The sequence below is a fragment of the Myxocyprinus asiaticus genome, chromosome 12 (assembly GCF_019703515.2).
Source record: "Myxocyprinus asiaticus isolate MX2 ecotype Aquarium Trade chromosome 12, UBuf_Myxa_2, whole genome shotgun sequence".
Classification (NCBI taxonomy): Eukaryota; Metazoa; Chordata; class Actinopteri; order Cypriniformes; family Catostomidae; genus Myxocyprinus; species Myxocyprinus asiaticus.
Window position 1 is genome coordinate 26,320,255 of NC_059355.1, and position 576,716 is coordinate 26,896,970.

General features: G+C 38.6%; 11 protein-coding genes and 2 pseudogenes across 27 annotated transcripts; 7 read left to right on the top strand and 6 right to left on the bottom strand.

Annotated features, from left to right (window-relative positions):
• Positions 1–25,039: 25,039 nt before the first annotated feature.
• Positions 25,040–40,278, bottom strand: LOC127449192 (dermatopontin-like; annotated as a pseudogene).
• A 25,961-nt stretch (positions 40,279–66,239) lies between these two features.
• On the top strand, positions 66,240–74,727 carry LOC127448767 (sodium/potassium-transporting ATPase subunit beta-233-like). Of its 2 annotated transcripts, XM_051711616.1 has the most exons (7): positions 66,304–66,451; positions 68,341–68,524; positions 69,711–69,839; positions 72,170–72,325; positions 72,848–73,032; positions 73,135–73,218; positions 73,323–74,727. In XM_051711616.1, exons 3-7 carry the CDS (start codon positions 69,782–69,784, stop codon positions 73,578–73,580), a joined length of 741 nt encoding a protein of 246 aa, XP_051567576.1. In that variant the 5' UTR covers positions 66,304–66,451; positions 68,341–68,524; positions 69,711–69,781; the 3' UTR covers positions 73,581–74,727. The 2 variants fall into 2 exon arrangements, with proteins under 2 accessions (XP_051567575.1, XP_051567576.1); XM_051711615.1 differs by lacking the exon at positions 68,341–68,524 and having other exon boundaries at positions 66,240–66,451.
• Positions 74,728–74,729: 2 nt separating this feature from the next.
• Positions 74,730–121,151, bottom strand: LOC127448776 (nucleoside diphosphate kinase 7-like; annotated as a pseudogene).
• Positions 121,152–129,365: 8,214 nt separating this feature from the next.
• Positions 129,366–135,038, top strand: LOC127448768 (uncharacterized). Of its 7 annotated transcripts, none has more exons than XR_007898586.1 (6): positions 129,369–130,594; positions 130,798–130,970; positions 131,159–131,265; positions 131,348–131,507; positions 131,638–131,820; positions 131,971–132,141. XR_007898586.1 is itself a non-coding variant. In XM_051711617.1 (3 exons), exons 1-3 carry the CDS (start codon positions 130,592–130,594, stop codon positions 131,399–131,401), a joined length of 540 nt encoding a protein of 179 aa, XP_051567577.1. In that variant the 5' UTR covers positions 129,366–130,591; the 3' UTR covers positions 131,402–131,519. The 7 variants fall into 7 exon arrangements, 1 of the variants encoding a protein (XP_051567577.1); XR_007898587.1 differs by having other exon boundaries at positions 129,369–130,353; XR_007898588.1 differs by having other exon boundaries at positions 129,370–130,277.
• Positions 132,293–140,724, bottom strand: LOC127448766 (basic immunoglobulin-like variable motif-containing protein). 2 transcript variants are annotated; one of them, XM_051711614.1, is made up of 11 exons: positions 140,431–140,724; positions 138,555–138,763; positions 137,805–138,384; positions 136,918–137,047; positions 136,708–136,803; positions 136,291–136,395; positions 136,109–136,203; positions 135,716–135,848; positions 135,442–135,525; positions 135,266–135,362; positions 132,293–135,156 (listed from the first exon to the last, which is right to left on the bottom strand). In XM_051711614.1, the coding sequence occupies exons 3-11, from the start codon at positions 138,277–138,279 to the stop codon at positions 134,866–134,868; spliced, it is 1,506 nt and encodes a 501-aa protein (XP_051567574.1). In that variant the 5' UTR covers positions 138,280–138,384; positions 138,555–138,763; positions 140,431–140,724; the 3' UTR covers positions 132,293–134,865. The 2 variants fall into 2 exon arrangements, with proteins under 2 accessions (XP_051567574.1, XP_051567573.1); XM_051711613.1 differs by lacking the exon at positions 138,555–138,763.
• A 2,721-nt stretch (positions 140,725–143,445) lies between these two features.
• LOC127448726 (transmembrane protein 131-like) lies at positions 143,446–238,741 on the bottom strand. 3 transcript variants are annotated; one of them, XM_051711486.1, is made up of 42 exons: positions 238,608–238,741; positions 206,806–206,867; positions 202,916–202,956; positions 195,915–195,983; positions 190,063–190,183; positions 186,496–186,612; positions 186,273–186,395; positions 186,057–186,137; positions 184,830–184,980; positions 184,674–184,730; positions 184,494–184,555; positions 184,289–184,397; positions 183,814–183,922; positions 183,540–183,693; positions 183,280–183,450; positions 174,996–175,106; positions 174,676–174,708; positions 174,408–174,542; positions 173,227–173,331; positions 173,023–173,109; positions 166,245–166,397; positions 165,999–166,074; positions 165,780–165,894; positions 165,541–165,679; positions 163,803–163,912; positions 163,558–163,630; positions 163,253–163,404; positions 163,027–163,169; positions 159,731–159,914; positions 159,370–159,555; positions 158,309–158,464; positions 156,447–156,895; positions 156,152–156,333; positions 155,925–156,052; positions 154,652–154,773; positions 154,401–154,550; positions 151,767–151,923; positions 151,451–151,566; positions 149,323–149,407; positions 149,134–149,237; positions 148,865–149,007; positions 143,446–144,462 (listed from the first exon to the last, which is right to left on the bottom strand). In XM_051711486.1, exons 1-42 carry the CDS (start codon positions 238,726–238,728, stop codon positions 144,202–144,204), a joined length of 5,403 nt encoding a protein of 1,800 aa, XP_051567446.1. In that variant the 5' UTR covers positions 238,729–238,741; the 3' UTR covers positions 143,446–144,201. The 3 variants fall into 3 exon arrangements, with proteins under 3 accessions (XP_051567446.1, XP_051567448.1, XP_051567447.1); XM_051711488.1 differs by lacking the exon at positions 186,496–186,612; XM_051711487.1 differs by lacking the exon at positions 174,676–174,708.
• A 3,786-nt stretch (positions 238,742–242,527) lies between these two features.
• actl6a (actin-like 6A) lies at positions 242,528–246,997 on the top strand. The gene is made up of 14 exons (XM_051711495.1): positions 242,528–242,700; positions 243,357–243,433; positions 243,523–243,697; positions 243,839–243,939; positions 244,040–244,137; positions 244,317–244,411; positions 244,959–245,065; positions 245,237–245,326; positions 245,429–245,490; positions 245,634–245,748; positions 245,847–245,927; positions 246,030–246,125; positions 246,236–246,322; positions 246,475–246,997. Exons 1-14 carry the CDS (start codon positions 242,676–242,678, stop codon positions 246,553–246,555), a joined length of 1,290 nt encoding a protein of 429 aa, XP_051567455.1. The 5' UTR covers positions 242,528–242,675; the 3' UTR covers positions 246,556–246,997.
• Positions 246,998–247,235: 238 nt separating this feature from the next.
• Positions 247,236–251,967, bottom strand: LOC127448730 (39S ribosomal protein L47, mitochondrial-like). The gene is made up of 7 exons (XM_051711496.1): positions 251,806–251,967; positions 251,519–251,649; positions 251,247–251,307; positions 251,064–251,160; positions 248,625–248,755; positions 248,397–248,492; positions 247,236–247,486 (listed from the first exon to the last, which is right to left on the bottom strand). The coding sequence occupies exons 1-7, from the start codon at positions 251,931–251,933 to the stop codon at positions 247,378–247,380; spliced, it is 753 nt and encodes a 250-aa protein (XP_051567456.1). The 5' UTR covers positions 251,934–251,967; the 3' UTR covers positions 247,236–247,377.
• Positions 251,968–253,489: 1,522 nt separating this feature from the next.
• On the top strand, positions 253,490–258,508 carry LOC127448731 (NADH dehydrogenase [ubiquinone] 1 beta subcomplex subunit 5, mitochondrial-like). Its single transcript, XM_051711497.1, has 6 exons — positions 253,490–253,656; positions 254,226–254,311; positions 254,442–254,508; positions 254,594–254,655; positions 255,802–255,908; positions 258,239–258,508. Exons 1-6 carry the CDS (start codon positions 253,539–253,541, stop codon positions 258,357–258,359), a joined length of 561 nt encoding a protein of 186 aa, XP_051567457.1. The 5' UTR covers positions 253,490–253,538; the 3' UTR covers positions 258,360–258,508.
• A 2,775-nt stretch (positions 258,509–261,283) lies between these two features.
• On the top strand, positions 261,284–297,169 carry LOC127448727 (ubiquitin carboxyl-terminal hydrolase 13). Of its 2 annotated transcripts, none has more exons than XM_051711489.1 (21): positions 261,284–261,562; positions 263,431–263,556; positions 266,510–266,570; positions 270,368–270,489; positions 271,362–271,504; positions 272,537–272,721; positions 272,920–273,014; positions 273,610–273,800; positions 275,042–275,113; positions 275,329–275,422; positions 276,599–276,724; positions 279,452–279,605; positions 279,850–280,024; positions 280,931–281,019; positions 282,547–282,669; positions 282,919–282,945; positions 285,352–285,495; positions 289,751–289,920; positions 293,347–293,539; positions 293,667–293,751; positions 294,833–297,169. In XM_051711489.1, exons 1-21 carry the CDS (start codon positions 261,452–261,454, stop codon positions 294,927–294,929), a joined length of 2,583 nt encoding a protein of 860 aa, XP_051567449.1. In that variant the 5' UTR covers positions 261,284–261,451; the 3' UTR covers positions 294,930–297,169. The 2 variants fall into 2 exon arrangements, with proteins under 2 accessions (XP_051567449.1, XP_051567451.1); XM_051711491.1 differs by having other exon boundaries at positions 276,602–276,724.
• An 85-nt stretch (positions 297,170–297,254) lies between these two features.
• Positions 297,255–435,109, bottom strand: LOC127448728 (PEX5-related protein-like). Of its 3 annotated transcripts, XM_051711493.1 has the most exons (16): positions 434,666–435,109; positions 433,730–433,766; positions 360,593–360,697; positions 344,525–344,636; positions 333,688–333,882; positions 332,494–332,614; positions 332,262–332,352; positions 331,987–332,016; positions 328,691–328,786; positions 318,155–318,271; positions 317,091–317,234; positions 308,279–308,349; positions 304,734–304,940; positions 303,685–303,850; positions 301,921–302,078; positions 297,255–300,789 (listed from the first exon to the last, which is right to left on the bottom strand). In XM_051711493.1, the coding sequence occupies exons 2-16, from the start codon at positions 433,733–433,735 to the stop codon at positions 300,588–300,590; spliced, it is 1,821 nt and encodes a 606-aa protein (XP_051567453.1). In that variant the 5' UTR covers positions 433,736–433,766; positions 434,666–435,109; the 3' UTR covers positions 297,255–300,587. The 3 variants fall into 3 exon arrangements, with proteins under 3 accessions (XP_051567453.1, XP_051567452.1, XP_051567454.1); XM_051711492.1 differs by lacking the exon at positions 433,730–433,766; XM_051711494.1 differs by lacking the exons at positions 360,593–360,697; positions 433,730–433,766.
• A 76,906-nt stretch (positions 435,110–512,015) lies between these two features.
• LOC127449383 (retinal rod rhodopsin-sensitive cGMP 3',5'-cyclic phosphodiesterase subunit delta) lies at positions 512,016–526,527 on the top strand. Of its 3 annotated transcripts, none has more exons than XM_051712750.1 (6): positions 512,283–513,117; positions 517,837–517,873; positions 519,475–519,563; positions 522,376–522,501; positions 525,771–525,876; positions 526,003–526,527. In XM_051712750.1, the coding sequence occupies exons 3-6, from the start codon at positions 519,482–519,484 to the stop codon at positions 526,082–526,084; spliced, it is 396 nt and encodes a 131-aa protein (XP_051568710.1). In that variant the 5' UTR covers positions 512,283–513,117; positions 517,837–517,873; positions 519,475–519,481; the 3' UTR covers positions 526,085–526,527. The 3 variants fall into 3 exon arrangements, with proteins under 3 accessions (XP_051568708.1, XP_051568710.1, XP_051568709.1); XM_051712749.1 differs by lacking the exon at positions 512,283–513,117 and adding an exon at positions 514,816–516,888; XM_051712748.1 differs by lacking the exons at positions 512,283–513,117; positions 517,837–517,873 and adding an exon at positions 512,016–512,264 and having other exon boundaries at positions 526,003–526,526.
• A 581-nt stretch (positions 526,528–527,108) lies between these two features.
• LOC127449659 (prohibitin-2-like) lies at positions 527,109–534,939 on the top strand. Of its 2 annotated transcripts, XM_051713207.1 has the most exons (11): positions 527,173–527,188; positions 527,986–528,115; positions 528,540–528,616; positions 532,510–532,594; positions 532,742–532,821; positions 533,056–533,240; positions 533,389–533,518; positions 533,599–533,702; positions 533,926–534,003; positions 534,277–534,353; positions 534,531–534,939. In XM_051713207.1, exons 3-11 carry the CDS (start codon positions 528,589–528,591, stop codon positions 534,550–534,552), a joined length of 789 nt encoding a protein of 262 aa, XP_051569167.1. In that variant the 5' UTR covers positions 527,173–527,188; positions 527,986–528,115; positions 528,540–528,588; the 3' UTR covers positions 534,553–534,939. The 2 variants fall into 2 exon arrangements, with proteins under 2 accessions (XP_051569166.1, XP_051569167.1); XM_051713206.1 differs by lacking the exon at positions 528,540–528,616 and having other exon boundaries at positions 527,109–527,188.
• Positions 534,940–576,716: the final 41,777 nt, after the last annotated feature.

Consider the following 576,716-nt stretch of genomic DNA (forward strand, 5'->3'; position numbering starts at 1 on the left):
TATACACATTTTACAATCATATTTAATCAAACTCCACAATGATCACTGTAAGACATTATAGATATTACAGTTTAATTTAATTTAATTTTTTTGTTAATGCATGATTTCCTGTAAAGCTGCTTTGAAACAATGTGTGTTGTGAAAAGCACTATACAAATAAAAATGACTTGACTTGAAGCGAGAATGTTCAGGTTCCTTTGGGGGAGACCACTCAAGGTGAAGCTCTTTGAATGCGGAGCATCTCCCTGTCAGTGGTGCATGCACATTCCTCGTCCTCGATGGGGGGATGGGCGGCAGCATCATCCACTGACCAATCACCTGATGCAGTGTGAGACATGACATCGTCATTATTATCCCCAGCATCAGAACCGCTGAATGAGATGAGGCCGCCCGCTCTTTCAGAAGGCCGGAACTCGTCTCACACATAGCGTATCGGAAAGCATGCACTTCATAGAGATTGAGGGGCTTGCGGGGTGTGTGCCACCACAAGGACCACCTCAAAGTCATCCTGCTCGACCTCGCTGCCCCACCGTGCCTCCTCGTGTGAATCCTCGGGTATCACAGAAGAGGCGGGTGAGAGGCGCGTGAGGCTGAATCGTCCCTCAGAACGAGAGTGATTCACAAGCGAAGTGTCTTGAGACTCATGCCCTCACAATGAGGATAGTCTGTCTTCATGAGAGCTGACTGCGTGGGCGCAGTCCAGACAGTAAACACAGCTCTCATGCTGACCTGATGGCGGGATGTGCCTCTCGCACAAGGAACACTTACGGAGCGACATCTTTAGAAAGACACGAACACGTAAGTGACTCTTTTAGATATATAAATAAATATATATTTATATATATTTATATCACACAATATACATACAATTGCTTTGTAAGGATACACAAACCCTGCCGAAGCGCTGCGTGGAATCAGGATGCTGAGGCCCATTCACCAGCAAAGTGTCAAAGAGCGAGGCAGTGTGATGTTCGCCGGAGCACTGCAGGGAAGCGGAAAGACTTCCCGGAAAAATTCCGCCCGTTGACTCGTGTATATTGACGGCGAAGGTAGAGGGCTTCTAGACAAGAGATGACCGCTGTCTTGAAGGAAGAAATTCTGAGGAAATGGTGTTTGTGCACCTGTTTTTATAGACAGTTTCGCGCCAAAACAGGTGGGGCTCAAACACCATAGCCAATATTAGAATACTGGCATTACTGTAGAGAGTTTTCAACTACGTCGTGTAAGAAGGCACTCCCCATATGCGTTAATAAACGCAATGTCAAGTGCACTGAGTCGTAAGGTAACACTACACTACTGCTTGGGAGTCGTGACAGATGCAGGCCATTGCACAAGCACTGTCTCTCTCTCCCTCTCTCGATTCAATTCAATTTACATTAGCTTTATTGGCATGGCCATATACAACATACAATGTTGCCAAAACATTCATTAACAAAAAAACAAAACAAACAGAAAAAAACGAAGAAAAAAATGAATTACATAAATAAAAAAGTCATAAAATATGAATAATAATAATAACAATAATAATAAGTATACAGGTAAGTTAAGTGCACAAAATGCGCAATGAGTAACAGTAAACTAAACGGACACTTTCAGTCTTTAGTGAAGGGTCACCCTCTCTCCCTCAGATCATGAATAGAAGAACACATATTCTGCTGCTAAATCTATACATTCAGCCTTCTCCCCTAGAACATATGAAAGTTTCTCCGCATTGCTCAGTCTGCTGAATTCAGGCAGTATCTGTCCTATGAGTTTAAAATATGTGTGTCTGATGGTCTTATTTTTATTGCACTCAGCAGGGAAGTGTAGTTCATCCTCTATGACTCCTTGAGTGCAGTGTGAACACAGTCTGTTCTCTCTGGGTCTCCAACTCTGCCGGTGCCGACCCGTCTCTACAGCCAGACTGTGCTCACTCACACGATACTTTTTCAGAAGCTTCCTGTGACGGTTGTCTTTAATTTTGGTCAGATATGATGGCAATTTACTTCTTTACTTTTATGTCTTACTTTTTTTGGTAATAGGTTAATTTGTTTATTTCTTTGAGTTTTCTTTGCCAATAATGAATATATTCTTCTTGAGTCATGTTTTGTATTTGATTTAATTTGCTGGCCTGAAATGAATTGATACATTTAGCTGATGTTTGTCCACTAAATACTGTGAAGGGTCACTCTCTGGGTGTGCTGCTCTGTGTATAAATGCACTGTGATGGTGATTTTCTGGGGAAGAGTCTGATAGGCGGAACCAGAATTTGCTGGCTCTCTTTTGAATGTCAGTCAAGAGAGGGAATCTGCCCTACAGCCCAGGTTAGAAGCTCTTCTTTGAACTCCCAGGATATTTTTACAAAATTCAAGGTGGAATGTTTCAGCTGAACTTTTTTCCCAGGATTTATAATTTAGTTTATATTTGGGTCCCCAGATTTCACTGCCATACAGAATCTCTCTCTCTCTCTCTCTGTGTGTGTGCGAGTGCGCATGTGCGAGAACAGCGAAGTTGGTGTGAGTGTCTGAGTGAGTTTTTACTTCCTTATTTTTTTTCTTTAGTAGTATTGAGTTGGATAAAAGTTGTAGTTTTGGAGTGGGGTTGTTGTGCGTTTTTGCCTGACTTTGGTCAGCGTGCTCTGAACAATGGAGACAAACACGGGAGATTTCCAGGGGATGACAATCAGGCATGGTTGTAAAGTTATGACTGATGACTCTGTCTTGGAGGAAGATTATTTATTAGCGATGAGCTCTGTAATCGGTGGAGTAAATATTACATCTGCATCACACATGAACAAGGCCATCGTGTTTTTTCTGAATGAAATTCAGATGGTAGATATTTTGATTGAGAATGGGTTAACAATCAAAGACACATTTGTGCCTGTTTTGCCTTTGTCAAGTCCAACAAAGAAAATTGTTCTTTCAAATGTTCCACCGTTTGTTAGAAGTGAAAAATTAGAGGAAATACTTCGGAGGTATGGAAGGCTAATGAGCCCTATTAAGATGATTCCGCTTGGTTGTAAGAATTCTGAACTGAAACATGTAATGTCATTTAGACACCAAGCGATTATGATTTTGAATTCTCAGAATGAAGCTCTGAATTTGTCTGTAAAGCTGAACATTGATGGTAAAGATTATACGATTTTTATCAGTTCAGAGACGATGAAATGCTTTGTGTGTGGAGGTTTTGGTCATGTTAGGCAGACCTGCCCTAACAGGGATGGAATGAATCCAAATAATACAGCTACCGCTGTTAATGTAGAAAATAGCAGCCAAGCAAGTGGTAGTGAATTAAATGCGGCAGGTATAACATCGGAGTTGTCATCAACTGTTGAGAGCTTAACACAGAGTACCTCGAATGAGGTGAGTGTGGGGTCAGACAACTCAAAAGATGCTTCTATAGAAGCAATCCAGGTGACTGGTGTAAGCAGTGAAAAGAATATCTTACAAGTGGAATCGGGCCTCTGTGAAGTGGATGTAGAGAATGGCTGCGATTCACATAGTGAAGTAAATCAGATGCAACCTACTAAGACCACAGTAAATACACAGGATATGAGTAGTCAAAGTGTAGAAGATGAAAATTCTCAAGATTTGAGTACATATGTGCAAAGTGAAGATTCTGACAATGACTACGAAGATATGGGGAGTAATTTGGATGAGAATAATTTGACTGTTTCAAGTGCACAGACACTGTTTACTGTTGAGGGTAGGCACAAACTTTATTCAGTTAAGTAAATTATTGACTTTCTTGATTGTTCTAAAGGACTTCGTAAGCCTAAGACTGAGACTTTCTTTCCTGATTTGAGTTTGTTTTTGGCATCTGGCACAGCAGCAATGAGAAAAGCTTCTTTTGATGAGCTTGATAAGCCTAAAAGATATCGTCTCAAGAAGATTCTGTGCAATGTGAGAAGTTCTTTGAATGTATATGGTAAAAAATGAATAGTATAGTCATGAAAGTAGTTATGCTTTTTTTTATTATTATTTCCTTTTTTTCATTTAGCATCATGGCACCTTGAAGTTTCGGCTCTTTAAATATTAATGGGTGCCATGATGCTGTGAAAAGATTGTCTCTTTTTGATTATATTATTATGAAGAATGGTAGTGTAGTCTTCTTACAAGAAACTCACACAGATTTGAGTAATCAGACACAATGGCAGAGTGAATGGAATGGAAAGGTTGTTTTGAGTCATGGTTCCAGTAGCAGCGCAGGAGTGGCTATTCTTTTTGGATCTGAATTTAAAGAACAACATATGAGTGTTTTTGATCTCCTTCCGGGAAGAATGCAAAGAGTAGATGTTACTTTACATGGACTTAATTTCTCACTCTTTAATGTATATGCCCCTAATATTGGGACAAAATGTACCCTCTTCTTTGAAAAACTTAACACAGCATTAATCAGTGTCCCACAGGGTCAGATTATTGTATTGGCTGGAGATTTTAACTGTACTTTAGATCACAAATTAGATAAGAATCATGAAGAACCCCACAGCCACTCAGCAGAGGCTTTTAGAAATGTAATAATTTATTATGATTTTGTTGATGTTTGGAGAGAAGCATTTCCTAATATAAAACAATATACATGGTTAAAAGTACATTCTAATATGGTTTCTGCAGCAAGGCTTGACAGAATTTATGTACAAAGAAGAAAAAAAATTTAATAGTTGCATTACCAGACCATTATTATATGTCTGTCACTGTCACTTCAGCACAGAGCACTTTTAAATGTCCCTACTGACGTTTCAGTAATAGGCTGTTACAGGATCACAATTTTGTGCACGCTTTTACACTTTTCTGGGAGGAATGGAGAGAGAGAAAAACTCAGTATAAGTCCTTGAGCCAATGGTGGGACATTGGCAAAGTTGAAGTAAAACTTTTTTGTCAGAAGTATTCTGCATATAACAGGATTATTCTTGAAAACAAAATGAGACAACTTGAACAAAATATTTTGCAGTTGAACATCGAAGAGTATGATGAAAGTACTGCTGAAGTTTTGGAAACAAGGAAAATTATTCTCCGGAACCTTCTAGAAGAAAAAGCCAAAGAGACTCTGATTCATGCAAGGTTTATGTCTTTTAATTGTATGAATTCTTCAACATCCTTCTTTTTTAATTTAGAGAAGAAAAGTGCAGATAGGAAAACTTTTAGTCGTATGAAACTTCCAGAAGAGGAGGAAACAACTGAAGAACATGAAATAATTGCTTATGCATTGCAGTTTTATGAAAATCTCTATGGAGCAGAACCATGTGATGGAGAAATAACAGACACACTTCTCCGGGATCTACCACATCTGATGGCAGAAGATAATTCTAAACTTGATCAACCGTTGCATATGAACCAATTGACTGCAGCCATTAAAGATCTGTCTTCAGGCAAGGCTCCGGGTTTGGATTGATTAATTGCAGAATTCTATAAGCAATTTTGGTCAGTCATTGGAAAAGACTTGTTCTCAGTTTTTTTTAGAGTGTTTTGATAGAGGCTCTTTATCGGTGAGTCTACGGAGAGCAGTCATTACCTTGTTACCAAAGAAAGGTGATCTTGGGGATATAAGAAACTGGTGGCCAGTGTCTCTGCTTGGAATTGACTATAAGATACTGTCCAAAGCATTAACCAACAGATTAAAACTTTACATATCTAAATTAATTCACGCTGAGCAGTCATATCGTATTCCTAAATGCACAATATTTGATCATTTGTTTTTAATGCGTGATCTGATTTTATTAGCCAGAGACAATAATCTTAATGTAGGATTTTTATCTTTGGACCAAGAAAAAGCTTTTGATCGTGCTGATCATGGGTTTGTTTTTAAGTGTTTTGAAGCTTTTGGATTTGGTTCTTCATTTATTTCCTATGTTAAGTTATTGTATACTGATATATATAGTATCTTAAAAATTAATGGTTCGCTCACAAGACCTTTCCCAGTCAACAGGGGCATATGGCAAGGATGTAGAATGTCAGGCATTTTATATGCTATTGCCATTGAACCATTGCTAACTGTTCTGAGACGTCAACTTAATGGAATCTCAACAGTAGGGCCTTCTACTTCAGAGATGGTAACAGTTAAACTCAGTGCTTATGCAGACGATGTCACCATAATAATTAGATCAAATGAGGATGTGTGCAACATGGAAACGGCCCTTGAGATCTATCAAAAAGCCTCCTCGGCTCGAATTAACTGGCAAAAAAGTACCTCTTTGTTATTAGGCAATGGGAGGAAAGAGCCTTTCCAAAACTTCCCCAGTACTGCTCTTGGAGTTTAGAGGGTTTAAAGTGCTGGGGATTTTTCTCGGAACAGAACAATATATGCGGAAAAATTTGGAAGGTCTCTATGAAAAAGTAGCTGGTCGCTTGCAGAAGTGGAGATGGATTCTTCCTCAATTGTCTTATAGAGGGAGGGTTCTTGTTGTTAATAATTTAGCAGCATCCATGATGTGGCATTGTTTAACTGTTATTGACCCCCCCCCCCAAAGGAATTACTACAAAATCTACAGAAAGTTTTTGCTGATTTTTTCTGGGATGGTTTCCACTGGCTTCCTTCTGGGATTTTATATCTGCCAGTAAAAGAAGGAGGACAAGGACTGATCGAACTATCTGCTAAGGTCAAAGCTATGAGACTAAAATCTGCCCAGAGACTACTTTTCTCTACAGAATTTATTCCTTGGGTGTCATTTGGGTTAGCTTTACTAAAATGTATTTGTGGTGTTGAGCTTGATAAGCAATTGTTTTTGATGTCACCTTTTAATGAAAACGTTTCATCTGAAGTTAATTTTTATGCATCTGTTTTAAAATCTTGGAATGTGTTTAAGTTGTATAGGTCTGAAAATGATCATTATGGCTTGGATGAACCATTGATTTTTAATCCTTTTCTGGGAAATATTTGTATGTCTAATAGAGTAGTTAGGTCATGTATGGAGAAAGGATTCACTAAAGTGGGACATCTGATTGACTTAATCTCCAAAAATCAGCAGAGATCAGAGATCAGCAGAAGATATTGCTAGACAGGTTGATTTGAAATCTGTGAGGATAGTGGAGCAGCTGATTTCAGGCTTGAAAGCCGCCTTTCCTCCTCCCCTTTTTCAGTTTTTAATTTGTGTTTTACAGTTAGCTTTTCCTAAGTTAAGCGTATCACCTGAGGTTTGTCATGAAACCAATCAGGTTGGAAAGCTGTTAAAATTTGAGAGATTAAAAGGGCTGAATTTTCAAACAGCGGGGAAAAAAGACATATATCAGGTCTGTGTAAAAACTATTTATTTTAATGATCTTCATGATAGATGTGATACAAAATGGAGAGAAAAACTCATAGCTGTAGATGATATTTTCCCCTCCTGGAGAATTTTTATAAAAGTCCCCTTCCAAAACGTTCAGGAGATTTACAATGGAGAATATTATACTGTGTGTTAGCAACTAATGTTTTTGTTTCCAGATTTAACCTGAATGTTCTGCCTTCTTGTAATTTTTGTAATATGCATGAAACAGTCTTTCATGTTTTTATTGAATGTCCAAGGTTAGGGTCGCTTTTTGCATTGCTGGAAAAGATTCTCGAATGGTTGGGCTTTGATTTTAACAATATAATTTTTATTTATGGGTGTAGGTATTCTAAAGTGAAGAAGGAACAATGTAATATTGCCAATTTTATAATTGGACAAGCAAAATTAGCAATTTGGAAGACTTGCAGACTTGCACTTGAAGGGCGAATTATTAATGTTATAAATCTTTTTAAAGCATTAGTGGAATCAAGAATAATGGTAGAATATGTTTTTTATAGAACTACAGGAAACATGGCTGAATTTGTGCATAAATGGTGTGTAAATACTGGTTTGCTTGTACTTTGTGAAGATGAGTCTTTATTATTCAATTGGTAATTATTGTTGTTTTTTTTTGTTTTTTGTTTTTTGTTTTTTTAAATATAGTGTGAAGTGTGTGATTATTGATTGATTAAAGACATTTTAAACCCCCCCCCCCCCCCCCCTCTCTCTCTCTCTCTCTCTAGGCGTTCTCACAGTGTTGTCATTGCAGTCTTAATGCCATATTCTGATTTATAATTTGTAAGCTGAGGGCGCTATTTCGCTACAGCTGTGTTTGACAACCGTGGGAACATGCTTGTGTCGGTTTCAAAGGTATTGGTGCGTTGTTTTGGAAAGAGGGGGCATGGCTAAATCTCTCTCGCACACTCTCTCTCTCTCAAACACACACACACACACACACACACACACACACACACACACACACACACACCCACCCTTGTTTCTCCAATCTCCAATAACTTGTTAGAAACAGCTCAAACCGTCGTTTCTGACTCAAACTAGTTCTGAAGTGACCATTTTTAATTAGTAACGGAGACTTCTGATCCGTGGTGTAAGAAAGTAGTTTCATGCACATATGCAATTTTTTTTTTTTTTTTTTTTGTGACTAATTAGTTTTTCCTAATTTTTTTATTTACTGTACTTGTTCTTTGAACTGATGTATAAAAGCAATATAACACTTGCAATCGTGCTGTATGGCCCTAAATCAGCATGGCTGTGATTACCTCCAATCGGATAAAAATGAGTGTTTTTGATATTTCTTTTGTTGGTAGACAGATAAAGGCATCTTATGAATAAAAAAATGCATGTTTATTCTGGTCAGTATTTGTGCGGTATAGCAAAAAGCAATAAGTGTTACAGCTGTACTCGGTCAACCCTAGCTAAATACATCCCTTGATACATTGTGTGAGGTGTCTTTTGTCCCCCACTCTCTCTCTGTCTAGGTATGCTGCCATCTGACAGAGATAACTCACAACCAACACCTCTGTGGAGAGTTGTCAGCCAACCAAAATGACTCATAGCCTACTCAGTGATGGTTTGTTAGCAGCAACACTTTGTCCACAACTCATACGTCCTCTCTTATCATTGATACATTCCTTCCATTGAGAAGCCCCGTTTAGTTCCTTGCACACTTCTGACCTGCTGAACTGATAGTCATACTCTGTAATGACTGAAATAAATATGCACACATGCTTACACACGCAGAAGTTATTTGGCACAGTAATCATATTGAAATGTCTTATGTGTATCTTTCCATGGAACAGCTGTATACATAAGGTTTCCAGATAAATTACCATTTGATAGGGACAAGAATAGACCACTTCATGCCAAGGTAATGTCCCATGACTCAATGTCTCTCTCTGAACTCTGCGGCCCAATTCTGTGTCCCTTTATCATTACGAAAGAAACTTTAACCAGACTCGCAGAGCATCAGCTGTAAGATGTGTATTTCAGACAAATTATTTAATCAGAATGAGAACAGAATGTATTATAGTTCCTAAATAAATCTGAAGTTAAAATTATACAGTAATGTTACTGTGAATTTATGGGATGTGTGGTCTTTTGTAATCATATGACATCTTTAACCCCTTTAAAAGTTCTCTTGACATCTGTACAATGAATTGCAGTAAAATATAGGGCCTTTAATATGTGTGACCGCTGTGTCATTAAAACTGAGAACAGAGAAAGAGAGAAAGAGAGCCAGTGTGTGGTTGTGTGTGTGTGTGTGTGTGTGTGTGTGTGAGAGAGAGAGAGAGAGAGAGAGAGAGAGAGAGAGAGAGTTGACCTCTCCCCTCTTGACTGACTGATGTCTGCCGAGAGGGGGCGCTGTAAGTCGCTGTTAATTGTGTCCTCATGTCAGAGCACATGGCAACATGTCGGCACACTGTTGAGTATTTTAGCACGACTGTGGAAGAAGTGCCGGGATAATTGGCACAGCGCCTTTCATTTATTTGTAATTATTTGCCAATTTATAAAAAATTAAAACAGTTATTGTTTCAGTGCGTTAAAGTGAATTGAAAAAAATTGATTGCTCAAGTACACTGATATTTTGGAGGGTCAAATCTACCTTTTCTAGCACTAATGAACTGAATAGTATGAATAGCTATTATTGTAAAAGCTGACAGTGGATGATAAAAGCATTTAGAGTCTGCATTGCATATGCATTAACATGCCGTTCTACAAAACTGGATTATTCTTCTAATAAATGTTAATGTGGTTGAGTGCTCTGTTGAGACAGCACATATTCAACTGATGTAGCTAAAAATAAAGTGGTTTTTTTTTTCTTTTCTTTTTTCTCACACATTAAGTCTTGCTTTTATAATGCATTACGTTCTGTGGATGAAATATTGCCTTGGCACTGCAAAATGTATCAAGACTCATCTTTCCACAACAGCCTCCAGTACACCTTTATGAAATATGCATTTTCTAGAATCTTTATTACAGCTCATTTCAAAGAATTGTGGAAAACACTGACTTTATGGACCTCGGAAGGTAAATAACAGTAATATACTATAGGATTGCGAAATATACCCCAGCATCAATGCTCTGGTCTTATTGTAGCCTACTTCTGCATTTATATAACACAGAACAAAGAGAACCCTAAAGGAAGAGAGCAGAAGTATGTGACAAATGACTGGACTCTCTCAGTATCATCTCAAACATGAGAGAGGAGAGGTAGAGAAAGGAGGACAGCAGATTGCGAGAAGCAATGGCTCATTTGTGCCAGCACCTGTCATGCCATGACGGCACCTGGAAGTCTCAGGGAAGACACTAAGATGTATCAGGTAAATGTGCAATATCCTCTGGCCCATATGAATAGACCTTCAGGTTTCTGAGATCCATGACTGTTTATGCCAGCCTTTCCTTATTAGAATTAGTAAATATGTGGACAAAAACAGTGACAAAAACTTTTCACAGCATTTAAGTGTGGTGGAAAATCCTTTGTGTTCTTGGGAATAACAGAGTCTTCTTTGTCTTACTGGCCCTAAGTGAACAATAATAGGCTATAATTAAGCTGGGAAAGTATTAAACTTCCTTTCTCAAACACACAAACATAAGTTGTGGGATCTATAGAGAGAGATTCTGGAGATACACTCTTCCCCATTTTCTTAAATAAAACAATGTAATATATTGATCAGTGAATACATATATTTATAGAGTATTAGAATATATATAGTATATATTGTATATATAGTTAGCCAATTAGTGTTAATGATATACTCTATATATAGATATGTAAATTATCTGTAATTGTTTTTGTGGTGAAATTGTTATGTTGTAATGTAATGCTTTGTTTACTTATGTATGGGGCACAATCATTTTCTTTTACAGTTATTTACGTATCACATGCCACTGATCCAATTAGCAGAAACCACAGCACTGTTTATTTGTTTGTACTACAGTCATATGAGGCAGCTAGAAATAAATAGATATGTGACTAGCACTTCCTTTCACTGGAATAAACTGGTTTCATCAGATCAGACTCAGTCTTTTATATTTCCTCAGTGTCAACAAAGTAGCACAGCATTAGTTAAATACAGGTGGCAAGACGCCAAAGAAGAGCTGCAATAAACACAAATTAGAGACTGAGCATTGACACAGTGATGAATGAATGGCTTTAGAAATGGGAAGGTGAGGAGATAAAGAGACCAGGTTCATTTATGTTTCTGGAGTTATCTTAGGAAGCTACAGTTTCACTGTAATAATGAAATACCTGTATACCTTGATGAAGGACAAAGACATAAAGAAAGGGAAGTAGAGGAAAACAGACAGGGACACACCATCTTTGGAAAATGTTATTGCTCAGAAGTTGCTCTGTCATAACTCGGGAGACTAAATGGAGTTGTTGGTTATATTTCATGTATGAACTTTAACTCAGATGTTTCTTTTGAAATTCCTTGGAGAGATAAAAATTTACATAAATCAAACAAAAGTTGACTTAAAGTAAGTGCTATGAAATAAGTGTGGATAGCATAGGCTAGATTGTTTGGTTTTTGGAAGAATTTACAGTAATGAGAAATTCTTACTAAATTCTCTTGACTTTACTGTAAATTTGGTATTTTGGCAAAAATGACCACATTGTGAGACTGTCTCAATTTGCTCTCCATTTAATATCCTTTCTAGGAGCAACGGTTGAGATATATCAGAGATCTTATTGTGATTTTTCTTTCCTATGGGACCACACAAGGCTGAGTATGTCTGTATGTTGAGGGGCAGATCTAGTTTTCCATCGGAAGTCACCTGGGAGAGAGTGAGTGCATCTGTCTCTTTCCTCTTTCTCCTCCCTTCCTCTCTCTGCAGTCAGAGAGCCTATTTATACAGGGTTCGTATAAGGTGCTTGAAGTGCTTGAAGTACTTGAATTTGGCTTTTTCAAATTTAAGTCCTGGAAAACCCTTGAAAATAGACATTTTTACCAAGAGGTGCTTAAAAAGTTCTTGAATTATAGAAAATCTTAAAATACGTTGCTTAAATTATTTAATAAATGAAATGTATTTATTTATTTTCGGAAAAACACGACGACAAACCACTAGACCACTGCTGAAGCAGGCAGCGCATAGATGGCGCTGTCACGTGGCACCTGTTACTTTTGGCAGCGCTGTTCAGAATGGGCCAATCACAATCAGTTGTTACTGGAGGACTTAAAAATATATAGATTTTATAGATACTGCTGTGGTGAATTTAACAAGTAGGAATCCTTGCAACTATCAGTTTTAATTACAATTTACTCTCCAGAGTGAAAAAATTATATGAGATGTAAAACGTTTTGAATGATTTGAATGCAGATCAATGGAGGATTCATTTTTGTGAGCCATCGAGCGTCCCCTTGTGTAAAGAAAGCTTTGTGTCTCACAAAATAGGTTATTTCTGACAACATTTGGGTCAATATCAAAATATGTTGACAAAGTCATGTCCCTTGACTTTAAAAAAAAAAAAAAAAAAATTATAATTTTATAACCTAACCTTTAGTGATATGAAATGGCTTGACTCTGTTTTGCAAATTTTTTTGAAATATATTTGAAATTGTTAATTGCCTGAAAAAAAATCCTTATCCCCTTCATCTGGTACACCACTTCTATGACATGTAAAGTTATTTGTGTATATATTTTGTACTTATTTTTAATAAAAGCATTAGTGCAAGTCCGAACAAGTGTGCAAAAAAATTATTATTAATAATTTAAATAATTTAAAAAGAGTGTTTGATTTCATGGCATTGGTGTTATCAATGTTAAAACCTTTTTTTTTTTTTTTTTTATGTTTAAAAAAAAAACAATTAATACAAAACGTTCAGAGGCTGCTTAAATATGCATATAGTGATTTGTCCCAGCATGTTAAAAAGTTATTAATTCATATTTTAACTAATATTTTCACACAAAAATATTTGGACCCAGTTATTCACTTTTGTTGGAAAGCGAAATGCATTTTAAGGGAGCACACTAAACTGAACATCAATTTCGTCATGAATGAACCAAGAATGTTACTGTGAGAATATGTAGTTAAAGATGCTCATTGTTGTACTTGTAATAAGTGATGTTTATAAAAAATAAATTAACTGAATGGTTAAAATATTTTTATTTAAAATTAACAAAAATAATTTGTTTTAATGACATCTCGAGCATAGTCCTTGAAAACAAATAAAAATGTGCTTGCAAAGTCCTTGAAACTCCTTGTATTTAACTTTGAAGCATCTATACGAACCCTGTTTATAAGACAAGCGTTTATTCTTACTGGGCAGACAGGTCACTGGGTGTCTCAGAGCAGGATAGAATGTGGAGTAGTACTACTACAAGGATGATTATGCCAAACAGGGACTCAGAGACAAATGTAGGTAGTAGTTCAGAGTTTGTTTGAATTTGTGTCTGTGCTTGCTTTATGTTCAGAAAATTATAGATGCCATTAGGTTAAATGCTGCAGACAGACAACTCTCAGTGCATACAGTTTTGGTGTAGAACTTTGACAAAAAATGTTCACAGATGCATACAGCATCAGTGCAATTAACAGTGTTTGTTTCATAAAATGCATGTGCATATTCAAGCATCAAACACAAACATATTTGAAAATATCCACTTTCAGACATGCCATTTGATATAATATAAGGCACAATATATGATAATTTGGTGTCTGTTTTCTGTTTTCCTGTGAGCAAAGGATATGGGGTTCTATTAGGTCACACAGGAAAATAAACTCTTTTAACAGCTTCAGAGGAAGTACAGACAACATTTGGGTTCACCAGAAATTCACGATAATGTGGGCCCAGCTTATAAAAGATAAGCTCTTTCAGGCATACCATACAGCCGGAAATGTCCAATAAGAAGTGTGAGTCCTTAACAAGTAAGAAAGCATCCCCACAGAGTATTTGCACAGCATTAATGCTGACAATGAAAAAAAAAAAAAAACTGGTCCACTCCAACTAATTAGAAAGTTACATAAGTGTTAAAAGGTCAGGTGAGGAGGTTTTGAAATGTGTGTGGGATGTTCCAATTAATGTGGGAATTAAAAAGAAAGGAATGTCCAACTCAAGGACAAATGCCCTGTTCAAATTGTGTCCATGCAGGAAAGGACAATGTATGCTACAAGGTGACTTTTTGTATTGCTAGAAAAAAAATCCCAGAGGCGCTAGGAGTTTACGAGCCTCTAAGTAACCTTGAAACACGAGCAAGACCTCCAGAGAGCTTGTCTATGATATTTAACCAATACAAGTCACTAATTAAAAACTAATTATTAACACCAATAGGCTAACTAGTTTTTGATCTTTGTGCAGATAATTTTCCATAACCGGTTTTGTGTTGAAATACAAACAGAGATAGATACAGTAGATAGGGGCGGGCGGGCGGGCAGGTAGGCAGATAGAGTGAGTGAGAGGGATGAGTTTAGTCTAAAACCATGCTGGGAAAATGGAGATGCTGTCTTTCCATGGGCCCATAGCCAAAGCATAGGATTAGTAACACCCTAAAATCCCACCTCCTCACTCCATTACGCAAGCCAGTCATGGACTCTCAGGCCATGAGTGTGGAGTTTAAATAAAGTGCTGCAGGATCAAAGTACTGCCACTGTTTCCATTGACTTCACTATGAGGTCTCTCCCACCTAACACATAATGTAGATCTATCAAAGCACCAGGACCTTATTCATGTCTAAGAATCAAGGACTTACAAATATTTTTTAAACCGTGAACAAAGGTTATGCAATTGGAACTATACATTTTATAATAGAACATTGCAATCAACTGATCACACTTTGGAATACTATTTAAAATCTTAAAGCATCACATCAATGAAATGAACATTATTCAGGAGGGAGGGTATCACCGTATTTTCTTGTAATTCTGAAAAGTGGTGAAACTGGGGTGATAGAGATTAGTTAGGGGCCTGTCACTGCATTGCATTTGCTTATGCCATCACAGGCTATAAAACTGTGATTCACATACTTCAATCTAGCAGCCATGCAGTCACCACTACACAATACGGTCCCTTATAATAAGCCCTTTGTCAGCTGACTCTCAAATCATACTGAGAGCGAACAGGCGGTTCTGGTTCATCTTATAACTAGGGGCCTCTCTGTTTCCCAGAATGCACCAACAGGCTGCTTCCCGAATAACCACAATAGATGTGACCTAATGCTGACTTTGCTTAGTAAGATGTGATGGTGAAATAAACATTCTCAAAATCACTCATTTGGAAACAGCCTATTGATATGCAAAGCTCTATCAGAGGCTGAAATCAACATACTTTATGCGTTCTTGTCCACAGCATTTGTTCCCTGTAAAGGCCTGAAAATAGACCGCAATAAAATTCTAATACACTGTTCACAGAAAGTAACCTTGAATTCAAGGAGAACGCAATTCCTAGAGGCATAGAGTAATATACGTTTTCCCAGTGTATCCAAGTATTACCTCTGGTAATGATGTAAAGTATTCTGTACAAAATTCTTAGAAATGGTTTATTCACCTGTAGCCCTGCCTACTCTTGTGAACATGCACCTTGCAGTGCAGAACTTTTCTTAAAGTCAATTAACTCCTTAGATCTGTCAAGGTCTAAAAGAGACAGTTCACCCCAAAATGAAAATTCTATCATTATTTACTCACCCTAATGTTGCACCAAACCCGTGTAACATAAAAGATGAATTTATTAAAAGGCTTCACAGGGTTTATTTGGCATAATGTAAGTGAAAAGTGACTCCACTCTGTCAAGCTTGAAAAGTGACAAAAAACTAAAATGATTCAAAACATGATTTAAACTATACAAATCAGTTAAAAAGGGACTACAAACAGAAACATTATGGGTGTACATTATATAAAATATGCATTTCTTTTCACTCTATTACTGCCTGTACAGCTGAAAACAACTGGGAACATTTTACATTAAGGTTCCCTTTGTAAAGGGTTTGTAAAGGGGTTTATTAATGACTAATAACTCTACAAATGTTTGTAGAGGGCCTTATCTTTTTTTGTTTGTCTTTTAATTTCACTTTGGATATCTCTTTTAGCTAATTCATCATTTTGGATACAAGCCAGTTTCTTTTTATTTAAAAGATATTTAAGTTTCTTGGATACCCATGGCTTGTTATTTGGTAAAAATGTGTATACGTTTTTGTAGGTAAAACGAAATCCATACAAAACTTTATATAATCTGAAACCACAGTAGTTTGTGTGTCTAAATTTGAGGATTCGAAGGTTTCCCATAAAGTACAATCAAAGCATCCCTGCAGACGCAGGATACTGTATCTGTCCCAGATCGTAACAGTCTTGACCACAGGTTTCTCTCTTTCTAAAAGTCTTTGGTATATTGGTCGGAGGTTGACCACACTGTGGTCCGACGCTCCTAACGGAGGTAAAGCCCGTTGGCTCCACTTTGCTCGACGGAATGCTCCCGTCCAGCGACGTTTCTGATATGACCAGCCAGCAGGCATTCCTATATTTCTGCAGGTAGCATAGATTTGCTGTCAATTCTTCCATTTTCCCCCTCAGAGAATGGGCATTGATCAGTAAAATCGCAGGTAAGGGTAATTTATTTTTAAAATTTTCCAGTCTCAGTCTGATCCCTCCTTTCCTTCCTCATTTTCTTTTTTGTTTACTTTGAGTAGCCTTATAGTAAGAGGACCACAAAAAGCTTGGTATGCGATGTGCTATAGCACCGTCTGAGGATTTAAAGTTGCACTGGAGTAAAAACACCCGGTAATATCTGATAACGCTGCCAGCGGTATTAACTTCACTTAATCCGTGGATAAAGTTAACAATTAAAATCCATTCAATAAGTCCAGCGACCCATTTATGTGGGGCCATACTGACAACAGTTTTAAAATGCCAAGGTCTGTAATGTGCACATTAAAAAAAAGAGCAACAAACAAACAAAACAAAGACAGACATAAGCGAACGCCATATGTGAAACGCACTGCAGTTTGACACAGAGCAGCACCCAGAGAATTATTAGTCACTAATGAATCCCTTTATAAACCCTTAACAAAGGGAACCTTAATGTAAAGTGTTACCAAACAACTTGCTTCACAGCTTGCTTTTGGAGCCCCTCCATGGACATTTCACCTAGAAAATGGAGCTCACACATGCCCATACACCCAACAACAGTTACCACTTTGGCCACTGGGGGCAGTGTTTTGAATTTCGTTTAGCACAGAACGCTATTAGCCAAAGGAAAGTCAACTTACTGTTTCTGAGATCAGCCTTGCCATGACATTGATTCTTTTTGTATCAATTTCAGTTTGATCTTGAAATAGATGTCACTGTCCCCATGGCTGTATTCTTTTGTACTCAGCATGTACCCTTGTGTCGTTATACAGGTATGAGTGTAAGGCAAATGAAAACTTGATGACAGCTTGAAAATGAAACATTATCTGACAGGATTCTGGCTTTCACCTTTCCTGTACCACTGACTTTTCTTGTGACTGGACACAAAGAACAATGGAGTAAGGAGGTGAGCAGAGGAAGGAGGAAGGACAGAAAGGAGGAAAGAGGGGGGAATGGAGGCTTGGAGTTTGTAAGGTCAGCAGAATCAGGATTCCTGTATGGGGTTATTATCATTAAAGTGAGACTCAAAATATGCTCTATAAACATTAACACAATTGACTCAGATGTCCAGCTTGCTCCCACTATTAACCACAGAGGTTATCGAAGAGGTCACAAAGGTTTCAAAAGGTTGATTCCCAGGGCCTAGATTATTCAAATTATGCTATATTTGTTATTTTGAGTGAAACATTATCATTAGAGGTTTTTGTCAAAGCTTTGGGGTGGAAGCCACTTACATTTCAGCAGTCTCCATTGTTTGTTTAAGTGTTAACACATTGAGGTGGTTAAGGGTGTAGTATTTGTAAAAGGTAACCTAGCCCCTCCTAGTTGTAAGAGGAGATATACTCCTAGAGAAAGAAGGGAATGGAGGTATTTACACTGACCTATACCACAGTTGGAACCTGGAAAAGGTCCTGTTTTCTCTTCAGCAATTTAGATGTTCTTTTTTGTCCTGCTGAACAACAGTGAGAGAAGAGAGGCATGATCAGCCTGTGCTCGGCTGACTGTTGAGGTTAACACACACAGGTTAGGAATAGTTCACCCAAAAATGAAAATTCTGTAATAATTTACTCACCCTCATGCAATTTCAAACCTGTATGACTTTCTTTCTTATGTCGAACACACACACACACACACACACACACAAAAAAAACTTTAAAGCTTTAAAAAGCACCCAACGTTTCATAAAAGTAGTTTACATAGCTTTTGAGATTCTGAAAATAAGACTTAGGGCCTGTTCCAACACTCCAGAGGCAGCACTTGAAGACATCATAAGCACGCTCCCGACGCAAAGGCTGTTCCAAAAAAGTAGGTATCTTTAATATACTGCCTCCTTAGATATCTCGTTTTGGCCAAATTCTAAGCTTTCATCATATGTATCCTTACCCGGGTAGGCAATCCCAAGATTCACCCTAATGAGCTTGGTGTAAAAATAAATACAAGATGGCAAACGAAGCAAGATACATTTTTATACTAGGACTGGGAAATTTAACACGTTACTTCCTGCGTTTCATATTTTTTAATGCGTAATTTGTTTTTTACGCAATTAATGCAGAATCCAGTTTTTTTTTTTTACTTTCTGAAACTTCATGTGTTAGGAGAAAGGTGTCTTGAGTTGTTCCTGATAGGCTACTCAGCCTCACAGGCTCCAGTTAGGGTGGGGGCGGGATTTGGTCATCTGCTGCCTGCCAGAAACAAACCCAGGCACCTTTTTACAATGGGTGAAACACCACTAATGTTTTTCCCCACTTTCTGTGGTTAAAATGGGCATATATACATTTTCAGGAGGTACATGCACAACTCCTTGCACAGAAACTGGTTGTGTGGAGAAGAGCACGCTTGTTATGTGCGATGCATGTCCCAGGCATAATAAACATGGGAGTGGATTAACAGCCGGGCATGTGAGAGATACGGGCAAGCTGCTGTATCTCTTTGCATCGCGTGCAAACTACTGTTGTCTGAACCACTGTCAAAAGTGAAACCGCGAAAGAGAAACCCAGCGTGTGCACGGTAGAGACTGAGAAGGACCTTGCCATTTAACAAGTTGCAGCCAGGTATATTTCGGCAGCCAGAGAAAATAATAGTTTTGAGATTTTAAACTTCAGCAAATTAAACTTCAGCATTCAATATGTATAGTATCTAATAATGCATTGGCAATGTACACGTGTTTCTCTTGCTAATAAAGTTTGATATGAATTGAATCAAAAGTCAGCTAGAAAATGGCAGAAGATTTTGCCCTAACTGTAATTGCAACATGTCCACTGATTTTATGACATGTATACATGTACTTGTATCAACAATTAATACCTGTAAAAATGTGTTTAATTAACTCTATCCAAAAAGAAACACACACACACACACACACACACAAAAAACAAAAAACAAAAAACAAAAAAACAAACACATTTAAACATGTATAGTACATATTTAAATAATAAAAATAAATGATGACTAACCAATTTCTTGCAAGTTCTTTGAGACAAAGTATAAAGTAAATATATTTATGATGCTTTTTAATGCTTGTTGTAATATATCATGTACCATAATTTAATTATGAGTAATCATTCAATTATGAGAACTGTGCGATTAATTCATTAAAATGTATTAATCGATTCACAGCCCTAAAATATATTTACAGTCCATTCAATAATAAAAAGTACTGATTATTTTTTTTCATATGATAGAAAATTTACTATTTTGGCCAAGATATGTGTGTGCTGTGTATATTTATGCTCATTAGAGTATCGCATTGTTCCTCTCGCGTCACCCTTGCACGTGAGGAGCGCTATTTGAATGACGCGTGACAAGTTGCTACCAATGAAGAGCTTTTCAAATCGTTCTTTTATGAGGCTCCATTTTAGTTCGGATGCTGCCATAGAAGACAGCTGCCTATGTAGGCAGGAGACATTGAGGCAGCTTACTAAGTTTTAGAACAGACCCTTACATTTTTTATTATTGATGATCTTATGAAGTTTATGGCATGATAAAAAGATGGACTTACAAACGTTTTCGTTGTTTTTGTTTTTTTAAAAATTTAATCCAGTTCTTGCACAGTTCAATTTACAGTATACAAACAGAGAATACTCTAAATGTTAGCCTAACCTCTTTTGAAAAATCCAATTGGCTAAATCTGTTTCTGTAGGCTAAACCATCACTGTCGCCATTTTTCAAAGCTTTCGTCAGATTTAGCATTTGTTTATTTTCCCCTGCTTTTTGTGGCGTCTCATCGTATTTATCCCATAATTATAGTTGAGCTCAGGTTCCAAAATCCATCACAGTTAGAAAATAAAGATTTATTCTCGTTTTTGCAAACAACCATAATTACAACATTGCCATTCAAATAGAATTTGGCTATTGATAATGCATATGTGTAACCCAACATAATTAAAACTCACAAAAAAAGAAGGCTGAATGCAGACTGAATGAAAGTGTGGTCTGACCTTCTGAACCCTCTGCATTGGTCCTGAAGTGCATAATAAGACTCAGGCAGCTGACAGAGTGTCGGCTGTTTCCAGAGAGAAAATCTGACTTGGGGACAACCATATCATTTTGCGATTCTTGGCTCCATGCCTCAAGTTGGCAGCTGCCATAAATAAACAGTGTTGAGAGTAACTGGCTTACTCCCAATCACATCTACACTGACAGTGGGGCAGAGGGACTGCTGGACAGAGTCTGGCTCAGTACTGGCCGCAGTGACCCAACCCCAAACACATAAATGCTTATCTAAAATGGCTGAGTAATGCTCAGTGGAGAAGAAAAACATATATGAGTAATGGAATGGAATGGATCAATCCCAAAAATAATTTGTCTATTCTACTTGGTAGCATTTGCTAACCCTGCTGAAAAGACCAGCTTAACCAGTATGCAATTTCCATGCTGGACAAGGCTGGTTTATGCTGGTTAATGTTGGTTTGGTGCTGGCTTAGCTGGTGGACCAGCATAGCCATGTTGTTCACCAGCAAAATATTGCTGATTAAGCTGGTTGACAAGTACTGCATTTTTTATTTTATTTGGTAACGGTGGTTAACCAAGGGAGTGGCTGGATGCATATGTGACTTAACACCCATAGAATGCATATGTGGGTCAAAAATTACATGAATGAAAATTTGTAGCATACTCTTTATAAAACTACTTATTTTTAATTGGTTGATAACTTTTATTTAATTCTGAGGCGTTTCACATATTTAAAATGGAGAAGGAGTTTGGGTGATATTATTCAGAAAGCTGTATTATTATGGGCCATTTCCATGTCTGATCATACCAGATGGAACGTCTCAGCAACCGTACCCACACAAACATACACATATAAGTATAAAGCACTAGGATCACATGTGTCTTACTAATAATGTAGTTAGAAACTAGTACAGCTGTTTAACTTGTAACTAAATTACAGCCTTATTTACTCAAATATGAAAGCGAATAGCTTTAGTTGTAGTTGGGATTGGTGAGGCTTAATTTAAAAGAACAATTTGTATTAGAAAATCACTTGCCATTATATTTAACACAGTTGAAAATTGTTTGGTTCATTAAATGAAGCTTAACATTGTCTTTGTATTTGTTTGTTTTTGAGTTGCCACAGTTGTTTTGAGGAATGAAGGCTATACAATGCTTGAAATTGACAAAAAAAACTGAAGATTTCATACAAAGGTGTACACTACAGTCTTCAAAGACAAAGGACAACTGGCTCTAACAAGGACAGAAAGAGATGTGGAAGGCCAGATGTACAACTAAACAAAAGGATAAGTACATCAGAGTCTCTAGTTTGAGAAATAGACGCCTAACATGTCCTCAGCTGACAGCTTCATTGAATTCTACCCGCTCAACACCAGTTTCATGTACAACAGTAAAGAGAAGACTCAGGTGTACATGCCTTATGGGAAGAATTGCAAAGAAAAAGCCACTTTTGAAACGCAGACATTGGACAGCAGATAATTGGAAAAGAGTGTTATGGATCTTAAACCCATTGAGCTTTTGTGGGATCAGCTAGACTGTAAGGTGCGTGAGAAGTGGCCGACAAGACAGCCACATCTATGGCAAGTGCTACAGGAAGCGTGGGGTAAAATGTCACCTGAGTATCTGGACAAACTGACAGCTTGAATGCCAAGGATCTGCAAAGTTGTCATTGATGCACGTGGAGGACTTTTTTGATGAGAACTCTTTGAAGTAGTTTAAGTAGTTACATTTTTTTCAGATTGTAATTGTAATTTTTCATGTTATTAATGTCCTGATTATACATTGTGATCAGTTAAATGCCACTTTGGTAAATAAAAGTACCAATTTCTTTCCATAAGAGCAAAATCTGTACATTATTCCAAACTTTTGGCCACCAGTGTAAATGTAAAATATATTTTACAGAACAGATGGAAAATTACCTTGACCAGTAAAGACAGCGCCACACTAACCATTTTTTCCAGTGATTTTCAGGTGTGAGCTTTGTTTGCATAATCACTGAGCAGGCGAAGGGAGCATATCATCACAAACATTGATTGTAATCCATAGTGATTCTGTCACCAAGTGTTTTTCCTGTATTTTTCTCCTATACTAAAATGACTAATAAAATCAGAAAGCAGAGACACAACAATCTGTTTTTTATTCAACGTAATTTCTTTACTCACTAAAAGCTGCATATGGACATCTGGTTCTACAGCATGCATTGAGGGGGCTGGAGTAGGTTTTGCACAGGGCACCATACAAGCTAGAACCACTACTGATCCACATGACTGGTATGTTTGTCACCCCTCCACCATTGTTAATTGGCAAGTGTGTCATACCTTCGGCTGAAGAGAGCGAGATCTTATCAAAACAGACTGCATGTGTGACACTCTCAGCCAAAATCGAGTTGTTTTGAGTCTGCTAGTGTGATGCTGGCTAAAGCAAACACCCCAGCAACCATATAGAAATGTGCTAAAAACCACTCAGAAAAGTAATAGAGACTTGGGGGTAGGCTCTTTTGACTTCGGCCAACAAGCAACCACCTAGCAACCCACCAGAACATCCCAGCAACCGCCTAGCAATGACCTTGCACCCAAGCAATCATATAGCATTATGCTAAAAACACTCTGAAAACCTTCTCAACTTCTTTTCAAAGTCCTGGCAGTGGCAACCACACATAACCCCTTCGCAACCGTGTGGCAATGTGCTAAAAACCTCTCAGACAACCTTAACAACCGTATATCAATGCCTTGGCAACCAAGCTGCAACACTGTAATGTAATGGCACTGACTTTTGCTAGACTCACATTTTCTTCAGAAAATGTAGGCCTGAAAATCTGGTTATAATGTAAGAATTAAAAAAGGCCAAGTTACTGAGAAAACATAAAGATGCAGGGCAAAGCATAAAGGGTACAACAGGGCTAAGGGCTCCACGGGGTAAAAGGCTCCTTTGATTTGAATATATCCTAAAACACTAAAGAGCATCAAAAACTACCATAGTACTTTCCTAAACACCTGTTTGACATTATGAACTGCAAAAGTTTCCTCTTCCACGAGATCATTTTGTGTAATGTCTAAAGGTTGATTTTAAGGCAATTTGATCTCATTTTTAACTATTTTTAAAATATTGCAAATTTATGTAGCTAATGAATATCCTGGAAATGATCACATTTATATTGAAAAAAAAATACACCTTTGTCATTTACAGTTTTGTTCAAGGTGTCAACTTTCAATAACTGTCCAATAAGTGAAAGGATAGCATTTTGGGGTAAAAAGCCCCCCATTGCTGGGGCTGAAGGCCCCTATAAAACACATTGTTTTTCTTAAGTGGGGGGAATAGATTTGTAATGAACAGTGTTCAGTGGGATCACATTGACTGATCCAGTCACAATGGAGATTCATTTGTTTATAGAATACTTCAGATTTTATGAAATGCCAAATGTGATTGAAATAAGAAATGTTGCACCATTTTCTGAAGTGGTTATTTTAAATGAGCATTAGAAATCTTAATTTGTTACTACAAAAAACATCTTGTTTTCTCAAAAGTATTTGCATAAGTTGACAAATTGTGCCCTATAACTATATAACCACCCTGGGGGCCTTTTACCCCAAGTGAAGGAGCCTGTTACCCCAGGTGTGGGGTAAAAGGCTCCCTCGCCACCTTTTTTTTATAAAAATAAATTGTATTTAAAACTGCCTTCTGTTGTTATTTCTTTTAACACAATTTATGTTGCTTCATAAATATTCAATAAAAAATACATCTATTTCTTGAATCTTGAGACACTTTGTGACCAGAAACAAAGCTAATTTTCCTTTAGGTGTGCCTTTAGCCCATTGTACCTTAATCTGCATTTACAATCTACATGTCCAGACAGATCTGTGTGAATAGACAACCTCTTGTTTTACATGCTTATTCCACATAAAGAAGAATGTGTTGCTGTTCTATATAAACCGTTGCAAGCTCAATCTCAAAACTCAACCACCCTTATCCAACCTATAATTGTCTCACTCATTGAGAAAGACACACCCTGGCACAAACATACTTGTTTTCTCATAGACACTCATGTTCACTCTCTTTTAGCCCAGAACTGCATAGATGATGTTTTCAATATTTATACACACTCAAACAAACATCTGTGCACATTTGCACACAGAAAGCAGATCAGATGTAAACTGGCTACAACCACTGCAGAAATACGCCACTATTTCACGCAAAGCAGAAAACAGATGGAGAAGGATGAAGAGCTAGCAGCCTGCCCTCAGTGTTGCACAACTCAGAAAAAGACATGCCGACTATAGGAGAAAAGAGTGCTTTATTAGTTCTATCCTTTTCCCCAAATAATTCAGAACTGTCTTGATTTGAAAATAAAAACAAATATTATTTTATGCCATCAAAACTTTTTTCATGGTAGTAATACAAACTGTTAAACTGCTATCTTATATACTCAAACTATAGTGTTCAAACTATTTTTAACATCATGCATTTTTTATTACATGTTCGTATAACATATTTGTGCAACTTATTCATGACAAACAAAAAACATATTCTTAATATTTTTTGTTGTTTTTGGTTGATTATTGTACTTTTCAAAAGTAGTTAAATGATGTAAATTCGAGCTAAATATGAGAACAGAGCAATTCATGCCAGCTTATACAGAGCAAAAGAATTACAAAAAACATATGTGCAAAAAAGAAGAAGAAAAAAAATAGGCAAAGTTCTCAGGGTGCGGCATATATTTTCAATTTGTGGAATTGTAAGTGCTCTTGTGGTTGTGTGTTTGCTCATTTTGCATAGACATGTAAATAAGCATATTAACTGATAAAAGTAGTCTAGAAGTTCTCAAATTAACAATCAAATTCGGTCATTCAGCACAAGATGTACCTCCACTGCTGATCCCTGCAAGGCATGGAAAAACAGGCTGGTCACTACCCACCAAGGGAATACCGTTTTGATGCATTTACAGCCATTGAAACAATTCCTGTAAAATTACATCAAATTCTAATAAAATGTATGTTATTGGCATACAAATACATCAGGGGCAGAACCTTCCAAGGAAGATGAAGTGTTTATACAGACCGCACTTCACCACTGAATGTAGTTTGAGCTCCCCTGATGAAGTAGCCATAAGTGGGGATCACCATATCCCCCTCTTTCCTGTGGTACTCCGGGACATGAGATGTCTTCCTGTGCATTAATCATGAAAATCCAATTAAAGACAAAGGTTATCAATTATTTGAAGAGCATCCTCATAAAACAAAGGCTAAAGAAAATATCCTCTTTAAATCTAATAACCAGAAGACACCCAGAGCAATCAATAATGTGTACATGTGTACAAAATGTCATCATTTTCTCACCCTCCTGTTGTTTCAAATGCATGACTTCCTTTCTTCTGTGGATCAGGATGAATTTTAGACTCAGCACCATTCACTTTCATGTATGGAATAAGATGCAATGAAAGTGTATGGTGACTGAGACTAGCATGCTGGTTAAGATATTCTTTTGAATTTCATGGAAGAAAGAAAGCCATACTGTTTTGGAACAACATGAGGAGGATAAATAGAGACAGAATTTTCATTTTTAGGGTGAACAAACCCTTTAAATAATACTAGATCCTCGGGATGTGTATGGCTGTTGTTTAGTAACTTTGTGAATTTATTAGATCATCATGTTGTTTCTCCGGGACTTCTTAAATAGCTGGTCAATGCTGATGGACTCACCAGCAGGAATACGATCTTCTGCGACCGTATCGACAGCAGTTGAACTGTCATTACCGATCCAGAACTGCATCGATGTACTGACTTTGCACGCCAGCAACCAGCCCATTATTAGTGCAAACTGAGGACCTGTAGACAGTACAAATATGGCTTTCATATGGAGAAAATAGGCTGAACACTAAACATTTGGTATTTGTTCAAAACGTGGCTTTGGAATAATTTGTGTATTCAGAATAGTAAGAGGAACAGTCTTAAAACTGACATGTGCTTGTGTGATGTGTTTGTCTCAGCTACTGACCTTGTATTGTGTGCATCTTCCTGTTTATATGAAAGGCCTGACTAAAACAGTGAGAGGAACATGTGCCTGACAATCTTTTTCTTTATTTAATTTTTCTGGAACACTACATTTGTTCTGTTCATTTTGTCTAAATATATTGGCTCAATTTTGCCATTACACTCAACAGGCTCTTGGATGTGGCAATATTTTCTGTGTTCATACACTGCAACAAGTCTTAATCAGTATTATTGTCTAGTTTTCCAGCAAAAAAAAAAAAAAATGTCTAAACAACATTACTCAATTCTGTTTGATGGAAATTCGTCATGAAACTGAAATGCGTATAGGCTGAAATATTTTAATTCAAGTCTCAGAAATCCTTGACAATATTGCTATCAATAGCAATTTTGATTCTTTAGTAAATTTTAAGCTAAATCTTGTTTTAAGGATGTTTAAATATTTTTACAAGGTAAAAATACTGGTTAAAAACTGTTTTTAACAGTGTACTAAAGAGTATCCATACATTAAGATAAATTTTAGCCATTTACATATCCTTCATGCATCACCCATAATTGATTTCAACACATTTAATCATTGTAATCAAACTTTAGCGAGACAAACTCCATGAATAGCAGAATTTTCATTTTTATAAAAAGTTTTAATTTATTTTTTTAATCTGGCATGACTAGTGTATTTAAGTTATATATATATATGTATATATATATATATATATATATATATATATATATACATTATTGCAAACAATTCTAAATAGATTGTTTTTTATTTAGAAGACAGCAAAGTGGGTTTCTGTCATTAAATACTTCACATAGGTTGATACATAATGTGTACGCTATTTAAAGATTACTCAGTTCAATTTAATGAACATTTTTAAACAATTCAAATGTGTAATTCTTAAAAATAGACTGAAATATTTGTCTGAGTGTATATAGTTATAGAGTCAGCAAAATGTCACCCCTGACGTGTTGGCGAGACTGGTAGTTTTTACGTTTTAAATACAGGTTTGTTTAGAATTGTTGCTTGTTTATGGCGCATATGAACTGTTGTCATCACAACAGAGACACGATCCTCAGAAGATCCCCCAGCTGTGCCAGACTTTTGTCATAGCAACACTAACGCCAGGGACAACAATTCTCACCAACTGGAAGTAGGACAGGGCCAACTCCCAATGGAATGTCATCTACATTGTAGTGCATATCAAGTGACTGCTCATGGAATGTGAAGAGGGAGAGAGGAAGAAAGGAAGATCCTCTTCAAAGATTTCTAAGGTGGAGCATATAGACTATTCACACTAAGCAATCATGTAAACAATTCATTCTCCAGTCATGGCTCAACTCGCTGTCTAAAGGATACATCTGTTTACAGAGATATGAGATACACACTCTATATGTCAGTGAAAACACTTCAGTCTAAAAATTGTGGTTGCCTTTCAATTCTTGTAACACTTAAGTGTGCCACCGTTTTTTCTTTCAACAAAATTCTGAATGCACATGGAATAATTATGCATCCGCACACTAGAACTGCACACATAGAACTGAGTGAATATCTGACTTTTGTCTAAAGTCATGGTCCAGATATGGCTTTTTGATGTTCAGTTCTTTTTCCATTAACAATTTTACAAGGAGGCTCCTTGTAGAGCACAGTTAATGTTTCATGTAAAGGAAAAAAAAAAAAAAGAAAGAAAAAAGCACATAATAATGGATAGCATATATTGCATAGCCTCTGTGCTAGCTAAATATTTTTTTTGTACTAACACTTGAGTTAAGACAGCATGATATGATGTTTAATTGTACAGTTGAATTCAGAAGTTTAAATACACTTAGATTGAAGTCATTAAAACTCATTTTTTAACCACTCCACAAATTTAATATTTGCAAACAATAGTTTTGGCAAGTCGTTTAGGACATCTACTTTGTGCATGACACAAATAATTTTTCCAGCAGTTGTTTACAGACAGATTGTTTCACTTTTAATTGACTATATCACAATTCCAGTGGGTCAGAAGTTTACATACACTAAGTTAACTGTGCCTTTAATTAGCTTGAAAAATTCCAGAAAACTATGTCATGCCTTTAGAAAATTAGCCAATTAGCTTCTGTTAGGAGGTGTACTGAACTGGAGGTGTACCTGTGGATGTATTTTAAGGCCTACCTTCAAACTCCATGCCTCTTTGCTTGACATCATGGGAAAATCAAAAGAAATCAGCCTCAAGATTTCTAATTATGAAAATCCAAGACCTCAGAAAAAAACAAATGTGGACCTCTACAAGTCTGATTCATCCTTGGGAACAATTTCCAAACACCTGACGGTACCACGTTCATCTGTACAAACAATAGTACGCAAATATAAACACCATGGGATCACGCAGCCATCATAACGCTCAGGAAGGAGATGCATTCTGTCTCCTAGAGATGAATGTAATTTGGTGCACATCAATCCCAGAACAACAGCAAAGGACCTTGTGAAGATGCTGGAGGAAACAGATAGACAAGTATCTATATCCATAGTAAAAACAAGTCCTATATCGACATAACCTGAAAAGTGGCTCAGCAAGGAAGAAGCCACCTGCTCCAAAACCGCCATAAAAATCCAGACTACAGTTTGCAAGTGCACATGGGGACAAAGATCTTTCTTTTCAGAGAAATGTCCTCTTTGGAGGAAAAAGGGTGAGGCTTGGAAGCTGAAGAACACCATCCCAACCGTGAAGCATGCGGGTAGCAGCATCATGTTGTGTGCTTTGCTGCAGGAGGGACTGGTGCACTTCACAAAATAGATGGCATCATGAGGAAGGGAAATTATGTGGATATATTGAAACAAATTCTCAAGACATCAGCCAGGAAGTTAAAGCTTGGCCACAAATGGGTCTTCCAAATGGACAATGACCCCAAGCATACCTTCAAAGTTGTGGGGACAACAAAGTCAAGGTATTGGAGTGGCAATCACAAAGCCCTGACCTCAGTCTGATACAACATTTGTGGGCAGAACTGAAAAAGCATATGCGAGCAAGGAGGCCTACAAACCTGACTCAGTTACACCAGTTCCATCTGGAGAAATGGGCCAAAATCCAACTATATATCCACAGCACACCGTAAGACTGATATAGTACCCCTTCACAAAGCACTGACACTCAATAGCAGACAGTAGGGAGCTGAGGTCTCCCCCTCCTCTAAGGAAATCTCCCATAGTGGGCAGTAGATCAGGGAAAACTATGCTGAGTCCAATTAATCCAGTGGAAAATCTCTCACAGTTTTGTTGGAGTAGGGGAGAGAGCTTGATGGAACAATGAATGGGCCTTGGCACCATTGCTTATGCCCTCAGGGACTGTTTTCAGCAACCAGACTTTTCCTGTTCTACCAAGCTGGTGAATTGGTCAAAAAAGGTCACTTTCATCAGGAGAGTCACAAAGAAGTGATCTTACGGGTTTTGCATGAAGAAATGTCTTTCTGGACCTGACATGAAGAGTGTGACATAAACATACTGGCCAAAAACACAGGAAAGAACTGTGACATTTCACATAAATTTGGAAGTTTTTAGAAGTCCATTTAATTTGTATAGCACTTTTAAAAGGAGCTTTACAGAAATTAGTGCCTCATCACCCCCAGTGGGTAAGCCAAAGGCGATAGTGGCAAGGAAAAAACAGTCAGTATGATGTTTCAACTAATGCACTTGAGCTTTTGCTTATTTTTCACTGGTTTTTACTCTCTGTTTACACTTTATTTCACCAAGAGAACAGCTAAAGGAGTAGTTCACTTAAAATTAATAAGCTTATCTCATAGTGCTCATGAAAGCACAAGATTTTGACTGAAAAATGACTTACATTTTGACTTAAAAATTGCTTCTCACCAAATTCTATTGGATGCCTTCAGAAGACTTGGAATGTGACGCACAAGCTGCATTCCTTTTATGACACATTTGGGTCCTTTTTTAAGCTTTGAAGTAAGGCACTAATCATGCCCATGTATTGAAAAGACAGACTGCAATATTCATTAAAACATCTCCTTATTTAAGTTCTTCAGAACAAAGAAAATATGAGTATGGAACAACATTTGTGAGGCAAAATTGTGCATTCCGATGGCAAAGTTGTCGTGGGGGCTCGTGGGCGTTCATGGACTTTTTGAGTTTAGAGGGACCGTCGATGGTTGGCGCGGTTGTGCGTGGGGTTAATGCGCACATTTTTCTTTTTTCTGTTTGTTTTGTTCGGGGGGAAGTTCGGGGTTTGATTGTTTCACTAATGGGGAATGTGGTCTGTATTATTTTATTTTTGACACACAATTTATTTTTTCTACTATATCAAAATGTCAGTTGTTAAAATGAGTGGATTGTCTCTCTCCACATGGAATGTGAATGGGCTTGATGATCAGGGGTTTTTTTTAGATCTTGAAGGGATGTTGCAAGCCGCTGGCACCCCTCATGATATAATATTGGGAGGAGACTTTAATCTATTGATGGACTCAGTCCTTGATCATAGTGAAGCAAAAGTGTGTAAGCCCCCAGAGCAACAATGACGCTTCACAGGATGTGTAAATATCTTGGTCTTACAGATATTTGGAGACTTTTGAACCCATCTGGTAGGGACTATACAATTTTTTCATCAGTCCATAAGATTTATTCTAGAATGGATTTTTTTTTATATCTAAGTCCCTCATTTCATCTGTTGTTGATTGCTCAATTGGAAACATCTTAGTCTCAGATCATGCCCCGGTGAGTTTAGAGGTGTTGCCACATATAGAGAAAAAGAAATCATATAGTTGGCGCTTTAATGTATCCCTTTTGCAAAAATCCTGATTTCCAACAAATGTTAAAGACTGAAATCAATGTTTATATGGAGACCAACTGGTCCTCAGTATCCTCTGTGGGCGTGGCTTGGGAGGCACTTAAGGCGGTTCTTAGGGGTCGGATCATATAGTATGCCTCATTCATCAAAAAATCCAAAGCACGAGAATTCGTGGAGTTGGAAGGAAATATTAAAAGTGCAGAGGCAGAGCTGAAGCGCCGTTTGTCGTCTGATGGCCTCAGAGAATTGACCCGATTGAAATATAGATATAATACTATTTTGTCGCAGAAAGTGGAGTTTTGGTTATTTAGGGCAAGACGGTCATACTTTGAGTCAGGGAACAAAGCAGGAAAACTTTTGGCTAGATATTTAAAGCAGAGAGAGTCTTTTTCTACCATTCGTTCAGTGAAATCTGCTGGTGGTGAAATATTTACCTCGGCCATTGATATTAATAATGCTTTTAAAGTATTCTACTTTGATCTCTATAGTTCCATGTCTTCATCTGCTGATGAAGATATTAGAAACTTTGTGGAACTATTAGAACTCCCTAAATTGACGACTGAGCAAAAAAAAATTATCTTGATTCTGATATAGACTTGGAGGAGCTTGATGAGGTAATTAAGGCCCTGCCTACAGGCAAGGGTCCGGGGCCTGACGGCTTTGCTGCTGCATTTTTCAAAGCTTATGCTACAGAACTGGCTCCACTTTTGTTAGAAGTTTATACAGAATCATTAAAGAATGGAAAGCTCCCGCCAACCATGACACAAGCCCGGATCAGCCTGATTCTTAAAAAGGACAAAGATCCAAGCGAGTGTAAAAGTTACAGTCCAACTTCCCTGATCCAGTTAGATGTAAAAATGTTGTCAAAAATTCTGGCTAACCAATTAAGTAAAGTTATGACATCACTTATACATATAGATCAGGTGGGGTTTATTCGGGGCCTAACTCTTCTGATAACATTAGTCGTTTCATCAATATCATGTGGTCAGTAGCGAATGATCAATCTCCGGTCGCTGCCATCTCACTTGATGGTAGAATGGGATTATCTTTTTAAGATTTTGGAAATTTATGGGTTTGGGAGTACTTTTATTGGTTGGATTAAGTTACTTTATAGACACCCTGTAGCAGCGGTACTAACAAATGGACTAATTTCAGATTATTTTACTCTGAATAGGGGCACCCGGCAGGGTTGCCCTCTTTCCCCATTATTGTTCTGTCTTGCCATGGAACCATTAGCAGCCGAGATAAGAAAGGAGGATGATTTTCCAGGGGTGATTGCGGGAGGTGTGGCGCATAAGCTTCTGCTTTACGCAGATGATATTTTATTATTCATCCGACCCCACTAGATCTATGCCTTGCCTCAACAGAATTATTCATTCCTTTTCCAAGTTCTCAAGATACAAAGTCAATTGGTCTAAATCCAAAGCTTTGGCTTTGACAGCGTACTGTCCAGTAATGGCCTTCTAGCCGGGCCCTTCCAGTGGCCCAAACAGGGCATTAAGTATTTGGGAATTTTATTCCCAGCAAATTTGTCTGATTTAGTCAGAGTTAATTTTGATCCCTTAATAAAAAGGTTTTCGAATGATGTGGACAGGTGGGCTTCATTACACTTATCGATGATTGGGAAGGTTAATGTAATTAAAATGAATTGTATTCCAAAATTTAACTACCTGTTACAATTTCTCCCTATAGATGTCCCCCTCTCTTATTTCAGGCAATTTGATAGCATAGCGAAGTCCTTCATTTGGAATGGTAAGCGTGCCAGGTTAAATTTTAATAAGTTACATCGGCCGATGGACAAAGGTGGGCTAGGCCTATGCAAGATTTTGTTTTATTATTATGCATTCAGTCTCAGACATTTGGCTCATTGGTCGCTTCCACCTGAAAAAACAAGAATTTCTTGCCCCTATTTTGCCATTGCAAAGCCTTTCCATCAAACTAACCAGAGAAGTTAAATTACACCCCGTTATTTCACATTTGCACTCAGTATGGACAAAAGTGTCCAGAGTGTTTAATTCAGAAATTTATCTAAATGTTGCCTCGAATCTATGGCTAAACCCCAAACTATGCATTAATAAGTCCCCTTTTTGTTGGTTTGAGTGGATTGCGAGGGGGTTAATACACTCTGTGATCTTTATGAGAGTGGTGTGATGAGATCCTTTGAAAATTTGGTTCAATATTTTGGGATCCCCAGATCTCCATTTTTGAGGTATCTTCAGCTATGACACTTGCTCTGTACTATTTTTGGGAATAGCATACACCCCCCTAGAGTGGCAGATACTCTGGGAGAGGTGATTTCTGCTTTTGGAAAAGGCCATGAGGCATCAGTGTTTTACTCCTTATTAATTCAGAGTCTGGGGGATGGAGTCTCAACCACTCTCAAAAGATTATGGGAGAGAGATTTAGACTTGGAATTGGAGGAGGGAGAATGGGCTAGGATTTTAAAAAACATAAAAACTGCATCTAAAGATGCAAGGGTGCACCTTATACAATTCAAGATTTTACATCGGTTCTATTGGACCCCCTCTAAATTGTATAGGCTTGGTCTTAAAGGCACACCCACCTGCTGGAGTTGCCAATCAGAGTATGGAGATTTAACCCATGTCTTTTGGGGGGGTGTTGAAATTCAAAGGTTTTGGTTAAAGGTGCATAGTCCGGTATGCGAGGTGTTAGGTATTCAGGTATTATTCTGCCCCAGACTCTGTATCTTGGGTGATGGGGCGGTCATTGACATTGTAAGTAGACACATAAAGAACTGGGTCTTAACCAGTGTTATGATCGCCAGGCAGATCATTTTGAGGGGCTGGAGGTTGGCTGGAGCACCCATCTTTTCAGGAGTGGTGCTCGGAGATGGGAAGGGTGGCAGCCTTTGAGGAAGTTACATTCAGAGGAACGGGGAGGTATAAAGAGTTCGTGGAGAAATGGGGCGGGTATTTGTCATTTGTGGATGTGTAATTATTGTTGTTGTGTTTTTGTTTTTTATTATTATTTTTTTTAATGTTTTTTTTTGTTTTTGTTTTTTTTTGTGTGTGTGCATGTGTGTCTTTGTCATTTAAGGCCACTGTTATGTTGCTGGGGTTATGGTGGGATTGGGAGGGGGAGGAGTAATAGTTGGGGTTAAGTTTGATTCTATGTATATATGTTTTGTTCTATAAGGTAAATTTATGTGAATCAATAAAAATTCTTAATCAGAAAATCCTGAATGTATTCGAATCAACAAAGCTTATACTGTTCAGTGCTGTTAACACTAGTCTCATAAGCCTTTAATTTGTCTGTTTCCCTCCAAGAAGTTAGTCACTGTTTCTCTGTGTAAACCCAGGAAAAATGAGATAATAGTGCATGCATTTTGTTGACTTGATTTAGTTGTAATCCAAAGTCAGAACAAAATGTGCTATGAGGGACAGTGATGTAATTGTTATGTTGTGTTCTTATTCACTAAAAAGCTTTTTGAGAGATATATTATGAATGTGACAGCACACTGAATCTTCATAAATGTGAAGTCCTGTTTACACAACAAGAAAATGAAAATGAGTGTTTATCATCACACTGAATGTTAATAATGGCTGTGTTCTTTACAATAAACCATTTAGTATCATTTCATCACTGCTAAAGTCATGATGAGTGGCAGATGGCTGACAGAGGCTTCACATCTAGCAAGTTAAATGACACATCAGCATTCACAAAATCAAACTCACATCCTTGGGCTGCCTATTGTCTGAGTGTTTTTGCGTGTGTGCTGGGTAGTATTCATCCTTTATATACCATATGAACATCAAATACGTTCCTGTCACAGAAGTTCTATACTGCAAAACTATATATATATATATATATATATATATATATATATATATATATATATACACACACACATACTGTATATACACTGATCAGCCACAACATTAAAACCACTGGCAGGTGACGTGAATAAAATGTATTATCTCGTTACAATGGCACCTGTCAAGGGGTGGGATATATTAGGCAGCAAGTGAACAGTCAGTTCTTGAATTTCATGTGTTGGAAGCAGGAAAAATGGGCAAGCATAAGGATCCGAGTGACTTTGACAAGGGCCAGATTGTGATGGCTAGACGAGTGGGTCAGAGCATCTTCAAAACGGCAGGTCTTGTGGGGTGTTTCCGGTATGCAGTGTTTAGTACCTACCAAAAGTGGTCCAAGGAAGGACAACTGGTGAACCGGTGACAGGGTAATGGGTGCCCAAGGCTCACTGATGTGCGTGGGGAGCGAAGGCTAGCCTGTCTGGTCCGATCCCACAGAAGAGCTACTGTAGCACAAATTGCTGAAAAACGTAATGCTGGCCATGATAGAAAGGTGTCAGAACACACAGTGCATCACAGCTTGCTGCGTATGGGGCTGCGTAGCCGCAGACTGGTCAGAATGCCCATGCTGACCCCTGTCCACCGCCGAAAGTGCCTACAATGGGCACGTGAGTGTCAGAACTAGACCATGGAGCAATGGAAGAAGGTGGCCTGGTCTGATGAATCACGTTTTCTTTTAGATCATGTGGATGGCTGGGTGCGTGTGTGTCGTTTACCTGGGGAAGAGATGGCAGCAGTGTGTTGCTCTGGACAATGTTCTGCTGGGACACCTTGGGTCCTGGCACTCATGTTACTTTGACATGTACCACCTACCTAAAAATTGTTGCAGACCATGTACACCCCTTCATGGCAATGGTATTCCCTGATGGCAGTGGACTCTTTCAGCAGGATAATGTGCCCTGCCACACTGCAAAAAAAAAATAATGTGCCCTGCCACATTGAGTTCAAGGTGTTGACTTGGCCTCTGAATTCCCCAGATCTCAATCCGATTGAGCATCTATGGGATGTGCTGAACCAACAAATCCGATCCATGTAGGCCCCACCTCACAACTTACAGGACTTAAAGGATCCAGACACCACAGGACACCTTCAGAGGTCTTGTGGAGCCCATGTCTCGACAGGTCAGAGCTGATATGTATATATACACATGCTGTACATACATATATAAATATACATATATACAACATTTAGTTCTGGTCCTCAAATCTGTTTGGATGAGAGACGTTCCATGAGTACTGATGTCTCACACCATCAGCACTCGGATGCTTCACTGCGTGTATCATTCCGCTTGTGTTCGTGCCATTCTAAACTAAAGTATAAGAGCAGTGCAGATGTGTTAAGAGTTCTGTCTCTTTCAGAGTATGTGAGTGGAGTGGAGCGGCAACAATTTCCCCTCCGCGCTCAAAGCATTCTTTAATCACTCTGCTCCAGCTCCACTCCGGGCTGTCCATTTCCCGCTCCTCGCTCGCTCCGCACTCCTGGATTAGAGAAACCCCGCTCCGTGTTCGCTCCATGGCTAAATTAGCGCCTAACTACCTCTCCACTGTAAAGTTATTTCAGTATGCTTTTTAATATCACAACCTTCCATGCAGAAGGTGTATTAAATGAAAAATAAATACACAATACTAGAAGCTACAACACTAACATTAGCCCAAGACTAAATTAAATAATTTTTATAGCTTACTTTTGAAACATATCGGCAGCATTCTCTGGGTTTGATCAATTAAATAAATTGCTAGATGGAAAAAAAAAAAAAAAAAAACATTAAATTAAAAATATAAATTACCAATTTTTTTTTTTTTTTTATAAATTACCAGAACAAAAACAAAACATTAAATTAAATCAAATTTAAACTATAAAATAAATATTAGGCCTATGTATTATTGCCTAATTATTTTCTAATAAATTATTTTCTATTATTGCACTTCTTTTAATTAACCTTGCCCTATAATTCTGTGAACGAAAACAAATACATTCTCAGAATGTTCTACACTTTTTTTTTAATCAAAACTAGATAAGACTGTCAAAACTCTAAGTCTAATGCAGAGTTCACTTTCAAAAATACTAGCGTTTAAATTTTTTAAGATTTTAAATCTTCCTCTATTTGCATTTGTTTAGCTTCTTCATCTGCAAATGTATAACACATAAATTAGCCTACAGCACTAAAACAAATTTAGATGGCAATCGATTAAAGTCAAACTACACAATATTAACATGTTGATTAGTTCAGTTGATGTTTTACATCGTTAAAAGTTCAGTTCTATTTAATGCGGGACATAATAGCCTACAGTTAAGATTGAGATGCATTAGATTAGAATGTTGATATGAAATATTTAATAGGGAATATATGTATTACTGACCTTTAGATTTTCTCTCCACATGTGAACGGATTATCATCTTGTTTTTTGGACACATCTTTTAGGATTTCACAACAAACCTTTGATCTTGGCAATCACCTCCCCACTCGTGTTCTCCTTCGCTATCCCATCATTAATTTTCACTATATGCCAGTTGACGTAAGAATAAAGAGAGGTGACACAAGCATGTAGTTAAGTCAAGCTTTAATAAGTCAAGCTGCAATAATAGGGAGCGTAAAAACAGAAATCGAAAGTAACCTTCGCGCTGGAGGTCGAACATTACCAAGCGCCACTAGATTTTAAATTAGTATTTTTTTGTTATCACATTCTTTCTGGTCATATCAGAAATTCCATCTTTCCTTCATGCCAATAGTGTTTAACACAGCTTAACACATGGTGAATTATTGTATTAAGGTCTGTTAACAGGTGTTTTGCCCGTGATGGAGCATTAGTGGAGCGCTCTTGGAGCGAGAGAAAACAATGACACTCTGATTTTTTAAAAACCCGCTCCTCGCTCCAGGCAAAATCATGCCGCTCCACTCCTCGCTCCGCTCACATACTCTAGTCTCTTTACATTTTATTTTGTGACATTACATATTTTAGCCAGCAGGTGGCAGCAAAAGACAATTTTTGTGTGTAATATGAGCTAGTTGGTGACTTGAAGTCAGTGTCAGTCAGTGTTTATATTCAACAGCACTCCATGATCGCTCCTATTAATACTACACTACTAAAGCTAGGAAGTAGCTTTAAATGGCTTTAAACTAACAACTTCAGCATTAAGGTTCATCACAGCTGAGAGACACAATAGACTGATTAATTACATAAACTCAAGGCGCTTACCTCTTACCGGAGAGAAAATACTGTTCAAAATGGCGGAGGAAATTGCGGTTTCCATAGTGAATGATTCTTGCACACCGGCTACCACGAAATAGGGAGCAATACCCCCGCTTGGACGGCTATTTTTTCACTGAGAAAATAGGATGAATTTCACCAAAATGACATTATCTTCAGAAAGCTGACTAACAGACTACAGCATCATCATTAGGTGACCGCACACGCTCCATCTCTCTCTCTCTCTCTCTCTCTCTCTCTCTCTCACACACACACACACATCCTTGTTTCTTCTATAACGTGTTAGAAACAGCCCAAGCCTTGATACTAGTAGTTCTAAAGTTATGTTTTTGAGAGGCTTGGGCACATCATTTGTTTTGAACCAGCAACGGCAGATTCTGATCCATGGCGTAAGAAAGTAGTTCCATGCACAAATGTGTTTTTTATGACCGTAGTCAGTTTTTCCTAATTTTCCTAAATCAGCACTACTGTGATTGCCTATGGCACTCAGCCTGCGGCCGAATCACAGCAGTGCTAATGTAGGGCCATATCGCACTCTTGCTCATTTGATATTGCTTAAATATATATATATATTAACTTAGGAAGTGTTCATAAATAAATATTTGGTGGAATAACCCTGATTTTCAATCACAGCTTTCATGCGTCTTGGCATGCTCTCCACCAGTCTTTCACATTTCTTTTGGGTGACTTTTGCCACTACTGGTGCAAAAATTCAAGCAGCTCGGTTTTGTTTGATGGCTTGTGGCCATCCATCTTCCTCTTGATCACGTTCCAGAGGTTTTCAATGGGGTTCAGGTCTGGAGATTGGGCTGGCCATGACAGGGTCTTGATCCGGTGGTCCTCCATCCACACCTTGATTGACCTGGCTGTGTGGCATGGAGCATTGTCCTGCTGGAAAAAACAATCCTCAGAGTTGGGGAACATTGTCAGAGCAGAAGGAAGCAAGTTTTCTTCCATTATAACCTTAAATGTGGCTGGATTCATGCGTCCTTCAAAAAGACAAATCTGCCCAATTCCAGCCTTGCTGAAGCACCCCCAGATCATCACCAATCCTCCACCAAATTTCACAGTGCGTGCGAGACACTGTGGCTTGAAGGCCTCTCCAGGTCTCCGTCAAACCATTAGACAACCAGATGGAGGATCGGTGATGATCTTGGGGTGCTTCAGCAAGTTTTATTGAAGACAAAATTATGATTTATTATGACTGAATCAACCTGACTACATTAGGTTGCAAAAAGCAATACTCATTTTTATGGATCAGATCTGGTAGAAATGGCTCGTTAAATTAAGAATTACAGATTACCACTTTAAACAGTGTAGTCGGTTAAGCTACAGTAAATATCATCACACAAAACACTCACAAACATGCATAAACCTACATGTACTGTATGACTTGTGTACATCAGCACACTGGCACCCACATGCATACAGACATACCATTCCATCCCAGCTCTGTTGATATCATCCCACCAGCATTCACTGGGCTCTCCCCAGCCAAAGGGAATCTTCTGGCACTCAAAGTTCCACAGACAATCAGACCCTTCCTTCTCACTAAAGTAACTCCTGATAGCCACCAAGACCTCACCATGGGGACACTGGAAGTTGAAGCCCTGGTGCCACATATTCACCCAATCTTCACCTGTATCATGCACATAGCCCGGCTGAGCATTGTTTCTGGAGAAAAGCATCAACATGAACAAAGCCAGAAGAACATGTACCGAGTTCATCCTGAATCTCTGTGAAACCTCACAGTGCTTCCTCTGTCTTAAAGCCTCTCTGAGATGTTCTGTGTCTGGATTCAGGGGTGATAATTCGCAACACAAGCAATCATTTATGGTCAGGGAATGAATTTTTTTTGTATTGTTAAGGAGGATGTATCCAACCTCCTCCCAGACTGGAGACCCTGAAATTAATGTCTTAAAGAGGAATTTCTCTTTATTTTAAATTTATCATTAACAGTTTGATGGATGTAAGGGGGTTCAGTGGAAAGGAGGATGCGAGAACCGGCTTGACAACTTAAAAAATAATTTAATGAACAATTTAACAAAACACACAACCAAACACACAGCACAGCTGTCTGTAATTCTCTCTCTCTCGAACTGTCGTCCCCGGCCGCCTTTATCCCTCGCGCGCCCCATCAGGCTGATTGGGGACTGGGTGTGTCTCATTCTAGCCCGGCCCCGCCCTCCTCGGCTCTACAATGGAATTAGGAACTTTTGGATGAAATAGCATTTGTGAGTGAAAACATGAGTTCCAAGCATGGCTTCTTTGTATGAATTATAATAACTCTTTTCAAAATGTACAGTATATCACACTGTGATCATACTGAGTGTGAGATCAGAAAATAATCATTATGAGAAATATTAAAGAATTCTTTTCCTGCCTGTTTGCCAGTTAACTTTGTGCTTAAACTTTTGCTTCAGGACCCAGATTTGACATTGGACATCAAGTGGCGACCCAACATGTGCACCATACCAGCAACCCGTATTTAACGTAGTCAGAGTCGTATTTTCTTTTGCCTTAAATAGTTTCGTTTATGGTTTTTGTGGAGGAAGTCATGCCATCCAATCTGTCCCTGATGGCATCTGCCTAAATTGGTTAGCTTCTATGAAGACAAATAAATTAAAATCAAATTATAGCTGAGTTTGACTAGATGCACAGTCTTTGATTTCAACAACAATAGAGATGGTAATCGTTGTCTCCTCCTTTTTAATCAGCAATGCTAAACTCAGTCTAGCTGGATCATAATAACAAATCCTCATTACAGAACTCGCTCTTCTTTTCACTTGCTTTTCCGCTTAAAACACATTCTTAACACACTTTCAAGACTATTTGATGCAGCTCTATGATGGATTTGGGATACCCTCTAGAATATTTGTGCAAAAGAGGAGAAAAATCTATCATTAGGTTAATAGGAAATAGCAATAACCTTTAAGAATGACGAATACTGGTAGTGACCTTTGACTCAAGTTCACTTATACCAGAGGACTGGTGCATTTTATGTTATGCATGAGTCTGTACTGATTACACTGTTTTCTTCACCTAAACCTGCAGCTGGATCAGCACTTGTTGTATTCCAGTTCAGTCCTACAAAGCACCCCAGTTTATTTTCAAAGGAAATCCTCTCCTTTAGTATTTGTTTGGGGGTTGTCCAAATATGGAAGAAAGCAAAGGTATTAAATATTGTCTTCAATATTTACTGACAACCAACACTGATAATATGTAAGGTCGGATCTGATGCTTTAAGCCTTTGATCCCCTAAAAATGTATCTCGGAGATAAGTCTAAGTCACGATCTTGTAAAACACAAACATTTATCTGAGGAGCTCAGATCACGATCGGTAGGTATGGCTTCTGCAGAGTTCTTTAAGTTATCATCGTGTTCTGTTTAAACATTAACTTATCTTATCAATGATTGGATGCAAAGCAAACTTTGTACTAGCATAGCAACTAACAGAGCTACAAAGCCACATAATGGAAAGCTTGCTGATCGAACCTAAGTCAAAGTCAAAGTTGATATATGTACATTGTACCGGAAGAAACTAAATGTAGTTTTTTGCAGAAGCCACTCTGCAAACATTTAACACTGTTCCTAAAGCAGACATTTAACAGAAAACAGTGCAGGAGTATTTTACAAGTTATTACAATAGATATTGACAGTAAATACAATGTAACAACACTGCATAAAATATATAAATAATTTTAGATACATTTTTGTCTGGGTGGGGGAGAGGCAATCAAGCTGAGCAGTTTTACCCTGATACCCAGTTCACTAAAAATGTGCTTCATGTGGTAACATCTAAATGAACTGGTTTTAAGACAAAAATAATATTTAACATAATTGAATCAACCTGAATACATTAAGTTACACCAACAAAACTAATTTTAAAATAATAATTCTGACATAATTTACTTTACCTCATGTCATTCCAAACCCATGACTTTCTTTCTTACGATGGCAAAATGGTGCCATGGGGGAAAACATTTAATCTAAGATTTCGAGAATAAAGTCTTAATATTTTGAGAATAAAGTCGTAGCATTATGAGATTAAAGTCGTAATATTTTGATTGAGCAATTCATTCTCCCTCTTCTTCCTCCTCCTCTTCTTCCTCCCTCCGATGGATGATTCAAGTAGTCCTAGTCTGTTTACATGGCAGTCACAAATTGTATGCTGCATATTGGCACAAGTGCATACAAGTGCACAGTAGGGCTGGGCGATATGAAAGAAATATTTACAAGTACATTCATTACATGCATTTTTTGCGTCAATTTCATTAATCTCTATGAAGTTGAGAATTAATATTAATTCTCAACTTCATAGAGATTAATGAAATTGACACAAAAAAAATGCATGTAATGAATGTACGTGATGTGCATCATAAGGGACTCATACATAGCCTAAAGTTTTGTTTCTTTGGCTGAGACCTGAACAGATGCACAAATAACAGGATCAAAATGGCAGACATTAGTAGACTGAACTATAGATACAAAGACACAAGCTTGAAGAAACACACTTTATTATATTTTGAAGAACAGACGACAGAAAAGCCGTCGATGCGCGTCGCTGTTTGTTCAGAGGAGTGCAGCGGGAGTGTGTCTCGTGGAACACACCCTGGCAGGTTCACTTTATATAGCAGATGTGTATACAACCTAAATGAGTTCACCTTAAACCTAAAATATATTTTTTATTTGAATTATTATCATTATTATGTTTACATTTATAATTGTTTTCAGATCTTAATTTGTATTAGTAATTTTCTACCTGTAGGAGACGGATACTTGCATGATGGCAAAAGGAAGGGTGCCGATGCAATCGGATATGGCGATATTTTTTTTCCGAAAAATATCATGAATATATTTCTTTCATATCGCCCAGCCCTACTGTGCACGTGTAGCCTTACTGCCATTATGCAGCATGCAATTTGTGACTGCCATGTAAATAGACTAGGACTATCTGAATCATCCATTGGAGGGAGGAAGAAGAGGAGGAGCAAGAGAGAGAATGAATCGCTCATTGCACACTCTCACCCTAATCTCCTTTGTTAACCATATTTTAATTATTTATTTTGGCCTATTTAAGTTTTAAACTGCATGGTCACATTACTCACATATGTCTTCTCAGCAAATCTGTTCAATAAGAACATATCTCTCTGAAGCCCAATAAAATGTTATACTGTATTATGTGTCATGCAAATTTAGATCTATCTTTAGACCTAATTTACACCTATCACGTCACATGCACAAATGTGGAGACTGCCTATTGACTTCATAGTGATTTTTTCAGCACTTTTTCTTATCCTCTGAAACCGTGTACAATGGCTTTCCATTGATCAAAATATATTAATATAATTTATTAAATGTCCCTTTGTATCTGATAATCTGTGAAAAATGCGAGAACAATACGTGTAGTAATTTATGGACTTAAGAGCGGTTCATAGCTCTAGTTAATTTACAAGCATTTTTACGTGATGCTTTTGGGAAACGTGCTGTAGTAAGTACAATTTAAGTGCTACTAACGTTCAACTTAGAGCTTCGGGAAACCCACACCAAGCATCACCCACGCCCAAGCGGTACTGTGCGAATGTCTGTCTGGCTCTTTCTCCTGAATAAATTCAATTCTTACATAACCACTGCAGTGTCCAGATCCCAAAAATAACTTTGTGTTGATGTGCCAAAAGATGACAAAGGATTTCTTTGTTGCTAAATCCTAAACTAAAGTATGATTTAACTAAATCATCCACATCCATTTCTTGCAGTGATGAAACTGCTGGCTCTGCGTTTTATCGTTGTGATAATGACGTGCTGTTTCTGGTCATTTTGGCTTTATTCTCAACATATTCCGTCTTTAATCTCATAATGCTACGACTTTATTCCCGGAATTTTGACTTTATTCTCTAAATAATACAACTCTAATCTCATAATTCTATAACTTTATTCTCAAAATTTTACAACTTTATTCTCAAAATATTATGACTTCATTATCGAAATCTGAGAATTTTTTTTTTCCTCATGGCACTAAAATGCTATTGTATTTTCGTATGTAGAACTCTTAAAGAAAAAATTTCATAAAAATTGTGGTCTGTGTTGTCAATTCAATAGTAGTTAAAAAGGTCACACTTTAAAGCTTAAAAAAGGACCCAAAAGTATCATAAAAGAAGTCCATGCGACTGGTGCGTCTTATTCAGAGTCTTCTGAAGGCATACGTTTTGGTGAGAAATACCACACAATTTAAGTCATTTTCCAGTGAAAATCTTGATGTCTGTTGTGCGTTCATGAACACTATGGGAGAAGCTTGTTCTCAGTGGCTTGCACAATCATGAAAAAACAACATGAGTGTGAGTAAATTATAATAGAATTTACAGTTTTTACAACTGCAAGTTACCACTTTTAGTGTATACACCGCTTGGTGTAAATACCAATGATGGACGAAAGTACCAGTATCGGTATCTGTTCCGATACCACACTCATGTACTGGTACTCGTACTCCTAAAAATGCTCCGATACCAAAAACCGATACCATCTGACCTACGAATGTCATTACATAAACATTCAGTCCACAAATTAAAATCATGTTATGTCCTAGTGAGATTATTTAACCGCAAAAGCTGCCATTTAATTAGATAAATATATAGTTTGCACGTAATTCAAATGTGAGCCCTTGTGAATGTGTGGAGACAGTGATGTGCTGACACCGGCTGCTCATACCTTTTAAAGCTCCTCCGTGGCTCATACAAGGAAAACACCGTCATGAGCATCACGTGCTCTGTTTGTAGCAGATGACAGTGCAGATTTACGTTGTAGCGCAAGGCACACACAGAGTACAGTTAAATAGCAGCCTTTTGCGGTTTAATGATCACTCTGAGTCATGTAGCAACCGGCTTTTCCAGAGTGGGAAATTTACGTCATAACATCAGAGCTCCTTGGTCAAAACAACACAGAAACACTTCAAAATAAAAGCTCCGTCAGAATTTAAGGTACATTTATAAGAAAAAAGTAAGACAGAAATATATCAAAGAGGGGGAAAGGAGGGTGTGTTCCAACTATCGAGGGATCACACTTCTCAGCCCAACTGGGAAAGCTTAAAGCCGACGTGTGGAGTGTGTCCAGTTTGGGGGCCTCAGGATTACATCCCTGCCGTTTGCAGATGATGTGGTCCTGTTGGCATCATCATGCTGTGACCTCCAGCGCGCACTTGGGAGGTTTGCGGCCGAGTGTGAAGCGGTTGGGATGAGGCCATGGTTCTCTGCCGGAAAAGGGTGGATTGCTCTCTTCAGGTAATCTGAAAGCATGATGATATGTTTTGACACAAACATATCATATCAACATATCAGTGATGATGAAAATTTTGAATGGGACAACAGCCAGTGGAAGCCAAGTGTTGAATAAATCTGTAACGGTATAAGTCACTTGGGTGAAGAATTTCTAGCAAAAAATGACTTAAATATTGATCTGTTTCTCACCCACACCTATCATATCAGTTGTATGGATTACTTTTATGATGTCTTTATGATCTTTTTGGAGCATCAAAATTTTGGCACCCATTCACTTGCATTGTATGGACCTACAGAGCTGAAATATTCTTCTAAAAATCATAATTTGTGTTCTGCAGAAGAAAGAAATTTACACATCTGGGATGGCATGAGGGTGAGTAAATGATGAGAGATTTTTCATTTTTGAGTGAACTCTCCCTTTAAGGAGCTAAAGTTAGTTTAGTTTTTTTAAGAACTAAAAAGTTTTTTTGTGTGTGTGTGTAAAATCTAATGTATTCAGGTTGATTCAGTGATGTTAAATAATATTTTTTGACTTTAATAAAACCAGATAATTTAGATTTATGTTACCACATGAAGCACCTTTTTTAGGCTAATGTTCTCTCTCTCTCTCTCTCTCTCTCTCTCTCTATCTTTATATTGTTCACTAGACCTCTACATTATCCACGTGCTGGTGTATCCAGTGACCGATAATAAATAATAATTGAATAAATAATAAATACAATTAAAGAGTCTTATAAGGCAGAAAACTGTCAAAAGTCATTGGATGTGTCTATCATCCTACTGTATTCATTGAAACTATCTCCATATGTTTCCAGGTTTCTGGTATATAACTTTAGCAAAGAAAATCTGTTTAAACTGGCTGGCATCCTGGATGGACATATTCCCCATTATTTGTGGGTATCAGCTATACTGTATAACTTGATCAGCTAAAAACTTTGTGCTAAATGACTGTACACAAAAGATGCAACTCAGTGGTACAGTGCTTGCTTTGCATGTATACGGTGCTGGGTTCTGTCCTAAAATCATCAAGAGGAACTCCAAGGTCCCTAGTTGCTCCAGTAGCTCCAGTCTTTGAAACAACTCATAATCCTTTGAAGTAAGAGTATCTTCAAACACAAGAAAACAACAGGATTTTTTTTAGTAACATAGCAACTAAAGCCATTTTATTACTTTCCCTGATTGCATTGAATATCCCCAAATGTTTTCAGGCAATGTAAGATGAGTAATAAGCAGCTGCACAGTTAGCAGATATTAAACAGGTAAGTGACATAAAATTAAGAAATGTCATATGACAAAGATGTCATAACAATATCATAATTTATCTTGGCAGTTTGGTCTGTGTTTGGGTTTAAATGCTTAAAAAACATGTTATAGATATGAATTCTTTAATCTGATTTGAGAACCACAATCCTCAAAAACTACAAAAATAAATAACAGTTCAAAACAGTAGGTGAGTCACATCTTGTGGAGTTTCAATTCAGTTAAAATGGAGCAGATCACAGAGACATGTATTTTTAGATCGATCATTCCATAAAAAACACTTTTATTTGGGGCAAGCGGCATGAAAATTTGTGAGCATCAGAATCAGAATGAGCTTTATTGCCAAGTGTTCTCATGTACACAAGGAATTTATTTTGGTGATAGGAGAAACAAGTGCACACAGAACATTACAGTGAGACACAGAATACAAAACAAGGTAAGAGTATATACAGACATACAAATAATAGGACATATAACAGAATGCCGTATGTACATGTGCAAGTGGTTATGTATGTGAAGGTAGGGGTATGTACAGTTATTAAATTGAATATGTGAATTTACTTATGTACATGAGATATGTATTTACATTATTGCACTATGGGGGAGTCCTGAGGCAGTTTAATTGTTCATGAGGAAAATGGCCTGAGGGTAAAAACTGTTCTTGTGCCTGGATGTCCTGGCGGGGCAACATTTCAAAGAGGGAGTGGGCAGGGTGTGTGGGGACCAGAGTAATTCTACCTGCACGTTTCCTCACTCTGGAGACGTACAGGTCTTGGAGGGTGAGGGGGGCACCAATAATCCTCTCAGCAGTCCAGACTGTCCATTGTGATTTCTTTCTGTCTGATTTTGTGGCTGAACCAAACCAGACAGTTATAGATGTACACAGGACAGACTCAATGACGGCCGAGTAGAACTGTGTCAGCAGCTCCTGTGGCAAGTTGAACTTCCTCAGCTGGCAAAGGAAGTACAACCTCTGCTGAGCCTTCTTCACAATGGAGTCTATGTGGGAGTCCCACTTCAGGTCCTGAGAGATGGTAGAGTCCAGGAACCTGAATGACTCCACTGCTGCCACAGTGCTATCATCTCCAATATTTTGAGTGTGTTCAGCTCAAGGTTGTTGTGACTGCACCAGACAGCCAGCTGATCAACCTCCCATCTGTATGCAGACGCGTCACCGCCATGGATGAGGCAGCTGACCGTGGTGTCGTCTGCAAACTTCAGGAGATTGACAGTGGGGTCTTTTGCAGTGCAGTCACCCGTGTACAGGGAGAAGAGCAGTGAAGAGAGAACGCATCCCTGAGGAGCACCAGTGCTCATAGTGAGTGTCCCGGATGTGAGTTTCCCCAGTCTCACTAGCTGCTGCCTATCTGTCAGAAAGCTGGTGATCCATCGACAGATTGGGGTGGGCATGGAAAGCTGGGTCAGTTTGGTTGAGAGACATGATGGTATTGCTTCAGAACTGAAGTCCACAAATAGGATCCTTGCATAAGTCCCATGTCTGTCGAGGTGTTGCAGGATATAATGCAGTCTCATATTGACAGCATCATCCACAGACCTGTTTGCTCGGTAAGCAAACTGAAGGGGGTCCAGCAGGGGTCTAGTGATGTCCTTCAGGTAGGCCAAAACCAGTCTCTCAAACGACTTCATGACCACAGACGTGAGAGCGACAGGTCTGTAGTCATTAAGTCCTGTGATTTTGGGTTTTTTGGGGACCAGAATGATGGTGGAGAGTTTGAAGCAGCAGGGAACTTCACACTGCTCCAGTGATCTATTGAAGATCTGTGTGAAGATGGTGGCCAGTTGGTCAGCGCAGACTTTCAGACAGGCAGGTGAAACACCGTCTGGGCCTGAAGCTTTCCTAGTCTTTTGCTTCTGAAAGACCCGGCACACATCCTCCTCACAGATCATAAGTGCAGATTGAGTAGCGGGGGGGGGATTCCAGGAGGTGTTGGTGTGTGTGTGTGAAGTGAAGATCAGAGCGGGGGAGGGGTGTGAGACTGGACTTTTCAAACCTGCAGTAAAACACATTCAGTTCATCAGCCATTAGTTGACTCTCTACAGAGTGAGGGGGAGGTGTCTGGTCATGCTTTTTAGGCCTTTCCACACAGATGCAGGATTGTTGGCTGAAAACTGTTTCAGCTTTTCATAGTAGCTTCATTTAGCCACTCTGATTTCCTTAGTAAGTGTGTTCCTGGCCTGGTTGTACAATGTTTTATCCCCACTTCTGTAAACATCCTCTTTGGCATGACGAAGCTGTCTGAATTTTCCTGTAAACCATGGTGTAAGGAGGAGGCGAGAAGCAGCTTTCCTGGTTCAGGTAAGGATTTATTTTCTCTCTCTGCAGCACAAATTACAGTCTCACAGTCTTTGCGTTATGCACTAAGTTAATCTACAATCACACACCGCTTCACAAGATAAACTCTCATCATTTGTAATAAAAACTCTTTGCTTCTTGTTCGGGTCTGTGGTGCCCAGGCTCTCTCTCCCTTCTATTTGCGGTGTGTCTCTATTTATGCCGCTCTCCCCGTGCTCACTGAAATTAGAGACAGGTGTTAGACATAATTTAGCTCAGGTGTAAGCGCCCTTACTGCTTTCTCTCTCTCCAGAGAGATGCTTGACCACGCCCCCACTGCCACATATCCCCACCGCCCGACTCAGGCCGGGGCGGCATCTGGCCTGCCTACCACTCCCCCCCATTCCTGGAAAGGAAGTCGGCGACAGCCATCTGCGCCGCCGGTCTGTGGACCACCTTGAACTTAAACGGCTGAAGAGCCAGGTACTAACGGGTGATCCGGGCATTGGTATCTTTCATGCGGTGGAGCCACTGGAGTGGGGCGTGATCGGAACAGAGGGTGAAGGCCCGCCCCAACAGGTAGTATTGGAGAGTGAGGACTGCCCACTTGATGGCGAGACACTCCTTTTCTACAGTGCTGTACTTAGTTTCCCTCAACGAGAGCTTACGGCTAATGTACAGCACCGGGCGCTCCTCCCCCTCCACCACCTGCGAGAGTACGGCCCCCGGCCCCCTGTCTGAAGCATCTGTCTGTAAAACAAAAGGGAGAGAGAAGTCAGGTGAATGTAAAAGCGGCCCCCCACAAAGTGTGGCTTTAACTTGCGTGAACGCCTGTTGACAATGCTCCGTCCACTGGACCGGGTCTGGAGCTCCCTTTTTAGTGAGATCAGTCAGCGGGCTGGTGACATCTGAATAATTAGGTACGAAACTTCTATAATAGCCAGCCAGCCCCAGGAACTGTCTCACCCCCTTTTTGGTCTTGGGTCTCGGGCAGGTCGCAATCGCCGCTGTCTTGTCAATTTGGGGACGCACCTGCCCGTGGCCCAAGTGGAACCCCAGATACCGTACCTCCACCCGTCCAATTGCGCACTTCTTCGGGTTTGCTGTGAGTCCCGCTCGGCGCAGCGATCTCAGAACCGCCCTCAGATGTTGCATGTGCCGCTGCCAATCATTGCTGTAAATGATGATGTCATCTAAATAGGCAGCGGCGTAAGCTGAATGCGGTCTGAGGATTCGGTCCATGAGACACTGAAATGTAGCCGGGGCCCCAAACAAACCGAACGGATGTGTCACAAATTGGTGTAATCCAAACGGTGTGGAGAAGGCGGTTTTCTCACGGGAAATTGGTCTCAAGAGGATCTGCCAATAACCCTTCATCAAATCCAATGTCGAATAAAAACGAGCAGTGCCCAACCGATCGAGCAACTCATCAACGCGAGGCATTGGATACGCATCAGATTTAGACACCGTGTTGACTTTTCTATAATCCACACAGAATCACACAGACCCATCGCTCTTAGGCACTAGAACAACTGGGCTGGACCAATCGCTGTGGGATTCTTCTATTACTCCCATATCAAGCACCGCATCCAATTCTTCCCAAACGATTTTCTTCTTGTGATCGGGTAATCGATAGGGGCAGCTACGTACCACGACCCCCGGCTCGGTCTCGATGTGGTGATGGATGAGGTTTGTATGTCCCGGTAGAGGGGAGAACACATCCGCAAACTCCTGTTGCAACCTAGCAACCTCCGCGAGTTGACTCGATGAGAGGTGGTCTCCACAAATGACCGGGGTGAACTGTTTATGTTTTGAACTCACCTCCGGTCCGAGCTCCACCTTCTCGGGAACTACCATAGCCAACGTCACGGGAACTGCCTCCCTACACAATTTCAGGAGATTGAGGTGGTATATTTGACGTGCGCCCCCTCTATCGGTTCGTTTAACCTCATAATCAAGATCTCCCACTCGTCGTGTGACCACAAAGGGTCCTTGCCACTTGGCGAGTAATTTAGAGCTCGATGTGGGAAGCAATACAAGCACTTTATCTCCCAGTGCAAATTCCCTTAGCTGAGTTCCCCTGTCATACAGTCGGCGCTGTCGTTCTTGAGCTTGGAGCAAATTCTCCTGTGTTAGCTGCCCCAAAGTGTGGAGTTTTGCTCTAAGATCAAGAATGTACTGAATTTCATTTTTACTGTTTGAAGGTCCCTCCTCCCAGGCCTCTCGCAATACATCAAGCACACCGCGTGGGCGTCGCCCATACAGCAGCTCGAATGGGGAGAAGCCAGTGGAGGCTTGCGGGACCTCTCGTACTGCAAATAACAGGGGGTCGAGCCATTTATCCCAATTTCTAGCATCATCGTGTACAAACTTACGAATCATATTTTTGTGGGTTTTATTAAATCGTTCCACCAGGCCATCCGTTTGAGGATGGTACACGCTGGTGTGAATCGATTTAGTGCTCAACAATTCGTACAGCTCGCGTAGTGTCCGTGACATAAACGTATTATCCCCGGATAATAGTGGGCTCAGTCGGGCCGCCCATTGGCCGAGCGGCCAGCCCCAGATCTCAGTGGTCCACTCAAACAAATCCAGGAAGGCCTCGGGGTCGTCCGCCGCCCCCATTTTCTGTAATGCGGGCGGGGGTAACGGCGCGGGAGTGTCCAGGGTCGCGGCTGAGGATGCCTCCTGGCTGAGAAGGCTCCGGATCGCCTGCCGGTCTTCGGCTTGAGCGTGCAGGAGCTCGACAAACCGGCGATCTTGATCTTGTCGGAGCTCAAGCAGTGTCTGCTGGTGGCTCTGATGTATGCCAGTGAGGGCTTGGAGGATCTCCGCCAACTGGGAGGACTCTACGGGACGACTTCCATCCATCTTCAACCCAAACTTCAATTCCCGGGTTTCGGCACCAGTGTAAGGAGGAGGCGAGAAGCAGCTTTCCTGGTTCAGGTAAGGATTTATTTTCTCTCTCTGCAGCACAAATTACAGTCTCACAGTCTTTGCGTTATGCACTAAGTTAATCTACAATCACACACCGCTTCACAAGATAAACTCTCATCATTTGTAATAAAAACTCTTTGCTTCTTGTTCGGGTCTGTGGTGCCCAGGCTCTCTCTCCCTTCTATTTGCGGTGTGTCTCTATTTATGCCCCTCTCCCCGTGCTCACTGAAATTAGAGACAGGTGTTAGACATAATTTAGCTCAGGTGTAAGTGCCCTTACCGCTTTCTCTCTCTCCGGAGAGATGCTTGACCATGCCCCCGCTGCCACACATGGTTTATCCTTATTGAAAGATAAAAATGTCCTAGTAGGGATGCACATATCCTCACAGAAACTGATATATGATGTCACAGTATCTGTGAGTTCATCCAGGTCTGTGGCTGCAGCCTCAAAAACACTCCAGTCAGCGCAGTCAAAGCAGGCTTGTAGTTCCAGTTCTGCTTCATTGGTCCATCACTTTACAGTCCTTACTATAGGCTTAGATGATTTTAGTTTCTGCTTGTAGGTCGGGAGAAGATGAACCAGACAGTGATCAGAGAGTCCTAAAGCTGCACGTGGGACAGAGCGATATGCATCCTTTACAGTGGTGTAGCAGTGGTCCAATGTATTTCTTTCTCTGGTGGGGTATGTGATGTATTGTTTGTATTTTGGCAGTTCACGGGTGAGGTTAGCTTTATTAAAATCTCCCAGAATAATAATAAGAGTGTCCGGGTGTTGTTGCTCCATGTCTGTGATGTGATCAGCCAGCTGTTGCAACGCTACATTCACGCATTCTTGTAGCGGGATAAAACACTCACCAGAATAAACTAGGAAATCTCCTACGGCAAGTAGAAAGGCTTACAATTGATGAAGAGCATCTCTAAATTAGGACAGCACATCTTCTTCAACACTGTTACATCTGTACACCAACTTTCGTTGACGTAAAAGCATGTTCCACCGCCTCTTGTTTTCCCCAATAACTCTGCGATGCAATGCAATCCGCTCTGAATAGCTGAAAGCCCGGCAGATGTAACACACTGTCCAGGATGGCTTCACTCAGCCAGGTTTCCATGAAACACAGAGCATTCATTCATTCTCACCTACTCTTTTCTTTTTTTTACCACCAGAATCTATTCCTAGCGTTATAGCATATACGATACTGCACAAAGTTAAATGGAAGAATGACATAGAATCCGAGCTCAATAATAACAATCAACCATTTTTCCTGGTACACTAATGTAATGAGTGCCATATAGTTAACATCTGCTTTTCATTTGGACATCACTGAAACAACATGGCTATGGGATGGTCTGGCTTAGTTTATATAAGCACAAAATAAACACTTTTAAAGCATTTATTTTGTGTCAGGAAGTAAAATGTTTTTGAGAGCTGTATGTCTCTTATGTGATCTCATAATCTCTTGTATTTTACTATTGTGCAGGTGAGTGGAAAAGAGTGGTTTCTTTGCTTTAAGATAAAATAATACAATTAGCTGATATTGTTCTGTTCTGTGTAAGCAAAATCCATTCTTCTGACACATCATAATTTGTAGAGTATGGAAAAGACAGAGCAAAGGTGTGCATAGACATGAATGCAATCTAACAAGCTGCTAATGGTCCAAGGTTCCTCTAATTCTCACCCCCACAACTGAACACTTGCTATCACATTTGCACACCATAGCATCAAGGCTTCCTTTGCAATTGAAAAGAGCTGAAAAGGCTAGAGAAGTATAATAAAAGAGGAAGAGAGGATGATACTGGTATCATGGTTCCTATGATTTCGGACTGGTCAAGGGGATGTAAGTTGTCAAACTCATAAAGAGTTTAAAATAAAATTAAAAAGTGTTTTAGGAACCTGCCAAATTGATTATGTTTTTTACCCATAATACAGTTGCAAATGAGGCACAACATGTGGCTGCAGACATGTTCACATTATTCATTTTGCATGTGTGAGTGAGTGTTTGTGGTTATTGCACATTACATGACTGCCTCTAAAGTGGCACTCTTTCAGGAAGAGAAAACGACAGTCTTTCCCCTGTTGTGTGGCTGCACACCATTTTGCCTCTGTCCCCACACCTTTGACACAAATACGTACCAACACTACTTCAGCTTACATGCTGTATACGTTTTTTTCCTCCTGATTTTTCAATACATTTGTTATTAAAATGTCTGGTTATCTGAACGAGGAAACATGTTAAATGTCAACATCTAAATGTTACTGCTATTTTTTTGCAGAGCAGAATAACCATCTCACACCAATTTGCTTTATCTTAGAACTTTCTCCTAGCCTTTTCAAAACAAATATTATTTGAACAGACAACCAAAGCTTACAATTCTGTTACATTACACAATCGCTTTGTGGAAAGATTAACATCCAGATATCACAATGTTGTAATATCTGCCAAATCTGAAAGTGGCACAATTACCCGAACAAATTTGCTTTTATTTGACACTAACTCTTTCGCTGTGATGTCAATTTGTGGGTCTATGTACGTATTTTCCTGTAGGTTTTTAGAAGGGCAGTGTTGTTCTATATAAATTATGCACAGTCATACCTCAAACAAGAATTTTGTAGATGCTTTGTTTTTTTAAAAGTGCCTTGCTAACAAGTTGCTAAATAAGGACTACAACAGTTGACTGTTTCGTCTGGCACATAAACTCAAATGCTAGTGGTAGTTGTAGTTCTTATTTAGCAACTTGTAAACAAGTGGACATTACACCCGGAAAATGGAGCTCAAACGAGCCCATTTGCCCAACAATACTTACTACTTTGGCCACTGAGGCAGTGTTTAAAATTTCATTTAGCACAGACTGATTTTTACTAAAACAATTTTTCTTAAAAGTCAACCCACTGTTCCCGAGATCAGTCTGTCAAAAACACAGCTGCTACAAAAAAAGTCTGAGGTATGACTAGGTGACTTTATGTTGTAGAACAAATCCTGAAAGTCTCTTCAAGTATTTTTTTTTAACCACAGATATTATTTTTGTCATAAATCCAAAACTTTTGGATTAAAATTCCAGAGGGAACCCATGGCTTGACAATGCAAATTGTCTTCTGGTTTAAGGACTACAATCTGAAGAGATCTACATACTTCTTTATATAATACAGGAAGTGAGTGACTTTATCTAAGAGAAGTGTAATGTGTTAATATGCATTGGAATATGTTCAATTCCCATATACAAAAACCTTCATGCTGAAATGTTAAAATGAAAAAATAAGCATAATGGTCTTAACTATGCCCAACTATGCCCATGCTATTGTGTCTAAAACATGTCATAAAGGTAAGGAGATAATGTGCATCTATCATGTGATGTAGATTAATTTTTTTGTGATGTTTATAATATTTTGGATGCAGCAGGAATATTCAAGTAAAGAGTATTCCATGTATTTGAAATCCATTGTAAAGACTGTGCTATGCATACTGTAAGTGGAGTTTTCTAGAATAAGGGCTTGTTTTTCTTCAAGACCTGTTTTGTTTAATTGAGCTTCAATGATGTGTTTCAAGAAATGAGTCAAAAAGCCACAATGCACAAGAGGTCCTCCATAAAAGCACTTGCTATGCTGCAGGGCACCTACCTCATTAGAGCAATGCATCATGGTTTCTTGGAAGAGGTGTCGAGGGCAATTGTGAAGGCAGTGGGCATTTTGCTGTAAGCCGCCTTGACAGGGGAATAATGGGAGAGAAGAACGTGATGGGTGAGCATGAAACTAATCACGCCACGAAGAGTCTCAGAACACACTTAGAAGGCTATAACACCATTTCTCTCTCTCTTCCTCTCTCCCGCACCCTCTTTCCATTAAAATACAGATTATTTGCAAAGCAAAGAACCATTAACTTCCTCATAGTTTCAGCCACATTAACTCGTAACATGCAAGCTACTAATAGGTCTTTTAAGAGCTGTGATATCATGCTGCAACTGCTCTTATTTACTTTTTGACATTTTGACAGTACAACCCTTCTGCTCAATCTGCACAGTAAAGGGATAATGCACCCAAGCTTAAAACAAGCACCCAAAAGTGTCATAAAAGTAGTCCATGCGACTTGTGCGTCATATTAAAAGTCGTCTGAAATCATACGATCAGTTTGTATGACGGATGGATGAACAGACCAAAATGTCGTTATTCACTATCAAATATAGTGACATGTCAATAACATAAAAACTCATTGGTTCTTGTGTGTCTCATGACTAAATGCCAATAAGGTCTGATGTTACTGACTGTTGCCATATTACATTTGTGGAGTTTATTATTAATGATTTGATTTGATAGTGAATAACAGCTTACATTTCAGTCTGTTCATCACGCAAAGTGATTATATCCCTTCAGTAGACTTGTATCGTGACGTGTTTCTGAATGGAACGGAATACTGAATGAGAAAAAACAGAGGGTGGGCTTGATTTTATCCACTGGGAATTGATTGGCTATAGAAAAGTAGGCATTCCATACAGAAATGGAGGCAGATCTGAACTCAAGGTTACAATCAGTTGTGGAGGACTACACGCCACCTGACACACCGCGTGCAATCGCTTTCGATGGGGAAGAAGTTTGTTTTCAGCAGGAGGAGGAGGACGAGGAGCACACAGAGGATCATTTTATCACGGGAATCAAGCCTTATCTGTTTGAGCCATTACCTGCTGAGAGTACTAACGGTGACCTGGACTTGGAGGCTCAGGAGCAAGTTCACCCTCAGGAGCATCTCAATGTCTCCCAATGATATTGCTAATTTTTCGAAACTAATTGTTATTTGCTATTACTGCTGCAAACTTTATTACTTTAACTGGTGTTTAATTATTGCATTTTGGCAAGGTTTTAAATAGGGTGCATTGCTTAGAACAGTAGCCTAAAACTGTGTCTAAATATATAGCTGGCAGATAACGCAGCTAGCGACGAAAACCATTTCTGACGAGCTTGCTAGCTAGTTTCACTTACCGTCAAACTTTGTGAGGTACCAACGGTGTACACTGATGGGACAGCCGTATCCGTTAAGGACAGATATTTCACAAACCCCATTTTGTGTTCTGTCCTATTTTTGAAGCGTTCGCGGGTGAAATGCTTCGAACACAACCGCGACCTCTCTGATATCCCTCCTTCTTCGAAATGCAAAAAATCAAGCCATCGGACCCGCAACCTGGGTATTTAGGGGATTAGGAAAAGGGTTTTGGGAGAGCCACAACCTAAAATGCACCTCCTCGCCATCTCTGTTTGTTATGCGTCTTTTTTACTCACTGTCGGAGCTCAAAGCAGACTGGCAGTTGTAGAGGAGTGGTTAAAGGATGTTCTGTCCAAGCTGTCTAACTGACGTCATCAGAGAATGAATGTCATTCCAGAGGCATAGCTAATTTTCAGATTTTGATTGAAGATTACGAAGACAACATTTTTTTTCTGTCAAGACTAGCAATATGTGCTAACAAAGTAAATAGGGTCAATTTTGATTACATGCGGACTTTAAAAAAAGCACCAAATGTAAGGCACTTATTGTATGTACTGCTATAGGAAAATGAGTGATTGCGACATTCTTTAGGAATATTTCACCCAAAAATGAAAACCTTCTCATTATTTACTCTCACCCTCATGATCTCCCAGGTGTATATGACTTTCTTTCTTCACCAGAACACATTTGAAGAAAATTAGAAAAATATCTAGCTTTGTAGGTCCTTAAAATGCAAGTGGATGGTGATCCGATATTTGAAGCTCCAAAAATCACAGATAGTCAGCATAAATGTCATCGATTCGAATCCAGCGGTTAAATTAACGTCTTCTAAAGCGATACGATTGCTTTTTAACTCTAAATCATCGCTTCCGGTAGGCTTCACGAGAGAGTGGAGATCAAACGGTCTCTCGAGTGACGTATTACCGTTGCCATGATATGGATGTAATCTCACGTTCTCCTCTCGGTTGAGACATCCAGGATAAGCACACAAACGCACCATTGTGAGTAAAGAAACAGATAAAAACAAATCTAAACCAAAACCAACTAAGCTTTTGTACAGTGTTCCTCCGTCTCACTCATAAACAGCGCTGCTCTTCCGGCTGTGACGCACTTGCCTCAGTTCTCGCATGTTTCCAATGCCAATGCAATTACGTCACACGCATATCGCGGCTGACTGGAAGCGATAATTTAGAGTTAAAAAAGTACTTAAATATTTATCTTTTTTGCACCAAAAGCGATCGTGTCGCTTTAGAAGACATAAACAACTGGAGGCGTATGGATGACGTGTATGCTGACTGTCTGTGATTTTTGGAGCTTCAAAAATCAGATCACCATTCACTTGCATTTTAAGGATCTACTGAGCTGAAATATTTTTCTATTTTTCTTCAAATGTGTTCTGGTGTAGAAAGAAAGTAATACGCCCCTGGGATATCATGAGGGTGAGTAAATAATGAGAGAATTTTCATTTTTGTGTAAACTATCCCTTTAAAATATCTCCTTTCATGTTCCGTGGAAGAAAGTCATATGAGATTGTAAGGACATGAGGGTGAGTAAATAATGTCAGAAATTTTATTTTTGGGTGAACTTTTACTTTAAATGCACCAACCTACAATGAGTGCATCAAGCATACTGCATTTAGTGTATATATGGTATATTGGAAATGTCTCTGAAATATGACAAACCAGAATCATTTACATGCATTCATTTGGCTGGCATTTTTATCCAAAGCGACTGACTTGAGTGCATTCAATGTATACATTTTATCAGTATGTGTGTTCCTGGAAAATATAACCTGTGACTTTGGCTGGTACAGGAACACTTTAATAGTGATTGCCAGTAACTGATCAACAGATACAAAGACTGACTCGACGTTTCCTCTATGACAAAATACTTGACAGCGGTCTCTCAGATGCGCACATTCATTCACTCCTCTCCATTGATTATTTTAACCTTGTGACATCCTCTGTCTCACTGACCTTTAGTGAGCATATCACTACTTCACACGGTTGAGTGGCTAAAGCACTACATTAAAACAACCACCACTCAAAGGCGGAGTCTACGTGATCTCCACCTATCAGTGACTTGCAACATGGATGGGTGTGGGTTACCTCCACATCAAGACCAATCGCTTTACTTGCTCTCTGCAAAGCACAATATTGACCTTTGCTTCTCTCACATGTCACTGTGGAGCAGCCAGTGAGCCTGAGAAGTTAAGTGAGTCTATCAGCCAGAGGAGACGGTTTTTGTTTTAATCTCAAATTATGTTTATGTTCTACTTTCGGATTCAATCTCATCATCATCACTGACATGTTTGCCAAAAAAATAAAAAAATAAAAAAATAAAACACATGCACACAATTATATTTTAAGTTATGAATACAATATAATATAATATGGGATGATAGATGGCAGATTATTATAATATAAGTGCTTATAAAAAGTATAGCACAGCGCGTACAGCAAATAGCATGCCATTTTTAGGGGCAGGAGGGGTATTGATTATTACAGTCAGATACAGACTCGTCAGGCACACACTTCCCTCTGGCTTTGTCCCACTCTGGGAGTCCTGCACTGGGTTGGTTGTCTATTTACCACTTCCTAGATTACTCCTCTAATTGTGTATGGGGAGCTGAGGTCAGGCCTCCTGCTGACCTGCTGGCTCCAGTAGTAAGACCTAACAGAAACGGGAGAACTGAGTGCAGAATACATGTACATAACAGAAACTGCTCTCAGCAGCACCAGCACTCTGTTCAGAGATGCTGGGAAGGACAACAAGTACAACTTGCATAGCATCTGAGTTAGTCATATTGTTTTACCACCAGAGGGAATACTGATATACATATATTTTACATATAAACTGAAAAAAGTGGTAAACTTCAAATGTTACCTCAAGGTTCTTTTACTTTCGTTGTTGTAACCTAATTTGTCAGGTTTATTTTGTCAAATTAAAAACATTTTGATTAACATTTTACAACAGATTATTTTTATTTATTTTTTTTTTACAGTGAATAGGCCTACATGCAGTATCAACTTCGGTGCAGTGTAAGCACAAATAAAGCAGTCACTATTAGTTTAAAAAGAAGATCAGTATTCAGTGAGACTGGCATCCAGTGCACGTTATAAGGCACATTTCTTCTCTCTATATGACAAATGTTACTCATTACAGAGGCCATCCACTGGGCTGCACCCATGCTGTGTCTTAATGTAGCTACAGAGAAACTCAGAGCATCAAATAAAGCAGTCCATGATAAAATATGACTTCATTAAGCAAGTTAGTAATTTAAGACATTAGGTTACACATATATTTTTTGGTGGTTCACATGAAAACTTGCGGTGTGGCATGCTATACTCCATCTAAAACTTTTAAACAGCTTTTAGCCGATTCTCTCATTATTAGGCATGTAGCTTTAATAACTTTGAATGAATTGAGAGACTTTATGAAATATTTGTACTAAAAAAAAAATCATTAGTCATCCAACAGGATTATTTAAAATGAAATTGTGAGGGCAATAAATTAATTAAAAATGAAAACCTTTTTTTCACCCCGTTTTTTTTTTTTATTAAAGGAGGGACAAGAAATATTCAGGAATATTCCTTTAAGGACACATATAGATTTTGAAAGTCTGCTAATGTTGGCCTGCTTTAAAGTCAGAATGATTCCATTCCATAGAGATGGTGGGAATCTAGCTGAACTGATGTTGTAATAGAGTTTATTTTGATACAGCCATTCTCACATTGTGAGTATTGCATGTGCTCTAGTTTACATTAGAATCACTTTACAAAATGAGAAGTGCAATTTTCAAGTGTACAATAAATCTTTAGGTACTATGTGACGAGGAGGAGGGCATGGCCGGGCCGTGATGACGTACACTTGGTGCTGAGTTGACTAATCAGCGGGAGAGAGATAAGGAGCGGCCGGGACACCAGTTTGAGAGAGAGAGAGAGACGCACGTGTTGTGTTTGCGTCTTGTTTTGTTTATATTGGAAAGTAGTTTATGTTATGTTTAAGATCCTTTCTGTCATTAAAGTTTACGTTGACTCTTCAGCCGGTTCCTGCCTCCTCCTTGCCCATCCTTTACCTGTTACAGTGGTGTCGAAACCCGGGAAGGAGGAGGGATGCGCTGTCGGAGAGCCCTCGCCGCTGTTGGAGGGTCGCGACACTGAGGAGGTATGGTAAGGTGGTACTGGAGTGGTTCGCCAGGAGGATGAGGAGTCTGCTGCCATTCGCCAGGAGACGGAGATGCCGCTGCTGTTTGCCAGGGGGTGGAGGAGCTCGCTGTTTGTAACAATTAACAAAAATGATTGAGAATAAACCTAACATGTTAAAAAAATAAATGAAGACAATATTGCACTCTCTGTTTCTTGCATGTGATCACTTTGGTAAATCCTACTCAATGGAGGTCTCAACACTCCATATGTGTCACTCTATTGAAACTGAGAGGATTTTGCCATTCATCATCATCACAATATCCAAAATGGTGCACCGTGCAGCCTGGTGTGTTTTCGTTTATTTGTGCAGGGTTGCATTCCAGAGCAAAGGCTCTATGTAAATATGACATAGAGGTGGTATAAGAAGTCCACAGGTCTAACCAAAACACTATAAGGATGCATCTCTTTAACCAAAGAAGTAAAGAAGTTCTTCAAAATATCATCTCATTGCATCCTATTCAGATCTTTCTAAATTAACTGATTAATTGGTTTAATAACTGTTTATCTCTGAGCAGACCTCACAGCCCAAGTAATCTTGGGAGGTTTCTATATGAGGCCACAGTTACCTTGGAAACCAAGGATACACCATAAGCACACACACACACACACACACACACACACACACACAAAAACTCTTTCATTTCACCTAGCAATGTTCTGTCACCATATCTGTTGTCATTTACTGTAACCCCTCTACACGGTCTGCAAAGCTGAATTTTGACACTGCTGTCACTGTTGTGTGCAACGCTGTCAGCTGAGGTAGAGATATATCCATCCCAGGCACATTAGAGGCCAGGGGAAAAACCCTTATCACCATCCATTCTCTCTTCTGGCAATGTGACCCAGTGTCATTACCGAGATAAACACAAAAGAGGCCGCAAACGTTTTGCTTTTTAAAACTTCTACCGCTTCAGCCAGCCTTTGAGAATACCAAGCAACATATCTTTAATTGGATCATGACTGTGCTCCATACACATCAAGAAAACACTGCTAATACTAGACAATGCACTGGCTGTAAGAGAGAGGGCATTGAAAAAAAGCTACAAAAAGAATAGTTCAGGCATCAAAGGGCTCAACACACTATCTTCAACGCAGCTTGTCAGCTAGAAGAGAGAGTTGTTTTGAAGTTGAAAGTAATGGCAGAGTTTACTTAGTGTCAAAGGGAGGGGGAACAGACAAGGGTGTCTGGGGCATTCTGTTCATGAAGATGCCATCTTTCCATGCCGTTGCACAGGTATGACATTGTTGATGAACTGGGGTCCGGCAGTACAAGCGCATGCCACATTCAATCAGCAACCTATGCTGGAATGCAGCACATCCCAGAGGACTTGCCAATAGACTGATCTATGTAAACACAGAGCCTTTGCATTCTTACTGGCCAGTAAGCATCAGCGGAATTTCAGAAATGTGTTGATGTTTATGTCAAGTAAATTTGCTTAACGTTAAAAAATATTGGTCTGTATGGGAATAAGGATCTTACATTGATCAAGCAACACTATTAAAGGAATAGTTCCCACTAATAAGAAAATGATCTCATTATTTACTCACCCTCATGCCATCCCAGATGTGTATGACTTTCTTTCTTCTGCAGAACACAAATTAAGATTTTTAGAAGAATATTTCAGCTCTGTAGGTCCATACATTGCCAGTGAATGCCGACCAAAATTTTGATGCTCCAAAAAAGTAATCCATACGACACCAGTGATTAAATCCATGTCTTCTGAAGTGATCTAATTGGTTTTGGGTGAGAACAGAATCTTGACATCATCAGCAGTCTCCTTGGTGATCATGATTTTAAGCTCAATTGCACTTCCTTGCGCCATCAAGCACTCTGCACATGTCAAGCACAAGTAAGTGTAATCAAATTTGAAATCATGATCGTGCAAAGAGACTGCAATGGCAAGATGTACAGTTAAAAAAAGAGTTATACTTTGAGTCTTATGGATTACTTCTATGCTGCCTTTATGTGCTTTTTGTAGCTTAAAAGTTATTGCACATTAGAGGCCAGGAGAAAAACCCTTATCACCATCCATACTCTCTTCTGGCAATGTGACCCAGTGTCATTATCGAGATAAACACAAAAGGGGCCGCAACGTTTTTGCTTGTTAAAATTTCTACCACTTCAGGCAGCCTTTGAGAATACCAAGCTACATATCTTTATCATTATTTGGATCATATTTTTAATTGGATCACAACTATATATGCATGACATGTATTTAACACTTCCTCAGCTGACATCCTTCCTTCAAATACTCAGTTACGCATTGTGTCATATATATTTGGACAGGTAGGTGAAGACTGTATCTATCTATGTATCTATCTATCTATCTATCTATCTATCTATATATATATATATATATATATATATATATATATATATATATATATATATATATATATATACACAACAGTTAGTTCCAGTCCTCAAATCTGATTGGACGAGAGACGTTCCATGAGTACTGATGGTCTCACACCATCAGTACGCTTCACTGTGTGTATCACTCCGCTTGTGTTCGTGCCGTTCTAAACTAAAGTGTAAGAGCAGTGCAGATGTGTTAAGAGCCATCTGTCTCTTTACAGTTAATTTTGTGACATTACATATTTTAGCCAGCAGGTGGAAGCAAAAGACCATTTTTGTTTGTAATATGAGCCAGTTGGTGACATGAAGCGAGTCAGCGTCACTCTGTTTTTATATTCAACAGCACTCCGTGATCGCTCGTATTACTACTACACTACTAAAGCTAGGAAATAACTTTAAATGGCTTTAAACTAACAACTTCAGCATTAAGGCTCATCACAGCTGAGAGACACAACAGACTGATTAATTACACAAACTCAAGGCGCTTACCTCTTACCGGACTTTCCACATTGGAGAGGACAAAATGGCAGAGGACAAAACTGTTCTATAGTGAAAGACTCTTGCGCACCGGCAACCACGAAATAGGGAGCAATACCCCCGCTTGGAAGGCTATTTTTCCACTGAGAAAATAGGATGCATTTCACCAAAATGACATTATCTTCAGAAAGCTGACTAACAGACTACAGTATCATCATTAGGTGATCGCACATGCTCCATCTCTCTCTCTCTCTCTCATTCACACACACACACACACACACACACATATCCTTGTTTCTTCTATAACATGTTAGAAACAGCCCAAGCTGTGATACTAGTAGTTGTAAAGTGATGTTTCTGAGAGGTTTGGACACATCATTTGTTTTGAACCAGCAACGGCAGATTCTGATCTGTCACGTAAGAAAGTAGTTCCATGCACAAATGTGTTTTATGTGAACATACTCAGTTTTTCCTAATTTTTTTTATTTTTATTTACTTGTTCATTGAACTGTTGTATATAAGCAATATCACACGAGCAAGAGTGCTATATGGCCCTAAATCAGCACTGCTGTGATTCGGGTGCAGGCCGAGTACTGTAGGCAATCGCAGCAGTACTGATGTAGGGCCATATAGCACTCTTGCTCATATGATATTGCTTATATATATATATATATATATATATATATATATATATATATATATATATATATATATATACACACACACACACACACACACACACACACACAAACACACACACACACACAATGTATATACTGTATATATTTACGTTTAGCAGGGAAATGAATTTACAGTGCAAATTCTGGTTACTCCAGAGATGCTTGTGCATCAGCATTAGATGCTGGAAATGTTTCGCCCCTTACTGAAACGGAAGATATGATTGGTTAGCAAATATCCAATCGTGTCTGAAATGAACGTTCTGATTGGTGGATCAGCTTAATCGGACTGTTTGTCTTGCTAGTGCCATCGGTTGCGCTCCCGCCTCCCGCAGCTCCGTGCGCGTTTAGAGAGAATCTCTGTACACTTTCGAAAAAAATAAAAATAAAAACACTATTCACTCCATGGTGCTGCGACGTCGCGTTATTAGAAAATGTTCCGGGTCAAAAGCCTACTCGTTGTATTGGCAGCCATATCATCACTTATTTTAGATGGGCATATGCAAAATCCTAAGAAAGATAGCTGGGCATACGGCGTATGCCTGTGTATGCCCTAGCCTACACTACTGCTACAGAGACTGTAACTGTTTTACTCTGTGCATGTGTTCAGGCTTGGTGGAGGTGGGTTCACCTCTCATTTCCTGTTACCTCCCACAAATGACCTTGAATGGAGCATAGATCACATTCTTGAACTTGACTGTTCCACAAAAGGTCAAAAGAAAAATGATCCTCCCTCAACCAAATACAAAATAAAAGTAGGATTTACAGATGTTGCACACATTAATTGTGCAAACCACTTTATTTCAAGATGCACAGTACTCCAAGATTGAAAATGTGCTTTGTATCACAGCGCCATCTGGAATTTTATGACTACCACGAGAGTTAATGCTTTTTAAGTATATTTCATTTGATCACTCAAATTGTGTTCTTCTCAGCATCTCGAGATACAGTATATCGTTCAAACACTCACAAAGCAGGGAGAACCTGTGGCATTGCATTATAGTAGGATCAAGACACGAGATCAACTATCATTCTCAGGTAAAGAACACAGTTCAGAGTTTGAAAGAAACAATACAGAACTGTGCTCAAGCAAGCATAAGTCCACCCCCATTTACGAGTTGTTACGCAAATGCGAAGCGGCCTGTTATTGGTCAGAATGTGCCCTCCCTCGTTTGAAGGTAACTTATTAAAACAGCCGTTGGGCGGAGTCGACATCCCGACTATATATTGAGTCACTACAAGCAAAGGGACCGGGTACGACTTTGTCATTTTTTAAATCATAAGGTAGGGGACAACATCGCCGTGAAGTTCATAAGGTCCGCTCAAACATCGCCAAAAAGGGAACTAATTACCGAAAATGTCTGCGAATAAAGATGGTGATGGTGGATGGAAGACCTTTATCTGGAATTCGGATAAGAAGGAATTTTTAGGACGCACAGGCGGCAGTTGGTGTAAGTGTTGTAAAGATTTGCCGTCGTCAGCGCCTCTTCTCTTGGATTAAACTAGTTTTTTCTTCCATATTAGATATTAATATTGATACGGAATAACGTTAAAGACAGGAGAAACAGCTACATTGTGTCTCGTGACTTTGGAAAGTCTTCACACCTGTTTGATGAGACCTCACGCGCCGCTGTGTGAATCGTGACTTTCGTTTTCAAACGGGGAAAAAACGCCTCGCGCTGTCTTAATCAGATTATCCTAACAAGAGAATTAAAAACATCAAGTACACGAATAAACATTTTATAGTTTGTAAATGTGGCGAAATAACTGAGTCATACATGTGTAATAAATTATCAGGGAATAATACTTGTAATGAGCCAGAAGGGGGTGCAAATGGAAATTACTGAATGGAACATGAAAACTGACAACAGAAAGTGTTTTTATTTGATGAATCGTTTACTGAGATGTTGACGTTTAGGTCCCGTCCTGGGGCTTTTTGAACAACAACAAAAAAGAAAGAAAAAATAAATGTCGTGATAGCGGTGTTCTGTTATTGTTCAGTCAGACAGCTGTATCTTTATTGGTTAAAATGACGACTGATTGAACAGTATAGTTGTCCACAAATGATAGTTTGGTCATAATTTCCAAGAGTCAGAGTACACAAAAGTTGTTTGCAGAAGCAAATGACATGAACATGTTTGTACAGGCTACAAAGTTTGTATTTTCTTTCCTCAAAGTGATTTGGCCTGTGTAGTTCACTCATGACCTACAATTACCGTAGTCATAATGGAATAGTTACAGTAATATTTGGTCAAATATAAATCACACGAGTCGCCTGGTTTGTCATTTTAATTTAGGCTTTTAAAGTGGGAAACCGTCTGTGGCTGATAATTTTATCAGTCCTCAACATTTGTTTCTATCTCAGCATTCCTGCTCATTTGAGATTGACCTCTGTGGACACTTGCTTCAATTGCAAAGGCCTGCATTGTTCAGTAACCACGCTTTATAAATCATCATTTCGTCTTTAATCTGACTCGATATGTTGGGTTTTGTTTAAAAACAGGCAGCTAAGCAATTAAATGGAGGGAAATGTCATGAAACACACACACACACAGCTGAGTTTAGTCTGACAGATGTGGAGTGTCATGAGTGTCGCAGTCACATGTAGTTTAGCTCACTGTGTTCACTTTGAAAATAACTTTATACCTGCAAAAACTAAATTCGTATTTTTTAATTCATAAGTCTTAATAAAGTAATTACAGGTTGGGTGAATTTAGACCAAGTTAACATTACACAAACACTATTTTGTGAACTGTATTTTTGTATGAGAGTAAAACGCTATCGGTTGAGGAACTTTTTCACTGACGATTATGATTTCATTAAAGCTCATATTATTCGTTTAAAGAGGAGTTTTTGACTTTATTGTGTCGATTTATCATCTTTCAGTCCCTGTTTCCGTGACTCGTTGATAGCCTAACTGTAAATAGAAAGTTCAGCAGTCGTCCATTTCCTTCCTGTGATCTGCAGTATTTTGTCACTTAGTTTGCGCCCAAAAAAACATTGGGACTGAAGACTACATGACATCAGAAAATGTACTATATTTACTCTCTTTGATTACGTAATGGAGGAGAGGCCTTCAGAAGTGTGAGGGACTGAAGGACAAAGTTAATTGTCAGTGGACGCTTTTGTGTTTGTGTTTTCCTCTCTGGTTGTGATTATTGCTGTTCTTCTGGAGTGAATGTGGTTTTGTAAGGAATTAAAACCATCTCAAGACTTTAAAAGCAGACATCCACAAATGTATACCCATAGGAAGACGCTTTTTTTCTCTGCCTACACTGACTACAACACATGGAACTATTGTTTGTGGCATTGTATTCAAACATAAATGTGTTTCCTGTAGATTTTAGAGCCGTCAAAGGTTTTATTGCCAGGACTGAAGGAAAGGAAGTATGACCACACACACAAACACACTGTCGGTGGAGGTCGCAATGAAGTATACAGACTGGCACTGCAACTGACAGACAGGAATGTTTATTCTGCAAAGCAGGAGCTTGTCTTCTGTTGTTGCATCACACAGGGGACATGTGAGTTCTGGGAGCTGTGAGTAATGTGTGAGCTAGACTGAAGTTGGTGTCGCTGTCACCTCAGGCCCCTGCCACAAAGTGGGGGAAAATTTCTGAATAGTTTGGGTTGTGTCGCAAGACGCTGGGCATTTAAGACAAGCTAACTTCCTCAACTTCATGAAAGGAATCAGGACATTTGGCATATTTGCAAAGGAAATCTCAGTAATTAGTATGTTATAGAGTATATTTTAGATGTAAAAAAGTCCAGTTTAGAGGTTTTTATTTTGATTATCAGTTATGCAGTAAAATTAATTGGTAATTTTCCACCTCTGATGACTTGGGTTTTATTACCTTGTATGCTCTGTAGTTTAGTGACTTCTTAGTCTGGGTTGTACCGTTCCCTTAAAGGGATAGTTCACCCAAAATTGAAAATTCTCTCATCATTTACTCATCCTCATGCCATCCCAGATATGTATGAATTTCTTTCTTCTGCAGAACAAAAAATGAAGATTTTTAGAAGTATATTTCGGCTCTGTAGGTCCGTACAGTGCAAGTGAAAGGGTGCCCCAGTGCTTTAATCCATATCTTCAGAAGTGATATGTTAGGTGTGGGTGAAAAACAGATCAGTATTTAGTCTTTTTTTGCTAGAAATTCTTCTCTCTGCCCAGTAAAGGGCGATATACATGAAAAATGTGAATCACTAAAAACACAAGAAGATTGTGAAAGTGGAGATTGACTGAGCAGGGAGGAGAATTTATAGTAAAAAAAAAAAAGGACTTAAATATTGATCTGTTTCTCACCCACCCCAATCATATCACTTCTGAAGACATTAATTTAACCGCTGAAGTCTTATGGATTACTTTTATGCTGACTTAAGTGACTTTTGTAGCTTCAGAAGTTTGGCACCCATTCACTTGCATTGTATGGACCAAAAGAGCTGAGAAATGCTACTCAAAATCTTTATGTTCATCAGAAGAAAGGCACATGTCACAGTCATACACATGTGGAATACTATAATGGTGAGTAAATGATGAGAGAATTTTCATTTTTGGGTGAACTATTCCTTTAAATGTCCAATTTTTGACTTTATATGTAGCCAATATCTGCCTATGTTTATTTTTGTGTTTTGGAAAATGAAATGTAGCCTAATTTTCCTCTTGTACATGCACTGAAATATCCTATTGATTTCATCTATTTTTCTTCACAGTCAAAATCTTCATCTTCTATGTAATCTTCTATGGCTGCTTGGCTGGAATTTTCATTGGCACTATTCAGGCCATGCTCTTGACTCTCAGCAACTACAAACCCACATACCAGGACAGGGTTGCGCCCCCAGGTAATTAAACAAATTCATTGATGTTGAAGATATTACACGCCACAGAAATACCTGCCCAAACGTTTTTAGAGGATGGGTAATATTTGTTGTACATATTTTTGAAAGTTGCCCAACGTAAGAGATACAGAATGAAGCAAATGTAATTTAATGCTAATAGCTGTTTTGACTGGTGTGGTTTGTGACAAGTACTAAATGCAGCAGTGTTGCGACATTGTTGATGGTTTTAACGTTACTCTATGGGAGCTTTCACTTTAGTGTACCCTTACACTATTTCACTACTTTTTGAAAGATTATTATTTTTTTCTTCAAATGACAGCTTTTAATGTCATTTTAAAATAGAAATCACAGATCTTAAAACCTTAACAGTGTGTTTTTGTGAAAAATACCAGAATCTAATATTATACTGACATAAATGAATGCTTTAAAGTAATGTTCGGGGCTCAATTAACAGCATTTGTGGCATAATGTTGACATGTTGATGTTCACAAAAAAATTATTTCAGCTCATATATCCAATTTTACAACTTCTGTCATGTCAACGTAACGCAGATGAACCCAGTAAATATGGAAGTGCTGTTATGTCACTAAATCCCTGATTTTATGACACTAAAATCATGTTAACACATGCAATGTTTACGTCTTGTGGCTATACTTTTGAAACAATGTGTATTTTTATGTTTATGGACTGGCCCCATTCACCTCCAATGTTAGTGTCTTTCTGTAACTGATTTTTGCTTCTTTCTTTTTAAATGAACAAGGCAATTATTTCAAAATCGAAATCGGTAATCAACATTATGCCACAAATACTGTCGATTAAGCATAACTTGTATTGAACCCAGAACATTCCTCTGAAACTCTGTGATCTGGAAAATGTTGACAAGATTCACAAGAGGCTTCTCCATCCCAGGCTATAAAAAGCAACCAAGGAGGCAGGAACATTACATATTATTATTTGGCATTGAAATGGAAAAACGGAAAGAACAAACTGTTTTCAGACAGACTCATTCAATTGAAGTTGCAAACTGTTGCAGAATACTTTAACGCAACTTTGTTTCGGTAAACCTTGTGACAGCTCGGCTTCTCTAAAGGTCTGTCTGATCTCAGAGAGAGGAGGGTGGAGGTGGGGAGATCTAAGGGAGAAGAAGGAAAGAGAGACACACAGAAAGCCATTTTGACCTTCACACTCCCTGCTGGAATGGTGAAGCTTCCTGTTTGGGCTCTGAGAGCAAAGCTGTTCCTCACAGCTACACACTTTGCATGTCTTTGAACTGGTATGTCTTGTCATTCATTCGGGACTGACACTTTCAGTGTATGTGGGCTTGAGCATACCATTAAAATTGTTTACAACAGGTTCAGGGTTTATTAAGCTTTCGATAAGCCTGATTTGCTGAAATGAATCTTGTGCAATTCAGATTTGGCTTAAAAGATGGAAAAAGAAACAGTGGAGAGCATAGTATACTGTGGTTTCCATAATCTCTATAGCAGTTTGGAAACTGTTAGGTTGCTCTACGCCAGCCATGCCAGTCTTTTGCCAATGAATGTTTGCATAGTGCATACTCCCGCTTTGACATTAAATTTAGCTGTATTCATAAAGCACTGGCTCAGACCCGAACGTAAACATGCCTGCCAAGAAGAGCCATTTCCCCTTTAAGAGAGGCAGCCCTCAAACAGTGAACTCCAGAGAAAGAGAAACAACATGAGTAGGAACGGAGCGGAGATCACCATGGTGTGCTGCTATTTGCTGTGAAGGCCTGACGTAGAAAACATGCTGCCTGTGTGTTCAAGTCCCTCTTCGGGGCTTAAAGTTTCCATTGTGTGAGAGGAGCACGTGAGGTTGTGGAGAAGAGAGGGGGGCTGGGAGACTTTCACACAAGCTCTAACTGGATAGACAGAGTGCCTGTGTGATTTTACAACTGTATTGGAACAACGCAGACAAAACTTTCTTAGGTGCAATGTTCTGAAGCTCGTCCTTATCACCAGCTTTGCTATGTTAAAGCTACAGCACGCTTATGGGAGGTCATTACTGGCCTGTTGAAAAGTATCTTCGCATTACAGACAATATAATGTTTCCGTGCGCTTGTTCTCCTCTGCTGGCTCTGCTCATACCACACCCCATTTTGGCCGTCCACTTGAGTTGGTGGAAAATTACTGCCAAGCTGAGAATCTGAATAGCAGACTTCCATGACAAATAATGGAGTTCTTGCATGTGCCTCAGTTACCTGACATTCGCCATTCCTATAGCTAGAAGGAGATTGTGTCGGGAAAAAGTCACTTCTAAATTATAATTTGATGTACATTCTGCCACATTTAACCTCTGTGCTTGCCTTACAGGGTTATCACACACCCCGCGCCCGGACAAAGCAGAGATCACCTTCTCCATGAAGGATCCGGAAAGTTATGAGGCACATGTGAAAAATATGAAAAACTTTCTGGAGGCATACAGTAGTGAAAATCAGATAGATCAAATGAAGTACGAAGACTGTGGAGGTACATCAAGTTCTAATATCTTTAAAGGAATGGTTTCACCAATCACCATTTACTCGCCCTCATGTTGTTGACAGCAGAATGACAGCTGCAGTCATCATTCGCTTTCACTGTATGGAAAACAATGCAATAAAAGTGAATGGTGACTGAGACTTACGTACTGTGTAACATCTCCGTTTGTGTTCCACAGTGGAAGAAAGAAATTAATACGAGCTCGGAACAACATGAGGGTGCGAAAATGACGAGTTTTGATTTTTAGGTGAACTATTATTCCTTTAGGATAGTTGTGTATATACAGGTATATGTGTGGTTTAAGTCTTAGAAACCCTTTCTGTATATATAAGTAGGTCAGCTAAAGATGTTTTCTAGCTCTGTCATATGATCTTCATTGAAAACTCAACAGTTAATGTTTGCTTAGGTAGACATTTGTGGCTTTATTTGACCGTCTTCTTGCATGCTCATGTACTGTTGTGGTAAACAGAGTTGCATTAGTTACTAACAGTCTTTAATGTGTTTCATGTTCAGACAAACCCACAACCTACACAGACCGTGGAGAACTGGAGGGTGAATACGGCATGAGAAAGGCCTGCCGTTTCGATAGATCCTGGCTGAAGGAGTGCTCAGGCTTAACGGATTTATCCTTTGGCTTCAAGGATGACAAACCCTGCCTCATTGTTAAACTCAATAGGATAGTCAACTTCAGGCCCCGGGTGAGTTTTAGCTTGTTACTAAAAAAAAAAAAAACTTTTGAATGCTTCAGACATATCCAAGTTTGTTTGGTTTAATATTGAGATGCCAATCTCTCTCTTTAGCCTCCAGCTTCGAATGACAGTCTCCCTGAGCCAATTCGCCCCAGCTATCAGGGCAATCTCATCCCAATCCACTGCTCAAGCAAGGTAAGAAATACTAACAAACCATCCTGGTTACAGTATATAGCATATACCATATACCATATACCAAAAAGCCAGTAGCATCTAACACTAGGTCTGCTTGTCAACAGAGAGCAGAAGAAGCAGATAAGCTCGGGCATATTGACTACTTCGGGGTGGGTGCTGGTTTCCCCCTCCAGTACTATCCTTACTATGGCAAGTTGCTACAGCCACAGTACCTCCAGCCTCTGGTGGCCATCAAGTTTCAGAACATCTCGAAGGATTTCGACATGCGCATAGAGTGCAAAGTATTCGGAGAGAACATTCACTACAGCGAGAAGGACCGTTCTCAGGGACGCTTTGACATCAAAATCCACATCAAGTCATGACCATTGCTATGAAAATAGCATTTTTACTCTGCCCCTTTCAAAACACAATAATTTAGACAAATGCAAATTCAGTTGGAAAATAACTAGTCTTGAACAAACTTTCATAACAAACGGGACCTACACTTAGTCTGTATGCTTTACACTAGCTTTCTCTGCATGTCTAGGGTTAGAATGTAAATTACAGGAAGAGTAGCAATAGCAAAGTATTTATTCTACTGTAAATGAGAATATTCCGTGAGCCATGGGACGTTCATTTATTACTGTAAATTATAATTCCACTACTGATGTAGCGAGCAGTGTTTCTGTCCCCTGAGTATTTCTGCCTAGTGTGGTCTCTATATTTTATGGAGTGTGCAGTGCATTGTAGTCGCATACAATGGTCCTTTCCAAGCCATGTTGTAATTTCTGTTGTCTTATGTGAGCGACTTGGTCCAAGGTGTGTGTGTGTGTGTGTTTTAGTGAGTGTGAGAGTCCGTGTGAGTGTTTCAGTGGGAATGTGTGTATTTGTCTACTTCAGAACTGAAAATACTGGCATGGTACGCTCTGAAATCCCCAGGTGTGTGAGTGAGTAAGTGACTGCACTCCGTTCAATTCTTCTTTTTTTCCTTTTCTTCTTGTCTTTTTTTTTCTTCGTTGATTGTGGGGAATGTTTTTACATCACCTATTGACTTTTTATTTGATTGTTTGGGAAATTGGGGCAAATGACAATTCTGTGTAAGACTTGTATTTCCTTTACTATTAAGTGTAGAACTGTGTCTAGTCTGGAGAACTGATGTGCGCCCAGTGGTCACCATGGCAACTCAGTGTTTTTAATCATTTTATTTTTTTGTTCTGGAGACATCACGTTATGTGGTGTTAATTTCGAATGAATGTTTTAGCCATTTTAATGGTGGAAGAATTTTATATTTATGCAGTTGTACAATTTATTTTCAGTAGGAGAACGTGTAATGTATGAATCCAAATACCAAAGTCTCTGGTCAGAGGTTAGAAACCTGTCAGAAGCAATGCAGTACCCCATGTTATAGAATATTTTGTGCTTAAAAGTCAATGTTGAACATCACAACACTTGTCAAGAGTTTTGTGTGCTCTTGTAATGTTATTTAAATCTGAGTAAGACCTAAAAAACAATAAATGGACAGACAACTGAGGTATTGTTAAAGTGGTCTTTATTTAAATACTGTTAGACGAATGTCTCTTAAAGTTGCTTCATCCATCCAAAATCTTAAAGAAATACTGGACCTGCAAAACAGAAATGATCACAATTTAAGCCGATCTTCCATAATGACATTGAGCATTTTTACATGCACACCAATACTCTGATAACTATCATAAATCAGCTTATTTAAAAATAAAAGTGAAAGAAAACTGTCTGCATGAGATTCGAATTAATCATCAGATTCTTCTCTACTTTTGACGACAAACCATAAACATGCACACGCACAACACTTGCACACATTGTATAAGCAGTAAGAACGCCGCAATGGTGTTTACATGCAAAGCTTAATCGAGGTCAAGGGAAAACTATACCTGTTTCGATCCGTTTTTGCTTACCCCGTTAAAAGAAAACTGTTTAAGGCGTTTGCGCATTACACGTTGTGGCTTATTAAGCATAATTGGTGTAAGACAGCATGTAAACACACTCACTAATACAATATCATCAAGAAAAAGTGTACACAATGAATTATGCATATATTAATAATTAATACTACATTTATCATTAATAATGATTAATAATGAATACTACATTAATCAATAATGCACATTTCACACTTAATTCATTTATCACATCATCAGGCCTCAGCATCAGGTCACCAGCTTGTTTTATTTTCAAACAATTGACTTTCCCTGCATTGTGCCTGTTACAGCAGCGTGCGTCTGCTTAGCATAGAAGACTTTGTGCGAGGCCTCTGTGAGGCCTGAGCTCTTGGAATGTCATGACTGAGTTGGTCAGCAGGCAAATGATTAACAAGGAGCCATTTGTGGTAGGAGGCAGGACAGATCAGGAGTTGTGCAAAACAATGACGTCCTCTGGGCCAAACCCACTCCCTGGCATAACAATGCCTCCCCCCAACCCCCCTACCAAACTGACTTTATCCGCCTGCTTCCCCCTTCTGTGATACACACTGGTCTTTAGGTCTGGATCGACCTACAATGGACAGTCATGGAATTAAGATGCCATTTTGTTCTGGGCTTCACAAGCATTTGTGGGATGCATAAAACATTCTTGAAGCATTATCAAAGCTAGTCATAAAACAACAAACTCTCTGGCCAAAGCCAAAACATGGGCGTGAGTTTGAATGAGATTTGCATGAGCAGCTCACCTCCAGAATCCTTTCCTGTGGTAGGTCTGTACAGTGAACACCATTCTGCACTTTGTTTTTGCCGTAGAGTGCTCGTAAAGTTGTAGGCAGAAGATGGCGTGCAATTTCCTGTAAGGAAACAAAACACAATAACATTATCACAGCTCTTTGATGGGGTATGGGGTACAGTTAGAACAATGGAGCATCTACTTAGAACAGTTTTTCATCTGTAGAGCAATAAGATAAAAGCATAGGTGATGATGCACGTGTTGCGATAATTACTCATGCCCAACAGTGCTGAGAGATCAGATAACATCACATTCTATCCAGGTCATCAGATTACTCACACATGCTTGTTCCCGTTACTCAAACGGATACTTTCTGTTTACTGCAAACATCTGCTTCCTATAGCCTTCTATTTCTATGAACCCTCCACAGTATATCAGAATAACCTCTTATGGATTTGTATATATCATTCGGATTTTCAAATCACTTTAAACTCTTAATTAGGGATTGTAGGCATGCTTAAAATTAACGTGACAGAGTGATTCTCACAAAACCTGTCAAGAAAATATCCTGGTCATATTAAACACCTAATTAACTAAAACAATATGAAATGTTATTCTGCAAAAAGAAAATGGAGCCTATATTTAGGACCATTATGGTTTTTTTCTATTGTGACAACTATTCCCACTGTTTCCAATGATTCTCATTACCATTATAGTTATATATATATATATATACAGGTGTATCTCAGTAAATTAGAATGTCGTGGAAAAGTTTATTTCAGTAATTTATTTATTTCAGTAATTCAACTCAAATTGTGAAACTCTTGTATTAAATAAATTCAATGCACACAGACTGAAGTAGTTTAAGTCTTTGGTTCTTTTAATTGTGATGATTTTGGCTCACATTTAACAAAAACCCACCAATTCACTATCTCAAAAAATTAGAATACATCATAAGACCAATAAAAAAACAAAATTTTTTAGTGAATTGTTGGCCTTCTTGAAAGTATGTTCATTTACTGTATATGTACTCAATACTTGGTAGGGGCTCCTTTTGCTTTAATTACTGCCTCAATTCGGCGTGGCATGGAGGTGATCAGTTTGTGGCACTGCTGAGGTGGTATGGAAGCCCAGGTTTCTTTGACAGTGGCCTTCAGCTCATCTGCATTTTTTGGTCTCTTGTTTCTCATTTTCCTCTTGACAATACCCCATAGATTCTCTATGGGGTTCAGGTCTGGTGAGTTTGCTGGCCAGTCAAGCACACCAACACCATGGTCATTTAACCAACTTTTGGTGCTTTTGGCAGTGTGGGCAGGTGCCAAATCCTGCTGGAAAATGAAATCAGCATCTTTAAAAAGCTGGTCAGCAGAAGGACTTTGGTTTTCAAAAAACACAATGGACCAACACCAGCAGATGACATTGCACCCCAAATCATCACAGACTGTGGAAACTTAACACTGGGCTATGAGCTTCTCTACCCTTCCTCCAGACTCTAGGACCTTGGTTTCCAAATGAAATTCAAAACTTGCTCTCATCTGAAAAGAGGACTTCGGACCACTGGGCAACAGTCCAGTTCTTCTTCTCCTTAGCCCAGGTAAGACGCCTCTGACGTTGTCTGTGATTCAGGAGTGGCTTAACAAGAGGAATATGACAACTGTAGCCAAATTCCTTGACACGTCTGTGTGTGGTGGCTCTTGATGCCTTGACCCCAGCCTCAGTCCATTCCTTGTGAAGTTCACCCAAATTCTTGAATCGATTTTGCTTGACAATCCTCATAAGGCTGCGGTTCTCTCGGTTGGTTGTGCATCTTTTTCTTCCACACTTTTTCCTTCCACTCAACTTTCTGTTAACATGCTTGGATACAGCACTCTGTGAACAGCCAGCTTCTTTGGCAATTAATGTTTGTGGCTTACCCTCCTTGTGAAGGGTGTCAATGATTTTCTTCTGGACAACTGTCAGATCAGCAGTCTTCCCCGTGATTGTGTAGCCTAGTGAACCAAACTGAGAGACCATTTTGAAGGCTCAGGAAACCTTTGCAGGTGTTTTGAGTTGATTAGCTGATTGGCATGTCACCATATTCTAATTTGTTGAGATAGTGAATTGGTGGGTTTTTGTTAAATGTGAGCCAAAATCATCACAATTAAAAGAATCAGAGACTTAAACTACTTCAGTCTGTGTCCATTGAATTTATTTAATACACGAGTTTCACAATTTGAGTTGAATTACTGAAATAAATGAACTTTTCCACGACATTCTAATTTATTGAGATGCACCTGTGTATATATATATATATATATATATATATATATATATATATATATATATATATATATACACACACACACACACACACACACACACACACACATTATAACATTATAGTAAAAAAATAAATAATAATAACAAATGTTTTACAGTGATTTTTACAATTAAAATCAGTGAAAATTAAAGCCATTACCAAAAGAGGACGGAATAATTACTATGATATAAATACTTTATAATTTTATTTTTTTTAATTTTTTTTAAAGTATAATTTTAATTTAAGCAGATTTATTTTTCTCATTGTGGTGTCATAATGACCATCTTTCTTTCATACTGCAGTAATGAGAATTGGGAATGTGTAATTGTCATGAAAATAACCTCACAATGAAAAAACACTTAATAGCCCCAAAAATTCTATGTGATTTATATATATATATATATATATATATATATATATATATATATATATATATATATATATATATATATATATATATATAATGGGACCAGGATGATTTCTTGACATGTTTCATGAGAATCACCCAACAGTTCTGATTAAAGTCATGACAAGCCCTACAAATAGACAATAGGTCACTGGATTTTCACACATTATTTCTATGGAAACAAGTTAGCTATTTCATGTTCTCTGGTCCAGCTCAATCCATCCTGACAGTAAAGGCCTTTGCACACCTATTATGAGAGACGAATGGCCCTTTCACAAAGAAAACGACTAGACCGCTGTTAGCACATTCATACCTTTACAATAGGTGGCGCTAATTGACAAGCAATTTTACCCGATACGGTAGGTGGCTCAACGCACTATTTAGCTGGACTGCCCATGCCCAGTCATGGATAAGGAGGAGGACTTAACAAGTTTGCAAAAGATTTTCACTTCAGGTGTGAATGGCTTGTTAGGAATCCATTGTTTCGATTCAAAATGTTGATCGTGGTGAGAAATCGTGGCGAAAATTTGTGTTTGGTGTGCAAAGACCTTAACACCAGGCTGGCGAAGAACAGGCTGTTCAACATTGTGGACTTGCTGTCATCTGGCATAAAACAGTGAAACCCACAATGGTAGCAGAGGAATATATATGATATGAAAGTCTCACAGTTAGGACTTTGGACATAATGGAACTGATAGTCCTGCAACTGATTTTGCAGTAGCATAACAGACTTGAAAATATATGATCATCTTTACATCACTTTAGAAAGGTGCACAAATGTTAACTAAACACTCCTCCCCTGCCGTTAGAGCGTGACAGAAGTTCAAGGGGTCTTGACTGAGTTTACTTTGAGTTTATATTTCACTGCCCTTTCAGCAGAATGTTGGACTAATACCAGGTCTTGACTTTAATTCGCGCTCACATGTGCTTCTCATTCAAAGCTCAGCTGGCCAACTGGCTATGGCTAAAATGGAACGTGATGAAACAAAATGTTCCCGAGGACACAAGCTGTCGGCTCTACTGTACTCTGCTAATCTCTACCAGTAGGAAATTCAACCCCCTCCATATCAGCCCATGGGGGATGGTTATCTAAATGTAAATAAATTAGGGTTTCCTCAGCCACGCCCATCTTGTCACCTCCATTTTGATCTCTGAAGTTCCATTTCAGTGGCCCAGGACCACACAATTCAAACATAGCGACCACACATGGTCTTGAGAGAATGTCAGTGCCAGAATTAGTGTTTTGGTTCAAATAAAGTCTGCACTGTAACATATAATTTACATTCTTAAGCTCTGAAGACGAATGGGATGTTTAGAGACTCTCACTGGTTAGTTATTATCTCCTTATCTCATTGGCTTGACTACCTCAAACAGACTTCGTAGAGTCACACTGAGGTAATGAAAGCCTTCCCTCAGTTTAGTTTTATCTAGATTTGCAGTCTATTCTGCGATAATTTAAAAACAAGACTGAGAATCTGGCATTGTGGTTATAAGAATATAGATAATTTTAGGTTTGCTAGTTTGTCACAATGGTGATACAGAACTGAGAGCCGAGGCATTTTCTCATTTGATCAGACAGATAAAAACGAACACACGTCCTTGAGGAATTCTTCTTTATGAACTACGAGCAGAGAGTTTGGGCAATCAACATTAGTACAGTGATAAATTGCAACAGTATTTACAATTTCAAAAATATAAAATTTCAAATGCAAAAAGGCAGTGCTATCATAACACTAATAAATGGTTCACTTCGCTAGGTGTGTACTTTTCTGATTTACTGGTTTTGTCTTTGAAATGTAAATAGCTTGTGTTTTTCAGTTGCTTTAGATAAAAGAGTCTGTTAAATAAATAACAGTAAATGTTAATGTAAAAAATGTCATGGTATTACCATGTTTTTCCTGGACATGATGATTCATGTTGTTTGGACATATGCCATGGTAATACCATGGTGAATCTCCTTGAAGTACCATGGAGCACCATGTACATGGTACATGAATAAGGTAATCATTCTGCACCAATGTATATATCGAAGTACCATGGTACCTTCTAACACCATCACTTTACCATATTAATGCTCCTGTACTATTTGTAAGGGTCATAAACTTTGTCAAAACATGTATCTTAACAGGGCAGATGTTTCATGGGAAAATACCATATATACACCAAAACACATATATAAACACAAACACACTTGAGCTGATTTTGAGTTGAAATTGAGGCTGGTATGTATAGTTCTGAGAGAATTCCTGGCAAAGCTGACTCACTTTAATTGCATTAGTTACCTGCAGCCACTGAGCTTAATGTCAATTTAATGAGCCTTGCCGAGCCCTCACACTAATGTTCACACACAGACTACAGGCTACACAGCTAGGAATAAACCAGCTAAAGGCCAAAGCGTACTTCAGTTTTCTGTGTTCCAGATCGGATCACACACAGTATGCATGAAGAAAAAGTTATCATCAGCACATTCTGCATGGACTGTCCATGTGCAGTTTTCTTCAACACACGGACAGCCCTCGGCTGTGCGCATCATCTGCGTATGGCCTGCCGTTCACTGTGCTAAAAGAGTATCACAAAGTAATACGCATGCGTCAAGCTTCTTAATTTTCACTTGTGGTAAAAGAGTATACTTTAAAAGGCTGAGTGCTTGACTGTGTGCAAGATGATCCGGCATGCAGAAAAACAAAGTACATCCAAGCCTTAAGGGGTCGTTCACACAAAACGCGTCCTTGTGCTAAAAAGAGCTAGACACAGCGAGGCGAACGCAGGTGACTCAAGGCATATTTTATGTTCTTTTTAACTTGACATGGTGTCTAAAAAAGCAGTGCTCCTGTGAGAGACGCTGGGAAAAAACCCCAGTGAGAAGTGGTGTAAAGGTCAAAGATGTCCGTCTAGAGTATGTTTACAAAACAAGTGAAAAACTGTGTGGACAGATGCAAAAATGCATTTGGTGTTAATGGCCCCCAAAGAGAGTAAAGGCCACAGTATACTTCGATTTTCCACGTTTTAGATCGCGCACAGTCATCAGCACAGTCTGCGCAGACTGTCCGCGTGTGGCCCAGTTCTTCTCGACGCACAGCAGTCCTTGTCTGTGAGCATCATCAGAACATGCAACTGCCATTGACTGTAATAAAAAGTATCACAAAGCAGTCGTAGTGCGCATGCGTCGAACACATTCATTCTTATTCGCTCGTGGCCAAAAGAGAGTACTTTGAAAGGCTGAGCACTCTACGCTGTAGGGGACGATCCTTCACATGGAAAAACGCACAGAACGCGTCCTTGTGCTAAAAACAAACTAGATGCAGCGACATGAACAGGTGTCTCGAGGCACGTTTTTACAGACACACAGCATCTAATAATGTGGTGCTCCTGCACAAGATGCTGAAAAAAAAAAAACAGCAAGAAGTGCTGCAATGGTCAAAGACGTCCATCTAGTGCACGTTTACACAGACAAAAAAAAAGAACTATTGAATAACTGCACAGATGGACGCAAATGACTTGTTCCGTGTCAACACCTCGTAAAGAGAGTTAATATTATTGAGTGCCTTTCACTGCCTCTTTATCTGTGGATATACTTTGAGAATACTGTTTAAAACAACCCAACTTTGAATAAGATATCTGTGTTGGTGATAACCATTTCTGAAGGCCACTGTTTGACTTCAATATCTATACTGTTTCTGGGAGTTTCTTAATCTAAACAGAGCCACTGCCAGACACACTGTACATATACACTAAACCAACACCCTATTCTCCCCCACACAGAACATGAATGTCAATTGAGAGAACACACTGACGTAAGAGTACCGTCTATGTAGACCGGGGCGAAAAATCGTTACTTCACTAACCCTCCTCTTTCTGTTTACTGATAAAATTGCGAGAAAACAGCATTCCAGTTTGCATGCACTGTATAAGCAGTGTACTCTTTACTCCCGTATACATGCAACTCGGACAGTAAGCAGCTTTCTCTGCAGCAACATAATATCCCCGTGAGGCATGTGTAAATAACAAATATGGGATCCGAGAAAGATTTTCTATTTTAATCTCCGTTGCTTCACTTTATTTCCAGATATTCCAGAGTTGTTGCTCTGTTTGTTTTCTTCACTTTCTTCACGTTACATGGACAGAGTCACACTAGATAGGGAAACTAGCCTTTTATTGGTCAATAGGGTGTAAGCTATTCTAGGTGTCAGATCACGCTGTTCCAACCTAAACAGTCTTCAACTTCTCACATTTAACCAAGTATGTGCATCAAGGTGTCACCAGGATTGTGATCAGTCAAATGACCTGTCCTTCACATTGGCAGCTGATCCTATTGTTGCCATTATAGTTGACGCTGAAGCTGGCCACAAAGTCAGTGAACTGAGAAACCTTTAATTTGTTGTCTACGACAATGTTATCAGTGTCTTTTACTAAATTGGCTACTTAAAGGAGACAACATTACCTCATTCACATCCTTTCCACTAAGTTTTTTTACTTCACAGCTATTAAAAGAGCCATTGTGTTAATCTGCTTTGCAGGTATGTTAATAAATGAACAATAAACTCCAGCCATTTTTATTTATGAGGGCATTGTGTAATCCCAGAACAGCCAAGATTGGTCTTTCCAGACAAATCCCCAACACCTGTACAAAGTCAAATGAATTCCTGACTCTATACAGTCATTAAACCCCCACCTTATGAATGAAACAATTTAAAATACCATACAAGTGGATTTGGTTTCAGCAAATAACAGGGTTTTGTTGTCCTCACCATGCATGGGCAGAACTTTTAATCATGTTATTTACAGTATAAAGAAGCCTAGATGGTGTAGTTCTATTTTATGTCTATTTCTGACATATCTACAGTACAAGGTGTTAGTACAGGTGTCCAAAATTCTACTGGTTTAAAAAAATCTGTCCCCCTTCCCTGAACTTCGGCACTTGGGACACAACATAGCAATTTCCCAAATATCAATAGCGTGCAACAGTGCCCGTCCACTTTGTTCCAGAAGTATTTCTCCAAAAAAAAAAAAAAATTCCATAGGGATTACATAAAATCTATCATAAAACAGTTCTAATCCATGAACCAAATCAACAAGCTCTGAGATGAATCACAACATTACAAACTTTCATATGAAGCAAAAAATTATTTGAAAATCAGACAAGACTAATGGGGCTTTTCCACTGCACGGTACAGCTCGACTCAACTTGAATCTGCTCGCTTTTTGGGGGTTTTCCACTGTGGATAGTACCTGGTACCTGATACTTTTTTAGTCGATACTAAATGTGACGTCAAAACCCTGCAGATCACTGATTGTTCAGAGAGAATCGTCACTACCAGCGTCACTGGATTTGCGACAAGGGACATCAACCCACTAGTTTTAAAGTTAGCAACAGCGATAGCAATATCATTTGTTCACGCGACTTGCGAATTGTAAAAAGAAATGGCTGTGTGCAAAACTACGCCGTGGTCAATAAACAAGGTGCAGACGTTCCTCTCGTTAGCGACGAACATAACGAAAAAGTCTTTCAGGAAGTGTCTCAGCTGTTGGCTGCAAACGGCTACCACCGGACCTACCAACAGTGTAGTGAAAGTTAAAAAAACTTAAAAGTGACTACAGAACCATCAAGTACCACAACAGCCGGAGTGGTTCAAACAGAAGAAAGTGGAAGTGGTTCGACCAAGTGGACGCCATCTATGGCAATAGACCGGCGAGCAATGGGAGAGAGAGTGCCCTGGATTCGGCGTTGTTGGAGTCCACGATGGAGGATGGTACGTTTTGTTACGTTAACTCTATATTCTGCTTGAAAGCTTCACTTTATTTAGTTGACCAGCTACTGGAAAGCTTGCTTCTAAAACAACCAGGCCAATTTAACTGTTACACTTGTGTAAAATCAACATGCAACAACTGCTTTATGCAGCACAATGAGCTAGTAGCTAACAGCTAGCGGTCGTGTTATTGTTTATGGTCAGTAATGTTTGTGTCGCGTTTAAAATGATGTCACAGCAATAGAGACAGCGCAACTATGACGATCAGCCTATAATCCCACCCACGTTGAGGCGGCACTAAACTGCAGTGGAAAAGCAAGCTCAGAAAAGTAAAGTGAGCAGAGTCGAGTCGAACCGCAATGTGCAGTGGAAAAGTGCAATTAGGTACAAGGCTGTGTGTACTGAACGTCTTTCATGCGGAATTAAACTACAATCCTAAGAAGCATTGTGAACTAACTACTTTATTTAAAGTTGTTGATTACAAGTATAGAAAAAATATCTCTTCATTTTATAGTAAAATATTCAGATATACACAATTATATAAGAAGTTTGAGAGTATATGGGGAGATCCCCATCAGACATTTTTCAGCAATTCAAACCAAATCACATTTCTATCTAGCACTATGGATAGAAAGCATGTCACATGAGCAACCATCGAGACATGTTCTGGTCCCATAGAAACCAAGAAGTAATTTTGCTCACAAAAATAACTGTAAGCGTGATTCTGAGTTTGCATTTTTGCTCTAAAATGAAATTTTTACCCCACTGATGGTGAGGTTTGGGAGTTGGGATAGGGTGTAGTGTTAATACAATATGCATTCCTGTTGATTGTGTTCCTCATCAACTTCAATTACAACTCCCTCTTGGCGCCAATCCAGCTTTGGCCACAGAGCAGTGGTTCAAATTTCGGTAATTTTGGTCTGATTTCAACAGTAGAACTTTTGACCTACTGTCGCCGAATTTACAGTGCAGTCAGCCTGGAATGGTGGATCTTTCTCTGCATAGACATGAAAGAGTAGTTCTTCACCAGAAATTTTGCCTTTAAACATTTTTTACATAATGCAGACTGACGGCTTCAGAAGCATATACCAACGATTACAAACCTTGGACCTCACAGTAGGTCTGTCTTTAAAGGTTTATAAGTTATTGTTAAAAATCAATTCCCCTATTGAGAAATGAATAGGATTATTCATTTTCAGAACCAGACTGTTTCGATCTATTTAGGTAAGAACACTTTTTACTGAACAACATGAAGGCAATAAAAGTTACAGTTAATAAAATGCTGTTTTATTTGTGCACTTACAATAGATCTGGGAGTGACAAACTGCCTAAATGAGTAGTGGAAGCCTAACTGTTAAGAATCTAGCCAATGAGAAAAAGGAAGGCTCGGTCCAAAACAGGGGTGACATAGGACCTGAAGAATTAGTGACATCACAATGCTGCTCTATCACCACTGTGCCCTTGAACAAAACACTTCACCACAGGTGGCTGCAGGGAGACTGTCCCTTTAATTACCATAATTTAAGTCATTTGAATGAAAGGCATCTGCTAAATAGTGAGTAACCAAGCAACCATTTGTATATGACATACCTTTTTGTGAAGGCAAAGGCTAAACCAGGAAAAGTCAATGTAGGACAAAGTCTGTGTGAATATAATAGACACCCTAAAATGTAAAATGAAGACGAACAAACCAAAGTAGGCTCTCCTTAAGTGTGTAAACTGTGTAAGTGGACAGAATCACATTCATTTTGAGCCAAATGACAGACAGATTGTTTGAGGGAGCTCCAGTTCAGTCCCGGTCACATGGCTCGCACACTCCCTGTTCCTGGTGCCACTCTGATGTAAGAGGGCCTTAATTAAGCAGCAATCGATGCTGTGGGAATAACCTAGTTTGTGGATGAGCAACAATTGGCTTCAAAATAAGAAATGTACATGGGAAATGTTGTTAGTGAGCAATAATTCTACTTAGGGTTCCCGCACTAGGTAATAATGAGCCATTTATGAGTTAAACAGTGGGTGTTATTGCTCTGTTAATAGTCCAACATGCTTAGAAGCATTTATAAATGAAATACATCATAGGATGAAACTTATAAATAAGAATTTCAAAAGAGCTCCTTTCTCATACCCATGTACTCAAGTAGGCCAATCCCTTATTAAAACAAACATTAAGAGATACAATCAATTTTCTTCGAAAAAAAAAATGTTCAGACTTCAGGTAGAAAAGCTTTTATAACTGCTGACAGACTTCCATTTACAAGAACCCCCAGAACTGAAAAGCTCCATAAGTCTTTTATGTACTCCCAGGAGAGGTCAGAAATAAGAGAGGTCAAAAAACAAATGAAAAACAAAATTCCTTGATCTTTTGATATAAAAAGTTAAATTGAGGAGCCGTGACACCATGCGAGGAGCAGACGTGTGAGCGACTAACTCTGCGCACTTTGCTGGTTTTTTAAATTATTTTCATGTCATAATCTGGTGAGATTCGATACACCCAGTCACACTCTTTGAGGTAAACATGGCAAAGAAGTCAAAATCCTCAGACTCTGGAGACATTAAAAGACACTTACGTGTTCAAGCTGAAACCTCTGACGGGCCTGTGGACCAGGTACTCGATTTGGACGGTACGTCGGGAGATGAAATCCAGTGTCAACTGTCCAACATCTCGATGATGCTGACAAAGGTTTTTGCTGACTTGGAAGATCTCGCTGTAATACGTCGATCGATTACGGCGATGGAAACAAAATTCTCCGAGTTGGTCACAAGAGTGTCGTATGTTGAGAAATTAATCGATCAGTCTTCGGAAAGAGAATTATCCGCTAATCCACCCGCGTCCAAAACAGACTTGGAATTTATTTTGGAAAAACTTGAATATTTTGAAAATATGAGCCGAAGAAATAACATACGAATTGTTGGAATTCCTGAGCATGAAGAGGGCAGAGATATGGTGAAATTCCTTGACGAGCTCTTCCCGAGTCTGCTTGACATAACAGGCCATAAGCTGTAAATCGAGCGAGCTCACAGAGTCCCAGCTCGTAGATCTGCTGAGGGAGACAGGCCCTGACCAATTCTGGCCAAATTTCTGAGATCACATCCGATAAAGATCTTGTGTTGCATCAGGCGAGGAGCAAAAGAAAGCTCTCTTGGAAGAATCACAATATCTTCTTGATCCCGGATTTTGCGAATTCGACAAGAGAGAAACACAATCGGTTCAAGGAATGTAAGAAACTCTTACATCAACGGAAGATCACTTTTGCACTGATGTTTCCGGCCAAACTGAGAATAGACACCAAGGATGGCAGCAAAGTATTTTTATGCCCCAAAAAGCCACTGGCCTTCATACAAACTATGGGTGAGTAAACCACTGGGCATTTCTTATGTGAGTGGACTGACTCGCTGTTCAGTGTCTCGACTTTCTGAGGAAGCTAGGCGCCATTTTTGTTTCTTTCTGTGTTGGCGCCGCCTAGCGGCTGGAGTTTGTTTTGTGGCATGACTCTCATGAAACTTTTGCATTGACAGAAGATTGCTTTTACACTGAAGTTCCCGGCCAGATTGAGAATGGACACTATAGATGACCACAAAATATCTACATGCTCACATAAAGGACATATTTTATAAATTTGACGGACTGAGTAAGTCATGGTGTATTTTTTATTTGCGTGACCTCCGAGTGAATTTGACTCTTGATCATCCGAGGAACCAGGATGACTGTTTTTTTGTTTTTTTGTGCTGGTTCCGCCTAGTGACTGGAGCTTGTTTTGTTGAATAACACTCCTTCGGGTCAGTTGTGGATGAATTTGTTCGCTCTTTGTGCTTATGCCTCCAGTTGACTGGAGTTTGTTTTTGTGGAGTATTTTTGGCGGGACATTGGAATGATTACGTCATCTGCTGTACTCATAACAGCCGGCTCACTGAACAATTGTTTGTCTGTCCGAAGAAACTGAACAGCTTTATATCAGCTGGAGTTTATTTTGTGGAGGAACACACCTTCGAGACAGTTCTGTGAATGAATCTACATGTTCTTTGTGTTTATTCTGCCTGTTGGCTGGGGTTTGTTTTACAAAGTATTTTCTGTTATGTAATTTTGCCTCACAAAATTTGTGCAGAAGCACCGGACTTGAGCAATCCAATGGCAAAGTTGTCACGGGGGCTCTCGTGGGCTCTCGTAGGTGTACATGGACTCTTTGCATTTAGAGGGATTGACGCCGGTTGACGCTGTCGTGCACGGGGTTAATGCGCACGTTTTTCTTTTTTCTGTTTGTTTTGTTTGGGGGGAAGTTCGGGGTTTGATTGTTGCACTAATGGAGAATGTGGTCTGTATAATCTTGCTTTTGACACACAATTTATTTTTTGTACTATATCAATATGTCAGTTGTTAATATGAGTGGATTATCTCTCTCCACATGGAATGTAAATGGGTTGGGGCACCCCATAAAAAGAAGGAAGGTTATTTATTTTCTTAAGCGTAAGAAATATGATATAGTGTTTCTTCAAGAAACACATCTTTCCCCGCAGGAAGCTGAAAAATTTGGGAAGATATGGGATGGACATGTTTTCTTTAGTGCTGACTCAAGTAAGAGCAGGGGAGTCATTATACTGATAAATAAACATCTACAATTCAAATTTCTCAAACAGATTAAAGATAAATTAGGAAGAGTCATTATTGTTTTAGCAGAAATTCAGGGGCAAAGGTTGATTTTGGCTAATATTTACACACCTAACGTTGATGATCAGGGCTTTTTCATAGATCTTGAAGAGATGTTGCAGGCTGCTGGCACCCCTCATGATATAATATTGGGAGGAGACTTTAATCTTTTGATGGATTCAGTCCTTGATCATAGTGAAGCAAAAGTGTGTAAGCCCCCTAGAGCAACAATGATGCTTCACAGGATGTGTAAAAATCTTGGTCTTGCAGATATTTGGTGACTTTTTAACCCATCTGGTAGGGATTATATACTTTTTTTCATCAGTCCATAAGATTTATTCTAGAATAGATTTTTTTTTATATCCAAGTCCCTCATTTCATCTGAGGTTGATTGCTCAATTGGAAATATTTTAGTCTCAGATCACGCACTGATGAGTTTAGAGGTGTTGCCACATACGGAGAAAAATAAATCATATAGTTGGCGCTTTAATGTGTCCCTTTTGCAAAATCCTGATTTCCAACAAATGTTAAAGACTGAAATCAATGTTTATATGGAGACCAACTGGACCTCAGTATCCTCTGTAGGCGTGGCTTGGGAGGCACTTAAGGCAGTTCTTAGAAGCCTAATCATACAGTATGCCTCATTTACCAAAAAAGCCAAAGCACGTGAACTCGTGGAGTTGGAAGAGAATGTTAAAAGTGCAGAGGCAGAGCTGAAGCGGCAAATGTCGTCTGATGGCCTCAGAGAATTGACCCGAATGAAATACAGATATAATACTATTTTGTCGTGGAAGGTGGAGTTTTTGCTATTCGGGGCAAGACAGTCATACTTTGAGTCGGGGGACAAAGCAGGGAAGCTTTTGGCTAGATATATAAAACAGAGAGAGTCTTTTTCTACCATTCCCTCAGTGAAATCTGCTGGTGGTGAAATTTTTACCTCTGCCATTGATATTAATAATGCTTTTAAAGAATTCTATCTTGATCTCTATAGTTCAACGTCTTCGTCTACTGATGAAGATATTAGAAATTTTGTGGAACCATTAGAACTCCCTAAACTGACGACTGAGCAAAAAAATTCTCTTGATTCTGAGATAACATTGGAGGAGATTGACGAGGTAATTAAGGCCTTGCCTACAGGCAAGGCTCCGGGGCCAGATGGCTTTGCCGCTGAATTTTTTTAATCTTATGCTACAGATCTGGCTCCACTTTTGTTAGAAGTTTATTCGGAGTCATTAAAGAATGGAAAGCTTCCGCCAACTATGACAAGCCCTTATCAGTCTGATTCTTAAAAAGAACAAAGATCCAAGCGAGTGTAAGAGTTACTGCCCAATTTCCCTGATCCAGCTAGACGTAAACATTTTGTCAAACATTTTGGCTAACCAATTAAGTAAAGTTATGACGTCTCTTATACATATAGATCAGGTGGGGTTTATTCGGGGCCGTAGCTCTTCTGATAATATTAGGCGTTTCATCAATATCATGTGGTCAGTAGCGAATGATCAGTCTCCGGTCGCTGCCATCTCACTTGACGCCGAAAAGGCGTTTGATATGGTAGAATGGGATTATCTTTTTAAGGTTTTGGAAATATACCGGTTCGGGAATACTTTTATTGAATGGATTAAGTTACTTTACAGACACCATGTAGCAGCGGTACAAACAAATGGATTAATTTCAGATTATTTTACTCTGGATAGGAGCAACCGGCAGTGTTGCCCTCTTTCCCCTTTATTGTTCTGTCTTGCCCTGGAACCATTAGCAGCCGCGATAAGGAAGGAGGATGATTTTCCAGGGGTGGTGGCAGGAGGTATGGCGCATAAGCTTCTGCTTAATGCAGATGATATTTTATTATTTGTCTCTGACCCTACCAGATCTATGCCTTGCCTCCACAGAATTATTGGTTCCTTCTCTAATTTCTCGGGATACAGAGTCAATTGGTCTAAATCCGAAGCTTTGGCTCAGACAGCGTACTGTCCAGTAATGGATTTTCAACTGGGCACCATCCAGTGGCCTTAGCAGGGCATTAAGTATTTGGGCATTTTATTCCCAGCAAATTTGTTGAGTTCATTTTGGCCCTTTTAATATAAAAGGTTTTCGAGTGATGTGGGCAGGTGGGCTTCATTACATTTATCTATGATTGGGAAGGTCAATGTTTTTAAAATGAATTGTATTCCAAAATGTAACTACCTGTTACAATCTCTCCCTATAGATGTCCCCCTCTCTTACTTTAAGCAATTTGATTGCATAGCGAAATCCTTCATTTGGAATGGTAAACATCCCAGATTACATGTCAACAAATTACATAGGCCAATTGACAAAGGTGGGCTAGGCCTATGCAAGATTTTGTTTTATTATTATGCATTCCATCTCAGACATTTGGCTTATTGGTCGCTTCCACCTGAGAGAGCCCCGCCTTGGTTTTGTATTGAACATGAAGTTCTAGCCCCTATTTCGCTATTACAAAGCCTTTCTATCAAATTAAATGGAGAAGTTAGGTTACACCCCGTTATCTCGCATTTGCACTCGGTATGGACAAAAGTGTCCAGAGTGTTTAATTCAGACATTTATTTAAATGTCGCCTCGAGCATATGGCTGAACCCAAAATTATGTATTGATAGGTCCCCTTTCTGCTGGTCAGAGTGGATTGTGAGGGGGGTTGCTACACTTGGTGACCTATATGAGAGCGGGGTGTTGAGACCGTTTGAATATATGGTTCAACATTTTGGGATTCCCAGATCTCAGTTCTATAAGTATTTACAGCTGTGTCACCTGCTCTATACTATTTTTGGGAGTAGCATACATCCACCTAAAGCGGCAGATACTCTGGAAGAGGTGATTAATGCTTTTGGGAAAGGTCATGAGGCATCAGTGTATTACTCACTGTTAATTCAGAGTCTGGGGATGGAACTTCAACTTCTCTCAAGAGGTTATGGGAGAAAGATTTGAACTTAGTATTGGAGGTGGGAGTGTGGACTAGGATCCACAAAAACATCAAGTCTACATCTAGAGATGCAAGGGTGCGCCTGATGCAATTTAAGATTTTGCATCGATTATATTGGACCCCCTCTAGATTGTATAGGCTGGTTTTAAAAAGACACACCCACCTGTTGGCGATGCCAGCTGGAGGATGGCGATTTAATACATGCCTTCTGGTATTGTTTGAGGATTCAGGAGTTTTGGTTGAGAGTCCAGAATTTTGTTTGCGAGGTCCTGGGCACTCAGGTTCTGTTCTGTCCCAGACTTTGCGTGTTGGGTGATGGGGCGGTTATTGATATAGCTGATGGGTATGTAAAGAGCTGGGTCCTCATCTGCGTGATAATCGGGAGACAGATAATTTTGAGGGGATGGAAATCTACGATCGCTCCCTCTTTTTATGAATGGTGCACCGAATTGGGCAAGGTAGCATCTTTTGAAGAGATGTCATAAGAAAATGGGGCAGGTTTGTGGCCTTTTTGGAGGGTGCTCAGTGACAGGCTGTGGAGAGAGACATTTTGTTTGGTTTGGGTATATATTTTTTAAATTTGATTTTGTTTCTTTTGTTTATATATATATATTTATTTATTCTTAAGTGTTTCCTTTGTTTTTGTTTTTTGTCTGTATATATAAGTGTGTGGTTACTTTCATTCTGTGTCAGACCACTGGATGTATATAGTGGGGGGGGGGGGTATTGTTCAGGGGAAGGGAAAAACAATTTTATAAATTGATTCAGTGTTTGTATGTTCTGTTTGTGTAATCCTGTTTTTTTGTTTTTTTGAATCAATAAAAATGTTAATATATAAAAAAAACAGTTAAATTTACTAGGTAAACCTCAATGTAAATCCTAAAAAAAATAAAAATAAAATATTTAAAAACACTCTTGTAAGCACGCATGCATGCACGCACGCACGCATGCACGCACGCACGCACGCACGCACACACACACACAGGTATTGAAACTAATCTGATAACACAAATCTGTGCTTTTGTGAAGTCACAAGGATTAATGCATTATCTTATTTATAACATAGCCACTCACATTTACACATCCAATTCAGCAACTTGGCCTGAAAGTAAGAAAGAAAATAAAGAACACCAGAAGAATAAGATGCTTTTACTAATGATAACAGTAAGATGTGGGTAAATTCCACCAAACCTATTCCAGGAAAAACATATTTGTTACTAATTGAGTGTGCTTTGTAATTGCAGGCTACAACATGTTGGCCTGTCATATCTGTCACAGAGAGATCTAACAGGATGGTATACAGAAACATGCAGAGGCCACAATGTTAACTGTGCTTTGTTCCTCTATAGCTGTTTTAGTGACACCAGACTGATCCCACAGTGAAAACGGAAAGAGTAGGTTGGCTTTTTTTTGTTTTTTTGTTCCTAAAACCAGTCTACGATTATCGAAATTCGAAACACTGCCCCCAGTGGCCAAAATGATAAGTGTTGTTGCCTTGTTGGGCATATGGGCACGTGCGAGTACCATTTTCATGGAAGGGTGCCAAAAATGATTTGTGAAGAGAGTTGTTTTCAGATGTACAGGCTGTAATACAGTGAAGAAGAATGCATGTTTTATAAACAGTACCCAAACCCAAACCCTAAACCTAACCATGAGTGGAGTAAAAAATGTATGTTAGAGGGAAAAATGCAACCTCTGAATCATGCTAGACACTGATTATGCAAATGCAAATACTTCTTGGTTTTAACACAGAATTCAATCACGGGTTTCCCACGCAGCTGACGCAACGAGCTTCTGGTCGTGCCACAAGGGAATGTAAACATGCTGAAGCCGATACAAAAACATCTGATAGGAAATGGCACTTGTCAGCAAGTCGGCATAATGTGGCCAATCCTAGGTTACTGGAACTCTCAGAAACAACATGCCGACTTCTCGTATAATCATGTTGGCGACAGGCATTGTTTTATGACAGGCAGAGCCATACTAAAGCATAGAATGTTGCAAAGATCCTAATAAAACTGGGAGAACTCTAAAAATAAATCACAAAAGACTTATAGAGTTATATTAAAAATTAACAAATTATTGTACCCTTCATAAACCATCTTAGGCATTGTTTACTTTTGATATATTTGGAGGTCATCGGAAAAGAACAAGGGTATTCAGATGTCAGACAAAGTCGTCAGTGAAAAGACCATGAGATTTATGCTCCTGTCCAAAGTAGGCATACACATACTGTAGCTCTGTCCAAACATCTAATACTTTATCTTATCTCAGTAGTCTCGGACAAATCGGGCATGGTTACATTCCCACTGTATAGGATTACCATGTTACAAGTAAGTTACCTTCGTTTCCGAGTAGAGGTTCGGTTACTGTATTTTGGCACCTGATCTCTGCCTGCATCACCTTGGTCTTATGATGGACTACACTCTTAAAGTGGAATACATAGACTATCAATTAATTGCCAACAAATGCCTTCATCAGCCAACTAACAAAGGACAACTGCATCTATGTGAACTTCTGCAGTTAATCCAGGATGAACTTCAAAGACATTAGTCATTAATCTTACAGTTCATACAAAATCTTTGTTTAAACACTGGCCCTTAACACTTACTTAGTTTACTAATTTTAAACCATGACTTGCACTGCACACAAATAACTAATATTGGCATTATATTCATGCTGTTTAGCCAGGGAGGGAACTGAACCCCACAGTGAGCCTGGTTTCTCCCAAGGTTATTTTTCTCCATTAACCAGCATTTTATGAAGTTTTGTGTTCCTTGCCACAGTCGCCTTCGGCTTGCTCACTGGGGTTCTAAATACAATTATTATTTAATTACTTATTTTTATACACAATTTACAATCATATTTAATCAAACTACACAATGAAGACTTTATAGATATTACAGTTTCATTTTCTGTATGCATGATTTTCTGTAAAGCTGCTTTGAAACGATGTGTTGTGAAAAGTGCTATACAAACAAAAATGACTTGACTTGGCACCTAGAGATGAAAGACAGTGAGTCATTGACAAGCGGTCAGTTGAACTTTGTAAGTTGATACGATCTGTCGGCACAATACATTATTCATGAACTCCAACACCACATCAGACTTAAGTACAACTAAGAGAACTGAACCTTGGTTTGTTCTCACACAGAAAACAAATGGCTAATTCCTTCTTTTTAACATTGGACAAAAGTCAGCCTTGGAGCTTATCATAAGTTGTACAAGACAAATAGAGAATGTAAATGAATGCAGCAAGGTGGAAAATATTAGTAGGTATTTACAAAGACAAAGCTTTTAAAGAGTTACTATACAAGAACTGAACAATGAATTCCTGTGTTCTATTAATACACCAAAATGTAATTCCGCATATTTTGAAACTATCTTGTAGTTTAAGGAAGTTTTATCTAGATGATGAGAATTAAAAAGACACTGTTTCCTTGCAAACACAGACATTTGAGTCAGAGAATAGGGTTACACTGTACTATTGTTAGAGTAAAAAGCAGGAATAAGAAAGTTAACTCCAAACTCTTAAGTGAATGCATGATGATGAATGTCCCCTTGTTCTTTTTCGCATGTCAACATGATAAAGAGATCTGTAACATCAAGGTACTGCAGGGGAGCACAGTGTTCCACAACCACTGATACCATTATTAAAAACTAGCAACACTGAAACACAAATAGGTCAGAAGATAGCATCAAAATATTTGTAAAATACCTTTACACAGACGTCTTTAAAAAAACATTTCCCTAAAAATTAGACGCTGTGATTGAAACAATATTCCATTAGCAGAATGAATTTACCTTTAATCCTAAAAGCAACAAAAGCGACAATGAAAATGAACATTTGTGCTTGACCAAAGATCGGTCCATAATACATTCAAGACTGCCTGATAAGGTCAGTCTAAAATAGACTGTTCACACCGTGAATTCGGTGACAGTAAGTCGAAAGATCGGTCTGTTCTTACTGAAATTTAAACCACTGCCCCCAGTGGACGATGCTGGAAATGTTGTTGAAAATATGGGCACACGTGAGCTCCAGTTTCCAGGTGAAATGTCCAGAGTGGCGCCAAAAGCAAGTTGCATTTTTAGTCGTAAATGATGTGATACAGTGAACAGGAATGTAAATTTTATTAACCATATGCCCTAAACCAAATCCCAACCCTAAACCTAACCATCAGTGGAGTAAAAATGCAATTTTACAGCGAAAAAGCAACCTTTGAGTCACATATACGAAGGTGATTACGCCTGGTTTCCATAGGATCAGAACTCTCTAAAAATATTTTAGCCTATTTTTAAGATTTACACATTTCAATTTATCACAAAATTCCATCAAAGTAAACTGTGTAATCTTTGATAAAAAATAAAATAAAATAAAAGTAAGTTTTTAATCGTATAATTTGGTGAAACAAATGCGTAAATCTTAAAAATAGGGTAAAATATATATTTTTGAGTGAACTCGTTTGTGTCTTGGAACACCAGTGGAAAAGGTGACTATACAGTATTTGAATTGATGCAAAAATGTCTGATAGGGGATGGCACTTGTCAGTAATTCCACAGAATAGGGCCAATTTCAGGGTACATGAACATTCAGAAGCAACATGTCGATTTTCCGTGTGATCATGTTGTCTAAAATCCCATAGAGTACATACTTGAAGCTGCAGGACTGGGCAGAAATTTGCATGGAAGTGCCTTATTTCCACATAAGTGGATTACATTCCTCATAATGATTGATGGCACAATATTACTGTATACTGTATATCAATGCAGTGATTCACAGATACTTCCAATTAACCATGAACCCTTGATATCCCTGATATCAGTATCAAAGAAGTTAAATTGTGGACCAAATGGTCATGATACCATTGAAATACCATGCTGTTTTGGTACCATGGGATTCTTTGAAGGACTCTGGAGTACTATGTAAATGTTGTGATTTATGAATGCTGAAATCATTCAGTACCATGGTAACACACTTGCAGGAATACTTTCCTGAGCCTTCCCACTTCACTGCCAGTTGGTAAGGCATTACACTGTACTAAAGTGCCTTCGGTAGACAGAGCGACAAGGGACAGAAAGCGAGCATTAGAAAAGCCTCAGGGGTATGGAGGTCACCAGGCAAAAGAGTGGTTAGTGAAGCATGCTGAATCTAGACTGACTAACAACCTCATCAAACACTGACCTTTCCCTCCAACCTCTACCATTCAGATCATCAAACTCTGCAAACAAAAGGTGTCATAGATGTCAAAAAGATGCTTTGTAAGATTTACGTGCACGGACACTTCTTTTAAATACTGTCAGGCTCTACAAAATTACATTCCAACTCTAATTAATGTAATCAATACAGGATTTTGAAACTTTCAACTGAAATAAAAGAAAAACATGCCTACCTTCGCGATGAGGAGTACTATCCTCACTTCATGAATTACAACTAAGCCTTCCCAAAATCGTTTTCAAACATTACACTCTCCCTTTCATTCACACAATCCATTTAAGCTGACCATAGTCCTTTCTTCTTTCAGAGGATCACTGACTCAGTGATCTAATGTTTTTTCTTTCCTTTTGCTGGACTAGCTTGTTACTCATAATTCAGATTCTAAGAACTGCAGCTATTGATCATATAACCCATGTCTTCTTAAATTTGTTCTTAAAATATACAAAATCAACACAGAAGTCAATGCAAGCTATGAGACAATTGATTTGAAAGCTTATCTGGCAAACGATGTATTGCAAGAACAACTGAAAGAAGATTAGAATGAACTTTATGTTGTAGCCACACATCAATTAGATGGCACTCATACTGTATGTAGGCGACTACAGTTCAAATCTGACTCAAGTCATATCCTGATACCATCCCCCCTCTTCTGCTCATCATTTCCTGTCCTCTGTCAACTGTACATTACATTTAATAAAGGCAACAAAATAAGGTATACACATACCTTGTTAATAGGTGTGCTACAGTTTAGCACTCCAAGAAATGACTTGGAAATTCTGCACATTACTGATACTACTACAAGGCTGTACTTTATATGGATGTAAAAGATTTCTGAGCATACAATTCTCCAGTTGCAAGAAAAAGTAAGTGAATGCTTTGTATTTACCTGAATTTCTGTTTAAATTGGTCATAAAATTAGATTTTCACCATGCACTGTAAACTTTTACAGGGTGTGTTCAAAAAGACATGAAAATGCATAATTTGTTGAAGCTGTGTTTGTCAGTTGTGACTTAGTTGAAGACCAGATTAGATTTTATGACCAAATTATGTAGAAAGCTAGTTTTTTTTCCATCTCCACCAGAAATGGGGGGTTTCAACTCACATTCATGCACAGCAACATTGTAAAATGTTTACAGTACAATATCTAGATTTTGTTTATCTCTACTAACATACTGTACACATAATAACAGTGTTCAACGTATCATACTGGCACTGTTTATAAACCACAGACACGTAATCACAGCAACAGCAAGATAGGAGGGGAAAAGCCAGGAGAACACAGTATGTCAAAAAGTGCATTTACTATAATGTGACATAAGCAAAAATATAACTGTACTGTATGTACCATTTTTGCTGTCTCTGCAGGCTGCATTCTTTTTTGTCCCCAATGAGTTATACTCTAGGTTTTCCATTTCAACAGTTCTATATAGTTCAGTTATGTTTTTATTTTATCTGTTTATTTGGTCTTATTTCTTTATTTTCCCTTTCTTTCTTTTCTCTCTGCTGTTTATGAAAACGTACTGAAATAGACACTAGTTAATACTAGTATAATAATGATACAAGTCAATAGTAATACATTTGTATGTGGTAAAAAATGCAATAAATTACTGCTTAAAAAAAGTGAATTTTAAATAGCTAACTAAAAAACTTGTGAGATATAAGACAATAAGGGTTACTATTGTGACCAGACAGTGTTGATTTACAGTCTGTCACAGAGCTACACACTCTCACGCTCTATCTTTTCCCCCATACTGTGTGTGTGTGTGAAAGAGTGGAGGGGGAGAACTGTGGACGGGGCTGTCAATTGAGAAGTGTGGAGATCTTTCCGGGGTCCATGACTGAGCAATCCAGTTTCACCTTGTAAAGGTCACAACACTGGAACCATGTTTAGCATATCAAAGCCAAAGCCAAACTGTAAATAAATTCAGTCAATAAAAACTTTTCAGGTCAAACTGTGCTTCCAAGAGCCAACATCGACGGCTCCTCTGTGGAGGTCGTCAAGAGCACCAAATTCCTTGGTGTTCACCTGGCGAAGATCCTCACCTGGTCCCTCAACACCAGCTCCATAACCAAGAAAGCCCATCAGCGTCTCTAGTTTACTTGCTGCGAAGGTTGAGAAAAGCTCCTCTCCCAACCCCCCATCCTCACCACATTCTACAGAGGGACTATCAAGAGCATCCTGAGCAGCTGCATCACTGCCAGGTTTGGAAACTGCACCGTTTCGGATCGCAAGACCCTGCAGAGGATAGTGAGGACAGCTGAGAAGATCATCGGGGTCTCTCTTCCCTCCATCATAGACATTTACACCACACGCTGCATCCACAAAGCCACCAGCATTGTGGATGACCCTACGCACCCCTCACACAAACTCTTCACCCTACTGCCGTCTAGCAAAAGGTACCGAAGCATTCGGGCCCTCACGGCCATACTGTGTAACAGTTTCTTCCCCCAAGCCATCAGACTCCTCAACACTCAGAGACTGGACTGACAACACACACACACACACACTCAACTGAACACCATCCGACTCCCTTTGCAATTTTGCACATTTCTGTATTATCTACCCAGAATTTTTTTGCTACTACTGTATTCATAAAATATTATACTTAATTTCTTGTCACTTCTACCTGGCTGCTATCCCAATAACTGCTATGTCCATATATAGTATATAGCTTATCTGTCATAGTATGTTATGTTTACATTCACAGCATTTTCTATTATACTGTAATATCTTTTTGCACTACCTGCTTTATCTAACACTTTCACACTAGAACTGTGTACTGGTCGGCTGCACGGTCTCTTACCGTGCCTACTGTCCTGTTTCGCAATTGTTCCGTCTTGTACTGTTTGCACACGTTTGCACATGCACCATGTAGAAATGTGTAGGTCTTTTAGTTCTGTGTATTCTCATGTAGTTCTGTGTTTGTTTTATGTTGTTTCATGTTGTTTATATGTAGCACCATGGTCCTGGAGGAATGTTGTTTTGTTTCACTGTGTACTGTACTAGCTGTATATGGTTGAAATGACAGTAAAAAGCCACTTGACTTGACCACAGGACTTGACCATGTCCATCTTCTACATAACAGAATAATACCAGTGAAGTGGATGTGCTTAAGAACAGGAGGTTTCAAGTTCAACACACTTTTACTCCCACTGTGACTGCTAAAAATTAAACAGAGGATCAACCTAGATCAGCACAAAAAAAAAAAAAAAAAAAAAAAGAAAATCATCATCATCATTTACTCACCCTCATGACATTCCACATGCATGTGACTTAATCTTTCTTTTGCGGAACACAAAAGATGTTAGGCACTGACAGCCTCTGTACCCGTTGACTCTCATTGTATCAATAAAAGCAGCCTGATGTCATAAAAATTACGTGAATGTGTGCAACATTTTTGCAAAATTATATTTTGTTCATGACACGTATCGCAGTTTCGATTTGAAACGTCCAGTGAGTGGCGCTAAAAGCAACTTTAGGTTTTTCAGGTTAACGGTAATGCTCTAACGAGAGTAAAAGTGTTTACATTTCATAAGACAGCAGTGTGTGAGGAACAGGTCGAAAGTAAGTTTTTATGAACTGATAATCTGCCATTTTACTCATGATTTGTGTGAAAGGTAATAAAGGTCATATGTGTTGTAGTGCCTCTAGTGTTCATTTCACCAAGAAACTGGCGTGATATGTACAACGAACCACGTAAAAATTATTTTGCAAAACTTCAGGCATCGTAACGTGATTCTATGAGACCAGGTTGGTAAAAAGAGCAGTGTCAAAATTCTTCCACATTTTTCATCTTATGTTCCACAGAAGAGAGAAAGTGTATGAGTTTGGAAAGACATGATATTATATTATAAAATATAATTTTGTTATTATTTTTTCATTCTTCGAAATCCACCCGGTGGAGATTTTTTAGTTTTTCTAATGACCCACGGTCTCTTCCCCAAAAGTACAACTTAAAACTTAAAGACTAAACTCCACAGAGCCTATAGTCCACATTTCTAGCCATACTTATCCATTGACAGAAAGCCAAATGGACCATAATGAGTTCCTCACTGAAAATGACAAAGTCCACATTATTATCAAACCTTTTAGTGCTGTAGGGAAGGCAAATAAACCCTAGTCCATAGACTCAAAAGAACAAGGATTGTAATTCTAATCTAAGGGAACATCATGACTGTAAAGCCTACCTCTGCCAATAGTGGCAGGATGGTGGCCAACAAGAACTGAAACGGTCGTCGTGCAACATGAGTGGGTAGACTAATCTTTCGTACAAGACGAAACCTTTACAACGGTGTAAATTTCGATTAGCTGATGCAGACACAAAGCACGTTTTTACCTGTGGGGTAAAGCTGATATGCCTTTAGAGTGCTTGAGAATACATGATAAATAAAATAAGAGTTCACTGAGTCTAAGCCATTAAGACATTTGGTTATAATAAACTTTCATCCCACCTTGATATGACCCTGAAATTTCACACTTTAAGGATTAGCTCTTTCTAGGAAAATTTGCCATAAAACCACAGTAAAACACCATAAAACTACAGTAAAAGTAATCTATACAACTTGTGCACTATTTTCCAAGTCTTCTGAAGCTGTACAATCACTTTTATGTGATTTTAAAGACAAAATTTAAGTTCAATTTAATTACTGATCAACTGATAGAGCAGATAGAGCCTTGTATTGAGGTTTGTCATATCGACTACTGTTACTGTGGTTTTATGGTGTTTATTTGTCCTTTATAGAGCTTGACAGTCTAGAGACAATATTCATTTTCATTATAAGCGAAAAAACATGTGAAAAATATTTTTCTTGCATTGTTCCATTTTTTTTTTTCACAGAAGAAGGTCATACGGGTTTGGAACGACATCAGAGCGAGTAAATAATGACAGAATCTTTTTATTTTTGTTTTGGGTGAACTATTTAATCAACTTTGATTCACACATTTGCACACTTGGACCTACTGTATAGAAAATATATAAGAACTTAAATCACAGTATTGTGCACATGGTCATTTCCAAATAGTATAGTTGAAGCTGTTTTGGTAAACTCAAAGAAAATAAATTATAGCAAGTGATTTAACTGCGTTGTCACTCACAGGGTCAGCTGGTCCACAGAACTCACGGAAGTTTCTGGGTGCATCAGTAGCAAGGCTCTCCAGGGCCACGCAAGGTCCAGAACAAAGTTCATCCACCATATTCTGCAACACAAGCAGTCAAGAGTTAAAGATTCTCCTCACTCTACCTGCTGTGCCTGTACCAATGAAAGAGCTTATTATTTGAACAGACCTTGGGAAGACATTGGAGCAACTGGAGGACTCGGGTTACCAGTCCAGCTCTTAATAAATATATAAATAAAAGGACGTCAAAGCTAACAATTGTTGCTATTGTTCTTGGAACAGGTTATTTGCGACAAGACTAGATTTCATCCTCTTAATCTGGCTTGATGAGTTGGCCTCTGCGTTTGGCATGTATAACTGTGTAGGATATTTTGATATCTTGGACAATGTGAAGTGCCCACCAAGTACAGGCCACTAAACTGTCCATGAGCCACTTTCATATCTCTGTTCTAGTTACAGTGTCTACTAGAGATGCACAGATTTATAAGCCAAACGTTGTTATCAGACAATAAAAGCAATTATCTGCACTATTGGACTATTTTTTTTAAAAGGGGGTGGGAAAACATGTCAGTCAATTAGCCTACAACTCATGCTGTTTGTGAAAGAAAATGTCTCTTGTGTGGAATTACTTTGAATGAAGAGTTGGAACTATCGTTAAAACTTTTAACACAACTAATTTGATAACTCAACTTAAAGCTAGACAAAGCAAGGAATATGACCCGTTTAATAATGTATTTTTTGTTTCAGTGTTTTGTTTACAATTGAGACCAGTTACTCTGTAGAGACATAGACAATGCATTTATTATTTACATTTCTTCAAAGTTGTGTAATTAATTATTAGGGATTTTAAATAAGGTAGCATAAAAACTATCGGTATTGGCAGATGTTGTTCTAAATAATCAGATATCGGTATAGGCACACAAATTATGTATCAAAACATTCCTGTTGTCCACAATAGTATTGTTGTAGTTTTATGTTTCAAAAGGAAGAATAAGTACTAAAGAAGTTGACAATTGGCAGATTTTAACACTGTTATCATTCATTTTTGGGCCTCCAAGACAAGTTCCCACATGAATCGTATCAGATACATCCACGTACTCTGTATAGGTTAATTTTTGTCACTACAGAGGAAAGAAAATATATTAATATATATATATATATATATATATATATATATATATATATATATATATATATATATATATATATATACACACGAGATCTACAAACATGAAAACAACAAAGGTTGCAGTTGCTTACGTATATACCCATTAAAGTCATCATCACTCAAGTCATCTGTTAAGTAATCATAAACTATTAGAAACCTATTAGAAATTGACTGGTGTACAGTTATCGTTATAGAATGAAGATAGAGAAGCTGATCAAAGGGCTTCCCCATTTCAGCCAAAGTCATTATCAGTGGGTATGTAATCACAACCTCTGCTACCCAAGAAGTTCTGTTATATATGCCCTTCCTTGTGTTACATGCAGTACAAGTGGAATAATGGAAATGGGGAATATACATTTAAGTTTAAGAAAATAATTCCTTTTGTATTTTTTAAAAGAAAGTTTTGCATCATGCATTCATACTGTAGGTTCCTGTCTGAAGTTGAGGTCAGATGTCAGGTTAAAATAAAATTACTACCATAAGCCTTGACATAAATTAAATAATGAGATCAGCAAGGGCATTGAGTGGTGAGACGGCAACATGGTGCTGCTAGGTACATCACACTTTATTGGGAAGTTCAATGTTCACTATAATCTAATATAATTATATAAAGATATAATTTTAATGAAAGGAGAAAAAGTATCAAGATAAGATCTGCTTGGCACTACTGAGGTGTGTTCCAGCAGCCAAATAAGACAAAAATCCTATAGAGTATTTTTGCAGAACAACATTATTGGCTCCCACTCTCTTATCAGCAAAGACATTATCAACTCCAATCATACTTTAAATACTCGCTGGTTTATGCAGACCTTTGCATTAACACTGGTATAGCTCAGAAATAGTGGCTTGCTCAGTAGAGTGTGCTATTTTGGCACCTTGCACCTGCAGAGCACAATTTGTGTTTTGGTGAATGTGAGGCAATCAATATGTTGATGAGACAGTATTCATGGCAACAGACTTGACGTTTCTGTACTCCAAAATTGCCTCTGGCCTCGATTACCCAGAACTGAAAATGGCTTCTTTTGGTCTGAAAGACTTGTGTGGATGCTATTTCAATAAGATATTGCTATTTGGCTGAAATTCAAAGGCAAGAGAGCAATTTGTCAAAGCTTAATAGTAAACAGGAATGTAACATTTTTCTCGTGAACCAAAATTCCTCGTACTGTGATGTAATCCTGTGCCCAATAAGGGGAAACTGCCTTGAAGCAAGCATTCATATATTTTTATAAGCCCTGCCTGTGACTTGGGTTTGGAAGACAGGTGCGCATGCAGTTACATCATAGCTGAATGGTTCCATCAATCAACACTCCGGTGACTACACCCTCTTCTTTTAATGAATAATTAAACACAACTGAAATCTCATCTGTGCTCCAAAAGGCACAACTGAACTCGTGTGGGAGGAACTGTGAATAGCAATTAAACAGTACATGTTTTTAGATCTTTTTTTTTTTTTTTTTTTTTTTTTAACATCATAGAGTGCAACAACCTATACTTACAGTGTACTCTGCTACAACCCCTTTATAAACTTCTAAAAATTCTTCAGCATTGGCTCGATCCATGGAAAACTCAAGTCAATATTTCAATACAGAATAAAAAAAATACACAAAAACACTATTCATTCTCCATATCTAAAAATACAAGGAAATTAGTAGGCTACTTATATGAATGAGCAAATGTAGTCAAATGAAATCATGTTTAATGTGTGAAAAAGGATGATATTATATCACCATTGCTGATTTGGTTATTGACGGACTCTATAAAAAAGTATCGATGCAGTAAAAACACATTTCTGTCAAGTCAATGCATATTTGGAGGGTTATCCAACACACAGAATTTCCAGGCCAGCTCGTTCCAACAATCCATTATCACTACCTGATATTCTTTTTATAGCACAAACGCAGTCCTCGACATACATGCTTTTTAATAGTAACAAACCCTTCATTGATCCACTCTAGACCTGGGGCATTGTGTGTACACTATTTTCAGCAGGGCCATGTGACTGAGCTGCAGCCCTGTAATTGGTCAGCAGAAGACTCATTTGTAGATGTCGGAGGCCACTGATCTAATCACTGATTGCATGGTCGAGTTACACCAAAGGGAAAAAAACATTTGTGTTTGCCCTTGGTTCATATGATTTTATTCTTGGGAAAAGAGAGATTTTGTGTTCATTTTACTGCACTACATGTTATAGGTTTGATTATTTTCTCAATTACAAATTCTCTCATTAAATATATTAACATTTATGAAATATATGTATATTTCATTCCTGATATGTTAATATCATTATTGTTTGCATCTATCTGTAACATTTTTGTAACAAGATTAAAATTCTAATGAAAATGTCACCCTGTACTGTCATGAATGCAATTTTTGGCATCTCTAGAACATTTACAGAACTGTATATGCAGGAGTCAGTCAAAATTCCAAAAAAGTCTCAATGATTTGTAATAGTCAATACGACATGGCGAAATTGTACAATAAGAACAACTTTTATTTTACATACACACCAACCAATATCATATCAATACAATACATGCATCACATTTTTGCTAATCTCCTATCCAACACTTTCTTTTAACAAAGGAAACGTCTGTGAACACAATTTATTATTCATTGTGCTATAAGAGTGATGTATGTGAATAACCAGTAATACGGGTTAAACTTACGATAAATCTTCAGAACGCTACTTCAAAACCCTACAATTTCTCTTTCTTCCGAGGTACACAACAGTAGAACTTGTACATTTTATACGAGCCAACTTGTACGATTTCTTACGATTATGCATTTCTTGATATTCTTAAGACTCGTCAGCTGTTTTCAATGTAAGGTATTAGGGAATAAGGTTTCAATATAAGCATAAGCGATTGTGAGAATCACAGTCTTCAGAGGAAAACAGTTATCAAAAACTAGACCAACAGTTTAAATAATAAATGCTCTAAATGCCTAATAAGTGATAATGAATCTCACATTTAAGGACATCAAAGTGTAGTACAGGGTAAATTTACATGCTTTTAGAAACCTAAACTGCAATTCAAAGACTAATCATTAGATGGAAGTCTAATGATTAAGGATCTGAGATGCTAACACAAAGGTTTCCTGTTCAAAACCAAGTGCTCTAGGAACTGATGTGATCCTGCCCTTTTGACTTTGTATCCTTGTGAAGGCCTTTAACCATAGACTGTTCCAGGGTGGTTGTCTTCGCAGTTAAATAATTGTAAGTTGCATTGGATTAAAAAAAAAAAAAAAAAGCATTTGTTAAGTGGCAAGTAAGACTTTTGATCTTCTGTTTAACCGATCATGCCAAACTAAAGGCCAACAAACAATTCCCAAGATCATGAAGGAGTGACTTCAAAGGAGAGACTTTGATCTCAATAACACAAGAGCAAATCTCTACCTCTGCTATTACATTAATAGAGGGCACAGAGGAGAGTGCAGCCATCAACAGAGTTTGGGTTTTGTGGTTTCAATAGCTGTATCGTCAATAGTATCAAACTACAGATTGCAGTGTGTCATGTTTTCACAGGATGTAGCTATTCGAGGTTATTAACAATCAGAGTTCACAATATGTGCAACATAATTAATTACCCCTATTGTGTAGTTGATAAGGAGTATGAACACCTCATGACAGATTGTTCGGTTTTAAATAGTGGTAACTGCACCCAGAGAATTATTCTTTGATATATACACTGATCAGCCACAACATTAAAACCACCTGCCTAATATTGTGTAGGTCCCCCTCGTGCCGCCAAAACAGCGCCAACCCGCATCTCAGAATAACATTCTGAGATACAGTTCTTCTCACCACAATTGTACAGAGTGGTTATCTGAGTTACCGTAGACTCTGTCAGTTCGAACCAGTCTGGCCATTCTCTGTTGACCACTCTCATCAACAAGGCATTTCCATCTGCATAACTGCCCCTCACTGGATGTTTTTGTTTTTGGCACCATTCTGAGTAAATTCTAGAAACCAGCCCATCTGGCACCAACAATCATCCATGCGATTATCTAATCAGCCAATCGTGTGGCAGCAGTGCAGTGCATAAAATCATGCAAATACGGGTCAGGAGCTTCAGTTAATGTTCACATCAACCATCAGAATGGGGAAAAAAATTTGATCTCAATGATTTGGACCATGGCATGATTGTTGGTGCCAGATGGGCTGGTTTGAATATTTCTGAAATAAATCAAACTTTTTTCCCGTTGGCTGCCTGAGAGGTTTCTTTCAGTTTAAAATCACTGGGATGACAAGATAATAAATAGTGAATTCCAAATACTGTATCAATTAAGTACGCTTTTAAAGTTGTTAAAGTTATCTCAGCTGACCGAACAGATTAAGACATCAATGGTTAATATCAATAGGCTGAACTTTTACAGATTCTTTCAACTACTAACTTAACTGTTATGGACTTTGGACTATGAGGCGTGAATCTCGGAATGCATTAATGAACAATGCCCAAATATTAAGCTATTTAACAGTGAAAGTAACATGACCTTGACGACCAAATTAACCATCTAGAAAACTCACTTCACACCACATACTATTTCCTGGTTAACCATTGTATTCTATTGAAAGAACATGAGCGACAGTGGGCAAGTAAAAGTGCACTACAACTCTTTGATATGACCCTAAGCCTTGACAATAGGTCTGAGTAAATGATTATCCATTTATTATGGTATGCTGCTTATTTGAGTGTAAACCAGGTACAGGCAATTCAGACAGCCATGACCTTTACACCTCACCTATAGAATGCATTGCTACTATGAATACTCAATGTATTTTTTCTTAAAAAAAAAAAAAAAAGGCCATACAGGACTTAATTTGCAATCATTTTTTAGAGTCCATGAAACATAAAATAAGTATGATTTTTGGTTGAGAAAAGGAACACTTTTTAATTTTATCTATTGTTATACTATCAGGATTCGCACACCGTTTGCCCAATGAATTTCCATGATTTTTCCAGTCACTTAGACAGGATAAGGATTTTTTTAAATAATTTTACAGAGATTGCACTCAAACTGAGCAATTTCTAGCAAATGAAATCGAAAGAGCATAACTGGAAATATTCAGATTTACCTTTTAATTTTCCACACATTTTCCATCTAACTCATTTCTGTGACTTAAAAATTATACTTTAAAACTTGTTGAAATTCACTGATATTTGATACCTAACGTTTTTTAATATTTTGACATTTCACGACTGCTGGAACCCTGCTTGTGACATTTCACAGGGTGAAAGTAATGCAAAAATTGATATCACAACATAAGACAAAATGCACCACATGGCTATCTTGCAAAATTAACAAAGCAGTTGATGCAAAACCTGTCTAATTACTGCCATGTAGCTGTTCTCTCAGTAGGGTCTTTCATTACTGGCTGTTTTTATATACTCCTTTTTTAGACCTGGTGGGCACTAGGGGTTTGGGTGGTCCCGGACCTCCCGAAAGAGTTAAGGAACCCTCCATAAGACCAAAATAATGTAACTTTGGGGGGGGGGGGGGGGGTCTAGAATACTAGAAACTTGAAACAATTGTAAAAAAAAAAAATTTTCATAAATAACCTAAACCAGATATTTTTATATCGGAAAAGTCTAAACACACCCGAATCCGCCTTGCGCTGTTTTCTGAAGGAACTTACAGATGGTGACTGAGTGACACTAGCAGAGTGGATCCTCATTTTCACCTCGCAATAATATAATTCAAAGATGCTGGAAAATATAATTCTTTTTTGATATATGATTGTTGGTACACTAAATTACTAACATTAAATCATCTTTTATATAACTAAAACGTCGCTAGAGGTTAATTAATATGCACGCACTTAATATGCACGTAAATTTGCCAGTATTTATCTAACACAACATGTTAGTTCACGATCAAACATTTATAAAGTTACACTGATGTTAGGTGGAGAAATATCTTTGTCACGAGCGACCCTCCCTCAGTATCTTTAAATACACAAGCTATGCTCATAAACTATAGTGACAACAAAGAAAACAATACAAAATAGTACAGATTACTATGGTTAGAAGAGCTACTTCTAATTTATACCTCTACTACACACTATGCATCTGAGCCATGGTGACCATTTAAATTCTAAAACGTATAGTCTATTATTAAGTGTAACATCTTACTCTTCTCTTTCAAATCATCAAAATATTAAAAATGACTAAATTGTATATCAAAAAATATATCAAATTATTCAGAGAATTTTTGGTTGGGATTCACATTTTTGGTGATTCACATTATTTGTGCATATAAAACCCCATCCTGGGTAGGGAGAAGAATTTCTAGCAAAAAATTACTTAAATATTGATCTGTTTCTCACCCACATCTATCATATTGTGTCTGAACACATGGATTTAACCATTGGAGTCATATGGATTACTTTTATGCTCCATTTATATGGAGTTTGGAGCTTCAAAAGTTTGTCAATTCAATTCACTTCCACTGTGAGGACCTACAGAGATGAAATATTCTTCTAAAAATCTTCAATTGTGTTCAGCAGAAGAAAGAAAGCCATACACATCTGGGATGCCAGGAGGGTGAGTAAATCATGAGACAATTTTCATTTTTGGATGAACTATCCCTTTAAGTCATATGTCCAAGTATCCATTAAGCTGCACACTGAAATATTTTACAATGAAAGATCAAAAATTCCTAAAATGTATGTATAAAGTGGAGAAAAACTGTGAGAAGTCTTGAAGCATGATTTTTATTTCTGTGTTTTTTGTAGTGATTGGGTATTCTATTGTTGGGGATCTGGTATATGTGCGTAACATTCCCTCCAGGTTAATCAGCCCACAGCAATGTACAAAATCAACTAGGGGCCTGCTAAGTCCACGACCACTATGTGAAATATCTACCGCAGCCCTATTGAAAGGATTTTAGATTTTACAGTTCAGTACCCTGGCGGCATGCTTCATGAACAGGGATCAGCAGACAGACTTGGACAAATCCAGAGCGAAGGCTTGGTCAAGAGTACACACTGGGTTTTTTTTACACTTTTTTACACTTTTTTACACTCAGCAACAAATAACAACAAAACAGTAGGCCAGGAGGGGATGGAGTTGTACAAGCAGAAGACAAGCACAAAAGGACCAAAATGACTCTGAAGTGACACCCTGGTTTGCAAAACTGCCCTTTAATTCATCTACAGACAATTCAACAAACGAGGCCTTCCGCAACACCACGCTTTGCTATTTAAAGTCAAGTCAAATTTGTATAGCGCTTTTCACAATAAACATCATTTCAAAGCAGCTTTACGGAAATTCATGCCTTAATGTCTTAAAGCCCCCAAAGAACAGCTTTATAGAAAGTCCCCAGTGAGCAAGCCAAAGGCTTCATAACTTCATAAGACGTTTAGTAAGTGGAAAGAAAAACCTTGAGAGGAACCAGACTCAGCTGAGGGAAACCATTCTCCTCTGGCAAAAGTGTTTTTATGATTTGTGTACTCAATTTTTTTTCTGAAAGGCCAGTTTATCAAATCTAGCCTTGGCCTAGACTAAGCCTAAAACACTGGAAAGTTCACACACATGTGGACTTTGGGTGGCCAGGTTTTGAGTCCGAATTAGAGACACTCATGAGTGGCTGCTGATTGGGCAGAGCTTGAGAACAGCATAAGTGAGTAACTTAGACAGGAGTGATGGGTTATAAGATATCTGCAGTGTAAGTTCTCTTGATGATACTGTGACCTATCACCACAAAAAAGTTTAGTATCAGGGATGGGTTAATAATAAATTACAAACAGCACAAATAGCTATATCTCATTTATAATGGCTTATATCAAAGATGCTTGGCTGGACATTATGAGCAGTGTTGGGTGTAATGTGATTACAAAGCAATTAGTTGTACTGTAATCTAATTAACTCTGAAGTCAAAAAGTAACATGTCAAGTCAATGTAAGGGAGAAATGCATGGTGCTGAGTGTATGACTTGCTTACATCAATGGATGAGAAGAAAGAGAATGTTGAGCAGAAAAACAAAACCTTTTCTGCAAAAAGTGTTAGTAGGGGTTTTAGAAAGTAACTTTAAAGTAAAGTAATTAGTAATGTGGTTACTTTTTTCATGAAGTAATCAGTGATGTAGTCTGATTGCAATTTTAGAGACATACTTTGTGGATCACTGTTTCTGAGTAACTTACCCAGCACTGATTATGAGCATATTTTGCCAGTGCTTGTTGTTGTGTTTACCTTCTGAGATGGCGTGTGGTTTGATGATACAGCGGGTGCAGTCTGAGTATTTGGCTGTGTTGGAGGGGCCGTGACCTGCAGTGGAGGGGAAGAAGAACTCCAGCTCCTAACAGACAAATATAATTAGCATTCGGTTATCAGACATGCATAACCAGCTGTGGGCTCTTTCAAATCTTCTGATATATCATTCACAGAGTGGAAACATGACCAAACATTTCTGTAGCCCGCATTGGCATATTGCTGGAATCAAATACATTAAAGGGATAGTTGCCATCAACTACTCATTTACCCTCATGTTGTTCCAACCCTTTATTACTTTTTTCTTCCGTGGAACACAAAAGGATGTTAGGCAGAATGTTAGCCTCAGTCACCATTTACTTTCACTGCATCTTTTTTCCACTGAATGAAAGTGAACCTTTTCGAGCAACACCAGAATTAGTGGGCCCAAGAACTTCTCTCCAGATTGATACTGCTTCATCTCCCATCAGCTCCATAACAATTACAGGGTTAGAGTTCACAAACTGCACCAGATTGCTGTCAGTGAAGAAGAAAAAAATGGTTTTAGCTACTGCATACTGTATACTACTTTTAAGTCTCCAAATATGATTTATTAAAAGGTTAGTTCTCCCAAAAACAAAATTCTCTCATCATTTACTCACCCTCATGCCATCCCAGATGTGTATGACTTTCTTTCTTCTGCAGAACACAACTGAAGATTTTCAGAACAATATCTCAGCTCTGTAGGTCCATATAATTTAAGTAAATGGGTGCCAAAGTTTTGAAGCTCCAAAATCCACATAAGGGCAACATAAAAGTACTCCAGATGACTCTGGTGGTTCAATCCATATATTTCTGAAGCAATATGATAGCTGTGGGTGAGAAACAGATCAATATTTAAGTTCTTTTTTCCTTCACTTTCACTTTCTCCTCCTTATGTTTTTGGTGATTCACATTATTCGTGCATTTCACCCTCTACTGAGAAGAGAGGAGAATTTATGACAAAAAATACTTAAATATTGATCTGTGTCTTACCCACACCTATCACATTGTGTCTAAACACATGGATCTAACCGCTGGAGTCATATGGATTAATTGAATTCTCCCTTTAAGTGGATTTTGGAGCTTCAAAATTTTGGCACCCATTCACTTGCATGGAATGGACCTACAGAGCAGAGATTTTCTTCTAAAAATCTTAATTTGTGTTCTGCAGAAGAAAGAAAATCATACACATCTGGGATGCCAGGAGGGTGAGTAAATTATGAGAGATTTTTCATTTTTGGGTGAACTATTCCTTTAAGCTTGGCTTTTAGTTATCTCAACTAAATAAACATAACAGGGTTTCCCCTAATATTTCCAGACTTTCCATGACCATAGGAACATTGATATTAATGCTGGTGAAAACTGTGATGTCTATTATCAGATTTGCAGTTAAAAATATGTGCAGTGCCATGCAAAGTCAATGGAAGGACATGTCAAAGTCATATCATTTCAAGACACTATGACTAAGTCAAAGGAATCTCACTGCTGGCTGTTCAGGTGTCAGAGTCTCCTTCAAAAGCAGCCATCACATACAAGACAAGTCAATCATTCACTCAGGAAACACTCACTTGATAAAAGACTTTGACTGATGTTCTGTGTAAAAGTCTGCAGCCTGCTTCCTGTAAGAAAGCCATAAAAGTACAGAGGGTTAATAAGTGTTCTCCAAACCCTTCATACCATCTCTCGACTGACTCCTATAGTGAAACTGAGAACTGGCAAATACTGGGCCTTTCATCTTGTCCTCGCCTCTTAAAAAAACAATTATTCCCAATTATAATGTCAATATTTGCAATTAAATTACTTGAATTGCTGTGCTGACTATATCATCGACTAGAAAAAATGGGAAAGTTGACTTTGTAACATTTTACATCAGTTTTCATAATCTGACAAGGACAGTCTGTCAATGAACAGCTGTTTGTTACTTTGAGGAAAGGATAAAAGCAACAAAACTGACCAGGCTAAAACAACACAGTCTGTCATAGAAACCCTCAGAGTCAGCCTTTTTTTAAAAGGAAAAGGAAAGATTAACCATCAGCATTTTCCATTCTCCAAAAACGTTTGTACTAAACCACTTGTGTAGTAACAGTCAAGCTTTATTAATGATGGGGTGTCTGCAATTATGCAAGAACCTTTGACATTGCAGACATCCAAAAGACCAAAAAATTAATTCCACATACAGTTTGGCTCCTGGAAATTAATAGAAACAAACCAGATATTACAATGTACATAGAATATCTGATTGTTCCCTGGAAAACCATCCATGGCTCATTCTGATTGGCTCACATTTGTAGTTATGGAGACACAAAGTGCCCTTTCTATTTTTGGGGGGGGGGATTTTTTCCCCTTTTTTCCCCAATTTGGAATGCCCAATTCCCAATGTGCTTTTAAGTCCTCGTGGTCGCGTAGTGATTTGCCTCAGTCTGGGTGGCGGAGGACGAATCTCAGTTGCCTCCGCATCTGAGACCGTCAATCCACGCATCTTATCACATGGCTTGTTGAGTGAGAGGAGACACAGCGCGTGTGGAGGCTTCACGCTATTCTCCGCAGCATCCACGCACAACTCACCACGCGCCCCACCGAGAACGAACCACATTATGGCGATCACGAGGAGGTTATCCCATGTGACTCTACCTTCCCTAGCAACCAGGCCAATTTGGTTGCTTAGGAGACCTGGCTGGAGTCACTCAGCACGCCCTGGGATTTGAACTAGTGAACTCCAGGAGTGGTAGCCAGCGTCTTTACCACTGAGCTACCCAGGCCCCCCTACCCAGGCACGCATCTTATCACATGGCTTGTTGAGTGATAGGAGACACAGCGCGTGTGGAGGCTTCACGCTATTCTCCGCAGCATCCACGCACAACTCACCACGCGCCCCACCGAGAACGAACCACATTATGGCGATCACGAGGAGGTTATCCCATGTGACTCTACCCTCCCTAGCAACCAGGCCAATTTGGTTGCTTAGGAGACCTGGCTGGAGTCACTCAGCACGCCCTGGGATTTGAACTAGTGAACTCCAGGAGTGGTAGCCAGCGTCTTTACCACTGAGCTACCCAGGCCCCCCTATCTTTCTAAGTCATTTTCCTCTTTTATTCCCTGAACATGTTACTCTTAACAACCCCTCTAATCTGAAGGACAATTCCACTGGAACAATCTGGACTGATTTGCTTAATTTTGATTGAGGAAAGTTATGATCTCAGTAACTCTCCAGTTCTTGGGTCACCTCTACCCGAGACTGAAAATTTGTATAAGCAGTCAAGAATTGTAACTTTTAATCTAGCACACATATTTTAACCATACACAACCCTAAACAAAACAGGACCAAGAAATCATGCCTGCAACTTTAAACACTGCATCTCTTCTCTTATGCTCTCCCCTCCCAACATAAGTTAATAATTGCTGCATTGTGCTGTGAATATAATCCATTCCTGGTACTGTGCAAAGGCAGCTACTAATGAGATGCTCTTTGAAAGTTACTCACATTGTAAAGCGTTCCAGTATATAAACCCACAAACAGAGAGTGTGCAACAATTTTCTCATTCCTGAAATAATCTGTGAGAGCTAAAAATGGTCAGGGGCTCAGACAACAAATGTAGCTCAGAGGCAAACATATAGAGCAAGTCAGTATCAAAGCAGTGCATGTCATTTGCTTTTTTCCTGAACATGTGATTCTGTCAAATCCATCCACCATCAGTTCTGAGAATTCACACTTGGATTCCATTAAACACCTGAATTTAACCTGAGCATTATTTGACTGAAATTGCTTTAAACAAGACTCCCTAAGGCCCACTTTTCTTAATTTTCTACCTATGGCTGAAATGTTGGTAAAAGGAATGCGGCTAATATGATCATTCCTACATTAAACAAAATTCATTCATTAAAACATTGTTTTTGGCTCACCATTTAAGTTTGGTCATTTTGACTTTGGTGACAATAAGGTTGGCATCATAAATTATCTGAATAATGTTTACCAACTTTGGTGACTGTATCCGGCTTAATCATAGCCAAAGTCCTGAAGAAGACATTAGACAGAAATATATTATAATATATTACAATATATAACAATACTGTAAATAAAAAATTATTATAAACTAGCATTTATGTTAGTAACAAAGTTTGCATACCCTGGCAGAAATTGTGAAATTTTGGCATTGATTTTTAAAAATATGACGGATCATGCAAAAAAACTGTCTTTTATTTAAGGATAGTGATCATATGAAGCCATTTATTGTCACAGTTGTTTGGCTCCTTTTTAAATCATAATGATAACAGAAATCACCCAAATGGCCCTGATCAAAGTTTACATACCCTTGAATGTTTGGCCTTGTTACAGACACACAAGGTGACACACACAGGTTTAAATGGTTAATTTCCCACAGCTGTGGCTTTTTAAATTGCAATTAGTGTCTGTGTATAAATAGTAATTGAGTTTGTTAGCTCTCACGTGGATGCACTGAGCAGGCTAGATACTGAGCCATGGGGAGCAGAAAAGAACTGTCAAAACACCTGCGTAACAAGGAAATGGAACATTATAAAGATGGAAAAGGATATAAAAAGATATCCTAAGCCTTGAAAATGCCAGTCAGTACTGTCCAATCACTTATTAAGAAGTGAAAAATTCGGGGATCTCTTGATACCAAGCCAAGGTCAGGCAGACCAAGAAAGATTTCAGCCACAACTGCCAGAAGAATTGTTCGGGATACAAAGAAAAACCCACAGGTAACCTCAGGAGAAATACAGGCTGCTCTGGAAAAAGACGGTGTGGTTGTTTCAAGGAGCACAATTCGACGATACTTGAACAAAAACGAGCTGCATGGTCGAGTTGCCAGAAAGAAGCCTTTACGGTGCCAATGCCACAAAAAAGCCCGGTTACAATATGCCCGACAACACATTGACGCACCTCACAGCTTCTGGCACACTAGAGTGACAAGACCAAAATAGAGCTTTAGGGTCACAACCATAAGCGCTATGTTTGGAGAGGGGTCAACAAGGCCTATAGTGAAAAGAATACCATCCCCACTGTGAAGCATGGTGGTGGTTCACTGATGTTTTGGGGGTGTGTGAGCTCTAAACGCACGGGGAATCTTGTGAAAATTGATGGCAAGAAGAATGCAGCATGTTATCAGAAAATACTGGCAGACAATTTGCATTCTTCTGCGAGAAAGCTGCGCAAGGGACGCTCTTGGACTTTCCAGCACGACAATGACCCTAAGCACAAGGCCAAGTTGATCCTCCAGTGGTTACAGCAGAAAAAGGTGAAGGTTCTGGAGTGGACATCACAGTCTCCTGACCTTAATATCATCGAGCCACTCTGGGGAGATCTCAAACATGCGGTTCATGCAAGATGACCAAAGACTTTGCATGACCTGGAGGCATTTTGCCAAGACGAATGGACAGCTATACCACCAGCAAGAATTTGCGGCCTCATAGACAACTATTACAAAAGACTGCACGCTGTCATTGATGCTAAAGGGGGCAATACACAGTATTAAGAACTAAGGGTATGCAGACTTTTGAACAGGGGTCATTTCATTTTTTTCTTTGTTGCCTTGTTTTGTTTTATGATTGTGCCATTCTGTTATAACCTACAGTTGAATATATAGTAAAATTAATAAAACACAGTAAAAAGCAAATAAAAGAAAAAAGATAACCTTATTGTAGTTAACTGTATCAGTACAAGTAAAATAGTACAATAAATACAATACATAGTAGCAACATAGCAGTAATAATTTGGAAGGTATAACTAAATTATTTCACCAAAAAGGGAACATTGGTTAGATTTGTTTAGAGCAAATAGTTAGAGCTGCTACATTCATGGCCAAAAACATTGGGACCAATAATGTAATTATGATATATTATTCAAATAATGCAACATTTATTCAAAGAAACTAAGTTTGAAAGCTGCTCCAGTCACAGTAATCGATAAGATGGTCTGACTAAACAACAGCAGTCAATTGAGTAGTCAGTTCAAGTTTACTTATAAGTACACATAGTCTCAATCTGTCCTTCTGTAATCTTTCCCAAATTGATATTCATGACACACCTTCATGAATCTCACAGAAGAGAATGAGCAGTTGGGAAACAGTGTGAATGTGACTGATACAGTTTGATAAAAAGACAGACTTGATTCAACAGAGCTGTAATCAATATTCAGTGTTCTGCTTGTGACTATGAGGTGTAATAGCAGCTCATCTCCACATCCTAAAAATAACATTAGCAGGTGCTAGAGATTTTAAAAGGGCCCTGAACAAGTTGATCAGGAGGGACCACAGAGATGAAGCTGTTAATGTCATTTTCTTGTGATATGTTCTTACTAATATTTAAGAAAATTGTCTTGTTTTCCAGTAAAAAAATAAATAAATAAAAAATAAAATTTGTTATATATATATATATATATATATATATATATATATATATATATATATATATATATATATATATACTTAAAACAAGAAGAAAACTATTTGCCAATGGCAAAACATAAACTTGTATTTTGTTATTTTTTCTCAATTTTTTTGTCAACATGTAAAAGTACACTAGCATAAAGATGACCTTAAAGCTAGCAGATATGGACTAAAACCAGCAAATGTTAAATTTTGATTTCATGGGTGTAAACTTGCTGGTGTAAAGTCATTTAAAGGAATAGTTCACCCAAAAATGAAAATTCTCATCATTTACTCACCCTTATGCCATTCCAGATGAGTATGACTTTCTTCTGTAGAACTCAAATGAAGATTTTTAGAAAAATATTTCAGCTCTGTAGGTCCTCACAATGCAAGGTAATAGTGGCCAGACATTTGAAGCTCCAAAAAGGCAACATTAAAGTAATCCATTCAACTCCAGTAGTTTAATCTACAGTGGTGTGAAAAAGTGTTTGCCCCCTTCCTGATTTCTTATTTTTTTGCATGTTTGTCACACTTAAATGTTTCAGATCATCAAACAAGTTTAAATATTAGTCAAAGATAACACAAGTAAACACAAAATGCAGTTTTTAAATGAAGGTTGTTATTATTAAGGGAAAACAAAATCCAAACCTACATGGCCCTGTGTGAAAAAGTGATTGCCCCCTAAAACTAATAACTGGTTGGGCCACCCTTAGCAGCAACAACTGCAATCAAGTGTTTGCGATAACTTGCAATGAGTCTTTTACAGTGCTGTGGAGGAATTTTGGCCCACTCATCTTTGCAGAATTGTTGTACTTCAGCCACATTGGAGGGTTTTCGAGCATGAACTGCCTTTTTAAGGTCATGCCACAGCATCTCAATAGGATTCAGGTCAGGACTTTGACTAGGCCACTCCAAAGTCTTCATTTTATTTTTATTCAGCCATTCAGAGGTGGACCTGCTGGTGTGTTTTGGATCATTGTCCTGCTGCAGAACCCAAGTTCGCTTCAGCTTGAGGTCACGAACAGATGGCCGGACATTCTCCTTCAGGATTTTTTGGTAGACAGCAGAATTCATGGTTCCATTTATCACAGCAAGTCTTCCAGGTCCTGAAGCAGCAAAACAGCCCCAGACCATCTCACTACCACCACCATATTTTACTGTTGGTATGATGTTCTTTTTCTGAAATGCGGTGTTACTTTTACGCCAGATGTAATGGGACACACACCTTCCAAAAAGTTAAACTTCTGTCTCGTCAGTCCACAGAGTATTTTCCCAAAAGTCTTGGGGATCATCAAGATGTTTTCTGGCAAAAATGAGACCAGCCTTAATGTTCTTTTTGCTCAGCAGTGGTTTTCATCTTGGAACTCTGCCATGCAGGCCATTTTTGCCCAGTCTCTTTCTTATGGTGGAGTCATGAACACTGACCTTAACTGAGGCAAGTGAGGCCTGCAGTTCTTTGGATGTTGTTGTGGGGTCTTTTGTGACCTCTTGGATGAGTCGTCGCTACGCTCTTGGGGTAATTTTGGTCAGCCGGCCACTCCTGGGAAGGTTCACCACTGTTCCATGTTTTCGCCATTTGTGGATAATGGCTCTCACTGTGGTTCTCTGGAGTCCCAAAGCTTTAGAAATGGCTTTATAACCTTTTCCAGACTGATAGATCTCAATTACTTTCTTTCTCATTTGTTCCTGAATTTCTTCGGATCTCGGCAAGATGTCTAACTTTTGAAGATCTTTTGGTCTACTTCACTTTGTCAGGCAGGTCCTATTTAAGTGATTTCTTGATTGAGAACAGGTGTGGCAGTAATCAGGCCTGGGTGTGGCTAGAGAAACTGAACTCAGGTGTGATGAACCACAGTTATGTTTTAACAGGTGGGGCAAACACTTTTTCACACAGGGCCATGTAGGTTTGGATTTTGTTTTCCCTTAATAATAACAACCTTCATTTAAAAACTGCATTTTGTGTTTACTTGTGTTATCTTTGACTAATATTTAAACTTGTTTGATGATCTGAAACATTTAAGTGTGACAAACATGCAAAAAAATAAGAAATCAGGAAGGGGGCAAACACTTTTTCACACCACTGTATGTCCTCTGAGGTGATCTAGTTGGTTTAGGATAAAAACAAACCAAAATATAACTCCTTTCTCACTGTACATCTTGCCATTGTAATTTCGAGGCAAGATCATGATTTCAAGCTCAGTTACACTTAAATCTTGATCTGTTTCTTACCCTCCTCTATCATATAGTTTAAGAAATTGATTAAACCACTGGAGTCTTATGAATTACTTTTATGCTCCCTTGATGTACTTTTTGGATCTTCAAAGATCTGGGCATTATTCACTTGCATTGTACGGACCTACAGAGCCGAGATATTCTTCTAAAAATCTTTGTTTGTGTTCAGCAGAAGAAAGAAAGTCATACACATCTTAGATGGCATGAGGGTGAGTAAACAATGAGAGAATTTTCATTTTTGGGTGAACTAGCCCTTTAAGAGACAGAATCTCAAAGCACACAGTTGCGTTCAGGGATAAAGTACTTCTCTTTCTTACTGCCCAGTTTGTTGGCTGAGTACTGGTCCCCGTAACCTATGAGGCTCAGCTGACGAGAGAAGACGTTTACTCGGTTGCCAACAAATAGATCCTCTGGATGGAGGTCATCATATATGGTCCGCCTTCGAAAGGTGCACTGGTTTTTCATATCAAACTATAACAATGAGAGAAAAAAATGCTTGTGAAGGGGACAAAGCTCAAACAGAGCTGGATGTCAGAGTCAGAAATCTGATTATCAGAATGCACCATCTCCACTGAGCCATCTTTAGGGTAGTAGAGCAGCTGGTATTGTCGCAGGAGAGCAGCGCTGGGATCATACCACTCAGCCAGAAATGCAAGCGTTCCTCCTGTGTATAACACAACAGACACAACAAATCACACAGTGAAGCCAGGCCCAGTAGGGGAATGTCACTGAGCTGACCCTCATGCTTGGACAGGGAGCCACAGCAGCCACGGGCTCTGACCCTTAACACAGACAGGCAGCTGGGCTCAGCTCTGCCGAGTTAGAGGTTCAGACCGTGCGTCTGCCTTTGATCCCCTGGGGAGCCTTGCAGTGCATGGGGAGCCATTATCAAACTGCTGGAACTTGTACGCAAACATTTAGGATGTACAAATATAGACATTCTGGTTAATGTGATTGTAAGATCATTATTTCATGCTATGGCTGATAAACGATTTGATGGCTAATAATATAAATGTATACTCTTTTGTCTGTTCTATTAACTAAAATGCATAATTACATTCAAAAATAAATAAATATAATCCTAATCTAGTGTGACTGATTGATTTTTTAATGAATTTAGAAATCAAAACATTTTAATATTTTATTAGATTGTAAATTTATTATGATAAGTGTAACAGTATAAGGACGGGCAAGGAGGAGGAGGGAACCGGCTGAACAGTAAACAAATTTTAATAAGAAACTCAACATAAAACAAACATAAACACAGACACATATGCAACGCGGCCACGTGCGTCTCGCTCTCTCTCGAACTGGCGCCTCTGTTTCCCCTTTATCTCGCTCTACCACTGATCAGCTGATTCAGCGCCGGCCATGCATCATCACGACCCGGCCATGCCCTCCTCCTCGTCACACTCCTCCCCTGCCCGATTCAGGCTGGGGCGCCTCCGGCGGACGGCAGAGAGTCCTCCTGCTCTTGGCGGACAGAACCACTCCTCCCCTTCTTCGGTGGACGGCAGCGGTTCCTCCGGCTCTCGGCGGCCAGCAGCGACCCCTCTGTCCCCAGGTAGATGGCCGCGGCTGCTCCCCTGGCGGATGGCAGCGGCGAGGACTCCGCGACAGCGCATCCCTCCTCCCGGGTTTTGGCACCACTGTAACAGTATAAGGATGGGCAAGGAGGTGGCGGGAACCGGCTGAACAGTAAACAAAGTTTAATAAGAAACTCAACATAAAACAAACAAACACAGATGCATATGCAATGCGGCCACGTGCGTCTCTCTCTCTCTCTCTCTCTCTCTCTCTCTCTCACTCTCTAGAACTGGCGCCTCCAGTTACCCTTTATCTCGCTCTGTGCATCACCACGGCCCGGCCATGGCCTCCTCCTCGTCACAATAAGTTATTCAGGCACAAAAATCTGGATCTACTTGATTGAGAAAAAAAATAGCTTAATAATGTTTTGTTTACCAATTAATGTGATTAGAGGTTTACCGATAAGATTTTTTAAATCTAGTGATCATGGTGGCTGATGTAATGCATATATATATTATGTGTGTGTACTGTATATATACACCAATCAGCCACAACATTAAAACCACCTGCCTAATATTGTGTAGGTCCCCCTAGTGCCGCCAAAACAGCGGCAACCTGCATCTCAGAATAGCATTCTGAAATTCTATTCTTCTCACCACAATTGTACAGAGCGGTTATCTGAGTTCCCGTAGACTTTGTCAGTTTGAACCAGTCTGGCCATTCTCTGTTGACCTCAGCAAGGCGTTTCCATCCACAGAACTGCCGCTCACTGGATGTTTTTTTGTTTTTGGCACCATTCGGAGTCAATTCTAGAGACTGTTGTGCGTGAAAATCCCAGGAGATCAGCAGTTACAGAAATACTCAAACCAGCCCATCTGGCACTAACAATCATGCCAAGGTCCAAATCACTGAGATCACATTTATTCCCCATTCTGATGGTTGATGTGAACATTAACTGAAGCTCCAGACCCATATCTGCATGATTTTATGCACTGCACTGCTGCCACACGACTGGCTGATTAGATAATCGCATGGATGATTGTAGGAGGCCTACAAACCTGACTCATTTACACCAGTTCTGTCTGGAGGAATGGGCCAAAGTTCCACCAACTTATTGTGAGAAGCTTATAGAAGGAATACCCAAAACATTTGACCCAAGTTAAACAATTTAAAGGCAATGCTACCAAATACTAGCAAATTGTATATAAGCTTCTGACCCACTGGGAACGTGATGAAAGAGATAAAAGCTGAAATAAATAATTCTCTACTATTATTCTGACATTTCACATTCTTAAAATAAAAGTAGTGATCCTAACTGACCTAAGACAAGGAATGTATTCTATGATTAGTGTGAAAAACTGAGTTTAAATGTATTTGGCTAAAGTGTATGTAAACTTCTGACTTCAACTATATATGTACGCATAATGCTTACATATGCATAGCACAAGTACAACTTAATGCTGATTATATCGGTATCAGTAAATGTAGTAGTGTGAAATAACAGATATGGTCAAGGACTGTGTTACACTAATCAACATCACAAAGTCCTTTAAAGTGGGACCCTCAGCATCAGAAATAATATTTCCATTAGCTTTTAATACAGAACTTAAAAGAAGAGTATGAAAAGAGTTTATTTAACAGACTTTATTGAAATCACCGCCAGTGTTACACAGTGTTTCATTACTGTGAACTGGCTGATTTCACCTTGACACCAACTCAGAGGTGCCCTTGAACAAGAACATGGAGAGTATTCTAGTGTGATCTCTGTCTCTTGCAGATTGCCTCCTTGTGGGTAAAGTCCAGCATAAATGACTCAGGGGTATGTAACTAAGAGCATGAGCAGAATACTGGCGAGAAATTACCTGCTAATTATTAAGCAACCCGTTATATCTTTTAATATTCATATATTCATAATTACTGTAAAAACTGATATTGATCACCCGAAAATTAAAACTCTGTCATCATTTAGGCTTCATGTTGTTCCAAAACCATATGATTTTAATTCTTCTGTGGAACACAAAGGAACTTGTTGGGTAGAATGTTACCCCCAGTCACCATTCACTTTCATTGCATTTTTTCATGCAATTAAAATACAAGGTAACCAAGGCATTCTGCCTCACTTCTATTGTGTTCTGCAGAACACAAAGTCGTACAGCTTTGGAATGACCTGTGGGTGAGTAAATTACAACAGAACTGACATTTTTGAGTGCACTATCCCTTTAAATGACCACATACTAAAATGAAAGTGCTTTGCTGCATTTCCAGAAACTCTCCTATCCATTCTCCAAGCCACAGACATGCTGTCTTGTTCATAGAGGCAACCTGTCAACACTGACCTAAATGGCTGACTTTATCATATTATTCTAACTAATTCACATAATAGACTTTTTTCACAGACCGTGATGACGCGTTTCCACCTTATTTATCAGCATTAATCTAGCAAACTTTTTTATATTATACATTTCTTTAAATATTGAGTGTAAATTTCTAACATTATGCTTTGTGTTATATTACCCTGGAATTCGTTTTAAAAAATGAATTACCACAGCTGCGAGGGGGTTTCTATGACAGCTGCTGAGAGAGTGTAAGTAAATTTGGCATGTTCTCCCAACTGACTCGCTTAGTCTACCGCTCTCTATTTTTTTCCTGTTCTGGAAAGTCATTCAAATGTAATAGTGGATTTTTTCTTTTGGTCTTGGAGCAAATGGATAAGTGAAAATAATATTTGCTGTGATCTCCCATTCATCGCTGTCGAAGTTTACCCTGCAATCGTGTACTTCCGCGTTCCAAAAGGTCTATTAGCGCCTCTGACTACATTCCAATGTAACATAACATGAAAACTCTCATCTATAGCTACCTACAGACTCAACACACACGATAGCATAACAAAAAGCAGCATTCTCAGCTCTTCATACAACATCGTCCAAGAAAATCCCTTTAACATAATTGATTGGTTTATCTTCAGTCTACCAGTAATGGGGCCCCTTCCCCAAGCAAGGCCTATTTTTAACCCTCAGTCAGCTGTGACAGAGATAGTATTGAAAATGAACAGCCCTCTTTTTACAAATAAGCTGAGGCATGAGTATGTCCCTCTAAGAAATGCTTTCTTTTTACATAACCAGCATCCTTAATAGACACCACTTATTTCCACACTGGGTCAATAAATTAATTTTCTAATATGTGTTGCATCAGGCACCAGACAATACAATAACAAATCACAACACATTTTGTGGAGACAGTATTGAGAGAAATATTACGGTTCTAAAGAGTTAGAGAGCTAAACAGGTGATATGTATTACAACACTAGCCTATATTTCCATGAATAAGACCACTGAGGTGTTTTGTAAAATGCATTGTGGCTTTTTGCCAGTCTGAGTAGAGAAGTTTCAGCGGGTAGTCACCCCCTACAGCACGTGACAGCCAGCTTAATGAGAACTATTATATGCCCACACAACATACTGCCTGAGCCAAAGTGAGTTACCCGAGGACACCTGTATATCTAAGAAGAAATGTAGAAGCATAAGAACAGCAGTCCTTTTCTCTAATATCAGCGCCATAGCCGGGTCTAAAGGGAGGGCTAGGGGATTCACCTCGATTCACTTCTGATGCCCCTGCCCTGGCTGACAGTGAAGTGCTCAAAGGGCCTTCTGTCCCCCAGGCTGACGACGAAAGTATCAACATTGCCCAAACCCGCCCAAAACAAAAAAGAGCCCCACCAAAGATCGCATCCTAGTACCAGCTCTGATTAGCACTATGACCAATCCATAAATTGCACCCAATACGTCATCAGTTGTTCTTCAGCAAAAGTGTCATGGAAACCTGAAGTTCTTCCGCTACATGTTTACAGCAAGAAAGAAAGCACTTTAAAGGTGCACAGGGGCTTCAAGTGAACATTCCAGCATAACAAAATCACAGACTCTTGGCTAGTGATCCTGGCCAGATCGAACTGGAAATTGCCGGGCTTATCTGCCATCTCAAACACTCTGAAAAATAGGGCTTTCCTCCCAAAGCCCTTCTTGGAAGCTAGGACTTTCTCAGACACCTGCTGTTGGCCTATGCTATTACTGCAAACATTTCATGCTGTCTGCGAGGAGATGGATCAATGTACACTACTTAAGGAGACAGAATGTGAATTGGAAAGTAAAACAGTGTAGGAGTACAACAGAGCAAGCTGATGAAGGGCAAAAGTATTCGGTTACCAACAGAATAACAAGGTTTAGATTATTGGACAAATGACACTAAAAAAGTGTATTACTCAATGTAATTGCATTATAGCCTTTGATTTAATTTAAATGAATTTTGTTTGGGATCCTTCATCTTCATTATAAACACAATCCAAGAAAGTATGGAGTTGTAAAGTCTGAGACCAGACAGCCAATCCAGTTTTCACACACAGTTGAGAAAATTTTAATAAGCTTACTGACACCTGCCTAAAGTACTGTCAGACTTTGAAAGACAGCCAGACTCTTTCTTTTGAAAACTTTGTTTTCGCAAAGGAGCTTTCTTTATAGAGGCAAATCCTGACATCTAGCGGCTATTCGGTGTCACGACAATGGTAAATATGCAACGCTGGTTTACAAATAATTTTAAATGATCTTATTTTAATTTTTACAAGAAATCTGTTAATTTTTTTTGTAAAATGTTGTTAGTATTAATTAATTGACTGCCCAGCAAATACACAACGTTTCCTTAATGTTAGTGTATGCTTCCCATTTGGTTAGTTTTTTGTGAACCAACTCGTAGGGTTTTAGGAACATTCTTTTAATTATTATTATTATTCATCAATTTATTATTTTTCATAACCGTTGTAGAGAGGTATGTAATGGACAACAATGACTGACATTAGTTTAGTGCAGCATTTCATTAAAGGGATAGTTCAACCAAAAATCTCATCATTTGCTCACCCTCATGCCATCCCAGATGTGTATGATTTCATTTCTTCTGCTGAACTCAAACAAACATTTTTAGAAAAATATCTCAGCTCTGTTGGTCCATAGAATGCAAGTAAATGGTGACCAGAACTTTAAAACTCCAAAAAGCACATAAAGGCAGTGTGAAAGTAATCCATAAGACTCCGGTGGTTTAATCAATTTCTTCTGAAATTATGTGATAGGGGAGGGTGAGAGGCAGGTCAAGATTTAAGTCCTTTTTTTATATAAATCTCCACTTTCACTTTCTTCTTCTTTGTTTAATGTTATACGCATTATTTGTGCATAAAGCCACTTACTGGGCAGGGAAGAAAAGTTATCATAAAAAAGGACTTAAATCTTGATCTGTTTCTCACCCACACCTATTATATCATTTCTGAAGGTATAGATTTAACCACATATGGATTACTTCATGCTGCCTTTATGTGCTTTTTGGACCTTCAAAGTTCTGGTCACCATTCACTTGCATTGTATGAACCAAAAGAGCTGATTTATTCTGCTAAACATCTTTGTTTGTGTTTTGCAGAAGAAAGTCAGTCACACATCTGGGATGGCATGAGGGTGAGAAAATGATAAGGGAGTTTTCATTTTGGGGTGAACTATTCCTTTAAATCTGCTGTAGACATGAGGATCACAGTGTATGGGATTTTCAGCCAAAACGCATTATTATGATCAGATGATCCTTAAAAATTATATTTTTCACAGCTGAAAATGTTAAAACCAGTGTTAAACGTAGTGGGGGAAAGCATACAGTATGTCTGGAGAATTTATATAGCCTAAGGTGCTTGTTATCACTTTCAATTGCTATCTAACTTTATTCTTATCTGCATCATAGACAAAGTTTCTATTTACATGAAACTATGGTATTTCATATTTTGATGCAGGTAGTACATTTGAGATCACTGGTTTATGTGACTAATTTGTGTTTAAACTTGGCGCACGCACACAGCAAACGATTTCCACAAAACAACAACGCATTTTTATGATAATTAGAGTAATTATCTGGGGGAAAATACTCTCCGACTTACCATGTCTGAATCGATGTATTAAAGGAATGATAAAGCTTGTTGCATGTTGTTTAACAAAAGGTTGATTGTCTTCCTGTCGCTTGGATGTTAAGTCCCATCACCATAGCAACAACATCGGCCATGTTACCGTACAACAAAATAATACAAAATATCTATTTTGAATTTGTATCTGTAGCACGCAGTGTTTCAACACTTAGCTAATTTGGATTTTAAAGTTTATTTACGAACGTTACGGAGCAAATAGTTTTTACCCGGAAGTAATAGTACCGGCATGGCGCATGGGGTTTGTTATGGTTATGGTGTGGACTTTAATAGTAGTTTCAGTTCAGTGGTTATGTGGAACCTTCCAGACAGAATTGTTAAGCGATTTGTTACAATTTAACAACCTTTGAAAATTAGATATTTCAAATGTAGCAACCCTCCATTATAAGACACAGATTTTGTTTATAATTTTCAAAAGTGAGTTTATCTTTAGTTGAGGTTTATACTGGACAGGTATCTTGTCCCTTGGAAGTATTTCTGTTCCATGGGCACACACCATTAAAGTTTAAAATGAATCGCAGCCCACTAATTATAGATGGAGGTCTAGCAACAGAACTGGCAGGAATTGGATTTCAATTACAGGTTGGTACAATGGCACCATTACCAATACTGTCGTTCCAACAATCACTAATTTAATCATGTATATATTATGGTTGCAGGGAAATCCACTGTGGAGTGCAATAATTCTGCATACAAATACAAAATACAAAATAGTTCACCCAAAAATGAAAATTTGCTGATAATTTACTCACACTCAGGCCATCCGAGATGTATCGGAGTTTATTTTTTCATCAAAACAGAATTTAAGACTTTTAGGATTTCATTTCAGGCCGCCTCCTCTAAACAGTGCAAGCAAATGTACTCCATTTTTTGACGGTCTAAAATGCATATTTAGGGTGCATCAAAATAACCCACACGAATCCAGTCGACAAATAAAGTTCTTCTGAACGAAAACGATGGATTATTTTGAGAAACAAAACAATACTTATATACTTTTTAACTACAAATGTTCGCTTCCGTACATCTCTGTGACGTGTGCTCATGAGAGGGATGAAGAAAGCTCGTTGGTAAGGTCACACGTCACGTGAAGGAGGAGCCAGGAAGCGCGTCATTGTTTACATTTTTATTTTATTATTATTATTTGGAAATGATTTTTTTTATAATGTTTTGAACTAGTTTTGGACTGTTTTGGTTTGTGAACTGCGCTTGGTCTGTGCTCTGTGCAAGTTTCTCTTGTAAACAATGACGCGCTTCCTGACTCCACGTGACGCATGACCTCACCAACGAGCTCAGGTTATCCCTCTCATGAGCGCGCGTCACAGAGGACCTGTTCCAAATGGCACTCTCCGCCCTTGTGGTCTTCCTCTGAGTGTAGACTTTGATGACGTAAGAGAGTGCAGACCGATGGGGCACTAGTCAGCAAGTCCATGAGGGGGCATGATTGGTAAAAGTGTGCATTTGGAACAGACTTAAAGACTGCAATCAGATGACGCATTTTTTACATTGTTTTTATTTACATGCAGTTTTACAAATTATTATTTAAAAAAGTCATGGCATTGATAGATAGGGTAAAGGAACACACTTTAAAGTAACTATTGAATATTTGTTTTTATTAAATAATTTCAAGCAACACACTGACAATAAAGCATTAGATAATAAAGAACCTCTGAAAAACAAAGTGCACATATGACTACAGCAAAAAAAATAAAAATAAAAATAATAAATAAATAAACATTGTTTTATATCTTTAGAGAACAAATAAACATTATTCAGACACATGGATGGTTATAACTTAGAACACAGTAAAATGTATAGAAAGAACATACCAGCATATATTCGTAAAAATAGTTATAAAATATACACAGCCACACTTCTGCAGGTATAAATAGCACTGTTAGACCGAATGTTACTATATCAATAAATATAAGCAATCTTACAAGCTACAGCCATGTGCATTAAATTATTCTTTCCTGTCTTGATATTTTAGAGACTCACAATAATTCTAAATCCTCTTTGAATCAACATTAACAATAAATTGAATAGGAGTAATTCCATATCTCTAGGAAATTAAATAAAACAAAGTTTTGAACAAGTTCTACACATCAGACTTAAAAGTGATTCTATATACCCATGATAAGCAAGCTCTTCATACAATCAGGAAAAAGCAATTATTAAAATATATTTTTAATCCGCAATTGAACATCGCCCTGTCCGCCATGTTTTTTCCTCCAGTTCAGAAACTGGAGTCCTTCTGATTGGTCTGTCGCAAGGACTGTTGGGTAGCGGACTACCGTCAGCCCGGAGCAGTGTGGGCTTTGACGAAGACCGCATCGAGGGCGCAATGGGGGATGCTAAAATCATAAATGGGACACACAACGGACTCGTAGACTTCACAAGCACGCGCAACTGAAGGCTACAAGACCGCAAGTCCACATGAAGTGCGCCATTTGGGACAGGGCCTCTACGGAAGCGAACATTTGTATTAATGTATTACTTCATTATACAGTGACATGCTATAGGCGTATCTCATCTAAAACTATAAAGCTATATACAACTTTATACAGTATGTTACATATTATACATAATATATATTTATATAATTATATGTATTTAATTATAAATTATGAAATAGATTTAACTACATCTACATTTAACAATTAAACTATAAATTTACCTAATCTAAACATATTTCTAATTCTTGTATAATTATTATATATGTGCAGTTTTTGTAGACTCACACTGACATGGAATATTTGTAATTTTAAAATTAATTCGTCTGTCAAAACAAGAAGGTGATAAAAATGGTGAGAAACTTGTACATACATTTATATTTTAACCTAAAATTTATGTTGAAAAAAAAAAAAAAAGTTAATGGATTTGTCAGTTGCTTACCTGAGACTATATTTCCCTATGTCCATGTCTATGTCAAAAACAATTTTATATTAGATGAGTTATTGATGGCACATCATTTTAAGATCCTAATACTTAAATTGTATTCTTTCATCAGAATTCTTCAAAGTGGTTCTGATGTTATAACACCAGCCACTTATCAGGCCAGCATTGAGGGATTTGCGAAACATCTTGGTCTCCAGCCTGAGGAGGAACAGCAGCAGATGATGTCTGGGATTCAACTGGGAAAAGAGATAGAGCGGGAGTTCTTGTCTCACATATTCTTATCAGGTAAGTCCAACTCCTACTAAACCAGAATATTTATCTAGCTCATTGAGTACAACTACATGTTAGGCATTTTACAAAGTGCAATAACTCATTAATTTAGGTTACCTGTATATTCAAACATAGCTAAATGAGATTAAAATGTCATAAAGGATCCAAACACAAGACATGTTTTTCTAAAATGTGTCCCCAAGAAGACAGAAGAGAGCCTTTGGTTGCAGGCTCAGTGGGTCCGTATGGAGCATTTCTACATGATAGGTCAGAGTATACGGGGGCCTATGAAGACAGGATGGCAGTGGAGGTAAGGCAAGATGACACTATCTATCCACACAGGGAGCCACTGCATTAGTGTTTCAAATACATGTTTTCCTCCCTTGTCTTAGGAGTTGAAAGACTGGCATCGCCCAGATTCAGTGTTTAGTAAAGGCTGGAATTGATCTTGTTGCCATGGAGACTATTCCAGGTCTCAAAGAGGAAGAGGATCTGGTGGAAGTACTCAAAGAATTCCCTGAAACCAAAGCCTGGCTTTCCTTTTCCTGCAAGGTGATTGATACTAATGGATGCCCCATTATTTGTTCTGATTGCGAAGACTGATTGCGTTGTGACTAAAACAATGAAAGTGTGCTAGTCTTAGTATTAATCCTAGGTCTGTTTCTGGACATATTATTTCAAGTGGGAGGAGATTTTCTGAAGCAGTTCAGGTGGCTTGTAAGTCCACACAGCTGGTTGCTGTTGGGGTGAACTGTTGTCCTCCTCATCTTGTAAAACCTCTTCTAGAGTCAGCCAAAGTACACAAAAAAGCAGATTTAAGGGTGGTCTATCCCAACAGTGGAGAGGGCTGGGATCCCCAGACAAGGTAAGGTTAATCAGTAGCTTCTGTCTCAGAATTAACACTCATTACTTTTTAATCAGTTCATTAAATTTACTTTATCATAACTGACACAGTATTATCATACAGTCTTTGTGTTCTGTTGTTGTTTACGTGGTTCTTCCTAAACAATTGCAGATGGAAAACAGAGAAAAGGACATCATTTGCAAAATTAAGTCTTGACTGGAAAGAACAAGGGGCTTTGTGGATTGGTCAGTATTTTTTTTTTTTAAAGTAAATAAGCTCTAATGTAAGTGCAAATGCAATGACTCATCGTTCTTTCCTGTAGTACTGACTCACTGAATAGATACTTTCTCTCAACATGTGGCTGCTGCCGTGTTGGTTCTGCTAATATAACTGAGCTGAAACTGCTACATGTGCAACCATGACGCATGAAATAGCATGACTTCGTTCACATCTATAGTAGTTGTCTCTGAAATAATGTACTGATATGTAAGAAGATGTATAAATACTTTTAATAAAAATACCAACACATTAGACTCATTAGTATGGGATTTGTGATGATTAGACATTGAACATCATATATTGGATGTTGCAGTGTTAAAGGGGTAGTTCACCCAAAAATGAAAATTCTCTCATCATATACTCACTCTCATGCCATCCCAGATGTGTATGACTTTCTTCTGCTGAACTTAAATGAAGATTTTTAGAAGAATTCTAAGCTCTTTTGGTTCACACAAAGTGAATGGGTGCCAAAATTTTGAAGCTCACACAAGTAAGCATAAAAGTAGTAGTAGTGGTTAAATCAATGTCTTTAAAAGCAATATCATAGGTGTGGGTGAGAAACAGATCACTTTCACATTCTTCTCCTTGTGTTTTTGGTGACTCACATTCTTCATGCATACCGCCCCCTACTGGGCAGGGAGAAGAATTTCAAGCAAAAAAGATCTTAAATATTGATCCGTTTCTCACCCACACCTATTATATCACTTCTGAAGACATGGATTAAAACACTGGAGTCGTATGGATTACTTTTATGATGCCTTTATATGCTTTTTGGAAGGTCAAAATTTTGGCACCCATTCACTTGCACTGTATGGACCTACAGAGTTAAGATATTCTTCTAAAAAGTCTTGTATTTAGCAGAAGAAAGTCATACACATCTGGGATGGTATGAGGGTGAGTAAACTATGAGAGAAATTTAAATTTTGGGTGAACTATCCCTTTAAATGAACAACAAATTGTAATGTGCATAACATGGAAGCAATCATGCAGTGTTAGCTTAGAGCATTTCACAAAGAATATGTAATCCTTGCTATTTGCAATAAGAAAGCATTGTCATATTGGACCATGTCACTTCACTATAACCTGAATTTGATTCAGCAGTGTGAAATTAAATGTTTAAATGCTCACTTAGACACTTAGCCTGATATGTTCTGCTCTAATAACTTTGACATAGTTTGTTCTGTTTCACGACTTATACTAATAAAGCCATTTTTGTTCATATAATAATAGAAGCTGTATTGATAAATAATAGTCTTCCATGTAGTGTTACGAGTGTTCTGTATGCACTCTAGGCAAATTAGTTATTCGTAGAACAGTCCATAGTTTGGTCCAATTATCTACAAAAGTCCACCAAGAAGCATGTCACTGAAATGGATTTATGCTATTGATTTTAAAATAAAATATTCACTTAATGATCTTGGTACAGTTGCAGTTAATAGACTCTTTCCACAGACTGTGATAAAGTATTTCCGCATTAATTAGCAGCGTAAAACTTTTTTTAAATATTTAACGTCAATTTATAACATTATTCTGCGTTATATTACCCTGGCATTAATTTAAAAAAAATACTTAGCACTGCTGCAATGGGGTTTCAAATAGTAAATCTGGCTTCCTTCTCTCATCTTACAATCACAATCCATCTCTCTTTATTTTTTCCCACTCTTTTGAAAAGTCGTGGAAACGTAATAGTGGAGCAGATGGGAATTCAAAAAAATTATATTGCTATGGTCTCCTATGTACCTCTATAAAAGTTTACCCCGCTATAGTTTAATTCTACTTTCCAAACCCAGAAATGTGAAAAGGGTCCATTGCACAGTTTACTTACTGATCTGTTTAACCACAATATGTTTTCCAAAGCAGCATTTTGACCAATCAGAAGTGACTTAACCTCTTCTTGAAGAGCCACTGGGTAGTAATTTTGGATTGAATAGAATGAACCTTTATCGCCACATAACTAGGGCAGATGGAATTTGTTTCCAAGACTTTTACTTAATGCTGCCCTAGAATGGCGCCATGAACTTATTACAGGGACAATACATGGGGAGCAATCAGGGGTTAAAGGAATAGTTCACCCAAAAATGAAAATTCCCTCATTATTTACACACCCTCATGTCATCCCAGATATGTATGACTTTCTTTTGCAGAACACAAATTAAGATTTTTATAAGAATATATCAGCTCTGTAGGTCTATACAAGTGAATGGGTGCCAAAAGTTTGAAGCTCCAAAAAGTAATCCATAAGACTCCTGTGGTTAAATCCATGGGTGAGAAACAGATCAATATTTAAGTCCATTTTTGCTAGAAATTCTTCCCCCTGCACAGTAGGGGGCGTATGCATGAAGAATGTGAATCACCAAAAACACAAGAAGAATAAAGTGTAAGTTAAAGTGGAGGTTTTGCTGCACATTCACTTGCATTGTATGGACCAAAAGAGCTGAGAAATTCTTTATTTGTGTTCTGCTGAAGAAAGAAAGTTACACACATCTGGGATGGCATGAGGGTGAGTATATGATAACAGAATTTTAATTTTTGGGTGAACAATTCCTTTAAGTACCTTGCTCAAGTGCACAACGGTGATGGCTCCATCCTTATGGGGATCAAGCCAGTTCCTTTGCGGCGACCAGCCCAGAGTCACCCACTATACAACATAAAAAAATTTCTGCAGTGCAATCTAATGTAACATATCTAATTATAACCTTTCACTGTTGCCAACAACCAGAAGAGGTAAATGTGCTTGTTTATAACTACTGAAAACCCAATTAGCTCTTCAAGATGAGGGTTGGATACCTAATCATTTATATCTTCATTTAGGTCACTGTCTGGAGAGCCTCTGTGCCTATACTCTGCTGTGTTGGACAAACGCTTCCAGGCATTGTCTGACTTCTGGTTCCCTGTACTGAGGGACCGGCCCAAGCGTTTCACTGCTCTCACTTCAGAACCGTCCTCTGTTGCCGCTTGACCTCTGTGTTCTGGAGCCTGATGGTGTTGATCATGCCTAAGGTTTTCCAGTGCCCATGGTCCCAGCTTTTGCCAGTTCACTCTTTGGAAGGCCATGATGCAATGCAGATTGCCCCCTACCTATAAAAATATTAGGAATTACAAAGGACATCTCAGCTGCACTCTACATATTCAGACACAAAAACCACAAATCTATGTAATACTTAAAGTTCAAGCCCAAGTCACTTACCTTCTTGGTTTTACGATACTGAATGCCTCTTTCTATATGGCGAATGTCAAAGTATTCTGGGTTTTGAGTGTTCAGATCTGTCACAATATCAGTCCACCTGAGGAAATCAGAGCCCAATAAGAATGCGTGTGACGTATTTATTAAGAAGTACTTTAATTGAATAAAATGAACCATACTTTTTACAATGGATTGCAGGGTGTTTCCTGCTTGGTTCGCCAATGAGAATCCAGTGCTCCATCTCATTAAGAGGCAATGGACCCCTGTGAAAAAAAGGTTTAGAGAAAGGGCTGGTACAAATTGGCAGAGATTAAAACATTTCTTCTATAGTATTATAACTTTTCATCATGTAATGCATTATTTTAGTTTCTCTTTAAACTTTGTCATCCAAAATAATTGGAAATGGACTAGGGTTAGGGTTACTAAATAGACATACAACTCTGTATGTTGTACCTGTATGCTTTGACTGCTTTCAGTGGTGTAGCTTCATAGCCCACAGGACAGAAGTAGTGATTTTGACAGTGGTAAATATAGGCCATAGATTCATCTTTGAGTCCCTGAGTCAACTTCAGCAAAGCCCCCTCAGCTAGAATGAAGAAACAAATGCTGTAACTATGCCGAGAAAATATTTAATGGCCTATTTATCAGGCAAAATAATATGCTTTAAAGTTCCTATAAATTAAATTGACAAGCAGTTTTTTTTAATTGACCTCAAGGAAGCACATCAGGGAACAAACTGGATGAACAATAATTATAATTTACTCAAATGACTACATCAAAAATGCATTTGTAGAGCAATATACTATTGCAGCCTCTTTTCTTATGAAAAATTTTAAATTCACACACCTGTCTCTCCTGCTGTCTTGTGCTTCCCATGAGGTTTGTAAAGAATATAAGGGCATCCTCGGACTCGAAAATGATCATTGATTTGTCTGAACCATCTGCACCAATATAAAAATAGATGTGTAATGTATTTTTAAAACAGCAACTGAGAAACTTTCCAAGAGGAAGAAATGCAGTAATCTTACCTCATCAAAGTGGCATTGCCGGTGAACGGTCCAAACTTGATATCTTCAAACGGAGGCAGGAAACCAAGTATGTGCAGTGCTTCTTCTTGAGAAATGGGTGGGAGGCTGAACAAATCAAACCTAAAGGTTACTCTTTGCTATTTCTAAAAAGACTACAAAGAATATCTTACAAATCCTAAAATAGATCAACTAAATGTGCTGTTTTTGCTCCTAAAATACACTTTGAGACACTTTCCTCATTGTGTCTTTGAATACAATGAAAGTCTGTACTGTACTGATTCTGTACAGTGAAAAAAAATGTTACTTTGTTTTTCTAAGTTTGTGGAAAGTCTCATGCACTAAATCACCACAGCCAATTCTACAGATTCCATTATTAAAACTTCAGATGAATGCAATACATGCAAGAAACACACATACCTGCCTGCCCCTAAAGTACTGTATAGAAAGTTCCAGCATGAAACAAGTGAAGACATTCCACATGAAGTTTTGTACTGCGGACGGCTGATGCAGTACCTAGAACATCGGAGAGAACATCAATTAGTTTAAAAAAAAAGTTGATGAATGTATACCCTTTGAGGCTTATTTTCTCATTCCAATGAGTACGAACGTAAAGATATGCACTTCTACCATCTACGGAGGTCCAAGACTTTTCTCTGTTTGATCTCTTCCAGAGAGGCTTGAGGTGAGAGATCTTGCAGATTTCTGCACAGCCTGTCTGATGATTTCATTTTCTTGGAGTTGAATTTCTTTAAATTACCTAAGAAAAAAAATACCAACTTTATCCTTTAATAACATTTTAAAATTGGGCTCTATTTTCATGATCCTGCTAAGCACAGCACAACGTGCGAAGACAACCATTTCCTTGCCAGTGCAAAGCGCAAGTTAAAATACTTTTGGTTTAAGTTTTTCGTGTTTCAATAAATGAATTGAATTTTTAAAGCAAAATCGACTGGTGGAAGTGAAAAAAAAGAAAACACAACATTAAACACACAGTTAATGCAAAAAAGAACATAAGTCCATATTTCTATTCTTCTAATTCATTGCATAATGCCCATTTACACAACCAACTTCTTATGAATGTGCTGTCTTTGTTTATATTGCTGGTGCTTGACAGGGAATGGACTATATAATCAGATTAAAGAACCTCAGAATTACATTCTCTCTAAAATCTGAATCTGTGATTAATTTAACAAACAAACTACAAGTAGACTTTCTCAATAGTTCAGACTGTTCAGGTTAGCACCGTGAGATGATAGCCATCAAATCTAAATGTGCCTCTGTCAGATTACTCCAAGGCACTCAGTCACCTATGTCAATGACGCCATCACTATGGAGTTACATAAACTACAGCAGATGGTATAATCTAATTTTCCTGGCATTTCTCTGTTTACCAGCTTGTAGAATAAGAATGAACCTGACATTTTCACACTTGTCTCAGTTAATAGAAAATAATGTAATCATTTTCAAAGCCTACAATGTATTTACTTGTCTGTGATCATTTCAGAGACACATACTTGTTCTAGTTTTTCTGATTAAAACAGCATCAAAATCAGAGGTGTCAATCTCCCAGGCCAGCATTGGTTTGTTGCTGGATGACACAACCTCCATATTACAATTGCTTTCTAGAGACACGCTGATTCCCCCAGAGTGACTCTGGGAAGGGGTCCCAGTGATGGGCTTGACCGATGATGTCCCACTGTCTGGTTTGGTTGAAGGTGCATCAACAGATGTAATGATGGGTCGGGCTCGGTTGAGCAGCGCGTAGTCTGAGCAGACGGTGTAAAACTTCTCCTGGGAGTGCGTTACAGGGCAAGACCAAGGAAGCTGGAGCTCTGCACTGGAGGCCCGTCGTGCCCGCAGCACATCACATGTCAAGGGGCTCAGGAAGCTGCGGTCGCGCTCATCCTCTCTGCCCAAGGCCCGTGACAGGACCTTCTGATCAGTACTAGTAGATACCTTGGCACCTTCACTTTCCACAGTGTTAGGCATTGAACGGAGAACTGGGATGGTGGTTAAGAGAATAATCTACAGGTGTACGTCCAATTGTGATGGCTTGATCCAATTTGAGCACAAAGATGGATTTTCAACCACAAGCTAGAGTTAAAAAACAAGATAAAATGGTAAATAGATAATTAAATCGCATGAGGGAAATTGCATTGCACTGCAACTGCAGTGTATACAACATACACGGAAACAACAATTCCACTAAGCAGAATATAAACTGATCTATATACACGATCAGCCACAACATTAAAACCACCTGCCTAATTTCGTGTAGGTCCCCCTCGTGCCACCAAAACAGCTCTGACCCATCGAGTCATGGACTCCACAAGACCTCTGAAGGTGTCCTGTGATATCTCGCACCAAGACGTTAGCAGCAAATCCTTTAAGTCCTGTAAGTTGCGAGGTGGGACCTCCATGGATCAGACTTGTTGGTCCAGCACATCCCATAGATGCTCAATCGGATTGAGATCTGGGGAATTTGGAGGCAAGTTAACACCTTGAACTCTTTGTCATGTTTCTCAAACCATTCCTGAACAATTTTTGCAGTGTGGCAGGGCAAATTATCCTACTCTACTGAAAGAGGCCACTGCCATCAGGGAATACCGTTCCATGAAGGGGTGTACATGGTCTGCAATAATCTTTAGGTAGGTGGTACATGTCAAAGTAACATCCACATGCTGAGACCCAGGACCCAAAGTTTCCAAGCAGAACATTGTCCAGAGCATCACACTGCCTCCACCGGCCTGCCTTCTTCCCATGGTGCATTCTGCTGCCATCTGTTCCCCATGTAAACAATGCACACGCACCCAGCCGTCCACATGATCTAAAAGAAAACGTGATTCATCAGACCGGGCCACCTTCTTCCATTGCTCCGTGGTCCAGTTCTGACGCTCACGTGCTCATTGTAGGCGCTTTCGGCGGTGGACAGGGGTCAGCATGAGCACTCTGACCGGTCTGCAGCTACGCAGCCCCATACGCAGCAAGCTGCAATGCACTGTATGTTCTAACACCTTTCTATTTTGGCCAGCATTAAGTTTTTCAGCAGTTTGTGCCACAGTAGCTCTTCTGTGGGATCAGACCAGACGGGCTAGCCTTCGCTCCCCATGCACATCAATGAGCCTTGGGCACCCATGACCCTATCGCCTGTTCACCGCTTGTCCTTTCTTGGACCATTTTTGGTAGGTAATAACCACTGCATACCGGGAATACCCCACAAGACCTGCCGTTTTGAAGATGCTCTGACCCAGTCATCTAGCCATCACAATCTGGCCCTTGTCAAAGTCGCTCAGATCCTTATGCTTGCCCATTTTTCCTGCTTTCAACACATGAAATTCAAGAACTGACTGTTCACTTGCTGCCTAATATATCCCACCCCTTGACAGGTGCCACTGTAATGAGATAATAAATGTTATTCACTTCACCTGTCAATGGTTTTAATGTTGTGGCTGATCAGTGTATATATTCTATTTAATAATAATAATAATATAAAAATTCTATCATTTAAACTCAAGTATAATATTAATAATAAATAATTGTATATATTTATAGTACATAACTAGAGGGTGGGTGTTTGGGTTGTCAGTCGATAAGCTAACAAATTTGTAACAATGTATGGTGCATTTGTGCACACTAAGGTGTGACAGTGTTGACTCCCATCACCATGATTAACATTTATATGTAAACTACGCCAGAGATTGCTATCATACTGTCATATGCTGCGGTGGTTGATGACACTGACAGTAGCTTTCAATAAGATATATTTCATGGTTTCAATGGACTAAAGCTAAATGTTACCACATGGCTGGCTGCAAAATTCAATCTACATCAACACCATCGTCAACTACCATCGTTTAGGTCTTTTAATCAATGACAGCGTATAGGCAACATTTCAGTTCAGGAATATATGAAATGATAAATGGCCTGAAACTGAGAATAAACAGTCGCAGACTCAAAACAAATAATATAGATACAAGATTGACAAATAGTAATAGCGAAGTAGTATCCCTGTAGCCATCAATCGGCTCCTCACATGAATCCACCGATAAAACGAATCGTGCGTATTTTACTTAGAGAGATAATTGGGAAATCCGTATATGATCATTATTAAAATAAGAGAAGCAGACTGTCTGCACCTACCTGGTTAATTCTGCAGGAATAACGTAAATATATACTGCGCTGCGCGACCGTTCTATGGATGGGCCGTTCACATCAAACTTGTTTTGCGCTAAAAAAATAAATAATAAAAAAGATAGACTCGCGTTTTTAACCGTTGAACTTCTTTTAAACTTCTTATAAACTAAAAAACGAGGCGCTCCTGCGCGAGATACTAAAATAAAGCGAGACGCGGAACAACGTTCAAAGATGTCCGTCTCGCGCAAAGAAAAACAATAAAAAAAAAAACCCAGCGCGGACGGACACAATGTTTCGGTGTGAACGGCCTAAGAGGGTTTCAGTGGGTTATACCAACCTGAAAATGAGGGGGAGGGGGTGGTTAGGACATATAAAATAGAACTACGAACTACTCAAACATTCATTATAACACTATAAGATACTTATAAAAATATATATATAATGATATTTGTCATGAAATACTTTGTTTTTGGTTGATACTTTTGAAAATGTTGATTGTCATAAAGATAGTTTCACCTCTATTTTTTTTTTTTTCTTTTAGGAGAAGTAGAGCTTGGGTGTGTTGAAAGTGGACTGAACCAAATTTCCTTTCTAGTCTGAACTGCAACAGAACGGAGGTAGGTGCGTGAACGGTGTAGGTGAGCGTGTGTTCGTGTTTATTAGTTCGAGTCGAATTAAAGCAAGTTTAAAAAGTATTCCTAAATAATCGTTTCTCCTCAGATTCCAGTCTTCAAAGGGTCTGCAGGCACTCTAGTTGGAGCCGTGAAGCCATATAAAGATCACTTTGGCACAGATCGATTAGATGTTGTTCTGGAGGATAGTGACTGATATTTGGGAGAGGCAGAAACAGAAAGAGCATGCTGTTCATGCCATGCTAAGACTGGTGAATGAAAAGCAGGGAGTGGTAAAAAAAAATAAATAAATAAAATAAAATGTAATGAGTAAAAGTCAAAAAATAAGAAATTAGTTTAAAATATGTTTATGTAAATTGATGTGACAAGTTCACTTGCAGAATGTTGTGATTGACAATGGAATGCACTGATCTATTTGTTTACCCATACACAGGTCTCTCTCATAGCTCTTGGTCCACTTACTAACTTGGCTCTGGCTGTTAGATTAGATCCCACCTTCCCTCAGAAACTCAAGGATCCGTATAATAATATGGAAGGTAATAAAATTACTCCATACCAATAAGGCTTCTGCTGCTGCAAAAAAAACAAACAAAAAACAGGCACTGTGCACGGCTGGGTAGATATGTACATGGCACATAATATCAAGCCTGTATAGAGAGCAACAGTCTGGAGAAAGCACAACAGCACAGATCATGCATGTAACCCAATCAGGACTTGAGGTGTATGGTTCTTCATATAGAGCTTGATCTGCCTATACTGACCACTGTTTATCTTCCAGGCAAGGGAAACATGACACCATGTGCATTGTTTAATTTTAGGGTGGTTGCTGAATCAGCTTACCTAGTTTTTACCTCCACAACATGCATTGCAACCTGGGAGTTTACTTGCAGAAACAAACTGTCTTGGGTAAGACTCGCTCTTCATGAGCAAATTGAGGGCTTTCATTTACATACTCTATAGTGCCCATATTGCAGCCGATGTTCCAAAATATTTGACATTTTTTGCTAGGAGGTTTTTGATAAGCTGCTGCTGGTCAATCAGGATACATCAGCTGCTTGATTCATGAAGAAGATAACCTCCAAGTGCTGGGCCTTCTCTAGAGAGTTTGGCATCAACTGAGATGTGCTGTTTTTGGTTCAGGATTTGTACCCTATGATGCATTTGCTGTGGCAGCTTGTGTGGACAGCAGTGTGATTATAGAGAACTTGGAGTGTGCTGTATGGGTAGAGATGCATGGGGACTTGGGACAAGGCATAATGGTTTTGAACCCAGCCAACATACTTAAGGCCATTGTGTGTTTGTGATGAGGACCTATGACCTATCAGCTCTATGCTCACAGCTTCTCTACAATTAGCATGATACTGACGGTTTTTGAATTGACCTTTCACTAAGCCCCGCCTTAAAAGCACTAATGACCAATCCTGTTTTAGCAACTGTTGCCCTCCCGCCATTACTCTGATTCGCGTTTTCTATTTTCCAATGAAGGCCTATGGAAGTAATGCGTGTTTGAGTACTTTTAAGTGGGATTGTCGAAATAATCCAGAAAATGTCAAACATGTTGCCGGGTCGTTTGTAATAGTGACACGAGTCACCCAGAGATGATACACGCAGTATATTTGTTTTTAAAAATTAAATAAATCTGGAGAAGAGCATGGATTTAAACTGTCAGTCCTCATTCCCAAATGAGCATACAACATTTGTAACGACACCTAGATTTGCTCCAGCTAATAACTGAACGTTAATTTATGTATATATTGATTCATAGTAAATAAACAGTTCACAGCATCACAACGAATACGTTATGAGACATTATAAACAGCTCTGTTCACTTACGCTAATGTTATTAGATGTGTAATCGCTTTTAAAATTACGTTTTTCTCTTTTCAACTGACTGATAATCGTATGCCTTGATTCTGATTCAGTCTCCACATTTTTTAATAAATTACTGTGTAATTTAATTTCTTATACAAAAAAGTCAGATAAATATGCATTACAATGTCACTCTTTGTACCAGCCCACGTTAAAATATTATCCATTCAGTTTATGAGAATATTTAGCCAAAAACTGCTCCATCCACGGCAATCTCCCATTCATTCGAACAGGGAGTTCTGCAGAGTTTGCCAGAGAGAGCGACCGCAACCACGGGGGGCAAAGTTTAGCGAAGGGTCAATTGATGGAAAGGGTGACTTTTATACCTGCATTCTTCAGAATACTCTGCTGATTATTAAATGTTATCCAAACACAACTGGAAATTTCAATCACTCATTGCACAAGTATTCCATTTTGGAATCTCATCTTCAAATGTAGCATCCTTTTCTATGCATATAACTGAGCTCCTGCTCTATGAAGCAGGGTTAAGATTAAGTAGAAATAAAACAAGGAGTCAATGTTCCAGACTGATATGTTTATTTCAACCAATGTAACAAATATTTCACTCTTTAAGTGACAAATGAATGATGCACAGAACAAACTTCTTTAAGCTCCCTCAAATTAAAAGCCAATTTCAGCCAATAAAGCTTTTCACTTTAAGCATAGGTCAATTAAAAAAATAAAATCTCAAATCCTGAAAGTTTTTATGATTTGGCTTTGACTTAGAGGGGGTAGACCTTATGATTAACATGAAAATAATTGTCTTACCACTTTCTGAATGTTAAATGAACCAACAAGTGTGGCCAGAAAATGCACTAAAATGAATGAAATCCTTAAACCAAAATATTAGCTCTGTAAGAGTGGGGTTTTATGCAAAGTGCTTATTTTAAAGTTGAGTAACACTGCTTTTTGCATTTTAAACAAAGTAATACTGGGCCATATACTTTAAATCCAAACAATGCAGTATTACTCAAAACAGGGAATCTCTAAAATCGCAAAGAAAAACATCCCTACAAGGGCAATAGCATTCAGCCAATGTCTTCAATCTATCATTCATTGTGTCAGTTAAAAATGTAATTTAAGGCAATTTTTATCCCCCACCAATATAAATAGATCTGAATTTTGACGGGGACTTAGAAATGCAACATTTTTACCTTTACAATTTACGACTTTCATCAATAAAATTATCTTGGCGTACAAATATTGTTTAACCAGGAAAAAACAAAAACGTTTAGAAACAACTGCATTTTCTGTTGCTCACTGGGGCTATTCGGCCTCAGATGCCATTGTTGTTGTCGGGGCTGTTTGGCCATGGCTCCGAATTCCAGCGATTTAGAGAGGGAGACCACCCCATGCTCCAGGGATTGTAAGTGCGGCCCATATCATTGGGGGCAGGTGTGGGCGGCGCAGTGTGGCTGACTAAATCAGTGAGAGTGGAGGAAGTAGGAGGGTTGAAGGGGTGCAGAGTGGAGTCACTGCCTGTAGACCAGATGGAGCTGCTGAAGGACCAGGGACTGCGTGCGTTCCCCAAAATGGACTAAAGATAGGCAGAAAGAGAAAGAATGGTGATGTCCTGACCTGCAGAGCAACATTATCTGCACTAAGGGGAAACTTTATAGAACTGAGGGGGATTCAGAGTTGAACATTGAGAGTTAATTCCTTGCCTTTTGAAAGAATTCTAATATTATATAAAACTTTATGAAATCATTTATTATCTTAATCTACTCAGAGATCTTAAAAATGAAACGTTTAATGGTAACTAGATTTTTACCCATGCAAAACTTGCCACCACAATGAGTATTGAGGGTGGTTGCCAGGGCGTTATGCAATTGCCAAGTTGTTTTGTTACTATGCGGTTAATAGGATTTTCTTGGTGGTTTCTCACTGGCCCAAGACAAAAGAACTGATATTCTGGTCCCTAGATATGGCTTGTAGGGTTGGGCGATATGTACAAAATATTTTATCGATAATCACCTTAAAAAAAAAATCACAATATACAATAATATCATCAACCCCCCTGCCGAGGGTGGGTGAATATTTCTGCTTTATTGATTTTGCTTTAAAAATGTAACTAATTTATTGAAACACGAAAAACATACAAAAGACATTTCTAAATTCAAATTGCACTTTAAATGAAAAAGCAATAAACATTTATTTTTTTCCACCCAATTCGCTTTTAAGTCCTCGTGGTCACGTAGTGATTCGCCTCAATCTGGGTGGCGGAGGACGAACCCAGCTGCCTCTGCGTCTGAGACAGTCAACCCGCGTGGCTTGTTGAGCGCGTTGCCATGGAGACATAGCACGTGTGGAGGCTTCACGCCATCCACCGTGGCATCCATGCTCAACTCACCACGCGCCCCCACTGAGAACGAACCACATTATAGCGACCCCATGTGACTCTTCCCTCCCTAGCAACTTGGTCAATTTGGTTGCTTAGGAGACCTGGCTGGAGTCACTCGGCACACCCTGGGATCGAACTAGCGAACTAGTGAACTCCAGGGGTGGTAGCCAGTGTCTTTTACCACTGAGCTACCCAGGCCCCTCAAAAAAAAATCTTTAACCATCTCCCCAAATCCAAACATTTACTGTACCATCTCCAACACATTTGCCACCACGCAAGCATCCGTCTACGACAACAGGTGGAAAATTACTAATAGCCTACAGATTAAGAACTAAAGACAATTATAAATGTAAAGATAATACTAATCATAATACACTGCCTGGCCAAAATAAAAAGTTGCCATTTAGATTTAAGGCAGTGTTATGATCTTGGGTTGCTTCAATTGGTCAGGTCTAAACTCAGCAATGTTATGCGGCAATAAAATGAAGTCAGCTGACAACCTGAATGTATTGAATGACCAGGTTATCCCATCAATGGATTTTTTTCCTTCCCTGACAGCACGGGCATATTCCAGGATGACAATGCCAAGATTCATTGGGCTCAAATTGTGAAAGAGTGGTTCAGGGAGCATGAGGAATCATATTCACACATGAATTGGCCACCACAGAGTCCTGACCTTAACCCCATTGATTAGTCTTGGAGAAAAATTTACAGAGTGGTTTGACTCTCAATATCAATACAAGATCTCAGCAAAAAATTAATGCAACTCTGGATGGAAATAAATGTTGTTTTTGCATAAGGTTGTCGAAACAATGCCACGACGAATGCGTGTCATAATCAAAGCTAAAAGGCGCGCTAACGAAATATTAGTATGCGACTTTGTTTGTTGGCCAGGCAGTGTAATAAAGCCTAATAAATTCCCTTGCGTTCCCAAAATAATGCTACCAAATGTGGGTTCTTATCGAATTTGTGTTTGCATTGCATTTTGATAATACAGATTAATGCTGCCTAAAGAAAATAAAACAGAACTCAATTTTAGGTTCAAGGTGAACGTGTCTTGTATTATTTTATGATTTAATCACTTTTGTCTTTGTTTTTTTTATACAAAGTTATACAGTGCTGTGAAAAAGAATTTTTCCCCTTCCTGATTTCTTCTATTTTTGTGTATTCCTCATACAAAATTTTTTTAGATCTTCAAATGAGATATAACATAAAACAAAAGCAACCTGAGTAAATATTTTTTTTATTGAAGCAAAAAAGTGATCAAACACCTATATCACCCATGTGAAAAATGAACTGCCCCTTAAACTTGACTGTGCCGCCTTTAGCAGCAACAACTGAAACCAAACACTTCCAATAACTGGAGATCAGTCTTTCACAATGCTGTGGTGAAATTGACACACACTTCTTTGCAGAACTGCTTTAGTTTAGCCACACTAGAGGGTTTGAGCATGAACTGCCCATTTAAGGTCCTGCCACAGCATCTCAATCGGGATCAAGTCAGGACTTTGACTAGGTCACTCCAAGACTTTAACTTTGCTTCTTTTGAGCCATTAAGAGGTGAACTTACTCCTATGCTTTGGATCATTGTCTTGCTGCACAATCCAGTTGTGCTTGAGCTTCAACTCACGGACTGATGACCGGATTTTTTCTCCTTTAGGATTTTCTGGCAGAGAGCAGAATTCATGTTTCCCTCAATTACTGCAGGTCACCCTGGCCCTGAAAGCGTCCCCACACCATCATACTACCACCACCATGCTTGACCGCAGGTATGATGTTCTTTTTGTGGAATTCTGTGTTTGATTTATGCCAGATGTAACGGGACCACTGTCTTCGAAGAAGTTTCACATTCTCCCAAAAGGTTTGAGGATCATCAAGGTGCTTTGGCAAAATTCAGATGAGCCTTAATGTTCTTCTGGGTTAACAGTGGTTTTTGCCTCACCACTCTTCCATGGATGGCACTTTTGGCCAGTATCTTTCTGATAGTGGAGTAATGAACAGTAACCTTTATTGATGCGAGAGAGGCCTGCAGTTCCATGGATGTTGTCCATGGCTTTTTTGTGACTTCCTGGATGAGGAATTTTGGAAGGTCGGCCACTTCTGGGAAGGTTCACTACTGTGCCAAGTTTTCTCCATTTTAAGATAATGGCTCTCACTGTGGTTCTTTGGAGTCCTAGAGCCTTTGAAATAGCTTTGTAACCCTTCCCAGACTGATGCATTTCAATCACCCTTTTCCTCATCATTTACGGAATTTCTTTCGACCTTGACATAGTGTGCTACTGGGTGAGACCTTTTAGCCAACTTCATGATGCTGAAAAAGTTATATATATATATATATAGGTGTTGATTTGATTGAACATGGCTGGCAGTAATCAGGCCTGGGTGTGTCTAGTCCAGCTGAACCCCATTATGAATGCCATTTCATAGATTTGGGGATTTAGTAACTAAGGGGTCAAATACTTTTTCAGACAGGCCCAGTTGGTATTGGATAATGTTATTTATTGAAGCAAAAAAGTTATTTTAAAAAAATAATTTGTGTTTACTCAGATTGCCTTTGTTTTATGTTAGATTTTGTTTGAATTTTTGAAACAATTTAGAATTGTGAGATATACAGAAAAACAGAAGAAATCAGCACTGTATATTACATAACCTGCAGAGTTGCGATCACAATGCAGGTTAACTGCAAACAGGTCAGTGGAAATAAAGCGAACTAAACTCACAGCACCTTCTGCAGCATTCTCATAGACGACATTATTCTTGCAGTTTTCAGATGAATGAAAGAGAAAAAAAAAAAAAAAAAGATAACACTTTACATCCGCCTGTTCCACAAGACAGGCTCGTCATGCTGCACGACTCTGAACAAACAGCAAATCAGACACAAGCATTGACGGCTTTTCTTTTGTCTGTTCTTAAAAATATAATAAAGTGTGTTTCTCCAAGCACATGTCTTTGTGACAAACAGCATTTCTTGTCATGTGTCACTCTGAGACATCTTACAGGTCACCGGCCTGTTGCAAGTAGATGAGTAAAATTACCCACGCATGAAATACATTTGGACAAGGAGCTGGACGGGTGGTGGTGCTAGTTTCACACCCTGGGCTACTGTTTAATATATTAGATGACTTCCCAGATCCATGGTTTTGCCATTACCTGATATTGTCATTCATCGTCTGTCAACTGAGTGTCGCAGTCGGCATTGGGATCTTTGTAAGATATCGTCGATATCCGATAAATCGTCCTATCACCCAGCCCAAATGGCTTGCTTCCCTCCTTCATTGTAAGTCCATCATAAATTTGATAATTTAGATAAGTAACAGCACTCCTTTCCTCAGCAAGCTGCATGACTTTAGGTATCATTCGTGTCCGTAGTACAAACAATGTGGAATGAGTTACTTTAAGTTTATTACTTAGGATTAGGGATCAAACAAACTGCTAAGTGTATTTTACTCCAAGGCTTTGGATTTAAATTAATCGCTTTGGGATGAAAAGTGTCTGTTTGGTTGAGAAATCCTAACAATTTGCACTGTCCACCAGTAAGATCCTTTCGATCTCTCTGCAATGTATTATTGCTTGAATATAGTGTAAAAGGATGTCTTACAGTTGTTGGAGTTGCTGGAGATCCAGTGCTGGTAGCCCAGGAATTAGAAGGCTCAGTATCCCAAATGGACGGGAACACAGGAGTGTAGTCAGGCCAACTCTGCTGGGGCTCTGAACTCTTTGGAACAGTCATGCCTCTGAAAACTAACATAGAAAATAATTGTGATATTGGATACAATGGAGATTTATAACTGGAAATATATACTATATTTAAATACAGTAATATATAAAAACGTTATTTTTAATTTGAGTTGGTTGGCTGTTGCATACCTCCAGAGAGGTTGAGCGGGTTGTTGGGTCCAAAAGCAGAGAAAGAGTTAACTGTACCAAAACTGGGGCTGTTGGTGTTTTCTATTGGGCTCCATAGTCCAGAACTAAAAGATACACAATAACACCATGAATGTCCATTTGTATAAAAGAAGAGAGAAGGTTAAATGTTTCGTTGCTAAGGCAACACACCTGTCAGATCCATCACTCTCCACTGATGTCATGTGAGACAGTGTCACCTTCCCCAGACCATCAGTCTTACCTGAGCCACTACCACCTGTGAAAACAAGCACACACACAATGACTGCATCCTGCACAACAACATTAAAGTTGACCTATCAGCAACATATTTTATAGATCAGGGGTGCTCATTAAGTCAATCGACTAGTCGATCACAAGATAACCACTGGTGATCTTGTTAACGGGTCAAACGGTAAAGGAATTAGAGAAACTACTCAAATAACAAAATTCTTAAATATCACTTTTTATCTCCTAATTTTGGCTCCCACGTGGGTGGATTTCCAAAATGTAGAATGGCAGGAAAAGACTTATTCATATGTATGAGGAAAGCTCTACCTGATTGGTTACGGTTGCTATTAGGACTAGGGCTATAGTTTCTCCGACCAATCAGGTACCGCATTTCTGATAAAAATTACAGAATCGTCCAATCAGTTATTGCTGTCCTCATGAATATAAATGACTCTTCCCCTGCCATCCTAGGTTTCGGAAACTTGCAAGATGGCTTCTTTTTGTGTGTGTGTGTGTGTGTGTGTGTGTGTGTTGTGAGCGCTCCTGGTAATGCATATACGTGCCTGTGTGATGGTCAAATATATTTCAAAATGCCTGTCTTAGCGAGGTATTGATAGAAACACAGTCAGTTATGACTGAAGTAAGCATAAACAAAGGGACAAAAAGCGGATTTGTATCAAAATATCGGATCTGTGCATTAGGACTTGCAGTGCAAATGCAGCCTGACAGACCTGCCACTGTCTATGTCATTAATATTAACAACAATAACAAGAAAAACATTCATTGCTCTTGGCTAGATAACTTTAGTAATTTTAAAATAAAATATCAATGTATTATAATTATACAGTGAAGACCTGTAATCCACAAGAATGTAAGAATGTTTTCTTAAATACTAAAAACTGCTGTTAGGCTTTTTGGGGACAGTTTTCTTTAATTTTCTTTGTTCTTACAATTTTTTTTACAGTCACTTACACACTAAAAGTGGTACTTGAGGCACACTCATTGAAACCATTAACTCATGTACCTAAATTTCAGACCAAGTTTGTGAAACTGTAAGCACATTATCTGCTTTAAACTCAGTTTGCAATTGTAAAACACACTTTTTGCAAAACACTAAAAACATTTCTCTACATTACACACATCATTTAAAACTAACAGCTCGGGTTTCATTTGGAAAACACTGCCAATCAAAATGCCACACTCATTTACCGATTACCTTCACCCAGTGCTCACGTATGAAAACACTTAAAGCTAATTTCTTCACTTAGAAATCTTTTCATCCTTAAAGTCTGGATGAAAATACAATGTTTTGAGAAAGAAATGTTATTTTTTCCAATTTCTTTTTATAGTGTAAATATATACTGAATATGCATACATAATGTGTGTGTGTATATATATATATATATATATATATATAGATAGATAGATAGATATATATAGATATATATAGATAGATATACACACACATATGTACGTGAGAGTGCTAAGACAAACTGCTGTGCACTCCACTGCACAATGAACATGCAAAAGACGCAAGACAGTAGTGTTTTACATTTGTCACATCCGTGTGTAGTTGGTGTGTATAAGAGCTAATCATTTGATGGTTTGTGTGTAGAGTTTTGATGCAAAAACTAAATTTTTAAAAGAGTTAGTTTTGAATGAAGTGTTTGCTTTTGCAATAGATGTGTGACATTTTGCATGTTGTGTGTGTGTTTTGGGGTTTTGTATGTAGAGTTCAGAGAAAATGAGCCATAGTTTCAGAAATCATATGTAAGCAATTATCAAAAACGAATTTATTAAGTAATATATTACTGAATGCTTGCTTGTCTTGAATAATTACGTGAACTTGAAACAATGTTTACCCAATTAACAAATTAGTCAGTATTATTTTTTGCATTGAGAATCAATACATTTCACTGGTATTGGTTCCGACTTCTGAAATGTTGGTGTCATGACAACACTGCCTACATTGTATATTTGAATTGTGTATGGTAGATCTTACTGTAATAGCATTACGAAAAAGTAGATCAAGCAATAAAAGTGTGAGCACCCCTGTTATAGACAGACTCACCAGGGCTTCTGTCATAGCCAGCGGCTACAGCTGCAAAAGTTGGATTTCCATTTTGACCAGGCAGAGAGGCCGACTTGGTGAGCTTATTCCCTGGTGCCTTCTTTAAATTAGACTCGCTAAAAAAATAAACAAAATAAGCAACATCACTCATGGATCTCACTTACATTTCACAAACATCTGGATAAAACCAGGAACTGCCTTGATGGCAATTCCCAAAAACCTTGGTTTCACACAAGTAAATGTAGGTTGCATGTTTTATTATTCTGTGCACATACAGATGTGTATGTTTAAAGTGAGACTTGTGTGTTTGAGTTACCTGCTGGTGTGGAGCATGCTGTTGTAGCTTCCATGAGGCACCAGGTTTGGGGAGGTCGGGGGTGGGGAACAGGTTCTGGAGATAACTGAACTGGGTCCTTTCAGGAATGAGTCTGCATGCATGGTCTGCATAGATATCTGCTGAAGACTGTCCATGTCTGATAAAAAAAAATATAAGACACATTCAGATCCTGAAATCATGACAGTACAAAATATAATAAACTGACCATGCTTTAGCAACGTATCTCAATAGACTGGAGTGATTACTTGTGTGATAGTAAATTCCAGGGCACCGTTCCTTGTACAACATTAAACGCAAGATAGAAATAATATTTCAGTCCTTGAGTACACATGTGAACTTAATTAGAAAAGTATCTGAAGTGTAATCCTCTTTGAGGTGTTGAGGTCCAGGGGAAGAGACGGGTACTTGTTACCATTATGGAGCGGCACGGCTTTGAATATTACTTTAGTATAAATACATGTTAATTTGGATTTATATGTTGTTTTTTTTCTGACTATGTGAACGATAAGACACAAATTCACCTGTTTTCTCATTGGAAATAGGTAAATTTCAAAATATCACTGTCCTGGTCACAAAAGCAAAGTTTGTGGGGAATAATAGCCATTTTCTATACTTTTGAGGTATAAGCAATTAGGAAATAACACTTACTACCCAGGAACAAAAATTGTGTTACATAGTGTAATAATTGCATAATCTTCTGTTGATTTAAAAAGGCATATATTTATTTACATCGACACATGAAATAATGTGATCAGTGCATCGAAATAAGCATGATTCTTCACACTGCCCAAATACGAACTTATAGTAGAAGCCTATGAAGAAATTCAGGACCTTTTTTTAGCTAAAGCAGTGGCAAAAACAAGAGAAAAGGGCTTAATCTTAATTGTGGATAAATTAAATATGCAAGCATTTACTTTTACACCATTTCCATTTTCATTGTGTCTTTACCCTTGCATTTCAGCAGGTTTTCTTTTATTTCAAATGTCAGAGATTGTTCTGTTAGTTTGTCATATTGTAAGCACTTCACAACTGAAAATCCTGGCCCACAAGTCAGTCCCTTATAGCTCTGTGCTTAGCCCAGCAGCGGGCAGCACTCTCAACCAAGTTCTCTGCATCTTTCCATTTGCAAAGAACCTTAGGCCAAATGCAAACTGTCCACATTGCTGTTCATGAATAGTGAGGATGAAATGTACAGCCAATGAAAGACTCCAATCAGTTTGAGGTAACATGTTCCTTCACGACTGAATTGTTACCAAGTAAAATTTTTGGCTGTATTAGGGCTGTCACGATTATTAAATTTGGCTGACGATTAATTGTCAAATAAATAATTGCATTTATGACGATTAATTGCATGTTTCAGGGCTATGGCGATTAATTGTCCCTTTAGGGCTTTCATGACTAACTGTCATATAAATTGTCATATTTCTCAAGGCGCAAGTGTGCTTTATACATTTTTACATATTTAACTTAAAATATATAAATCAAGTAATAAAATTGGGGATTAAAGGGATTAACTATATGAATGACATTAAAATATGTTTTTAGATATCAAAATATTTCTAAATACTTAAGTCTCTTTGGTCAACTTTAGTTTTGGTAAATTTTATATTTACACTGTTGTTTTTGTAACTTATTTAAACAAATAAAATGTGTGTATGTATGTATATATATATATATATATATATATATATATATATATATATATATATAAAAAATTTAAATATAATACAAAACATTTTTTTATTATATTTCTATTATATAATAGAATATTATGATACAGTAAAATATTTCTGTCCTATTCTCTTCACTTTGACAAGTTATTTTAATGCTCTTTGATGAAACCTACGAGCCATTATTTCTCATGAAACAAAACTTTTGAGATTTCGTTTCATTATTTTATCACTCCACAGAAATACAGTAAGAGTGCATCACCTACTCTGTGTCATTAACAATGTGTGAATGAACCCGCTTTGACCAGGAACATTTGCCATTGCCCAATCTTAAGAGAAACCAGAGCGCTTTGCGCTCACTATCAACGTTTACCTTTGTTCATTTATATTTTTGCGGGAGTTTGGCAACTGAATGACACAAAGGTGCCGTTCATCGCATTTATATATTAGTTTAAAATTCCCTTATTTGGGCATTAAAATGTGATTGGAATTTGAAGTGCACAATAATCACGGTCATCTGAAATAACCGCATTTAGATTAAATAGTTGTCTGATCATGGTTATTTAATAATCATGAAAGGCCTAGGCTGTATTAAAATAATCGTATTCTTGCAATGTATGTGGGACTCTGAAAACCCTTCGCAGTATATAATTAAACTTTATTATAAAAAATTATCACCGATAGCTTCCTACTTCACGAGTGTGCACTGATTGGGCCGATTATGGCTGAAACAGACTTCCTGTATCATTTCCATTTATAAAGTTGCAGTCTATTCCAGTTTGCATTAAATTAACTTGCTTGTCTTAAAAACTGTTTGAGATGAGCTCCAAAAAGCAGAAAACTCCTGGACTGTGCCAAATCATTAGCAATTTAATCCTGGTAATTCAGTAGTCTATGTAGAACGGGGCCCAGATATAATTCCAGACTCATAATTTACCATTACCAGTTTTGTTGAAGGGAACATCCCATTCTGGTGGAGGAGACTCTTTCTCCCCTTCTGATCCACTGCTATGGCCCAGCTCCTGCATGGAGTCATTGGACAGAAACTTTCCAAGTTGTGATGGACGCTCATCCCCCATCTTCCCACTGACCACTAGGGAAGACACAATAAATGTTTAAAAACAGGTTCTAGAGTTAAAAGTTTGAGATTCAAATGCTAAAAACAAATGGAAAAAGTTGAAATCTGACACTTACTTCTGCTCAGAGCCCGTTGTTTGGAGACACTGTGAAGTCCTGTATTGGCCAGGGTTTTGGTGAAGGTCATGCGCTGCTTGTCCTGTTTTTCCAGGGGGGTGATGTAAGGGAGTTCTAGAGAGCTGTAGAAAAATACAGACACTGAAGCTAGGACTCGATGATGACAATGAAGACTCATGCTTGTGACTGATGTACCGGCCACCCCTCGACAGTTTCTAGACTGTTGGATATTTGTTTAGAATTTCATCAGGCTTAATGCTAGTGTTTCGAGGGGTGGCCGGTACATCAGTCACAAGCATGAGTCTTCAACTAGCATTAAGCCTGTTGAAATTCTAAACAAATATCCAACAGTCTAGAAACTGTCTATATTCATAATCAGTATCCTAAATTGTAGACAAAAGAAGCATGTTATTACAAAAAAAAAAAAAAGACTTAAATTGAAAGGTGTAGTTATTTCTGCACCACTAGCTGCACCAAACTGAATTGGAAAATAAAAGGTTATTTTCAAACAACTTTGAAACACTCCCTGCTATCTTCCATTGCTTGGACAAACAGGTAGTCCCAGCCTTCACCCAAATTATGCCACTGGTAGGGTCAATGTTGTTATGTCCTGCCAAGTCAGGCCACTTAAAGGGATAAATTCTCTCATCATTTACTTACCCTCATGCCATCCATATGTGTATGACTTTCTTCTGCAGAACACAAATTTAGATTTTTAGAAGAATATGTTGGCCAGAACTCTGAAGGTCCAAATATCACAAAGGCATCATAAAAGTAATCCATATGACTCTTCACATATTACACTTCCTATAGCGCCATCTAGCACTCTGCGTATGCGTCAACCACTTGACATCATGATCATGTCTAGAGCCTGTAATGGCAAGATGTACAGTGAAAAGGAGTTATATTTTGGTCTGTTCTCACCCAAAACCAATTGTATCGCTTCAGAAGACATTGATTAAACCACTGGAGTCGTATGGATTACTTTTATGATTCTATGTGATATCTGGACTGTTAGTTAGTTAGTTCTGGTCACCATTCACTTGCATTGTGAGGACTACAGAGCTGAGATATTCTTCTAAACATGTTCATTTGTGTTCTGCAGAAGAAAAAAGTCATACACATCTGGGATGGCATGAGGGTGAGTAATAAGAAAAGTTTCATTTTTGGGTGAACTATCCCTTTAAAAAAAAAAAAAAAAAAAAAAAAAAGCTTAAAATTCAGTTTTATGCCGCTAGAGACAAATTATTTTAGCTTTAAAGACTGAACGAACCTGGATTTCTCCACTAGGTTCTCCTTTGTGGCTGATTGTTTCTTAGTTTTTGGTTTAGTGGGGGAGGGAGTAATTTCTTCTTTTCCACTGTCCATTGTCACTATTTTGCTTTTCACCTTTACTGGCTCCTGGTTAATATGACAGAAAATTAGACAGTCAAATAGAACATATTACAAAGCAAGTTGTTTGAATGTTTTGACAGTAGTGTGACCTATATAGGTGCATACCTCTTTAATATTGGCCTCTACGTCTGGGTTAGAGGTCTCTGTGGTTGTAGAGGAGCTGTCATCATTGTCTGCTAGTGGCTCTTTTGAATCTTCTCCTTGAGTCTTTCCCTTTGTTTTCCTTTCTTTCTCCTCTTTCTTTTTAAGAGCTTTTTTGTTCTTCAGTTTCCCTTTTGATTCAAGCACTTAAAAAACCCCAACAAAACTCACTGAATTGGTCATTTAAATTATGTAGTTGACTTAAAACTTTGAAACAAAAAGAACAATCTACATCAACCTCCCAAATCGTCTGCTTTACCTTTGTTTTGTGATGGCGGTTGTGAATTCTGTTCAGAAGACAAGTTAATGGCAGGAGTCTCAGGCCTGTCAAGATCTTTATCCATGGCTACCAGGAGTCTGTTGTAATCATGATCCTCTGTACTGTGGGACCTGTTGGACTGTGATGGTCCTGAGCTCTGGAGGTCCTCTAGGAGGCCTGAGCCCTGCTGCTGCTGCTTGGAATTCCGGGCCTTTCGGTTAGTCAGCTGGTTGAGTCCCTGGCCACTATCTTTATTAAGCAGAAAGGTGGAGGAGGATTGCATAGATCCAGAGCGGCCTGAACCAGATCTGGGCTTGCTGTCTGGCAGAATACCATTGCTGTTGGAATTGGAGTGCGGACCACTTTGCCGACCTGCAGCCCGCCCGCCACCGCCTGACCCGTACATTCCTCTTGTCGAGTTCTGGTTTGAGTCAGCAAAATCACCCAAGCTGCAACAGATTAAATACACTCTTTTAAACTATTCACATAAAATCAGGCACTAAAAATGAACTGAAAATTAACAAAAATTGTTTTGCAGACCATAACCAAAAATGGAAACAAAGTAATTTTCAATTGTTCCAGAGTGAAAACTTTATTTTTAAATGCTGGTAACAGGTTATTACCATTTAATATTGTTCTGATAATTTTTTGATGAAACCAAAAGGCCAAAAGGGTTACAGGGGCCTGGATAGCTCAGGGAGTATTGACGCTGACTCCCACCCCTGGAGTCGCGAGTTCAAATCCAGGGTGTGCTGAGTGACTCCAGCCAGGTCTCCTAAGCAACCAAATTGGCTCAGTTGCTAGGGAGGGTAAAGTCACATGGGGTAACCTCCTCGTGGTCACGATTAGTGGTTCTCACTCTCAATGGGGTGCGTGGGTCGCGGAGATTAGCATGAGCCTCCACATGCTGGGAGTCTCCGCAGTGTCATGCACAACAAGACACGTGGCACGATGCACGGATTGACAGCCTCAGAAGCAGAGGCAACTGAGACTTGTCCTCCGCCACCCGGATTGAGCCAAGTAACCGCGCCACCACGAGGACCTACTAAGTAGTGGGAATTGGGCATTCCAAATTGGGGAGAAAAGGGGATAATAAAAAAATAAATATTTTATTTTTTTTAAATCACAGTAAATATTTGGAACTACACCACTTCATGTTGCCCGAAAAAACTAAACATGTGTTTTGATCCTGAAGGAAACTGCTGCATCACACTAATTACCCGTTATGGATGTCACATTCTGTGAATAAAGAACATTTTAACAACTATGTATAATTACTACATATACTGCACATTCACTGTTAATCCAAATACAAGGAACACGTTATTAGAGGTAAAAAGTATATTTCTCAGTTGTTTCCAAGTCTTCACAGAATTACTGATAGATATGATGCATTAATACAGATTTGACTCCACCGGGTTTTGACTGTGAAGCAGATCTGTAATTAAAATTATACTTAACTGTTAATTATATGTATGCTTTTTATGATTTCTATGCTGATAAATTCACCACACAGGAAAAAAATATAGCTTATTTTGATGAGTCAAGTGTTTTATTTTGGGCTTGTTTTTCCAGACCAGGTTGCTTGTTTCTCTAGTGAGATCTGGCAACACTGCAATTGGTATTTCAACCACCCCTTAGCACAGACTACTGTCATTTTAAACATTGTTATTAACTATTATTTTTTGTTCTAATTTGGAAAGGAGGCTGCATAACTTCTGAACTGGAATGAAAAAATAAAATTTTTGCTCAGAATGAACCGAAATGAAAAACATTTTGTTTTTAGTGACTGCATAAAATTGTGGCACATACAGTAGCATAAGTCAGAGAAAGTGAAATAAATGTAAAAAACCTTCACTTACTTAGCATCACTTTGAATTCGTACAATTTCCCTGAGATCAAATGGTTTTCCAGTCTCCATGGGAGAGTTGGATTCCACAGACAGTCGTCGTTTGAAAGGCTCCCATATTCCTTGGGCCTCCAGATAGGCTGTGGCGATGACCAGCAGGAACATGGAGCTAGAGAAATATCAGATTGTTAATCAGCTATAGATTGAGAGATTTAGTGGTATACTTTTGTGTAGCCATTTGGAAAACTGGAGTGCATTAGCAGTCAGACACAATCAACAATAGAAAGACCATACATTATGAACAATATGCAATTTACACAATATACACATCTATGGCAAGAATTTCTTTAAACGCCAGGGTTTTTATGCTTTGTTCATAATCAAAGCACAAATCAATCATTTGTAAGCATATGCAACACAGATGTAGTTGTTTTTTTTTTGTTTGTAGTATGAAAAAAAAAAAAAGCATAAAATTTGACATGTGGTTTGAAATCTGATTTGAATCAGATATACTGAAATCTGTTGAAATTCTGAACAGTCATAGCCATACCTGTCAACACTTCTGATTTTATTGGGTTTCTCCCGTTATTCCACCCCTCCTCCAGCTGTACTCCCCATTAACAATTTCTACCGTCCAATTTTAGTCTAGTTTTTTTTTGTCATTGTCAATGTCATACACAATGCGATGGAATGTGTCTAGGTATAATTATGTAAAACACACTTATCAGGAGTACAACTGCCCATTTACAGAGGTGTATGCATTATCAATGTTGGTAGGGGGTGCATTATAAACGTTGGGGGGTGTCGCCCTTGAACGTTTCTGTCCAAACATTGATTTATACATTGCATACTAATGCCTCTTCAATTGCCTTATGCCTTGGAACCAAGATGGACATAAACAGATGCAAAATGTCTATTTTTTGGCATCTTTACATACTAACAGTTAGCTACTTTAAGTTGTTATAGAATAAAGTCATCTGACAAAGCTGATGCTTATGTAAAATTAAGTCCAGTGTGAACAAAGCAGGCCTCAGACATTCTTGACTAACAGTGATCAGATATGAGAAATGAGACCTCATGATGAGGGAGACGATGATGTACAGCTCAAGCTCCCAGTTGGGCCGGGGAAGCATCTCTGCACACACTGCCAGCATGTGATATGGCAATGAGGCATTCAGCACGAACACAAACACTGAGCCCCCCGCCGTCACCAACTTCAGCTCCCGGATCAATCGAGATGATGTGAAATCTGGTGTAAACCTGCATGAAATCAGGAGATAAGAGATCTGTAACACATTCAAACTTATTCATGTGTGGTCTCTCTAAATTCAGGCATGGATAGATAGGAATAAGAAAAAAGTTAACCATATATACCGGACACAAACCCCTAAGTGCTGCACTGATACTCCTTTAAAAACGTAATGAAATTACTCACAGTATGACGAGTTCTTTTGAAGTGTTTGGTTTGAGTGCAAATTCTTCACAGTTGAGAACTTTGAATCCATAGCCCTCACATACATTGCCACTGATCTCCATAGATCGGATGTGAATTGGTAGAAGCCCCGTGTTCTCCAGCCTGAAAGTCCTTCGAAGAGTAAAGTTTGGTTCCTTGGCTTTTACTTTAAGACACATTGAGAAAAACAAAAAGTTTATTTATTTATTTTTTTTTTTTTTTTATCATAATGAATATGCACACAAAAAGTTAAAGAATTTCAAATGAGTTTTTTTTTTTTTTTTTTTTTTTTACAATGAAAACGTTTGACATTCTGAATGAGAAACATTTTCTTATAGCCCTTATTGTAATATGGGGTCTGTAATAGTTTAAAATGACCATAGTCTTATGTTATCGGGATAATTTGAAGAAATGACACATATAAAAGGCCTTTATAAAGAGATTACTAAAGGAAATGGCTTTTGTGAATACGCACATGTAACGATGCATAGAAGAACTGAGGAAATTCAAGACAAGCAAGCTCATTTCACAGCCATGTTGCTTAGCAATGAGCTCATGGGTTCTAGATCGATGACTGTAGTGTGACTAAATTGAACTAGACAGGTAAAGTTTGTTAAGAAATACTTGGCTTGACAAAGTTGTTGAAGTTTGATGGATATACAGACATTACAGTTAGAGAAACAGCTAAACAGACAGAGAAAGAAAAGCAAGAAAGACGGATATGAGATGACAGACAGAGAAAGAAAAGCAAGAAAGATGGATATGAGATTACGGATGAAGAAAGGATAGCTAGATAGATAGGTAGATGATAGCTAGGTGGATAGCTAGATAGCTAGGCAGACAGACAGATAGCAGCTTAAAACAGATTAAAGACCTTGTGTGGGTTTTTGTTTACATTCAAATGTTTTGACAGTTGGCATTTGAATTAACAAGCATTCTGTTGGCCCACCTGAACATTAGCACACTATTCCAGAACAGTCTGATGGTCTGTACCGTTTGGTGGATGTAGCTTGAAAGCCCTAGGAGGAGGACTTGTACAGACTACAAAGTTTCGGGGGCGACAACTGCATTTAAAGTGAATCCACAAAATTTTCATTCCATGTGTGTCCGGAATACAGGACTGACTCCTGCAATTGCGATGATTGACAAGTGATTACCATAGCCATGCTGCAGCATCTCACGCCAGTAAAACATGAATGCCACCTGTTTAACCTCTTTTGTGTTCGCTGTTTTAGAGCAAAGAGATTATCCACCAGAGATGTATTATCATTCGACAATGTTTCATTAGCTGCAGTCGATAGAATCGCTGTGTTTTGTTTGTGTGCGTCTAAGCAGCTGTTGTTAAACAGTGTGCGCTCTTGCTAGACTGTAATGTACGGGTAATCCCGAGACCGCAGGGCTGATGAGTGAAACTACAGTGGAGAGAGAGGCTGGAATATATGAACGGGAGAAGACACAGAAGGCGGGTACATCTCATTGATAACGTCATTAACAACTAGTTGTTCAGTTCGGTTCCGAACACACTGCGTGGAATTTTTGAAAATGCGGTTGTCACTACCTGAATTTTTCAGGAGATAATTTGGTAGTAGAATGCGGTTGTCACTCCCATAAATTACTGAACTGTGTGTGTACAGAACAGGATTAAGCACTAAAAGCTGAACGGACAACCGAATTTAGCTGCAGTGTGTATGTTAGAGTTGAGGGTACTTGAGTTCGGACTTGGATTCGAGTCCGAGTCACGAGTCCAATATTAATGGACTTGGACTTGTCACGGACTTGGGTGCATTTTTACTCGGACTTGCCTCGGACTCTAGCCTTTTGGATTTGGGATTTTTATCCGAGTCCGGCCGAGTCCATGGCATTTGTGATGCAATGGAAAAAAAAAAATATATATACTGTATAAAAAAAATAAAATAACGTAACATAGGGTGACCATACGTCCTCTTTTCCCCAGACATCTCCTTTTTTTCAGATCTCAAAAAAGCATCCGGCCGGGATTTCAAAATTGCCACTAAATGGAGTCAAAGTATTTGGCTTTGTCTTCATATTGATGTGCTCTCTACAGTTAGTACTATCATACATTCTGTGTATTTGATACTGCGCATCAGTATCAGCTGTCCTTACATGTGATTATTCTGGCTGAGAGCAGCAGCGCACACTCTTTCAAAGTACCTTTTTAACTCTCTTGCCCAGAAAATACAATGAAGAACACAAGTGAGGGGAGAAGTCTCTATTCACCTATTATCCATACTAAATATAATGTGAAAAGAACGAAACGTCAGCCTAAGGTGAGTTTGATCTTGACTTTAGGGAAGTAGGCTACACCTGGACACAGGAGGACTGAAAGGTGTGAAGTGTAGTACTGTGGTATATAAAAAATTTTTTTTAAATGGTATCTGATCTTTTCTATTTTTATTTTCTGTTGTTGTATTTAATTTTATGGGGATTATTAAATGTTTTAATATTACCATTTATTAAATTTATTAAAACACATTAAATGTATTTAATTACATTAAATGTATTTCACCCATAATTTTTGATAAAACTAAACTAAATTGAAAATGCACAAATTGAAAATGAGGTAGAAATAAAAACGAAATAAAAATTTGAAATGATAACTCTGGTTATAATGACTAACGCAGATTTCACTTTCTTTGGCGTAGGTTTGAGTGGAGGGGGAAGCAACGAATAATTGAAATGTCAACAGAATGCAATAAGAAGTGTGCTAAAGGACAGTTTTGTCTTCATACACCTAAAGCCTATGCTTTCATTCTAAAACCACTTTGAAATTTGTTCAGCAGGATACTAATCATTTGTTTTTTGCATTTATATTGACGAATTGTTTTTCTTAGTTGTGAAGGTTAATATAAGCTTAAAATATTGATGTCGAGTTTATGGTTACAATTTTAATTCAGATTCTTAAACTGATTCATTCGGACTCGGTCTTGAGTCCGACTCGGCCCCTTCTGGACTCAGACTCAACTCGGACTCGATTGTTTAAAGACTCAGACTTGACTAAGGTGGACTCAAACCCAACACTAGTGTATGTGGCCTTAGTGCAAGAAATTTTGTTTTCAGGATTTTGCAAAAACTCTAAAAGTTTAGAGAATAACAGTATGTTGGCTTCATCAAGCCAACATAATAAAGATTTTGACAAGGAAGGGGAGTAAGTGGTGGAATACAGTACAGAAGTGACCGGGGGAAACCTTAACTGAAGTTAAAGTCAAGTCAACTGAAAACTATTCTCTAATTTCAGCTCAATGCTTTAGGATGCTCACCTTCTGAACAGTCTTTGAGGAATGTCTCGGTAAGTTTAAATCTCAGTGAGCTGCCAACACCTGGAGCTTTACCAGCTAGTTTCAGACTCTCTGTGGTGCCTTGACCATGGACCATGATCAAGTCTACTACTGTCAGGTTGTTCCTGTGTAAACATAAATGACAATTATAAATTGGGGATTGTCATACTATTCTACTCAGATTGTTCATTTGGCACATCAAGCTCACCTGACGACCAGCAGAGAGGAGACACTGTGATGGCTGATGGGTCTGAACTTCACACTGAAGGACTTTACCTCCCCAGGCATAAGAAGCAAGTTGTATACATAAGGCCGAATCAACCCTTCAGCAAATCCTGTGGAGCTCTTCATTACTAAAGACTAACACACAAACAAATAAAACATTATCTGCCTCATCGAGAGACACCAAAACCTGGGGATCATTACAGGAATTTTCCAAGGTCAAGTAAAATGAGCTAAGCTGTCTCAATCATCCAATAAAAATGTCATGTCAGGGTTTCAGTAAGTACTTACTTGGTTTTTCTGGACCTGAAATTCCAGTGTATTTGTGTCAATGTTGATGTTTGACAACTTTCCTAAAGGGAACCTTTAAGGGACATGGAAAAGAGACATCAGACACCTGCTTTTCAGAAATCAGTGAGTTGTCAAACAAGATACCAAACATACCAATATGAAACAAAACATTCACTCATGCTAAGGCATTTCTCAGGTTCAAGTCAATTAGAGCTGCTTTGTTTAGTTCATCAGTGGTGATTTACCTGTCAGCAAGTTTTCCTGTGAACACTGAAGGATTTGGGTACAAAGCCACGGGAAGAACCTGAACATAGACTGGGACGTCGGCAGGGTTTTCTAGAATCACTTCTTCTTCCTTTAAAAGTAGTATTACAATGTATTTGACTTGAGTGCAAGTATCGTTGTATATTTATTACAGAGCCCTCTGGAACACTTGGTTCTGATTGGTCAATAGTGGGATTCTGCTGTCAAATAATTTTGTTCAATATTGTTATACTGCTAATTTGCCAATTTATGTACAGCTTAACTGTCAAATTGATTGTTGTCATGGTCAACCGATTTCCTACACATCTGTGCTAGTTTCACATCCTATGTATAACTCTGAGGACTATTGCTTGTCTTTTATTAAATAATTTTAAACTCATTGCATATTCATTTAGGGGCCATTTACACGACAACGTTTTCAACTAAAAACGGAAAACTTTTTATGCGTTTTGTGCATGTTTATGAAAACGATGCCATTATCGTCTCTGTGTAAACATACAAAAACTTGAATTTGTGAAAACGATGACGTCATGCGCATGCGTATTACGTGTTATATAAAGAATGATGGATTGATAGGCATCAATTTGAGATGTATAATTATCAATATGAATACTGGTGTCTGTGCAAATAACAATAATCAACAATTTATTCATTTGGAGTGTTTTGTATGGAGTGTGAACATTGTACAGTAGGCAGAACCTGCTATTTGAAAATCTTGAAATTAATGTATGGATTCAGATGGGGAAAATGTATTTGTATTTTAAATGTTTTTTTATTTCCTTAATTTTATTTGATGTACCTTTACCCTGCAATTCATTCACCCACCGCTTATGTATATAGCCTATAGACAGAGATGTGATGCCATGTACAGTATTCAATGATATGCTTAGTATATGAAAACATGAGGCAGTGAAAATGCATGTTAGATTCAGTGTATGCAAGACCTCTCTCTCCATCAGAAGATATCCATATATCAGAGTTCTGTCTGATATCGAAAACCAGTCAACATCAACAGCATGTTATGTTAACTCACTCTCCTACCAGCCCAAGAGTCAGCAGGGGGAATACAGAAGAAGGCAGGAGATGAAGTGATGGTAAAAATGAGCAGAGTTTATTGAATAATCTTGAGAGTTCAGTCTATTGGCATGCGTGCGAGACATTCAAAACTACAATGGCGGACTACAGGACTGTGTTTGTGCTGCTCAAGATTTTGAGTTTATTGATGCTTCTCCAGCAAAGTAATTGTAGTAATAAAGCAACCTCATCGTCCATCCAGACAAAACTGCTCGATGCTTTCGGCATCTTCATTGTTTGTATTCACCGCTCTGTGGAAGAATGCTTATGTGCGCAGGCGCGTGGTGTTTCTTTACAAAGTGACATCGTCAACTACTGGCCTGGCATGCATTATACAGCGTTTTTAGTCATTTTCGCAGATCCGTGTAAACAGGGATCGTTTTGACAATGCTGTCGTCTGTACGTGAAACTTTTCAAAAACGCAAAAGGAAAAACGTTTCCGTTTTTAGTACATTGTTGTCATGTAAATGTACCCTTATTAAAGTGGCCATGTAATAAGTGGGACAATGTAAAGTCAGCTGATCTTACAAGTGTTGTATGAGTGTTTTTGTTTAACTGTATAAGAGAACATTATCAGTCATGTGCAAGGCATGAATTTGTCTGCTTGTGTATTGCTTGTGTATGCATGTGTGTATCTACATTTACCGAGGAGCTGTTGGTGTTTGTAAGAGGGAAATGGATCTGTTGTGATGAGTTGACCAGCGAGGGCCATGTGAGCTGTGCTGAGATTTTGGCCTGCACGTTCTTCTGCAGATCTGTGTTCACTTCAAGGAAAGCTTCAATCCTTCACAAACACAAGCATCATGTCACAGAATGATACATTACATTCACTCTATTGTTATCAAAATACATCTGATTTCAAGCTAAAAAAGTAGCAGACTAACTCAAAGCCTGATTGCTCTTTGAGCTCTTTCCATCTTTTCAGGAGCCGCTGATGTAGATCTACATCAGCGTCCCATATGTCCTCCTGCATAACCAAACCATGAGGCCTGGACTCCGCTGCAGCCAAAACACACAGGAAGAGTATTTAGTGAAAACACACACCAAACCAATTCAGAATAAAAAAGGCTTGGAGGGATAAACAGGTTAAAGGAAAAGCATACATTTCAGCACAAATGGCAATCCCACATAACAATGATCACCACACTGCAAGCTGGCATCAAAATAAATGTTTGCTATCTGGAATAGGAGAAAAACATCAAGAGTTAATTTCATAGATATCAATCGCTCAATTCAAAATTATGCTACAGATTTAAGTTCACAAATACACTGAGAAATTTGTAGGCAGGTGAATTTCAAGTCGGAGTTGGTTCAGTACAGTGTTATTGTGCTGTAATTAGGTCTGGCACCTTGGACTTTCGTCTGGGTTCCAACTCCACTTTGTTATTACGAAGTCGCTTGAAGTAAAATCGGATGTCCTCAGTGAGAGAACGAATTTGTTGAAGCCTTACTTTCTGTGAGAATGAACTCTGGATGCTGAACCCTTGGTGAACTACTTTACCCTATAAACAAAACATAGTAAAATACATAGCTGATGAAAATTCTACTTTGAATGGCTTGGAATCTAATGAATGGTCTCTTGTCATTAAAAATAACAGTGGTTTGTAAAACAGGTCAAGTTAGCACATGGCACTGGACACAGGGAGTGGTGTTCAAACAGTGCCTGGGGGTAGAAGCTGAGATGAATCATGTGTGCTCACACTGTTGCCCTCGTTTAACAGGTTTTTTTTTAGTTATTTTTCAAAAATACAACAATTACATAGAAATATGGGTCAATGATGTGACACTCATTGTTGTCCAGATCTATTACATTATTCAAAAATACATAAAAATGCAATTCATACACAACAATTACATGAATACACCTCTGCTATGATGAGCATATTTGTGTGTTTTTCTTACTAAATTGTTTTAGATCTTCAAACAAAGGCAACCCGAGTAAACACAAAATACAGTTTTCAAATATATATATATATATATATATATATATATATATATATATATATATTATTTTTTTTATTATTTTTTAATTGAAGCAAAAAAGTGATCCAACACCAATATCACCCATGTGAAAAGCTAACCGCCCACTTAAACTTAATAGCTGGTTGTGCCACCTTTAGCAACAACTGCAACCAAATGCTTCCGATAACTGGAGATCAGTCTCACACAACACTGTGGTGGAATTTTGGCCCACTCTTCTTTGCAGAACTGCTTTAGTTTAGCCACATTGGAGGGTTTTCAAGCACGAACTTCCCGTTTAAGGTCCTGCCACAGCATCTCAATCAGGTTCAAGACAGGACTTTGACTAGGCCACTCCAAAACTTTAATTTAGCCTTTGAGACATTCAGAGGGTGGACTTACTCCTATGCTTTGGATCACTGTCCAGCTTCAACTCATGGACCGATGACCGGATGTTCTCCTTTAGGATTTTCTGGTAGAGCACAGAATTCATGTTTCCCTCAATTACTGCAAGTCACCCTGGCCCTGAAGCAGCAAAGCATCCCCACACCATCACACTACCACCAACATGCTTTTTTTTGTGGAATTCTGTGTTTGATTTACGCCAGATGTAACAGGACCCCTGTCTTCCAAACAGTTCCACTTTTGACTCAAATCAAATCAAATCAAATCACTTTATTGTCACACAGCCATATACACAAGTGCAATGGTGTGTGAAATTCTTGGGTGTAGTTCCGATCAACATAGCAGTCGTGACAGTGATGAGACATATACCAATTTACAATAACATCAAATTAACACAACGCAATTTAAACATCTGTTATACATAATTAAACTCGACTTAAAACATCAAATTAACACAACACAATTTAAACATCTGTTATACATAATTACACTCAACTTAAAACATCAAATTAACACAACACAATTTAAACATCTGTTATACATAATTACACAACTTAAAACATCAAATTAACACAACACAATTTAAACATCTGTTATACACAATTACACTCAACAATATACAAATAATAACATACACTGTACAGTATACAATATGCTGTTTTTGTTTTTTGTTTTTTTTGTTTTGTTTTTTACTATATAGATACTATATAGATACACATTATTCAATAAAAATTAAAATATATATGAAAAAAGTATATATATAGAATGTACAGTATTGTACTGTATTGACATTCAGGCTGTCGGTTGATAGTCAGTTGTTAAGAGAGACAAAATATAATGACAGTAATATAATTTATGACAGTCCGGTGTGAGATAAAAGAGTAATAAAGTGCAGGGCTGATGTATTTTGATCGTGGGAGATCAAGAGTTCAGAAGTCTGATTGCTTGGGGGAAGAAGCTATCATGGAGTCGGCTGGTGCGGGTCCTGATGCTGCGATACCGCCTACCTGATGGTAGCAGTGAGAACAGCCCATGGCTCGGGTGGCTGGAGTCTCTGATGATCCTCCGAGCTTTTTTCACACACCGCCTTGTATATATTTCCTGGAGGGAGGGAAGCTCACCTCCGATGATGTGTTTGGCAGTTCGCACCACCCTTTGCAGTGCTTTGCGGTTGTGGGCAGTGCTATTGCCGTACCAGGCGGAGATACAGCCAGTCAGGATGCTCTCCACAGTGCAGGTGTAGAACCGTGTGAGGATGTGGCGGTTCATTCCAAACTTCCTCAGCCGTCTCAGGAAGAAAAGGCGCTGATGAGCCTTCTTCACAACGACTTCAGTGTGGACGGACCATGTGAGTTCCTCAGTGATGTGGACACCCAGGAACTTGAAGCTGCTGACTCTCTCCACTGGTGCTCCATTGATGGTGATTGGACTGTGTTCTCTGTCTTTTCTCCTGAAGTCCACCACAAGCTCCTTTGTCTTACTGACGTTGAGGGAGAGGTTGTGCTCCTGACACCAGTGTGTCAGAGTGTGCACCTCCTCTCTGTAGGCTGTTTCATCATTGTCAGTGATCAGACCTACCACCGTCGTGTCATCAGCAAACTTAATGATGGCATTGGAGTTATGTGTTGCCACACAGTCATGTGTGTACAGGGAATACAGTAGTGGGCTGAGAACACAGCCCTGCGGGGCTCCAGTGTTGAGGGTCAGTGATGAGGAGATGTTGCTGCCTATTCTAACCACCTGGCGTCTGCTTGACAGGAAGTCCAGGATCCAGCTGCACAGCGAGCTGTTTAAGCCCAGAGCCCGGAGTTTCTCATCTAGCTTGGAGGGCACTATGGTGTTGAATGCTGAGCTGTAGTCTACAAACAGCATTCTCACATAAGTGTTCTTTTTTTCCAGGTGGGAGAGAGCAGTGTGTATTGTAGATGCAATGGCATCATCAGTGGAGCGGTTGTTACGGTAAGCAAACTGCAGCGGGTCAAGATTGAGTGGTAATACAGAGCAGATGTAATCTCTGATTAGTCTCTCAAAACATTTGCTGATGATGGGGGTCAGAGCAACAGGACGCCAGTCATTTAAACAAGTTATTTTCGATTGTTTTGGAACAGGCACAATGGTGGATGTTTTAAAGCATGTGGGGACTACAGACAAAGAGAGGGAAAGGTTGAAAATGTCCGTAAAGACACCAGCCAGCTGGTTCGCGCACGCTCTGATGACGCGGCCCGGAATGCCATCTGGACCCGCGGCTTTGCGGATATTCACCCGTCGGAAGGATCGGGTTACATCCGCTACAGAGACGGAGAGTGAACTAACCTCTGTAGCTTCGGCCGTGAGAGCTCTCTCCGCGAGGGCGGTGTTATTTCCCTCGAAACGAGCATAAAAAGTATTTAGCTCATCCGGTAGAGGGGCAGCGGTGTTCATGGCGGAGTTTTTATTCCCTTTAAAGTCCGTGATGATGTTAATTCCCTGCCACATGCTTCTAGAGTTGGTGGTGTTAAACTGTCCTTCAATCTTACTCCTGTACTGGCGTTTTGCTGTTTTGATAGTTTTTCGGAGGGCATCAGTCCATAGAACATTCTCCCAAAAGCTTTGAGGATCATCAAGGTGTGTTTTGGCAAAATTCAGACGAGCAATTATGTTCTTCTGGGTTAGCAGTGGTTTTCGCCTTGCCACTCTTCCATGGATGCCATTTTTGCCCCGTGTCTTTCTGATAGTGGAGTCATGAACAGTGACCTTTACATTCTTCCCAGATTGATGTATTCCAATCACCTTTTTCCTCATCATTTCTGGTATTTATTTCGACCTTGAGATAATGTGCTACTGGGTGAGACCTTTTAGCCAATTTCACGCTGCTGAAAAAGTTCTATTTAGGTGTTGATTTGATTGAACAGGGCTGGCAGTAATCAAGCCTGGGTGTGTCTAGTCCAGCTGAACCCAATTATGAATGCAGTTTCATAGATTTGGGGAATTAGTAACTAAGGGCAAATACTTTTTCACACAGGCCCAGTTGGTACTGGATAACTTTTTGCTTCAATAAATAACATTATCATTTACAAATTGTATTTTGTGTTTACTCAGATTGCCTTTATGTTAGATTTTGTTTGAATTTTTGAAACAATTTAGTATGAGATATACACAAAAAAAGAAAAAATCAGGATGGGGGCAAATACTTTTCCAGAGCACTGTGTAAATATATATATATGTAAATACACACACACACACACACACACACACACACCCGGTCAAAAGTTCTGAAACACACTCATTATTATAATTTCTTTTCTTCACATTTTAGAATAAGAGTAAAGTCATCAAAACTAAGGAATAATAAATGGAACTATGGGAATTATGTTGTGACTAAACAAAATCCAAATTAAATCAAAACTGTGTTATATTTTAACATCTTCAAAGTAGTCACCCTTTGCCTAGAATTTGCAGACATGTACTCTTGACATTTTCTCAACCAACTTCTTGAGGTATCACCCTGGGATGATTTTTAAACAGTATTGAAGGAGTTCCCATCTATGTTGGGCACTTATTGGCTGCTTTTCTTTATTATTTGGTCCAAGTCATCAATTTCAAAATCTTTTTTTTTTTTTTAATAAAATGTATATATTTTATGTGTAAAATATATACACAAGTATATATATATATATATATATATATATATATATATATATATATATATATATATATATATATATACACACATATATCTATCTCAGGGGTGTGACGGTACATAGAAGAAGTCACAGTTCGCTACGTACCTTGGTTTTGGGGTCACAGTTCGATACGAGTACGGTACAACAGGAATAAGCAACAAATCCCAAATGCTAGGTTTCTTTTCATTTATTTTGAACAGACAGTAGTGCAAATTACAGTTTGTTCCACCTAGCGGCATTTAGTCCCCCCTGAGGTAGTTGGTACAGTACAGCCTCCTTTAGTGTATTAAGCACTAAGCAGTAAACAAAATGCACTCTTGCATAGGCCATATTTTTTTGTAGAGTTGATAAAAATCAGAAGGTATTTGGTCACAATAAGCTACAAAACTGAAAAGCATCTTGTGTTATAAAAGTACAAAATAAATAGAATAATGAAAAAACTTGTGCATTAGAAGCCATTCTTGTTTTGGATTGGTGCGCAGATGGTCTCTTCTTGTGCTCTTTTTCCTGTTGTGGCGGTTAGCAAACAGCGTTGCATTACCGTGCGCGCCCCTTCTGGATTGGAGTGGATCGCCAGTTACTGACTCTGATGTATTCTTCGTCTGACTGCATGCACCGAACCGTGACGTCAGTACCGTGATGGTTCGGGACGAATACATGTACCGTTACACCCCTAATATATATGCATACACACAACGATAAGCCACAACATTAATACCGCCTGCCTAATATCGTGTAGGTCCCCCTCGTGCCACCAAAACAGCTCTGACCCGTCAAGGCATGGACTTCACAAGACCTCTGAAGGTGTCCAGTGTTATCTGGCACCAAGAAGTTAGCAGCATATCCTTTAAGTCCTGTAAGCTGTGAGGTGGGGCCTCCATGGATCGGACTTGTTGGTCCAGCACAACCCTTAGATGCTCAATCGGATTGAGATCTGGGGAATTTGAAGGCCAAGTCAACACCTTGAACTCTTTGTCATGTTCCTCAAACCATTCCTGAACAATTTTTGCAGTGTGGCAGGTCGCATTATCCTGCTGAAAGAGGCCACTGCCATCAGGGAATACCGTTGCCATGAAGGAGTGTACGTGGTCTGCAACAATCTTTAGGTAGGTAGTACATGTCAAAGTAAAATCCACACGAATGCCAGGACCCAGTGTTTCCCAGCAGAACATTGCCCAGAGCATCACACTGCCTCTGCCGGCTTGCCTTCTTCCCATGGTAAACGATGCACACGCACCTGGCCGTCCACATGATCTAAAAGAAAATGTGATTCAACAGACCAGGCCACCTTCTTCCATTGCTCCATGGTCCAGTTCTGACACTCACATGCCCATTGTAGGCACTTTCAATGGTGGACAGGGGTCAGCATGGGCACTCTGACCAGTCTGCGGCTAATTCACTGTGTGTTCTGACACCTTTCTATCATGGCCAGCATTACGTTTTTCAGTAATTTGTGCTACAGTAGCTTTCTGTGGGATTGGACCAGACGGGCTAACCTTTGCTCCCCACGTGCACCAATGAGCCTTGGGCACCCATGACCCTCTCGCCAGTTCACTGATTGTCCTTCCTTGGACCACTTTTGGTAGGCACTAACCACTGCATACCGGGAACACCCCACAAGACCTGCCGTTTTGGAGCTGCTCTGACCCAGTCATCTAGCCATCACAATTTGGCCCTTGTCAAAGTTGCTCAGATCCTTATGCTTGCACATTTTTCCTGCTTCCAACACATGAAATTTAAGAACTGACCATTCACTTGCTGCCTATCCCATCCCTTGACAGGTGCCATTGTAACGACAAAGTCAATGTTCTTCACTTCACCTGTCAGTGGTTTTAATGTCGTGGCTGATCAGTGTGTGAGTGTGTGTGTGTGTGAGTGTATATATATATATAAAAATGCTATAAAGGTTTTTCAAATTTCAAACATTTATGAAACCAAATTCAACACAAAGATTACATTTCTAAGAATTAGACAAAAGTGTTTTAAACTAGACTTTTAAAAGATGTCTTATTTTTAACACCTCTGACAACCTTTTGTCATGACTCATATACTGGAATAAAATATATAAAAATACAGGACATTTTTACTGTAGCAAACTCACCGGGAAGGAAGGGGGCAGAATGATGTGCTTGGGTGAACAGCTTAAAGTTCCTACCGCTATGAGAGCCTTTACAGGGATGGTCAATATCTGCAAGAGATACCGATGAACTGAAGGTTTGGAGAGCATTGCTAACAGTTGCTATAGTGGTATTTGAGATACAGATCCACACGGACACACACAACAGGCTCTGGATGGACCACATACCTCATAGTCTGTTGTAATGTGTACGGCTCCATCATAGACTCCCTCTAAAGCTTTAGCTACCAAGGTAACTTTAAACACTGCATAAAAGCCTGAGGCTAAAATTACCTGTGAGGAAACAGACATGCAATACTATAGTTATGAACACCTACACATACAAATGAGAGAGTCCTGTAGGCATCCTGCTTTTCCTAAACAAACACACATGCATGCTGGATCACAACTGAATGAAGAAAAAAAAAAAAAAAAAAAAAAAAAAAAAAAAACACATCCCATCCCAAAGTCTCCCATTCACTTTTACAACAAAAAACATGACATGGAATATGCAGGGAAATTTCCTTCCAATAAGGTCATCTTTATAATTAATGCTAATCTAATGAGGGAGGATATGAGCATGTTTGCACCTGGCTACACTGATTTTGAAATTAACAACATTTAACAATACACTTAAGTAAACACTCTCTCCTACACATTAAACACTCACTCTCTCTCTACATGTAATGTTTTATGTAATGTGAATATGAAATTGACACAAACTGATTTTTTTTTTCTGCCCAACTCAGTTTATATACCTTGTAGTCTGGTTGTGGGCCCCTTTTACACGATAAATGAATAATGCTTGATCATAAATTCTGTGCTTGCAGGAACTCAACAACCACAAATCTTGTGACACTTCTGCAACTTTACAGCATGTACAGACATGCAAGGATTTTGCCAGAAGTCATATGACTGCCTGCATATAATCAAATCTGTATACTGGGACTTCCATGTATGCTCCTTTAAGTTGCACAATTACTGATAAAGTTATGACGTTTATTTATTTTTATTTTTTTTATTAAATAATAAGTAATATGAAAATAATAAAGAAGATCACAAAATTTGCACAGATACAATGGGCTACAATGTGCTTGACCAGTGAAGGTACATAAAGTGTTTATATTTCTGAGATACAGATATTTATCTTTGTTACAGAATATTCTGGATTAAAGCTCTATCTACAGCATCTGTGGCATTCAGTCGAATACCCCAGAAAATGACTTTGACATGTTATGACTAGCAGTTAGTATTTTAATACTGTGAAAAAGAGTAGTTTAAACCACTACAAGATATAGACGAAAAATATACATCTGCTAAATTTTAAGTTTTGGTAATGGACAGTAATTTAGTGAATACTGCACTCTTACAGTTTTGTACTGGGTGGCCGAGGTGTTTTGGAGTTCTCTGATTCTGCTCAGTGCTTCACTTTTGTTCCCTCTTTCTGTGTTAAGCAACTCCATTGATAGACTGTCTCCTGTCACCAACCATGACTTGATCTCTAACTGCAGGACCAAAAGACATTTTTTAACACAACATACAGTCATAGAGAAAAGGCCACACTGTCCTTTTTGCTCACTCCAATGCCTCTTTAAAATGATAGTTACCCAAAAATTAAAATTGTCATTTTTTGCTCACCCTCATGTCCTTCCACACCCGTATGACTTTCTTCTATCAGAAGGAGCACAAAAGGAGCTTGTCAGGTGGAATTTTAGGGATGGAGGAAAGCATCAACATTTTTCAAAATTTCTCCTCTTGCATTCCACAGAAGAAAGCAAGTCATAAGGGTTTGGAACCACATGAATTTTCAATTTTGGGTGAACTAAACCTTCAAGTTTTAAAAGAGACTATGTAAAACACAAAATTTTGGGTGGAACAGTTACTATTACTACTTTGCTTTCTCTAAATGACTAAACGTCACACAGATATGCTGAAAACGCAGTCTCTTGAGATCATACCTCTATTGGGTTACTGTTGACCACCACAAACACCAAAGTGCTGGTGTCCGTGGCACTTAAGACACCAAAGTCCAAGATGTGCTCTTGAGGACACGGAGGAAGAACAATGGGCTGTCAAAAAGAGAGAAAAGAGAAGTCTTCACAATTTTTCTGATAATTTCTCTATCCAGGGTTCGTACAGATTTTTTTAAGAGTGAAATTCAAGCACTTTTCAAGCATTTCAAGGTACCATATTCATCTTTTTCAAGCACCTCGAAGCTTTAAATATTATCCAATATTAAATGTTACCTGACAAAAATGCAATAAGAAGTATCCTTTGTGATTTCAATTGTTTTTTTTAAGAATTCCTTTAAACCCACAGAGAGCCAAGACTGGAATCCTTAATATGACTGCATCCAAAGTCTTGCATTAACACATAGATACAACACTGGTTATCTATAGGGTGTGAATTATCATTGGGGAAAACAAATCCCGGTTACTGCAGTTACTTATTTGTTTTCATGTGTAAAATGCAAAGAAATATCAAATAGGTTTGGCTACTTTTAAAGAAGGTTTGTGTGTGTGTGTTCACTTCAAATAAAAGCAAAAATTCTAAAACTGATCATTTGTCCACAGCTATCTGAATAATGGCTAAAAGACCACTTTGAAAAATACAAGCTATTCAGTGACAAGATATGAGATGCATGTGAAATCTCACTTTTTTTTCTTCTTCCAATTAACACTTTTTATTGGTTCTAATACATGAAACAGAAAAGCAAAACACATGTACAGAATCAACTTTTAACCCTGATCCTCAACAAACATCCCTGTGGTCAAAGCCAAATTACACACAAAAAACAAAATTATATATATATATATATATACACATACACACACACACACAGTATTGTGCAAAAGTTTTAGGCACTTGTGAAAATGTTGCATAGTGAGGATGTCTTCATAAATAATGCCATAAATAGTTTTCATTTATCAATTAATATCATACAAAGTCTAGTAAACATAAAAAAAAACTAAATCAATATTTGGTGTGACCACCTTTGCCTTAAAAACAGCACCAATTCTCCTAGGTACACCTGGACAGAGTTTTTCTTGGTTGTTAGCAGATAGGATATTCCAAGCTTCTTGGAGAATTCACCACAGTTCTTCTATCTATTTCGGCTGTCTCAATTGCTTCTGTCTCTTCATGTAATCCCAGACTGACTCGATGTTGCAGGGCTCCTCTTCTTATATTCTAACCTTTTCTATTTGCAAAAGAAATGTTTGGGAGTATAAAATGTATTTTTCCTACTGACACACTAAAACTGAAGATATAAATAACCATCTTAAGACAAATGCTTTTGTGAAACACCTTATGTGCCTAAAACGTTTGCACAGTACTGTAAAATTATTATTTCATATATATATATATATATATATATATATATATATATACACACACACACACACACACACACACACACACACACACACACACACACACACGTAAAAAAATAATAATAATAATAATAAATCACACACATTTAAACTATAAATCCCTCTCCACTGCCCCTTCCTGAGAGCCTTCCAAAAAGGTCAGATAGCTTCCCCACTTCAAATTAAACACCCCCAGGTTGCCAAGCCTACTATCTGACATCTCCTCAAATGCTGCTACCCTGCCCATCTCCGTGCACCACTCCCGAAATGAGGGTGCACCAGCCAACTTCCATCCCCTCAGAATGATCTGTCTACCGATCATGACACTGGCTAGGACCCAATTTCTTATGTATTTATCCCCTATACTAATGACCGCCCCACTGCCTAAAATACAGAGTCTAGGGCAAAATGAAATTTGAGTGCCCAATACGTCACGCATAAAACTCTGAACCCTCAACCAGAATTCTTGGATCTTAACACACCACCAAAAAACATGGGTTGTGTCCACATCTTCTGATTGGCATCACCAGCAGGTGGGTGTGTCTTTAAGACCAAGCCTCTACAATCTAAAGGGGGTCCAATAGAATCGATATAAAATCTTGAATTGCATAATCTCTAGATGCAGACTTGACGTCTTTTAGAATCCTAGCCCACACTCCCTCCTCCAATACCAAGTTTAAATCTTTCTCCCATGATCCCTTGAGAGAAGCTAAAGCTCCATCCCCCAGACTCTGAATTAGCAGGGAGTAATACACTGATGACTCATGGCCTTTTCCAAAAGCAGTAATCACCACTTCCAGAGTATCTGCCGCTTTAGGGGGGTGTATGCTACTCCCAAAAATAGTACAAAGCAGGTGGTGCAGCTGTAAATACCTAAAGAATTGAGACCTGGGAATCCCAAAATGTTGAACCAAATTTTCAAAGGGTCTAAACACTCCACTCTCATATAGGTCACCGTGCGTATTAACCTCCCTCACAAACCACTCTGTCCAGCAGAAAGGGTACTTATTAATACATAACTTTGGGTTCAGCTATATGCTCGAAGCGGACATTTATTTAAATGTCCGAATTAAACACTCTGGACACTTCTGCCCATACCATGTGCAAATGCAAGATAACGGGGTGTAATTTAATTTCTCCGGTTAGTTTGATAGAAAGGCTTTGCAATGGCGAAATAGGGGCAAGGACTTCCTGTTCAAAACAAAACCAGGGAGGGGCTCTCTCAGGTGGGAGCGACCAATGAGCCAAATGTTTGAGACCAAATGCATAATAATAAAACAAAATCATGGGTAGGCCTAGCCCACCTTTGTCAATCGGCCTATGCAATTTACTGAAATGTAATCTGGGACGTTTACCATTCCAAATGAAGGACTTCGCTTTTTGATCAAATTGCTTGTAATAAGAGAGGGGGACATCTATAGGGAGAGATTGTAGCAGGTAGTTGAATTTTGGAATACAATTCATTTTAATAATATTAACCTTCCCAATCACAGATAAATATAATGAAGCCCACCTGCCCACATCGCTCAAAAACCTTTTTATTAAAGGGTCAAAATTAACACCAACTAAATCACACAAATTTGCTGGGAATAAAATACCCAAATACTTGGAACTGGAAGGTGCCCGGCTGAAAAGCTGTTCCTGGGCAGTACACTGTCAGAGCCAAAGCTTTTGGATTTAGACCAATTAACTCTGTATCCTAAGAAATTAGAAAAGGAATTAATAATTCTGCGGAGGCAAGGCACAGATCTAGTAGGGTCGGAGACAAATAATAAAATATCATCTGCATGAAGCAAAAGATTATGTGCCATATGCAAATCATCCTCCTTTTTTATCGTGGCTGCTAATGGTTCCAGGGCAAGACAGAACAACAAGGGGGAAAGATTTTACCTATCCAGAGTAAAATAACCTGAAATTAATCCATTCGTTTGTACCGCCACTATCGGGTGTCTATAAAGTAACTTAATCCAACCAATACAAGTATTCTCGAACCCGTACATTTCCAAAATCTTAAAAAGATAATCCCATTCTACCACATCAAATGCCTTTTCGGCGTCAAGTGAGATGGCAGCGACCGGAGTCTGATCATTCGCCACTGACCACATGATATTGATGAAATGCCTAATGTTATCAGAAGAGCTGCGGCCCCGAATAAACCCCACCTGATCTGTATGTATAAGAGATGTCATAACTTAATCGGTTAGCCAAAATTTTTGACAATATTTTAACGTCTAACTGGATCAGGGTAATTGGATGGTAACTCTTACACTCGCTTGGATCTTTGTCCTTTTTAAGAATCAGACTGATCCGGGCTTGCGTCATGGTTGGTGGAAGCTTTCCATTCTTTAATGATTCCGTATAAACTTCTCGCAAAAGTGGAGCCAATTCTGTAGCATAAGATCTAAAAAAACTCAGTGGCAAAGCCATCTGGCCCCGGAGCCTTGCCCTGTAGGCAAGGCCTTAATTCCCTCACCAAGCTCCTACAAGGTTATCTAAGAATCAAGATAATTTTTTTTGCTCAGCCGTCAGTTTAGGAAGTTCTAATGGTTCCACAAAGTTTCTAATATCCTCATCAGTAGATGAAGACGTGGAACTATAGAGATCAAGATTAAATTCTTTAAAAGCATTATTAATATCAATGGCCGAGGTAAATATTTCACCACCAGTAGATTTTACTGAGGGAATGGTAGAAAAAGACTCCGTTTTATGTATCTAGCCAAAAGCTTCCCTGCTTTATCCCCTGACTCAAAAGTATGACTGTCTTGCTCTGAATAGCCAAAACTCAAAATAGTATTATATCTGTATTTCAATTGGGTCAATTCTCTGAGGCCATCAGACGACATTTGGCGCTTCAGCTCTGCCTTGGCACTTTTAATATTCCCTTCCAACTCCATGAGTTCTCGTGCTTTGGATTTTTTGATGAATAAGGCATACTGTATGATCCGACCCCTAAGTGCCTCCCAAGCCACCCCCACAGAGAATACTGAGGAGGTCTCCATATTAACATTGATTTCAGCCTTTAACATATGTTGGAATTCAGGATTTTGCAAAAGGGATACATTAAAGCGTCAACTATATGATTTCTTTTTCTCCATATGTGGCAACACCTCTAAACACACCAGGGCGTGATTTGAGACTAAAATGTTTCCAATTGAGCAATCAACAACAGATGAAATGAGGGACTTAGATATAAAAAAAAATCTATTCTAGAGTAAATCTTATGGACTGATGAAAAAAAATTTATAGTCCCTACCAGATGGGTTCTAAAGTCTCCAAATATCTGTAATACCAAGATTTTTACACATCCTGTGAAGCGTCAATGATGCCCTAGGAGGCTTGCACACTTTTGCTTCACTATGATCAAGGACTGTGTCCATCAAAAAGATTAAAGTCTCCCCCCAATATAATATCATGAGGGGTGCCAACAGCTTGCAACATCCCTTCAAGATCTATAAAAAAGCCCTAATCATCAACGTTAGGTGCGTAAATATTAGCCAAAATAAGACTTTGCCCCTGAATTTCTGCTAAAAAAATAATGACTCTTCCTAATTTATCTTTAATCTGTTTAAGACATTTGAATTGTAGATGTTTACCTATCAGTGTAGTGACTCCCCTGCTCTTACTTGAGCCAACACTAAAGAAAACATGTCCACCCCATATCTTCCAAATTTTTCAGCTTCCTGAGGGAAAAAGATGCATTTCTTGAAGAAACACTATCATATTTCTTGCGCATAAGAAGAGAAATAACCTTCCTTCTTTTTATGGGGTGCCCCATCCCGTTCACATTCCACTCATATTAACATTTGACATTTTGAAAAAATAGATTGTGTGTCAAAAACAAAATTATAAAAGACCACATTTCAACATTAGTGCAACAATAAAACCCCGAACTTCCCCCGAACCAAACAAACAGAAAAAAGAAAAACGTGCGCATTAACCCTGCGCACGACAGCACCAACTGGCGTCCATCCCTCTAAACTCAAACAGTTCATGTACGCCTACGAAACCCCCTGTGGCAACTTTGCCATCGGATTGCTCAAGTCCAGTGTTTCTATAAAAATTCTGAATTACACAACAAAAGATAATCTATAAAACAAAATCCAGCCAAAAGACAAAACTGTCCCGAAGGTGCGTTACTCCACAAAACAAACTCCAGCCACTAGGCACTCAGAAAAAAGGCACTCAGTTTCCTCGAACAGTCAAACGAATGTTCAGTGGGCCGGCCCACTCGGCTGTTACATGAGTGCAACAAATGACCTAATCACTCCAATGTCTTGCAAGAAATACTCCACAAAACAAACTCCAGCCAATAGAAGGCATAAGCACAAAGAGCATGTAGATTCATCCACAAAACTGTCCCGAAGGAGTGTTACTCCACAAAACAAACTCAAGCCGCTAGGCATAACCAGCACAAAAAGAAAAAAGGTGCTCAGTTTCCTCGAACAGTCAAGACTTACTCCACTGACTTTATGAAGGACATCACTTGCTGTGGGCTTGTGAAAGTTTTATGGCCATCCTTAGCATCTATTCAATCTATCAATTTGGCCGGGAATATCAGTGCAAAAGCGACCTTCCGTTGATGTAAAAGTTTCTTGCATTCCTTGAATCGATCACGTTTCTCTCGTCGAATTCGCAAAGTCTTGGAACACGAAAATGCTGTGGTTTTTCCAAGAAAGCCTTCCTTTACTTCTCGCCTCACGTAACAAGATCTTTATTGGATGATCTCAGAAATTTGGCCAGAACTGATCGGGGCCTGCCTCTGTCCCTCCACAGCTCACCAAGAAGGAACCCTGTGAGCTCGCTCGATTTCCATCTTATGGCTTGTTATGTCTAGCAGATTCGGAAAGAGCCCGTCCAGGAATTTCACCATATCCTGACCCTCTTTGTCCTCAGGAATTCCGACAATACGGACATTATTCTGCTGGCTACGGTTCTCCATGTCCTCCAACTTCTCCCAGACACACTCCAAATCCACCTTGGTAGCTAGCGGATTAGCAGATAATTCCCTCTCCGATGACACCAGATAATCAATCCATTTCTCGATATCCCCAACACTTGTAACCACCTCAGAGAATTTCATCTTCATGGCAGTGATCGATCAACATATCACAGCAGGATCCTCTAAGTCAGCAACGACCTTCGTCAGCATTGTCGACATGTTCAACATCTCTCGCCGCATTTCCCTTATCTCTCCGACCAAATCGACTCCCTGGCTCAGGGCCTACTCGGGGGTGTCAGCTTGAGCATGCAAGTGTCTTTTAATGTCTCCAGAGCCCAAGGATTTTGAATTGTTTGACATACTGTCCTCCTAGAACAGTTATGGAACAGAGTGTATCGAATCTCACCGATTCATCTCATTAAAAGTGTTAAAACTAGCAATGTGTGCAGAGCTCGCCGTTCACACGTCCGATCCTCGCATGGAGTCACGTGACTCCCGTGAAATCTCACTTTTAAATATGCACAACAGCAGCAGAAATAAATTTAGTGTGATGGGATTGTTTTTCCCCACACCAGTATAAGACATGACTGCAATAATCAGACTGATTTGAACAATATTATTTTATTATGAATATTATGAGTGATTTCAGCTGTTCTGACAGCTAAAATATGTAGGCTAAGGGATAATTGTACAACTAGGGCACGCATTCAAAAGGCCTTAGAAGATGTAACACTGCTTATCAAACAGGGTTTCTGCAGGTTTAAAATAATGTCATGTTTTCCATTTAATGAGTTCATGGAAGAAAAATATTCATCATATATATAAATCTGTGTTAATTATATTAAAACTGGTAAATGTACCAACATATCATTAAATAGCCAATGAATAAACAACAAGATTTACCTACAAATTATACTAAATTATTAAATGTAAAGCATCATGCAGGGACATCCATTTCAAAAGCAAACTGTAATATTATAGTACTGTAATGTACTATTAAATGATTATTATTTAATGTTAATTTTAACTAATATTTCTGTCATAATTTCATTACATTCACAAGGCATTGCTCCTATTAAAACCTCAAGCCTTTTTATTTTTTTTATGGTAATTTGTATGTCTTGCATGTTTAGTAAGCATATCAGGTAGTCATGCGATATTACATATTGGCTGTAAATTATTCCAAAGTAAATTAAAATAAATCTTTTTTTTTTTTTTTTTTTTTGCATACAGGCGTATGATTTCCTTGTTGTTGATTGCTTCTCTGCATAGAGATATTTTATTTCTCCTCTTCCAGCCAGCTGTCATTAAAACGGAAGCAGGAGATGCAGGTATAATTTGTTTGATGCCAATCTACCACAGTGGAGAGACACGCAGTACTTCAGTGTGTGCACAACATTAAAGCAAGAGAAAGTAAATTGCGGAGCGGTCCACGTGCGCTCCCACGCTGACGAGACACCAAACAACGAAAACTGTAAAATATTTCAATTTCATTTTAGATTGTTTATAACTGCCAACCACCTAAGAAAAAATAAAGCATTTTCAAAAACTTCATTAAAATTAAAGCATATTTCAAACCTTGAAAAGCTAACTGTGAAAATCAAGCATTTTCCAAACTTTCAAGACTCACCCAAACCCTGTCTATCTCTACACTGAAAGAAAGTTAAACAACCTCATTGTCAGATGTAGGCCCTTTCAAAATCTACTGAGCAAACTAGACAGCATTTTTGGGGATCATATGAATGTTATAACTACAAAAATTCTATCTAGGAGGGAAGATTCATGGTCTTGCCTTGCCTGAATTTTCCAACATTAAAAACAAACATAAAAAGACAAAAAGTGGAATTTATGTGGCAAGAAACGTCCAGAGGCTTTAAAAAACATTCAGACATGTTTGTGTCTGTAGCAGACATGTCTGTGTTTCTAATGTACCTCCAAGAAGCCTGTGTAGGCCCTGACTGGCAGGTGAAATTTTGATGCATTGGTGATGAGGAGGATGTTGCTGTCGATGTGGATGGAGGGTCGTACTGGTCGGAACAGAAGGGAGAAAATGTAGCGCGACTCATGCGGAGGGATAAGTACTGGCGTGCTGAAATTATGCACCTGAAGAAAAAACAAAAAACACATTAGCAACAATCATGTCTGTCACAGGTCTGAACACATTCAATTCAAAATCTGGAAGACTGAATTACATTGAACATGGTCTTGGCCTCCTCAGGCAGGGACACATTGTGGATGCGTATGGCAAAGTTGAAGGTATTGGTGAGGTAGATGGGCCTGTCAACTGGATCTACGGGGCTGTCTCTGATGTGGAACAGGGTGGCTGTGTGGTCAAAGCCCAGGTACCTGAGGGAACGTTGGAAAGCCATCCGAAAAATGGCTGATTTAAATACATTGTGAACTAGTTAGTGTAGTTATTGTAGTTGGCAACTCTAATCTACCCTGGTGAACATGAGGAATGCTTACCCTTCTAAAACCTCAGCTTGGTAAGGGATTTCAAGTTTTGAGTAGCTTTTCTCTTTTGCCTTCACTGTTATTTTCCCAGAAAACTGGTCTAAGCTTCTTGCTTTTAAAGCTGAAAGCATCAAACACAATGAACTTCTGTAAACAAATACTTTCCTCCACGTAAAACAATGAAAAATGATGTCTAAAAAAATGAGCATACACAATAATGCCTTTATGGGTAACAACAGATAATAACAGATGGTTAATCACAGATTTAAAAACACAAAAACTTCTACCTCCTAAAGCGTTATAAAATTTTGACTTGTCAAACTGAATTCCTCACTTTGTTTATTTTGCTGAGATTACCATCAAATCAATACAGTGACATGACTGATGGGTAATCTGTATTAGACAAATCTGGACTTAAAAAGGTAAAAAGTCATGCTTTCAGAGATCCTGTTCCAATACTGATACCTCTGAAAAGAAAAGTACATACCATCAAAACTTATACTTGCGACTTTGGTATATCGGCTCTCTCCAGCTTTTAGTGTGATTTGCTTGAACTCAACTGCAACAGCTTCATTAGATGGAGTTGGCCGAACACTCTGTAAAACGAGACACATTAAGAGCCCTAAAAAGCAAACTTTTTAAAATTAGTTTAACCGAAAACCTTGCCAGACCTATAAAAAAAAAAAGCTTACCATGATTGATACGTCTTTTGCTCCTGAATTTAACAGATGCAAATTCAGTTGTTTTGGTCGATCTGTAAAGATGAAAGGAAACAAAAGAATTGTTACTTTTTTTTTTTACAGTGTCTGTTTCCTGCAAACTGATTTGCCTTTCCTTTGAACCTGCAGTCAAATATATTGTAAAAAGCACACCTTGCGATCGAAGCGTACCAAAGTCCAGCATCTCTGTAGAGGAGTATATTCCAGGTGCTGGGTAGATGCATTAAACATACACAATGAGTCAGAGCTAAAATAATACTGATCATATGTTATGAGTCAGACAAGATGATCAGGGTGACTCTAACTGACCTGTGGTGACTTCAACCTCTACAGGGAGGATTATAAACTCGTCCTCGTTGGACGCATTAGTTTTAATTCTAATAAAGGCTGTGTGGTTGTCAGCATCTCGAGAGGAAAAGCTGGCTCTCATTACGCCCTTAGTCTCAAATGGAGCAATCTCCTATAAAAAAAAAATTGTGCAAAAAAATATAAATCAGAAAATGACTAATACAGAAAAGTACTTTAAAAAAAGTAAAGTATGGCCAGATGGTCATTATTGCAGCAAAAAAGTTTGAGAGATGTGTAATAAGGAATTGTGCTATGACAGTTGTTCAGAGCAATTGTGATCAAATTTAAAGGGATAGTTCACCCAAAAATGAAAATTCTCTTTTCATTTACGCACCCTCATGCCATCTCAGATGTGTATGACTTTCTAACTTCAGCAAAACACAAGAGAAGATTTTAAGAAGAATATTTCAACTCTGTAGGTCCATACAATGCAAGTGAATGGTGATCAGACCTTTGTAGGAATCACATAAAGGAAACATAAAAGTAATCCATCAGACTTCAGTGTTTAAATCCATATCTTTAGAAGTGATATAATAGGTGTCCTTTTTACTCTAAATCTCCACTTAAACTTTCACTTTCAGATGTGAAAGTGAAACTAAACAGGCACCACATGTGACTTCCACATGTAAAAGTGAAGGTGGGGATTTAGAGTAAAAAAGGATTAAATTTTGATTGGTTTCTCACCCAAACCTATTATATTGCTTCTGATGATATGGATTTAAACATTGGAGTCTTATGGATTACTTTTATGTTTCCTTTATTTGATTTTTGGAGCTACAAAAGGTCTGATCACCATTCACTTGCATTGTATGGACCGAGCTGAGATATTCTTCTAAAAAATGTTGTGTTCTGCTGAAGAAAGAAAGTCATCGACATCTGGGCTGGCATGATGGTGAGTAAATGATGAGAGAATTATCATTTTTGGGAGAACCATTCCATTAAATGTACATATAGAGCCCTAACATGTAAATATTAATTTTACTTGGCAAAAGTGGGGGAGTTTATTGAGAAAAGGGAGCAATCTAGGAACTAAACAATTACCACCATCTCTATCCTGTACTATGACCATTATGTGTCCATGTGTCCTTGAGCCAAGCACTTAACCCCAGACAACTCCAATGATCTTTACAAATGGTCTACTGTCAGTTCATCTGGATATGCAGATTTTAAGAAGATTTTGATGATTACCCATAATTGTTTGGTGCCACCCTGCTGTCCAGTAGGCAGCTCTAAATGTAGGTCTCCTCCACTGGTATACATTTCTACAACCTAAATCCAAAAAAAACACCATGTTGAAGAGAAGAAAATACTTGCATAAATATCAAAATATATACAAAATACCAATTTACCCATATATGACTAAAACAAGAAACAAAGCTACGCTTGAAGTAGAATTTTGTGTACCTGGAGTGGTTCACTGTGTGGGTTGAAGATACTTATGAGTGGCGAGAAGCTGCTATTTACTGGAACTCTAGCCCCTACAAAGGGCCTGAGTCTGTAAGGATTTGGGATACCCACACCAAACACCTAAACACAAGGCAACTCATGTTCACAACAGATCATTTCATTAAAAGAGGCAAACATGGAGTGCATGAAACCTTTGTACATGACGGTGCATATAATTTACCTGGTATGTAAACACTCCATGATGTGATGTGTTAATAAATAAGGTATTTTCTACGTTCCCTACTACTCGAGCTAGAAACACCACATCAAATGAGGTGTTACCTCCAGGTGGAATTATCTGTAAATTAACAATGGTGGACAGTGTTACATCTATGCAGGCAGATTACATTAATAATTAAAACAACCATTCATTTTGGGCTGAATGTGATACAGTATTTAAGAGTGCCAAAAAGCATTAACCAGGATTCCCACTCTTTTCAAGGCACAATTTTCCAGGACATTTTATGTGCCACACAGTGGTAATATTTAAGCAAAACACACAAGAGGTCATTAAAATTATGGTTATTGGAGGGTTATTTTTTTAAATTCCGTATTTAAATTTAATCATCGAAGTGGTGTCTAACCAAATGAATTTGTTCAGATATAAATGAAAATAGAATTATTTTAATACAATTTTTCAACATAACATTGCATTATTTTGATCAATTTTAACAATAAGTGCTTTTTTACTAAATCCTCACAGCATAATCCGAAACAACACTGGAGATATTTTTGTCAAACGAGGTTCTGCACAACAGAACATCACAAATGTGAGATATTGCTTTAGTATCGTTATTTAATTGCATTAAACATGATCTTTTTCCCCCCATTTCACACATCCATTTAATCTAGCTTATATTTTTTAATTTCTGTGCGTTTTTGACGGTAGTTTCTCACCTTTGGATAAGCAGTTTGCTACATGTCCCAGTGTGATAATTAAAGCCCAAAAAGCTATTATTTAATTAAAATAATATATTGTCTGTATGTGCTGCATGCTTCAGAGCGCTCAGCTCACTGTCCTCTACTAGACACATACACACACCCAGAGCACACGTGATGCTCATGAGGTGTTTTCAGTGTATGAGCTGCCAGCTTCACACATTCATTTTGAAGCACGCAGCACATGCAGATTATACATTTATTTTATTAAATCGCAGCCTTTCGCGGTTTATTAATCACACTTGGACATAGAGATTTTAATTTGATTAATTGTACATTCAAACATACATTTTTGTCCCAAATATGTAAAATTCCGTGACATTCCACATCTTATAGCTAATGCAATTTTTATGACAGGATTCAGTGATTCCTTCCATGTTTTCCACATCACGGAAATCATAGGGCCCTACATGTGGTAATGGCGGTGTAAGCAGACTCAGATCGTAGAATTATTGAAAATTAATTTACATACCGGGGTGTACAATTTTTTATTTGCGGTCCGACTGTCATCACAAATGTTTTTGTATACACTACAGCAGTGTTGGAACTAAAAAAAAATAACACAATATCAATACTTGTACATGTAACAAAAACCTGGTCAGCGACACAATTAAACAGTTTAATTATACTACAATATTTTCCAGGACAAATCATTATTTTCCAGGACTTTTAGGTGTTTTTCTAATGTTCCATGATTTTTTCATGACTGGAAAACTGCATTACAAAATGTGCAGGACACGTGGGAACCCTGATTAACGAAGAGTAGCCCAAATTCCATGCTGACTTGAAGCCTGGCCAGGCACAAGTCATTGGCCAGGCACAAGTCATTAGCCAGGGCAAAGTGGAGCTGATTTATGCAGATGTCAGAAACAGGTGGGACGCGTTTAATTTATAACCACTTGGAGTATGTGCACACTCTCTTCACACATACGCTAAAAGCTTTAATTAGAAGATTCAGCGAGGCCAAGGGCCTGCTGTTTCTCTGATGTGAATGTGTGTAAGGGTGACGGTCAGTGACTCCCTTCTAATTAGCGGTCGACCGATATGGGTTTTTTTTAATGGCCGATGCCGATATCCAGAGAGCAGGGTGGCTGATAGGCCGATACAATGCCGATATATCACACAATATAATATAGTAAATAAATTAAAAAAAAATAGCTAAAAATAAATAAAATAAACTTTAGCACTATATTTACTCAATTTCACAAAAAACTAAAAAATAATATTGTATTTTAAATGGTAGATAGTAGTTTCATTTGATATCTGTTTAGTCATCAAATTTTTTTAATTTATTTGCACATGAAGAAATTGTTAATATATTAGGAAGGAGGAAATAACAGTACATACAGTAGTCTAGCAACCATGGATGGCACGTCCACATAAGCAAATCACATTTTCTCAGAAAATACTGAATCAAACCAATTGTACCTTCAGTGCATAGTGAATAAGACATTTACTTATAGCACATGTGATATGCTTTTACCTTGGGCTGCATCCGAAAATGTAGGCAGCTGACTTGCTACCTTGCTGCCTAATCGGTTAATGGCTTAACTGACATCTGTTTTGAATGAATGGAACTCTTAAGGAAACTGGTCTCCTAACAGTTTGAAAAGCACCTTATTTTCATCGTACCTCCGTATACAGCCTCCGGAGGCAGCATTTTCCTGGTTTCGGATGCAGCCTTGAAGTTGCTCTCACGCGCTCGTGCGGATCCAGCGCGAGCCTCAATCTCCTGACAGTTTAAACAACCTGGATCGCCTGCTTGGACTGACACGAAGTGACCGTCATTATTTGTGAATCAGAGGAACTTTTGATCCTGAAGTTTTTGATTCTGGCCGATAGAATACTTGCTTCAGAGGAAGATATTAGATGAGCACTCGACGGGAAGAAAACGCTGATTTTCGTGAGGTTCGTGAATTACATCCGTTTAAACGCGATTTCTGCATATTTGCAAATGGTATATAATATAAGTTTTATTGATATTTGTGCTTTTATCATTAGAAAAGTTACAGGGAACTGCTGAAGAGACTGTTAGAATATGTGCATTAGAGGTAAATAAATGAGCGCTCCACAGGATGCTGGATCTGTTGAAGTTGCGTGCAGTTGGTTTATTACATCTTTTTAAACGAGATATACCGCGTGCAAATATGCGCATATTCGTTTTATTGATATTTGCCGCTTTATCATTAGACAAGGCAGTTAAAAGTCACAGGGAACTGTTGAGGAGAGAGAAGGAGAATGAAACAGGCGAGCACTTTAACATGAGCTCAAACGTGTCTGCCGCGGCTCTGATATGCGGACTGTTTAAATGACACTGTGCTGCACACTGGTCTATTATTGTAGTAACACGATGGCACATAACAACAAAACGAACCGTGACTGGACATTTACATGTCTCAGTCGCTTCACATGCAAGCAGGTGATTTTTGGCGCCCTCAAGAAACAAATCAGCCAAACTGGAATATGTATACATTTTTCGGCCACTGCGATTTATCGTTCAACCACTACTTCTAATATCAAATATATTCAAAGTAAATAGGTGCCCCTAACTAGTGTCCTAATCAGATGAGCTGTGGTGTTTATCAAAGGACTCTTTGAGGTTTAGTCATGTTCTGCACCAAACAGGAAGATGAAACATCAACCACACACATCTAGCAGCAAGGCACACAAGCTAGAACATATTTTCTGTACTTTTGTTACATTTGAACAGGAAGTACCCATGAACCAAATGGTCTCCACACATTTTAAACCATACCTTGGGCCTCTCTATGGTAAACACATGGTGCAAAACACACAACAAAATACTTACCCTATTCTGAAAAAAGGATGCATGAAAATGTGATGTTGTTGCTGATATTGATATTAAACTTATTTCTTCTGAACTTGGATTGTGCAAGTAAACTTTTTCCATTTTTGGCATTCCAACTGGCCTACAGATAAAGACAAAAGAGTATAATTAAGTAAATCATTGAATATTCAGTCCTAAACGTGACCCCTAAAAAAAACAAAAACAAATCAATGGCTTAATTTCGAAGATGACTATTTGACTTATGAAATTAATTTTTAGTCTTCGAATCACAATCAGATAAATGAAGAAAATCTATTCAGAACACAGGCAAAAGATCCTAAGTGGCTCACACCCAGTTATCCACCTGTATTTATGTGGTTACCAATCTGGGTACATACAGTGAACACTTCAAAATCAAAAGCTGTCAAAAACTTCATCTTGTCACATTCTCTATATCCAAAATACAGACTCAAAAGGCAAATAACTACACTAAGTACTGCTTGGCAGTACATGTTATCAGCAGGTGATTACAGTTCATGATTTAGGCTGAACTACTAATTTATCTGCTTGCTTCTGGGGAGACAGGCCTCACCTGCTCAAGGCTGTGCAGCGATTCCTTATGAACTAGCAGAGATAAGGGTCTGTTTAATAAGGGAGTGGGAGAAGAAGGACGGACGAAGACAATTAGATAGAGAATAATGCAAAGAGAGAAGAGAGTAGCGAGGGTTATCTGGAGGAAAGCCAGCATAAAATCTCACACGCCCAGCATGGGTGAAGACTATATACGTAGTTAGCTTGTTTTACCACACACTAATAGTGTGTTCCAAATGGCATAAATGATATCAATGCAGGTCCTTTAGAAGACAGTACAGGTCATTTAGAAGACAGTACAATAATGGCAGCCATACTGTAGTATTGGTCCAAACATAAGTGCTAAAATCATTATTTCAAAGGGCCCTACGAAACAAACATTTTGATAGGGTTCATCTGATGGACACATTGCTCCAAAGATTCTTTGCACGGCACCAGAGCCTCTCAGTCTGGACCCCAATTTTTTTTTTTACATTAAATCAATCCATAAAATTTTGCCAAGTATAACGTAAATCACAAAACCGACAGTTTCCACTCTAAATTCTGATTGGATGAGCAACGTTTGAAGCCACTGTGTAATGCATGTATTATTGTAGCATTTCAAGTTGTTACATTGCTTGTCAACCATAAACAACCTACAGTTAGGCTAATGAACTATATAATGATGGAGAAATGTTTAATGTGATTTTCGTTACTAATACATTTAACCACTTATTGAACACTGGTGTATTTCATCATATTGCTGTAGTTGCAGTTTTATAAAGACCCTACTTTTGGTTCTTTTAACTCAAAAGGAGATGTTAGCCCAAATGTTTTGCCTCAGTCACCATTCTCTTTCATCTTTCTTTGCATATTGAGTCTAACATCTTTTGTATTCCATGGAAGAACAAAAGTCAAACAGATTTGGAGCCACATTAGTGAATAATGACAGAATATTTATTCTTTGCTGAACCAGAGGAATTAGTGTCCCTGTGAGACGGACAGGGTTGGGAGGGTTACTTTTGAAATGTATTCCACTACAGATTACAGAGTACATGCTGTAAAATATAATTTGTAATGTATTCTGTTAGATTACTCAAGGTCAGTAATGTATTCTAAATACTTTGGATTACTTCTCCAGCAGTGGTAGATTTTTTCACTTGTTTTGACAAAAAAAACTCTGCCAGTACAGTAAGACAAAATACATGTTAAAAATACATTCTCTGAAAAACCTAAATATCATATACAGTGTTGTTTCTAAAACAAGATGAATCAAATTGATCTTGTTTTAAGGATTTTTAAATATTTTTACAGGAAAACAATACAAAAATTATCATCAAGAATATGATTTTTGCCCTAATATCAAACGTCTTACTAGAAAAAAGAAATTATGATCTAATGTGAATTTTCTTGATAAAAAAATATGATCGTGCCTGGTAACATGTGCATGTAAAATGGCTAGAAATAGCATTTTAGTTTAGCGTAAAGCTGACAATTTACACAAGGTTTATTTCTATTTCTTCTGCTCCAAACTTACTTCTCTGTCTTCTCGTATGAATGTAACACGTCATAAGAAAGTGTTTCACCTCTGTTCAAATGCACTTTGGATCACATCATTTATATGTATAAATGTTTTCCATCTGAAAGGACTAAATATTAAATGAAACAAATGACAATAAAATGTAAATTAATCTCTTCAGTAATCAAAATAATTTTTGAATGTAACTGTAATTTAATTACCAATAATTTAAATTGTAACTGTAGTGGAATATAGTTACTTAAATTTTGTATTTTAAATACGTATTCCGTTACATGTATTCCGTTACTCCCCAACACTGGAGACGGACACATCTTTTTCTGTGGTAAAACTCACTGAAGTGCGCAGTCTTTCAAGCTAATTGCTTTATTAAAGCAGCTGCATGCTACCCTCCAAAGTTCTGACTTGGGTGCAAAGGTGAGGCCTTTGCAGGAAATAGCACATAGTATTCTTCTGAACAGAACGCACCCTGAGTCAGAGGCTGTAGGTATCACCTGACCTGCTGGCAGCACGGGGAGTGAGCTAGGGATGGGTGAATCGATCCTAAAGTATCGATACTTCCGATACTGATGCTGCATCAAAAATATTGATCCTCACAAAAAAAAATATTGATTCTAACATTTTGGTTTTTTTTTAACTAGGGATTATTATTATTTGGTTACCATAAATAATAATCATAAGCTTCAAAGTGAAATAAAAAGGATCAGGCCATATTAGCAAATACTTGTGCAGGATGGGAACTATTTCTTCTTCCGCTTATCTTAAAATGCACACTAAAAGACACAAGTAGACAAGCGCTTACGCCGTCACAAAGCTCGTTCAAACAAGAGGGATCAGTGCCTTGTAGAGGTAATGACAGAAAATCAGAGAAATAGCTTCTGGGGTAAATTCACACTAAAATAACATCTAAAAGGTGACATTTCTTATAATTGTTGTTAATAAGCAATTAAAAAAAATTGTTAACAATGGTTTTACTGAAAGTAATATTGTGTTAACCAAGGTCTTTTTACCATGGTTAATATTTGTAGGTATAAACAAAACAGAAGTCTAATAATTTTCAGTTTAGGCTCACAAATGGGGAAAAATTAATTAATTAATTAATTAATGACTTGAATTATGACAAAAAAAATTATCCCAAAGAAATCAATTTAATAAAAGTAATCGATATAGGTATCGTATCAACGATATTGGACTTGAAATTATTGGTATCGGATCGAAAGAAAATAAGTGGTATCGCTCATCCCTAGAGTGAGCTAATAAAACTAATGCATCTAATGAGGCAGGCATGGGTGTTGGTAATCTTCTTTAAACTATATAGACAAAAGTACATACAACACCAAGTAAAACAATAGTTTATTATGCAACTAGATTGAAGTCCACAAAATATGTCACGAAGGACAAAAATTACCAACTTCTGCAAAAAAACCACACCGCATTACTTAGATTAGGTCATCTAAATGAAATGTTGTAATCTTGTCAGTGAATGGCTGTTATTGTACCAATAGCAAGCTGGGAAGATGTTATTGGAAACTTACTAAAGATAAAACTAGCTATTTTCATGAACAGGAAAAGCAGAGACATTTTTGCAGTGCTCATTCTTTTTAGGATTCTGTAGAACTTTTTTCCAGCATCAAGATTTTAAGTTAAAAATGTATAGTACATGTATAAGGTAAAATGTACATTTTAGGTGCTGGGATTGGAACGCGTCAAAAGGGGCATTTTGAAAAAAATTAAAAATAAAAAAAAAATAATAATTTGCATTTGGCTGTTCACGCACTCAGCTGCATTCATCACAGGACACAAGCGCACAGACAGCATACGCATGTGAGCGTTTGTAAGTGGCCAGATGAAATCAAACAGCAAATGGTTACCAAATTGAGTCAGAGCTTGATACTGCCAGTATTTTTTAGTATCGGTAGCTTTTGAAATATTGAATTGAGCAGAGATTTCGTGGCACCCTTTGCCAGTCGTTGCGACACACTGCAGTTTGGGAACCACTGTGCTAGACTAAAGGCCGATTTATACTTCTGCGTCGAACCTACAGCGCAGGCTACACGTAGGGCCTACGCCATAGCCTGACATGCAACTCTTCTAAAATGTAACCATGTGTCTGGTCGAAACAGACCACAACAGCTGCTGATCCACTTTAACCAGAGACTGCCCCCCAGGATAACAAGGATATCTGAGGTTGCTCAGATGCATTATATTACATTGTATTTGGACCATTAAAGCAATTATCTCAATCGAGAGCATTATTATGTTTGTGTTTCATGAAGTTACAAGCGAAAAACTACAAAATATATATGTTTACAGCTTATTCACTCTAAAAGGTTTTTTTCTCTGGGCCTTTACTTGAAATTAATATGATATGTGAGTGAAATAATATGTCTGTATTACTACTCACAAACTTTCCAATCAGCATAATGATTTGACTGTACGTTTGACAGTATGTGTACAGTAAATAATCATAAGTTATGGAAACAGAACACTTCTAATTTTTCAGCAAATTAAAAAGCACCTGGTAAGAGTTGGTTACATTGCCCATATGCATTGTAAAGTCTTAAAAATGACACCCCTTTTGTGTTATTCAAGCGAGTAGTTATTAATTAATTTGATGATTTCTTTTCCAGCACAGAACGTCAAAAGTATGTCAAAATATTTATGTAGGCTATTATTATTTAAGCGACTCAAGAGCAAGCATACATTAATTTCCTCATTTATTTTCTGCCTGCAATATAAATAATATGCCTTAAATAATACGTACCTAAATTGACATGTTCACATACTTTGAACTCATTTTTGATGCTACAATAATTTAATAAATACTTTTGGATCCAGAAATTACATTGCTTTTGTTTATTTATTATTATTATTATTATTATTATTTTTTCCCCTTTTTCACCCAATTTGGAATGCCCAATTCCCAGTGCGCTTTTAAGTCCTCGTGGTGGCGTAGTGATTCGCCTCAATCCAGGTGGCGGAGGATGAATCCCAGTTGCCTCCACGTCTGAGAACATCAACCCACGCATCTTATCACGTGGCTTGTTGAGCGCGTTGCCACGGAGACATAGCGCGTGTGGAGGCTTCACGCCTTCCACCACGGCATCCGCGCTCAACTCACCACGCGCCCCACCGAGAACGAACCACATTATAGCGACCACGAGGAGGTTATCCCATGTGACTCTACCCACCCTAGCAACCGGGCCAATTTGGTTGCTTAGGAGACCTGGCTGGAGTCACTCAGCACACCCTGGGATAGCGAACTCCAGGGGTGATAGCCAGCGTTTTTTTACCACTGAGCTACCCAGGCCCCATTCTGTACTCACAGAACGACGCAGACACACCAAAACAGAACTATAAATGCGAACCAATGCGCTAGCCACTACACGGAGCCTATGCCGTAGGTTTGATGCAGAAGCATAAATCAGCGTTAACGTCTTTGGCCATTGCATTTCCTAGTTTATTCAGCATGTCATGCAGGAGTGCTGTTTTTTTAGATGCCATATCAAGTTAACTTCACCCTTTAAAAATGTGTCTCAAAATTTGACCACCTTACAAAAGGCATAGGAAAGTTAACATACATCGCTGAACTGCTGTCATTTAGGAATAAGATTGCGTGGGTTTTAATGATTAATCCTGCAGCTCTAATGTATAATAACATTTTCTAATTCCTGTATAATCGTTTCAAACAGTTTTATGCTTAATATCATATCACACTGCTACTGCTTGAAACTTCATGTCAACAAGCCATGTACCGTTGACTTACTGTTCATGAAAGTCCAGCATTGGAGGCTCAAAGCGTATGGGTCTGCTGTTCCCCCTCTGAGAGGACGCACTGCAAGAGAAAGGGACACACAGTAAATGAAAAGACAGTAACCAGACAGACACACATCTTCTTGGATTTCAATGTGCTTTTTTTCTCTCATCCTAAAAACATTACTGCATATGATGGACTGTCGAGGATCAAATAATACCTCTATGTTTCCCCCCAGGCAAAGAGAAAGAGACATTCTACACTCACACACAGGGTTGCAAACAGGCTTTGTCTTGCATGGAAGCATCAGGTTTACACCAAACATTAAAGTTCAAGAAACCAAGTCTTTAACCTCTAAGAGATCTGGACAAATAACCAAACCACATTTATACACACATGGACAAAAGCATCTACTGTAAAATCTGGTTATACCTACACTGGCGGCCAAAAGTTTGGAATAATGTACAGATTTTGCTCTTATGGAAAGAAATTGGTACCTTTATTCACCAAAGTGACATTCAACTGATCACAATGTATAGTCAGGACATTAATAACGTGAAAAATTAATATTACAATTTGAAAAAAAACGTTCAGAACTTCTTGAACTACTTCAAGGAGTTCTCATCAAAAAATCCTCCACGTGCAGCAATGACAGCTTTGCAGATCCTTGGTATTCTAGCTGTCAGTTTGTCCAGATACTCAGGTGACATTTCACCACACGTTTCCTGTAGCACTTGCCATAGATGTGGCTGTCTTGTTGGGCATTTCTCACGCACATTACAGTCTTGCTGATCTCACAAAAGCTCAATGGGGTTAAAATCCATAACACTCTTTTCCAATTATCTGTTGTCCAATGTCTGTGTTTCTTTGCCCACTCTAACATTTTCTTTTTGTTTTTTGGTTTCAAAAGTGGCTTTTTCTTTTAAATTCTTCCCATAAGGCCTACACCCCTTAGTCTTCTCTTTACTGTTGTACATGAAACTGGTGTTGAGCAGGTAGAATTCAATGAAGCTGTCAGCTGAGGACATGCGAGGCGTCTATTTCTCAAACTAGAGACTCTGATATACTTATCCTTTTGTTTATTTGTACATCTGGCCTTCCACATCTCTTTCTGTCCTTGTTAGAGCCAGCTGTCCTTTGTCTTTGAAGACTGTAGTGTACACCTTTGTATGAAATCTTCAGTTTTTTTGGCAATTTCAAGCATTGAATAGCCTTCATTCCTCAAAACAATGATTGACTGACTAGTTTTTAGAGAAAGCGGTTTCTTTTTTGCCATTTTTGAACTAATACTGACCTTAAGACATGCCAGTCTATTGCATATTGTGGCAACTCAAAAACAAATACAATGTTCAGCTTCATTTAATGAACCAAATAGCTTTCAGCAGTGTTTGATATAATGGCAAGTGATTTTCTAATACCAAATTAGCATGATTATTCAAGCAGGGTTTCTGCAGGTTCGAAGGATTTAAATTTAAGATTTTTATTTTTCCCTCCCCAAATTGGAATGCCCAATTCCCAATGCGCTCTAAATCCTCGTATTTTAAGCTGTGAGGGATAGACTTACCATCTCTTCAATGGCATGCACAGTATAAAGCTTTAAAAATCTCCTAGATCCCATCTGATTTTCTACAACTCATGTTGTCTGGAGTTTTTTGTCTACGGAGCGTCCTTGAAAATATATTTTTCCAATGTTTTGTCTGCGGAACAATCCAAAAACACTTTAAACAGTGGTACAGCCCATTGAAGAGACTGTACGTCTATCCCTCACAGACTCGTTGTCATTCTTGTCAAAAATCAAATATGGCGCTGCTGTGAATCAGCTGAATGTGCTGAATAACTTTTTTCTTGGCAGATACCTTTTACAAATACTTTAAAAGGTAGTTAAAGGGCAGTTCATTTAAAAATGTAATTTCTGTCATCACTGCTCACCCGAGTCTGTATGAATTTTTCTCTGCCATGGAACAAAAAAGGAGATGTTAAGCAAAACATTTAGTCTTTTTCATTCAATGAAAGTGAATGGTGACTGAAACTCCCCAATATCTCCTTCTGAAATAAGAAAGTCATACAGCTTTGCACATCTCTTTCTGTCCTTGTTAGAGCCAGCTGTCCTTTGTCTTTGAAGACTGTAGTGTACACCTTTGTATGAAATCTTCAGTTTTTTTGGCAATTTCAAGCATTGAATAGCCTTCATTCCTCAAAACAATGATTGACTGACTAGTTTTTAGAGAAAGCGGTTTCTTTTTTGCCATTTTTGAGGAATTATTCCAAACATTTGGCCGCCAATGTACATCTTTTAAAATATTGGTAATCTTGACAGAATTTCAATTGTAATTTGCAAGACTGCATCATGATCCTATGCATTGTGCTGCATGAGCCAACACTGCAAGTGCATTTTCTTAGAGTTTAAAGTCTATGAGCCCCCACTCCCCACTCTACCATATTTGATTTAACAATACTCTCCTCACATATCGGCAAGGCTTGTACCTGGCAGCCTGAATAAATGGAAATAAATCTATGGCAAATGATATGGTCCTTCAGGTAAGATATCATTGATTTTAGGGTGTGACCAACTAATATGGCCCAAGGTATTATGTTTTATTAAAAGGCATAACTTTGTTTTCCTCAAGGATATGTTTTTTAGCTTTCAGTTGCGTTGTACTGTCTCACTTAAAATTTAATCAAAGCATGAAATTCTGGGTTTTGGGTTGCTAAATTGATCAAACTGAAGTAAGTGGAAAAATGTACACAGGAGTCAGTCCATCTCAAGTGGTCCAATACAGGTTGCTTGACCATTTTTAATTTTAATAGTGATTACCTCTATGTATTGGTATTACAAAAACCACCGGTTTTTTATTTTTATTTTACTTGGTTTAACCACGACGGCCATCTTTGTGTCATGACACACGATACATTTTGGTTATACAGCTGTTTATGGAAACCTCAATATCTCAGCTCAGGATGGTCCTAGCTCCAATCAAAAAACTGATTTCTAGAGCAAATTATAAGGTACATGTACATATATAAACATCTTGCACATTCTTGTTCCTTAGACTTTCTGAAATTAATTCCTAATGTAATACTCAAGATTGCTCAAAGTTCCACTTTTAGGGTCAATTTATAATGGGAAGGGTTCGAGTCTCAGTCTTAATTTTTTTAGGGGGTACCTAGGTAAGTATAGTGTGCATGCAGAACATTTCAGGTTTGAGACTTTTTTTAAAAATTCCCCTCAATTTCGGGTTGAATACCTCTGGTGGGGGACCAGATAGGAACCTGAAATTTTCACAGAAATAAGTTCTCTATAGTAGCATTCTGCTGTAAAATGTATTTTGAGTTTGAGATTCCACTGCTTACAGAGCTAGGGCTAGTAGAAATCTAAACTAAATTAAAAATCAGCACCCAGAGTTAAAGATAGGGAGATCAAAATTTTGTGAACTGAGGCCAAAATGGTGTGCTGGCAGGAGCATCTGGAACTTTCAGTGCCTGTATCTGCAAACAACATCAAAACATCAAGCTGATAGTTGAGTCAGCAAAGCTAAAAGTGGACTACATGGACCTGCTGAAACTTCTAGTCTGTGACATAAACAGTTATGACTGCATGCTTAACAAGTGTGACCAGTGTCCAGGTATAGAGGCCTTACTGCAGATGCTTGAAGAGTCAGACAAAGATGACACACTTCCTGATAACATCACCTTTAAGCAGTGGGTTATGACTGACAGAGCAGATATGATCACTGTCATTCTCCCTAGGGATGAATTCTCTGTTTCTCTGGCTGAGAAAATCAATGCATTAAAGACACCATTGGTTGAGGACATCAGCGTGGAAAACTGATGTTTTTGTAAAATTCTTCCACCCACCTGGACCAAGAATATCATTCAAAATATCTACCGAGGACAAAGTGTGGGTTCCCATGAGCAATGATCTCAGAAAACCGACACCTGTCGAATTGACAACTGTCAACAGACGCTCCCACAACATTTAAGAGAGACTGAGTGAGGAAATCTCACAGCTTCTAATAAAGCATGTACATGTAAAAATGTAAAATACTATTCATTTTTGTTATGCTTGTATTACATCTGATAATTTCTCAAAATGCATGAATAAAATAGGCTTTTCCCCAGATTTCTACTAGCCCTAGCTGTAACCAGTGGAATCTCAAACTGCTTTGCGATACTCTTTTAGTACAGTCAACGGCAGGTGCATGCTCTGTGATGCACGCAGACGAGGACGAAATTTGCGTCACTATTATGCGCGAAGCGATCACCAATGTGGACAGCCAAAGTATACTTTGGCCTTAATACTTGGTGCATCTCTAATATCTCTAAGAAATGAGTTCCACAATTGGAACTCCTAAGTCATGCCTTAAGTGTTTCTGGCCAATCCTGTCTTAGAAACTGTTGCCATCCTCCATTTCTCTGACAAGTGCATGCTTTTTCCCCAAGAGTCTACGGGAATAAATACTGAGAAGAGCATGCCATGGATTAAACAGTGTCATTCTTCATTGCCAAATGAGCATGTATAACATCAGCAACGACACCTACATTTGCTCCAATGTAAATTAAAGCAAATAATATAACTTTTTTTTTTATTCAGGTCTTAAAGGCAACAGTAAATAAAGAGATCACAGCATCATAGTGAGTGTGTTATGAGACGTTATTAGCAATTTTGTTCACTTTCGCTAATGTTCTCAGGTGTGTAATCGCCATTAAATTACGCTTCTCTTTTTATGCGACTGTGATGATCACTTGCCCTGATTCTGATTCACAGTCTCCAGAGTTTTCAATCAAAATACAGTGTAATTTAACAATTTATTTTACAAAATAAAAATCAGATAAATATGCTTTACAATGTCACTCTTCATTCCAGACAACTTAAGAATGTTGTCAATTCCATTTATGAGAATATTAAGCCAAAAAATGCACCGTTAAAAGGCAATCTCCAATTCTTTCCTATGTGAAATTCGGCAAAGCTTTTCAGAGCAAGCAACGGTAGCCAAGGGGGGCGGAGCTTAGCGAAGGGTAAATTTTGGAGCAAAAGAGGAGAAAACCCTGTCCCTCACAAAACATGAAACATGTCAGCGGGATAGCTAAAAGAACGGATTTAATGGAGCGAAGATCACATGATGGGGAATAAAGAATTAAAAGATTATGGTAGAACTTGCTGGTGAAGTGCGTTTAACTTTTATATGGGCCAGTATTGAAGTAATACAGGGACATTCTATGTGGTTATGAGGCACAGCTTCTGTTAAACTACCAAAATAAACTCTTAACGGCCCTTAAACCGTGGAATGGAAAGTGACAGACAAATTTGTTATTCCACTTGGTTGAGGACATTGTCTTCCTTGAGCAAGACTTGCAGCGTGTTTGTGGATTAACAGGGAGTGACATTTCAGGTTGCAATGCAAGGTGTTTGAGTGAAATAGTGTATCCAAATGCAGGTTGGACAAGCATAACTCAAACATTGTTTATTTGAGAGAAGCTCTGAAACCTTGCACACTTGTTCATAACAGTGTCAGCATGACCTCTGGCTACACAGCCAAGCTGAAACAACTAACAACATCACCAAACAGAGCTAAAGAGTGACTTGACCACACCAGCATCACCTTAAATTTGCCACTTCTAATGAAGTACACGTAAAATACTGCTTAATATTTTTTAATGCATGATCAGTAATTTTTCATTTACCAGTCCCATAAAGAGGGTGGCATGTACCGCAAGTCTTTTTTATTTAGAGACAGCAGACAAGCAGAGGCACAAGATCAGAGAGATATTTAATAAATATTATGCGTCATAGGGCATTAGCTGGGCTGACTGATCTGGTAGCACATACCACAGAAAGGGAAAGAGCTTTGACAAAGTCCCTAACATAGCTAAAAGAGTGCCAACCACTTCCCAACTGCAGTCTGTGTGTGAGACGGCAGGGCAGAAAGAGAGAGAGAGAAAAACACCTTGATCAGCTGCAATAAAAACAGCATTATCTGAAGACACAAAGTTCATTATTTGCTCTGAAAGCACACAAAGACACTGTCCACCTATGAGCAGAAGAGAAAACCACAATAAGGAAGCTTACTATGTCTATTAGCAACTAGCACACAGCTCTACATTTGTGTACCATAATCAGATTAAGCTTTACAGTTACAAATTGTCTGAGATACTCCAAGCAGCATACACAAAATATGCAAGATTGCATGGTCTCAGTACACACACACATGGTACAACAACAAAGCAGTGTTAGCTTGCTTCCTCATTTTCTCACTAGTGCTAGACTTGAGCCTGGTTTCCACCGTCTCTATAAGGGCATGCCCGTCGGCAACAGCTGAGGTGACGAGCCATACAACACACAATTAGCCAATGAAAACCAGCCAACGCTCATGTATACAGCTCAGCAGGTTGGCCAATCCCCTGTGCTGGAAAGCTTTGATTGGCTGAGCAAATTAATAGTCCATCTAGTACACAAAAAGATCATTTTCAAGTGGAGCCCCTATGCTTACATGTTAAAAAAAAGTGTTGGTCTTCATAAATGTTACATATCAACTGTATATGGGAGGTGTTGACTGGGATGAAAAATAATTACCTGAACTCCGTTCCAATGAGTAAAATCACAGCTGCCACAGAAAGACACATTCATTCATCCATTGATTCATTCCCTTTGCAGCCTTATAAGGTAAAACCTCCTGTGTTTTGCACTAATTTACTGCAAGTCCATGACTGCCAAGAAAGTACTAATGTGAATTTGATTAAATCATCTTAAATATGAAGGGAGTCTGATGAAGTGACATCAGAGGCAGTTTGTAGTAGTTTTTTTTTTTTTTTTTCCCCTCCTTTCTTTTTTTCCCCACAAGCACAAGAATGTCTCATAGTTTAGTGGGAAAATTCAGTTCACATGTCTTGTTAAATACAGAAAAATCTTCCCTTGGCCAGTCTAATGTAAACCACATGCCGACTCTGGCTTTGCCCCAGGATCTACAAAATGATGCATGCAGAAAACTTGAGGGTGAATAAAAATAAACCCTTACCTTTTTTGATGATATGAGCTAAGATCAATATCAGATTCTGTCTGTTAGAAGGAAAGAGAAAAAATAGTTTTGAAGAGTTACAGTACAGCCAATATGCACAACATCTAAAATCAAGACATTGCTCTCCAGTAAAAAAAAAATGAGAGAGAGAGAGAGAGAGAAGGGAAGTAAACCCAGATGTATAGTGAGAGGTTCACAAGGACTACAAGCACACAGAGCAGGTAATGACAGAAGGTCTAGGCCAAACATGTCCTACCAATGTGTGAAGGACTAACTGTTGGACAAAGTTCTCACTGTATGTATTGGTTACTGCTTTTGTACAAGTATGGCTCTGTTTCACACTCTAAAAAGACAGTCTTGGAGCAGTTCTCACTGAAGTTTACTTCTGCAGGGCTAAAATAAGTTGTTCTAGTAACAAAACTGAATGGCTGGATGGAGAGCATGACCATGGCTATTTATTAACATTTCAACAAAAGTCCAAACTTTTACATACAAAAAAATACTAAGATCGTGGGAATGTGTAAAGGACCATTAATTGGACCATTACAGTTATACTTCTAAAATGGCTCAGACATTTTATATTATTAGGGTACAATTTATGGGGCTTTTTGGCTATGTCCACATTAATCCAGATAATTTAAAAAAACGGTGTTTTCATTTTTGAAACGTTCACCGTCCACACTGCCATTTTCAAAAGCTTTGCAAAAGCTGCTCGTCCACACTGAAACGTGTGCAAATCTTCTTACTGCGCATGCGAAAACAATGCAAAAAGCGTGGTCAATTCCATGTATGGTCTGAAACACAATTGTCATCGTGTTCTGTGGCCAAACAGCAATTCCGCTTAAATGTCCTGTCGCCTTTGAAGGAATGCAATGTACAGGTTGTACATAGTGACATTATCTTTAACAACACTCTCAAATTAAATGGCAGACACAACAACACCGCTACATTGTGGACCACCAGCTTGATTATTTTGGGTTGGATGGATCACATGAATGCGACACACGACAACAAATACGTCATCGTTTTCAGACATTTCCGTTTTCCCTGTCCACACTACAACGCGAAGATGGCATTTTCAAATTTATACACTTGGGAGAGCATTTTTGAAAAGCTCAATTTTCACTGGAATAAAAGGCTGTCTCAGTGTGGCCGGAAGGTCAAAATGTAGCGAAAAAGGTGCGTTTTCAAACTAAAATGTATTAGTGTATACATAGCCTTGTATACACAATAAAAATGGCGTAAACAAACCATAATAAATAGCATTAAAAATTGTTTTTTAGAAAAACAAACAAACAAAAAAGCCTTTACAATGACTAAATGAAATCTAAAACATTGCTCCATATTATATTTACAGCGCTCAAAATTCACTTTAATTGCCGTACTCTTATCTTAAGATTTCCTTACTAAAACTTGCTCTTAGCAGTTTTGTGAATAGGTTAAGCAAAAACACCTAGCTAGGAACTCTTTGGAGAACTCCTAGTGGCAAGACAAAAATACTGAATACAGGCCCAGGTTTTAGTGGACAGAAGAGGAGATGTGAATTTCACCATATTTGGGATGAGGCACTCATTCAAAGGCTGTTGTTAACCTAACTTCACACAGAAAGATCGTCTTGCAGTTTTCCGCCAAAATAAAAGTTTGAAGATTTAACCTGACACCATAGCAATACTGCGTACAAGTAAAAAAAAATTATTATAGAAATATTACTTGTATAATAATAAATCTAATTGTAATTATAAAGGCAATTGTAATATATTTCTGTAATTTCTTAATGTATTAATACCTATTAAGCCCCGTTCACACCGCCAGCAGCATCGCACGACTAAGCGACACAATCCCATTCATTTTCAATGAGAGCACAGCAACTTCCGGTGACACGAGCTGTCATGACCATTGGCGACAGAGACCACCGTGGGGAGCTTTATGCAAATGACAAACGACATTCACGAGCAACTACCAATGAGAGTTAAGACAGAGGAACTCATGTCATCTGTCACCAGGCAGTGAATGTGATACTGGAGTCGAGTGCAGGCAAGTGCAGGCAAGATGGAGAAGTTAAAAGTTTCTGTGAGTGATTTGACTGTTCTATATCATTTGTCTGTAACCACTTAGATGGATATGGGCTAATAAAATGATGCATGGAAAACCATGTCGGCATTCCGAGTGAGTCTGATTAATATACTGATATAATTTTTAGAGGTCGACCGATATATCGGATTTATCGATTAATCGGGCCGATAGTAGCATTTCTTTTTTAACTATCTGCAAAAATCAACTCTGATAGATTCCTATAGTTATTTTTGGCTTCATTTCTCCATGGCCGGCAGTGGAGGGTACTACAATCTGAACTCCTTGGTTCAACAATATAACAGCGCCCTCTAGAGGTTAAATAAAAAAAAACAATGACTGACTCCAAGTGGAGTTTGTTGTGCAAGTGACTAGGCTATTTATAGAGGCGGTTGCTTCAAACGCGGAATTAAAACAGACAAAAGCCTAGGTATTTATACAATACACGTTATTATGATTGTCAGTTTACAATAAATCAGTCATTTAAGACAACCAAAGGTGGTTTGATAATTAGTTTGTTTATAACTAATCGCTGCACTGGAGAATTGCATTGCCAACAAGGTGAAGAGGACAGCCAAAGTGACATTGATTGTTTGAATGGTTAGAATTATGTTAAGTCAAAGATAGAAACTACTTGCCTTGCCTTTCCTCTTAATACACTGTTTTTAATTTAAAAAAAAAAAAAAAAAAAAAAAACATGAATTCACGCTGATCTGTTGAGTTTTTTTTTTTTTTTTGGGGGGTTGAGGGGCGTCCAATTTGTTCCAGTCAGAAGAGGTTTTGTTTGTAAGTAAACTTATAAGTTAATTATCAGTAGTAAATCCATCATTAGTTCAACCTTATATGAACATGCTGCCTGAGTTTCTGTTTTTGTTCTGCTGTTCGTCTGCTTCAGAAGACCAAGCACAGTACATTGTGTGAATGCATGCACACAGGAACAGTTTTATAGTTTTCCATTTGATAGTTTTACGTTTTTTGACTATAAAGTTTCCCAAACATTTCTCCCTTCTGACAAAATTAACTTCAGTACAAACTTCCTAATTTTATGACGTAGTTATGTACAAAAAAAACTTAAGAGCATAAATATAATAAATATTTTCAGAAGTGATGAAGCATACAGTCACTATTGGCTTTGTAAGGCAGTGTTTAATGTTACTGCTGAACTAAACACATTTGACCTGTAATATTTTCATTAATTTCAGATGGCAAAGGCTTTGAAGGTACCAGAGTGGGAGAAATTTATTAAAGTATCGCCATGGAGATTAATACTAAAGTTCAGCACTATTTTACATCGAGTGGAAAGTTTTCATTCATATTATACATTTTTTTAAACTATCGGCCAATTAATCGGCTATCGGTCTGTTTTCCCACCTTAATTATCGGTATCAGCAAAACCCACTATTGGTCGACCTCTAGTAACGTTTGTCTTGTTTAATGATATGATGCATTAAGCACTGCTGCAGGTTATATAAAACCCTCTCCCTTTTAGAGGCAAAAGAACTGATTCCTTGTCAAATTAGAATTAAATCTTAGTTTTATCTAGAGTATCATTTGTAATCAGCATTTCAAATGCTACTATTGCCAGTTGTGCAGTGCACCAATAAAGTTAGAGCGGCGGCAGCAGTAGGAAATCCCACCAGCGTAACAGATCACAAAGTCTAGCGACACCAAGTGACAATTCCCAGTGTGAACGGGGCTTTAGTATTAGTATTAACAACAACATGGTGGTGCCCAAAAAATGTTTTTGAAAAATGTATGGCATGGAACTGCGACGCAAGCTGCATGCTATGGTAAGTCACAAAAACTCTTGAAAGGCTTACCTGCAAGAGGCCTCCTTCCCCAAAGTGTAATACCTCCAGGATGTTGTCTGACTGTATGAAAGCTGTAGACAGACAGAGAAAATTCTCATGAGGTTTAGGTATCAGCAAACAATACCATGCAGGTTGATAATTTGAGCTCTGTGTGTGCAAGTGGCTCTTTGGGAGTGTATCAGATTTGGACATAGTTACGCATCAGGCAACACAAAGGACTGAAGAGACAGTGAATAATTAGAGTAATTTTTTGATCATTCACTGTCTGGATATGCCTCAAGTGAGTTCTTGACGAAGGACTGAACAGAACGTATGCTTTCACTGTCATATGTGGCTACTAAGAGAGGCTATAGTTGCTATGGCTTCCTGGAAACACTTTTTGATGCCAGAAAAGATCAAAATAAAAAGCAAAACGGAAATGCATGTAGCCAAAGTTTAGCCCAATCTGAATTCTGATCTTTTAAGCGAGTAGCTTCAGCACTTTCACATGAGTGTATTAGAATTTTTGTAACAGTGTCCTCAAAACAGGTAAACAACCACTGATAACACTAGGGCTGCACAGTTTCAGATTTTTTTCAATTAATTTGACACGACTTTTTTATTTATAGAGAAATCAAGATTTTGCATAAAAACACTGCAAACACTGTAGTTAGATACATTGTAAATCCAACAAAGGCTGAATAAGGAAGAGGAAAAAAAAAAAAAAAAAAAAAAAAAAAAATCACAGCGCTTATCTTAATGCCGCTCCCAATCTAATCAGCAGCATGTGTGTGGCATGCTCCAAATGAACGTGACAGGTTAACAACACGGAGACTGATATTAAAGACAGCGGTAATATTCCCAGAACGATTGTACACAGTGTGATTGTAGCTCAGCTTCGTCCATCATGCATATATAAACTCAGCAAAAAAAGACATCCCTTTTTCAGGATATTGTATTTTAAAGAATTTTGTAAAATCCAAATAAATTCTACAGATCTTTATTGGAAAGGGTTTAAACAATGTTTTCCATGAACCATAAACAATTAATGCACATGCACCTGTAGAACAGTCATTAAGACACTAACAGTTTACAGATGGTAGGCAATTAAGGTCACAGTTAAAATAACTTTGGACACTAAAGAGACCTTTCTACTGACTCAGAAAACACCAGAAGAAAGATGCCTAGGGTGCCTGCTCACCTGCGTGAACGTGCCTTAGGCATGCTGCATGGAGGCATGAGGACTGCAGATGTGGCCAGGGCAATAAACTGCATTGTCTGTAATGTGAGACACCTAAGACAGCGCTACAGGGAGACAGGAAGGACAGCTGATCGTACTCACAGTGGCAGATCACGTGTAACAACACCTGCACAGGATCGGTACATCCGAACATCACACCTGCAGGACAGATACAGGATGGCCACAACAACTGCCCGAGTTACACCAGGAACGCACAATCCCTCCATCAGTTCTCAGACTGTCCGCAACAGGCTGAGAGAGGCTGGACTGAGGGCTTGTAGGCCTGTTGTAAGGCAGGTCCTTACCAGAAATCACCGGCAACAACGTCGCCAATGGGCACAAATCCACCTTCGCTGGACCAGACAGGACTGGCGAAATGTCCTCTTCACTGACGGGTCACGGTTTTGTCTCACCAAGGGTGATGGTCGGAGGAATGAGTGTTACACCAAGGCCTGTACTCTGGAGCGGGATCGATTTGGAGGTGGAGGGTCCGTCATGGTCTGGGGCGGTGTGTCACAGCATCATTGGACTGAGCTTGTTGTCCTTGCAGGCAATCTCAATGCTGTGCGTTACAGGGAAGACATCCTCCTCCCTCATGTGGTACCCTTCTTGCAGGCTCATCCTGACATGACCCTCCAGCATGACAATGTCACCAGCCATACTTCTCATTCTGTGCGTGATTTCCTGCAAGACAGGAATGTCAGTGTTCTGCCATGGCCAGCGAAAAGCCCGGATCTCAATCCCACTGAGCACATTTGGGACCTGTTGGATCGGAGGGTGAGGGCTAGGGCCATTCCCCCCAGAAATATCCAGGAACTTGCAAGTGCCTTGGTGGAAAAGTGGGGTAACATCTTCCAGCAAGAACTAGCAAATCTTGTGCAGTCCATGAGGAGGAGATGCACTTAAGAACTTAATGCAGCTGGTGGCCACACCAGATACTGAGTGTTACTTTTGATAGTGACCCCCTCTTTGTTCAGAGATTCATTATTCCGTTTCTGTTAGTCATGTGTCTGTGAAACTTGTTCAGTTTATGTCTCAATTGTTGAATCTTTTTATGTTCATACAAATATTTACACATGTTAAGTTTGCTGTAAATAAAAGCAGCTGAAAGTGAGAGGACGTTTCTTTTTTTTGCTGTGTTTACAATGGCTTAAGACCATAACTGGCCTCAGCATGTGCATGCTGATGAATGGTCTCCTTACTTTGACCCATAAAAAAGTATCAAATACTATCAAATAATTTGGACAGGATATATTTGGGAAAATCAAACATCCACCGCTCCTTTTGCCATGATGATTCAGATAAATCACTAATCATTGCTTTGTTCTGCGATGTGTTTCAAGTGTACTGCATCTATAGTCAACATTTGGCAAGCAGTCATTTTGACAAACTCTGCGGGTTGAATTGTAATTAAATTATTTCATACTGCTGCACTGCTTGGCGTGAACCACTAGAGGGTGCGTCTTTATCTGCAGAGGTTTATGAATATACACACAAATTGTCTGATATGAGTACTTTCTAGATAAACTTGATCATTTATAGATATTGATGTCTAGATAACTTTCTAGATAGATTTGTTTTAGATCAAATGAATACCTACACTGGCTAAGTAGTATTTTGCAGTTTTCTTATTTTATTCTTTTAATTCTGAACATCTGAATTTATTAGATTTTAATTTATTTTACATTTACACTATGTTGACAACTTCCCCCTGTGGTGCACTTTGTGCATTTTTCATACACTCCTTTGTTTCCTATAATGAAATGAACTTGGATTTCTCTAACCAGGTTGCCTTGCATTTTAATAAAGAACATACAATTTGAATCATGTTGGGTACATTTAAAAGTTGAAAAAAATTTAAACGTGAATCCGTAAATTGGATAAAAATCTAGATTTTATTTTTTTGCCATATCACCCAGCCCTAGATGACACTAAGGTGGTTTTCACACTGGGCACATTTGCTGTGGTCCGAATCCGACAGCGAATGTTGCTGGCGCCCCCCGCAGCGTTGGTCTGGTTTCAGACTCGCATATGATTCGGTTGAACCTGGTGCTTTCCCATCATTAACTTGCATCATTACAAACGTGCACATGATGGAGATCACAATGAGGGTAGGTTTTTTTTTTTTTATATCTGGAGTCTTTATGCACACCAGAGTGAATGACACTTGCACCTCTGAGTCACATCCTGTAATTCAGAAGTACATGTCCTAGAGAAGGTGACTATATCTGATGCTCACAAACAATCTTTTTTGAGAACACAGCTGGTTGCATGCTCACTCACGCACAAATATAAAAAGACGCCTCACATCATCTGTGTCCCACAACGTTCCTGTGCCACTCATGGTGCACGTGTGCATGTGTAGGTGTTTTTGTGCAAATGATTGTCATCATGCTTAAATCAGCAAAAACACAGGCACAAGTTATTTTACTATCTGAACAAGTGCAGACCAGCGAACAGGTTGCTTTCTCACTCATGCAAACCACACCACACACAGGTAGTCTCGTGTTCGCTAACAGTCTGCTCCGCAGTCCGCAAAACAGCTTTCACATTACCAATTTTTCATGCGAACTGTGCTCTGTTTCAGACTAAACTGCCAGTGTGAAAACCCCCCTAACTGCACAAGCAGAATTTCTGTAACAAACACCAAGGTAAACCAATGAGCAAACATCAATACTTTCAGCTAATAAAATTCTTCTTGTGCTTATACTAAAACATAACATCAGGGGGAAGGGAAGATGGCGTCGTAGAGCGAACACGTGTTTTGGCGAGCTCCCGTGACATTAGTTCAAATATTCGGTTAATATATACTTTTCACTCAGTGAAATCATTCTACTTGGTTGGAGGGTTACTGTGCCATGTCTTTAGATCAATATTTTTTAAAAGGATCTGACAGAATGCCCTTGCGCCTAAAAGTTCTACTATCAGCGGCATCGAGCAGGATGTTAATATGGATGACGCGAGCGTGAATAGTCGTGAGGAGGAAAGCTACAACTCCAACTTTGCTCAAGCTTTGTACAAATGAACCGAAAACATTACGAAAGTAATAGATGAGAAAGTGAATACTGTCCTATCCGCGATAAACGATCAAACAGTTCAGTTCCAGGCCTTGGTCGAGCGAGTGGGCGAGGCGGAGGAGCGGATCACCGGTGTGGAGAATTTGACCGAATGCCTGCAAGCTACGGTGGCTGATCTTCAAAAAAAAGTGAGCGAAATGTCAGCGCATATCGATGATCTGGAGAATCGCGGGCGCAGGTGTAATTTGCGTCTACTCGGGTTGCCAGAGGGAACCGAAGGCAGTGATCCGGTGCATTTCTTTGAAAAGTGGCTGCCCGATTACTTGAAGATTACAACGAAAGCAGGGCGGATCAAGCTCGATCGTGCTCATCGCTCTTTGGCGCCATTGCCAGGACCTGTGCAACGACCCAGACCTGTCATCATAAAGTTTCATAATTTTACGGACAAGCAGCGAGTGTTGAACGCAGCTCGTCGTGTTGGTACGGATCCCGAGAGGAGCGCTGACGCAGGACCGAGGATTTCATTCTTCAACGATTATTCTGCGATGGTGATAAAGAAACGCAAAGCTTTCGACAATGTCAAAAAACGACTGCAGAAGATGAAGATCGAATATGCCCTGCTGTATCCTGCAACTCTGAGGCTGACCATCAACGGGACAATGAAGCGCTTCGCCTCACCGGATGACGTGACTGCGTTCATTGACAACCTGGGCTAGCGTGACAAACTTTTGCGGGTAGTTATGTGGTACATGAACAAAATAATTCACTGAGTGAAGAAGTTGTATGATGTTGCTGTGAGCTTTGTGAGGTCTGTGTTTACCCTATGTTTAAGGATGTGAGTGGTGTTTGGGGGGGTAGGCAGTTGCCTGCAGAAGAAAAGAGTAAGAATAGTCCTTCCTGCATGTTTGGCAGGTTTGTTCCCTTGTTCTCTGTGTTTTATTGGTATTTTATTTTATTTTATTTTTGTTTAAAGCTCAGATTTTTGAGGGGTACACTTACAGGAATATATTTTGTGATTATCTGTATTATATATCCCCTGATTGTCTGTACAGTATTTAATGTCTAGTGTGCTTAGGATTTGTACTTGGAATATTCGAGGTATCCATAATCATGTAAAACGAAGAAAGATACTTACTTTTTTCAAAAAAGGAAATATCGAAATTGCTCTCTTACAAGAGACTCATTTGAGTGATGTAGAACATTTAAAATTACAACAGGGTGTTTTTGTGCAGATGTATTTTTCATCTTTTACATCTAGAAGTAGAGGTGTTGGTATTCTCATTAAACGTAATTTACCATTCAAAGTTTTAAACTGTATTAAAGATAGAGACGGTCGCTATGTTATTATTGAAGGTGTGTGGCAAGGTAAAACTATTCTCATACTAAACATGTATTATCCTCCAGCTCATCCATCTGACTTTGTTACTAAAGTGTTTTTGGACATGATTGCCAGGCCAGCAGATTTAACAATTGTTGGGGGAGATTTTAATTGTGTAATGAATCCTCTTGTAGATAGGTACCCACATAGCTCTGCATCTCTAACTGCTCAGGCGAGATCTCTTCAGAATATTTGTAAAGATCTTGGTTTTGTAGATGTCTGGAGAACTCTTCACCCTGCTGATAAGGAATATAAATTTTTTTCTACTTCCTATCATTGTCAGTCAAGATTAGATTACTTTATGCCGAAAACAGATTTGCATTTAGTACTATCTTGTAATATAGAAAGTATTCTACTGTCAGATCATGCCAGTGTCACTATGGAGCTTCAATTTAGGAATACTGTGGACTATTCTATACAGTGGAGACTTAATATTGCAACCCTTAGAGACAGTGCATTTTCAGCTTACTTTTCTTCTGAATTTAAATCTTTTCTATCTATTAATTCGTTATCCACAGATAATCCATCTTTATTATGGGAAACCTGTAAAGTTTATGCAAGGGGTCTAATTATTTCATATACTTCCTCCAAAAAACGTCAAAGAATGGCGAATCAAAGGGCCTTGGAAGCTCAGTTATTGGTTAAAGAAAAAATGTATAATAGATCTCCTTCAGCAAATTTATTGAAAGAATTACAAGCAGTTAGAGCGGCTTTAGATTGTCTTCTCACTGTGGACGCAGAGAAGAAAATAAGATAATCAAAACAAAGATTTTATGAGCACGGAGACAAGCCTGGGAAATTTCTAGCATATATTGCCAAACAACGTGCAGCATCTCAGTATATTGCTACCATTGTTGACTCAGATGATAATATTTTCCATGATAATAAGAATATTAATAATACATTTAGAGATTTTTATATAAATCTATATTCTTCTGAGAAAACAGGTGACCATCTCAAACAAATGGTAGACTTTTTTTCTGAGATTAATCTTCCAACAATTTCAGTTACACAAAAATAATTTCTCAATAGCCCTATTACTAGACAGGAGGTTATTAATGCTATTAATACTCTAAAGAATGGTAAATCACCAGGGCCAGATGGGTTTTGCGGAGAGTTCTTTAAGGAGTTTCAAGAGTTACTAGCAGACCCGTTGCTTAATATGTTTAATTATTCGTTTGTGGTTAAAGAATTACCAAAGACCCTTGGAGAAGCTTATATCTCGCTTATATTAAAGAAAGGTAAAAGTCCTGATATATGTTCTTCTTACAGGCCAGTTGCATTACTGAATGTTGACCGGAAATTGCTTTCTAAAATTTTAGCAATGCGCCTTGAAAAAATTCTGCCTACGATAATTGGGACTGATCAAACAGGATTCATACAGGGTAGAAATTCATCTGATAATATTAGACGCCTTTTAAATGTTATTTACACCTTTAAAGTGAAATCCATAGATGGGCTAGTATTGTCTTTGGATGCGGAGAACGCGTTTGATCGGATTGAATGGTCCTAACTTTTCTTTGTTTTGGATAAATTTAGCCTAGGTGAAAATTTTGTACAGTGGATCAGAGTGCTGTATACAGACCCATGTTCTGCTGTATTGACGAATGGCTTTAGATCAGATTATTTTCCTATGCATAGAGGCACCAGGCAGGGTTGCCCCGTCACCTCTTTTATTTGCGATGGCTATAGAGCCTCTAGCTGAAGCAATCAGATCAGCAACATCTATTTCAGGTTTACAGATAGGACATATACATCATAAGATTGCACTGTATGCCGATGATGTATTGCTTTTTTTATCTGAGCCTGAGAAGTCAGTTTCCGCTCTAATTGTGTTGATTATAACCAGAAAAGGTTGCAAACCAGTTAAAGTTAATTTAACTAAATCTGAAGCTATGCCTTTAGGTACTCTTATTTCTAAACCTAACATTGTGCCCTGTTTTCCTTTTAAGTGGTCACCTTTAGGTTTCGTCTATTTAGGTATTTCTATCTCTACATCTCTGAAGCAGATGTATGAATCTAATTTTGTTCCTTTATTTGAGAAAATACGGCAGGATTTAGAATGTTGGAATTCCTTGCCAGTATCTTTGTTGGGCCGGATAGCACTTGTAAAGATGATTGTGTTACCCAAATTGTTATATCCTACTCGAATGGTTCCTATACTGTTCTCATATAGGGCATTAAAGGGCCTGAATAGCTGGCTGACTTCTTTTATATGGAATAAACACAAACCTAGATTAAAATTATCAGTACTTTATCTGCCAAGTTCTATGGGGGGGGCTGGATTTTCCAAATATTAAGATGTATCAGTTAAGTTCCCACCTGAGATACATTGCAGAGTGGGTTAGGAATGATTCTTCCTCTACTTGGTTAGATATTGAATCCTCCTTTTCACAGTTTCCTTTAAGAGCTCTTCTTTTTGTTAAGAGCTTTCAAAACATAAGATATATATGATAATCCAATTAGTAGTTAATAGTTAATATTCTGAAAGCATGGAGATCAGTCTGTAGGCTTGAAGGTAGATCTAAACTGGCTTCTTTCTTTACCCCAATATTAAATAATCCTGATTTCACCCCAGGAATTTTGGATGATGGTTTTAAACGTTGGTGTAATTTGGGAATTATTAGGCTTGGGGATATGTTTTCAGATAATAAATTAATGTCATTTGTGGAGTTAACTCAGAAGTACCAGTTGTTCAAACATGATTTTTTTCGATTCCTCCAATTGAGACATTATATTACTAATAACACAACACTTGTTAGAAATTGTGAGCTATCTTCTATTGAGAGGTTACTATTTTATAATCGGGAAAAATGTCTTTGGGTAGATTTTATGGTGCTATGTGTTCAATTTCTTCTGCTGATACACAGAGAATTAAAACTAAATGGGAGGAAGAGTTAGCTACTGATATTGATGATGAAACATGGGACGACATTTGGTCTTATGCTAAGAAAATATCCGTTTGTTCACGTACAAGAGAAATACAATTTAAAATCATACATAGACTCCATATTTCTCCTAACCGCAGGCATTTTTTTAACCCCTCTATATCGCCTATGTGTTTAAAATGTAAAACTGAAGTAGGTACTTTAACACATTGTCTGTGGTCATGTAACAGACTGCAAAGGTATTGGTTTTTGGTGCTGGAGGAAATGGAAAAGATCTTTAATATGCAGTTGGATTTTGACCAATCTTATTGGTACTGGGTATACCTAATAAATGCATTGTTTCATCTCCTAACAAGAAATTGTATAATATTCTCTCCTTTGCTGCCAGAAAAAAATATTTTACTTAATTGGATTAGTGATAAATCTCCATCACTTATAGGTTGGCATAACATAATTTTTGAGCTGATTCCCCTGGAGCGTCTTACCTATGTATTACATCAAAAAACAGGCCAGTTTTATAAAGTCTGGACTCCATATTTGGGCTACATGGAACCTCATCTTCGCCCTATTATACTACAAGGAATATTGTAATTGTGTTACTATCTGGACATTTAACTTTTCTGCTCTACTCATTTTTTTCCTCTCTTCCTGATCATATATGGGGTAGTCCTGTTTTATCTAAAAATCTGAGCTATTTCTTTCTTTTCTTTTTTTTTTTTTTTTCCTGTTTGTTTGGGCGATGTCTTGTTATTTTTGTATTACATTGAAAATTCAATAAAAATAATTATGAAAAAAAAAAAAATAACATCAGAAGCCTTTTGAGCAGACACACTAATTAGGGGAGAGCATACGGCATTTACAGCTTAACAGATGGTTAAAGGCAAGTCCTCCCAGAACGGCTGAGTTCTCATTTTCAGCTTCATGTCAGTCGACTCACAGTACTATTATTAGTGTGCAGTTTTGTAACTCTAGTGAAGTTTATAGTGACAGAGGCAGGTCACGCTCATGCAGCTCAAAACATTCCTCGTATACACTTTCAGAGGTCCTCGAATACACTTTCAGAGGTACACAAAACGCGCATCACTTTCCACACCACATCGTGTTACTTCATATAATTAACTTAGAGGTGTTGAGTCTACTTAATCAACAAACATTCATGAACCAAACCTTGTGTTCAGTGTCAATTGCACCAAGCAACTAATTTTTGATTTTGTCAAGAACATCATTTAAGTGATTCACTTAGTCAAAGAAAGGTTTTTGTTGATTTAAGCAAGACCTTAATTTTAAATCAAGTTTCATGTTCGCCAGTCAATTTCGTAGCTTTTCCACGATAGGGTAACACTTTACAATAATGTTGTATTTGTTAACATTAGTTAACTAAATTAGTTAACATGAACTAACAATGAGCAAGACTTTTCCAACACTTAATATTGGATGGTGTTAATTTCAACATAGTATACGGATACATTTTTTAAATTAAAAGCTGTAAAGTTACCATGAATGCATAATTAACTAACATTAATTAACAATTCGATTTTTACAAATATATTTGCAAAAAAATAATGTTCATTGTTGATTCTTGATACCTAGGTTAATGCATTTTCAATTGTTAACAAATAGAATCTTTTTGTAAAATCGTGTTACCCATGCTATGACAAAGGGATTTCAAATAGATATCGGATTCAATAACAAGATTCCACAGTGAAAGATAGTAAGGCTATGAGATGCTTGCCAGAAAGAGTTTGGCAGTTCAATGCTTGAAAGCATCATAGACATCAGAGATCCATTACCACATTTACATGTAACTGCTCTTTAAAAAAAAAACCCCAGAGTGTCAAGAGGGAGAATCAACATTTAGCGAAATGTAAAAAAAAAATAAATAAAAACAAAACCCTCCTGCAAGTGTACCAGTGGCTCAAAACGTTTCCATGATCAAACATCATTTGTTATGTTCCAGCCTTATGCTAAAATGCTTTATTTTTATTTATTTTTTTTCACATCAATTCGATTGGTTTCAAGTCCGGGCTCTGGCTGGGCCACTCAAGGACATTCACAGAGTTGTCACTTAGGGTCATTGTCCTGTTGGAATGTGAACCTTCGGCCCAGTCTGAGGTCCTGAGAGCTCTGCACCACGTTTTCATTAAGAATATCTCTGTATTTTGCTGCGTTCAGCTTTCCTTCAACCCTGACCAGTCCCCCAGTCCTTGCCACTGAAAAACATCCCCACAGCATGATGCTACCACCACCATGCCTCACTGTTGGGTTGGTATTCCGCATGTGATGAGCGGTGCCTGGTTTCCTTCAGACATGACACTTCAAATTGAGGACAAAAAGTTCAATCTTCATTTCATCAGACCAGAGAATCTTGTTTCTCACAGTCTGAGAGTCCTTTAGGTGCTTTTTTGCTAAATCCAAGCAGGCTTTTGTGTGTCTTGCGCTGAGGAGAGGCTTCCATCTGGCCACTCTGCCATAAAGCCCAGACCGGTGGAGTGTGGAGTGATGGTTGTCCTTCTGCAAGTTTCTCCCATCTCCACACATGATCTCTGGAGCTAAACCAGAGTGACCATTGGGTTTCTTAGTCACCTCTCTTATCAAGGCTCTTCTCCCCCGATTGCTCAGTTTGGCCAGGCGGCCAGCTCTAGGAAGAGTCCTGGTTGTTCCAAACTTCTTCAGTTTAAGAATTATGGAGGCCACCGTGCTCTTGGGAACCTTCAATGCAGCCAAAAAATTGTTGTAGCCTTCCCCAGATCTGTGCCCCGACACAATCTTGACTCTGAGCTCTGCAGGCAGTTCCTTTGACCTCATGGCTTGGTTTTGCTCCGATTTGCATTTTCAGCTGTGAGACCTTATATAGACATGTGTGCCTTTCCAAATCATGTCCAATCAATTGAATTTGCCACAGGAGGACTCCAATCAAAGTGTAGAAACATCTCAAAGATGATCCAGAGAAAAAGGATGCACCTGAGCTAAATTTCAAGTCTCATAACAAAGGATCTGAAGTCTTATGTCAATGTGATTTTTAGTTTTTTCTTTTGAGTAAATTTGCAAAGTTATCAAAAATCTGTTTATTGCTTTGTCATTATGGGGTATGGAGTGTAGATTGATGTGAAAAATAATAATTTAAAGCATTTTAACATAAGGCTGCAACATAACAAAATGTGAAAAAGGGGTCTGAATACTTTATGAATGCACTGTATATAATAATAATTACTGCATTCAGGGTTTGTCCTGCATGGAAAAATTTTCGGCGGCCACCAAAGCAAATTTTATGACATTCATTTTGCTTACGCATCTTTATAAGCACTAAATATGCTTCTCGTGTGTAACGCAAATGCGTGCGGGGTGATTGAACACTGGTTTTAGGTGCGTGTTGCGCCATCCAGTGAGAATAATTTGCGCAAGTGATGCGCTCTGCTCAATCCTCCTGTATCTCGAGAGCAAGCAGGTGTGCACGCATCAACCAGGCTTCCCTCGATATGCAAGCTACGGTGACAGGAAAGCAAGAGCGGATCACACACGTGATTAAACTGGGCTTCTTCAATATTGTGCTGCAGAAAACAAAAGTGACCCATTTGAATTTTACATGAGAATTGATATGGATGTAACGGTTTATTGTGGCACAATACATTACGGTGCGATGCGCATTGTGGAGATGGGGCTTTTTTTTCTAAATTATTTTAGCTTCTGTTCTATCCAACACGCGCAACATCCTTTTCCTACGTAACACAGGCATACAAATGGAAATCGTTTAATTGCACACAAGGAGCTCTAAAATACGATTGCACACAAGCAGCCACAGGTTCGGCTGAAACTGAAATCAGGAGCGGGAGAGAGACGCGACTTTTCAGCAATGATGCTATGGGGGAATATAATCCTTACGTCAAATGTCATGTCTGATTTGATTTCATCAGTAAATTATTATTATTTTACTGGATAAGCATGCACTTCAAAACAATATTCATATATAATCAGAGACAATATTATTTTAGAAACTATACAATTTTAATTTTAAATATTTTATATGTATGTAATTAGTGACAGTGTAAAAGCAGCATATGTATCTAACATAATTTCGTAATTTCGGCAAAGCAGAATTTAGCTAATATTTACCATTGCCCTGTTTTGAGCTGATTTTTAGTCCAAATACATCTCTGAAGGATCATTTAGCACCTTTAAGAACAGTAGCTACATTTTAAAGCAGGGCTGTCAGTATCGATTTTTTTGGTAATCGAGTAATCTAACAATTATTCTGACGATTAATCAAGTAATCAGAAAAATTATTTAACAACTCTGATTGCATAAGGTTGTCGAGGTGAAGTCACATTTGGCTAAAATACATTCATTAGCCTAAATTTTGATGCACTCTACAATTGAATAAACAACAACAAAACAATTGTGCAAACAATCTCTAAAGCCATCAGACACCCAAGGCATATATAAAAAAAAAAAATTATATAATTCATGCTGACAGAGATTGGCTACTTCAGGTGTGCCAACCTTTTTTTTTTTCTTTTTTTTTTTATGCAAGATCTACTTTTTCCTTAACTAGTTCAACACGATGTAGACATTTCAGTTTACAACTCAATGAGAAAACAGGCTATGGAAATAAAATATTTGATCTTTTCAGAAACAATGTCTGCTTAGCAATCTTGTTTATTGAGGATGAGTTCCATTCATGGTTAAATGTTTTATGGAGATTAAAAAGCCATTTTATTTGTTTGTCGTTTTTTTAAATAATATTTATAATAATAATTCCTTACATTTATATAGCGCTTTTCTAGGCACTCAAAGAGCTTTACATAGTATAGGGGGACTCTCCTCAACCGCCATCAGTGTGCAGCATCCACCTTAGTGATGCGACGGCAGCCATAGTGCGCCAGTACACTCGCCACACACCAGCTTTTGGTGGAGAGAGCAGAGTGATACAGCAAATTAATGGATGGGGATTATTAGGAGGCCATGACTGAGAAGGGCCTATGGGGGAAATTTGGCCAGGACACCGTGGTTACAACCCTACTCTTTACAAGAAGAGTGGGATTTTTAATGACCACAGACAGTCAGGACCTTGGTTTAACGTCTCATTCGAAAGACGGTGCCTTTTTACAGTATAGTGTCCCCATCACTATACTGGGGCATTAGGACCCACACAGACCAAAGCGTGAGCACCCCCTGCTGGCCTCCCTAATACCTCTTCCAGCAGCAACTTTAGTTTTCTCCTGGAGGTCTCCCATCCAGGTCCTGACCAGGCTCAACCCTGCTTAGCTATAGTGGGCAACCAAGCAAGAGCTGCAGGGTGATATGGCTACTTTTTAACTATCACTTACTGTACATGCAACACAGAATACAATATTAACAGTAATCACGTCATTGAGAAATGCATGTTTCCACTCATTTCTCCTCCAGGTAAGCCAAAGTTTTATATTGTGTCTGCAGGGCGCGAGACGCGCAGCTGTGTGGCTTTAATGGTTCTAGATACTCAGATTATCAAAAATAAATCATTCATTGCAAACATGAAATGCAACTAAATATCTTAAATATTAATTAAAAAAAATAAATAAATAAATAAAAAAAAAAACAAGAAAACACATGTGATGTTCTTGTTCATCAGCCACCACTGAAGACCATTTTTGACCCAGAAAAACTTGGTGCATTTGATGTTTTCACTCAGGGCTCCAGATTTGAAAAAAATGATTTAGGAGCCATTGGCTCCTTAACTGAAACATTAAGGAGCCAAATGGCTGTTTTTAGTCGCCAAATCATATAATTGCTCGATTTAGATTGTTGTTCAGAAACAAGATGGAAAGCAGAAGGAAGACAGCTGATAACCCATTAATCGGAGGTTTAATAAACAGTATATATAGTTGAGAAGATATGCAAGTTTGCATTCTCCTTTAGTCTCATCAATGTTCACACCCCTATCATAAATTATACAAATAATTTCTGTCTCAAATAAAATGACTTTATTCGTCAAATAAGAGAGACGCTGAAAGCAAAGGTTTTTTTAATTGCACTTTGGTGTTAAGGCGCTTGCTGTTCTAAGTTTTGGCGGGCAAGTGGGCCCCATGAAGGTTACGTTTGCTTCGCTTATGCTTATCTTTATCAGTTTAGTAAATTTACAACTGTGTCTTAATATAGGCAATGTATTTCTACTTTATTTCATAGTCTTGTAAAGCTGTTATACAGGTTAGAGAGAGAGAGTGTATGTGTGTGTGAGACTGTGTGTATGTGTATGAGTGTGTGTGTGGGTCTGTGTGTGTGTGTGTGTATGAGTGAGTTTTTGAAATTCCCAAATTCCCTGTAGATGTTCAGACTAAGCTGGACAGAAAAGAATGCAATATTTCTGCATCATATCAAATCAAAATCATAAGAACACTGTATGAAAGCATTGCTCAGTGTAAGATGCAAGTATTCTTAATAACAGTGCCCAAGTATTAAAGGTTTACACTAAATGTGGTATTTAAATCACATAATGCTAAACTAACTTTTAAAATATTTTTACAGGTATCCACCTAATCATTTCTGGCGATACAGTGATATGAGTTGTTCATATGATATAAGGGGAATATACACAGACCAAGCGCCGTTTACAAGCGAAAACAGTCCAAAACAGTTGTAAACAAAGATGTCGTTGGAATTTGATGTGAGAGGAGAAGAGGATGCCATGTTGGATGACATGAGTGTGAGTAAGCCATAAGAGAATTTTTATTTTTGGGTGAACTTTTCCTTTTATGTAGACGTAGCCTTAGCATTAACTTATGGGACATTGAAACTGTGTAAAATTACATAATTTGACAGGAAATTGCTTGTACTTTGTGTCTTTCTTAACTATTTGCAGCTTTATCAAGAAATTGGTTTTCTGTATAAATCTCTTAATGTGTGCTGCTGCTTTCGAGCAGGTTTTGGAAACATTGCATCTAGTGTGGCTTGCTCAAGAGAAATCTCCCTTAGCAAAGTTGCACAAGGAGACTAGAGAAGAATCTCTCACTGAAGATCATTTTGGTAATTGATACTGATTATTGATAATTGATTCCCGTAATTGGCTATTGACCTCAGTCTTTATTCTCTTAATTAATCCTAGTCTTTCTTTGGATGGATTCATACATATTTGTGTCTTATGTTTTAGTTATTGATTTCAAAGCAGCTCTCCTGCTGTTGCCATCCTTGTTCAGGGAGAAACTTGAAAATGTCATCGTGCTTGCGGAGGTGTGTATATGGTCCTCTGTTTGTTTATTAATTTTATGTATGTGATAATGAAAAAGTGAAAATAACTGAAAACTGCATTTAGAGTTGTGCCACATTTATACATGAATATTGTGAATATGAATTACTATTCAAGCATATATATTGTGTCTGTTCATAAAGTAAAAAAAAAAAAATAAAACTGACTGAGAGAAATTCTTATGTGTGCTCTGTCATTTACAATGAACCATCATCGCCATATCTAATTGTTCAGCTACCAGAGGTCACTGACTGGAAATCTGTTTACAAGAAGTGGTCAGAACTGAAGGGTTGGAGAGCTGCAGGGTTAGCGGTGTGGATGAAGGGGCTCTTGCTGCATTTTGTTCTTGCTTTGTCTTCAACCTGGCATATCCATCTCACTTAAAGAATACTCTGATATTTCTTCAGCGGTATGTTCCGAAACTTGCTGTGGATGGTGACAAGCCTCTGCCTACCCCTGTGACCAGAGTCATTAACCGCTTATATAACATCTACCAAAAATGTCTCGCCCATTCTGTTGTCCAAAATGTTCTTGGAGAACATTTCACACTTGTACATTTATCCAACACATAGGTCTCGTTCATGCACATGAAGCAAATATTTCAGTAATTTTTTTTTCATACTGTGTGAAATGTGAGGAAGACTGGACTGTCCTCTCACCAGGTGAGGAGGCTGATTACCAGGCACTAGATACATGTGTTGTTGATGACAAATTGTTTGTTAGCACTTGGTATTCCTGCTGAAGAAAAAAACTGCACTATACTGTAACCCTAAAAAGGTGCAGTACATGTATTAATGTAGCCTTTTTTTGTTTTTTGTCCCTAATTTGGAATGCCAGTGTGCTCTTAAGTCCTCGTGGTGGCGTAGTGACTCGCCTCAATCCGGGTGGCGGAGGATGAATCTCAGTTGGCTCGAGTTGTGCGTCTGAGACAGTCAATCCGTGCATCTTATCACGTGGCTTGTTGAGCGTGTTACCGCGGAGACATAGCGCATGTGGTGGCTTCACGCTATTCTCCACGGCATCCACGCACAACGCACCACGCACCCCACCGAGAGCGAGAACCATATTTTAGCGACCACGAGGAGGCTAACCCAACGTGACTACCCACCCTAGCATCCGGGCCAATTGGTTGCTTAGGAAGCCTGACTGGAGTCACTGAACACACCCTGGATTCGAACTTATGACTCCAGATGTTGTAGTCAATGTCTTTACTTGCTGAGCTACCCAGGCCCCAAATGTAGCCTTTTTAATAAGCTATATGTCAAATGACTTCTACTACAATGTCTGTGTTCTTCGCATTTCAACATAACTCTTACAATGATTTAATGTTTGTCATTTAATGCCCATTTTAAATGACTGCTTTATATTGTATTGTATTTAGTGTATTTGCTGTTTAATGTTTGTTATAATACTTATTGATCCACACCTGCTGTTGAGAGATGTGCAAAGTTATGAACTTAATGTAGTTCTTTTTGTAAAAAGAGATTTATAAATAAAATTGAATTTCTGTAAACCTGTGTCAATAAGGTACTTTTTTGCCACCTAAAGGATCAAAATGGCTCTGTCACTGGGGTGGTACCCTAAAGGTACCAAGTTGTACCTTTTAATAAGGTCCATTTTTGTACCTTCTACGTAGAGTGCACGATTGTACCTTAGGGTACAAAATTGCCTCTTAAATGGTACAAAGTTATAAGGTACAAAAAAGGTCACCTTAAAGGTACCACCCCATTGATGGGCACTTGTACCCTAAAAGGTACAGTTTTGTTCTTTTTGTTCTGAGAGTGTATATATACTGTGTGGTGGCCAAAAGTTTGGAATAATGTACAGATTTTGTTCTTATAGAAAGAAATTGGTACTTTTATTCACCAAAGTGGCATTCAACTGATCACTATGAATAGTCAGGACATTAATAACGTGAAAAATTACTATTACAATTTGAAAAAAAAAATTCAGAACTTCTTAAACTACTTCAACGAGTTCTCACGAAAAAATCCTCCACGTGCAGCAATGACAGCTTTGCAGATCCTTGGCATTCTAGCTGTCAGTTTGTCCAGACACTCAGGTGACTTTTCACCCAACGCTTCCTGTAGCACTTGCCATAGATGTGGCTGTCTTGTTGGGCACTTCTCACGCACCTTACAGTCTTGCTGATCCCACAAAAGCTCAATGGGGTTAAGATCCATAACACTCTTTTCCAATTATCTGTTGTGCAATGTCTGTTTCTTTGGCCACTCTAACATTTTCTTTTTGTTTTTCTAGTTCAAAAGTGGCTTTTTCTTTGCAATTCTTCCCATAAGGCCTGCACCCCTGAGTCTTCTCTTTACTGTTGTACATGAAACTGGTGTTGAGCAGGTAGAATTCAATGAAGCTGTCACCTTTGTATGAAACCTTCAGTTTTTTGGCAGTTTCAAGCATTGTATAGCCTTCATTCCTCAAAACATTGACTGATGGGTTTCTAGAGAAAGCTGTTTCTTTTTTGCCATTTTTTACCTAATATTGACCTTAAGACATGCCAGTCTATTGCATATTGTGGCAACTCAAAAACAAACACAAAAACAATGTTCAGCTTCATTTAATGAACCAAATAGCTTTCAACTGTGTTTGATATAATGGCAAGTGATTTTCTAGTACCAATTTAGCATGATTACTCAAGGATAAGGTGTTGGAGTGATGGCTGCTGGAAATGGGGCCTGTCTAGATTTGATCAAAAATGACTTTTCAAATAGTGATGTTGCTGTTTTTCACACCAGTAATGTCCTGACTACACTTTATGATCAGTTGAATGCCACTTTGGTGAACTAAAGTACCAATTTCCTTCTGAAACAGGAAAAAACATTATTCCAAACTTTTGGATGCCAGTGTATATATACACACAGTTGAAGTCAGAAGTTTACATACACCTTAGACAAATACATTTAAATTCAGTTTTTCACAATTCCTGACATTTAATTGTAGAAAACATTCCCTGTCTTAAGTCAGTTAGGATCACTACTTTATTGTATTATCAATAAACAATCATCCATGTGATTATCTACTCAGCAAATCATGTGGCAGCAGTGCATAAAATCATGCAGATACAGGTCAGGAGCTTCAGTTAATGTTCACATCAACCATCAGAATGGGGGAAAAAATGTGATCTCAGTGATTTGGAGCATGGCATGATTGTTGGTGCCAGATGGGCTGGTTTGAGTATTTCTGTAACTGCTGATCTCCTGGGATTTTCACACACAACAGTCTCTAGAATTTACTCCAAATGGTGCCAAAATAAAAAAAACATCCAGTGACGGCAGTTCTGCAGACGGAAACGCCTTGTTGATGAGAGAGGTCAACAGAGAATGGCCAGACTGTTCAAACTGACAAAGTCTACAGTAACTCCGATAACTGCTCTGTACAATTGTGGTGAGAAGAATAGCATCTCAGAATGCTATTCTGAGATGTGAGCTGGGGCTGTTTTGGCAGAACGAGGGGGACCTACACAATATTAGGCAGGTGGTTTTAATGTTGTGGCTGATTGGTGCAACAGACATTTGTACAGATAACTGACATGTCTGAATAAATGAACAAGTGTTTTTATCCTTGCTCTCCCCTTCATTGCTGCTTGACTTTGGCGAAATGAATCCATTTCACTTATTTATAACTTCACAGAAAGAAAAATATACCTGGCTGCAGCTTGCTGAACAGCAGGTCCATCTCAGTCTCTATGGCACACACGCTGGGTCTCAATCGGGCAGTTCAGATGAAAGTCAGTGAGCGTTTTTGTGCGATGCAAAGAGATACAGCAGCTTGCCCGTTTCACTAGCTGTCCTGTGTTTATTATGCCCGAGGCATGCGTCGCGCTCAGTGAATAAGCGTGCACTGCTTCACACAATTAGTTTCTGTGCAAGGATGTGCAGTTGAGTCAAGCAAGTACCTCCTGAAAATGTATATATGTCAATGTTAGTCAGAGAAAGTGGGAAATATCATTGAGGAAGTTTAGCCCATTGTACAAAAGGGCCTGGGTTTGATCCTGGCAGGCAACAGATGCCCTAACCTCGCCCCCACCCTAATCGGAGCATGTAAGGCTGAGTAGTCTGCCAGGAACAACTCGGGACGGGTTTCTCCTATTGCGTTAAGTTTCAGGAAGTAAAAAGAAAAACAGATACTGCACTGTTAATTTTTTTAGCATGTTAAACTAAAAATATTAATCTCAGAAATTAACATGTTACATTTCCCAGGCCTAAAATATATTTATGATGATTTTTTAAATGTTTGTTGTAACGTATCATGTACAATAATTTAAGCGCAATTAACCACAGAAAAATGTGTGATTAGTTAGTTTCACAGGCCTAAAAATAATTCATAGAAACAACAATTTCACTGGCTTTTGCCACATACCACAACGCAACACACTGAAGGTAAATACAATTTTGGTCACAAACATGGCAGCGTGGTCATATCACATCACATGAAACAGGTTAATAAAAGCACCAAACGCGAGATGAATATCATTCATTTGAAAAAAAGTTAGAAAACTTGAAAAATTTAAATGCAGGAAAAACCCTGTGTACTGTATTTAAGCGCTTACATTATATATTGGAAATCCATGGCCAAGTTCTTAAGTCGATGCTTGGTCAAACATATCATGAATGCCAAACAATTCAATGGATTCCAGACAAAAAAAGGATGTGGCTAAGGCATGTTCCTTTTAACAATGGTGTCTGAAAAAAAAAAAACACAATACCTACACAGTGCCTATTGTAAAAGACAATTATGGATGTTGTATTGTAAGGAATGTGTGTCAGACTTAGGTCTGGCCGACAGGATGATGTAATCGGATACAGACGATATCTGACAAATGCCCTGATGTCAATTGCAACAGTCACTGCAGACGATGATCAAAAATATCTATGACAAACCATGGAGCAGAAAAGTTGCAAAATATTACAATGTAGCCCAATAGTTATCATACACTTACATTTTTAGTAGTGGTGTAAATCGGATATTCCATCACGATATGATCTTGAATCGATTCTCTTGGCCTGTAATTCGATATTTGCCGATACTTCAAAGTCTGTCGCAATACGATACGATTCAGAGGCCTGCGATCGATATTCTGATATTATGTGCCTATTTTACACAATCAATTAAAAAAAAAAAGTGCCCTCAAATGCAACCAAAATATAATTTGATTATTTTATTCAGCTCTCTGTATACACATTGGGATATCCACAACAAAATTAGGTACTTCAGATGTTGAAAAATATTATACAGATAAATAATATAAAAAATAAAGTCACACACAAGTGACTTGTTTCCAACTATCTGTGCTATCTGTGGTTTTCTTGGCTACAACTTCCACAGTTGTAATGAAAAATTCTGTTACAGTAAACTGGGATAAATGTTAGTAAGGGTGTTGATGTGTAGATGTGTTAAGTCTTATAACTGATGCTGAAGCTGAGCAAGTGTTTCTCTTTCCCTTATTAGTGCTGTTCAGAATGTCAGTGTTGTCAAGATGTTTCACATGGTTGAACTTCTCCATGGTACTTTAAAAAAGCAAATTCTCATGTAAAATTCAAATGGATCACACGCACAATGATATCGATGGAAGCCCGAATTAATCGCGCATGTAAGCCGCTCTGCGTTTGTGGGGTGCCCGGTTGATGTGCTCGCACAGATCATGTCAATGGAGCTCGCATTTCGTGTGAAGCCCAGTTGAAGCGTGAGCACGCCGCACGGATAGCAGAGCACAATTTGACTTCAAAGACCCCGCATTACAGATAAGGGATGTGCAAGGCTAGTCAACTAAGCAGTACACTGCTCAGTTAATTATTTTCCCCATTAAACTTGTCAATATTTTATTTATTTTACAGGGCTCGACATTAAGCATTGTCATGTGCTTGTCCTCTGGACAAGTAAATTGGTCATTCACTTGTACGAGTAAAAAAGTTACTTGTCCGGAAAGAAAAAAAGACATTTAAGTTACATGCTCATGTCAAAGTTTATGTTGTATATTTTTCTAAAATTATGAGCAATGCCCAACCTAATAGTGTACCTATGCAATCAACTCAATTCTCTGCGACAGAAATATAACTGCACTGGGTAGGGGATGAGGCTATTGTCATTTGATAATTATTTTATGTCACGTATGGTAGTCAAATAAAGGGAAAGCCTCCATCGTCATCATTTACAGCAGGGATGCTCACACTATGGAATGAGATCTACTTTTTCATCATGTTACTGCTGCAAGATCTACCATGTACAATAACAAGGCTCCAGACTGCGACTAAAATGGTCACAAATGCGACCAAAAATAATTGATTGCGACAATTTAAAATCTAGTCGCCACGGTCAACAGTTGGGTTGTCACATGGGGTAACCTCCTCGTGGTCGCTATAATGTGGTTCGCTCTCGGTGGGGCACGTGGCGAGTTGTGCGTAGATTCCGCGGTGGATGGCGTGAAGCCTCCACACACGCTATGTCTCCGCAGTAACATGCTCAACAAGCCACATAAGATTAGGGATGTGCACAATAGTCGAATACTCGAGTATTCGTTCTGCAATAATTTTTCGAAAAGTAAAAATACTATTCGAATTTTGCAAAGCTTTTCTTTGCCGGCCACATACATACATACATATACATATATATATATATACACATACACACACACACACACACACACAGTGAGATGCATGTTAAATCCTGAATACACAAACTAAAACTGGCAGTTTTAACAGAATGAACTGGGTGGCGCTGTTGAGTGTGGACACAAGTTGATCACATTTGATGAGCAAACCGTTCTGTCAGTACGTTTAGATGGATACCAAAAAGCGGGTTATTGCGATGTGGCTTACTGCGAGAAAGCTGAGTTCCTGTTTAAATGTACTGTATAAGCAGTATACTCTTTACTCCCGTAAATGAGCAACTCGACAGAAAGCAGCGTCCCCGTAACAACCTAATCCCTGCGACGCTTCTGTAAACAACAAACATGGCATCTGAGAAAGACAATGCTAGCAGAGGTAAGGGACATTCCATCATTTAAACTGGTGTTTACAAATAAGTATAGTTTACCGAGCACATGGATATGCTTGTTTTTCTCAACAAAAACATGACGATACAATAGAAACATAACTATTTTATGTCGAGCGTTTATATTCGCCCTGTACGTTAATTGCATCAGTCTATTTAATTAGCTGTTTCTTTTTCTTCGCTTTGCGTGAGCTTAAATGCTTTCATTCTATACTTTGTTTAACAACAACAACAAAAAAAACAACACATGACATAATATAAGCTTGTTTTGGATATAATTAGAAGCTTGTTTTTTTTAGTTTTTTTTTTTTTTATAAACTGTGACTAAAAAAAATATTTTACAACGTCTCTCTCATTAATTACCTTCATTTAAATAATGGAATATTTGAGTATTCGCTTTTTATGAGCTTAAATATTAGAATACCAAACTGATGAATGCCCATCCCTACATAAGATGCGCAGGTTGACGGTCTCAGACGCGGAGGCAACTGAGATTCATCCTCCGCCACCGGATTGAGGCAAGTCACTACGCCAGCACGAGGACTTAGAGTGCATTGGGAATTGGGCATTCCAAATTGGGGAGAAAAAGGGGAGAGAAAAAAAAAAATCATCTTGAGACACTTGCTTTCTGTTAAACTGAATTTGTTGCACTGTGTCTAGCCTTTTTTAGCGCAAGAATGCAATCGATCTGAAGTCATCATCAGTGCTTGGCACAAATACACAGTTTTAGCATTCTAATGTGCATTAGGTTTCCATTCCTCATAGGCCTATTTTTTTCTATCCTAGCTATTTTTTTAACTGTTATTGGCTAACTTGTTGGTAACACTTTACAATTAGGTTCCATTTGTTAACCAAACAGCAGTCATATTTTTTAGTAAATCATAGGGTGATGCACATCGCAAAACATACACAACTTTTAAGCGCTTTTATTTCTTACAAAGACTTGGCTTACCTGTTAATAATTTTCAAAAATGTGCTGACTATTATAATACGTTGGGTAACTTTTAGGAATTACGTTTAGAACAGACTATAAATTTTGCTCTTACTGATCCTGCACTGTAAATTATTCAATTGTTCTCAATAAATATGCCTACATTGGCTAGGGGTGTAATGAGTCATTGATCTGCATAGATCATATAACCAATGATGCAATGTCATCGATGCAACGCGTAGCCTAAACGTGTATATCTTTTTAAGATGCACATTTATTTTTAACACTAATGCCAGTCACATCCGTACGCATTTCCGACACGCGATGCAGCAACCTTATGATATTCATCTCGCTATGTGAGCGCTATATATCTCATGTGGGACACGGATATGCGCAGAGTGGTTGAAGCCTGAATTGGCACTCTGGTCTATTTGTGTGTGCCCATCAACAGGGCCGCGAGCTCTGGTGACAGATAGCACCGAGCTGATCACAATCGCAATTAAATTGGGCTTCCCTCGATTTCGTGGCGCATGCAACACATTTGAATTCTGCATGAGAATTTTCTATTTTAAAGCAATATGGAGCAATTCAACCATGTCAAATGGCTAAACAGCCATGATATTCTGAACAGCGATGACGAGGGAAAGAGAAAACACCTGTCCTGCACCCACATCAATAACAAGACTTTTCACATCTTCATACCAACACACCCTTACTCACATTTATCACAGTAAACTTTAACAGAATTTTTCAAGACAACTATGGAAGTTGTAGCCAAGAAAAAACACAGATAGTACATACGCTCCTGTCATGGGTATTTTGCATTAAAATACTTGCTTGACTGTTGCAGAGATGACAAATTCGGTTGCATTTGTGAGATAAAAACAAAAAATGTAATTGTGTAAAATATGCACATCATATCACAATATCGATCGTAGGCCCCGGAATCGAAATCGTACCGTGGCAGAGTTTGAGGTATCAGCAAACATCGGATCACTGTATAAGAGTATCTATATAAGATCGTATCATGATGAAACTTGCGATTTACACCCAAATATTGGCTAATGTTGAATACTATTTATTTTTATTACTTTATACTTGGTGCAGGGGGAGTTGACTATGTAATCAGATATAGCAATATTTTGTTTATAAAAAATATCATGAAAATATATGTTTTATTTTTTTTACATATAACCCAGCCCTAGTCAGACACTTCTCTGATTCAGGCACAAGCCTTTGCAAGTGAGTGGGAGGGAGCCAGATGCTGCTGAATGCGCAAAAACACCACAAGACTCCTCAACTCCTAAACCAACTCTTGCACGTGCACACACACCTGTGATGGACTACTTTAAGCCAAACACACATAGAAATTCACTGCAATAAACTGGAAAGAAACTGAAGCTAAACAATCACAGAACCATTTGCACATAAAAAGAAGTCATGCTTAACTGTAGAGCCTCACAATGCATTGAGTGAGATCTAGGCCTTGAAAGCTAGAACACTACTGTATGTGGTCTTACATACACAACCAGACTCAAGGAATTATGCAACAGCAATCGAGCAACTCTCTATCAACCATTTCCCTTGAACAACAACTCTAAGCATCTGTTGAACAGATAAGCTAAGCTCTTGGAAGTGGGAGATGTACTTCAACATCAGATGCCAAAATCGAAACATTATGATTTCCAAACTTGTTGACCTCTGTACACAAATTCTGTCACCATCAACTGTCATAACTACAGTTTTGTGCTTTGTGAATATACTATCACTGAACTTTTGTCGAGACATAAGACATTAAAGGAATAGTTCACCCAAAAATGAAAATTCTCTCATCATTTATTCACCCTCATGCCATCCAAGGTCTTTCTTCAGCAGAACACAAATGAAGATTTTAAGAATATTTCAGCTCTGTTGGTCCTTAAAATGCAAGTGAATAGGAATTTTTGAAGCACCAAAAAGTACATATAGCCATCCATAAAAGTAATCCATATGATTCCAGTGGTTTAATGAATGTCTTCTGAAGTGAAACGCTGGGTGTGTGTAAGAAACGGATCAATAATTAAAACTTTTTTTACTACAAATTTTCACTTCCGGCCAGCTTGAGCTCGAGTTCTGTACGTTGACGAGGGTGGAGATCAAACTGCCTCTCACATGACGTAAGTGCGTAAGCCTCCTATGCATAGATATTCATATGTAGATCCCTTATTAGCGCCGTTTCTATGGACCGTGGTACTTTTTCGACACAAAATGAGTTTATGCAAAGGTCTGAGCAAGGAGCTCAGTCTGAGGCATCTCCTCCACTCACTCACTTGCATTCAAACAGCTCTCCTTGTTCTCCGTTCCAAGATGCAGCCGCAGTTGACGTTTTCAAACCAGCCAAAAATGAGGCATCTGTGTGATTCTCTATGATCCTCTGTTGTAAAAACACTGCACTTCCATTTTTATTTTTATTTTTTTGTATTTCACATCAGTTCTTGATCTTGAAATATGATTTTTGAATTGAGAATCGTTTGTGATGGTCAATAATCGTTATACACTGTTAAAAAAACTAATGATACCGATTCAGCAAATCAGTATACAATATTTTAGAGTATATAAATATTAAATTAGTTACATGTGCGATTTAAATGAGACATGCGCTGCTTCATTTTCTAGTGCATCCTGGAGTGTGCGCTCACAGCTCTCCCTTCAGACGCGCGCTGCCCTCTTCCATCACCCTTCACGAGATCACACCTGCTCTTCGTTCCATCCGTAACTCACTGAAACTTCTGAGCAGCTTTCCAAGTCTTTCAAGCACCTTATATCTGATATCTCCTCTGAATGGCCTCTATCTCATGAGCAAATGACAGCTTGCAATAGCATTCTTGTCACGAGTCAAACGTACTCAAACCTTTTGACACAGCCGCCAACTTGCTGTGTGGCTAATACATGGTCTGAAATTAAGGGGAGCTTGAGGCAAAAATGGCATTTAAAAATCATAAAAATGCTCCCAAAATGTAAAATGTGGAAGCAGAAAATGCCCTCGTAGTGAATTCTTCTGGTTTTTATTTGTAACCTCTGATATAGTTGATGTAATTTTTTGGGTAAGACATTTTCAGACTTAAGAATTTGTATTAATTAATTGATTAAATTTACATTTTGACAAAAACAGATGAGAAAGTTTGTTTTAAATTGTAAGAAAAAATGAATCCCTCATAAAAGGTAAAAAATAGTGGTCGACCAATATGGGTTTTTTTTTAATGGATGATGCCGATATCCGGAGAGCAGGATGGCCGATAGGCCGATACAATGGACAACACAATTTAATATAGAAAGTAACATAAAATTAAGCACTATATTTACTCAATTTCACACAAACCTTTAACTTTGTAAAAAAGAATCTAAAAAAATAATATTGTATTTTAAAATAGTAGATAGCGGTTTCTTCTGATTTCTGTTTAGTCACAAAATTTTTGTAATTTATTTGCACAAAGAAATTGTTAACATATTAGTAAGAAGGAAATAACAGTACGCAAGTTTTAAACCAGTGGAGCAGCAGCTCCAGCTCCACTTATTCCACAAAGAGAGTGCTTCTGCATTTACTTATTTGGTATTTTTGCATTATCATTCACTCATAATTTGAGATCTACATCACCTGAAGCTGTTTGGAAAGTTTAGAGTGCATCTGGACTGTGAGCTGTGTAATTCTTCCTCTCCTCAGTCAGGCGCGAACTGTAGTGCCGCTCTCATGCATCATTATTATAGTTTAATGTGATCTCATGTTACATAAAAAATGAGATAAAATGACTATTTGACAACGAAAATTTTTGTTGACAATTTTTTTTTTTTTTTTTTTGTCGACGTTGACTAATCGTTTCAGCCCTACAGTGGAACAGTCAAAAACACTTTAAACCACAGTAAAACCCATTGAAGAGACTGGACGTCTATCCCTCAAAGTCTTGTTGTCAGTCCTGGCAAAAATTTAAGATGGCGCTACTGGAAATTAGGTCTATTGATTCACCACTGACAGGTGTGGCAAAAAGTTCATTTTGCACCTTGCTGATATGGCACATATTTTTTACATAGCCAAATTTCTTTCAAGAAACAGGGATATAAACTTCTGTTCTGTTACAGGGCTCCAGACTAAAAAAATGACGTAGGAGCCACTGGCTCCTAAACTGAAACATTAAGGAGCCAAACGGCTGTTTTTAGTCGCCAAATCACAGAATTGTTCGATTTAGATTGCCGTTCAGAAATGATAATTACATAAAAGTTTGCATATAGTAGTTTGTCTTCTTGAGCATCAATGAATGTTTGCACCTTGTGTAACAGTTCTGTACAAGTCCCTCAATAGTCCTAAGTGTCAAAAGCTGGATCTCAATATATATATATATATATATATATATATATATATATATATATATATATATATATATATATATATATATATATATATAACACACACACACACACACACACACACACACACACACACACACTACTGTGCAGACGTCTTAGGCGTATTATATTTTTCACAAAAATAATTTTTTCACGATTTGTCTTAAAACGGTTATTTTATATATTCTGCCTTTAGTTTATCAGTAGGAAATATCAATTTTAGATTTCAACATTGCCTTTCCAAAAAGAACTGAATTGAAGAAGAACAAGAAGTCCTACAACAGATGTTATGGCCTCCACAGAGCCCGGATCCCAACATCATTGACTCAGTCTAGGATTACATGAAGAGACAGAAACAACTGAGACAGCCAAACAGATAGAAGAACTGTGGCAATTCTCCAAGACACTTGGAACACCCTATCTGCCAACAACCAAGAAAAACTGTTTCCAGGTGTACCTAGGAGAACCGGTGCTTTATTAAAGGCAAAGGTGGCCACACCAAATATTGATTTAGTTCTTTTTTATGTTGACTGGACTTTTTATGACGTTAATTGATAATGAAAAATTACTTTTGAAGACATCCTCATTATGCAAATTTTTTTTACAAGTGCCTAAAACTTTTTTGCACAGTATTCTATATATATATATATATAAAATATATAAATATTTAATTTTTTTTTTTTTAAATATTGACAGTAAAGTCTTTCTTTACCGTTACCGGATGGCCCAGAAACAGAGACTACAAGAGTGCAAAATGAAAGAAATTCCAGATGCAGTTTATTGTGATACTCCAATCCCAATCAATAATTAACAGAAGGAGAAAAAAAGTGGTAAACAATACGGGACTTTTAATTATAAAGTAGCCCAAAATACACTTGGGACTCTTATTTTGAAATGTCTGCACACCAAGATGTGAGGACATTGATGGCTGATTCGCTGAGAAAGTAAATCTGATTCAAACTGCTAACCTGAGCTCCTGAGTTCAAACCCTCAGTTCTTTTCGGGTGATTCATGAAAAAGATCCGGTTCAAAAGAGTCATTTATTCACGACTCTCTTGCGCTGGGTTTGTTGTCGTGTGTGGTGCAGCGAGCTCGTCATCACAACAGAACGGGCGAATAGCGGTGCGAGACACACTGGTGGTGCGCGCTCTAAAGATGTATTCAATAACACACAAGATAATATCTGACGAAACCTCATATGAACTAGGCAAAAACACAAGAATGTGAAAGTGAAAAAACGTGCAGTGCAGTAACTGAGACAACTTATATATGAAACATTAGCAAAACATTTGTGTAAATACACATGTAAATTGTACCATTAAACTGGATAGGACAATTTATGCAAGAATGGTTTTTAATAACGATTTAAACAAAAAAGGTTTGTTCTACTCGTCATGAATAAGGCCAATTGACTACATTTTCATTAACCTGTGTTTTTATATATATATATTAGTTTCAAACTTCAGTCTAGTAGTTTTTACTCAGAACACAATAAATGCTCCCGACAAATGATTGTATGCCATAAAATATTAAAAATCCTTACAGAATATTTCTTGACTTGATACTCTTATAAAATTTTCCACACAAACTTTACAAAATAATTTAAATTTAAAGAGCAATGCTTCAGTCTGTCTCTGCAACATTCAAGGGATTGAATGCACTGCTTCTATATTTTATGATTATAAAATTGACATTGTAATGCATTTACATTGAAATGCGTTTATATTTTTGAATGCGGCGCCGCGAGTACTGTTCGCCCAAGTCACAAAAATTGGAGTGTGCACCGCCGCACGAAGCCAAAAGCCAAAGCCGCAATGACGTAATTTTTGCCACGAACAAGCGGCAACGTCGAGTATAAACCAAGCTTATGGGAGAGTAAATGATGAGAGAATTTTCATTTTTGGGTGAACTATTCCTAAGCACACCAAATACTTGAATTGATCTGATTCATTTTTGCCACACCTGTCTTGGTGAATCAAACCTTATTCATAGTAGCACCATCTTTAATTTTTGACAAGAATGACACAGAGTCTGTGAGTGACAGACCTCTCTTCATTGGGTTTTCCTGTGGTTAAAAGTTGTTTTTTTTAATACCATGTGTTCAGTGGGTAACTTCAGTCAATATAACTGAGTTGTAACAGTAAATGAAACAGTAGGAACACTTAACTCTCACAAAAGAACCTCCCAATGAACACCAACCCATCTGCTCAAGCCTATGTGTGGTCTCTTTAAAACTATTATGTCCATTTAGGACTTTCACAGAGAAAGAAGTGAAAAATAGGTCTGTTACTCGCTGTAATTTGACTCAGACCACAAGTGTTTCTCATTGACAAACCTTATATTTTTTTATTTGTTTCTTTGTTTGCCATCTATATAAGGTGCCGATAGTTCTTCGATATGATGCGTATACATTTCTGACAACAAATAAACTATCACCATGTAACTAATGTGCATCTAAGCCATAAAAGAACCTTTACATTGCTCCACTGTCCAGGCAAAAGAGGCAGAGTAATCCAGGGATTATGGAGAAGAGAAACATGCTGGGTGTGACGGGAAAAGATCACATCCTCTCACTGATCAACGGAGCTCAAGCACTCACATACACAGATTAGACAAAACCACTGCAACCTTCACTTAACACAACACATGCTCAATATTAAGTGTGCAGATCTTTCTCTTTATGTGCTGTTAGCCCCTTAGTTGTCCATTTCCATACAAGTACAGTCACTTCAGTACAGGCAATGAACAAGTCAAGGAACAAAAACAAAATTAAAAAAGCTGGTTGCAGCTCTGGTATTTACTAGGATTTCTGCCCTGTCAAATGTGTTGATTAGTATTTCACACAAGCAAAGGTAACTATTCCTGCACTTTTCAATTTTGTACCAGTGGCATGTCTAAGCTCTAAGGATCTATATATATATACACATTTTGTTTCAAGAAGCAGAATACTTAAAAGGCACCAACAGACAGTTCATTTCAAGTAAAAGTTGTCTGCAAAAAAAAAAAAATAATAAAAAAAAAAAACAAGTAACAAACAAGTTCTCTGCATTCATCACTGTAAAATACTTGCATGAACTTGCAGTATGTTATGACCCCCTCCCTCCCTTTAGTTGACATGTCACTGACAGACTGGGCCTCAGATGTCTCTCACATTAACACTTTACTTTCAGCCTTTCATTGGTATACACAGACAACATTGTTTTAATAAAAGGTCTGAAAACTCATGATAGTCAAATTAAGGTCATTCCATACTAAATCCTCATGTAGCCAAAACAGCCTTAAGACACGAGATAGTTTTCAAAGGAGAGTGAACATACATTAAAACGGATATTATAAAGGTGGAAAGCTACCCTAAATGGTAGGGACAGGTTTGAGATCTGTAACACACTGGCTGTTGTTTTATTTTGGTTTTGAGAGTTAGAGTAATTTCAGACAGGTTGAGTGTGTTAGCTAATGTAATATGACTAAGCCTGTTAGCTTTAATACTCAAACTCAACTCATGTCTCTGAATGCCAACATTCGGCACGTTACACTTCCATGAAAATGAAAATAATAATGGCAGACACTGCTTCTATAACCTATTCAGACATGTGAATTTAACATTGTCAATGAGTCTTGACTAAATATTTATTGTGTTCTCTGAAGCGCTAAGGCTCCATGCTAACAGTTATTAGCTTGCAGTGAAGCAGCGGCGCGCGCACGCGCACACATACACACAATCCAAATACACTCAGCAAAACAGCCCTTTACCAAACATAACACGCTTTATGGGCTTACCTTGTTTGTTCGCCTGTGCTATGTTAATAAATGCAATAAATAAAAGGCGCATAATTCCGACGCACGTTGATTTTGTTCGGGTTGGACGTGAGGAACTCTGTGCTGTGTCCTTGCTCGCCATCCTGCTGCTTCTGTATCTATCTACTAGTTGACTGTGCACGCGTCGTGGGCGCGCGAATATAAACAGCGCTCGTGAGAGACACCCAGCGGATGTGAGAGGCTCTACAACATCTCCAACAGTCACTATTTCACACTTTTAAAACTATTACTAAAGATTGATTACTAAAGATTGATGAAGGAAAACCTGCGTTTCTTCATGTATTGCCTCATCGAACCGTATATGTATGTTTGTCTATGTAAATTGCACTTCCTTGCCATTCTTTTGTGAGATATGCTTCTTATTTTAAGGGTATTTGACTTTTTGAAAGTATTTCGAAGTTTGGAATGAAATGTGCAATTCAAAATTTTAGTTGACCAACAGAACTGAAATGGGCAATAAAGAGTCTTTCCACCTTTAGAATGAACATAAAAATAGCCAACCCCATCCAAGAGCATCATGCACATCAGCCTGCATGCACTGTGAAAGTACAACACATGCAAACCAGCATACAAAACCAGTTGCATTTATTCAGCCTCTTTTTCTGACCGATTTAAAGGTCGTGTGTTAGTTATTCAGATTCTAATCTAATCTCTTTAGCTTGAGCATACTTATAAAACAGTCCTACATATGCAGTGTATCCTTGCAGCTAATAATTTATTTGTTTGGAAAACTCATAATAATGTTTCATGGATGAACAGCTATTTGTTAAAGGTGCAATATGTAATATATTTACTGTACTAAAGCATACAAATATCATAATATTTTATCAGAGATTTTAAGAAACATGCTAAGTTGAAATACTGGCTTCTCCGAAATCAATGCTACAGTCAGTATATTCTACTTTTAAATGACTGTTCTGGGCCGGAATTTCTGTTTGTGTTTTGGCCTGTGTGATCCCGCCCACTGCCCATTTCCCAATAGTATTTCGACACCCCGGGTTGCCAGATATTAAACAAATTAGCGGGCAAACACAGCGAGCTGCAGCCATGGAAGCCAGCATTATATCTAGCTAACATTGACAGAGTTATAAAAAATCCACATGAGCTAGTTATAATTTTCAAACAATAAAAACATTGCAAACGTATACATTAGCTGATCAATTTACAGTGAAAGTCTCGTCGCTTGCCATTGTCAGTTTGCTCGTTCCTGTTGTGTGTCCTCAACCTGGCAACCTGCGTGAGCTTCGAGTCTGGAGGGGACGGGGGAGACAACTCTCTCCAATATTTAGAATTTGGACTGCATTACCCATTTTAAACGCTTTATGTCATTGTTACATACTGCTCCTTTAACCAACCCAGATTGCACATGTACATCTATAAGATGTCTGTTTAAGAGTTTCATCTGGAAAGCCTTGCATAATTAACATATACTAAACATCTTCAAAAGATCAGATTTACAAACACTCTAAATCATAAACGTCTCAAGGGCATCTGCTGAATGTCTTATTGACATCCGAGTGAAAATGTCTTATAGATGCATTGCAGATGAGCAAACACTTACAAAAATACGTCTTCCAGATGTAAACTACACAACACACATATCAAATTGACATCTGCAATGTATCAATCATGTGTGCTATCAGGGAAACCTTTATATTCAGACACACAGCAATGGACTGCTTTGATGTTTGTTTGTTCATTTGTTCGTTTGTTTGTTTGTTTGTTTGTTATGAACAATCTATAATCTTTCATTAAGCACATACACTGAGTAGCCAATTTACAATTATAATTACAGCAGATGTCATTATCTGTATTCTTAAAGCAGTACTGTTAAAGCAATATGTAAAGCAATACTGTGTATCAGCATTTGTTTCCTGTTTAAAATGTAAAACATAAATTTTCTCATCCCAGTATACTTGCCTACACACACACGCACACACACACATACCGGAGGTGATGATTGTGATCATGTGGCCACTATGTTTGCATTATCTAAGACAGAAAAGCTATTGTCCAGCCCCATATGGTCATCGTTATATTTTTCCCTATTAAAATATTTATTGTAGGCTTGTGAAGTTATCTGCATCGGCAAACAGGTACCAAGTCACACTTGTTGCATGTGTGATTTGATTACTGAATGTGTCGTTTTGCACTTCAACATAGTACTGTCAACAGTGGTCACCACATGTCAGCAATTAAAAAGATTTTGATCTCTATATGCAAAATCAAAGAAAAAAATAACTTGGCAGACAGGAATAATTCTTATGAGCTCAGGCAAGTCATACAAATGATCACCTCCCTTTTACTGTAATCTATTCATCATAACAGACACGTTACTAGTTACTAAGCAAATTTTTGGTCTGCCCTCATGGTCAACTCCAAATTGTGATGTTCTGCCTTTTTTATATTCTCTAGGCACACCTGTTACAAGAAATGTTTAATTTGTTTAAAGACAAACCTTGTAAAATACATATTAAATTACAGTAATACAGGCTTGAAGAGCCTTAATTTCAGTTCAACAATCTTGTTGTGTTCTAAATATGGTTCCAGATATATAAATTCCTGAAAGAATGTTTTTGTAACTTTATGAATGTTTTGAAAGGGGCTTTATTTCCAGGGTTTTTATGATACTTTTAACAATCTGGTAATTACTGTAATAACTTCTTGATAGCTTTTCCCTTGATATTTCCTAAATCAACATCTAGTACAAGTAAACTAGACAAGAAGACTATTTATTATTGTCTCAAAGAGATGCCTTTCTAATGAATTGGTATGAGATGGCACAGAGTCAGTAGTATGAAGGTAGAGAAAAGCTTATAATAAATTGATTACACTTCAATCATGAGGATTCTAGACATTCCAGTCTGTCAGAATTCAGGCCTAGATTTTTGGACAGGAATGGATGATGAGCAACAATGGTGTGCAGTACGGGATTGCTTCAAAACAGAAGATTCTAAACAACTTGAACCAGAAATGAAAAGTTTCTGCATCTAATCATAATATGATTTAATATGATCTAATTTTTATCCCCTTTTCTCCCAATTTCGAATGCCCAATTCCCATTGGGTCCTCGTGGTGGCGAGGTTACTCACCTCAATCCGGGTGGCAGAGGACAAGTCTCAGTTGCCTCCACTTCTGAGACCGGCAATCCACGCATCTTATTACGTGGCTTGTTGTGCATGACACTGCAGAGACTCTGCATGTGGAGGCTAATGCTACTCTCCACGATCCACGCACAACTTACCACGCACCCCATTGCAAGCGAGAACCCCTAATCGCGACCACGAAGAGTTACCCCATGTGACTCTACCCTCCCTAGCAACCGGGCCAATTTGGTTGCTTAGGAGACCTGGCTGGAGTCACTCAGCACACCCTGGATTCGAACTCGCAACTCCTGATGTGGTAGTCAGCGTCATTACTCGCTGTGCTTCCCAGGCCCCAATATGATCTATTTTTGATGATCTACATTTAATTATCTAATATGATATCATTTTCAATAAAAGATTGTCAAATTACAATTTACCAACAAAATTTGAGCTACTATATGCTGTGTTGAGTTGATACATTTTGTGTATTGAATAACAGTGCCATAAGAAATAAAAGAATGTTGGTTAAAAAAGCATCTGCCCACTGTATACTTATAAAAATAGGCTTAAATATAAACTATACATATAAAGTATTTATTTTTTAATATGACTGGTATGTTGGTCTACTTGTTCTACCAGATGTTGTTGCAATGCTGTATTGTTCTTGTGCTGACAATCAAAGGAAGTTCCACTGTATCTGCTGTGGTGAATCATGCGAGGTCTGCACCGAGCTGCACTTCGTCATCCTGGCCGATTGGTGTCGCTGTAAAGTGCGTCTCATCCACAGGCCACCGTAATCTACCCAAAGACAAAGATGTCTGATTCGTTTCCTTTGTTGTGATATATTCAAGAGACATACCGCACCGTTGCTGTTTTATATCAACACTTTTTAAATACAGAAATCAAGCACAATCTTGTCTGTTAGTATTGATCAGCCGTAAGAATGAGTGGCGGAGTGTATGGAGGAGGTAAGTGCGAATTTGGAGGGAGAATCAAATGAATAAGTGCGCCACGTTTATGTGCGCCGCTAGCCTTGAAAACTAGCATGACATGATCATTTCTGTTTAATACTTTTATTTATTTATTTTTTACCAAAAAAGGGCCAAATGCCAATGTTTAATATTTTATATCTAAAAAAATTCAATATACAGCAGGACATTTATGAATGCATTTTTGTCTCTAAACCTCAGAGACCCAAGCATTGGTATTTTTTTTTTTTTATCTTCCTTGAAATTGTTTTGAAAAGGCCACTGATTAAAATCATTACCCGATTTTTAACCATATTTTGTTTTGGGGTGAATTTTGTGTGACATTTAATATACAGTTTCTTTCCACATCAAAACTGTAGTTGTGATACTGCTCAGAGGGTCGGCTACTGTTATTTGTAATTTTCTTTTAACAGTTTCTTATAAAAAAAAATAGGTATCATTTGATTGCATTAAACAAACTTTGCAGTCCTGCTACAGTGGGTCTCTGAGGGTTAATTACAATAACCTTTGCAGTGTATCCAGAGTTATATTCAGTAATTGATTCACATTCTCTACCTCTTTGGCTACATCTCAGAAACTTAGTGTGCTTTGTCTTATAGCTGTATCCTCATCTGTTTCTCTTTGGTTATTTATAGATGAAGTCGGAGCTCTTGTCTTTGACATGGGCTCATACTCTGTGAGAGCTGGGTATGCTGGAGAGGATTGCCCCAAGGTGTGACTAGTAAGATTAATCCAAATATTGGTGCTTAAGTTGAAAGTTGGTTCTGAGCAGGAATTGTTAAGGTGTGTTGTGGTTTCTAGGCTGATTTTCCCACTGTGATCGGTGTGACTCTGGACCGGGACGATGGCAGTACGCCGATGGAGACAGATGGGGAGAAGGGCAAGCAGAGTGGCACCACCTACTACATCGACACCAACCAGCTCAGGGTCCCCCGAGAGAGCATGGAAGTCATGTCGCCTCTCAAAAATGGAATGAGTATGTGTGTTTTTTTCTTTCTTTTTCTTGTTTGAACCAGTGAACATAAATATGTAAACCAGCTGTAGAATAAATAATGCATCAAAATTTCATATTGTTAAATGTAATGCCTTCTTGTTTTGAAAATTTCCCCATCTGAAGTTGAGGACTGGGACAGCTTCCAAGCCATTTTAGATCACACCTACAAAATGCATTTCAAATCAGAGCCCAGTCTGCATCCAGTCTTGATGTCGGAGGCTTCGGTATGTTGGTTTTCTGACAGAGAATAAATCTAATAAATCTGCAGACACCAAACAGTACATGAGGGTTCACTCATGTCGTCTTATTTTCTTTATCTTGCAGTGGAACACCCGAGCGAAAAGAGAGAAGCTGACTGAGCTAATGTTTGAACATTACAACATTCCTGCCTTCTTCTTATGTAAATCAGCTGTCCTGTCTGCGTATCCTTTATCTTAAAATTGTCTGACTGGAAAAGATGCATGCGGAAGGCAAAGTTATGTGTGTAGTATATGCCGCAAGACATCATAGGTAGTTCATTTGTGTTAAGTGTCTGTTATAAAGGATGTTTAAAGGGTTTGAGAAGCACATGAGATGTTTAATCCTTTACTCTGAGCATCAGGTTTGCCAACGGACGATCAACAAGTTTGGTGTTGGATAGTGGTGCAACACACACAACTGCTATTCCAGTGCATGATGGTTATGTCCTACAACAAGGTAATTTAAAAATACAGTATAAAAAATAAATATTTATGTATATATATATATATATATACACACAGTATTATGCAAAAGTTTTAGGTAGTTGTGAAAATGTTGAATAGTGAGGATGTTTTAAAAAAATAATGCCGTGGATCATTTTTATTTATCAGTTAACTTTATAGAAAGTGCAGTAAACAGAAAAGAAACACGAAATCAATATTAGGTATATAATTGGCCACATTCACTTCCATTATAAGTGCCTCACTGCAACCTTGATTTTTTTTTTAAAGGAAAGGATGGATGAGTCAAAATAAATTTTTGTGGTAATCAACATTATGCAACAAATGTCGATTGAGCTTAACTTGTGTTGAACCTGGAATATTCCTTTTTAAATTCATATATTTCCTATTGACATACTTAAGCAGAAGATATAAAATAACCATCTTTAGACAAATGTCTTTGTGAAACATCAAATGGGCCTAAGACTTTTGTACAGTACTGTATATGTTTTTCAACTGCCTTTTTTGACATTTCTCTAATTATGTTCTTTATGATCTTACAGGTATCGTCAAGTCCCCTCTTGCTGGTGACTTCATGAGTATGCAGTGTAGGGAGCTGTTTCAAGAGTTAAATGTTGAAATAGTGCCTCCATATATGATTGCATCAAAGGTGAGGCCTGCTCAATTCAGTCTTTTCAGTCCATATTATCATTTCTGTATGGAAGCTGTGGTCGAAGGAATGTATTTTTGGTGTGTGTGCTGAAACAGTGGTGGGAATAGCTTAAATATTTACAGAAGAATAACAAAAAAATTTAGTTACAAATTTTGTTTTTCATTAAAGGATTCAGTTCGTGAAGGAGCCGCAGCAATTTGGAAGAAAAAAGAAAAGCTACCTCAAGTAACCCGTTCATGGCATAACTATATGTGCAATGTAAGCAAGCAAAAATCTGAGTGCAGTTCAGTAACTTTAACAGACTGAGTTACTCTAATGGAGACAGTCATATGTTATAAATATGGCTGCCTGTTGTTTCAGACTGTCATACAGGATTTTCAGGCCTCTGTGCTACAAGTATCTGACTCACCCTATGATGAACAGTAGGTCGAATTATTTTCTAATTAAAATCAAATTTTTCATACCATGTCATAATTGACTGCTTTCTCGGGGATTTTCGGTTAAAGTTTGCTTGTTTTTCTTAATGGAATAAGAAAAAAAAAATGGTGATGTTCTCTTGTTACAGAGTAGCTGCCCAGATGCCCACTGTTCACTATGAGCTGCCTAATGGATACAACTGTGATTTTGGAGCGGAAAGACTTAAAATCCCAGAGGGTCTTTTTGATCCTTCAAACGCTAAGGCAAGAACTACCATCCTTACACAGTCCAAACCTCATTGCTCATTCAGAGAGGGCTCCTGTTTTATCTAACTTTTTTTTTTTTTCCCCTCTTCTCACAGGGTCTGTCAGGAAACACCATGCTGGGAGTTGGCCATGTTGTAACCACCAGTGTTGGCATGTGTGACATTGACATCCGACCAGTAAGATTTCATGGATCGTCTCAAAACAGTGCTTTATACGTACATTTACATGCATAGTCTCCGTCGATGTTTGCCATCGTAATTCTGCTGTCTTTGTTTTAGGGTCTGTATGGAAGTGTTGTAGTTACAGGTGGAAACACTCTCATCCAGGGCTTCACAGACAGACTTAACAGAGAACTTTCTCAGAAGACACCACCGGTGAGTGCTGAGTTGCATGTGTGTTTTTTAAGGGTTTCAGTTCAATGTCCATTATGTCTTACGTGATTGTTGCATTAGTGCAATAACAAGTTTTTCTTTGCTCTCTGCAGAGTATGCGTTTGAAGTTGATAGCCAATAACACAACTGTGGAGCGCAGATTTAGTGCCTGGATTGGGGGCTCCATCCTTGCGTCACTGGTAAATTGTGTTCACCATAGCACATACCCTTCATTTCAGTCAAGCAGCATCACATCCTCATTATGTCATAAACTGTGTTGAGGCATTAAGTTTAATCACGCTGATTTGTTTAATCAAATGATTGTGGCTCAAATGTTGTTTGTCACCTTCAGGGAACTTTCCAGCAAATGTGGATTTCTAAACAGGAGTATGAAGAAGGTGGGAAGCAGTGTGTTGACCGGAAGTGTCCATAACCAGCTCCTTCAATATCTTGTTTCTTTCAGAATTTCAAGGATATTGAAGACAATAAAATAACAACAACACCTAGTTGAGAACCATTCTTAGTGGACTCAGGAACTAACAAGAATACTTGCTGTTTTTTGTGTGTTTGTTTTAGTGCAAACAAACCGTATTTTAAACCGTTTCACATTGTTGCCCTTTTTCTACTCCTCCAGACAATATTTTCATATACAATTAGGCAACAAAAACCTTCATGACAAACTGAATAATTTTAAATAAGTCACAAGTTGTAATGTCTTTTGTTATATTGAAATAGTTACAACGCATAAAACTGTATCAGTGCTTAAGACCACACCAGTATACCACTTCCTAAAAAATACACCACGGGAAACCAAATGTTTGCTATGCTTTTACCAATTGATCAGCTCTTTTGGGAATAAAATTGTTTTTGCTAAACCGGTCTAAATTAATGCCATGTTTTTTGGAGAAATCAGTGCAATTATCTCTTTTTGTTTGTATTCAAACTTTTAATCGTCACATTTTAAAATAGTTTTACAATTATAATATTTAGTCGAATAGACTAAGAAATGCATCAGTTTTGCCCCATTCAAAGGAGGAGCGGAAAATAATTTATAATCCTAATAATCCATTTATTTAGAGCAAGTTGGAAATGAAACACAACAAAGTAAAAATGTCCAACACAACAGTCTCACTGAAAAGTTTATTTGTATCACTGTACAACAAACTGCCTCCAAAACTGCTGGACAAATGAAAAAGTATTCACTTTTGAAGAGACAATATTGAATGTGAAAAGCTTCTTTGTCTTTTCAGTGGTCTCATGGTAGAGCAGTCTTTTTTGGGAATATCTCAGCAAGCCTTTTTTGGTTTCTCTTTTCTTTTCTTTCTTTCCGCAGTTTACTCTTCAAATATTTTTCAAGGCTCAACCTGAAATGTAATGAAGAGTTGAGAGTTGTAAACATGACTTGCAAACAAGACTGACCTAATTCATCAAATTAACTAGACGTAAAAGAGAAGAACTAGTCCGCTATATAAACTTGTGCTTGTGAAATTCACTGTGCATTAGCTTGAAGACTTTATAATAAATTAGCTACATGCATGGAACCTCCAGATCAACTATTCCATAAATCATCACATATTAAATAACCAGTTTCACTCAAAAAAAGAGACTATGTTAAAGGTGAACTCGGTAACTTCTTGCTTGTCGTCTTGGACTCACAGTGACACCTAGTGGTGTGGATGCAGCATCATCCAAAATAAAGTTTTCAGTTACAGATGCCATTGTAGAAATTCACTATTCACAATCAGCCATGATAATTTAATCCAAGAGTGAAAGTTTACAATAACAAGATGGTTACTGAGATCAAGCAAGTAGTATTCAGCTGGTCATGTGATTCTAAAATGGCAGCCCCCATGAGGGCACCCCTGCCCCATGTAGAATAAAACAGCTTTTATAAGGTTACTGATATGACTGGACTCATTTCACGTGAGTGCTCATGATTTTATACATATGTTTAAAAATTACAATTCATTTCTTTAGGAGTAAAAATTTTTAATGGGAAAAAAATGTAAATGTTAAAAGTTAATCCATTTTTACAGAAGGTGGTTGTGGCACCACACTCAATCTATTTCAAATTGGTATTTATTCATTGCAAGCGAACTAAACCATATGTTAAGCTACAGAACAAGAGACAGTATTCATGGGAAAGCAGGAGGAGGATCAATTTCAATATTTCTGGGTGCTTTAACAAGGATCCAATATGGAGCTTCTGCCTCTTCTACTTTTCTCCCTGATGGAGTAACACTTTTTGTAGTTTGCTCAAACACAGAGACTTACCTTGTGTAAGGGGCAACATGTGATGGTTCATAGAAACGCTTCCTTTTGTATCTTGTATTCAGATACCAGGGGATGGGGTATTCCCTATAGCTGTGCCTAAAGAACAAATATGCTCATAATTACACTTGATTTATAAAGCTGCATTCTGTTTATCACATACACAAGATAGATGTGCAGCAGAGGGAATCATAAATATTCTACAGACAATCATTTATGCGTTTGACATACCAGATTGTTTTGCCAAAGACATTTCTTCGCCATGCGCCTGGTCTGGCTCTCTCTTGTCCTGTCTGCAGTAAGCGGAGAGAATCTTCTCGCTCTTTCACAACAGTGTCGAGACGCTTCATTGACCTCTCAACCTATCAAAGGAATTCAGAATTGAACATCCATTTGCTCATGATAAATAGACATCCTGAAAATAATATGCCCAGTGATAGTTGACATTTTGATGCAACATACCCAAACTAGGGATGCACTGATACAAAATTTGTGTGCAAAATGAGATCAGATTATTCAGAACAACATCTGCCAATACCAATAGTTTGGTGTTCTGCTTTTTTTTTTTTTTTTTTTTTAATGTTACTGTAACTTGTTTTAAATCACTAATAATTAATTACACAAGTTCGATTGTGTAATTTAAATAATAAATTTATTCTTTGTCTATATATGTCTTCCATGTTTCAGAGTTACTGGTCTCAATTACAAACAAAACATTGAATCAAAAAGATCACTTAACTCACACTGACCTTCTTAACACACATTAACTGAATTCTAAATAGCCTGTTGTTAGACTCGCATCAAATTGGTATGATTTTTTTTTTCTTATTGCGTATTAATTAAATGAACTAAAATGATGAAGCTAGTCCCTTTATAGCTGGAGGCGGCTCTGCTTTAGCTTTAACAAACTCATATTCCTTGCTGTGTTTATTTGTAAGGCAAATAATCAAATTAGTTGGTTTAAAAGTTTTGACAGTAGTTCCACTTTGTGAAATTAATACATATTACTAATATAAGTAATAGAATAATAAATACAGAATAATCAGATTATTGTTTTTATTGGCCGATACCGATGTTTGGCCAATACATCGTGCATCTCTAACCCAAACACCTAAAAACATAGGCTTTGGGGGCCTGGGTAGCTCAGCGAGTATTGACGCTGACTACCATCCCTGGAGTCGTGAGTTCGAATCCAGGGCGTGCTGAGTGACTTCAACCAGGTCTCCTAAGCAACCAAATTGGTCCGGTTGCTAGGGTAGTGTCACATGGGGTAACCTCTTCGTGGTCGCTCTAATGTGTGGTTTTCGCTCTCAGTGGGGCACATGGTGAGATGTGTGTGGATGCCGTGGAGAATAACGTGGGCCTCATCAAGTGCTACGTCTCCGTGGTAACACGCTCAACAAGCCACGTGAGGCAACTGAGATTCATCCTCCACCACCCGGATTGAGGTGAGTCACTACGCCACCACGAGGACTTTGAGCGCTTTGGAAATTGGGCATTCCTCATTGGGGAGAAAAAAAACAAAACAATATATGCTTTGTAGACCCCAAATGTAAACCAACTAGCTATACTCTGAAAAGGCACCGATCCACCCAAACAGCTTAAAGGTGCTATATGTAATATTTTTACTGTACTAAATCATAAAATGACCATAATATGTCATTAGAGAATTAGGAAACATGCTAAGTTGAAATACTGGCTTCTTCGATAACAATGCAACAGCCAGTATATTCTACTTTGAAGTTTCCAATCCGGGTCGGAATTTATGTTTATGTTTTGGCGTGTGTGTGATCCCGCACACTGCCCACTCACCAGTAGTATTTAGACACCGCCGGGTTGCCAGATTTGAAGTTTTCAGGCAAACCATCCTGCGTGCTGCAGCCATGGAAGCCAGCAAACAAACTGGATCAGAGATAACAGATTCCACCCGACCTAAAAAGCCTTGCTATCTGTCTAAAAATCACCATGACCAAAGGCATAGTAAAACAAGGATAAATATTGGAGATGCCTTTGGAAGATGGAGACGGCTTAAAGCCCAGGAATCCTTTAAAACGGATGCTGAGTTGGCTAATTTGCGTGTCAACATTCTGGCTTCGAGTCTGGGGCGGGACAGACAACTCTCCAATATTTTGAATTTGGACTGCAGTACCAATTTCAAACGCTTCTTGTCAATCTTACATATAGCACCTTTAAAGGTGCATTTTTGTGTTTATGTCATCTTGGATTTAAACTGACACATAGTGGTGTGGATGCAGCATCATTTAAATTTAGTAGTTTTCAGTTACCGATGTCATTGTAGAAATTCACTATTCACAGTCAGCCATGATTAATTTAATTACTGAGTGAAAGTGTTAATTAACAGGGCAGTTACTGAGATTAAGTGAATAGTATTCTACTGGTCATGTGATCCTAATATGGCAGCCCCCATGAGGGAATAAAACAGCTTTTATAAGGTTACTAATATGGCTGGAGCTTTATCTCATCCGAGTCATCATGATTTTATACAAATGCTTCAAAATTACTATTCACTTCTTTAAGAGTAAAGCCTTTTTAATGAGAAAAAAATAATAATTATTAGACCAACAGATAGCACTTGACAGGTAAAATCACATGGGTGTGCGGTGAGAGGATAATACAATTCTGAAACAGATTTTTCTAAAGTTTTCATACCTTTTTGATGCGTTCTGGACTAGGCATTTGAACACACTGTCGTTTTGCTTCCTGTTCTGTAGTGAGTAGCATGTTCTTTTCCTTTAAGAGAACATACCTGAGAAATAAAAAACAGGGCATGAGGTTTATTATTTATTGCAACTATTCTACTAAATCTCCTAAATGTAAACACTACACAATTACCATAGTTTGTGTAAGTCTTCGTTACTTTTTGCCCTAAGCTGTTTGGCAGTCCATGGAGCACCTGTAGAGTAAAAATAAATAAATAAATACAAATAATACAATAACATTAACTGCACAAAATATTGTCAAGTGATGATAGTAGATGGGAGTTGAGATACTGTATCAGTGTCTCAAGGCCTAGTGAGCTGCTTACCTAAACAACATTTTGGCCATCATAGGTCTAGGTAGTTTTCATTCAATGCAGATAAAACATGATTTATTACATTAGCTACCTGATTTAACTGTTGTTTCACCCCAGTTCACCTGGAGGTCAAAAAATTCTTCCAGTCCTTTTATGGCACAGGATGTGTGGAGGGCTCGACTATACATGGGACTTCGAAACAACCATGTATTGTGCATTTGTCTGCATTACAAGACGTATGGAATATGGGGTTATATGTAGTAAGTACTAAGTATGTAATAGGTATTTAACATAGTTTTGGTTAAAACACAATAACACGATACACTGACATTTTAGCCTGACATATTTAGCCTCATACTGACAACAGGAAGATGTTACCTTTGTGGACATGGGTGAAATCTGGACACCGCATGAGTTGCATATTGAGGTTGTGTGTAAGAAGACACTGTGAGAACCCGTTGAAATCGTCTGCATACTGCAGTCAGGCGGCACGTTACTGCAGCCATCTTGACAAACAATGTCAAGAACGATGACGAACGCAAGGGCATAGCGCCATCTATTGGACAGTAGTATAGGACAACATTAATTTTTATAGAGTTAAAAGTTCAAATTATATTTGTCAAATGTCCAGCACAGCACAAAACAAACCTGGTTGACAATTAAATGTTATAACTAAGATAAAAAATAATTTATTTAAATAATAAAGTATAAGTAATGTATATTAGAATAGAGTGGTATGCACACTTATGGCAATTTAGAGTAAATTATAAGTGAAATCGTTAAAAACGATAAAATGATTAAATTGTTGTTGAGTGACGTACCGATAGCCGTAACATTGAAAACGAAAAGATACGAAGCTCGTGCCTAAAGTAGTTCATCTAAAAATAAAAATTCAAAGATTTTTAGAAGAATATTTCAGCTTTGTAGGTCCATACAATGCAAGTGAATGGTGACCAAAACTTTGAAGCTCCAAAAAGCATATAAAGGCAGCATAAAAGTAACCCAAACAACTCCAGTGGTTAAATCCATGTCTTCAAAAGTGATATAATAGATGCGGTCGAGAAACAGATCAATATTTAAGTAATATTTAGGTGGCGATATGCACGACATTTGTATCGCAAAAAACAAAAACAAAAGAAGAAAAACTCTTAAGAGCAAAGAGCGCTTAGGAGGGCTGTTTGAAAGTGGAGATTTATAGTAAAAAAAGACTTAAATACTGATTTGCTTGTCACCCATACCTATCATATCACTTCTGAAGACATGGATTTAACCAATGGAGTCATACTTTTATGCTGTTTTTTACATGCTTTTTGAGCTTCAATGTTTTGGACCCTGTTGACTTGCATTGCATTGAACTACAGAGCGGAGATATTCTGCTAAAAATCTTTGTTTGCGTTCAGCAGAGGAAAGAAAGTCATACACATCTGGGATGGCATGAGGGTGAGTAAATGATGAGAGAATTTTCATTTTTGTTTGAACTATCCTTTTAAATGAAAAAATCAACCCAAAGATAACGGTGAAATGAAAATGGACAAAGTGGGTGTATGTATTTATTTATTTAGTGATTTAATGATTAGTTTAATGATTTTATAGTTTTTAAAACGAATTTATAATATTTATTTAATGATTAAATTTTTAGTAATTTGGATCTCCTTAGGTAAAGTAATAAAAATAAAAAAAATCATAAATTATATAAACACATTGTAAGTTATACTATCTAGAGCCGAGTTAAATACCTATTTACAAATCCCTTTATTTTTTATTTTTTAGAGGCTTACTGCAGGGATGCTCTTAAGCAGAATTAATCATATCCATTTTAATACTAAATTTATATGAATGTTTTCAAAAGTTAAATCAAATCGAATATTCATTATTTTTTTATATTAAGTTGTATTATTAGTATTACTATTAGAATCATTTTAAGTAACATGTTAATGTAATACTATTTTATTTTATAATGCTTACTGTATTTATTATATGTATTATTTGGGTTTTAATTTACAAATTTGGAGTTGAACCTTTATTTTGCCGAAAGTATGGTGGATTTGGCTTCACTCAGTGTCAGATGAACCAATCAGTGAAGCCCGTACTCACTCAATACCTCTACAGTCATGGTGGGCATGAGCGTTCTGCGGACAGCGGCTGCTTTTACAGCCAGATTAAACCCGCTAAAACAACCTTATCTGTCAACAAATCTACTCTCTAGGACTGTTGCACGTTCAGAACAAGGTAAAGAATACGAATATATTAATAAACACAACGAAATGATCGGTTGGTGAGTATTCCTTGTAGTGACCTTGCTGGACTTGCTACACTTGTAGCATAAGTAGAGTACAAGCTTGCTTCAACTTAAATCCCTCTGTAACCTTCTTGTTGAATAGATAAATATATGGAAGAATGTGATATGTAAAAATCCAGTGATTGTGTTTCAGTATGGACATATAGTCACAATTAGTTACCATAGTTCCTGATTAAAATGCTTTTACCAGTTATTGAGAAGTATTGATGTTCAAGCAAAAGTCTTACTAAACTAGACATGTGCCCTGAACATGTATGTAAGACTTAATGTATTTCACACTGTAATAAGTAGTATTTATAATTTTGGTTTGCAGCTGTAGACAATTGTTGTATACATTTAGCTTCTGTTTTGTTGTGGATGCAATTGCCTCTACTTCCTGTGGAATAGAAAAATGAAAAAGAGCCTGATTTGCAGGTGTTAAATGCTTTGGTATAGATAGATTGGAATCAGACCTTACTTTCCACTTCACATTTGTAACCAGTTTTTTTTTTTTATACAGTTGTTGTGCGTCATGGGAGCCATGGTAAAAGGATGTTTATCATAAAGCCCACTGACTTCTATGATAGAAGATTTCTCCACCTGCTGGTAAAACCGCTCACAGTAACTTTGCCATAATTGATTTGCAGATGTTTATCAATTCAGAGTGTTTGTTCTTTTTCTTAAATATTATTCCTATCTGCCTCTGCTTTCTTTCTCTCTCCCTTCATTACACCAGAAATACTATTTTCTTCTTACTGGCATTCCTGTTGCTGCACTTGTGACTTTTGTGAATGTTTTCATTGGTAAGTTTTAGATGTCGGTCAGAGTTTTCTACATATGGCTTCTGTATCTGTCATTATAACTTGAATAATATTTACTCATAAACAGGGGAGGCTGAGTTGGCAGAAGTACCTGAAGGCTATGAACCAGAGCACTGGGAGTACTATAAGGTTTTGTGATATTTCAGTGCATGAAAAGATCTAGTATAAATTAGGGATGTACACGGATAGTCGGCATTCGTTTAACCATTCGATGCGGCACTTTCCTAATATCAAATTCACTATTCGGTTATTCAACACGTGCAATAGAGGTCTTCGACCTGATCCGAGCAAACGGGCAGGTTTGGAGTCAGTCAAATATAGGGTGAGATAGGGGCTGTTCAAACTTGCTTTTGTGTGCATGTGTGGTGTTTTTGTATTATAGATCAGTGATACTGACACGCGCTGGGCGGATGTGTTTGACTGTTGCGTTGGCTGAATCTCACTTTTTGTTCTTACAGTGCCTTGCACAGAATCGCCACATTTTTAGACACAGAGTAAAGTTAAAAAGACTTCAGTTTTTATAAATGCATCTCGAAACACCTGCATTGAGTTTCATTCATTGTGCTGCGTTCTGAAGAAGAGTACTTTATGTGACTGTTTGTTACACCATTAAACATGATTCCAGTTTACTTTTCACGAGCAACATTTCAGCACTTGATAAACAGTTTTTCCCTTTTGCTCTGGTGTGCATATTTAGTACAATAATTAGACAAGTTCAATGTACAAAATAATTTGATTTTAAACCATTTAAAAATCAAAGCACCCCAATGAGGCTATTTAACCGCAGCAGTGGGACTCCACGCACATGACAATACTTGTGTTCGCTCCTTTGTGGAAATGTGAAGCTGCCTGTGCAGAGCGTAGATATTGGCAGTGATGGTTTGATTATTTTTGTTTGACTCTAATGAGAGATTTTATCACTTGAAGATATACATTGTGCTATTTAGACTCATAGCTCACTGTGCACTTTATTTGCTGCTGTTTTGAGTAGTTTAAGGAAGTTTAAGTGTAAGGAAATTCCATTACAATAAACATCCTTTATTCCTGCATCCCATCTCCAGACGAAAAACCGATTAGCCGTTCATGAAACCTTACGGTTAACCAAATGTTAAAAATGGTAGCCGTGCACATCCCTAGAAATGTTAACGAATAATATATCCATTTTTTAATCCAATAAAAATTGTGAAACAATTGTTTGAGGAAAATTGAAATTGTGTCCCTTCTAACATAACACTTCATATCTTTTCTTTTATTGGTTCTTCTATTTAATCTTAGCATCCCATCACCCGTTGGATTGCTCGTACCTTTTATGACAGCCCTGTGAAGGACTATGAGAAAATGATGGCACTTATCCAAATTGAGGCAGAGAAGGCTGAAATGAGGTAGGGAAGGACTCGAGTACCCAAGTACTCGGAAGTGACAGCAATGATCGATCATTAAAATGCTTGACTGACTTTTGACATTCAGTGACAACTACCTGACAACTATACACTACGTATCAAAGAGGGGTCTTATTTTTAGTTTTGAGATTGATTACGGTGTCATTTTCAGCGGTACCTTGATTGTCAACAGATGTCTCATAGCAACCAAACTGATAAACGAATATGCAGTGCTAACATTTGTTCTACAGGTTTACGATAATCAAAAGAAAGTTTAATCCACCGTGTTTTGAACATCTGTCTCTGCACACATGTGCTAAACAGGTTTTATTGTCATATAATGTAGAAATTTTGACTCATTAATGAAAGTGAAGGTTTATCATTGACTGTAAACCTCCTTCGGTGCCCACATGTTTGCGTGACACCTGCATCTCAGCGAAATCAGAGCTGAAGATTTCCGCACAAGTAAGTCCAACATAAAGTTCCATTGCAGTTTTCCCAGTATGAAGTTTAAAATTCCAATTTAAATTGGAGGAAGCATGAATCATCACAGCAACAAACTCCAACAAAGCTTACTGTCAGGGGCAAAGACAGCGCTCCAAACTCTAGAGAAGCGCACGCACGCACACACACGGCAAAATCTTTCTTTCAGTCATCTAGATGGAGCACAGCTGAATATAACAGAACGCAGGGTCTTCAAAACTATTTTCAGCTTAACTCTGCCTTTTAAAAACTCGATGATTATGGCGTCACGGAAACTACGGTTTGGAGATACACGGTTCGGAAACAGTGGTGAGCACTTACAAAGTTTATTACGGTAACCTGAAGGAAGAACAGAGACGCACGTTCTGAGCATTGTTTCATTGAATTGGCCAGCGAGTCTTCACATAATGACAAAATATTATGCATTATATTTTGATTATGTCCTCTTTTGTACTTATTGTAACAGACTACATTATAACAGCCTATGTTAATGAGTAGACGTTGGACAATGAGACACAATGCAGCAGTCAAAACATATGACATATATGTGCATACTATATTTGTACATGTGCCCAAACATGAGTACTTGACGAGTACTCGACAAATTACTTCGAGTACTCGAGTAGACAAAATGACCAAAATGCCCATCCCTAAAATGAGGTAAGCGTTCTCCAGATAATTTCACTGATTTGGTCAGTGAAAAAATACATGCCTGCATAGCCTACTTATACCCAGGTTAATTTCAGAGTAGTCTCTCTCATTTAGGTATATAGGGGACTTTAACATCCTTTGTTGTGTTTAACCAGAATAAAAAAATTAAAAATGTGCACTACATATACGCTAATATATACACTACCTTTCAAAAGTTTAGGGTCACTCATTCTTTATTTTTATTTTTTTCACATTTTAGAATAATAGTAAAGTCATCAAACTATGGAATAATAAAAATGGAAATATGAGAATTATGTTGTGACTGAAAAATCCAAAATAAATCAATACTATATATTTTAGCATCTTCAAAGTGGTCACACTTTGCCTAGATTTTGCAGAAATGTACTCTTGACATTTTCTCAACCAATTTCTTGAGGTATCACCCTGGGATGCTTTTTAAACAGTATTGAAGGAGTTCCCATCTATATGTTGGGCACTTAGTGGCTGATTTTCTTAATTATTCGGTCCAAGTCATCTCTCTTTTTTTTTTATTTTTTTTTTTTATACAATTTTAGTTTTGTAATTAAATTAATATGTTGGCACAATTATAGTTTTGTCTACAAAACTAATTTCAAACATTTAAGCATACGCCTTCAGATCAAAAGATTTGTAAGATCATGAGAAACATTTCAGGCAAGTGACCCCAAACTTTTGAACGGTAGTGTACATCCTTCTGTTGTTTAATGATCACACTTGGCCATATCCAGAGGTTTTTTATTTTAGTTGTCATTAATCTCAAAATTCTCACATCTCATATCATTTTGCTAATGACAGCATACTGTAATATTGTACCGAAATGAGATAATATCGTACCGTTTGAATTTTTCTGGTATCGCGATACTTCGTTAGTACCGGTAAACTGCGCAACCCTAGTTACATTTTGTTACATAGTTACATTTTGTCTCTAAGTTAAGAATTATCCTAATGTAATTCATTGACATGTACTTGATAGACGATTAGATGAAAAGAGCTTCATGGGGTAAAAAAAAATATGAAGGAGTTGTCACACCATGGGGGTACCATGTGTACTACAGTACTACAAAAATAAATGCACTGTAAAAATGTTTTTACTGCTTATAGATTGAATCATTAATATTGTTATGTAGCCTAATTTATAATCTTACCAATTTCCTTTGTAGACAAAAACAACTTGAAGTACGCAGACACATGAGGGAAAAAGGAGATGGACCCTGGTTTCAAATTAAGACACTTGACAAGAATCTGATTGATCATAGCCCCAAGTCATCCCCTGATAACTAGATGTGGTCATGCACACCTGTCAAAAATATTCAGGCGTTATACAATGTATAATGTATTGTTATTAATGAAAATATTGTGAATTCTTGATTTTTTTTCTCTCTCTCTCTCTTCTTTGCCTCTGGCACTAATAAACTAAAGATTAAAACTTACTGGTGGTGTGTTTGTTTTTTATATTGTGGATTGTTGCTTATTCATTATTTTTCCAATTAACATTTTTTATTGATTCAAAAATACACAACAGAGAAAAACACAACACATACACATCAATTTAACATTTAACCCCCACTAATATCTCTCCCCAATCACCAACCCCACCCCAATGAACACCCCTGTGGTCACATATCATAATACACACACACACAAAGAAAACAAAAAAAAAAAAGGAAATATAATAAACATACATAGTTAAACTAAACTTCTCTCTCCACATCCCCTCCCCGAGAGTGCCCCCAAAACACTAAATAATTGCAAAGGAATTAATAATTCTATGGAGGCAAGGCATAGATCTAATGGGGTCGGAGACGAATAATAAACTATCATCTACGTAAAGCAAAAGCTTATGTGCCACACCTCCTGCCACCACCCCTGGAAAATCATCTTCCCTACTTAACGTGGCTGCTAATGGTTCCAGGGCAAGACAGAACAATAATGGGGAAAGAGGGCAACCCTACCGGGTGCCCCTATCCAGAGTAAAATAATCTGAAATTAATCCATTTGTTTGAACCGCCGCTACTGGGTGTCTATAAAGTAACTTAATCCATCCAATAAAAGTATTCCTGAAACTGTATATTTCCATAATCTTAAAAAGATAATCCCATTCTACCATATCAAATGCCTTTTCGGCATCAAGTGAGATGGCAGCGACTGGAGTCTGATCATTCACCACTGACCACATGATATTGATGAAACGCCTAATGTTATCAGATGAGCTGCGGCCCTGAATAAACCCCACCTAATCTATGTGTATAAGAGATGTCATAACTTAATCGGTTAGCCAGAATTTTTGACAATATTTTAACGTCTAGCTGGATCAGGGAAATTGGATGGTAACTCTTATGCTCGCTTGGATCTTTGTCCTTTTTTAAGAATCAGACTGAACTGGGCTTGAGTCATGGTTGGTGGAAGATTTCCATTCTTTAATGATTACGTATAAACTTCTAGTAAAAGTGGAGCCAGTTCTGTAGCATAATATCTAAGAAACTCAGCGGCAAAGCCATCTGGCCCTGGAGCCTTGCCTGTAGGCAAGGCCTTAATTACCTTGCCAAGCTCCTCCAAGGTTATCTCAGGATCAAGAGAATTTTTTGCTAAGTTGTCAGTTTAGGGAGTTCTAATGGTTCCACAAAGTTTCTAATGTTTTCATCAGTAGATGAATACGTGGAACTATAGAGATCAAGATTGAATTCGTTAAAAGCATTATTAATATCAATGGCTGAGGTAAATATTTCATCACCAGCAGATTTCACTGACAGAATGGTAGAAAAAGACTCTCTCTGCTTTATATATCTAGCCAAAAACTTCCCTGCTTTGTCCCCCGACTCAAAGTATGAGTGTCTTGCCCTGAATAGCCAAAACTCCACCTTCCATGACAAAATAGTATTATATATGTATTTCAATTGGGTCAATTCTCTGAGGCCATCAGATGACATTTGGCACTTCAGCTCTGCCTCGGCACTTTTAATATTCCCTTCCAAATCCACGAGTTGTTGTGCTTTAGATTTTATGGTGAATGAGGCATACTGTATGATCCGACCCCTAAGAACCACCTTAAGTGCCTCCCAAGCCACGCCCACAGAGTATACTGAGAACCAGTTGGTCTTCATATAGACATTGATTTCAGCCTTTAGCATTTGTTGGAATTCAGAATTTTGCAAAAGGGATATATTAAAGCACCAACTATATGATTTCCTTTTCTTCATATGTGGCAACACCAGGGTGTGATCTGAGACTAAGATGTTTCCAATTGAACAATCAACAACAGATGAAATGAGGGACTTAAATATATATAAAAACTATTCTAGAATAAATCTTATGGACTGATGACTTTTTTTATAGTCCCTACCAGATGGGTTCAAAACTCTCCAGATATCTGTAAGACCAAGATATTTACACATCCTGTGAAATGTCAGTGTTGCTCTAGGGGGTTTACACACTTGTGCTTCACTATGATCAAGGACTGAGTCCATTAAAATATGAAAGTCTCCTCCCAATATTATATCATGAGGGGTGCCAGCGGTCTATAAAGAAGCCCTGATCATCAGCGTTAGGTGCGTAAATATTAGCCAAAATCAACCTATGCCCCTGAATTTCTGCTAAAACAATAATGACTCTTCCTAATTTATCTTTAATCTGTTTGAGACATTTGAATTGTAGAAGCTTACTTATCAGTGTAATGAGTCCCCTGCTCTTACTTGAGCAAGCACTAAAGAAAACATGTCCACCTCATATCTTCCCAAATTTTTCAGCTTCCTGTGGGGAAAGATGTGTTTCTTGAAGAAACGTTGCTTATTCATTATTAAATATTATTGTGGTTGTCTCTTCATTGGACCTAGAGGGGTGTGTCAGAAAAATATAAAATTTGGGCCCACAGTGGGCCGGTACTGGCGTGAAATGTGGTGCACGTGTGGGCCCCACACTATGGGGCCCAGTTGGAGCCCCAGAGGGCCAGCCCAAAAGTGTGGGATGAGTGTGGGCTGCCCACACTATGCCCCCCCCGCAGTTTCTGCCACTGAATATAAATTAAAAACTTTTTTATAGTTCAGTAGCTGACTGATACAGTATTAGGATCCTATATGAGTACTACTAAATGGTACTGATGCAACAGTCACCATTGCCATTACTGGACCATGTACAATTTACGTCGTATGAATCTTAAAACGCTACCACTTGGCGTCGGGGTGAATATTGGCCAGTTTTTCCTGTTTCTCAAAGAGGACAAGAGATTCCCCCCCCATGCCCCAGTGTTTTCGTCGTCATATCCCTCAGTCCATGAGGAATGTCGGGTCTGTATGATATAAAAATAGCCCCATCTCATCTTCTGCTTGAAACGCTGCTCCAGTGAGTCTCATTGTGGTGCGAGCAGCAGGAATGTGAAGATGGCTACAGATCTGGGAGAACTACTGGTCCCGTACATGCCCACCATTAGAGTACCGAGGACAGGAGACAGGGTTTTCAAGAGCGAATGCGCGTTCTCCTACGACTCTCCAGTGAGTATTTTGTCAAATTCATGCTGCATGAGTGTAAAATAAAAAATCGTCGCACTGTCTTCCCACACGCGCACGTGAAAGCTGCGGATAGCGCGAGACTGGGGTTCCTCTGCCACCATTCTCCCGATGAACTTATGTGACAGCCTTCAGAAAATAAATAAATAATACATCGATGTTTACATGTTGCAGTGAGAGCAGGTTTACTTCTTTGCACTGTCGTTATTCGCGATTCAGATGTATTAGGAAATAATAAGGTGTATTGTGGAGAATTAGTGTCCTCTGTTTTTAAAGGCGTGACAAAGCAATAATAATTTCCCCCTGTTGTTATGCATTCAACATCCTTCCCTCCACTCAGCTTTAGGCTGATGCTGTTTGCGATTATGCTGTACGTTTGTATAGTTTTTCCTCTCTTTTACATCAGTATAGCATAATAACAGTTGCTCTGTAGTCGCTGAATGTGAAATGTAAAACTGGGATTTCCCAAATGTACGGTAATAAGCAGTTAGCAGCTATTTCCATGACCTATGAAAAGAATCCAGGTCAACGTGGCTTGTCATTCGTACACAAGTGTAGAACCGCTGTGCACAAATATCTCTCATGCATATCATCATGAAAATTATCCATTTTGACGAGGTGTGATGTGAACTTTAATAGTCCACAACTAGCTCCCAGCTCAAAAAGTTTTAAAGGTGACTCAGCTGTTTGAAGTTCGTCATGGCAGACTAAAAGACAGGTTATTTTTACACACTCTCTGTTCAAGCTCCTGTGTCACCAGGAGCTACTGAGAGTTTCTTTTCTGTCTGGTGGGCCCTCAACACCCAAACCCACACACATCCACCCTCTAACAATGTGTTTTGATTCAGATCAATTTAGGAGATAGCTTATTTGTTCAGATCCTCTGTCACTGATAAACTTTTTAGTATGAAAGAAAAATGGAAACTACTTCTAACCAAATCATAATGTGCCCTTATAAAAAGTACTTTGGCTGTATCATGGTAGAGTGATGATATCAGATGATAATACCTAGTTGCTTTGATATATATATATATATATATATATATATATATATATATATATATATATATATATATATATATATGTATATGATTTCCATATTCATATACTATGGTACTTTTTTACATGTTGCTGCAAGGTACTTAAACGAATACCATGGTTTTACCATGGAATGTGTCCCTGATATTACTGTGGTACCAATAAACTAGTGTATATTGTAAATTAGGGATGGGCATTTCGAGTCATTTTGTTGTTGAGTACTGTCTAACACATGAAAAAACGAGTTATTGAATTAGAATTTAAGTTCAACGTTTTAAACTTTGAACCTGTTTTTCTTATGAAAAAAAAATGAACACTATGCATAAATAACAACTAGATTTAAAAATTTTATTTAAAAAAATCACTCACACATAGAAGCATACATTCCAAGTCTTCTGAAGCGATACAGTCACTTTAAATAATGACGAAATGTTCTTTTTGGGTGAATTATTCCTTTTACAACATCATGCATCCACAGTGCCAACTGATGTATTGAGTTGAAGATTTATGTACTGATATCTGGGTGTGGGTCCTTTATACATGCATATTATGTTAATTCTTATAATGATATCATAATGATATTGATAATGCTAATGATCCTTATGACTGGGCAATAGTCTTTCTTTGAACTGCCTGCTCTAATCTTTAATAGATTTAATAGCTTATGTTAGAAACATACATTTGTGTTAGCATTTGTCCTGAAATGAGAACATGAAATCGAAGTTTACATATGGTTGTTTATAAAACTATGTTTAACATGAATCCATAAAATTTCATGATCATATTTGTCTTAACATAATTCTTGTGTTTTCAAGGAATCAGAAGGAGGTCTGTATGTATGTATGAACTCATTCCTGGGTTTCGGAAGAGAACACGTGGAGAGACATTACCGCAAAACTGGACAGAGTGTTTACATGCACTTAAAACGGCATGTGAAAGAGGTAAGAAAACTGACAAATCTTTTTTTTTTTTCTATCCAGTTCTTGGATAGACTTCAGACAATTGCTTCAAGCTGAGTAGAAAAAGTCAACTTTTAGTTTACTTTTATGTGTTACTTTAAGGAACTTGGACATTCCAACTTCTAACTTGGCATGTTTACATTGCTTTCATACTGGAATTTTTCATTCTAGTATACCAATTTGATGTTCTTGAAAGTGTTTCCAAGCAATTCTCAAACTAGAAATCTGAAACCATTCCTTTAATGTATAGAAAAAACTCAATAGCATATGTTACTGCTTTTACTGAGCAGTATCCATAACAACAACAAAGGAAGGAAAGAGGGCCGAAGTAATATTGTTACGGTCATTGGTAGCAAAAAACTTGCTTAACCCTCCTATTGTCTTAAAAAACTACACCCTTCTTTTGTCCTTCGGGTCATTTTTGACCCGTATTGAAAACCATTCAAAATTAATAAATTCTTGATTATTGTATAACAGCACTAAAGGGGGCCTGGGTAGCTTAGCGAGTATTGACGCTGACTACCACCCCTGGAGTCGCGAGTTCGAATCCAGGGTGTGCTGAGTGACTCCAGCCAGGTCTCCTAAGCAACCAAATTGGCCCGGTTGCTAGGGAGGGTAGAGTCACATGGGGTAACCTCCTCGTAGTCGCTATAATGTGTGGTTCTTGCTCTTGGCGGGGCGCATGGTGAGTTGTGCGTGGATGCCACGGAGAATAGCGTGGGCCTCCACACACGCTACATCTCCGCGGTAACGTGCTTAACAAGCCACGTGATAAGATGCGCGGATTGACGGTCTCAGACGTGGAGGCAACTGAGATTCGTCCTCCGTCACCCGGATTGAGGCGAGTCACTACGCCACCACGAGGACTTAGAGCGCATTGGGAATTGGGCATTCCAAATTGGGGGAAAAAGGGTAGGAAATAAAAAAAAATGTAATAAAAAAACAGCACTAAAGACCCTCTTAATGAAAATCTGTTTTATTGTATTCTTAAAGTTTATAATGATTTAGGAAAAAAATGATATATACTAAATATTAATGGAGTTAATTATTAAAAAATAATAATAATACAAAAAATAAAAATGAAAACACTGGCCAAGGATGTCTCAATTTATCAGTGTCTATGTCTTGTCGAAGAACTCTATCTTGTTCTGCTCACTGGAATTTTGAGTCTGTTTGATGCTTTTTGTATGCAGTAAGATGCAGTGCATCCAGTGAAGTGTTATGAACAACATAGCTTAATCATTAACTACTAGATAGAAACATTACTTGTAAATGTAATGGTTGTTATTATAAATATAATAAAAAAGCATTTATATTACAATAATATAAAATAGAACTTTTATATATGTAAATAAAAGTGAAGAATTTTTTAATGTGTAATCATTGACAGCTAAAGTTGCATGTTAATGTAACAGTTAATGTACTTTATACTCCATACTACTTGTGTAATTGCAGTGTAGGTGTTCAATTGTGAGGGAATCTGTGGTGTTAGTAAATTATTTTCATCAGTGCTATAACTATTTGGAACAGATGGGACTGCCTTAGGTGGGCTAAGCCAGTTGAGGTCGCACCCTATTGATTTGTCCTTTTTTTGTCACCCGTTATCCATTTGTTCTCCACTCCAATCCTTCCTTCTTTGCACACTTCCAGTCTGACACTCGCACTAAACCAACTCCAGATGGGACTGGAATCTATAGTCCCTGAATTAGGGGACTCTACCGTAGCCATCGTGCCAATATAATGCTCCATGCATATTTTTTGCTTTTCTGCTATCCTGTGTTCACACTTCAAGAGGATTGCACATTACCATAGTAGCAGGTCTGTTGTATTTAGAAAGCTGTTTAGAACATTGAGATGATTACTATCGCTCTTGAAACTATGATGTCTTTTAAGCACATTTGAATATGGTTTCAGTTTTTCTGCAATATATTTTATTAAAGCAAATTATAAAGTCCTAGGCTAGTCAGAGGGTGGTTTTGACGTATTGATCACTAGGTTATGTGAAGAATATGCACATTAAAGGAATGTTCCAGGTTATTTACAGTAATTACTGTATTTTCTGTTCTTTCTTATAAATTGAGGAATGAGTCAGTATTATTTTGTGATAATTGCCCACATGTTGCGCAAATGTTGTCCATAGCATTACATTGTAAAATACCAGGAATATTCCTTGAAAGCAAGTTCCTCTAAAAGGCAATTATAATAATACACAAAAGTTGACATGCAGTACTGGTAGATACATTTTCAGTGCTGGATTATTTAAAATGCCATATTCATATTGTTTGTCATGAAAATTTTTGTAAATGCAATATGATATGATTTAAGGTCTCATCAAAGTCATGAGAAGTAGATAATAAGTTGCTCTCCTTTTTTAAATATAAATGTTGTCTTTTCATAGCTCAGTCCAAGTTCACGAAGAGTCATTTGAGAGGAGCACTTCTGTTGGTTCTCATCCTACTCTAATACATTGGCCTGAAGCTGATTTGTCTGTTGGTCATTTGGAGGAACTTAATTGTTTAATAGTGTCCTCTTAGTTTCAATTAAATCTAGATGGACTGGAAACGTGCTGCTAATTAGTCTGAATCTGTCCAAAACAGCTGGCCCCATTCCTGTAGCTCTTGTGTTTGCTGTTTTTACTTAAGATGTGTCAACATTACCTATTCAGTATGTCTCTTTTTTTACACAATAAATTGATCTTTACCCATGTTTGCTTTGTACAGTGCAATTGTTTCTTTCTTTAAAGCTTTTATCTGTACATCATTTAGGTTTTTATCAAAATTTGCATGTACATGATTGTTTTTTTGACCATGATTCAGTAATATTGGTGTATACACTCCCATGTTAGTCTGTATACACGCCCATGTTAGGGGCTTCAAAAGCTTTTGTAAGTTATGTTACACTTTATTACCCTTGTTGTTTCCTGCTGTAATTACAGAAAGCCACAGGTGCTGCTGGGGGTGCCATACCAAGAAGAAGAAATGGAAAAGTTTTTTTAGGTAAGTCTGTTTTGAAGCTACAAAGAAAAAACACTTTTTTTAACCTAGTCTAAACCTCAAATTAGAGTCATATGATGGTACCTCGAATCCTTTTGAATAAGTCTCATATTATTATGTTTAGCAACCTCAATCATTCCTGGCCGGGGCTAAATTTAGCTAATTTATTTGTATATGCTGGCCTAATCTTCTGCTGTGGAGGGTTGGTTTACAGTGGGCTGCTATGCCTTTCAGCTGCTCTGCCCTATCAACCCCTCAGGCTGACATACTTGTGCCATTGGACGGGTGACGTAGGAGGTGGGGTACCAGGGATACTCTTATTCTCATGCATCTAATCAATATAAATGACTCCTCTGTCAGAAAAGATGCCAGTGATTTAGTAAACCCACAAAGTCTTGACAAATATGCCATTTAGACAGCTCTGATTATTCTATTAAAGAAAATATGTCTGCCCTAACACCAGTGGTTTGTAGCACAAACTAATGCGTTGATCAGATGTATTCTTTTAGTCTGATAATCTACTCAGATTGCTTAGTCATGTTTTCACACCACAGACAAAACCTTAAAATTGAAATGTGAAATCAAATTTAACTGGCATGTTGTCTTGAAAATAATAGCATTTTGTATCAAGGTATACCCTATATTAGGACTCTGCATTCAGTGTATAACATCGCAATAACTTAGCCCTGTGCTATCATTTTTGACTACATTTGTGAGACCATTATACTGTTTATCGCAGTCAATCTATATAGTTTATACAATCATCTGTCCAACAATACTTTATCAGCAATGAAATGAACACAGCTATGGTATTTAATCACATAAAAGTTTGAGTAGTTGACGTGGCATGTCAAGCGGTGTGTGACATGCTGTACTTCTTTCTTAAAATACTTTACACAAAAACAAAAATTTTCTAAATCTTGCATAATTAACAATCATTCATGTTGTTTTTATGATCACAATTGCATTGAGAGACTACATGAAAAAAGTCTTGTAAAAACCTGTTTGCCATTTATTATCTCACACTGTGAATTCAGCAATAGAAGGTTGAAAGTTTTGTTGCTGTAATCGGTCTCTGCTTACTGAAATTCATATCAGTGCCTTCCCACGTATGTGCTTCTGTGAGCTCCAGTTTCTGGGTGAAATGCCCACAGAGTGGCGCTAAAAGTGAGTTGTATTTTTAGTTGTAAATAATGTAATATAGTCAACAGGAATGCAAATTTTATTAACTCTACCCCCTAACACAAACCCCATCCCTAAATCTAACCATCAGTAGAGTAAAAATTTAATTTTAGAGCAAAAATGGTACCTCCGTATTATGCTCACCATTGTGTATGTGGACGTAATTACTTCCTGGTTTCCATATAGGACCAGAACAAGTCTTGGAGGTTGCTCGTGCAACACACTATCAGTAGAGCTAGAGGGAAACTGATGCAAAAGGTCTAATGGGGAATGGCGTTTGTCAGTAATTCGGCAGAATTGGGTTTATTTCAGGGTAAATTAACTTTCATAGATCATGTTGGTTATCTACATCTACACTCATTTTTTTTTTTTTTTTTTTGCTTTAAAACAGAAAGAAATGAATTGTATTTTGTAAAAATATGTTTAAAATGATGTACTGTACACTCACATGAAATGAAAAGTAGTCAGATCATAAATGAAGAAAAAGCCGTCTTATTCTACACGGGGTTGGGCGCACATTCGTGAGTGTCACCATGATGAGATCATTTGACCAGCATGTTGATTATCCCCTTGTAACAGTTAAAGAATGGGCAAGGAATAGGCGGGAACCGGCTGAACAGTCAACATAAAGGTTAAATGATATAAAAGTAATATAATAAACTTAAAACAACATAAAACATAAACAAACACACACGCATGCAGCGTGGCCGCGTGCATCTCTCTCTCTTGAACTGGTGCCTCCAGCTCGTCTTTATCCCCCTCCCGGCTGATTAGCCTGATTCAGGGTGTCCTCACAGCCCGGCCACACCCTCCTCCTCGTCACACTCCTCCATTGGCATGACGCACTCCCCTCCCCTCTCTTCCTGGAGGGGGGACGTTGCCCTTCCGGCCATGCCTGCCGGCAGGTCTTCCCTGCCTTTGTGGAGCCCTGAGAGAGTAGAGGGGAGGGAAAGGGGAGAGGGAAAGAGTGAGGCGGAGCGACAGAGAGAGAGAGGAGAGAGAGAGAGAGAGAGAAAAACTTGCCCGCCGGTTCCCGGACACGCTGTCGCACGGTCCTTAACCACTCCACCGCCCTCTGGTGGACGACAGCTCGCTCCTCCCCCGGCGGATGTCAGCAAGTCGTCTGGCCCCTGGTGGATGGAACCGCTCCTCCCCTTCTTCGGCAGATGGCAGCGGTTCCTCCGGCTCTCAGCACTTAAAATTGACACTTTAATTATTCATATACATTTTAATCTAAAATCTGTATGTTGAATAGCAGTTCAGATAGTGATTCAGTCAAGGGAGCTAAAGAAAATACACTGATCAGCCACAACATTAATACCACTGACAGGTGAAGTAAATAACATTTATTATCTCATTACAGTGGCACCTGTCAATGGGTGGGATATATTAGGCAGCAAGTGAACAGTCAGTTCTTGAATTTCATGTGTTGGAAGCAGGAAAAATGGGCAAGCGTAAGGATCTGAGCGACTTTGACAAGGGCCAAATTGTGATGGCCAGACAACTGGGTCAGAGCATCTCGAAACCGGCAGGTCTTGTGGGGTATTCCCGGTATGCAGTGGTAAGTGCCTACCAAAAGTGGTCCAAGTAACAATAACCGGTGAACCGGTGACAGGGTCATGGGCGCCCAAGGCTCATTCATGCACGTGGGGAGCAAAGGCTAGCCCATCTGGTCCGATCCCACAGAAGAGCTACTGTAGCACAAATTGCTGAAAAACTTAATGCTGGCCATGATAGAAAGGTATCAGACCACACAGTGGTGGACAGAGGTCAGCATGGGCATTGCTGAATCACGTTTTCTTTTAGATAATGTGGATGGCCGGGTGCATGTGCGTTGTTTACATAGGGAAGAGATGGCAGCAGGATGCACTATGGTAAGAAGGCAGGCCGGCGGAGGCAGTGTGATGCTCTGGGCAATGTTCTGCTGGGAAACCTTGCAAACCTTGAAATTTATGTGGATGTTACTTTGACACGTACCACCTACATAAAGATTGTTGCAGACCACGTACACCTCTTCATGGCAACGGTATTCCCTGATGGCAGTGGCCAATTTCAGTAGGATTATGTGCCCTGCCATACTGCAAAAATTGTTCTGGAATGGTTTGAGGAACATGACAAAGAGTTCAAGGTGTTGACTTGGCCTCCAAATTCCCCAGATCTCAATCCGATTGAGCATCTATGGGATGTGCTGGACCAACAATCTGATCCATGGAGGCCCCACCTCACAACTTACAGGACTTAAAGGATCTGCTGCTAACGTCTTGGTGGCAGGTACCACAGGACACCTTCAGAGGTCTTGTGGAGTCCATACCTCAATGGGTCAGAGATGTGTAGGGGAACCTACACGTTATTAGGCGGGTGGTTTTAATGTTGTGGCTAATCGGTGTATGTTACAGCCAAAGTATACCAGTGTCACAAGGATGAAACATTTGTCTTTTTCCTTCGGTTTTATAAAGTATATACTTTATATGAAAAGAAAGACCTTTTTTGAGTGTATACATTTTGTGCAGTTTCTTCAAGTGTTTATTAATAATTTTTGGGACATATTTTAAGCACTTGTTCTCGGTGCAGCCATCCCATCAACTTAAAATGAACTCTCTCTGCTTCCTTTCCTGAAGATTTAGAACTTAACCATGATTTAAATGGAGATGATTATGAGTATGAAGATGAGGCCAAGCTTGTCATATTTCCAGACCACTTTGAGATTCCTTTACCAAATATTGAGGAGTTGCCTGCACTGGTTAGTGAGAGTGTGTGTGCTCATGCTCCCTTGCGCCCTGCATGCCAAAGGTCTGATCTGCCATTTGAGTTTCAGTGCTTGCCTGTCAAACATCACTTTTATTCTGTCTACAGATGACTTTTCGAATATACTTACTGTTCTTTTCTCTCATTGTGTACACTGATGTCATGAGATGTTGAATATTTGTATTTGAGTTGTATTTTTCTCATTTCACCACCAGTAACTGATAATACTGTTATACTCTAAAACATAATTGTTTTCTTTATGTCCTTTATGAATTCTCATAATTGCAGTATTTTTTTTAATCACAATCATCAGTCATTGCTTCATTGTTACACAGCATGTTTTGTATTTTTTTTTTTAAAGAGTAATTATTTTGAATGAATTAATTTATGTATTATGAATGATTATTGATAGCAAATGAAACATACATACATACAATTTCTTATTTTACACAATATGTTTTGTTTTTCCACAAGGCTGTTGCTAGATTTCTCAAATTGCCAAACATTGTCAGGTTACACATGGTATATGAAGGTGAATTAGGCACAGTTCTGTTAAGTACTTGTTCATACAACACATATAGATGCACACAAATAAACACACAGAGACACATTGTTTGTACTTGTAGAGGCTGGTAATTGCATGGAGTGCTTACTTACCAACTGTTGCTTCCCTTTTGTTTACTACTTAGTTATCTACTGTAGTTGCACTTTCTAACCTGTGTGCTCAGGATTCATATTTGGCTTCAAAGTCCTATTAGCTGCAGACTGCACCACTTTCCAACTAGCTGTGGTTTCATAAGCACTGATTTAATAAAATTATTATTACTTATTTAATTACTAATGTTCATATGTCCCTGTAACTTTCAGGTGACAATAGCCTGTGATGCTGTCCTCAATGCTCCATCTCCATACAAAAAACAGGAGTCTGATTCATGGGAAGAGGAGATCCAAGTATCTAGACATGCCAGAAGTCTCAGGCAGCAGGAGAATGGGGTTCGGATTCCTCCCAGGTTGGTCTCACGGGAACCCAATGTCATATGGACTTCCTAGCACTCTTGAGATGACTGATTCTTACTTTAGAACACAGCTTAAATCTGATATGTCTGCCTTCCTTGCCAAGTGGAATAATATTAAAACATTCTATTGATGTTTGTTAGAGGTGGAATATTTATAGGAGATACCTTATTAACATACCCAGGAAAATGTCTTGAGATCTATGGGGCAATGCATGCTATTGGTGGTTCTTAACTGGTGTCAGGTCGTGACCCAAAATTGGGTTGGAAGTCTGTTTTGATAGGGTCGTGAACAGCAGGGGAAAACAATGCTAAATGCAAGTAATAAAATTCAACTAACCATATAATCACGCATATTTTGATAGGAAAATAAATAGGCTCTTCCTATATCTTCTGTTGTTTATCTCAAAGGCCAAGAGTCTAATCCAACTCTACTGTATTTTGGTGCAAATTCATCATTCACTTGGTAGAAGCTGGCTAGATTAGGCTGATAACAACATGTGCAGGTTGCATGACATGCCATCACCCTCGAACAAATCTATGCAATGTAAAAGAAATGACCCAGATTACATTAAATACGTGCATTGTGCGCTGGATTATTGGCTGCAGAAATTAATATTATTTTATTATTTAATGTTATATAATATTCATATTATATCTATAATTAATACTACTACATTCCAAGTTTTTTTTTTTAAGGAAATCTTTGTTTGCGATAAACAATTTTGTTACTTTTGGGTCTCCACTTGATTTCTACTTGACATTACTTGATGTAAAATCTCAGTCTTGAACAAAAGCAGTTGAGAACCACTGCTGTAGAGATGTATTTGAGAGACTGTGATCTTGGCTTAGTTTAAACTTAGTTTAAGAATCTGTTATGAAAGAAAATAAAATTGTATCATATAATCTGTGGATGATAGAGCAAGTAAACCTCGTCAATTTGAAGACAACTGCATCACCAAAAACTGAAATTTTTGGAGTTCCTCTCCTGTAGTGTTTGCATCTTCATATTGGTTTATGTCCTATTAGCGGCTGGAAGTGCGCCAAGTGTGAAATGAGGGAGAACCTGTGGCTAAACCTGACGGATGGCTCTGTCCTCTGTGGGAAATGGTTCTTTGATGGGAGTGGAGGGAACGGACATGCACTTGAGCACTACAAAGAAACCAACTTCCCCCTGGCAGTTAAACTTGACACAATCACACCAGATGGAGCAGGTTAGTGTCTCTAAATGACAGGCTTTAATGTATCACAAAGAGTCTTTCAGGAAATGTATTGATTCACATTTAGAACACAAAGATTGCAACCTTGTATGTAATTTGTACAAACAAACAGATCAATCAATAGTAATTTAGCTTTTCGTGGAACAAATGGTGTTCAAGCGTTTCGTCTGTATTCATTGCTCTCTTTCACAGATGTTTATTCTTTTGATGAAGAAGAAGCGGTGCTTGATCCTCACATATCAGAACATTTGTTACACTTCGGAATAGATATGCTGCAGATGCAAAGGGTATGTTTTTCTGTCTCTTTAGCAATGACTGATTGTAGTTGCTTCATCTGGTAAATAACATCAAAAGACCTTACAGTTTGTAAAATGTAGACTATAGCAGTGGTTCACAACTGGATCCCAAAATGGGGGGAAAAAAAAAGTGTCACAGACAACAGAGAAAAATCAATTCTGAAGGGAAATGATAAAATGAAACTCACCATATAATCGTATATGCTGTAAAGGATAGCAAAATAAATGGGCATGTAAACTTTTAAAAGGGAGAGAAAAAGACCTCTCATATCTTTTTTGTTGATGTTAAAGATTGCATGTCCAGTCACACTCTGTCACTTGATAGAAGCTTGTCAAATCATGCAAATGGCAACATAGACAGGTTGCGTGATATGCCCTCATCCTCAAAAACCTTTAACAAAACTATGCAAGATAAAAGGTTTGGTACTGTGTTGGGTCGCAACTTGATGCCCAGTGTAATATATGGGTCCTAAAGTGAAACTAGTTGAGAACCACTGTAACATGAACAGACTATAGCATACACACAAACACAGAAACACTCTTACTCCCTCTTTCATCATCAAATGTCTGTGTGCGTCTCTCACAGACAGAGAATGGCCATCACACAGACAACCACGTCCAACCACGTGTGAGTGACTGGGAAGTAATTCAGGAAGCGGGGCTAAAGCTGAAGCCTGTCTATGGCTCAGGATATACAGGCATCAAAAACCTAGGCAGCAGCTGCTACCTGAGTACCACTATGCAAGTTCTGTTTAGTATTCCAGAGTTCCAGAGAGCGTGAGTACCTTAAAGCCCTCTAATTTCCCTTAAATATTCATACCACTCTATTACATCTTTCTACCATTGTCATTGGGTGTATCTAAAAATTAAACTGACTGGGTTTGGATGCTAGGAGAGCCATCCCTCACTCTAATTGCTTTTTTATTCTGCCAGGTGGATAGGATCTTAATCAGTGAATTTATGTGCGCCAATATGAATAAATCAACGGAGTGTCTATTTGCACCCCAGTGTAAATAGCATCTGCCACACATGGCAGTTATTTGCACCCTAATAATCTACTGGAACCACGGAAATATACGACAAATTAAGACCTTATTATATAAGACCTTATTCATACTAGCGCCTTCTTTGATTTTTAATGAGAATGACAAAGAGGCTGTAACTTAGGGATCGTCTTAAATTATCTTCAATGGCACGGAGGGTATAAAGCTGTATGAAGTGCCTAGATCACATCTGATTTTCCACAACTCATGTTGTCTGGAGTTTATTGTATACTGAATGGTCTTGGACAGATATTTCATCATTGTTTTGTCCGCAGAACAATTTAAAAACACTTTAAATTGCAGTACAGCCCATTGAAGAGACTGCAAGTCTATCCCTCACAGCCTCGTTGTCATTCCCATTAAAAATCAAAGATGCCGCTAGCATTAATAAGGTCTATCGATGTACCTGCAGTGGCGTGGAGTGTAAAGACATGTGTGATTGTGAATGTGTACTGTTGTCCTAGCGACCGCAGTTCGAATCCGCATTTTGTCCCACACTTTTTCCCATCCGATTTCCTGTTTCCACTCTTAATATTTCCTTTAATACTACTTAAAATAATAGATAAAAATGAATAAATGTTGATTTCATCAGTGATTTGGTCACAGTGAATGTCGGGGAGTGCAGAGAAGTGTGAAACCATGGTTACTGTAGTAAAACCAAGGTAATTATTTTCCTAAATTAAGGCTAAGGTTAGGTTTAGGGGTTAATGTAGTTTGTCTGTGGGACTCTAAATAAATACAATAAATTCTCTGCAGTGATGCCCATACTCTATGTTAGTATTTACATATGGGTGAAAATAGTATCTGAAACTATTTGCACCATGGTGCAATTAGTATCAACCATTATTTGCACAAGGGTTGGGGTGCAAATAATATCTGACTCTATTTGCACTGGGTGCAAATTGCATCTGCCATAAATTAATGAATAATGATTGAAAATAATGATTGCTTTTTTTCCCAATCTTAATTTCTCAGGTATGTTGGAAATCTACAGAGAATATTTGACTACTCACCTCTTGATCCAACTCAGGACTTCAGCACACAGATGTAGGTGTTTTTGTCATGGAACTTCAAAATCCATGTTACAAATGTTATACATTTTTTTTGGAAACTTTTGAACTTTCATTGAATATCCTTTAGAATTGCCACAATTTCTTATGCAAGATATCTAGTGCAAACTATCAGTTGTATTGCACTGTACAAATATAATTTGTAACATTTACAGATGCCATCTAAATGGGATTTTTCTTTTTTTTTTCAAGGGCAAAACTAGGCCATGGACTTCTCTCAGGCCAGTACTCTAAACCTCCAATGAAATCAGAACTCATTGAACAGGTGATGAAAGAAGACTACAAGGTATTTGACTTGGTCTGTCTTTCTTGATATTTGGCTCGAATAGATAAACATTTAAAGATTTTGCACTTACACTTTTTTACACTTAGTACATTTACAGGATATTCTGCAATTGAATCCCATTGCATGCTGCTTTACTTGGGGTGCAAAACCCATAACTATAAGCTGTTACATCCTAGAGACTCAAGCCACCTTAAATGTGAAGTTTGGGTGTTTTTATGTTAAAATGTTTCCTCCTCTCCCAGATTAATGTGTAGAGACAACTGTAATGTCTAAGCCAACTGTTAGTCATTTGTAAGTTGATTTCCCTAAAGAGTGGATACTGTGGTGCTTTCAAAACATTGCTGTTTATTTATTTCATTTTATTTCTTATGCTGTTCACTTTTTTAATGCTTTCTTTTTATTTAATGTTTGAAAACTCTGACTTGTGTAGCAAGGTGCTATACAAATAGATTTTATTAGTAGTATTATTATTTGAGCAGTCCAACATGTTGACTTGTTGCTCAGCCAGTCACTTGAGTTTGGGGCGGGAACACCTGTTGTTGTCTAATCAATGGATCACAGGGTGATTGGTAGAAGGGGTTGTTAGAGGGTTTGGGAAACTCTTGGAAAGAGTTTTGCAATTCTATTTTTTGCTGCTAGCAGTTAAGAAATTACACACTTCAGCTTTAATGGGCATATATAGCTGTGGTGATATTTTGTTTTGTTTGCTTGCTTGTTTGAGAGGAGCCACAATATCATATATTATTTAATCTGACATCAAGAGTTTCTTTCTTTCTTTACTGGCCTTATTTTAAAAAAAAAAAATCAAGACCCATCTGATATTAAATGAATGTTCTATCTTGCTAAATGTTTTAAATGCCCTGCAGTTACAGTATTTACATAATCATACATTTCAACAAAATTGTAAATATACTTCCATAATAATATGATTTGATAATATAATAATATTCATGTCCAGTTCCAAGAATCTGTAATGATCTTTTTTGTGAATTGTCAAATAAACAGCGTGCCATTGTCTTCTAGAATAGCTAGAATATCTTGTGGCCTCTTGGCCCTCTGGCACTTTGCAAACCAGCTTTCCAAATAGGCTTTCTGATGGTCTACTGTATAAAGTGCATTTTTAAAGTTCATTTGGTGACTCTGAGCCTGGATATGTCAAGCTGTTTTCCTCTGTAGCAGCAACAAAGAGGGATTTCACCAAAGATGTTTAAAGCCCTGGTCAGTAAAGGACACCCAGAGTTCTCCTCAAACCGGCAACAAGATGCTCACGAATTCTTCCTGCACTTAATTAACCTGGTGGAGGTATGAAGGTGTTCTTCACTTACATGCTTCTGTTGTTGATTTGCAAGGCCTTGGTTAATCTGAACTTAACTTTACTGATCTGGTCTTGATGTTAAAACTTTTACCTGAATACAGTCTTAAACTGAAGATTCCTGAGGAACGAGGGTTTCTAGGGTTTGGCTGAAATTTTGTAGACTTTGAGTTTTGTCAGCAGGCTTTAGTTTTAGGAGACACTTTCGACTGCACTCTCTACCCCTCTACTGGCAGACACACTTGTTGTCTGAAGTGACTTTCTCAAATGAGTTAAAATTAGATACCCATATCAGTTACCCAGGGCAGATAATGCTTCCTGTTACTCTCCCCTGCTTGGTCCATGTCCAGAATGAAAGCCGTTGCTTTGCCTTGACACTTTTCCATGACTCAAAAACAAACAACAGTAGGTGCCACGCTCTTAGACTTTTAGATTGTGAGACACACTGTTAAAGTCAGCATTTGCAACTCATTTTACCCCGGTAATATGGCTTATTTCTGAGTAAAATAGAAAATTCAGTGAGAACAAAATATATTGTTGAACATGATTGGATCCATTGGGAATTGATTGGATCATGAAAAAGTGGTCTCAATGTGACAGGTGGTTGGAGGGAAGGAGTTTAAATATGACATCAGCCAAAAAAGAATCAATATGATGTGAGACTATATTTTTTTCTTTGGATTAACATGCACCGGTGATTATTCTCTAACAAGAACATGTATTACCGTAAGGCTTAACACATTAAATATGGCCATTTTTGATTTATATGTTGCTTTTGGTTTTGTATGTTTGGTTTCGAAATGATAAAAATCAGCAATAGCTTAATTTTGAAGACTTTTTCTGACCAGTGTTATCATTAACGAAAGCTAAAATAAAAACTAAATAAAAACATTTTCGGTGACTGAAATAAAAATAAAAGCTGAAATGACTGGAAAAAACTGAAACTAAACTAAAATACTTTTTCATCCTTCCAAAACTAACAAAAATAAAATAACAGTGATCTTGAATTAATGTTAGTTTTCGTTTTTAATACACATTAGGGTGAATATGGGCAAAGTGGAACACTTTTGGAAATGTTACTTTTCTTGGGACGTTTAATTATGACCCAAATGCCACATCGTGACATTATACCTTTTTTAGAAAGCTTAGGATGTCTCCTACCTTAGTCAAAAGCAAAATTAAGAAATACTCAACACTGGGAAGAAGAACCTTTGTAGAATCTCTTTTGACCAAATCCCAGATTTTTTTTCAGGCAGTATTGTTAAAGTGGGACAGAGGAAAAATTATTTTATAGAAAATATCTACAAATTATTTGGAATTATTATTATTTATTTTTTTACATTTTCTTACACACTTTTACATCATAAATCATCATATGTAACATTTAAATGTCAATTTTTACTATTTTATTATCTTAAAAATATTTTCCTTAAATTTCTTTACTAGCGGTGGTCATGAAATGAGTTCTGCCACCTATCCTGATGTAGAGTCATCCATTTAAAACTTAAAAAAAAGGTATTGTTTTCTTCCCAAAGATTAGTTTACTAATGATTTATAAACATTTAAGAATATACACTTGGATGCAATGGGGATCAAACTTAATCGTCCCACTTTACCCATCTTCACCCTATATTATGCAATTTGAAACATGCTGCTAGATAGAGGTCACACAAGATTGTCCTGAGAAATGTAATGACTTCAGACATTTTAAATGATATCAGTAAATGCTTTAGCTTTGGCAGCCATAAAATACTGAAACTAAAAAACTAACTAAACTGAAACTAGAAAACGAAAACTAAACTAAAACAAACAGACAAAGTGTGAAAACTAACGAAAACTAACCTAAATTGAAATGACAGTAAATTGAATATACAGTAAAATAGAAATAAAAATGAAATTAAAAATCAGAAACTATAATAACCCTGGGACAATTCACATGAAGTCAGAGTCCAAATCAAAAGTAGAGCCTCAAAAAGCCAAGACAGAACTATATTCCCTATCCAAGTTTAGTGCTTAGAAATGTGGACTGGTTTATTTATGACTGCCCTCAGCTGTGCCTTGTGTAAATTAACATAAGGTCCGTGAACAGTGAGGGGATCTTATAGTGCATTTCTACCTCCTCAGCAAGTTTTTTCTGTGCTGAGTGGTATCTGGTATCTTCGACTTGATAGAGTTGGACTGGTATATTTCTGTATGGCCTCAGAATAGCGAAACTGTTGCAGGATGACCTCATTGATCTTAAATATGGACTTACTCTGCACTGTCCCTGAAGCGGCAACTATCATCATATGAGCATTTCTGCCATTTTAAGTAGTTATTTGACTGGTTATTGTTGGTAATTTGTTAATGTCACAGTTATTTCATGACTTTTTAATGCTGTATATTTTTTGAAAGTCTGGAACCAGGGTCCAAAATTAACACCAAGTGTCAGATGAGAGTAAAAAATTGGCAGGTGTAGCAAAAAGTTGATTCTGGAACCTGACTGCAACAGATTTTTATCAAAGAATTTGCTTTTTCCTTTAATAAACAACATTAATTAGAGAGTAGACAGAGAGTAGAGAGAAAATGGGATTGGGACATGACAGGCCAGATTCTAACCTGCCACCCTGTGAGCTCAGCAGCTTTGTAATTATATAAAGCATCTGCATTATCTACTACGCAACTGTTCAGACAGATCAGAATTTTATACAGGTGCCATTGTATTTTGCCATTTCCAGAGGAACAGTGGCGGCTCAGAGAACCCCAGTGATGTGTTTCGTTTCATAGTGGAGGAACGAGTGCAGTGCTGTCAGTCACAGAAAGTGCGGTACACACAGAGAGTGGATTATCTTATGCGGCTGCCTGCACCCCTGGAGGCCGCCAGCAATAGAGGTAGTACCTTCCAAAGCAGCCTGGAACATTGATCATGTGTTATTGTTTACTATTTGTCACAGCTGTCTTTTAGTTTGACCTTATCCAGCATATTCTAATCTTACTCATGTGTTCAAGCGTTTGGAAAACAGTCACTTATTGTTGAGATCTCAGAAAGATTCAATCCCAAGTTTAAGGCCTTTCAGTGAATCTAACAAGCTGATATAATAGTGTTTTATAGATTATGGTTTTGTTGTTTGTACAGAGGAGCTTATAGCATATGAAGGTAAGAGGAAGGAAGCTGAGGAGAACATGCGACCCCCTCCTGAACCAGTGAGAGCACGAATCCCCTTCACTGCCTGTCTACAAGCCTTCACTGAGCCGGAGAATGTTCCAGACTTCTGGAGCTCTGCTCTACAAGCCAAGTCAGCCGGAGTGAAGTAAGCAAGGTTCTGCTCTAAAACCTCTGAAGGATTTTCACAAACAATACGTTTTTTAGTTGACTAAAGTTATCGTTTTCGAAAGTATGCAGTAATGGAGGGCGTTTTCGAAACACTACATTTAAAGTAAAATGGTTTTAGTGTGGATGAGAAGTGTAAATATTGTGAAATTAATGCGTTTTCAAATAAAAACAGATTAGTGTGGATGTAGCCTTAGACAGTTAATTACAAAGAATCAAGTTACAACCAGTTACAAAAAATAGTGGTTCTCAACTTGTTTAATGTGATCGAAATGAGTCAAATTTCTGTTCTGACAGGGTTCGCAGACAGCAGGGAAAAAACAATGCTAAATGCAATTAATAAAATTATTTATAGTTTAATATAACTATATAGTCATGCATAGTTACCATAGAAAAATATACATGCTTATCAACTTTTAAAAGGGAGATGAAAAAACTTCCCATATATTTTGTTGTTGACATCAAATGCTGTGTATCCAATCAAACTCTCCAGTATTTTAATGCAAATTCACTTGTCACTTGATAGTATATCTAATTCCATTACAGTATTTAGCCCAGTGTTTTTGATGTGTTAGGCTGGTAAATCACACTTCTTCTCTCGTTAATGCATCCACAAAATTTTTCCTCAACAGCCATGTTAATAATTAAAGATATTGTTGAGCCTATGCATTTTATTTAAATTGAATATTTATATATTTATATTCTAATATTAATAATATTCAAATATTATAAGATTTCTAAGTTTGATTTTAATAAAATCTTTGTTTACTTTTGTGCGATAAAAACTTTTGATACTGTTTTGTGTCTCCACTTGATGTCCAAAGTACAGTATGGGTCTTGATGCAAAAACACTTCTCAGAATGACTGTATCTTTCTCTCTCCCCAGGACATCTCGTTTTGCAACCTTCCCTGAGTACATGGTAGTACAAATAAAGAAGTTCACATTTGGGTTGGACTGGGTACCCAAAAAGTTAGGTGAGTGATCTTGATTTTGAAGTGGTCTTGATTTGATTTTTACATTGTTGTAGTTAAATTCATGCATTGCTGACTTAAAGAATGTAATATACTGTTTTTGTTTCAGCAGCCATTCTGCATGTACAAAATGCTGCATTTGTAAATTTTTCCTTCATCCTGTTAAAAGGATTTTTGATACTGTGTACTTGCCAAAGCAGATTTATTTTATGTTCTTGTTTGTCAACTGTATCTGCCCATCACAAGTTCTCTTGTGCAATTCAGACCATCACATGTCATGCATGTTGAGCAATGCATCATGACTGCTCGCCTCAAAAGACTATCAGTTTGCATGGCGCAATTTTGCTCCGCAGAAGTGTGGATTTGTCCAGCAGAGGGTACTGTAACACTGCTTTTCTGGCCATTACAGGAGAAATATTGGGATCAGGGACAGTTTGAGGAGTTTAATGTTTACTGCAGTAGAACTGCAAAAGATCATGGCATCTGCTCTTTTTTTATACTGTGAATTTGTGTCGGGTGATCTGTTTTGATTCTTATGATGATATGTTTTTATTGTGTATAGCATGTTTGATCTGTATTGGCCTAGTGTTAACACAAACCTACCCAGGGACAGCAGATAAAAATTGGCGATTTTGGCTAAATCTGGCACATTTATATCACAGTGTTATGTGAATTAATGTGTATTGCTCTGATAAATAAATAAGTACATTTTTTTTTTTTTTTTGGTCATATATTATTTGATTTCCAGGGTTGTGGAGTAACGAAATACATGTAACGGGATTACTTGTTTAAAATACATAATATAAGTGACTGTATTCCACTACAGTTACAATTAAAATCATTGGTATTTAGAATAAAGTTACATTCAAAAAGTATTTTGATTACTGAAGAGATTACTTTGCATTTTATTGTCATTTGTTTAATTTCATATTTAGTCCTTTCAGATGGAAAAATGTATACATATAAATGATGCGATCCAAAGTGCATTTGAACAGAGGTGAAACACTTTCTTATGATGTGTTACATTCATACGAGCAGACAGAGAAGTACGTTTGAAGTAAGTTTGGAGCAGAAGAAATAGAAATAAACCTTGTGTAAATTGTCAGCTTTACGCTAAACTAAAATGCTATTTCTGGCCATTTTACATGCACATGTTATCAGGCACAATCATATTTTGTTTATCAAGAAAATTCACCTTGGATCATAATTTCTTTTTTTCTAGTAAGACGTTTGATATTATGGCAAAAATCGTATTCTTGATAATAATTTTTGTATTGTTTTCCTGTAAAAATATCTAAAAATCCTTAAAACAAGATCAATTTGATTTATCTTGTTTTAGAAACAACACTGTATAAGACATTTAGGTTTTTCAGAGAATGTATTTTTAACATGTATTTTGTCTTAATGTACTGGCAGAGTTTTTATAGTCAAAACAAGTGAAAAAAATCTACCACTGCTGGAGAAGTAATCCAAAGTATTTAGAATACGTCCACATGCTTTATAACATTTCATTCATTTCTACCTTTTCAGATATTTCTGTAGATGTACCTGATTTCCTGGACTTAAATCGTCTCCGGGCCACAGGGCTGCAGGCAGGAGAAAAGGAACTGCCTGATCTTACACCTCCAATTGTCATTCCTGAAGATACCAGAGGTGAGAAATTCGTTAGAAGAATCATAACATGTATGCATAGTGAATACATGTGTCCTGGAAGTGTCTTAATATGCAGTTGCCACATGTCACCTTATTGGTTTGCTGTCTATATTTTGAGCCATTTTTCAAAATTATGTAAATGTTAATTTCATATGATATACTGTATGTTACAACCTGTTTGCAATTGCACATTTTAGACTGAATTTAGATTTTTCTGTGGACTAACTAAAATCTTAAATTTTCATTCAGGCAATTCAATGAACAACTCTTTGGAATGTAAGTGCCACTTTCATTATACACAAACACACACACATACACACACATACACACATATATACGTATATACAGTTGAAGTGAGAAGTCTACAAACACTTAGGTTGAAGTCATTAAAAATCCATAGATTTAATATTAGCAAACTATAGTTTTGGCAAGTCATTTAGGACATCTACTTTTTGAAACAATTGTTTACAGACATTGTATAATTGACTATATCACAATTCCAGTGGGTCAGAAGTTTACATACACAAAGTTAACTGTGCCTTTTAAGCAGTTTGGAAAATTCCAGAAAATGATGTCAAGCCTTTACACAATTAGCCAATTAGCTTCTGATATGAGATGTACTGAATTGGAGGTGTACCTGTGGATGTATTTTAAGGCCTACCTTCAAACTCAATGCCTCTTTACTTGACATCATGGGGAAATCAAAAGAAATCAGCCAAGACCTCAAAAAAATAAATTGTGGACCTCCACAAGTCTGGTTCATCCATGGTAGCAATTTCCAAATGCCTAAAGGAACCACGTTTATCTGTACATACAATAGTACTCAAGTATAAACACCATGGGACCACGCAGTCATCATACCACTCAGGAAGGAGACGCATTCTGTCTCCTATAAATGAACGTAGTTTGGTGCGAAAAGTGCAAATCAATCCCAGAACAACAGCAAAGGACCTTGTGAAGATGCTGGAGGAAACAGGTAGACAAGTATCTATATCCACAGTAAAACGAGTCCTATATCGACATAACCTGAAAGGCAGCTTAGCAAGGAAGAAGCCACTGCTCCAAAACTGCCATAAAAAAGCCAGACTACAGTTTGCAAGTGCACATGGGGACAAAGATCTTACTTTTTGGAGAAGTGTCCTGTGGTCTAATGAAACAAAAATGTAACTGTTTGGCCATAATGACCATCATTATTTTTGGAGGAAAAAGGGTGTGGCTTGCAAGCCGAAGAACACCATCCCAACCGTGAAGCATGGGGGTGGCAGCATCATGTTGTGGGGTGCTTTGCTGCAGGAGGGACTGGTGCACTTCACCAAATAGATGGCATCATGAGGAAGGAAAATGTTGTGGATATATTGAAGCAACATCTCAAGACATCAGCCAAGAAGTTAAAGCTCGGTCACAAATGGGTCTTCCAAATTGACCCCAAGCATACCTCCAAAGTTATGGCAAAATGGCTTAAGGACAACAAAGTCAAGGTGAGTGGCCATCACAAAGCCCTGACCTCAATCCGATAGAAAATATGTGGGCAGAACTGAAAAAGCATGTGCGAGCAAGGAGGCCTACAAACCTGACTCAGTTACACCAGTTCTGTCTGAAGGAATGGGCCAAAATTCCAGCAACTTATTGTGAGAAGCTTGTGGACGGAATACTCAAAACGTTTGACCCCAGTTAAGCAATTTAAAGACAATGCTACCAAATAATAACAAAGTGTATGTAAACTTCTGACCCACTGGGAATGTGATGTTAGAAATAAAAGCTGAAATAAATCATTCTATTATTCTAACATTTCACATTCTTAAAATAAACTAGTGATCCTATCTGACCTAAGACAGGGAATGTTGTCTATGATTAAATGTCAGGAAAAGTTGAATTGTATTTGGCTAAGGTGTATGTAAACTTCTGACTTCAACTGTGTGTATATATATATATATGCACTACCGGTCAAAAGTTTTGAAACACTTGACTGAAATGTTTCTCATGATCTTAAAAATCTTTTGATCTGAAGGCGTATGCTTAAATGTCTGAAATTAGTTTTGTAGAAAAAATATAATTGTTCTAACATATTAATTTATTTAATTATAAAACTAAAATTTAATAAAAAAAAAAAAAAAAAACATTTTTGAAATTGATGACTTGGACTAAATAATAAAGAAAAGCAGCCAATAAGTGCCCAACATAGATGGAAACTCCTTCAATACTGTTTAAAAAGCACCCCAGGGTGATACCTCAAGAAGTTGGTTGAGAAAATGTCAAGAGTATGTTTCTGCAAATTCTAGGCAAAGGGTGACTACTTTGAAGTTGCTAAAATATAACACAGTTTTTATTTATTTTGGATTTTGTTTAGTCACAACATAATTCCCATAGTTCCATTTATGTTATTCCATAGTTTTGATGACTTTACTATTATTCTAAAATGTGAAAAAAAATAAAAATTATAATAAAGAATGAGTAAGTGTTTGTATATATACAAGTGATTGTGTGTGTGTGTGTGTGTATATATATATATATATATATATATACAGTATATACAGTATATACACAATATATATATGTACAGTATATGCAGTTTCGCAAGATCACTTGTTTGATGACCAATATTAAAATATGTTATTCTATTGTTTGTCATGGACCTGCTTCAGTGCTGATTTGGAGCCATTGTTCCTTTTATCTGTTCCTTAGCTCCAGAAATAGATGAATCATCTGTGATGCAACTGGCAGAGATGGGCTTTCCCCTGGAGGCCTGTCGGAAGGCAGTGTACTACACTGGGAATATGGGGGCAGAGATGGCCTTTAACTGGATAATAGCACACATGGAAGAGCCAGGTAAGACCTCATATCTTGACTGAACCAACACATGTTTTGAACAAAGGCGTATCCTTTGCATTATGCACTCTGTTTTTGCATAAAACAATTATTATTTAAAATAATACAATGTTTTTTTTAAAATACATTTATAATTATACATTCATGTATAAGTTTAATTCTTACAACAGAGACTGCATGAAACTGCTCTTTGTTATCTGTCTTGCACCTAGGATTTTAACGATGAGACTAAATATTGATATAATATTAATTAGGCTAATTGACTTGCATGATCTTAAGTTTTAGTTATGAAACCACTGATTAAATCATTTATACCATGTTGAAACTGGCACTAGTTATTTGTCAAAACAGTTTTACAGTCTCTAGTCAAGTAATCAGTGGGAAAAGGGTCATGCTGCATTTTAGCTGCACTGGCAAAACGGCTGTAGCCATTTTGTTGGAGCTGATGTGTGAGGAAAAAGACTAATGGCACTTTTTCACTGCACGTTACAGTTCGACCCGACTCGACTCGCTTTACTTTTCTGAGCTTGCTTTTCCACTGCAGTTTAGTGCCGCCTCAACGTGGGTGGGATATAGGCTGTTTGTCATAGTTGCACCGCCTCTACTGCCGTGGCATCATCTTAAACGTGACACAAACATTACTGACCATAAACAATAACACAACCGCTAGCTGTTAGCTTCTAGCTCATTGTGCTGCATAAAGCAGTTGTTGCATGGTGATTTTACACAAGCGTAACAGTTAAATTGGCCTGGTTGTTTTAGAAGCAAGATTTCCAGTAGCTGGTCAACTAAATAAAGTGAAGCTTTCAAGCAGAATATAGAGTTAACGTTACAAAATGTACCATCCTCCATCATGGACTCCAACAACGCCGAGTCCAGGGCACTCTCCCTCCCATTGCTCGCCGGTCTATTGCCATAGATAGCGTCCATTTGGTCGAACCACTTCCACTTTCTTCTGTTTGAACCACTCCGGCTGTTGTGGTACTTGATGGTTCTGTAGTCACTTTTAAGTTTTTTTAACTTTTCCCTACACTGTTGGTAGGTCAGGTGGTAGTCGTGTGCGTCCAACAGTTGAGACACTTCCTGAAAGACTTTTTCGTTTCGCGTCATTTCGTTCGTCGCTAACAAGAGGAACGTCTGCACCTCGTTTATTGACCACGGCGTGGTTTTGCGCACAGCCATTTCTTTTTACAATTCGAAAGTCGCGTGAACAAACGATATTGCTGTCGCTGTTGCTAACTTTAAAACTAGCGGGTTGATGTCCCCTGTTGTAAATCCAGTGTCGCTGGTAGTGACGATTCTCTCTGACCAATCAGTGATCTGCAGGGTTTTGACGTCACAATTAGTATCGGCTCGGCTTGCTTAGAACCTCGATCGAGGTGGTACTAAAAAAAGTATCAGGTACCAGGTACTATCCACAGTGGAAAACCGCCAAAAAGCGAGCAGAGTCGAGTTGAGTTGAGCAGTACCGTGCAGTGGAAAAGCCCCATAATTGAGCAGAAAGCAGTGTCACCTAGTTGCATGCTGCCTTGAAAGAAACCATTTCATTGTAGACATTTTAGACATTTGACTCATTGAACACGACTGTCATTTGCATTTGCTATCCAATTGTCATTCTTTTTGAAAATCTAGCATGATTTCATCAAAACAATGTGTACTTAGGCATATTCTAAATAATATAATTTTTTTGTGTGTTTTATAATTAAAAATCATGCTTTTTCCATAGAGGAAACTTGGATTTTAATCAGGGCCAATACTAGGATGCGATCTTTGTTGGGGCTCTAGGCAAATCTAGGGGAGAAATGCCCTCCCCCCCAGCCCCCTTAGACCCGGCCATGATATTAACTTCAATCTATGTTGCCTTGAAGATAAATAAGCCACAGTGGTCTGTCTTGCTTTGTGGGGCTCATTATCTGGGTTCCAGCAAGAGGGGAATATTTCATGTTTGGATCATGCCTCTTAGCTGGGTTCTAAAATTAAAAATGTGACGTAAAGAGTTACATAATTTCATTTAGGTTGCTTTATATTATTAAAATGTGAACATTTTTTTGGCCTTAAAGGGATAGTTCGTCCAAAAATGAAAATACTGTTGTGTCGTCATTTACTGACCCTCACAATGTTCCAAACCAATATGAAATGTTAGGCAAAATATGGCCCTCAGTTAACATTCAGTTGGATTCCATCTTTTTCCATGCAATGAAAGTGAAATTTGACTGTGGCAAACATTCTGCCTGAAAGTCATACGGGTTTTGAATTATGTGAGGGTGAGTAAATGATTTTTTTTTAGTTTTGGATACGTTTTCCCTTGAAATCCAGCTAAGTTTAATCAAGTTTACACATGGTTGTATTTCAAGTCTCTTGCTAGACACCTTTGTTTATCAAAATGCTTCTAGCGAGTAAACACAGTCCTCACAGCTCAGCGTCACCTGTGAGCTGGGAATTCTGTCCTTCCACTTTCCTGCCCCAGTTAAGCAGCCACCTGAGATCACAAACAGATGCAGCCACTCATACAACCAGAGTCTCTAGTGGTCCAGAGCCCATTAGCTTCACATCACCTAGACTCGTGTGGCGTTCGTCTGCTCCACTGCTACAGCTGGGCCTGTTTCTACATAGTCGCCACTGACAGCGGTTATTAATGTAGTGTGCACTACCTTCATACACAGTTTTTTTACTCATGCATTGATGTGGAGGTAATATATGAAGGCTAGTCCACAGAAAGCAGCAATGGGATCTTGACATGTATTGTTTATATGTAAAAATATTCTGATCTTCTTTGTTTATTGCATGATTTTATAAAACAGATCTAGAACAGAATAGAACTGTTTTAATACAGCATGTGGTCAATACAGCATTCAAGCCGTGCAAAAATACACTCACCGAGCACTTTATTAGGAACACCTGTACACCTGCTTGTTCATGCGATTATCTACATATTAAACGATACATATTAAAAGTAGATTTGATAAATAGTATATTTGCCCTGTGTAAATAACACTATATAGGAGCTCTATCTAAAATAAATAAGAGGTGATAAATAAATAGTAATACAACAGGCTGGAAAAATAGACATTTATTCATTTTAATATCCTATATATTTTTTGAATGTGTTGAAACTTGACACCGGGCGACGCATCCTGAAATCTGCACCGTTAGATTTACTTTCTCGTAAATGTAAACATCATACTGTATGTTGAAAGGATTGAAGACTGTCACGCAAAACATAAGCTCATTGAGGTCATAAAATATCAGTCTGCTTTTTTGTTCTAACCGTTACTCCTGGTCGGAGGCTTCTGTAAATATTTAGTTTATACGTACGGTTACGATCTACCTAAGTTTAATGGTGCAACGCTCAAATATTTAGAAGTGCATAAATTGTGCCTTAGTGCCCATTTACGCCACAACTAGGCTAAGTTGTAACTTACGTATAGCTGGTGCAACCGGCCCCAGGTCACTTAAATGCATCTCCTGTGACCACTTGTGATCGGATTTGGAGGGGAGGGACTCTGTTTCATGATGACATATATCAATCACTATGTCAGCGTGTTACTGCATGATATTAAAGTGCAGATGCAGCTGAAATTTAATATAAGCACAAACGCAACATTTCGCGCTGAATTATCTGTTATTTTAGTGGATTACCTGTATTATAGGAGCTTAGGGTGTTCGTGCTTCTCATCTATGTTGACGCCAAACTCATTGAAGAAGATCCGTGAAGCTCTCGTGCTTGTGTAAATATCCGCTATTTAAAATTTTCAGATCACACAGTTATTTCCTTTTAAAGCCACTCGTAACCGGCAAAGTTTACACTGTTTTAGCGCAGCGGTTGATTGACAGGTGAGGGGTGGTGCTTCACTGCTGTCCGGGATTCATACAGGACAGATTAGCATTTGCACCTTAAATGCGATGTGGTCATATGAATTTTTGTCCACATTCATATGTGGTTTTTGGGATCCGATCACAAAACTTTTTAGACCCCGTTTAGACCTGTATTCTTATTCGGGATCACCCGAAACACATCTTAATACCAGGTGTAAACTGGGTCAATAAAGCAGGAAGTGTGTGTAATATTTTCATCCACTCTTCACATTTGGTGATTAAATCCTTGCCCCTGAATGCACACTATCTGAAGGTCTTCTTGAAGTACTTTTGAATCCGCTAACTGCATTGTCTGTGCTCTGGTGTTTCAAATGTAATAACACTACATACAGTATGTGTGTCACCTACACTTTTATATCTTCTGTGAAATTAACTGTAGATTTTGCTGAGCCTCTGGCAATACCCACTTATATGGAACCAGACCTGCCCAGCCCCAGCCTTCCTGCTACTAGTCCACTACTAGACAACCAACCTCCAGAAGAGAGCATCTCCATCCTCACATCCATGGGCTTCCCAAGACATCACACTATTCAGGCTCTCAAAGCCACAGTGAGTACCCTACTTGCAATAATTTCCAATCATTTCACTTTATAAAAAGGCTGAAATGCAATAGTTTGATAAAGATCTGCTTTAGATTTGTTGAGGTTTAATAAATTTAAAGCAAACTGTCTAATCTGTTACTTACTGCAAGTTAGTAGATTTGATTATTTGGTAAGAAGGGATGCTTTATTATTGTGCTGTCATGTTACTCAGACTCAAAACAAGTTCCAGCATGTCATGATAAGTTCTGCCACTGGGTGCTCATTGGACAAGCATGTGAGAGTGGAGAGGCCATTTCTTATGCTGAACTATTTGGTTGACCTTCACATTCTCTTAATGTGGTTTTGAAAGTTCATACATGTTTACAGTTGTAAGAAATGCGATTTGCATAGGTTTTGAAGTTCTTCAGAGGTCATGCTGAGTTTGTCAAATGGCTCTGGTCTGTCTTTATTCAGTTGAAATTCACCTGGCAAGCAAATAATGTTTATTGAATGTCTATTTATGGTTTTATGATGTTTTGACATACTGAAATGAAGTACACTACCAATCAAATGTTTGGACACACTTGACTGAAGTTAGTAGACAAATTTAAATTGTGTCAAATTTCTTAACAACACAAAAGTGTTATATATTAATTTTTTAAATGACAAACCCAAAAATTTAACTTCTGTGATCATTTACTCACCCTCATTTGTTTTACGTAAAACAAAAGGATATTTTAGGCAGAATGTTCATATGCTGACTGAGGATATTAGTCGCTAACATTCCGCCTAACATCTCATTTTGTGTTTCACAGAAGAATGAAAGCATACAGGTTTGGAACAACTTCAGAGTGAGTAAATGATGACATCATTTTCATTTTGGGTAAACTCTCTCTTTAATGGATGAGTTTGACCAGATATGGACCCTTTTCACAGACTGTGTCAGGGCCGGCCCGTGGCATAGGCGACATAGGCGGTTGCCTAGGGCTCTCATGACGACTGTGTGCCCCTCTACCACTGTGTTGAGCGATATGTTCCACTAACATCCTTTCAGTTCTACTGATAAATGGTTACATAGGGTGACCATGCGTCATTTTTTCCCGGACATGTCCTCTATTCCGACCTGAAAATAGCGTCCGTCCGGGATTTAAAAATTGGCTTAAAATGTCCAGGATGTGTCTTTGTCTTCATATAGATGTGCTTTCTACAGTTAGGACCATATCACGACAGAGTGCGCACTCTTTCGAAGTACTTTTTTACATCTGTCTCGCGCACCTGCCTACTCTCTTTGCGCTCACTGTACAGTTTGTGTGTGCATGCAAAAAAGATCGTCAGATTGCTCTGCAGCTACAAAAATCAATAACGCAAGTACACTTTTAAAAGTACATTCTCCAGCTCTGCAAATTATTCAATAGAACACCTGTTTTATCATACTCGCACTTGCCGCACATTGTCATTTTTAACTGAAAATGTTGGCTATATCAAGACAACATCAAATAGGCTACTACGGGTTAGGGAAATGACTAATGTGACTGATAAAAAATAGAACATGATGGAAATGTTACAACTGGGTCCATCAGATAATTGTAGTGCAACCTCTTTATATGACCTGTAAAGCTGGCACTTGTGTGTCAATGGCAAAAAAATAAATAAAAAATAAAATAAGAAAAAGCCTACTAATTGTATTAAAAGTGACAAGAAAAAATGTCAGTCAAAAGAGCATTTGTCATTAAAATTTGATCTTTAAGGAAGTACCTGGGCACCACAGGAGGACTGGAAAGATCTTCTTTTTTTTTTTAATGGCCATAATTAAGAGTATTAATGGAACTATTCATTAAATGTATGAAATAAATGACATTGATGACTTTGCCACAAAGAAGTCCAGGCATGTGCAGTTTTGAAACCACATTTTCTTAATTTTTTTTGTATAAAATTAAATTACATTTGTTATTAAATTCAAACAAGCAAATTGTATTTAATTATGTTATATATATTTTTAAAACAATCAGAAGGAAATTTGGAATAGGTTGTTTGTTATTGGTCAAATTTGTTATTTGTTATTCATTATAAATAATTTTTAGTTCATATTATATAAAATGTAAAAAAAAAAGCTTTGCATTAAATTGGAGTTCAAGTGAAAAAGGGGGCGGGGGGTTGGGGCGCCAATCTGAAATCTCACCTAGGACACCAACAGAGTCTGGGTCGGCCCTGGACTGTGATGATGCGTTTCCGCCTTATTTAGTAGCGTAAATCTAGCAAACTTTTTTTATATTTACCATTTTTTTATTATTTAGTGTAAATTTGATAAAATGAAACTTTGTATTATATTACCCTGGAATTAGCTTTAAAAATGATTTACCACAGAGGCGATGAGGTTTCTAATACAGCTGCTGAAAGTGTCAGTAAATTTGACATCTTCTCTCTTCTGACTGTAATCCATCGCTCTCTATTTTCTTCTACATTTAGAAAGTTGTGGAAACGGAATAGAAGTGTTTTTCTTTTGATGTTGAAGCAAATGGGTAAGCAAAAATTGTCAAAGTTTACCCTGCAATCGTTTACTTACGCCTTCAAAAACCCGGAAGTTTGAAAAGGGTCCACTGAAGGAAAAGCAGCCAACAAGTGCCTAGATTTCCTTCAGTATTGTTTAAAAGGCAACAATGGCTACTTGGAAAAATCTTAATCATAAAATGCTGTAATTTTGGTTAGTTAAAGATTTTATTGTCACTACATAATTTCCATACTTCCATTTGTGTTATTTCAATTTTTTTATTTTTTATTATTCCAAATGTGGAAAATAGTAATAGTAACGAATAAGTGTGTACCATAACCGTTGACTGGTAGAACGTGTAGTCTAAACTTTCAGGTCTCCCTATCAATTAATGAATGTGTTTCCTGATTAATTGTATTGCAAATACATTCCTTTATATATAGTGGGTTCAGCCTCTCCTCTAATACTCCTCTTTAGCTTTGTGTTGTAGACAACATGGTGGTGAGTACGTGTGTAAAAATAACCCCTTAAGCAGCCAATAATAGCACAGTAACAAGTGGACATCATCAGCCTACGTGTCTCACATTTGGCCAGGAAAAGATGAGGGCGACAGGCCATATTTGCTTTCAGTGTTGGCATTTGCAGTGAATCACAGAGCTATTTCAGATTATTGCCTATGTCTAAATGGACTTTTTGACCACACCAGAATGACCTTATTTAAATCAAGGACTTTCTACTGGTCTGAGCAATTGTTAATGGCTCTTTGCCCGAGGACATAATTTTGATTTTCAGTGTTTGTTTTTTTTTTTTACTTTTAGACTGCAAAATGTGATTGTGTAGTAAGAGCTTAACTGCTTGTGTGGGTAATTTTAAGTACTTTATCTTTTTGCCTGAATACAATGGCAACAATACAATACAATATTACAGTAGTAATCAGATTTGTACTCCTTGTTTGTCTGACTACAGAACAACAACTTGGAGAGAGCTCTTGACTGGATATTCACCCACCCAGAGTGTGAGGACGAGGTTGAGGCAATGTCAGACACGGCAGACACAGAGCCGAATGATAACAGCTTCTCAAACGCCAATGCCCACACCGACTCCTCACTGTCTCCAGATCAGGACCCGTCTAGTCCCCGCGTCAGAGACGGACCCGGGCGTAAGTGCTCACTAAATATTGAACTGAACAAACGGGTCAACACATATTGAGGATAATGCTGTTTGTACACATTGTTGGTTTGTTTTTTCACCCCAGATGTTATTTTTTCCCCTTTCTCAAATTGAAGGTTACGAGCTGTTTGCCTTAATCAGTCATATGGGAGCATCCACAATGTCTGGTCATTATGTCTGTCATATCAAAAAAGAGGGAAGGTATGCTGATTATAATATCTGTTATTTCTTGACACATTTTGTGGATGTGCTTGAACACAAACATCAACAATTACAGATTTATTGCAGAGAACACCAAAAGACACTTGTCAACAACAGACTGTCATGAAGGATTGGAAAAACAAATGTTATTGGACGTACAGTGGCCTCAAAAAGTATTTGAACATTTTAGTAACACTTTGTGTCAATTTCATTACATTATATAACAAAATATGTAAGGGAGAATGTACAGTCAGCCGGTTGTTATCGCACATTATTACACGGATCTCTGGAATACTAGATTCTGATTGGCTCTGTAACAACCACACATCCGGGGTGGTGTTTTCTTCGTAAAATCGATCGTCTGACTCCTCATTATTCAGCCTATTACAATACTACTTGCCAAATAAATAAATAAATGCACATGAAACATTGATTTGAGCTGAAATTATTTTATTAGCTTACTTGTAGAGATCGCACAGTGAGCCGAGAAGCAGGAGAGACAGCTCGCAGAACACAGATGAACGGTCTGATACGTCTAAATCCCTGGTGTGCGGTTGTTAAAGAGCAATATCTGACCGCTGGATGGTGCCATTGACCAATCAGAATCTAGTATTCCAGAGAGCCGTGTAATAAGTCATATGTAACAAACCAAGCAGCATTTATTTAAATGTAAGATAGCGTAAGCACACTTTTCAAGCCAGTCATTTCTCAAAAAGAAGTTTGTTGGGTTTCAAATTAGAAAACAGTAGATATACTGTCCAGAATGAAGACAAATTAATTTGATAAACTACACATGTGGTTACTCTGCTAGGACACCTGTGTGAACTTTGTACATCCACTCAATTTCACATTGAGTCTAGTTGCTTGAACTTAACTTTAAAAATGGCTCAGTAGAGTACGTTTCTCCAGAGAAAAGCTCTAGCATAATTTGTTTCCCGATTTCTACTTGATTTGATATTTTGTTTCTAATGCATTAAGATTCTGACATTTTTAAGTGTTCAAAAGGATCCAGATACTTCTTGCAGCCAGCCACTGTATATTTCTTCAAACTCAAACTTGGATTTCTTTTTTACTTCCCTAGATGGCTTATTTACAATGACCACAAAGTGTGTTTGTCAGAGAGGCCTCCTAAAGACTTAGGTTATATGTACTTTTATCGGCGCCTGTCAAGCTGCTAGATCTGGACCTTCACAACATTATGCACTACCGTTAGGCCAGAGAGGTATGGGACACCACTGACACTGCTGGAAATTAGGGAAGCATCTACATCTGTGAGGAGGAGGGAGGACCTCTCAACCCCTGCCAAGACCTGCACAGTCCCTTACACCACAGGAATGGTCAAGCAGGGAAACGATCGTGTTCTGTCTGTCTATGTTGTGTTTGTTTGTTCGTTTTGTGTTTGCTTTAAAGGTACAGTGGGGTGTGTGCAATTTTAGGTATGCAGATTATTTTCCTTATATATTCTCAAATGATTTGTTACATTTCTCTTTTAATACCTTGAGCTTCTGTGCCAGTATTTTTTAAGAAGACATACTTCTTTTGAAAATATAACGCGTGCCTGCATTTAAAAGTGTCATTACTTCCATCTCAGTAGAAAGCCATATGTAAATCAGTTTATTTCATAAACTTTGGGTTACCTAGTTGTTTTACTCAGCACTAAAACAACTTAACAATCTATTCAAACAGATTTCTGAGAGATCTACCACTGGTCTTGAGATCATTTGGACTGGCTTATGGGTGCTATGGATTCATGGCATAATGTGATTTTCTCACAGATATTTCACATGGGTATGTTTTTGAGTCATGGCCATAAAGAAATAAGTCGGGCACAGAGAGAAATTTTTCAGAAGTTTTTTGCAGGCTTGTGTATTGAAATATTTGACTGTGATTCTTGTAACTGTAGGTAGGTCTTACGTGTTGCTGTTCGATATATGCTAGATAGATAATTCTAGCATTAAGGATTGATCTTTCAGGTTTGTTCTCCCCAGCAACAGAAGTTTGTCTGGTTTACATACCTGTAGGCAGAAGAACTCCGTTTCTGATGTAACTTGCAACTTCAACTTAGAAAAATTAAAAGTTAAATCCGCCGTTGCAATTTTATGATTTATTTTTTTAAATTTTTTTTTATATTTAAGAACACTTTCATTTGTTGCTGTAGCTTTGAGGATATTTCATTTGAAAAGTATTATATTTTTTATCATTTTGGTTCATGTGGGCATGCCCTTTAGGTCTGTGATGGCTTTCAGTCAATTCGTGATTGGTGACCTGGAAATCACAATATCACATTTTCAGGCAATGTTCAAGTGCTTTGATGATCCCTAGCAGTTAAAAGACTGGGATCAGTTGTTTCGGTTCATCTCGTTCTCAGTCTAAAAGAATGTAAAACTATTTTCATCTTGTACCTAAGCAATATCTAAGGATAAATAGAACAGAATTATATGCAGTGTCATACAAAGGACTATCTCAGATATATGGATGTATTCTTTCTGGTGCTCACTGTTACCAGATTACTCTTAAGCTTTATGACATATCTGACAAACTTGGTTCCACCTATATCATCTGCACAGACTTACTGATTTGTTATTACCAAACAAAACACTAATGTATACTTGGCAAGTACCCTTCAAAGTGTTATATTACGATGTGAGCCTCAGTCTGAAGGTAAGCATCACTAAATTCAAGTTTAATATTTATTGTTTTATTACCTCTCTCAGGCTGAGGCAGGGCCTGCTCATCTCAATTGATTTTAACTAAATATTGCACATACTGATCTAGACTGCATCCTGTTTCTTTATATTGTGCACTACATGTTAAGTTGTGAGCTCAGGTGTCTTCGCAAGGTTTTTTTCCCTTTACAATTTTCATGTCCATTTGTCTTTCAGTTTTTTTTTTGTTTTTTTTTTTCATTTGCTTATCCATCCAAGGCTTCTTAAAGGGTTCCCTCTCTTTCTCCTCTTCTCTCTCACTTGATTGAATGAATATTCATACCCATCTCCAATATCTCTCCTTTCTGTCTCTCTTGTCTCTATATTGGGTGTGAAAGTGGATGCTTTTACCCCACCCTTCTCAAACGTGACTTGATATTATCAGTATGTGCACTAAAATTCATTTTGCAATATATTATTGATCTTTAGTGGGTCCTGTTTTACATGGAACTTTAGGTCAAGTGGTACATTTTTATTGTTAATCTCATTTTGCAGAAAAAAAGAAAAGAAAAAAAAAGGTGTGCCAATTCTGTAGTTACTATACAAACTTGCCCACTTCTTTATTATAAGTTGTTTTTTAATGGATTTTCCTATCCATATATTGTTTGGAACACACAATCGTGGCTAATGTGGGAATCCTCATTCTAAAATCTGTTTGAACATACTTGTGACTCATGATGTTTGAATTGTTCAATAAAGTCCACAATTGTTTATGTGTGCCATTGTTATGTTTGGTGACATCTGCATAGAGACAAATTGAAAGCTGAACAATTTGAGTTCCAGAAAAATTTTATAAAAACAAATAGGCATATGAAATCTATTACAATAATTTATTTTAAAAGATAACATTTGTATATGTTTGCTGGATCTTCTTTTGCTATGTTTAAATATTGGGCCAGAGTTAATGAAGCCTTTGTCAAACATTCAGATTCAGTTTGCATGTACAAAATCAGAAACACAGTTCTGATTGATGCATAATGTATGCATAACGGCTGTAAATCTGGCTATTCCAAGAGTAGTAATATAAGTGACTATAAAGAACGTCTTGTTCAGATTACCCACTGCATTGCAAAAAAACTGCTTGTTATTTCTATATGTTACGATTATATGCTATTCTTTAGAATTAGATCAATATATGTTTTGAAATGCAAAATATTGTGATTATAGAGAAATACAAGTAATAGAAATGAAGGGTATAGATTAAAATAGGCATGTCAAGTTCATGCATATAAATAAATCTACAGCATTCAGAAAAGTATTTTCAGCATGCAGTCTTCTCACATCAGGAGTACTTCTGGAGCATGAATTCATCTAGGTGATCACACCTGAGATTGTATGAAGTTCTAAAAAAGGGGAGTTTTGGCATGACATAATCTATAATCTAGCATTCAGCTACAAAGCACAAGCCTTTCTTAACTGTATCAATGAGCATATACTGGACTTTCCAAATATTTTGGACACAGAATACTAAAATAAATACATAGCACAGTAATGAAATAAATATATAAAATAAATAAATAACACTTGATAATGGATGTTTGAATGGCTTTACATGGTTTTTCATTAAGGTTGTTTTTAAAATGAATTCTTGCAATTTGTGTAGGAAGAATCAAAATGTAAGGTACTAAATATCAGCTGGATCACTGACTTTTTAAATCAGATACATACATCATCAATACCTAAATTAATCTTGCATGCTTTGAAGATCACATTTTGTGAACCAGTTGACAAAGCAAGTAAAACTTTCTGGTGTCTTAGTTCTTTGTCTTTTCTTCTGTTTTTGGCTGAATGAGGAAAGAAAAATCTGTCTAGGTTTTGCATAGCATTTAAAATCATTCACTTCTATGTACTATTATTGAAGCACGTATGCGACACTAAGCACTTGCGTTTTTGCAACAATGAGCAAAATTAGAACTCATGCAAGCTGGACATCAACCACAATAAGCTTATGTGAGTAACATTAAGTGCTTTTCCACCATCCGGCCGGACGGTTCCAATAGAATTTCCACTTGAGCACGGTTCGGCAAGGTATGATTGCAAACCATTCTTGGCCCGGATTACTCAGCAGGGTTAGCTATCCATGCTTAACCGTGCTTAACTGTGCTGGTGGAATGATTGTAGTATGGCGACTCACGATTGTCAATATGCCAAGGTAATTGGCAAAGTTAGCTAATATTTGGGTGAAGTTAATAAAAGTTAATAAAAATTAGTTTATGCTTTGTGTATCTTATAATTTTATAATGATGGTTTAACTAGTATAGTACAATATTTTTCTGCATGCCTTTTTCATTACTCTAGCTAGATCATTAAAACTCATATAATATATCAATATATTATTCATATAACATTTAGTAAAAAAAAAATCTTTTTTAACTATTCTGGAAACTTTTACCTCGCTACAATGTTTACCTCTCATGCAATCGCCAACTAATGTATTTCTTATGTGCATTCCTGATCCAGGGACTAAAATCGAAATATTTTTAATTTCGGTTCGTTCTGAGCAAAACAGTATAAAAAGAGATGCCTCATTTTTTTTCAGGGAACAGGCAGTGGTGTTATTCCAAAAATGTACTGTGATAAACCATTTGGTCTTTGGTTCATGAAAAAAATTCTTGGAACAAAATTAACTGGTTATTAACCGGTTACAAGCATTTAAAATAACGTTTTCACTCCAAAACAATTGAAAGGGATTTTGTTCCTGTTTTTGGTTACATTATGAAAAACAATTATTTGGTTTTTGTTACTTGAACCGTTTTTTTTAGTCCCTGTTCCTGATTTTCCAGCACCACAGTGGAAAAAAAACAGGGTCTGAAATGGAATGGTTTCGAAATGAGATCCATTCAGCCCGATGGTGGAAAAGCTGCTATTGATAATATTAGGGCATAAAACGTGATGCTGAACACTATATAAAACTCAAAAACTGGAAGGGTTTTATCTTAGATTTTGGGCAGTTTACTTTCAAATAGTGTCACTTTTTCTAGTGAAATCCAGGCAGTAAATTCAGGCAAAACGGGCAGTAAATCTGAATTCTCTGCATCATGTGTGTATCTAGTAAAATAATTAATATAACAATTTAAGAAATGGTAAGTTTCACAAAAAGATCTTGATGTAGCCGATTTTTTCCCCCCAGTTATTTCAAGAGGTCAAAGTATGGCAAGGAATGGCTTTTATCTGATAACATACTAATAAAACCTTTTTACATGCAGGATAAGTAAGGCTTTGTAATCTGGTCTGCAGGCTCCAGGAAATAAAGGGATGATGCAGCAAAGATCAGGTGGGGAGTGTTCAGGGTTTAACTAAGTGCCACCAAAAATACTTCAGTCTCTTTTAAAATAGCCCCACCATCTCAAATAAAGAGTGCAAGTGAACCAACAGATGAAGTCTATAAAGTACATTTCTAATCAAGTCATTATAGATTAAGGATGTCCTCTGAGGATTGAAACAATGCTTTTCTTGCACATGGGTTCCTCTGGTCAATTTTGGAATTGACCATTTCAGAGACTAATCGGACCTACTTTATATTAGGTGGCGTTAACTACTATGTACTTATAACCATTTGATACAATGTACTTATTATGTATTCTGTTGTTGCATTGTAATTACATTTAAAGTACTTGCATTTAATTACATTTATAGTTACACGGTTAACTTTACCCCTAACCCAACCCTTACCCCAAAACCTAACTCTAACCCTAAATCCTAACCCTACCCTAAACCTTTCCGTACCTCAACCTCAGTAGCAGCAATTGTGGGCATTTTGCAGAACAACATGTAGTTACACAGTAAATACATAGTCTTGTATGTATTTAATGTTAGTACATAGTAGTTAAGGCCACCTAATATAAAATGTGTTCGACTAATCAAATTTTCCACTGGCTTCCACTGTTTACATTGCAGGTCTAGCAGATATTTTCTCTAAGGCATACTCGTACAATCTTCGCCCGGCATTGTGCTCTTTTGGGAACTCATAAACTGCAGTGCAAATCCATTAAAATTGTACCGTCCAGCACTCACAGTTCTCAAGAACATAAAGGTGCTCTGCGGTGACAAAACGTTTTTGTCTGTACCAAATTTTGAAAGTTCTTCTCTTAAAGGACTTTGGATTTTGCCAAGGTTAAATGGTTTACTTGCTCACATATCCAGGTTAAAAGCTCTCATGAGTAAGTCAAGGTCCCCTATGTTGGCAGCCTGGAAGAGCTCAGGCTGGTCCAGCATGGACAGTGCTATCCGCAGGGCCACCCAGATGTTTCCAGACATGACCTGGTGTGAAAGTTGCCAACTCCTGCTCTTCCTCTGCAGACCTAGAGCTGTCAGGAAGTTCCTGGCTGCCTCCCTGCAGAAAAAATAAGACAGGAGTTCTTTCACGCAAAAGACACAGGTCACACATGAATGACTGAATGAATAAAACAAGAAATGAATGTTTTATTATGTTGCATTTATTCAGACAGTAACTCTGGACCATATAGGATTCATATTTGAAAGGAAAGTTTGGTATGATGTATTTACATAAGTAGTTTTCCACTGTTTTTGCTTCAGGGCTCCGATTTTAAATTGGACATAAAGTGGCAACCCAACACAATACTGTTTATCATACAAAAATAAAGAAAAATATCTGTAAAAATGAAACCTTTAAATATATCAGTCAGTAATTCACCACACAAAACTAATTGTGGTCAGCACAAATCATGTTTATCTTCTCGCAAGTGAACCCATTTTTAATGTAGTCTGGGTAATTTTTCATTTATAGTTTTTGAGGATGCTGGCATGGGACGCAACCAGTCCATGTTGGCTTCCGCTTAATTCTGCAGATGAACTGGAAATTTCTGTCATCTGTCAGCACAGAATCATCTATCATATGCCCTCTCCTGACCTCACATCGTCCGACAATTCACCGCGCATGTTTTCCTGTGGATGCGCGCTCTCTTCAGAGAAAAGAGACGCCATTTACGGCCATCGTGGGGCTACAGTGTGTACTTTATACAGCAGACGGGATGCACGCTTGTTTCATTAACACATGATGAAGAAATATTTATCAACCGAAAAAATCTATCCATCTATTCATCTATACTTCTTTCTATCTATCTATCTATCTATCTATCTATCTATCTATCTATCTATCTATCTGTCTGTCTGTCTGTCTGTCTGTCTAATCTAATATTTTATTTGTTATATATATTCCACGAGGAATTTGCTGACGAATTGCGCTTCCCTGTCTACCAGTCACTTTTGGCGATTTAAAAGAGCACGCTCATAAAATGTGACGTCATCCATAGCAACGAGGTCAACTCTGCCTTACTCTTATCTTAAGATTTCCTTTGTAAAACTTGCACTTAGCAGTTTTGTGAATAGCTTTTAAGCAAAAACTCTGAGCTAGGAACTCTTTGGAGAACTCCTAGTGGTAAGATAAAAATCTTAGATGGATAGCCCAGCTCCTTCTCTCTCTGTCACTTGCTGGCTCACAAACCTGTGAGCACCCATGTTAATGCAGCTGATGCCCAGGTTGTAACGTGACCGAATGAAGCCAGGCTGCAGCTCCAGGGCTCTGGTGTAGGCCTCTACTGCTTCCTCACTGCGATCTCCATTAGCCAGCGTTGCCCCAAGCCGATTCCACAGCAGGTAGTCCTGTACACACCGAGGGCAAAAAAATCCCCTCTGGCTCAGTGTCACAGATCAAAATAATTATTGCTCTGTGCTTTAAAGATTATGCGGTTACATGCAACTGTGCCTAATACCACTAAATTATGACCTGGGATATAAAAATAAGAATTTAACCTTTAAGTACAGTGACACTGGATAAAAAAACTGGTAGAAAAAGACATCTTAGTGCTAGGTGTTCTGAGCTGTCTCTTCACACTATTTGCCTGAAATATTTCTTATTTCTAAATATTTTACAGTTAATAAGACATTCTTCATATCAATATACAACTTGTATATTTTGATATGTAAGTCACAGAAATTAAGGTATAGATTAAAATAGGCATGTTAAAATTCATGCAAATAAAAAATCTACAGCATTCAAAAATGGTTCTAAGTTGAAACTGTAAATGGTGCAAGCTGATAGGTCCTCTGAACATGTTATCTGTTTGCAAATCATCTGGTGTACTCTCTCTTTGTCTAATATTGAAATTGTTTCAGTTGTTAGCAGGTATGCCAGTTTCACTGCTGCATGCTACGAGAGTTTTCTCTCTGAAACCCTCCTCCTCCCCAGCACCACAGTCTAGGTCTGATTCTAGGGAATTTGATATATGTCTAATTGTGCAGCAGCAACAGCATTAATTTATTTATATAATCTCACCTAAAATTTTACAAAGTTCTAGAAAAGGGAAGGTTTAGCCTCAAGCATTAATCTTAGCTACAGTATCTAGTATTCAGCTACTAAGCCCAATCCTGTCCTAACTGTGTCAATGAACATATACTTGCTTACAGTGCAAGCTTTTTTAGCATATATGCTTTCCAAATATTTTTGTATACAGAACACTATTATATATATATATATATATATATATATATATATATATATATATATATATATATATATATAATGTATATAAGACAGTAAATAAATAAATATGTCTTTGAAAGTAGTTGATTGAATGGCTTTGAATACCCGTAATTAACATAAAGTAAACAACTTTTTACACTTTTTTTATTGGGTGGAAATAATGTTATGTAATAAATGTATTAATTTCTAACGAAGTTATGACCTGTTGTCATTCTTTTAGGGATATCAAAATATGAATTTGCCCTTTACATACAGCTAGACTGGATAAAACACAGTAGTAAACGTGAAGATCTAAGTATGCTTTCTGAGCTCTGACATCAGTTCCTAATGTCACAGAAGGAGTCTAGTGTCAGATTTTCATTACCATGGCCATTATCTTTCACTGTATTTAAGCTTTGAGCCCCCCAGCAGGCAAGCAGACATTAACAAGTCAAGCAGATAGGGAGGATTTTCGATTGAGTGTAAATGTAGTCTATACATGGGGACAAAATTCGGCTTAGCAAGCATCAATCGTCGACAAGGTGACCTACTGGGTCCTGTAGTCTGCAGTCATGAATGGCAAAGAATAAAGCTCCCCTCAAGTTTCAAATGAACTCTTTCAAAGATTTGGAGACACTTTTCATGCCTCAATGACTCTTTGACACTCTTTTTCTCTCTGCCTTTGGGGAGCATTTCTGTATGATTTAGCACCAGTTTGTCAGTCGAGTGCACTGAGCAGGGATTTACCTCAGGCCGCACTGACAGTGCAGCATTGAAAGCTTCTACTGCTTTGTTGAACTCAGAGCTGAGATTATACAGCACGCCCAACCCAGTCTGCAGGTCTGGGTCAATAGTGTCTGAGTTCTGCTGGACAGCGTCCAGGTAGAGCTCCTTCACCTCAGGCAGAAGGGGGCTGGTGCAGCAGAACACAGAAAGAGAAGCAGAGATTAAAAGAGAGAGAGAGAACTGGGAGACTCACAAGAGCATTGCCCTTGAGTGATGCCCTGACCAGCAACATCAAAATATGTCATTTATTGCCTAAAAAAGAATACCAATTTAATGATACCAATAACTTTTCATTTAGAAGGGGTTGTAGCACTACAAGTATAAGGCTGATTCTTCAATTAGAAGAACTTTTCAGCCCCATAGGATGATTTAAAAGGAAAAATGCCTTTAATATCTTGTTTTTCATTCTAGATTTGAGATTTAAAAGACAGATTATAATAGCTTTCAGCTTTTTATTAAGTCTCTTTAATAATTTTTTCCTAATAATACTTTTAAGATTTTTACATTATGATCTGAGACTCGGTTGGGTGTCAAACCGGTCAGTATTTGAAAATTTTAATTCAGAAACAATCAATTTCAATTTCATGTTGGGTTAGCAAGTCTTAGGTTTTTCCAACGTTTTCACTAAAAGGTGAGATGGGAAAAATATTACTAAGATGCGGAGGGGCATTTCGATCTTTATGGTGGGAATATGGTTGTCTGGTCATTGGACTGGAAGGGGCTGTCAGAAGTTTCTGGGGGGCACAAGGAAAATCTAGGGGGGTGATGCCCCTCCATGTCCCCCCCTTAGACCCGGACATGACACCTCATACATTATACCAAACACCTTTTGAAAGTTAATCAAGGCCATGATCAGATCTTTATTCCAGAACATGTTATTATTGTTTTAACATAGATTAAACATATTTTAAAGTAGTTTCCTTTTATAAACACTTCAAGTAGTCAAAAGTGCCCCTAAATCACCTATAACAGCCTCATGTGGCACTTAATGCTTTCATTTGAACCCCTACCAGCCAGTTGAGGAGGGATATGAGAGTCTCCGTGATCCAGGTGAGCCCTGCAGGTGCGTGCGGCTCTTCAGAAGATGTTTGTATTTGGGGTTGTGCCTTATCCAGCCCAGCAGAGCCTCACACGCCTCCTGCCTCATGCCCGTGTTGGTTAGGCTCACTGCCAGTGCCATGAGGGCCTGGAGGTTATTGGGGTGAATTTCCAGACACCTGAACACATACACAAAGGAAGCATCTAAAGAACCACTGCTTTTGATGGACAATAATTAGCTCTCTGCCATCATAATGAGAGGCAGGTGCTTCCTGATTAGTGCTGGTTTTAATTCATGGGTGAATACTTGTGTCATCTCATGTGTCTGTACTGAGACCATGTAAACACGTTTCATAAAACTGAAATAAATAATTTGCTCAGTTTATGATTGATTTCATGTTTCTTGTTTTACAAGCATAAGAATTACTGTTGCAAGGGTGACATCTGGTAATTGTTTACTAATACATTGGCTGCATGAGCATTGCAAAGAATAAAAAAGGAAATTGTAATGATGCCAAAAAAAACCTTTTACTGGGTTTTCTTTATTACAGTCAGTTCTCCTAAGAGCAGTATACACTGCTAATGATTTACCTGCTGAAAACGGCATCAGATATATTCATTCTAATCTAATTTTATCTAATCTAATCTCATTTAGGGAAAATATATGTAATGCTTATCCTCCCCCCCCCCCTTGCCCTCCCTGCCTCCTTCCAGTCTAAATAAGACACTGGCTGCATCCTAATTTGTATACTTATACTTCTATACTATATACTACTACCAGTGGTGTGTGGTGGACTTTTGAAATGAGGAGGCAGAGTGCCATCTCAGCATTCGTTCAATATAAATTCCTATTTCAGTTCCAGTTGACATTTAAATAGATTTCAGGTTAAACCCATATAAATCTGAAATCTGATTTATCACAACATATGATGTAAAAAAGTAAGCCTGCATAAAAATATATCATATAAAAAAGTGACATATTTTGCTTATAAATGCAACAACATAATAACAAAATACTAAAAATGGCTGTTGTTCTATATGTAACATAAACACATAAATCAGTTTATTATCATCAAATTTGTATAGGCTATGTACATATATGCCCCCAAAAATGAATATTATATATGTTAATTGCCATATATCAGATTTCTGTACGGGAAGAGATATGATATACTTTTTAACTTACACTGTAAATGAACATGAAATACTTATATTTGTAAGTTGATATTAACACTATTTATTAAATCAAGTCAAATCAAAGACTCCTAAAGTGTCTTAAACTACAAGGTGAAAAAAATATTTACAAGCTGGTATTTGAAACACATTTCATTTAAATGTGGTGAGGCCTATGTTTAAAATTCGATGCCCTGTTCAGTTCTGTCTTTATTTTAAATGCATCGACAGATTTATTAATTATTTGGTCATATATAAGTTTATTCATTTATTATCATGATATTTTGAAACACTGACGTTCGGCCTATCGTCCAAGAGTAAGGTAGGACACCTTTTTTTAATTGCAGTTTTGATTGTTCTAATGAAGTTTATATTTGATATATTTGATGTGTCATTTTTATTTAGATATTTAGATATTTTTAAGTGTAGTGTAAATACACTGTAGCTGAAATTAGAAAGACAAACACAAACGAGTTTAGCCATTGAAATTCATTTATGAAAGAGAGGTAGGCTAAATTTGCGGCTCATTAAATTACATTACATTATTTCACGCCTATGTAAGTTTACTATTCTATACCTGTTGTTAGGGCTATATTATTAGTGCTTTCTTTTCTTGTTTTGTGCTCAGTTTATACACCCGAATGCTATCATAAATATTCATGTATATGAACGCTAATGTTACCCACACGCTGTTTTGGGCATTCTTTGTGTTATTATTAGTTCTATTGTTTTTACTTCATTTATATTCACATTTATGAATTTTATTTGTTATGTAATGAAGACACGAACAACAAAAGGTGTTGGCAAAACAAGCATTTAAGGGTGAAAAACACTGCAGAAAACAAAGCACCAATAATATTTTACTTTCGGACTTTTCAGCTCGGAGCAATGTTCCTGCTGTTTCATAAAAAATCCGTAAGTCTCTTTTTTAATGATTTTGACAGTTTTGTGCACACAAAGGTTATAGTTATTAAGTTTATTTATTTTTTGAATAGCCTATCTGTTTGAGGCGGTGTGCTTAGCATCCACAGCCTATTATTAAAAAACGCGTCTGATTGGTGTCTTGTGGAAATTACTCCAGCCTAATTATACAGGGCTTTATTGACCAACTAGTCGACTAACTGTCAGTGTAACCCACCGACTAGTTAATTTTAAAATTAGGTAATTTTGCACATTCCTACTTCAAAGTTCTGGCCACCATTCACTTGCATTTTATGGACCTACAGAGATGAGATATTTTTCTAAAAATCTTAATTTGTGTTCTACAAAAGAAAGAAGTCATACACATCTGGGATGGCACGAGGGTGAGAAAATGATGAAAGAATTTAAATTCTTGGTAGAACTATCCCTTTATTTAGGATGGATAGTATGGAAATTGGGATGAAGAGATTGCATGGAGAAATCACAGACAATACACCTTTTAAAAAATGTAATCTTAATTTTGAATAACATCAGAGATTTTACACATTATAAAACCAATTTCTCTCCATAAATGTGACAAGGATGCAGGGTATCTTGAGTGTCGCTGGTGATTAACACACATAGATTGGAGTTTTCACCCCCCCGGTTGCTCAAAGGAACGTTGTATGAGATTATGGCTGGCTGTTCCATCTGAAATGAATGTAATCTCCCAAAGGCCTCCGTGCTTATGAAACGCAATTTTAATTGGATCACTGGGTTATTACAGTAGCTCTTTATCTCGAGCAGGAGAGGGCACAGCAGAGAGCTTTGTCTCATTTGGTGTCACAGATAACCACATGGAGTTGTGTCTGATTCAAGGCCTGTGTGACACTCTTCGAGTTGAACTTCCTCTCTGTGCCACACTCGTGGAGACATCTGGAAGGGTCTTGTTTTCATTACCCATTTTAGATCTGGAAGAGCTAGGGCTGACAAATTAATCTTAAACTTGACTGGCCATTGAGGGTGATCAATTTATTTTAGTCTACAGTAGGTAAATTCCCCATTATGTACAAGAAGGCCAAGTACAAACCAGTTCAGCAGCATTCTAAGGGGTCGCCAAGACTGAACACATTCTTGCATTAACTAGCAGAGCGCAGCAACTGGAACAAAATGCCTGCGTCTCAAGATGTGTTATTAAAAGTTGAAGTACTTTTGACTTGGCTCTGAAAAACGTGGCACTCATGTGCTAAGCACTGAAAAACAGCAAGAAGTGGCACAATGGTATAAAATGTCTGTCTAGTGCCCCTTAAACTGTTTTAACTTTATTATTTTGCCTTTAAATCCTTTCACATGGTCCGTAGTGTGTTGACTTAACTACTCCAATCAGCCCTGTGCTAGCTCTGTGAATCCTATACATAGGATTTATGTAAGGATCTTTCCTTACCTCTGGAGGGAGACAATTGCTGCCTGCTCATTCTCATTCTCTGCTTGTGTGGTTCCCAACACCAGCCAAGCCTGTAAAGAAAATATGTATTGAAAAATGAGCATTGGGGTTATTACTTTGACACCAGTGAGGATGTTCTATTGTGTAGGAGCTACAGTGCTGGGGGAAATAATTCATTCTCAAAGGCCTGTGACAGAGACAGAGAACACAATGTTGGCGAAGAACTTAATGGATTTGTGTTGCCACTGCTTTGAAATTAGCTGTTGTTGACGAGACATTGGGTATGCTGTATGTTCCCAGAAACACATGAAGCCAGTACTCATTAATTCTTACCTGAAGTGTAGGATTTTGGTACAGATGCACTTAGTAATGCGCTGGTCGATATGGCAGCCATCTTGGATTTATACTACCACTCAACAGTGTGGATTCAGCATTAATCAAAAACTAATGTTTAAGCTACTGAAAAGGTGTGATCACACTAAGCCTTTGCACAGACATATTCCAAAGGCAAATAAAGTCATCTCAGTTGGATTCCACATGATCAGGAATTTCACCTGATGGATTTCCAGTGGCAAAGAAATTTCCCTACGCAAATTTCATGTGGGATTCGAGTTTGGTGAACTGTAACATGAATTCGAAGCGTTGACCAATAAGAAGTTGCTTGGTATGACAGTGACCTCTATGTGGGCAGTGCTTCGTAAATAGCCCTGAATATTCACAACCAACGAGGAAATAATTTTAGTGGTGAGTTTCTTATAACTTCACTCTACAAGAGTATAAAGTGCCTCAAAAAAAGATACTTGGCAAGTCGTTTTTGCAGGCTTTACTTGCTTAACCTATGTCCACACTTTTTTTCAGCAGGTGAATTTTGGCTTTGGTTTATTTATTCCATTAATGAAAATGTCCAATAACAGGGGGTTTACTGAGATAGAGTGAGTAGTATGGTGAGGGTCACATGATCTCAACATGGTGGCCACCATGAGGTGACCTGTTCCATGTAGAGAAAATAGCTTTAATTAAGCCACTGGAGTCTTCATCTCATTTGAGTGTACATGATATTATACATATTTTTCAACACTCAAAGGGCCATTTCACGAGGAACATGTGACGCAGTGCGAGAAGCAGACGTGTGAATCATGAGCTCTGCGCATTTTGCACAGTTTTTAAAATTATTTTCATGTTATAATCCGGTGAGATTCGATACACCCAGTTACATATTTGCTCTTTGAGGAAAACTTGGCAAAGAAGTCAAAATCCTCAGACTTTGGAGACATTAAAAGACACTTACGTGCTCAAGCTGACATCCCCGAACAAGCCGCGAGCCGGGGACTCGATTTGGAAGGCACGTTGGGAGAAGAAATTCAGCGTCAACTGTCCAACATCTCGGTGATGCTGACGAAGGTTGTTGCTGACTTGGAGGATCTCGCTGTAATACGTCGATCGATTATGGCGATGGAGACAATATTCCCAAAAAAGAGTTGGTCACGGGAGTGTCGGATGTTGAGAAACGGATCGATTATCTGGAGTCATCAGAGGGGAAATTGTCCGCTGGTCCGCCCGTGTCCAAAACAGACTTGGAACACATTTTGGAAAAACTGGAATATCTTGAAAATATGAGCCGAAGGAACAATATGCGGATTGTTGGAATTTCTGAGCATGAAGAAGGTCGAGATATGGTGGGATTCCTGGACAAGCTCTTCCCGAGTCTGCTCGACATAACAGACCATAAACTGGAGGTCGAGCGAACTCACGGAGACCCGGCTCGCGGATCTGCTGAGGGAGACAGGCACAGATAAATTCTGGCCGGGTTTCTGGGATCATCCGATGGGAATCTCGTGTTGCACCAGGCGAGGAGCGGGGGAGGGCTTTCTTGGAGGAATCACAATATTTTCTTGTTTCCGGACTTTGCGAATTTGACGGGAGAGAAGCGAGATTGGTTCAAGGAATGTAGGAAACTTTTTCATCGGTGGAGGATCGCTATTGCATTGATGTTTCTGGCCAAATTGAGAATAGAAACGAAGGATGGTCGCAAAGTATTTACATGTCCAAAACAGGCACTCACCTTCATAAATACATTGGAGTGAGTAAGCCATTTGATGTTTCTTATATTAGTGGTTTGACTCGCTGAACATACACTCGATTGTCTGAGGAAGCTGGGCGCCATTTTTTGTTTCTTTTTGCGTTGGCTCCGCCTAGCGGCTGGAGTTTGTTTTGTAGAATGACACTTCCTTCAAGAAAGTTTTGCATTGATGGAAGATCATTTTTACACTGAAATTCCCAGCTAGATTGAGAATGGACACTATGGATGGCCGCAAAATATCTACATGCTCACATAAAGGACGTCTTTTATAAAGTTGATGGACTGAGTAAGTCATGGTGTATTTTTTTTTACCTGGCCTCCGAGTGAATTTGACTCGCTCAATACTCACTTGATTGTCCGAGGAACCGGGATGCCTGTTTTGTTTCTTTTTGTGCTGGTTCTGCCTAGCGGCTGGTGTTTGTTTTGTGGAATAACACTGCTTCGGGACAGTTGTGGATGAATCTGTTCGCTCTTTGTGCTTATGCCTCCTGTTGGCTGGAGTTTGTTTTTGTGGAATATTTTTAAGGGACATTGGAATGATTACGTCATCTGCCGTACTCATGAGCAGCCGGCTCACTGAACAATTGTCAGGAAACTGAACGGCTTTATATCAGCTGGAATTTGTTTTGTGGAGGAACACACCTCGGGACAGTTCTGTGAATGAATTTACATGTTCTTTGTGTTTATTCTGCCTGTTGGCTGGGGTCTGTTTTACAACGTATTTTCTGTTATGTAATTTTGCAACAAAATTTGGCAGAAGCACCGGACTTAAACAATCCGATGGCAAAGTTGTCACAGAGACTCTCGTATGCATACATGGACCTTTTGAGTTTAGAGGGATTGACGCCGGTTGGCGCTGTCGTGCGTTGGGTTAATGTGAGTGTTGAGATCTTTTGAGAATTTGGGTCAGCATTTTGGGATTCCCAGATCTCAGCTTTATAGGTATTTACAGCTGCGCCACATGCTCTGTACTGTTTTTGGGAGTAGCACACACTCCCCTAAAATGGCAGATACTTTGGGAGAGGTGATTACTGCTTTTGGGACAGGTCATGAGGCATCAGTTTATTACTCCCTGCTGATTCAGAGTCTGGGGGATGGAGCTTTAACTTCTATTAAGAGATTATGGGAGAAAGATTTGAACTTGGTATTGGAGGATGGAGTGTGGACTAAGATTCTGAAAAATGTCAAGTCTGCATCTAGAGATGCAAGGGTTCGCCTTATGCAATTTAAGGTTTTACAAAGATTTTATTGGACCCCCTCTAGATTATATAGGCTTGGTCTTAAAGACACACCCACCTGCTGGCAATGCCAATCAGAAGTTGGAGACACAACCCATGTTTTTTGGGGATGTGTTAAGATCCAAGATTTTTGGTTAAAAGTTCAGAATAATTTGTGTGACATTCTGGGCACTCAAATTTTACTTTGCCCCAGACTTTGTATTTTGGGCAATGGGGAAGTAATACATTTGGGGGACAAATATATAAAAAATTGGGTTCTGACTGGCGTGATGATTGGCAGACAAATTATTTTAAGGGGTTGGAAGTCAGACGAAGCGCCACCATTTCCGGAGTAGTGTGCGGAGATGGGGAGGGTGGTGGCTTTTGAGAAGATGATAGATGGAAGGCTGGGGCTGGAGGACTTGTTTTTCAGGAAGTGGAGTAGGTATTTAGTGGTTTTGGGGGACTCTAGGGGAAGGGATGAGGAGGGAGACATTTAGTTTAATTATGCATGTTTATTATATATTTTATTTATTTATTTATTATTTTATTGTGTGTGTGTGTGTGTGTGTGTATTATTTTATGTGACCACAGGGGTGTTCTTTGGGGTAGGGTGGGGTTGGTGTTTGGGGAGGGATATTAATGAGGGTTAAAAGTTAAATGTTGATTCAGTATGTTGTTTTTTTCTCTGTAGTGTTATTTTCATTGAATCAATAAAAACATTTTAATTACAAAAAAAATAAAATAAACAAAAAACAACAACATATTTTTCAAACTCAGTTTGCTACTCAGTTAATTACATTTAAAACATTTAAATGAGGGAAAAATTATTCCATGCTCCTTTAAGTAAAATTCATAATGTGATTCATATATGTTACGATTCCTCTAAGCATTTGTAGGGTTATAAACACTAAGACAATTATTAAGAAATATGCTTATTAACTGTGCAAAGGAGGGAATTGCTTTTTAAAACCCTCTTGTGACATACTAGAAAATGCATTAATGAGCATTATAAATAGAATATCTTAAAATGGTTGGCTGTATCTGTGCTCTGAATTTGGCACAGTACAGTGAGTTTAGCCTACTTATGATATTTCAGAGAGAAAAATCACCATGAAATACTATTTGTTCTGTAATATTATCAAGTAATATTCATCTTTTTTTTCCATACAATGAAAATGAATGACTGAGGTTGTCATTCTGCCTAACATCTCCTTTTGTGTCCGATGAAAAACGTCATGGTTACTTGTGTAACCTACTACGTTGTGTCGATGTAGTGACACTAGGGGAGCCCGAAACACCTCTGGTCTTTGATAAAAGGCCAGTGAAAATTGGCGAGTGGTATTTGCATGCCATAAAAGGAGCTGGCATGCAACCACTCATTCAGGTTTTATGCTGAGGAGCCAAGACAAGGTCCGGCCATTTCAGTGGATAGTTCAGCATTATGACAGGAGGGACACAACGTCTTGTTCCACCCAAAAGATAGAGACAGGCTAGCCCAGTCGTGGCCTCTTATCCCCTTCTTTTTTTCCACTCCCTAAAAAAAAAGGGGAATATCCGACTGGGTCGACCAGGTCTAGTCGGGGGGTGTCCCTCCCAAGGGGAGGACACCGCGGAGACCACACCTCGCCCAGAGAGAGGGGGGATATTTAAGTGGAAAATACGTCACATGGTCTTGCCGAACTATGTCGGAAGTATGTCATGTGGAGAAGTCTCATGGTAGGTCCTACCCAACGGGGGAGGAGTTACTACAAACATAGAGACTGTGGCAGAGGGGCCTCTGCCCAAGGAAGACGCAGTTTGCCAACAGGGAAACGATTTAGCGGAAGATATACATCGCATGGGTTTACCTACAGGGAACCGCCACATGCGGAGCACCTACTCCAGAACAGGGCTTTTAGTCAGCACGTGTACTGGGCCGGAAGCAAGTCTCTCTGAAAACTCAACTGCCACAGGGCTCGGAGGATGTCAACCAGGGAAAATAGTTTGTGAACACTACTGGGAGTTAATGGCGCACGTCTTCAACTCAGAGGAGGTGAAAGGCGCTATGTGCAAGCGATACACCCGGCCGGCTATCCCGGGCTTATCCGCTTGTATTGCGTGCCACTACCCGGGACGAAGCCGGTTCCACTCGGAGGTTGTAGAACCTCGGAAAGGTGTTGGGTGTTCTGCAAATATCTGTTAGAGAGGCACCCCTGGCCAGGGCCCAGGAGGCCGCTACACCCCTGGTAGAATGGGCTCGTAGCCCAACCAGGGGCGGCACGTCCTGGGCGTGATATGCCATAGCTATGGCGCCAATGAGCCAGTGGGCGATCCTCTGCTTGGAGACAGTGCTTCCTTTCCGCTGTGCACCAAAGCAGACAAAGAGCTGCTCAGAGATCCTAAAGCTCTGCATGCAATCCAAATAGATGCATAAATGGGCCAGCTGTGTGCCAGCGCATCTATACCGAGAGGTGCCTTGGTCAGGGCGTACCAGAGCGGGCAGTGGGAGGATGCTTGGGAGGCGAACAGGTCTACCTGTGTTGGTCTGAATCGACTCCAGATCAGCTGGACCACCTGAGGGTGGAGTCTCCACTCTCCCCTGAGGGTAACCTACCGTGACAGCGGGTCCGCTGCAGTGTTGATGTCGCCCGGGATGTGAGTGGCTCGCAGCGACTTGAGGTGCTGCTGACTCCAGAGGAGGAGACGGTGGGCACGTTGTGACATACAACGAGAGCGCAGACCGCCTTGGCGGTTGACATATGCTACCGTTGCCATGTTGTCTGTCCGAACTAACACATGCTTGCCCTGGATCAATGGCCGGAACCTCCCCAGGGTGAGCAGAATTGCCAGCAACTCGAGGAAGTTGACACAAACGGTGCCCTAGCCCATCTTGGAAGCGTCTGTCATGACCACGACGCACCTGGAGACCTGCTCTAGGGGAACGCCTGCCCGTAGAAATGTGAGGTCGGTCCAAGGGCTGAAGAGGCGGTGACAGACCGGCGTGATGACCACACGATGTATTCCGCAGCGCCATGCCCATCTCGGGACTCGCGTCTGAAGCCAGTGCTGAAGCGGTCTCATATGCATCAACCCGAGCGGGGTGGCCACCGCTGAGGATGCCATATGCCCCAGGAGTCTCTGAAAGAGTTTCAGTGGAACCCCTGTTTTCTGTTTGAATGCCTTCAAACAGGCCAGCACCGACTGTGCGTGCTCGTTCGTGAGGCGCGCTGTCAACGAAACTGAGTCCAACTCCAAACCGAGAAAAGAGATGCTCTGAACCGGGAGGAGCTTGCTCTTTTCCCAGTTGACCCAAAGCCCTAATCGGCTGAGGTGCGAGAGCAACAAGTCCCTATGTGCACACAACATGTCCCGAGAGTGAGCTAGGATTAGCTAATCTTCGAGATAGTTGAGAATGCGAAAGCCCACCTCCCTTAATGGGGCAAGAGCTGCCTCTGTGACCTTCGTGAAGATGCAAGGGGACAAGGACAGACCAAAAGGGAGGACCTTGTACTGATACGACCCTTGAATGCAAACCGCAGGAAGGGTCTGTGTCGAGGTAGAATCGAGACGTGAAAGTACGCGTCCTTCAGGTCTACCGCTGCGAACCAATCTTGATGCCGGACGCTCGCCAGAATGCGTTTTTGCGTCAGCATCTTGAACGGGAGTCTGTGTAATGCCCGGTTCAGTACTCGCAGGTCCAAGATTGGCCGCAACCCACCGCCTTTTTTCAGTACGATGAAGTAGGGGCTGTAAAACCCCTTCTTCTTCTCGGCCAGAGGGACAGGTTCTATCGCACCCTTCCGTAGGAGGGTGGCGATCTCCGTGCGCAAGGTAGCAGCGTTTTCGTCCTTCACCAAGGTGAAGTTGATACTGCTGATACTTGCCGCTAGCCCAGGAACCAATCATTGAGCCGCGAGGGTTCGGGGGAGAGCGGAGGGTCCACTCTAACCCGACGCTCGCGGCCACCCGGGAAAGCATGTCCATCATTTCCACATCAGCCTGTGACTGGGCAATCGTCCCCGAAGGGGGGAGCCCAGCTGAGGCTTCTGCGTCCGACTGGACAAGCCCGCTCTCCGATGCTGCGCTTGAGAGCATGCTGGGGAATGGGAGATCCGCGGGGGGATACCCGGCGGAGGCGGTCCCATTGGGGTCCCCAAATCACCCCCAGTGCTAGCCGTGCTGGCCTCATACCCGTAGGTAGAAGGACCGAGGCAGGGAGCCGCTGGGGTGGCTTGCTTTCTTACGAACGCAAGCCGTGACCGGAACGTTGCCACGGTCATGTTCTCGCAGTGAGTACATGAACCATCCACGAACGCTGTCTCTGCGTGTGTCGCGCCCAGACACAAATGACAGCGATCGTGACCATCTGAAGTTGAGAGATAACGACCGCAACCAGGAATAACACAAACGGAAAGGCATCTTTAAAAAGATGCGTCTTTAAAAAGACGTTCCGTGTGTGCCGCTCTTTTAGAGAAATATACTCTTTTATGAAATTATACTCTCTTTTTCCTGCTGAAGCGCCCAGGGGCATTCTCTGCAGTGCACCAGTGCAGAGGAGGGAGAAGCCGCTGAAATGCGCCGTCAGATCCAGCAGAGGTGTATGAATAGTCAGCTCAGTAAACATCGATCGTTCGGCTCCAAAGAGAAAATCTGAATGAGTGGTTGCACGCCAGCTCCTTTTATACCCGTATGTCCCGGGGAGTGGCATGCAAATACCACTCGCCAATTTTCATTGGCTTTTATCAAAGACCAGAGGTGTCTCAGGCTCCCAAGAGTGACCCCTAGTGTCACTACATCGACACAACGTCGAGTGAGTGACAGATAGGGAACTGAAAGTCTTACAGGTTGGAACAACATAAGGGTGAGTAAATGATGATAGAATTTTAATTTTTGGGCAAACTATCCCTTTAAGTAATGGAAAGTTTACAGTTCTGCTTGCAAGTTTGCAAAATCGGCAAGATGTTTTTCATTTTGTAAATTATAGAGATCATAAAAAATTGCATTCTCTATCTGTGCTCTTAATTTTGCACAGTACAGTGAGTTTAGCCTACTTATGATATTTCATAAAGAAAAATCACACTGAAATGCCATTTGCTGTGTAATACTATCTGTAACATAACCTTTTTTTGGAGACACAATCATTTAGAGGAGGGGTGATTTCAGGAGCAGAGTGATGATACTATTAGAGGTTAAGAGAATTAAGCACCATTAATTCATCTGAACTCTCAGTTTCAGGAGAGGTAATGGTTTTCCATCAGTCACTGTCAAGTGCGATGTCAAATACAGAGCTCTCAGTGAAAACTAGTGAGAACATGGAACCCCCTTCCCTAGATAATCATGCCAAGATCTGTAAAATGTTCAGTAAGGGTGAGGACTAAACTACCACTTATCACTTATATGGAGGAAAGAAGGTAGTCAGGGGACTTTGATTGGCAGAACAAGCAACTTACTGTTTTCAAGCTGTGAGGATGTTAATTTGATTTGATGAAAGCCCAGGTAGGCTTACTCTTATTTTATAACCCCACTCCCTCACCTCAGAATCCTGAGGATCCTGCAAGACAGCTGATTCCAGAAGCAGCACAGCGTTAGGCAGGTCTCCCTCCTTCGACTTCCGTGATCCCTCCTCAAAAGCATTAGGCCAGTCTTTGAAAGGGTTATCTGTATGGAAGTAGTATCCCTGAGGATGATATAATAGAAATAGTAAAGTAATGGAACAAAAATTAAAGGGACAGTACACACACACACACACACACACACACACACACACACACAAAAGAAAATTCATTATTTCTCACCCTCATGTTGTTCCAAAACCATATGACAATCTTCTGTGGAACAGAAATGGAGATGTTTGGCAGTATGTTAGTCACAATTCACTGTAATTTCATCTTCTTTCCATTCAGTGAAAGTGAATCTTGACAGAGGCTGTCATTCTACCTAACGTCTCCTTTGCACTCCACACAAAAAGGAAGTCATACAGGTTTGCAACAACATGGGTGAGCGAATGATGACAGAATTTTCATTTGTAGGTGAATATCTTGTTAAGTAATAGAAAATTCTGCACATACCCCTTGCAGAAACTGCAATCACAGATTCATCAGGGAAGTACTAATTAAATATACATTTTATTATTGTTCTTGACAAAAAGAAGTCCTGTAAGTTCTTTGGTTTCTTTGCACATTTGAGTTCTCCCCACAGAGGCTCAATAATGTTGAAATCCAGCTTTGCCACTAAGGACAATTGAGGGACTTTACACAACAATCACAAAAGGCTACAAACAGTCATTCATGAACATGGAGGCAACACACGATGTTAAGAACCAAGAGTATATACAATTTTGAACAGACCAATTTGTGTAATTTTCAGTGTCTTCTGGAATATACTTAAATATAGATTATGCAATCTCTTCTGGGCAGTCCTAAATAAACAAACAAAAAACAATTTTATAGTCTGTTAAAAACAGATTCTTCAAAGGGTATGTCAGCTCTTGAGTTCAAGGTTTTACTTACTGAAAAATAATATAAAAATATGTTTTAGGTGATATAAAATAATAAAATTTATATTTCACAATTTTAATGTTTATTGTTTCTCCTGTACCTTTTCATAAGGAGACACATTGGAGGGAATCTGTGGGCACTCATTCTCTGTTAGCCAGTTCCTCCGAGCGAGCTCTTCCCATTCCGCTTGCATCTTATCCCAAAACTCTGTGTCTGACTATGAGAAACAGTTAGCCCAGAGTTAGATTTGAGAAAGAAGACAGAACGAATAACTACTGAATGTGTTCCACAGTAGAGCACAGCTGGTGAAAATACTTCTTTTTTTTTTTTTTTTTTTAAAGTTTACTGCATCCACAACAATTAAGTTCTGTTTAAATTTCAGTCTTTAGTTGAGTCACTGCAGGTGTGCAGCATGACTGTCTCAAATCTGTATCAACAAGCCTCTGAACTCTCTGTACTCAGCAATCTGAATAATGAATCACTGTATATTAATATTGATGGCAAGAGGAGACTTACACAGCCATGCAGTCATTCAACTCACAGCCATCTAGACCATTCGAGAACCTAATTTAAAGGGATAATTCACCCAAAAGAGGAAAAATCCCTCATCATTTACTCATGCCATCCCAGATGTGCATGACTTTCTTCTGCAGAACACAAACAAAGGTTTTTAGAAGAATATCTCAGCTCTGTGGGTCCATAAAATGCAAGTGAAAGATGGCCAGGCCTTTGAAGCTCCAAAAAGGAGATCAAGGCATCATAAAAGTAATCCAAACGACTCTAGTGGATTAATCAATGTCTTCAGAAGTGATTCAGGTGGTTTTGCGTTAAAACAGACAAAAAAAAATCAAAAAAAAAAATCTTGCCATTGCAATCTCTAGGAATCATCATGATTTCAAGCTCGATTACAACCACTTCCTAGTGGTTGATGAATGCTCAGAGCACTAGATGGCGCTATGGGAAGTGTAATCGAGCTTGAAATCCTGATCGTCAAGGAGACTGCTGTCAAGATGTACAGTGAAAAGTTACATTTTGGTCTGTTCTCACCCAAAACCAACTGGATCATTTCAGAAGACAATGATTTAACCACTGGAGTTTGATGGATTATGTTTATGCTGACTTGATCTGCTTTTTGGAGCTTGAAAGGCCTAATCACTATTAACTTGATATGAATGGACAAACAGTGCTGAGAAATTCTTCTTTCTTCTTCTTCTGCAGAAGAAAGAATGTCATACACATCGTAGATGGCATGAGGGTGAGTAAATGATGAGAGAATTTTCATTTTTGGGTGAACTAACCCTTTAAGGCTTTGATTAATTAAAAATGTTCCTTTCTTGTAGCAGTAATCAGCGGACTGAGTACAGTATTTTTGTGTTGTTTTCCAGCATAAATATCTAAACATGCTTATAACAAGATAAATGCTCTTGGGAAGCAAAATAGCATAAGATATTAAAACTTGTTTTCAAAGCATCTATGACCATGTTTACATGGACACCAGAAAGCAGTTTATTGCGAGAAAGCTGCTTAAGGCTCGAAATTGGTGTATGAATTTACATGAGCTGTAAAAGTGCTGTAATCTTTACTCCCATATACATGCAGCTCCTTCAGTAAGCAGCTTTCTCCACAGCTTTCTCAACATAATTTCCCCATCATGCCACAAATAAATAACAAACATGGCATCCGAGGAAGACTTTGCAATTTTAATCTCTGTTGCTTCGCTTTATTTCGAGATATTCCAGAGTTGTTGTTTGCGCTCCGGTTGTTTAATTACATGACATTTCAGAACGCCACTTTCTGCAAGAAGCCTGGAATAAACTGTTTTCTTAAGTGCATGTAAATGTGGTCTATGTTGAAATAAGTATCTATTCTTTTCCCATTGGTACATTTATTTTTATTGTTTGAAGAATGAACCTTACTAAATGTTATTAGATTTACATGCAGAATAAGAAAAATTTGTCATTCAAGATATTTTCTCTGAGAACAAATCTAAATATCTTATGCAATCTTGTTTTGAAGATGTGTAGACAATTTTACTGGAAAATGAGCCAAAAATATTGAAAAAAAAAGATTTTATGCAGTGTTGATTATGTTGCAGAAGGACAAGATGGTTTATTTTGAAAGTTTAATAATACACTTATTCCTTATCAGTCGATAAAATTCATGAGTCCCTGTATCTCCTCATTACAGCCCTGCTGTACAAGAAGCCTTCATATCTTGAGGGTTTTCAAAGAATGATGTACGAATGGAAATTGATGAGATGTTATTTTGTTCAATGAGACATCTTTTGTTGAGGAGATAAATGCCTCTCCACGTTTTCTGGTGGGCAACAGCTTCACTAAGTGGTCAATTACAGTAATTGGATGGACCCCCCCCCCCCCCATGCACACACACACACACACACACACACACACACACACACACACACTTCCCCTCGATAGCTCGGCACAGAGAGAGTTCAACTAGTTAAAGGTCAAAGTTGAAGACTCATTATCCCTCATCCAAAGAAATACTGCCTGAGTGAACTTTTTAATCACCATCCTTTTTAAAGGACATCCTTCAATGAACACATTAGAGACATTTTTCAGGATTCAGTAGTGTTTATCATAATTGTTCTACAGTATGTGCCTAAATTGGAGAGTCACAGTAACATAAGCAACATTACACTTCCATTAACAACATTGGTAACCTACATAATGCAATTACAAAAGCACACTATTTGTAAAAATTGCACAGTTGCAGGGAAAGGTATGTGAATTTGCCTGGATTTTTTTCTTAAATTGACAAAAAGCTAAAAAAAAAAAAAGATGCTGTTTTGAAAGTTTTGTATTTTTTTCTTTGTTCAAGATGCTCTTGTTGTCTAATCCAGGCCTTGAGGGTGGCCAAAACATCATGAAGTTATTAATCTAATAAATTGAAGCTTTATTTTGTGCCTATAGTGAGTGTTGCACTGCCTCCTTCTCAAAGTATTTTTTCTTACATTGCTAATACATTTTGATCTGAAATTTATGAGCATTTTTTTAGAGTGCAGTGGGGCTTCCACCAACATCTCCAAACTCGTCTCAGTAGCCTAATTTCCATCCACTTTTCACACTATTTTTTTATCGACAAAGTGAAAATGTGTAAAAAAAAGTTTGGGAAATTTGCTGTCTTCTGCCTGTTTCCATTCAAATGGCCTTTTATTGATAAAAATGGTGTGTGTGATGATGTCATGCCTAAAAAAACACTTTGTCACATAAGTTTTGGTTTATTGCAAAAGAAATCTGCCCTTAAGCCGTTTCCATACAGAAACGTGTGTTTATCGCTAATTGTGCACCATTCACCTCCCAGATGTCCCAAATTTCTTTCCTTTGAAGTTTTTGGTAAAATAGGGAGAGTATTGTGACAATTCATTGAAATTAGACAGCTAACTGTCATTTTAATTTCACAAATAAAAGCAATCAGAAGACGGAATTGCAATCAAAAGGGAGCAGTTGCCCTTCTGATAAGACTTTAATACTGGTCCTGATGTTGCACCTATCGCAGGTTGCCACCGGTTCCGACCCGAAAGTGAATCATCATGGCCCTGTTCAAGTTGGCAACCTGCACCAAGTAGTGGGGGAAACTCTCAGGCTTAGTATAAGGCCCATCCATCGATGTATGTGTGCTGTGTGCTATTAAAGAAAAATTTATGCAGGGTTTACATATGATACATTCCTGATATTCAATAGGCTATTTTGAACAATCATCTAATCCAAAGCATTGCCATCACAACTGTATTATGTCCCGCATATTTGTCCAGCAACTTTTAACGACCAACTGAACTTGACTCTCATCTAAAATACATTTTAGTGTCATAATGCAATTTACATTTTCTGAAGAAGCTCAGCACTGGACAAAAAGTTCTGATAGTTTATAGTCTTGAAAAAAGTGTAGAACATTCTGAGAATGTCATTCGGCCGACTTTTTTTGTCTACAGAACAGGGTAAGGCTAATTTAAGTTTGTGTAAAGAAAAGGCATATATATAGGTCTAAAATACATATGTATTTTATCATATGGTAATTAATTATTTTATTTACTTTTTTACTTTAATCATTTGGTAGGCTAATTTATTAAATTTCATACAGGGAATTTTGCCAGCATTTTTTCAAAAGTAAACTAAACAATAATTTAATAGAATTGGGCTATATGTTAGTGTTCCAAAAAAGCACACTTATGCTTTTCTAGTATTGTGTACAGAAATGATATGTTTTTTGTATTGTGGGCTAATTCCATGACTGCTGTCTATTATTTTGAATTGTGTGGAAAAGCAACTTTAATAAATAAACGGATGACTACCACGATTAAATTGATCACAAACAGTGGCCATTCATTTGTTCTACGTGCACTTGTCGATGTACATGATACGAGATATTTGTGTTGGCACTCATGGAAGTGTCATGTTTACAGAACCGGATCTATATGCCGTTAAGATCAATTTATAATCACGTACAATAAATTGGCTTTCAAGGATGTATACCTTGTCGTCATGATTAACACAGGCTAACGATTGGGGTAAATTCTGTCATGTGACACTACATTTTTACGTTAATGCCAATTTTCTCGACAAGAAGTGTTTCCAAACCAGTTTTTTGAGACATTTGAAGTGTCGACATAGAGTTTATGCGCTAGAGTTAAACGGAAAAATATTATGTTGACACTTGTGAAATTTTAGCGATAATTTGCATTTCCATCAGCTTTACTTTGATGCACTAAAACTTTTTTCGCAAAAAATCCTTGGGTGGAAACGTAGTTAGTGATTGGACTTCAGATTGGACACCTACTTTGTCTCAAAGTAGCTTTTGGAGAAGTCTTTAGACTCGGGATTCACATACTTTTTCCACTCTGCACTGTGGCTGTTTACATGGTATGTTCAATGAAGACATGAAAACGTATCATTGTTTGTGTGTTATTTGTTTCATCAGAATGTGTTTGTGTATTGCTGTAACTTCGTTGAAGATCACATTAAATCTAATGATCAATTTGTACAGAGATCTAGGTAAATACAAAAGGTTAAGGTATTTTATCCTACAACTGTATCTGTGTCATTAAACTGTAAATGTCAGAAACACTGGAAAAAAAAAGTTTCATGGTGAGAATAATGAGAGCTTTGCTAAGACATCCCTTGAAGCTGTTACTGTGTAAGGACCACAGAAAAAGCATTCCTGAACACCCCTGTGATATTAGCTTTCATTCAAGAGAGCCACTCTTCCTTTACAGTTCTTTTACCTCAACAGTATTGTTGTTCCCTTGAGAGAAAGTCTGAGATACAGCTTTATATGTGCAATAAAGTCTGATATGTTGTCAGGAGCTAAGCAGGCCATGACAGAGGCCTTAACGGGCACACTAAGGGGGCCAGTGCTCTGTCTTCCTCATTTTCAACCAAGAGACTTATGATCAAGGCCATCCAGTTCCACTGGGGTGAGAGACTCTTTTCTAATTGGTTGCTGTTTCTCAAACAAAATGAGTCTTGAGCCCTATATTTCTACTTGGACAGTACACAAGTGTATAGTTGCTGAACAGCTGGTATGTGCTGTTTTCTTAACACTGTTATTTCAAAGTAACAACTTCCACTCCTCTGAGAAAGCTTTCCACACGATGTTGGAACATAGTTGGAACATAGTGTGGAATGCCACACAATTAAAAAACTTTTGGAATGATGTATAAGATTTGGCAACATGATGACAAGGGAAGTTGTTATTTCCGAATGTGCTTGTACCTTGACATATTCACCTTATTCACAGCAGCACCATCTTTGATTTTTAATAGGGATGACAACGAGGCTGTGAGGGATAAACTTACAGTCTCTTCAATGGACAGTTTAAAGTGTTTTTGGATCGTTCCGCGGACAAAACATTTAAAAATATCTTTCTAAGAATATTCAGAAGACAAAGAACTCCAGACAACATGAGTTATAGAAAATCAGATGTGATCAAGGAGCTTTTTACAGCTTTATACCATGCGTGCCATTGAAGAGATGGTAAGTCTATCCCTCACAGCCTCATTGTCATTCCCATTAAAAATCAAAGATGACTCTAGCGTGAATAAGAGTTACTGACAAGTAATCTCCCATCATAAATTGTTGCATTGGTTTAAGTGTGTTTACCTTCTCCTTTCACGTGACTTATAGTGTGTTGTGTCACCAGGAATCACGTTTGCATAATCCGAGATAAGTGCAAGGTCCAATTTTCCCTCTAAGATTCCATTTTTACTCCACTAATGGTTAGATTCAGGGTTGGGGTTTGGGGGTACAGTTACTAAAATATGCATTCCTTTTCACTGTAATACATAATTTACAACTAAATACCACTCACTTTACTTACTTTTGGCTCCCCTTTGTGGGCATTTAAACCGGAAACTTGAGCTCACACGTGCCCTTGCGCTCAAAAACAATTCCCACTTTGGAAACTGGGGACAGTGCTACTAATTTTGGTAAGCACAGACCAAATTTAGCTAAAGAAAGTCAGCCTACTGTTTCCGAATTCATTGTGAGATCAAACTGGATTATCAACTGTATATGAGACATAGTGATTATTTAAATGTGTCATAATTCTGTTTTTCATGACCATTTTCCATCTTCTCTCTGACCCTTAGAATTAAACAGGCTGTTTTTTGTTGCTGTGCTATGTAAATGCCCTTTTTGCATATGAAATAAGTAACAGCGCTTTGCTGTATTTACACATGGGCTGCAAGTTTGCTGTTGTGTCCAATTTAGCTTGCACTGCCCCATCCTTTAATAATAGTGTCTATGTTTTCATAGTACTGTACATTGAATTATTTTGGGAAAATTGGGTGTATGATTACTTGAACTCTTTAAATGATGTGTAGATCAATGCCTAGCATTAAGAGTTTGCCAGGTAATGAGCGAATCTTCATCAAACACCACTGATAGTTTATAAACTACGTTCATATAAGAGGGATGTGGATAGAGTAGACAGGTTTGACTTGCAGTCTCTAATAGAAAAAAAGGTGAAGTTGGGGTGATGGAGGAATGCAGAGGATTATTTTAACAAATCTCTCAAAGTCTAACTCTTTAAAAAATGGGCAAGTAAATATATTAATCTCATAATTATAAACTAAAAGAGGCCGAGGGTCAACTCATGCTTAGAATGATAAAAAGCCCCAAGGCAGACAATTAAAAAGCTTGATAGTACAATTTTGATAAAATAAATTCCAACGAGTTTATAAAAAACAACTTCTGACAACAGAGTTTGATATATGCATCAGAATAATAAAGGCACAATTTAACCACAGTTAGAGCCAATCCATAATATTAAATACTGACTTATATTTATTAATTAATATCCATCATAATTACTTAATTGCCAGCAAAGAATATTTGCAAGGGAGAAATAGTGCAGAACACAAGGTATCATGTAAAAGCTTTAGTTTTTAGCTGTTATGAAGTGATAATTTTTTCAGAGAAATGAGAGACTTTTTTTTTTGACAGTTTGGCTTGTTAAGCATATAAAACAGAATTGACAAGCTGCCAACTCCTGCTGTTAAAACCAATGACTGTTATTTTGCATCACCTAAAACCGACATCTTAGGAAGGATAAAAAGATGGGTTTTGAAGTTGTGAAGAAGAATGTGCAATTGCAAATCTAAAGCTTGTATCTCCAATCACTGTTTTTTAAGTTTTGCATTAATGCAGTAATTGTGTGGAAGGAATGAACCACAACAGGCTAAAAAGTGCCCTGAACATTCTAAAATTAATCCAAAATTTTATTTATAACAATTAATGCATGGAAATAAACTCTATAGAGGACACTCAAGCTCACCTAAATACCTACATCAAACACATTTCTGCTATTTTTGCCACTGAGCACCCCAGATTTGGTGCTCAGTCAGCCTATTTTCACCTCTTGCCGTCTCTGACTGTTTCTAAATACAGCAGCATAATTTCAGTTGTATTCTGTTTCCTACATCCCAAAATTATCCTCCCCTAAGACTGCTGGGCATCAAATGTACTATATTTTCCATCTTGGATCTTTATTCACTGTTCAGTAAGCAAAAGGCAGACCAGCAATTCTACATTTCAATTCATTTTAGGTTCCAAGATATATCTCCATTGTGGACATCAGCAATCATGAAAATGATTGGAAACTAGCCACACTGTCCCAGACAGTAGCTTTCTGAACAATTTAGATCCCCATTCAGCTAATAATCAGATTAAATATATGCAGTTGGGAGGCCTGGGGGGGCGCTTGAGACAGAAGGGCAGCTCTCAGCATGTAGGCCAGTGTTCCTGTAATGATCGAAACCCAAGGATGGTGATATTGATCAATCTTCCATTTGTTCCCGTTGCAGCTCTGAGAATGACTACTTACTGTATTATAAGTCCTGCCCCCTCTCCACCCCCTACCAAACTGGACATCATCTCAGTCATATAGCTATAATGGGCATTGACTTGAGGGCAACAAAAAGGCATAAGATCTCATCCTACTGTAAGGATTCCTCTCACTTTTAGATGTCCTTCACTTCCTCTCTCTCCTCTGTTATTCATCTGTTCTTAAAGATCCCCCATGTTTTTTGCCCTTAGCACTCTGCCTCTGCAACACATGTAATATAATAGTTGCTTCTTAAAAGTGCAACAGCAGACACTCATCAGAACAACCCATAAAGTATTAAGCAATGTGAACTCTTAACAGTACTAAGCACTCTTATCACATTGTGGTGAAATACAAGGCCTTATTCTTTGATTTGCAGGTTTTAGTTACTAGTTTGTGAATTGGAGACAGAAAATGCTAAACAAAATTCAACACCGCAGGACTTCCCATTACAAGATGGTCTCTTCCCCATGCAAGACTGCTCAAAATATGAATATAAATGTAGCGTGTGTCAGAAAAATTGATTCCTGTATGAATGTTAGATATTGCGGCTAGACGTTTTGTTTTTCCTGAGTGACAGGCCTTGGATCAGTTTCTTCCAATGCTTTAGTAGTTATGATCACTGAAGCAAAGGAGCTGACATTGGATAGCAGGGTCTCCAGCTTAATTAGCCCATATCTAGTTTCTGTAAGCACAACACCTTCTCGTCTGCCACCTGACTGGCTTATTCTCTCTTTTCATTGGGCAATAGAAAGTTATTATATGGTTGAACTTATTCCATGAACAACATTGTTGACATTATAATCAATCAATAATGCGTAGGGCTAATTAGTGTCACATTGTACTCGTGATAGCACAAGGCTTCTACTAAACTCTTCCAATGTCAGACAGGTGAGGCATTGTTAAAAAAGAGATTATTTTAACATTAAAGTGCATACTTACATAAATATAACTTCAATCAAGGTGAAGTGATTTTTTTGATGATATCTATCCCACAGTTTGGCAACAACTAAAAGTAAGCCATTCATAAGTTGACCCAAGTGTAAACACTGTAATTCTAGGGCACTTTCCATGTTTTGTTTGTATGAGTGGTCTGATGTCAACTTTTGGCTTATCCAGTGGATAAAGCTTGAGGCAGGACCACCTGTTTGCTAAAACAATGGCAGACGAGGGGCGTTAAGGAAGGATTTTGTTGGGATGCCTGTTTGGAACAATCGTTATTGCAATTCCATTTGGTAGCATGAAATTATACACTGTTTTGTGATATGTTTAAAAACCCCATGAAATCAAAATTGGCTTTTGTGTTAGTTTTGTGAATATTTATAATATATTTATAAATATTTATGACTCATCTTGAATGACACTTATTTTTGTCAATCAAATGATCTCTAGAATGAAATTGTTATTCCCCCTAAATACATTTTAAAATGATAAATGATTAAAAATAATTTAGAGCTAATTATTTACAATTTTTAATCAAATTAATTACATGAGATGCCAATTAATTAAATAATAATTAAATATTAATCAAATTAATCACAATCACATATTAAAATATAATATATATGATAAATATAATAATTCATATATAAATCAATGATTAGACAATACAAAAGTGGCTTTTGAAGTAATTTATTTCCATATCATCGACTATAAGCCTATCATTGGCCCACAGTCCAAAGCAATTCATTTTGCTATTGAATTTGTCAGTCTGTCCGAGGGCTTTTTTAAAGATGCATCTATGTACACATGCATACACATGCATCAGATGGACACTTTTGGAGCATTTCACTTTGGTTGCGTTACGTCATGAGCACAGCATTGTTAGGACACTGTGTCAAGTTAAACCTAGATTTAAACTTAGAAAAAACAAGTCTCGAGACCCCTGCATTTGGAGTTGTGCTCCATCCAGTTGTGTTTGAATGCAAGAACGCGTCCTCATCTTGTACTGTCTGCTGTCAGTAAGTGTGATTTGTTGCCTATATAACTGCGCATTGCCTATACGGCTGCAACTGTGCTTACTACCCCCTACTGACTGGGAATTGTGAATGTTGTACTTCAAATTTGAATTGCTCAGTTGGTAGGAATATTCCTTATGACGGTCTAGGGCCATGATTAATTTCATAAAACATTTTTTACGCATTATTTTTCATATAATTAATCGCACTGGGTTAATGTGTTAAATTAACAGCTATAAAAATTCATTAAATAATCATAATAATATGTTTAAAATAATGCAAGAGGAAACAATGAGACAGTGGTTGAGTGATGACACAGAGACGATGTTTACCTCTACTGCTGCTTTGGCTCTCTCAAACTCTTCCTCCAGAGACTGGTTTCTGGACAGTAGTGTGCTACCCCACCTTTGGTCTTTGCTCAAACGGCCCTGTCAGACACACGCACAGAGAGTCAGTGAGAGTGCAGTCAGACATCTCTCAGTCTCTCTGACAAGAGAAAAGGCCCTGCCCTTGCCAACCCTAATGCCAGAGGCAAGGAGAAATGCCAGCATAGCAGCACAGGCTCTTCTAGTTTTCTTTCTTTCTCCCTCCCTCTCTCTCTGTCTGTCTTTGTGTCTCTTTCACACACACTTTCTTTCACACTCTTTCGAGGTCCTGCTGTCCACACCTAACATTCTCACACACATATAATGGCCCTGGACTGGCTTGTCATACACAGCGATTTGCCCTTTCAAATTTTTTTCTCTGTATGCAAATCTGAAAATAGCATGGCAGGAGACTTTTGCTCAGCATAAATTGTGATATGCATCACTTCTCAGCAATATACACCTGAAGACATGCTTCACATGCGGAAAGGCCATTTATTTTGATTGCATTGCTGTATGTGTACACAACCCAGCAACAGAAATCAAGCTTACTGTAAAATAAAACACAACAGCATGATCCCAATGGTTTTGTTTTCTCAAAGTAATAAAATCATAATCTGGAGAAGTTCTATTCCAATTTAAAGTGCGACATATGGGCATACCATAAAGAATCTGGGCCTTCTGTTTACATTTGCTGATAGGCTAGGACATTAAAGGTGAAGTTTGTAATATTTTATGTTAAAATGCTTGATATGCAGAGACAGCTATAAGTAAGCAATTAATAGGTTGATTTCTCTGAAAAGTTTAAACACTTTGGCTTTGTGGCACAATAAAAACATTGCTCTGTTTGTTTGAGCATCCCAACATAGCAGCATTTACTCAACCAATGGCATGAGTTTAGGACGGAATTATCTGTTTTTACAACCAATTACAGAAGTGTGAGTGTTCTGGGAACCTGTTTGAAAACAGTTGTTATTTTTGCAATTCCATTTGCCGCCACTAGTTGCACAGAAATTACACACTTAGACATTAAAGCAAACACTATCAAGTTTATATTTTGTTATCTATGTTTTACATGGTTGTAAAACTAAAGCTGCATGTCATTTTAATGAGTAGTGATACCCTTTAAAATTCACCCTCTGTCTGTAGCTTTGTATCTTGTTCTTAGGTAACTCTATGTGTCAAGTGCTGAGCAATCAATGGAAAACTTCCATTCTCACAATTAAATTATCAGCATAATAAAGCCTTCCAGGCAAACTGAATCAAAGGAAGATGATGAGGTATTTTCCACCTGCCTCATTGGATATTAATCAATTACCAAGGTTACCAAGTTAAACAGATTTCATACAGGAGGCTATAATAGGGGCCTTAAAAAAGAACAATTGGACTTTGATCATTGTGCTTGTGTAGCCCTGTATGATTATATTCCATGTGCCCCATCAGACCTTGTGTTAGCGTGTCGACGATTGCCTTTAACATTACACATTCCATTTTCACAGCCTCTCATGGTGGAAAGACCATTTGAGCTCAATCTTTTAGAACCATGCAGTTCACATGTGTAAGGATTGCCCCATCATGACTAGTTTTAACAGATGAGATGAGATCTTTGAAATGGGTCAGACAATTTTTTTGAACTCCATATAGTACAAAATATAGTATGGTTTGGCGAATAAATGAATAGATTACAGCAGGAATAAGCGCTAATGCTTCACACTTGTCAAGTCATTACCTTAATTTGTAGGCCAAACAGAAAGGCTATTTCGTCATGGATTCCTTCTGGAATTTCCATTGGGTTTTTAGAAGAGGAATTTTCAATTTATGAGTAAAAAAAGATCTGTGGTAAACATTACTCACAGAGAGTTTCAAGTTTTGTTTTACAACATAAATTCATACCTCAAACATGAATTATGAAACCTCTGTACTTTTTCAAATCATACTGTAAGTTGCTATCAAGTTGCTATTTAAGAACTACAACAGTTGTCCGATTTGTCGAAACTCACATGCTTTTGGTAGTGTAGTCCTTATTTAGCAACTTGTTAGCATCGTACTGTCAATCGATTAAAAATTTTATTTGAATTAATTACATGACATGCAGATTAATTCATGAAATTATTCGCTATTATTCGCATATATCATTACTTGCAGAGAAAGACCCCCAAATAAAGATAATTCAATATAAATTATACATAATAATTTAAATAATTATAAATGTAATAATTCAGATATTCAGATTTTAATATGCCTTATTCTGACAGACAAGTAAAGCACTGATTAGATAACATTGTTTGTTTTATTCCTATATCATTGAACATAAACCTACAGTTGACAGCAATTCATTTTGTATTGAGCTCTCACAGGACACATTCTTGCATTGCATCTGTGCTAGACACTTTTGGAGCATCTCACTGGTTTTCAGCATCATAAGTGCTGCCTTTCTATGATGCTGTGTCAAGTTAAAAGTAGTTGAAACTTTGAAAATCATTTCTCGAGGTCCTTGTATTCTGCTGTGCTTCACCCAGCTGTCAAGAAAGCATCCTGTGTGACCGGCTCTCATTCTTTGGCTGCGCTAATTGTGAGGTTTGTTGAGGCGCGCTGACTGCCCCCTGCAGACGTGGCTCGTAAAAACACATACTAAAATACATACTTTTATTACCGGAATTTACTTATGGGTGAGGGGGCATGATTAATTGCATTAATTGACAGCCCTACAACTTACATTACAAAAACACAGCTCTGCCAATATTCACATTTGAGGTATGATTGTTTTGGCTGTCAATCACTGTCAGCAAAGGTTCAGTAACCCAAATGAGCAAATCAAAGTTACAAATAAAGGAGGCGTCCACTGATGGAGACATTAAATTTGGTGTTATCTTATATATGGAATTTCCAATAGCAATACTCTGCAATATTTGATAGGATCCTGTGTTGATGCTGACCCGTGACTTGTGAATAATTAATTTGCTAGTAATCTAATCATGATAGAAAGCAATCTCACAGACCTGCATGCTTCAATGACGTAGAAGCGTGTAACATTTGTACCCTGTTGCAACACAAGAAGGAAAATGTTTAAATCCTTGCAAAATGTGACTTGCTGTGAGGAAGGCACATCAGTACATTAGCTGGCACAAATGTAGCTCATGTATTGCCAAAATGGTTCAGTTTTTTTTTTTAATTATTATTGAATTTGGTTGTGATGCTGTTGCCATGGTGCAAATGCATAGACCATTCAGCGATTCATACAAAGAGTGCACAGAGAGGCTTACATGTCTTCCACTAACAAATTGCCTGTTGAGCTGAAAATAAAGAATTCTACACGTTAGCCCAGGATGTTCCAGGATGTATTGTGCACAATGTGGTTAAAAGACATACCATTCACAGGTCAAGTGGATGGACAAGTAATAATGTTTGAAAATGCTACAAAGAGTCAGACACTTGGGAAATAACATGTGAAAGTCACTGACACATGTAGAGATTGTGTCAGTGATTCATGATTCATAAAAAACGATGATGCTTTGGTGTAGATTAGAATTGCACTTACTTGAGTTACTGGCGCAGCCTCTGCCTCTACTTTATTATTTACCTCCAGGGAGTTCCTGGGGACTGTGTCTAGTGTCTTGCAATCCATGGACCTGTGGTTGTGTCATATAAAGTGGTGTATGAACTTCTTCATATCCTCTATTCATACTTGAATCTTGCAGTATATATTTGTATATCTACATATTTTAATAGTCTATTTTTCCCCCCAAAACTATGTTGGAGTTGCGGCTTACCACACAAATTCCCCAGAATTCTTTGATGAACGTCTTCTCTCAAATTTCCACTTTCTGCTACCATTTCGCTCTGGATGGGGGTTGAGTTCTTCCCATTTCTCCAATGAAGATGAAACTGCTACTGCAAAGAAAATGAGGCCATGTTGTTTGGCAGAGATATATAATCATAAACAAGTAAACCGCAAACAACAACAAAGTTTAAAGGATTTGCAGTATAGCACATATGCCCATATTAAAGACTAAAATAGCTGTTTTGTGGCTTTAAGTCTGTGTATATTAGCTTTGAAGCCAAATATTTGCAGATATACACATAAATTCACTCTAAATCTCTTCTGGGAAAACAGACTAAAAACATTATGACTAATCTTGTACTACACATATGTTTGTCCAATCAATTGCTCTCTAGAATGAGAATTCTCCTCCCCCTAATACCACCTGCAACCAACTAGCAAATAGCAAATCACAGTTAATAGTTTGTGGTGGTGGGGGTGTGGTTAAGCGCCGGCTTGTGAATGGAGAGTGAGATCAGGAGATGAGAACGGTAAGGATCATCACCTGGCAATGATTGTCTCTAACAGCTGTTTGTCATTGCAGTGAGAGTTGGAGACGGATTTAAGAGTGAGCTGGATGCAAGTGAGGGAGAGAGCAGGCTACCACACACCCCGAGATTGTGTTAAGCTCTGTGTGCTGAAAAGCGTGATTATTGAGTGAAGTGCTGAAAAGCCAATTTTGTGTTATAAAATAAATACAGTTTCAGTTGGATTCGCCATCTCCCGCTTCCTCCTTGCAACCCCATTACGAACTTTGTTACATAGTTGTAATGTAACTAAAGCCTACTGGCTACTTAAAAAAAGGACGAGCCCTTCGATACAGTAAGTCCCACCCGAATTTCATATTTCAATACTGGATAGAAAATTCACTTGTCAAGATTTTTTATGGGGTCTATAAAGACGACAATCTAAAGCACTTTGCTTATCTTCTTATCCTAGTGCAATCCTGCTATATAATGATATGTAGACCCATGATGTTCTTCTCAGTTAAAAAATGAACCAAAGTACTGTCCATTACAGAAAGTGTCAATCACATAAAGAAACATATTTTCATCTGTATTACCATTTGCTTCCATTTAATGGATTTGCGAGAGTTCTTGGCATAACAGACCTACAGACAGACCTTTTAGCTGTCACATAATACCTGGGTCCAATGAAACTTTTTCAGGTGTGTGGGAACAGGGTATACTCTGTTCAACGTCCACCTGGATCAGCTCTGTTTCATCAGGATTCTTCCTGTACGGTGTGCCCTTAGAAGAAAGTGGGCTCTTCCTGTCTTTGCTGTGTCTTCTCTCACCAGGCTCACTCAGATCCAGCAGGTCCAAAGAGGAGGACAGCACTAGAAATAAAAAATAAAAGACAAATGATAGATTTAGTAGGAATTAAAATCACAGCTGTGCTGATGTAGTGACATTGCAAGTGTGATATTGCTTTCAAATATACTGTATCAAGAACACTGTATATAGAACAACGTGTTCTGCTACGGAGGATGAAGATTTAAGATAAATGTGTTTAAAGTATTCGGAGGAAATGTAGCATTTGTGATTAGGTTAGGTTTAAGGGACATGAACCCCCCCCCCCAATTTTTTTTTTTAGATGTTAACAGATATTTACAGGTTGCACATCATTGAAAACAATTATAGCATTCATTATGTTTATTGTTAAGGGTAAAGTGGTTATTTTTTTAACATTTGTTTTAGCCATTTTGTTCTGGTTTAAAAATCAAAACTTGAAACAATGTCATATATATGAGCCAACCCTCTACGAAAACGCTGGAGAAAGAATCGCCATTGGCTAGGAAATTTTGTTTTTACTTGCCAGACTTTTAACAACAAGTAAGTGTAATGCAACTGAAAACTGAAAAAGAGATTAAGCAAACCGAGAAGGGGGCATATTCACATATACTGTTTATTGTCTAGTTTTCATATATATGATTTCATGCAATATAGTATGCAAGATTGTACATTTTATTTTCATATCTCACTTTTGATCCTTTTAATAATATTTTAGCTTGTGTACAAATGTACAAATTTCACATTCTATCAATTTATATGATGTCATGGAATTGGATTTCTAATATTGATACAAGCTGTTGTCACTGTTTGAAATTTCATACACATTTTTAACAAAATATTCATAAGGTTGGAACCTCATAATGAAAATAGAATTGCATATATAACAATTATTTAATAATTGCATATACAAATTATAATTTAAGTGCTACTATATCAAAACTACTATGCAAAAAATAAATAAATAAAAAATGTTACCAAACCCTTGCATAGATGCGGCACAAGCCTATTTGTTAAATTCTTTAATATTTACAGTGTTTTCTGAAGTTAAAATATTTCAAAATGTATGATTGTGCCTTTTAAATATGTATGGACTTATGGACACATTTATTACTCTTACTACATTACTACATTGTGTAAATTGTTTGTTTGTTATGTACTTGTGCTATTTGCATTGAGTTTACATTGATATGTATAACAACACTTAAATTGGCACTGTTTCTTTATGAGAACCAGCAGCTCTGCAAGCAAATGTTCATGGTTGAATGAGTGCAGTACACGACATTAATGAGAGGGAAGATGCACGGTTGTTTTCCCCTCTGTGCAATGTATGATAGAATTAATGTTTCTTTTTATCATTTTGATCACCAACTGACTGTAAATAACAGAAAGGATATCAAAAGACTAAAGACACATGAAATGAAAAGAGTGTGTGGATCTCGTCTTTGGATACACAAAACACTGAACAAAGCAAAAGGAAACTTTTACTTTTATAATGTGTATTAACTTGCTTGTACAAATATTTATTGTACAAGTTCTCAAATTTAAATCTACAAGCTCTTGAGTTTTGCAACACTTTCACCTTCTAACAGACATCCAACAGGTGCTTTACACTGGTCTCTAGCCATACTTTAAAATGGAGAATGCTTTGAAATCAGTCAGTGGAAAAGTTTAAATCAGAGTTGATGTCGTTCAATGCAAAGTAAATGTAATTATGGCATATCATGCCTCAGCTAAAGCGATGGTGCCAGCGTGATCACAACACCTCAGGACCCACTGCAGCCAAATAAGATTGCACACGAGTGCACACTCAAGAGACACAACTCGTGGTAAAAGATGAGGCTGAATACAGCTTAATCGCCAACTTCTTTGTCAGTAAAAGGATCGCAAGTTCTTCTTCACCACTACACAACTCAAATAACAGACATATTTTAGTCGCAAAGCACAAAATTTGGTCACATATGAGACTGATTTACTCACAGTGTAGAGGGCTGTGTGGTATACTGTCAGGGTTCTGCCTTTAGTTTTTTCCCCTTTGTGGCAGAATCCTGACATGTATGTGTTTTTTGTCTGTTTTGTGTATTGTGTCTGGATTCAGTCACTTAGTTTGTTTCAGTTTATTCACTCTGTGGCTGAGTCCAGACACTTGTGTTTTGTCTTGTGCTGTGTGAATGCACTTGGGTTTGTGTTTTTCTCATTACCTTGTGCATTTGTGTCTGTCTCAATGATAAGCCCGCCCTTTCGTTTGCCTTGTTATCTGCCTGGTTATTTTACCTCTTGATTTCTCCCTCTTTATAGTTCCCTTGTGTGCTCTGTCCTGTGTTGGAACGTTTTGTTAGTAACCCTGTTCAGTCATGTTTTCTAGTCCTGTTCTTTTTTTATATGAGATTAAGAGTCATTTTAATGAAGAAATCTCAATGTCAACATAAAAACTGTGCAAACTTCATGATAAAGCTCTCAGTGGCCCAAAATCTTTTTTTTTTATCTTCAGCTCAGCAAGATTTTAGGAGTAATTTCTCTTCAGAATTCACTTCTTTTTCAAGGAAACATGACTATTCTTTAATTTCAATCATAGCACGCTATGCATTCCAAAATAAAGCATTAAAAATCTAAATGCATTATTATAACATGTTTTCATGCATTATATGAGATAAAAAGTCATTTTAATGAAGAAATCTCAAAATCAACAAAGAACTGCAAACTTCATGAAAAGGTCTAACAGGCCCAAAATCTTTTTCTTTTTCTTTTTTTTCAGCTCAGCAAGCTTTTAGGAGTCATTTCTCATCAGAATTCACTTCTTTTTCTTTTTTTTTTTTGTAATTAAAATTTTTTGTTGATTCAAAGAAAAAAACACAACAGAGAAAAACACAACATTTACACACCGAATCAACATTTAATTTTTAACATTAACATCCCTCCCCAAACACCAACCCCACCCTACCCCAAAGAACACCCCTGTGGTCACATAAAATAATACACACACACAAACAATAAAATAAAATAAAAAATAAATAAATAAAAATAAATAAATAAATAATAAAATATATAATAAACATGCATAATTAAACTAAACGTCTCCCTCCTCATCCCTTCCCCTAGAGTCCTCCAAAACTGCCGAATACCTACCCCACTTCCTGAAAAATAAGTCCTCCAGCCCCAGCCTTCCATCTATCATCTTCTCATAAGCCGCCACCCTCCCCATCTCCGCACACCACTCCGGAAATGGTGGCGCTCCGTCTGACTTCCATCCCCTTAAAATAATTTGTCTGCCAGTCATCACGCCAGTCAGAACCCAATTTTTTATATATTTGTCCCCCGAATTTATAACTTCCCCATCACCCAAAATGCAAATCTGGGGCAAAGTAAAATCTGAGTGCCCAGAATGTCACGCAAATAATTCTGAACATTTAATCAAAAATCTTGGATCTTAACAGATCCCCAAAAAACATGGGTTGTGTCTCCAACTTCTGATTGGCATCGCCAGCAGGTGGGTGTGTCTTTAAGACCAAGCCTATATAATCTAGAGGGGGTCCAATAAAATCTTTGTAAAATCTTAAATTGCATAAGGTGAACCCTTGCATCTCTAGATGCAGACTTGACATTTTTCAGAATCTTAGTCCACACTCCATCCTCCAATACCAAATTCAAATCTTTCTCCCATAATCTCTTAATAGAAGTTAAAGTCCATCCCCCATACTCTGAATTAACAGGGAGTAGTACACTGATGCCTCATGACCTTTTCCAAAAGCCACAATCACCTCTCCCAAAGCATCTGCCTCCTTAGGGGTGTGTGTGCTACTCCCAAAAATAGTACAAAGCAGGTGGCGCAATTGTAAATACCTATAAAACTGAGGTCTGCGGATCCCAAAATGTTGGACTAAGTTTTCAAACAATCTCAACACTCCACTTTTATGTAGGTCACCGAGTGTAGTAACCCCCCTCACAATCCACTCTGGCCAGCAGAAAGGGGACTTGCCATTACATAATCTTGGGTTCTGCCTTATGCTCAAAGCAACATTTAAATAAGTGTCCAATTTAAACAATCTGGACACTTTAGTCCAAACCGAGTGTAAATGTAAAATAACGGTGTAACTTAACTTTTCCGATTAGTTTGATAGAGATGCTTTGTAAAGGCGAAATAGGGGCAAGAACTGCCTGTTCAATAACAAACCAGGGAGGGGCTCTCTCAGGTGGAAGTGACCAATGAGCCAAATGTCTGAGACTGAACGCATAGTAATAAAACAAAATCTTGGGTAGGCCTAGCCCTCCTTTGTCAATCGGTCTATGTAACTTATTAAAATGCAATCTGGGACGTTTACCATTCCAAATGAAGGACTTCGCTATGCTATCAAATTGCTTGAAATAAGATAGGGGGACATCTACAGGGAGAGATTGTAGCAGGTAGTTAAATTTTGGAATACAATTCATTTTAATAATATTAACCTTCCCAATCATCGATAAATGTAATGAAGCCCACCTACCCACATCGCTCGAAAATCTTTTTATTAAAGGGTCAAAATTAACACTAACTAAATCAGACAGATTTGCTGGGAATAAAATCCCCAAATACTTAATGCCCTGTTTGTGCCATTGGAAGGCGCCCGGCTGGAAAGCCGTTACTGGACAGTACGCTGTCAGAGCCAAAGCTTCGGATTTAGACTAATTAACTTTGTATCCTGAGAACTTGGAAAAGGAATTAATAATTCTGTGGAGACAAGGCATAGATCTAGTAGGTTCAGAGACAAATAATAAAATATCATCTGCGTAAAGCAGAAGCTTATGCGCCACACCTCCCGCCACCACCCCTGGAAAATCATCCTCCCCCCTTATCGCGGCTGCAAATGGTTCCAGGGCATGACAGAACAATAAAGGGGAAAGAGGGCAACCCCAGCCTATCCAGAGTAAATAAATCTGTGATTTCTCAAATCTGTGATTTTTTTTGTACCGCTGCTACAGGGTGTCTATAAAGTAACTTAATCCAACCAATAAAAGTATTCCTGAAAAGTATACATTTCCAAAATCTTAAAAAGATAATCCCATTCTACCATATCAAATGCCTTTTCGGCATCAAGTGAGATGGTAGCGACCGGAGATTGATCATTCGCCACTGACCACATAATATTGATGAGATGCTTGATGTTATCAGAAGAGCTACGGCCCCGAATAAACCCCACCTGATCTACATACACAACAAATCAAACTCCAGCCAGCAGGAGGAATAAGCACGAAGAACGAACAGATTAATCCACAGCTGTTCCAAATGAGTGTTATTCAATAGAACAAGCTCTAGCCGCTAGGCGGGACCAATACAAAAAGAAACAAAACCGGCATTCCGGTTCCCCAGATGGTCGAGTCAATTCACATGGAGGCCGCATAAAAGTATATACCATGACTTACACAATCCGTCAACTTTATAAAAGACATCCTTTGTGTGAGCATGTAGATATTTTGCGGTCATCCGTAGTGTCCACTCTCAAACTGGCTGGGAACTTCAATGCAAAAGTAATCTTTCATCAATGCAAAAGTTTCTTTAAGGAAAAGTGTTAATCCACAAAAAAACTACAGCTGCTCAGCGGAGCCAAAGCAAAAAAAAAAAAAAGAAACCAAAATGACGCCCAGCTTCCTCAAAAGCCAGAGTAAGTACAGCGAGTCGACCTCTCACATGAGAAACACCCAATGGTTTACTCACCCACTGATTCAATAAAAGACATTGCCTGATTGGGACATGTAAATACTTTGCGACCGTCCTTCGTTTCTATTCACAGTTTGGCCGGAAACATCAAAGCAAAAGTGATCTTTCGCTTATGTAAGAGTTTTTTACATTCCTTGAACCGAACGCGTTTCTCTCTCGTCGAACTCGCAAAGTCCGGGAACAAGAAAATATTATGGTTCTTCCAAGAAAGCTTCCCTTTGCTCCTCGCCTGGCGCAACACAAGATCTTTATCGGATGATCTCAGAAATCTGGCCAGAATCGATCGGGGCCTATCTCCCTCAGCAAATCTGTGACCTGGAACTCTGTGAGCTTGCTTGATTTCCAGCTTGTGGCCTGTTATGTCGAGCAGACTCGGGAAAAGCTCATCTAGGAATTTCACCATATCTCTGCCCTCCTCATGCTCAGGAATTCCAACAATTCGAACGTTATTCCTGTGGCTTCTATTCTCAAGATCTTCAAGCTTTTCAAGGAGATGTTCCAAATCAACTTTGGTCGTGGGCAGATTAGTGGTTAATTCCCTCTCCGAAGATTCCAGACAATCGATTCGTCTCTCAACATCAGTCACTCTTGTAATTATTACAGCGAGATCCTCCAAGTCAGCAAGAACCTTCGTCAACATCACCGACATGTTGGACAACTGATGCTGGATCACCTCTCCCGCTGCGCCATCCAAATCGAGTCCCCGGCCTGTAGGCCTGTCGGGGCTTTCATCCTGAACACGTAAGTGTCTTTTAATGTCTCCAGAGCCCGAGGATTTTGACTTCTTTGCCATGTTTTGCCTCAAATGTGTTACTGGGTATATCAAATTTCACCAGATTATAACATGAAAATAATAAAAAATTTAGCAAAGTGCGCAGAGCTTGTCACTCAAACGTCTGCTTCTTGCATGGCGTCCATTAAAACCCTCTAGTCCTGTTCTTGTATTTTTGTTTATGTTCCTGTTTTTCTCCATCGTGAGAGTTTTTGTTCTGTTTTATTTTTCAGTTAATAAAGACTCAGTATTTCATGCCTGCATCTGGGTCCTCCTTCCTGCACACCTGACATAACGATCCAACCAGTTATGGACCCACCAGGCATGAATTTTCTTTTGAACCCCGTTCCCCTATGTGCTGTAGAGTGCAGGTTAAGGAGCTGTTTGGACTTCGTCAGAGAGATCTTTCAGTGAGAGGGTATACACTGGTGAATTGTGAATTTCTGGTGTTGTCCTTGGGCCTAGAGGTCAGTCAGTCCTGCCTGATAGATCTCTTTATGGCGGGTCTGGTGAAACCCATCAAGTCCTGGGTTCCATATGGGAAGGAGGGGGAGAGTCTATCAGAGGTCATCAATTTGGCTATCAAGTGGGATGGTATCATCTAAGCCTGGACCTCTGGGGACCTCCTCTTCTCACCCCAGCCTGAGGACAACAATACCCTCTTACCGGCAGTGGAAGCCACGGTTGGCCTTCCTGCCACTTGGAAGAGGAGGAGGACTAGATGGTGCTCAATGCCCAAACCTGTGGCCAACCGCCAGTAGGCGGAGGAGCCCGCTGCTGACCACCAGGAGGCAGTGGGGCCTGAGGCCGTCGACAAGCCTGTCCTGTTCCCTGTGGCCATCGACGAACGTATCCTGTTCCCTGTGGTCAATGAGTCTGTCCAGTTCCCTGAGGCCATTGATGAGCCTGTCCTGTTCCCTGTGGCCATCGACGAGCCTGTCCAGCTCCCTGTATTCATTGAGTCCATCCAGTTCCCAGTGGCTGTCGACGAGTTTGTCCAATAGCCCGTGGCTGTCGACGAGAATGTCCAATCCCATGTGACCTTCGACGATCTTGTCCAGCCCCCGGTGACATTTGATGATCCTATCCAGCCCCCGGTGACCTTCGACGATCCTGTCCAGCCCCCCGTGGCCGTCGGCGAGCTTGTCCAGTTCCCTGTGGCCATCAACGAGCCTCTCCAGTCCCCCGTGGCTGTTGACGGGGCTGTCCAGTCCCCCAAGGCCATCGACGGGTCAGTCCATTCATCAATTATTTTCTGATAAATAATTAATTAATATGAAATATTATTCCACGAACACTGTCAATAGAGTTTAACTTGTATTAAACCCGAAACTTTCCTTATAAGAATAAATAACAATGAATTTATATTAGGTCTCACAGAAGTCCTGGGGGGCTCATGACACTTTAAAAAGATTTCATTTGTATGGGTAAAGACTTTTGCATAATGATTTTTGCTCATTGAATAAAGCAAAAAATTCAGAACTGATTTTTTCACCAGCAAACTGAATGAAAGAGGAATGCTGTGAATACAAGCAATTCAGTGACAAGATGATAGGAGACATGTGGAATCACACATCTGTGTGTCTGTAGCACACTAAACCATATCCTCATTATATAATGCATTGCCAGCTGAATCTACTAAGGTAAAAAACAAATCTCCAAATGTATAAACAGAGAGGTAATTAGATCCACTGTATGACCAAACAAAAAAGATGTCACTATATCTGAAATTTTGTTGCCTTCCACAGCTTCTATCCCATTCCTGTTAAACTACAGTCTAGCAGAACAGAGGTCTTCATAACCAGATGGACGTACAGTTCAGTACTGTACAGATGCCAACATTGGGTGAATGCATGATTCAAGCCTCAATGGCTTGATGGTACACCTTCTGAAATCTAGCACAAACATGGGCACTGAATCCAGGTTACCAACACGTGATTTTGTCTCTGCCAACCATACAAAGCAAATTGCTGGACAGGTCATGGACTACAAAAACCTGCCAACACAATGACATCCACTAAAACCTTCTGAATATTTCAGTCAGCCTAATTCAAACCAAATTGAATTGCATTAACCTGTTCCATAAATATTATGTAATCAAGAAGATGGTTGAACTCAGGATTGTGAAGCTTTAAGTAGTTAACCTCATGACCTTATTGTTTGTATATATTTAAAAAAATGCTTCAATTAAGATGTGATACAGACATTTACTGTGGTTAAATAGGTCGGTCTTGCTTTAAATCTCATCTTAAAGAAACAATGTAGGTGGCCTTGATAACATGATAGTCTGAAGGCTGCTGAAACGAAAGCAAAGCAAGCAGTGATTTTGTATTGCTAAAATCTCATTTCAAAGAGCTTACACTGGAGAATCTGCCAGAGAATAATAATTGAATTCAGAGGTATTCCTTTTCAAAGATTACAGCAGATCCCATTAAAGACCTGAATTTCCATTTCTATAATCAGCTCAATTCCTGATGGAGACAGACTCTGCTAGAAAAAGCATGGCATTCTTCTAATCATTAAATGTCTTAAGAATTTTAAGAATTTAGTTAAATTTCCACTAAGCATAAAAAGTGTATAGTCATATTTATAAACAATTGTTTATTCTCATTATTCAAACATATATAGTGGCACCAACAATAAACTTTAATGCAACATTTAGTTGGCATTTGCTTCTCTGGCTTCAGATTTCAAATCTGGCACTTACATTCTTAAATGTGCGTAGATCAATAACTGGCACTGTTACTATGTGTTTGACAGAGTGAAAATCTTTCATACTGTGTAACTACATCAGCACTTTGTGACATTTTGATTGCGGAACCTCAGTAAGCATTACATTCAGAGGCGTTTGTACAGTAATTAACAGACTGCTGCTTTATTACAAGCAAATCAAAAGATCCTCCAAATGTAATCTGTTAGTAATTATAATATGCTGTTTTCCCTAATAAGAAAGAGCTCTCCAAACTGTGTGCACAATCAGAAAGTGAAGAAGATACTCTCTGGGGAGTGGGAGTTGTTGTCTTGATTGCTTTGTGATATGCAAGCCAGGATGCAGGTGAAATAAATAAAGTTTTAGCTGCTCAAATTGTACTTCCCGTAATAGAATCTGTCTTTCAGTAAGAGCCCTCATATATCTTGATGAGCTTCCTCATTTAGTAATGTGTCTATCTGGTCTATTAATCAGAAGCGAAACTGTATGGGGGGGTGGGGGGTTGAATTATAGGTTGATACGGGTCACTCATATTGGAATGGGAGAATCGTTATGCTAAATATGGTTGCTGTAGAAGTGGAAGTCCAGTTTTAGTTAAAAAAGCCAATCACCTTTTTGGTAGAGACACTGCCTGTCTGTTTATTTGCATGATCACACAGTAAATCGACATGCTGCTTCCGAATGCTCATGTACCCTGAAATCGAACCCATTCTTCCGAATTACTGACAAGCAGCATCTTTGAAATTACTGACACTGGCACTATTCCCCATCAGATATTTTTTGCATCAATTCAAACGTGTTCACCTTTCTCTGTGGCGCTGATAGGACATTGCGCAAGCAATATCCCAGACGTGGGTTCTGGTCCCATGGAAACCAGAAAGTAATTGAGTTTATATAAACAATGCTGAGCGCAATCCAGAGGTTGAATTTTCACTCTAAAATTACACCTTTACTCCACTGATGGTTAGGTTTAGGGTTGTGGTTAGGGAGTAGAGTTAAAAAAATATGCATTCCTGTTGACTGTATTGTATCATTTCACCTCAACAACAGTTCCAGCTTCGGCCACTGGGGGCAGAGATTGGAATTTCGGGATGCACAGATCGATTTCAGAAGATAAACTTTTAACCTCCTGTTGCCCAATTCATAGAGTGATCAGTCTGTTACTTGAGAGTATATGCACTTTAGCTGTAGCTGACTAGTGTGAAAAATTGTCTTTTTTCCCATGATTTCAACTAAAGAAGCACAATTTATGATACCATCGTGGTCATATTTTACTGCTGATTTGAAAAATGTTATTTGATCGTTATCTTGACCAACCACTTTTAAATTGCAATGCACTAAACATAAAGAATTCTAATATTATCGAATGGTGTCTCAGATATCTAATGTTCTATTGCCAGTTCCATGCTGATTCTCTTTCATACACAGTGGCATTATTTTAATTAAAGTAAAGTTGAAGCACACTACACACAGTGGAGAAAGAGACTTTTTAGAGAAATTCAGTATCTTGGGTACCTGCTGTGTTGGAGGTTACTGGGCGGGCAGCTCCATCACATTTGGTCTCACAGAGGAAGTCATCGATAGAAGGGCTCAGCAAGGGACGGCTCTCTTGTTGCTCAATCACCAGCTGAAAAATCAAGCAGAAGAGATTAGTGAGAGCTACAATATGCACTTGGCCTTCTGTTCTCCTATTGTTTAAGTTGCAACCAGCCACCTTTGTACCATGACACACCATCTCTGCGTGAGATTTTAAATGATGGAAGTCACCTCTCTCTTCAGCCCCTGCCTATTTACAGAACTGAGATGACTATTCTCACCTTGGCCCCCAATGACACACGGCCCCTAACTTGAGGATACTTCCCCCTTCCCTTTCACACTTAAACAGAGGGAAAATAGAAAAATCATGAAGAGCAAATCTTGTGCTTGTTTTTCCATTTCGGTGCACATAGTAATTGTGTATGACTGTAATTATGAAAAGGAATGTGTCTTTATAATGCCTCCCATCAGTGTTCTATGTGCTACTATGATAGAATTTGTGTGTGTTCTCCTGAGAGACTGGCAGTGAGGTGGCCCGGTGTCTAACAGAATGGAAAAAACACATCAATCATCATCTGCTTGCTCTCATAGAGTTTATTCAGCTGTGTCACAGACTCATTGGAGGACAGCACTTTTGTGGTCAATGGGTATGTGTACAGCAAATCTGCATTTTCAGGAATAACTACCTCTCTTTTTAAAATTAAATATTTTTGTCAGGAACAAAATGCACATTTTCAACATTTAAGGGAATTACAATGCTTAATCTGTATCCTCAATGATGACATATTTGTTATTAATATATTTGAATAATTTGAGTCTTATTAATTTAATTAATTTAAACATTACACAATGACATTTTATGGAATTTATTCACAAAATTGAAATGCCTAAATCTTAAAAATACGCTTAAATATTTTTTCGAGTGTAGTTTTGTGTCCGTTCAAGGTGCAAGAACAAATTTCTGCATGAATTGTATGTAAATACACTCTTGTATGTAAATTGTATACAAATACATTCATAAATGGTCATATTCAATTCAGTGGGAGATTTTTATGTACGAATAGACTTATGAACAATTTGTCAACAAACAAGCACGGCAGTTCTAAGGTTAAATGCCCACTTTATTTTGCTCAAAGCGAAAATGCTAAATTTTAAACATTCTCCCAAGCAGATGAGGTTTTTAATGTTAATGCTCTAAGTTTTAAATCAACAAAACCTAACTCCCTATCCTAAACCTTGAACTTAAACCTAACAATGAAAAACAGATGAGGTTGTTAAAGCTGTGTGTATGTGATTCCATATTCAATTGCACCACTAAACGGAATTGCAAAAATAAATTTCTGAATACACCCCCTGTCTGCCGTTGGTCAAACAAAGAGATAGACCCGCCCCCACATAGACAGCCCGTGATGGAGCACTGCCGGTTCTGGAACAGCGGGAGAGCGAGATAAGGGGGAGCCGGAGACGCCAGTTTGTGAAAGAGAGAAGCACGCGGCCACGCTGCATGTGTGTCTGTTTATTTATGTTTTATGTTGTTTTAAGTTCATTTATATAATTACATCTTATGTTGACTGTTACAGTATTTTAAAACAGAAAAAGTTACATACATCAGCTTTAAGGTTCATTACCTTATCGAATTTTAAAACAACACAACCAACCTCCCTAACCTAAACCCTAAAACTATAGTGTCATAAAAAGCAAATATGAGATGAAAAACGCAATTGCTGAAGCAACCATGTCAGTGGTGTTACCACTGGTTCATGACACCCCTTCCTCGTGCAGCAAAAGCACATCTGAAGGGCACAGCCCTATGAAGTGGAATGCAGAGCTCGCTGTTCTGAATTCGTTCCCTACCAATGATGAGACTGACGCGCCACCTCCTCCTGTGGAGCGAGCGCCATCTCCTCTCCCTGCGAGCGACATATGTCCCAGGCTCTCTGAATTACGGTGTAGACCTATTGTCACACCAAAGTGCGATGCCAGGTGAATGGAGACTTCATCCTCAGACTGTCCTGAGGATTTGGGAAATATTCAGCAAAGCGGAGATCGATTTATTTGCCTTGCGGAGAGCGCCCACTGTCCCCTCTGGTACTCCAAGTCCCAAGCTCTACTAGGAGTGGACGCAATGGCCCACAAATGGCCTGTGAAACACAAATATGCATTTCCCCCCGTGTGTCTCTTTCATTCTGTCATAAGCAAAATCCGAGAGGACAAGGAAACGATTCTATTGGTTGCGTTGAAGTGGCCCAACCAGTCCTGGTTTCCAGAAATGATAATGATTTTAGATGGCCCTCCATGGGAAATACCACTGAGGAGGGATCTTTTCTCTCAAGCGTAGGGCACAATCTGGCATCCCCAGCCCCAGCTGTGGAACCTGCATGTGTGGCCCCTGAACGGGGCACGCTAAACGTAACAGAACTGACTCAGTCAGTTATGAACATCATTTTCCAGGCTAGAGCACCGTCTACATGACGCCTCTATGCACTGAAATGCAATGTGTTCACTAATTGGTGCTTTTCACACGGCAAAGACCCAGTGAACCACCCCATACCTGAAATTCTCACATTTCTTCAAGAGCGACTGGACACAGGGCTCACTCCGTCAACGCTCAAAGTTTATGTGGCGACTATATCTGCATATCACGCACCCGATGCCGGCACCTCTATAAGCAAACATGATTTAATCATAAAGTTCCTTAGGGGAACAAGGCAGCTGAATCCCCCTTGCCTGGCTGTAGTTCTGACCTAGCTTTGGTCCTAAAAGCGCTCATGGGGCCCCCCTTCGAGCCTCTGGACTCTGTTGAATTGCATGTGCTTTCTTTTAAGACTGTATTACTTCTGGCTCTGGCCTCAGTAAGATGGGTCAGTGATTTGCATGCACTGTCAGTCGACAATTCATGTCTGGAGTTTGGGCCGGATCTTTCAAAAGCCACTGTCAAACTCAGAAAAGGCTAAGTGCCTAAGATTCTAACCATGCCCATCAGAGTGCAGGTGGTTCACCTTCAACCCTTTTTCCCTCCATTTAATTCGGATGGGGAACAGTCATTGCATTTGTTATGCCCTGTGTGAGCGCTACACACATATGTTGAGCACACTCACCAGTTCACACTGTCTGGCAAGCTCTTTGTGTGCTATGGAGGACACACGAAAGGAATGTCCATCTCCAAGCAAAGACGGTGATCTGGATCGTTGATGCAAATTGCCCAATTGGTGTTAAAGCACATTCAACTAGAGGCATGGCCTCTTCATGGACATGGACAAACAGTGTGTCCTTACAAGATAAATGATTTACAGCAGGATGATTTACTCAAAACACATTCACTAGGTTTTACAACCTAGATGTGACATCTCTCATCGCTAGTCCTCTCTGTCTAGAGCGCTTGCTATTTCATTGGCCATACATACACTACCGGTCAAACGTTTTGAAATACTTGACTGAAATGTTTCTCATGATCTTAAAAATCGTTTGATCTGAAGGTGTATGCTTAAATGTTTGAAATGAGTTTAGTAGACAAAAATATAATTGTGGGAATTATATTGTGACATATTAATTTATTTCATTATAAAACTAAAATTTAATAAAAAAAATGACTTGGAATAAAGAAAAGCAGCCAATAAGTGCCCAACATAGATGGGAACTCCTTCAATACTGTTTAAAAAGCATCCCAGGGTGATACCTCAAGAAGTTGGTTGAGAAAATGTCAAGAGTACATGTCTGCAAATTCTAGGCAAAGGGTGACTACTTTGAAGATGCTAAAATATAACACAGTTTTGATTTATTTTTGATTTTTTTTTATTCACAACATAATTCCCATAGTTCCATTGATGTTATTCCATAGTTTTGATGACTTTACTATTATTCTAAAATGTGAAAAAAAAAAAAAATAATAATTATAATAAAGAATGAGTAAGTGTTTCAAAGCTTTTGAACGGTAGTGTACATTTATGCTCCTATTTTCAAGTACGGGCTCCCTGTCATTTTACACAACCACCTGAATTCAGGCCGTTGTATCTCCCAAAGTCACAAGCACTTTCATTATAAATAAAACTTACTTCCCGACTGGGTTCATGAAGGTGTTAATTTATACTATATGAAGTGCGGCGTGATGGGAATCTGTTCCCCATAGCGTCAGCTTAGTGATGCAATGTCAAGTGTACTGAATCGTAAGAGAACGTCTCGGTTATGTATGTAACCTCGGTTCCCTGAGATGAATGGAACGAGACATTGCGTAAGCTGGCCATACTACAGACTCAGGGTTTTTTGAGGTGCGAGCAATGCGCTCTTTGTCCCTCAGTCAGAAAATTCTGAGGAATAGTGTTTGTGCGCCCACTTTACTACCGGATAGCTTCAAGCCTAAAGGACCGAGCTTAACACCATAGCCAATACTGGTGGTATTGTAGAAAGGTTTCAGCTAGGTCATGTAGAAGGACAGTCCCCATAGCATCATCTTAGTGACGCAATGTCTCATTCCCTTCATCTCAGGGAACCAAGGTTACATACGTAACAGAGACATTAGATAGTGCTTGTAATATGATTGCAGTGGCCATTTGAACACCTGCCTTGCACTGCGCACCAGAGTTTTAATGCTGGCCAACATGTCCAGGAATTATAAAGTTTGCCGGATAAACTGAAAAAATCTGCTCATCTCATCTCTAAGCACGCACATTTGAAGCTCTGTTAATTTAGGTATTACACTAAATTACTTTGAATTCTGCTTGTAATATCATGTTTGTGCTTAGATTAAATGCAAGTATAATTAAGAGAAATGGAGCATGTTTTAATACACTGACATAGGCCTAATGATTAATGTGTCATTATACCAGAGTCTCTCCCACGAAATCCAAACACAAGTGGTCAAATAAAGAAGCATAATACGACCAGTTATAACGGTGATGTGTCTCGCTTGTCCACTTCTGATTGAATCACCTAAAACGGGTGCAAGCCATTCTGTTATGTTGTTAGTTTACATGTTATCACGAATTAACTCTCCCGTTGAGTTTGTGAAAGAATTTCGAGATCTACTCACCTGTTAATCAAACAATGCGCTAAAGGAAGTATTTTAAACTGGCATGCGAGACGGGAATAACGCAGGCTGCTTTTGAACTTCACAAACTGTCAGGAAAGTCCTCCATGGCAGCGCAGCGCAAACAATTTTTTAATTTGTCGGACATTTCCAGCTAACGGAAACCCTTCTGTGCACAGTCTCCAAGGTTCTGTCACAGTGTCTCTGCATAATAATGTGTCTAATAGTGCACTAGCCACTGCAGAACAGCAGAAGATGCTGGAAACCTGCAAGTAATCTACACTGTCATTAGCCAATTTAATCCCACCAAACGGGGTGAAAGGGGTCTAAAAGGAGTTGTTGATGTATTTTACACAGAGTTGTAAATTTTAAATGACAGTGCAGACTTTTTATCACATGAGTGGTGAAAATAGTCACATTACCAGAGCTATTTAATTCCACTGTGCTCCTCTAAACATAATGTCTGTTAAAACACCATAAAAGGAAGCAAATATGCCGTCATAATACACATACAACTATATATACTGTATATATATATATATATACAGGTGCATCTCAATAAATTAGAATGTCGTGGAAAAGTTCATTTATTTCAGTAATTCAACTCAAATTGTGAAACTCGTGTATTAAATAAATTCAATGCACACAGACTGAAGTAGTTTAAGTCTTTGGTTCTTTTAATTGTGATGATTTTGGCTCACATTTAACAAAAACCCACCAATTCACTATCTCAAAAAATTAGAATATGGTGACATGCCAATCAGCTAATCAACTCAAAACACCTGCAGAGGTTTCCTGAGCCTTCAAAATGGTCTCTCAGTTTGGTTCACTAGGCTACACAATCATGGGGAAGACTGCTGATCTGACAGTTGTCCAGAAGACAATCATTGACACCCTTCACAAGGAGGGTAAGCCACAAACATTCATTGCCAAAGAAGCTGGCTGTTCACAGAGTGCTGTATCCAAGCATGTTAACAGAAAGTTGAGTGGAAGGGAAAAGTGTGGAAGAAAAAGATGCACAACCAACCGAGAGAACCGCAGCCTTATGAGGATTGTCAAGCAAAATCGATTCAAGAATTTGGGTGAACTTCACAAGGAATGGACTGAGGCTGGGGTCAAGGCATCAAGAGCCACCACACACAGACGTGTCAAGGAATTTGGCTACAGTTGTCGTATTCCTCTTGTTAAGCCACTCCTGAACCACAGACAACGTCAGAGGCGTCTTACCTGGGCTAAGGAGAAGAAGAACTGGACTGTTGCCCAGTGGTCCAAAGTCCTCTTTTCAGATGAGAGCAAGTTTTGTATTTCATTTGGAAACCAAGGTCCTAGAGTCTGGAGGAAGGGTGGAGAAGCTCATAGCCCAAGTTGCTTGAAGTCCAGTGTTAAGTTTCAACAGTCTGTGATGATTTGGGGTGCAATGTCATCTGCTGGTGTTGGTCCATTGTGTTTTTTGAAAACCAAAGTCACTGCACCCGTTTACCAAGAAATTTTGGAGCACTTCAGGCTTCCTTCTGCTGACCAGCTTTTTAAAGATGCTGATTTCATTTTCCAGCAGGATTTGGCACCTGCCCACACTGCCAAAAGCACCAAAAGTTGGTTAAATGACCATGGTGTTGGTGTGCTTGACTGGCCAGCAAACTCACCAGACCTGAACCCCATAGAGAATCTATGGGGTATTGTCAAGAGGAAAATGAGAAACAAGAGACCAAAAAATGCAGATGAGCTGAAGGCCACTGTCAAAGAAACCTGGGCTTCCATACCACCTCAGCAGTGCCACAAACTGATCATCTCCATGCCACACCGAATTGAGGCAGTAATTAAAGCAAAAAGGAGCCCCTACCAAGTATTGAGTACATATACAGTAAATGAACATGCTTTCCAGAAGGCCAACAATTCACTAAAAATGTTTTTTTTTTATTGGTCTTATGATGTATTCTAATTTTTTGAGATAGTGAATTGGTGGGTTTTTGTTAAATGTGAGCCAAAATCATCACAATTAAAAGAACCAAAGACTTAAACTACTTCAGTCTGTGTACATTGAATTTATTTAATACACAAGTTTCACAATTTGAGTTGAATTACTGAAATAAATGAACTTTTCCACGACATTCTAATTTATTGAGATGCACCTGTATATATATATATATATACACACTGGTGGCCAAAAGTTTGGAATAATGTACAGATTTTGCTGTTTCGGAAGGAAATTGGTACTTTAATTCACCTAAGTGCCATTCAACTGATCACAAAGTATAGTCAGGACATTACTGATGTTAACAACAGCACCATCACTACTTGAAAAAAGTAATTTTTGATCAAATCTAGACAGGCCCCTTTCCTAGCAGCCATCATTCCAACACCTTATCCTTGAGTAATCATGCTAAATTGCTAATTTGGTACTAGAAAATCACTTGCCATTATTTCAAACACAGTTGAAAGCTATTTGGTTTGTTAAATGAAGCTTAACATTGTCTTTGTGTTTGTTTTTGAGTTGCCACAGTATGAAATAGACTGGCATCAATATTAGGTCAATATCAATATTAGATCAATATTAGGTCAAAAATGGCAAAAAAGAAACAGCTTTCTCTAGAAACTCGTCAGTCAATCATTGTTTTGAGGAATGAAGTCTATACAATGCTTGACATTGCCAAAAAACTGAAGATTTTATACAAAGGTGTACACTACAGTCTTCAAAGACAAAGGACAACTGGCTCTAACAAGGACAGAAAGAGATGAGGAAGGACAGATGTAAACAGAACTAAACTAGTTTGAGAAATAGACGCCTCACATGTCCTGAGCTGACAGCTTCATTGAATTCTACTCGCTCAACACCAGTTTCATGTACAACAGTAAAGAGAAGACTAAGGGGTGTAGGCCTTATGGGAAGAATTGCAAAGAAAAAGCCACTTTTGAAACACAAATCAAAAAGAAAAAGTTAGAGTAGGCAAAGAAACAGACATTGGACAACAGATAATTGGAAAAGAGTGTTATGGATCTTAACCCCACTGAGCTTTTGTGGGATCAGCTAGACTGCAAGGTGTGTGAGAAGTGCCCGACAAGACAGCCACATCTATGGAAAGTGCTACAGGAAGCGTGGGGTGAAATGTATCTGGACAAACTGACAGCTAGAATGCTGTCATTGCTGCACGTAGAGGATTTTTTGATGAGAACTCTTTGAAGTATTTAAGTTTTTTTTTCAAATTGTAATATAAATTTTTCACGTTATTAATATTCTGACTATCCATTGCAATCAGCTGAATGCCACTTTGGTGAATAAAAGTACCAGTGTCTTTCCATAAGAGCAAAATCTGTACATTATTCCATTATTCCATTTGGCCACCAGTGTGTTTGTATATATGTATATATATTCTGTATATATTTTAATCGCTTGACAGCCCTAGTTCTGACCTAACGTGTCATATACTGTATCTGGATGTCAAGAAGTCAAGCACCATTTTGCCATGTTAAAGAGATGATTCAGGTGTCTGGATCACAGTAGTGCAAGTGATACTGTACAGTCCTGGCAGAGTGTGTTATATCACAGTGGTCTGCTGTGTCCTCCACTGTATAACGCTCGTAATCGGTGGTAAAATAAATGTTATTTAAAGAGATGTCTGTGTACATTTTTAATCAAACATATAAGCGGTAATTTATCAAATGACAATCAAATGATGGAGAAGAGCATTATATCCTTAGAGCATTTTATACTGGCCTGCAAGATCAGAATTTTTAGTGCAAATTACAGTCTGCAGCGAATTTGTGGGCGCGTTCGAGCTGTTGCCTGATCTGCATCATTTCTTCAGTGAATCGGGTGCTAAACCAACGAAGACAACGTACGTGTGCAAATAACCAACGCTTTTATTGGCCGCAATTCATTCTTAGTGAATTCTCCCCTAATTCTTTGATTTTTGATAAATGTATTTAATTAACATATTCACTGTAATGGTTTATAAACAGGTTTATAAACGGACCACCAGAAAAACCTTTTCTGTCTACCACTAATATGAATAGGATATTAGAAGAATGCATCCCACTGTGGTGTTCTGAATCTCTGAAAAATGTTAAATCCAGAGTTTCTAAGTCAAAAGCTCACCACTCTTAAAAACTCGTCCTCTCAAAATTGAGCATCCATATATTCAAAATAATAATATCTCACATTTTAAGTGATCACCTCTCAGTTTGTGGCATTCTCTTTTTGTGTGTGTGTGCAGTAAAACTGTGGTTTGCGGATCTTAAGCACGGCCGTGCTACTGCAGCATGCAGCACAGACGGAACGTTACCTTGACCCTGAAAGCATGTCCATGGCCACGTGCTAAATTTTGAGTGCTCGAGATTTCACAACAGCAAAGTAAATAAGACTCATTGTACTCTTTATTTTTCTTTTTTTTTTGCAGTCCTTAATATGCATTTTTTTGTGGATTTTCCAAGTGCCAGAGATTAAACTAAATTATAAAAACTACCGCACTGCACAGCTTTTGTTCTGCAGTCTGTCCGATCATCTAGGGTGGGCATACGAACCTTTAGGGTGGGCAGTGCCCACACTAGCCCACCTGTAGACACCCCCCCAAACCATGCCATTTTGTGGTTCTTCTATGACACTTTCAACTCACATTTCAACTCCTTGTGGGTATAAGCAAATGTGTGTGCGCTTGACTGATGTAGACATACCAAATGTGTTTTTTTCTTCACTTAGTAAAGCTCAGTAAACCCTCTACCATCTTTCCAACAACTGCAAATCTCTTGATGTCCCTTCAGATTACATTGTCATTAAATAAATCAGACTGGGTTTAAAAAAGAAAAAGAAAAACTGTTTAGCAATGTGACTGCAGTCATCTGTTCTAATTACAGGAATGGGCTTCGTCTCTATAATAATTCCCATTAATGTCAGCAACACTGTTACATTTGTGCCAAAAGTGAAGAACAGTTTTAAATTGAATACAAGGGACTCATCTAATTTAGGAGCAGGGCCCAAAACATTTTCAAAATATTCCCCTCACTCATTATGCCACTCATTCTGATGGCATGTACAATGGAGGATGTTATGCTTTTATTATAAGGCTAAATTAAAAGTGAGCCCCAATTGTAGTGCACCTATATCGTAATAAAATATCCAGACTGGAGATGATGTTACATAACACAGCCTGACACTTAAAAAAAATGTGTACATCAGCAAATATTAGCTGTAAAATAAAACCTCTAACTCTGTTTCAGTTGGGAGGTCAGTATTTTATATAAATCCCATTATTTTGCCTGAATTTTTTGACTATTATTTCTGAAACAAGCTTTTTGCAAAACAAAGAAATAAAAAAAAGTTGTACTAATTGCTAAAAAGCCAGGCAAAAATGACAGTTTGAAGACAAAGTACCATCATTTCCTTCACTTTCTTCAAACATGTACAAGGTGTTGTAACAGCAGGAGTTCAACTTAGGTGACATCAGGCATTCCAGCCAGCAAAACAATAAATCTCCTCCCTGACACCAGCAGAGCCAGAATTGTCTCTGCAACCCAATTAAGACTGCTGGGTCAGCGTTCTGGCAGAGACTTTCTCCACAGGAACGTTTTCCCAAATGCTCATGCTGACCAACATACGCTGCTCTCATTATTCATGAATATTCAGTGTGTATTTCAAAGCTCCTGTCAAGTTAGAGATCACAAAGCCTTGTACAGTTAGTTGTTCAGTTTGAGAGTAGAATGTTTATGCTTTGGATTGAAATTGTCGAGCACATCTAGTTTTTGCTTTTGCTTTTTGCCAAGAGAAGTATAATCAAATTTTTCTATTTATTTTTTCCTATGTCTACAGTATATTCTACAGTAATTAATTTCTGATGGACTTTTGTCTCTATGGTCATATTTAAGCCCTGAACTAATTAAAAAGGCATCCAAGGGAAACTAGAGGAGCCCTCAATTAAGCAAGTCTTGATAAGGTCAGAGTTTTCAATCAATTTGTATTTCCTTTCAGTTTGCTTTAAATGACAAACATACAACAGTCCATTAAATTAGGCAGTATTGTTGAAGCTTCTGTTCACATTAGAACCCACATATAGGGCAAATGGATGTGACATGAAATCACCTGTGTTTTATTTTACAACCGGCTGCATTCTGACAACACAGCTGGTAATACATTTCTAGTCCCATAATAAGTGTTCTTGCCATTTTTGCAGGAAACAAATGGCATGTTTCCTCTACAAGCAACATGCAAACTCTGGACATTTTTCAATCTGGTCTCATAGATTCATGTTACCTAAATTTCTGCAAAATGACTGTTACGTGCCTCGGTGTCCCGGCAGTTTACGATGAAATAAACACTAGAGGCGCAACAACAATGACTTGTTCACACAAATCACAAGTAAAATGCCAGATTATCAGTTCATATATACTTTTTGCCCTGTTCCTCACATAATGCTGTCATATGACATATAAACACTTCTACTATAGTGTATGACCTGTAAGGTGATGCATTTTAACGTTTGCATTATATAATCAATTACATTTACAAGACTGTTTTCAGCTTGATCCAAATCCATTGTAGCTCAACTGATACAGTGTTGCACATGTAATGTTAAGGACAGGGGTACGAGTCCTGACGAACATTAGGAGCTTGAAGTCTTTATCTCCTGTCTTTATCTCCTTAAGCCCATTGTTGTTATTTAATTCAAACCTTCCTGCAATATGAGAACATTTTAATGTTTCTGCTTACACTTGTCATTAAAACTGCTTGTTACTTTTATTTACTGCAGCTTCCATCCAAAACATCATGCACTCACAATGGCACATTAAATTGTCCATCAGAAGATACAGCATAAAAGCATTAAAGAGCACCTATTATGGTTTTTCAAATATTATCTTTCATGTAGTGTGTTATATAGCTGTTTGTGAATGTAAAAAAGTCTGCAAAGTTGCAAAAACCAAAATGCACGACAAATGGAGTTATTGACTCCCAAAAGAAAGAACCGATTAACACCTGAAACGAGTCGTTAGTAATTCCAGACTTACTTACTGTAATAACCTCCATAATTTGGTAACAAAAAATTGGCTGCTCGCGAACAGCTTTGACCCACCCTCAAACACTACACTAACCGGTAGACCAATCACAACAGACTGGGACATCTGACCAATAAGAGCAAAGTAGGCTCTCTGAAAGGAGTTTAGAATGAAACAAAATTAGGCACGTTTAAAAACCATAATAGGTGCTCTTTAAGGTGAAGAACGCATTACATTAACAGCATGTTACAGTAGATAGCATTGAGTGGTGCTCACTATAAGCTCAAACAGAGTGCAACCTGAGGTACTTGACATTCAGTCAAGACTTGAACGTCTAGGTCACATTCTTTGGCTTTAATTAGAATATGATTATTCATGTAATGCAAAATGTTCTATTCTGGAATTGTAACAGCATTGTGGGTCTGATGTCCCATCTTGACATGCTGCTTCAAGGCATTTAGACCTGTGGTAATATTATAAATCTGATTACCTTTCCTGACACTGCAAAGTTCACTGGAATACAAAATGGCGAGAGTAATGTTGTTTGAATTCTCACATTATAGGATTTTTGACATATACAGTAAGAAAAGGAGTGTACTTGTTCTGCTACACTTTATAATATCCCAACCATTTTGTACCCTTTTTATTTTTTTCTGTACAAAGTGCATCATGTCTTTGTGTTTGAGCTGAAAGGCAAATCCAGAATTATGTCATGGAAAACTTCAACTACTTGTGTCACGTGGACTTAGCTCCTGGTGATAACTCCAAGATATTGTTGTCAAGGGAACCTGGAACCAGTTTAGCTAGCGGGAGTCTCAAGGAGGAGGGTTAGGGTGCTAGGTCAAGGGAGGTATAGGCTCATGTGAGGCAATTAGTGTTATAAATAGCATGAACATAAACAACTGCATTACATATGAAGAAAGAGGGGATATTTGGATGTGATAGCCAAACCAGGTTAAAAGCAAAAATAATAATAATAAAAAAAAAAATAATAATAATAATACAATTTTGAGTGATATGCTCTTTGTGAAGTCTGTACAATGAACTGTACCATTAATATGACATTTGAACCAAAAGTGTGCAACAAAAGCAAGGTTGCTCATTTGCTGTTGGTCAAGTCCTGAAATAAACACTTCAAATGCACAAATAAGGATGCCTTGTTCTGATAAATGGCTAAAAGTGTTTCTAGTTCACCCAAAGATGAAAATTATGTCATTATGTACTCACCTTCATGTTGTTCCAAATACCCATAACTTACTTTCTTCCATCGAACACAAAAGGAGATGTTATGCAGTATGTTAGTCCAATTCACCATTCATTTTCATTGTATGGAAAGAAGATGCAATAAAAGTGAATTATGACTGAGACTAACATACTGCATAACATCTCCTTTTGTATTCGTAAGTCATAGGAATTTGGAACAACATGAGTACAGTACATGATGAAAGAGTTTTCGTCTTTGGATGAACTGTCCCTTTAAATGCAGTATTAAATGCACACTTTCTGTTAATTATTTATATATAAATTTTTTAGGGCAGATGTTAAATGTCCATAATTCAAAATTTTTAGGAACAGGGAGACTAAGAGGTCATAAATTCTCAGCATAAATTTATTCAGGCCTTAAAAAAATATATATTACTGAATAATACCCAAATACACTTCGGAGTGTCTATCAGCTATGTGCACCCTAATAGCCTGGTGGAACCACAGAAATATACGACGAACTAATCAATAGACGTTGCTGCTGTGGTGTGGGGTGTAAAGACGTGTATGATTGTGATTGTGTACGGTTGTCCTAGCGACTGCAGTTCGAATCCGTGTTTTGTACCACTCTTTTTTCCATCCGATTTCCTGTTTCTACTCTTAATATTTCCTTTAATATGACTTAAAATAATAGATAAAAATGACTATAAATGTTGATTTCATCGCAGTGATTTGGTCACAGTGAATGTCGGGGAGTGCAGAGAAGGGTTTGATCTGGAGGTGGGGTCTATCGATCGCACACGTTCCCATGTGAAACCATGGTTACTGTAGTAAAATCAAGATTATTTTTTCTAAGTTAAGGTTAAGGTTAGGTTTAGGGTTAAAGGTTATTGCAGTTTGTCTGTGGGACTCTAAATAAACACAATAAACACACTGCAGTGATGCCCATACTGTATGTTAGTATTTAAATATGGGTGAAAATAGTGTCTGAAACTATTTGTACCAGGGTGCAATTAGTATCAACCATTATTTGCATCAGGGTTGGGGTGCAAATAATATTTGCCACTATTTGTACTGGGTGTAAATAGCATATATCATTATTTGCACCAGGGTGCAAAAAATAGCATCTGCCAATAAACTTTGCCAATGAAATCAACAGTTATGTTTTGTCATTTATATCCTTGGGTTGTTTTACAGACTAAATATAATGAGGGGATAAAAGTTCCACATTGTAGTATAAAGGACAATATTGATCTGATAATGCTCTGGCACCAGCATTGACACGACTTTACACAGAGGAATGATGTTGTGCTCCAGATTCTGTAATTGATCAGTAGACTACCTCACCTGATCTGAAAATGAACTAAACTTTCTATTATGGACAAAGCAGAAGTACAGTTGGCTTCAGGTCATTTGTCTACTAACTCAACTGCTTAGAAAACATAGAACTTTGCATAGGCATCTCTGAATCATCACTCATTTAGTAAATGATAAAGCAGTGGAGACCAGTTCTACTGATTGCAATTAAAGCTTAGTAGCCTATAATGCAGTTATTGCAATTGAATAGTTCAAAATCATAATCTATCTTACATCAGTAAACACAGATAGACAGTAGTTTTACACACAGACACATGCACACACACGTTTACTTATAAATACTACAGGATAAATTAAACAAATACCCTACCTCTTTATTTATGTATAGATGTTCCCGAATTCTGAATTTGGGAAGTTTTAGCTCACTTTTGGGGACCATTTTGTCCACACACACACACACACACACACACACACACACACACACACACACACACACACACATGTTGGTGCAGCTATCATTATGAGGACACTCCATAGACATAATGATTTTTATACTGTACAAACTATAGATTCTATCCCCTAACCCTAAACCTAACCCTCACAAAAAACTTTCTGCATTTTAACATTTTCAATAAAACATAATTTAGTATGTTTTTTAAGCGATTTAAATTATGGGGACACTAGAAATGTCCTCATAAACCACATTTATAGCATAATACCCTTGTAATTACCACACACACACACACACACACACACACACACACACATACACACACACACACACAAAACTAAAATTATTATAATACAGAATGTGTCATAGAAAGACCACACAGGCAAAAAGAAGACAAGCTATAAAAGCTATGAGAATGGCAATGGCAATTTCTGCAATGTATTTTTGCCCGAAAGGTAAATACATTTGGTTTAAATCATACTAATCATACCACATCATTTTGTTAGCTGCATGTTAAATAAATGCAAAATAATGTTACAGTAAATATACTATATCAAATTAGATAAATATCAATATTAGCTTCTTATGAAGGGGAATATGATTTAGAATGTGTAAAGTATATGGTGAAGTATATGCCTATATTAATTGTATTCCATACAGAGCAAGATAATTACATATTTTGTTGTGATTGCTGTAAATTCCTGGGTTCATGAACATCTCTAATGCTTTAAGCTTTTTCAAAGCTCAATTTAAATCTATGTGTGTCCCAGTGTGTCCATCTAAAATTACCATTTCTATTGTCCCTATTCTATTGCCTGTTACAAGTCTTGCATGATGTGAGCAGCTCCATTTTTTACCCCATAGAGCAGCTCTGAAAAGAAAGAAAACAGCCTGTGTGAACTGTTTTGTTGTAAGTTTGGGATGTCTAATGGTAGAGACACACTGTGATATTTAGTTAGGCTTAAAGGGGGAGTTTTACATGCGATGGTTAAAGCCTTGTCATTGGTTCTCATCACCAGCAAGAATGGAGGTGCTGTTTAACTCTTGCGGTAACTGCAGTAGTTCTGCCCACCTTGTTTGTCACCGTGAGGAGGGGTTTGCCTTCTGAGGACGCCTTATTGGGTATCTCCTTCAGGACCATGGCAACAGTCTTATCTGCAGCCCTAGAGTCTTTCCCCTACAACAGTGAAATCAACAATGACTTGTGTCAGGACAGAATATTTTTATTTTCCATGTATTATTCGTCCTAAATTGGTAATAGGCTCAAAGATTTATATGGTAAAAGATTGATATGGTTCACACGGAGTGTCAACAACACACAGCAAAATGAAACACTGCTAGAATCCACACATGAAAACACATGTATGGGGCCTCAATATATTCGTAAGAGAGGGTAAGGGTAAGAGAGCATCCTATTGCTCCAAGGCCAAATTATATAATGGGTTAGACTGATTTGAAAAGCGGTACAACATTCAGCTTCGCTTTACTCATGACAACAAAGACCAAATACACTGCCAAATTAAATCACACATGAACCTTTCAAATATACACATATATGGGGGGGGGGGGGGGGGGTGGTTAAATTGGCTTTACTGGGAAATACATTTTCACACATTTCTCAATCGAAGTTCCATCCACCTTTGCATTTCAAATTCTAGTGTGGTGATGTGACTTCAGAATTAGATTAGATAAAGATGAAATATAAAGAATCTTTGCAAAACCTTGTTATATTACTGTAAAAAAGAAAGAAAAAAAAATCCACACAGCTTACACATTAAAACTTTCCAGCTATCTTACCCCCTCTTACCCGATAAAATGTATTCCCTGACAGTCCAATCTAGCATGGTTCTGCCATTAAAGATAAGAAAAGTAATCTGTCTCTGTGAATCAGACTGTGTCGTCATTCTTAAAACAAGAACCACGTGTTCAATTCACTTACTCTACCCTGTGATTCTTAGTCTTAGTGTTCTATTGCCACTGTGTGTGCATGACCTCAGAGACATCTCTCCAGAGAAAAACACTTGTCTGCAGACAAATTCAAAAGTCATGTGATCAAGTCTTGGGTCTTGGGTAATTTAAAGTGTAAGTTTAAACTGAAGTAGTCTGCATCTGGAGGACTTCTTGTTGTCACCATTGTGTGATTGACTTTGTCATCTGCCATTGTCTAGACTGTCCTGTTTCGTGATTTAACTTTGGATGCTTTTGTGATATCAGTGTGTTCCAAAATTCAGCCTCAATTATTGTTTTTGAAAAGAAACAAATTGATTGCTCGTGTCTGCTGGGAAACATTGTAATCCAGCAAGATTAATGCAAATGGAAAATGTATTCATTCTTTTGGTCTGAGACATGGCAAAATATAGTTGTGATGAGGAGGAGGGTGGGGCCGGGCCATGACAATGCACTCCCGGCCCCCAATCGGGCTAATCAGCCGAGGAAAGGGATAAGTGCAGCGAGATGTGGCAGTTCGAGAGAGAAAGAGCCACACGCAGCTGCCGTGTGTGCGTTTATGTTTTGTGTCTTTTTGTTTAAGTTTAAATTAAAATAGTACTTTGACTGTTCAGCCGGATCCTGCTTCCTCCTTACCCATTTTAACCTTGTTACAATAGTGTATTGAACAAAAATCTAATTGAATTGAAGCAATTTAAGGTCATTATGTAAGAACATGTGTTAGGTGAATTAAGCTGGAAAAAAGGGAACAAAAATAAAACAATGTGCCAGATCATTTGGTTGTACAGTATAAATCCCATCAATGTAGATTTGCTGAGATGCTGCATTATTTGGATCACTCCACTTGTCTACGTTCACGGCTTTCCAAATATTGGTGGGGATTTTGATTAATCCATAACTTTGATTTCGTACACTATTTCATACAAAGAAGACCTATACTATATTTCTGCAGATCATATCTTTCCAGTAACAGGTGGTGACAAATGTTCGTAATTTATGTTGAGAGGAAGTCGTTGGATCATTGATTCAAGTGATTCATTAAACAACACGAGTTGTTCACTACAGAAACAATGAAAGTGACTGAGAATAATTTGTTCTCTTAAAGACCCAATGAAATCAAAATAACATTTTGCTGTTTTAGCCCATATCTATTAGCTTTAAGATACTCTGCTAGCCAATTGCTAAACATTGAGAAAATCTGTTTTCAGCAGATATTTGCATTTAAAATCTACAGTCTTCCTGACTGTAAAAAAGACCCAGGCAAAATCATGCCGTCACACATCTACTGAGAAATTTTGTCCAAACACATGGTTTCTAGAACAAGAATGCCCCCCCCCCCCCACATCTAATCAGCATCAACTGCGCAGATGATACCTTTGCAGGACACTTAGAAGGGAGAACAAGCCATGCTGTAGGGACTTTCCATTCAGAATTACCGTTATCACCTTTCAGGCCTATGAAGCTATCACAGATGAGGGTACAGCAATTGTCTTTGAAGTGAATAGGGCATAGGGATGATCACTTCTGAATGGAACGCACATGCGGCAGTTGGATGTGAGGAAAGTGGCTGGAGTTTATGCATATGTTTAATGCAACATTTTTCGTAGGTTTCTTGTGATGTACAGCACGAATAAGTGTCCTTTATTCTTTTGTTTAGTTTATTGCGATTCAAAACATTGAAATATTGTGATCTGATCTCTTATTGCCTTTTTTCTCAATCATCTGCATTGACTTGCACAACAGCTCCAGCATTGTCGTAAGCAAAGACCGCAATGTTCTGAGTTTGTTTGTGATCTAGTTATGTAGTAACATGGTCAGTTAGATCATTAAATTTTTAAGTAAGTGGAAAAGCAGTCAGACTCAGTATTAAGTAGAGTTACCAACCTCCTACCAGACAAATACGGGACATTACAGCCCCAAATTCTGGAAACTTTTTTTCAGCAGGGCTCCAGCGCAAGAAGCTGTGCAACGGTTAAAGAGGTCTATGCTTGTTTACATAGGAAAACAGAGGAAAACCCCTAAAACGATTAAAATGAAAACCAGTGTAATACAACAACCAGAAAGAACCAAATTTCTATCAGTCTTCACTTTTAATAAACACTTTTTGCAAAAAAAATACGAAGCTGCAGTCAATGGATAAAGAATATTTTCTGTCAAGCGTTTTCTTTCCCATAATTGAGCTGAATCCTTTTCCATTTTTAAAGCTCAATGAATCGACTTTGCATTCAAAATTAGGGTCATCCATTTGTAGACAGTACTGTATATGACTAATGTGTAAAACATATACTGTATATCACAAACAGGCCTGCCCATAAGGGGTGAAAAAGAGGACAACTACTGGGGGGATGCCCGTGACAAATACCAGCTCTCCAACACACGCCCAAAATCCAAAAAACCCAAATTAGCAGTGAGATCCTTTCACTGCATGTTGGGAGTAAGTTGTTCCATGTATAATGCATGTCCAAAGATGAGATACACTTGACCCATTTGTCTGCAATCAATGGATAAAGAATATTTTTTGTCAAGCATTTTCTTTCCCCTAATTGAGCTGAAGCCTTTTCCATTTTTAAAGCTCAATGAACCGACTTTGCATTCATAATTAGGGTCATCTATTTGTAGACCGTATATGACTAATGTGTAAAACATATACTGTATATCACAAACAGGCCCACCCATAAGGGGTGAAAAAGGGGACAGCTACTGGGGGGTTGCCCGTGCTCCAACACACATCCGAAATCCAACCAATCCAAATTAGCAGTGAGATCCTTTCACTGCGTGTTGGGAGTAAGTTGTTCAGTGTATAATGTGTGTCCAAAGACGAGATACACGCGACCCATTTGTTACTGAATAATGTCTCTTTTAATAGCATTTCTGTTCTCTATGTCACAGTCGGGTCTAACTGTGCCTCTCCTGACTGTCTGTCTGTCTCATCTGTGTGTCATGTCTGCTTGTTTCCCGGTGTGTTTCTCTTCCTCTTGTTTGCAGGTGCCACGTGCGGTATGCTAGCCCTGTTGCCATGACATTGCTAATTACTCCCTTCAGCTCATCAGCCGTGTCACCTGTCTCTCTTTATGTTTTCCCCTATATAAGCTCTCTTCGTGTTTGAGTCCTTTGTCAAATCGTTTGTTGTAATCATTGTGCTTGTGTATCTCCAGATGGTCAGTTCCTATACCTGTTCTTGTTATTTCTTCTGTTTCTGTTCCAACCCCCCTCGCGGGTGTTTTGATTTGTACTTTTGTTTTGTAAATAAAGCCCACATCCTTGCCTCTCTGTGTTTGGGTCCAGCCTCAATCTCTCTTAATCATGACAAAACGATTTGACCTTATGTGAACCCAGAAGAGGCAATGGGCTTTTCTTTTGATCCCGCTCCAGCCCGAATGGAACGGGTCTCTCAAAAAAAGCATCCCAGCTCAACTACATGATGGCCAGCTCCCAGAAAGGTCGTGGTTTTGTTGTCTACGCTATGCTGGTCAGTGAGCCTCACTGGTGGTGCTTTGACAAGACCCATTGAAACAGCTCTTCCTTTCGGGCTTGGACAACCCACTTAGCACGGAGGTGCTAAGCGAGATTTTTGTTTTAACCTTCTGGGATCTGGCGGACCATGTCTACCGCCTTTCATGATTGAAGACCTGCTGCAGAGATGGAACGTCAGATCGAACAACCCCTCTCAGCCCATGCCCTGTTCCCCCTGGGCACTTCTGAGGCTTCACGGCACCGTAGGAGGAGTACAGCCTGACTCCTGTCCAGCGGCCGCCCAAGTCTAGTCTGACCACTGCCCAATGACCACCCACGTCCAGTCTGACTCCTGTCCAGCAGATTCCCATGTCCAGTCTGACCTCTATCCAGCGGCCGCCCAAGTCCAGTCTGACCACTGTCCTACAGCCATCCAAGTCCAGTCTGACCACTTCCCAATGGCCGCCCATGTCCAGTCAGACCCTTGTCCTGCTCCTTTTCTGAAGCCACCTCCCAGGCCACCGGACCCCACCTCTTTCCTGAGGCCTCCTCTGAGGCCTCCTCCCAGGCCGCCGGACCCCACCCCTTTCCTGAAACCTCCTCTCTGGTTTCCCTCCCTTTCTTTTGTTTTTGTTCTTTTGTCGGGTCAGACTGTGCATCCCCTGACTGTCTGTCTTGTCTGTGTGTTGTGTCTGCTTGTTTCCCAGTGTGTTTCTCTTCCTCTTGTTTGCAGGTGCCACGTGCGGGATGCCTGCCCTGTTGCCATGACATCACTAATTACTCCCTTCAGTTCATCAGCTGTGTCAGCTGTCACTCATTATGTTTTCCCCTATATAAGCTCTCCTCGTGTAAAAGAGACAGTACCCATTTTAGCAAGTATTCAACAAATCAATGTAAATACTTGTATATAGTACAAATTCTGAAATTAAACAATAAACATGAAAAAAGAATATAACATATGAAATATAATATCTTATTTAATAATTGAATATATGGATTTGTTTTTAAAAAGCCAAAATGTGACCAAAATGATGACAAACTTAAATTTATATTTTCATAATGTACCTAGTTAAAACGTCCCCTGTATAATTAAAATCATTAGCTGGGAGAGAATTTCTTTCATATGTAAGCAAAAGGGACATTATAACTGAAACATATGAATCAATATCAAATCGAATCGAAATCAGAATCAAATCAAATGGAGAGCTTGTGAATTGGAATCGAATTGAACTGGGAAATCTGTATCAAAACTCAGCCCTAGTTTTACATAAACATGTGCAGTAATTTCTTCCAGAATGAGATCTGAAATATATGTTGTAATGTCATGTATAGAATAGGTGCGTTTACTGGTGTTTTGAAATTACAATGGTGAGAAACAAATATCATGCACTCGAATGCTATTTGTTTGACAAAATTCTCCTGCTTATGTTCTGACAGAAAACATGACAGAATATGTGCACTGATTGTCATTGATCTTTCCCTTGGCCGCTTCTGTCAATTCAGTGAGGACTACTTCCATCAAATGAATACTAACTTGAATACCTGAATGAATGCTTTATTGATTGTGCTTAATTTTAGCATCTTTGGTGTTGGCGGTATGGTTTTGTTCTGGGCAAACTCCCCACCCATCCATACAGCCATGCATGGATGAAGCAGGGAGAGCAGAATATAACCCCCCCCCCCCAGGGGTAACTGAACAGATCCAGTACAATTATTACAACATTATACAACTTTTCTGAAAGTGCAATATGCTAAAATTTTTCATTGTATAAAAGATTAAATAGACACTTAATAGAACTTCAAATACTGTACTGTAAATCAGTTGGTAAATCAAGAACAAGGAGCAATACACATTGAAAATAGGAATTCCAAACTGGCAATCGTTTGTAGTCTGAGAGCACAGAACAACAAGACAGATTTAGAGAAAACGAAAATGCAAAGCTGTCACATGAGTGTGAAGCTGGGGCTGGAGGGGGGTGTTAAGTGCAGCTTGCATCCATGCAATGAATAGGCAGCTGAGAGAATGAATGAAGGGAGGACTCCACATTGAATTATATATTGGTACAGTGCATCCGGAAAGTATTCACAGTGCTTCACTTTTTCCACATTTTGTTATGTTTCAGCCTTATTCCAAAATGGATTAAATTCATTATTTTCCTCAAAATTCTACAAACAATACCCCATAATGACAACGTGAAAGAAGTTTGTTTGAAATCTTTGCAAAAGTATTAAAAATAAAAAAGTGAAAAAATATCACATGTACATAAGTATTCAAAGCCTTTGCTCAATACTTTGTTGAAGCAGCTTTGGCACCAATTACAGCCTCAAGTCTTTTTGAGTATGATGCTACAAGCTTGGCACAAATATTTTTGGGCAGTTTCTCCCATTCTTCTTTGCAGGACCTCTCAAGCTCCATCAGGTTGGATGGGGAGCATCGGTGCACAGCCATTTTCAGATCTCTCCAGAGATGATCAATCGGGTTCAAGTCTGGGCTCTGGCTGGGCCACTCAAGGACATTCACAGAGTTGTCCCGGAGCCACTCCTTTGTTATCTTGGCTGTGTGCTTAGGGTCGTTGTCCTGTTGGAAGATGAACCTTTGCCCCAGTCTGAGGTCCAGAGCGCTCTGGAGCAGGTTTTCATCAAGGATGTCTCTATACTTTGCTGCATTCATCTTTCCCTCGATCCTGACTAGCCAAAAAGTTCAATCTTTGTTTCTCATGGTCTGAGAGTCCTTCAGGTGCCTTTTGGCAAACTCCAGGTGGGCTGTCATGTGCCTTTTACTGAGGAGTGGCTTCTGTCTGGCCACTCTACCATACAGGCCTGATTGGTGGAGTGCTGCAGAGATGGTTGTTCTTCTGGAAGGTTCTCCTCTTTCCACAGAGAAATGCTGGAGCTCTGTCAGAGTGACCATCGGGTTCTTGGTCACCTCCCTGACTTCTGATTCTGATTCTGATATTTTATTCCATATATATCTTCTGACTTATTCAGGGTTTTGCAGAAAGCTGCGTTCTGTAACGTAAGATAAACATGAATGCAGGCATTTAAAGGCTGTAGAGAAAGCGCTTTAACACAAGTGGTTTCTGTTGGAGAACACAGCTTCTGTATCTTATCCTTTTTAATGCACAAGTGGCATTTTTGGCTGTGTTCCAAATGGGATAAATCTGCCTCCGATGAGAGGGAGAACAATCATAATAGACAGCTTCAAACTGAATTTTCAACAAAAATGGTGAGTTCCAAATGACTTATTTTGGAGCTGTACAAATAGGGTAGTTAATGAGATGAAGCAAGTAATATTTGACTGGTCATGTGATCCTAATATGGCATCCTCCATGAAGGGACCCTCTCCATGTAGAATAAAACAGCTTTTTTAAGGTTACTGACATGACTGGAATCTTTATCTCATGGAAATCATCAACATGATTACATACATATGTTTCAAAATCACAATTAATTTCTTAAAGAGTAAAACTTTTTTAACAAGGAAAAATACAGTGTGCACCTTTAAAAGATTTGTTCAAAAATAATGAGTCATTTACAAAAACAAAAACCTAGTATGAGAGCAGTGTGTAGGAGATGTGCTTGATGCTTTGACTTCTTTTGGAACTATTTTTGCTGGCGAAAAATGCCTGAATTAACTGTCCAATTTTTGTCTGAAAGGTAAGTTATTTAATATTATTTACTTATTTTTTAATTTGTTGCATAAAATGTCACACTTGTTGGTCTGGGATCAGCACAGCTATGATTACCTGTGACACAATGCCGTGGCAGAATCACAGCTATGCTGGTATTCAGAACAACAGCACCCTTGCTTGTGTAATATTGCTTAATTTTTTATATATATGACATAACAGAGGTTAATCAAAGTGTTTCTTAACCTATTGCATGCCAGTGTTCAATGCTTTAAGTACTAATATGCACAGTATTAGTAATAGGATATATTCAAGTATTAACTGTTCAGGTAAAAAAAGTCCCACAGCTTCAACAATTTAAAAACCTTAAGTTGACTATCCATTAATTTGCCTACATGTTTTCACTATTTGCTTTGTCCTCAAACTACAGGTGTGTTCGTCATCAACAGTATGTGTGATGAGTGGTAAGATCAAGAGGTCAAATGGGTTGGTGCCATTAACTGGTTGCGAATATAATATTGTTATTACCTTGCTTACATTGAAAATACTCTCACTAGTTTCTGGTATCAGCTGCTATCAGTGGTGCTGAACTAATGGATTCCATGTTGTGTAGAATCACATCTTATATTGCCACATTGTAACACTTTCTGAAAAAGAGAATATCTTAAGTAATTAATTACTAAGTTAATTTAACAGTATTATTCCCACCTTTTGTGGCTATGTGTAAATGAATAATCTCCTGCACGCACAATGTCTCACATTTCCAAATTATGTGGCACAGACTTCTCATTCATATGTAAACCATAATACCTATTTACTAATTTATATGTATTTATACATATTCATTTTAACATATTTCACTTACATTTACTGTTAAAAGGCTGTAATTAGTCTTGTGTGTAGACAAGACCATATGATTGTGACATGGACTACTCCTGGTGCATGCTCTTTGTACCCTATATAGTCTTTGGATTATGTAACATCAGTATGGATAATGCATGGCTGTTTGATGCATCTCTAGTTCAGCTCCCGCCAGAGCTTTTTCCATTTGCTGGTTCTGCCCTCAACTTCAAAGAGTTCATTCATGTTGAATAGCTTTGATTGCCCACAAATTGAGAATCAGCTGGACTCAAGACCAACAGCCATTATATGTGAACAAAACACAGCTATACTGAATATCTAATATTATATGTCTGACTTTGAACATGCAGGAAGAGGAACAGGAAGGGTCTATCCCCAAAAATAAATTGTGGGCATGAAATGAAGGGGCACATTAGCAGATGTCCTCACAGAGACTCCAGTAAACTAAACTCAACCTTTCTAACACAGTGACATCTACTGTATAAAGCTATTAGATGGAAACATAGAACCTCCTCCCTGGATAACTTCCCCCTTTTTAGGCAACATTACGACCACACTACAGTGGAAAGCCAGTGGAAAAGGAGATCAAATTTCATGGACCTAATTCATAGTCAGACTTTATGCCTGCCAGCCACCTTTAAATGTTTATGACGGATACATCAGCAGCTGTACCGATCTCCCAACAGAGCTGGAACTGCCTTGATACTCTGAGAGGTGCTTCTCATGTATATATTACCCAATGCGTCCACATACAAACAGCTGACCTGAACACGTCAATCCAAAGTGCTCTACAGTCACAGCTGGCTCTAACAAAGGGTATTGAAGTGAAGTGCTGTGAGAGATTGCATATCAAGTTTTATAAACCTGAAAAAATTATTCAATATGGTCATTTATGCCAATTAGCAGCTGTAGCACTACGTCATGCAGCACATAGAATTAAACTCTACATATGTGGCAGACTCTCCTGTTCATTTGAATTTTCTCCCTGTGCTGGGAGCACTTGTGTTGCTGATCTAATTAGAGCGTTTCAGGGGCTAAACAGAATACATTCTTCAACTAATCTGGGATAATTTCTTACCAATTTTATACAGAAGGAGGGCTCATGTATAGAGCCTCTTCTGTTGAGATGAAGATTAGTGCACCTGGACAAGCCAAACAAATCAACAAAATCAAATCAACAAAAAGTTTCAGAACTGTTGGAACAAATGTTTTATATAAACTTAGACACAATCAAATTAAAGCATTGTTTCCAATGAAAACCATTAGAATCTACGGCAGAGCTTAGATTTACAAAACAAAACAATACAATACAATACAAAACAAATATTCCTAAATACCACTTTGGGGTTAGCTCACTCAACTCTTGAGTTTGAAACTCAGTTTGTGCGCATTCACAAATGCTGAAGCCCCTCATGCTGAGCCCCTCCTTTATGGAAAGCAAGCCAAATTTGTATATCCTTAACAATTTGTTAACCATTTCCACTTCAAGGGCTAGATGTAAATGCAAAACTAGCTAAACACCTGCTTGCAAGAATGGGAGAACAAATCAGCTAAAACCAGCAAATCAACTTAGGCTAAGCTGTTTTTGTTTTTGTTTTTCCAGCAGAGTTGGGTTGATCTATTCAATGAAAGAAAAAACATATCCCTAACAATCAGTTGTGGGGTGATGTTCTACATGATCTTGGGCAACATACAAGATCTGACTCCCCAACTCAGACATTTCAGTTCACATTGAGTTTCCTTGCTGGGGGATGAGACAGAGTTCCCTGCAATCAGCAGGACATCTTGATGTCCTTGTGCTGATGCTCATTGTGGTCAGTAAAGTGTTCTCAACTGGCTTTGCTGCCCGCAGCCATCCTTGTGAATCTGACTCACTGAACCCTTGTTATGTGGCACCATTGCCTATTCCACGAGTGTCTTTGGGCTAGATTTCATTGAACAGCCCAAGTAATCTTGATAATGAGATGCTTGCCACTGCAGTACAGAAACCATTGTCACTCACAAAACCAAGGGAGAACAATTTAAAGGACAGGTTTTGCGTAAATTCCTTTATATATATATATATATATATATATATATTAGTTTTCCTTTGTTCTTCGGCGGCATGTTAAATGCAAATGTTAAACTCCAGAATCCACTGCAGAGCACTTTCAGGTGCTCAAAACTCTTTACTTTCAACATCTGAAGGCAGAGCTAAGAAGAATACACCGCAGCCAATCAAATGCTTGTTAACTGGATTTTGCATTTTTACTGTAAAACAATCATAAATCATTCTTTCTTTCTTTCTTTCTTATTTATTTATTTATTATTTTGTGTGTGTGTGTGTGTGTGTGTGTGTGTGGCTTGCCTTCCCTATCATCAGCTTAGCTGTGAAAAAGCACAATTTAGAACTGTGATGAGTACACAAAAAATATTTTTCTTAATCAGTATTTTGTCTTGTTTTCCAGTAAAAATACATAAACATCCTTAAAGCAAAATTACATAATGGTTCATGCTTAAATCAAGAAAAAAACATATTTGCCAATAGCTCAAAATTGGGTTTGAATAAAGTTATTTTTCTAATCCCATTAGCCAATAGCTTTTTCTTGTTTTAAGCATAAACCTCTCAACATTTTATAAGTTTTCTCCCAAAACAAGACTCAATATCTTGTCATTTTGCTTCTCAAGTTAATATATCTGGCTTTTAAGATGTTTATTTTTACTGGAAAACAATACAAAATACTGAAAATGATTTTTATAATGTAATGAGTGGGTAGGATGCCACAAATTACTTTTACATTCTATGGGTCATTTTTGGACGTCATTGGACAAAAATGGACAAAAGTTGAACAGAGGCTCTGTTCAACTTTCAGCCATGCCCTTCATGCCCTTGAGACTTGTTATGGCTGTAGGACTTCCAAGTAATTGCAGGGTGATATGAATATGAAGCAATTTGTGTTTAATTTTTTTTTATTTGTGTATGGAGACACAAGACTACTTGCTCTAATTACTCTTGTTGATTGCCTTACAGTGGCTTCATGTGCCATTTTATCAAAAATTAACGGAGAGCATTGAAAATATTACATGAAGGAATAATTATGGTGGCACAAACACATTTACCAGCCCAGAATGATAAACAACTCGCAGAAGAGAAACAATCTATTTATGTGAAATTATTGATTCATGCCTCAGCACGCAAAAAAATGTGCACTGATGATGGCACAGTGAGAAAAAGTGTGAGAGAGAGAGAGAGAGAGAGAGAGAGAGCATTGCATTGACTCTTTCCTGTGGCAGGGATGCATGTTTGTTTTAGTTATGCGAAACCAAGCGATGTTCAATTCAATAACACTGCAAAAACTCAGATAAAAGGCACTGTTCTTATCTCTATGTTGATGGTAAACCTGAGAATATACATTACAGAAAACCTGTAACTGACCCCTTCAGGAAATACTATATGTAGCTGTGAGAATGTCTAAATGTATCAGTCAAGGGGACTACTTATTTCTGCAGGGTGACCTTATCCTGATTAATAGTTGTCGACTGTTTATGAGAATATAATGACTGGGCGGAGAGCTGGTAATGAGCTGGCACCATACATGTGGAGGACCCGTTTTTGACGATCAAAAGTCTGAAGAATTCTAGGGCTTTGTGAATGCCCTGTGCAGTCTGTTGTTTTCAGTTCCCTTCTTCAGTAGCAGCAAAGCCTATTAGCATCATTATTTAGCCGAACCAAGTCTTAAGGTCTCCAATTAATGGTTGTCCTAACTTTCTCCTTAGGTTTTTGAAGGCTACTTGATTCCTTGTGGTTTACGTAACTGGAATTGTCTTTTGTTAATGAAATCTAAGGGAAAGAGCACTTCTGAACAGGAAAGTTGCCCACATACATGCAATCCAAGGTCAGAACGCTTCACATAGCAAACTGTACCCCATGAGACAAATTTTTTTTTTTTTTTTGGTGTGAAGCTATAAGAATTGGAAGTGTCCTAAAATTAAGTTGTTCATGAAGATGTGAATGAAGCTTATGGTTGAGCTCACCATAGGCTTTCGGATGGTCTTTGTTGTTATTCAAAGTGTAAATTACATTTAGACCTGACAATTCTCACCTACAGTTGTGGCCAAAAATACTGGCACCCTTGGTAAATATGAGCAAAGGCGGCTGTGAAAAATATGTCTTTATTGTCTATCCTTTTGATCTTTCATTCAAAATATTCACAAAAATCTAAACTTTAATTGAAGTAATTGAAGTAATTAAATATATATTTTTCTATATACACATTTGCCACAATTACTGGCACCCCTAGAAATTCTTATGAGTAAAATATATCTGAAGTATATTTCCATTCATATTTTAAATTTTTTAGTACACCTGGGTGACAAGGAACATGAAATTGTTCAGCCATGACTTCCTGTTTCACATGTGAATAAATATGAGGTAACACACAGGCCAAATTCTCTAGTAATTCATCACAATGGGTAAGACCAAAGAATAAAGTTATTATGTGCAGCAAAAGGTTGTTGAGCTTCACAAAATGGGATGTGGCTATAAGAAAATAGCTAAAGCATTAAAAATACCCATTTTCACCATCATGGCAATAACTAAGAAGTGCCAATCAACTGGAGATGTTGGATGTTTCGAGTGGCCAAAAATTCTCCAAGGATCACAGCTGGAGAATTGCAGGAATTAGTTGGGTCTTGGGGTCAGAAAGTCTCTAAAACTACAATCAGACATCTCCTATTCACAACAAGTTGTTTGGGAGGGTTTCAAGAAAAAAAGCCTCTGCTCTCATCCAACAACAAACTCAAGCGTCTTCAGTTTGCCAGACACTACTGGAACTTCAAATGGGACCAGGATCTATGGTCAAAAGAAACAAAAATAGAGGTTTCCATGCACACAGAGGGGTAGCCATATGGAAAAGTACCTCATGCCCACAGTTAAATATGGTGGTGGATCTTTAATGCTGTGGGGCTGTTTTTATGCCTGGACATCTTGTTCAGATACATGGCATCATGGACTCTATCAAATACCAACAGATAAAAAATCAAAACCTGATTGCCTCTGCCAGAAAGCTTAAAATGGGCTGTGGTTGGGTATTCCAACAGGACAATGATCCAAAACACACATCAAAATCACCACAAAAATAGTTCACTGACCACAAAATCAAGGTTCTGCCATGGCCATCCCAGTCCCCTGACCTGAACCCCATAGAAAACCTGTGTGGTGAACTGAAGAGGAGAGTCCACCAGCATGGACCTCTGAATTTGAAGGATCAAGAGAGATTCTGTATGGAGGAATGGTCTCAGATCACTTACCAAGTATTCTCCAACCTCATTTGTCATTATAGGAGAAGACGCAGAGCTGTTATCTTGGCAAAGGGAGGTTGCAAAAAGTATTGAATAAAAGGCAGCCAATAATTGTGCCACACATATATTTGACAAAAATATATATTATTTTTTTTTAAAATAAAAACTCGTGTTGTGTTTGGAATTGTTTGATATCTATTTGAGTATAGATTTTTGTGAATATTTTGAATGAAAGACCAAAAGGATGAACAATAAGGATATATTTTTCACAGCCTTCTTTTCTCATATTTACCAAGGGTGCCAATATTTTTGGCCACCACTGTAGGATATGAACTAATATGATGTAACTGAAAGATTGTCTCCATTTGCATTCATGTCTTTAAAGGAATGTTAAAGTTAAGCTCGATTGACAGCATTTGTGGCATATTGTTGATTACCACAAAAAAATTTCTTCTTGATTAATAATCGACCTGTCCCTCGTTTATTCCCTCTTTAAAAAAAAAAAAAAAAAAAGAGCAAAAATCGTGTTTACAGTAAGGCACTTACTTACACAACAGAACTGGCTATTATTATTAAAGATGCATTTTGTGCATTTAAACACATTTATTTAATCAACATCTCAGAAATATGCTACACCAAGAGAATCTAAAACAGTGCTGAATTAAGTACAACCTGCTCATTAAGGATTTATGAGAAGCCCGTGTATGAAAGCGAGGCAATTTCTGAACATTGCACATCATTGTTCAATGAACTCTCAGAATCAGAGGTCAGTTTCTGGGTTGCACATTTCAAAAAGAATACCAGGAGTGTGTGTATATTGTCTGGAGGAGCACATTGGGAGTGAAGCTTTCAGGGCCTTATTTCCCAAAAAGTCTAAGTAGATTGTAGAATCCATCTTACAATTCATACGGCCCATTTCCCAAATCAGTGGTAACTTAAGTAGTACTTGAAAATGGTTGTAGATTTATGAGTGCTCTTTGAGTAATCGTAGAGTGCTAAGAGCAATGTAAGGATTCAGACTTATGCAGTCACCTGCAGGACAATCATGAAATTACAAAAAATAATCTTAATACAGTAATTATATTATGATGGATACTTTATGCAGATTACAATGAGAATTTAATATCTGCTACTTTTAAGTTTTATACATTTTTGTATTAAACAACAATTAAAAATAAAATGCATAAAATAGATAAATGAATGAATAGACAAATGGACTAATAAGAAAATAAATTGCACTGAATTGTGCAGCAATGTAGTTGGTGACAACAATGGTAACAACAAACTGGACATAGGCTATATTGCACATGTCTTGGCTCACCATCCTTACCTTCTCTCACTGACACCCAAAGGCGATCTCACCCGCACCACAGTGTTGTGCAACATATACCGTTATCACTTTGGGGAGAAAAGAACAGACCTCTGCTTGATTGGTGAATGTTCCTAATGCACAGCTTCCAGCCTCCTACATTGTATTTCACTGACAACATAGTAAACCTTATTATATTCAATAGGCGCTTGAACATTGGCAGGACCATTCACAAGGCCTCTAACAAGTGGCTAACCGTAGTCTATTAACATGTGTCTTTACTGACCATGAAAGCAATTGCACCACAACCCACAGAATTTGTGAAAATGACACATAGCAAACACACATCTGATTGACAAAGCAGTGATTATTTAAAGGTAATAGATTGTTCTGCACAAAATGATCAAAAAACGAAATTGAATTATATAGTTATTTGCGCTGAATATTTAAGAAAATAATTGTAAATATTTCCCAGCTAGGTAAACTATAAGTATTTATAAAATTATGCACATATGTAATGTAGCTACAATGACGAGCAACACAACACTGTCACATTTCAGCACAGACAGTAACTCACTTAAGTACCACCTAAAGCGCAGCCTTGCATGTTCGTGTTAAGTGCAGCTTTGGGAAACGCACGTAAAAATAACAACATTCGTAAAATGTATCTTGGACAATGCTCTTAACCGCTAAGATCAATCTTTATTGGGAAACGAGGCCCAGACTACTAGCAATCTTGTCCCCGAATTTGACAACTGATGTTGGTTGACACTGCCATGCTTCTGTCATGTCACAAGCAGGAACAGCTTACATAAATATTTTCTTGCTTATTAAACACCGACATAAATGGGATGGATTCTATTGTTCGAAATGGGGTTTTGTGGTGCAATCATCTCTTACAATCAGGGAAACCCATCAAATACATTCAAAACAAAAAGGTTGAATGTAATTAATCACTTTGCTTTCAACATTCATTTTCAATAAATGTTTTTGTTACTTTGAATAGTCGATAGAACAAACAATATTATTCATGGAAAACAGAAGTAGAGCTTAGCTGTTTGTGTCATGAAGATGGAAATTGTTAAAGGTGATTTAGTTAACTAAACACCTCTCTCTCTAAAACCCCGCCCTTCAAAGTCATGTCAACAAACCCGTTGTCAGAAAACACAAACGTATAATATGATTGACAGGCTCAGAGTGTTTCTGAATGGCTGAAAAAGCATGTGTTGCTCCCCTGACTCTTTTTTGCTGTTTACAGAGCGTCTGGTTGTCCCAGAGACGGGTGTAATTTCTCAGGACAGCTATTTATAGCTAATATATCTGTCAGGTAGTAGGGACATTTATGCTTGAGATTAAAAATGCTTACAACATTGTAAGGTTATTAAGTGCTGTTATTCTCAAAGCCATTTACTGAGCCTTGGTTATCATTCTTTAAGATGAGTTGCTGATATATTTCAGAAAAGCATTTTTTTTAACAGAACCACTAACTAGATGTGCAAAGCAATTACTTCCAAAGAAAGAAACAGTCAAAGGTTAGTGACATGTTTAAATCACAAATCAAGCTGAAAGTGAATAGAAAATTGGTTATATGTGAAATGCAGGTCTAATAATGTCTAAACATGTATAAAGAATGTGTCCTTGAGCATGAGCATCATCATACAAATCAAATCAAATCAAATCAAATCAAATCACTTTATTGTCACACAGCCATATACACAAGTGCAATGGTGTGTGAAATTCTTGGGTGCAGTTCCGATCAACATAGCAGTCGTGACAGTGATGAGACATATACCAATTTACAATAACATCAAATTAACACAACACAATTTAAACATCTGTTATACACATAATTACACTCAACTTAAAACATCAAATTAACACAACACAATTTAAACATCTGTTATACACATAATTACACTCAACTTAAAACATCAAATTAACACAACACAATTTAAACATCTGTTATACACATAATTACACTCAACAATATACAAATAATAACATACACTGTACAGTATACAATACGCTGTTTTTGTTTTTGTTTTTTACTATATAGATACACATTATTCAATAAAAATTAAAAATTAAAATATATATTAAAAAAAGTATATATATATATATATATATATATATATATATATATATATATATATATATATATATATATATATAGAATGTACAGTATTGTACTGTATTGACATTCAGGCTGTTGGTTGATAGTCAGTTGTTAAGAGAGACATAATATAATAATAGTAATATAATTTATGATAGTCCGGTGTGAGATAAAAGAGTAATAAAGTGCAGGGCTGATGTATTTTGATTGTGGGAGATCAAAAGTTCAAAAGTCTGATTGCTTGGGGGAAGAAGCTATCATGGAGTCGGCTGGTGCGGGTCCTGATGCTGCGATACCGCCTACCTGATGGTAGCAGTGAGAACAGCCCATGGCTCGGGTGGCTGGAGTCTCTGATGATCCTCTGAGCTTTTTTCACACACCGCCTTGTATATATTTCCTGGAGGGAGGGAAGCTCACCTCCGATGATGTGTTTGGCAGTTCGCACCACCCTTTGCAGTGCTTTGAGGTTGTGGGCGGTGCTATTGCCGTACCAGGCGGAGATACAGCCAGTCAGGATGCTCTCCACAGTGCAGGTGTAGAACCGTGTGAGGATGTGGCGGTTCATTCCAAACTTCCTCAGCCGTCTCAGGAAGAAGAGGTGCTGATGAGCCTTCTTCACAACGACTTCAGTGTGGATGGACCATGTGAGTTCCTCAGTGATGTGGACACCCAGGAACTTGAAGCTGCTGACTCTCTCCACTGGTGCTCCATTGATGGTGATGGGACTGTGTTCTCTGTCTTTTCTTCTGAAGTCCACCACAAGCTCCTTTGTCTTACTGACGTTGAGGGAGAGGTTGTGCTCCTGACACCAGTGTGTCAGAGTGTTTACCTCCTCTCTGTAGGCTGTTTCATCATTGTCAGTGATCAGACCTACCACCGTCGTGTCATCAGCAAACTTAATGATGGCATTGGAGCTATGTGTTGCCACACAGTCATGTGTGTACAAGGAATACAGTAGTGGGCTGAGAACACAGCCCTGTAGGGCTCCAGTGTTGAGGGTCAGTGATGAGGAGATGTTGCTGCCTATTCTAACCACCTGGCGTCTGCTTGACAGGAAGTCCAGGATCCAGCTGCACAGCAAGCTGTTTAAGCCCAGAGCCCGGAGTTTCTCATCTAGCTTGGAGGGCACTATGGTGTTGAATGCTGAGCTGTAGTCTACAAACAACATTCTCACATAAGTGTTCTTTTTTTCCAGGTGGGAGAGAGCAGTGTGTATTGTAGATGCAATGGCATCATCAGTGGAGCGGTTGTTGCGGTAAGCAAACTGCAACGGGTCAAGATTGAGTGGCAAGACAGAGCAGATGTAATCTCTGATTAGTCTCTCAAAGCATTTGCTGATGATGGGGGTCAGAGCAACAGGACGCCAGTCATTTAAACAAGTTATTTTTGATTGTTTTGGTACAGGCACAATGGTGGATGTTTTAAAGCATGTGGGGACTACAGACAAAGAGAGGGAAAGGTTGAAAATGTCTGTAAAAACACCAGCCAGCTGGTTCGCACACGCTCTGATGACGCAGCCCGGAATGCCGTCTGGGCCCGCGGCTTTGCGGATATTCACCTGTCGGAAGGATCGGGTTACATCCGCTACAGAGACGGAGAGTGAACTAACCTCTGTAGCTTCAGCAGCGAGAGCTCTCTCCGCGAGGGCGGTGTTATTTCCCTCGAAACGAGCATAAAAAGTATTTAGCTCATCCGGTAGAGAGGCAGCGGTGTTCATGGCGGAGTTTTTATTCCCTTTAAAGTCCGTGATGATGTTAATTCCCTGCCACATGCTTCTAGAGTTGGTGGTGTTAAACTGTCCTTCAATCTTGCTCCTGTACTGGCGTTTTGCTGTTTTGATAGTTTTTCGGAGGGCATAACTGCCTTGTTTATGCTCCTCCGCGTTCCCGGAATTAAAAGCGGAGGTCCGCACATTAAGTGCCGCGTGAACATCGCTATTGATCCATGGCTTCTGATTCGGATAGATTCGTACAGTTCTGGTCGGAATCACTTCCTCTACGCACGTTCTGATGAAACACATTACGCTATCAGCATAAAGCTAGATGTCGTCATCAGAGGCGGACCAGAACATCTCCTAGTCCGTGTGATCAAAACAGTCTTGTAGCATAGAATCTGATTGGTCCGACCAGCACTGGATTGCTCTGAGGGTGGGTGCTTCCTGTTTCAATTTCTGCCTGTAAGCGGGCAGAAGCAGAATGGAAGAGTGGTCCGATTTGCCAAATGGTGGGCGGGGCAGGGATTTGTAGCCATCCCGGAACGGAGAGTAGCAATGATCCAAAACCCGGTCCCCTCGTGTGTTGAAACTAATGAGCTGGTGATATTTTGGTGCGACTGATTTTAAACTGACTTTATTAAAGTCCCCAGTCACAATGAACGCGGCCTCAGGGTGCGCGGTTTCCTGCTCACTTATAATCCCATACAGTTCCTTGAGTGCCCGGTCTGTGTCGGCTTGTGGCGGAATGTACACAGCAGTGATAATGACTGCTGTGAATTCCCTCGGTAGCCAGAATGGTCGACACAGAAGCATAAGAAATTCCAGATCAGGAGAACAGAAAGACTTGATGGAATGTCCGTTCCTCTGATCACACCAGGATTTGTTGATCATAAAACATACACCACCTCCTCTAGTTTTACCTGAGAGGTCTTTCGTTCTGTCCGCTCGGTGCATGGAGAACCCCGCGGGTTCAATGGCTGAGTCTGGAATCTCCTCAGACATCCAAGTTTCTGTAAGGCAGATAATGCAGCAGTCCCTCGTCTCTCGTTGGAAAGAGATCCGCGCTTTCAGCTCGCAGAGCTTGTTATCCAGAGACTGAACATTTGCCAGTAGAATAGTGGGTAGCGGGGGTCGATTTGCGCGGCGTCTTACTCTGATGAGAACGCCGGCTCTGTTTCCCCTTTTCCTCCTGCGTTTCCGCGGCCGTGCTGCCCAGACAAAGGGCTCTGCTTGCATGTTTGTAAACAGCGGGTCGGCATTGAGGAATGTGAAGTCCGGTTTTCAGTGTGAGATCGCTGAACCAATGTCCAAAAGTGTTTGTCTGTCGTAGACAATAAGGCAGACAACATCCAAGACAAAAAACATAAGAATTGTAAACAAAACAAACAAAACATTGCTATGTTGTGTCGGAGCTCGCAACGCAGCAGCCATACTCGGCGCCAACATGTGTTTCCTTGCTCCCATTTCTTTACACTTTACATTTCTTCTTGTTTAGCTTGTCATTCTTCCCATTTGGCTAGGCCTCCACATTGTCTCCTATTTCTTTTTCGCTTCTGTGCTCCTTAGAAAAAGTCTAGGCCATTTTGGGGTGCGATGACACCAAATAATCTGACAAGTGTTATGTTTCTGGCAACATAGAGATCAATGAATCATTCCAATTCGGATCTTTCTCCTCATGAATCACTGCAAGACAACAAAACACCCTCCAAGTCTTTCTTATGGTCTCTCCATGAATCATCTTTTTCATGAGAAAACCACTGCAGCTTTAATTCATATACCTAGTGTGCAGAGTCCAAAATTAACATTCAGATAAAAATAGGCTTTAGTGTGTAAATTTAATAGTTACTCACCAGTTGGCCATAACTTCATTCAGAGCTACATCCATACTGATGATTTTGGTGACATATGTAGAATATTTCTTGCATTAAGCCACCAAAACGAAAATACGAGGAACAAAATCACTATAGGATTTTTTCAAGTTTTTGTGGCAAATGAGAGAGATTTGTGAGATGAAGACTCATCTCATATATGGCGCTGTGAGTGACTCAATGACCTGAGCAGATTGTCGCTAATTTGAGGGGCCTCTGTTGTCTCTATCGTTCCTTTTCGGGTGGCCATTGCAGGACACCCTCTCTCCCCAGGCCCCATTGTTGCACACTCTGGACTGCCTGAGGTTACATCACTGGTCACAGAGTTAAAATTAAAATTTGAATGGCGATAATGCAAAGTATGAAAATGTTGTTATTGTCAGGTGTGGCAAATAGTTCATTTTGAACCCTGCTAGTACTGAATTTCTCTGTGTTATGCTGTTTATCAGGCCTTGCCAAAGAGGTTTGGCTCATTACAGAATGTTGATGAGTCCATCTGGATGCCCAATGTCATGATAGAATCATCCTCCAGTTTACAACAAAGAGGCACTGGGTCTCACCATCCCATGGTTAACTGTTAACATCAGCACAGTACCAGCTACTGCTCTTTTCTCATTGGCTGTGGGTAGCAAGAAACATTGTGCCATTAAACTCAGTGTTGGGGAGTAGCTAACTATACGTAGTGATGCTACTAATTTAACTACATTTTTCAGTAGCTTGACAGTAGCTCAGCTGCTTTTAAAACAGAGTAGCTTTTCCAGTAGCTAACTACTTTTTCAAGCAAGTAGCAGTGTAGCGTGACCAAACGCTACATCATGTTGGTCAAATTATAACTAATAGCCTTCCTTATTGTGTAGAAGCCAAACTTTTACCGGCAAAACTTCCGACGATCTGGCAGCATATTTCTGTCTGCTGATCAGAAACAGGCAGCGTCTTCTTCTTCTTTTGTAATAGCAGATCACAAACAAAAATAGTGAATTACCACCATCTATTGAGAGCTTAATACAGCTCACTTGGATAAGAAGAGATTGTCTGATGGTTACGTAAAGTGAGCAACCACAGTTTGTTTACCTTTACAAGACGTACAGGGGCAGGTAAATCTGAAAATGATAAAAGAACACCATTTTATTCTTCTGTGTAACAAAGAATGTTTCAGACACTTTGTTCTTAATAGATCACACAACAGCATATTTACCTTTACTATTTTAAATAAAATAATTCAGAAAGTTTTATTGCCTTTTGAGGGATTTTGTTTCTGTTCTAAATATGTTTATTTCACTTCTCATCATCTGTGCGTTATTGGGAGCAGCAAGTGAATTATTATTATAATATTTATAAATATACAGTATATATTATTATAATAATCACTATCATGCAGAACTATTTGATTTCTCCATTTCTTAGCATTTAATTAACTGTTATATTCATGTAAAATAAATAAAATGATTGGTAAAAGAAATAATTTATGGCATGTATTATTATGCAGCAATCTATAACGACCATACATCCACTTTTTTTGGACCTGAACAAAGCGAATAAATATTTGTAGAGCAACCTCTGTATGTGACCTGTAAAGCTGGCACTTGCATGTCAATGGCAAAAAAGTCAGAAAATACAATGAGCATGAACCCAGGTTAGGGGAGAAACAAGCCCTGAGTCTTTATTCACATATTATCCACACTAAATATTATGTGGCAAGAACAAAAAATGCCAGCCAACGGAGAGTTTGTCATAAAAATGTGATCTTTAGGGAAGTAGGCTACACCTGGCCACAGCAGGACTGAAAAGTGTGAAGTATAGTATAAAATGAATTTTTAATGGTGTCTGATCTTTTTTGTTTTTATTTTATACTGTCGTATTTTATTTTATGGCCATTATTAACTGTATTAATGTTACTATTCATTAATATATTTAATTAAACACATTAAATGTATTTAATTAATACATTAATTAACAAATGTCATTAGTGTAAATTTTGTTATTAATATTATTGGTTTGATAGTAACATTAAAAAAAAATTGCCTCATTAAGTAACTTTAATGTAGCTAGCTACTTTTTATTAGTAACTTGTAGTGTAGCTAACTTCTTTTTCAAAAGAGTAGCTTGACTGTAGCTTAACTACTTAAAATTACAAGTAGCTTGCAGCTTGTCAAACTACAGTTTCAAAGTAGCTTCCCCAACACTGATTAAACTACAATCTTGTCTCTGGGGGCCAGGCAGGTGTGCTGTTGAAAATAAAATTCACCAGAGGGGCATGGCATTATTCTTTCTTACTCCAGTGAGGGAGGGTTTGAAGTCACTCGCACATTAGCAAGACAGATGAGCAAAGCCTTTCTGCTAGCGTACAGTCTTTGACTTTCACAGATGGTCCGTGTATTTATGAGGTCTCCCTGAATTTAACAAAGGCACAGCAGTGAAAGAGTGCACAGTCACCAAAAAAGTTGCAAAGCTGCACAATGTCAAGGTTTCTGGGCATGACGGCACTCATTATTGAGATGAAAAGCTTGTGACATTTGCATGAACAGAAACAGAGCCTTGTAGAATTGCATCATGCAATATGTATCCTTTGAAATGAGCCAAGAGGTCAGCATTTGACATTTCGATCTTCTATTGGTCACATGTCCTCTCGTCATAAGGATTCGCAGGTAAGAGTTCACCAAACTTAAAGTCGGCATGAAATGAAAATCTATTTTCTAAATGCATGTTATTGATCTTATTGTGAACGATTCATCCATGCATATGTTTTATTTTTATTTTATTTTTTTACATCGTAATCTTTAATCAAAATGTAATAACTCGACCTTCCGGTGAAACGACAGACTTCTCTCTGGTGACGTATGCAGGACTTCTCCAATCATTTAGTCCACTGAAACTCTGCCCCTTTCTTATAAATACCACAACCTTGCGAAGAGTTGAACAAAGCATCAATCACATGTTGGTGAAGATGGCATGGTGTATTTTCATCGGTTTTCCTTCAAAACTATCGTTCCTTAACCCAAACTTCCTTGGTTACAGGTCAGCTGGCTTGAATTTACATTTAGAACGAGGAGGAATAACGGCGAATTCACGGTTGTGTTCGAGACATTTCACGCCTGAATTGTTGAGATGATCACTAGTGAATACAATGCTTCAGATACCTCTGGAGTTTATTTATATTTTTGAATGCAGTTATCTTGGGATGCACAGCATGAGTAAGTGTTTTTTCCATTATATTTAGTGTATTGTGATTCAAAATGTTAAAATATGGTTATCTTTTACTCACTCATTTTTCAATAGCTACAGTCTCTTCTTAAACAAAAACTTGCTTGTATGTATATGTTGTCAGTTTGATCATAAATGTGTTGAGATCGCCGCTCAATTTCACCGATAACCGGCTCTGTCTCGAGCAGCACGGTGGTTGGGATGTGTGTGATCACTGCAAACTTGCATTCAGATCTGCTTCCGTTCCGCTATGCAACGCCCATATTTTCACAATCCAATCAACAACCAATGGATAAACTCAAATCCTACCCTACATTTTTTTTTGTTCAATAAGCTGTTTCACTCAGAAATACGTCACAATACGGAAGTAGTCGGTCGCAACTTCTGTTTCATGCCGGATGGGAGTGAATGGAGCGTGAAGTGTAGTGTGACCACCCCTTTACTGTCCCTTACATAAAATAACTGGTGGTGGTGGTACCATATTTTGTTGGTATCACATGACCCCATGCTACTGACCAGTGTATACATGATTACCATATTCATATCCCATGGTATTTATATGGTACTTCAGAGAAAACAATGGTATTACCATCATGACAGTGTCCAAAAAATGGCATTACCATGGTACCATGTCCAAATAACATGGTAATACCATGGTACGTTTTAGTTGTTTGAGCTTAGAATTGCTCTTAACTGGGTTCCTCTGTAGCAGAACTTTTAACGGGAGAGAATGTGTTGAGTCTAAATTTGTTGGGGCTGAGATCTTATATCTCTCATTCACAATGCTAATGTTTTTAAAGTGTTCCCGTGTGACGTTTTTATTAATGTGCTTTCATGAATTTTTCAGTTTTCTGAGCATGCCCAAAATGGTCTTGTCCAGTCTCTCAAAGCTGAAGTATGTAATTTTTGCGACACTAGCGCCACCGAATGGAATTACAAAAATAAACGTGGTTTTCAAAACAGCTTTCCGATTACGCTGACAACCTGCTGTTTTTCGAACCATCAGATAGTCCCCCAACTCAAGCCATTGTTTGAGTAACATTGTTGGGGCGGGTCTAAGCGTGTCGCTCTAAACAAACACAGGAATTGTATAGTGCCACAGAGACAAAGCCTTTACAGTTTTAGAGAAAATGAACCTCTGAATGACTTACTTATAATTGTCTCTGCATATTAAGATGGGATAGGAAGTATTTAAACACTGAAAAAGTTACAAACTTCAGCTTTAATGTTTTTGTGCTCTGCGGTTTTCTGAATGGTTATTCCTTAGTAATTCAGTAATTTAGTACTGATTTTATACAGCATGTCTGAAAATCAATGCACCTGATGCAAGTGATCAATAAATCTAGGCTATTTGGCATCACGGAGGTAAAGCTGGAATCTGATTGGTTGAACAGGTAAATGTTCTTTATCACTATCTTAAAAGCTGTGATTTTTTATTAAAAACCATAACAGCATTCAAAAGTACAGGGGACAGCTAATTTATATAATTACCACAGAATACAAAACATTTAAAAAGATATTTTAGCACACTTCCAGAAAGATAGATTAGTCATAACCTAAGAAAACTGTGTAATACATACCCACATTCACAATGTCTAAATTTAGCCATCCCTGCCAGAGAGTCAAATTTAATTAAGGTGTTTCTGTTATGTACTGTTGTCCTGTTATTTGGCTTGAGAGAACAATAAGAAAACATGTACCATGATGAGGCAGGTCCCATTCTGGGTGCTGTTGGACTGGTCTCTGTCTTCATTTTCTCAGTCTCATTCGGCACTAGATCAAGCCTGATTATCTTGACATAGAAAAGGCAGGAAAGCCAATAGGGACCTCCTAGACCTCCTAGAGCTGATGTCCTAGATCTATAATGCTATAACTGCTCTGAGGTTCGGTGTCACCAAGAAAGCAAGGCGCATAGTCTATGTTGGTACATTTCATGAACAATATGGTACAGGCTCAAATTAATCATCAATTCAGCTTTATGTTTACCATAAATAGAGCTGATGTAAAAATGACACTACAAATTATCAGTCAGAATGAGAGTTAGTCAAAGATAGCAACTGAATCTGTTTCTTTGATTAAACATGCCCAAAACGTGTATAGTGTTAAACCAGTGTCCCTCTCTGTCCTTGGTGGTTTAGATGCTTTTATTTGCCACACAATATCCTTTGATTTGTGAAAGGTGTTTCATATTTCAAGGCAGCAGGTGTTAAGGTCATGACCCTACTGCACATCTCTACAGGTGTATGTGTGTGAGAGAAGGCATGTTTGGGCATGTTCATGTGTGTGTGTGTGTGTGTGTGTGTGTGTGTGTGTGTCTGTGCATGAGTGATTGTGGTGGTGCACAAACAGGTATCACCATGTGAGTAACTATTCAAAGATAACATTTAAAACAGCATCAGTGGGGAATGGCAGGAGAAAATGTCAGTATGTTGGAGAAATCAGTTAACGTGTTTACATGCATGTTCTTACACCAATTATGCTTAACAAGCTGACAAAGTTTGTGGTCATGTAAACGCATGAAATGGCTTTCCTTTATCGGTGTAAGGTCAGAAACCACCTAAGAATAAAATGATAGACACAGGTAGATTTATGCCAGTTACCCAGATTTTGCATTGCATGTAAACACCTTTACCTGAATTCTTATAGGCTTATATAATGTACTGAAGTATTGTGCACATGCTTCTTCATGGTTTGATGTCAAAAACAGAGAATAACTGAGTTATTTCAAATCTCATCTAAACAAGGTTTTCTTGCTTCTGATTTTTTAAATAAGCTGATTTTTTTGAATTATTATTATTGTCGTGCGTGTAGACAGGCTCACTGATAAACAGGCAGTATGAGGCAGTATAGACTCTAGATGTCAAAGGAAAATTAATGAATTAAATGCAGTGTGGCAGAGTTGTCAGTAACACAGTGGAATATAACACAGGACAGAACATCATGGTTACTTGTGTAACCTCCGTTCCCTGATGGAGGGAACGAGAATTTGTGTCGATGTAGTGACACTAGGGGTCACTCTTGGGAGCCCGAGACACCTCTGGTCTTTGATAAAAGGCCAATGAAAATTGGCGAGTGGTATTTGCATGCCACTCCCCCGGACATACGGGTATAAAAGGAGCTGGTATGCAACCACTCATTCAGGTTTTATGCTGAGGAGCCAATATAAGGTCCGGCCATTTCAGCGGGTAGTTCAGCGTTGTGGCAGGAGGGACACAACGTCTCGTTCCCTCCATCAGGGAACGGAGGTTACACAAGTAACCATGACGTTCGCTATCTGTCACTCACTCGATGTTGTGTCGATGTAGTGACACTAGGGGTCCCTATACGAAACGCCACAATTGGCTGAACTGTGTTACGTGAACTGGCGGTGTGTGGTGGGCAGACTACTGTGTGCCTCATAGCCAGCACACCAGGTCAACACGTAACCTTCCCCAACATAGTTATGAGTGTCGAACGGCCCTTTGGGGACAAGTCGACTACCCAAAAGATAGAGACAGGCTAACCCAGTCGTGGCCTCTTTTCCCCTTCTTTTTTTCCACTCCCTAAAAAAAGAAGGGGGATTATCCGACTGGGACGCCAGGTCTAGTCGGGGGGTGTCCCTCCCAAGGGGAAGACACCGCGGAGACCACACCTCGCCCAAAGAGGGGGGGGGGGGGATATTTAAGTGGAAAAATACATCACATGGTCTTTCCAACCATGTGGAGAGACTTCAAGGTAGATCCTACCCAACGGGGGAGGAGTTACTACAAACGTGGAGACTGGGGCAGAGGGGCTCTGCCCAAGGAAGACGCAGTTTGCTAACGGAAACGAACTAGCAGAAGATATATATCGCATGGGGTTAGCCTTGCAGGGAACCGCCACATGCGGAGCACCTACCCCAGAACAGGACTCTTAGTTAGCACGTGTACTGGGCCGGCAGCGAGTCTCTCCGAAAACTCGACTGCCACAGGGCTCGAAGGAAGTCAACCAGGGAACAAAGTTTGTGAACACTACTGGGAATTAATGGTGCACATCTTCAGCTCAAAAGGAGGTGGAAGGCGCTATGTGCAAGCGATACACCCGGCCGGCTATCCCGGGCTTATCCGCTTGTATTGCGTGCCACAACCTGGGACGAAATCGGTTCCACCCGGAGGTTGTAGAACCTTGCAAAGGTGTTGGGTGTTGCCTAGCCTGCTGCTCTGCAAATGTCTGTTGGAGAGGCACCCCTGGCCAGGGCCCAGGAGGCCGCTACACCCCTGGTAGACTGGGCTCGTAGCCCTACCGGGGGCAGCATGTCGTGGGCGTGATATGCCATAGTTATGGTGTCAATGAGCCAGTGGGCGATCCTCTGCTTGGAGACAGTGCTTCCTTTCTGCTGTGCACCAGAGCAGACAAAGAGCTGCTCAGAGATCCTAAAGCTCTGCGTACGATCCCAATAGATGCGTAAAGCGCGCACCGGACACAGCAACGACAGGGCTGGGTCTGCCTCCTCCTGGGGCAGTGCTTGCAGGTTCACCTCCTGGTCCCTAAAAGGGGTCGTGGGAACCTTGGGCACATAGTCCGGTCGGGGTCTCAGGATCGCTGACAGAGAACGCTTGCAGGTCTCCTACCCTCTTGATGGAAGTGAGCGCAGTCAGGAGGGCAGTCTTTAAGGAGAGTGCCTTAAGCTCGGCTGACTGCAAAGGCTCAAAGGGGGCTCTCTATAGACCCTGAAGAACCTCCTGGCACCTCTTAGGAACCTGATGATCAGGTCGTGCTTCCCTAAGGACTTACCGTCGACTGCGTCGTGGTGTGCTGCTATGGCAGCAACGTACACTTTCGAGGTGGAAGGGGACAGTCTCCCTTCCAACCTCTCCTGCAGGAAGGAAGGCACTGATCCAACTGCGCATCTCTGGGGGTCTTCCTGTCGGGAAGAACACCACTTAGGGAACAGACGCCACTTAAAGGCATACAGGCGTAGAGGGTGCCTGTAGTTGGGGCCCTAGCCTGAGTGATCGTGTCTACCACCACGGGTGGTAGACCACTTAGGTCTTCCATGTCCTGTCCAGGGGCCAGACATGGAAATTCCAGAGGTCTGGTCGCGGGTGCGAGATGGTGCCCCATCCCTGAGAAAGAAGGTCCTTCCTCAGGGGAATTCGCCGGGGGTAGCTGTCGCGAGGAGAGTGAGGTCTGAGAACCACACCTGGGCGGGCCAGTAGGGTGCTACCAGGACGACCTGCTCCTCATCCTCCCTGACCTTGCACAAGGTCTGTGCAAGTAGGCTCACCGGTGGAAATGCATATTTGTGCATGCCAGGGGGCCAGCTGTGCCAGCGCGTTTATGCCAAGGGGGGCCTCGGTCAGGGCGTACCAGAGCGGGCAGTGGGGAGGATTCTTCGGAGGCGAACAGGTGCACCTGTGCCTGTCCGATTCGACTCCAAATCAGCTGGACCACCTGAGGGTGGAGTCTCCACTCTCCCACGAGGGTAACCTGCCATGACAGCGCGTCCGCTGTAGTGTTGAGGTTGCCCGGGATGTGAGTGGCTCGCAGCGACTTGAAGTGCTGCTGACTCCAGAGGAGGAGACGGCGAGCGAGTTATGACATACAACGAGAGCGCAGACCACCTTGGCGGTTGACATATGCTACCGTTGCCGTGTTGTCTGTCTGAACTAACACGTGCTTGCCCTGGATCAACGGCCGAAACCTCCACAGGGCGAGCAGAATTGCCAACAACTCGAGGCAGTTGATGTGCCAATGCAGTCGCGGCCTGTCCACAAGCCGGCGGCTGCATGCTCTGTTGCAAACAGCGCCCCAGCCCGTTTTGGAGGTGTCCGTTGTGACCACGACACACCTGGAGACCAGCTCTATGGGAACATCTGCCCGTAGAAATGAGAGGTTGGTCCAAGGGCTGAAAAGATGGTGACAGACTGGCGTGATGACCACACGATGTGTCCCGCGGCGCCATGCCCATCTCGGGACCTGAGTCTGAAGCCAGTGCTGAAGCAGTCTCATATACATCAACCCGAGCGGGGTGGCCACCGCTGAGGATGCCATATGCCCCATGAGCCTCTGAAAAAGTTTCAGTGGAAACGCTGTTTTCTGTTTGAATGCCTTCAAACAGACCAACACCGACTGGGCGTGCTTGTTCGTGAGGCGCGCTGTCAAAGAGACTGAGTCCAACTCCAAACCGAGAAAAGAGATGCTCTGAACCGGGAGGAGCTTGCTCTTTTCCCGGTTGACCCGAAGCCCTAGTCGGCTGAGGTGTGAGAGCACCAAGTCCCTGTGTGCGCACAACATGTCCCGAAAGTGAGCTAAGATTAGCCAGTTGTCGAGATAGTTGAGAATGCGAATGCCCACCTCCCTTAGCGGGGCAAGGGCTGCCTCTGCGACCTTCATGAAGATGCAAGGAGACAGGGACAGGCCGAAAGGGAGGACCTTGTACTGATATGCCTGACCCTCGAATGCAAACCGCAGGAAGGGTCTGTGTTGAGGAAGGATCGAGACGTGGAAGTACGCATCCTTCAGGTCTACCGCCGCGAACCAATCTTGATGCCGGACACTCGCCAGAATGTGTTCTTGCTTCCGCATCTTGAACGGGAGTCTGTGTAAAGCCCAGTTCAGTACTCACAGGTCCAAGATTGGCCGCAACCTACTGCCTTTTTTCAGTACAATGAAGTAGGGGCTGTAAAACCCCTTCTTCATCTCGGCTGGAGGGACAGGTTCTATTGCGCCCTTCCGTAGGAGGGTAGCGATCTCAGCACAAGGTAGCAGCATTTTCATCCTTCACCAAGGTGAAGTGGACACCGCTGAACCTGGGCGGACGCCCGGCGAACTGAATCGCGTAGCCGAGTCGGACGTCCGGACCAGCCATCGCGACAGATTGGAAAGCGCAAGCCACGCATCTAAGTTCCACGCAAGGGGGACCAAAGGGACAACATCGTCGTACATACCGGCAGGTGGGGCCTCGCAGCAGGGCGGAGCTTGAGGTGCCACACCATGTCGTGGCCGTGCTGATTCTAAGGACATCGAAGCACTTACCTGGCTCCTTGTGACCACCCCCGGAACAGCCTAGGACGGGGGAGGAAGAGGCCTGTCCTCGTGACATTGGGGGCAGATTTGTGCCATAGCTGGGCGCTCAGGGGAGGGAGACCGCTGCTGGAGCGCCAAACCTGCCAAATAGAGTGGTGGACGGTGGTCGTGATGACGGCCGTGCACACTGGATACATGACCCAGGGAACAAGGAAACCGCTCTTGCTGAACTCTTGAGTACTGCAGCCACTTGGGCATGCAGTGCTATTAAATGCAAAGGTAACAAAAAGATGGAGAGGTCTGCTTACCAGCTCCAGAGCAGCGGGTTTCATCGTCTCTGGGTCGCCTGTCTCAAGGGCGCTTTGAAGCCTTTCACGGGCTGCTTCCTGCGGTGGGCTCCACGCCAGGGCCGGGCTGAAGGGGCGGGCTGCGGCGGAGCCGGTGCAGTCACCGCAGTAGACGGGTTGCAGGATCTTGAGCCGTGCCGGGGCAGGATATGCCGGATAGCCTCCGTCTACTGCTCCACCGTCGAGAACTGCTGGGCAAAGTCCTTGACGGTGTCGCCGAATAGGTCAGCCTGGGAGATGGGGGCAGCAAGGAATCATGTCCTGTCGGCCTCACCCATCTCGACCAGGTTGAGCCAAAGGTGGCGCTCCTGGACCACTAATGTGAACATCGTCCGCCCGAGAGACCGTACCGTGACCTCCATCGCTCGGAGAGCGAGGTCAGTCGCCAAGCGCAGTTCCTGCATCAATCCCGGGGCGGAACTACCCTCGTGCAGTTCCTTTAGCGCCTTGGCGGACTTGCAGGAGAGCCATGGCGTGCAGGGCGGAGGCGGCTTGTCCAGCGGCACCGTAGGCCTTGGCCGTCAGAGACGACGTAAACCTACAGGCCTTGGATGGGGACTTTAGGCACCCATGCCAGGTGGCGGCGCTCTGTAGGCATAGGTGCACCGTGAGCGCCTTTATCCACCGGGGATTGCTGAATAGCCCTTGGCCGCCCCACCATCGAGGGTAGTGAGGGCGGGGAAGCTGAAAAGATCAGGACCGGGCAGTAAAAAGTGCCTCCCATGACCTTGTCAGCTTTTCATGCATTTCCGGGAAGAAAGGAACGGGGGCGGGGCGTGGCTTTCGCGGCTGCCCGGGAAAGCATGTCATCATCTCCGCGTCAGCCTGTGACTGGGCAATCATCCCCGAAGGGAGGGACCCAGCTGAGGCTTCAGCGTCCGACTGTATGAGCCCGCTCTCCGATGCTGCGCTCTAGAGCTCATCACTTTCGCGGGCTCCGAATAAAAGGTCGGACTCGCCGTGAGACAAGCCGTCGGACTCATCCGGAAGCCCGATCGGGGCAGACGAGTGTGCTGGGGAATGGGAGGTCTGCAGGGAGATACCCGGTGGAGGCGGTCCCATTGGGGTCCCCAAATCGCCCCCAGTGCTAGCCATGCTGGCCTCATACCCATGGGTAAAAGGACCGAGGTCGGGGAGCCTCTGGGGTGGCTTGCTTTCTTACGAAGGCGAGCGGCGCCCGCATCGTTGCCATGGACATGTCCTCGCAATGAGAACATGACCATCCACGAACGCTGTCTCCGCATGAGCAGTGCCCAGACACGAAAGACAGTGATCGTGACCGTCAGAAGGCGAGAGATAACAAGCGCAACCAGGAATAACACACAATCGGAAAGGCATCTTTAAAAAGACGCGTCTTAAAAAAGACGTTCTGTGTGTGCTGCTCTTTTACAGAAATATACTCTTTTAGAGAAATATACTCTTATTTCTGCCGAAGCGCCCATGAGCATTCTCTGCATTGCACCAGTGCAGAGGGGAGAGAAGCTGCTGAAATGCGCCGTCAGATCCAGCAGAGGTGAATGAACAGTCGTGGGAATTCAGCTCAGTGAGCTTGACCGTTCGGCTCCGAAGAGAAAATCTGAATGAGTGGTTGCATACCAGCTCCTTTTATACCCGTATGTCCAGGGGAGTGGCATGCAAATACCACTCGCCAATTTTCATTGGCCTTTTATCAAAGACCAGAGGTGTCTCGGGCTCCCAAGAGTGACCCCTAGTGTCACTACATCGACACAACTTCGAATGAGTGACAGATAGGGAACAGTGGTGCTAAGGTTGTCAACTGCAACCCAACAGACTATAAATGATGACTGCTAAAAATCCTCTATGGTATCTAACACATTTTTAATTCATTTGCTTAAATTAGACTGTGAAGAGTTATTGGTTAACTGTCATATATAACAAATTTGTATTAGTGAATAAAGCCCTGAAATTTAAATAACTTTGCAAAAGTGCCCGCCCACTTTTTCAGCCGTCTGGGTTCCACATTCATTTTTAGCATTGGCTTTTCATAAAATCCTCCATAAAAGAGTTATAAGCCATGAACCAAAGCAACCAGCTCCGAGGTGAATCACAACATTACAAACTTTGATTTGACGAAAAAAGTATTAAAAAATCTGACAAATAGACAAAGGTACAAGAATGTGTACTTACCTTCTTTCATGAGGGCACAAACTACAATCCCATAAAGCATTGCGAAAGATGAAATTAAATAAAAAACTATGAGAATATATAAAACTATTGATTTTAGGTTGTTGGTAATAAATATTTGACGTTTATTGCAAAATATTCCGATAAATATATATAAGTAGTTTAAGGGTGAAGGGAGACACCAACTCGATTACATCATTCACAGTGCATCACTGGAGTGGATGGATGTTCTGGGCTAGTTTTGTGGGCTATGTTGACTGTGGTTCTCTGATTGGTGAAGCTCTCTCTGCTGGACCATGCATAATGTAGTTCACCAGGAATTCCGCTATCAAACATGATTTTTAAACAATGAAGTTGACATAACGCAGACTGATGGCTTCAACAGAAGCATATATCATTGATGAACAACCTCTGAGCTCATGGTAGATCTGCCTTTAAAGGTTTATAATTTATCGTTGAAAATCAATTTGTCTATGGAATTTTTACTTCTAGAACCAGACACTCTATTGCTTTCCATCATCTTTCATATTGACACATGCCTTCCAACATCACAATCTGGCAACTTGGGTATCAACTGGAGTTTCCCACTTGTAAATATGACTTCACTTGGTCATTCAGGTTCTCAACTCATAATTGCAATATTTAATAATCCACTTAAAGGCCAAATAAGGGTAATAATCTGTTATCTGTTAGATATGTTTACAGCTGCTAAGGTTAGTTAAAGAGGGTATGTGAATGAAGATTACAAATCAAATGAATTGCACACTAAAGATGAGTTTCATTTTTTTATGGTAATTATTTTTTTTCTTTTATCCCAGCTACATATGCAAATACAACTAAGCCATTTGAAGTTTGATTTTATCTATATGCAAACACTGGTTCTGTGATGCAATGGAAGACAGGAGATGTGTTTGGGAAACCTATTTGTAATCAGTCATTATTTTTGCCATTCCATTACATACTTCACCTTTAAATCTAAAGTTTTCATTTTGAAAATTAGTTACGTATTTAATGCCATAGCATGATTGCGTGTTAACTGCTTAATAAACAAGTTTTTTGTCACATTATCTAAATCTTTGTCCTTATCTTTGTCAGTTATGATGTTTATCTTTAAATTTGATTGACCTCAAAAAAGTAAATTTGGTATCATGGAAAATTTCAAGTACAGTACTGAAATGTATCCTGCTATCTAATAACTCACTGTCAAATACATATGATTCAGCAAACACTTTATAACCCATCAATATCAATCAGGGCAGAGAACGACAGATGTTTCATTAATTGTTTTTTACAATAAGCACTTGCCATTTTCCTGCCATTGCCAACTGGTACTGCATATAAATAGATCTCATTTGAGCAAGGGTATGACCATTTCCCTTGACTTGAAAATTATGAATTACACATCACAGTGTGATACAGCCAAATGACACTATGAAGCATATCTAATGTTTGAGGAGAGCTGTAATTGTGTGTCAAATGCTGCATGTATAATGGGGTGTTGTACCTACTAATGGATATGACAAAACGTCCTGGTTACTTTCGTAACCTCCGTTCCCTGTTGGAGGGAACGAGACGTTGTGTCGATGTAGTGACACTAGGGGTCACTCTTGGGAGCCCCAAACACCTCTGCCTTTTTTGAAAAAAGGCCACTGAGAATTGGCGAGTGGAATTTGCATGCCACTCCCCCGTACATACGGGAATAAAAGGAGCTGGTATGCAACCACTCATTCAGTTTTTGTGCTGAGGAGCCGAGACCAGGTCCAGCCATTTCAGTGGGTAGTTCAGCATTGTGGCAAGAGGGACACAAAGTCTCATTCCCTCCATCAGGGAACGGAGGTTACGAAAGTAACCAGGACGTTCCCTATCTGTCATTCACTCGACGTCACATGGTCTTACCGAGTCGTGTCAGAAGTATGTCATGTGGAGAGGTCCCATGGTAGGTCCTACCCAAAGGGGGAGGAATTTCTACAGAGCATGGCGACCGGGGGCAGAGGGGCCTCTGCCCAAGGAAGACACAGTTTGCTGTCAGGGAAACAATTTTATGGAAGATATCACATGGGGTCACCTTCGGGGAGCCAGCACATGTGGAGCACCTACCTCAGTACAGGGGCTCATTAGCACATCATCGGAGGTGAGCTTCCCTCCCTCCAGGACATATATACCAGGCGGTATGTGAAAAAAGCTTGGAGGAACATCAGAGACTCCAGCCACCCGAGCCATTGGCTGCTCTCACTGCTACCATCAGGCAGGCATTATCGCAGCATCAGGACCCACACCAGCCGACTTCATGATAGCTTCTTCTCCCAAGCAATCAGACTTTTGAACACTTGATCTCGATATACTGTACATTGTATGTTATTATTTGTATATTGTGTTGTGTGTAAATATGTGTATATTAGATTTTAAATTGTGTTGTAATCTGATGTTTATTGTAAATTGGTTTTTGTCTCGTCACTGTCACGACTACTATGTTGCTCGGAACTGCACCCAAGAATTTCACACACTATTGTACTTATGTATATGGTGACAATAAAAGTGATTTGATTTTGATTTGATTTGATTGGCCGAGGAGGGGGGAGGAGGAATCTTGACCAATCCCGTGTGGGAGTGTTTGCGCCACAGCTGGGCGCACAGGGGCGGGGGGACCGCTGCTGGAGTGCCATACCTGCAAAGATGGAACGGTGGACGGTGGTCGTGACGACGGCCATGCGCACCGGACATGCGACCCAGGGAACAAGAAAACTGCACTTTTGTTGAATTTTTGGGTACCGCAGCCTCTTGGACATGCGGTGAAATTAAATGAAAATGAAACAAAAGATTCTCCTCCCGGCCCTCCACCGGGGGATGGAGTGGTCTGCTCACCAGTTCCAGAGAAGCAGGTCTCCTTGCCCCTGGGTCGTCCGTCTCAGGGGTGCTTTGAAGCCTTCCTTGGGTTCTTGGTGGCCGGCCATGAGACGGGTGGTGTCTGCTTCCTGTGCTGGGCTCCATGCCGGGGCTGGGCCACGGGGGCAGGCTGTGGCAGAGCTGGTGTTGTAGTTGCAGGAGGACGCCCTTGGCGACGAGCAGACATCTGCTGCTTCACTGCAAAGAACTGCTGGGCAAAGTCCTCAACGGTGTCACAGAATAGGCCAACCTGGGAGATGGGGGTGTCAAGGAACTGTGCCTTGTCAGCCTCTCGCATCTCAACCAAGTTGAGCCAAAGGTGGCGCTCCTGGACCACCAGGGTGGACATCGCCTGCCTGAGAGACTGCGCCGTGACCTTCATCACCCGGAGAGCGAGGTCGGTCGCCGAGCGCAGTTCCTGCATCAATCCCGGGTCAGAACTACCCTCGTGCAGTTCTTTTAGCGCCTTGGCTTGGTGTACTTGCAGGAGAGCCATGGCGTGCAGGGCGGAGGTGGCTTGTCCAGCGGCACCGTAGGTCTTAGCTGTCAGGGACGACGTAAACCTACAGGCCCTGGACGGGAGTTTCAAGTGCCCGCACCAGCTGGTGGCGCTCTGAAGTCACAAGTGCACCGCGTGCACCTTATCCACCTGGGAGATCACTAAATACCCCCTGACCGCTCTGCCATCGAGGGTAGCGAGAGCGGGGGAGCTGAAAGACCGGGACCAGGCAGTAAAAGGTGCCTTCCACGATCTTGTCAGCTCCTCATGCACTTCTGGGAAGAAAGGAATGGGGCGGGCGTGGCCGTGGGCAGCGCCCCAAGCCCAGGAACCAATCGTCGAGCTGCGAGGGTTCAGGGGAGATTGGAGGGTTCCAATCTAGCCTGACGCTCACGGCCGCCTGGGAAAGCATGTCCATCATTTCCGCGTCGGTATGGGACTGGACAACCATTCCCGAAGGAGGAAGCCCAGTCCAAGCCTCTGCGTCCGACTGGATGAGCCCGCTCTCCGATGCTGCACTTGATAAATCGTCTTCTTCCCGGGCTCCAAACGAGAGGTCAAACTCGCCCTGAGACAAGCCGGCGATCTTGTCCAAGCACCCGACTGGGGCAAGCGAGCGTGCTGGGGAATGGTAGGTCCGTGGGGGGATACCCGGCAGAGGTGGTCCCATTGAGGTCCCCAAATCGCCCCCAGTGCTAACCGGCATGGCCTCATACCCGTAGGTAGAAGGACCGAGGCGGGGAGCCGCTGGGGTGGCTTGCTTTCTTACGAATGCAAGCCGTGACCACAACGTTGACATGGTCATGTTCTCGCAATGAGGACAAGACCCATCCACGAACTATGTCTCTGCGTGGGCAGCGCCCAGACACGTAAAACAGCGATCGTGGCCGTCAGAAGTGGAGAGATAACGACCGCAACCAGGAATAACACATAAACGGAAAGGCATCTTTAAAAAGACGTTTCATGTGTGCTGCTCTTTTAGAAAGAAAATATACTCTTTTTAGAATATACTCTTTTAGTTATTTCTGCCAAAGCGCCCAGGGGCGTTCTCTGCACTCCATGGGTGCAGAGGGGGAGAAGCCGCTGAAATGTGCCGTAGAATCCAGCAGATGAGGTGAATGAACTTCGCGGATGAATTCAGCTTCAGTGAATAGATCCGCTCGGCTCCGAAGAGAAAATCTGAATGAGTGGTTGCATACCAGCTCATTTTATACCCGTATCTCCGGGGGAGTGGCATGCAAATTCCACTCGCCAATTCTCATTGGCCTTTTTTCAAAAAAAGCAGAGGTGTTTGGGGCTCCCAAGAGTAACCCCTAGTGTCACAACATCGAGTGAGTGACAGATAGGGAACAAGCTATATACTGCTTAAATAATACAAATTACATATTTAGTTGCTGTTTATCTTAATTGGAAAATATGCTTACAGTCAGATACAGTTTCAATGTATACTACACAATTGAATAGCAAATTCTATTATAGTTCTATATGAAAGCAATGAATCGAAATGTATTGTATTATTGCTCTTTTGCTTATATATATATATATATATATATATATATATATATATATACTGTATATATATACTGTATATATATACAGTATATACATATATATATATATATATATATATATATATATATATATATATATATATATATATATATATATATAGCATGCATACTGTTCTGCTGGGGAAACAGTCAATTGTGAATAATAATGATCTTTACAATTTTCAAAATTAAAAAAAGGAGCACAAGAGAATGCCATGGAAAGTTATCTTTGACTTTAAAAGATACATTTCTGTGATGAAAAATTGTGCTCATTGGTCTCAGTATGATTTTATTGTGTGCAAAATGAAGATGTTTTGAGACCAAGAAATTAATTTCTTGCAGCTGGCAATGTGGGGAATTACTGAGATAACATTTATCTATTCACATTTTACAAGGGTTGTCTGTGTGCGTGCGTATATTTACGTGTGTCCTAACTTCCATGCTTTATATAGTGTATTCTGCCTGTTGTTTCTTAAATGTGAAATATGGACAGGATCAGAGTCTATACACGAAGCAAAGGGTAGTGTGATGGCAATGTAATGGCAATTTCAGGTCACTCTATGCTATCAAAAACATGTTGGCCTCAATCCCATTATAATCCCCTCTGACATCTGTAACAAAGTGACCTGAGCCCTGGCCGGCAGCTCTACATTACACTGTTTCTAATAGGTGGACAGCTTTGAATGGGTGTTATGTTTTGCCTGAGAAACAGGCATTAACCAGCTGGGCGCTTTCTAGTCACAGCCCCTGCTGAACTGCCTGGCCCTGGCTGGCAGCAGGGCAGCTTTATCAGAAAGCTTGATGTCCCAATATGGCAGCTCTAAGACACACATCTGGAAAGCAGATTAGGAGAACAGAAGCCATTCACACGCAATGCTGAGAGGGGCCAGATATTGGCACTGGCTTTATCGCCTCTGTTTTCATGGGCAGCCCGTCAGATTGCTTTGAAATCACTAAGTTGTATTCACAGCTGCACATGAGGCAGACAGGGCTGCTCTCCGCCAAGAGAGTGTCACCAGACAAACTCATTAAAGCCATTACACATGCTCCCAAGTGCACCAGGATCACAGTGCAATCAGTTACCTGCAGAAGTGTAGTCTAGGGCATACGCAGGCGTACGCCGTATGCCCACCTATCTTTCTTAGGATTTTGCGTATGCCCACCTGAAATAAGTGATGTTACTTTTGGCTACCAGAGAGGATTATAATGGGATTGAGGCCAACATGTTTTTCAGTCTACTAACATGATGCCGCCGCACCATTGAATGAATTGTGTGTGTGTGTATATATATATATATATATATATATATATATATACACACACACACAGTTGTGCTGAAAAGTATGCATACCCTTGGAGAATTGGTAATATATGTACCATTTTTAAAGAGAACATGAGTGAGCAGGCAAAACACATTTCTTTTATTTCTTATGGGATTCATATTCAACTGTAGGTTATAACAGAATGGCACAATAATAAAACAAAACATAGCAACAAAGAAAAAAAATGAAATGACCCCTGTTCTTAATACTGTGTATTGCTCCCTTTAACATCAATGACAGCATGCAGTCTTTTGTAATAGTTGATTATGAGGCCCCAAATTCTTGCAGGTGGTATATCTGCCCATTCGTCTTGGCAAAATGCCTCCAGGTCATGCAGTCTTTGGTCGTCTTGCATGAACCGCACGTTTGAGATCTCTCCAGAGTGACTCCATGATATTAAGGTCAGGAGACTGTGATGGCCTCTCCAGAACCTTCACCTTTTTCTGCTGTAACCACTGGAGGGTCAACTTGGCCTTGTGCTTAGGGTCATTGTCGTGCTGGAAAGTCCAAGAGCGTCCCATGTGCAGCTTTCGTGCAGAAGAATGCAAATTGTCTGCCAATATTTTCTGATAACATGCTGCATTCATCTTGCCATCAATTTTCACAAGATTCCCCGTGCCTTTAGAGCTCACACACCCCCAAAACATCAGTGAGCCACCACCATGCTTCACAGTGGGGATGGTATTCTTTTCACTATAGGCCTTGTTGACCCCTCTCCAAACATAGCGCTTATGGTTGTGACCATAAAGCTCTATTTTGATCTTGTCACTCCAAATTACAGTGTGCCAGAAACTGTGAGGCGTGTCAAGGTGTTGTCGGGCATATTGTAACCGGGCATTTTTGTGGCATTGGCGCAGTAAAGGCTTCTTTCTGGCAACTCGACCATGCAGCTCATTTTGTTCAAGTATTGTCGTATTGTGCTCCTTGAAACAACCACACCGTCTTTTTCCAGAGCAGCCTATATTTCTCCTGAGGTTACTTGTAAGTTTTTCTTTGTATCCCGAACAATTCTTCTGGCAGTTGTGGCTGAAATCTTTCTTGGTCTACCTGACCTTGGCTTCGTATCAAGAGATCCCCGAATTTTCCACTTCTTAATAAGTGATTGAACAGTACTGTCTGGCATTTTCAAGGCTTTGGATATCTTTTTATATCCTTTTCCATCTTTATAAAGTTCCATTACCTTGTTACGCAGGTCTTTTGACAGTTCTTTTGTGCTCCCCATGGCTCAGTATCTAGCCTGCCCAGTGCATCCACGTGAGAGCTAACAAACTTATTAACTATTTATACACAGACACTAATTGCAATTTAAAAAGACACAGGTGTGGGAAATTAACCTTTAATTGCCATTTAAATCTGTGTGTGTCACCTTGTGTGTTTGTAACAAGGCCAAACATTCAAGGGTATGTAAACTTTTGATCAGGGTCATTTGGGTGATTTCTGTTATCGTATTGATTTAAAAAGGAGCCAAACAACTATGTGATAATAAATGGCTTCATACGATCACTATCCTTACATGATCAGTCATATTTTCAAAATCAATGCCAAAATGTCACAATTTCTGCCAGGGTATGCAAACTTTTGAGCACAACTGTATATATATATATCAGCATCCACTGCCACGGAGGCCATACCCCTGCAAGACAGCGGAGCCGAGGAAGGCTTGAAAGGGTTCGGGGTCAAGACGGCCTGGAATGCAAACGCTGGCTCTGGGCCGGATGAGGCTTCAGACGCTAGCTCTGGGATGGCAGAGGCTTCAGGGACTGGTTTTTTGACTGTGGAAGGCGTGGGCGCTGGCTCGTTGACCGTGGCAGGTGTGAGTGCTGGCCGCAGCAGGGGTACGGCCTCTGTGGCCGTGGATGCTGACAGGAAGTCAGGATCCAGACACCATGCTCCAGACATGAAACAAGAAAGACCGAAGAGCGCACGGCAGGGAATTCAACCGAAACCGTGCACTCACACAAAGACAGACAATGAAACACAAGACAGACATGGGACGATGATGCCACAGTCCCGTCAGCCAAAAACCCAAACTGACAGAGTGACAGGACCGTGACACATTACCACACTCATATTAGCTACAATGCTTTACAGTTTATTGCGTATTATGAATTAGTTTATTAGTTAGAGTAATAATAAAGTATAAACAATTTTCATAGTAGCCTAATAAAAGGAACATTAATGATACCTATTAATTTAAATACATATTTAACATCAAGTTACCATACCATGTTTCTTAGTAGTGTACTGTACACCAGACCACAGAATGGCCATTTATTGCCATGATTCATGATTACTGTAATTCATTTTAATTAGGTATATTGCAGTGGTGAATTCTCAGGGCCAGCAAAGCCTTCTCTGCTGGCCTAACGTGCCAAATAAATAAATATTTTTCATCCTTTCATTCTCAATCACCTTTTTGCCTATGTATTTTTAATCGCTTTCCACTCTTAATTAATCTACAAACAAATAGAGAAAAATGAAAAGTTTATCCAGTCAGAATTTATTCCTTGATGCTTACAAGTGAAGCCTGAGGGCTGTTTCACAAATTGCATGCCCGAAGCAGCGTGTGAGTTTGAGCTCCACCCCCTCAGGCCTTCAGAATTTCCACAGAATCCCTCAACAGTGCAAATGAATGAGCAACTAAAGTCAGACTGTCAGATTCATCAGCCAATCAGATTGATTTATTTGTTCTTGGTGGGTGTGATCTTTAGGATATGTCCCGGTCGAGGCCTTCTAGCTGGCCTTGAGTGACACAATCACACTTTAAGTGATGTGTGTAATTTGAAAGCGAAGAGCATGAGATCTTGCTGAGGAGTCGGCTGTCACTGCCACATCACCATTGAGAAAGAGATCCTAATGGATTTACAAACCTGAGATGTTCTGCATGATCATGTGATTGAGTAATTAAACAGGCAAGCAGGGCTGATTTTCACTTCAAGTAAATTGGTAAGTGCTTTTTGCATTGTTATAGCTACATCAGGAGTTTTCTAAGTGTAAATTAGGCTGCTGGAGCATTCAGTGTTGGATCAAGTTTTGAAAAGTAGTGCTGCGTTCCATTCAACACAGAAAGTCGGATTTTACATCTTCCTACTAGGAAAAGTGCAATGGAATGCATCTTGAAGTCAGAATTACAACTTGTAGGCTTGTGCAGAAATTCTCAACTCTGATTTTGCCGAGATGCAGAGGCATGATGTCACACAAACTTGTTGACATTCAGGGAGATATACAAAATAATTCATATGAAAAATTATGATTTTTGAATGTCTGTTCAAGAGACGTTCATTTCATAAAACAGTCATGCTGCAGTTAAAATTAGGCTTGCTTGAGCATTAAGTGTCATTTCAAGTTTTGGCTTTTGTGCATAGATGTGTTTTTAAAATGTCAGTTGGTATTATTAGTTGACTGCCACGTAATGTATGATGGGCATACTGTGTTTTGGAAACTGTGAAGGCCTAGACTTAAAATGCATGGCCCGCAGCTGGTATATGGGGTAGAACATATGGGGTAATCTATTGAAATCTCAGCCCTTGAGCATTTTACTGTGCCAAATGAAGCCTATGATTCTGTCCTACAAAGCCAAAATGCAGTAACTACTCCAACACAGAAACTTTGCGAAAGGGCTTCACAGTTTCTTGGTTGTTCAGCAAAATGTGGATTATAAAATTTTCACTTTTTTTTAAAAAAAATTTTTTATTTGAATTTGAGCATAGTTTAGACAAACTTGTGTGTCACAGCAAATATTTTCATGAGATTAGGCTCTGCTAGTTGCACAGAGTGCTGTATGTTCCTGGTCTAAAAGACCTGATTTTGGTCATAACTCAGTTTTGACATCCATAAAACTGCTGCTTATTTGCATGTTCTGTCTGCGCTGATTTAGCGCCAGATTTACTTAAGGAATTATGAAGATCTGGCAACCGTGCTGCACCCACAAAATCTGTGCCGAACGCAATTCTGCTGCATAGTGCAAAAATATCTGATGAATTACTGCTGCTATCATCAATAGAAAATGTAAGCAAACATATATTTTGAATATAATTAAGATTAACACCTGCTTTTTTCAGGCAGTAAAATCGCAATGTTAATTCCGCCGGGCAAATAGAATAGTGTTTGGTGAATGAAGCATAATCTATACTGAGACTAATTTACATAGAATGGAAGCGTGTTTGTGCGGAAATTAATGACAATTACTTCATTAAAATTCTGAAGACGCAGTGCTATTTCAGCCGGGACTGCACCTGCTTAAACTAGATTGTGGGTGGATAGTGAATAAGACGCATCTTTTTGTACTGAAATACCATGCGCAAAAGTAACACAACTCTTTAGTATATTTGCCCCTGTGTTTTGCATTTTCAGGGCAGCATAGGGACTTTACCTTCACTAAAGATACTAAAGATAACACAGTGATTGGAAAAGAGAGCTCTTGTGAGCCAGAAATCTGTAAAAGTGTTTATTTTAGTGCGTATGCACAACAGCTCTGATCAATATGTGGTACTCAGGGATTGTGTAGCAGGGGCATCTCAGTCATGTGATATTTGTACTTACTGAGGGTTCTGGAAATCCATGGCATTTCCCCCTCTCTAGACAAGACAGATATAGACTGGCCCCCTTCCAACAATTGATCTAAAGGTATGGAGTTACAAACTTGCTTTCAGGTGTGCAAAATGCACCCAAAGATGAAACGGAACACAACTCCTTTATCATCTCCTCCCTGCTTTCTTTCGTTTTCCTTTTACTCTTCTCCATTACTCCGAATGAAAGATGTTCCCTGCTGGATTTGATCAGTTCATCAGAAATATTCTTCCAAGTGAGAGAAAAACACGAAGTGCTGGTGGCAATCAGTCTTGGGGAAGGATGGGAAGAGGGGCATACATTTTGGGGCTGATAAATGATAGAGCTACAAGGCAGTGTTTTCACTCATGTGTTTTTTTTTAATAGAGAGAGCAAGAAGCAGGCTCTCCCCCCATGGCCATGTAAATGTCAGTCTGCAAAAGCTAATAATCAAAACTCTGCCAAGGACATTATTGTGGAGGGCCATTTTGTATGACATGTTTTTATGGCTGCAGTGAAGTGTAAAGGCTCTGCGTGAGATTAGAGAAGTACCATAGTCTTGATTGCATGAGTCACAGAGAGACCCGGGTAATCATGCCATCCATCCTTATTTCCCAAAACAATGTGGCGAGTCACAAATGTGATGCAATACAATTCAGAACTATAGTGAATGAAGTTAAGAAATTATTGGGCATAAACTTATTTCACCTGAAGTAGCAATTGCTGTGTGAGTTCATCACCAGCTGTTTTATTTTTTATTAATACAATATGTGGTGCAGCACATCAGACTGCCATTCAAAGGTACTGTACAGATATTGGGAAACTAGCAGAGCCTAATCTCGTGACAATTATGTGACCTTGGTGACATTTTTGCAAAATACATGGCTACACAAATTGTAGCAGTTCTGAGGTTAAAGTGCTCAAAAAGTGCTAGGTGCTAAAAGTGAGTGTGATGAGGAGGGGGGTGTGGCCGGGCCGAGAGGATTCACGCCTGGCGCTGAGTTGCCCAATCAGCAGGAGAGAGATAAAAGGAGGAGCTGGGGACAACAAAGAGAGAGAGAGAGAGAGAGAGAGAGAGAGAGAGAGAGAGAGAGAGAGAGAGAGAGAGAGACACGCACACAGGCACGCACGCACGCAGCAGTCAGAAAGTCCTCGCTGCTAATGGAGGATCGCGACGCCAAGGAGAGGAGTGATTTGATGATACTGAAGCGGTCTGCCAGGAGACGGAGGAGCCGCTGCTGTCCGCCAGGAAGTGGAGGAGCCGTTGATGTCCACCAGGGGACGGAGGACCCGCTACCATCTGCTGGGAGACGGAAGAACCGCTGCCGTCCGACGGGACAGAGGAGCCGCTGACGGCCGACAGAATCCAGTGCCATTGCCCGGCATCTCGGATGATCGCTGGACAGCTGGCTGAGGACCGAATGGCAGTGTGGTCGGGAACCAGAGTTTTTTTTTTCTCTCTCTCCCTCTCTCTCTCTCTCTCCTGCTATCTTTCTCTCTCCCCTCCCCTCCCCTCCCCTCCCCTCACCCTACCCAGGTACCCAGGAGGCGGGAAAGACCAGCCGACGACAGAATGGCTGAAGGGGCAACTCGTCCCCTCCAGGGGGTTGAGGATAAGTCAGACCAGAGGTTTACCCAGCCTGAAACGAGTGGAGGGGGTATGTGACAAAGAGGAGGGCATGGCCGGGCCGAGAGGATTCACACCCTGCGCTGAGTTGCCCAATCAACAGGAGAAAGATAAAAGGAGGAGCCGGGGATACCAGAGAGAGACGCACACAGCAGTGTTTATGTGTGCGCTTATGTTATGTTCAGTTCAGTGTTTTATGTTGGATTAAAGTCTTTTTGATTGTTAATCCAGTTCCTGCTTCCTCTTTTCCCGAAGATTAGGAGGCTTGTCTGCAACAGTGAGTTAAATGTTCTCCCAAACAGATGAGGTTTTTGAGGTTAATGCTCTATCGATTTTTACTGTAAATCAACAAAACCTTCCTCCCTACTCTAAACCTTAAACCTAAACCTAAATGATAGTGTCAGAAAAAGCAAATGTGACATGAACAACACAATTACTGAAGCAACCATTTCATTCAGGGCTTGTTTCCTGGTCTTTTACATCGCCAGTGCAATGTTCAATAAGTTGAACTACTGCACAATTTGATCACAAATGAACAAGCTTTTATTTCATGCAATATAGCAAAAGTATTTCAATGTCATAAGATAGCATTGTGAGGAACTGATGATCTGCTACTTTGTGTGACAGGAAATAAAGGTTGTTATTGTAGTTACTCTTCTGATCATTTCACCAGGAAACTTCTGCGATACTTACAACGAGCGACGTAAAAATAATTTTGCAAAAATGTAGGCATAGTAACATGTTTCTATGGGACCAGGTTGAACTAGCAGGTTGTTTGAGCCACTGTACAGCAAAAAGCCATTTTCTTAATCAGTATTTTTACTTGATTACCAGTAAAATATCTAAACATCTTCTTTACTTGAAAATAAAAATTGTGAAAGGTGATAATTACTAACTTGTTTTAAGAGAATATATCTTGAATTTCATTTTTCTTACCCTACTGGCAAATTGTTTTTCTTGTTTTAAGCAAAAACCTAACTAAATTTTGTTACATTTATGCCAAAAAAAAAAATAAAAAAAAATAAAATAAAAAAGAAGAAGAAGAAAAAGAAAAGAAAAGAAAAAAAAGAAAATTTTGCCAATGTGGTAATAAAATACATGTAATTTCAACATATATTCTCTACAAACAAGTCTTTATTTTTTTGCTTCTCAAGTAAATTTGTCCTGTTTTAAGGATTTTTAGATATTTTTAACAGAAAAAAAAAAAAGAATACTGATTAGGAAAATGATTTTTGCAGTGTGCATTTATGAACAGAGCTCAGCTAACAACGTTCTTATTTCTAGGCTGACATTTGATTACTGTTTTTTAATCCCTTTTTTTTTGTTTTTTTTTTCAGTCACACAGCTTTGTTGCTAAGCTCCGGGCATGTTCTTGGGTTGGCAGTAGCACTATTTTACCAGCCTCAAATTAGTAGAGCATAGCAATGTAATGGAAAATACCACAGATGTTACAAAAGCATAACAATCTGTATAATTAAGAGAAATTAAGAGATAAGATAAATTTAAATTATTAAGAGATACAAGCTGCAGAAGATGCAAAGCATTTTCAAAGTGAAGGGCTGAACAGAATATATTTGTGGAATACTGGGACACAGCTTGCCAGGGCTGGGGTCACGACTGACCTTTGTCTTGGCAGACTCTGTGTAAACATACTGGATATCTCTGCCTGAGGACAGGATATAATTGATATGGTCGGCTACTTGAGGGTTAGCTAGTTGGACTGGTGTACCATGACAGGCTGGTATACATTTATTGGGTTAGAAATATGCCATCTGCTCGACCATTAAGAGACATTTACCCTCATGTTCTGTTGAGACTGACTTAATGTTCTTTATTTTTGGGGTCCCAGAGATCTTAATGGTGTAAATAATAATAGTATTATTAGTATATAGTTGTAAATAGTGTATACAGTATGTAGTATATAGTAACAATAATAGGTGAAAATAATAAGTATTTTGATATACCTTTTTAATTTGTTCAATTGACTTAATCAAAAACCAATAGGCAGATTTTATTTAACCAGATAAATATATAAGATTTAACCAGTCTGTTGTATCATATTAGACATAGTAGAGAGTAGACATATCAGAAATGTGACTGTTATCCAATATAGTAGTGTTGCTTCTGTTTGGGGTTAAGCAGTGTAAATGTACACTGTAAAGAAATACAATGTAACAAATAAAAAAATAAAAAAATAAAAAACTATTGTAAGAATGCACTGTTATATTATAAACACCAATGAGAGAATCTTTGCATGTAAAAGGAATTGCATTTATTCATATTTTATATCTGGTATCTCTCAGCATCATGATCACACAGGAAGTTGCCATGTTGTTTCAAAGAGTTCTGGTATCCTAAGATCAGCAACATTATGCTGACTCACCAACAAGCACCATCTCCTATCAGACATTTTTGCATCGGCTCCAGCATGTTTACCTACCCCGTGGTGTGACTGGAAGCACATTGCGTCAGCATTGTGGAAGACCCAGGTTCAGATCCAGCCTTAAAACCAGGAAATAATTAGGTTTACATAATCACTGATGAGCATGATTCAGAGGATGCAATTTTTTTAAATCTAACATTACATTTTTACTCCACCGAAGGCTTGGGTTAGGGGGTACAGTTTATAAAATATGTATTCATCTTCACTGTAATACAGCCTATACAGCTTAAAAAACTTGCTTCAGAACTTGCTTTTGGCACCTCTCCGTGGACATTACAACTGAAAATGGAGATCACACAAGCTCATACAGAGGCGCTGGAGGCAATGTTTTGCATTTCTGTTAGTGTAACAGGAGCCAGCTGGAACATGGTAGCTGTGCGATATGTGTAAACCTCACTCATCTGGCCTCAAGAGGTGCACTAGCGACTGACACTAGGGGCTGTAGCCTTTAGCCTCCTCGTTAATGCGCCCATCTCCCATACTAGTTGACACCGGTTCGAATCCTACTCCAAGCGGGTCAAACAGGACCACTTACATAAACACAGACTGATTTTAGCTAAAGAAAAGTCAACCTACTGTTTCCAATATCACTGTGAGATCAGTCTGCTCTGAGACCTCAAACCTACAGTATGTAACCTTTATTATGGTGTACTTTTGAAGCATGTCATCAGGTTTTTTGTGTTATTTTGTTAATTATAATTTTTCATTAGATCAATTAAGCATCAAGTATCCATAATGTACCAATCATGAAGTATCAATCTGATAAAAATGTTCAGTATGTTTTTTTTTAAATATAAAAATGGCCTTGAGGTCTCTGAGACCCCAAACAGAACTTTGTGTGTATGTTCATACACAGTTTATGAATACAGATCATTGTCATCATACAAATCTTTAGTGGCATCAAGATTGTGTCAGTGATAGAAGTGGTGAATTATTTTTGACAACGCTTGTTCTAACATTATCTTTCCCATTAGGTTTCAAGCAATTTTGTTTGAACTTATTTTTATCTGTAGCTGTTCAATTTGTTCCACTACTCAAACAATAATGCACTGGTTTCTCACTGGCGGCAAGAATCCACTTTACTACTACAATGCTTATATTTTCTATAGATGCACTCACATCATCCAATTTAGCAGGATGCCCTTAGAGTGCATACTGGTTATGACACTAAAACATGACCTTTACTGCACTCTCTCGTGGATTAGCTTTGCAGCCTTTCAAATTGATCATAGAATTATAATCGTTTTCTTTATTCCTTTATTCCTTTTTTTTCTTTGGCTCTGTCTGGAAATGTTTATGACAGAAGTCCTTGGTATAAAAACTGCCACACCAAAGTATATGTGCAACTAAACAAGTGAATTTAGCATGATAGAACAGATAGCTTCAAGTATAGATTCTGAATGAACCAATTATCATTGATTACAATATTTTATGAAGAATGAGAGACTATGTAGACTCCAAAAGTGTCTTTTTAGCGACACGGCTGGTAAGCACATTGCTTTCAACAAGAAGCCTTTTTTGTCAATACCTTGATGCAAAGGGCCGGCATTGATATTTTTATGAACATAAAACTAGTTTTTAAAAATATCTGACTAAAATGTGTTCATGCTTGTAATTCTGCATGTTTATTTCTAAAGAAAGTTGTATTATATAGTGTTTATGCATTAATTAGATGCATTTAATCAGCTGTTCATGTATCTGGCAAATTAGGATCGTTGATATGATAGGTTTGGATTTCATTTTCATTTTTAGCTCAGCAACATTTATTAGTTCACAGTGGTTTCGACATAGTCTCATGACAACTCACAGTAATTCATATGAGATGAGGAAATCATAATATATCATACAAATTAGCTCGTACTTAAATATACAACATTTATTTCCATAGAGACCAACCAGTCAACAAACTTTTTAAACTTACATTTTTTTTTTTTTTTAAATCGATACAATACAGGCATCACATCATAGCTTGACTTCTATCCAACACCTTATTTTACCAAAGAAAACATCAGTGAACAAATCTGGTTGCTCATTATTACATATTTGTTTATGCAATAAAAATGACCAGTGAATGTCAATAACCTGAAACACGTTTCCCTCATTTTGTTCCAATCCTCAATGTCTTTTTTCTTCCGTAGTTTAGGGGTTAAAATTATTACGTAAAATCTCATTCAACCTCTTTCACTAACTGTGCGTTTGCATGAAGAAATCTTGATTCATAAATGTGTTTGCACTAAAATGTATTCTAAATTTATGATTTAGGAACAACTGAAACAACACGTAAGCAAAAATCACATACTCCCAGTGTCTTTAGAAACATGGAATAAACATGAAATAAATGAAATTATACACACTATAATACACAAACACACACACACACACTTCAAATATAAAATAGTCTTATTATATGGACATATTTCAAAGTAACAAAAATTATGAGCTTAAGTGCACTAGCTCCAGCTGGGTCATAGTTCTGCCTGTGCACACTCAGTAATAGAGCGCACATACATACTCTAAGCTGTTGGATGATGCAGCAGATGGAATGCTCCAATACAGCCCGGACTATACTTTGTAATTTGTAACTTTACAAATCTGTAATTTATACTTTGATCACCAGCTTTCTGACAGATAGGCAGCAGTTAGTGAGACTGGGTAAATTCAATTCCAGCACCTGTACAATCAGCACTGGTGACCCCCAGGGATGTGTGCTCTCCCCACTACTCTTCTCCCTGTACACAAATGACTGCACTGCCAGAGACTGGACCCCTCAGTCAAGCTCCTGAAGTTTGCAGAAGACACTACTGTCATCAGCCTCATCCAAGATGATGATGAGTCTGCATACAGAAGAGAGGTTGAACGGCTGGCTCACTGGTGCAGTCAAAACAACCTGGAGCTGAACACGCTCAAAAGAGTGGAGATGATTGTGGACTTTAGGAGGAACACCCCAACATTGACCCCGCTCACCATTCTGAACAGCACTGTGGCAGCAGTGGAGTCATTCAAGTTCCTGAGCTCTACATCTCACTGGACCTGAAGTGGAAGACCCACATTGACTCCATTGTTAAAAAGTCCCAGCAGAGGCTGTACTTCCTTCACCAGTTGAGGAAGTTCAACCTGCCACAGGCGCTGCTGATACAGTTCTACTCAGCAGTCCATGAGTCTGTCCTCTGCACTTCAGTAACTGTCTGGTTTGGTTCAGCTAAGAAATCGGACATCAGGAGAATACAAAGGACAGATCGGACTGCTGAGCGGATTTTTGGTTGCCCCCTGCCCTCCCTTCAAGAACTGTACTCTTCCAGAGTGAGGAAAAGGGCTGGAAAAATCATTCTGGACCCCACTCACCCAGCCCACTACCTTTTTGAACTGTTGCCTTCTGGCCGGCGCTACAGAGCACTGAGCAGCAGAACCGAAAGGCACAAGAACAGTTTTTTTCCCTCAGGCTATTCATCTCATGAACAGTTAAAACTGACCCATTGAGCAATAATTATGTGCAACACACAGCTTAGTCTATTTATATTTATCTAACATATCCTACCTCTTCTGCCATTACATTCTCTTGCACTGTATAAAACAGATTTGTATTTGTACATACAGTACATACTGTATATATATATATATATATATATATATATATATATATATATATAGTCTTATTTTGTATTTCTATATATACTTTTATATTCTATTCGCTTTATATTTTTATTCTATTTTTTTATTTTTTATTATTATCTCTGTCTTGTTGTTGTATTGTTTGTGCACTGGAAGCTTCTGTCATCAACACATACACGCATACTTGGCAATAAAGCTCATCCTGATTCTGATAAGTATGCAAAATCCACGCAATTATTAGTGAATGAGGCCCAGTGTTCATTGGTTAGTCAACTTTCATCAAAGATACTTCTTTACAGGGCCACTCATAAGGGGGGGAGCTTTCAGGGGACCAGCCACGGAGGTGGGCCCAAGAGAGATAGTTCAACACCCCCGATAGTGCTATGACGTCTGGAGATCGCCCACCAGAGATTGTGTGCGATTATTGCCCGTGCTCCAACATATTGTCATGTGTATTTTGTTGATTCATGTTTTTCATGTCTTTTATTTTGAAAAGTTTAGTTCCTGTTTCATGTCATGTGTTCCTGGTCATGTGATGTACTGTTTTCCCTCCATGTTCATGTGTCTTGTTTTCATTGGTTCATTGTTTGATTATCTTTTCGTTTAGAGTTCTGTTTGTTCATTGGTTTATGTTCTCCCATGTCCAAGTATTTAAGCCCTCATGTTTTCCATTGTTGTCAGGTATCGTGTGTTAATGTAACGTAGTCACAAGTCAAGTCACAAGTCACAAGTCACAAGTCAAGTCAAGTCTATAGTCATGTCAAGTTAAGTTTAGTTAAGTCGTTCATGTTTATGTTTTGTTTTGTTCACATTTATAGTTAGGGTTACTGGTTATCACGTTTGGAAATAAACTGCACTTGGGTTCATCACTTCATCGTCTTCATCATTGTCTTTGCCAGCACCAACAGCATCGTTACAGAAATACCTGACCGACAAATATGAACCCAGCAATCCAGCTCCTCCTCCTATGTCAGGGGTATCGTCCCCTGGAGGATTACGTGGAGGATTTTTGCACTCTGGCATGCTAGGTGGATTTTAATGAGGTGGCCCTCAAGGACTGTTTCCGATTTGGACTGAATAAGCCCATCTTTGCTGATGTCAGGTGGATTTTAATGAGGGGGCCCTCAAGACTGTTTCCGATTTGGACTGAATAAGCCCATCTTTGCTGATGCCAGGCGGTCAGAGTACCCACAGCCTGGCTCAATATATTGACCTCGCCCTGCAGATTATTGGTTCCACGTTCACTGTGGGGGAGGCTGATGCCGAGCCTGAGTTCCACTTCATAGCCACCGGGCCAGAGTTCCAAGTCAAGGCCGCCGAGCCAGAGTTCCACATCATGGCCCTTCAAGTCTCTCACGGTTCCACCTTCCACAGCTCCATTGACTCTGCCCTGGTCCCATGCCCCACGCCCTGTCTCGCCAAGCCATGCCCCACGCCATGCCCTTCCAAGCCACGCTTTTGTTGATCCATGTTTTATGTGTTGGTTCATGTTTTGGGGCGTCAGAAGCCACCCCTTAGTGGGGGGGATATGCCATTTGTATTTTGTTGATTCATGTTTTTCATGTCTTTTATTTTGAAAAGTTTAGTTCCTGTTTCATGTCATGTGTTCCTGGTCATGTGATGTACTGTTTTCCCTCCATGTTCATATGTCTTGTTTTCATTGGTTCATTGTTTGATTATCTTGCTTAGAGTTCTGTTTTGTTCATTGGTTTATGTTCTCCCATGTCCAAGTATTTAAGCCCTCATGTTTTCCATTGTTGTTTGTCAGGTATCGTGTGTTAATGTAACGTAGTCCATAGTCAAGTCAAGTCAAGTCAATTCAAGTCATGTTACGTTTAAGTCAAGTCTATAGTCATGTCATGTCAAGTTAAGTTTAGTTAAGTCGTTCATGTTTATGTTTTGTTTTGTTCACATTTATAGTTAGGGTTACTGGTTATCACGTTTGGAAATAAACTGCACTTGGGTTCGTCACTTCATCGTCTTCATCATTGTCTTTGCCAGCACCAACAGCATCATTACACATATATACTGGAACGCACATTTCTCACTGCCAAATCCAGTGGTTAGTCTATATACACTGAACCTTCCAGCTAAATATAATTGGGGGAAAATGAGTGCCATGGGATCTTCGGTTAGATTTATGGTGGTGTGTATCTGTGTTAATTTGTTGGGAGCAAGTGCATCAGGAGGAAATTGGTTTAGCTTTAAAAACAAGCTGTTTCAGCAGGAGGAATTCCATAGAGAAAGTCCCCATATTACCTGAGAAAGCCAACTGTGTTTCGACTAGTCCAGTCCCATGACAGTAGAGCCAGACTGTGCAGTTAGGGGTCAGTCCAGCATGCACAGACGAACACAATCACACTCACATAGCACCTCTAAACAGCTGTTGGGAATGTACAAGTAAGCCAATATCTTGTGTCAGTGTTTGTAATAAAACTACATTCCCTAGCTCTTGCTCCCTCTCAGATTTTATATATATATATATATATATATATATATATATATATATATATATATATATATATATATATATATATATTAATATTAATAAACACACAGGTGTGCTGTCTTGTTTTGTAAGCGATCTGTTTGTAGAAGATTTCCAGTGACTGGTGTAAGCACAGCCTGTGCTTGGACCTCCTCAGTATTGTAGGACTGAGTGATTATTATTTTTATAATTTTTTATTTATTTTTTGTTTACCCTCCTTGTGAACACATTGTACACTTAAAGGAACAGTTCACCTTAAAATTCAAATTCTGTCATAATTTACTCACGCATGATTTTTTCTTCATTAGCCCAGTGTGGTTTGCAATGTCACAAATACTATTTTCCTATTTTAGAATCTCATCTACAGTATCTACTACCCCTTTACACAATAATCCTGTTTACATTATGATCCTGACAAACATGATCGCATCTTTCAATTATCATGAAGAATGTCTGTTCAGGTTCCATGGGATGATGCCTTTTGACCTCTCATACTGCATGTAGCATCATCTCTTCTGTTTCGGAGTGGGGAATTCATCATGATTGCACTACTTGAACCCAGCACATGTGAGCTTGTGTGTGGAACAGATGGGACCAGGCAAGGGTTTGGGTAACAGCTGTGCTAGAGGCACTGCCCTCTGCTGATGTATCCTTGAGTCTCTTTAAAAAGCCCTCTACTGAGGTAAACCCCAAACTGCCTGCCACTGTTGTCATTGCTTACTGTACTTGGGCAGTGCGACAATGATTGATTTAACGTGCACATTAAACGTCTGATTTCAGTTGAACTAAAGTGATAATTTGCTTTTTTAAAATGTCATGTATACACGTTAGTCCGACCCATATTTTTGTACCAGTGTGGTTTTTGCAAAATCGAACTAACAGACTAGTGCAGTTGTACTGTAGATCGGTTCCGTCTAGCATGTATACATTTCAGTCGGTCCACAATAGGCCTTAGCGTTATGAGCATGCTCTGAAAAACAGAGGTGCCGCATGACTTAACACAGAAGTCGAACACAACACAAAGCAGAGAAGAAGAAGAGCAGTAACAACAACACAGTGGGTGTGTTTCATTCTGAAGTGGTCATCCCTATGCTCTATTCCCTTCAAAGACTTTACCATCCACTGTGAGAGCTTTGGAGGGCTGAAAGGTGTGAGGCTCAACATAACGTTTATTCGGAACTCACCTTTTAGTTCGTTTTTATTGGAAATTCTGTTTGTTGTGATCTTACAGCACGGCAACTATGATTGTTCTTCCTTCAAAGTGCTATTTGGAGGCTGATTTTTCTTGTTTGTAACACAGGGACACAGGGCGAATGCTAGAAATGTTAATCTCTGGACGGATCAGCAGTCTGTAAACCATTCACACCTGTGATACATTGATGTATCTCATTATTCTTTTGTCTAATGACTAATCCTCCTATCTGTCTGCCATAGCAGCATAACACTCATATCACCCAATACCAATCTTTGCAGTAGCAATAAATGTCTATTTTTTTAATAAAACAAGTATATATATATATAAATAAATTTTCATGTTCTTACATGGACTATTTTCACAAATTCCATTTACAAATTTCATGCCATGTGCTCTTCTGCCTTATCATTGTGTTTGGTGTGAGCACATGGCTTCTGTCATGTTTTGTTTGCCAGGTGCTCTCCTGACTCATGTCTAGGCCCTGTTACCTTGTTATCAGTTAATTTGCCTCACCTGCCTTCCCTCGGTAGCCTCCTCTTATCCTTCCCTATTTAATCTCCCTGTGTTCTCTATCCTGTGCCAGCTCGTTGTGGTTGTTTCACCCTGTTAGTTGTCTGTTCCAGTTGGTTTGTTTCCTGTCCTGTTCCTCCAGCCCAGCCAGCCTATTCATCGCCTGTCCTGGACTGTGCCTTTTCCCCTACGGGGTAGTTTTTGTTTGTTTTTAGTATAAGTAAAGCCCACTACTGCTACTCTGCATTTGAGTCCTCACCCTCGCTCCTCGTAACCTGACAGCAGTATGTAAACATTACAAATTAAACATGTACTGCATATATCTTACTTTCAATTATCATCGAGTGGTTATAACAGCTCCTTTAACTGATCTCATAGAATTTGTATTGAATATGCAACCTGAAGCAAATGACAGGTTCAGATAAAGAACGGTTTAAGTATACTGACAACAAAAAACAGCCATCGCAAGGAAAATGTAGACAAAACAAATATTTCCTTAATCAACTATTTATTCATGACATCTCTGATCAGTCTACATGTTATTATTACACTTTACACAGAGATTATAAGAATAAAAGTGAAGCAAAGCAGAGCTTGTATAGTTAGAACAATCCAGGAGCAAACAGCATCATAAGCACAAAGGATAACGTACATCTAATCTGCACCAAAATCAACATGTAAAGAATGCTAGAATTGCATGTGTCTGTAAAGTTGTCCATGTTGTTGTAGCTGTTGTATAGCTATCACACTGTAGCTTTGATGTGCTACTATGATGCAAATGGTCAATCGGAAAACATATGTCACTTTCTCAGCTGCCGTCCTTTCTTCAGCGATTCAAGTGTCATGTATACTTGTACAGAGAGATGAACACTGTAGCTCGACAACACAAAAGCCTGTGGTAATTCAATTATAACTGCCCATGTAAATGCACTCATTGCTTCAGTTTGCATTATTGGTGTTATATGCATGTTTATAGAGGTCTTATTCCCTGTTCCCTAAAACACTGTGTAAGGCAGCCAAGGATCTGCCTCATGTACTCCACTATGTCAAGAGAGATGAATTTCCATTTCTGAAATATTTTTTAGACATTACTTGGAGGCAAAGTTTATGTTATTACTTAGAGGTGATGTTAGCGATGTTTTTTTTTAAAAATGGAATAGTATGCAGAAAACGTCCCTATTACATGACAGATCTAGCTGAAATAGGTGTCCAGAAAAATCACACCTGTCTCTTAGCTGTGAGCTCTGTAAACATCAAAAAAAACGTGACTGGTCCAAGGGTCAGATTCTTTGTTTAGCCTATCAGGGGACTTCGAGTTGCTTTCTGTCTATTAATCATTTAGCATGTTCACAGGGCAGTTCATACTGTATCTGGTTATCAGGAAGCTGAGAGTGTAGTAGTTAAAGTGAATCATTAAAGTAAAATGCTATATTCTGCTTCGTGAGCAGTTATCAGTTTGTCAGTAGTTAATTTGTCCTGGGAGAACACTATTTTGCTAACGTTGCTTATAACAACTTTGACAACATTGAGATGAAGTGCTGCTGTTCTCCTACTCTGTCTCTGATTTCAACAGTCCAACGTGATCTCACAGGAAATCGACATGCGCCTTCCGCATGTTCTTGTACCCTGAAATTTACCCCATACTGATAAAAAAGCTGACAAGCGCCATCCCCATAAGACATTTTTGTATCAGTTCGACCATTTTCACTATTTCCTGTGACAATACTTGTAGTGTGTGTTTCTCACACAATCTCTCAGACATGGGTTCTTGTCCCGTGGAAACCAGGAAGAACTTGTGTTAATTTTAAGAATGGTGAGTGTGATTTGGAGGTTGCGTTTTTGCTCCAAAATTACAGTTTTACTCCACTGACGGTTAGGTCTTGGGTTGGGGTATAGGTTAAAGGAATAGGGTTAATAAAATATGCATTTCTGTTGACTGTATTACATCATTTAAAACTAAAAATACAACTCACTTTTGATGGTACCCTTTTGGTAACCTCAACAAAATTCCCAGCTTCTCAAGACACCTGCATTCTATTCCATTCATTGTGCTACATCTTGATTATTTTTAATGCAAGAACATGTTTGGTCAAGACTCTCTTAGAAGCTGTTTTTGTTTCACAATGTTACGTAATACAGTTTTGAGACAACTTTGTGTCAAAAATAAAGCCTTAAACATTAATTTGAAAAATCAGAGCACTCTCTGTATGTTTTCCCTAGGATCTCTGTGTACTAGTTTCCAGAATGGTTTTGTGCAGCTAACTACTGATGGTAGAAAGATAGAGAGAGATGGAGTAAGACAAACAAGAGAGAGAGCATATGGAAATATGATGGAGAGAGGGAAATATTATTATTTTTCGTATCTTTTTTCCTCACCTCATTTGTATAAGATGTCCATAATTTTTTATGAGAATGTGCAGTAATTGCATTTTAAAATTTCTTTCTCTTTTGTTGGACTAGGATGCTGAGATAGCAGAATCCTCTGAAGAAAGGAATGGGTTCTATGGTTTATTAGTTTTCCCACCTCTACTATTATTATTAAATTTTAAACTGACTGTGAAACAAATTCCCTTGCTGACAGCCAAATCAGTAGTTAAATGTTTAAATTTGAGGCCATTTTAGAGAAATAAATAATAATAAAAAAATGTTGGCCATGTTTATGCAAAGGATATCTATGCAGATGTGTTTGCACCACAGTCACTGATTTACACAGTGGCGGTTCTGGCTTACCTGGTGCCCTAGGTGAGGTCCGATGTGGTGTCCCCCTTAACTTCCCAACCCTTTTTTTTTTTTTTTTTTTTTTTTTTTACAGAACTATACTTTAACACAAAATATATAAAAGGGTTAGTTCACCCAAAAATTTAAATTCTATCATCATTTAATCACCCTCATGACATCCCAGATGTGTATGACATTCTTTCTTCTGCTGAACACAAATGAAAACATTTTTAGAAGAATATTTCAGCTTTGTAAGTCCAGTAAATAAATGTTGGTTAAAACTTTGAAGCTACAAAAATCACATAAAGGCAGCATAAAAGTAGTCCATAAGACTCCAGTGGTTAAATCCAAGTCTTCAGAAGCGACATAATAGGTGTGGGTGAGAAACAGATCAATATTTAAGTAATTATTTTACTCTCCACTTTCACATCTTAAAGTCACATGAGATGCCTGTTTAGAGGTGAGGTGTCCAAGCCACATCAGCTACTTACTGGGGAACCTCAGGGTTCAGTGCTTGGACCACTTCTCTTCTCTATATACACAACATCACTGGGACCCATCATTCAGGCACATGGTTTCTCTTACCACTGCTATGCTGATGACATGCAACTCTACTTGTCTTTCCAGCCCAACGACACCACAGTGACTGCTCGAATCTCTGCCTGCCTGGCAGATATCTCGGCCTGGATGAAGGAACACCACCTGCAACTTAACCCAGCCAAGACCAAACTCCTTGTCTTTCCAGCCAACCCTGCTGTTGAACACAACATCACCGTGCAGCTGGGTGCAACTACAGTAACGGTCAGAAATCTAGGGGTAACAATTGATCAGGAAGATAAGACCCTTCCTCTCAGACACTTGTCATAACTAGACTGGACTACTGTAACGCTCTCATTGCAGGTCTCCCTGCATGTGCAATTAGACCCTTGCAAATGATCCTGAATGCAGCACGTCTGGTCTTTAATCAAACAAAGAGAGCGCATGTTACACCACTCCTTGTCTCTCTTCACTGGCTGCCGGTTGATGCACATATCAAGTTCAAGGCTCTGATGCTGGCATACAGAACAGTCACTGGATCTGCTCCAGCATACCTAAAATAATTTCTGCAGAGCTACGCGGCCACTAGAAGCCTGCGGTTGGCTAAGGAATGTCGCCTTGTTGTACCAACACAAAGAGGCACCAAAACACTTTCCCGAACTTTCGGTTTCATCATACCACGTTGGTGGAATGACCTTCCCAACTCCATCCGTGAACTTTCTGTCTTCAAAAAATGGCAAAACACACATCTTTTCCATGTTAAAAAACTTAACCAGTCACTAAAAAAAAATAAAAATAAAAATAAATTCTTGTTGCACTTTAATCTGTTTTGAATGCTATTCTGATGCTAGTGAAACTTGTAATATGGCACTTTTTGTACCACTGTCTCCTTAAGATGATTCACTTATGTTTTCCTCTTTTGTAAGTCGCTTTGTATAACAGCGTCTGCCAAATGAATAAATGTAAATGTTTCACTTTCAGATCTGAAAGTGTAAATGGGGATTTAGAATAAAAAGGGATTATCGATCTATTTCTCACCCACACCTATCATATCACTTCTAAAGACATAGATTTAGCCACTGGAGTCTTATGGATTTCTTTTATGCTGCCTTTATGTGCTTGTTGGAGCTTCAAGTTTCTGGCCAACATTCACTTGCAATGTATGGACCTACAGAGCTGAAATATTCTTCAAAAATATTCTTTCTTTGCATTCTGCAAAAGAAAGAAAGCCATGTTTCTGGAATGACACGAGGGTAAGTAAATGATGAGAGAATTTTCATTTTATGAAATACACTATATTGCCAAAAGTATTCGCTCATCTGCCTTTAGACGCATATGAACTTAAGTGACATCCCATTCTTAATCCATAGGGTTTAATATGACGTCGGCCCACCCTTTGCAGCTATAACAGCTTCAACTCTTCTGGGAAGGCTTTCCACAAGGTTTAGGAGTGTATTTATGGGAATTTTTGACCATTCTTCCAGAAGCGCATTTGTGAAGTCAGACACTGATGTTGGACGAGAAGGCCTGGCTCGCAGTCTTCGCTCTAATTCATCCCAAAGGTGCTCTATCGGGTTGAGGTCAGGACTCTGTACAGGCCAGTCAAGTTCTTCCACACCAAACTCGCTCATCCATGTCTTTATGGACCTTGCTTTGTGCACTGGTGCACAGTCATGTTGGAACAGGAAGGGGCCATCCCCAAACTGTTCCCACAAAGTTGGGAGCATGGAATTGTCCAAAATCTCTTGGTATGCTGAAGCATTCAGAGTTCCTTTCATTGGAACTAAGGGGCCAAGCCCAGCTCCTGAAAAACAACCCCACACAATAATCCCCCCTCCACCAAACTTCACAGCTGGTAGAATGCAGTCAGACAAGTACCGTTCTCCTGCCAACCGCCAAACCCAGACTCGTCCATCAGATTGCCAGATGGAGAAGCGTGATTCGTCACTCCAGAGAACGCGTCTCCACTGCTCTAGAGTCCAGTGGCGGCGTGCTTTACACCACTGCATCCGATGCTTTGCATTGCACTTGGTGATGTATGGCTTGGATGCAGCTGCTCGGCCATGGAAACCCATTCCATGAAGCTCTCTACGCACTGTTCTTGAGCTAATCTGAAGGCCACATGAACTTTGGAGGTCTGTAGCGATTGACTCTGCGGAAAGTTGGCGACCTCTGCGCACTATGCGCCTCAGCATCCGCTGACCCCGCTCTGTCATTTTACGTGGCCTACCACTTCGTGGCTGAGTTGCTGTCATTCCCAGTCACTTCCACTTTGTTATAATACCACTGACAGTTGACTGTGGAATATTTTGTAGCGAGGAAATTTCACGACTGGACTTGTTGCACAGGTGGCATCCTATCACAGTACCATGCTGGAATTCACTGAGCTCCTGAGAGCGGCCCATTCTTTCACAAATGTTTGTAGAAGCAGTCTGCATGCCTAGGTGCTTCATGTTATACACCTGTGGCCATGGAAGTGATTGGAACACCTGAATTCAATTATTTGGATGAGTGAGCGAATACTTTTGGCAATATAGTGTATATATGGCAATTTATATTAACATGTACATTATATATACAGAACTTAAACTGCACAATTAAATAGAGTCAATAAATAAAGAAAATGGCAGAATACATACAGATTGCTGCTTGTGCTATTACACATAATTCCTAATTTCAAATTTAAGACTCCCCTCCTAGATTTCATTGATTGCAAAATCATCAATGACTTTGTCAAATCTGCCCAGCAATCACATGGTTGATACTTATTTTCTTAAGACCACTGAGTCCTGTGTCACATTGTACCTATACTGTTGATTATGGTTATCTTATGTTTGTTTAGAATGTAAGAATGCATTATGAACATCTTAATCCTAACCATTTAGAGCCTTTTAGGCTGAGTAGCCTGCCAGGAACAACTTGGGGCACCTTTCCCCTATCGCGATCTTGCGCGCTCTGTGCGGGGTGGCACGATTTGGGGCACCTCTCTCCCATCGCGATCTTGGGAGCTCGGGGCGGGGTGGCACGATTTGGGGCACCTTTCACCCATCGCGAGTCAGGGGCAGGATGGCACAATTCAAAGGCACCTTTCTCCCATCGTGATCTTGCGAGCTCTGTGCAGGGTCGATCGATCAGGTACCCTGTCGTGTCGCCTATGCCAGGATCCGCTACTGGATTTGCAATATCACGCTCAATGGCATTTCTCCACATGCCACTTCAAAGACATAAGATATGGATCCATATTTGTCTCTCCCAAAGTTTCCATTGCCAAAGCACATCCTTCCTGCCTTCCCTGATGGCTGCCTTCAAATGACGCCTATAGCTCATGAGTCCATCGTGGGCCCTGATGAATGCAGAGGGATTTTATCTGTAAACCATACTTAGAGATGGATGAGGCACCATGCAGGTAAGGTGATAACTGCCCTCCTTCTTGCAATGAGTTTGAATTTGAAGCTCAAAGGAATTGTTCTAGAGGACAAAACAAGCCTGCTCTTTTAACTAGAGTTCCATATCCTAAGCTTTTGCTAAAATTCTGGTGAACCTTTGTTATAGGGAGAAGATGTGAAAATCTAGTCCCCCTTTTCCTTAGTGGTTCTTGCTCATTATTTATAGCCCTGCATGCCATCATATTTAAATTTATGATAATAAATAATAACACTGAATTCTGATGCACTCAATAGCTGAGTTTCCATCCAAGTTGCAAATGTAATTCATGCAAAAAAATCGAAATATCGCAAAAACAATTAATTCACGAATAAAGCAGCGTTTGCATTCCATGTTTTCAAGAGAACAAAATTCTTCACTTCTGAGGAAATTAGTGCAAAACAGAGATGAAAACCAGAAGTTGGAGTCACCGAGGAAGCCACAGTGGCTCTTTTATTAGGCTAAATGTAATAAACCACTTGCTGTTTAGAGTGCATAGACTTAGAATTTGCTAGTGATCTGCGGGCAGATGCCTTTAATCTGGGAGAAACAGCAGTGTCAGACCACTCTGGGATGTAATAGTAGCCAATCACTTTGATGACAGGATTTCAGAATGACCAGAGCAACATTTGAGATGCTATGCGATGATATTGGTCCCCTAGTTAGTCCTGTTATGAGCAACTATTCAGTCACGAAAAGAGCACATTACTTTTTTGATGCAAATCTAGATTTTTTTTTTTTTTTTTGCCTGATAAAACAATTTCCATTGTAGTTTATGTGCATGTCTTCTTACTGAATAAAAAAAAAAATTATCCAGCTCAATCAAGTGTACAAGAATTTTTTTTTAAAATTTGCATCTTGGTGTTGCCATCCAGTAGTTTTTATGCAATATCCCAAAATTCACATAAACATACGTGAATGTAAAACCAGCTATTGAGCCCTCAGTAAAAGACCTTAGCTATCACATACTATTGCACTCTGGGTTCATGCTTTTCCAATATTTACAAAGCTTTTTATCACTATACTGAATTCAGCAAAAGAAGCTTCTTAATGATGAAAGTCTTTCTCTAGCCTAGCAACCTTCCCCCTACCCATGAAATGTTAAATTTTCTTATTTATTATATATTCATTACCCTCTTATTTATGCATTACATAACAGCTTATGTGAACATCTCTTGTGTGAGACCTTTATCATTTATTTACTGTCTTTACAGAAGTGACAGAGTCAGATAGACCAATAAAATTAGAAACAACTTGACAAAAGCTGCTCACACATGCTCTGGGGGTTAAAAACAAGCACTATCACTTTTTCCACTTGGCTCTGGTCTGCTTCTCCTGACTCTTTTCTCCCCAAAGTATTTTCTGCTGATTGTTTTCCCTGCTGGCCTTGAGTTTTGTCCTCTCAGATAATTGTCCGTGAAAGATGTGACACACTCAGTCTAATCAGCTCGAACAGGTAAAGGACAATATAGTCCCTTGTTTTTTATGCATCTTCTTTCAGGAATTTTGGATTCAGAGGTGAGCCAATGTTCCCTCTGGGATGCAAACTGAAATGTAATAGCAGCAGTGACGTCCTGCTCATCAGTGATGCAAAAATACCCCCTGTCAAGAAGCACACATTGAGTGAGACAGATGGTCTATTGATTTTATTTGAAAGGCTGCCACATGTCACTCTCTATAACAGTGTCCTTCTTCCAGACTTTATCAACAGAATTTCAATACTCAACAGCTCAACAAACTGATTCTGTAAGCTCTGACAACAAAATCACACAGGAAGTCAGCACATTGTGTCCAAGAGTTATGGTACCCAAGGATCAGCCACATTATGCAGACTCACCGACAAGCTGCATCTCCTATCAGACATTTTTGCATCAGCTCCAGTGTGGTTACCTTTCCCTGTGGCGCGAATGGAAGCTTGTTGCGTCAGCAGTGTTGAAACCAGAAAGTAATTTAATTAACATAATCAGTGACAATCATGATTTGGAGGTTGCATTAACATGTTTCATATCTGGATAGTATCTGGATATTCTTTAGCTGGATTGCATTTACACCTTACAGTCAAATGCATCTCCACTGTGATTGAATAGAGATCCGATCAAAGTTACCCACGCAAATTGGAAAACGCTACTTGCATATTACATTAGAGGCTGTGGTACCTAAAAATTCTCAGTCTTTTTGCGAACTTTAAAAACATTCATGGATAATTCAAATGCTTTCCATCACTTTGACATTCAGGATTTTGCCTTCACTGATCATTTTTTGGTGGCCGCCAAAGCTAAATTTAAGGTTGCCTAAGCAAATGTAATGATAGTCATCTCACGTTAGGTGCTTTGTAAGTGCTAAATACTTGAAAAGCGCGAAGCCTGGTTTAATGTGAGTGTAGCGCGAGTCACATAAGAAAACAGGAGAGAGATGAGAGCGAGTGGGAATTTGAGGAGAGAGACAAGATATTCCAAGTGTATTCCAATGGAATAATTCATGGGATTTTGTTCATTGTTCGGATGCAAGGTGGCAGTGTCTGTTGTGCTCTTCACATTGCAATGGCAGAATAAACAGAAAAAAACAGCACTTTAACAGAGGATGACTGTAGCATAACATCATCAAATACTCAATATATTCATATTCACATTTACCAAATAAACTCCTATTGAATTTATTAGGAATACAAGATGAAAAAATATGACTGCATCAAAAAAGTCATGTAACAGAATAACTTGTTCATAACCGGACTAATGCTGTGTTTCATTTTAGTCAGATATTCCTACTTCACCTCTCCATTCTCCGACCATAATGGCATTCAATTACCAGAAGCTTGGAAGATGACGTGTAAGGAAACAAAGGTTTGACTGTCACCAGAGATGTCTCCTAGCAACCCAATTGATAAACAATGCTGCAATGCTAGCATTTGTGCTATGGGTGTACGATCAAAAGAGAGTATAATTTACCATGTTTTATACACCTGTTTCTATTGGCATATGTTAAACAAGCTTTAATATTATGTAATGTAGGAACGTTGACTCATTTATCAATATTATTTAATAAAAGTGAATGTTTATCACTCACTTTTTATATCTCCCTGGATGCCGACATGTTTGTGTGATGTCACATACCTGCATCTCGGCGAAATCGGAACTTGAAGGCTTCAAGTGGCATTCAATTGCAATTTTCCTAAGAAGTTGGAAAATCTGGCTTTCTGAGTTGAATGGTATGCAGCATAACCAGCAGACCAATCATCACATCTAAATGTTGCTCTAGTCATCCTGAAAATCCAAAGCCTGCAAAGAGTTTGCAGAGCAAATAAATCGAAGACAAACTTAAATTGTGCTGGAGAGCTGGTTTATTGACACCACACGGCAAAGACGTAAGGATGAAGAAAAGCACACACACATCAGCCATACAGCCATAGTGATCCCTAGAGTGTTTTGTCTGTGTGCTCTAAACTGCGAGTATTTTATTAATAAAATGGTCACAGTGGCTACAATTTCTCCGGAATCAACAATTTAGTCTTTTTGAACATCATGGGATAAAAACGTGGCTTTATTTACACATTGTTTTTGTGATATTACGGTTTTTCGCATAAATTAAATTCACAACTTGGAAACATAGCTAGTGACTCATGTTGTTCTAAACCTGCATGACTATCTTTATTCTGTGGAACACAGAGGTTTTTAGGCAGAATGTTAGGGACTAGGAATAGTCAGAAAGTGTTAGGCGACCTCAGTCACCATTCACTTTCATTGCATCGTTTTTCCATTCAATGAATGTGACTAGCGACTGAGGCTGTCAGTCTTTAATATTCTCCCTAAAGTCACCACTGAAGAAAGAAGGTTATACAGGTTTGGAACATGAGTGAGGAATGACAACAGAATTAAAATTTTAATGCAAACAAGCTCTTTTAAATTAACAACTGCCTGTCACATTTGTGTACTGTATGATGCTACATTACATGTCTGCTACCTTATATAACCATATTTTTTTCATTACCATTTACATCTTTGAATATAAAGGTAATCATCAGTGTGTCTGATGCTGTACTTTAGTAAAATGCAGCATACGGAACAATTTCATAACATCAAAATCTGTGTTCTTTATCCAAATGCTGCTGCAATGCTTTAATAAATTGCTGCTAACAGAACAGCCATAATCTTTAAAACACAACACCTTCCTCTTAATACATTTTGTGTACATGCTGAAGGGTACACTGTTGACACAGTGGAATAGCTAGAGTGTGGTATCCACAGCAATTAAGTAGTCTACAAGTGAACAAACACTTTAGATCTCCACTAGTGAGTTGGACCTGCCATCCTCTCATTTCGTAGAAGTCGAAACTCCTGAGAGACGTTTGAGCAGAACTGAAATCTAGGGGAATCATAGGTAGTTGGCCACACTATTCTCTAGACACTTTGTAGAAAGAGACCTGTTATCCTTTGGGAAGAGACAGATACCTCAGAAAAAGCACTGATCTTTAAAGCATGCAATTTAAGTTTAAAGCAGGGCACTATTATAATTTGTTTGTAGGTGTTTTTTTTGTTGTTGTTGTTGTTGTTGTTGTTGTTTTTTTTTTGTAAAACCACTTATCTAACCTTGATTAGCTCACATGATTAATATATGCTTATTACATTATTATTCTAAGGATAGAGACTCTAAATCTGTCTTTTTCTTTCTCTGGCTAATCTATTGGGAGAGGCCCCGAAAGGTCATACTAAGACCCTCTTAGATAAATCAATAGCTGTCACAATTGTGGGGTCTCTAGTCCCTCATGCCTCTGTCTGCTGTAGTCTGGGCATGCATATTTCACACTCACAGTGGTGTCACACAAGTATGTTTCAATCTCTTTTTCTGAGCCAAACTCAAAATGTGAGAGCCTAAGATGAACTGCTGTTCACCTCCTTGGCATGAGCCACATGCACTTTCACTGTCAATGCCAGAGCTGCTAAAGGCAGCATGAAAGAAACAACAGACCCCATGCCTGTTAACCCGATCAAAGTGGCAGAAAAAAGCAATTCATCGTGAGATACTGTACTATGCTGGGAAAAAGTCAAGGAGGACTGTAACTCCACATCCATGGAAAATCATAGAGAAAGCATTCACAAGGCAGAACTACATCAAGGGATAATACACAACACAACAGCTTTACAGAGAAGCTATGTCTCATGCAGTCTTTTTTCAAGAAGTCTCCATTAGTCAGACAATTTAGAAAATGTGAAGATAACATTTCTGCATTTCTCAAATTTTAATTTGATTTACAAAAAGCAGAAGAAGCTCAGAGGCTCTGTTGAGGGTAATGTCCAATTGTTAGACAGCAGTACAACTGACTCTAAGTTATGTATTTTACCTTATAGTGCAGCTGATGCTTTTAAGACTTTTATAATTATATATTATTTAATCTGACTGAATCAAATTGAATACATCAGTTAACACCAACAAAAGTTATTATTAAGCAATAGATCAAGTAGAAAAAGATCCTTAAGGTAAATACTGCATGTTACCACTTTTTCCAGCATATACCACCATGTATGAAAGCTGAACATCAGCACAAGCAACTACAATTCCAGAGAGCAGTGGATACGTTTATGGAACTCTCAAGCAGACCCTCATTTAGCAAGCATTTTTGCAAATTACAACCAGGATGTTGCCAATACCCAATTTAGTTTGAAAGTTATGGGTATCTCTCAACAGAATTCGTATATGGTAAATGTGCATACATACAGTAAGTGGGGGGGGAAAAACACCATCTCCTCAGTGTGACTGTGGAGCACCAATCCAAACAATTCATAACATTGCCAGTGAATGTCATCTCCAATTCTATCAGGGGAACTGAGATGATTGCATGGAGACAGCGCTATCTGCGTTAAAATGGACCAAGCAATTGGATATCAAAATATGATCATTATAATTATTTAGTGTATTGCCTTGTTCACCATGACTTTCACTTGACTTTCATTAGTTCCTATTTTGATTCTTGATATATACTTCTACATGCCATTTTGGGGATTTTATGTGTTCATAAAATGTATTATACAATTCTTTTATACTGCATGTTAAGCCATACGCAAAATAATTGATGAAAGCTTTGAATTAATTTATAGAAGGAGGAACTTCTGAGACACAATTAGTAAATATAATTGATTATCACAATAACTTATCAGTTAAAATTTTAGACATCAATGCAACTTAATTGGATTTTATAACAGGGTTTTTCTTTTTCTGTAGGGAATCGGACACAAAGACTTTCTCAAGACTTACTACCAAAAATGGCAAGTTGAGCCACTGAGCAATGCAAAGATGTATGTTTAGAGACAATCCATAAAATACTGAATATGCACAAGATGCCTCAGGTAATTAAAGTAAATGTGAAGGATGAGAGGCACTGGAGCTTTTTTGCCAGAGTTCCATAAGGTGCTTTATCATAGGCAGACAGTGCAGTGCAAGCAAGCGATAGCCACAGCGAGATATTACGCACGCATATAGCTGCCCTCGGACTATTTGTGATGACCATGTATGATACTGAATGCAATGCACTACATTGCCTGCAATTTAATCTCTTACAGCCGTATAGCTGTAAAGGGCAGGAATCACCCAATCAGCTGGAGTTATTTATAGCAATTATAACACATGTTGTACATCTAAGGTGTGAGCTCAATAGTTGCTTTAAATAGGCAGTGGTGGAAAGAATAAAAGTACTGCTACTGGAGAAATAATTAATTTGATTAGAAGTACTGAGAAATATTATGACTCAAGTAAGTGTAAATAAGTAGTTTGACAAAAAACTACTGAAGTAATTACAAGTTACTTTATGAAAATTATATTATATATAGTATATACGTTTCCATTTTTAGAACACAAAGACTACCTATGTTAGACTATGTTAGTTTGTTTGTTTGTTTTTTTGTACTTTGTAATTCTGGTGAGAAATAACTAGCGAAGTTGAATACTTTAATCAACTCAAGTAAAAGTACTATTATTTATTTATACTTAAAAAAAAAAAGTAGAAAAATTTGATAAATGTACTAAAGTAAAATTAAACTATTTTTATATTTATCTACAGTACTATCAATGCACAGTAGTCTGTCACAGGAGACTTTATGTTTTTGTGAATGAACAGGCATGATCAAATGAGTTGTCCTGTCATCACAATATAAAAGAATCATTCTTTATTCTTAAAGCACAGTGTTTTGAATAACATTACCAAATCCAATTGTGTTGTTTTAGGTGAATCAGGAGAATTGACTCCCTGCCCCTGCATGAGAAATTAAGAAAATGATCAGTAAGAAATATTGATTTCTATTGCCCCCTAGTGAGGTAAGAGACTGGTGTTTAATACAGCAAAGCTGCTCAGAAGCAGTCTACGTGGTAAAACTTTCAAATTCAAATTTCATGTTAATGGTAAAAACCAGCAAAGTATAAACATCTGTAAATTGGCTGATGTGATAGCATTGAAGAACACTGACTTCCTTGCATACTTATGAAGGTGTACAACATATTGTTGCATAGAAAATGTACCATTTGCTTTTAGCCCTTCAGGCAGCCTTAGTGCTTTTGAGTGTAAGCAAGCATAATGTGCATAATGCATATTATTTGCCTCTAATATAAATTAAAACACGTGCACAGGAGAAATCCTCAGCTGTTAAATGAATTTACACAAACATTGGAGCAAAACATTAAAAACCATAAACTCTGAGAAAGATTCAAGGGAGAATGAACCATCACTGTCAAGATAAATGTGTCTGTTTAGGGGAGAGGATCTGAAGAGAGCACTGTGAAGGACATATAAAACATCTGCTTTGCACAGAGAAAATTTCCTCTTAAATTACTTCCCTACCTGACAGGGAAAATTTGATATCTTACTCTCCCTAACTCCTCAAAGCCTGAAATAAAAGCCTCTAACATGATAAGTATAGTAATGAATAGGCCCATATGAGACTCTTATCAAGTTTCAGATTACCTTTGTGCTGAAAACACATCTATTTTCTATTTTCATTTATAACACAACAGAACAAACAGTACTCAATAATGCAAATGCTAAAAACTGGGAAGAAGACCCTCATTTGACCAAATCCCAGATTTAATTTTTTCAGGCAATACTGGTAAAGTGGGACACTTATTGTCAGAAAGGGACATTTATTTTTTCCGCTCTTAAACAAGCTAGACAGGGGCCCACACTTGAATGTAGTTTATTGTAAGTATTTTGTTTGCAACCTAGGTTTACATAAAGTATCAAATTAAGTAAAAAATATCCATTTGAGAAATCAACTTGAATGAAAAAAGTTGTGAATTCTCCTTAAAATATCCATTAAGATTATCCATTTGTAATGTTTTTAAATATTAGTGTAAAATATTTTGTAAACAGTAAAAATTCCATCTGAAAAAAAAAATTAAAAAAATAAAAATCTGTATTTATATTTTAATTTTACTTGCAACAGTTTATATGCTCGAAGATTAATATAAAAGCTCAGAAAGCATGCACAATACAAAGATGCAGATGCACAACTAAAACAAATCAAAAAGTGGGAAAATATAATACATTCATTTGTATTTCATATTTATGCTACATAAAGATAAGAATATGATCAAGAGAACAAATTGAAATAAATACATATTTTAAGTTGTATTAATTTTCTTTTGTTGAATATTACACAATTCGTTTTGATGGAATTTTGTTATTAAATTGAAATACGTAAATCTTTTAAAAAAAAATAGGCTTAAACATTTTTTTGGGTGTCTTACTTCACCAATATGCCTAAAATGGGACAGAGGAAAATGTATTATATAGAAAATATCTGTGAATAATTTGGAATTACTTTCTACATTTTCTGATACACTTGCATGCCATAAATCATTATATGTAACATTTACAAACATTGAGCTAACTTTGACTTTTTTAAAACTTTAACAAGTTTTTCATCAGATGTCTGTCATTTTTCTTACCATTGCTTTTCACATTCCGATGTAATATCATGAACTTAGGAACCCAAAAAGTTAATTGTTTACTTCCCAAAGATTAATTAAGTAATGTTTTTAACCATTTAAGGAAAAGGATGTGGATATAATGGGGATCAAGCTTAACTGTCCCACTTCACCCTTTGCCCCACTTTATCCATATTCACCCTACTCTGATGCTATGTTGTACAAAGCATCATTTTAAATACATGTTATGTATTTGTATGCTTTACATACACAATGTATGTGCATTTGTATAAAATGGTGGCCAATCTAAAGAACATCATGGTACACAATACAAAGATAAATCCAATCACAAACTAAGGGATCTGAAGGTAACTAAAGACATATCTGTAGCAGAGTATAGAGACAGGGGTATCAAAAAGCTACTCTGGATTCACAGGAAGCTGTAGCAGACATCATCCAATATTCAAGAGCTAAATTGCTTTGAAGTTGTAAGACTTAGTAAGTAAAACGCTAAAACGCAAAATGATTTTGTTCAGCAGTTGCATAATAAAGAGATCTTCATAAAACTCAGGTAGAGGTACACTACAGAACAGGATTAAACTAATGTTACACATACAAAGACTGATTTATGGATATTCCCTAAGTTACTAAAAAAGGTAATCCACTATGGGTGATGCTACAAATGAGTGTATAATTGAGTGAAAAATATCTCTGAAGAGCAAAACAAAGGCAGAGGAGAAACATGGTGCCAAGGTTTTATAGCTGGAAATGTATATATATATATATATATATATATATATATATATATATATATATATATATATATATATATATATATATATATATATATATATATATATATATATATATTTAAATAGCTCATTTTATTGTTTAAATTGCCCAACTGGCATCTGTGCTTGTATGTTCGCTAGAGATGAACAGCAATGACCTAATATTGTGTTTGTTTGCTTTATGGAACATAAGTTTGCAGCTCCATTACACAAGTATAAATAATATAACTTACCATTCCAGAGCATATTTTCCAATAAAGGGAAATTTCACAACAGAAATTTAAATGATCTCATCATTTACTCACCCTCATACCATCCCAGATGTATATGACTTTCCTTCTTCTGCAGAACACAAACGAAGATTTTTAGAAGAATATTTCACCTCAGTAGGTCTGCATAATGCAAGACAAGTAAATAGGTACCAACATTTTGAATCTTCGAAGGGTATATAAAGGCGGCATAAAAGTAATTCATACAACTCCAGTGGTTATTTCTATGTCATCAGAAGCGATATGATATGTGTGGGTGAGAAACAGATCAATATTTAAGTCTTTTTTAATATAAATTCTCCTCCCTGCCCAGTAGGTAGCGATATGCACAAAGAATGTTAATTGCCAAAAACAAATGAAGAAAAATGTGCTAATTAAAGTGGACATTGATAGTAAAAAAAAAAAAAAAAAAGAAAAAAATGTTAAAAGCTGTTTCTCACCCACACTTATTATATCACTTCTGAAGTGATATAATCACCACTGGATATTACATTTATGCTGACTTTATGTGCTTTTTGAGCTTTACAATGTTGGTACATTTATTTGCATTGTATGGATCATGAATCTTGTGTTCATCAGAAGAACGAAAGTCATACACATCTTGGAAGGCATGAGGGTGATTAAATCATGGGAGAATTTTTATTTTTGGGTGCACTATTGCTTTAACATATATTATCTTAAGAAATTCAAATGAAACATCAACAATATGCATACCGAAAGACTCTTCTGGACCGGAACAAGTTAACTCATAAAGCTTTGACACATTATTTTTATGTATTGTTTACTTAATAATTTGCCAAAGTGCATATTCAGCTATTTCAGTGTTTCAGTGCAGGTGGTGAACTACAACAATAACAACAATAATAGCAATCAAATGTAAAAAATAATAAAAATAAATAAATTTAAAAAAAAAACAAATTAAAAAAAAAAAAAAAACAATGCAAAGAACGTCTTATATGAAGAGAGTCTTACCTGCAAATGCCCCTGGTACATATTTAGTGAAGGTCCCAGACTATGGATCTCAGTTAGATGAACACTAGAAATGTGATGACAGTGGTAATGTTTCTACGTGCAAGAGTGTTCGAATACTACTGAAAAGAACTGCTCTTGAGATTGAGTCCAGACAGGGAAGCCGTTAAACGGGAGCTGCCTTTTAATCAAGTGCTGAAATTACGCGCACACCATCGCTGTCGACATCAATGTACTTTATATGAGCGGAGGAGCCTTCAGCGCTGCTGGTTGATAGCTTCAGACGCGCCGGCGAGTCTCTTCATCAACTTGTTCAGGCGCGCGATAGATGCGCTTAACGCTCGAAGTTGAACATCATGCCTACGTCATTATCGCTGACCCTGCGTGTCTCTGTAGTTAGTCTGATTCTTCAGCAATTCATCCGTCCTTTATCAGACTATCTCTCTCTTTCTCTCTCCTTGTCGACTGTTCCACACCTCCTCTCCACAGACCAACAGATAAAGGCGGAGTCGGTTCCGTCATTCACAGAAGCATCGCTTAACTCACAGATGCTCAGTCCTGGTGCTCGCGACGTTTTAATGTGTTCTTGAGCGCTGTTCAGCGGTATATAAGTGTTGTAACCAAAACAAGTAAATTCATCGGTTATAAACTGTACTCTTCTAGTGGACTTTGCCAGATGAGCAATTAGTCGCCACTTAGGCTACATTTGTTTTGTAACATAATTGCCTTTCTTCTTAATGTAGGAAATGAGGTGAAGAAAGCTGGCAGAAAACACCATAAGGTGCCGTTAAGTACGAACGCGTCCTTGCAGTTAAAATGCTAGATGCTGCGCAACGACTAGAACAGAACGCAGGTGTCTCGATGCGCGTTTTTAAAGGTTTGACGTTCATTTTAATTTGACACGGCGTCTAAAAAAACGCGACACTTCTGTGTAAGACGCTGAAAGAAAGAAAAAACCCCAGAGAGACGGTCAAAGACGTCCGTTTAGCGCATGTTTAGTACATAGAAAAACAATTAAAAAACAGAAGGCGGCAAGACGCGTTTGGCGTGAACGGCCCCTATGCAGTTTAAATTGATTTATGAACCTCGCGACTTTTAGTAAGGCATTGATGAAGTGCATTAATCCACAAATAAATGGAAAAGTCACAGTTTCTTTTTCATAAGTGAAGAATGTTAAACAAGAAAGCATATTAAAATGCATAATTTAATGTTTTTACAACACAAGAATAACTTTGGCTTCCTAAAATTCTGAAAGAAGCATAAACACTCATAAAAATACTTTAGCCTATTTTTAAAATTTGCGCATTTTCATAATAAAATTCCATCAAATTGTATTGTGTATACTTTAACTAAATTAAATTAATAAAAAATGATCTAATTTAAGTTTTATTCATTTAATTTGGGTAAAGATTACACAATTCAATTTAAATGGAATTTTGTTATGAATTTGAAATGCGTAAATCTTAATAAATATGCAAAAAACAAATGTAGTGAACAACGCACACATTATTGGCAAATCTGAATGTTTTCATTAATTGTTTTAGATTTCAGATTCTTTGCTTTCAGGCACAGATCCAGATTTGTGAGGAAGCTATGGAGAGGGCACTAGTGATTAATGAAGATTAACTCTACTGTGGGAATCTCCTAATAGAAAAGTTCTAAAAAATGCAATATTTTATGATCAGTGAGACATATGCCCTCTATTTGGTTCATAAAATATGGTCATTAGATTAATCAAATATTTATAAAAGAAGATAAGAATAGATGTCTTCATTTATTCAGATGATTTGGCCGCAGTGAGATTTTTTACAATACTGTGAGTATGATAAATATAACTGTTATTAAAAATGTGAGATTCCATTCTATTTTTGACTTCCAGTAGGTAAATTCCTCATATGATTACGTTCCATGAAAACATTTTCAACCGATTTACCATGTAACATGCATTATATGTTGTGGTATAGCCTACTGTTGACAAATTACTAAATCTTTGGGGAGGCCTCATGGGTTGGGTTAGTATTCTACCCTTGAATACAGCCTGACAGCTTTCTAAAAGGTATTCATTGTTTCTGTCAACACAATAGCATCATCGTTTAACCCATGCTTATGTGAGGCAGAGACCTACCTGTGTTTGCTGTCTGTGTTTATGTGGCCTGCTGTTTGGTTATGACGAAGCCAGTGACAGATCTATGGTGCATGTCTGAGAGGGGTTTAGCTCCAAATGAAGGGTTTCCAGGACCTGGATGGGAATACTGATGTCATTCAATGACACTCCAGGCTGATAATCAAACCATTTGGAGTCTAGATGAACGGAAAAAGTGACTGTCGTCTGGCGACATCACAGCAAAGTAGGCCTGGATGTGTTGAGGAAAACAAAACAGAATTGTGAATTTAATAGTGTTCTTGGGGAATAAAAAAGTGGCAATTGTGCACGGATGTGTCTCTTATGATCATCTCAGTGATTGACAATCTGTGCTAATGTGAATTTTACAGTGTATGGTTCAGTGACAACTGTGATCTCTGAAATGTTTATCACTGAATACTTCACTATGTTGTAGTTCTGCGTGAATCTGCAAACAATATGCTGCTTTCAATTTTGTTGCATTTTGAGAGCGGAAATAGAAAGATATGGTAATGACAATAAGTTATTTGTGTAGCCAAATCAAAAGAAAGCTCTGATGCTAAATTGCACCCTATTGAATGAACACTACTTCTGTCTGTGGGACTCTAAATAAACACAATAAAACACTGTGATGCCCATATACTGTATGTTAGTATTTAAATATGGGTGCAAATAGTATCTGACACTATTTGCACCAGGGTGCAATTAATATCTACCATTACTTGCACCAGGGTTGGGTGCAAATAATACCTGCCACTATTTGCACTGGGGTGTAAATAGCATATACCATTATTTGCACCAGGGTGCAAATAGCATCTGCCTTTATACATGATCTCACTCAGGTTTGAGGTAAAAGTGGAAGATTACTTTGATTTATAATTGTTCCCTTTACTTGAGTACATAACATAACAGTTGAAAGTAAGTGTCTATTAAATACGCTATTAGTCAATGAGCGTGTTTACATGCGCGATCTTCCTTTGATTATACTTAATACGAAGACAGCGTATGTGGTCATGTAAATGCCTTAAACAGCTTTACTTTATTGGTGTAATTTCAAAAACTGGTTAAGCATTAACCAATCAACACAGGTAGATTTTAGCCCATTAGCCAATTTTACTCTGCATGTAAACACCGTGACTGGTGTTCTTACTGGCCAATGTGTCCAAGTGTTGTGTGCATGAGGGTTTACATTTTGACATCAAAAGCAGAGAATAATCTGATGTAAACATGGTATTCTGGCATTGTTGTTGTTGTTGTTTTTAACTGATTTTTGGTAGTTATCAGCATATTGAGGTAGATGTAAACATACACAATGTTTCTCAGACATGTATTCTGATGCTTCAAAAATAACATTAGACTACCATTCAATTCTATGTGATGTGATATGTCAATGAAGATAAATTACAAAGGAGACTGCAGTAATTACCAGTCCAGTTTTTAGTACACTGCAGGGATTTCTTAGACATCCTGCACTCATTAAACTAGAGGGCATGATCCATTATTGTTTGTTGTTACAAAGAATCATAATTAACTGAAGTGTACAGTATGTGAATACTGTTTAGTTTCATGTTAACTCTGACTGATCTCTGCCCCGTATCAGTCATATAGTCCGGTCAACGTAACGTAAGACTGATTAATGATAATGGTAGATTATTGATCAAAAAACAAACAGAGAAAGCATGAACCAAATATAAATTCTCCCTCAGTCAAAATTTACGTAACTAAGCGAAAACAGAAAGAGAGAGGCTCGGACTATCTATCATGGTAATGAATACTGTCTGCCTACCAGACCAAAGTTTGAAAGCTAATTTCATTCACCATTGATGCTTTAAATTAATAGTTATGACAAGTGCAACAGCAGGTCTGCTTTTAGAGCTTGTTACTGTTATATGTATTGAGGGATTCCACAAGAGCCCATGCTGCCAGTATTCAACGTATTTAAACAAACACAAAGCAGCTGAAGCCATTAATAGCACTCTTAGTTACTGTGGCTCTTTTGAAATCTTAAACTATAGCTGGAGATGTTAATTTGAGACAGGGGAACTCCATGTAGATGGAGCAGAGACTCTATGTATCTATAACTGTGAGTATGACACAATGAGCTTCTTCTACTGTCAGTCAGAATTGGCCCTGTGACCTCCCCACCAGCACACTGACAGAGCCATAATTAGCTGTCTGTTCTTGATTATACCTCACACCTCAGCACATTCAGATGTTGTGTAAACGTAAAGACAGTGAATGCGGATCCCCACCAACAATTGCTTGAAGGTGCACTCAGTAATTTTTTTCTCATTAAAAAAGTTTTACTCCAAAATAAATGAAATGTAATTTTGAAACATATTTATAAAATCATGAGCACTCACATAGGATGAAGACTCCAGTCATATTAGTAACCTTATAAAAGCTGTTTATTCTATGTACATGGAGAGGATCTTCTCACGGGGGCTGCCATGTTAGAGTCACATTAATTTCAGGAACTGCTCTGTTATTAGAAACTTTCACTCTTGGATTAAATTAATCATGACTGACTGTGAATAGTGAATTTCTACACTGGCATCTGTAACTGTAAACTGCTGAATTTGATTGATGCTGCATCCACACCACTAGGTGTAATGAAAGTCCAAGAAAACACAAGCAAAATAGTTACTTATACAGTGCACATTTAAAGCATCCACTTACATTTATGCATTAGGCAGGCTCTTTTATATGTGTGCTCCTTGGGAATCCTTGCTATTGCTCGCGCCCTGCTCTTCTAGAACTACAGGAAGTTTGGTCACATCCACTTAAAAAAAAACTGTGGGAGCAATTTCTTTATTTGTGTTCTGCTGAAGAAATACAGACATACTCATCTGGGATGGCATCAGGGTAAGTGAATAATAAGAGAATTTTCATTTTTGGGTGAACCATTCCTTTAACTTTATGCAACTCTGGCATTGAACATTATTGAAGAAAACTCAATGGAAATGCATCGGAGCATTTAGAGCCCATGATGACATTTCCTAGTGTATTTTAAAGCTCAGATGATACATCTCAGGTCCATAAATCTCTCTTGCATTGGAAAAAACCATGAAACACCTTGTGAAAGCCTAAAGATGAGTTGACATGAAGAGTGCAGTGCTGCTAATGAACTTTGAAATGGAAGTGAGCGGCAAGAGCTATCAATTATAATAATAGCCTCCCCTTCCTCCAGACAGAGCAGCATCCGTCCCTATTATGGTCCAACACTTCCACCATGTTTAGCCTCATTAAGCAACTCTTGTCAGAGGGTGAGGGGAGACAAAGGACCCAAAAGCAGAGATGACAGTTCAAAAGGATTTATTAACACAAGTTCACAATGTCAATGTATGGTGCACCCGGCACCGGCTGCACAAGGCAGAGATCCAACGAGCCGCTATGGGCTAGTGAAGAGTGTGTTCGTATGATGAGTGTGTGCGTTGTGAAAGTCAAGAGCAATCCGAAGAGAGTCCGTTGAAGCTGGTGTGGTGCGAAGCAAAGCTGAGATGATATACTCCCCCGAGACACAGGCAGAGACCGAGGAATCCTCCTCCACATGAACTGGGCACTGAACTGTCGAGGGCGATGCAAAGGGGAAGGTAACCACACCACAAACAATCGATGAGGGCACAATCTAGGATATCCCGCGCCGGGACCCAGCAACTCTCCTCAGGTCCATAACCCTCCCAGACCACATGATACTGGTACCCTCTGCCCCTCTGCCTAACTAACAGTCTCTTGACTGTATACGCTGGAGAGCCCTCAACCAGACGCGGGGCGGTGGTCGGGGGGGGGGGGGGGGGGTAAAGCGGGTTTGACTTTAGAGATGTGAAAAACGGGGTGTATATGACAGAGGCTAGGAGGTAATTTGAGGCAGACCGCCACCGGACTAATGACCTTGTTGATAAACTTGGGACCCAGCTTACGTGAGGAGAGATGGAGTGGGATGTCCTGGGAGGATAACCAAACCTTCTGCCCACGCACATAAGTTGGTGGCTTAGACCAGTGTCAGTCCGCTGACCACTTAACACAAGTGCCAGTCCCAAAAGGGCTTCTCTGGCGGCTTTCCAGGTGGGTCGGCACTTCCGCAACAATGCGTGAACAGATGGAACCTGAGCATCGGGCTCTAGGTCGGGAAACAGGGGGGCTGGTAGCCGAGGCTACACTTGAAGGGTGAAAACCACGTAGACGACAGCAACGAGTTATGAGCATACTCGACCCTAACAAAATTTTCGCTCCAAGAGGAAGGGTTGCGGGAGGCCATACATCACAGGGTCAGTTCTTGGTTAGCTCGCTCCGCCTGCCCATTTATCTGGAGTTGAAACCCAGAGGACAAACTCACTGTAGCCCCCAGCTGTTGACAGATCTCTGCCCAAAAACGTGACACAAATTGGGAGCCTCTGTCAGAAACCTTGTCGACCGGGAGGCCATGAATATGGAAAACATAATTAATACCGCTGTCTCCCTCGCTGAGGGGAATTTGGGGAGGGGAATAAAATGAGCCGCCTTCGAGAACCAGTCCACTACAGTCAAAACGACTGTGTTGCCATGGGAGGGGGGGAGACCAGTAACAAAATCCATGGCTATGTGCGACCAGGGTCTCGAAGGCACTGACAGCGGTTGGAGGAGCCTCGCTGGGCGGTTACAGGAAGTCTTATTAGTCACGCAATTAGGGCATGTGGCAACGAACTGCTGAACATCCTTGCAAGCGATGGCCACCAGAAATTCTGTCTAATGAGCGTTTGGGTACGATCAGCCCCTGGATGGCAGGCGAAATTAGACGAGTGACTCCATTGAAGGACGTGCGTTCGAACTGATAGCGGAACAAAGTTTTCCCACTGGGCAGGTGGCAGTGGACGCTGTGTTTTGTAGCGCTGTGCGGACTTTAGCCTCCACCTCCCAGGATACAATGCCCACCACTCGAGGAGCGAGGAGGATGGTATCCGCTGGGGTGGTGGAGGTCTCAATTTTGAAACATCGAGATAAGGAATCAGGTTTTTTTGTAATTAACATTTTTTATTGATTCAAAAAGAAAGCACAACAGAGAAAAACACAACATATATACACCGAATCAACATTTAACTTTTAACCCTCATTAATATCCCTCCCCAAACACCAACCCCACCCTACCCCAAAGGACACCCCTGTGGTCACATAAAATAATACACACACACAAACAATAAAATGAAAAATAAAAATAAATAAAAAATAAAATATATAATAAATATACATAATTAAACTAAACATATCCCTCCTCATCCCTTCCCCTAGAGTCCTCCAAAACTGCCAAATACCTACCCCACTTCCTGAAAAATAAGTCCTCCCTCCCCAGCCTTCCATCTATCATCCTCTCATAAGCCGCCACCCTCCCCATCTCCGCACACCACTCTGGAAATGGTGGCGCTCCGTCTGACTTCCATCCCCTTAAAATAATTTGTCTACCGATCATCACGCTAGTCAGAACCCAATTTTTTATATATCTGTCACCCGAATTTATAACTTCCCCATCGCCCAAAATGCAAAGTCTGGGGCAAAGTAAAATTTGAGTGTCCAGAATGTCACGCAAGTAATTCTGAATCTTTAACCAAAAATCTTGGATCTTAACGCATCCCCAAAAAACATGGGCTATGTCTCCAACTTCTGATTGGCATCGCCAGCATGTGGGTGTGTCTTTAAGACCAAGCCTGTATAATCAAGAGGGGGTTCAATAAAATCTTTGTAAAATCTTAAATTGCATAAGCCGAACCCTTGCATCTCTAGATGCAGACTTGACATTTTTCAGAATCTTAGTCCACACTCCATCCTCCAATACCAAATTCAAATCTTTCTCCCATACTTTCTTAATAGAAGTTAAAACTCCATCCCCCATACTCTGAATTAACAGGGAGTAATAAACTGATGCCTCATGACCTTTTCCAAAAGCCACAATCACCTCTCCCAAAGCATCTGCCTCCTCAGGGGAGTCTGTGCTACTCCCAAAAATAGTACAAAGCAGGTGGCGCATTTGTAAATACCTATAAAACTGAGGTCTGGGGATCCCAAAATGTTGGACCAAGTTTTCAAACAATCTCAACACACCACTTTCATATAGGTCACCGAGTGTAGCAACCCCCCTCACAATCCACTCTAGCCAGCAGAAAGGGGACTTGCCAATACACAGTCTTGGGTTCTGCCATATGCTCGAGGCAACATTTAAATAAGTGTCCAATTTAAACAGTCTGGACACTTTAGTCCATATCGAGTATAAATGCGAAATAACAGGGTGTAACTTAACTTTTCCAATTAGTTTGATAGATATGCTTTGTAATGGCGAAATAGGGGCAAGAACTGCCTGTTCAATAACAAACCAGGGAGGGGCTCTCTCAGGCGGAAGTGACCAATGAGCCAAATGTCTGAGACTGAACGCATAGTAATAAAACAAAATCTTGGGTAGTCCTAGCCCACCTTTGTCAATCGGCCTATGTAACTTATTAAAATGCAATTCGGGACGTTTACCTTTCCAAATGAAGGACTTCACTATGCTATCAATTGCTTAAAATAAGAGAGGGGGACATCTACAAGTTGGGACTGTAGCAGGTAGTTAAATTTTGGAATACAATTCATTTTAATAACATTAACCTTCCCAATCATCGATAAATGTAATGAAGCCCACCTGTCCACATCGCTCGAAAACCTTTTTATTAAAGGGTCAAAATTAACACAAATTTGCTGGGAATAAAATCCCCAAATACTTAATACCCTGTTTGGGCCACTGGAAGGCGCCCGGCTGGAAAGCCGTTACTGGACAGTATGCTGTCAGAGCCAAAGCTTCGGATTTAGACCAATTAACTTTGTATCCTGAGAATTTAGAAAAGGAATTAATAATTCTGTGGAGGCAAGGCATAGATCTAGTAGGTTCAGAGACAAATAATAAAATATCATCTGCGTAAAGCAGAAGTTTATGCGCCACACCTCTCGCCACCACCCCTGGACAATCATCCTCCTTTCTTATCGCGGCTGCTAATGGTTCCAGGGCAAGACAGAACAATAATGGGGAAAGAGGGCAGCCCTGCCGAGTTCCCCTATCCAAAGCAAAATAATCTGAAATTAATCCATTTGTTTGTACCACTGCTACAGGGTGTCTATAAAGTAACTTAATCCATCCAATAAAAGTATTTCCGAACCCATACATTTCCAAAACCTTAAAAAGATAATCCCATTCTACCATATCAAATGTCTTTTCGGCGTCAAGTGAGATGGCAGCGACTGGAGACTGATCATTCGCCACTGACCGCATAATATTGATGAGACGCCTGATATTATCAGAAGAGCTACGGCCCCGAATAAACCCCACCTGATCTATATGTATAAGAGATGTCATAACTTTACTTAATCGATTAGCCAGAATTTTTGACAATATTTTTACATCTAGTTGGATCAGGGAGATTGGACAGTAACTTTTACACTCACTTGGATCTTTGTCTTTTTTAAGAATCAGACTGATCCGGGCTTGTGTCATGGTTGGCGGAAGCTTTCCATTCTTTAATGATTCAGTATAAACTTCTAACAAAAGTGAAGCCAGTTCTGTAGCATAAGATCTGAAAAATTCAGCAGCAAAACCATCTGGCCCCGGAGCCTTGCCAGTAGGTAGGGACTTAATTACCTCATCAAGCTCCTCCAAGGTTATCTCAGAATCAAGAGAGTTTTTTTGTTCAATCGTCAGTTTAGGGAGTTCTAATGGTTCCACAAAGTTTCTAATATCTTTATCAGTAGACGAAGACGTGGAACTATAAAGATCAATATAGAACTCTTTAAAGGCATTATTAATATCAATGGCTGAAGTAAAAATTTCACAACCAGCAGATTTCACTGAGGGAATGATAGAAAGAGACTCTCTCTGCTTTATATATCTAGCCAAAAGCTTCCCTGCTTTGTCACCTGACTCAAAGTATAACTGTCTTGCCCTGAATAACCAAAACTCCACTTTCCGTGACAAAATAGTATTATATCTATATTTCAATTGGGTCAATTCTCTGAGGTCATCAGCTGACATACGGCGCTTCAGCTCTGCCTCAGCACTTTTAATATTCTCTTCCAACTCCACAAGTTCTCGTGCATTGGATTTTTTGATGAATGAGGCATACTGTATGATACGACCCCTAAGAACCGCCTTAAGTGCCTCCCAAGCCACGCCCACAGAAGATGCTGAGGACCAGTTGGTCTCCATATAAACACTGATTTCAGTCTTTAACATTTGTTGGAAATCAGGATTTTGCAAAAGGGAGCCAACTATATGATTTCTTTTTCTCTATATGTGGCATCACCTCTAAACTCACCAGGGCGTGATCAGAGACTAAAATGTTTCCAATTGAGCAATCCACAACAGATGAAATTAGGGATTTGGATATAAAAAAAAAAATCTATTCTAGAATAAATCTTATGGACTGATGAAAAAAATGTATAGTCCCTACCAGATGGGTTCAAAAGTCTCCAAATATCCGTAAGACCAAGGTTTTTACACATCCTGTGAAGCGTCAATGTTGCTCTAGGAGGTTTACACACTTTTGCTTCACAATGATCAAGGACTGAGTCCATCAAAAGATTAAAGTCCCCTCCCAATATTATATCATGAGGGGTGCCAGCAGCTTGCAACATCCCTTCAAGATCTATAAAAAAGCCCTGATCATCAGCGTTAGGTGCGTAAATATTAGCCAAAATCAAACTTTGCCCTTGAATTTCAACTAACACAATAATGACTCTTCATAATTTATCTTTAATCTGTTTGAGAAATTTGAATTGTAAATGTTTATTAATCAATATAATGACTCCCTTGCTCTTACTTGAGCCAGCACTAAAAAAAACATGTCCACCCCATATCTTCCCAAATTTTTCAGCTTCCTGTGGGGAGAGATGTGTTTCTTGAAGAAACACTATATCACATTTCTTACGTTTAAGAAAAGTAATAACCTTCCTTCTTTTTATGTGGTGCCCCAACCCATTCACATTCCATGTGGAGAGAGATAGTACACTCATATTAACATTTGACCTATTGATATAATAATAAAAAAAATAAATTGTGAGTGAAAAACACAATTATACAGACCACATTCCCCATTAGTGAAACAATCAACCCCCGAACATCCCCCCGAACAAAACAAACAGAAAAAAGAAAAATGTGCACATTAACCCCATGCACGAAAGCGCCAACTGGAGACAATCCCTCTAAACTCTAAAGGTCCATGAACACACATGAGTCCCCATGACAACTTTGCCATCGGATCAATTTTGCCTCACAAATTACATAACAGAAAATACTTTGTAAAATAAACACAGCAAATAGGAAGAATGAACACAAAGAATGTGTATATTCATTCACAGAACTATCTCAAAGATGTGATCATCCACAAAATAAATTCCAGCTGATATAAAACCATTCAGATTCCTCGGACAGACAAACGAATGTTCAGTGAGCCAGCTGTTATGAGTTCAGCTGATGACGTAATCATTCCAATGTCTCGTAAAAAAAACAAACTCAACAAAACAAACTACAGCCAGCAGGAGGAATAAGCATGAAGAACGAACAGATTAATCCACAGCTGTTCCAAAGTTGTGTTATTCAACAGAACAAGCTCCAGCCGCTAAGCGGAGCCAATACAAAAATAAACAAAACCGGCAACCCAGTTCCCCGGATGGTCAAGTCAGTTCACTTGGAGGCAGCATAAACATATATACCATGACTTAAACAATCCGTCAACTTTATAAAAGACATCCTTTGTGTGAGCATGTAGATATTTTGCTGTCATAAGTAGTGTCCACTCTCAAACTGTCCGGGAACTTCAATGCAAAAGTAATCTTTCATCAGTGCAAAAGTTTCTTTAAGGAAAAGTGTTAATCACAAAACAAGCTCCAGCCACTAGACGGAGCCAACACAAAAAACCCAAAATGTCGCCCAGCTTCCTCAAGAGTAAGTACAGCGAGTCAGGCCCACTCACATGAGAAACATCCAATAGTTTACTCAAACATTGATTCTATAAAAGACATTGCCTGTTTTGGACATGTAAATACTTTGCGACCGACCTTCGTTTCTATTCTCAGTTTGGCAGGAAACATCAGAGCAAACGAGATCTTTTTCTGATGTAAGAGTTTCTTACATTCCTTGAACCGATCGCGTTTCTCTGTCGTCGAACTCGCAAAGTCCGGGAACAAGAAAATATTATGGTTCTTCCAAGAAAGCTTCCCTTTGCTCCTCGCCTGGCGCAACACAAGATCTTTATCAGATGATCTCAGAAATCTGGCCAGAATTGATCTGGGCCTGTCTCCCTCAGCAGATCTATGAGCTGGTACTCTATGAGCTCGCTCGATTTCCAGCTTGTGGCCTGTCATATCGAGCAGACTCGGGAAAAACTCGTCTAGGAATTTCACCATATCTCTGCCCTACTCATGCTCCGGAATTCCAACAATTCGAATGTTATTCCTGCGGCTTCTATTTTCAAGATCTTCAAGCTTTTCAAGGAGATGTTCCAAATCAACTTTGGTCGCGGGCGGATTAGCGGATAATTTCCTCTCCGAAGATTCCAGAAAATCGATTCGTTTTTCAACATCAGTCACTCTTGTACCTAACTCAGAGAACTTTATTTCCATCGCCGTAATCGATCGACATATTACAGCGAGATCCTCCAAGTCAGCAAGAATCTTCGTCAACATCACCGACATGTTGGACAACTGACGCTGGATCTCCTCTCCCGCCGTGCCATCTAAATCGAGTCCCCGGTCTGTAGGCCTGTCGGGGCTTTCATCCTGAACACGTAAGTGTCTTTTAATGTCTCCAGAGCTCGAGGATTTTGACTTCTTTGCCATGTTTTACAACAAAGGACAAATGTGTAACTGGGTATTTCAAAATTCACCAGATTATAACATGAAAATAATCGAAAATTCAGCAAAGTGCGCAGAGCTCGTCGCTCACACGTCTGCTCCTTGCATGGCGTCACGTGACCCCCGAAAAACTCCAAGGAATCAGGTTTGATGTTCTTGGAGCCCGGATGATTCGAGAGGGTGAAATCAGCGAGCCTGCCTAGAGTTAAGTCATTTGGCACTACAGATGTACTCTAGGTTCTTTTGATCAGTCCAGACCACGAAAGATATCCCCGAACCCTCTAACCAATGACACCACTTGCCCAAGGCCAACCGGACAGCCAGTAATTCCCAGTTACCGACGTCATAATTCCGTTCAGCTGGAGTCAGTCGGTGCAAAAAGAACGCACATGGATGCATCTTTCCATCCGAGGGAGAGCGCTGTGTGAGGACCGCTCCAGCACTGACCTCGGACACATCCACCTCCACCACAAACTGACTAGTAGGGTCGGGGTAATTAAAATTGCTGTGGTGGAAAACCACTCTTTAAGTTTTGTGCATGAAAAGTGCACTTCTCCAACTTGACAAACAGCCAATTCTCCAACAGCTGCTGAAGCAGCTGCCTGACGTGCCGCACATGGTCCTGCATATTCTGGGAGAAGATCAGAATATCGTCAAATTAAATAAAGACAAATTGATTAACCATGTCTCTAAGCACGTCATTCACGAGCCCCTGGAAGACGGCAGGGGCATTGACCAATCCGAAAAGCATGACCAAATTTTCAAAGTACCCCCTATGGGTGTTAAATGCCATCTTCCACTCATCTCCCTTCTTGATACGGACCTGCATGAGTTCAAAGGCTGTTACATCAACGGCAAAGGATAATGGTTCTTCACTGTGATGTCATTCAGCCCCCGATAATCTATGCAGGGTCTAAGCAAGCCGTCCTTCTTCTCCACGAAGAAGAACCCCACCCCTGTAAGCGATGAGGAAGGGCGGATGAGATCAGCTGCTGGATAATCATTTATATACCTGTTCATGGCCTCCCTCTCGGGAGCCGAGAGTGAATACAGCCTTCCTCGAGGAGGGGAGGTGCCAGGAAGTAATTCAATAGCCCAGTCATACGGGCGATGAGGAAGGTGGGTTGCCTAACTGGCTGAATACTGCCCTCAAGTCGTGGTACGCCAACGATACTCCTGAAATATCTGCCGGCTCATCCTGCAATGAAACACAAAACTGGACAGGGGAGACAGCAGAGTTAAGACAATGTGAGGAACAAAAAGAACTCCAGGCAAGGACAGTGTTGGTTTCCCAATCTACAGGTATGTGTGGGTTGTGCGTTACCAACCAGGGATGTCCCAGCACAACTGGGGTCAAGGGGGACCAGATGATATAAAGGGACAACTGTTCAGAGTGGTTACCGGAGACCAAGGTGACAGGCTTAGTGGAATGGCTGATGACTGTCAGGGGCGTGCCACTAAGCATTTAGGCGGTGATGGGCTCATACAATCAGATCCTGGGGAGCCGTCATTTGGAAGCCAAGTCTGTGTCAATTAAGTTCCCTTCGGCACCGTAATCCACCAAGGCCAAAATAATATGACTGCCATAATATGACTGCCATTCCAACCCCCTAACTACTGATGAGCGTTTTCTTTTAATGGGCAGAAGGTGACGATGTGACCCGAATGGCCGCAGGTGAAGCACAAACCCCTTTGAAGCCGTCGCTGCCTTTGTCTGCGAGACACTGGAAGTCTACCCACCTGCATGGGTTCAAAGTCAGGGTGAGGGTCAGGAAATTTGGTAGGAGGCACGGATTGTGAGTGAAGATTAGCTGCCCGAGAGGGCGAACAGTGGCGTTGACACAGCACTGAGTCAGACGCTGATAGACTCAGATGGCCAGATCCACTAAATTGTTGAATCGAATGGGGAGGTCCAAAGCGTAAATCTAGTCCTGGATGATGTTTGAAAGTCCTTGCATGAACAAGTCCCACATGGCGTGATTGTTCCACTCGACGGAAGCGGCCAGGGTGTGAAACTCTATTGCATAATCGGCTACTGATCGATTACCCTGGGACAGTCCTGGTAAAACCCTCCCAGCTTCCCGACCTGAGCTGCTTGGTCAAACACTCTGCGAAGTTCAGAGGAGAAGGCTTCATAGGAAGAGCAGCATGGATATCGGTTATCCCATTCTCTAGCCCTCCCGGAGAGGAGCGTGACGAGACACGCAATCTTCATCGTGTCTGAAGAAAACGTGGATGGAGAAGAACAGTGAGCATCTAAAAAAGGAAAGCTCTAAAAGATTCTAACCTAAGAATGGAGCTGGAGGATGGATGCACGCCTCTGGTCACCATGGGCCGTGAAAAGCTGCCGGGGGAGATGGGGGTGTGTCCTGCATGGGACTGGAATCGGAAGGAGGGTGGAGCTGCTGGACAATCGCAGTGAGAAGCAGAGATATGATCTTGGTGTCGTCCGAGCAGAGCTCCTTGTTGGGAGAGGGCGGAGCGAAGAGTTGTCTCCTCCGCTGGGTCCATGGTGGCCAGTTTATTCTTATCAGAGGGTGAAGGGAGACAAAGGACCCAAAAGCAGGGATGACAGTTCAATAGGATTTATTAACACAAGTTCTCAATGTCAAGGTAAGGCGCACCCGGCGCCAGCTGCAGAAGGCAGAGATCCAACGAGCCACTATGGGCTAGTGAAGAGTGTATTCATATGATGAGTGTGTGCATTGTGGAAGTCAGGAGCAATCCGAAGAGAGTCCGTTGAAGCTGGTGTGGTGCGAAGCAAAGCACAGATGATATACTCCCCTGAGATGTGGGCAGAGACCAACGAATACTCCTCCACATGAACTGGGCACCGAACTGGCGAGGGCGACAGCAAATGGGAAGAAAACCGCACTTCTAAGACAGGAAACCAACAGACACACGAGCATGCTCCAACTACACAAGAGAGCACAGATAACATTGACAACGAACAATAAACTGGCAAAAACAGAGGGGAAACACAAGGAATAAGTAGGGAGTGCAATCAGAGTGAAGCAGGTGGAACAGTTGAGTAAATCATTGCCGTGATCAGCGTCTCCCTGAGAACGATCAGTGTTCCCATGGAAACACTGATCACGCATGTCGGCTCCACCTGTGAGACACAAGGGAGAGAGAAAAACAAACAACAGTATGAGCCGGCACATATGTCGGAACCGTATATATAATGTAAAACACACATTTGAAGAAAACACACTCCAAACTATATGTTCAACAATGGATCTTGCATCTACAATATCAGCATATCAACAATGGGAGCAGAAAGGAGGATTTGAGCAAAGCAACACAGTCAAAGGCTACTAAAACATAGATGCCCATTCAGTGCACTGTCCCTGAAGACTAACAAGTCTGTACATGTTTCTGTGATAGAGAGACAAAATTGTATAGGCGATTAGTCATGATTAGTGCAGAGCAACCAGCAATTAATTATGGGGTGACACATTAAGGAAATGTATTAAGTCCAGAGCAAGCAATTTGACACTGCATTGAGAGTATGAATGCACTACCCACAAGCTGAGGAACATAGATACTTTAAAAAGAGCCGGAACACAGTGTATACTGAGCCTAATCTACATGATGAATTATCATGTCGAGACGACATTCTTTATTACAGCCGCTGTGGAACAAAAGCCCACCACTGAGGTGAAAGGGATCTGAAAGTAAGATATTACAGTGGATGCATTACATAAAGTATAATATAAATAGCACTGAATAATGCAAGAATGAAATTAATTATGAAGCTAGTTTATAAAATTGCAAGTAAAGGTTGTTGGTGTGTTACCAGTTGTGGAATTAATTTCAGAGAGTTTGCTTAGACTGTTCCAGAGTTGTGACTACAAAGCAATGGTTAGGCCTCGGGGACAAGGCTTTCTACTTAACTGATGGTCAGCAAATTTTTTACCGGTTTGTTTCAAAGTTCTGTCAAAAGTTGCTTCTCTGGAAAACTATTTGTGTGATTTTGCGTCTGATGAGGTATTTGCTTGCAAAGGTGAGGTTATGTCAAATAAGCAGAGCTGTTTTTAGCAGAGGCAGATGAACAGGCCCATGGGAACCTGGTGACAAAAAACAGCCAGTCTCTAGAGCCAAACTTAAGCTGAAGTAAAAGGGCATGATCCTCTGATTTTCCAAAAATGAGCTCAGCTGCTTTCTTTAGCCAAATCTTTAACTTGATCATTTGCAAGTGAGATTCAGCTTATCCAAATAAAAAAATAATCAAAATAAATGACTGATTAGAAAAAATTAAATTCCCTCAAAGTAGAGCCATCACACAAGGTGTTTATAAAAAAAAATTAAGGGCTTGGGTTGTTTTTTTTCCTGTGCTTATACAAATAAGGATTAAGCTGTACAATATTCGTCTGTGCTACATAGTTTACAGTAAGAAGTTGAAAATGTACCATGGTTCCCTAATCATAAATTGGAAAGTATCCACGATTTTCGTGACTAACCACTGGATGGCGCCATGATGATTCTAATTGCTGGACTGTTTGTTAGTCTCCGTTATAAACTACCAATATGTGCATTCCAGAAGGAGAACGTCATGGTTACTGGTGTAACCAGATGTTGAGTCGATGTAGTGACACTAGGGGTCACTCTTGGGAGCCCGAGACACCTCTGGTCTTTGATAAAAGGCCAATGAAAATTGGCGAGTGGTATTTGCATGCCACTCCCCCGGACATACGGGTATAAAAGGAGCTGGTGTGCAACCACTCATTCAGGTTTTATGCTGAGGAGCCGATATAAGGTCCGACCATTTCAGCGGGTAGTTCAGCGTTGTGGCAGGAGGGACACAACGTCTCGTTCCCTCCATCAGGGAACGGAGGTTACACAAGTAACCATGACGTTCCCTATCTGTCACTCACTCGACGTTGTGTCGATGTAGTGACACTAGGGGTCCCTATACGAAACGCCACAATTGGCTGAACTGTGTTATGTAAACTGGCGGTGTGCGGTGGGCAGACTACTGTATGCCTCATAGCCAGCACACCAGGTCGACACGTAACCTCCCCCAACATATTTATGAGTGTCGAATGGCTCTTTTTGGGGACAAGTCGACTGCCCAAAAGATAGAGACAGGCTTAACCCAGTCATGGCCTCTTTTCCCCTTCTTTTTTTCCACTCCCTAAAAAAGAAGGGGGATTATCCAACTGGGCCGCCAGGTCTAGTCGGGGGGTGTCCCTCCCAAGGGGAAGACACCGCGGAGACCACACCTTGCCCAAAGGGGGGGGGGGGGTATTTAAGTGGAAAAATATGTCTTCAAGGTAGATCCTGCCCAATGGGGGAGGAGTTACTACAAACATGGAGACTGGGGCAGAGGGGATCTGCCCAAGGAAGACGCAGTTTGCCAACAGGGAAACGAATTAGTGGAAGACATATAATCGCATGGGGTTAGCCTTACAGGGAAATGCCACATGTGGAGCACCTACCCCAGAACAGCGCTCTTAGTTAGCGCGTGTACTGGGCCAACAGCGAGTCTCTCCGAAAACTCGACTGCCACAGGGCTCGGAGGAAGTCAACCAGGGAACAAAGTTTGTGAACACTACTGGGAATTAATGGCGCACGTCTTCAGCTCCAAGGGAGGTGGAAAGCGCTATGTGCAAGCGATACACCCGGCCAGCTATCCCGGGCTTATCCATTTGTGTTGCGTGCCACTACTTGGGACGAAACTGGTTCCACCCGGAGGTTGTAGAACCTTGCACAGGTGTTGCCCAGCCCGCTGCTCTGCAAATGTCTGTTAGAGAGGCACTCCTGCAGGAAGGAAAGCACTGATCCAACTGCGCATTCTTATGAAGGCGAGCCGCGACCACAACATTGCCATGGACATATCCTCGCAATGAGAACATGACCATCCACAAACGCTGTCTCCGCATGAGCAGTGCCCCGTCAGAAGGCAAGAGATAACGAGCACAACCAGGAATAACACACAATCGGAAAAGCATCTTTAGAAAGACGCGTCTTTAAAAAGACATTCTGTGTGTGCCGCTCCTTTAGAGAAATATACTCTTTTAGAGAAATATACTCTTTTATTTCTGCCGAAGAGCCCAGGGGCATTCTCTGCAGTGCACCAGTGCAGAGGGGGGAGAAGCTGCTGAAATGCGCCGTCAGATCCAGCAGAGGTGAATGAACAGTAGTATTCAGCTCAGTGTGCATGACCGTTCGGCTCCGAAGAGAAAATCTGAATGAGTGGTTGCATACCAGCTCCTTTTATACCCGTATGTCCGGGGGAGTGGCATGCAAATACCACTCGCCAATTTTGTTCGTAGTTCCAAAACAAAAGGGCAAGAGACATGGATACCAAAGTAACAGTGCATAACAAGATATGTATCAGAAGGGCATTAGACACTCATTCCATAATTTAAAAATGTGTTAAAATTATGATCACAGACAATCTGCTGCATGATTCACAATAGGCTTCACACTCAAAAGAGACAAAACAAGCATACCTTTGCTTGTGCAACACAGAGGACTGAGGCTTACCAGGAACAGGTAGGCTAGCTGAGCGCAGCGATCCCCCTATAAAAAGACACAAAGGGCCCACAAGGGCACACTCTCACTCACACAAGCACACAGGAGAATCAGATGTGAATGCACAGCTCTCAGCATGTGACAGGGGCACCATCACCATTTAGAAGGGAATGACTAGCCACCTGCACTGGGTGCTCAGCTCCTGAGAAAACACAGAAGAGAAAATTAACAAAATATAGTGATCATATCATAAACCAACAAAACTAAAAGACAAAAACTGTGGCTACCATTAAGAGGAAACAGAGCTAACATAAACTCAAACAAGGGTTTTAAAACACACACAAAAAACAAAGGTCTTAACACACACAGAAATATATATAAACTCAGCAAAAAAATAGAAACATCCCTTTTTCAGGACACTGTATTTTAAAGATAATTTTGTAAAAATCCAAATAACTTTACAGATCTTTATTGTAAAAGGTTTAAACAATGTTTTCCATGCTTGTTCAATGAACCATAAACAACTAATGAACATGCACCTGTGGAACGGTCGTTAAGACACTAACAGCTTACAGACAGTAGGCAATTAAGGTCACAGTTATAAAAACTTAGGACACTAAAGAGACCTTTCTACTGACTCTGAAAAACACCAAAAGAAAGATGCCCAAGGTCCCCGCTCATCTGCGTGAACGTGCCTTAGGCATGTTGCATGGAGGCATGAGGACTGCAGATGTGGCCAGGGCAATAAATTGCGATGTCCGTACTGTGAGACGCCTAAGACAGCACTACAGGGAGACAGGAAGGACAGCTGATCGTCCTTGCAGTGGCAGACCACATGTAACAACACCTGCACAGGATTGTTACATCCAAATATCACACTTGTGGGACAGGTACAGGATGGCAACAACAGCTGCCCGAGTTACACCAGGAATGCACAATCCCTCCATCAGTGATCAGACTGTCCGCAATGGGCTGAGAGAGGCTGGACTGAGGGCTTGTAGGCCTGTTGTAAGGCAGGTCCTTACCAGACATCACTGGCAACAACTTCGCCTATGGGCACAAACCCACCTTCGCTGGACCAGACAGGACTGGCAAAAAGTGCTCTTCACTGACGAGTCACGGTTTTGTCTCACCAGGGTTGATGGTCGGACTCACGCTTATCGTCGAAGGAATGAGCATTACACCAAGGCCTGTACTCTGGATTTGGAGGTGGAGGGTCCGTCATGGTCTGGAGCGGTGTGTCACAGCATCATCGGACTAAGCTTGTTGTCATTGCAGGTAATCTCAACACTGTGTGTTACAGGGAAGACATCCTCCTCCCTCATGTGGTACCCTTCCTGCAGGCTCATCCTGACATGACCCTCCAGCATGACAATGCCACCAGCCATCCTGCTCATTCTGTGCGTGATTTCCTGCAAGACAGGAATGTCAGTGTTCTGCCATGGCCAGTGAAGAGCCCGGATCTCAATCCCATTGAGCACGTCTGGGACCTGTTGGATCAGAGGGTGAGGGCTAGGACCATTCCCCCAAAAAATATCCGGGAACTTGCAAGTGCCTTGGTGGAAGATTGGGGTAACATCTCACAGCAAGAACTGGCAAATCTGGTGCAGTCCATGAAGAGGAGATGCACTGCAGTACTTAATGCAGCTGGTGGCCACGCCAGATACTGACTGTTACTTTGTTCAGGGACACATTATTCCATTTCTGTTAGTCACATTTCTGTAAAACTTGTTCAGTTTATGTCTTAGTTGTTGAATCTTTTTATGTTCATACAAATATTTACACATGTTAAGTTGAAAATAAAAGCAGTTGAAAGTGAGAGGACGTTTATGTTAGTGTGAAGAAAGAGGAGAAGGAGAGAGCTGATGACGAATCACCCTTCAACCTCAACTTCACATAAACACTAACAAAAGAAAATGGTTTCAATCAGAACAAAATAACACTGTTTCCAAACTCATGACAATCTTATTGGCTCAAGACATACACATACTGAAAGAATGATCTCTCTTCTCTCTGTGAGTCCCAAAACAGCACTTTCACAGCGACACAATTTTAAATGGAAACATACCAAAAGCAAAAAAACATGAAAAGAGTTAAAAAAAAAAAAAAGTTGTCAGATGTTCAGCCCTGCAGCTTCAATGTAGACAGACACATTCTGGTGAGCAGTTTATTTCACCTATAAAAGGACAATGACAAAAAGCTAGGGTGCTAAGCACCCTCAGATGAACGCTAGAGCACCCTCAATTAAATGTGGAAGCCTAATAATACTGAACATTGGCAAAGTATATTTTCTTGTATCCCAGCCAAGACATACACAAAATCCCTACATCAAAACTAATAAACATGTATTATTTTGCAAATCAGTGTCCTAATTTGTAGTGCGGCATTCTGCTTTCAGCCTACACATTAATTGGACCTCCGCTCGCGCTTACAGAATTCATAGTTCACACTCAATCCACCACCTGTTGCATCCAATTTCCGCTCCTTGATAAACAGTTTCCCAAAGCCAAATTCAAACGTTAACTATTAGTGAAATGTGAAACTGACTCTAGATCAGTAGTTTTGATAACATCTTTTTCCGACATCGCTTGCTGCATTCATGCGCAGTGAAAACGTACTGTAGCTATTAATGATTGTACGTGAAAAAAAAATATATAATAATTTTTTTTGAAAAAATGCAGTGCATTTCATGTTTGGTTGCATTATACAAAAAATCTGTTTTGGTAGCATTAAATAGGCCCTTTTATGCTTTTTGGGATTTTACCTTTCCTTTAGTGTGTAATATAGCTGTTTGTGCATGTAAAAGGTCTGCAAATTTACAAAGCACAAAGTCCATGCAAAAGGGAGTTATTCTCTCCCACAGAAAACACTGCTCAAGAACTAAAAGAAACAGCTGGATTTCTTCCGTCCAGCCATTTCTTCCGTAAAGTGTCTACATCACTATGTAACACATTTGCATAATGCCCGCCTATGGGCTACTTTGGCCCGCCCTCAAACAAATGTAGATATAGCCGAGGCCAGGATGATTTGGGTTAGTGTTGTCGCCATGTTGAGAAGACGCTGTTTTCTTTACTGTTAAAGCAAAACCTTTATGTTTGGACTTCCAAAGGCAGATAAATTGAAGAATCAGTGGTTAAAATTTTTACCAATATTCCTCAGCAGTACAACCAGAACCATTGCTGTATTTTCAAGACGGTTACTCCTGAAAGATGGTGCAGTTCCCACTTTGTTGGGACAATCTGGTGTTCAAATGTGGAGTTTTGTGTTGTAGCTATGGTGTATACCAAATGCACAGTTGTAGGCCTCTGCTAACCTGCTAGCTAATATTATTGTGTTTAAATAGTTTTGCTAATCAGATGCAGGCCCACTTTTACCTACAATTGTGTAGAATTATGCAGATTGTTTATCGTTCTTACTATCATGAATAGTGATCAAGTGTGGGGATGGATTTATTTTTACAAACAGTAATTTTACGTCTGCAATCCACGGTAGTGCTTGGCTAACTTGCTATGTAATGTTATTGTTTTGGTAAGGGTTTATTCAGCTGTTGGCTGTCATTTACCTAAAACTGTGTAACAAAATTGTCGATCTCAAGAGTCTTTATAAGTGGTAAAGTGTGGAGGTTTACTTATAATTACAAGCTGTAATGTTACAGCCGCTATCCATGGTAGTCCACGGCTAACTTGCACACTAACTCTCTAATACAACCCAGTAATGTCCAACTGGGAGTAAGCCTCTGTTCTCCGTTCATAGCTCGGGTGAAAAAAGTTTGGCTACACCCATTCCAGAGATGACTATCTTAGATGCACTACGTGTCTTTAACTTGAAGCTTTGTTAGGTTCACAATAATCAACAGTGTACTTGTAAGAAAGCTACAAAATTAAAACTTAACACTGTGAAACGTCCTGCTCAAGTCATGCTTGCGAAGGTGGTTAGGGTCAATTAGCTTGTTCTTCCAAACTTTCATTATCGGACTCGGGCTAGAGCTGGTACTGCAAAAACCGACGGCATTGTTTCCGTAGTTACAATAGTGTTTACAGCTGTTAAGGAAGCCTGAAACTCAGTTATGGTAAGGGGCGTTACATTTCTGACATGTGGTTGACCAATCACAACAGACTGGGCCAGCTGCCCAATCACAGCAGACTGGGCTTTTCGGAAAGGGAGGCTTTAAAGAGACATGTACAGTATGAGAAAAATAATGTGTTTTTTGAACATTAAAGCATGTAAACCTAAAATAAAAATAAAACAAAAAAACATTCATTACGTCTCAGCTTTATACAGAGCACCCCCACTATTTTCAGAAGCACACTCAGCAATTTTGATCTGGGACCACGCCTGGAGCCAAGCAGTTAGCCTAACATACAACAACAACAACAACAACAACATACACGGTCATTTGACCATGATAGCTAACAGGCCATGACTAATGTCACTGACATGACAATGTAAATGAGACGCTAATCCAGGGATGGTTCAACCTACCCTGCCACATAAACATCACATTATCCAAGAACATGCACGGATGCGAGTAAAAACACGGGAGACCGGAAAACAAATGAATCATGAAACACTTCCACATTCAGGAAAAGGGTGGATAGTTCCACCAATATTTTGGACACAAAAGCAGAATAGCCTACATTCATAAACAACATGAAGTTGAGCATTTGTAGATATTCATACATAAAGTGTGATTCTATGACACATACAGTTTCGTGCATTTGCATTTTGAGGTATCACATCATTTGAAACTCTGTGGTGTTTGAACAACATTAGAGACGTACAAATGTTTATGAATCCTTAGGACAGGGGCAGATTTGGAAGAGAAATCTTTACGTCATTGATACATATAGTAAATGTACCATTAAAAATGCCTTTGTCATGCAAAGATTCTCTTTCACTCACTGAAGAATAAAAGTCCTGCTATAGCAATTGTCTTGAGTATTTAACTAGGTCACTTGTAGCAATATCCTTGTAAAGGTTTGGGAAATATCTGTTCTGACCAGCTATCAGAAGATTTGTAAAGATTTGTATGTCTATAAAGCTGTACATACATAAAAGCACTTACATTTTAGATGCTGTGAATAAGTTGATAATACATTTCAGTGTTTATCCAAACATACAGTACAAAAAAGTATGTGTAAAGGTGTGGCAGGGCGGAGGGCGGTGCTGATTAGCCCGAGAGGGATAAAGGCCGACTGGAGACGGCAGTGCGACAGAGAGAGAGTTACAGACAGCTGTTCGACACCTGTGTGTGTGTGTGCTTTTGTTTTAGTTAATCATTAAATATTATTTATATTATCAAGCCGGTTCTCATCTCCTCCTTTCCATTAAACTGTGTTACAAAAGGTTTATTACAAATATCCAACCTGGTCTCACAGAATCATGTTACTAAACGTAATGTTGCAAAATGATTTGTATGTGGCTAGTCATAAATATCGCTGCAGTTTCCTGATGAAATTAACACTAGAGGTGCTAAAACAATTACTTTTTTCCCTTTCACACAAATCACAAGTAGAAATGCAGATTATCAGTTCATTAACACTTGCTTTTCGCTCTGTTCCTCACACAATGCTAACTTATGACATCTAAACACTTCTACTATAGCTCTTGACTTGTAAGGTGTTTGCATTACCAAATACATTTACAAGTATGTCCTCCTGAGACCAGAGCGTGACTGCATTTAAAAAAAGAAAAATAATTTTTAGGACAATTGTTTTTCCTAAAAATTGATGGCCTCATATGGGGACAGCAGGACTAAGTTGTAAATTTTTTCATAATTCCAAGATATAGAAAGTCATATATATAGCATATATACTCTTTTAATCAAAATTGCTTATTGTGTTTCCAGGAGTGTTGGTTATTCATGTTTTTGAGACTATTATGTTACAGACATTACAGCTGCTTTTCTGTAAAGCTACTTTGGAACAACTGGAAAAAATAAATAAAAAAATATTCAGATAAAAATTATTTGGCTTGATTTGACTTTTATGTTACATAGTTTTTTTTTTGTACTTGGCAACAAAATCTCAATGTTCTCTTTTTGCACTCTCAAACAAACAAGTAATAACCTGTGCTATTATAAATTCTCTATGGACTGATTATCATTGTCCCATGTCTGCCAACCATGCTGAGTGGTCCAAACATCATCTGCAGCCCGAAACTGAACTTTTGGTCGGAAGTTTGGAGTGAGTGCACTTGGCTGCATAGGAAAGCTATAGGATTCTCCCTTGCTTCCTAATTAGTGAATGACTTAACCTCCAGTGTGTGGCGGGCCGGCCACGAAACGGGGCCCCAGAGTGTCCTGAACTGAGATCAGTCCGTTTAAATGAAATTAAATTATGCATAGCGTATAGCAAAGACAAAACACACAGTCTAGGGGTCACAGGAGGTTTTTCAAGCACAAATAATCTGCACAGTAGTTCAAGGTATAGAGCATTGCACTTACATTACTAAGGACCAGGGTACAAGTCTAGAGGAGCATGTAAGTCATCACTTGAGCCAACAGTGTCATAGAAGCTCAACAAAATCACGTGTTTGCTACTGTAATTGCAATTTTCATCTCACATTTTCTTTTATGACACTATTGTTTAGATTTAAGGTTGAGGGCAGTGAGAGGTTTTGTAGATTTAAGACTGGAAAGAGCATAAACCTTAAAAACTGTGTATGTTTGGGAGAGTATTTAATTCACTTTTAGCACCACACAGTGGACATTTCACCTCGGAATTGCCGTAATACGTGTAATGAACCATGTAATGTAATTTTGCAAAAATGTTGCCACAGTCTCATAATTTTCATGAGATCAGTGAATGCTCATGAGATTGCCCTGTCATAAATTACAATAAATTCTCCTTTTCCTGTCTCAATTTATACTCAATTAGAATAGTTTGCTCATGATGTGCAAATGATATGAATCAATACCACCATGACCTCTCCTGTCAGGTGGTTCAAGCCATGTAAAATTAACACACACAAAGCTGTTCTTGGACAGCTGTATGCTGTCCGTGTAAATGAAGACAAGAAGTGCTCAAGTGTTAATCCATCAGTTTAAATATTTGTGCTTGGATGCAGGCCCTTCAGATTGCATATGTTACACAACCACACCATAGACTTGGGGCAGTAAATAATGAGGGAATGTTCTCATTAGAACAGAAGTACAGGAGGGCAGAAGGAGGCCTAATTAGAATACCTACAGCTGACACAACAGTGAAAGACAATCTTGTTATGCACTTGAACTATGTGAAACTTCTTGAGTCTGACCATCTCTTAATCTCTGGCTGTTACTGTGACAATGCCTTGCCCTTCCTTTTCAAGTCTTCCAAAGAGTATTACATTTTTTTTTCTCTCTGTGATGCAGTGCAAAGGCATGTAAAACCCTTGATGAGGAGACTCAGTCTGCTGTGTTAATCAGACCCTGAGCACTGACCAACTGGAGCTACATTATTTTCTCCTGCAGGATTTTACTGTCTGTGGTCTGCTTTGACAAAGATGGCACAATTGGTGGCTAACTAAACTATTCACAAATCAATGATATCTTCATAATATCAATAATACTGATCAAATCAATCATTGCATTTATGTGATAGCAAAGCAATGAAGCTCATTTTCCTCTTTTTTTATTTCCTCATGTGAGATAAATACTGTACAATATGTGTTTACCTTTGGTGTGAATAATCAAAACAATTATGAGTTGCACTATGTAAATGATTACAGATGCAAAAATATATTTGTTTAAAATTTGTATATATTGTATATTATGTCTTAAATGTGGTGACATATTGGACAATAGAAGTTAAAATCTTAATTCTAATGCATATATTTAATACTGGAAGTATTTTACTGTTACTCTTGTGAAAGTTCTTTTTATTTAATATATATAAAAAATATATAAATATGAAATTGAATGATGAAATTTATTAACAATGTTATAATGAACATGCCAGTGTGGCATGTTTTAAGCATGCAGGACAATTTAAAAATGTCACCTGTTTAGACCAGTATCTCATATCGGCCAGATTTAAATGGTCATTTGAAAAACCTTTCAACATAATCTCAGATTAAACCAGAAAATCAGAACTGGGCACTTTGGTTTGAGGTGTGAATGTAGCCTTTGTCCAATGAACGACATTATTTCACCAGTTTTGTTTGTGCAATATCTTACTACACTCTCATTGGTTTGGTTGTTGCATCATAGCCTGTCTCAACCAGGAAAGCTTAATACTTTACAATCTCCTTATTTGCTCCAGCGTTTATGTTATCTGTGGGAGACAAAGGTCAAATAAAATGATTTAGGACTTTTTAGAAGTATGTATGCTGTCATAGTCCTGATGAAGCAATCATTCCCTGTGATATTGCATTTATGGATGCCCGTCTGTCTCCCCCTGAGGATATCATCAGAAAAGAAATGACTCAGAGAGGAAGTATGTTTTTGGACTTTGTTATGTTCTATTTGAAATTATTCTGCTGTTACCTCCTTTGGCGATATAGCTTCATACAACGGTGATGCTTTAAATTCAAAAAAGTTTTTTTTTTTTTTTTTTACATGAATATGCAATGAAATGTCATATATAGGCCTGCTTTCTTTTTTGGTTTATCAAGAACATCAAGAACATAACAAAAGCATGTTATGTCTTACTACAGTGAATGAGCAACAGCAAACCACACTAAAGAATCAGAGTAATGATTTATAAGTGATTCCTGAGTGCATAAGCATATTTTTATTGTTTAATAAGGAGTGTTTTAATATTTATTAGGCATCTACATATTATGTTTTTATTAGCATTTTCCATGCTCCCAACTTTTTCGGAATAAGCACGGTTCTTGCTATCGCTAGACAAAGTCAGGTGGTGTTAGGGGGAGGGACATTCTCATTGAAGAGAGTATTTGATTGGACAAAATAAGTGAGTGAAGCGTGAGTCATCAGTATTTTTACTCTATTTTCACAGAAGAGACTGTAAATTTTAAATGTGTATGTGATTTTAATTTCAGTCATGAAACTCTATACATGGCACAAGCTGATAGGTCCTTTGAACATGCAATCTGTTAGCCAACTGGCTCGCACACTCCATAGCCCAAGCCAATAGATTTCTGACATGTAATCTGTTTAGCCAGTCAGCTTGAATAGCGTAGCTAATAGGTCCTTTGACATATAATCTGTTAGCCAGTCAACTTGTGTACTCTCTCTTTGTCAAACATTTAAATTGCTCAGTTGTTTGCAGAAAAGCTGGCTTCATTGCAGTGCACTACAAGGGTTTTTTTCTCAGAAATATTCCTCCTCCCCAGAACCAATTGTCTAGATCTGCTTCAAATGGATTTTATGGATGTGTAATTGGTCAGCAGCACGTCTCACATTCTCAACACAGTATGTTTGTGTATGTTCTAGCAGTAGCCTATAAAGTTGTCATGACTGAAATCTGTTAAAAGTTAACTTTGTCAATGTTTAGATGAACACCAGCACATTATAATAATAATAATTCCATATATTTATATAGCACTTTTCTAGGCACTCAAAGTGCTTTACATTGTAAATTGTCATACTGCTATGTTGCTTGGAACTGCACCCAAGACTTTCACCCACTGTTGCGCATGTGTATATGGTTGAGTGACAATAAAGGGATTTGATTTTGATTTGACATAGTATAGGGGAATCTTCTCAACCACCACCCGTGTGCAGCATCCACCTGAATGATGAGACTGCAGCCATAGTGCGCCAGTAAGCTCACCACACACCAGCTATTGGTGCTTAGGCACATAGATAGCTTCACAGGTAACACACATAAATTAAATGCCAAAAACTTTGATTTTGATTCCATGTGGTCCATAAATTCTATAATTACCCTAAAATTTAAAATCTGTAAATCTGTAAATCTGTTGAGGTTGTGTTGTGACATTTTACTGAAAAATGTGTAATGTGAATTGTTTTTGTGCTAAAAAGAATTTCAATCCTATGGCATTATTTCAATGAAATCTCTATAGCTGAGCTCAAAATGAGAAGGCAACATCAATCATAAAGAAATAATAAAGTTATTTAGCTTCTCTGACCTCATTAGACTGACTCAGCTTTAGCTGTAGAACAGCTAAATGGTTCATATGAGAGATGTCAACTCACGTATCAAACTGACTCCATCAATTCCTGGTTGAACCACACACTGATACACAATTCTGACCTCTCTAGTGCCACCAAGCAGTTAGAACAGACAAATGCCCACTGACACGGCACTGAAATGGAAAATTTAAATGACTGGCCAGGGATAGTTCTCTTCATGGTGCCCCAACATTAACTAAAACAACAATGGGTGTCCCTGTCTGGAAGAAAGTACCTCTCAAGGTCCATTGTTGAGACCATTTTATGGTCTCATTCACTGTTATCTTAACAATTATAAAAAAGACATAATTTAAAGGGGTCATGACATAAGATCAGGAATCAACATTTTCCTTGATCTTATGACATATAAGAGTTGATTGTACTATAAAAACATACTGTAAGTTTCAGAACTGAAAACTTCCTCCTTAATTGAAAAAGAGCATTTATTTAAACCAGGCTGTTGAAATGGCTCGTTTGGAATTTGTGGAACTTGCGACGTCACAGGGACCAAATACATCTGCATATGACCAGCAAGGCCTCCAGCAAGACATTGTTTTTCATCACTGCACCACTGGCCCCGCCCACTGGTGCTCACAGTCAGTCCCAGGTGAAGAGGAGAGAGGGCCCGTCATGGGAGATTCATCTACACTTAAAGGGGACTTACACAGGACACCTTCATGTGCCTATCTGGATTTAAAAGTTTTGCTTTGACCATTATCATGCGTATCACGGCGCTTTTGAAAGACGCGATGTCAAGTTAGAACAGCTGCGCTGTGTCTTGCTGTTTTGAAGGAATCCTGGACCATTTTTGTACCCATCTGAGCTATATTTATTGTCGGTCTTTTATAAGCATGCACTAGATGGACATCTTTGATTGTTTTGATGCGTTTCCGGCGATGTGCGACGTGTTTTAAGAGCGGTACAAGCGCAACTTTTAAAAACTCGTCTCGTTCTGCTGCTGCCACTGTCTAGGAAAAACACATGCTGTTCTCTGTGTAAACAAACATGGAAGATGTGAGATGTGAAGACCAGCGTCTCTGCTTTGGCCTGTTGAACCCGGTTGAAGCACCCCTCATCATCATGGATTGTATTACGTTTGCGTATTCAGAACATTTCAGCATGGATTGTATGTTTCCGGCTCCTATCAGTGTGGATTGCTTGTGAACCAGTCATAATATGATTCAAGATTTGCAATGGAACTGTTATTGAAAGATGGGGCAGTTAAACACTAACAGACCAATGAGAAAACAGTTTAATTCATGAATGTTTCAAATGTCATGACTGTTTGATAGTTGCTGTGCTTGAGTGAACATTTTGATACATCCAGATTAAATGTGTTGGGTGTACGTTATGTGTTAACCCTGAAATGTAGTTTTAAAAATTATAATGTGAAGCTTGTTCGTTTTCTTCAGATTGTGTTTCAAATATGGCTGTATTAAAGGTGCTTCACAATGTTAGCCAATCAGAACAGTGGGCGTTTACATTGAAGTCTTAAAGGGCCAGATAGCTTTAAACTGAGCATTTCCGACAGAGAGCCAGAGACAGGGTGGAAAATTATCATATATTATTGAATTATGACTGTTTTGGTGCAAAAAAAAACTTTACTGACATTATAAGTGGACCTCGAGGAAGATAATAAAATGATTAAAAAAAAATAAAAAAAAGAGTATGTAATGACCACTTTAATGATTATTAACATAGATACATGTTGTATAGTTTTGACTTAAGTTCATCTATTTGCTAGTGTACGCTTAAACATTGACAAAATTATCTTTTTACTATATATACATATAAAATTGTCTCCAAAATCTGTTTTGGTGTTGTTTTTTCTGGATCAGTGTCCATTTAAACTGAATCTAAGTTAAATAATTGATCATTGTCTCTCTACATTTTTAAGTTTGTTCACAGATAATCCTCAGGCTGTTGTGTCTGAAACATCTTTATATTTCTCAACAGCCAAAAATAAATACTCTCTGCTGCTTGAGAGCATCGGATTTGAGGCGTACGTCATATGACACTCTTTCAAATCTAATTGCATGAATTCAGCACTCGCAGTCTAGAATGCCAGAAAGCATTTATGCATCTGAGAAAAGTCTATTATGAATATCCAAATGAAATTCGAGAGGTTTTGAAATACTAAATCTTGAGGCAGCAAATACAAGCTAATGCAAGCACAGAAGACTCTCTTCTCAGCTTGTGCACACAGTGTCTTTCATCTGTCTTTTTCAAAGCTGAAGACTAAAAGTCTCCTTCAAAGTGAAGCTGATGTTCTTTTTTAGTTTTTAAAATAATATGTACACACACAATCAGCAATACATAGTCAAGGATCTTGACTTAATACAAAGATGCTTAAATGAACCCTCTCACAAGGATATATAAATAGCTTAATGTGCTCTAAATGCCTCATACATTTTTAATATAGAAATAATTGTATCATTATAGCTTGTATCCAAACTTATTTTTGTTGGTTCTGTTCTTTGAAACTGTACTGTATGTGAACTTTGAGTGTTGTAATTCATCAAAAAGCAATAAGCCATAATATAAAACAGAGAGAGTTGGTTATAAACCCACTGTCAATATAATCTTCTCTAAAGACTTACAATTATATTGGAAGAAGCAGGCTCATGATTATTGTGCATAATAAAATTCAATTCAATTGGGAGATCAAATTATGTATACAAAACAATAATCAAATCAATATGTGCAGCATTTCATTGCCATAAAATGTCATAATAGAAGCCATAAATCTGAAATAATCATATTAGCAACTATGTTGTGTGTTATTTATTTGCCCATATTATGGAATTGAGTAATTGTTTTCTATTTTTACTGGTCTCTAAGCTGAAGTATCCCATTTACATTTATATTGCCACTTATAGTAATGCTGCTCAGCAGGGTCAACCCTGAGTTTATAATGTGTGATAGTGACTACTTCACTTGCTTTTGGTGCTATTGCACTTCTCATTCCTCATCCATTCACCTTGGTTAAAGCTCATGGCCTATAGAAGAGGGAGATGCAGTTACCTAGGCTCAAATTAGACAACTGTACATATCTAGACTGACATTTTTAGGATAGTGGCTCAGCCAAAGTGTAGAATTATTTGAAACATAAAAAGTTATTTTATTTTATTCAGACTTAGATTTCCATACAGGACACGGATTAGAGGAGATTGATTATGTTAGATAAGGGGGAGATGCACTAGACTGAACTTTTATCATTTAGATGCAGCCACAGCTGGGATGATAGATCTAATAAAATGGCATTACACAATGAAGCCCCGCAATCTCTACATTAAATGATTAAATGTTTTGGATGGTTGATGGCTTACAAAAAGCGCAAATGTGATGGAATTTTTTTTTTGTGTGTTTTTTTTTTTTTTTTTTGTGACTCCCAATTTTATGGGCATGTTATGTAACACTTTAAAATAAGGTTACATTTGTTAACAACATTAGTTACCATGAACTAACAATGAACAATACTTTTACAGCATAATGGTTAATGTACAAATGTTCATGTTAGGGGTTGTCCATGGTGTTAAAAATAAGAAATCTTTTAAAAATCTAGTTTAAAACACTTGTGCCAAGTTCTTAGAAATGTAATCTTTGTGTCCAATTTGGTTTCATAAATTTTTTAAAACCTTTATAGCATTTACTACAAGAAAATTAAAACTTTAAAAATGTCATGTTGTGTAACCATAAAGTGTATTACAAAAAGGTTTCAAACACATTTTTTTCTAGGTAAAAAAATATTATTTAGATTTTTGAGACAAAAATATCAAAACTTTTTCTCAGGATTACACCAAATGATCTGAACAAAATGTGCCTTTTCATAAAAAATGTCAAAATAAATATCAGATGTTCTTTTAAGCTTCAGGCTCAGTCTTGAGGGTCTCAGGGTGTCTGCTCTGTTTTATGTTTTTTATTTTATTTTTTATGGTCAACATAAACAATAAAATGGCTACCTACATGTTAGTTACTCCACGTGACTTTGATTTGGTGGACAAAAGTGTTTTTAAAAATGAATAATATTTTAAAACACAATTGTTTCACTGCATATTTTTAAGAAATAACAATAAAAGATTTTTCAGCACTATTCATGCCAACATTATTTTTTTCTTTTTTTTTTCTTTTTTTTTTTCTTTTTTACTGTTTCAAGACAGCAAATTTTTTTTACTTAAAGTCCTTGAAAAAAATATTAATATGACTTCAAATGCAGAAATTGAAAATATGCTCAATACAGAAACGGTATGTTCAAGTAAATGTTTATGCTTTCTTTTTATGCTCGTTTCGAGGGAAATAACACCACCCTCGTGGAGAGAGCTCTCGCGGCCGAAGCTACAGAGGTTAGTTCACTCTCCGTCTCTGTAGCGGATGTAACCCGATCCTTCCGACGGGTGAATATCCGCAAAGCCGTGGGTCCAGACGGCATTCCGGGCTGCGTCATCAGAGTGTGTGCGAACCAACTGGCTGGTGTTTTTACAGACATTTTCAACATTTCCCTCTCTTTGTCTGTAGTCCCCACATGCTTTAAAACGTCCACCATTGTGCCTGTTCCAAAGCAATCAAAAATAACTTGCTTAAATGACTGGCGTCCTGTTGCTCTGACCCCCATCATCAGCAAATGCTTTGAGAGACTAATCAGAGATTACATCTGCTCTGTGCTGCCTCCATCACTGGACCCATTGCAGTTTGCTTACCGCAACAACCGCTCCACTGATGATGCCATTGCATCTACAATACACACTGCTCTCTCCCACCTGGAAAAAAAGAACACTTATGTGAGAATGTTGTTTGTAGACTACAGCTCAGCATTCAACACCATAGTGCCCTCCAAGCTTGATGAGAAACTCTGGGCTCTTGGCTTAAACAGCTCACTGTGCAGCTGGATCCTGGACTTCCTGTCAAGCACACACCAGGTGGTTAGAATGGGCAGCAACATCTCCTCATCACTGACCCTCAACACTGGAGCCCCGCAGGGCTGTGTTCTCAGCCCACTACTGTATTCCTTGTACACACATGACTGTGTGGCAACACACAGCTCCAATGCCATCATTAAGTTTGCTGATGACACGACGGTGGTAGGTCTGATCACTGACAATGATGAAACAGCCTACAGAGAGGAGGTTCACACTCTGACACACTGGTGTCAGGAGCACAACCTCTCCCTCAATGTCAGTAAGACAAAGGAGCTTGTGGTGTACTTCAGGAGAAGAGAGAGAACACAGTCCCATCACCATCAATGGAGCACTAGTGGAGAGAGTCAGCAGCTGCAAGTTCCTGGGTGTCCACATCACTGAGGAACTCACATGGTCCGTCCAAATTGAGGCCGTTGTGAAGAAGGTTCATCAGCGCCTCTTCTTCCTGAGACGGCTGAGGAAGTTTGGAATGAACCGCCACATCCTCACACGGTTCTACACCTGCACTGTAGAGAGCATCCCGACTGGCTGTATCTCCGCCTGGTGCTGCAATAGCACTGCCCACAACCGCAAAGCCCTGCAAAGGGTGGTGCGAACTGCCAGATACATCATCGGAGGTGAGCTTCCCTCCCTCCAGGACATATATACCAGGCAGTGTGTGAAAAAAGCTCGGAGGATCATCAGAGACTCCAGCCACCCGAGCCATGGGCTGTTCTCACTGCTACCATCAGGCAAGTGGTATCGCAGCATCAGGAACCACACCAGCCGACTACATGACAGCTTCTTCCCCCAAGCAATCAGACTTCTGAACTCTTGATCTCCCACGATCAAAATACATCAGCACTGCACTTTATTACTCTTATATCTCACACCGGACTGTCATAAATTATATTCTTTCTTAAAAACACACTGGCAACTTACTATCAACCGACAGCCTGAATGTCAATACAGTACAATACAACCTACTGTAAATTTTATATATACTATTTTATTGTATAATGTGTATTCTATATTGTGTGTATTGTATACTGTACATTGTATGTTATTATTTGTATATTGTGTTATGTGTAATTATGTGTATATTAGATTTTAAATTGTGTTGTGTAAATCTGATGTTTATTGTAAATTGGTATATGTCTCATCACTGTCACGACTACTATGTTGCTCGGAACCGCACCCAAGAATTTCACACACTATTGCACTTGTGTATATGGTTGTGTGACAATAAAAGTGATTTGATTTGATCTGATTTTAAATGTTTTGTGTGAATTGCATTTTTTATGTAATTTTTATTTAATAAATCTGAAAAAAAAAAAAACATTAATAATAATAATAATTTAGTCACATCATTGACCCTTACACATTGCCATAATATGCACAGGTTACCCTTATTGTATTTTATTATTAATTTAGTTAAAGAATCCACATTATGAAAAAGGTTTGCTCCAGATCGTTCGCTCACTGTCACACATGTTTTTCTACTACAATAACCGAACTATAATGGTAGTTTGGACTGTTTCTATGAAGGATGCTTAAACAGTGGTGCAAAAGTTGTTCTACACAAAAAGCGTTTTATGGACAAACCCTGAAATTTTTTTGAATGAAAAACATGTACATTTTGTAACTGTACACTTCAATATCTTACCTTCTGCTCACTTCTTTTTAAAGAAAGACAAAATATTTCTTTAAAAAGAAGAGAACTTTTGTACTCAACCCATCGCTAAACTCCGACACACCTGTTTGCTTTTAGAAAACTGGTGCCTTTTTGTTGTGGAGAGAGAGCTCCTGCTCTCATTGCACAACTAAAGTGTCACACTGGCAAAAATATTTCCAAACTGTGTGAGTGTAAAAATCTGATTGGGGGATTACACCTCTTGAAATCTGGCAACCCTAAACGTGTCAATCTAATTCTGATCGACTAATCTCTGTTATTTAAAGTCTGTTATTTATTAAACGTAGAGAATTAAATATTTGACTTGCATTAGTTCTAAGTAATACATGACTCAATTAATCTAAAAGCGATTGTAAGGGGGTATGGTGGTTTTACCAAGGGGGTAGTTTTTGGTATATCTTGCAACAACAAGGATGGCATCCCCTTGCAACCCCCCTCAACTCGAGCCCTGCTTGCCTGTGCAAGACAGCCATAATAACAGCCACAATAACATTTTCAGAACGGTGGGGAGGAGACTTTTAAACTCCTGCAAAACCATTCAAGAAATGAGGGCACATGAGCTGCAAATGTCTGCCATTGTGATTGAAGTGTTTTCCAATTCAAGATGAGGTTTTGTCAGTTGAGTTTAGTTTAAATCAGTTCAGTGGGTAGTTTAAAATGTTGAATGTGAGGGCAGAAATTTAGGCCAGGGTGTACAGTAGTTACAGTAGACTGAATTTGGGACCATTTTGAACGCAACCAGTCACTGTTCTGAAATATTAAACACATAAGGGGCTTAATCTCCATTTGAAAGTGGCTATTTTGCTCTTTTATCACACTACCTAATAACTCACTATCATTTGCAAAAAACAAAAAATGCACAAATGCTATGAAACGTGTTAATGGAAAACCTGCCATGTCAGCGGAAAATGAAAGCAGGAGTAAAATAAATACACTTGCACAGAGGGCTGTCAGAGCACTGTATCGCTTTAGTGGTGTAAAATGAATGACTTCCTTTACTCTGTCCAGAATATTTTATCTCAAAGTACAGCAAAGATATACATGGATTCTTCTATCTGACAACAGTGGGCTCAAAATAGCACAGTGTAGCAAATGTGGCCTTCATAGGAAATTGTTTTATTGTTTGATTGAAACTGATGTTTCAATATTTGTTTGTGTAATTTCTTTGTGAGCACAAGAATTGTGGACACGAGTATGTTGCCTATGTTCTATAAAACATGTATCATATGTTAACATAAGAAGAAATCTAAAAAATAGATGAGTGAAGCAAAAGGAGATGTTAGGATGAATGTTAGTCTCAGTCACCATTCACTTTTAGCAGTATGAAAAAAAGAATCAATGAAAGAGAATGGTGACTGAGGTTAACATTTTCCCAACTTCTCCTTTTGTGTTCCACAGCAACATGATCTCACAGGAAATCGCCACGCAGCTTCCAAATGTTCGTGTACCCTGAAATCAATCTCATTCTGCTGAATTACTGACAAGTGCAATCCTCCATCAGACATCTTTGTATAAATTCAGACGTGATCACCTTTCCCTTTGCTTCTACTGGTTCCAAGACATGGGTTCTCATCCCATGGAAACCAGGAAGTAAACACAAACACCTGTTAAGGTCCCAAGGAAACCAGAATGTTACATTCATGTTAACAATGGTGAGCATGATTCAGAATTAAATTTTTACTCAACTAATGATTAGGTTTAGAGTTGGGGTTGTGGACATTTTACCTGAAAAAAGATAGCAACACTTCCAGCTTTGGCCACTGGGGGCATTAGTACGAATTTTGGTAAGCACAGACTGAACTTTCAACCTCCTGTTGCTGAATTTTCAGTTTGATCACTGATTAGGAAGAAAGTCGTATATGTTTGGAACGGATGAGTTAGTTATGACGGAATATTCATTTTTGAGTGATCTATACCTTTAAATTAATATAAGATGTTACTTGGCATGTAAAAGGGACATCAGTAGAACAGAGACTGGGAAGGTGGGCCAAATTAGAGAGCTCAAGGGGTCTTCTTTCTTACTCTGTTAATTAATCACTGTCACTTCAAGGTCTGCATTATGACTTGTTACAAATTATATTGCTCATAGATGGATCTCAATCATGCCACCTTATCTTCATTTCAGTGTTGATTGCTGAACTTGACATGACAGATAGTCATAATGTCTCACCTTTGGTTTGGAAATATATTGATGAGAAAATGACAAATATATCATTAGCACCCTGGTAGTGAATACATTTGGCCTCTTGTAACACATTTAAGATATCGCCGAAGCCTGCCATTACGTTTCTGGCAGAGCTCTGGTATGTTACATCATGGCAGAGGTACAGCAACAAATAGATCTGTAGAGTCAGTAATGGGCTGGTGTGGTCATGCAGAACAGCACTATTCAAAGACTGATGGGGATTTTAAAGAATTGCCTGAGGGACAGATAGGGTCACACTCCCCATTTCCTTTAGCCACGGTGGATATTTGCTTAAAGATTGCCTGTCTTTAATACAGCCTCTTCGTCTTTAGTGCCTATACTCACAAATGAAAGGGAGAAAATACAAAGAATGAAGGTAATAAGTTAAACTGTAAAGCTGTTAAAAATAAAACAATATAACTGAACGAGTTTCATTCTGATTAAAACTTTCACTGATGTATGTTGCTAGCAATTCTTTTGAAGGTTTAAATTAAAAATTAATTCTCATCTATGGGGACCTTTGAATCCCATTCCAAAGTGATGCTGAATCAGTCTTATATTTGACTGTCACTCATGCTGACACATGGTAAGAAACAGAAGAGTCTGCACAGGTGAATTAATCATTTTTGGACGCTCCATCACCATCATAGGTGAGAGAATTTATCAACAGGATCACATTCATAATATAAATTCATGTTCCTATACAAGCCAAGAAACATTTGTCAGGGGATGTCTCAGACTAGTCAAATGAGAGGAAATGTAAATCATGAAAGACCTGTCTCCACTAGCTGTGATTTCAACATCATAATATTTTCTTAAGATATGATTGTATATTAATAATATATAAAATAATTCTTCATTTGTACAATTACATTTACATCTAGACACTTTTGAAATTTTCAGGTGCAGATTTGTTTAAATTATTCCAGAGTCTAAACAGTCTATTTCTGTTCAGCCTTATGAGCAAAAGAGGCAAGTCCAAGCAGCATAAGCTTTGACCAGATGTTGACCTCTAAATGCAAAATTCACCCTAAGTACAAAATTAATTTGGGATGAGATTTCTACCAAACTAGAGGCTCTTTTTAATCTTGCATGAGTTCTGTACCTCCTAGAGAGTAAAAAAGACATTGCAAACTGCATTGCATAAACCGTTGTGTAACGCCTCGAGAGATTGAACTGTACATGTCTCGTGATCCTTTTTCAGGTGCAAAGAGCTCTTCTCCTTCTATAAAAGCCTTAGTGCATCCTCAAAAGCATATGTCACATTAATCTCTCTTAAGTGCCCATTACATATAATCAGACTTTTGGGAAGCATGCAGAAAACCTTCCAAAGGATACTAAAGGCTTCAATACATGCACAGCATTCTTCTTCATTGTTTGCTCAGAGCTAGAAAGAAGGTCGAAACAGCAGAATAACGGTATATTTTTTGCGAACATTCGGATAACTGCCACACCACTGTTGCCTGGCGTTTAGTGGAGCATTTAAAGATGAGACGCATACTGTCCTGTCAAAAGACTACATGTAAAACATTAACAAATGTGACACTAAAATCTGTTATCAATTATTACATGTCTCAGTCTATAAATAGATCAGTAATAAAAGCTGTTTAAACCATGCTGTGATGATTAAAAGTAAAATTATGCATAGAGTAGATAATGTGTAATTTGTCATGTTTACATTCTGCATTCATGACATGCTATATGGGGCTAAAATATGCACCAGTTACCATCTGTTATTTTATTTTACTTAAAGATGCTGAAAGTGTTTTTAGCCATTCTGGAACTTCCACCAGACTGAGCCACTGAATTCGACACGTCACCTCTTTTCAAAAATCCGCCCTCCAAAGACAGCATTGTAACCGCCATCGAGCAGAGAAGAGCAGCAGAGCATCTGGTAGTCAAACACAAAACACTGCCCTCAACTGATATCTGTTTTCAATGTGAATATGGCAAAAGTAGGTGAAGCATCTGGTCACACCCACCGATGAAGTGTACCAGTCTCAGTAAGAAGGTGTTTAATAGCAGGAACAATGTTTTCCTGAAAGTTCGCACTGGCAAGTTGTTTCGAACCAGGGCCATCCATAAGGGGGGGAAAGGGGGACAGCTTTCAGGGGCCCAGCTACTGGTGGGGGCCCAAGAGAGATAGATCAACACCCCCAGTAGTGCGGCACCCCCGCTACGACTGGAGATCACCCTCACATTGTCCACGACAAATACCGGCGCACCAACATATACCGGTATTATTAAGTGTTAGGGCACTGAGAACACAAGTTTGTTAAGTTTAGCAAGTGGAATTTTCATCCATCCATTTCATTCATCCATTATGAAGGTCTTCAGCTGCACAATTGTACGGGGCCTTAATTGCCATATTTTGCACTTCATTATGCACCATGCATTCTCAAATGGAGAAAGGTCAAGACTGCAGACAGGCCAATCTAGCACTCGCACTCTCTGCTTTCACAGCCATGCACTTGTAATCTGGGCAGTATGTGGTTTGGTGTTGTCCTGCTGGAAAATGCAGAGACATCCTTGGAAAAGACATCATCTGGATGGCAGCATGTTGTGCTACAATTTGACATATCTTTCTGCATTAATGGTGCCCTCACAGATGTGCAAGTTACCCATACCATGGGCACTGGCACACCCCCATACCATGACAGACACTAGCTTTTGGACAAGATTCTGATAACAGCTTGGATGGTCCTTTTACTTTTTGGCCCACAGAAGACGAAGGCTGTGTTTTCCAAAAGCTATTTGAAATGTGGACTCATCGGACCACAAAACACGATTCCACTATTCTACTATCCATCTTAGATGAGGCCCAGAGAAGTCGGCGGCGCTTCTGGACAGTGTTTACGTATGGCTTCTGCTTTGCATAGTAAATGGTGTTGACGGACAAAGGTTTGCAAAGTTATTCCCGAGCCCATTTCAAGATATCAATTTTAGACGCATGGTGGTTTTTAAGACAGTGACGGCTGAGGAATAGGAGATCACGTGCATTCAGAAGTGGTTTTCCAGCAGGACTACGCCAAACTACATACTGCCCGGATTACATGGGCATAGCTGCGTAAGCAGAGTGCAGGTGGGACATTTTCTGTCCCAGCCATACATTTTCAAAAAACAGATGCTCAGAATGCTCAGAATACTGAAAATAATTTACTTGCTGTAAACAATAAAGCCATCTTAAATTTTTTTTTAACATAAATAAAAAAAATAATTGTAAAAAATTCATTCAAATTCAAGCATATGCCCTAAAATAGCTATTTTTCCTTGTCCCATCTTGTTAATGACCAAAACGCATGTCAAATATAATAGTTAAAATTAGTATTTTTATTTATTTATTTATTTATTTATTTATTTTATTTTTTTTGTATGATGCGGTTGATAAAACATTTTAATTTATTAATGTATTTTAAATATTAGAAATATTGCATTTAAGTTGTGTCCTACATCTTGTGCTCAACCCTGTTCCCGAAACCAATCTAGCCTGATAAAGGAAATAGAAAAATAGGTCACATGGCAAACAGGTAATTACATCATCAAGAAATGTGCTAACAGCATGGCCATAAGAAAAGTAATTTAATTCTTCCTTTTTCGATATTTGTATAATCTTTTCAGCATTGGTTGCCTTTGTCGATCTAAACAACTCAACCCTGTTACTAACATTATCAGTATAAAAGAGTACTTATTTTGTTTGTTTCATAAACATGATTGTAAAAGTTCCCAAAATTAGCATCTTTTCTTGAGAAACTGCTAATATTAGCGTGAGTGTGCAACCCTGTTACCATTTTTTTAAGTAACAGGGTTGTACCCTCATCAGTATTCTTAAAAAGTTTAAAATTTATATTTGATGCCTAAGCTGGATGAATACAGTTTTCTGAAGAGTATTGATATCTAAATTGTCCTCTAATTCTGTAATGTCCCAGGTGCTAGACTGGCCTGCCTGCAGTCCTTACCTGTTTTCAATTGAGAATGTGTGCCGTAAAATACTGCAAAAAAGGCCCTGTTTAATTGTGCAGCTGAAGACTTGCATAATGGATGAATGGGGGAAAATTATGCATGATAAACTTAACAAACTTGTGTCTTTAGTGCCCAAACGCTTAATAAGTGTTATTCGAAGAAATGGTGATGGTATATGGTGGCAAACACATTGACTCTAACAACTTTATTGGAGCGTGTTGCAATCATCTGATTTGAAAAACAAATAAATTCACAAGGTAAGACATCAAATAATGTGTTGTTGTATTGATTGCAATGTTGCACAGGGTGAATATAATTTACAAATCACTTCTTTTTTGTTTTTATTAGTATATTTCATACTGTCCCAAAATCGGAGTTGGGGTTGTACATGTAGGAGAATAAATTCTGATCTGGGCAGCAGAAGTCCATTTTTGCCTTCCTGTCTGGATGAACAGCACTTGTTATGACTTGCTGTTGTCAGTGTTAGTGTGTGTTATGGGAACTGTAATGTTTTTCCTGAGCAATCCCAATGTAAATGTTCAATAGCCTTTTCTGTAGTCAAGTGTTACAAACCCCTTCAGTTCACAATCACAGCATAATTAACAACCCATAATCACACAAACCATATAAATTCATGAATTCACCGCAATCACTACCAAAAGCCACAAAACCACAGTCAAATAGCTACATTTAATAAAGTCATCAACTGGCTTTTAAAGGGAGAAATGTTGAGGTGGAGACCGTTCATTGGTTGGCAGCATCATGGGAGTTGTTGTCAGGCATGTGGGTGTTGAAGTCTTCTGTGACTAGGTCAAAAGGAGAAACACCCAGACCTGGTGACCTTTACCACTCAGGTGTCATAACATCAAGACTTCATGTCCATACAGTACATTGACTTTCAAAAATAACCCCACCCTGAGAAATATGCACTTGGGTAGTCAACGGCAACTGGCCCGGTCTCCACTATTAGCAGTGCTGCTGCAAAATCTGATGTGACTGAACTTCTTAGATTTGATGATAACCAATAAAACAAGTCATTTATTTTAATGCTCTGATTCTATATTTGTTTCCATGGAAAGGAAACTGTGTAGTATCTTTGTAGATCTGTGTCTGAAAATCAAAAATGTTCAGAACATGAATGCACTTCATCTTTTATTTTGTTGAGGACAGCTTTTTACGCAGCCTCCATGTTTTGATGGGCTTGAGGTGCAGCCACTTCCTCAGTCGCTTGGAGAAAACCTGCTGTTGTTTTTATTTGTTTCCCTGGAAAGGAAACTGTGTAGGATCTTTGTAGAACTGCATCTGTAAATCAAACATATTCCTGAAGGTGACTGCACTTCATAATCTATTTTGTTGACGACCGCTTTTTACGCATCCTCCATGTTTTGATGGGCTTGAAGCGCAGCCACTTCCTCAGTTGCTTGGAGAGACACTGCTGTTAAATTAGAGGAAGCATTCATTAGAGAAAGAAAGGTGAGGGGTGAAACTTTAGGAAAAAGAGTTATAGAGGATTTAAGAGAAAAAGGTGAATGCCTTACCCAGCATCCTGGTGTTGCCTCATCCAATTATATATCCTTCTCAGGCCCCTGGACCTCAACATAAACTGCAGGCTGGTGGAGAAAACGGAGTTTGAAACCACTATTCTAAAGATTTCAAAAGTCCAATTATCAAAATTTGCTCAGTACATCTAAAGGTTGACTAGGTCTAAGGTTGTTGACTAGATTCGTCATGATAATGGCCTATACCAACTGCACAGTAGTGTGTGTTTTGTGGTAATATTCTGCTCGCCGATTTCAGCTTTTTTCTTTTTTGCTCTTCTGCTTCTGTAGTAGAGTGCAGTAACATTGTCTGTGTTTTGGTTGGTTACATCAGAATCACTTTGTAATGCGTGGCCAACAGGCTCCCTAGTATCCGTCATAGATGAGAACCCACCCCCTCCCTTTTCAGTGCTACTGTGGAGGTATGTTTGTTAGCAGTGTAGCTTAGTGCTTTTCAGTGCTTCTGTTTTAGTAGTTTTTTGGATTTGTAGTGTGACTTTCATGGGAAATTGCTTAAGTCAATTGCCCATTCCTTGTAGAACGAACCTGTGTGACCTTTTGAGTTAAGGTTTTTGTGATCAGGAACCTGTCCCTGGGTGTAATTCCCAGGGTGGCGTAGTCTATCTCATAAATTGTCGCTGCTCTAGTAGCCTGCTTTAACATCTCCCTTGTGTCGCCACAATCTCGCATAGCCAGCAGGGTCCCTACAGAATTTTGGCAGAGATGTGGGTGTTTTCTTTTGTTTTATTTTGTTTATATAGGTATACTTTGTTTGATTGTTGTGGTGGATTTTGTATATTATCAACTTTTGTTTGGTTCTGTGTGCTTGTATCTTTTTTCTTTTGGTTTTTAGGAACAAAGCAGCAGCATGTGCCTTGGTTGGAGATAATAGTTTCCTCTTCAGGCTTCTTTACATGTCACCCCTCCCCATTTTTGTGGTAAGTTGTTTTATAAATATGGAGGGTGAATTACAAGAACTTGGAGAGCTAGTGGCTCAGCTTAGGGCAGATCATGAAAAACTGCAGCAGGAGAGAGTCTCTGAGTTGCCAGGGTCTAGTGCTGCCAGGCCTAGTTCTGCTGTTATAACTGACCATCGTGTAGCCCCTCAGCTGGCTAGTGCCAGTGCCCCTGTGACTGATAGGTTTGTATTTATGCCTAGAGACAGGAGATGTCCAAAATTTAGTGGCAAATCTGGTATAAGTATAAATGAGTGGGTTGAGGAGGCACAAGCCTGTATGCGGGCTTGTTATCTTTCTCCTGCCGATCAGGCTTTCTTTCTGTTTGACCACTTGGATGGGGATCCACAAGAGGTGATCCGATATCATTCTGATAAAGAGCGAGGGGACCCAACTAAAATAACTAGGGCATTGCATGAGTTAAACGGATGTTCGTTGTCTTATGTAGCATTGCAGGAGGCTTTCTTCTCCAGGAGACAGCAAGAGGGGGAGACCCTTTTAGAGTTCTCCCTTGCCTTGATGAGTCTCCTGGACAAAGTTAAAGGAATAGTTCACCCAAAAATGAAAATTTGCTGATCATTTACTCACCCTCAGGTCATCCAAGATGTATCTGAGTTTCTTTCTTCATCAAAACAGAATTTAAGACTTTTAGGATTTCATTTCAGGCCTCCTCCTCTAAACAATGCAAGTGAATGTACTCCATTTTTTGACAGTTCAAAATGCATATTTAGGGTCAAAATTATCCACACGACTATTTCGACAAATAAAGCTCTTCTGAACCCAAACAATTGATAATTTTGAGAAACAAAACAATACATATATACTTTTTAACAACAAATGTTCACTTCCGTACATCTCTGTGACGTGCGCTCATGAGAGGGATGACGTAAGGTCATTGGTAAGGTCACGCGTCACATGGAGGAGGAGTCAGGAAGCGCGTCATTGTTTACATTGTTTACATTGTTGACTGGAGTCGTGTGGATTATTTTGATGCACCATAAATATGCATTTTGGACCATCAAAAAATCGAGTACATTCCCTTGCATTGTTTAGAGGAGGAGGCCTGAAATGAAATCCTAAAAATCTTAAATTCTGTTTTGATGAAGAAAGAAACTCAGATACATCTTGGATGGCCTGAGGGTGAGTAAATTATCAGCAAATTTTCATTTTTTGGTGAACTATTTCTTTAAGCAGCAGTCGCCCACTGTCATATTGAACACTGAAGCCGTACTTTGTGACCAATTTGTCGAACATGTTTCTGACAATGCTTTACGACGAGAGCTTAAACAGCTGGTGCACCATCAACCTGCTTCCACTCTATTAGAGGTTTGTAGTGAAGCCCTTCATTGGGAACAGGAGGGAATGCCAGGGGGTGCGAGAGCCAGAAGTCAATCTGTTCCTTTAGCTCATGAGATTTAGTATGGGGTTCAAGGGCAGTCATGGATGGCACTTCACAAATTGCCCCAGAAGTCAGAGTTAAAGGAAATGTTGAAATTTCAGCAGGAACTGTTGAATCAGCTTACCCAAATCCTAGCTTGGTTGCAGGGTTCTGATTTGCGTAGTCATGCTCCTCGAGGCAGATCTGTAATTTGTAGAAGGTGTCAAAAATCTGGCCATTTTGCCAGAGAGTGTGATGGGGAACGTATCCCTCTTTGCGCTCCACATTCTGTTCTTGCGGTTCCATCTTCGGCTGGGAGAAAGCAGCCTTCCTCTTTTGAGCTAGGGCCCACCGAGCTGCAGAGCCTGAGCTCGGTAGGGATTTCAATTGGCTCCGGCACGTCTGAGGTTTTAATGCCTCATTTAATATCATCATGCCCTCATCTCATTGTTTCTACTGGTGGGGTGCCAGTGCCTTGCCTGATAGATACTGGCTCTATGGTTACTACAATTACAGAAAGTTGTTTTTTACAGCACAATGAACCATGGGGTCAGGAGTGGCTTAGATCTTGTCAATGGTTGCAACTTTGAGTGGCCAATGGCCTCTCTATCCCTTACCTGCCGTATATGGAGCTTGACATCGAGTTCTGTGGACAATTGTTTCCAGGGTGCAGGGTGCTTGTTGTCAAGGATCCTCCTGGTGGATTGTGTGATCAGATCCCTGGTGTTCTAGGGATGAATGATGAAAGGTGATGTTACCAGGAGGTCCAACCGGTTGTGGCTACTGTTAGCCTCCAAAACTCAGAGGTAGGTCCCACTGTGCAGGAGCAAATTGAAGCAGTAGATTTGTCCAGTTTGTCAGGGGTAGAACAAAGGGAGGTAAGGGCTCTGTTCCACTAGTTCCAGTCTGTGTTTTCGGCCCATGAGGGAGACTTGGGATGCACTAATTTAATTTCTCATGACATCCCTTGCTAGATGAAACCCCGGTTCGGCGGATACCCCCATCGGAGCACGAGGTAGTGAATGCACATATAAATCAGATGTTGGAGGCCCCAATTATTAGAGAGAGTTGTAGTCCTTATGCATCACCCTTCGTCTTGGTTAAGAAGAAGGACAGTGGTCTGCGCATGCGCATTGATTACCGTCAGTTAAATGCTAGGACTAGGAAGGATGCATTTCCCCTGCCCCAAATCGAAGAGTCTCTGGACTCTCTGGCAGGGGCCTGTTGGTTCTCCACCATGGATTTGGCTAGTGGGTACAATCAGGTCCCTGTCACTGAGAAGGACAGGTGTAAGACGGCTTTTTGTACTCCATTTGGGCTTTTTGAATGGAATCGTATGCCGTTCGGGCTTTGTAATGCCCCAAGCACCTTCCAGTGCCTAATGGAAAGGTTGTTTGGAGACCATCAATGTCAATCACTGCTTTTGTACCTATATGATGTGGTTGTAATTTCTTCCTCAATAGCCCAACATGTGGAGCACTTGGAGGTAGTTCTGAGCTGGCAGGAGCATGAGGGGTTTAAGGCAAAATTAGCCAAGTGTGCATTCTTCCAATGGGAGGTAAGGTATTTAGGCCATGTAATATCGTCAGAGGGAGTGTAAACTGATCCCACTAAAATTGAGGTGGTAGCTGAGTGGCGGCGTCCATCTAATGTGACAGAATTGCATTCATTCCTGGGCTTTGCCAGCTACTATCGCCATTTTTTAGAAGGGTTTGTCAGATTGGCAGCCCCTCTGCATAGACTGGTTCCAGAGCGTGCTGGCTTGGGGCCCAGGAAGCGAGCTGAGCGGAGATTTTCAGAGGCCTGGACTGAGCAGTGTCAGGTGAGCTTTGAGGGATTGAAAAGTAAGCTCATCACAGCCCCAGTGCTGGCCTATGTGGATTTCTCCCTACCTTTTATTCTGGAGATGGATGCTTGCTATGGTGGGCTGGGAGCAGTCCTCTCTCAGGAACAAGGGGGTAAGAGTACGGCCAATTGCATATGCTAGCCACAGTCTTAGGCCCACTGAGTACAATATGTCCAACGATAGCTCTATAAAATGTGAGTTTTTGGTGCTCAAGTGGGCCATGACTGAGAAATTTAGGGAGTACTTGTTGCACCATAGGTGTGTCTTATTTACTGATAACAATGCCCTCAGCCACCTGACATCTGCAAAATTAAGGGCTACTGAGCAACATTGGGCTGACCTCAATTTTGAGGTCAGGTATCGCTCTGGAAAGAGCAATTGAAATGCAGATGCCCTCTCTAGACAGAACCCTCCTGACCAGGCTGGGGGTGAGAGTCTAGTGCCAGGGACTGCTGTTCCTGCCCTGGTGAAGCAGGTGATAAGAGTAAAGCCAGTTGTACAGGTAAGACAGGTGGTTATTACTGCTTTTCCCAGTTATTCCCTGAATGATCTGAGCTCTTTGCAGGTAGCAGACTCAGACATTCAGAAGGTTCTGGTCTTCGGTAGCTGATGGAAAGTCTGGCAGTGTAGAGTTTAATTTCACACCCACAATGGTGTCCTCAACCTCTCGTCAGCCTGGTGTAGGTGCGATGGTTGTGCGAGCCACAGAGAGAGTAAGAGAGACAGCAGATGTTCTAGGTTCTGTATCTAGTATAAGGTCGGGGTTGTGTAGGCCCTGGGATCGTTTGCCCTGCTACTATCGAGTTTGACTTACTGTCGGGCGATGATACAAAAGTAGGGGGTAGAATGTAGTGGAGTGTGGTAAGATTGTCTATGTTTTGAGTTACGTCAGAATCACTTTGTAATGCGTGGCCAATGGGCTACCAGCATTACGGTATTTAAGCCCTTTTGACAGGCTACCTAGTATCCGTCATAGTTGAGAACCCGCCCCCTTCCTGTTCAGCACTACTGTGGAGGTATGTTTGTTAGCAGTGTAGCTTTGTGCTGTTCAGTACCTCTGATTTAGTAGTAACATTTTGCTTTTTGGATTTGTAGTGTGATTTTTGTAGGAAACTGCTTAAGTCAATTGAAACACACGTCTCTTGCACATTTCTTATAGAACAAACCTGTGTGACCTTTTGAGTTGAAGGTTTTTGTGATCGGGAACCTATCCCTTGGTGTAATTCCCAGGGTGGCGAAGTCTAGCTCATCAATTGCCACTGCTCTATTAGCCTGCATTAATATCTCCCTCATGTCGCCACACTGTTGTAGTAGCTAAAACTACTGATGCAGAAAGATGGCTCACGTTTCCAGAGTCTGCAAGGACTGAAGATCCAAAACGACAGTAATAAACTGCAGTGTGTCTGTGTAGGAAGAACATGTACTGTAACTGTGCAGGGTGTTTCACTCACTCATGCCACCAAAGTTCTGTGAACAGGAAACAAAGGGCATAATACCATTGGCCACATTCCTGTGATTTGTGGCTGCAAAAGACCAAAAAAAAAACAGATTTTCAGAAACTAACACAGATTACATGTGTGTTCTCTCCTAACAATGTAAATAGGCTACTCACAAAAAGTGTGGAAACCTTGGATAAACTAGGGAAGGCTGGGTGAAAGAGTGAACTCCCCAACGTGGGGGTAGTCGGCACTTGTGCAAGTCTATGAAAAACATAACACAATACAAAGTTTTTAGACCTGTTTATAGTTACTGTATTTTCACGTCATTCAAATGTAATGAGCGATAGTGAGGCAAACAGACCCAAGAGCAGAGGAACAGTTCAAATGATTTATTAACAGCAATAATGGCAGAGATGGGCGATCTTAACTCCCGACACGCGGGCAGAGACGAGGTACCCTCCATGGAAAACCAGCTGACACACAGCAAAACTGGAAGGCAACCACACACCTGACATGCGGGCACATGAGACAGGACCAACTAGGCAGAGAGAGTGAGGTTAGTACTCAACATCAAACAACAATGCTCAAAAACTCAGTCAACACTGAGCAACATTAAACATTCAACATCTAACTACTTTTAACAATCCAGTGCATGACATGACACACAAGGAGATTAATATAGGCATGAACAAACAAAGGGCAGGTGCCTCTCACAGATTAAAGTTGGCATGATCAGCATTCCCATGGAAACAATCAGGGTTCCCATGGAAATGCTGATTCCGCGTGCCAGCGGCACCTAAAACACATGAGGGCAAAAATGTCAACATGCTTGGAACAAAACAAACAGGGAATGATGATGCCACAGTCCTCGTCAGACAAAAACACAACCTGACAAGGTGACAGGACCGTGACATCACCGGAGAGTGCACAGCGGTAACTCACACACGGCAGTAACCAACAACCGGACCGGTGCGTTTACACAAAGAACATACACAAAACACAAGACAGACAGGGGACGATGACGCCACGGTCCTCGTCAGACAAAACCCAACCTGACAAGGTGACAGGACCGTGACATCACCGGAGAGCGCACGGCGGTAACTCACGCATGGCAGTCACTAACAACCGGACCGGTGTGCTCACACAAAGAACGTACACGAAACACGAGACAGAAAGGGGATGATAATGCCATGGTCCTGTGAGACAGAAACCCAATCTGACAAGGTGACAGGACCGTGACATCAAATGCAAATGAGACTGTATGGGCATTAACCTCAGTGGACAAAGAGCCATGAGGCTCCAGTAAATGGAGAGATTCAAAGTCAGGCATCTCAGTCAGCCTTCCTGCCACATTTTCAGACAGGAATCCCATTATGTCCCAAATAAAAGGCAGAGGATGCGCCCCTGTGGCAGTAAAAAGAGATATTTTTAATGGCCTCCTGATGCTGAAAATGACAAATTAAGACATCATAAACAGAGAGCAAACTCATCATAAACAGAGAGCAAACTCACAATGAAAGCAAACACCTTGTGTAGCCCAGGGAAAACAAGGTTGGAGCTGAGTAACCTGGCTGGTGGAGTTCAAAGCATAGTTGTAACCCTGTGAAACACATAGAATGAAGTTAATATAACTGTTTGTTGCACACTGCAAAAAAAAAACAAAAAACAAAAAAAAAAACATTTAATTCATGCATTAGATACAACTGAGCAGAGATTAATGGAAACCTTTGCCCCTGCCATGATGATCACAGTGGCTACTTCACCAGTGGAGAAGAGCACAGCTATGCTGCAACCCCTGTCCAAAATCATCACAGCTTAAGCAATGAACAGAATAGGGGTTTTGCCAAGATTTGTCATTGGTAGTACATTTGCAATTATCCTTCTCAAAGGTTATAGTCAGTCCTATCAGAATGACAAAAGAAAATTTGATCATACCTTCACATCAGTTGTAGGTTCAAATGGGTTGAAGCCTCTGAGCAGTCGGCCATTGTCCTGATCAGGCACAGCCACTCTCTCAACCATCTGGCCACACACACAAAAACCACCGATTATACAATAACATCACACAAATAAATGTAACACAGTAAAGACTTTGATTTGATATTAATTGATCTAAGATAAGTTATATAATTGCTAAAATTTTTACTGAATTCAAAAGATGGCCGAGTCCTATGATCCTTACACTTGAGAGTGAGGCCTCATAGACACTAACCTCAAAGCAAAGACACTCAGGAGACTTCAAGAAATGGAGAGGCTCAGATGTGTGAACCTCCATTTGTACTCTGTTGATATAACCAGGCAGGGATCCCAGCATGCTCTGGAGGAATGGGAAAACATGTTCATCTGTGGGACAAATGGAAGATATTAATGAGATTTCCTACAGGGGACATAAGTTATCTGAGAATGAGAATGAAGCCACTGGCCTAAATGTTGTTGAGATCACAAGTCAGAGGATGAAGGCAAACAGAAGTGAAACATGGCTAAAATGTTGGGCTACTTACACTGCAGATGTTTTAGCCCTTCCTTTACTTCCCGTTCAGCTCTTCGTAGCTTAAGTTTGTCAACCTGGGTAGTGCAGCAGTCCATTGCAAGGTTCTGAGCCTGGGAAACACAATATGGGGTTCAGCAGAGAACAAATGTACTTATTAACTAGGGCTGGGAATCACCACAGACCTCCCAATTTGATATTACAACGATATTTAGCAGATTTAACATGTACTAGTTGGTGTGTTGGCTGCGCTATTAGTCGACTAGTCTGTGTTTAGGAACCCATTTGGCTGCATTATGTCCATGTGACCCCGATCAGACACATTTCATATATGGATGTTAAGCACAGTCCTTTAACAGGGTGACTAACGGACATCAAACAAATAATAAATATAACCTCATCGCACAAAACTATCAAAGTAAGAAAAGTAAGAAACTTCCAATACAGAGTGGCATAAAAACACTCATGTGCATCCCGAATGCAGAATGAAAGGCTTCAACGTAACTGCAGCGCTTGGAGTCACAGAGCGATCCTCGCTCCACATTCAAAAGTGCATTGCTGCTTGATTATAAATATTGCGGGGGCACAACATGTAGTTCACTGCATCCAACAGTTTGATGAGGCACTTTACTGCTATTTCTAACTCTAAACTGGCAGTGTCAGACTGAATCTGCACAATCACTCCAAAAAAATACTCTCCACAACACCTCCCAATTAAACCTGTGGATTATGCATAATAACAGGAACATTACCCAAAGCAGAGAATTTGACGTCTGACAGTGAACAAGTGGTGCTTTGATGACTGTAGCAGCGGAGCATTTAAAAGATTAAACGTAAAGAAATTAAGAAATGAAACTTCTCGCAGACAAAACCTGTACGTGTTAAACTCAGCAAAATATAGCTTCCTATATCTATCATTGTATTAGCATATTAAACTAAATGTTTAATTACAAATTTATTTTTCATCAGTAAGAAGATTTTAAAATCATTTGTCTCAAGAATTTCAATTTGTAAAAGATTTGTTGTTGTTGTTTTTAATCCCTTTCATTTACGTGCATTAATTGCAGCACCTAATCCAAATATGCAACTGCTCTCTGACCTGTGGAATGGCAGCCATGAAGTCTCCAGAGGGCAGAAGAGGTAGTAGGTTTGGTACATCCTGAATGACAATGACCATCTGCAAGGACATATTGGCAAGGTGTGCAGGCTGCTCTACTTTCAGCAGGTTGAGATCTGAGCCCAGCAGTTCAGGGGCAACAGCCTCAATCCCAATTGTTGAAGCACCTTCAGAAGATATGCTGATAGGGTTTTCGTTGCAGGGGCCATCATCACCTGAGTAGAAAACACAGCCAAGTAAAGTGCTTACTAAATGCCCTTATTTCACTCAACTTTCATTTGTTTTCTAATTTGTTGTATAATCACGCATTCTAAAGTATCAGTATTCTTCATCATGTAGCAAAATTAAACCAGCATCGACTAATCTAGGTCATCATTTAGATATATAACACACAGGGAATTGTTATACTTGATACCTCATTGTGAGCCATGCAGTTCTGCTTCACTTTAAGTGCACGCTTCTGTTTATTCTGAAGCTTTGTTTGCTTTCGAGCACGGCAGACAATCAAATTCAAGCCATTAAGCTTTTTCCCATTCATCTCAAGCACAGCCTGAAAAGGAGAGAGTGTTTGAGCAATCTCTAAAGATTTCACAAAAATTGGAACTGTATTTTACAAGGCTTTCAAACATTTTAAGACAATAACCATCCTTCCCATGTATTTAGATTCACTACATCAGCTTTACATTGAGCACGCAAACAGTCATTCACCCTAAGGGTGTCCTCGTGTCTTTCAAACTTTATAAAGCCATAGTGCGTAGATTTGCCTGGCTCGTCAGTTATGACCAGAGCGCTCAGGACAGGGCCTGAAATGAACAGCTCTATGACAGAGCTGAAAGCTCAAATATTTGTTTGTTTTTTAAATGCTATCAAAATGCTCACCAAATTTGCCAAATATTTCCATCAGTTTTCTGTCATTCAGGCTTTTAGCAATGTTCCTGATATGAATGTCAGTGAACTGGTTGCCATGCACCTGCACTTCTGCCTCACGCTCACAACGAGACTTGAAACGGTCAACAAACCTTTAAAGAGAAAATAACAGCTGATATTATCACCTAAAAAAAAAAGAAAAAGAAAAAGAAAAACAATCAGTACATCTCAGTGATCAGACCCATAGTTTCTTGCCATTGAAAGATGCGCCATTCATCTCCATAATGGCTCTTTCAGCACTTCTGTGGTCATCACAGTGAACATACACTGGCGGCCAAAAGTTAGGAATACTATACAGATTTTGATGTTTCGGGAGGAAATTGGTACTTTAATTCACCAAAGTGGCATTCAGCTGATCATAAAGTGTAGTCAGGACATTACTGATGTAAAAACAGCATCATCATTATTTGAAAAAAAGAGTCATTTTTGATCCAATCTTGACAGGCCCCATTTCCAGCAGCCATCATTCCAACACCTTGTCCTTGAGTAATCATGCTAAATTGCTAAATTGGTACTAGAAGATCACTTGCCATTATATCAAACACAGTTGAAAGCTATTTGGTTCGTTAAATGAAGCTTAACATTGTCTTTGTTTTTGAGTTGCCACAGTATGCAATAGACTGGCATGTCTTAAGGTCAATTTTAGGTCAGAAATGGCAAAAAAGAAACAGATTTCTCTAAAACCTCATCAGTCAATCATTGTTTTGAGGAATGAAGGCTATACAATGCTTGAAATTGCCAAAAAATACAACTGGCAAAAGGACAACTGGCTCTAACAAGCACAGAAAGAGATGTGGAAGGCCCGGTTATTCAACTAAACAAGAGGATAAGTACATCAGAGTCTGTAGTTTGAGAAATAGACGCCTAACATGTCCTCAGCTGACAGCTTCATTGAATTCTACCTGCTCAACACCAGTTTCATGTACAACAGTAAAGAGAAGACTCAGGGGTGCAGGCCTTATGGGTGTTATGGATCTTAACCCCATTGAGCTTTTGTGGGATCAGCTAGACTGTAATGTGCATGAGAAGTGCCCGACAAGACAGCCACACCTATGGCAAGTGCTACAGGAAGCGTTGGGTGAAATGTCACCTGAGTATCTGGACAAACTGACAGCTAGAATGCCAAGAATCTGCAAAGCTGTCATTGCTGCACGTGGAGTTTTGTTTTTATGAGAACTCTTTGAAGTAGTTTAAGAAGTTCTGAAATTTTTTTTTCAAATTGTAATATTAATTTTTCACGTTATTATTGTCCTGACTATACATTGTGATCAGTTGAATACCACTTTGGTGAATAAAAGTATTAATTTCTTTCCATAAGAGCAAAATCTGTACATTATTGCAAGCTTTTGGTCGCCAGTGTATCTGTAGGCTTTAGAGCCACTGCAATCAGCTCAGACTTGGAATATAAGAATATATTATGTTGAATGTACACTTTTGTCCTCACTCACCCTTGTGATTATGGCAGACACTCTCTTTAGTGATAGTTTGCATAGTCTGTTACCTTGCAGGAAATAACATGTCCAAAGGTGGAGAAAGCATCATGTAGGTCCTTGCTGTCCCAGGCTTTGTCCAGGTTTTTGACAAATATGTTCCCCACAGCGCTGTTCCTCAGTGAGGGGTCTTGCTGGGACCACATGAGGTGCATTGGCTTGCCATTCAGCAGGTCATAGTTCATGGTGTCAAGGGCAAGTTCAGCTATTAGGGCAAGTCGTTTAGAGCTCATTAATAATGTGCATTGTGTAACAGTTTGTTATTTTCTCGCATTTCTGCTGTATTAAATAGAAAGGGTAGACCGAGTACAGTTGTAACACTTTAGGCTTTTTAATATACTGCACAAATACTGACCAGAATAAAGATGCCATTTTTTTTTTCCATGAGATGCCTTTATCTGTCTACCAACAAAATAAATGTCAAAATGAGGAATCCTGTGACATGCACACACATGCAAACAAACAAAATCCAACTTTTACAATCATATTTTTGGACTAAATCTACCTAGCAAAATCTTTTCCACTACATAATGTTCTACCTACCTATCTACCTACAGTACCTACCTGGCTGGCATTCTACCAATTAATTCATTCATTTATTCTATATGTCTTGCTTACTTATCTAAGCGTTTTAACTGAATAAAAGCTAACAAAACTCAAGGAACATTTGCTATACGATGTTTCTTATGCTGCGGGTACAGTTACAACACTACAACTTCCAGCTGACCACTTTTCATGTTGGTCTGATTTTCTCAGTGACCTTGCATCCTAGCGTGTCCCAAAATATTTTAATTGTAAGTACACAAATCAATGATTTTGACAAGGAAATTTTCCTATCATGGTCAGTCAGGAATAATGATTTATTCACAATGAAAAATGAGTAAAAAAATTTACCCACCCCAAACAGATTTTCACTAATAATTCTGCATTAATATGATAATTTTGTGTAATTATCAAATGTGTAATTGTTTTAATTTCCCACATAGAGAGAGGATGATATCTGAATGAGCACACTGAAAATGACAGTTCAAACTTGCATGACAAGGGATTACATATATTCAGTGTTACAACTGTACTCCATTTCAACTGTTCTCGGTCTACCCTATAGTCAATATATCAGCACACTTGTTTTGTTTTTGTTTTTTGTTTTTTTTTTAACCAAAACCCATATATCTTCATCAAAGTTTACTTACCGTCCTCTAGGTGGAAATAATTCACATAGGCATATGGCTGAGAGCACTCTTGCCTCCCCCTGCATATGCGAATGGTTATGATTGAGCCAACACGACTACATTTTTAAATTTCGATCTCAGTGACACTTCGATGTAGATCATCGACATACAGCGAGTACATCAGGAATGCGTCGACTGAGTACATGATACAATTTGTAAACAAACAAATTATTAATAAAAACACATGACAACAGTTAGTTTTTCCAGTGTAAATACAGCTCCTTTTCATGCAAACAAGTCTTACTGAAGAATACACCTTATTTACAAAACTCATGCCACAACTAAGGTTGAGTTATTACCACTCACGAAAAGCATGCGGTAAATGAAATTTTATTTAAAAGAGATGTTTGTGTAAATTTTCTAGCAATCATGGTAGCAATAATTCATCAAATGATGATCATTTGATGAAGAAGAGCATTTTAACCCTGCAAATATCCAGATGTGCAGTGTAGACGAATGCACTTTGCCATTTTAAAGGATAGTTCACCCAAAAATGAAAATTCTCTCCTTATTTACTCACCTCATGATATCCCAGGTGTGTATATCTTTCTTTCTTCACCAGAACACATTTGAAGAAAAATAGAAAAATATCTTAGCTCAGTGGGTCCTTAAAATGCAAATGAATGGAGATTTCTCTTTTGAAGCTCCAAAAATTACAGACAGTCAGCATAAACATCATCCATATGCCTCCAGCGGTTAAATTAATGTCTTCTAAAGTGACATGATCGGTTTTGGTGTGAAAAAGATTCATATTTAAGTACTTTTTTTAACTCTAAATCATGCTTCTGGTCAGTAGCAGTATGCATGTGTGACGTAATCGCATTGGCATTTGAAACATAAACTAAACTAAAGAACTAAAGCAAGTGTGTCACAGCCTGTAGAGCAGCGCTGTTTACAAATGAGAAGGAGGAACGCTGTACAGTAGCTTGGTTGGTTTTGGTTTAGATCTGCATTTATCTGTTTCTTTACTCACAATGGTGCGTTTGTGTGCTTATCCTGGATGTCTCAAATGAGTGGAGAACATGAGGTTACATCTGTATCCATGGCAACGTGAATACATCACACGAGAGACCGCTTGGACTCCACCCTCTCGTGAAGCGTTGGATTATAGTTAAAAAGTACTGAAATATTGATCTTTTTTGCATCAAAAGTGATCGTATCGCTTTAGAAGATATTAATTTAACTGCTGGAGTCATATCTATGACATTTATGCTGACCGTCTTTGATTTTTGGAGCTTCAAATGAGAAATTTCCATTCACTTGCATTTAAAGGAACTATTGAGCTAAGATATTTTTATATTTTTCTTCAAATGTGTTCTGGTGAAGAAAAAAGTCATACACACCTGGGATATCATGAAGGTGAGTAAATTTTCATTTTCATTTTTGGGTGAACTATCCCTTTAAGGAACTGATACAGGTGTCCTGATCACAGTGATGGAGTGATGCTGCAGTCACAATAAAGTATGCCAGATTGCAATAGTCTGCTGTATCCTCCACAACCTAGCACTCAGAATGCTTTGTAAGATTGTGCGCCATGCAAATTGCATTCAGCGCAGATTTCTTTGGCATGTATGTGCTATTACCTGATTTTCAGTGAATCGGGTGCTAAAACAACACATAGGGTAAAACAGGTCCCCCTCTCCCCCGCACCTAATGAGTATGATATTCCAGAGGACGTTAGTGGGCTCCCCTTGTCACAGGGCCTGGGACAAGGTTTGTGGTTGTCCCCCCCTGACAATGACCCTCTTTCTGAGCAGAAAATAGTAAAAAGGAAAGCCCAGAGAGTAAAGTGCAGCAATTATTACACGTTGCTCTGTCATTGTGCTTGGTAAAACTAACTCAGATAATACTGTTGTTTTCTGCCCTCCACAAATATGCTATGAATTAAACTAATTTAAATTCACCCTCCATTTGCTGAGTTGTTTTTGCAGCCATCACTGTTTCAGCCCACTTAGTAATGGAGGGCTCTTGCAAAGGCTCACTATTAAAAGGACAAATTCAAGAGAAATTGGGCCAGACTGTGACAGTATCCCTCCCCTGACGGACACCTCCTGGTGTCCAAAACAGACACACCAACACAGGAGGGACTGACCAAGGACGGGAGGTTGGGAAAAAAGACAAGACATGGAGCATGAGTGTCCGGATCCTGACACCAGAACCGAAACCGAACTAGACAGGAGAGTCAGGATCCAGGCACCATGCTGCGAACATGAAACACAAAACAGACAGAAAAGCGCATGGCAAGAAAACCTAACCTGAAGCCATGCACCCACACAGAGAGAAAAACAAAGCCAGATAGAGCACATGGCCAGGTAATAAACGCCATGTGCTCAACACAAATACAGAACATGGGTGTCAGATCCTTTCACCACCTCCTGGCAGTCAGCAGCAGGTTCCACCGCCTCCTGGCATTCACCCACGGGCTCCTCCACCTCCTAGCAGTCACCCACGGGCTCCTCCACCTCCTGGTGTTCAGCAGCGGTCTCCACTGCCTCCTGGTGGACTGTAGTGAGCTCCTCCGCCTCCTGGTGGTCCCCAGCGAGCTCCTCCACCTCCTGGCAGTCCCCAGCGAGGTCCTCCTCCTCCTGGAGGTCCCCAGCGAGGTTCTCCTCCTCCTGGCGGTCACCAGCGAGCTCCTCCGACTCCTGGCAGACTGCAGTGGGCTCCTCTGCCTCCTGGCAGTCCCCAGCAAGCTCCTCCGCCTCCTGGCAGATTGCAGCGAGCTCCTCCACCTCCTGGTGGACTGCAGCGAGCTCCTCTGCCTCCTGGTGGGCCCCAGCAAGGTCCTCCTCCTGGCGGTCACCAATGAGCTCCTCCGCCTCTTAGTTGTCCCCAGTGAGCTCCTCCGCCTCCTGGTGGTCCTCAATGAGCTCCTCCGCTTCCTGGCGGTCCCCAGTGAGCTCCTCCGCCTTCTGGCAGAATGCAGTGGCTCCTCTGCCTCCTGGCTGTCCTCAACGAGCTTCCTGGTGGACTGCAGCTGTCCGGGTAACGGAGCTGACGTTCTCCACGTGGCACCTGTAAAACACAAGAGGGAGAGAGAGACAAAACCAACACAGGAAAACACTCAAGGCAAACTGACAATCAGAGGAGGCACAGTCTGGCCAGACTGTGACACTAAGCATTTGCCTCTGTAGCACCATGGAAACAAAGTGCCGAGAAATAGCCACTTGATCAGCAGGCTTTTATTAAGCAGACAGGGGAAAGAGAATAAAGGAAGTAAAACCTTGTATCATCCAGCATCCAGGCAGGCATTGAAGCCCAGACCACTGCAGCAGCCAAGCGTTTTGCTCAAGTAAACATCTCACTTGAATTGCAATGTGTATAGATACAGGAACATTAGCACCACTATGCAGTGTGAAGTGTATTGCCTCAGTATTAAAACATTGCACATCAGCCCAATGTCTGGTTGTTGATTGAAAATAACTATTTGCTTGCCTTCCATACTACTATAGTGATAAAAAGCATTGCAAGTTAGTCATAGCTAAAGTGCATACAAAAGTATTAAAAGACCATCTATAAACTAAACAAGAAAGTAAATGTAAAAGCAAATTAATGAAACATATTATGACCTATTTTAAATTTAGCATATCATACATTAAGGCAGCAAGGAAATTGTTCAGTTCAGTAAAGAGTGGTGTGAAAAAAAGCACAGTTGTACACTGTTTAAAGAAATGTGCAATTTATTTTCTATCATGGTGTGTGATTCACTTAAAACTAAATAGACCATTGGCTTTCTGATACACTCAACACACTCTTTATTAAATTCCCAAATTAATTTTATGTTATGCAATTATAGAATTTTTCACACAACAATATTGTGTTCAGGCCAAAGAGGCAAAGAATTAACTGTTTCATTTGATATTACGAGGTGTGGACAACTGATAAAGGAAACAAAATTAAATTACTTTTCCACCACATAGTTAGATAGTTAGATAGAAGCACAGAACTTAAATCTGAGCTGGTAACTATTTGACAATGTGAAATAGCTTAATAAAGAAATGAGAAATGTTATTTGTTCCTGGCCCCTTCCAAGCACTAACAGTGTCTTCTAAGCAGCTTATTGCAGCATTGATGTTGTATAGTAGTCATGGAACATTGTTGTCTATTTTGCAATGTATTATTTACACACATGCCATTCATTTTCGCAATTCTGAGTTAATCTGCATAATTGCAATGTAATTTCTTGCTATTTGGATATTACATCTCCAAATTACATCTGAAAGGGCCTCCAGAAGAGGCTAGTGCCTCAGGGCCTCATGGAACCATGATTTGTCCTTGATTTAGTACTGTCACTGTTGTGATCTTTCCCATTGCTACTAGAAAACATGTCCTGTTTATGGCAGACTGATCACACTGTTCATTCAGCAACAGGACGTCGAAAGTTTTGCTGCTGAAATCCGTCTGTGCTTTCCAAAATTTAAACCACTGCCTTCCAGTAGCTAAAGCTGGAAGTGTTCTTGAGGTGAAATCTTCACAGTGCGGCACCAAAAGCTATTTGTATTTTTAGTTGTAAATGATATAATACAGTCAACAGGAATGCATATTTTATTAACCCTACTCCCTAACCCAAACCCCAACAGTCAGTACAGTTATAATGCAGTTTTAGAGGGAAAATGTATTTGATTCGTGCTCACAATTGTTTATGTGAACACAATTACTTCCTGATTTCCACGGGACCAGAACCGGTGTCACGGAGTTTGCCCATGTTAACAATCAGTAGCGCCACACGGAAATGTGAACATTTGAACTTGAATGGGGTCAATTTCATGGTACTTCAACATTTGAAAGTAGCATGTTGATTCCACATGTGATCATGTTCATATAGCTTGTCTAGTTTAGCTTTAATACTTGCTGATTCTTTCAGTTGAACCTGCGCAATACACTAGTAGAGTTCTGTCTCTTTGGGCCCTTTATTAACTTGTAATTCCCTCAGTTTTTACTTAAGCACGAGTAAGTTACTACTACTTTTGGGTGGTTATTCTGGACTAAAATTGATGCCTGTTCCGTTACATTAGCAGAGAACAATCAACATGATTGTTTTCTCAAATTACATCAGCATTTTTTTTCTGCTTCCCATTTGCCGCACTCATATTTTTGATGGAGATTACACAGGACAGGAGCTGTAGATCTGTGTAAGGAATGAGGAGCTGACCCGTTATATTCAGCATTCATTTATGTAATCTTGATCACAGCTTGTGCTCTCGATATTTGAAGACAGGTGGATTGCTTAAGGTTCAAGCAATTTTCCAAAGTGACTGATTCTGGCTGATTATTCCTCTTTCTGTCAGCTCAGGACTAGGTCACCGCTTAACAGATAACACAACTAAATGTACTGCACAACTTGAATGACTCACTCGAATTTCATGCAACCTGTTTTATTTTGAGTTGACAATAATTAGCTTAAATCATTAAAATCTTTTTTGCTGTATATTGGTTTTTTATTACAAAATGATTCTGTTTTTACATAATAACTTTTGGTGGGGGGGGGGGGGGGGGTGGTGGTTATACAGATGAACTGATACAGTAACTAGCATGTATCACTGCATAATACTGTGTATCAACAACTGCTTCTACAGAAGAACCATGTAAAACTGCCTTTCATTACTTAAAAAAAAATAAAAAAAAAAATAACAGTTTTTATAATGACTGGAAAGGAGAGGAACTGCTGCTTTCTTTAAACATGAAGAAAAAAGAGTGTTATGATGAAAAACCAGTCAAACGCATTTCAACACTGAAGGAAATGAACAGCGACCGACCAAACAAAAATACTGACATAGTCTATATTAGACTATGAAAAAAAAAAAGATTGACTGTTCCACTGAGACAGACACAGTTAGGAAAGGTGGCAAAAGCATTTGTGGCATAGTATTGATTACCACAAAAATGTATTTCAACTCGTCCCTCCTTTTCTTTAAAAAAAATAAAAAAAATCAGGGTTAAAAGTGAGGAACATATAATGGAAGTGAATGGGGCCAATTTTTGGAGGGTTTAAAAGCAGAAATGTGAAGCTTATAATTGTATAAAAGCACATTCATTCTTCTGTCAAAATCATGTATTATTTGAGCTGTAAAGTTGTTTAAATGGTCATTTTTACTGTCATTTAGGTTTTCAGGGTTTGCTGACATTACATCAGTAACGTGGTAGTGATCTTTTAGAAAAGAGTCTTAGGATCTAATCACAGCTTCTTTTAATGACAACAAGGAAGAAGGTAATTCAATAAACATGGAAGAATACAAAATAACTAAATATATACAGTAAATCAATGCTACAGCTTAACATAACAAGAACTGACAATGAGTGAAGAACCAGGGTGGAGCCGGAGGCTCGGAGGACTGAGGCGGAGCTGGTGGGACTGAGGACCAATGCGGAGGAGGAAGGGCCATCGTGCTGGATGGAACCTGTGGAGGAGGAAGGGCCATCATGCCGGATGGAACCAGCGGAGGAGGAAGGGCCATCGTGCTGGATGGAACCAGCGGAACAGAAGGGCTGGACGGAACCAGCGGAGGAAGAAGGGTATTCGGAGTGGGCACGAGGGCAGGAACCAGCTACAGATCTAACAGCTTAGCGAGTGCTGGCTCTGGGACAGACAATGCGGCAGGTGTCGGCTCTGGGTCGGTCTTTGTCTCTGGGGGTCCGTGGAAGGCATTGGCAGAGTTTCAAAGTCTGAGGCAGGCGTTGGCGCTCGCTTGGGAGTCACGGCCACCCGGGGGGTATTCACTGTAGGGGGAGAATTAATGTCCTCTTCCTCTTCCCCTACAGTGAAAGTGAGCCACATAATTTGAGAGCCAAGTCCTTGTACTCACATAAAGTCCAGTGAGGATCAGCTTTGGGCATCCGTTCCCTTAATGATTCATTTAGACCGGCTCTGAAAAATGACATCAGAGCGCGGTTATCAAACTGCACCACATTTGCAAGATCAATGAACTCGTGGACATGATCCTCTAATGGACGGTCCTCTTATGTGAGGAGGAGTATTTGGACAGCCGCTAGATCCATTTGTAGGTCAGTTCTTCTGTAACGTGGTTGTGATCTTCTAGAAAAGAGGATCTAATCGCAGCTTCTTTTAATATAACAAGGAAGAAGGTAATTCAATAAACATGGAAGAATACAAAAGAACTAAATATATACATCAATGCTACAGCTTAACATAAGAACAAGAACTGACAATGAGTGAAGGAAACAAGATGGTATATATACACAGATGAATAATGAGGAAACAGGGAACAACTGTGGAAGATGGAGGGCAAGTGAGCGTAATCAAAAAGGTGCATACTGGGAAATGTAGTCCATGAACAAGGGGAAAACGAAACAGACACTGAAACTGAACTGAAGGTGAGGGAAAAACACAAGACAGTTCGTGACAACATCGTCATGGCAATGAAGTTGTTTAAATTATAGTTTTTACAGTCATTTTAGGGTTTTAGGGTTTGTTGACATTACATTGTCATGGCAACGAAGTTGTAAAATTGGCTATAACTTTACACAGAAAAGGTTGGTAAGTGATTTTATCACACTAAAATCATGTTAACACACATAGTGTTTACATCTTGTGTCTATACTTTTGAAACAGTGAGTATGTTAATGTGTACGGATTGGTCCCATTCACTGGAATCAAGATTTTTGCTTCTTTTTTTTAAGAAAAGGAGGGACAAGTCAAAATGAATTTTTGTGGTAATCAACATTATTCCACAAATGCTGTTGATTGAACTTAACTTGTATTGAATCTGGAATATTACTTCAAAAAACAAATCCTTCAGAGATGCTCTTTGTGCATACAAGTAACATGCTGAGCAAAAATGAGTCAACCTGAATAACTTACAAACCTCCCATAATGTGTGCATGGTCTCATAATATCACGAGAGGTAATGATAACCGACTTTTCGAAGTAAATGAGCACTTCTTCCATTAATGTTCCATTATAGTAAATTACGCATGCTTCAAGTGGATTCCACCTCTATCAAACTAACGGTGGCTGGCTCAGGCAAAGATGAATGAGAATGTAGCATAATTTAGTAAATGACTCCTTAAGCGAGCCACAGCATTGACAATGAGGGATATACAAAGGCACTCATGGTTAGGATTTGCTTCACATTAACAAGTCTTTTTAGTTTCTGTGAGAAAACAAGCCAACTCACAAAACCATGGCAATAGCAATTTGTTTCCATTAATTGTTCATCCTTGTGTGTATTCAGAGGTGTCATGCCAATTTAAAGTAATGGGGCACGTGCCCCTTCAGATATTTGAGCCAAGAGGATTTTAAATTGATTATTTGAACTTCCAAAAACATATTTTTACCTTTGATAATTAAATTGAATGATTATTGCATGTAAAAAAAAAAAAAGAATGTGGATGTGGCAAAAATCTTTATTCACATTCTAAATTTAGTTTTGTCAGTCCAATTGAGTCACATGTTCCGCTAAAGGCAACATCCCATGGCTGCCTTATATCATGCTCACGGGGAAGGTTGAGCGCATATGGGAAAGCACGATGTTATGCTAATTAATTAAGTCAACTTATGGGCAGTTAACCTTTCCACAGTCAGTCTTTTTTTTTTCATAGTCTAATATAGATTGTCAATATTTTTTTGGGGTCGGTCGCTGTTCATTTCCTTCAGTGTTGAAATGCGTTTGACTGGTTTTGCAGCGTAACACTCTCTTTTCTTCATGTTTAAAGAAAGCAGCAGTTCCTCTCCTTTCCAGTAATTATAAAAACTGTTTACATTCTCTGTCTAGGGGAAAACTGTAATGTGTCAAACAGTGATGGCGATTGCCAGTATTGCCAGTATTCCGTGTTTTCTTGGCATGTTTCAAAAGACAAAAGACAAACAGATATGGTTTGCTTGGTGACATTTCCACAGTTTTTGTCCAAACACTGTTATTGTAAACAGTGCAGTAACTCTCTCGTCTATGGGTTCTTCTCTTTTATAAAATTGTACATACTCGTTCCCTTTCCTTGCATCATTTCTTCATGAATTTTCTGTGAAATATCAAGAATATTTGTATTATTTACTGTGAGCATTTTTAGGCGGAACCTTGTTATTTTCTTTTTGATTCACTCATGAATAAATATATATATATATATATATATATATATATATATATATATCCTCTCTGCGGATTATAAAAAGCTGGCATTTAAAACACATTTCATTTTAACATGGTGAGGCCTATGTTTAAAATTCGATGCCCTGTTCAGTTCTTTATTTTAAATGCATTGTCATATTTTTTTTTTTATAGCCTACATATGAGCCATTCATTTATTATCGTAGTATTTTGAAACATTGATGCTCGACCTGGAATTTAGACTCTTAGGCTATCATCTAAGAGTGAGTAAGGCTACCTTTTGTAAATTTATGTTTGGTTTGATTGTTATATTTGATATATTTTATGTGTCATTTTATTTCTATATTTAGATTTTTTTTAAAGTGTAGGTTTAAATTCTCTGTAGTTGAAATTAGAGGTCAAACTAAAGAATTTAGCCCTTGGAATTCATTTATGAAATAGAAGTAGGCTAAATTTGTGCCTCATTAAATAACATTACATTATTTCACGCCTTTGAAAATGTACTATTACACCATGTCTGTTGTTTTTTAGTGTTATTAGTGCTCTCTTATTTCTTGTTTTGTACTTAGTTAATACACCCGAATGCATATATCACTATGATTTTATGAGCAGCTATTCGTAATGTTACTACCCACACGCTGTTTTAGGCATTCAAGGTGTTTTTATTTGTTCTATTGCTTTTACTTCATTTATATTCAAATTTATGAATTTTACTCATTATGTAATGAAGACACAAACAAAAAGAGGTATTGATAAAACATGCATCTAAGGGTGAAAAACACCGCTACACCAAAGCACCACAACAATATTTTACTTTCTGACTTTTCTGCGTGGATTTTGATGACTTTGACAGTTTTGTGCAAACAAAGGTTATAGTTATTAAGCTTATTTATTTTTTGAATGTCTGTTATCCTATTGAAGGGCTGTGCTTAGTGTCTGACTGGTGTCTTGAAATTACTCCAACCTAATTATACAGGGCTTTGACCAACACACTCTCAAGGAGGAAATCGTCAGGATTGCGATTATGAATGCGATTTTTTTCTTGAAAATGTTTTTATTTCATTTTTATAAAATAGAATGTAATGGTATTAGATACATGTTAAAAATAACTAATATTACTTTAGAGTGCTTTTAAGTGTCAACCTAGCCCCCAAGCCATGACACCTATTTCAAATCTACCAACATGATCTCATGGAAATTCGTACATAATTTATGAGTTGGCAATTTCATATGGTCTCGCACGATGTTGTTCACATAAAGTCATACGACATCATCACGTGCAAATTCCCGGATGTGTAATGCGGAAGTAACCGTGAGTTCCGCGCACGAGGCGTTAAGGACATACTTATTAATATTATGCCCTAACCCAAACCCCTTATCTAAACTTAACCGATCAGTAGAGTGTGTAAACATGATAGGAAGCTGTTGTGTGTGACAGAAGCAAGTAATTGTCATGTATTTGATGGAACCGATGTCCAGCGACGTCATTGCTGTAGTGAAAGTCATAGGAATTCAAAAAGTGTTCAGGTTGGGCAGATAAAGGAGGAAGCAGGAACCGGTTTCCACAGTTCACATGAATCCGTTTTATTCACAAATAACCAGCAATCATGGTACAGCTTCACTCAAAACATAAGACGGCTTTTCAGCGTCATTCAAATAAACAGTTTGCTTTTCAGTTTCACACAACACAAGATTCTCTCTCAGGGGTCAGACTCAAAGACTGTGGTCTGTCTGTCTCTCTCCACTCTCTGTGAACTGGCCATCTTTTTATCTCCTCCAAATCTCACTGTGAACACAGAGATGGTAATTAGTCACAATTCATCTCAGGTGGATGTCCTTACTGCTTTCTCTCTCCCCAGAGGGGCGCTCGACCATGCCCTCACCACCAAACATACAAATTAGCCACATTTAAAAAAGTCGTTGCCGATTTTGAGTGAGAGTGTGTTGAATCTACTGAGTTTGCATGGATGATTTAAAGAGGAATACAAGACACAAAATACAAACCATTTTATTTGGATAATTTTCCTTTAGTAAGATGATTTAGTTTGTTTTATTATCTATAACTGACACTGAACATGGAAAACTAAATTTACAGTATTCACCTCATTCAGGGGAAGGCTACATGTTCACCTTCCTTAGAGATAGGCTTCAGCTCACTCTCTTTTGAGCTGAGACACATTTTGCACTGCCTCTTATGTCGTGTATGGAAAATATGTGCAGAAAAGAAGTGGCAAGAGCACAAGAAAGCAATGTAAAACTGTCTGAAGATGTAAAAATGCAATCGAATCCAACCATTACTGATACAATTACTGATTAAAACAGGTGTTTTATACCATTTCCTGTGATTTATACTGCTTGTTGCAGCAATATGAACTTTGCATAAATGGCGGTGGTGGGTTGGGTTTGGTTGACCCTGGTGCCCCCTCAAAAAAATTAGGTGCATGACGCCACTGTGTGTATTACACACCACAAAATGATGGCTCTTCCAATGGGAGTGCTACTGGCACTTCCTTTTATACAGGATGTCTAGAAATTGTGATGGCTGAAGCCCCCATGAAAAAGTGACACTTATTGGTCTGCATGTTTGATGGGTTTCTTCTTGAGAGAAAGTTTCACTGAAAAACTGCACTGTGTCACAATCAAATGAATTCCATTTACCTCTGCATTTGAAATTGAGCTGATCTCCATATATGGGTGATTCTTCATTTGGGTGCTCTTTTGACTACTTGAAATCTTATAAAATGAAACTTCTTCACCATATGTTCCTTAAAACATTTATCACATGTCCTAAAATGATCTGATCTGCATAAACTTCATTTGGATTTTGGTTATGGTGTGGATTTTTGATACTGTGTGAGATTGTGTTATGATATTTTCAGTTTTTTTTTTTTTTTTTTTTTTTTTTTTTTAAGGTGGATAAGTTGGCTAGCACACAGTTTAAATTTTGAAAAATTACAAAAGAAACTTTTTTTTTTTAATTAAAATTCTCAAATACTCATAGATTTGGTTGAATGACACCTCCATAAACATACTCAAATTACATTTTATGATCTTTAAACTGTCACTCTGCTGCCCTGGCAAAGATATGCCCATCTGTTTCGTCTCTCACTTTTTGGGAAAAACTCGGTTGCACTTTATTTTACTCTTCTACATTTACGTACTATATAATTACAACAACTACAGTAATTACTAGGTACTAACCCTAAACCTGACCCCAGCCCTACCTTTAACCCATATTAAGTAAATGTAGTAACCCAATATTACTCAGTACTTTCTTAGGTAAGTACACTGTAAGTATACTGAAAGTACACATACTGTAAAATAAAGTGCAACCAAAAACTCTGTTGTTTTCTGAAATGCTTGGCATGAGGGCAATGACAGCAGTGATTCTTTGAAACTAAATTACAAATACCATGCATAAATACACATTTAAATAATTTCTTAAGAAACAGTGCAAGGTAGAATTTTCCTGATTTTAAAACTTGATATAAATTTACTGTTGGGGGAAATGAAAAGCCTAGGAAGGGGACAAGCCCAGAATGGAGAATTATTGCAAATTTAGCCTTTCAGATTTTTTCTTAAAAATTAGAGAACAATAAATAAAGAGACACTAAAAAGATAAAAATAAATAAATAACTTCTGCTGGGTAAATATCATGTTGACACATGTAAATAAAAAATGTAAATCCTCTTTTAATAATTTTGGGGGATTATGTGAAAACCTTTCAGTGTTTCAAGTACTTTAAGAAACAAAATAGAAAGATAGAAGCATTGTGTTCCTCAAAACAAAATAGTAAGACTGAAGCTTTATGTTCCTCTTTGTCAAAATATCTATCATTTGTGCAGTCTTCTTTAGTGTCTTCACACATTACCCCATCCCACCATAAATCTTGCCATAAATTTCCTTGTCCTTGCTCCTTTTTTTATTTTGTTTTTGGCTCTGTTAGTCACCTTTTGTGTTTATCTTGGTAATTGTGTATTACAATCTTCAAGTGTTCCCTGTCTTTTAATGCAGATGCGCAATAAAAAAAAAAAAGTTACCCTAATCGAAGAATCCTCCATTTATGGTACATAAAACCAATTTTATTAATCCCATTCAAACCTGTGCTGAGGAGAGTCTCCTAATCCGTAGCCTTTCACTGTTTTTCAACACGCATGCATGATTTCATGTTATTGCTATGGCAAAAATGACAAAGATTTGTGATCTTGCTGTTTCATAAATCACTTCAGTACGGCACATCCAAATAGATTTATTGATTAAAGGGACCCAAAAAAAAAAAAAAAAGGAAATGAGGTCATTTTATGGAGCATGTTAATCCTTTCTTCTGGATACTCTAGTCTTAGTGTGATTGTGATTGTGCTGCGTGAAAAATCATAAAAACATACTAACTTCCTCTTCATCCTCCTCCATGATGAGGACATAGATAATAATTTTCACAGAGACAACTCAGTGACCTTTATCAAAGCTTCTGCTGTGTGTCTGAAGACATGTGTGAGATACAGCTGCACTCTAAGCTGAGTCCTGACATTGCTGACCTTTTTAAACAGAATGTGTTTGAAAACTCTCTAGTACTCAATGGCCTATTCATCCATAATTGACAACAGTTTCAACTAGGAATTACTGCTCTTGTTCTTGTACATGATTAGGTCCTTAAAATAACCTCAAATTAACCCAGATGTGAGGTGTTCTGTCAGACTTTGGTCTGTGTTCCTATGCTGTCAGAGTAATGTTCAGAGCCATACCTCGCATTCACTGCTGATAAATGACCATGGATGCATTTGAAGTCCTATAAAGGCATCAAAAGCAATCTGGGTGATTAAACTGCAAGGCTTAGAGGTAGAAAATGTGAAATCTATACACAAACACACACAAGCACACACAAACAAAGACGTCTGAATGGTGATGATGGTATCAAGAGCAATATCTGTAATTCGCAGTGGCACCACGCATCTGTTTCTGTTATTTCCCGCCAGGAGCGAATAAAGCACTGGCAGCTGGTTGGAATAATAACATACTGTACATTAGGTGCATTTTGCTGATCAAGCATTTTGAGAAGATTTTTTTTTTTCCCAACGAGCCTTTAACAGAAATTCTGGTAAGAACACAAAAATGACCTATTGTGAGACTTTGTGTTACTTTACAGATTCATATTTAAATGCAAGATGTTATTTTCAACGCTGTATATGCGATAATTTGCAATAATGGTTTCCTCATGTGAAAATGATATAATGTAATTATAGATCTATGAATGTTATACGACAATCTGAATTCTTTATTCATATTTAAGTCATATTCTCTTGTACACAGTTACTGATGCTTCATAAATGTGTATTTCCAATGTCCCACAGGCCCCTAAAGAATTCTCTATCTACTGCAAGAGCTAACATTAACAGATATATATGTTAAATATGGATCACTGGGCTCTTTAAGATTTTATATTATTATTTATTTATTTGTATTTTATATTTTTTTGCAATCACCTTTACAGAACATAAAACAGTAACACTTCACAATAAGGTTGTATTCATGTGATTCATTTGTTCTCATTAACATATGAACAATAGGCTTACTTTTACATCACTTAATCTCAGTTAATGTTAATTTAAACATATGCTAATAGATTGTTAGCATGAAAAGAAAAAAAATATTAAATATTTTAATATTAGTTAATGCAGTAAAAAATATTGTTCATTGTTATAGGTTTGACAGATACATCTGGAAATATCTATAATATAAATAATATAAAACTAGAATGAATGATATGGTCTTGGAAACCCTGGAAATATTAGAGAATTTTAAAATAGGGATTTTCAGGCCTGGAAAAGTCATGGAAATTAGGTAAATCTTAAAAAATTATGGAAAAGTCATAATTTCTATAGTGAACATACATTTTTACAGTTATGCTATGCTAGAAACACTTCATTTGGATAGAAATTGTGGTCTCTGTAAATTATTTTTAAAATCCTTCTCTAGTAATCCAAATGACAGGAAAAGTCATGGAAAAACTATGAGAATTAATTGTTCAAAAGATGTGGGAACACTGTTGTTAGTTCTTGATACCTAATACATTCACAAATGTTAATGAATAGGACCTTATTGTGTTAAAGTGTTATCTATAAAACATACTGTATAGCCTAATTAAAAAGTATGAGAATCTATAACATGACAGGATTTATGACACCAGTCTGGTTGAGAACTTAGTGAAAGTGTAAAGCTCACTGAAACGAGAACTAAGAATTTCTTTCCACTGCCAGAATCAGAACTAATATACCATCTAATGGAATCTGATGAGCTACTGGGAACAAGAAAATAACTGTAACTGTAACACACTCAGGATGAGATTTGAATAGGGAAAGGGGACAGAAATAGTTATGTTGAAAAATCAACATGTCTGTTTTGATTAAGAAGCTTTCTGTTCTGATTATTAATTGTTAGCTGTGTCTCTTTGGCTGCTTGAGGTTGCCACGCTATCAACATTTGTATAAGAAACTGAAATATTCCATAGGTAGATGTCCAGAAGCTTTAATAGGTTCTCAGTTTTTTTAAGTCTCAATGGACATTAATCTGTCCTCTCTTTTAGACTATAGCTGCATGCAATACGATTGGTCTTTTACTGCTCGATAACTCCAGGTAACGAGCTGTCTAATAGAGAAGTCACAGTCTGCTTATTTTCCAGCTGCATCACTCTGTTTTAATGAGCTTTACCTAATTTCTTACTTTTTATGCGCTCTCCCATTTAGCCACTGCGAGCCCTTTTCACACACTCTATTTCCTGTTCAGCTCCATTTCCAGAAAACATTAGAGCTAATTCTGGTATCATTGCTTCTTGGAAGAGAGCGTTTTAAAGGATAAAGGATAATTTGGTCATTTTGTTTGTGATAAGTGGCCTAAATTGATATAATAAGTTGTGTGCTAAAGATACATATGAGAGAAACTTAGAATTGTTTGCCTTAGATGTGACACCTGGACCTTTTGTACTTAGTTTTGCTTCCATCATTCACAATAATAGACTCCCACTGGCCAAGAGCTGAAGAGAGAGCTAGGAGCTTTACTGACTTGATTCAGCTGTAGAATTCCCTCTTCAAGCATGAATAGTCTTTATTCTCCATTCACTCAAAAAGAAAAGGATTCCATGGGGTGAGGAGCAAAAAGGGACATGTGCGGACAAGAGAGCTAAGTACAATAAACTGGATGATTTGTTTTTAAAATGTCCATATTTGTTAGATTATTTTTAGTTTAGAGTTATGACTCTATTTATGTATTAAGAGTATAAATCCTCCAGATAATTGCTAGATCTCTAATCTTTGCAGAATTTAACATTCTTTAAGAATGAGGACAGAATGAGGAGTTTCTCTGTACATATAGGAAATTGATCCTCTTCAACAGCCCCTCTATCGTGTGGTGTGCCCCAGGGCTCTATTCTGGGACCATTATTGTTCACTCTTTATATGCTTCCACTCCACACCATTTTTCAGAAGTTCAATATCTCCTATCACTGCTATGCTGATGACTCCCAATTTTATTTACCGGTCAGACCTGGTAGTAGCTGCTCTGCTGCATCTGTTTTAAAGTGTTTTGAGGAAATTAGATGTTGGATGGTGGATAATTTTCAGCAATTAAATGAAACCAAGATGGAAGTGATGATCTTTGGCCTGCCCGGGACTTCCTCTGCCAATGAAGCCCAGTTAGGACTTCTATACGCTAACACATATAAGAATGTCAAAACTCTTGGGATTATTTTTTTACATTACTTTTCGACAGACAAATAAATGCTGGTACAAGAGGACGTTTTTTCCAGTTAAGATCAATTGCAAAATTGAAACATTTTCTTACTAGTAAAGATCTTGAAACTGTAGTCCATGCTCTTATTACCTCATGGATGGATTATTGTAATTCCCTGTATGTTGGTTTGCCTCAGTCATCCGTTTCTCGGTTGCAGATGATCCAACATGCTACAGCTAGATTTTGAACGGGGACTAGAAAAACTGAGCACATTACCCCTGTACTGGCTTCCCTGCACTGGCTGCCAGTCAGGTATAGAATTGATTTAAAAATGTTGATCTATGTCTACAAGGCCCTATCTGGTCTTGCTCCACAATACATTTGTGACCTTTTGCAACCATACTCACCTTCTAGAACTCTGAGATCTTGTGACAAACTTTTTCTGTCTGTTCCCTGCTGTCGTTGCAAGTCCAAGGGAGATTGAGCATTATATTTTAATAATGTCTAGGGCTGTTTTATATAAAACTTGATTGTTTTAGATATTTGTTTATACTATGTCACTATTTTATCCATTTTGTACAGCACTTTGGTTCAACTGTTGTTGTTTTTAAATGTGCTTTAAAAATAAATTTGACTTGATTTGAAATAAATGTGACTTTATGTAAGATTTTTTCAACCTTGCCTGACATTTCAATTACATTTTATATTTGATTTATTAAAGAGATTTTTACATTGTATTAGGAGGTGCAAAATATTGCTGTTTACCAGGAACTAGTAATACGATTTTGGTCTACTTTTGTGTTCTTTTTCTTAGAAATGATTTGAACAGCTGCAGCTCTGACATCATAACACAGCATTACATGTGTGAGGCTGGCTACAGTGCTGTCTTTTATGTAATGGCCTGACTGCTCTGAGCTGTCACTTTAACAAATGCAAAGGCGACTGTCAGTTCAAAGAATTGGAACATACAACTTTAAAGCGAAACATATTGTATTCAGGTACAAAAGCAGATGATGAAGTTTACATTCAGTGAAAACAATTCTCCAGTCCAGGGAGCATTGCTTAAAAATAGATCAGTTATACAGCGTAAATTTATAATAAAACATGGCCTGCTAATTTTACATGAGGATATGAATAGTTGGTGAGAGAGCTCAGCTGATCGGATGAGAGGAGGCTTATGTGCCCCTCCAATGCCTTTTCATCTGGGCGACTGCTAAAAAAACAATGAATGTAAACTTAGATGGACAGGGAATGAAATCCATGGTACTATATTTCAAGTTGCCAGGAGGAATGGTGATAGCAGTTCACGTAATAATAGATTGTATGGGGCTTTGCAGACCACTGCAGACATAAGATTTACTGTTAATACAAGGTCTCTCTCCTTCCAGTTTTTTATCGCTTCACTCTTGTTTGTGATATCTCTGCAATAGCTGAGCTGTATTTGTTGAAAGATGATCATACATTTCTGTTGTCTGTGTAAAATAGGTTGTAGAATCATTCCACACTGCTAGTGTTCAGAGTTTCTGAGGTAGTGGTGTGTAAAAATGTGTCCATGAATGATTAATGCTTCCAAATTATTTGCCTCCAATTTCTGCTACTTAATTACTTAGTTTTTGTTCAAAGTTGAGCAGAAACTATTATTATGCATGAGGTAAAATCCTTTATTTTTGCAGTGGCAATACATGCATTGGGAAGAATGAAGAGGTTAAATTACAGCAGGTTAGCTCTACAAAAAGAGGTTATTTCATCTGCTTGTAGCATAGCACCGCCCTGTGATCATAGTCTGACATTACAGGTCTTCTCTGGTTGTAAGTCAATTATAAATGTGTGTGTGTGTGTGTGTGTGTGTGTGTGTGTGTGTGTGTGCGTGTGCGTGTGTGTGTGTGTGTGTGGGCAGGTTTAGGTGGTTTACAAAGACTTTTTTTTAGGTTACAAACTGGTAATTACAAGGGTATTATGCTATAAATGTGATTTATGAGGGCATTTCTAGTGTCCCCATAATTCAAATCGCTAAAAAAACATACTAAACAAAGTTTTTTTGAAAATGTAAAAATGCAGAAAGTTTTTTTTGTGAGGGTTGGGTTTATAATTTTTGAAAATGTCCACACTAATATTGTAAAACTTGTTGAAAACCCACTAGTGAAGACATTTTAGGTGGTCCTCACTAGTAAAAAGGCCCGTAAATCAGCCAGATCATGTTTAGCTTTAAATCTACATACAGCTCTGGAAAAAAAAAATTAAGAGACCACTTCAAAATGATCAGTTTCTCTGGATTTACTATTTATACCCCCTGTATATGCACAGGTTTCTGTGAGAGTTAGGTTCAGGGGTGGGGTTAAGGTTAGGGAATAGAAAATAGCATTAGCCTGCTATGAAATCAGTGGAAGTCTATGAGATGTCCTCACTTATATAGTGAAACAAACCTGTGTGTGTGTGTGTGTGTGTGTGTGTGTGTGTGTGTGTGTGTGTGTGTGTGTGTATGATTATACTACATTGTGGGGACCAAATGTCCCCACAAGAATAGTAAAACCTGAGATTACCTACCTTGTGGGGCCCAGCCAGCGGTCCCCACGAGGGAAATGGCTTATTAAATATACTAAACTAAGTTTTTTTTTTTTTTTTTATGTAAAAATGCAAAAAGGTTTCTGTCAGGGTTAGGTTTAGGGGTAGGGTAAGGAGATCGGGGTGTGTGTGTGTGTGTGGGGGGGGGGGGGGGGGGGGGGTCAGGTTTATGTGGTTTACGAGGACTTTTTTTAGGTTACAAACTGGTAATTACAAGGGTATTATGCTATAAATGTGGTTTATGAGGACATTTCTAGTGTCCTCATAATTTAAATCGCTTAAAAAACATACTAAACGATATTTTATTGAAAATGTAAACATGCAGAATGTTTGTTGTGAGGGTTAGGTTTAGGGGTAGGGGATATAATCTATAGTTCATACAGTATAAAAATAATTATGTCTATGGAGAGTCCTCATAATGATAGCTGCACCATCAAATCATAACAATAGCCCATCAAAAAATATTTTTTGCCCCACAGAGGCTCCCTTAAGAAGACATTACTGTTTCGTGGATTACATACTGGGAGAAACTGCATGTTCGCACGCAGGACTCACTCATCGTCCACTACAAATAAATGGAGCATTATTCATCTGCGCCCTATTTATGTGTTCTTCCCTTCAGGCTCAGCGAGGCGTCTTAAATTTCCAGAGATAAAAAAAAAAAGTACAGACAACTTTTTGTCTCTCGTGCGCTTCCGTTCATCTGCCTTCGAAGGACGTTTGAGCAGAGATCTTCTATATATATATCACAATCTTCCCGTTTTTACCATAGGAGAGAGCGTAACGGACAACTAGCGTGTTACGACAGTAAGTCACCGTTTGCGGATACTATACAAAAGAATAGGAAGAGTCGTAAACTGACACGTACCTATCGCAAAATTGTCCGCGTATTCTCTTACAAAACAGCAATTTTATCGTAATAAACTCCACACATATTTCAGTCAAAAATTCTAATTTTGTGTAAAACAATGTTGAAGATTAGCGGACATGTGGTCAATTAATTAATTGATTAGCTGTTTCCTCACAAAAGCAGTTTAGTTAACACACTGAAGCATCGCCTCCATAGACATCCATTATTTAAAAAGAAAACTGCCTCTGGTCTCCTCGCCAGTAGACCGCCGCGTTATGCATTGTTTTGCTAACCTTTTAGAATCAGGTTGATAGAAGGGCTCTGGCCACAGGGCTCTAGGTTGCCATCAGTGACGCGTCCCTACGCAACCGCATACCCTCCCTGGTCCTTGTTTCTCGGCTGTGATTGGTGCATTTTAATCCAGGCCTTCAGAGGCCCGCAAAATGATTGGCTGAGTCAACTGTCAATCTCCCACAAAGTCTATTTACAGTAGTGTGAGCGGATCAAGTGTATCCGTTCAGATGAATGCTGGATCTCTCTCTAACTATCTAAAAGCTTTATCGGGCTGGATTTTTGTTTTTGTAATTAACAAGCTTTTTTGGACGATATCTATTAGTTATTCTTCGCCGAAACGTTTTAATTCGTCTTTTTTCATCTGCTGAAGCTGAAGATACGGAGGAAAAGATGTCTTCGAAGGAAGACAGAGCGAAGGAGATTTTGAAGGGGTTTAAACTGTATCCTTAAGTGATGCTGGGACAGATTAGCCTGATAGCTGCAAACCTCGTAGTCAGATAACTTTAAATCGTAACTAGCTGTCAAATTTCGTGTCTATGTCTATGTTAGGCAACGAAAGGAGCCATTATGAAGCCAGGTGGGATTCTGTTTGAGAGGTTTGTTTCGGAGTCAGCAGGGCAGAGGGATGTGGACTAGTAACATGTATCTCTGTGATATCATATTATGCTGTCTTAGGTATGATTTTGTAATATCTGCCTGATATCAATTTCAACCATATCCATCTTTAAACCCAAATGGGTTTTATTGTGTTTAAAAGCTATGTATCATCATCCTTGGTGTCAGGTTGTCAGCGAATAGCAAATTTCGGATTTTCAGATACCTGCACCTTGTTTTAACACTTTTTAACATCCATTGATGCGTTAAAACTCTTTGTGAGTAAGTAATTTAATTCCTATTTAATGTTTAAAGGGTTCTGTAAAATGTCTTAAACTTCCCTAATCCAGATTACGTACTCTTATTCCATAATCTAGAGATATAGAGTATATATGCTTATTTTTACTGGTGTTCATACATGTTTTTGTTGTTGTTGTTACTGGCATATAATTAGTAATTTACTGGCACAGTTATAAATTAGTTAAACATTTCAGTGCATGTACTTTCAAAGCAATCTAATGGTGCTTATTTGATTTTGGACACGTTTTACATATTATTGAGCATTTTAGTATCAGTAACTAACTGTAGAGTGCCGTAGTTCGCGTTAAAGCTGAAAGTTCTGTTCAGGTTCACATAGGCCTCAGGAAACTACGACATTGTGACAGGCACCTGATTCTTGGGATCAGCTGCATTAGCCAGGTGAAATCTCCTCACACAGTTTGTGCCTGCCATCACCATTACATAACATTGGCTAGTGTTTCTATAATTGGCTCTGTAAATCTTACAAGAGTAATGGTACTAGTACCAGAGCGTTTCATATGGGGGGAAAGTGGTTTGAGAAACAGACAGTTCTGGAACATTTGGTCTGACCTGTCAATCTTGGTGTACTCTGTTCTTTTAATACTTAAAGTAGAAATAGGTCTGCCCTCTGTGACCTTCTCTGAAAAAGCAAGCGTGTGTCTTACTGGCTGGTAATTCTTAAATCCTTGATTTGAAAGGACATGGATTTGCTGCCTTATGCTCCTCACATGGGGCGAAGCTGTGGAAAATGATAATGGACAAAAATATTGTCAAATCTGAAAGAGATAGACTTGGACTTGAGTTTATGGATAAGAAATTCAGACATGTAATGCAATGTATGTAAGTTTGAGCTCAGCTGCTTCCATGCAAAAACCACCAAATATGTGCCATCTTAGGATAGCACATCTCTTTATATTAGCGTGAATCTAGCACAATATAGTTGCGCAACATAGACTGATTTTCAAAGACTGTCCTGCAATTTTATCTCCAGGCCTCATCAACCTTGTGTGGTTTTTACCCCAGTGTGCTCCAGTTGTGACTACGGTGTGCAAAGCACCATCCCCTTGAGTGACTACAAAATCCAATGACTTAAAACATGAAAAAACACAGATCTCGTAGCCTTTGCCAGACTCTGTGTTAGAAGTGCTATAGCAAAATATTTAGCTGGTTCATTTACTGTTTGACATATTCTGTAACAGTGAAAGCTGGCCATGCAGTAGAAGTTTTCAGAAAGTAAAGAGCAGTGCACATATAGAATTTGGAGGGAGTGTGGATTTTGTGTCCTGCATTCTAGTTTGTGTGTGTGTGTGTAAAGCGTCAGCATGAAGCCTTAACCTCTTTGAGAGAGATCCACAGCCACAATTTTAAAATAAAGCAGCATAAAGTGATTTGTTTTATGTACTGATCCGTGATGCTTTTGACACCTTTTCCATTGCTCTTTTGCACCAATAACAACAGACTGTAAATGGCAACAATGTGTAACAATGGATTACATTTTTAAAATTAATGTGGCTTCCATGAAAGCAGTGGCACTGGGGGGACTAATTACCTAGACTGTGGCAGTGTTTGTGAGGAAAAGCGTCTCTCCCCTGTGACTCTCTTGGCTTGTCACTGGTGTGCTCAGCAGGTGTGATCCTACAGACATCTGTCACCACTTATCTTAAATGCAGTTGTGATCAGTTGCTGAGCCTAGCACTTTAAGGGATAGTTCACCCAAAAATGAAAATTCTCTTGTCATTTACTCACCCTTATGCCATCGCAGATGTGCATGCCTTTCTTGATCAGCTCTTTTGGTCCATACAATGCAAGTGAATGGATGCCAAAATTTTGAAGCTCCAAAAATCACATAAGTCAGCATTAAAGTAATCCATAAGACTGCAGTGGTTAAATCCATATCTTCAGAAGCGATATGTTAGGTGTGGGTGAGAAACAGATCAATATTTAAGTCCTTTTTTACTATAAATTATCTTCCCTGCTTAGTCAGTCTCCACTCTAACTTGGCTTTGGATTCTCCCAAACTATATGTGTTCATTTCTGCCTTCTGCGGTCCTTGCATCATGACCTGGAACTGTTCATTGATGAAGAGCCTATCAAAGTTGTTAAAGAAGCTAAATTTCTAGGACTACTCCTGGGTAACAAAATGACTTTCATCCCATATATAAAATCTCTATGGAGCAGATGCTTAAAAGCTTTGGACATTAATAAAGTACAAGCAAAAACAAAATGGGATGCAGATTGCACTGTCCTTTTGCAGCTCTACAGACTGTTGGTCCGCTCCTGACTGGATTATGGAAGTATAGTTTACGGATCTGCCAGAAAATCGTGCCTATAAATGCTTGATACTGTGCATTATCAAGGTTTGAGACTTGCCTTTGGGGCTTTCAGGAGTTCTCCTGTACAAAGTCTTTACACAGAAGGAAATGAACCACCTCTTTAAATTAGACATCTGAAATTAGCTATTCAGTTTGCAGTTAAGATAAAGACAAACCAACACAACCCAGCCTACATGCCAATCTTCCACCCACAGTATTTGCATTTGTATGACCCAAGCATATCATGCCCTTTGGAATATGCATCAGACCTCATCTAGAAAACATGGACATAAATCTTGACATTCTAAGCCAGACTCACTTCTGCCCAATTCCCCTTTGGAGTTTAAAGTTATGCATCAATCTTGAATTGACCTGTAATAAGAAGGCTGAAAATGTTCCACATATATATCAACAGCATATCTTTGACATAAGAAGCCTTTTCCCCAATCATAAATCTATATACACAGATGGGTCAAAAATAGACAATGGTGTATCTGCAGCAGCAGTTATCGGTCACCAGCACTATGGCATTCGCATCCCAGGCCAAAGTTCCATTTTTACAGCTGAAGCCCATGCTCTACTCCTTGCTATAGAACATATAGAAAATGCAGAAGAATGGAACTTCATAGTATTCACTGACTCAAAATCCTGCCTTCAAGCACTGGAATCTATGAAGTCAGATCATCCCATTACTGTTTATATATAATAAAAGCAAATCAGCTACAGAGACACTATTACAACACAAGCTTCTGTTGGATTCCAGGACATAGCGGACTTTTTGGCAGTGAGCAAGCAAGCAGACAATGTTGCTAAAAAAGCTCTCACGGAAAGAATTAGAGAGTGCCAAATCCCACCTTCAGACCTCAAGCCCTTATTTAACAACTATATGTTTAATAAATGGCAAGCGGAACGGGAAGAATCCTGTCATTGGAAAAAGATACATTTATCCTTTCAAATATAGACACAATTAAGTGTACACAGGGGTCTTCAAACTGGGGTCCACGGACCCGCAAGGGGGTGCTAGGGGGTCCGCAGAAAATGTTAGAAAAAAGTGGGGAAAAAAGCACATTATATAGGGATGCACAATTAATCTTATTTTAACTGCGATCATGGTTTCTGCCTCTCGCAGTTAATTAAGCATAACCATTTGCGATATTAGTGAGCTAGCAAACAGAAATTATCAGCCAGGTAAAGTTGCAAATTGTTACTCATTTTTATTATAGGCTGTGTCTACAGATGACAGACCAAATCACAAGCTATAACTCAACTGACCATTCACGCTCTCTTCAGAAGTTCGCCACATTCATTTGGCACCATAATTCACATTCAAGCATGCGTTGAAATACAGAGCAGCAATAGTTTGAGTATCATATGTGCACCGCTTTCATTACACGAGGCTCACATTAAAAAGATGGAAAATGATGCTTTCGGAAACTATACGGAGGTAGGATGAAAGTCAGGTGTCTTTCAAACTGTTCTGAGACCCGTTTCCATAAGAGTTCCATTCATTCAACAGTGCTGTCGGTTAAAAGCCATTAAGATTAGGCAGCAAGTATGCTGAATAAACTTCCTATGCAGTAAGGTGTTACAGCAGTTCTGTGCTGGATCGACATGAATTCCATCTCATGCTCTCATTATGAATTTCAGAACAGCTGTGCTCTGAGTTCAGTTTGGTTTGTGCGATTGGGCAGAAAAATCGCGATTAATAATTGTGCTAAAAATTTTGAGCAAAATAATCATTATCATTTTAACCACTATTGTGCAGCCTAAAGGGGCGGTCACACTAGTCTTTGAACATGCGAATTTTTCGGACAGCACAACGAACCAGGATATGATGTCACGCGGGAGGGCTTCTGGTGTAAGTAAATAATACAGTAAATAACAAATAATATTATATAAAAATGTCCTAGTATATTGTCTACTCGCTTTCTTGCAACAATAAATCTCACAGTTTTGAAATATGTATCCTTTGAATTGAGCCAAGAGGTCAGCGTGTGACATTTCGGTCTCCCATTGGTCAGGCATCCTCTTGTCGTACGAATTCACGGTTCAGAGTTTAACAAGCTGGAACTTTGGTATGCAGCGTAGTACAAAATTACTATATATATTATAGGCCATACCAGACTGACCCATGGGTATTTACTGAAGGGGAAGAATCACCAAAATGCCAATATTGTGATACCACTCTGACTTTAAAACATATGCTTTGGGTCTGCCCTGTCTTTAATGTCATGAGACAACGATTTTTATCAGGAAATACTTTGAAAGACTTGTTTTGTAAGATTTGCCCAGAAAAACTTTTAGAATTTGTATCACAAGTACAGTTAAAGTATCTTTTATAGAATTGACATATTTTATAGGATTGATTAACCTTTCCATTTTATGTGTATATTATTTTATTTTTTACAAAATGTGTTGGATTTATCAGTTGTTTGATTACTTCCTGTATTTGCCATGAAATAGATTTGAAGCTGATATGGCAATAAAATCCAGTACAAACAAAAACTCCACTTTAACTTTCATTTTCACATTCTTCTTCTTGTGTTTTTGGTGATTCACATTGTTCATGCATATTGCCCCCTACTGGGCAGGGAGAAGAATTTCTAGCAAAAAAGGAATTAATTATTGATCTGTTTCTCACCCACACCTATTATATCAATTCTGAAGATGTGGAGTCGTATGGATTACTTTTATGCTGCCTTTATGTGCTTTTTGAAGCCTCACAATTTTGGCACCCATTCGCTTGCATTGTGAGGACCTACAGAGCAGAAATATTCTTCTAAAAATCTTAATTTTTGTTCCGCAGAAGAAAGAAAGGCATACACATCTGGGATGGCATGAGGGTGAGTAAATCATAAGAGAAATATCTTTTTTGGATGAACTAACCCTATAAGTCAGTAGTTACTGTTTTAAAGCATCCTCATTTGTCCTAATTTGTTGAGTCTAAAATTCAGAGTGAAATATATCATGCCAAATAAATAAATTAAAACGGGGCAGAAATTAAGTGGAATTATCGGATTATAAATCGGAATATACCTCTTGCCGTTATAACCGATTTACTTGATTTATGCACCAAGTCCATAAGCCTTCAGATTGCCAATAGATTAGTATGATTATGAAAGTGCTCAGTTTATAGAGAATCAGATGTTTTTATTGTGTACACTTCCTCCATAAAGAGGTGGTATTATTTCAGTCAAATACCACCTCTTGGTTGAATTTGGTCCAGTTCTGCTCATGTGCTAAAGGCTAATTTACAGTATATTTACTGTATGAACAGGCGTCTTTTAGTTTGTATAAATATTATTACAAAATTCACTGATGTGTTTGTTCTGCTATGGTAGTCATTTGGTGATATTTCTTCTGTTTGCGCACATCCCAGAAATTCTTGACCAAGAAACTCGGCTGGTCAAAGAGCGTTGATGGTTGGTAGTTTGGACCTAATGTTCTTTATTTACAGTATTTTCCTCAACAAACTAATAATAATAATAATAAAAAAGCATTCCACATAGCATAAACACAGGCTTAGTTTGCCTAGGGTGCTTTAGTTTGTTCAGGAGAAAAAAGTTTGTCTTCTTCCATTGTATAAATAAGGCTTCAGTAGCATATAATTCAGGACTGAGAATGAATACCATTGGTGATTTATGTCTCGGGATTCATTTGAAGTATTTAATGTCACACAATAGTTCCATCTAAAATCTAGTCACCATATAAATGAGACGGAAACTATGTAATTAGTATGTAATACAAATATAATAATTTGTAATAGGGCAACTGTCTTACCAAGATTATACAAATTTGAATAAATTATTTTGATGTTTATCCGTATAATTCCAAAAGGTAAAACTTAAGGATTTGGAAGTGGTACGGAGTATTTATGTGTTGCTATTAATGCTTGAGAGATAGATTAGGATTAGTGATACATGTAGCACACTTGTGCAGTCCTGACTGAGGTCTCAGGGGGTTGGTAACTAGGGCATGTGCCGTGCACCTGTATTGACACATGCAGCCTCATTGTGAGTGTGGTCTAGCAGCCTAAACGGCTCATACAGGTGGTCTGAAGATGAAGTCAGATGCCATTGACACAGAGTACTACAGTGCATTGTCACAAACCATTGTCCAGCAGACAGATCAGGCTGTTTTTAGACTTAGAGTGTGGCCTTTTTCAGTTAGCTCTTAACATAGGGGTACTTGGATCCAATTTTATTGTATTTATCAGACTGTCTTTTGTAATTGCATTATTGCTCCTGAATGCTGAGGACATTAAGCCTAATGAACCCAACACTAAATTTGAATTCTATTGATCAAATTGGTGTGGACCTCTAAGTCATATACCCCATTGAGATACAAGTGCATCTTTTTATCTTTTCCTGTTTTCTACAATGATGGTCCTGAAATAAGAGGACATATTTGTCATTCTGTTCAGTATGCCTTAACTTGTCTTTAGAAACTGGATGAATCTTCGAGATGCAGAGACAGGGAAGGTTCTCTGGCAGGGAACTGAAGACCTCTCCCTTCCTGGAGTAGAACATGAAGGTTTGTGGTTCTCAGCATTACATTGCATCAAAGATTTAAAACATTTACTGAATGAGCTAATCTAATTCTTCTCTGATGTCCACTACTTCACTGCCCTTTGTAGTGATGTCAGTAGTTGGGTTTCCATCCATGTATTTTACTGCACATTTTGTGATATCGCATAAAAACTGCTGGATGGAAACACCAAGATGTGAATAAAATTTCCAAAATGCACACATATACGCTCACTTGAGGTGGAACTTTTTTTTATTCAATAAGAAGAAATGCGCATAAACTATGATGGAAACACATTTATCAAAATACACTCTTAGTGAATTTATTACAATATGCGCATACAAAAAGTCATGTGACTGAATTATTCACTCATAACTGGACTAACCAGTGGACCAGTTATCTCATCTGAAATGTTGCTCTGGTCATCCTGAAATGATGGTGTCCTGGAATCCAAAGCCTGCAAAGAGCATGCAGAGCAGATAAGTCGAATACAAACTTGACCTGTGGCCGAAGAGCAGGTTTATTGACACTTTTGAAAAATGTATTATAAATTGCATGATAAAGTCATGAGGATGGAGGAATGCACACACACACATAGATTGCTCCTAGAACTGTGTGACGTGCTGTCGTTCCCAGACATGAGACAAGTTCTTTACAGTGTTTTGTGTGTGTGCTCTAAACTGCGAGTATTTTATTAATAGAAGAGGCATATTTGTATAGCGCTTTTCACAACACACATCGTTTCAAAGCAGCTTGACAGAAAATCATGTATTTACAGAAAAAGAAACTGTAATATCTATAAAGTCTTAGAGTCATCATTGTGTAGTTTGATTAAATATGATTGTAAATTGTGTATATAAATAAATAATTCAATAATAATTGTATTTAGAACCCCAGTGAGCAAGCCGAAGGCAACTGTGGCAAGGAACACAAAACTCCATAAGATGTTGGTTAATGGAGAAAAATAACCTTGGGAGAAACCAGGCTCACTGTGGGGGTCAGTTCCCCTCTGGCTAAACAGCATGAATGTAATGCCAATATTAGTTATTTATGTGCAGTGCAAATCATGGTTTAAAATGAGTAAACTAAGTAAGTGTTAAGGGCCAGTGTTTAAACAAAGATTTTGTATGAACTGTAAGATTAATGACTAATGTCTTTGAAGTTCATCCTAGATTAACTGCAGAAGTTCACATAGATGCAGTTGTCCTTTGTTAGTTGGCTGATGAAGGCTTTTGTTGGCAATTAATTGATAGCATATGCATTCCATTTTAAGAGTGTAGTCCATCATTAGACCAAGGTGATGCTGGCAGAGATCAGACAGGTGCATCGCAGTTCAACCGGCAGGTCATTTCGGTGAGGTCTATCCTAAGTCCCAGGTTTAGGCAGTGGCATTTGAAGTATCCCATGTCTTATGGTTGGAGTTGGCATCAGTTCATCCTCTGAAGTCCATCGCAATTGATTGAAGTGATGTCTGACTGGCACCGGCTGCATTTAGTCATCATCACTCAGAGACACGTAGCAACGGAGTCCGACACCAAGCAGGAACACAGCTGGATTTGGCCAGCTCTGGTAACCTCAGGATATGAATCCCCAGGTTGAGACAGGGAAACAAATAGAATAACATTAGTGTAGATGCCATTCAATTTTTTGCAGAGTTATAGATAATGATAAATGTTTCTGGTTCCGGCAGACCTAACTAAAGCAGCTTAATTGTGAGTTGATGGATAAATTAGGGTGTATACCTGGCTAAATAGATGAGTATTTAGTCTAGACTTAAAGTGAGTGAGTGTGTCTGCATCCAGAACAGTGTTAGGGAGACTATTCCATAGTTTAGGAGGCAAATAGGAAAAGGATTTACCTCCTTTTGTGGATTTTGATATTCTAGGAACTATTAATAGGCCAGAAGTTTGCGATCATAATGAACGTGATGGAATATAACGTGGTAGAAGGTCACTTAAGTACTGCGGAGCTAGACCATTCAAAGCTTTGTGCGTAGTTAACAAAATTTTAAAATAATACGAAATTTAACAGGTAGGCAATGTAACGACGATAAAATGGGGCTAATATGATCATATTTCTTGGTTCTAGTCAGCACTCTGGCTGCTGCATTTTGAACCAGTTGAAATGTATTTATTGAACTTGCAGGACATCCTCCTTTTAATGCATTACAATAATCTAGTCTTGATGTCATGAACGCATGAATTCGTTTTTCAGCATCAGCAACAGAGAGCATGTGTCGTAACTTAGCAATATTTCTTAGGTGGAAGAATGCTGTTCTACAAACATTGGAAATTAGATTTTCAAAGGACAGATTGGTATCAAATATTACACCTAAGTTCTTCACTGTAGAAGACGATGTAACAGAACATCCATCACGAGTCAAATCATATTTTAGTTGCCTATTTTTAGAGGTTTTGTCGGAATTGAGTAGAAGGAAATTTCTGGGCATCCAATCTTTGATTTCACTGATACACTCTAATTTGGAGAATTGTGAAGTAGGGTATCGTCGGCATAACAGTGGAAACTTATTCCATGATTCCTGATAATATCTCCCCTGGGAAGCACGTATAAGGAGAAAGGCAGAGGCCCTAAAACCGATCCCTATGGCACTCCATATTTGACTTTTCCGGATATACTTACAGTTTATCCGTAAGTGACGATTTTGTTCTTTTGAACACATGGGAAGGAAATGTGGCTTTATTATCATAAATTACATTTGCAACTTGAATGGAAACATAGCTAGTGAGCTCACTTTTTTTTTGGTGCAATGTGCCATGTCTAGTAACTAACAGTTTCATTTATTTCTGTGCATTTTCAGCCCGGGTTCCTAAGAAGATCCTGAAATGTAAAGCTGTTTCCAGAGAGCTGAATTTCTCTTCAGTAGAAAAACTGGAAAAATTCCGACTGGAGCAAAAAGTTTTCTTTAAAGGCCAGTGCCTAGAAGGTTGTTCTGGTTCTTTCCCACACATTCTACTGATAATGATAGGAAATAGTGTTGATAATAGTAAACACAACATTCAAGGTCCCTTTTGTAAGATGTGTCTGGTTCTGAAATATCTACAAAATGTTGTGACAAGCTGTGATATCTTCTCAAGCAAGGACCTGAAAAAATGGCATTATTCCAGTGTGCCTTACTGACATCCTGTTTAAATGGAGGTGATGGCATTATTTTAAAAGGTTTATTTCACCACTTGTTTTTCCCTTTATAAATTTAGATCAAGAAATCAACACTGAATATTAACCATGTTTGCTCGTCTTACCCTTGTATATTAAAAAATATAGCTAAAAATATTTTATACTATAAACTCTGCCTAAATTTAGGATAAAGGCTAAAATAATGATAAAAAGAGTGGCTAAATATTATCCTATATTAACTTCTAGTGTCTTGTAGATTTTGAATAGTCACAATATTCCATGAAACACTCTTCATCATGTTTTAGGGGGTGATTTAAACCTTCAGACCAGTGTCAGTTTCATATATACATTAAGTTTAGACATGTCAAAGTGAGGCACTGGTAACTTTTAACACGTTTTGAAACATTTGACATTTGAATATTTGAGTATTCTATCCTATATCCCATCCTAAGGTTCTTGAATAATTTATGTTTTAGCATATTCTGAACCACAATAGTTTTAATATAAAGGTTTCTAAAAGGGATAGTTCGCCCAAAAATGAAAATTCTCTCATCATTTATGCCATCCCAGATGTGTATGACTTTCTTTCATCAGCAGAACACAAACCAAGATTTTTAGAATGATATCTCAGCTCTGTAGGATCATACAATGCAAGTGAATGGTGAGAGAATGTGAAAGTGAAAGAGGAGATTTATAGTAAAACAGTGGATTTAACCACTGGAGTCTTGTGGATTACTAATAATGCTGACTTTATGTGATTTTCCCGGAGCTTCTGGTCACCATTCACTTGCATTTTATGATCCTGCAGAGCAGAAATATTCTTCTAAAAATCTTCATTTGTGTTCTGCTGAAGAAAGAAAGTCATACACATCTGGGATGGCATGAGGGTGAGTAAATGATGAGAGAATTTTCCTTTTTGGGTAAAAATTCCCTATCCATTTAGATAGATAATCCAAGTTGTACCCAAAATTATTTTCAACAAATTTTTCACTACTAATTAATGATGCAAAAGCCATTTGAATTGTGATCAGTGCTTGTCTTCATAGTTTTGTGAAATGTGATTATATTAAATATCAGTGCTTGATGTCCTCATGCTAGTCTCAGCTTGGTCTCATGAAATTTACGTGAGCATTGCAACATTTTTTCAAAACTGAAATTACGTGCTTCATTACACGGGGGGACAAAAATTAGGTTTGTAATCAGATGAGGTTTTTAAGGTGAATTTTAGATGGAGGTTTTAATAAGTGAAACATACCTCCCTAACCAACAGCTTTACCCTAAACCTAACCAATAGTGTCCGAAAAGATAAAGGGAAGTTTAACAAAGCATCCTTACCCTTAATCAACACCTAACCCTAACCAATAGTGTCCGGAAAGATAAAGGGAAGTTTAACAAAGCATCCTTACCCTTAATCAACACCTAACCCTAACCAATAGTGTCCGGAAAGATAAAGGGAAGTTTAACAAAGCATCCTTACCCTTAATCAACACCTAACCCTAACCAATAGTGTCCAGAAAGATAAAGGGAAGTTTAACAAAGCATCCTTACCCTTAATCAACACCTAACCCTAACCAATAGTGTCCGGAAAGATAAAGGGAAGTTTAACAAAGCATCCTTACCCTTAATCAACACCTAACCCTAACCAATAGTGTCCAGAAAGATAAAGGGAAGTTTAACAAAGCATCCTTACCCTTAATCAACACCTAACCCTAACCAATAGTGTCCGGAAAGATAAAGGGAAGTTTAACAAAGCATCCTTACCCTTAATCAACACCTAACCCTAACCAATAGTGTCCAGAAAGATAAAGGGAAGTTTAACAAAGCATCCTTACCCTTAATCAACACCTAACCCTAACCAATAGTGTCCGAAAAGATAAATAAGAGTTTAACAAAGCATCCTTACCCTTAATCAACACCTAACCCTAACCAATAGTGTCCGGAAAGATAAAGGAGAGTTTAACAAAGCATCCTTACCCTTAACCAACACCTAAACCTAACCATTAGAGTCTGGAAAGATAAATGAGAATTTAAAAAAATAGACATCCTTACCCAAAACCAAACCCTAACCAATAGTGTCCGAAAAGATAAATGAGAGTTTAACAAAGCATCCGTACCCTTAATCAACACCTAACCCTAACCAATAGTGTACGGAAAGATAAAGGAGAGTTTAACAAAGCATCCTTACCCTTAACCAACACCTAAACCTAACCAATAGTGTCCGAAAAGATAAATGAGAGTTTAAAAAAACAGACATCCTTACCCAACACCAAACCCTAACCAATAGAGTCTGGAAAGATAAATGAGAGTTTAACAAAACAGACATCCTTACCCATACACCAACACCTAACCCTAACTGTAGTGTTTTAAGTACAAATTTAAAAAAGAAAACACGCATTATCTGAAGCATCCACATCATTATGTGTTGCTGCTATGCTACTTTCACTTATGTGCGTCTTCGGCTGGACTCGAACCACGGCAGTCTAACGCTCTAGAAGGTGAGCTACCAAGTAAGCTAATGACGTAGGAATAAGTTTGTATATTTAGGTGGGTCTGAAATACAAGTGTTAAAATATTTCGTTTTTCAAATCATGCATTAAAGTGAAAGTGTTTTGATATCATAACATAGCGGGGGGTGAGTAATAGAGTGAAAAATAAGTTTTAAGAAAATCAAAATCAGCAATTTTACTCGTGATTTATGTGAAAATGATTAAACCACACAGTTGTTGTAGCGCCTCTAGTGTTCATTTCACCAGGAAACTGCAGCAAAATGTAGAGAGCGGCATGTACAAGTCAGTTTGCTAAAATGTATATAAAGTAACGTTCATTCTATGAGACCAGGTTGGCTAGACTTAACTTGTCAAGTTACATTTTTCAGTCCCCTTTTGTTTGGCTAATAAGATCAAAATTGGACATGTTAAATTTGGAAAAAATTACATGAGGAGATTTTTGGAAGCTTGTTAGTGAAAATGCTTTCTTCTTGTTGGCTTACTGCATTTGAAGCACTTAAAGCTTATTGGCAGAAAGAAATGCCTATTCACAGCAAGAAGTGCTTACACATATACTTTTGTCTTTTTTCAGAGTGGTTCTTTGAGTTTGGCTTTGTGATTCCTAATTCTACAAATACATGGCAGTCTTTGATAGAAGCAGCGCCAGAGTCACAGATGATGCCTGCAAATGTCTTAACGTAAGCAGTTAAAAAATTCCCTTTTCAAGTATGATTACGAGTGCTGTGTTATGATTTTCAGTAATTTGTTAAAATTAGATATTTATAGTATTTGGTTAATGCTTGATGAAATTTCCTCTCTTGCAGTGGTAATGTTGTTATAGAGACCAAGTTTTATGATGATGACCTTCATGTCAGCACGTCCCGGGTACGACTTTTCTACGTCTGAGGCATGGAATCCTTAATTTTTTTACTGTCACTCCAGAGGATGGCCCAATCACTGCAGGTTTTACTAGCCAGAGGAGACACTCAACATACAGAGTATTTCTAAAGGCAGTGTGAAAACAGCATTATAAGGAACATTTCAATAAAACACAATTTCAAGACAAACGATCGCACCAGTTTTATTGCAGATAAAGACTTGTACATAAGAGCTATGATGCTCATGACAACCTGGTTGTGTACATTTCTGTTTGTATATTTTTCTTTTCTCCTTTTAATTCTGCAATGTACACTGCTTCTTTATCGGCTGTTTTCTGCCAGTCTGTGTGGTTAATCATGGTCTCGTTTTGTTTTGTTTTGTTTGTTTTTTTAGCCATAACTGTAAGATAGGCTGTGTTGAAAATACATGATGTAATTACGGATTAAAATATTGGAATTAATGAGTGCTGTACCTCTCATTTGACTCTAGTATGTTTACATTCTCTCACACCTCTCAACTAGTCTTAGTAGGAGTTATATGGCATCTTTGAATTGACACATAACACACAGTAAGTGGAATATAAAGCCACTTCAGATTAAAAGTATGTCAGATCAGAAAATCAATCTGTGTGAAACAGCTGAACTGTTTAGCTCTTAACATTTTATAAAGATGCAAGTCCTTAAAGTCATATCATCAGTACCTTTAAGTTGCAAAACTGCAACCTTAACAGTTCATTTTAGACTATCTAGGTTTAATTTCATTTTCATTTCATTATCCAGTTAAAATATATTTGTAGGTAATCTTTATGGTTGTCACAGTGGTGTCAAAAGTTTGTAATATTTTAAAACAAATGATTATTATTGTGAAACAATTAGATTTTATTGCCTTTATTAATCTACAATATTTTTTAAATATTTAAATTATTTTATTATTATTTCATTAAGTTTGCCGTTTAGTATGTAAGCATCTAATAACGTCCAAAACATGACAATCTATAAAAACAGTTTCTTACGTTGTACAGTGAAACTAACCAAGAACACTACAATACCCACAATTCCTTTTTGTCGGAGCAGAAGTTATCCGTGACGACCTTGGGTAGCTCCTGCAAGCATGGCAAATAAAGAGCCTAACGTGAGTACATATTTAATTTATTAACTTAGAAGCTAATCGCTGTATTCACTTTTTGTAAATGATCAATAATGTAAAAGGTAACTGTGCACACATTGTAATGTACAGCTTGAGAAGGGTCACTTGTTAAGTGTTACGTGTACATGACTGGATGCCTGTTCTCCTGACGTATACTAAAGCATGTCTTGAATATTAAACTAGTATGTGCTATCTGGACACTTACCAAAGAGCTAAACTAAAATGGACGCAGTCGGATTTGATCTTTAAGTAGGAAGCTTATATATTAACAATAGACTAATTAATGACAACAAGCTCTATTTATTTGAGTACCCACACTGAACTGCTGATTCCAGCTGATCTTATAAACCTTTGGACATTTAATCTCACCTGTAACAAATCAGTGTGGGTCTGGAAAAAGTCATGACATGACGCATGCTTGCAAGTTTGTGTTTCCAGTAAATTCGCGATTGACCATCAATAAAATACTTGTATGAGTGGTTGGTTTTTAATTCACAGTAGCTCCTCCATAGACTTGCATCAGAATAAACTCTTCAAATTATTATTTATCAAATTATAAATGCTTGAATTGGGAAGCACTAAATATAAAGTTAGAAAATTCTATGCATATGATTAATTATACCCTTCAATCGTCATAGGATGGCGCTGTCGTCTCCTTTAACCCTAAAACATTGCCTGTCATAACTTCTTCATTCTTAATGTATCATATTGTACTTTACATATTGTAATATTTTCATAAGCAATTTACACTAAAGAGATGAATATATTCTGTACCCTCACAGAGGTTCCTGCAGCACCTGAGAGATCTCGCCGGACGCATGTCCTCTGGCGCAAGGGGTGCTGGACTCGGACTGAAGTTATTGATTGGAGCTGGTGCTCTCGCTTATGGAGTTAAAGAAGCCACATACACAGGTACATCAAGTCTTAGAAGCATCTCCTTACATTATCAGATAAACATTGTCTGTTCAGTTAACTATTTCAAGATGTGACAGAAACCTTTTTTCCTACCTTATAGTCTCATTGTTAGCTTATAATCGAAATAATATTGCCCCCACTAAGTCCTCAGGCCAGCTACAAATCATTTTTTTAATTATTCTTAAGAATAATATAAGTGCATTTAAGTGTATTCGATGCCAAAGTTTTACAGTAGACATGAAACTACTAGTTGAGAGTTAAAAGTCTCAGAAGTCTAGAGCAACACTTGCATATAAATCTGTACTTTTGTGAAATTGTTAATATACTTTTAGTTAGCGGTCTAAGCACCAAAGTTGCTGAAACCCTTTTGTATTTGTACTGATTTTCTTATTTTTCTAACTTTTTTTTTCTTCTCTAAAAGTAACTGGGTGTCAGAAAACGTAAGGCCCAGAGATCTCAAACTTGGTGGGATGGTCCCAAATCCCACCCACTACTCAGGCAAGCGAAACTACATGCTATTCTAGTTGCCGCTATTATAAGCACATTTACATTTTCACTCATAATTTGGGAACTGTAAGTGCTTGAATCAAAATTCTTCTTTCCTCTGAATCCTTTCTCCAAGCCAAACAAAATGTATATCCTTGATTTCATTTTCGTCATGTTGAATTTTCTGGAAAACCTACTTTTTCTAATTCCTCTTAGGCCGTTTGTCAGATTAGCACAAAATTTGCCATGTACAGTTGAAGTCAGAAGTTTACATACACTTAGGTCGAAGTCATTAAAAACATTTTTTTAACTACTCCACAGATTTAATATTAGCAAACTATAATTTTGGCAAGTCGTTTAGGACATCTACTTTGTGCATGACAAAAGTAATTTTTCCAACAATTGTTGACAGACAGATTGTTTCACTTTTAATTGACTATATCACAATTCCAGTGGGTCAGAAGTTTACATACACTAAGTTAACTGTGCCTTTAAGCAGCTTGGAAAATTCCAGAAAATGATGTCAAGCCTTTAGACAATTAGCCTATTAGCTTCTGATAGGAAGTGTACTGATGTGGAGGTGTACCTGTGGATGTATTTTAAGGCTTACCTTCAAACTCAGTGCCTCTTTGCTTGACATCATGGGAAAATCAAGAGAAATCAGCCAAGACCTCAGAAAAAAAATTGTGGACCTCCACAAGCTTGGTTCGTCCTTGGGAGCAGTTTCCAAACGGCTGAAGGTACCACGTTCATCTGTACAAACAATAGTATGCAAGTATATACACCATGGGCCCACGCAGTCATCATACCGCTCAGGAAGGAGATGCATTCTGTCTCGTAGAGATGAATGTAGTTTGGTACGAAAAATGCAAATCAATCCCAGAACAACAGCAAAGGACCTTGTGAAGATGTTGGAGGAAACCGGTAGACAAGTATCTATATCCACAGTAAAACAAGTCCTACATGGATATAACCTGAAAAGCTGCTTAGCAAGGAAGAAGACAATGTTCCAAAACCATAAAAAAAGCCAGACTACAGTTTGCAAGTACACATGGGGACAAAGATCTTACTTTTTGGAGAAATTTCCTCTGGTCTAATGAAACAAAAATTTAACTGTTTGGCCATTATGACCATCGTTATGTCTGGAGGAAGAAGGGCATGGCTTGCAAACCTAAGAACACCATCCCAATCGTGAAGCATGGGAGTGGCAGCATCATGTTGTGGGGGTGCTTTGCTGCAGGAGGGACTGATGCACTTCACAAAATAGATGGCATCATGAGGAAGGAAAATTATGTGGATATATTGAAGCAACATCTCAAGACATCAGCCAGGAAGTTAAAGCTTGATCACAAATGGGTCTTCCAAAAGGACAATGACCCCAAGCATACCTCAAGTTGTGGCAAAATGGCTTAAGTACAACAAAGTCAAGATATTGGAGTGGCCATCACAAAGCCCTGATCTCAATCCGATAGAAAATTTCTGGGCAGAACTGAAAAAGTGTGTGCGAGCAAGGAGGCCTACAAACCTGATTCAGTTACACCAGTTCCGTCTGGAGGAATGGGCCAAAATTCTTATTGTGAGAAGCTTGTGGAAGGCTACTCAAAAGGTTTGACCCAAGTTAAACAATTTAAAGGCAATGTGATGAAAGAAATAAAAGCTGAAATAAATAATTCTCTCTTATTCTGACATTTCCCATTCTTAAAATAGTGATCCTAACTGACATAAGACAGGGAAAGTTTTCTACGATTAAATGTCAGGAATTGTGAAAAAATGAGTTTAAATGTATTTGGCTAAGGTGTATGTAAACCTCTGACTTCAACTGTATCATCTAGAGACCTTATTGACCAAAAGATGTTTTCAGATTTTTGATTTGTCAGTTCTTTTGGCAGATTTTAGGCAATACATTTTTTGAGTGCGGACTATTTTAAATAAATTGCCTGTATCTCCTGAACACAAAGTCCAATTTGCATGAAACTTGGTATGCATTAACAACAGGACATTATGAGGGTACACACACAATTTAACAGAATTCCACCAATAGGTGGCACAAAAAAAAAAATCATAATTCCGAAACCGTTTGATAGAGGAAGTTGAAATTGGGTTTGGTGCTTTTGTACAAGTGCTGACATATTCTTAAAAAATGAGTGAAGAAATCAACAAACATGGCGTCAAATAGCCAATGAAATTTCAGCTGCCAATATTTTCAATAGTGAATGGCTGATTGTCATGAAATGTAATTCACATGTTCAGGAGTTCATAAGAGGGCAGTTTATACATTTTTCTGAACATTGACCACAAGGTGGTGCTATAATGACTGAATGTATGTTTTACCTTAGACTGTATCTCAGGATCCATATAGGTTTAAAATAAAATTCTTGATTCATCTAATTCATTTAGTTCTACCAAATCTATTGGTCATGTGTTTGTCCATATTGACTATAAAAAATAAAATAAAAAAAGCTACTCTTTGAACTCAACCTCGGCCGTTTGTCTAATTTGCATGAGATTTGGCATGTTATCTCAAGACCCTCATGACAAAAAATAATTTTTGGATTTCTCATTTAGCAGATATAAGCAGATAAAATTTGCGAGCATTGCCCATAATGACTGATTTCCGCCATTTTTAATTTCCTGGAAAACCAATTTTTTTCCCGTTTATCTGATTCGCACACAATTTGGCACGTTATCTAGAGTGACCTTCCCGACCAAAAATTGTGTTCCGATTTTTGATTTGTCAATTTGTTATATAACAGATATATAGCAGATATAAGGCAATAAATTTTTTTTTTTTTTTTTTTTTGAGCGTGGCCCATTTTGACTGAATAGCCTACATCTAGGCTGTAGCCTAATAATAACCTATATCTCCTGAATGCAAATTTATATTTGCATGAAACTTGGTACACATTAACAACAGGACATGAGAATGCTCACAAAATTCCACAGAATTTTTTCGATAGGTAGTGCTTAAAGAAAAGAAAGCTTGTAACTCTGCAACCGTTTGATTGAGGAAGTTGAAATTTGGTGTTGTGCGTCTTCGTTACATTTACTGACATATCAAATATCAAGTGAACAAATCAACAAACATGGCAGCAAACTGCCAATCAAATTTCTGTTGCCAATAATTTAAATTGCGAATGGACGATCATCATGAAATTTAAGAGACATGTTCAGGATGCCATAATGAGGCAGTGTATCAAATATTTCATCAATCAGCCACAAGGTGGCGCAGTAATGACTGATTATAAACGTTTATCTTGTATCTCGGGAAACGTATAGGCTAGAATTAAAATTCTTGATTTCTTCTGATTCTGTAAGTGCTAACAAATCTATTGGTCATGTGTTTGTCCAAAATGACTATTAAAACAATACGCCATTTTTAATAAAAAAAAAAAAAGAAAAGAAAATCTACTTTTTGAACTCATCCTATACCATTTTTCCTATTTGCATGAAATTAGTTTTGAGTTTAGATTTAGTGCTAGGATTAATTGGCCTGTGTCTTGACAGTGCAGTATCCAACTTCACAAAACTTAAAACACATAGCAATCCATGACAGTCTGAAAACATGCCAAATTTTATGAATTTACAATGATAGGGGACGCTATAACTTAAGACAGTCCTTCAAACTGTTCCAGCAAATCTGTTCAAATGTATCCAAAGGATTCAAAGGATCTGTTCTTTTCAAACTTAGCCAAGTTTTGCCCATATCCAATCCTTCTTTGCTGCTCATCGCTATATTCATTGTTTTAGTTAATCTGTCTTTCACAGTGCAGATTCAGGGCTGATCAAGAAATCCTGATCAGCATTATCCCCTTTATGTCTGCACACATTATAACAGTATTAAAAAGCCAGATTTGCACTTTTAATTTAAGAAAAATGTCACCACTCTTGTCTGATCTTGTCTTTAGTGGAGGGTGGTCAGCGAGCAATCGTCTTTAACAGAATCGGAGGAATGCAGGTGGACACCGTCCTCTCTGAGGGTCTCCACTTCAGGTATTGACACTTAAAAAAGATAAATGGTGCTGTAAATAACCAAACCCCTTATGTTATCTTACTGTAACATAGAAGGAAAGTTTTAACCTACTGAATAAAATGCTTTGTATCTGCAAAATCAATTATTAAGCTCTTTTGCTCTTATAGGATACCATGGTTTCAGTATCCAATTATATATGATATCAGAGCCAAACCAAGGAAAATATCATCTTTAACAGGAAGTAAAGGTAACATCTGGACTTATTTTTATTGTGCATACTTGGCTTGTTATTTTGATCATTCTTTGTTCATGTAAAATTTTTTGTTCTTTTGTGACCATTTGAACAAAGCAATCATTTGCTCACATTGTTGATTTTAAGTTAATTTAATTGCAGTTGGCTAAGCCAAGTTCAAGAGTTGCTCATTCATTATTTGTGGAGAATGTCAGACCTCCACTTTGATCCTTGTTATGATGTTGTCAGACCTGCAGATGGTGAACATCGCTTTGCGTGTGCTGTCACGACCTGTGGCCTCCAACCTTCCAATCTTATACCAGCAACTTGGGAAGGACTATGATGAGCGTGTGCTGCCATCTATTGTAAACGAAGTTCTGAAGAGTGTGGTAGCCAAGTTCAATGCCTCACAACTAATCACACAAAGAGCCCAGGTAAGTGTTCTCTAGGTTCTTGTTTAGAAACCTTATTGATGGGATGTGTGTTTAAATTAAGGGAATATGTAGATCTTTGTATATGAATATGTAGATCAGTCTACAAAATGATTGTTCCTAAGCGTTCTTCACCACTAATTGAGTGTAGGTTTCATTACTTATCCGGCGGGAGCTCTTTGAGCGTGCTAAGGACTTCAACATTATTCTCGATGATGTGGCTATCACAGAGCTGAGCTTCAGCAAGGAGTACACAGCAGCTGTGGAAGCCAAACAAGTTGGTAAGTCAAATTCAATTATTGTGTGCTGTAGTGCAATGTGTGCACAGTTACTGTAATATAGAGTGTGCATGGTCTTCCAGCCCAGCAGGAGGCGCAGAGAGCTCAGTTCTTTGTGGAGAAAGCAAAACAAGAACAAAGGCAGAAGATCATCCAAGCTGAAGGAGAAGCCCAGGCAGCTAAAATGGTATGAGCTGCTTCTCATATATGTATTAATTAGCCAAACACTCACTGATCTAAATATCATGTGCCAATAAATGTGAATATTAAATGTATTTGTTGAGAAAAGTATTTCAATTTATACTCTAGGTGCCCCCAAGAACCCACATATCTCAAATGAGCATTCATGATCCTGTATCTCTGTTTAAGTCATAGATGTTTTTTGATTTGTGTTCTGATCTCATTCACAGTTAGGGGAGGCCGTCACAAAGAACCCTGGTTATCTTAAACTAAGAAGAATAAGAGCAGCGCAGAACATTGCCAAAACGGTATGAAGTTATTATTCACCTGTACTCCATTTCAGTTCTTCGCATTCTTTTTGGTAGTTTATTCATGTTTTTTTAATGACTTATCCTTTTGTAAACTGCACCCTTTGGAAAAAAAGATGTGTATCTCAACCGTGTAAATATTTTATGTTCACTAGTAGTTCTGCCAAGCTTCAGCTGGTCTTGGATGGCTTTTTTGGCTTAACATTTGTGCAATTGGAGTTTTGGAAAAGCAGAAAGTTTTGATGCCCTGACCAGATGAAGGTTGTTTTCCAGGTGGCAGCTTCACAAAACAAGGTGTACCTGAGTGCAGATAGTTTGGTTCTGAATCTACAGGATGACTCATTTAATAAGTAAGAGCTTAGTTTTTTCAATTTAGAAATGTGCCATCCACATCTAGTCTTCCTATATGTAGGATTGTTTTTAAATCTTTCTTACAAACACATTATTTTCTACTTATTTAAAGACTTGTATTGAGGAAAAATAGTTATTGATTTTTATTGTAACAAAATCTTCTGTTTGTATTACAGATTGTCACTTGGAAAGAAGTAACCCATGCAGAATGGCACTTTCATTGCAAATGTCAGGTTATATTGCAGTAACCATATGTGTATCCTAAAGATGGCTGAATGGGTCACATGATTTTGTGATTGAGTCAAAAATGGATGTGTTAGTTCAGCTGAAACTCATTAAACGTCTAATGGTGTAGTCCTGGTGCTTCAGATAAATTTGACTCCACAAATGACTGGTTATCAAGACACTGCAGTTTTGTGATAAGTTTCAGCACAATGAATAAAGGCAGCCATGTACAACTGTACCAGATTATTTTCATACATTTCACTGTTGATTGTTGTTATTGGTGTAACAGAACACATGTATCTTTGAATGATACATTAAAAAGCTCAAGGTTGGCTGCAACAATAAATCCATCCATTCTTATGGGAATGATTCAGATTTTTCTTGAAATATAATGGCCCATGCAGTTATGTATATGACAGAATAACAGCTAAATAAAAACCCTTCATTATGTCAGAACATTTTAAATTCATGTTGTTGTTTTAGTTTATCAAGGGTGCCATTGTTAGTCCTATTATTAGTTATTAGGTTTGCCAATTATATTAGTGTTTGGATAGACTTTGAATGTAATAATTTTAAAGGAATATTCCGGGTACAATACAAGTTAAGCTCAATCAGCATCATTTGTGACATAATATTGATTACCACAAAAATTATTTTGATTTGCCCCACCTTTTCTTTAAAAAAAAAAAAAAAAGCAAAAATCGAGGATACAGTTAGGCACTTACAATGGAAGAGAATGGAGGCCAATTTCTGAACGTTGAAATACTCACTTTTTCAAAAGTATAGCCACATAACCACAATGTGCGGGTAAACATGAGATTAGTGTGATAAAATCTCTTGCTAACCTTTTCTGTGTAAAGTTATAGCCGCCCTTACAAAAATCACGAGTTCATGGCAAACTTGTGGAAGTAATGTATTGTTGCCAAAGGTTTGCCAGAGGTTCACCACTACCGCTAAAGAGCTGCAAACTCCTGGCAAACATTTGTGGTGAATCACAAGCTCATTTGCATGTGAAAATAAGCTACAAATTTGTGGCAAGTTTGCAGCTATTTCTGATTTTTTTGTAAGGGCAATTTTACAACTTGGTTGCTATGACGATGTGATGTCAACAAACCTCAAACCCTAAAATGACTGTTATAAATGACAATTTAAACAACTTTACAGCTCAGGTAATACATTAGTTTTAACAGAAGAATTAATGTAAGTGCTTTTATAAAATTATAAGCTTCACATTTCTGCCTTTTACACCTTTAAAAGTGCCTCACTGTATTCTTGATTTTTACTTATTTTATTTTTTTTTAAGAAAAGGAGGGACGAGTCAAGATTATTTCTTGTGGAAATCAACATTGTTACACATATGCTGTCGAATGAGTTTAACTTGTATTGAATCCGGAATATTCTTTAAAGCAATTATGTTCTCGTGTTTTCAGTGAAATATTTATTTCTAAAATGTTTGGCAGACATTTGCCTTTGGTTGACAGTGGTTTAGCCCTAACTGTAGGTCTTTACTGCCTTAAAAGACCATTAAAAAAAAAATGTAATTAGTGAAATATTATGGTATCTAAACTGGACTGCAGTATAAAAGTATCACCCTGCCACCTGGTTCTGTTTACTTCAACAGTCTAAGAATCCAGCTCCTTGACCCTCTCTGAGTTCAGCCCTCTAATTGCCCTTTGAACTCTTCCCTCCCCCAAAACTCAGTGAGTAGAGTGCGGCATGTTGGGCTCTCCTATTGGCTCCTTTATATTTGCATTCTTTGAAAAGCACCAATAAGCCAAAACCCAGACACTTCTGTCAGACTGTTTATTACATTGATTATTATTATTTTATTTATTTTTTTACATAGTTTAAAGGGATAGCTCACCAAAAAAGAAAAATTCTGTGATCATTCAGTCACTTTCATGATGTTCTAAACCCATTTTACTTTCTTCATTGGAAACGAAAAGGAGATTATTGGCAGTATGTAAGTCTTTGAAACCATTCACTTTCAATGCATCTTTTTCCAGAAGTGCAAAGTGAATTTTTGCTGAACATCTCCTGTTGTGTTCTGCAGAAGAAAGTCAAATGGGTTTGAAACAACATTGGCCTAAATGATGCCAGAATTTTAAATTTTGGGTGAACTATCCCTCTAGCCCGGCCTCATTGTAAGATTTTCGCATGTAAACATGATAAGCAGATGAAGTCGCTGACTGTGTGCATATTCTGTGGATCATCGGGTTGTGTTAAAGCTCTTATATGACTGCTGTCTCAGTATAATTAGATCATATTAAGCCCTTTGTGTACGTGTGCTCTGGTGTTAACATATATACCCTACAGAAGTTGTGTTTACATAATTATTCTGCATTGCTGAATGCTGTTTTCCTTTCTACAATGTTGGGTGATGATTTCACCTTTTGCTGCTTAAAACTGGAGGTGCCGTTAAAGAGAGTTTGCACACATTACTTTATTTCTTGAGTGGAACACAAAAGGAGATCATGTAAGCCTCAGTCACCATTGACTTTCATTGCATTTTCTTTTCTTTCTTTTTTTTCAATACAATAGAAATTAATGGTGACTGAGGGTGTCATTTGGTTAATATTTCCTTTTATGTTGCACGTCAGAAAGAAAGTCATATAGATTTTTGAGCAACATGGAGGTGCATAAATGAATTTTTTTTCTTTTTCTTTTTTATTTGGTGGGGGGGGGACGACTATCCCTTTAATCAAGTTCAATCAAAATCACAAAATTCAAACTCTTAATAGGATCAGACTTTTAAAATAGCCCCACTAGGTGGCATTCAATACCCAAAACTGCCTTATATGGCCTCTGAGAGCTGTAGAGAATGTCTAGTCCTACAAATGTTTGAGCTTGGGTTCAAGTCAAGTCTGCTCCTGTATTTGTTTGCATGCACAAAGGCATAGTGTACATCTGGGTTAAGAGTGGGGCACGTGTGTTGCCTCGGGTTTTAAAGCAACCATTCATCCTTAATGGGCCCCCATACAATGTCCCGCCATAGTGAAAATCTGCGTTGAAGGAGAAGGGGTTACAACACATGCTTATTCATGAAGGTGGGCTATAGGTCAGCCATCTGTGAGCGAACACACACAGATCTCCCTAAAGCTCTGGTCATCGAAGTCCTAAAATACCAATGCATATAAATGCAATACTTTTGAGTTAAATGAGTTTTCTGGGAGGATAATAATTTTTGTTTTTGTCAGTGTTGGTTGGAACAATCAAAAAAGTAATCCACTACAAATTCCTTATCACTTCATTAAAATTGTAATGAGATTACTTATTTGGAAAAGTCACATTACTCATAAATTTCAAGTTACTTTCTAAAAAAAAATTCCTTGTTCATTGTTGCACACAAGTCATACACTCAGCAATGCACATTTCTTCCTTACAATGGCTCGTTAGGGGGTGCACACCCTTTAGCTGTCAGAAACAGACATACATATGAACATAATTCAAGTTTTAAATGTATTCTACATAATTGCTTTTTAAATATCTGTAATCCTAGTGATGTACTTAAAAGTAATTTAAGTGAATGAAATTAAAATAAATTCAAATACACTTTGAAATCTTACAATTCATTAAGTTGCACTACTTTTTTTGACTAAAAAGTAAATAGATTACTGTAACTAATTGCTTTGTAATCAGATTACTCCCAACAGCTAAACTAAAGCTTGACGGAGAGTTGAAATCAGTATGTTGATATGCACTTTAAAAATTCGATTTCAGTAAGACTTAAAATTAAAATGTCATGTAAATGATTTAGTCCGACTGAAATCATGAAATTTTTTGCTAAGTCGTAGCTCGTCTTTGTCCTGCATTTATACACCTAATCAGACCATAACTTGCCTTAGTGCTGTACGCATGCTCTGAAAGACAGAGGTGATGTGCAACATGTATTCGTTTATTTGATGTCCTAATATTCTATAACGCTTTGTGTCGTGGACTTGGACAGACAGATGAAGACTGTAGCTCGACTACACAAAACCTGCTGTTGTTTGATTATAACTGTGCATGTAAATGATGTCTGGCTGTTACTTAAAGAGTCAGGAAGGATGCATGGTTTTTGGAAATACGAACATTTTGTTTATTTATTGAGCTTTTATGGCTGTAATACACTCCATTGGGCAAGAACAGTGAAACACCTGCCTGGATAAGCTGAATGTTAATTGGGGGAATATGCTGGCTGCAACAGTGAATTTTTTAACACGGCTTGCTGGCACCCTCCCTTTCCAGACCCGCACTGCAAAAAAGGCATGCCCATTGCTCAGTTGGTGTGTCTCCATGGCAACATTGACCTCATGCTGTGACAGGCAATCTGGGCCGGTTGCTATGGTGATTCTCTGTGACATCAAACCTGAGCCTCAGTTGCCATGGCACCACACCTACTGGCTCAGCAGCTATTTCTGTGTGATATCTAGAGCCAACAGGCAGCAGAGTTACAATGTTCCATTTTCATTTGTGATACTCGTTCCTTTGTTCCAGAGCTGTTTTATGCACTGTTTATGCAATAAGTAATGTTCTACTGTCTAATGATGTGTAGTAGGATTTATCTGTCATCTTTTCGTTGTTAAACACTGTAGTCTTTGAAACTAAAAAAACAATTTTCTTCACTATTCCTATTGTGAGGAAAACTATTTTTCCTCTTAAGAAAAACCCTTGCAATTAGGAAATCTATTATATGAGCTCAGTGTCTTTGAGTAAGGCATGATTTTCAAGGACAAATGAATTATAAACTATGTTTTATCCAAAGATGGCGCTCTGCTGCCAACTAATCTCCCTGTCCTGCAGAGAATCTTAATGAAGACAAATCAAAACAGCTATTTCATTAAAAAACATTTGTTTGCAGACAGAATTTTGCTTTCATTGTTCTAACTGCAGTTGCATAATTCCTCAAATCGAATTATGAGAAGCTTGTACATTTGTAAACCAACTGGAATTTAATGACTGCTGTGTTTGAAGTGTGTATATGTCGGCTTCGTGTTTCTCTGGGGCAGATCAAGGGTGCCGCCCATGCTTGTTTGGTGTCTTGTGGCTCATTATAGGTGTGTGAGGGTCCCTAATGGAGGTGTTGGGCACTGCAGAGGCCCATCACCCATCTTCATTATAGGTGATAAATGTGAGCAAGGGCCCCATTGTCCCCTCCCCTCTCTCTTTTCTGTCTCTCTCCCTACCCTTCTCCCCATCACTCTTATTTTGCTCCTCCTGCGATCCTTATTGTGTGTACTCATGTCTAAGTTCTGTTCTCTGACACAGTTGAGATTTATTTTATTTACTGTTCCAGAAGTTCTCTAGGTCTGCTCTGTCTGTCAAAGCCCCCTCAGGTCTCTGTCATTTTTCAGCCTGACTTGTTCACCCCTGTAGATTTCAGAGTTTCAATGGAAAGCATGTCTGTAAAGTGAGCCATGGAGTATGTGAGAGTGCATCAAGAGTCAGCCGGGATTGCCATGAAACAATATTGAACCAAGCAAATGAATTAACCTTCCCTTCCTCCTCCTCTGTATAGAGAGAGAGAATAGACACAATGCTTCCTTTATAAATGCTGATTCTGTGTGAGCATTTGTTTTTCATTTTCAATGTAATTTGGTTGACCATGGCTCTGTTCCAATACTAAGTGAGCTGCCTTACTGTCTACTGCCTACATAGAAAGGTATCCTTACTGACATGGAACATCCGAAGTGACCTATTCGGAGTGGTCTACATGGGCATGCTCCTCTTTCACAAAGCGGACAGAAGACTGAACTCACTCTTGAATTAAATAGAGTTTGACTAGAGTCCCTTCAAGGCAAGTATGGTAGCTCGGTGGCCATGTTCGTAGCACTTCCAGGAGGCTCTTTTCTGTCTCTATTGGATACAAGTGCTAAACAAGTTTTAGCTCCTAAATACTGTACTTAAAGGGAAACATCGAAATCTCCAAAAAGTTTGGTCAAGGTTATGATCAGGGCTTGACATTAACTTTGGCTCATCTTTAGAACATCGTGCGGCAAACATGACCAGTTAGAACAGGAGCAGGATAGAACAGGAAGAAACCTTTGTCAATCATTTGTCCATGGAAGTCCAGATTTGAACCCCCTTTAACCATTCTAAATTGAACTTGCCTTCATGAAAGTTTACCATTGTTCTTCCATTTTTCAAATGTGGCATTTATAAAATTAAGGCCATAAGCACAGGTCAGACCATGGATGGCTGTACAATACTGTGGTTAGGCTAATGTAGATGGTTTAAAAAATAAACTATATTATTTGTCATGAAACAACTAAAAGCCTAAACACATTTAGAAACCTTTAACTACAACTTCCACAGTTAACAATTCCAAGGAGATGTTAGGTAGATTAAACTCAATCACCATTCACTTTCATTGCTCCTTTATCCATAAATGGGAAAATGTATTAATCTTTTCTTTCCAATCATGGAAGAAAGAAAGTCCTGTGGGTTTGGATCAAGATTAAGTTGAGTAAATGATGACAAATGAAATGAAGTCTTAGAGATTCACCCTAATCTATTTAAAACCATTTACTAATTAGTGTTCCTGTAGTAAAAACATTTTAATATGGATGTTGATGTGTGTTTAAAAAATTTTGTAATCGATGTTGATGCATGGCACACTGTTGTCTCTTAACCTCGTCAGTGTTGTTTAATGTCAGAGCTGTTTAGCAGTTTGAGAGGTTCGACTTCCTCCATATAGTGCTTTAAAGCATCGTGTTTGCGTGAAAACATGCTTCATTTCATTTATGAGAGGCAAAATTAGCACTTATAGCCTCTGAATGTGAGGCGAATAAAATTCAATTTACTTTGGCTGTGGCCACCAGACAAAATGGCTAGTAAGGGTGACTGAGTTACCCACCATTGCCGATTTTACCTGCATTTGGCTGGTGGGCAGGTGTTTACAGCCGCCATATTCAGTGTAACGATTTCTCCCATTCATAGTACACCACAGTGACCCGTCTCATCCTATACTCTCTCTGGTTTGCCTTTAGCCTGTTCCTAATCTAACAATGCAATAAAAATACACAACACACATTAATATTTGGTAAATAGACTTATAAGCCTACAATAAAGCTAAATTTAAGTAAACTAAACTAAAATTGTAATTCACTAATAAGCCTAAAAATGCATACAACACATAAATATTGGGTAAAAAAATGCAATTTTCATTAGACTGAACAATTTTACTTTATATTTATAATCAACATTTCCTTTTACTTCCTCTGTCATCTTGTATTTTTTTTTCACTGGGTTCATTGCAGTACATTCTGGGATTGCTTTCTCTTAAAAGGAGACATGCAGTGTTGCCTAAGAATTTGGCCAAAAGAAGGCAGACTTCCTTTGAAAGCAGTATTTTTAGAACAGCATTTTTGAAATCCTTTTTGGATTTTGGAACATCTGGAGCTTGCCTTTGATGCCTTAAAATGTGATCTAGTTACGCAGCTAACTAAGTTCCGGAGCAGAGAATATTTTCATTTCTAGTTCCTAGTCAGTGCTCTTTTTGACACTGTTGTGGAGGAAAATGAGTAAGTGGTAAATACTAGGTTTCCCGCTGTTAACCCCTTCTAATAGCAAGTGAGAAATTAATGCAGGATGATTTGGAGGTAGCTAAATATTACACACACACACATTACTACACATTATTACATGTATAGTACTAAATCTCTATTCATTCTTTGCATATTATAAACATGACTAGCGCATTTAACATGGCTAAAAACATAACCCCTTATAACATAACATAATTACACAAAAAGTACCACATCTGTCTTGAGTTTGGCCTCTATTTTAAAGAGGCTTCGCCTATACATAGTAGCTCTTTGATGTAGTTCAGGAGAGGTTACTGTTTACATGTGGTCAGTCTTCCTGTGGTAAGGGTGAGGAAGTATGCCTCAGGTGATCCGCTGCACAGCCAGAATGTGCTCATCTCATCGTTTTATTTCCAACCCATTCCCCCATTTCACCTCCACAACCTCCTTCATTGTTCCCAAGGGAGGATTTTCAGAGTTGTTGTTGGACCACCAAAATAAATGACTTTAAGCTTAGCAACTGACTCTTAATGACCGTTCTCCTGACAGTGATTCATCTTAGGACACTATATGGCCATGCAAATGCAAAACACAGTATTTTGTTTTAAAAACATCTGGTAACACTTTACAGTAATGTTCCCTTTCTTAAGGGTTTATAAAGGAGTTTATTAATGACTAATGAGTCATTACAAATGCATTATAAATCATTAATATGTGATTATCACAACATGCATAAAAGGCTGACTTATGTAATACCTGCCAAATAGTAAGACATTTTACCTCACCTGTTCTAAATTCTTAATAACACATATACAAGCAGTTACCTATGAAATTAAACCTTATTGTAAAGCGAACACATGTGAAGCATTAATTCTGAAGTTTTTGCAGAAGATTTTAGGTAACTAGGCCTACGTAAAACCATTATTTTGACAACATAACATGGAGAGTGACATGTCAAAACCTTACAGCACTTAACATAAACACATAGCGGACTGTAGACAAAATGACCTAATCCCTCCATTTGATCTCACTGCATAACAGACTATTTTTGGTACATTATGACATAAATCACGAATTAGAGAATTTTAGTTTTTTGAATACAATAAGTATGAATATGTTTATTTATTAAGCATTTATAATGTAAGTTTGAGTTTTATGCTCATTATTTGGCAAGTATTGAAAGAAAGTTACCCTTTTTATGCATGTTGCTATAACTACATATTATAATTATTAATTTGTATATGGCTGATTAGTTATTAACAAATCTCTTTAAAAACCATTAACAAGAGAAACATTAATGTGATCATTTACCAAAAACCTGATTTATAATTAAACTTTCTTTGACTATGATCTGTCCTGTAACAGATGGGTTTGGCTCAACTATGCTCAAATGAATCCACCTTTTTCTCAGTTTTGTTTCATTGTTAATGTATTGTGTTTTGTCTTTTTTGGGCACTATAGGCACCAATTAATTCTCCATCATCTTAAATACTTATGTAAGGCATTGTGAATAAAAGCTTTGATATATAACCATTTTTAGATATGTGATTATTGTATAAATCTTTGTTCATTCTAGCAGACATTCTTTGTGTAAATGTTCACCAACAAGTGAGTTGGGTGGAGTGCTCTCATTGTTTCATTTGTTCTTGGTTGTCCAGTTACTATAAAAATATTTTCCAGTGTTTGGAAACCTGAGCTGTGGTCAGGACATGTCTGTTTTGCTGGGTGCTGATATCTGTGGATTTTCCCATGAGGATTGATTCAGTTTAGACGCACATCAGTGTGGTCACTGATCGTGCTGTCTGTAGGAGGTGGCACTCTCCCTTAGCATTGGCCTTAGAATTATCAGCAGAGCTTACTCAGCCTCTCTCTCTATCTTCACCACTGGCATTTCTCCCTCACACTTTTGATCCTTATTCTAGTTTCAGCACTCTAATGGAGGAGATGTGCCTATTCTATGGTTCAAGTTGTCAGAATACAATATTAAAGCAAATGTATTTCTGCATTTTACAGATCTTTCATTAATGTCAGTCTTTTTAAAAGCTTGCAAGAAGAGAAAAATGCGGCATCATTATTTTAATATTAATTAAAAAGGAAAATGACAAGAGACCACGTGAATTCTGTTTATAGAAGATTTGGTGTTATCTTTGATTCTTTGTTATCAGTGCAAACTAATTTGGACTATTTGTGGGAAGTTCTGTAGATGTTAATTTGATGGAGCTCTTGACAGAAGAGTGAGCGATTACACAGCAGAACATGATCAAGTGTAGCGCTTTTCCACCATCGGGCTAAACCTTTATTATTGCGGACACATGCCGTTCCGTTATGAACCGGGCTCATTGGCATGGTAACAGTTTCTTTTTCCAGTGTTTTGCTGTAAAATCGGGAAAAGAATGGACTTACTGAGCAAGTGACCAATTGTGAGTCACCATGTCACTACAAGAGTTCTGTCCTGAGTACCATTAGCTGAGAAACCCGGTCCAGGTATGGATTGTAATCGCACCATAACGAACCATGCTCAAGTGGAAATGCTACTGGAACCTTCACTCGCAGTGCTCAGAACCGTTTGGCCTGATGGTGGAAACAGAGAATTGACCCTGTCTGGAAAAAGCTTCAAGATCATTGAGTAATTTCTGAATTTCTAAAAGCCTTGTAAGCACTTAAGGCAGGGTTAAGATGTTCTAATATCTCTCATTCAGTGAGGAAAAGCAAACTCTTCTGCCAGACCCTTCATGCACAATAGCAGCAGATGTGTTTCAGAATATTCACCCTCTGGTTCTTACCATTTTTTGGAGCCTAATTTCTTTCTTTGTCTTCAGTGCTCATCTATTCCCTGTTATGTCTCCAAAATGCTTAGCAGAAGCATTTTCCACATTAAAGCGAAACCAATGATACATTATTTGTCTGAGTATTATGCTTCTTAAATGCTGGATATTTAAGATAATATTCATGGGAGCAGAGTGTTATTTGTAGCTGTATGTTTCTTCCAAAGCTCTAAAACTCCATGTATCTAACAAAGAGTGAAACACCCAGGAAAAGACACTCCTTATTCAAGAGTTGCCTCTTTGTGACATGTTTGAACAAACAATAACAGACTGTTTCATTTTAGGAGAGCATTTTTTTTCTGTGGTCCTCCAGCAATCAGTTAAACCATTCTTTGGGCTTGTTCTCATTCCTCCCCCTCTCTGTTCTGCATTAGTATCTCCCACTCACATTGCAAAAGGCTTGAAATTTTGCACACTGCAACCTTTTTGATGGAGAACATGAATATTTATTCATTGTTTGCATTCACCCTCTCTCCCTCCTCTCTTGATCTCCCTCTCTGTCTGTCAGACTTCCCATTTTCTGCGATTTCTCTTTCATCTTCCTCTTCATTGTTATCTTGCCTTCTCATTTTTCAGGATTTATATCTGTATTAATACATATGGTACAGGCAAGTATGTTATCAGACCCTCCATCAGTATGGAAATCTTGAGGTCACCTTACTGCCCTGCAAAGGCAAAACACACTAGCAACACATTTTGTCAAAATTAAGCTAAAGGATGACCGAAATCAGGTCTATTAGGCTATGATCTGTCCACCCTGGTCTCATACAATCTTTACTATACCTAAATTTTTGCAAGATGATTTTTAAGTGCCGCATTGTAAGTATTGCGGCACTTTCCTGGTGAAATTCACACAAATCATGAGTAAAATGGCAGATTATCAGTTCATAAATATTTTTATCTTTGTTCCTCCCACAATGCTAATGATATCTTAACACATGTCTTTAAATATAGTACATGGATTGTAAGCAACAAGATTTACCAACAAGATTTACAAGCTTGTTTCAGGCACAATCGGCGCCTTCTTTTTAGCCCAACTGATAGAGTGTTACACTTGCGATGTCGAGGACACGAGTCCAGAAATGCATGTCAACACGTGAGCCAAAAGTGTCATAGTAACACCACAAAATGACATGGTTGCTTCAGCAATTGTGTTTTTCATCTCACATTTGCTTTTTATGACACTATCGGTTGGGTTTATTTTTAAGGTTTAGGGTTGGGAGGCACAGATCTGTCTTTAAATGGGGCGTTCTCTCAGTTCTAAGTTTTGCATACCTGTCAGTGGATTTCTGCAGGGGAATTTCCACATGCTCTGTGTTTCACCTCTGTTGCCTGAGAAAGTGTGACAGGGCAGACAGACGTCTGTAGCCATAACAAAGTCTTAGTCAGAACAAAAACATTTTAATGGGGTAATCTGAGTTTGGATGGGCCTTGGTTATATATTGGAAGAGATTCTTCAGTGGAAGGAAAAGTGCCCCTTGCACTACAAACCACATGTTTATAAGGGCCTGCTTATCACAAGCTTTTGTGCGAATGGGAAACCTGATCGTTTTTTGGCACAGTACAGTCTTTCATAAATATAGTAGCCTACTGGTGCCCCAAGTAAACTTTATGCTTGAAATAAAGGTTTCTCTGCTAATGTAGCTTCTGTTGATGAATTGCTGTTCTAATGAACAGCGAGTGTGGCTTTCAGTGGTAAGGGTTTCAATGCTATTTTGGGGGAACATTTCAATGGGCCTGACACCTTAAATATATTATCATACATTTATTTTAAGATGAATGTTATTTTGAAATTTCAAGTCAAGATCCTATTTTTATTTTTATTAGGTTGTAAATTGGATTTTAGGTTATAAATTAACATTGAACAAATTTCTGCATCAAAGGCCATTTAAAGGCTTTGTTGGTATCTCTCTTTCTGCCCTACAGCATGTTTTTTCATCAGTTGTATAAAACCTTCTGCATATTCTGCATCATTCAGGTTTTAAATGATCTCTTGATTAGTTTATTGCAACTCATTCCTCACTGGTCTGTTATCATTACCTCTTGAGTGCTTCCAACATGTTGTGGCCCAGTTTTGTTTAATTGGCTTCACATGGCTCCCAGGACACCTTTGTACTTTGTACCTTTGCACCTGCTACCAAGCCATACACCTGAAAAGCTGCATTCAGCAACCACATAAGTTCTGAAGCTCTCCCCTCAGTCCTCTAAAACATCTCTTTCCTTGCCGCCTGAATGATGTAGTAACCTTCCAAACAGTAAGACTGCAGACTTAACACACACCTTTTTAAATAGCTTTGATTCAACAGTTGACAAAGCTAAGAAAAGGACTAATACTCTAAATCCGTCCACACCTACTAACCAAACCTAACACTCTCCCTGTCTTTTTAAAAACTTTTTATATCCTACACTATGTTCCCACTCACACCTAATGATTTTGACTCAGTAATGGAGTATCTTATGCTATCTGCTGGCATTGCTGCCATCATAATATGCATAACATAACCTACATCCTTTTTGTATTAAAGCATCCAAGGAATGTTAATGTTAATGTTATCCTAGTGTCTAGAGAATCATATAACCATGACTAATTTTACAAAGCTAAAATAAATATTGAAAAGGAAAGGGCAGGTGAAAGTTTTCATGGCTTCAGACTGGCCAGACAGCATTCAAACTCATCTTCATCTTTAAAAAAAACATATAACTTAAGCTGATCTTTTGAATTATTAATCCTTTTGGAATGTACGTAATATAATTATAGAGACAGTGAGTGTGTGCAAGTCCATAAACCTCAGAATTAGGTCTAGGATGGCAGGTGTTTAATACTTGTAGGTATTTAAAACATTCTGAAAGTTCTGTTTGAAAGTTGCTTTATTCTAATTGTACAGTATTGCTTATTTCCAGGCATGCATGATGCACAATGGCAAATAAAGTGATGATTGAGGTTATTCACAAAATATCTTATTATTTATATGTCATAGAGAAAAAAGTTAAAGCAAAATATCTAAATTCATCTTCATGGACATGCTAACCCACATTTACTTTTTTCTCAGTAATCTTATTGACAGCAAGAGATGATTTGCTGTATGCTTTTTGGTGTCAGTGCAGATCCATTATCTGTTAGAGAAGCAATTTAATCCATGAATTGTTACTGTCACAGCCTTTTTTTTTTTTTTAACTATCCTGTTCCTCCTGTTCAACCCATGCTCATCTTTCCGCTCTTCTCTGTTTGTGCAGCCAAAAGAACTCAGCAAACAGACAAGCATTCCCAGAGAATGTGTTAATGTTTTTCAGAGCATGGGAGTCTCAAGAATGAGTAGGCCTTCTGACTCAGGGCTGTTTTACTTGTGAGATGCTAGTAGATTGAAATCTGAGCATAAATTGGGGTGATAATAAACCCTCTGCATTCTTTACTCTTCCATACGTCAGCATTTTCCTCATCATTAATATTACTTAAGCAGATGGAGAATATGGGGTGTGCTGGGATGATGGGGATCTGTAATATGAACCATATGAAATTCCCAGGAGTATGGAAGAGAGTGAATCAATAAAAAAAAGAGGCAAAAAGAAACTGTAGCTAGCAACAGCAAAACAGGAATTGGGTTAATAAGCATAATTTTATCAGTTTTAGTTTTATTGTTGTTGTTTTGTTATTCATGGTTTGATCATCCAGTTTCCATATTTATCATGCAATTAGGTAAAAATGTGCCATTGTGCCATCTGTCGTTGTGTTAATTTCTGTGTTAAGGTGAAGTGGGGGGTTTGTTAAAGGGGTTATGACATGAGGAATCAAATTTTCCTTGATCTTTTGACTAATAAGAAGTCATTGTTCTATAAAAACATACTGAACGTTTCAGAACTAAAAATTTCCTCCTCACTGCAAAAAGAGCATTTGTTGAAATCAAGCAGCCAAAACGATTCGTTCTCTTCTTCCTCCACACTGTGATATCACACTGTTGTAGACATTCGCATCTGACCGCCTCCACAACAACACATCAATGCTTAATTTACCTTATTACTTCCATAGCCCACTGTGAGATGGCAAGTAGAGAGAGCAGGTCAGTCAAGAGCAGAGACCCATAATAGTCATATAAATCATTATAGTGGCTGTTTACTGTCAAATATTAAAGGAGAAGTAGCACCAAAACCAAGTGTACCAAGCTAATAATAGAGCCTCAAGGAACATTTTCAAATAATAAAAAAAGTTCTGTCATGCCTCCTTTAAGCTTTGATTAAGCTTAGATTGAGATACTTGAAGACACTTGAATCCATGACATGTAAAGAAGGTGGCAACAGCTAAACTTAGGTTAGATATGACTAGAATGGAGATAAATGAAACTTCCCAGTTTGTACTTTGTGGGCAATCTGAATGTGAAAGCAGAAATGTCTTCCTTTGTGACACGTGACACCATGTAACCTCTAAAATTATCAAAGGTCTATGAAAACGAGAAAGACTGGAGACAAAGAGTAAGACAGAGAGGGGCCTAGAATGCATAAGGACCTCATGAATTTCAATTAAGAGTCAGGAGTGATGTAGTGTGTTATACAATTTTGTCTGAGTGGTAAATGTCCTGGTCTAAGTAGTGGGAAAACTGTCTCCCACTTAAAAAGGATAGCATAGCAGGAACTATGTCATCATATTTCCCCAACTTCAAATTCGAATGTCATCAAAAACACCTGCTTCATGAATCAGAAACCGAGTTCTCTTGATTGCCAAGAATACTTAGTTCATTTTCATGTTTTTTTTGTTTTGTTTTTTAAATCCCTGACATCTACAGACATCATCAGTAATAATAATAGCAAGTTTTGAAAAACTACTTTGTGCATTCATGACTGTAGGCTAATTACGTATGTGGAAGGAATTTGGAAGGAACCAGCATGCCTCACACGTTTGACAGAACGTTAGACTAAGTTACTGCTGATACAGTAAATTTCTATGTGTGAGTATTCTTACCTCAGCAAAGACATGTCAATTAAGCCAATAAATAAATAAATAAATAAATAATATCAGTGAGCAGCTTCTCCAGTGCATTTCTCTGTAGTAAACATCAAATAGTTGTCAACCTTGAACTTGAAAGATGTCTAATGCATGTTAACTCATGCAAATGTTTTGGCTTCATCTCAAAGAGCACCGCTTTGAAGTACACTGTAAAAAGTACACTTACCTGAAGGTGCTATTTCCACTTGATCTAACCCTTTAAAATTACTTTCATTGTAGTAACCTAAGGAAATAAGGTTGATTCATTCATACTGAATTATATTTAGAGGCCAAGAACCAAAGGTGCTCTGGCACCTGTTGTATTAATTACTTTTCTTACTATTATTCTTTTTGCCCCCCAATGGAAGTCAACCCTATGAACAGTACATAGGAAAATTGTTAAATTTGTCATGCTGATATTGCTGGGTATGAATAGCCCCAGAATAACCAGGAATAACTCTATAGCACCACCACCAGTTAAAAAATTAACTTTACTGTTGCATATAACTTTTAGACTATTTGGTCTTCAAACGGAAATGATTACTCTTCTGTGGTGATTGGAATGTTCCCCTTACATAAAAACTCTGATACTGAATTGTGACAGCCACTGTAAAATGGCTCAAATGATCTTCAGATTGAGCTGCATAGAAATAACAGGATAAAATTATAATGTTTTTTGTTAAAAAGTTACACCAATATGAAGTTGACTGTAGCGACCTCTGTGCTTGGCTGTGCTGACTCTCAGCTTGGTATTTCACTTTGGCGGCTGGCAACCTTATGGCAGTGTGGTGCAGTGGATAGTGTGCAGAAATGTGGAACAGAAAGATACAGGTTTGATCCTGCCATAGCGTGACTTGTTAAGTGGTGTGGGCTTGATTTGCATGTCATATCTATTCTATGTGTTCTTTGTGTTGTGCAATGGATGCCATTACAGTGCTTGGTCCCGTAGTTGCTGCTTGCAGCTATATTTTTTACTTGAATTTAGATGTTACAACATGAAGCACATTTTTTAGATTACCTGATAAAACTTTGTTTTGCAGTGTACTCTAAAATACATGAGTCACTGACACCTGTAATAGAAGGAATATTTGACATCCACACCCAGAAACACCTATTTGTGGATTTTACAATGAAAATAAATTCAAGTCTTTGCAAGTTGGAAGGACTGAGTGACACATACAGTGGATTTGAAGTTTCTGTTTCACTGCAGTTAGTTCCTCACTCATTCTGGGCCCTACACTCTATTACAGTGTACATTTTTGTGGTGGAGGACCTACACGGCCAATGCAACTGGGCCCTCCCTTTCATACAAGGGCCTGTTTGAGTGGCAGATCACTTCTTCCTACAGCTCTTTTAGCCTGCCGCTTTCCTCAACCAAGACCATGTATGGTCAGGGACTAATCAAGAATGGATGGGAGGAGTGACAGCTGGGAACAGTCAAGGCCCCAGTGGTAAAATTAACTTGAGATGTATTTATTTTGAGTATCAGCATAATCAGAGCTGAAAAACAGTGAGGGCAGAGTAACACCGAGTAATATTGAAGATTCATAGACTTCCACAGTGAACTAGTGGGTCAGAGATGCTAAGAAACACACCAGACTGTATTTCTGCACTGGCCACTTTATGAGAAAGAGAGACTAAAAATTGGGATTTGGTTTAGTTGTTATATTCAGCAAGGGAATATGGACAGAATTTAGAAGAATTTTGTATTACAGATTAATTGAACAAACTTCTGCTATTTTTCAGTGATTTTTGTTGTTGTTGTTGTTGTTGTTGAAAGGAAGTTCAAAATAACAAATGGAATAATTAAAAAAATTTAATCAGGTTTCAGTACACACTCTCTCTTCAAGACAATTAACCTTTTTTTTTCTTCTTCGAATGTATAAAAAGTAGCTGGCATTTCTTCTCAAATTACTTGCAAGTAGACTATAACAGTGACTCATATTTTAAATGGTCTGTTCCTCTAGTATGTAGTTATTATGAATCAGTATGAGTAGGCTAAATATAAAGACACAAATGAATAGATATGATTGATGACGTGTTTTAATAACACAGTCTATATCAATCCACGTCTTTACCTTTAGTTATTAAAAAGTAACGTCCTAGGCCCAGTTGCAAAACCTGAATACATAAACCATCAGTTACAATTACTGTTATTGTAAGCCCATTTTATTCTATGATAATATGGTTATAACTGTGCGCTGCGTCCAGTTTTACCAAGAAAACGCCATTCATGGCACCTCACAGCCAGCGGCGGGACACAACAAAGAAGGCTCTCATTGTAATCAATGCAACTGCTAGCCTACACTACAAGAGAGCGAGGCGACTGGCACGAAGGCTTCCCTTGAGCCCGCAGTTCAGTGCCAGTTCGTGCGCGTTGGCAGTTTCGTTGATTTCATTTGGAGCGTTGCGGTTTTGTCGCTTCGCGTCACGCGCTTACAGTGGAGATGATTCCGATGCATGGATGAATTCCGCTCCGCGTTTTCTCTTTCACTCTATGGCTCATCGCAGTGGCGCAGTACTGTATCATGTTTCCGTCCTCGCCTCCTCCTCTTGCCGCCATTTCACATGATCGAGACTCATAATACTTTCACTTACTGTGTCATGGTGGAACATAGGCTCGCTGCAATAATGAGTGTTCATGCGCTACTATTCCCCATGCATTTGTCAACTTTGACTCTTCATTGGCTTTGCAGTGCTTTCTTTACTGTTGGTACTCGGTCACATTTTTTATTTTTTATTAAGTCATCTCAGCGTATGGAAAAAAACAAAATACATAGATTACAGAAGCAAGTCTGCACTAGTTTATGCCAAAATACCCCAGCTGATCACTACAATTACAGTGGTACCTTGATATATGGCCTATACCCACCGCTGTCATAAAAAAAGAAATTAAACATGACAAAAATATTCTAAATGCTTCTTACATTGTTTGAAAGAGATTCCAAATAATTATGGTTTTACAGTAATAATAACTGTGGTATGTTATTTTGGTGGAAACTACAGCTACCATTGTGACTTTAAGGGTTTAGTGTTCCCAGTGATTTTAGCTTTAGATTATTGTTCAGGTCTATCTGCACAATTTCATACTTTTCATATAATACATAATTTCACATGTATCTTTTGTTTGATAAACATCATTCTATATTATTTCAAAATGATTTAGTCTTTCTACACACTTTGGCTCAGAATTTTGGTTCCAAAAATCTGAAGTCACTTAGCCTACAATTCATTATTCTGCAAAACATCTCAGAAACTTCGCTTCTAAAAAAGTATGAATAATTGTTTTCAAGCATATGAAATCAAACAATAGCTACAGTATTTAATTCGATCAATATCTGGGTTTACTGAACACTGACTCTGAGCCCGAACATCCATTCTTACCTACTATATAGTATGCCAAAAACAGTATGCCAGTGGAGTAGTATGTCCGAATCCATAGTATTCATAAGACAGTAAGCGAGAAATGTTCGGATGACCTGCTACTTCCAGCAGGAATTCGAAGTGTGGATTGGTTAACACTTTCCAATCCCATAATGCATCAAGAGCTGAGATGTCATGTTCAAACGCTGGATTTAAAACAAATGGTGGAGAACAGCGGGTCAGAAGGCTGTTTTCAACAGTAAGTGTTGTATACACAAAGACATTTGCTCATTGTGCTTAAATGGCGCTTGTTTAACCGATCTTGAGTGGATTATTTTCACGATTGTTGTTGTCACATCATATATTCTGGTCACGGGACCATGCGTACCTTCCCGGATGTTAGTATGTCCGAATTCTATTCATACAGCCTCTTGTATACCTAATTAGCATACTGTTTTACTGGCCGAGAAGTGTGTTTCTCATCAAATACATTACATACTGTGACAGTATACGGTTTCGGATGCAGGGTGTATGCTAAAAAGATTTGAACATTGTCTGAAACAACTGGTTTTCTGTAGTGCCCCATATTATCGGGCAATATAAGCCTTTCACAAATATATCGGTATCAGCGTATATGTTTTCCGATTGGTGTCATAATGTAGTTTGTCCAGCAGAGCGCGCTCCGTCTCCATTGTTTACAGAGCTGAGCTGATGGTGGTTCTGCTGACAGTGTGGTGTTAAGCAGTGCGGAGTTAAGCAGTGTCTTCACAGTAAGTTGCTAACTAGTTTGTGAAATACACACTGGAAAGTTAATAAACAATGAGCCCATAATTTTCCCTTTTCAATATAACTAACATAACGTTAACCCTGTCCCTGACAACCATGTCACTCATGTTTATCACATCTGTTTGCTATGTTAGCCAGCTATAGTTTGTCAGTGCAGTCAGTAACGTAGCAGATTGAAAGGTAAGCATCAGAGCCAGAGGCGTCATGCCCATTCAGAGTGAGGGGGCACGTGCCCCCTCAGATTTCTGAACCAAGAGGATTTTGAATGGATTATCGGCACTTCCAAAAACGTAATTGTATGGTATCTTCGATAATTAAATTAAATGGTTATTGCATGTACAATCGAATGCCTGTGGCAGAAATCTTTATTCACATGTTTCAATTGTGTCAGTTAAAATCCGATCGAGTCACATATGTTCCGCTATATGCGACGGCCAGTGGCTGCTTCAGAGATCTCGTTCATGGGGAAGGTCAAGCACCACGGGAAAGTGCAGTGTTATGGTAATAAAAACTAATTAGTTGCATCAAATTCAGTGCAGTTAACATTTGCCAACTATGTCTGATCTCTGCGGAATTAATATTTCTATAAAATCTAATATAGATCATGTTTTTGTTTGATTGGTTGCTGTTCATTTACTTTGATGCTGAAATGTATTTTTTCTCAGTTGCCTCCGTGTCTGAGACCATCAATCTGCACATCTTATCATGTGGCTTGTTGAGTGTGTTACCGCGGAACCTAGCACATGTGGAGGCTCACGCTTTTCTCTGCGGCATCCACGCACAACTCACCATGTGCCCCACCGAGAACCACATTATAGCGACCAGGAGGAGGTTAACCCAACATGACTCTACCCACCCTAGCAACCGGGCCAATTGGTAGCTTAGGAAGCCTGACTGGAGTCACTCAGCATGCCCTGGATTCGAACTTGTGACTCCAGATGTGGTAGTCAGCGTCTTTACTTGCTGAGCTACCCAGGCCCCTGTCTTTACACTCTCTTAAGATTTAAAGAAAGCAGCAGCTTGTTATCTTTTTTCAGTGTGAATCGTCTGTTTTTCAGTCATGATAAAAACTTTAAGCAATGAAAGGTGGTTTTACATGGTTCCTCGGTAGCCGCGTGTTCCATATTTTCAACGGGAGAAAGGCGGTGCGGCCACTTTGTTTCATGACTGCTTAGCACACACTGCACAAGATAAAAACATTTTACTTTTCGCGGCTGCTGGATGTCAATGACCACTCAGACACACATGACTGTAATCAGCTGCCATTCAGCTTTTAGTCAGTTCCCGAACAGTCTGATCGATCGGGTTTATCATGGGAAACAAAGACAATAAGCATATTATTAATTGCATAATTATACTGGGCTGGCAATTTTTTTTTATACATAAAGCTAAATTTACTAAGACCCAACCTGTTTTCAATATTTCTTTGAATGAAGTATATTTGTTTTGTACTTCATTGAGATGTATTAAGAAGAAGAATGCCACTTAATTATTTGATTTATTAGAAAGCCTTGGAATTACCTAGCTTTGGTTTACAAAAATAATATATATTTCTTCACTCTTTTTCTCTTATTCTTCTTTTTTTCCTCCTTTACTATTATGCTGTTGTCTGTCGTGTATGAAAAGTGCATGCAAAAAAGTGATGTAAAACCGCCTGAAGATGTCAGACATGCACGCCAACACATAAAATATAACCAAATATATCCATTTCAGATAGACAATTATTGACAGCTGCAAATGTAATAGTTATTAAAAAAAAGTGATACTGTTTCCTGTGATTTATAGGAAGGGGGGAGGGGGGTTGGTTGTATTGGTGTTGCGGTGGCTGACCTTAGTGCCCCCTCAAACAAAATAAGTGCATGACGCCCCTGATCAGAGCACCTTTTTGCAGCTCAGCAGACAGCGGTGCGGTAGTGGATTGTGTCTGTTGAGTGTTGATTTAATGCTATGTTGTTACCTAGTTGATGAGACGCAATGCTGGAAAGTAAATAAACAATGTCCGTCTTTTACTCTCCGTGACAACGAGCCTTATAGCAGCCACGTAGCTACTTTCATCCCTTGTCAGCTGAGTGGAAGCTAATGTGTAAACATGTATTCACCAAACTGTTTTGTTCAGGTTTCACAGTTTGGTGCCCCCTTCAACCGAACAATTCCAGTCATTGTATTTACAAAATGTAATATTTAAAAGTCTGGTATTCCACCATTGAAAGTTTCCCCTGAACTTGTATAGCAGAATACGGTGTAATACCACTGCCGCTGTTTATCTCTTGACTCGGCAGCAGCGAACCATGAGTTATTGTTTGTGACTGTTTTGTTATACATTAACAGCTAAATATAGCTGATGATGTTTTGATAAGCAAGAAAACAGTACTTTATTACAATTTAGAGGTACTTGTATTTTACTTGAGTATTACCATGGCATTTTCTATTACTTTATACTTCCACTCCACTACATTTCAGAGGGAAATATTGTACTTTTTCCACTGCATTTATTGTTTTTAACAGCTATAGTTACTAGTTCATTTTCAGATCAATATTTTATACGTAAAATATATGATCAGTTAAAATTAACTGTTATCTCTGCATTTAAAAAATACCCATCTTAAAAATGCCCAGCTTAAATAAAATGTTCTTTCCTCTATCACCTACAGATGGCTGAAAAGCGACAGCGAACGGGCAGTAAGGTGTGGGACTACTTCTACAAAAATGGTGATGTAGTTGTCTGCAATACCTGCAAAGCAAAGATAAGCCAGGGATCTAGCAAATCCAGTCAAAAGAATACCACCAATTTGTGGTTTCACCTGAAAGTGAGACCAGCTCACAGATTAACTATATCGGCCACCATATTGGTAATCTGTGTATTTTCCCCCTCTAAAATCGGTATCGGTCTCAAAAATCCCATATCGGTCGGGCTCTAATTTTCTGCAATTTGGGGCTTTCTTTAGTCCCTCTAGAGGTCATGAAGGCATCTGCAGACATAGGGCTACTGTAGTCAACTCTACAGCAAATCCCATAGACATTTTATTTTCTAAGAATACATATTCATGGAATATAATTTGGCTTACAGATTCACTAGAAATGATAGCTAGACAGTTTTTGGTGCTTCTTCAGAATGTTTTAGAACATTGCTTGCATTGTTGGTATGGTATATGATATAATAGGCGTAGATAGCCAGCGGTGTGTTCAACCAGAGATGTGCGGACCCCTGGGGGTCCATAAAGGTACTGCAGGGTGTCCGGTAGAATTTATAGAATAGAATATAGACATTTCCTTTTTCATTTAGAAACAGTCTGTTAAGAAATATATAGGCCTATTTTAAAATGTTAATGTTCTAAACCAAAGTTGAAATGTTTCTAATAAAGTCTAGCTCTATTTATAGGGGTCCCAAGGTTTCCTCAGAGTCTGGGACGGTGGGGTGTGGGGGTCCCTGAGGCAAGAAATGTTGAAAACTTTTTAGACAACAGTGCTGGCTGGTTACTTGGCTGTTTTGAGCATTAGTGGACTCATCAAGTTGAGCAGTTCCATGTAAGCACTGACACTTTTTTGTAAGTCATATGCAGCTGTATAAATAAAATTAACTAAATATTATGCTTTGATAAAAGTAATGTGATAACAAATGATGTTCCCACATTTTTTCATACAATGAAATGGTGATTTTTTTTTTTTTCATAAATTAAACATTTGCACTTGTGCCTTGATGTTTTGTTTGTTAAAGTCTGCTTGGATTTATTATTTATTTATTTCATCAACCTTTGATCACACAAGCTCCATCACACAATCTCTTCAATTGGATTTGGGTATAATTGTATTTTATTTTTTTATTTTTATTTATTTTTTAGTCCATCCAGAAAAACCGAATGCAGATAAGAAAGGTGTCCACAAGATGGCAGCAAGTAACCTTGGTTTGTAAAATAAGTCCCCTTGGTGACGCAGCCTAGGTAATGCACTTTTTATGTAGGAAAGTTATTAATATAGCTGTGATATATAATTCTGGCAATAATATGACACTTAAAATGGAGACTGCCTTATAATGCACACTGTTCATCTGTAATAACATAGTTATATATAAGCTGCACCCAATTATTGCATTATTACACACTAGTACTTATTATTTCTGTAGGAAATGATTTGCCATAGACAAATGATATAGGTCCACCCATTGCTTTTCCACCAGATTAATTTGAATAGTTTAAAGTGACACTGAATAATGAGTCTCAGTGAAACAGCTGTGTGTATTAAGCAAAGGTATTCTCCATGTTATGTGCAATGTTTATGATAAGTTTCAGTTACACAGAACCTAAATGTTACATGACATTTTATAGGACTAAATGAATTGTTAAATTAACCTTTCAGTATTTATGAAAGACAGTGAATATGGCACAGCTGTGAACACCATGTGGTCTATGAATTATTAATACAGTTTTGATGTTCAATGCATTTCTAGAGACTTCCCACATACATTAAATCTAGAAAAACAACGATTGTATTGAATCTGAGAATGGCATGGTTCTTAAGATTCAGAAAAAATGAACCACACTTTACAAATTAATAAAGATTGCCAGTGTTATATATAGTAAATCCTTTCTTTCTTTCTTTCTTTCTTTCTTTCTATCAGGTTAGGAAAGCCCATTAAACTCATTATTGCACTTAGTGGGCAGGTTTGAGATTTTGCTTTTATGGACACATTACAAAGTTGATTAACTTAAGCAAGACAAACAGTTAGTCAGAGAAAGGTGCTCTGGTCAGCAGAGTTAAATCTCAGTTGTCAGCTGAACTCCCTTTTGTTAACTGCATCATCAGAGCTGAAAACTGCTCTGGATGTCCTGAGAGGGGAGACTTCCTCCTATAAATGGACTGGGTGGGGTGGACAGGGGGTAAATGGATCTTGAAATTGCCAACATACATTGTCATTACCACATCCTCAACATTAATACATAACTTCATCTTGTATCAGATTTCATGGCAACACAGAACATATAGCAGAATGAGGTCCATTACTGGTTTCACCACTAGGTGGTGTCAGTACACTTAGAATCCAGTAGATGGCTGCCATGGTTACTCTGTCTGTCCCACTATCCCAGTGTCTCCCTCTACCTTTGCCATCTGTTTTTCTAAAAGTAGACAGCAAGTCTCACCACAGACAGGTCACCCTGCCCTATTCATATACATAACTCAAGCAAACATCAAATACTGAATTGCTAACCAACTTTGGCAGCACCTCAAGCACCGAGAGTCTGGCTTTAGATTTTTTTTTTTAGTTTTTTGTTTTTGTCTATGGTTCAAGAAAAGGTCATTAAGCAATGAAAGATTTTGATACTTCAGTGGATGTAATTTCTGGTGTAGATGAAATACGTGCCCAATCATTGGGCAGGGCCGCATCTGGCCCAATCACTGTAGAAATAGCAACATTTCACACACTTTATTCTCCATGAGAGCTTTCTAACTGGAACATTTACTCACTCTCATGTTGTTTCAAACCCATATGACTTTCTTTCTTGTGTGGAGCACAAAAGGAGATGTTTGGCAGAATTTTAAGAACTGACAGCCTCAGGCATCATTCATTTTTATTGTATGGGGGGAAAAAAGATGCAATGAAAGCGAATATTGACTGAGGCTGTCAGTCTCATTCTGCCGAACATCATTTTTGTGTGTGTGTGTGTGTACCATGGAATAGAGAAAGTCATATAGGTTTGGAAGGGTGAGTCCATTATAGGGCAAAAAGAACTGTCTCTTTAAGAGGTTTTTATTTTATTTTTTTATTTATTTATTTATTTTATTTTTTTTTTTTTTTCTGTTGTTGTTTAAAGCTTGAGGAAGAAAGTCTTTCATCTTGACAGTTACATCCACACAAATTCACTATAAACTCAATCCCTGAGGACCTCTTGAAAGTTGTATCTTAACTTCTTTCAAGTGCAAAGATACATGTTAAAACAAGACCCACACTGGTGTACAGCATTCCTGAGGCAGAAGCAAGACCCGTAGCACATGATTTGCAAATAAATTATGTTTCTGCAACTCCACACAAGCCTTGAAATATAATTGGTATAAGTATTATTGGTGCATACAATGTAAAAAGTAGTAATTCCATTTTTACCTTAAGGAGCTATTTCTACTGGATCTATCCCTTAAAAATAGTTTTGTTGGTGTAACCTCATGTAGTTCAGTGATGTTAATATTTTTTTTACTTGAATCAAACCAGTTAATTTAGATGTTACCATATGAAGGTTAACTTTTTTTTGTGTGTGTGTAGGCAATTGCTTTTCTGGTCAACAAGTGTCATGTACATGTGTAGCCTACTTATCAAAATTCTATTATAGAAGTAATGTCAAGGAAAATCAATTATCCAATCCTACATGGCAGTATGTTTGGCCCCTGGTGGTTCAAAAAGAAATATCCCAAAAAAACATAATTTCACTAAAACCACAACACTACAACACTCCTACCACTTTTTTTATTTTTATTTTATTTTTTATTTTTTTTTATTTTTTGTTGTTGTTGTTGTTGTTGTTGTTTTTTGTGAGAATAGAGGTTCTACAGCTGTACGAGTCTTAAATGGTGTGCACAATCTACAAACTTTAACTAGGATTTACTGGTTAAAAAAAGAGTGTTATGCTGCTGCTGGGTCAACATGCTTCTGCTCCACTGTGTTAGTGTGAAGCTGATATGTTATTGTGAAGCTGTAAACCAGAGAAGTGGTCAATTAAAAGTTCCCTACCTGTGTTTGAAGAATCCAGTTCCCAGTGTCCTTCCTTGTTAAGAAAGTGAGTTATTTTTGTAAGTCCTCTCAGGGACTATGTTATCTTTAGAGGCTGCGATCAGCAGTTGATTATGTGAACCATTAAAATGAACAGGCATCCAGAAAAAACAACAATGCAACACCAATACTTTAAAAAATAGCTCACCTAAAAATGAAAAATCTGTCATAATTTACTCACCCTCATGTTGTTACTATTGACTTTCTTTTTTATGCAAAACACAAAAGGTGTTTTAATGAATATCGTGTTTTTTTTTTTTCTCCAATGGTATTATTTTCAATGGTAGTGCATATACCTTACTTTAAAGCTTAAAGGGATAGTTCATCCAAAAATGAAAATTCTCTCATCATTTCAGTGGTTTTTAAAGCCTACCGCAAGTGATTGTTTCTAGTTAAAAAGTACTTAAATATTTATCTTTTCTGCACCAAAAGCAATCTTGTCAATTTTGAAGACATATGGATGACGTTTATGCTGACTGTCTGTCATTTTTGGAGCTTCAAAAGTTGGATCAACATCCATCTATTTTAAGGACCTACTGAGCTAAGATATTTTTCGATTTTTCTTCAAATGTGTTCTGCTGAAGAAAGGAAGTCATTCACATCTAGGATGGCATGAGGGTGAGTAAATGATGAGAGAATTAAAATTTTTGGGTGAACTAACCCTTTAAAAACAACATAAGTTCTCACGTGAACTTGCAAGCCACTGTGAACAAGCTTCTCTCATAGTGCTCATGAACACGCAACAGCAACATGATCACACGGGAAGTTGGCATGTTGTTTCTGAGAGTTCTAGCACCGTACAATCGGCCACATTATGCCGACTTGCTGACAAACGGCATTTCCTATCAGACATTTTTGCATCGGCTCCAGTATTTTTACCTTCCCTTGTGGCGCGACCGGAAGCGCATTGCTTAAGCAGCATGGGAGACCCAGGTTCGAATTCCGAGTTGAAACCAGGATGTACTCACGCATTATCAGTGATAAACGTGATGCGGAGGTTGCATTTTCCCATCTAATTGTAACCGGTGGGCAGGGATGGGCAGTATTTCAGATACATGTATTTGAAATACAAAATACTATTTTGTACTTTGTATTTTCAAATCTTTGAAAAAATCTTATGTAATCTGTATTTACATATATATAAGTTTGGTATTTGTGAATTTTCAAAATACATAAAATACTTTGTGCCAGTCAACCTCTTTGTTAAGCTGCTGATTTCCTGTATCAACTAGTTCAGGCATGCCCCCAACCCCAAGTTTCATGCATGCAAACTGCAGATGTCAGAGAGAACGGCTCCATCTAGCATTGGGTAAGCTAATTTTCTGCATTACTGTAAGGAAATATGGAGTCAAGCTGCGTTCCATTCAACTCGGATGTAGGATATTCCTACTTGAAATCTCCGATCTCCAACCATAAAGGCATTCCATTGCCAGATGCTTGGAAGATGATGTTTAAGGGAACAAAACTGTTTGAAACTTTGCGGGGCCATTCATGTGCTCTGAACTCGTTATTACGATATTTCTGACTCCACTTGAAGAGCACATGTGTTGAAACTTTCTGCACAAGTTTCCTAGTTTGAATTCTTACTAAAAGTGGCATTACATTGCACTATTCCAAGTTGGAACTTGGAAAATCCGACTTTCCAAATTGAATGGAATGCAGCATAAGATAAGGTGAGGATGTGATTGTCAATTCTACTTAAAAAACATAATAATTTCTGGCAACTGTTATTTAATTTCCATTGAAATATTAAGGTAGCTATGATACTTCTCGCCAGCCAATGCAATGCATGTCAACAGTGAGGAAATCAAAATTATTCAGCAGCCAGTTCACTAGCTATCATTAGCTAGATCGCTAGCTAGCAAGCTAAAATGGAACATCATTCAGATTTGCCTTCAGTTAACATGAGGGAATAAAAGAGCATTGGCAAGGGGAAAATAGCATTAGCACTAGCACTGGACATTAGCGCTAGCTAGTCAGTCATGCTAGATAATCGGTTGTTGGTGTTAGCAACTGCTTGTATATTTGCTAGATAGTCAAGTGTGTAAAACATTACTTCTTGCTAGATAGTAAGAAAGGTACCCACTGTTTTACACATGATGTATTTAATAGGGTTTTCCACAAGTATTAGCAGGCTGCAGTGTAACCTGGACAGAAGTATAGAAATGGCTGCTATCTCCAACTCCAAATCCACACATGCAATCCATATGCATCCTGCAAGTCAAGTCAAGTCAAATTTATTTGTTTAGTGCTTTTCAAAAAGCAGCTGTCCATGAAATTATGCTATAACAGAAAATAAATTAATATAATGCCAATGTTAGTTATTTATGTTTAGAGCTATTAGTGGTTAAAATTAGTAAACTAAGTATATGTTGTGGGTCACTGGTTAAACAAAAGGATTTTGAATTAACTATAAGTTTTAGTGTTAAAGTCCTGAAGTCATCCCGAATGAACTGAGAATACATGTAGACGCATTGTCCTTTGATTTTGGCCAATGAAGGCTTTTGTTAGTGGTTAATTAATTTTCTATATAGTTAATTTATTTTTTTCCTCCTTTGACCAAATTTATATAGGTATAATTTAGTGAGGAGCATCGCAGTCCAGCTGGAAGCTTATGGCAGGTAATTTTGGTGAACTCCATCCTGAGCCCATGCTTCAGACAGTGGCTCATGAAGAATCCAATGTCTTTGAGTTTGCATCAATTCATCCTCTGTGAAGTCCATCTTAGTAGACTGAAGTGAAGTGTGGCTGGCACATGCTGCAGTTTGTCATTATCACTCAGCGACACAGTGGGAATCAGACATCAGGCAGGACCGGAGATCGATCTGGCAGGCTCTGGTAACTTCAGGATATAATCCCGAGGTTTAGATGGGGAAAGAAATAGAATAAAATCAGCATAGATGCCATTCACTTTAAAGCAGGGTTGAAGAATAAGAAAAGTGTTTTTGGTTCTGGCAGACCTAACTAAAACAGCATAACTATGAATTGAGGGATAAATTAGGTGTATGCCTGGCTGAATAGATAAGTCTTTAGTCTAGACTTAAACTGAGAGAGTGTGTATGAGTTCTGAACACTGCTAAGACTGTTACATAGTTTAGGAGCCAAATATGAAAATTATCTCCCTCCTTTTGTGGCTTTTGATATTCTCTGTATTGTTAACAGGCCGGAGTTTTGCGGTCATAGTGAGCGTGATAGAAGGTCACTTAAGTATTTTGGAGCTAGACCATTCAAAGCTTTGTAAGTGATTAACAGAAATTTTAAATTAATATGAAACTTAAAAGGTAGCCAATGTAACGGCGATAAAATGGGGCTGATATGATCATATTTCTTGGTTCTAGTTAGCACTCTAGCTGCTGCATTTTAAACCAACTGAAGTTTATTTATTAAACATGCAGGACATCCACCTAGTAATGCATTACAATAATCTAGTTTTGAAGGCATAAATGCATAAATTAGTTTTTCGGCATCAGAAATGGATAGCATGTGTCGTAAATTAGTAATATTTCTGAGATGGAAGAATGCGCTTCTACAAATATTAGAAATTTGTTTATCAAAGGTTAGATTGCTATAAAATATAACACCTAAATTTTTAGCTGTAAAAGCTGACATTACAGTACACCCATCAAGTGTCAGATTATATTTTAAGTCTTATTTTTTGAGGTTTTTGTTCCAATAATTAGTACTTCTGTTTTATCGGAATTCAGTAAAAGGACATTTCTGCCTTCCACTCTTTGATATCATTTATACACTCGGTTAATTTGGAAAATTGTGAAATTTCGTCAGGTTTCAAAGAAATATAAAGTTGGATCTCTTCGGCATAACAGTGAAAACTAATTCCATGGTTCCTGAAAATGTCTCCCAGGGGAAGCATATATAGGGAGAAAAGCAGAGGCCCTATTACTGATCCATGTGGCACTCCATACAGTTTCTCATTTACACAGACAAAGTGGTAGCGGTCAGAGAGATAGGACCTAAACCAAGCTAATGCCTGTCCACAAATGCCAACATACAGTAATTATCAAGCCTATCCAAGAGAATGTCATGATCTATGGTGATGAAGGCAGCCCTAAGATCTAAGAGCACTAGAAGAGAAATGCAGCCGCGATCAGATGATATTTTGTAACTCTGATAAGTGCAGTCTCTGTACTATGATGGGGCCTAAATCCTGACTGAAATTCTTCAAATATACCATTTCTCTGTAAAAATGAACATAGTTGGGAGGACACTACCTTTTCTAGTATTTTCTACATAAATGGGAGATTTGAAATCGGTCTACAATTAGCCAATTCTCCTTGATCAAGCTGTGGTTTCTTGATAAGCAGTTTGATAACTGCCAGTTTAAAGTTTCTTGGGACATGCCCTAAGGATAATGAGGAATTAATAATATTAAGAAGAGGTTCTGAGATTACAGGAAAAACCTCTTTTAGGATTTTAGTCAGTATGGGGTCTAACATACATGTTGTTGATTTTGATGTTAGATTATTTTTGTTAGCTCTTCCTGACCTTTAAAAGCGAAGGTTTGAAGTTGCTCGTAGGGAATAATTTTAGTCTTCTGGGGTGCTGTGGCAGATGGATGCATAGTTCCAATTTTGTTTCTGAAGATTTTGATTTTATCAGTAAAGAAATTCATAAAGTACTACTATGCTACAATGGAATATATGGTTCAATCGAAGTTTTATTCCTAGCCAATTTAGCCACAGTACTGAATAACACCTAGGATTGTTGTGGTTACTTTCTGAGTTTGCTCAAATATGCAGACCTGGCAGTTTTTAGAACCTGATCTGAGATATCATCGCTCTGTGGCAGAATTTCTATATTATCAGCATCAATTCCATATCACAAAATTAGATCTAACGTATGATTTTGGCGATGGGTTGGACCTGTCAACACCAACAGAGTTGAGAATATCGATAAATGCTAATCCCAGTATATCATTTTTGTTATCTATATGGATGTTGAAGTCACCGCCAATTAAAGCTCTATCCAGAGCAACCACTAGATCTGACAGAAAATCAGAAAATTCTTGAAGGAATTCAGAATATGGCCCTGGTGATCTATGTACTGTTGCAAGAACCAAAGATGACAAATATTTTTTATATATATCTGTTGATGTCACATTAAGCATTATCATTTCAAAAGAATAAAACTTATATCCTTATATGACCTTTGAGTAACACTAAAAATATCACTGTAAATTGTAGCAACACCTCCTCCTCGACCTTTCAGACAAGGCTCATGTTTATAACAATAACCTGGAGTAGACTCAGTTAAACTAATACTGTATAGTCATCTGTTTTAATCCAGGTTTCAGCCAAACAGAGCGAATCCAAACTATGATCTGTAATAATTTCCTTTACAATCAGTGATTTGGATGAAAGTGATCTAATGTTTAGTAGCCCTACCTTTATATTGTCATGTTTATCTTTAATTTTTTTATTTTTAATTATTATTATTTTTTCAAGTTTAATATCAATAACAATTTTTCTAAATGACTTAATGAGGGTTTTGTTTTTGATAGTTCGGGGAACAGACACAGTCCCTATATGATATATAGATGATTCATTCACTATGTGTTGTAGTTTATGTGACCTGTGTGATGTCTCAAGGCAGCTATCAGACGTTCGGATTAGCCAGGTTGTCTGCTTCTTGACCTGGTACTCAGTTATGCTGGGTTCACTCATCCTCCGTGAGCAAGGTGTGAGTGGCTTGTTTTCGTTTCGGCGCCAATATAAACAGATGACACCATTTACACTGCAAGCATGAGTCACGAGGTGAAGCATCCCAGATGCTGCAGTGAGCGGATAGTTATGGCGTTGAGCCTATTTTTGCCGCATGGCTCACGCTGAGCTCAATGGCTCTGGGTGCAGTACAACACTAAAATAATCAGGAGATTATTAAAAAGACACAAAAGCAAATCAAAATTACTCAAACCAAACCTATAGTACACCACAATTTGTATATCTGCATGCAAGTAAACTCAATCAAATAAATAAAGAATTATTAAACTGCTGGACCTTTTGCCATTCTGTCAATATAGGTGTACAATTTAGACACAACATTAACCAATCACAACCAAGTGTGCTGATAAAGATGAAGTGCATGTGACTGCCCACTGTTGTCCTTGAAGCAGCAATAACCTCAGCTTATTATGAACTTATTAAAGAAAATATTTGGTGATAATAGATAACTTTATTTTCTGCGCAGAGGCGTTGCTGTTTTTTTGCAGAAGAGACGCAGCCAATGTGAACATCCAATTCGACAGATCATAAAATATACATTACTCAGCCTGTACAGCTGAAAAACTTGCTTCAGAACTTGCTTTTGCTACCCCTCCATGGACGTTACACCCGGAAAATGGAGCTCAGAGGTACTCATATGCCCAACAACACTTACCGCTTTGGGGGCACTGGGGCAGTGTTTAGAATTTCGGTAAGCACAGGCCAATTTTAGCTTGAGAAACGTTTACCTACTGTTTCTGATTTCATTTTGAGATCAGTCCATCAAATCTGAAAGTCAGTGAAAAGTTGTTTCTTACCAAAACCTTTTGTATGCCTTCAGAAGACTTGGAATATGATGCACAAGCCACATGGACTACTTACTTTTGCGCACTTTTTGAGCTTTAAAGTGAGGCACTATCCACTGCCATTGTATTGACAAGACAGACCGAGATATACTTTAAAACATCTTTTGTGTTCAATGTAATACAGATAATCTTTCAGAGTAAATTATAACCTGATTTTCATACTGGAATCTAATTGATTGTTGCAATGACACAAGTTTTTCCCTGTCTTCACTTTTAAAATAATTTGCTTTGCCTTACAAAATTACAGTATCTCTCCCTAGTATTTCCCTTACATTAGTACATTATCCACTTATGGTGAGATACACTTAACCATTCTATGATGTCTGCTTGGCTCTTATGTCAGATCTTAAGTGCTTGTTTTACCTTGTAAATTACCTACCAGTGAGGGAACCACATAACCACAGTCTTAAATGCTCCATTATGATTCATTAGCTATAAAGCTTGGTGGATGTTGTTTTTTCAGAAAATATTATCATCTCTGAGTAAATCCCAATGTTCCCATGCCTTCTCATAAAGCATGGAACTTAAAGGACCATAGTAAGCCTTAATATAAGCCTTAAAACACTAAATGCTTCTCTATATAATCAAAATCAGTTCAGAAAGCCCCTTCTGGTGATGACCACTGCCAGTCTTCTAAAAACACTAATGCATTTGCTTGATTGATATGATGTTAAAGAACTATGGGAAACTGGTCCAACTTTAAATACTTTTAAGGGCTAGAATTTGTATTGAACCTTGTGAAAGATCTTATTTTACACTGTTTAAGAGTGATGCAAGACATGAGAAAACACTAATACCTTTATTGAAGTGATGAAACACTTAATCCCCTTACCCAAATGCCTACAGTAAAATGTTCTTTCTTCAAGTAATCCTAAATCTATTCCATTTTCTTATTCTGTATATAAACTTGGATTTCTTATAGAGAGTTTTTTACGCTGTAATAAGTGGTTTCATTCAGTTGTTAAGCTACGATTTCTATCTATTTTATTACTTTCGTTAATGTAACCTAATGCGTTTAGATACATACCTGTAGAGTTTAGTCTTATTAAGTAATAATAAGACTAACCATTTAATTTAGATGTTACCACATAAAGCAAGTTTTTAGGCTACCTTTTATAGTGTAGATTCAGACAAAATTTGGAGCTCCAGCAACTGATCCCCATTCATGAGAATTTGAGTAAGAATTCTTCAGATTCAGATGAAGAATATCTGGTATAAGGCAGTGCTCAAATAACATAAACTGAACAGATGCTACCAAATGTACAGTCTGCACCACAATGCAGGCATTCTCTGAGGTCTGAGCATCCCAAGAATTAACACAGCCAAATGCACACCCAATCATGTAAATAAATGTTTTGTTTTTTTCCACTTTTGCTCTTTTTATTAAATACATTCTAAAATACATTTTTATCATAGATATGTCATAATTCTTATAATTACTAAAACTAGAATATTTTATTTAGGTTATTGGTATCGTTTGTGCTGCTATTTGTTAAATAAATATTAGTTTTTAAATGTATCTTATTGTTTGTCACTTGAAGTACTATTGTATTTGACATTACCATTGATATAATACAACCCCAATTCCAAAAAAGTTGGGACAGTATGAAAAATGCTAATAAAAACAAAAAGGAGTGATTTGTAAATTATATTCACCCTTTGCTATATTGAAGGCACTATAACTAAACATTATATGATGTTTTACCTTGTGAATTTCATTGTTTTTTATTTTATTTTTATGTACAGTAAGTTCAAATAAGATGATTACAACACACAAAAGTGGAGACAGGTGCAATTTAAGACTAATAACAATTTGATGAGTTGAAATAACGAGGCAATGTGAAAAAGGAGACGTTAAACAGGTGAGGCAATCGTGTCATTGTATATAAGCAATTCGAGACTTGTCAATTTGCCAACAGATGCTTCAGCAAGTAATCCTACATTTTGAGAACAATGTTCCTCAAAGACAAATTGGAAGGATTTTGGGCATTTCACCCTCTACAGTGCACAGTATAGTTAAAAGATTCAAGTAATATGGTCAAATCTCTGTGCGTAAAGGGCAAGACGAAAACCACTTCTGAATGCACATGATCTCTGATCCCTCAGACGTCACTGTCTTAAAAAACATAATTCATCTGTATTGGATATCATGAACATGGGCTTGGGATTACTTTAGTAAACCTTTGTTAGTCAACACCACTCGCCGCTGCATCCACAGATGCAAGCTAAGACTTTACTATGCAAAGAAGAAGCCCTACATTAACACTGTCCAGAAGCGCTGCTGACTTCTCTGGGCTCGGTCTCATCTTAGATGGAATGTAGAACAGTGGAAATGTGTTTTTTGGTCCGATGAGTCTACATTTCAAATAGTTTTTGAAAAACACAGCCATTGTGCTCTCCGTGCCAAAGAGGAAAAGGACCGTCCAAGCTGTTATCAGCATCAGGTCCAAAAGCCAGTGTCTGTATGGGCCAGGGGTGTGTCAGTGCCCATGACATGGGTAACTTGCACATCTGTGAGGGCACCATTAATGCAGACAGATATGTAAACATTTTGAAGTAGCATATACTGCCATCCAGCACCATCTTTTCCAGAGACGTCCCGGCATTTTCAGCAGGACAACTTCAAACCACATACTGGCCGAATAAGCAGAGAGTGCGGTTGCTAGATTGGCCTGCCTGCAGTCCTGACCATCTCCAATTGAGAATGTGTGGGGCATTATGAAGCGCACAATACGGCAACGAAGACCCCGTACAATTCTGCAGCTAAAGACCTGCATAATGGATGAATGGGGGGAAAATTTCACTTTTAAACTTAACAAACTTGTGTCTTCAGTGCCTAAATGATTAAATTAGTGTTATTAGAAGAAATGGTGATGTTTCACAGTGGTAAACACTTGCCTGCCCCAACTCAAGTGTGTTGCAATCATCTGATCTGAAATTACTGTACATAAAAAAAACAATGAAATTCACAAGGTAAAACATCATATAATGTTTAGTTGTAGTGTTTTCAATATAGCAAAGGGTGAATATAATTTAGTAAATTAAATTTACAAATCACTCCTTTTTGTTTTTATTAGCATTTTTCATACTGTCCCAACTTTTTCGGAATTGGGGTTGTAGAAGTGTTTTAATTGGCCATTTTACAGTATTCCTAAAGTTTATTTATTTTGATGAAAGTTTGTCCTGGATCTTGGAAAATACTTTCTCCTCTTTCAAATGTGACTGTTAGGTCACATCCACAAAGGGCAGCTGCATTTCCCTTTAAATGGGCAAATACTATAACACAGAAACAATGTTCTAGTCATGTACCAGAGAGGAGGAAGTGAAGCAAACAAAGAACATTTATCTGTTCCAAATGAGCAGCCCTCCCACTGAAACTGGCCCTAAGCTCACTGTGGTGCCTTACATCATCTGCGTGTGATGATGTCATATTGGATGCATGACCTCAGGCTAAAATGACTGACCTTTATATCCACAGACACTGATACAGTCACAGATTAATTGAAAAGTTGTCACAGTAATTTGGGAACACTGAAGACGTTTTTATTGTTACATATTATTAATTCAAAATTTAAAAGAGCAGACCTTGATTTTTACATGCAATATATTCTTTAGGAGTAGTTCACCTAAAAATACAAATTCTGTCATAGTTTACTCACCCTCTTGTCATTCCAACCTGTATGGCTTTCTTTCTTATGCAGAACCCAAAAGGAGATGTTTTAATCGATATCCCGATCCATCTTTTCAATACACTGTCAGTTGATTAAAGAGGATCAAAAAGTACCTTCAAAAGAACCCAATATCTTCAACGTTCTCCATACGACTCATGCATCATATTCCAAGTCTTCTGAAGGCAAGTTTAGGTGGGTAAAAAAAAAAAAAACAAAAAAAAAGAAAAATGACTTTTTTGGAGGGTTGTTTCACAATCAAAATCAATGACTCATAAGTCACAGGGACCACTTTTATAATACCTTTGGGTCCTTTTTGAAGCTGAAATGTGAATCACTGTCCACTACCATTTTAGTGAAAAGATGGACCAGTATTTTCATTAAAATATCTACTTTTGTGCTACACAGAGGAAAGAAAGTAATTTGGGTTTGGAACGGCATGAGGATCATCTAAAAATAACAACAGATATAGTAGCCTATGTAGGTAAATACTAGTGTAACATTTACTTTGTTTATTATTAATTAGTAATTAATGTGTTTTATCTATTTTGGTGTCACAGCTATAACCTCAAGTGCCCTCATTTACTGCACTGAAAGAAGTAAAGCATGCAGTGGGGTCTAAGCCTAGTTGGTGTGTGATTTAGGGGCACTGCATGAGTTTGAAATAACCTGTCAGTGCGGCTGCAAACATAGTGATTTAGAGACTCTGTTGTCAGGCTGGAAATAAACTCGACCCTCTTGTTGTATGGCTCAAAGGTGCGATAGTTTTTCTACATAGAGATCTCCAGCATTCTCACCTCTTATGCTTCTGTGTGTAGCAGTTGATATGCTGGAGTTTCAGGCAATGTGTTGTAGACGAAGAGGATTATGGGCACTAGATATTCTGCTGTCATGCCATTTTTATTTTATTTATTTATTTATTGTCAGAAATGTCCTTGACAAATTCTGTCTTGCTTGAAATACGTCCAGGGGCCAGCAGGCTTTGTTAGGAGCTACAGCTGCTGATATGGATAAGTTGTAATCCAATCCACAGGCTTTAGCACTCCTACAGGGTCAGGTGGGAACCCCAACACCGCAGAGATTCATAGGCAAAGAACTGCCCTGTTATAACAGCACTGATGAGGTAACGGAGGATAAATTTAGAGCTGCATGAATTGCTGGGTGGAAGCCGAAGAGATGAGAGAAGACGTGTCTTTTGCCATGCCAGAGGTGGTATGATAACCTAAATACACATTATACTGCATATTGTTTATACATGAGTGATAACCAGTAGCTCAAAATAGATGGTTAGCTTTAGATACTACTTTACACACCCTATCGGCCTTTAATGCAAAAATATCAACTGGTCACATTTGCCTATGGTCAATGACAGATTGTGCTGGGAGAGTTTGCTGTTCTACATTGACAATATTGTGATGCAGCTGTTGGTACTGGTTACTGTGGCAGCAGTCAGCATAATTTCCCCAATGACCAATGACTGTGCTCATGTACTGTGATTTTCCTGGGCTTTATAACACCATGATTAGTGCTAATAATGTAAGAGTTTGATGCAATATGCACTAGTAGTGACTATTAAAGGTTGATGTGCACAGACAGTTGAGGGATTCATATTCAATTTCAAAATTGCATTTTCCAGACCTGGAAAATTCATCGAAATTATTAAAATCTTGCAAGTCATGGTAATTCAATAGTGGATATACCCGTTTCTAAAATATTTCAGCGATACTGCTTTAAAACTTGCATGCAAGCTATAGTGACGTCCAATTTGTTGACTTAATGAATGGGTCGAATCGATTCACAAATTGTTATCAATTTTATCATCGTTACATTGGCTACCTGTTCAATTTTTTATTCATTTAAAAATTCGGTTAACTACATACAAAGATTTGAATGGTCTAGCTCCACAGTACTTAAGTGACCTTTTGACATGCTATATTCCGCCACGTTCAATATGATCACAAAATTCTGGCTTGTTAATAATTCCAAGAATATCAAAATCAACAAAAGGAGGTTGATCCTTTTCATATGTGGCTCCTAAACTATGGAATAGTCTCCCTAGCACTGTTCGGGATGCAGACACACTCACTCAATTTAAGTCTAGACTAAAGACTCATGTATTTAGCCAGGTATACACCTAATTTATCCATCAACTCACAATTAGGCTGATTTAGTTAGGTCTGCCGGAACTAGAAACATCTATTATTATCTATAACTCTGCATAAAATTGAATGGCATCTATGCTAATATTATTCTATTTGTTTCCATGTCTCAGGGATTCATATCCCGAGGTTACCAGAGCCGGCCTGATCCAGCTCCGTTCCTGCTTGGTGTTGGACTCCACTGCTACGTGTCACTGAGTGATGACGACAAACTACAGCCAGTACAGGCCAGACATCACTTCAGTCTTTTGGCTTCAGAGGATGAACTGATGCCAACTCCAACTGTAAGACATCGGATACTTCATATGCCACTGCCTGAACCTTGGACTTAGGATGGACCCCACCGAACCTCAGCGAAATGACCTGCCGGTTGAACTGCGATACACCTCACTGATCTCTGCCTACATCACCTTTGTCTATTGATGGACTACACTCTTGAAATGGAATACATAGACTATCATGTAATAGTCAACAAAAGCCTTCATCAGCTAACAAACAAAGGACAATGCATCTATGTGAACTTCTGCAGTTAATCCAGGATGGACTTCAAAGACATTAGTCATTAATCTTAAAGTTCATAAAAAAATCTCTTCTTTTTTTTTTTAACCACTGGACCTAAACGCTTACTTAAATTACAAATGTTAAACCATGACTTACACTGCACACAAAAACTAATATTGCTGTTATATTCATGTTGCCAGAGGGGAACTGGCACCCACAGTGAGCCTGGTTTCTCCCAAGGTTATGTTTCTTCATTAACCAACATCTTATGGAGTTTTGTGTTCCATGCCAGACACCTTCAGCTTGCTCACAGGAGTTCTAAATACAATTATTGTTTAATTATTTATACACAATTTACAATCATATTTAATCAAACTACACAATGATCACTCTTAGACTTTATAGATATTACAGTTTCTTTTTTTTTCTCTTCTTGTTAATGCATGATTTCCTGTAAAGCTGCTTTGAAACGATGCATGTTGTGAAAAGTGCTATACAAATAAAAATGACGACTTGAATTATTCATTAGCAAATTGGTCTGAATTTGAATTAATTTGAAAAAATCCTTATCCAGTAATCTCAAACTACAATATAAAAAGGGATAATATGCCATTTTTCCATAGGGTGCAATTTTCAATCAACCTAACCCTTAAAGGGATCATGACATGCCTTTTTTTTATTATTTTAATATGTTCCTTGAGGTTCACTTATTTTATTAGTAAAGGTTTTTTTTTTTTTTCTTTCTTTCTTCAGATGTAAATGACTACCACAGTGTGACATCAAAATGTGGAGGAAGTAGAGATTTGGCATCTTGGATTTAACAAATATTATTTTTACAGTGAGGGGGATGTTTTGAGTTATGAAACTTACAGTATGTTTTTAGTACAATGATTTCTCATATGTCAAAAGTTCAAGGAAAATTTTATTCCTCATGTCATGACCCCTTTAAAGAATTTTGTCAGTGTAACCTAATGTAATCAGGTTGATTCAGACATGTTAAATAATATTTTTTGACTTAAATCAAACCAGTTAATTTAGATTTTACCACATTAAAATCATATGATTCCCTTTATGCAGGAAGATAGTGTTAAAATGATGTGAGAGCATGCTATTATGTTCTATAATATCTTTTTCTCACTCAAGAGGTAGTAACTCTTTTTTTTTTTTCTGGCTGATTAGCCACATGCTGTTAGGTTAAGTGAAATCTGCTATTTGCTCACACTCCTCTCTGGGTCAGAAGAGCACAGCCCGACTAGTATCACTTCAAATGACTGCTGGGGCACACTGTGACACATGTAGTCTAGTGTAATCATGTGGTTTATCCCCACTAGGGAATGCTTGCTCAACAAGCAAGTGCATGCAAGTGATGAAGAAAGCGTGCAGAAGTGATTTTCTTGGACTTTGCACCCTGTGTTATCAAGGGGACAAGCAGTGAGTGTTAGCAGATTACAAATGTACAAATCAAATGCCATATCATTGACCACATATGGGATAAGGCTGCTGTATGAACTGTTAACTGTTCATTTCAATTTATATGTTCAGTATATTGATACATATACAGTGGCACCAATATGTATTTGGACACTTTAGCCACACATGAAAATGTATGAATGTCTTTGCATTATATAACAAAATATTAAACCAAGGGGCATCAACATGGTTTAAAGGAATAGTTCACCCAAAAATGAAAATTTGCTGATAATTTACCCACCCTCAGGCCATCCAAGATGTATCAGAGTTTCTTTCTTATCAAAACAGAATTTAAGATTTTTAGGATTTCATTTCAGGCCTCCTCCTTTAAATAATGCAAGTGAATGTACTCCATTTTTTGACGGTCCAAAATGCATATTTAGGGTGCACCAAACTAATCCACACGACTCCAGTCGACAAATAAAGTTCTTCTGAACCCAAACGATTGATTATTTTGAGAAACAAAACAATACTTATATACTTTTTAACTACAAAGGTTCACTTCCGTACATCTCTGTGACGTGCGCTCACGAAAGGGATGATGTAAGCTCATTGGTAAGGTCACACATCACGTGGAGGAGTCAGGAAGCGCGTCATTGTTTACAAGAGAAGGATCGCTGTACAAAAGTTTAATTGTCTTTGCTGTAGATTTGTATAAGTGTATTGTTCAAAATGGTCGTTTGGCGTGTGTATCCTGGATGCTTCAACCTTCAGAAACCCCAAAGTAAATGCACACCAGGAAAAATATAAACTTTTCATCAATTGCCTATACATGATCATGAGCGATTGAAGCTCTGGCTTATCACGCTGAACCTGGATATCAGTACACCCCTACATTCTCTCAAATTTTGGAGGGTATGCAGTAAACGTTTTACCCCTGAGGATTTCAGACCATCGAAAGAAACAAAGGGTTGATATCTGAATTCATCGGCTGTGCCCGTGTTGTTTTTCCAGCGAACTCAGGTATGTGTAAAATCTTTGTCATTGTCACCCCTCCCTCAGGCTCTGTACCTCCCTCAGCGCTCCTCATCACCCGATTTCTAATTCACTGCACCTGCACTCAATCCACTCGCTCATCACTGCCTGCAGAAATAACTCACCTTCACACCACTTCACTATCAAGCCTCACACAAAGGACTCGCAGTGTTTATTTACCTGTCTGTATTTGCTCTTGATCTTTGTCGATATCTGTTTAGTGCTTACCCTGCTGTTGTGCCAGATACCTCTTCTTCAGTTTGTGAAGCTTCTCTTCTGTGTGATATCACCTGTACCATTGATCTCACTGTGTAAACCCTGTAAATCTCAGTAAATGCTCTCGCACTTGGTTTCACTAACTACAACTTGTGTGGCTTGAATTCCTGACAGTCATATAGCCTATATACTTCTGCTAAAGAAAAAGCACAAGTAGATAATGCAACGGCATTGCTCTGAAATAAAGGATGGTTATTTACTGCAGTAATGTTTTTTTTATTATTATTATTATTTGGAAATTATTTCTTTATTGTATTGAAATAGTTTTGGACTGTTTTGGTTTGTGAACGGCGCTTG

Coding starts and splice junctions, on each gene's coding strand:
- LOC127448767 (XM_051711615.1), top strand. CDS start 66,358: ATGTCTGCGAATAAAGATGGTGATGGTGGATGGAAGACCTTTATCTGG. Junction 72,326..72,847: donor GAAGTACGAAGACTGTGGAG/GTACATCAAGTT, acceptor TTTCATGTTCAG/ACAAACCCACAACCTACACA. Junction 73,033..73,134: donor TAGTCAACTTCAGGCCCCGG/GTGAGTTTTAGC, acceptor CTCTCTCTTTAG/CCTCCAGCTTCGAATGACAG.
- LOC127448768 (XM_051711617.1), top strand. CDS start 130,592: ATGGTGAGAAACTTGTACATACATTTATATTTTAACCTAAAATTTATG. Junction 130,971..131,158: donor GTCTCACATATTCTTATCAG/GTAAGTCCAACT, acceptor TGTGTCCCCAAG/AAGACAGAAGAGAGCCTTTG. Junction 131,266..131,347: donor AAGACAGGATGGCAGTGGAG/GTAAGGCAAGAT, acceptor CCCTTGTCTTAG/GAGTTGAAAGACTGGCATCG.
- LOC127448766 (XM_051711613.1), bottom strand. CDS start 138,279: ATGCCTAACACTGTGGAAAGTGAAGGTGCCAAGGTATCTACTAGTACT. Junction 137,048..137,804: donor AATCAGAAAAACTAGAACAA/GTATGTGTCTCT, acceptor TTTTTTTCTTAG/GTAATTTAAAGAAATTCAAC. Junction 136,396..136,707: donor AGTACTTTAGGGGCAGGCAG/GTATGTGTGTTT, acceptor TGATTTGTTCAG/CCTCCCACCCATTTCTCAAG.
- LOC127448726 (XM_051711486.1), bottom strand. CDS start 238,728: ATGGCGAGCAAGGACACAGCACAGAGTTCCTCACGTCCAACCCGAACA. Junction 174,709..174,995: donor TCAACAGTAACCCAATAGAG/GTATGATCTCAA, acceptor TCCTTCTGATAG/AAGAAAGTCATACGGGTGTG. Junction 174,543..174,675: donor GGGTGTGGAAGGACATGAGG/GTGAGCAAAAAA, acceptor TTGGTCCTGCAG/TTAGAGATCAAGTCATGGTT.
- actl6a (XM_051711495.1), top strand. CDS start 242,676: ATGAGTGGCGGAGTGTATGGAGGAG. Junction 242,701..243,356: donor TGGCGGAGTGTATGGAGGAG/GTAAGTGCGAAT, acceptor GGTTATTTATAG/ATGAAGTCGGAGCTCTTGTC. Junction 245,749..245,846: donor TTGATCCTTCAAACGCTAAG/GCAAGAACTACC, acceptor CTCTTCTCACAG/GGTCTGTCAGGAAACACCAT.
- LOC127448730 (XM_051711496.1), bottom strand. CDS start 251,933: ATGGCTGCAGTAACGTGCCGCCTGACTGCAGTATGCAGACGATTTCAA. Junction 251,308..251,518: donor TGAAACAACAGTTAAATCAG/GTAGCTAATGTA, acceptor TTTACTCTACAG/GTGCTCCATGGACTGCCAAA. Junction 248,493..248,624: donor GTCTTTGGCAAAACAATCTG/GTATGTCAAACG, acceptor TTTGTTCTTTAG/GCACAGCTATAGGGAATACC.
- LOC127448731 (XM_051711497.1), top strand. CDS start 253,539: ATGGTGGGCATGAGCGTTCTGCGGACAGCGGCTGCTTTTACAGCCAGA. Junction 254,312..254,441: donor GAAGATTTCTCCACCTGCTG/GTAAAACCGCTC, acceptor TCATTACACCAG/AAATACTATTTTCTTCTTAC. Junction 254,656..255,801: donor AGCACTGGGAGTACTATAAG/GTTTTGTGATAT, acceptor ATTTAATCTTAG/CATCCCATCACCCGTTGGAT.
- LOC127448727 (XM_051711489.1), top strand. CDS start 261,452: ATGGCTACAGATCTGGGAGAACTACTGGTCCCGTACATGCCCACCATT. Junction 272,722..272,919: donor AATCACACCAGATGGAGCAG/GTTAGTGTCTCT, acceptor TCTCTTTCACAG/ATGTTTATTCTTTTGATGAA. Junction 276,725..279,451: donor ACTTAATTAACCTGGTGGAG/GTATGAAGGTGT, acceptor TGCCATTTCCAG/AGGAACAGTGGCGGCTCAGA.
- LOC127448728 (XM_051711492.1), bottom strand. CDS start 434,686: ATGTACCAGGGGCATTTGCAG. Junction 332,615..333,687: donor AAAAGTTTCATTGGACCCAG/GTATTATGTGAC, acceptor TTTTCTTTGCAG/TAGCAGTTTCATCTTCATTG. Junction 303,851..304,733: donor TATCCCTCCTCAACTGGCTG/GTAGGGGTTCAA, acceptor CTGCTGCACCAG/CCCCCTTCTGCCTGAGGTGA.
- LOC127449383 (XM_051712748.1), top strand. CDS start 512,215: ATGTCTTCGAAGGAAGACAGAGCGAAGGAGATTTTGAAGGGGTTTAAA. Junction 519,564..522,375: donor TCCTGGAGTAGAACATGAAG/GTTTGTGGTTCT, acceptor GTGCATTTTCAG/CCCGGGTTCCTAAGAAGATC. Junction 522,502..525,770: donor TAAAGGCCAGTGCCTAGAAG/GTTGTTCTGGTT, acceptor GTCTTTTTTCAG/AGTGGTTCTTTGAGTTTGGC.
- LOC127449659 (XM_051713206.1), top strand. CDS start 527,168: ATGGCAAATAAAGAGCCTAAC. Junction 527,189..527,985: donor TGGCAAATAAAGAGCCTAAC/GTGAGTACATAT, acceptor GTACCCTCACAG/AGGTTCCTGCAGCACCTGAG. Junction 532,595..532,741: donor TCTGAGGGTCTCCACTTCAG/GTATTGACACTT, acceptor TTGCTCTTATAG/GATACCATGGTTTCAGTATC.